Genomic DNA, 576,716 nt, shown 5'->3' with positions numbered 1-576,716 from the left:
ATTCAGTAAACACCTGTTATAACCAACTCCTGCAGTCCGTGTCTCAATTACACACGGACGTTACATATAAAATTATGAGTTGTCTAGATAGAGTGGATAGGAAGGACCTATTTCCCTTAACAGAGAGGTCAATAACCAGGGGGCATAGATTTAAAGTAATTGGTAGAAGGATTAAAGGGGAATTGAGGAGAATCTTTTTGACCCAGAGGGTGGTGGGGGTCTGGTGCTCACTGCCTGAAAGGGTGGTAGAGGCAGAGACCCTCATCGCATTTAAAAAGTACTTGGATATGCACTTGAAGTGCCGTAACCTACAAGGCTACAGACCAAAAGCTGGAAAGTGGGATTAGGCTGGATAGCTCTTTTTCAGCCAGCACAGACACGATGGGCCGAATTGCTTCCTTCTGGGTTGTAAATTTCTATGATTCTATGAATTATGATTTGTGCACAGCATGGTCCCACAAACAGAAATGCGATAATGACCAGATAATCTGTTTTAGGGATGTCGGTTGAGGGATTAATATTGGCTAGGATACTTGTAGAACTTCCGTGCTCTTCTTTGAATAGTGCATGGGATCTTTTATGTCCTCGTAGTCTTTGGATAACAGAAGCACAATTGTTCTGTCAAACCATCTGATTTAGGCTTCAAATCAGGTTTATTAAAATTGAACAGTAGCGACTACACGATAACATCAACAAGTTCCATCCCACCATCAAACTCACCATGGACTACTCCTCAGAATCAGTCTCATTCCTGGACACACGAATCTCCATCAAAGACGGACACCTCAGCACTTCACTCTACCACAAGCCCACGGACAACCTCACGATGCTTCACTTCTCCAGCTTCCACCCTAACCACGTTAAAGAAGCCATCCCCTATGGACAAGCCCTGCGAATACACAGGATCTGCTCAGACGAGGAGGAACGCGATGGACACCTACAGACACTGAAAGACGCCCTTGTAAGAACGGGATATGACGCTCGACTCGTCGATCGACAGTTCCGACGGGCCACAGCGAAAAATCGCATAGACCTCCTCAGAAGACAAACACGGGACACAACCAACAGAGTACCCTTCGTCGTCCAGTACTCCCCCGGAGCGGAGAAACTACGCCATGTTCTTCGCAGCCTTCAACATGTCATTGATGACGATGAACACCTCGCTAAGGCCATCCCCACGCCTCCACCACTCGCTTTCAAACAGCCACCTAACCTCAAACAGACCATCATTCGCAGCAAATTACCCAGCTTCCAGGAGAACAGCGACCACGACACCATACAACCCTGCCACAGCAACCTCTGCAAGACATGCCAGATCATCAACACAGATACCATCATCACACGTGAGGACACCACCCACCAGGTACATGGTACATACTCATGTGACTCGGCCAACGTTGTCTACCTCATACGCTGCAGGAAAGGATGCCCCAGAGCATGGTACATCGGCGAGACCATGCAGACACTGCGACAACGGATGAACGGACACCGCGCAACAATCACCAGGCAGGAGTGTTCCCTCCCAGTCGGGGAACACTTCAGCAGTCAAGGACATTCAGCCTCCGATCTTCGGGTAAGCATTCTCCAAGGTGGCCTTCGAGACACACGACAACGCAAAATCGTCGAGCAGAAACTGATAGCCAAGTTCCGCACCCATGAGGACGGCCTTAACCGAGATCTTGGGTTCATGTCACGCTACATGTAACCCCACCTGATGCAGGGTCATCCAGACTCGAGTCGACATTGGCTTGTTCTCTCTACACAGATGCGGCTGGACCTGCTGTGATTTCCAGCCAAAAAAAAAAAAAAAAAATGTTTTTTGTCTGTTTTTTTGTTTTTCATACAGACCCCAGCATCTGCAATATTTGACCCCTTGTGACCCCACCTCATTGTTCTTTGATGTAATGTTTCCCTGACTGACCTGTTTGGACACCATTCACACCTTTGACTGCTGTGATTATCTCTCTGCCGAGGTGTGATAAATGGCAGTTGGAAAGGTTACCTGTAAACATCTGACATGATTCTCTGACTATATAAGCTGTGTCTTTATGCATTTCTCCACTTCACCTGAAGAAGGAGCAGCGCTCCGAAAGCTTGTGATTTCAAATAAAGCTGTTGGACTATAACCTGGTGTTGTGTGATTTCTTACAGTAGGAAGACTGTAATAGCAGCTTGCATTAAGTCACAACGTAAAGCTCATCAGAGCAATAAAAGGCACAATGCTTTCCCAGTAACATTGATCCTGGACCAGCATCAGTAACACAAAATATATAGGTGAGACTATGTGCCCCCCATAGGGACTTCACGTGTTCACTTCCAGTTCAATAGAAGAACTGCTCAACTGTCTGAATGTATTTCACTGCGTATTGATGGAGCTGTCAATCAAAGTCCTCAATAAATCATAGGGGCATTAAAAAAAAATTATTTCATTTTCTTTGACCACTTTTCTTTATTAGTTATAAAAATATAGGAGATGGGGAAAAAAGCCATTTGACCGGATGCGGCAGCTGGAAGCTCGAGGTCATGTGATGCAACCTCCAGGAATACATCCGACCAGAGTTGGCAACTCTATCCACAAGCCATGGTAATTTCCTGGCTGGAGTGAGTCTAAACAGGTCACTGGTATCGTTTTACAATGCTTGTCTGTTCTATGTCTAATCTTTTAGAGCCCTTTGTTTGTACAGTTGGGGCTATCCGAGTCTCACATCAGGTGACTGAGACATCTGAAACTGCCTTTAACCAGACATATCACCTTGGCCTCCCTTCTAACAAGGAGAAACCCACTCTGCAGTAATCAATCCGAAGTGGTAGTCTCACAAGTCTTAAGTCAAAAAAAATATAATGCTGGTAATAAATTAAAAATCTTACCTCAGTGCACATTTTCTGTCAACTTCTTTCTTTATAAATTCCTATGTCCTCAATTATAATGAAAACTGTCAGTGTTAAACTTGCGGCAGCTCCACTGGCGGGAGGTTGTAATTACAGCATGACATGTTTACATAGGCTGTTTCCATTAAAAGTGTGGACATAGGAATTTATAATAAGAATAAGAAGACGGAGTGTGTGCACAGAATTAAGATTATTAATATATCTAGATACGAACATTTCTATGACTATTAAAGTGCTCCAATTTCTGATTTTTCCAACTTTCATTCCTAACCCCTTTTCATGGTGTTGTTAACAAGCATTGTCAAGCATCGATACACTAAAAAGGACTGATTAGTACCTGAAAGGAATGAGTTTAGAGTATAGATGCTGCAAACTGACAAATTCATAGTCTACAACATAACATAAGAACATAAGAACAGAAGAAATAGGAGCAGGAGTAGGCCAATCGGCCCCTCGAGCCTGCTCCATCATTCAATAAGATCATGGCTGATCTGTTCCTAACCTCAAATCTTCTATCACTCTCCATCCCACCCGAACCCATGTGATCTCCTGGGAGAGGCGAAAAACCAGCTAGAAAACCCAATGGCCAATTTGGGAGAAAAAATCTGGGAAATTCCTCTCCGACCCATCTAGGCGATCGAAATTCGTCCAGGAGATCATTCTGTCCCTATATTTTCTACAGTACTTACCTTCTGTAAAGGCGATCTCCACCCCAGCCAGGAACAGGAATAAAACCATCTCCTGAAATCTAACACAGAATTAGAACACAAGAAGTAGGAGCAGAACCAGGCTACATGGCCCCTGGGCCCGCTCCACTACCCACAGGGCCATGACCATTCCGAACCTAGACTCATGTCCAATTTCCTGCCCGCTCCCCGTAACCCTTAATTCCCTTTACTTCTAGGAAACTATCTATTTCTGTTTTAAATTTATTTAATGATGTAGCTTCCACAGCTTTCTAGGGCAGCAAATTCCACAAACCTACCACCCTCTGAGTGAAGAAGTTTCTCCTCATCTCAGTTTTGAAAGAGCAGTCCCTTATTCTAAGATTATACCCCCTAGTTCTAGTTTCACCCATCATTGGGAACATCCTCACCGCATCCACCCGATCAAGCCCCTTCACAATCTTGTATGTTTCAATAAGATCGCCTCTCATTCTTCTGAACTCCAATGAGTAGAGTCCCAATCTACTCAACCTCTCCTCATATGACCACCCCCTCATCCCCGGGATTAACCGAGTGAACCTTCTTTGTACTGACTCGAGAGCAAGTATATCTTTTCTTAAGTATGGACACCAAAACTGTATGCAGTATTCCAGGTGCGGTCTCACCAATACCTTGTATAACTGCAGCAATACCTCCCTGTTTTTATATTCTATCCCCCTAGCAATAAAAGCCAACATTCCATTGGCCTTCTTGATCACTTGCTGCACCTGCATACTAACTTTTTGAGTTTCGTGCACCAGGACCCCCAGATCCCTTTGTACTACAGTACTTTCCAGTTTCTTGCCATTAAGATAATAACTTGCTCTATGATTTTTCCTGCCAAAGTGCATAACCTCACACTTTCCAGTATTGTATTCCATCTGCCAAATCTCTGCCCACTTACTTAGCCTGTCTATGTCCCTTTGCAGGTTTTTTATGTCCTCCTCACTCACTACTTTCCCTCCCATCTTTGTATCATCTGCAAACTTTGATATGTTACACTCGGTCCCCTCCTCCAAATCGTTAATATAGATTGTAAAGAGTTGGGGACCCAGCACTGACCCCTGCGGAACACCACTAGTTACTGATTGCCAGTCTGAGAACGAACCATTTATCCCAACTCTCTGCTTTCTGTTCGAGAGCCAATCCTCCACCCACGCCAGAATATTACCCCCAATCCCGTGATTTTTTATCTTCAGCAATAATCTTTTGTGTGGCACCTTGTCAAATGCCTTTTGGAAGTCCAAATACACTACGTCCACTGGTTCCCCTTTATCCACCCTGTATGTTACTTCCTCAAAGAACTCAAGCAAATTTATCAAACATGACTTCCCTTTCATGAAACCATGCTGAGTTTGTCCTATTAAATTATGTTTATCCAAATGTCCCGTTACTGTCTCCTTAATAATGGACTCTAACATTTTACCAACCACAGATGTTAGGCTAACAGGTCTATAGTTTCCAGCCTTCTGCCTACTACCCTTTTTAAATAAGGGTGTTACATTTGCAGTTTTCCAATCTGCCGGGACCTTTGCTGAGTCCAGGGAGTTTTGGAAAATTATTACCAATGCATCCACAATCCCTACCGTCACTTCCCTCAAGACCCTAGGATGTAAGCCATCAGGTCCAGGGGATTTATCCACCTTGAGTCCCATTATTTTACCAAGTACCACTTCCTTAGTAATTTTAATTGTATTTAGCTCCTCCCCCCCTCGAGCCCCCTGTTTGTCCAGTGTTGGGATATTCTTAGTGTCCTCCACCGTAAACATCTGCAACATGTCACTTCCTTACCTGTTTTAGTTTACTTAAAAATGCGCAACATGATGACACAAACCATGTGATCGGGTACCATTTGTCATTTGCTCATCTCATCATCATGAAAATATAACCTGGCTTTTTTTCTATCTCTTCTTCCTTAAACAAAACAAAAAGGTTTGCAAACAAGTTTCTGTGAAGGGAATGTCCCTTTAATTACTTCATATATTTATGATCAGCATATCATTCCTGGTGATATGAATTAGGTGAAATGGTTACTGTTATATCAGAAGTGAGAATCTCTTTGGAATCCCAAAGTGCTACAATTTGACAAAACGTTAAAAAAAATCCGTACACAGTGAGCAGCAAAGTTCCCAGTTAAAGTCTCAGGTCATTGGGGTAGATCTTGACTTTGTGCGATAGTGTAGCGAGTCGGTAGCCCATTATTTCTCCCGGGAATAAAATTAGGGAGAGATGTAAAATGGGCTGCTGATTGACTATCATCCAGTTTACACTATCGCACAAAGTCAAGATCTACCCCATCACCTCTTAAATTTGGTCCTGCAAAGGCATGAGGGTAACTAATGTGAATCAACAATTTGGTGGTGACTGTAAAGTGTGGAGTACAGACTTGGACTTGTTATGGAGATTCCAATGTATAAGGTTAACTTGTTACTTGTAGTATTCCTTCCCTTTTTCTTTTTAAGGGCTACATGGATGTTGGATTCATGCCTTCGATGTAAACTAAGGATGGTGGTAACGACACTTAACTGGGTAGCAGCCAAATGAACACTTATAAATAAATAACAGGGCCGAGTTTGGCTCAATGGTAGCTCTATCGCTTATGAGTCAGAAGAATGTGCATTTCAGCCCCACTGCAAAACTTGAGCACATAATCTAGGCTGACACGTTCAGTACTGTACTGAGGGAATGCTGTACTGTTGGAGGTGTCAACTATCAAATAAGACGTTAAACTGAGGCCCTGTCTGTCGTCTCAGGAGGGCATGCTTGAAGAAGAGCTGGAAGTTCTGGCCAAAATTGCTCTCAACCAAAAAAGAGATACACTGGTAATTAATTCCCATTCATTAATTTCCTGTCTGTTGGACTTTGTTGGATGCAAATTGGCGGTTGTGTTTGCCTACTGCAGTTTTTATAGTGTCTTTCATGTCCTCAGGATGTCCCAATGTGCTTCACTAGCCAATTAATTATTTTTAATGTGTCCCGGGTTCGAATCCGGCCTCGGGCGACTGTCTGTGTGGAGTTTGCACATTCTCCCCGTGTTTGCGTGGGTTTCCTCCGGGTGCTCCGGTTTCCTCCCACAGTCCAAAGATGTGCGGGTTAGGTTGATTGGCTATGATAAATTGACCCTTAGTGTTAGGGGGATTGAATACGTGGGGTTACGGGGATAGGGTGGGATATGTGTTGGTGTAGGGGTTACGGGGATCGGTTGGAATATGTGTTGGTGCAGGCTCGATGGGCCGAAATGGCCTCTATCTGCACTGTGGGGTTTCTGTGATTTCTGTGATCACTGTTAAGTAGACAAATACAATTTGTACACGGCAAGGTTCCACAAACAGCCATAAGGCCGATCACCAGGTAATCTGTTATGGTGGTGTTGGCTGAGTGATGAATGTTGAACAGGACATGGGAGAACTACCCTTCCTCGAGAAAGTGCCATGGGATCTTTCATGTCCCAGCTGAACAGACAAACGTGACCTCAGTTTAACGTCTCATCCAAAAGGTGTCACCTCCTTCGCAGCAGCGGTCTCTCAATACTGCGGTGAAGTGTCAGCCTGGATTATGTTCTCAGCCTCGACATCAGTGACTGCACTTCAAAACTAATACAGCAGTTGCAAAGCACTCTGGGATGTCCTGAGGACGTTAACAGGCACTATATAAATGCAAAAGCAAAAAGCTGCAGATGCTGGAAATCTGAAATAAAAACAGAAAATGCTGAAAACATTTAGCAGGTCAGGCAGCATCCATGGAGAGAGAAACAGAGTTAACGTTTCAGGTTGATGACCTTTTGTCAGAACTGGAAGGTGTTTGAGATAAGATTAGAGCATTTAAGCAAGTGCAGAGCCAGGGAAAAGGGGGCAGGAATAGAACAAAAAAAGTAAGATGGAGGGTAGGAATTATTAAATGACAAAAGTGATGATGCAAGGAAAAATGAGGCGATAATGGGGCAAGTATAGAAACAAAAGATGGGTCCAAAGGAGGTGTAAATGGTTACAGCAGAATAGCAGAGGGGAGCAAAGCATGGAAAATCTGGCAAAGAGGAAAGGATTCCATGGCGTGGGTGTGTGGGGGAAGGAAGGGCAGGTATGCCTCTGCTATTTGCTCTATGAATGCAAATTATTTCTCTTTCATTTAGTCAGTCAAGAAATTTAGTCTATTGTGGCAGTGATTTGCACAGAAGGGCTATTCTACAACAAAACTAGGAAGTCACTCGGCATCTCCTATATCTCCCATAAATTAGTCACTAAAGGCTACATTTTGTATTTGTGTGACCATGGCCCAGAGTGGGGTTTAGATATCAGGTATAACAACAAAAAACACTGGAAAAACTCAGCAGGCCAGGCAGCATCCGTGGAGAGAGAAACGGAGTTAACGTTTCAGGTCTGGGACCCTTCATCAGAACTGGAAAAAGCTGGAGATGTAACAGATATTAGGCAGGTGCAGAGACAGGAGGGGATGAAGGAACATACTGTGTGTCATAAATCGCAACTTCTACAAAAAGTAACTCAGGAAGTACTACTGAACGGCCAGCTGAGGGCACCGCCCAAGGAGTATAAATACTCGGGCGTGGGCCCAACTTGGCCAGAGACAATCTGGAAACCGGAAGCTAGTGACTACTAACTAGACCTCCATGTTTTGTTACACGTCGATTAAAGCCTTGCTTTATGTATAACCAAGTGCGTAGTGAGTCTTTATTACGTCACTGTGCTTTTGTAAGAGGCAGGAAAGATAAAATGTTGCAAATGGGAATGGCAAAATCATACAGCATGAAAAATGGGGGTAGGGGTTATAGTTTGAAATTGTTGAACTCAATGTTGAGGCCAGAAGGCTTTAAAGTGCCTAATCGAAAGATGCGGTGCTGTTCCTTGAGCTTACGTTGAGCTACATTGGAACAATGTAATAGGCCAAGGACAGAGAGATCAGAGTGGGAGTGAAGCGGTGAATTAAAGTGACAGGCAACCGGAAGCTCAGGGTCCCCCTTACGGACTGAACGGAGTTGTTCCACAAAGCGGTTGCCCAATCTCTGCGTTTGGTCTCCCCAGTGTAGAGGAGACCGCATTGTGAGCAGCGAATACAGCATACTAAATTGCAAGAAGTACAAGTAAATCACTGTTTCACCTGGAAGGGGTGTTTGGGGCCCTGGACAGTGGGAAGGGAGGAGGTAAAAGGGCATGTGTTGCATCTCTTGCGCTTACACGGGAAGGTGCCAGGCGAAGGGGAAAATCTTGCAATTTAGTATACTGTATTCGCTGCTCACGATGCAGTCTCCTCTACATTGGGGAGACCAAATGCAGATTGGGCGACCACTTTGTGGAACACCTCCGTTCAGTCCATAAGGGTGACCCTGAGCTTCCGGTCGCCTGTCACTTTAATTCACCGCTTCACTCCCACTCTGATCTCTCTGTCCTCGGCCTATTACATTGTTCCAATGTAGCTCAACCTAAGCTCGAGGAACAGCACCTCATCTTTCGATTAGACACTTTAAAGCCTTCTGACATGAATCTTGTCATTCATGTGGAAATGACTTATGAAGTCATACTGGGCAGCCTGCTGGTGGCGCTGTCCAGGGAGTGTATAAATACTCGAGCATGGACCCAGCTTGCTCAGGACATTCTTTAACAGGAACTAGTGAAGGACACAACTAGATCTCCATGTTGAAAAACAGTTGATTAAAGCCTTGTTTAATACTCAGACCAAGTACCTAGTAGTTTTCTTATGTCACCTTCTGGCCTCAACATTGAGTTCAACAATTTCAAACTATAACCCCTACCCCCATTTTTCATGGTGTGGAGATGCCGGAGTTGGACTGGGGTGGACAAATGTAAGAAGTCACACAACACCAGGTTATAGTCCAACAGCTTTATTTGAAATCATAAGCTTTCGGAGCGCTGCTCCTTCTTCAGGTGAAGTGGAGAAATGCATAAAGACACAGCTTATATAGTCAGAGAATCATGTCAGATGTTTACAGGTTTCATGCTGTATGATTTTGCCATTCCCATTTGCAACATTTTATCTTTCCTGCCTCTTACAAAAGCACAGTATATTCCTTCACCCCCTCCTGTCTCTGCACCTGCTTAATATCTGTTACAGCTCCAGCTTTTTCCAGTTCTGTTGAAGGGTCCCAGACCTGAAACATTAACTCTGTTTCTCTCTCCACGGATGCTGCCTGGCCTGCTGAGTTTTTCCAGCGTTTTCTGTTGTTATTTCAGATTTCCAGCATCCGCAGTATTTTGCTATTGTTTTAGATATCAGGTAATCATCTGAACTCCTTCTGCACCCGAATTCCCTCCCTCGCGCGAACTCATGAAATTTTCCCCTTCATGTTCCCTCAGGAAGGGGATCAACAGATGGTGCGGAAAGTACACCCCTCCTGCTGTAAGCACATATCGAAAAGTCACTTGTGGCGGTCAGAGACTTGGAAATCTACCCTCTTATACCATATTAGTATAAACCCTCAGTCTCCTGGCCAGTGGTGCTCGTACTGTTACTACCAAGAATTGAGTGTCTCCTTAACAGTGGTGTAAGGGATATTCCTGAAAACTTTTGTACCCGTTGATTGTAATAATATATTAAAATACATAGAAGTTACAACACACAAACAGGCCCTTCGGCCCAACTAGTCCATGTCAGTATTTACCCTCCACGCTAGCAAATAGTCCTAATCACATTTTCCCATCCTGTTCCCATTTGTCTTCAACCCCATTTTCCTTCATCCACCTATCCAATCCAATCTTGAACATTGACATAGTTTCTGCCTCAACCATTAACCCTGGAAGTGAATTCCACAGCCACACAACTCTCTGTGTGAAGAAGATTCTCCTGCCCTCTGTTCAAAATCTCTTTCTTTTAATCTTGTATCTACAACCCCTTGTTCTTGACCACTCAACGAGAGGAAACAGTCTTCTTCTTGTCTACCCTGTCCCATCCTTTCTACTTTTGGAGGAAAAGCAGACCTCCTCACACCTGTCCTCTAAGCCTTGGCCGAAACTTGTACCAACCTCTGATTGCTGGTAAAATTGCTAATGGATTGAAAGGGAGTTGACAGGAGTTTCAGGTCTTTTGATCATCAATAAAAAAGGAAAGATACTACACCGGGCCATCTGAGGTTTTATTGTTAACATTTAAAAGCCAGCTGCAGTTATGTCTGCAGCTAGTGTGCATTGCCAACAGAGCAGGGCCACATTTTGTCCCAAGCACCACTGCAATGCCAGAAAATGACTGCATCACCCTGAGGTAAGATCGCACTGTAACCGTGACATGCGGGAGCATTTGGCAGTGAGGAATCTCAGTGGGAGTCTCTGCTGTTCGCCCTTATCGCCAGTACTGCTTGACTTTCAGGTACCACTTCTACAGTTCCATTGTAGCACTACAACTCATTCTAATCTGTAACTGGAGTCAGCCATTCAACAATATCAACAACAACTTTCATTTATATAGCGTGTTTAACATAGTAAAACATCTCAAGGTGCTTCACAGGAGCGTTATCAAACACAATTTGACACCAAGCCACATAAGGAGAAATTAGGACAGATGGCCAAAAGCTTGGCCAAAGAGGTAGGTTTTAAGGAGTGTCTTAAAGGAAAAGAGGCAGAGAGGTTTAGGGAGAGAATTCCAAAGCTTAGGGCCTCGGCAGCTGAAGGCACGGCCACCAATGGTGGAGTGGTGGTGCAGGCAAACTAATAGGTGTGTTTTGGTGTTTCCATTATCAAAGTTATATTACTAGTCTGGTTGCAATAAGAATGAACTTTCATTGCTTTCTTGACATTAATCAGTGGTGTTCCATCTTTCCCAACAGATTCTCAATCCTGTGCACTTCCCTTTCTTACTTGTTGGCAGAACTTTCTGCAGTCTTGGGCCCACCCTCTGGAGCTACCTCCATAAACATCTTCACTTGCCTGCCTTTCAAAACCAACCTTTTCGATTGTACCTTTAGCCTAATTTCCCAAATCCTCTACAGTCCCTCTGTCTCCCAAATTCTCTACCATTTGGTGTGCCACGCTCTCAAATTATCTAATGCTCAGTCTGTCTTTTTCCTAAATCCTGTATCACTCAGTGTGTCTCTCCATCGCTCTCTTGCAAATCCTCTACCAAAGGTCTGTCTGTCTCTCTCTCCCAAATCCTCTACCGCTCGGTCTGTCTCTCTCCAACGTAAAGTGCCTTGGGATGTTTAATTACGTGAGTGGTGCTGTTCAAATGGAAGTTATTGTTGTTCCATATAAAAACTATACAAAAATCAGACCACATAAACACTGCGAGTTTATCTTCAATCTCAATCATCTGTTATTTGGGCTTTCATTAGTTTGCTGATAGGATAAATCAATGTTGTGTGCGTACACAGTGAAAAACAGCAGCAGAGCAGAGAAAGGCGCTACATAAACAGTTCATCCACAGGCATCTTGTCAGCGATTTTCACCATTACCAGCTGAGCATTGAGCAACATCTGGGCGGAGCACAGAAATGGAAATCTGATGGAGAGGATACACTCATTTCACAGAACCCGCTGAAATTTCCTTCCATTATTTTTCACGAACAGAAAACCCAGCAGGTTCTATGAAGGATCGCGTAGTCCTGCCCGCCAGACATTCCTTTTTGCAACCTGAGCGGGTGATGTTGGATGCCCAAGCAAGTCAAGGGGAAAATCTATGCCCTTTGTGTTTCATGAGTACACAGCAGTGTGCATTCCCACATCCAAGAAACTTAAAAAACTTATTAGAACTGAACTTAGCAATCTCTAAAAAAAAAATAGGCCATGCTTCTCCCCAAGTTAGATCTGCCATGTTCTTTCTTAGAAACAGACCGTCAATGAGCTCTTTGCAAATTCCAGAATTGCATCCAAGGAAAATAAACCATTCAGGAAAGGCCTTCATAACTCTCTGAGGCATTTGAATTTTGCTTCATGCCGTTAAGTCTTACAAGGACAGTCTTTTCACTGAACTGGCTGGTACTCAGCAGAAACTCGAAGAAGCTCTGTGGGGTGGTACTCAGCAACTCTCTTACACAGCACTGTTAGCATAATGATTGGTAAATGTCGCGACTCTGAGGGAATTTTATGTTACTTAGTTTTCCCACCAGACACAGACTTATCAGCATAAAATGTATCCAACTGTGATATGCCAGTGTTATCCAATAGAAATCATTGATTAGCTACAGGTGTGGCTACGCTGACACCGTTTTAGCCACATGCATGAATTTCAGTAGAAAATGCTGTATACACACTCACACATACAGGTAAATGTACTTCATGTTTGTATATTCACTTAACAAATAGTAACATTCTGTAACCAAGGAGGTAAAGCACTCACAACGATCAAAAAAACACTCGCACACTCTACTTTTCGTCTTACCATTTTACCAACAAATGCACAAAAAGGTCAAATTGCACATGCATATATCGTACGAATATGAGTATTGAGATCACATGCCCAACAATACTCATTTTTTTATTTACTAATCAGACTTGCAATTAGTCACATCTGGATTCCCAATTGGCCACATGTGGCTAGTGGCTAATGTATTGGACAAAGCTGTAATACTCTATGATCCTGTGAAGAGTTAAATACATGTTTATGTACCACTGTACACAGACTCCTCTTCAGAAAACATATCCATTTTTTCTGTCTTTCTCTCTCTCTTACAAACATAGGACCAAAACAGCAGCTTTTCCTCAGCAATGTGAAGCAGCTGTATGAGACTACATGATGACTACTCAGGGAGGGTAAGATTGAGAGCTGCAACTGGATTGGTCAGTTTAGTTCTGCTGTGAGGCCCAACGGCCAAAGACCCTGAGCATAGTTAAGCAGCATTTTGCTCTTTAATTTACAACCAAAATGAGAGAGCTTCAGTGACATATTCCAATGTTATAAACCATGATTAATGACAAGCAATAGCTAATGCATGTCTCAGTAACTTGGACACAGCACAGCTGTTAATTCTATTAGCTTATACGCTGCCCAATCCACAGCCTCCAATTTACAATGAGATTTCAGATTAGGATGTAGGCACTGAATGAAATAGATCTATTTGAACATCCTTCCCAATCAACTCTCAGGATTTTTCTAGGCGACCATATGCTTTGAGGCTTGTGTCTCAGGAATCAGGGTAACTTAAAGTCCACCCACCCAAATAATTGATTTAATGTACTTGAGATGCTCAAGTTAAAGCATATGCTTTAATTTATGCAAAGAGTGTGGTGCAAGTTGTAGTACATTTTCATTTTAGTATCTAATGAAACCGAACAGAAATGGATCTCTATTATTCAAATTGGCTACGATATTTACTGAAGCCCGGTTTCATAGCGGGGGGCGGGGTGGGACGATTTATGGTCGGGAACGCCAGAAATTTTAATTCCATAGTGTGCATACTTTTTTTTTAACAGAAGTCCTGCCTGGAAGCCAGCCTGATTGACAGGCTTGGCCGCCTGTTGGGCAGGAACGCTCCAGAAAAGGCCGCAGTCCAGGAGCTGGTAAGTTTAGTGCATGTTGTGGGTAGAGATCACGGGGGTGGGCGGAGTATGGTTGTGAAGGTCAGGGGTGATCGCGGGGGGCTGGAAGATCGGGGGGATCAGGGAGAGATCTGTGGGGGGTCGAGATTGGGGACAGAGATGGGGGGTCGTAGAGAGATCAGAATGGGGGTTGGGGAGAGATTGGCTCGCGGTCAGAGATCGGGGCCAGAGATCGGGGACTCGGGGAGAGATCGGGGGATTGGAGATTGGGGATGGGGAGTTGGGGGAAGAGTCAGAGATCGGAGTGGGGTCAGAGATGGGGGGGTCAGTGATCGGGGGGAGGGGTGTTTGGGGATGATCATGGAGGTGAGAGGTTGCTTACAGGTAAGCTTGTTAGGCCTGGAGGAAACGCTCCTGCTCCTTCTGCCCCACGAGCAGTGCTGTAAAGGCACTTATCTGATGAATCCAGTCCTTCTTGTATCCAGGAAGCCCACCAACTGTGGTTAAAAATAGAAATCCTGTTAAATTGGAGGCACACAGCCTGCTTAAAAGGTTTCAAGATTTCCACCCGAACCAAACCCACCTGTTTTTGGGGGTTAAAATTACCCCGACTCTCTATACTAGTAAACTGATTCCCAAACAGTGCCAGGTCTGGTAGCATTGCCCTTAAACATTTCTGTATCACCTTCTAACTCAGTGCGACTGAATTCCTCAGACTGTACTGCTCAGGATGTCCTGTTTGTATTCTCTTCACCCCAGTGTTGATCAGTGTGTCACTCTAACCTTGCCTTGGCCGAATTATCACATGTACATAGAGAGGCACCGATTATTTGCACATGTATACAAGGAGAAAAGGAAATAATGTGTGCTTGTCCAGTGGAAGACTGATAGACAGTTACACCACCAGCCTCTTATGTTGTTTCTTATGACGGCAACATATACAGCAGTGTAATTATAGATAAATATGTAAACTTCCTGTATTAAGGGCTCAGTCAATGAAAACAAGTAAATCTGATCCTTTCGGACTGTGATTTGGCCCACATCATCCCCTCACATCCAACCCATCTTCTTCAGCTGCAAGCGTGGGAGTCAAGCCCACAACATCTCTCTAAATGCTTGTAACAACAATGAAACATTTCTTTTCTGTAAATTATTGTCCTTCTTTTTGGGTCACAGAACACACAGGGTTGAATCTGGTTACTGCTAGCTAATATTTGCAGAGAATGTACATTATGCTGAAGATGTTAATATTCATCTATAGTTTGACCCTGTGGAACAGATGTAGTTTAACATGCTAATGCCTGTTGAGTGCAGGGCCATTTGAGTTAGTGGGGTAGATCTTGACTTAGTGTGCTAGTGTAAAACAGGTGCTAGCCAATCGGCAGCCCATTTTACAATTCTCCTGATATTTATTTTCATTGACGAACATCCCATTTCTGGCCTTATGTTGGAGGGAGGGTCATTGATGAAGCAACTGAAGATGGTTGGGCCTAGGACACTGCCCTGAGGAACTCCTGCAGTGATGTCCTGGGGCTGAGATGATTGACCTCCAACAACCACAATCATCTTCCTTTGTGCTAGGTATGACTCCAGCCAGTGGAGAGTTTTCCCCCTGATTCCCATTGACTTCAGTTTTACTCTGGCTCCTTGATGCCACACTCAATCAAATGCTGCCTTGATGTCAAGAGCAGTCACACTCACCTCACCTCTGGAATTCAGTTCCTTTGTCCATGTTTGGACCAAGGCTGTAATAAGGTCTGGAGCCATGTGGTCCTGGCGGGACCCAAACTGAGCATCGGTGAGCAGGTTATCGGTGAGTAAGTGCTGCTTGCTAGCACTGTCGACAACACCTGCCATCACTTTGCTGATGATTGAGAGTAGACTGATAGGGCGGTAATTGGCGGGATGGGACATGTCCTGCTTTTTGTGGACAGGATATACCTGGGCAGTTTTCCACATTGTCGGGTAGATGCCAGTGTTGTAGCTGTACTGGAACAGCTTGGCTAGAGGTGCGGCTAGTTCTGGAGCACAAGTCTTCAGCACGACAGCTGGGATGTTGTTGGGGCCTTTGCTGTATCCAGTGCACTCAGTCGTTTCTCACCACCTGCCGCAGACCCACTCTGGCAGCTATGTCCTTCAGGATTCGGCCAGCTCGGTCAGTAGTGGTGCTACCAAGCCATTTTTGGTGATGGACATCGAAGTCCCCCACCCAAAGTACATTCTGTGCCATTGCTACCCTCAGTGCTTCTTTCAAGTGGTGTTCAACATGGAGGAGTACTGATTCATCAGCTGAGAGGGGGTGGCAGGTGGTTTCCTTGCCCATGTTTGACCTGAAGCCATGAGACTTCATGGGATCTGGAGTCAATGTTGAGGATTCCCAGGGCCACTCCCTCCCAACTTTATACCACTGTGCCACCACTTCTGCTGGGTCTGTCCTGCCAGTGAGTCAGGACATACCCAGGGATGATGATGGGACATTGGCTGAAAGATATGATTCAGTGAGTATGACTATGTCAGGCTGTTGCTGGATTAGTCTGTGGGACAGCTCTCCCAATTTTGGCACAAGTCCCCAGATGTTAGTGAGGAGGACTTTGCAGGGTTGACTGGGCCTTTGTCGTGTCCGAAGCCAGTGCCTAGGTCGATGCCAGGTGGTTTTATTCTTATTAATCTTTTTCGTAGGGGTTATGTAGGGGGCATGTAGGGGGCATGCTATGTCATTTCAGAGGAGCAGTTAAGAGTCAACCATGTTACTGTGGGTCTGGAGTCACATAGAGGCCAGATGATTTCCTTCCCTAAAGGACATTAGTGAACCAGATGGGTTTTTACGATAGTTTCATGGTCTCCATTACTGTTACTAGCTTTTTATTCCAAATGTATTTATTTAACTGAATTTAAATTCCCCCAGCTGCCATGGTGGGATTTGAACTCATGTCTCTAGATCATTAATCCAGGCCTCTGAATTACTAGTCCAGTAACATAGCCACGACGCTACCGTTCCCTTGCAGAAGAGTTCCCAACTTCTACCGCCCTTTGCGTAATCTCTGATTCTTGCTATGTTTATCTAGCTATTGAGCTGTTAAACAACAACAACAACTTGTACTTATATAGCGCCTTTAACGTAGTAAAATGTCCCAAGGTGCTTCACAGGAGTGTTAAAAGACAAAAAATTTGACACGGAGCCACATAAGGAGAAATTAGGGCAGGTGATCAAAAACTTGGTCAAAGAGGTAGGTTTTAAGGAGCGTCTTAAAGGAGGAAAGAGAGGTAGCGAGGCGGAGAGGTTCAGGCAGGGAATTCCAGAGCTTAGAGCCTAGGCAACAGAAGGCAAGGCGATTATAATCAGGGATGCTCAAGAGGGCAGAATTAGAGGAGCACAGATATCTCGGGGGCTTGTGGGGCTGGAGGAGGTTACAGAGATAGGGATGGGCGAGGCCATGGAGGGATATGAAAACAAGGATGAGAATTTTGAAATCAAGGCGTTGCTTAACCAGAAGCCAATGTACGTCAGCGAGCACAGGGGTGATGGGCAAATGGGACTTGATGCAAATTAGGACACGGGCAGCCGAGTTTTAGATGACCTCAAGTTTACGTCGGGTCGAATGTGGAAGGCCAGCCAGGGGTGCATTGGAATAGTCAAGTCTAGAGGTAACAAAGGCCTGGATGAGGGTTTCGGCAGCGGATGAGCTGAGGCAAGGGCAGAGACGGGTGATGTTATGGAGGTGGAAATAGGCATTCTTAGTTAGGCTGTGGATATGTGGTCGGAAGCTCATTTCATGGCTAAAATGTCACCAAGGTTGTGAACAGTCTGGTTCAGCCTCAGACAGATGTTAGGGAAAGGGATGCAGTCAATGGCTAGGGAACGGAGTTTGTGGCAGGGACCGAAAACAATGGCTTCGGTCTTCCCAATATTTAATTGGAGAAAATTTCTGCTCATACAGAACTGGATGTCGGACAAGCAGTCTGACAATTTAGAGACCATGGAGGGGTTGAGAGATTTGGTAGTGAGGTAGAGCTGGGTGTCGTCAGCGTACATGTGGAAACTGACGCTATGTTTTCGGATGATGTCGCCAAGGGGCAACATGTAGATGAGAAATAGGAGGGGGCCAAGGATAAATCCTTAGAAGACACCAGAAGTAACGATGCGGGAGCGGGACGAGAAGCCGTTGCAGGTGATTCTCTGGCTATGATTAGATAGATAAGAATGGAACCAGGCGAGTGCAGTCCCACCCAGCTGGACGACGGTGGCGAGGCATTGGAGAAGGATGGAGTGGTCAACCATGTCAAAGGCTGCAGACAAGTCAAGAAGGACGAGGAGGGATAGTTTACCTTTGTCACAGTTAAAGGTGTTAAGTCTGTGTGTTATATTGCGAATTACTACACAGACCACAAGAGTAAACTTTAACAGGTCTTTACTAGTTGAAGGTCAGGGCGGAACTGCCCAATAAATCATTACACAGCACTTATATACCGGTGTGGTCACCACCGGTATTACAGTATACAGCAGCCAAGATAAAGTAGTGCAACCCTTAAAATAGTTCTCTTAAAGGTGGAACGGTTACATACACTACAATCCTCCCTTTTTAGGTTAACAGTATATATTCCCATTCAACATAACATCATAACATATATACACAACTTCATGTAAAAACAGTTCACAGATTCAGTCTCTCTGGAGGCTTCCTGACTCGGTCCGGATAACGCCTCGGTGGTGTAGTAGTTTTCGATGGTGTAGTAGGTTCTTTTGGCAAGGTCGATTCGGCTTGAATGTCAGTGTCGGGTTCATCTGGTTCCAGTATCACCGGATCGGGGGTAGATGCTATGGGTATCTCTGCTTCATCATTAGGCGTATAGAGTTGTGGAGTAGGTTGTCCCTTTTCGGATGACTCTATGATCTGGTCAACATGGCGTCTTATTATGCTTTCACCAATGTCCACGGTATACATCAGCGGTCCAAGTCGTGTGCAAATAGTTCCAGGCTGCCATTTCTCGGTACGGTAGTCCCGGGCCAGAACTTGTTGACCTATCTGGAAGGTTCTAGTTGGCCTTTCATTCATGCCTTGAAATTGCCGGTTCTCTACGTCCCTTCTGATGTTTGGCTTGAGCAAATCCAGCCGGCATCTTAGTCTTCTATTGAAAAACATCATGGCGGGAGTTTGGTTTGTAACCGCATGTGTTGCATTCCTGTACGCCAACAAGAAGTTATCTACCTTATGTTGTAAATTTATGTCTTCATTACCCATGGCCTTTATGGCCTTCTTGAAGGTCTGGACAAACCTTTCAGCTAATCCATTGGTGGCGGGATGGTATGGGGCGGACGTGTAGCGCTTAACCCCATTGCTTTTTAAGAACTTCCTGAATTCTTCGGATACAAATTGCGGTCCATTATCAGAACAGATCTGTTCCGGCAGGCCATTCCTGGCAAATATGGTCCTTAATACTGTGATGGTTTTTTCCGTGGTGGTGGAGGACATCTTTATTACCTCCGGCCACTTGGAGTGTGCATCCACCGCGATTAAGAACATTGAGTCCATAAATGGACCAGCAAAGTCGATATGTACCCTTTGCCATGGAGATGAGGGCCACTCCCATGGATGTAGAGGGGCTTGTGGTGGGGCGTTTTGGACCTTCTGGCATCCTGGACAGCTCTCGGTCATTTCTTCGATGTCTCCATCGATACCTGGCCACCACACAAACGCTCTGGCTAGGTTCTTCATTTTTACTCCACCCAGATGCCCCTCGTGAAGCTCCTTTAGCACTTTATGCTGGAGTTTGGGTGGAATCACCACTCTGGATCCACACATCAAAGTTCCTCGGCACACTGACAGCTGCTCTCTTCTTTGCGAGAATGCTGGCAACAGCGGTTCGCCATGTGCTGGCCATCCCTTCACCGTTAAATCGTAGACTCGTGAGAGAGTTGGGTCATTTCTCGTTTCCTTTTCGATGGTAGAATTTGTTACTGGTAGACATTCCACTATGGTTGCGTGGAACATCTCCACTGGGTCCACTGTAGGCGCCTCTTCTACTGCTGGCAACGGTAGGCGCGATAACCCATCAGCATTCCCATGCTGTTTTGATCCTTTGTATTCTATGTCATATTGGTGTGCCCCTAGGAAAAGGGACCACCTCTGTAGCCTTTGCGCTGTCATAATGGAAACGCCTTTTTTCGGGTTGAATATGGATACCAACGGCTGGTGGTCTGTCAGCAGTGTAAACTTCTGGCCCTGCAGGTAATGATTAAACTTCTTTACTCCCCACACCAGGCTGAGAGCCTCCCTATCTATCTGAGCATAGTTGCGCTCAGCGGAGGTCAATGATCTGGATGCAAATGCGACTGGCCTTTCCGAGCCATTTGGCAACTTGTGTGAGAGTACTGCTCCAATACCATAAGGGGAAGCATCACAAGCTAAACGAATAGGTAGTGTTGGGTTGAAGTGAGCCAACACTTCCTCTGAGGTGATCAATGCCTTGCTCTTGCGAAAGGCCTTCTTACAGTCCTCGCTCCACTTCCATGGTACTTCTTTCTGCAAAAGAGCATTCAGCGGGTGCAGAACCGTGGATAGATTTGGCAGAAACTTATGGTAATAGTTAATCAACCCTAGGAACGACCTCAACTGGGATACATTTTCCGGAGCGGGAGCCTTCACAACAGCTTCGATCTTGTCAGGTGACTTGTGCAGCCCCTCCTGGTCAATGACATGACCACAGTACGAGATCCGTTTCTGAAAGAACTCACATTTTTGGCGATTAACCCGAAGGCCATATTCCTTCAACCTGGTGAGCACCAGTTTCAAATTTGCAAGGTGTTCCTCATCGTCATCTCCTGTAATCAGGATATCGTCCAAGTAACATTGAGTGCTTGGAATTCCCTGTAATACCTGCTCCATGGCCCTCTGCCAAATTGCTGGGGCTGAAGCCACTCCAAAAACCAGTCTATTATATCGATACAAGCCTCTGTGCGTGTTGATTGTGAGATACTGGCGCGACTCTTCCTCAACTTCTATCTGTAAGTACGCTTGCGCCAGGTCTATCTTGGTGAAGTATTTCCCGCCAGACAATGAAGCAAAGATATCCTCAATCCGCGGAAGCGGATATTGCACCGTGTGAAGCACCGGATTAACTGTGATCTTGAAGTCTCCACAGATGCGGACCTTCCCCGGTTCCCCTGGCTTGTTACTCGATGAACGCTTCATGACGGGAACAATGGGCGTGGCCCACTCACTCCAGTCCACCTTAGACAGTACTCCTGAACGTTCTAGTCCTTCCAGCTCAGCTTCCACAGCAGGTCGTATCACATAAGGTACCGGTCTGGCTTTGAAAAATTTTGGGTTTGCATGTTCTGCAATCTTGATTTTTGCCTTAATTCCTCTTAGTGTTCCCAGTCCCTGTTGGAACACTTCTTTAACCTCATCCAATATTCTGTACAATCGTTCAGGTTTGACATTTTTGTTTCCGGAATCTACCGTCATTGCTTTTAGGGAGTGCCAGTCCATATTTATTTTCCTGATCCACTCCCCTCCCAGAAGTGGTGGACCTCCCTCAGGTAGTACATATAAGTCCATTCCTTGGTGTTCTTTGCCCTTGTGTATCACCTTGACTTTTATCTTTCCGATGGGGTATACTTTTTGCCCCGTGTATGTCTGCAATACTATCTCCGTATCCCGTAGGGGAATATGTTTGAATAACCTTTTGTAATCTTGCTTATTCATGACCGTCAACGCCGATCCGGTGTCCAATTCCATCTTCACTTGGACTCCTGCTATCTGCAGTGTGACCCAGATAGTTTGTCGGTCAGCTTCCTTACTCACGTTGTGAATTCTCAGACTACCCAGTTCCTTGCTGTTGGGGTCTGAATCCGAATTCTGTTCATTCGAACTCTTCTCAGCCACCTTATGTACCTTTCTGCACTTTTCCTGTGGTGACTTTTTGTTGCTGGTCTTCTTTCCTGACCGGCATACTTTAGCTATGTGACCAAGCTTGCCACATTTTCTACATTCCTGGGCCTAGAAATTCAGTGCCCTTAGCGCCGATTTTGCGGCGCTAGAGGGCCTAGCGCTGCAATTGGCGCCGGTTCCTAAATTGCCTGGGGCCCTTCCGCGGCGGTAGACCGGTAGCGCTGCGCCGGCACCGATGACATCATCGGTGTGCGCAGCGTCCCGGTTGCCGTGGTAACCCGGCCCCAAGCCGAAATTCAGTTGCGCCCGCCTCGCCCGTGGCAGGCGCAACTAAGACTCTGGCAACAGAGTCTTCCCCCAGTGTGCGCCGGCGCATAAAGGTGGAGCGGCGGCCGGCCGCGTTCCCGGCGGCCGCCTGCCCGCACCTCCCTTCCCGGACTCCTGCATTCCCCCCCCGCGGCCCTGATCAGTGTCTGATGCGAGCCCGGCACTTCCCCGAGGTGCCGGGCTCAGATGTCGGGGCAATCCGCCGGACAGTTGTCGGCTGCAGGCAGCTCCTCCTTAACAGGAGGAGGAGGCCTGCAGTTCCCCCGCCTGCCGCACCGCATCGGGTGCCGCAGCGGGGGATTAGCGCCGGGAAACCCAAGTTCACGCCCGTTTTGAGGCGCTAAAGGAGGGTTTTAGCGCCCGCCGCCGTCTGGGCCCAGCGCACCCGAATTTTCGTCGGGCGCTGCCGCATTACCGCTGGCGCAAACTTTCTGGCGCTACAGCCCTGGCAAGACCAGAACCCAATTTCTAGGCCCTGGTTTTTAAACCAGCATTGATTCTGTGTGTTGTCTGCCCACAATGATAGCATTTCGTTGTACCCGAAGCCATTTGATCTACGTTGAGTACCGCTGCCTTCAGCTGTATTTCTGCAGTGCCTCTCGCTGCAGCTTCGTGCGATGCTGCAATAGAGACAGCCTTATCCAGTGTAAGATCATTCTCTTCAAGCAGCCGCTTTTGTGTTCCTTCTTTCGACAATCCACACACGAATTTGTCTCTCAGTGCCTCTGTCAGGCTTTCCCCAAACTGGCAGTATTTCGCTAGCTTACGCAGTTCAATTAAATACTCCGTGTTGCTTTCCTCTTTCAGTTGCGTTCTCGCATAAAATTTAAATCGTTCCGCTAACATCAGCGGTGTGGGGTTCAAATGATTTTTCAGAACAGCAACAATTTTAGCGAAGGTCTGATCCGCCGGTTTAGCTGGTGATAGAAGATGCTTCAATAGCCCGTAGGTCTTCGCACCCATTGAGTTTAGTAAGGTTAGTGCTTTATCTTCATCTGATATTTTATTTGCCTTACAATATATTTCTATGCGTTCTACATACGTGGCCCAATCGTCAACATCGGGATCGAAATCGTTGATGTTACCACGCTTAGGCATCTTCGCAACCTTCTTGAGAAACAAAAGAATTATTTTTTTTTTTTTTTCTTTTACAAAATGGCAGTTTCCCGCGCTTGTCTTCTTCCCCCGCCTCCGAAGATGGCGGCTTCCCACGTTTGCCTTTCTCCCCCGCTGGCTGTAATGGTGATTGCCGTATTGCTGCACTCGCCCTCCCCAGCGGTTTTCAAATCGCGCCTCCCAGCCCCTCTTGCAGTCCGGTCCTTTCCCCCCTGGCTGCGGCTGAGTTCTCCGCGGTTTTTTTTTTTTTTCTCCCGCGCCTTACGCTGACCCGATCGCTGCGCCTCGCGGCCTCGGTAGCTGCCTGGCCTTTTTCACCGGTCGCGGTCGAGCTCTCTCTCGACGCTGTTGCGTCACCCAGCCCACTTGTAGCCCGGTCTCTCACACCGGCTGCCTTTGCAATCACCGCGGCTTCCGTGCCTTACGCTGCCCCAGTCTCAGCGCCTCTGGCCCCGATTTCTGTCCGGCTCTTTTCCCCGGCCGTGGTCGAGTTCTCCGCCCTTATATCCTCCGTTTTTTTAATTTTCTCCCCTACTCACAGTCAACGTGGCCGACTTGCTGCTCGTCGCTGATCGGCTTACCCACCACCGTGATAGAAGGGATGATCACTGCCTGTTGCTGATGGAAGGCTTCGTGTCAGAATTCTTCCTTCGCTCTGCAGACTCGAGTCTTCTCTCAGCAGAATGATGAGGGCGGATACCTATTCTCGACGCCCGTTAAACTGCCTTGGATGTATCTCTGCCGCAGGGTAAGATCGTACTCGTCGCCACTGTTAAGTCTGTGTGTTATATTGCGAATTACTACACAGACCACAAGAGTAAACTTTAACAGGTCTTTACTAGTTGAAGGTCAGGGCGGAACTGCCCAATAAATCATTACACAGCACTTATATACCGGTGTGGTCACCACCGGTATTACAGTATACAGCAGCCGAGATAAAGTAGTGCAACCCTTAAAATAGTTCTCTTAAAGGTGGAACGGTTACATACACTTCAAAAGGTATGCCCCAATTCATAGGGGACGCAAGGTTCGCTTGCAGGAGTAGTCAGTGATACTAAACCGAAGGAAATATCTATTGTGAAGGCCAATGTTTTCCTGGCTGACTCACTAAGATGTACATTTAAGAGCTGCATGACCACAGTTTTCCCTCCCTCCCACATATATCTTGTTCCTGATGTATTCAGACAGGATCGCAGCAGAGCGAAGAATGTGGGAAGCTTCAGGCTGTGAGGCCGAATGCTGACTCACAGCCCAGATTGGAGTTTCCTCGCACCCCTCCATGCTCTAACCCTGCTGCGACCGTTGACGCACCTCCCCTGCCCATCGCATGTGAATGGCAGCTGGGGTGTGGAAGGCCCTGGGAAGCAGTGGTAAAAGCCGTGATTTCCCCTAGCGGATAAAAATGACCTCTATCAGCCTCTAAGTTGGGCTCAGCACTTATTTGCTGAAGGTCTTAGTCTTGGCTGAGGCCTTGAATGGAAACCTTGCTGCCATCTACGAGGTCTCCTTAAGATTGCTTGCCACCTCTTCTGGTGCTACAGCGGCCAGGATTTTCTCCCTTCGCACTGGCAGGCTCCCTCTTGATGGCAGCATTCCTGAGGGAGCGTGATGTGCACATTGAATGAACCCCAACCCGGGAAAATGGGTCAGATTTGGGGCACATTCACAGAGCATGTAAGTCTAGAATGTCATTCTATTCACAATCAGATTAAGGGTGTATTCACATTGGCCCTGAAATTAGGATCGGGAGCTTGCCGCGCGTGCAAGCCCCCGATGTGCACTCACCCGGCGCGCCAACGTCTGAAGCCCGGGCCTGCTTGCATTTCCTGTCACTGGCCCGGTTCAGATGTCGGCGCGATGTGCTTACCTGATCCAGCGGCGTAGTTAGTGCGATGTGCCGGCTGGGATCAGGTGAGCACTGTGCAGCCAATCAGGGGAGGGGAAACTTCATTCATGAGTTTGAGAGTAAGAACTGTCAAACTCATGAAAAGTATGGGCTGCCAAAACACTACTTAAACTTTAAATAAAATTTTAAAAAACATCCCACTATTATATTAACTATAAATAAGTTTTAAAAATATTTTAAACAATTAATCAAATTTTTGAAAAAAATTAATTTTTTAAAAATAGGGTCTAAAACTAAACTTACCTTACTGTAAATTCTTTAAAAATAATAAACCTGTGGAAAAAAAATTCTAAATTGTACTAAAAGACCACTTACCTGTAAAACTAAATACTTACGTCTGGTTTTTCCACGCGTAAAAACCGGAGGCCTTTACACTCGGGCAACTCCGGAAAAATAAAGGAATTTCAGCACGCACGCGCTGCATCACAAGTCGCAAGCGTTCTGCCTCGTAACCCTTTGGGTCAGAGGACAGGAAATGCCGGTTTTCAGCGCATGCGCTGTGCATGCTGAAAACCGGCAATTCCTCCAGGCACACGCGTGAGTACCCCGTCCGTACTCACGCGTTGTGACAGGAATTACTGGGCCATTATAACAATTATAATATGAACAAATTAGTATCGAGAGGGAGGAGGTACTAGCGGTTTTAGCGGGCTTAAAAGTGGATAAATCCCCAGGTCCAGACGAGACGTATCCCAGGCTGCTGTGTGAGGCAAGGGAGGAGATTGCAGGGGCTCTGACACAAATTTTCAGAACCTCTCTGGCTACAGGGGAGGTGCCAGAGGACTGGAGAACAGCTAACGTAGTACTATTATTCAAGAAGGGTAGTAGGGATAAACCAGGGAATTACAGGCCAGTGAGCCTAACATAGGTAGGGAAATTATTGGAAAAAATTCTGAGGGACAGAATTAGTCTCCACTTGGAGAGGCAAGGATTAATCAAGTACGATAGCAAAATACTGCAGATGTTGGAAATCCGAAATAACAACAGAAAATGCTGGAAAAACTCAGCAAGTCAGGCAACATCCGTGGATGTTGCCTGACTTGCTGAGTTTTTCCAGCATTTTCTGTTGTTATTAAGGATTAATCAAGGATAGTCAGCATGGCTTTGTTAGGGGGAGATCATGTCTAACCAATTTGATTTAATTTTTCGAGGGGGTGGATGAGGGTAGTGCAGTTGATGTAGTCTACATGGACTTCAGTAAGGCTTTTGACAAAGTCCCGCATGGGAGACTGGTCAAGAAGGATCCAGGGCAATTTGGCACATTGGATCCAAAATTGGCTTAGTGGCAGGAGGCAGAGGGTGATGGTCAAAGGTTGTTTTTGTGACTGGAAGCTTGTGTCCAGTAGTGTACCGCAGGGATCAGTGCTGGGTCCTTTGCTGTTTGTAGTGTACATTAATGATTTAGATATGAATGTAGAAGGTATGATCAGTAAGTTCGCAGATGACACGAAAATTGGTGGAGTGGTAAATAGCGAGGAGGGAAGCCTCAGGCTACAGGACGATATAGACAGGTTGGACAGATGGGCAGAACAGTGGCAAATGGGATTTAACCCTGAAAAGTGTGAGGTGATGCATTTTGGGAGGACTAACAAGGCAAGGGAATACACAATGAATGGTAGGACCCTAGGAAGGACAGAGGATCAGAGGGACCTTGGTGTGCATGTACATAGATCCCTGAAGGCAGCAGGACAGGTAGATAAGGTGGTTAAAAAGGCATATGGGATACTTGCCTTCATTAGCTGAGGCATAGAATATAAGAGCAGGGAGGTTGTGATGGAGCTGCACAAAACGTTAGTTAGGCCACAGCTGGAATACTGAGTGCAGTTCTGGTGACCACACTATAGGAAGGATGTGATTGCATTGGAGAGGGTGCAGAGGTGATTCACCAGGATGTTACCTGGGCTGGAGCGCTTCAGCTATGAAGAGAGACTGGACAGGCTGGGGTTGTTTTCCTTAGAGCAGAGAAGGCTGAGGGGGGACCTGATTGAGGTGTACAAAATTATGAGGGGCATAGATAGGGTAGATAGAAAGGAACTTTTCCCCTTAGTAGAGGGGTCAATAACCAGGGGGCATAGTTTCAAGGTAAGGGGCAGGAGGTTTAGAGGGGATTTGAGGAAAAACTTTTTCACCCAGAGGGTGTTTGGAATCTGGAACTCACTGCCTGAAAGGGTGGTAGAGGCAGGAACCTTCACAACATTCAAGAAGCATTTAGATGAGCGCTTGAAACACCATAGCTTACAAGGCTACGGACCAAGTGCTGGAAAATGGGATTAGAATAGATAGGGCTTGATGGCCGGTGCGGGCACGATGGGCCGAAAGGCCTCTTTCTGTGCTGTATAACTCTATGACTCTATGGGCAGGATTTTAATTCAGGTGCGGGATGGTGTCGTGTTATCCGAATTTTGTGTTTCCCACACAAATCTAAATGGATGTGGGAGATTGATGCAATTTTAACTTAAGTGGCCAATTGATTTCCAACGTGTGGGAAGCCTTTGCAAATTGTTTTTTCATGACTGATAGTCCCCTCCGATGATGTCATCATTGCTGCTGCATTTAAGGTCCACAGCAAACCTTGCTTCTTCTGCAGGCTTCCAAGCTTTCTCCATTTGGTGTCAGAGGGACCTGCAGGAAAGATGACAAGCGGGAAGCCCAGATCAGCTCCTCGTTTCGACGAGGTGGCCCTGCAGGCATTGGTGGATGGGGCTAGGGCCAACAGGGAGGTGCTGTTCCCTTCCTCATGGAGGAAGAGACCTCCCAAGCAGACTAAGGCAGTGTGGATGCAGGTGGCTGAGGAGGTCAACTCCTTGGGAGTCACACGGCAAAACTGGATTCAGTGCCGGAAAAGATTTCATGACCTTCAGCGCACTGGAAAAGTGAGTATGAATTTCCCATCACCCTCAATCTGACCCCCATTGCCTTTCCTCACCAGCACTCAGCTTCAGCAATCTCTTCCTCCATGTCCCACTTGACACTGACATCCATGCACCCTTACCCATCCCCTCTCTCTCTGTATGTTCACATTCACATAACTATTTGACTATGCAGCCCTCACACTCCCTATCACTCTGATGCTATGAAAACAGCTGACAACACACAGGGAGGGTCCTTGGTCTTGCCACCTTACTCCATCTTTGTCTCCTTCTAAGTATGTATGCTATGCAATCTCTACACTCACTCCTTCATTCTCACTCAACCTCCACTTGTCTCCCTCATTGCAGGAAAAGAGATTTCACAACAAAAGAGAGCGAGCGAGGACAGGAGGAGGGACAGCCTCTATAGTCTACCTGACCCTGAGAGGAGGCGGCACTCGAAATAGTGGGACAGGAGGATGATGCGCATGTGGGGGACGGATAGACGGGTGCAACACAGCAAGCTGGTGACAGAAAAGTTTCCCATCTCTCTCTTTGACATTGCATGAGTCGCTGATAATGATTGTGAAGCTCTAACAGATGGACTTATGAGTATCTGCAAAATGCAATGTGCATGTAGCCTTGGCATCACATCTCTGACTCTTTCCTTTACTCCCCCACAGGAGCATCACAAGCATCCGTTCCCCCTAGCCAGGAAGAAGAGGCTGAGCAGCCAGACTCCTCAGAGGAAGCTGCAACCTCTGAGGGCACAGCGTCACCAGAAATCTGCGCACCCAGCACCAGCGCAGACACTCACACCTCGGTGGGACCTTCAGGACATAGAGTAGTGTTGTCACCTGGTGTATCACAGCTCACAAGTGAGCATCAGCAGATTGTGGAGACAGGGACAGCAGTGCAGAGTCCTAGTCGGAGGGCGCAGGACTCTGCCAGCTCGGCTCAGCAGCATGTCGACCCTCTGTCTCTGGGTCCATCCATGAGATCAGCGGTGATGGAACTCCAGGAACAGATGCAGGAGTCTCTGGCAGGTTTTGTCTCTATGGTCGCTGCGAGTGTGGAGCAAATGGAGGAGTCCATAGTGACCATGACCAGAGCCTTTGTGGAGTCATTGGCGCAAGAACGCATCACCACGGAAAGGATGGCAACTGTAGGGTTTCACAATAATTTTGAAATTTCCTACAGTTCCGAAGATTGATTTTTGATTTAAAAAATACCTGGGTAGAATATACCTTTAAAAATCCAGGGATCCAAATGGCCGTCAGACCTCGTGGCAGAAGACAAAAGGACAGTCTCTCTTCAAAGCACGGGCTGACAAAGAGGACTGAAAAGGCAGCCTGTGTGTGTCTGTGAAAAAGGATAATCAAAGATGGCTGTCCGACCTCGTGGCAGGAGACACCACACAGACTGTGTGCATATGAAAAGGGAAAATCAAAGATGGCTGACAAAGGATTTAGAAAAAAAAAACAGCCCTTGAAGCAATGGAGTAGTTAAACTGTCAATCAAAGGCAGTTCAGGGAGTTTCCCTCCCTGCAGGACAATCGATGTTTGTTTGCACTAAACTGCTACAATGTTGAACCACTTGAGAATGCCAATCAATTGTGGTTGGGCGTGACCACAGGACAATCAGTTTGTTTACACTAACATCCAAGGGCTGTTTCCTCAGCAATTAAGGAAATAGGCATGGTTTTTCAAACTGAGACAGTTTCATTCAACCCATCACAAGAATGGGGATGCATTCAAAAACCCACCACAATGAATGGGTGATTCATCCAAAACCCATCACAGTCAATGGGGACAGTTTGGATCCCTTTTGTTTAGCCCAGATGCATCCGGATTTGGGCGGGAAGATTTTGGCCCCAAATGGGGTATAAGATAACTTCTCAAGAAGCCATCTCGCTCTCTCTCTGCAGCCTCGCCTCCGTGCCCTCTACAACTTCGGAGCCCGCCCAAGGGAGTGGAATATCAGCAGTTACTTTTAAACACTGGGGTATCTCTATCTTCAGGGTGGTGAAGAATCTAAGACCGCAAGGGCACGGAGCAGGCATTCATTGGTGAGAATACATTTTCTGGCCCATTACAAGGCAACTTAGAATAAGTATAAGGGTGGGAATTAAGGGGAATCCTGTTAAACTGTAATTTTAGTCAATTTTCCCTCGTTGTGTCCGTTTTCTCCTCCCCTATTTAAGTAACAGTGTTGCATTAAGCAGAAAGGTGCTGTAGTGAACACTAAGTAGCTGTATTAAAAGTGCTGTATCTAAGTAACAGTGTTGCACTAAGCAGAAAAGTGCTGTAGTGAACACTAAGTAGCTGTATTAAAAGTGCTGTATCTAAGTAACAGTGTTGTACTAAGAAGTAAAGTGCTGCATTTAAGTAACAGTGTTCTATTAAGCAAACGAGTGCTGTAGTAGACACTAAAGTGTACTGTGAGAAGTAAAGTGCTGTATTTCAGCATAGGTGTGCTGTATTGTTTATTTTCAAATTGTTTCTTTTTGTTTCAATAAATACTGGTCTGTTTTGCACCCAACCACGAGTCACGTTTTCTGTCTACATTGCTACCAAATAAGTCCGGCGGTCAGAACCAGGAATAGGGGAGCGCTTCAAAACCGCACGGGGGTCCCTGGAGCAGCTCAGAGGCTTCTGACTGGCCAGAGACAATAACCCCAACCCCACGTATTAATTCCCACACAACCTCCGTGGAAAGGATGGCTACCGTAGAGGAGAGGATGGCTACTGTGGAGGAGAGGATGGCTACGGCCATGGAGGAGCTTAGTTGCTAGGGTATGGAAAACATGGTGAGTGTTCAGAATAGAATGACATCTCTTGAGGAGCGATGGGCATCTATTGAACAGAGAAACCAGACCTTCATGGAGATCCTTCTGAGTAGGACTGCCATTGCAGATACAGGTCCCCATGGCCCCCCTGATGTGCAGCAAGGTGCTCTCCAGCCACTTGCAGGCGCTGAGGGGGACCTGGCCCATGAGAGGCAGGTTGGTGGCAGACCTCAAGGATGTGGGGGCTCCTCTCCAAGCGCTCACACTTCCATGCCACTGTAGAGCCCTTGGTTAGAGCCCCACACCCAAGTGAGATAGAGGTCTCAACCCCTGCACAGCCGCAGCAGCAACAGACTGTTGTCGAGCCCTCACAGGCTCGCCACCCCAGAGGACGCCCGCCAAAGGTGTCGAGACAGGAGCAGCAGCAAAGTGAGCAAGGGGCCTCCACATCTGCTGAAGGCACAGGGGAACCACTACGTAGGAGCACGCGTAAGAGGAAAATAAAGCACTAATAGTCACAAGGGTAGTCACTTGGGTGAAATGTTGTGTTTATTTTAAAAATGCCATCAGTTGATCATTGTAAATAAAATTTCTGATGGCAACTTCTGCAGTTGTGGCGTGTGTCATTTCGCGAATGGGTCTGGAGGTCCTCTAATGCCAAGAGGGAAAGGCAAAAAAGGCCTCCCATGCTGCTGGTAGGTGCCTCAGTTGAGGAAGCGCTGAGTGAGGGTGGCGAGAGGGGTCTCGCAGGAGGTCACACTGGAGATGGGTGTCAGGCTCCAAACTTCCACAGCTGTGGTTATGCCTTCTAAAAGTTCCCCCAGACCTGAGACAACAAAGTCCTGCCACCTGCAAATGATGACGGATCAAATATCCTCTTTAATGTTGGACCTGCAGCTGATAGTCAGCAAGCCAATAGTGTTCACGCCAGGTTTCACAGGCGTCATCCCCACCAGGCGCGTTTTGCGTGGGAAACGGGTTAAACAGGCAAGGGCCTGTTAAAATGGGATTATAAAGGCCAATCAGTGCTGTTTAAGGGTCCTAAAGACCAGTCCCGCCTGTTGCAGGCGGAACTGATTCGGGTCAATCAGACACACCTGTTAAAATGGCGTGGAGGCGGGAACCAGGTTGGGGGGGTCGCTGTAGTGTCCGGGTATCAATAATACTCGGACTGCAGGAGAACAATAAAACAGGTATTTACTGAACAGAGGGGAACTCAAGACTGAAATACAGAAGCCTGCTACGGCTTTATATACAGGGGTGGTCACTGCCGGTACTGCAGTATAGAATCAGTTCTTCTCTTAAAGGTACATACACAACAATTCCTCCCCTTTTAGATAAACAGTACATAACATTCATTTAACAACTAAATAATAACTAATTACAATTACAATTTTCTCTGTACTATATACATCAACTGAAATAATCATTTATAAGTTCAGTCTTTGAGGAGGCTTCCTGATCCTGACTGGATAGCGCCTTTCTCGAGTATCCTGTTCTTGCGGCGGAGTTGAGTCTGGCTCATTGTCATTGGTTGGTTCGTCAGCTTCCAATACCACTGCTTCTGAGGTAGACGCAATCTGTACTTCGGGTTGATTACCAGGTGCACCTGCTCGTGGTATGGGTTTGGCTTGTTCCTGTAACTCTAGAATCTGGTCAGCATGGCGTCTCATGATGCTCTCTCCAACGTCCACTGTGTACATTAGTGGTCCCTGCTGTGTGCATATCGTTCCTGGCTGCCATTTTTCTGTTCGGTAGTCGCGGGCCAAGACTGGTTGCCCTATCTTGAAGCTCCTGGTTGGCTTCTCATGTATGTGCTGGAATTGCTTATCCTCAACATCTCGTCTTATGTTTGGTTTGAGCAAATCCAGGCGACATCTTAGCCTTTGGTTGAAGAACATTATGGCTGGAGCTTGGTTGGTGACTGCATGTGTCGTATTCCGGTAAGCAAACAAGAAATTATCCACCTTGTGTTGTAGTGGTATGTCATCATTATGCATTGCCTTTATTGCCTTATTAAAGGTCTGAACAAACCTCTCAGCCAATCCATTGGTGGCTGGATGATATGGGGCAGATGTATAATGCTTCACCCCATTATTCCTCAGAAACCTCCACAAACTGTGGCCCATTGTCGGAGCAAATCTGTTCTGGCAAGCCATTCCTGGCGAAGATGGTCCGTAGGACTGCAATAGTTTTCTCCGTGCTGGTGGAGGACATTTTGATGACCTCTGGCCATTTCGAATGGGCGTCCACAACGATTAGGAACATTGAGTCCATAAATGGACCAGCAAATTCAATGTGTACCCGTTGCCATGGAGATGAGGGCCACTCCCATGGATGTAGCGGGGCCTGTGGTGGAGCGTTTTGGACCTTCTGGCATCCTGTGCATCTCTTGGTCATATCCTCGACTTCTTTATCGATTCCCGGCCACCACACAAACGCCCTGGCTAGGCTCTTCATTTTTACCCCTCCCAGATGACCCTCATGAAGCTCATTGAGCACTCTATCTCTCAACTTGGGTGGAATTACCACTCGGGATCCACACATCAAGGTCCCCTGGCACACTGACAGCTGTTCTCTCCTTGGCGAGAATGCTGGCAACAGTGAGTCGCCATGTGCTGGCCATCCCTTCACCGTCAAATCATAGACCCGAGAGAGTGTCGGGTCATTTCAGGTTTCCTTCTCTATACTTGAGTTTGTAACAGGTAGACATTCGACTATGGTCGCATGGAATATCTCTACAGGGTCCACTGCAGGTGCTTCCTCTACCGTAGGCAACGGTAGGCGCGACAGCCCATCAGCGTTTACATGTTGTTTCGTACCCTTGTACTCTATGTCATACTGATGTGCCCCTAGAAAAAGTGACCATCTATGCAGCCGTTGCGCCGTCATCACCGGAACGCCCTTCTTTGGGTTAAAAATGGAGACCAGGGGCTGATGATCAGTCAGTAGGGTGAATTTCTGCCCGTGCAGATAGTGATTGAACTTCTTCACCCCCCACACCAGGCTGAGGGCCTCCCTGTCAATCTGGGCAGAGTTACGCTCGGCTGAGGTTAACGAGCGTGACGCAAAGGCTATTGGCCTCTCTGAACCGTCAAGGAATTTGTGTGACAGCACTGCTCCAATGCCATAGGGAGACGCATCACATGCTAACCGAATCGGTAGTGTTGGGTTGTAGTGGGCCAATATTTCTTTTGAAGTGATTAGGCATTTACATTTCTGAAAGGCACGCTTACGCTCATCACTCCATTTCCATGTTACTCCAGTTTTGCAGCAGAGCATTCAGTGGGTGCAGAATTGTAGATAAATTCGGCAAGAACTTATGGTAGTAGTTCACCAACCCGAGGAACGACCTCAGTTGCGATACATTTTCCAGTGCTGGAGCCTTGACTACAGCCTCAATCTTGTCCGGCGACTTATGCAACCCTTCCTCATCAATCATGTGGCCACAATACGAGATTTGTCTCCTGAAGAGCTCGCATTTGGGGCGGTTGGCTCGTAGCCCATATTCCTGTAATCTCATGAGCACCTGCTCCAGGTTGGCAAGGTGTTCACTGTCATTTTCGCCCATAACCAGGATGTCATCCAAATAACACTGGGTCCCCGGGATCCCTTGCAGGACTTGTTCCATCGCCCTCTGCCAAATAGCCAGGGCTGATGCTACCCCGAATACCAGTCGATTGTACTGGTAAAGGCCTTTGTGAGTGTTTATCGTGAGGTATTTCCTAGATGCTTCTTCCACCTCCATTTGTAGATACGCTTGGGCCAGATCAATCTTTGTAAAGCGTTTCCCTCCAGATAGTGAGGCGAAAATATCTTCTATCCGTGGAAGTGGATATTGTACTGTGTGCAGGACTGGGTTCACAGTTACCTTGAAGTCCCCACAGATGCGAACCTTCTTCGGTTCCCCAGGCATGCTGCTCAATGATTTCTTCATTACAGGAATGATGGGTGTGGCCCACTTGCTCCAGTCCACCTTGGACAACACACCCGAATGCTCCAGACTCTCCAGCTCTGCTTCAACGGCTGGGCGGATCGCATACGGTACCGGTCTGGCCTTAAAAGATTTTGGGTTTGCGTTATCTTCGATTTTGTATCGTTGCCATTACTCCTTTTAGAGTCCCAAGTCCTTGTTGGAACACCTCTTTCACGTCAGTTAGAATCTTTGACAGTCATCCAGGTGCGACGTCATCATCCTTTTTATCAGTCACAGTTAGCGCCTGAATGGAATGCCAATCCAATTGTATTTTTCGGATCCATTCACGTCCCAATAATGGTGGTCCTCCATCTGGTAGTATATATAGATACAGTTTCTGTGTTTCCTTGCCGTTGTATTCAACTGGCACCCTTATTTTTCCTCTGGGGTAGACTTTTTGCCCCGTGTATGTCTTCAATACAATGGACGCGTCCTTCAAGGGTATGTGTGGGAATAGCCGCTCATAGTCTCGTCGATTCATGACAGTTAGGGCTGATCCTGTGTCCAATTCCATCTTTACTGGGGACCCTGCTATCATGAGGGTGACCCAAATGTTTCGGTGATCCTCCTTTGCGATCACGTTGTGTAACTTTAGACAACTTAGTCTCCTGCTCCCAGAGTCCTTATCACTCTCCTGATCTTCCGAACTACTGTCTGTCAATTTCTTTACTTTCTTGTACTTTTCCTTAGTAGTTCTTGTAGTGTTGGTTTTCTTTCCCGACCTGCAGACTCTTGCTATGCGTCCCATTTTCCCACATTGCCTGCATACTTTGTCCTTAAACCAGCAGTCCTTCTGATCATGGGTTGTTCTGCCGCAGCGATAGCACTTTTCTGCTCCATACGCCATTTCGTTAGCGCTGTATTCTTGTGGTTTCTGTTGTATTTCCGCAGCTCCCCGTGCTGCTGCTTCGTAGGATACTGCCACGCTGAAAGCCTGTTCTAGCGTCAGGTCCTTTTCCGAAAGTATTCGTTTCTGGGTTCCTTCACTCTGGAGCCCGCAGACAAACTTATCCCATAAGGTGTCTGCCAGTCCTGCTCCGAACTGGCAGTGCTTCGATAACTTGCGTAGTTCCGTAAGATAGTCAGCATTGCTCTCATCTTTGTGCTGGTTTCTTTTATGGAACTTGAATCTTTCTGCTATCAGCAACGGTGTAGGGTTTAGGTGTTCCTGTAAGGTATTGACAATCTCTTCAAAACTTTTCTCCATTGGTTTAGCTGGGGTAATTAAATTCCGCAATAGGCCGTACGTTCTCGCGCCCATCAAATTTAATAATACCGACGCCTTCTTTCCATCGGCCACCTCATTTGCCTCGTAGTACACTTCAATTCTTTCCACATACGTGGTCCAGTCTTCTACCTTGTTGTTGAAAGCAGTGATACTGCCACTCTTCGGCATCTTGAGTGATGTAAAATGGCACCTCCCGCGCTTTTTCTTCTTCCCCAATGGAATAAAATGGCGCCTCCCGCACTTTTCCTTCTTCCCCAATGGAATAAAATGGCGCCTCCCGCGCTTTTCCTTCTTCCCCTTGCTGCCACGCTGCTCCTAGCATTCTACAGGGTAATGGCGGCGACCCGCGGCTTCGGCACGTATCACTTTTCCTTCCCCTCGTTCTATCCTCTCCACGCTGCCCAGTTCTTGAGCACCGACCGTGCCCTGTGCGCTCCACCCTCTCTCTCTCTCTTCCTCCCAACGACGCTGCATGGCCCCTTTGCAGAGCCGCTCGATCGAGCCCGAGCCCGTCGCAGTCCGGAAGGGTCAGCGCACTACCTGCTACCAGCACGACTTGCTGGAACACCTCGACTGGGGAGCCAGGCCCAGCTCTCCACAGCCTTCCCTGCAACTCTCCGATGGATCCCTGGGCGGTTGCCCGCGGTCGACGCCCGCCGTTCTGACTTCGACCTCCAAGAAGCTTCTCTTCAGGGAAAAGATCCCCGTGAGGTGATGCAGTACTGCAGGTGAGTTCGAACCTGCCCGTCGCCAGTGTAGTGTCCAGGTATCAATAATACTCGGACTGCAGGAGAACAATAAAACAGGTATTTACTGAACAGAGGGGAACTCAAGACTGAAATACAGAAGCCTGCTATGGCTTTATAGACAGGGGTGGTCACTGCCGGTACTGCAGTATAGAATCAGTTCTTCTCTTAAAGGTACATACACAACAGTCGCGACCCCTAGGTTTTGCGATTTTAACCCCCCGCACGCCTAAAAGCCCGCCTCACGGCCTAATGAAAATCGAGGCCTCTGGATGGGGCTGTCTTACTCCGCTCTCCTTTGCAGTCAATTCAGGCCGAGAAGAACAGCACAAGATCTTGGTTTGGCCCCTTCTAGAATACCATGTCCTTTTTTGATTCCTTCACATGGTGGAGGATATCGAGGCTCTGGAATAGGTCCAGAGGAGGCGCACTCGATTGATCACTGTTTAGCGGCCCTTCGTTATCAGGACGGGCTTAGGAAACTGGGGCTTTTTAACTCTGGAAAAGATTATTTGAGCGAGAAAGGCAGAGAAGAACTCAGTGTCTTCAGCACAAGTTATGAAAGCATAGAGTTTGGTTAAATGCCAGTGACTAGTTCTTTTCCGAGGAGAGTCATTAAACTCTGGAATAGGTTCCCAGTACATACGGCAAGTCTGGATTCACTAAAGGCTTCAAAAGGGAGCTGAACAAGTTCCTGGCACTAAACTTGTGGACTGTGGCTGCTCTGTAAAAAACATTAGACTTTTTGCATCTTTATTTATCTGATTTTTAAAATTTAACTTCTATAACCAATATTATGAATGCTAACACTGTTTCATTCTAATGTGTTGCAGCTCTCAGACATGTGGCAGTTTGCATTTTACCCGTAACAATTTATATGATTTACCAGACATTAGGAAAATACTTAAATTAGGATCCATCATATGGCTGATGTCTGTTTGGACTTAAATGTTTGCAGAATGCTGCATATGATTTATTTATATAATATAATAATGGTCTCAGTAAGTTAATAATGTCTTGTGATCAACTATGTAAGAACTGGAATTAATATTGTTTAGAATGCTATATTTTTGAATAACTGAAAACTGAGAGGGGATTATTTTGGTGTAAAGGTGAAAACAGGTGCTAAATGGGTGCTATGCTAATAGACACGCCTATTTGAAAGTCTGGTTTTGGCATGCAATTTTAGGCCTAATTGCTGATTACCATAATTTGAACTTGCCTGGAGACGCTAAAGCCGACACCTGCAGGTTTAGCACTCTAGTGCTGATTAGACGCAATTTTCACGGAGCAGTGTATGTGGGCTGGACAGGTTCTCGGATGTGGCACTGGTGGTTCTGGTGGAGGAGGTCCAGAGGAGGAGGGATTCACCTCTCCCTCCTGTTCCTGTATCCTGCAGCAGTTGGTGCTGCTCTGCCTGGCCTCCTGTCCTCCTCCCATCCCTCCTGCAGACCAAGGGGAACACCTAGCAAGATGCCGATGACCAAGCGTTCCCTTTCTCCTGGTGACTCCTATAAGGTGTCCAATAAGGTACAGTAGCACAGCACTCACTGTTATTGGGTGAAGTCCTCAGAGAATTTCCAGAATAAATATAGAGTGTTGCAGAAGTCCTGACAAAGTGTCCCAGAAAATCTCCTGATGTGTTTCAAAAGTCCTCTTCAAACCTCCAGTAGCAAGTGAACAATAAAAGGTGAGTATGCCTTTAACTAGCATTCAAAATCCTCAGTAACGACTAGTTTACTCCCAATCAGCTGGTCGCTGTTTGGAGGGGCCATTAGGTCAAGTGCTAGCCACCAAAATGCCGTGCAGCCTCCTTAATGAGCGCTAGCAGGCAATTTAAGTGGCAATCAGCCCTTTAATGATACTCTCAGCGGCCGTTCCTAGCGCAAGCTTCAACTCCTTTAACAAGATGGTTGTTACGTCCGTGCATAATAAGACACAGACTGCGGAGAACGGTACAACAGGTGTTTACTCAACGTGGCTCACACTGCAACTGATCTGTACAGATTACTACTCAGTGTTATATACAGGTGTGGTCACTGCCGGTACTGCAGTATACATGAGCTGTAAAAAATAGTTCCCTTCTTAAAGGTATATACATTACAATTCCTCCCCTTTTAGATTAACAGTACCATAACACTCATTTAACAATTAAATATCAAACTAATTACAATTAACACTTTTAACATGCAACATTAGCTGAAAATAGTCTATTTATATATTCAGTCTTTGGGGAGGCTTCCTGATCCTTTCTGGATAGCGCCTTTCCCGAGTGTCTTGCTCTTGGTGCAGAGGCGATTCTGGCCCCCTGTTGTCGGTTGATTCATCAACTTCCGATGCTACTGTTTCTGGGGTAGATGCGACCTGTACGTCGGGTTCATCACCAGGTACGTATGGGCGAGGCATGGGGTTGACTTGTTCCTGTGACTCTAGGATCTGGTCAGCATGGCGTCTCATGATGCTCTCCCCAACGTCCACTGTGTACATTAGTGGGCCCTGCCGTGTGACATATCGTTCCTGGCTGCCATTTTTCTGTTCGGTAGTTGCGGGCCAAGACTGGTTGCCCTACATTGAAGCTCCTTGTTGGCTTCTCATGGATGTACTGGAATTGCTTACTCTCAACATCTCTTCGTACGTTTGGTCTGAGCAAATCCAGGTGAGATCTTAACCTTCGGTTAAAGAACATCATGGCTGGGGCCTGGTTGGTGACTGCATGTGTCGCATTCCGGTAGGCGAACAGGAAATTGTCCACCTTGTGCTGCAGCGGAATGTTGTCATTGTACATAGCCTTTATTGCCTTCTTAAAGGTTTGTACGAACCTCTCAGCCAATCCATTTGTGGCTGGATGATACGGGGCGGATGTGTAATGCCTTACCCCATTCTTTTTCAAGAACCTCCGGAACTCTTCGGACACAAACTGCGGTCCGTTGTCGGAGCAAATCTGTTCTGGCAAGCCATTCCTGGCAAAAATGGTCCATAGGACTGCAATAGTTTTCTCCGTGCTGGTGGAGGACATTTTGATGACCTCAGGCCATTTCGAGTGCACATCCACGGCTATTAAAAACATTGAGTCCATGAATGGACCAGCAAAATCAATATGCACCCGTTGCCATGGAGATGAGGGCCACTCCCATGGGTGTAGAGAGGGATGTGGTGGTGCATTTTGGACTTTCTGGCATCCTGAGCAGCTCTTGGTCAGGTCCTCGATTTGTTTATCGATTCCCGACCACCACACATAAGCCCTGGCTAGGCTTTTCATTTTTACCCCTCCCAGATGACCCTCATGAAGCTCATTGAGCACTCTATCCCTTAACTTGGGTGGAATTACCACTCGGGATCCACACATCAAGGTCCCCCGGCACACTGACAGCTGTTCTCTCCTTGTCGAGAATGCTGGCAACAGTGAGTCGCCATGTGCTGCCCATCCCTTCACCGTCAAATCATATACCCGAGACAGCGTCGGGTCATTTCGGGTTTCCTTTTCGATACAAGCGTTAGTTACCGGTAGGTATTCAACTATAGTCGAATGGAATATTTCGACAGGATCCACTGCTGGTGCTTCCTCCGCAGTAGGCAGTGGCAGGCGTGATAGCCCATCAGCATTTCCATGCTGTTTCGTGCCCTTATATTCAATCTCATAGTGGTGCACCCCTAGAAAAAGTGACCATCTTTGTAGTCGTTGCGCAGTCATCACCGGAACGCCCTTCTTCGGATTAAAAATGGAGACAAGCAGCTGGTGATCAGTCAGCAAGGTGAATTTCTGCCCGTACAGATAGTGATTGAATTTTTTCACTCCCCACACTAGGCTGAGGGCCTCCCTGTCAATCTGGGCGTAGTTACGCTCGGCTGAGGTTAGTGATTGTGACGCAAAGGTTTTTGGCCTCTCTGAGCCGTCCGAGAATTTGTGCGACAGCACCGCTCCAATGCCATAGGGTGACGCATCACATGCCAACCGAATTGGTAATGCCGGGTTGTAATGGGCCAATACCTCTTTCGATGTGATTAGTGTTTTGCTCTTCTGGAAAGCTCATCTACATTCGTCACTCCACTTCCATGGCACCCCAGTTTGCAGTAGGGTGTTCAGTGGGTGTAGTATTGTAGACAAATTTGGCAAGAACTTATGGTAGTAGTTTACAAGCCCGAGGAACGACCTCAGTTGTGACACTTTTTCCGGTGCTGGAGCCTTGACTACTGCCTCAATCTTCTCTGGGGACTTATGTAACCCCTCTTTATCGATAACGTGGCCACAATACGAGACCTGTTTTCTAAAAAACTCGCATTTGGGGCGGTTAGCTCGGAGCCCATATTCCTGCAATCTAGTGAGCACCTGCTCCAGGTTGGCAAGGTGATCACTGTCATTTTCGCCCGTGACCAGGATGTCGTCCAAATAACACTGGGTCCCTGGGATCCCTTGCAGGACTTGTTCCATTGCCCTCTGCCAAATAGCCGGAGCTGATGCTACCCCGAATACCAGCCGGTTGTATTGGTAGAGACCTTTATGGGTGTTGATTGTGAGGTATTTTTTTGATGCTTCTTCTACCTCCATTTGCAGATACGCCTGGGCCAGATCAATCTTAGTGAAGCGTTTCCCTCCAGATAGCGAGGCGAAAATATCTTCAATCCGCGGAAGTGGATATTGTACGGTGTGAAGGATCGGGTTCACTGTTACCTTAAAGTCCCCACAGATGCGAACCTTCCCTGGTTCCCCAGGCGTGCTGCTCAACGACTTTTTCATCACAGGGACGATGGGTGTAGCCCACTCGCTCCAGTCTACCTTGGACAGTACACCTGAACATTCCACACTCTCCAGCTCTGCTTCGACGGCTGGGCGGATCGCATAAGGTCTGGCCTTAAAAAATTTTGGGCTTGCGTTTTCTTCAATTTTAATTGTCGCTGTCATGCCTTTTAGTGTTCCGAGTCCTTGCTGGAACACTTCTTTCGCGTCAGTTAGGGTCTTTGACAGTCGCCCAGGTGTGACGTCGTCATCCTTTTTGTCAGCCACAGTCAGTGCCTGTATGGAATGCCAATCCAGTTGTATTTTCCGGATCCATTCACATCCCAGTAATGGTGGTCCTCCATCTTGCAATACATACAGGTCTAGTTTTGGTGTTTCCTTACCGTTATATATAACGGTCACCCTTATTTTTCCTTTGGGGTAGACTTTTTGCCCCGTGTACGTCTTCAAAATAATTTTTGTGTCTCTCAAGTGTATGTGTGAGAATAGCCGCTCGTAGTCCCGTCGGTTTATGACTGTTAGGGCTGATCCTGTGTCCAATTCTATCTTTACCTGGACTCCTGCTAACTTGAGAGTGACCCAAATGGTTCAGTGATCCTCCGTTGTGATCACATTATGTAGTTTCAGACAACTCAGTTCCCTGCTTTCGGAGTCGTTATCACTCATTTGTTCGTCTGAACTATTCTCCGTCATCTTATCTACCTTCCTGTACTTTCCTTTGGTAGTTTTCTTATTGCTGGTTTTCTTTCCCAACCTGCAGACTCATGCTATGTGTCCTACTTTTCCACACTGTCTGCATACTTTGTCTTTGAACCAGCAATCATTCTGGTCGTGTGTTGTTCTGCCGCAGCGATAGCACTTCTCTGTTCCATATGACATTTCGTTTGTGCCATATTCTTGCGGTCTCTGTTGTATCTCTGCAGCGCCCCGTGCTGCTGCTTCATATGATACCGCAATGCCGAAAGCCTTTTCCAGCGTAAGGTCCTTTTCAGATAAAAGCCGTTTCTGGGTTCCTTCACTTTGAAGCCCACACACAAACTTGTCCCTTAAGGTATCTGCCAGTCCCGCTCCAAATTGACAGTGTTTCGATAGTTTGTGCAGTTCTGTTAAATAATCAGCATTGCTTTCATCCTTATGCTGGTTCCGTTTGTGAAACTTGAATCTTTCTGCTATCAGCAGCGGTGTGGGGTTTAAATGTTCCTTTAGTATCGTTACTATGTCTTCAAAACTCTTTTCCATTGACTTCGTTGGGGTTACTAGATTTCGTAATAAACCATACATCTTTGCACCCATTAAATTTAACAATACCGACGCTTTCTTGTCATCTGACACCTCATTTGCCTTGCAGTACACCTCTATTCGTTCAACATATGTAGTCCAATCTTCGACTTCATTGTCAAATGCGGTGATACTGCCACTCTTCGGCACTTTGGGTGTGGTTTAAAATGGCTTGTCCCAATGGCTTAAAATGGCGTCTCCCGCGCTTTCCTTCCTCCCCCGCTGCTGCCAACGCCGCTCCCGGCGGTTCTCGTGGCAATGGCGGCGCCCTGTAGGTTTCGCGCGCTTCTCCTGCGCTGCTGCCAACACCGCTGTCGGCGGTCCTCGTGGCAATGGCGGCGCCTCGTGGGTTTCTGCGCGTCTCTCTCTCCCTCTCTCCGACGCTGCTCGGCCCCTGAACACCGGCTGCGCCCTGTGCGCTCTGCCCTCTCTCTCTGTCCTCCGTCGACGCTGCTCGGCCCTTTGCTGTGCCGCTCGGTCGGGCTCTAGCCCGCCGCTGTCCGGGAAAGGTCTGCGCACTACCTGTTGCCAGCCCGTTTCGCTGGACCACCTCGACTGGAAAGCCAAGCCTGGCCCTCGACAGCCTCCCCCACAATTCTCGAGTCTCTGCTGGATGACTGGGCGGTTGCCCGTGGTCGATGCCCGAGTCTCTGGCCTTGCCCTCCAATCCACTGATCTCCAGGAACGAATCCCCAGGAGGTGATGCAGAGTTGCAGGTAGGTTCGAACCTGCCTCTTCCCCAATGTTACGTCCGTGTATAATAAGACACAGACTGTGGAGAACGGTACAACAGGTGTTTACTCAACGTGGCTCACACTGCAACTGATCTGTACAGATTACTACTCAGTGTTATATACAGGTGTGGTCACTGCCGGTACTGCAGTATACATGAGCTGTAAAAAATAGTTCCCTCCTTAAAGGTATATACATTACAATGGTGTCTTGCGCTAAACGCGGGCTAAACTAGCGTTTCAACTTAAGACCCCAACTTGGCTACCTCGGAGGCTCTTTAGCACCTAAAGGGCGAAAAATTGAGTCATGCCCCCTTTGGGGCGCTAACTTCGTTGGGGCACTACTTTTAGCACCCCAGAAAAATTAGCTCCCCTGCGACCGAAATTGAGTGGTAGCGTCCCAAGAAGGAAACAGGGCGCTACTGGAAGTGCCCTGCCTCCCTCTTGGGGTGCTGCGAGGGAATATCGTGGCGCTACATACCACAGTGCCGACAAAAGAGCCCGGCACGCAAGAGAAGTGCCGGGCTCATGGAGCGCAGCCGGCACTCCGCAGGGGGGCAGGTAAGGAGGCCGGGGATGGGAGCGGAGGCAGGTGCTGGCAGGCGGCCAGCTACAAAAATGGCCGCCCGGCACCTCGCCTTTAAATAGCGCCGCCCCAGCTGCAGGTAGGCCCCCTTGACCCCGTCGGACATAGCATCCGGCAGTAAGTTAGGGGGCGCAACTGAAGATCGCGGCCAGGGCGCGAGCGGGGCGCTGTGCACGGCGACGATGTCATCGCTGGCGGCACAGCGCCGCAGGGCGCTAACGGTTAGCGCCGCCTATAACCTCCCGCTGAATTTCACGGGAGGCTTTGGCAGCGCCGTGCCTGGGCACTAGTTGCTTTGTGCCCCATGGAGGTGCAAAGCAACCGAATTTTCCCCCCAAAGTATTCAGAGAATATCACCTCCAGGGTGTCCATCAAAAAAGACTCCACAATCCTGTGAAGTTACACTATTATAAGTCAGTTGGTGGGGAATTTGTGAATAAAACAGTCATGCTGTAAAGTTTTATAAACACAACTTTTGTAACCTTATCCTGCAGAAGTAACCATGCTTCATTATTAAGGAGACGTAAATTAACAACTAACCTCCGCCTCTGTCTGGACCACAAAACTGGTAAAAAACTAAATTTAAAAAAAGATTCCAAAGAAAGATGGTTTCTAGATAAAACTAAAGCTGCCTTTATTTAGGACAGTTTCTCAGTCTTTCATGTCGCAGGCTCAAATGAATGATGTTTGGATGATTCTTGTGTCAGGTATGTTTTTGGTCACAGGTCTGCAATGTAATACTCAATCATGTTAATGTGAGAGTTCAGGGATAGGCCGAAAGATGATTAAGGACAGGATGTTGACAGGCAAAGTTGTGTAAACAAGAGAAGCAGTGCTTGGTTGTGAGGCGGCTACAGCTTGCTTTTTGTGTGGGTCGTTGTTTATTTAGCTTCAAAGCTGCAGAACAAAGAAAAGATTTTGACTCCTGATAGTTGACTTTATTTCAACTGCTGAAAACACTGAGATAAAAAGATCCTTCGGGACTCTGCCAGCTCTGTCGGTGGTGTTAACCGCTGAACCATTTTTTGGTGGTGGACACTGAAGTACATTCTGTGCCCTTGCTTCTCTCGGAACTTCTTCTAAGTGATGTTGAATATGGAGGTGGATAAATCAGCTGGCAACGACCCAGACAAGATTTAAGAAATTTTAGCCCAGTCGATCCTACAAAGTCCTCCTCTGGGGGACATCTGGGGGACTGGTGCTCAATTTGGGAAAGCTGTCCCACTGACTAGTTGAGGAACAGCCTGACGTAGTTGTACTCACAGAATCATACCTATCAGCGAACATCTTGGACTCCTTCATCAACATCCATGGATCTGACCTCCCACCACCAAGATAGACCCAGCAGAGGTGGGGACACAATGGTTTACAGTCAGCTGGGAGTGGTCCTTAGAGTCCTCAATATTGACTTCGGAGCCCATGAGGTCTCATTGCTTCAGGCCAAAGAAGGTCAAGGAAACTTCCTGCTGAAACCTCCCACCCCCTACCCCCTCCCACCTACCACTGTAAACTGAAGCATCAGTACCTCTCATAGGAAGGAACATAGCAACAGGAGTAGGCCATTCAGCCCCTTGAGCCTGTTCTGCCATTTAATTAGATCATGACTGATCTGTATCTTAACCCCATCTACCCGCCTTAGTTCCATAATCCTCAATACCTTTGACTATCACAAATCTATCATGTTGAACATTGCTTGGAAGTACGGACACAAAATTTACTTCATTGCTCACCACTAAAATGTGGCTCAGTGGTACCAACAGGGACAGAGCTGGCAGAGTCCTGAAGAACATAGCTGGCAGACGGGACCTGCATGAAGTGCTGAGGGAACCAACATGAGGAAGTAACTAACTTGACCTGGTCCTTGCCAACCCAACTGTTGCAGGCATGTCTATCTACAATGGTACTGATTGGAGTGACTGATGCGCCTCAATAACTTCAAGGCTCAAAGTTAACTGGATAAAACAAGGCTTTTATTAGCAAAGAAAGATGCCTTTGTCTTCACCTAGCTTCACCTAGCATTCTGCTGTTCTGCTGCAAGACAAGCCTGGGCTTGTCTTAAGTAGGGCCAGGTATGGGCGGAGCTGACACACCCAATGGGGAGAAAGGGGGCGGTGCACTATATACAATACAAGGTAAAACACCGGAGCAGGCAATACAATATATGTAGTTAAATACAGAGTCTGATGAATGACATATTTCATCACAGTGACCACCGCAGAGGCCGTGTGAAGACACCCTCCATCGTGTAGTATGGCACTACCACTGTGCTAAGTGGGACAGACTAAGGACTGATCTAGCAATCCAGAATTGGGTGTCCATTAGGCACTGCGAGCCATCAGCAGAATTATATACCATCACAATCTGTAACTTTACGGCTTTGCACATTCCTCACTCTTCCATCTCCATCTCCATCAAGCCAGGAGACCAACCCTGGTTCAATGTGCAGTGTAGAAGGCCATATCTTGAGCAACAATGGGCATACCTTAAAATTAGCAGGTTAAGGACAGAGCTAAATGGGCCCACAACCAACGAATCTGAGCAAAGCTCTGGAGCCCTACAAGATCCAGTCACTAGGGAGAATACAGCACAGATTCACTAGGATACTGTCTGGTGTAAGGAGATTCAAACATGAAGAAGAACTTGAAAAACTGTGGCTGTTTTGTTAGAACAGAGGAGATTATGGAGTGATATGATAGAGGTATTTAAAATAATGAAGGGATGGAATGGAGTAGATAGACAATGATTGAGAGATCTACAAGAAGAGGACATAGATGTAAGGTTAAATGTGAGAGATTTAGGACAGAGAGCAGGAAAACCTTTTTACAGTGAGTTGTGAGGCTATGAAATACATTACTGGAGTTAGTGATTGAAGCAGGGACTACGTCAACATTTAAGAATGAGATAGATACAGGAAACTTTCGATTTACCGGCACCTAAATAACTGGAAATCTCGGTTAACCGGCAAAATTCAGGAGTAGGTTCAGGTAAGTTTTACTTCATATTGTACTTGCCTTCCTCGATCTGTTGCTGTGCAAGGGTGTGGCTGCAGCTGTTGCTAAGCTACAGAGACGCTTGGAACTTGTGGCCATTGTTCTGCACTTGTTGCTAAGCAACAGGGTTTGTTGCTTTATACGGAGCTGTCAGCTCTCCGTATCTTTTACTATAGCTTTCGGTTATCCGGAATTTTTGATGAACCGGCACCACGTCGGTCCCGTCGGTGCCGGATAAAAAAAAGTTTCCTGTAGATGGTTGAAGGAAGGGGATAAAGGGATATAGGAAAAGGCGGGTGCATGAGATTAGGACTACTGTTCACGAGGAGGAGAAACACCAACACAATTTTGTTGAACCAAACGGCCTGGTCTCATGTTGTAATTCTAGGTGGCAGAATGGATGCCAGTGACCTCTGCTTTTGACCCCACCAGAGTATCCGGGGTTTGGGCAGGGTCACATAATTACCATTTGTTGGGTATCTTTAGCAGCCACCAGAAGAGGGGCATAGGAAAAGTAGCACTGGCAAGCCATTAATACCACAGTAAATGCCAATGGCCAAGCATATTTTTTTTAAGATCAGCACAAGTGGCCAAAAAGATTTGTGCCACCACAATTTGGTCTGAACCCCCAGTTAGGCATTTCTTATGAACCCGAGCCAACTGGATTCATCCTGGTGTCCAGGTCACTTGGCGGGAGGGAAGCTGGAGCAGATGAGGCATGGGAATTGTCTCCCCTTGACCCTGCCCTCTCTGACGTAAGGGTCCATTTTGGGATGGACAGAAGTTCTAGCCAATATAGGCCCTGACTCAAATTGGGATGAGGCAGGATATTGAGCGGAGACCTGATGTCCCCGTCCATGTCCCAGCAGAACTCCCGCCTCCATTGGCCCTCTAGTGCCCAACTTGTGCCAGAGGAGTGCCATTGGGGCCGAGGAATTTCTGCCCCATGGTATTAAACTTCCTGTAATGGAAAATCTGCCAAGGTGCCTTAAAGCTGGTAAATGTTCTTTATGTGAGAGGGAAGTGTCTACAGACCGTGTGAAAGAGTAATTTCTTAAATAAAATTAGCTGTTACAGTCCAGTAGGGTAATGTTTGATTGGCCTAAGCTGGCACAAGGGGAAAATAAACACTTTACTTCGGTGTAAATAACAAATGGAATCTTCTGATCGGGGGCGATTTTCAACTGCTCCGCCTATTTCTCACCTGAAAAAGGGGTGGCTGGCAATTGGCAATTTGGGTAAGAGCACCTCAGCCACCCTCTGGATACCCTAGGCCCACTTGATGCAATTTTCAGCAAGGTCTGTAAATTGGCGAGCAGCCTGCCCATCTATTTCTGGCTTAAATATTCAAATCGGGCCCCCACGCCAGTTGCAGGACTAGAGTCAATGGCCTAGAAATTGAGTGGGCTTAGCGCCCATTTTGCGGCGCTAGAGGGCATTGCGCTGGACTTACAGACGGTTTTGAAATTGACTAGGGCCCAACATCGGCGTTACACCGGTAGCGCTGCGCCGGCACCGATGACGTCATCGGTGTGCGCAGCGTCCCGGTTGCCGTGGTGACGAGCCCCAGCGCCGAAATTCAGTTGCGGCCGCCTCGCCCGTGGCAGCCGCAACTAAGACTCTGGCAACAGAGTCTTGCACGACTTTGCGCCGGCGCATAAAGGTGGAGCGGCGGCCGGCCGCTTTCCCGCCGGCCGCCTGCCCGCCCCTCCCTCCCCGGACTCCCCCACCCCCCCCCCCGCGGAACAGATGCTTCTCGGCTGCGAGCCCGGCACTTCCCCGAGGTGCCGGGCTCATTTTTGTGGCGATTTAACCGGCCAGCGGGCGGGTGCAGGCAGCTCCTCCTTAACTGAAGGAGGAGGCCTGCACTTCCCGAGCCTGCCGCACCGCATCGGGCGCCGCAGCGCCGGAATAGCGCCGCAATGCGGCGCGTAGCGCCAGTTTTCAGGCGCAAACAGCCTTCAGTAGCGCCGGCAGCCGTTTGGGCGCGGCGCTACTGAATTTTTGGCGCGCACAGTGCGACTTAGCACCGGCGCTAAATTTCCGGCGTTAAGCCCCGGCGCAGCGCAAACTCAATTTCTAGGCCATAGAGTCACTATGGCACAGAAAGGAGGCCACTCGGCCCATTGGGTCCGTGTAGAGCAATCCAGTCAGACCCATTCCCCCGCTCTATCCCCGTAGCCCTGCAAGTTTATTTCCCTCAAGTGCCTATCCAATTTCCTTTTTAAATCATTGATCGTCTCCGCTTCCACCACCCTCGTCAGAAGCGAGTTCCAGGTCATGACTACTTGCTGTGTAAAAAGTTCTTCCTCACATCCCCCCTGTATCTCTTGCCCAAAACCTTAAATCTGTGTCCCCTAGTCCTTGTACCATCAGCTAGTGGGAACAGCCTTTCTCTGTCTACCTTATCCAAACCCGTCATAATCTTGTACAACTCTATCAAATCTCCCTTCAACCTCCTTTGCTCCAAGGTGAACAGCCCCAGCTTCTCCAACCTAACCTTGTAGCTAAAACCTCTCATCCCTGGAACCATTCTGGTAAATCTCCTCTGCACCCTCTCAAGGACTTTCACATCCTTCCTAAAGTGTGGTGGCCAGAACTGGATGCAATACTCTAGTTGTGGCCTAACCAGAGCTTTATAACGTTAAGCATAACTTCCCTGCTTTTGTACTCAATACCTCTATTTATGAAGCCCAAGACCCCATAAACTTTGCTAACGATTCTCTCAATATGTCCTGCCACCTTCAAAGATCTATGCACATGTACCCCCAGGTCCCTCTGTCCCTGCACACTCTTTAGAACTGTGCCATTAAGTTTATATTGCCTCTCACTATCCCTTCTGCCAAAATGCATCACCTCACACTTCTCTGTATTAAATTCCATCTGTCACTAGTCTGCCCATTCTGCTAGCCTATCTATGTCCTGTTGTAGTCGATCGGTATCTTCCTCACTGTTTGCCACATCTCCAAGTTTGGTGTCATTGGCAAATTTTGAAATTTTACTCTGTATTCCAATATCCAAATCATTTATATATATCAAAAAAAGCAGTGGTCCCAGCACTGACCCTTGGGGAACACCACTGTCTACCATCCTCCAGTCTGAAAAACAACCATTTACCACAACTCATTGTTTTCTGTCCTTAAGCCAATTTCTTATCCAAGCTGCCACTGACCCACCTATTCCATGAGCCTCAATTTTGTTAACCAGCCTTTTATGTGGTACTTTGTCAAATGCTTTCTTAAAATCCATATAGACAACATCCACTGCATTCCCTTCATCAACCTTCTCTGTTACTTCATCAAAAAATTCAATTAGATTAGTCAAACATGATCTGTCTTTTACAAATCTGTGTTGGCTCTCCTTTAATGAACTTAAACCTCTCCAAGTGCCTGTTAATTTTTTCCCTGATTATTGTTTCTAAAACTTTACCCTCCACTGATGTTAAACTGTAGTTACTAGGACTGTCCTTACACCTTTTCTTGAACAAGGGTGTCACATTTGCCACTTTCCAATCCTCTGGCACCTCCCCTGTATCTAGGGAAGATTGGAAGATTAGCTATCTCCATCCCCACTTCTCTTAGCAACCTGTGATACAAGCTATCTGGACCAGGCGACTTATCCACTCTAAGCATATCCAGCCTTTCCAGTAAATTCTGCCTATCAATTTTCACCCCATCCATTACCTCTACGATCTCCGCTTCTACTGATATTTTGTCAGTATCCTCTTCCTTAGTAAACACCGATACAAAGTACTCATTAAGTATTCTAGGCTTGCCCTGCACCTCTAAACATATATCACCTTCTTTGTCCTGACATTTGCAATTTTTAGGTACAAATGGGCGGAGTATGTGTCACACTAGCTCTGCCTATTTGTACCCAGCGGTGAGTGGCCTAACCAGCAGTTCTTAAAGGGACTGCTGGCTGCTGCTCCAGAAAAGGCCCTCGTGACTTCACAAAATAACTGCAGCTTGTTGCCGACCACTGATTGACACCCTCCAGGACTGGCTTCCCCTGTCCCCCTTTGGCCAAGCCCAACTTGCCTGCCAGTTCAGCATGGAAACCGACTGATTTCCTGCCCTCCCACAACCAGCTAGCTGCAGCAGAGTTCATTTGGCATCTGCATTGCGTTGGCTACATTGAAGTGACGCCCGAACTTGAAAATGGTTCAGGTCTTCTGATGCCAGCTTCGGGAGAGCGACCTGGCCATTCCACCAACTTTGTGTCCAATTTAGGCAGAAGTTGAAATTTACCCCACCCCCACCACCCTATTCATCTAGCTTGTGCTGATTATGGCTTTTAGGGTTTGAAATTGGACTTTGAGCCCATATTACAGATGTAAACCCAGCACAGCTAGGCCCAATTTCAGGGAGCAATGTCCTGCATGCCTGAGAAACATTCGACTCAAAATTTGTCAGGCTTCCTCGCTGGCTGTCTAAAACAGGCGATAGGCCCCTTAAATAGCCCCCTCATTTACAGAACGCTTGTTTTCGGCCCCCTTGCAGAAGTTGGTTATCGCAGAGTGGAGCGGAAGCCAGGCTTGCTTCGCTCCAGATTCTTCACCACCCGCTGCAGCTGAAGGAGCAGCCACCAACAAAAGGTACGTTTTAAAAAATATATATATATCTATATTTTTGAAGACATTCCTGTGGAGCCAAGAGGAGCAGGAGTTCGTCGCCCAACTCCACAGTATCCCAAACACCCCTGGAAAATACCATCAGATTGCTGCTGATGAGGCAAGTAGTCCGATTCGCCTAACTTATTGAAATATAAGGCCCGAGGCCTCAGGCCTCCTGTTTTGGGGATTGCGCAGCACTGAAAATGGGCCCAGGCGAATTTCTACCCCCTAGTCTCATAAGCAGTTAAATGAATCTAAACGATGACTGTGTAACACTGTCCAAAAATATAATGAATGTAATATGAGCCAACCAGTATAAACTGGCACCAGTTCAACACCTTGCCTGTGAGCGAGAATTAAAGTTCAAGTTCTTTTCATGTTGTAAAGAAAAGGAAAAAACTCATCCTCACTTTAAAGCCTTTACATGAGCATAATCAGTAATCAAGTATTGAATGAACACTCTTAGATAAGTGAGCAGACACAGGACATCAAACCTTTCCAACCAAATCTGCAGCAACTGCAGGCAAGTAGTAGGTTAGAAAGGTAATATTAAAGAATAGAGGCATTTAATCCTGAAAGATTATACAAAAACGTAAATAGCTTTGCAACCCAGATTCATTCTTAACTATCAAACTTCCGTTTCTCCAGGCTGATTACAAGAAATCTGTTGGCACAATATAACTGATTTATAATCTGATGGCACAGTTATTTCAATCATCCACAACAAAAAGCACAATTTTGATACAATTATACTTTTACCATTTAAAATTAGAATGCTTTAAACATCCTTCCTCTCCCTATTGCTATATTTTCCTAAATGTTAGCTACAAACATATTGAATGAGAAAAAGCCACTCAACATAGTTAAGCCATTTAAAGACAGAACTCACTCAGGTAAGCTTTGGCTTTCTAATCTCTGAGTCAGAAGGTTGTGGGTTCAAGTCCCACTGCAAGGATTTGAGCCCATAATCTAGGCTGACACTCCAGTGCAGTGCTGAGGGAGTGCTGCACTGTCAGAAATGCCATCTTTCGGATGAGACATTAAACCAAGCCTCCATCTGCTCTCTCTCTGGTGGATATAAAAAATTCCATGGCACTATTTTGAAGAAGAGCAGGTGAGTTCCCCCTGGTGTCCTGGCCAATATTTATCACTCAACAAACACCTAAAAACAGATGATCTGGTCATTATCTCGTTCCTGTTTGTGGAACATTGCTGTGCACAAATTGGCTGCTGTGTTTCCTACATTACAACAGTGATTGCACTTCAAAAGTATTTCATTGGCTGTAAAATGCTTTGGGACATCCTGAGGTTGTAATAGCCGCTATATAAATGCATGTCTTTCTTTTTTATATATACCATGAATTATCCATTAATTTTTAAATGCTTTGACTCTGTATAGGAAATTTTTTTCCAGTGAAGAAAGGAGAGAGAGAAGTGGGTGGAGGGATATGTCTGTGTGATGCTACACTGGGATGACAGGGCGACAGTGCAAGTGTTCAGTCAGTAAATTGGTGCTGGCAAGATGATGCCAACCTCGCCATTTCCCATGGCAAGAACTGAGTGCCTCCCCACAAGCTCCAAAGCCTTTTTCTCAAAGGGTGTGAAGTACTTAAGGTTGGAGATGTCCCTTTTGGGGGCTTGTCTGTGGTGGGCATTGTGCACAATTTGTCCTGCAAGAAAATAGAGTGAATGAGGTTAAGGCTTACAGTTGAAGAGCGTATGCCTAATGGCATGGGAGAAGTGAAATAAGAGATTTTAGGCTATGAAGCTGTTCAGGTGGGGGAGGGGAGTTGTGCATGTAAGTAATTAGTTTGAGGGGAGCTGGGTATCCATATTGCAAGATTTTGAGCTAGAGCCCCTCATAACCTAATACACTCCATACAGCGTTAGTTGTGGAAGTGTTACTAGGGCTATAGAGAGGGCTTTAAACTAATTAGTGGGGGGGAGGTTTCTAGAGAGCAAATAATAAAAATGACTACGGAGAATGTCATAGACTTAGGTAGCAGTGGGGGAATTAAAAAACAGAGCGTGTCAGGAAGGGACAGAAGGTATGGAGTAAAAGGTAAAGTAGTAAAAGGGGAAAAAGCAGGAACTCAGTGTCACAAAACATATTTGAAAGTTCTTTATCTGAATGCACGTAGCATTCGTAACAAAATGGACGAGTCAACGGCACAAATAACTACATATGGGTATGATCTTGTGGCCATTACAGAAACATGACTGCAAGGTGACCATGACTGGGAATTAAATATACCAGGTTATTTAACAATCAGGGAGGACAGGCAGGAAGGAAGGGGAGGTGGGGTGGCTATGTTAATAAAGGAAGGAATCACTGCAATACAGAGAAATGATATTGGGTCAAAGGATCAGGATAGTGAAACAGTTTGGGTGGAGATACAGAATAATAAGGGGAAAAAAACACTAGTGGGCGTAGTCTATAGGCCTCCGAACAGTTGCAACTCTGTTGGACGGAGTATTAATCAGGAAATAGTTGAGGCTTGTAATAAGGGAACAGCTATAATTATGGGGGATTTTAACTATCATATTAACTGGACAAATCAAACTGGGCAGGGCAGCCTTGAGGATGAGTTCATTGAGTGTATTAGGGATGGGTTTCTTGAGCAGTATGTAACTGACCCGACCAGGGGGCAAGCAACCTTAGATTTGGTCCTGTGTAATTGTAGTGTCCGAGTATAAATAATACACGGACTGCAGGAGAACAATAATAACAGGTATTTACTTGAACAGAGGGTAACTTAAGACTGACGTACAGAAGCCTGCTATGGCTTTATATACAGAGGTGGTCACTGCCGGTACTGCAGTATAGAATCAGTTCTTCTCTTAAAGGTGCATACACAACAATTCCTCCCCTTTTAGATAAACAGTACATAACATTCATTTAACAACTAAATAATAACTAATTACAATTACAATTTTCTCTGTACTATATACATCAGCTGAAATAATCATTTATAAGTTCAGTCTTTGAGGAGGCTTCCTGATCCTGACTGGATAGCGCCTTTCTCGAGTATCCTGTTCTTGCGGCGGAGTTGATTCTGGTTCATTGTCATTGGTTGGTTCTTCAGCTTCCAATACCACTGCTTCTGAGGTAGACGCAATCTGTACTTCGGGTTGATTACTAGGTGCACCTGCTCGTGGTATGGGTTTGGCTTGTTCCTGTGACTCTAGAATCTGGTCAGCATGGCATCTCACGATGCTCTCTCCAACGTCCACTGTGTACATTAGTGGTCCCTGCTGTGTGCATATCGTTCCTGGCTGCCATTTTTCTGTTCGGTAGTCGTGGGCCAAGACTGGTTGCCCTATCTTGAAGCTCCTGGTTGGCTTCTCATTGATGTGCTGGAATTGCTTATCCTCAACATCTCGTCTTATGTTTGGTTTGAGCAAATCCAGGCAACATCTTAGCCTTCGGTTGAAGAACATTATGGCTGGAGCTTGGTTGGTGACTGCATGTGTCGCATTCCGGTAAGCAAACAAGAAATTATCCACCTTGTGTTGTAGTGGTATGTCGTCATTATTCATTGCCTTTATTGCCTTTTTAAAGGTCTGAACAAACCTCTCAGCCAATCCATTTGTGGCTGGATGATATGGGGCAGATGTATAATGTTTCACCCCATTATTCCTCAGAAACCTCCGGAAATCCTCGGACACAAACTGTGGCCCATTGTCGGAGCAAATCTGTTCTGGCAAGCCATTCCTGGCAAAGATGGTCCGTAGGACTGCAATAGTTTTCTCTGTGGTGGTGGAGGACATTTTGATGACCTCTGGCCATTTCGAATGGGCGTCCACAGCGATTAGGAACATTGAGTCCATAAATGGACCAGCAAAATCAATGTGTACCCATTGCCATGGAGATGAGGGCCACTCCCATGGATGTAGTGGGGCCTGTGGTGGAGTGTTTTGGACCTTCTGGCATCCTGTGCATCTCTTGGTCATATCCTCGATTTCTTTATCGATTCCCAGCCACCACACAAACGCCCTGGCTAGGCTCTTCATTTTTACCCCTCCCAGATGACCCTCATGAAGCTCATTGAGCAGTCTATCTCTCAACTTGGGTGGAATTACCACTCGGGATCCACACATCAAGGTCCCCCGGCACACTGACAGCTGTTCTCTCCTTGGCGAGAATGCTGGCAACAGTGAGTCGCCATGTCCTGGCCATTCCTTCACCGTCAAATCATAGACCCGAGAGAGTGTCGGGTCATTTCGGGTTTCCTTCCCTATACTTGAGTTTGTAACAGGTAGACATTCGACTATGGTCGCATGGAATATCTCAACAGGGTCCACTGCAGGTGCTTCCTCTACCGTAGGCAACGGTAGGCGCGACAGCTCATCAGCATTTCCATGCTGTTTCGTACCCTTGTACCCTATGTCGTACTGATGTGCCCCTAGAAAAAGTGACGATCTTTGCAGCCGTTGCGCCGTCATCACCGGAACGCCCTTCTTTGGGTTAAAAATAGAGACCAGGGGATGATGATCAGTCAGTAGGGTGAATTTCTGCCCGTGCAGATAGTGATTGAACTTCTTCACCCCCCACACCAGGCTGAGGGCCTCCCTGTCAATCTGGGCATAGTTACGCTCGGCTGAGGTTAATGAGCGCAACGCAAAGGCTATTGGCCTCTCTGAACCATCAAGGAATTTGTGTGACAGCACCGCTCCGATGCCATAGGGAGACGCATCACATGCTAACTGAATCGGTAGTGTTGGATTGTAGTGGGCCAATACTTCTTTTGAAGTGATTAGGCATTTACATTTCTGAAAGGCACGCTTACACTCATCACTCCATTTCCATGTTACTCCAGTTTGCAGTAGGGCGTTCAGTGGGTGCAGAATTGTAGATAAATTCGGCAAGAACTTATGGTAGTAGTTCACCAACCCGAGGAACAACCTCAGTGGCGACACATTTTCCAGTGCTGGAGCCTTGACTACAGCCTCAATCTTGTCCGGCGACTTATGCAACCCTTCCTCATCAATCATGTGGCCACAATACGAGATTTGTCTCCTGAAGAACTCGCATTTGGGGCGGTTGGCTCGTAGCCCATTTTCCTGTAATCTCGTGAGCACCTGCTCCAGGTTGGCAAGGTGTTCACTGTCATTTTCGCCCGTAACCAGGATGTCGTCCAAATAACACTGGGTCCCCGGGATCCCTTGCGGGACTTGTTCCATTGCCCTCTGCCAAATAGCCGGGGCTGATGCTACCCCGAATACCAGTCGATTGTACTGGTAAAGGCCTTTGTGAGTGTTTATCGTGAGGTATTTCCTAGATGCTTCTTCCACCTCCGTTTGTAGATACGCTTGGGCCAGATCAATCTTTGTAAAGCGTTTCCCTCCAGAAAGTGAGGCGAAAATATCTTCTATCCGTGGAAGTGGATATTGTACTGTGTGCAGGACTGGGTTCACAGTTACCTTGAAGTCCCCGCAGATGCGAACCTTCTTCGGTTCCCCAGGCGTGCTGCTCAATGATTTCTTCATTACAGGAACGATGGGTGTGGCCCACTCGCTCCAGTCCACCTTGGACAGCACACCCGAATGCTCCAAACTCTCCAGCTCTGCTTCAACGGCTGGGTGGATCACGTAAGGTACCAGTCTGGCCTTAAAAAATTTTGGGTTTGCGTTATCTTCGATTTTTATCGTTGCCGTTGCTCCTTTTAGAGTCCCAAGTCCTTGTTGGAACACCTCTTTCACGTCAGTTAGAATCTTTGACAGTCGTCCAGGTGTGACGTCATCATCCTTTTTATCAGTCACAGTTAGCGCCTGAATGGAATGCCAATCCAATTGTATTTTTCAGATCCATTCATGTCCCAATAATGGTGGTCCTCCATCTGGTAGTATATATAAATACAGTTTCTGTGTTTCCTTGCCGTTGTATTCAACTGGCACCCTTATTTTTCCTCTGGGGTAGACTTTTTGCCCCGTGTATATCTTCAATACAATGGACGTGTCCTTCAAGGGTATGTGTGGGAATAGCCGCTCATAGTCTCGTCGATTCATGACAGTTAGGGCTGATCCTGTGTCCAATTCCATCTTTACTGGGGACCCTGCTATCATGAGGGTGACCCAAATGGTTCGGTGATCCTCCTTTGCGATCACGTTGTGTAACTTTAGACAACTTGGTCTCCTGCTCCCGGAGTCCTTATCACTCTCCTGATCTTCCGAACTACTGTCTGTCAATTTCTTTACTTTCTTGTACTTTTCCTTAGTAGTTCTTGTAGTGTTGGTTTTCTTTCCCGACCTGCAGACTCTTGCTATGTGTCCCATTTTCCCACATTGCCTGCATACTTTGTCCTTAAATCAGCAGTCCTTCTGATCATGGGTTGTTCTGCCGCAGCGATAGCACTTTTTTCCTCCATACGCCATTTCGTTAGCGCTGTATTCTTGTGGTTTCTGTTGTATTTCCGCAGCTCCCCGTGCTGCTGCTTCGTAGGATGCTGCCATGCTGAAAGCCTGTTCTAGCGTTAGGTCCTTTTCCAAAAGTAGTCGTTTCTGGGTTCCTTCACTCTGGAGCCCGCAGACAAACTTATCCCGTAAGGTGTCTGCCAGTCCTGCTCCGAACAGGCAGTGCTTCGATAACTTGCGTAGTTCCGTATGATAGTCAGCATTGCTCTCATCTTTGTGCTGGTTTCTTTTATGGAACTTGAATCTTTCTGCTATCAGCAGCGGTGTAGGGTTTAGGTGTTCCTGTAAGATATTAACAATCTCGTCAAAACTTTACTCCATTGGTTTAGCTGGGGTAATTAAATTCTGCAATAGGTCGTATGTTCTCGCGCCCATCAAATTTAAGAATACCGACGCCTTCTTTCCATCGGTCACCTCATTTGCCTCGCAGTACACTTCAATTCTTTCCACATACTTGGTCCAGTCTTCTACCTCGTTGTTGAAAGCAGTGATACTGCCAGTTTTTGGCATCTTGGGTGATTTAAAATGGCGCCTCCCGCGCTTTTCCTTCTTCACCAATGGATTAAAATGGTGCCTCCCGCGCTTTTCCTTCTTCCCCAATGGAATAAAATGGCGCCTCCCGCGCTTTTCCTTCTTCCCCTTGCTGCCACGCTGCTCCTAGCATTCTGCAGGGTAATGGCGGCGACCCGCGGCTTCGGCGCGTCTCACTTTTCCTTCCCCTTGTTTTATTTTCGCTACGCTGCCCGGTTCTTGAGCACCGACTGCGCCCTGTGTGCTCCACCCTCTCTTGCTCTCTGTTCCTCCCAACGATGCTGCACGGCCCCTTTGCAGAGCCGCTCGATCAAGCTCGAGCCCACCGCAGTCCGGAAGGGTCAGCGCACTACCTGCTACCAGCACGATTTGCTGGAACACCTTGACTGGGGAGCCAAGCCCAGCTCTCCACAGCCTCTCCTGCAACTCTCCGAACTCCGATGGATCCTTGGGCGGTTGCCCGCGGTCGGCGCCTGTTCTTCTGACTTCGACCTCCAAAAGCTTCTTCTCAGGGAAAGATCCCCATGAGGTGATGCAGTACTGCAGGTGAGTTCGAACCTGCTCGTTGCCAATGTAGTGTCCGAGTATAAATAATACACGGACTGCAGGAGAACAATAATAACAGGTATTTACTTGAACAGAGGGTAACTTAAGACTGACGTACAGAAGCCTGCTATGGCTTTATATACAGGGGTGGTCACTGCCAGTACTGCAGTATAGAATCAGTTCTTCTCTTAAAGGTACATACACAACAGTAATGAGACAGGATTAATTAAAAATGTCCTAGTAAAGGATCCCCTTGGAATGAGTGATCATAACATGGTTGAATTCCATATTCAATTAGAGGGTGAGAAGGTTGGATCTCAAACAAGCATGCTGAGCTTGAAGGTATGAGAGTGGAATTGATTAGAGTGGACTGGGAAAATAGATTAAAGGGTAAGACGGTACATGATCAGTGGTGTACATTTAAGGAGTTATTTTACAACTTCCAAAAAATATATATTCCACTGAGGAAAAAAGGGTGTAAAAGAAAAGACAGCCATCCGTGGCTAAGTAAAGTAATTAAGGATATTATCCGACTAAAAACAAGGGCGTATAAGGTAGCCAAATCTAGTGGGAGGATAGAAGATTGGGAAGTCTTTAAAAGACAGCAAAAAATTACTAAAAGATTGATTAAGAAAGGGAAGATAGATTATGAAAGTAAATTAGCAAAAAATATAAAAACAGACAGCAAAAGTTTCTATAGTTATATAAAAAGAAAAAGGGTGGCTAAAGTAAATGTTGGTCCCTTAGAGGATGAGACCGGGAAATTAATGGTGGGAAACATGGAGATGGCAAAAAGGCTGAACAATTATTTTGTATCAGTCTTTACGGTTGAGGACACTAAGAAAATCCCAACACTGGACAAACAGGGGGCTCTAGGGGGGGAGGAGCTAAATACGATTAAAATCACTAAGGAAGTGGTACTTGGTAAAATAATGGGACTCAAGGCGGATAAATCCCCTGGACCTGATGGCTTACATCCTAGGGTCTTGAGGGAAGTGACGGTAGGGATTGTGGATGCATTGGTAATAATTTTCCAAAACTCCCTGGACTCAGCAAAGGTCCCGGCAGATTGGAAAACTGCTAATGTAACACCCTTATTTAAAAAGGGTAGTAGGCAGAAAGCTGGAAACTATAGACCTGTTAGCCTAACATCTGTGGTTGGTAAAATTTTAGAGTCCATTATTGAGGAGACAGTAACGGGACATTTGGATAAACATAATTTAATAGGACAAAGTCAGCATGGTTTTATGAAGGGGAAGTCATGTTTGACAAATTTGCTGGAGTTCTTTGAGGAAGTAACATACAGGGTGGATAAAGGGGGACCAGTGGACGTAGTGTATTTAGACTTCCAAAAGGCATTTGACAAGGTGCCACACAAAAGATTATTGCTCAAGATAAAAAATCATGGGATTGGGGGTAATATTCTGGTATGGGTGGAGGATTGGCTATCTAACAGAAAGCAGAGAGTTGGGATAAATGATTCGTTCTCAGACTGGCAATCAGTAACTAGTGGTGTTCCGCAGGGGTCAGTGCTGGGTCCCCAACTCTTTACAATCTATATTAATGATTTGGAGGAGGGGACCGAGTGTAACATATCAAAGTTTGCAGATGATACAAAGATAGGAAGGAAAGTAGTGAGTGAGGAGGACATAAAAAACCTGCAAAGGGACATAGACAGGCTAAGTAAGTGGGCAGAGATTTGGCAGATGGAATACAATACTGGAAAGTGTGAGGTTATGCACTTTGGCAGGAAAAATCATAGAGCAAGTTATTATCTTAATGGCAAGAAACTGGAAAGTACTGTAGTACAAAGGGATCTGGGGGTCCTGGTGCACAAAACTCAAAAAGTTAGTATGCAGGTGCAGCAATGATCAAGAAGGCCAATGGAATGTTGGCTTTTATTGCTAGGGGGATAGAATATAAAAACAGGGAGGTATTGTTGCAGTTGTACAAGGTATTGGTGAGACCGCACCTGGAATACTGCATACAGTTTTGGTGTCCATACTTAAGAAAAGACATACTTGCTCTCGAGTCAGTACAAAGAAGGTTCACTCGGTTAATCCCAGGGATGAGGGGGTGGACATATGAGGAGAGGTTGAGTAGATTGGGACTCTACTCATTGGAGTTCAGAAGAATGAGAGGTGATCTTATTGAAACATATAAGATTGTGAAGGGGCTTGATCGGGTGGATGTGGTGAGGATGTTCCCAATGATGGGTGAAACTAGAACTAGGGGGTATAATCTTAGAATAAGGGGCTGCTCTTTCAAAACTGAGATGAGGAGAAACTTCTTCACTCAGAGGGTAGTAGGTCTGTGGAATTTGCTGCCCCAGAAAGCTGTGGAAGCTACATCATTAAATAAATTTAAAACAGAAATAGACAGTTTCTTAGAAGTAAAGGGAATTAGGGGTTACGGGGAGCGGGCAGGAAATTGGACATGAGTCTATGTTCTGAATGGTCATGGCCCTGTGGGTAATGGAGCGGGCCCAGGGGCCATGTAGCCTGGTTCTGCTCCTACTTCTTGTGTTCTAATTATGTGTTAGATTTCAGGAGATGGTTCTATTCCTGTTCCTGGCTGGGGTGGATATCACCTTTTACAGAAGGTAAGTACTGTAGAAAATATAGGGACAGTGATCTCCTGGACGAGTTCGATCGCCTAGATGGGTCAGAGAGGAATTTCCCAGATTTTTTTCTCCCAAATTGGCCATTGGGTTTTCTATCTGGTTTTTTGCCTCTCCCAGGAGATCACATGGGTTCGGGAGGGATGTAGAGTGATAGTAGATTTGAGGTTAGGATCAGATCAGCCATGATCTTATTGAATGGTGGAGCAGGCTCGAGGGGCCGATTGGCCTACTCCTGCTCCTATTTCTTATGTTCTTATGTTCTTATGTTTAAGAGGGTGGTGAGTGTGCTGGGCAATAACAACAATAACAATATCTTGCATTTATATCATGCCTTTAATGTGATAAAATGCCCCAAGGTGCTTCACAGGAGCATTATCAAACAAAATTTGACACCGAGCCAGGTGACAAAAAGCTTGGTCAAAGAGGTCAGCGACCACATGGGTATTGGGCGAATAGGACAATATTACACACTTACACTGGGAATTTCCACGGATGTTTACGTGTCTATCCGGGATTTCAGCTGATCTTTAGTCAATCGAGATAACCTCCAAAGAAATTTCAGGCATTGGATTATTAATTCCCCTTTCTGGAGTACTTTCTCCTGCTTCCCCGTGAGAACAGATTTAACTGCCTTATCCTCCCTTCATCACTCATTGATTTAAAATCCTCTTGTCAGATCTGTTGCTCTTTGAATCCTTTCCAGTCCATTTATCTCCTATTGTAAGTACAGTGTAGAGTGGAGTTGAGGAGAATTTTTTTATGCAGCGAATTATTATGATCTGGAATATACTGTCTGAAAGTAAGCTGGAAGCAGATTCAATCATAACTTTCAAAAGGAAATTGTATATATATTTGAAAAGAAAATATTTGCTGGGCTAATGAGGAAAGAGCAGGGGAGTGGGACTAATTGGAGAGCACTTTCAAAGAGCCGGCACAGGCACAATGGGCTGAATGTCCTCCTTCTGTGCTGTATGATTCTATGATTTTTAGAAGAGACAGGCAGAATGGAAAAGGAGGAGGGATAGCCCTGATAATAAAGGAGGAAATAAAAACAGTAGAGAGAAAGGATCTTGGCTCAGAAATGCAAAATGTAGAATCAGTTTGGGTGGAGCTAAGAAATAACAAGGGGCAGAAAATATTAGTGGGAGTAGTCTATAGGCCCCCTAACAGTGGTTGTAGTGTTGGGAAGAGTATAAATCAGGAAATTAGAGATGCATGTAACAAGGGTAATACAGTAATCATGGGAGACTTTAACTTTCATATAGTTTGGGCAAACCAAATTTGCAGAAATGGTGCAGAGGAAGAATTCATGGAATGCATTCAAGATAGTTTTCTAGATCACTATGTCAAGGATCCTATGAGGGAATTGGCTATTTTAGCTCTAGTATTGTGCAATGAGACAGGGTTAATTAATAGCCTTGTAGTAAAGCCTCTGGGGAGCAGTGATCATAATATGATAGAATTTTACGTTGAGTTTGAGAGTGATTTAGTTAAGTACGAAACTAGGGTCCTAAACCTGAACAAAGCAAACTACATAGGTAGGAAAGACAAGTTGGCTAAGTTGGGTTGGGAAACTAGATTAAAAGATATGGCAGTAGAAAAGCAATGGCAAACATTTAAAGAAATAATTCATAATTTGCAATTAATATATATTCCCTTAAAGAATCAAAACACCACAGGAAAAATGGTCCAACCATGGCTAACAAGAGAAATTAAAGATAGTATTAGATTAAAGGAAGAGGCTTATAAATTTGCCAAAAAGAGTAGTGAGCCTGAGGATTGGGAGGATTTTAGAATTCAGCAAAGGAGGACCAAGAAATTGATAAAGAAAGGGAAAATAGAATATGAGAGTAAACTAGCAAGAGACATAAAAACAGACTGTAAAAACTTCTATAGGCACATAAAAAGGAAAAGATTAGCAAAAGTAAACATGGTCCCTTGCAGGGTGAGGCAGGAGAAATTATAACGGGGAATAAGGAAATGGCAGAGAAATTAAACAAATACTTTGGACATCATTTTGCCGGCGCTCAGGGTATGGGTTTGGAGGCGGGTTCGTTGTCAAAATCAAAATGATTGACAGCAGGTTGGGAAACCGCTGCGAACCTGTCTCAATGTAAGTTTCCAGAGTGTCAGGTCTGCGATTTCAGAACAGACCCAACACCAAGCGAGGGGGGAGGCATTTAAGACACTTAACTGCTTGTTTATTACTATTTTGCAGCCTTTTTTTACTTTAACACATTTGTAACGGTGTACACATTGTTTGGAGATCACATTAGGTAAGTAAGTCGGTTTCTCTATGTCTCCCCATTGCTGTGAAAGTGGTATGAAAGCTTCATTTCACAGCTGGTCACTTTCCAATGTCAGAAGCTTGAGCCTTCTTGACTTGGAAGAAACTTTTGAGCTGTATGCAGTTTGGAAGTGTTTGGAGTAAACTCACTATCCACTGTCACCTCCTTGGAGCAAGCTCTCTCACCATTGACAGATCGCTTCTGTCATCTCAACTTCAGCTGCCATCTATTGCAGCAACATCGGTGCACTTGATAAAATCTTACCTTGGTCCTCATCACCGGGCACACCAACAGCACCAACATCCACACCAACCTTCTCTGCAATCAACTGATGCTGCACTGGACACAGGGCATCATCACCCATGTACATTGCTGCCCAGGATGCCAGCGATGGCCTCACCATGTCCAGATTTGCTTCACTTAACACTGTACACCCTGGCTGCCACATGATGCACCAGGTTGGCACCACCCCACACCAGCACCATAAAGCATCCCTACAATGTCCAAGCCATTCCTTTCACACTCATCACCATTGAGCGTGGTGGGAGGGGAGACGTTGGGTTGGATTTTAACTCAGGTGTGGGATGGTGTCGTGTTATCCGCATTTTGTGTTATCCACCCGAATCTAAATGGATGTGGGAGATTGATGCAATTTTAACTTAATTGTCCAATTGATTTCCAATGTGTGGGAAACCTTGGCAAATGAGTTTTTCCTGACTGAAAGTCCCCTCCGATGACATCATCATTGCTGCTGCATTTAGGGTATGCAACAAGCCTTGCTTCTTCTGCAGACTGCCAACCTCTTGCCCTTTCATGCTAGAGGGACCTGGAGGCAGAATGACCAGCGAGAGACTCTGCTCCCAGGTTTGATGATGTGGCCCTGCAAGCTTTAGTTGAGGGAGCAGGAGCTCATAAAGAGGTGCTCTTCCCTTCTTCAGGGAGGAAGAAGCCTCCCCAGCAGACCAAGGCTGTGTGGATCCAGGTGGCAGAGGAGGTCAACTCATTATCAGTACCCCGCAGAACCTGGATTCAGTGCAGGAAGAGATTTCATGACCTTCAGCGCATTGGAAAAGTGAGTGTGATTTTCCCATCACCCTCAATCTGATCCCCATTGCCTTTCCTCACCAGCACTCAGCTTCAGCAATCTCTTCCTCCACATCCCACTTGACACTGACATCCATGCACCCTTACCCATTCCCTTTCTCTCTATGGTCACATTCACATAACTATTCGACTATGCAGCCCTCACACTCCCTATCACTGTGATGCTATGAAAACAACTGACAACACACAGGGAGGGCCCTTGGTCTTGCCACCTCACTCCATCTTTGTCTCCTTCTAAGTATCTATGCTATGGAATCTCTACACTCACTCCTTCATTCTCACTCAACCTCCACTTGTCTCCCTCATTGCAGGAAAAGAGAGCTCACAATAAGCGAGAAAGAGCGAGGACAGGAGGAGGGCCACCCTCACTAGCCCACCTCACCCCCTGGGAGGAGGCGGTCCTGGAGATCGTAGGAGTGGAGGAAGATGCGCAAGTGGGGGACAGACAGACGGGTGCATCACAGCAAGCTGGTGACAGAATAGTTTTCCATCTCTCTCATTGACATTGCATGAGTCGCTGATAATGATTCTGAAGCTCTAACAGATTGACTTATGATCATCTGCAATATGCAATTTGCATGTAACCTTGGCATCACATCTCTGACTCTTTCCTTTACTCCCCCACACGACCATCGCAAGCAGCCGTCCCCACTAGCCAGGAGGAAGAGCCTGAGCATCCAGACTCCTCAGAGGAAGTTGCAACCTCTGAGGGTGCAGTGTCAGCAGAATTCAGCGCACCCAGCACCAGTGCAGACAATCACACCTCAGTGGGACCATCGCGAGATAGAGTAGTGTTGTCACCTGGTGTATCACAGCTCACAAGTGAGCATCAGCAGATTGTGGAGACAGGGACAGCAGTGGAGAGTCCTAGTTGGAGGGTGCAGGACTCTGCCAGCTCGGCTCAGCTGCATGTCGACCCTTTGCCTCTGGGTCCATCCATAAAATCAGCGGTGCTGGAACTCCAGGAACAGATGCAGGAGTCTCTGGCAGGTTTTGTCTCCAGGGTCACTGCGAGTGTGGAGCAAATGGAGGAGTCCATAGCGAACATGAGCAGAGCCTTTGTGGAGTCACTGGCGCATCAACGCATCACCATGGAAAGGATGGCAACCTCCATGGAGGTGATAAGTCACCAGAGTGCAGAAAACATGGTGAGTGTTCATAATTGAATGACATCTCTGGAGGAGCGATGGTCATCTATTGAACAGAGAAACCAGGCCTTCATGAAAGTCCTTCTGAGTAGGACTGCCAGTGCAGATACGGGTCCCCATGGCCCCCCCTGATGTGCAGCAAGGTGCTCTCCAGCCACTTGCAAGCGCTGGCCCCTTCTGGCCTGTGCAGCTTCAGGTGAGTGAGCAGCAGCCTGGCGCTCCTGTTGCTGCTGCTGTTGTTGGTGCTGCTGTTGTTCCTGGTTTTGCTGCTGCCGCAGCTGGTACTCGAGCTCATGTAATGCCCAGAAGGGAAGGAAATAAATGGCACCCATGCTTCTGGTATATGCCTCAGTTGAGGAAGTGCTCAGTGAAGGTGGCAAGAGGGGTTTCCCAGGAGGTCACAATGGAGATGGGTGTCAGGCTCCAAACTTCCACAGGTGTGGTTAAGCCTTCTAAAAGTTGCCCCAGACCTGAGACCACGAAGTCCTGCCACCTGCAAATGATGGCTGATCAAATCTCCTCTTTAATGGTTGACCTGCAGTTGATAGTCGGCAATCCAATAGTGCTCCCGTCAGGTTTCACCGTCGTGTTTCCCACCAGGCGTGTTTAACATGGGAAAAGGGTTAAATTCGCATGGGCCTTTCAAAATAGGATTATAGAGGCTATTTAGTGCTTGTTAAGGGCCTTAACGACCTATCCCGCCTTTTGGAGGCGGGACGGAGTCGGGACCATTAGGCACGACTAAATTAAAGTTGCTTGGAGTCGGGAACCAGGCGGGCCCGCCCACCAGTTTTCGTGATTTTAATCCCCCACACGCCTCCAATCACGCCTCCACGGCCCATTGAAAATCGAGCCCGTTATGTCTCACCATTCACTGCAACTTACTAAGCCACTTCCAAAGGTGCACACAAATCTGTCCAAGAACGCAAAGTGTTCAAAATAAAGATTTCAATGTTTGAGCGAACATTACCAGAAACTTCACATGACCATTAGATAAACCACCCAAGTGCCTACCCTTGTGTGTTCTTAGTTGGTATGCTTGCAGTAGGATGAGTGTGAGTGTGAGGGGTGGTTAGTGAGATGGGGAAGTGACAATGTAGATAGAGAGAGAGGGATGGGTGGAGGTGCAAGTTAAGTTGGTGTGAGTAAATAAAAATGTGCAGGAGTATGTTCGAGAGCACATGTGCAGGTAATGCATTTGGGGAGGGCTAACAAGGAAAGGGAATACACACTAAATGGTAGGACACTGAGTAGTGTAGAGGAACAAAGGGACCTTGGAGTGCATGTCCACAGATCCCTGAAGGTAGCAGGCCAAGTAGATAAGGTGGTTAAGAAGGCATACGGAATGCTTGCCTTTATTAGCCGTAGCATAGAATACAAGAGCTGGGGGGTTATGCTTCAACTGTATAAAACACTAGTTAGGCCTCAGCTAGAGTACTGCGTGCAGTTCTGGTCACCACAGTACAGGAAATATGTGATTGCACTAGAGAGGGTACAGAGAAGATTTACAAGGGTGTTGCCGGGAGTAGAGAATCTTAGCTATGAGGAAAGACTGGATAGGCTGGGTCTGTTTTCCTTGGAACAGAGAAGGTTGAGGGGAGACCTTATTGAGGTGTACAAATTTGTGAGAGGCTTAGACAAAGTGGATAGAAAGGACCTATTTCCCTCAGCAGAGGGGTCAAAAACCAGGGGGCACAGATTTAAAGTAATTGGTGAAAGGTTTAGAGGGGATTTGAGGGGACATTTCTTCACTCAGAGGGTTGTGGGGGTCTGGAACTCACTGCCTAAAAGGGTGGTAGAGGCAGGAACCCTAAATATTTAAAAAGTACTTGGATTTGCACTTGGGATGCTCTAACCTGCAGGGCTACAGACCAAGAGCTGGGAAGTGGGATTAGGCTGGATAGCTCTTTGTTGGCCGGTGCGGACACGGTGGGCCAAAATGGCTGTATTGATTTCTTTGTGGGTTCAATGACGAGACATTTATGAAAGAGAATGTCTTTTAATCTAAAGTTTGTTGAACTCTGGTTAACAGCCTTACAGGAGACACCATGCTAGAAATCCATCTAAAACAAAACTAAAACTAAACTGCTTGTCTCTGTCACATGCCCTCTGCTGGTCAGGCATAAGTAATCAATCAGGCAACTATGCTGGTGAGGCATCATAATCAAACAGGCAAATACCATCACTATTTGCTGATATCATTACATCTCCCTTTCTTAAAACAAAAGTATTTTACTTTTAACTAACAACATGTTTTCTTTGTATTAATCTGCATTTTAACTGTAACACTTAATGAACTTACATTATCATGATCAATGTTTTTTAACCTTGCTTTGTGTGTTCACATGAAATATGTAAATACACTAGAACTTGAAGAAAGAATAAGATAACATTACTTCCTTCTATAACAATAGTCCTTAAATTTGCTCAATGAGTCTCTCAGGAGGCTTCACGCGTCTTGAGGATTTTCTGATTGATTGTCCTTGAATCTGAGTTGTTGCCTCAGATGATGTGTTCTCAGCTGTGTGATCAGGTTGTTCAACAGTATCAGTCTTTTGACCTGCTGTGGCTGGTCCCATGAGAAGATCTCGACGATTTCTTCGCAGAACAGCACCCTCATCTGTCTGAATGGTGTGTGATCTTGGTTGTACTTCACTCAGGACAGTTCCCTTCTGAGTCCATATGTTTGTTTTGTCTTTGAACCTTACTTGGTCACCAGTGTGGAGTTCAGGTAGGTTTTGTGTTCCTCTGTCATAGTAGTACTTTTGCTTTTCTTTCTGTTGTTCTTTGAACGTCCTCACTTTCTCCCCCTCTTTTGTTTTCAGGAGGTTCTCCGGAATGGGTAGGTTTGACCTTAGCCGACGTCCCATAAGGAGTTGGGCAGGTGACTTACCACACTCGAGCGGCATTGTGCGGTATACAAGCATGCTCTGGTAGAAGTCAGTTCCACTGTCTTTTGCCTTGTACATCAGTCTTTTCACTGTCTGGACCGATTTTTCCACTAGTCCATTGGACTGTGGAAAGTGAGGGCTTGACGTTGTGTGGACAAAGTCCCACTCTTTGGCAAAGTGTCGGAAACTTGCATTGTAAAACTGGGGTCCGTTGTCTGTGAAGACCTCGCTTGCCACGCCATGTCTGGAGAATATGGCTTTCATACATGTTATCACAGCATCTGCAGTGGTGGTGTACAGTCTACAAACCTCTGGATACAGGGAGTAATAGTCTGTGACTACAAGATAGTCCTTCCCTTGACATACAAATAGGTCAGCGCCTACCTTCTGGTAAGGTCTGTCTGGCACTGGGTGTGTCTTTAGTGGTTCTACCGGATTGCTTGCTCGATATTTCAGGCATATTGTGCAGTTTGACACCTCATTTGTCACATCTTGGTTGATTCGTGGCCAGTACATCACCTTTCGTGCTCTTTTCTTACACTTTTCGATTCCCAGATGTCCTCCATAGATCCTTTTTAGCATCTCTTTTCTCAGACTCTTTGGGATAACTATTTTACTTCCTTTGTAGATGATGTCTTCGACCACTGATAGTTCCGCCCTGCAGTTCCAGTACTCTGCCATGTCAGGTGAGCAGTCTTGCTTCATGTTGGGCCATCCATCCAAGATGCTTTTCCTCAATCGTCTCATTGTTTCATCTTTGTTTGTCTCAGTCTTTATGAGCTCCATTTTTGCATCTGCTATGGGCAGTGCACTTGTGATCATGTCCACGTACGCGTTCACTTTTTCATCCATTTTGGTGTTTGCGGGCTCACTTGGGTCAACAGCTCTGGACAACGTGTCTGCTGTATACATCAGCTTACCCGGTGTGTACGCAACATTCAGTGTATAGCGTTGCAGCCTGATCATCATTCTTTGTATTCTAAGCAGACAGCTATTTAGTGGCTTTTGGAACAATGCAATCAAGGGCTTATGGTCAGTCTCTACACTGATTGCTTGTCCTGCCACAAACTGGTGAAATCTTTCACAGGCGTATGTGATGCTGAGCAGCTCCTTTTCTATTTGAGCATATCGCGTCTCCGCGTCTGTCATTGAGCGCGATGCATATGCAATAGGTTGCCAGTAGTCATATTTTTGCAGAAGAACGGCACCGAGCCCACTCTGTGATGCATCTGATGATATCTTGATGGGTCTCGCTGGGTCATAAAACCTCAGAACTGGTTCCTCTGTGAGCAGTTTCTTTAGATCGCTCCATGACTTCTCATGCTCATGATTCCATTCCCATTCTATGTTCTTTTCAGTTAGTCTTCTCAGCGGCGCCATCTTTTCTGAGAGGTTGGATATGAATTTACCCATGTAGTTGATCATTCCATTAAACCTCTGCACGTCCTTTTTGCATTGTGGCTTTGACATATTCTCAATGGCGGACACCTTTCTGGGATCTGGTCTGATGCCCTCACTGCTAAGGATATCTCCCACGAATGTCAGTTCTGTCACCCCGAGCTGGCATTTCTCTCTATTCAGCTTCAGGTTTGTTTTCCTTGTTGCTTCCAACACTTTTTTCAGTCTCTCGTCATGCTCAGTTCTCGTGGTTCCCCATACTATGATGTCATCCATTGATGTATCAACTCCCTCCAGGTGCTCATATATCATATGGATAGTTTTGTGATACACTTCAGGAGCTGAGGCAATGCCAAATGGTAACCTTAGGAATCTGTATCTGCCAAATGGACTGTTGAACGTGCACAGTCTTGAACTTGCTTCGTCCAATTTCATCTGCCAAAATCCTGATGATGCATCTAACTTGCTGAAATACTTTGCATTTGCAAACTGTGACATGATTTCCTCACGTGTAGGAAGCTTGAAGTGCTCTCTCTTTATTGCTCTGTTTAGATCTCTTGGATCCAGGCAAATTCTGAGCTTTCCATTCTTTTTGTCCACAACGACGAGTGAACTCACCCACTCAGTTGGCTCATCTATCTTCTGAATCACGTTCAGGCTTTCCATCCTGTCCAACTCTGCCTTCAGTTGCTTTTGAAGAGCAAACGAAACTTTTCTGCATGGATGTATAACCGTTGGCATACTTTTATCTACTCTGATCGTGTGTTTTCCTGGCAGGCAGCCTAGACCCTTAAATAGGTCGTTGTACTCTTTCATGAGTTCATCATAGACTGTCTCTCCTTCGCTTTCCACAACGAGGACTCTCTTTACCAGGTTCAGTCTCTCACAGGCTTTTAAACCTAGTATGGCTTGCACATCCTTTGGCACCACGATTAATGCTAGCGTGTGCTCTCTGTCCTTGTGTGTCACTTTGACAATGCATCTTCCTTTCACTGGTATATCAGTACCTGAGTATCCTGTCACTTTCACTTTTATTCCATGTATCTTTGGTCTGGGTCTAATTTTCTTAAAATCAGTCTCTGATATCACATTAACTTCTGCTCCAGTATCCAATTTAAATGGAATGTGTATGTCATTCACTTTTAGTGTCAACTTCCAGTCTCTTTTTTCTTCTTTGTTTTCAGACACAACATCCACATTGAACTTCTCTATCTCGCTTTCATCTACTGCATGGGCCTTGCTTTGTTGCGCTTGGTTCTTACAGCAACGGGCATAATGGTTGTTTTTGTTGCAACTATTGCATGTTTTACCATATGCTGGACACTTTTTTGGTGGATGCTGTGTACCGCATCGACCACATGACTTTCGATTGCCCCTTTCATTTTTGTTCGCTGGCCACGCCTCTTTTTTCACATTGGCGCTCTTTTTGTTAAACGGTTTGTGTCCGTTCTTACTCACTGCATCCACGTTGCAGCTACTGTCACTGAACAGCTCCTTTGCCTGCAACTTCACAGTCTCTGTAGCCCTACACAGTGCTATGGCTTTTCCCAGGTTTAGATCTTGCTCTCTTAGCAGTCTTTCCCTTAGACCATTATCTGGAATACCACACACCAGTCTGTCTTTTATCAGCGAGTCTGTCAGTCCCCCAAATTCACATGTTTTGCTTCGGTTTCTCAGTTCAGTCACATACTGATCAATAGTCTCTCCCGTTTTCTGTACACATGTGAAAAATCTATGCCTCTCAAACGTCACATTACGTTTAGGTATGCAGTAGGCCTCAAACTGTTCCATTATTTTATCTAGCTTCATATTGTCTCCATCAGCAGCGAATGTGAAGTTATTATACACCTCCAGCGCTTCATCTCCCACGACATGTAAGAACACTAACGATTTCTTTTTATCACTTTTCTCGTCAGCTCCGATTGCTGATAAATACAACTCCAAATGTTGTTTGAACCTCCTCCAATTTTCAGCCACATTACCTGTCAACTGAAGCTTCGCGGATGGGAGTAAACCTTCCATTTTTTCACTTCGTTAGCTATTCTGCAAAGGTAAGTAACGATGTTCTCTTTCGGCTTGCTAATATGTGGACAGCTGATTTAACTTCAGATTTTTCCTCTTCGTCTCTTTCAATCACTTCTGACACCATGTATTGATTTCTTTGTGGGTTCAATGACGAGACATTTATGAAAGAGAATGTCTTTTAATCTAAAGTTTGTTGAACTCTGGTTAACAGCCTTACAGGAGACACCATGCTAGAAATCCATCTAAAACGAAACTAAAACTAAACTGCTTGTCTCTGTCACATGCCCTCTGCTGGTCAGGCATAAGTAATCAATCAGGCAACTATGCTGGTAAGGCATCATAATCAAACAGGCAAATACCACCACTATTTGCTGATATCATTACAATGGCCACCTTCTGTGCTGTAAATTTCTATGATTCTGTTCTGTGGTAGGGAAGGCAGAGTGATGGGGATGTGATGAGTGGCACAGCAGGATGAGGTTGAGTGTGGCTTTGCAGTAACATTTCGTGATCTACTGAGATCATTGAAAGGATTGCGCCACTGCAGCCAGGTCCTCCTGACGACATCCCTGCTTGTGCCCTCCTGTGCAATGTGCAACCAGGCTGTGTTGGCACATAAGCATATGGAGGGAGTCATGCAAGAGCCTAGGTGCAGCCGTGCACCTTTGTGCAGTGCTTGTCAGTGTTTGCAGCACCTCAATGCTGTAGAACACTGACAGCACAACTGTCAAAATCAATGTGGACATGATCCCTTTAAGGAAACCAGCTGCTGACACGTCATCAAATGACGTCATCAGACCCGCTTCCTTTTAATTGGCCGACAACCCCGCAGGGCGTGCTTAACAAGCCCTATTAACAGAAAATCCTTTTTGCAGAGCGGCTGCAGCCGGGAACAGGAACAGAACCCGCCAACTACCTCTCCCGCCGCGATCCCACCTCTGCTGGCAAAATCACAGCCTTTGTGTCTGTCTTCACAGAAGAAGATGTAAAAACCTCCCAGAAATAGTGGAGAATCAAGGATCTAGTGAGAATGAGGAACTGAAAGAAATTAGTATTAATAAAAAAATAGTACTGGAGAAATTAATGGGACTGAAAGTCAATAAATCCCCTGGACTTGATAGCCTACATCCTAGGGTTTTAAAAGAGATGGCTGCAGAGACAGTGGATGCATTGGTTGTCATCTTCCAAAGTTCCATAGATTCTAGAATGGTTCCCGCTGATTGAAAGGTAGCAAATGTAACCCCACTATTTAAGAAAGGAGGAAGAGAGAAAACAGGGAACTACAGACCAGTTAGCCTGACATCAGTAGTAGGGAAAATGCTTGAATCTATTATTAAGGACGTGGTAACAGGGCACTTAGAAAATAATAATAGGAATTGGGCAGATTTATGAAAGGGAAATGATGTTTGACAAATCTGTTGGTATTTTTTGAGGTTGTAACTAACAGAATAGGTAAGGGGGAACCAGTGGATGTGGTGTATTTGGATTTTCAGAAGACATTCGATAAGGTGCTACACAAGAGGTTATTAAACAAAATTAGGGATCATGGGATTGAGGGTAATATACTAGCATGGATTGAGGATTGGTTAACGGACAGAAAACAGAGAGTAGGAATAAACAGGTCATTTTCGGGTTGGTAGGCTGTAACTAGTGGGATACTGCAAGGTTCAGTGCTTGGGCCTCAGCTATTCACAATCTACATCAATGATTTGGATGAGGGAACCAAATGTAATATATCAAAGTTTGCTGATGATACAAAGCTAGTTGGGTAAGTTGTGAGGAGGATGCAAAACGGCTTCAAGGGGATATTGACAGGCTAAGTGAGTGGGCAAGAACATGGCAAATGGAATATAATGTGGAGAAATGTGAAGTTATCCACTTTGGTAGGAAAAATAGAAAAGCAGAGTATTTTTTAAATGGTGAGAGATTGGGAAATGTTGGTGTTCAGAGGGACCTGGATGTCCTTGTGCATGAATCACTGAAAGTTAACATGCAGGTACAGCAAGCAATTAGGAAAGCAAATAGCCTTTATTACAAGAGAATTTGAGTATAGGAGTAAAGACGCCTTACTGTAATTATATAGGGCCCCGGTGAGACCACACCTGGAGTATTGTGTACAGTTTTGGTCTCCTTACCTAAGGAAGGATATACTTGCCATATAGAGAGTGCAACAATGGTTCACCAGACTGATTCCTGGGATTAGGGGATTGCCCTATGAGGAGAGATTGAGTAGACGAGGCCTATATTCTCTCGAGTTTAGAAGAATGAGAGGCGATCTCATTGAAACATACAAAATTCTTACAGGGCTTGACAGGGTAGATGCAGGGAGGATGTTTCCCCTGGCTGGGGAGTCTAGAACCAGGGGTCACAGTCTCAGAATAAGGGGTTGGCCATTTAGGGCTGAGATGAGGAGAAATGTCTTCACTCAGAGGGTGGTGAATCTTTGGAATTCTCTACCCCAGGAGGCTCAGTCATTGAGTATATTCAAGACAGAGATCGATAGATTTTTGGATGTTAAGGGAATCAAGGGATATGGGGATAGTGCAGGAAAGTGGAGATGAGATAGAAGATCATCCATGATCATTTTGAATGGCGGAGCAGGCTCGAGGGGCCGAATGGCCTACTCCTGCTCCTATTTCTTATGTTCTTATGATTCAATGCACAGCACATGCATGCTGTGTTTCCATTAAATGTTTCCTTGGACCTTTACGCCGTGGATCTGCTCATATACTCAAGCTATATACAGTATTTGATCGACACTTTGTCCCTAGACCCTGCTTCCTCCTCCTCCAAGAAATGGATACACGCACCTCCACCCCGATTCTCCAATTTGGTCTCACAATGAGCAAGGCTCCACACTGGGAGCTTTTTAATCGAAAAATTACCCCTTTGTAGCACACACAGAAACAAAATGGCCATCTAAAAATGTTAAGTTGTTTAAAAAAAGTTGTTTTTCTCCATTTCAGTTGCAATTTTAACCAGTACGATTCCTTATAATCACATTCACCATATACAATTTATAAAACTGCCATACCAGTGTGTTCCTCAGGTCTCCTCCATTTACACAGGAATTCTATTTGCTGTGTTTATTTATAAGCAGTAACTGGAGTGCCAGTAAACAAAGGCAAACAGTGGAATTTGTTCAAGTAAACTTACTGACCTTGTTTTGATTGGTTTAGACTTTTGCCCAGCAAGTGACATTAAGTTAAACATAAAAGTATATTGGATGATACTCTAAATGTGACTGTTTAATTCAAGCATTAAATAGCTGATTTAAAAAGGTTCTTGGTAAATCTGTCCTGTTCCTATTTGCCGACATTACAACAGTGGCTACACTTCAAAAGTACTTTATTGGCTGTGAAGCGCTTTAGAACAACAACAACTTGCATTTATATAACACCTTTAATGCAATATAACGCCCCAGGCACTTCACAGGAGCGTAATCAGGCAAAAAATTGACACCAAGCCAAAGAAGTAAAAGCTTGGTCAAAATGGTACATTTTAAGGAGTGTCCTAAAGGAGGAGAGAGAGGCGGAGAGGTTTAGGGAGGTAATTCAAGCGTTGAGGGCTTAGTCAGCTAAAGGCACAGCCACCAATGTTGGGGAAAAGGAAGTGGTGGATGGACAAGAGGCCAGAGTTGGAGGAGCACAGAGATCTCGGAGGGTGTAGGGCTGAAGGATGTTACAGCACGGTGGCATAGTGGTTAGCACTGTTGCCTCACAGCGCCAGGGACCCGGGTTCGAATCCGGCCTCGGGTGACTTTCTGTGTGGAGTTTGCACATTCTCCCCGTGTTTGCGTGGGTTTCCTCCGGGTGCTCCGGTTTCCTCCCACAGTCCAAAGATGTGCGGGTTAGGTTGATTGGCTATGATAAATTGACCCTTAGTGTTAGGGGGATTAAATACGTGGGGTTACGGGGATCGGGTGGGATATGTGTCGGTGCAGGCTCGATGGGCCGAAATGGCCTCTATCTGCATTGTGGGGTTTCTGTGATTTCTGTGAGATAGGGTGGGGTGATGTCATGGAGGGATTTGAACACATGGATGAGAATTTTATGACCGGAGGTTGAGACTGACACTATATAAATACAAGTTCTGCCTTTCATTATTTACACAACTGTGCCTTGTTGTGTAACTGGGTACAGGGCACATAGATGGGAGAATCAGAGGGGCGGAGCCAGTTTGTGCAGTCGGGAGTGCTGCCCCCACACCTAATTCTCCAAACTGTGCTCCAAACGCAGGACTCCACTTGGGTGTTGGAAAATTGGCATCAATCGTTTAATTCAAACCTAATGAGTTCTCATTGAAGTAACAGGTAATGACAGAGTATTGGGGCTAATTCCATGATCGGGCGATCCCAGTGAAGAACGGCACCAGCAGGGAGTGAAGGTTGGTCCATAATCTTCTGTCCTTAAATTAAGGACCTGCGCCCTCTACAAGCGTGGGCCCTCACTCGGCCTGCCCGATCACAGATTCGGACCTACTGACTCTTACAGTACCAGTTTCCTTTAGAAAGAAAGCCCTGCATTTATATAGCGCCTTTCACAACCACAGGACGTCCCAAAGTACTTTACAGCCAATTAAGTAATTTTGAAGTGTAGTCACTCTTGTAACGTAGGAAACACGGGAGCCAATTTGCACACAGCAAGGTGCTACAAACAGCAATGTGATCATGGCCATATAATCTGTTTTAATGATGTTCTTTGAGGGATAAATATTTGCCAGGACACCGGGAGGCTTTCCATTGTGTTCTCGGAATAGTGCCATGGGATCCTTCACGTCCACCTGAGAGGGCAGCCTTGGTTTATCCAAAAGACGGCACTTCAGACACTGTGTCACTCCCTCAGTACATTTGACATAACATGATGGTTATTTCCACTTCTTTACATTAAAGTTAATGTTCTGTTAACTACATCCTTTACAGCTTCCAGAGTTTTTGGAAGTCTGATGAAACCGTTGCCTGGTCTCTTAAGAGCTCAGCTGATTATTTTGGCATTGACTCCTGCCTAGTGCTTGGTGCTGACGGTTTTGGTGCTCCCTGTTAATAGCTGCTTTGTTCTCGTTGCTGGCTGTTTTAAAAAAATGATTCTTCAGAATGTGGGAGTCACTGGCAAGGCCGGTATTTGTTGCTCACCCCTAGTTGCCCTTGAGAAGATGATGGTGGGACTTCTTCTTGAACCGCTGTAGTCTATGTGGTGATGGTGCTTCCACAATGCTGTTAGGTAGGGAGTTCCAGGATTTTGACTTCATGACAATGAAGTAACAGCGAAATATGTCCAAGTTGGAATGGTGTGTGACTTGGATGTGATGGTGTTCCCATGCACCTGTAGTCCTTGTTCTTCTAGGTGATGCAGATCGCGGGTTTGGGAGGTCCTGCTGAAGCAGCCTTGGTAAGTTGCTGCAGTGTATCTTGTAGACAGTATAGACTGGAGCCATGGTATGCTGGTGGTGGAGGGAGTGAATGTTTAAGCTAATGGATGGGGTGCTGATCAAATGAGCTGCTTTGTTCTGGATGGTGTTGAGCTTGAGTGTTGTTGTAGCTGCACTCATCCAGGCAAGTGGAGAGTATTCCATCACACTCCTGACTTGGTAGGTGGTGGACGGACTTTGGGGAGTTAGGAGGTGAGACACTCGCCACAGAATACCCAGCCTCTGACCTGCTCTAGTAGCCATGGCATTTATATGGCTTGTCCAGTTAAGTTTCTGGTCAATGATGACCCCCAGAATGTTGATGGTGGGGGAGTGAGCAATGGTAATGCTGTTGAACCTCAAGGGGAGATCTTGTTGGAGATGGTCATTGCCTGGCAATTGTGTGATGCAAATGTTACTTGCCACTTACCAGCCCAAGCCTGGATGTTGTCCAGCTCTTGCTGCATGTGGGCATGGACTGCTTTGTTATCTGTGGAATTGCAAATGGAGCTGACCACTAAACAATCATCAGCAAGCAGCCCTACTTCTAGCCTTATGATGAAGGGAAGGTCATTGATAAAGCAGCTGAAGATGGTTGGACCTGATGGACTTCTGCAGCGATATCCTGGGGCTGAGATGATTGGCCTCCAACAATCACAATCATCTTTTCTTGTGCCAGGTATGGCTCCAGTTTTGGTTCCAGTTTTATTTCTACTGTTTTGTGGAAGGCAGGATTGGAAAAAGACCAAAGTATCTATAAGCGCCCTCTTTAAAGGATGACCCCAATAAAGACTACCACTAGGCAGTAGGTCAGGTACAATTTAACATGCCTGATTAAGAATTATTCTCCATATTCCGTCTTTCACATTCTCAGGGCATCACAAACCACTTCACAGCCAATGAAGTACTTTTGAAGTGCAGTCACTTTTGTTATGCAGGGAAAACACAGCAGGGAATGTGCGCACGGCAAGGCCCTACAAACAGCAATGAGATGACTAACCAGTTAATATGGCGGTGTTGGCCAGAGGATGGATGTTGGCCAGGAAACCAGCAGAACTCCCCTTCAGATGGGGCCTTGGTTTAACATCTCATCTCAAAGACAGCAAGAAAAAAAACACTGTAAAAAATGAGACACCAAAACCAGAAGCAAGTGATCCAAACGGTACTCCTAAAATCTGAATTAATAAGGCAGTCAGGGTCATGTGCTCGCCACCAATTGCAGACACTTTCTAGTGAGCTAGTGGATACCAAGTAGTCCTATTCCTTTGTCATCCAAGTGTGTACCAAAGCTCTAAGCATTGGGCAAGCAGTTGGAGGTGCCCTGCCCAGTGCTCTTATGCATCCCAGCCTCATAAATGGCTGAGTTAGAAAAGCCCAGGCCCACAAGGAAGGCCTCCAATTTGCTCATCTAGTGGCTGTATTGCTTTGTATGTGGGTTCAATGACGACACATTCATGAAAGAGCTTGTCTTTTTATCTAAAGTATGTTCAACTCAGTTAACAGCATTACAGGAGACACCATGTTAGAGATCCATCTAAAACTAAACTAAAACTAAACTGCTTGTCTCTCACATGCCCTCTGCTGGTCAGGCATAAATAATCAATCAGGCAAATATGCCGGTAAGACATAAATAATCAAACAGGCAAATACCATCACTATTTGCTGATATCATTACATCTCCCTTTCTTAAAACAAAAGTATTTTACTTTTATCTAACAACATGTTTTCTTTGTATTACTCTGCATTTTAACTGTAACAATTAATGAACTTACATTATCATTATCATTATCAAGATTTTTTAACCTTGTTTTGTGTGTTCACATGAAATATGTAAATACACTAGAACTTGAAGAAAGAATAAGATAACATTAGCTCCTTCTATAACAAGAGTCCTTAAACTTGCTCAATGAGTCTCTCAGGAGGCTTCACATGTCTTGAGGATTTTCTGATTGATTGTCCTTGAATCTGAGTTGTTGCCTCAGATGATGGTTTCTCAGCTGTGTGATCAGGTTGTTCAACAGTATCAGTCTTTTGACCTGCTCTGCCTGGTCTCATGAGAAGATCCCGATGATTTCTTCGCAGAACAGCACCCTCATCTGTCTGAATGGTGTATGATCTTGGTTGAACTTCACTCAGGACAGTTCCCCTCTGAGTCCATATGTTTGTTTTTTCTTTGAACCTTACTTGGTCACCAGTGTGGAGTTCAGGTAGGTTTTGTGTTCCTCTGTCATAGTCGTACTTTTGCTTTTCTTTCTGTTGTTCTTTGAACTTCCCCACTTTCTCCCCCTCTTTTGTTTTCAGGAGGTTCTCCGGGATGGGTAGGTTTGACCTTAGCAGACGTCCCATCAGGAGTTGGGCTGGTGACATACCACACTCGAGCGGCGTTGTGCGGTATACAAGCATGCTCTGGTAGAAGTCAGTTCCACTGTCTTTTGCCTTGTACATCAGTCTTTTCACTGTCTGGACCGATTTTTCCACTAGTCCATTGGACTGTGGAAAGTGAGGACTTGACGTTGTGTGGACAAAGTCCCACTCTTTGGCAAAGTGTCGGAAACTTGCATTGTAAAACTGGGGTCCGTTGTCTGTGAAGACCTCGCTTGCCACGCCATGTCTGGAGAATATGGCTTTCATACATGTTATCACAGCATCTGCAGTGGTGGTGTACAGTCTACCAACCTCTGGATACAGGGAGTAATAGTCTGTGACTACAAGATAGTCCTTCCCTTGACATACGAATAGGTCAGCGCCTACCTTCTGGTAAGGTCTGTCTGGCGCTGGGTGTGGCTTTAGTGGTTCTACCGGATTGCTTGCTCGATATTTCAGGCATATTGTGCAGTTTGACACCTCATTTGTCACATCTTGGTTGATTCGTGGCCAGTACATCACCTCTCGTGCTCTTTTCTTACACTTTTCGATTCCCAGATGTCCTCCATGGATCCTTTTTAGCATCTCTTTTCTCAGACTCTTTGGGATAACTATTTTACTTCCTTTGTAGATGATGTCTTCGACCACTGATAGTTCCACCCTGCAGTTCCAGTACTCTGCCATGTCAGGTGAGCAGTCTTGCTTCATGTTGGGCCATCCATCCAAGATGCTTTTCCTCAGTCGTCTCATTGTTTCATCTTTGTTTGTCTCAGTCTTTATGAGCTCCATTTTTGCATCTGCTATGGGCAGTGCACTTGTGATCATGTCCACGTAGGCGTTCACTTTTTCATCCATTTTGGTGTTTGCGGGCTCACTTGGGTCAACAGCTCTGGACAACGTGTCTGCTGTATACATCAGCTTACCCGGTATGTACGCAACATTCAGTGTATGGCGTTGCAGCCTGATCATCATTCTTTGTATTCTAAGTGGACAGCTATTTAGTGGCTTTTGGAACAATGCAATCAAGGGCTTATGGTCAGTCTCTACACTGATTGCTTGTCCTGCCTTACGTGGGGTTACGGGGATAGGGTGGGATATGTGTCGGTGCAGGCTCGATGGGCCGAAATGGCCTCTATCTGCATTGTGGGGTTTCTGTGAAAGTTCTGTGAAACTGGTGAAATCTTTCACAGGCGTATGTGATGCTGAGCAGCTCCTTTTCTATTTGAGCATATCGCGTCTCCGCATCTGTCATTGAGCGCGATGCATATGCAATAGGTTGCCAGTAGTCATATTTTTGCAGAAGAACGGCACCGAGCCCACTCTGTGATGCATCTCATAGAGTCATAGAGTCATAGAGTAATACAGCACGGATAGAGGCCCTTCGGCCCATCGTGTCCGCGCCGGCCATCAAGCCCTGTCTAATCTAATCCCATATTCCAGCATTTGGCCCGTAGCCTTGTATGCTATGGCATTTCAAGTGCACATCCAAATGCTTCTTAAATGTTGTGAGGGTTTCTGCCTCCACAACCCTTTCAGGCAGTGAGTTCCAGACTCCAACCACCCTCTGGGTGAAAAAGTTCTTTCTCAAATCCCCTCTAAACCTCCCGCCCTTTACCTTGAATCTATGCCCCCTAGTTATTGACCCCTCTACTAAGGGAAAAAGCTCCTCAGCATCCATCCTATCTATGCCCCTCATAATTTTGTACACCTCAATCATGTCCCCCCTCAGCCTCCTCTGCTCCAAGGAAAACAAACCCAATCTGCCCAGTCTCTCTTCATAGCTGAAGCGCTCCAGCCCTGGTAACATCCTGGTGAACCTCCTCTGCACCCTCTCTAACGCGATCACATCCTTCCTGTAGTGTGGCGACCAGAACTGCACACAGTATTCCAGCTGTGGCCTAACCAGTGTTTTATACAGCTCCATCATAACCTCCTTGCTCTTATATTCAATGCCTCGGCTAATGAAGGCAAGTATCCCATATGCCTTTTTTACCACCTTATCCACCTGTTCCGCCGCCTTCAGGGATCTGTGTACTTGCACACCCAGATCCCTCTGACCCTCCGTCTTGCCTAGGGTCTTTCCATTCATTGTGTATTCCTTTGCCTTGTTAGTCCCCCCAAAGTGCATCACCTCGCACTTTTCCGGGTTAAATTCCATTTGCCACTGTTCCGCCCATCTGACCAACCCATCTATATCGTCCTGCAGACTGAGGCTACCCTCCTCGCTATTTACCACCCTACCAATTTTTGTATCATCCGCGAACTTACTGATCATACCCTTTACATTCATATCCAAGTCATTAATGTAGACCACAAACAGCAAGGGACCCAGCACCGATCCCTGTGGTACCCCACTGGCCACAGGCTTCCAGTCACAAAAACAACCTTCGACCATCACCCTCTGCCTTCTGCCACTAAGCCAGTTTTGTATCCAATGTGCCAAGGCACCCTGGATTCCATGGGCTCTTACCTTCTTGACCAGTCTCCTGTGCGGGACTTTATCGAAGGCCTTACTGAAATCCATGTATACCACATCCACTGCGTTACCCTCATCCACACACCTAGTCACCCCCTCAAAAAATTCAATCAAATTAGTCAGACATGATCTTCCCTTGACAAAGCCATGTTGACTATCCCTGATTAATCCTTGCCTCTCCAAGTGGAGACAAATTTTGTCCCTCAGGATTTTTTCCAATAATTTTCCTACCACTGATGTTAGGCTCACTGGCCTGTAGTTCCCCGGTTTTTCCCTACTACCCTTCTTGAATAATGGTACTACATTAGCGGTTCTCCAGTCCTCTGGCACATCCCCTGTGGCCAGAGAGGTCCTGAATATATGTGTTAGAGCCCCCGCAATCTCCTCCTTTGCCTCACACAGCAGCCTGGGATACATTTCATCCGGGCCTGGGGATTTATCCATTTTTAGGCCAGCTAAAACCGCCAATACCTCCTCCCTCTCGATGTTAATATGTTCGAGCATATCACAGTCCCCCCGCCCTATTTCTATGTCTACATCGTCCTTCTCCATAGTGAAAACAGATGCAAAAAATTCATTTAGAACCCCTCCTACATCTTCCGGCTCCACACACAGATTGCCACTTTTGTCCCTAATGGGCCCTATTTTTTCCCTAGTTATCCTCTTACCCTTAATATACTTATAAAACATCTTCGGATTTTCCTTTATTTTGCTTGCCAGTGTTATTTCATGGCCCCTCCTTGATCTCCTAATTTCTTTTTTAAGTATCCCCCTGCACTTTTTGTACTCCTCTAGGGCTTCCTCCGTCTTTAGCCTTTTGTATCTACCAAAAGCCCTCCTTTTTTTCCTAATCCATTCTCGTATATCCCCTGACATCCAAGGTTCCCTGTGGTTTTTGGAACCACCCTTGACCTTTACGGGAACATGTTGCCATTGTATGATCTCAATCTCCCTTCTGAAAGCCTCCCATTGCTCCGATGCGGATTTTCCTACAAGTAGCTGATCCCAGTCCATTTTGGCCAGATCCTGCCTTATCCTATTAAAATCGGCCTTCCCCCAATTTAGAACCTTTATTTCCGGCCCATCCCTGTCCTTTTCCATGACCACCTTAAATCTTACCATATTATGGTCACTATCACCAAAGTGCTCACCTACTAGCACTTTTTCCACTTGGCCGGCCACATTCCCTAGAATTAGGTCCAGTACCGCCCCCTCTCTTGTAGGACTTTCTACATGCTGGCTCAAAAAGCTCTCCTGGATGCACTTTAAGAATTCTACACCCTCTGAGCCTTTCACACTCTGACTATCCCAGTTAATATTGGGGAAGTTGAAATCCCCCATTATTATTACCCTATTATTTGCACATTTCTCTGAGATTTGCCTACATATCTGTTCCTCTATCTCCCCCTGATGATATCTGATGATATCTTGATGGGTCTCGCTGGGTCATAAAACCTCAGAACTGGTTCCTCTGTGAGCAGTTTCTTTCGATCGCTCCATGACTTCTCATGCTCATGATTCCATTCCCATTCTATGTTCTTTTCAGTTAGTCTTCTCAGCGGCGCCATCTTTTCTGAGAGGTTGGATATGAATTTACCCATGTAGTTGATCATTCCATTAAACCTCTGCACATCCTTTTTGCATTGTGGCTTTGACATATTCTCAATGGCGGACACCTTTCTGGGATCTGGTCTGATGCCTTCACTGCTAAGGATATCTCCCACGAATGTCAGTTCTGTCACCCCGAGCTGGCATTTCTCTCTATTCAGCTTCAGGTTTGTTTTCCTTGTTGCTTCCAGCACTTTTTTCAGTCTCTCGTCATGCTCAGTTCTCGTGGTTCCCCATACTATGATGTCATCCATTGATGTATCAACTCCCTCCAGGTGCTCATATATCATATGGATAGTTTTGTGATACACTTCAGGAGCTGAGGCAATGCCAAATGGTAACCTTAGGAATCTGTATCTGCCAAATGGACTGTTGAACGTGCAGTCTTGAACTTGCCTCATCCAGTTTCATCTGCCAAAATCCTGATGATGCATCTAACTTGCTGAAATACTTTGCATTTGCAAACTGTGACATGATTTCCTCACGTGTAGGAAGCTTGAAGTGCTCTCTCTTTATTGCTCTGTTTAGATCTCTTGGATCCAGGCAAATTCTGAGCTTTCCATTCTTTTTGTCCACAACGACGAGGGAACTCACCCACTCAGTTGGCTCATCTATCTTCTGAATCACGTTCAGGCTTTCCATCCTGTCCAACTCTGCCTTCAGTTGCTTTTGAAGAGCAAACGGAACTTTTCTGCATGGATGTATGACCGTTGGCATACTTTTATCTACTCTGATCGTGTGTTCTCCTGGAAGGCAGCCTAGACCCTGAAATAGGTCATTGTACTCTTTCATGAGTTCATCATAGACTGTCTCTCCTTCGCTTTCCACAACGAGGACTCTCTTTACCAGGTTCAGTCTCTCACAGGCTTTTAAACCTAGTATGGCTTGCACATCCTTTGGCACCACGATTAATGCTATCGTGTGCTCTCTGTCCTTGTGTGTCACTTTGACAATGCATCTTCCTTTCACTGGTATATCAGTACCTGAGTATCCTGTCACTTTCACTTTTATTCCATGTATCTTTGGTCTGGGTCTAATTTTCTTAAAATCAGTCTCTGATATCACATTAACTTCTGCTCCAGTATCCAATTTAAATGGAATGTGTATGTCATTCACTTTTAGTGTCAACATCCAGTCTCTTTTTTCTTTTTTGTTTTCAGACACAACATCTACATAGAACTCCTCTATCCCGCTTTCATCTACTGCATGGAGCTTGCTTTGTTGCGCTTGGTTCTTACAGCAACGGGCATAATGGTTGTTTTTGTTGCAACTATTGCATGTTTTACCATATGCTGGACACTTTCTTGGTGGGTGCTGTGTACCGCATCGACTACATGACTTTCGATTGCCCCTTTCATTTTTGTTCGCTGGCCACGCCTCTTTTTTCACATTGGCTCTCTTTTTGTTAAACGGTTTGTGTCCGTTCTTTCTCACTGCATCCACGTTGCAGCTACTGTCACTGAACAGCTCCTTTGCCTGCGACTTCACAGTCTCTGTAGCCCTACACAGTGCTATGGCTTTTCCCAGGTCTAGATTTTGCTCTCTTAGCAGTCTTTCCCTTAGACCATTATCTGGAATACCACACACCAGTCTGTCTTTTATCAGCGAGTCTGTCAGTCCCCCAAATTCACACGTTTTGCTTCTGTTTCTCAGTTCAGTCACATACTGATCAATAGTCTCTCCCGTTTTCTGTACACATGTGAAAAATCTGTGCCTCTCAAATGTCACGTTACGTTTAGGTATGCAGTAGGCCTCAAACTGTTCCATTATTTTATCCAACTTCATTTTGTCTCCATCAGCAGTGAATGTGAAGTTATTATACACTTCCAGCGTTTCATCACCCACGACATGTAAGAACACTGACGCTTTCATTTTATCACTTTTCTCGTCAGCTCCGATTGCCGCTAAATACAACTCCAAACGTTGTTTGAATCTCCTCCAATTTTCAGCCACATTACCTGTCAACTGAAGCTTCGCCAGTGGGTGCAAACCTTCCATTTTTCACTTCGTTAGCTATTCTCCAATGGTAAGTAACGATGTTCTCTTTTGACTTGCTAATATGTGGAGAGCTGATTTCGCTGGATAGCTTGCTTGCCACTATCTCGTCGAGTTGCTAACTTCAGATTTTTCCTCTTCATCTCTTTCAATCACTTCTGACACCATGTATTGATTTGTATGTGGGTTCAATGATGACACATTCATGAAAGAGCTTGTCTTTTTATCTAAAGTATGTTCAACTCAGTTAACAGCATTACAGGAGACACCATGTTAGAGATCCATCTAAAACAAAACTAAAACTAAACTGCTTGTCTCTCACATGCCCTCTGCTGGTCAGGCATAAATAATCAATCAGGCAAATATGCTGGTAAGGCATAAGTAATCAAACAGGCAAATACCATCACTATTTGCTGATATCATTACAGTGGCCATAAATAAACATGGACTGGTTGCTATTCTTTTGGTGCATGGTACTTTCTGGGGCTCTGAGCAAGGGTACACACTCAAAACATTAACCTTTGTTGCTTTTACAGAAGCTGGGCACTCCCCGCTGTGTATTCTCAGCATTTTCTGTTTAATTTCAGATTTCTGACATTTTTCGTTCTTTTTTATCCATACAGGTTTAGTTTTGGTGCTGGCTGCAGGTTATTTACTGTGTCTGTGTTTGATTGTTTGGTGCTAGTTGCGAATAGTGTTTGCAGGTTAGTTTTGGTGTTAACTGATTAGTTGGCGGTGGTTGCTAGTTATTTAGTATATGTGTGTTTTCAGTTGTTTTGTTGCAAGCTTTGTGTTCTGTTAGTTAGTTTTGGTGCTGGTTGCTAGTTATTTAGTGTGAGTGTCTGTCTGAATGTGTATGCTTGTTTTGGTGCTAGCTGTGTATAGTGTTTACTGCTTGGTTTGGGGGTCAACTGGTTAGTTTTGATGCCGGTACAGAGTGGTTATGTTACTGGACTAGTAATCCAGAGGCCTGGGCTAATTATCTAGAGACATGAGTTCAAATCCCACCACTGCAGCTGGGGAATTTAAATTCAATTAATTAAATCAATCTGAAATAAAAAGCTAGTACCCATAATGGTGACCATGAAACTACCAGATTGTCATAAAGACCCATCTGGCTCACTATGTCTGCTGTCCTTACCCAGTCTGGCCTATATGTAAGTCCAGACCCACAGCAATGTGGTTCTCTCTTAACTGCTCTCTGAAATGGCCAAGCAAACCACTCAGTTATATCAAACTGCTATGAAAAACTATAATAATAAGAATAAAACCAGACAGAGCACCCGACATCGACCTAGGCACCGAATTCGGACATGACAAAGATCCAGTTGACCCTGCAAAGTCCTCCTCACTAACATCTGACAATTTGTGCCAAAATTGGGAGAGCTGTCCCACAGACTAGTCAAGCAGCAGCCTGACATAGTCATACTCACAGAATCATACCTTTCAGCCAATGTCCCAAACTCCTCCATTATCATCCCTGGGTATGTCCTGTCCCACCAGCAGGATAGACCCACCAGAGGTGGTGGCACAGTGGTATACAGTCGGGAGGGAGTGGTCCTGGGAGTCCTCAACATTGACTCCGGACCCCAGGAAGTGTCATGGCATCAGGTTAAACATGGGCAAGGAAACCTTCTGATGATTACTGCCTACCATCCTCCCTCAGCTGATGAATCAGTAGTCCACCATGTTGAACACCACTTGGAAGAAGCACTGAGGGCAGCAAGGGCACAGTATGTATTCTGGATGGGGGACTTAATAGCTAGGTAGCACCACTACTGACTGAGCTGGCCGAGTCCTGAAGGACATAGTTGCCATGGGCCTGCGGCAGGTGGTGAGAGAGCCAACACTGAGGACATCCTCCATTGTGTTGTGTGGCACTACCACCGTGCTAAATGGGATAGATTCAGGTCAGCTCAAAACTGGGCATCCATGAGGCACTGTGGGCCATCAGCAGCAGAAAAATTGTATTCCACAACAATCTGTAACCTCATGGCTCGGCATATCCCTCAATCTACTATTACCATCGAGACAGGGGACCAACCCTGGTTCAATGAGGAGTGTAGAGGAGCAAAACAGGAGTAGCACCAGGCGTACCTAAAAATGAGGTGCCAATCTGGTGAAGCTACAACACAGGACTACATGCATGCTAAACAGCAGAAGCATCATGCTATAGACAGAGATAAGCGATCTCACAACCACCGGATCAGGTCAAAGCTCTGCAGTCCTGCCACATCCAGCCGTGAATGGTGATAGACAATTAAACAACTAACGCGAGGAGGAGGCTCCATGGACATCTCCATCCTCAATGATGGCAGAGCCCAGCATGTCAGTGCAAAAGACAAGGATGAAGCATTTGCAACCAGCTTCAGCCAGAAGTGCCAAGGGATGATTCATATTGGCCTCCACCTGAGGTCTTTAGACAATTTAATTCACTCCACGTGATATCAAGAAACAGCTGAGCGCACTGGATACAGCAAAAGCTATGGGCCCCGACAACATCCTGGTCATAGTGCTGAATGAAGACTTGTGCTCCAGAACTAGCTGCGCCTCTAGCCAAGCTGTTCCAGTACAGCTACAACACTGGCATCTACCCAACAAAGTGGAAAATTGCCCAGGTATGTTCTGTCCACAAAAAGCAGGACAAACTCAATCTGACCAATTACCGCCCATCAACCTACTCTCAATCATCAGCAAAGTGATGGAAGTGTTCGTCAACAGCGCTAACAAGCAACATTTACCAATAACGTGCTCACCGATGCTCAGTTTTGGTTCCACTAGGACCACTCGGCTCCAGACCTCATTACAGCCTTGGTCCAAACATGGACAAAACAGCTAAATTCCAGAGGTGAGGTCAGAGTGGCTGCCCTTGACATCAAGACAGCATTTGACTGAGTGTGGCATTAAGGGGCCCTAGTAAAATTGAAGTCAGTTGGAATCAGGGGGAAAACTCTCCATTGGCTGGAGTCATAGCTCGCACAAAGGAAGTTGTTGGAGGCTAATAACCACAGCTCCAGAAAATCGCTGCAGGAGTTCCTCAGGGCAGTGTCCTAGGCCCAACCATCTTCAGCTGCTTCATCAATGACCTTCCCTCCATCATAAGGTCAGATGTAGGGATGTTCGTTGATGATTGCACAGTGTTCAGTTCCATTCACAACTCCTCAGATAATGAAGCAATCAATGCTCGCATGCAACAAGACCTGGACAATATCCAGGCTTGGGCTGAGAAGTGGCAAGTAACATTCGTGCCACACAAGTGCCATGCAATGGTACCTTCTCCAACAAGAGAGTCGAACCATCTCTGCTTGAATTTTAATGCCCATTACCATTGTTGAATCCCCCACCATCAATATTCTAGGGGTTACCATTGACCAGAAACGTAACTGGACCAGCCACATAAATACTGTGGGTGAGTGACTTACCTCCTGACTCCCCAAAGCCTTTCCACCATCTACATAGAAACATAGAAGATAGGAGCAGGAGTAGGCCATTCGGCCCCTCGAGCCTGCTCCACCATTTAATAACATCATGGCTGATCATCCAAATTCAGTACCCTGTCCCTGCTTTCTCCCCATATTCCTTGATCCCTTTAGCCTCAAGAAATATATCCAACTCCTTGAATATATTTAATGAATTGGCCTCAACTGCCCTGTGTGGCAGAGAATTCCACAGGTTCACCACTCTCTGGGTGAAGAAATTCCTCCTCATCTCAGTCCTAAATGGCTTACCCCTTATCCTTAGACTGTGACCCCTGGTTCTGGACTCCCCCGCCATCGGGAACATCCTTCGTGCATCTAGTCTGTCTAGTCCTGTTAGAATTTTATAAGTTTCAATGAGATCCCCGCTCATTCTTCTAAACTCTAGCGAATATAAGCCTAATCAACCCAATCTCTCCTCATACATCATTCCTGCCATCCCAGGTATCAGTCTGGTGAATCTTTGCTGCACTCTCTCCATGGCAAGAACATCCTTCCTCAGATAAGGCGACAAAACTGCACACAATACTCAAGGTGTGGTCTCACCATGGCCCTGTACAACTGCAGCAAGACATCCTTGCTCCTGTACTCAAACCCTCTCGCTATGAAGGCCAACATACCATTTGCCTTCTTAACCGCCTGCTGCACCTGCATGCTTACCTTCAGCGACTGGTGCACAAGGACATCCAGCTCTCGTTGCACTTCCCCTTTTCCCAATCTATTGCCATTCAGATAATAATCTGCCTTCTTGTTTTTGACACCAAAGTGGATAACCTCGCATTTATCCACGTTATATTGCATCTGCCGTGCTTCTGCCCAATCACCCAACCTGTCCAAATCGTACTGGAGTTTCTCTGCATCCTCCTCACAGGACACACGCCCACCCAGCTTTGTGTTGTCTGCAAACTTGGAGATATTACATTTAGTTCCCTTGTCTAGATCATTTATATATATTGTGAATAGCTGGGGTCCTAGCACCGATCCCTGCGGTACCCCACTAGTCACTGCCTGCCACTCGGAAAAAGACCAGTTTATTCCAACTCTTTGCTTTCTGTCTGCCAACCAGTTCGCTATCCAAGACAGTACCTTACCCCCAATCCCATGTGCTTTAACTTTACACGTTAATCTCTTATGCGGGGCCTTATTGAAAGCACAAGTGTGATGGGATACTCTCCACTTGCCTGAATGAGTGCAGCTCCAACAACACTCAAAGAACTCAACATCATTCAGGACAAAGCAGCCCGCTTGATTGGCACCCCATCCACCACCTTAAATATTCACTCCCTCCACCACCGGCGCACCGTGGCTGCAGTGTATACCATCTACAAGATACACTGCAGCAACTCGCCAAGGCTTCTTCGGCAGCACCTCCCAAACCCGCGACCTCTTCCACCTAGAAGGACAAGGGCAGCAAGCGCATGGGAACACCACCACCTCCAAGTCACAAATCATCATGACGTGGAAATATATCGCCATTCCTTCATCATCACTGGGTCAAAATCCTGGAACACCCTCCCTAACAGCACTGTGGGAATGCCTTCGCCACACGGACTGCAGCGGTTCAAGAAGGCGGCTCACCACCACCTTCTCAAGGGCAATTAGGGATGGGCAATAAATGCTGGTCTTGCCAGCGACGCCCACATCCAGTGAATGAATAAAAAAACTGTTGCTAGTTAATTAGTATGTGTTTTTGGTTAGTTTTGGTGCTAGCTGTACTTGGTGTTTGCAGCTTGGGTTTGGTGTCAGCTGGTTGGTTTCTATGCCGGTTTCGAGTCGTGCAGTGTTAATGCTGGGGCCGTCTTTATCCCTTCAGCTAATGAAAGCCGCCTGCTCGGGAGCCGGATCTGTGTGGACTGGTTACTCGCCTCTGACTGAGTGAGAAGGGTCAGGTCGGGAGGAGGGGTTTTCCATATATTATGTAATAAACGGGAGGTAGGGAAAGAGGGAGGTCCAGCAGGAGGGGGGTCCAGCCTGGGGCTGGCAGACTGCTGTCTGTATCTCTCCTTAGAGAGAAGGGCTCAGATTACAGCGTGTGTGTGTTAGAAAGTTGAGTCTTTCAGTCGCAGCCTTTGTCACTCGCTCTGCTCGCTGGCGGCTGAGGCGGACTCCAAACTCCCATCGATGTGGCCATAACTGGCTCACTCCCTTAACATCAGATATGGATTACAGGTAGGAGCTGTATCCACTTTCTCTAGCCTTCTGTTTTTTTATTTACTGCCTGTCTTTTGCTGACTTGCTCTCTGGTTCCTCCTCCCCTCTCTCTCTCCGTGTGTGTGTGGCAGGTTCTGCAAGACCACCCTGGCCCAGATGCTCCTTTTACTCTGGTGCTGCAGAATGACCAACACCGCCCAGGTTCTGGAAGGTAAGGACCAGCAGGAGGGAGAGGGGTGGGGGATGAGGGTAAAACTTCAACAGCAGTGTGTATCTAGTCTCAAATCACAGAAGTTATGAAGGAGACTTTATCCTCTACTTAGGAAGCATTAGCATGCAGTCTGCACTGTGACTAAGATCAGTTGATGTACTCTTGAATTTACGTTGCAATTTGGAGAATAGAAATGTTTTAATTGTAAAAGTGAGCCAGTATTTACAATGAGGTTTCTCTTGTATCTCAACAGTCCTTTAAGTTTTACTTTACCAACTTTCCAATCACAGACTTCCCTAGTTTGGTAAAAGGAGACTTTGTACTTTGGGGAACGGGGGTTGGGTGAGGACATGAATGAGGGCATGGAAAGGAATTCCCCATTCAAAGGCTTTTATGATTTATGTGGTACAGACTGAGCCTCAAACTGTCTGTTAGCAGCTCATGTTTGTAAATGGTTTACATTAACTATTTAGCTCGAGTCTTTGGCAAATCTCTGGCAGTGATGGCGAGAAAGTCATCCCAGGCTCCCAACACTCACCACACAGTCACTGAGAAGCGCAGTGGAGAGAGACAGGCACTATACAGTTGTGGCGGAGGTCCTTGTGTTAAGCCAGAGCTGGCAATGTGGGGTTTTACTGAAATAGATTTACAAATAAATGAATTCTTGCACATCTTCCTGATTTTTATTTTGAAGGGAAAGGGTTAATGCGTTTCCTAGTCTCAAATCACAGAAGTATGAAGGAGAATTTACATTTCTATTTAGAATATAGTCTGTATTGTGAATGAGCTCAGTGTATGCATTCTGATTTCATGTTTTAACCTGGATATGTGAAATGTTCTAATGGTAAAATGTGGCTGTATTTTAGTTATTGTGTAATTAAAGATTGCTACCCACACCAGCGGGCAAATCACCAATGTTTATTCATCAGGGTTAGCAACTCATTACTGCTACAGGCGAGAAAGACTTTTCCACCAGTGAAATAATTCATGGTAACGTCGCCTACATTTTGCCTCCAGGGAGTGAAGGATGATTTCAGATTTCAGCTACATTTAGAGACTGTACCCATCCTGTTGGCTTCTGCCAGGAATGTCACAGCTCAGGCCCCTGATTACATCTTTTGCTCCCGGGCGACTGAACCTGATTTTGCACTCCCTCAGTGTTCTGTCTGACCTTGAACTGAGCTATCAGACTCAATATCTGCTCCAATGCCAAGATTACTTACTTTCATCTCCAGATCTTTGTCTATTTACACACCCACCTTGCTCCATCTCCGCTGAAACTTTCCATGCCCTGTCTACATCACCTCAAAGCTTAAGTTATCCAACGCTCTTTTCAGTTATCATACAATCATAGAATGTTTACAGCACAGAAGGAGGCCATTCGGCCCGTCGAGCCCGTGCTGGCTCTCTGCAAGAGCACTTCAGCTAGTTCCACTCCCCTGCACTTTCCCCGTAGCCCTGCAATTATTTTTTCTTCGGGTACTTATCCAATTACCTTTTGAGAGCCATGATTGAGTCTGCCTCCACCACCCTTTTAGGCAGTGCATTCCAGATCCTAACCACTCGCTACGTAAAAAAGTTTTTCCTCATGCCGCCTTTGGTTCTTTTGCTAATCACCTTAAATCTGTGTCCTCTTGTTCTCGACCCTTCTGCAATGGGACCAATTTCTCGCTAACTACTCTATCTAGACCCCTCAGATCCCCCCCAGTTCCACAAACTCCAAACTCATCCACAGCTCTGGGCCCGTATCCTGTCCTACACATCCATCACCCCTGTCCTCCCTGACCTACTCGGTTTCAAAGACCTTGTTCTTGTCTTCAAATTGATGCATGGCTTCATTACACCGTGGCCCTGAAATTGCGGTTGGAGGCTTCCCGCAGGCGGATACCTCCGACCAGCAAAAAATCTAAGAACTTACCTGATGGTCCCGGAGGTTTGGACACCTGTGCTCCTGGGCCTCTATGTGTAGGCCTGCGTAGAGACCCACGTATCTCGGGCGAAGGCGGATAGCAAGCGCCCCATGGATCATGTGGGCCGGCCCAACCAATGAAAGAAAGGGAACCTCCATAAGTATGAATGGGAATACCCCAAAAATACACGTACACTTCAAATACATTTTAAAAAAGCACATATTTAAAATGAATCAAAATGGCATTTAATTAAATATTTAAAACAAAAATTTAATTTTTTGAAAAATAAATATACTTATTTTAATGGGGCTAAAATAAACTTACCTTATTTCACAGGTTTTTAAATGTATAAATTATTGAATTTTTTTATCTTTCTATTCTTTAAAAGTCTTAAGCTGGTAAAAGCAGGTGCTACTCCCATCGTGTCAATCGCAGATAAGGCCATCTCTGACCACTTCCTCGTAACGCTCTCCACCCACATCCCCCTTCCACATCCCACCCAACCCTACTTCCTTCTGTGTCCGCCCCTGGAAAAAACTCTCTCCCATCTCTCTTACAACTGCACTTATGAAATCCTAACTGTCCAGCCTTTGGCCCTCCATTCACCATGACATTTCTGCAGCTATCGATCTGCTCAACCACACCTTCACCACCACCTTTGATGCCCTAGTCCCTATTAAAACAATTACTCTCTCTCTCACCCTGGCCGCTCCCCCTGGTATGGCCCTCATCTCCGCTCCCTTAAATGCAAGGGACGCAGACTTGAAATTATATAGCGGACAACTGGTTTAGCCATTCACCGCCAGATCTGGCTGGACCACATAAAGCACAATCGGGTCCTGCTCTCGTCTGCCAAAATTGCTCACTATTCCAGAATCATTCTGGAATGCAAAGATAAACCCCGCCTCCTATTCTCTACTGCTAGCCGTCTTCTTAAACCCCTCTCCCCGTCTCCTCCACCCTCACCTCCGACAACAAGTGTGAGGAGCTCATAGAAACATAGAAACATAGAAACTAGGAGCAGGAGTAGGCCATTCGGCCCTTCGAGCCTGCTCCGCCATTCAACGAGATCATGGCTGATCATCCAAACCCTAGCACCCGGTCCCTACACCGACAGCCATCCCACCCAAGCCCTATCCCCGTAACCCCGTAACCCCACATATTTAATCCCCCCTAACACTAAGGGCCAATTTTTTTATCATGGCCAATCAACCTAACCCGCACATCTTTGGACTGTGGGAGGAAACCGGAGCACCCGGAGGAAACCCACGCAAACACGGGGAGAATGTGCAAACTCCACACAGACAGTCACCCGAGGCTGGATTTGAACCCGGGTCCCTGGCGCTGTGAGGCAACAGTGCTACCCACTATGCCACCGTGCTCTAAGATTGAGATCATCTGTTCAGCTGCCCCTGCCACTTCCCTTCCTTCCCCTAGCCCACCGGACAAAACTTCCTCTAAGGTCTCCCCCTGCCCTGGCCCTGAACTCACATCTTTCTCCAGTTTCTCTCCAATCTCCCCTCATGACCTCTCCATGCTCATCTTGTCCATGAGACCCACTTCCTGCTCCCTCGACCCTATTCCCACCAAACTGCTGACCTCCCAACTTCCTTTTCTGGCTCCCATGTTAACTGGCATTGTTAATGGTTCTCGCTCCTCAGGTACTGTCCCCCTCTCCCTCAAATCTGCCATCATCACCCCTCTCCTCAAAACACCAATGCTTGATCCCTCCGTCCTTGCAAACTACCGCCCCATCTCCAACCTCCCTTTCCTCTCCAAAGTCCTTGAATGTGTTGTCACCTCCCAAATCCGTGCTCATCTTTCCAGCAATTCCATGCTTGAATCCCTCCAATCAGGTTTCCACCCTTGCCACAGTACCGAAACGGCTCTCATCAAAGACACAAATGACATCCTTTGTGACTGTGACAAAGGTAAGCTATCCCTCCTCATCCTTCTTGACTTGTCTGCAGCCTATGACATGGTTGACCACTCCATCCTTCTCCAAAGCCTCTCCACCACCGTCCAGCTGGGTGGGACTGCACTCGCCTGGTTCCATTCTTATCTATCTAATCATAGCCAGAGAATCACCTGCAATGCCTTCACTCCTGCATCGTTACCTCTGGTATCCCCCCCCCCCCAAGGATCTATTCTTGGCCCCCACCTATTTCTCATCTACATGTTGCCCCTTGGTGACATCATCCGAAAACACAGCATCAGTTTCCACATGTACGTTGACAACCCTCAGCTCTACCTCATGACCACTTCTCTCGACCCCTCCACGCTCTCTAAATTGTCTGACTGCTTGTCCGACATCCAGTTTCGATGAGTAGAACGTTTCTCCAATTTAATATTGGGAAGACCGAAGTCATTGTGGCCACAAACTCCATTCCCTAGCCACTGACTCCATCCCTCTCCCTAACATCTGTCTGAGGCTGAACCACACTGTTCACAACCTTGGTGTCATATTTGACCCTGAAATGAGTTTTCGACCACATATCCGCCGCATAACTAAGACCGCCTATTTCCACCTCCATAACATTGCCCATCTCCACCCTTGCCTTAGCTCATCCGCTGCTGAAACCCTCATCCATGCCTTTGTTACCTCTAAACTTGACTTTTCCAATGCACTCCTGGCTGGCCTCCCACATTCTGCCCTATGTAAACTTGAGCTCATCCAAAACTCGGCTGCCCGTGTCTTAACTCGCATCAAATCCCGTTCACCTATCATCCCTGTGCTCGCTGACCTACATTGGCTCTCAGTTAAGCAACGCCTCGGTTTCAAAATTCTCATCCTTGTTTTTGAATCCCTCCATGGCCTCCCTATCTCTGTCATCTCCTCCAGCCCCACAACACCAACCCCCCCCCCGCCACCCCCGAGATATCTGCGCTCCTCTAATTCTGTCCTCTTGAGCATCCCTGATTATAATCGCTCAACCATTGGTGGCCGTGCCTTCTGTTGCCGAGGCACAAAGCTCTGGAATTCCCTGCCTAAACCTTTCTGCCTCACTAGCTCTCTTTCTTAGAGTCATAGAGTCATAGAGTTTTACAGCACAGAAAGAGGCCCTTCGGCCCATCGTGTCTGCGCCGCCCATCCCTCCCTATCCAGTCTAATCCCATTTTCCAGCATTTGGTCCATAGCCTTGTATGCAATGGCATTTCAAGTGCTCATCCAAATGCTTCTTGAATGTTGTGAGGGTTCCTGCCTCTACCACCCTTTCAGGCAGTGAGTTCCAGCTTCCAACCACCCTCTGGGTGAAAAAGTTCCTCCTCAAATCCCCCCTAAATCTCCTGCCCCTTACCCTGAATCTGTGCCCCCTTGTTATTGACCCCCCTACTAAGGGGAAAAGTTCCTCTTTATCTACCCTATCTATGCCCCTCATCATTTTGTACACCTCAATCAGGTCCCCCCTCAGCCTTCTTTGCTCCAAGGAAAACAACCCCAGCCTGTCCAGTCTCTCTTCATAGCTGAGGCGCTCCATCCCAGGTAACATCCTGGTGAATCTTCTCTGCACCCTCTCCAAAGCAATCACATCCTTCCTATAGTGAGGCGACCAGAACTGCACACAGTACTCCAGCTGTGGCCTCACCAGCGTTTTGTACAGCTCCATCATAACCTCCCTGCTCTTATATTCTATGCCTCTGCTAATGAAGGCAAGTATCCCATAAGCCTTTTTAACCACCTTATCTACCTGTTCCGCTGCCTTCAGGGATCTATGTACATGTACACCAAGGTCCCTCTGACCCTCTGTACTTCCTAGGGTCCTACCACTCATTGTGTATTCCCTTGCCTTATTTGTCCGTCCAAAATGCATCACCTCGCACTTTTCCGGGTTAAATTCCATTTGCCACTTTTCCGCCCATCCGACCAACCCGTTAATATTGTCCTGTAGCCTGAGGCTTTCCTCCTCGCAATTTACCACCCCACCAATTTTCGTGTCATCCGCGAACTTACTGATCATACCCTTTACATTCTCATCCAAATCATTAATGTAGATCACAAACAGCAAGGGACCCAGCACCGATCCCTGAGGTACCCCACTGGACACAGGCTTCCAGTCACAAAAGCAACCTTCGACCATCACCCTCTGCCTCCTGCCACTCAGCCAGTTTAGGATCCAACGCGCCAAGGCCCCCTGGATCCCATGGGCTCTTACCTTCTTGACCAGTCTCCTATGCGGGACCTTGTCAAAAGCTTTACTGAAGTCCATGTAAACCACATCCACAGCATTTCCCTCATCCACACACCTAGTCACCCCCTCGAAAAATTCAATCAGATTGGTCAGACATGATTTACCCTTGACAAAGCCATGCTGACTATCCCCGATTAATCCTTGCCTCTCCAAGTGGAGACTAATTTTGTCCCTCAGAATTTTTTCCAATAATTTCCCTACCACAGATGTTAGGCTCACTGGCCTGTAATTCCCTGGTTTATCCCTGCTACCCTTCTTGAATAATGGTACTACATTAGCTGTTCTCCATAACACTCCATAAAACCTACCTCTTTGACCAAGCTTTTGGTCACCTGCCCTAATTTCTCCTTATGTGGCTCAGTGTCAAATATATTTGTCTTTTAATACTCCTGCAAAGCACCTTGGGATGTTTTACTACGTTAAAGGTGTTATATAAACACTTGTTGTTATGCTTTTAGCAGGCATAAGAATTTCACGGGCATTCGCTGGGCAGAAGTTGGGCAAATAACGCAACTCTCCGCTCGCAGAGGCCCATTTCCCGGGGATGTCAAGAAAATTCATGACAGATCACTAGTTCCAGGTTTTAGCATATGCGCTTCGCATGCCTAAACCCGGAACTTGCGCTGCCCCTACGGGCACGTACACACCTCGTATGCACCCATAGGGGCTGCAAATTATGGCCCAGTAGCTCTTCACTCTCCTCCAATCCTACACCGCCACATCTACCCTTGCTCCTCCAAACTTGTTTATTGCATCCCCCTCCAACACCACCATCAGTTTCACAATGTTCCTGCAGTCTACAGTTCTCTTTCTCTGCATTGTTATCTCTCCTCTCACCTTCAGAACGGACCTTTCTTTAACTGCACCTTCAGTCACCTCCCCTAACCTCTCTCCAACTCCTTGTTCAGTGCCCAATGCTCCCCTCATTACCGCCCCCCCCCCCCCCCCGCCCCGCGAAACTCATATTTTTTAACATGAAAGAAGCAGTTGACTGTGCGAGCTCATAGGTGTCTTATCGTTAATAATACCACAGAGGAGACATGTTGGTAATTGTTTGTGACTGAAGCAAAACAGCAACAAGAAATTTCAGAGAATTTCACCGCATTTTGCACACAAGCCTCAGTGAAGCATTAGCTTATATTTTCCTTTCAAAAGTAGGTTAGACCTAATTTAAAAAATATGAAAGGGTCCACTATTCAAATAAAATGGAAGGTGGCGGGTTTATGGATGTTGAAGTCAATTTGTTTTCTACTTGTGAAGATTCCCGTTCATTGTGTTTGGAAGACTGTTCACTCCAGTTTGTTGAACTTTGTGAGTTGACATTTGGTGGAGAGAATAGCTTAAAGAGTCACTGAACCCTATTTAAAAAATGGTAATTGTAAATAGTTTACTCGCAAACATTATCCTTCCTCTATCTAATCTACTGAACTTGCATGGTTAGATGAAAGATTCACAGTGGACATTTTATCCACAAAGGTAGGTTAGCTGGACAAAACCACAGCAGAATTACAGCATGCAATTTTTTTTGTCATCTAATTTTCAATGGAAAATTGATATAACACACTGGCCTAGAAATTCAGTTGGTTGCGCCAGCCGTTAGCGCCTTAAGAGAAGTGAATTTCGGGCGCTATGCGTGTAGCGTCCGGGCGCAGCGCGATCTGCGCCTCGCCCCAAATTAAGTAGACATTTAGCGCCGGTGCAAAGTCTTAGCGCGCGCTCACCTGCGCGCGCAGAAAATGACGTCATATCCTCGTGCAACGCCCTGTGCGCGCCCCGATCCAGAACTTCAGTGGGACCGCCCCATTGTGCGGCCGGCGGCCCGAACGCTTGTTTAGTGGAACGCAACAGAGCCGACGCGGGCCCCGGGGAGCGTAAATTAAAGGGCACTTATCCTGCACTATAAAGGGCAGCCATTTTGCAGCAAACACTCTTGTGCAACGGATTTCTGGAGAGAGACCAAGGAAGACAGCTTTCTGGTTTGGGCCAACACTAGCTCAGGTATTTTTGGCTTCAGGCCAGAGCGTTGCAAGTGGCCTCTTGGATATTTGACTGTTTGGCAGCATATTATGGGGGCTGCATGGGGTGCCAACGCTGAGTTTCAGCGTCATGTCCGTAGGGCTCGCAGACGCGGTGTGAGAGGGGCAGCCCTGGCTAGACGCAGAGGGGGCAACAGGCGTCGGCAACATAGGCCTTACCCAGTCAGGGCATACCGCCAGCAGTGCTCCTACCTCAACATGAGTGGCGCGCGATGTGTAAAAAGGCTGAGATTCCGAAAGGAGGTGGTTGGAGAGATCTGCCATCTGCTTCGCAGAGATCTGCGTCCAAAGCTCAGGAGCAGGACGTCTCTGTTGGTGGAGGCGAAGGTGACGGTGGCCTTGAACTTCTATGCCACCGGCTCCTTCCAATCCGCTGCTGGGGACATTGCTAACATATCCCAGTTCGCCGTGCATTGCTGCATCCGCCAGGTGACCGATGCCCTTTTCAGAAGGAGACGCCAATTCATCTCCTTCCCCATGGCCCTGGAGAGGCAGCATCAGCGTGTACTGGGATTTGCAAGATTCGCGGCCTTCCCCTTGGTGCAGGGCGCCATTGACTGTACGCATGTGGCTTTGCGGGCACCTGTGGAGCATACCGAGGATTACCGCAACCGGAAGGGCTACCATTCCCTCAATGTGCAGCTGGTGTGTGACCACAAGCAGCGCATCCTAGCTGTCAATGCCCGCTTTCCAGGCAGCAGCCACGATGCCTTTATCCTGCGGCAGACAACTGTGCGTGACATGTTCGAGGCACAGCCTCCCCCAAGAGGATGGCTTCTCGGGGACAAAGGCTATCCTTTGTGTACCTGGCTCATGACCCCGCTCCGCGCGCCCAGGACCCCTGCTGAAGAGGCATACAACGAGAGTCATCAAGCGAGCAGGAACATAATCGAGCAAACAATTGGCGTCCTCAAGCAGCGGTTCCGCTGCCTGGATCGTTCCGGCGGATCTCGGCAGTATTCCCCGGACCGAGTGTCCCAATTCGTCGTTGTTTGCTGCATGCTGCACAACCTGGCTCTCCGCAGGACTCAGGCACTGCCACCTCACGTTGGACCACCACCTCAGGAGGAGCATGAGGAGGAGGAGCAGGAGGAGGAGGAGTACCATCCCAGGAGGGAGCGAGAAGGTCCAAGGGCCGTCCGTCGGCGGCTTATTGAACGTCACTTCTAAGCCCCCTGTCAGGGAATGCCTTGTGGCCATGAAGGAACATGAACGCAGCCGCTCCGCAAGCCCTCAGCCGGCGAAGGCAACAAACACTTACAGCAACAAACATGGACACTCTCTGAATAAAGAGAAATCTTTATTTTAGACCAATGAAACCCCTTCCCACATGAAACCCAGAAACATTCAACGGCCCCAAAAAACAGTACATCAAATGACTCACTCCCACAACCTGGGGAGGAATAACTGAACATTTGGACAAAAATGGCCTTCATCCTCGGCCTTAACCCAAAAAACATCCCCAGAAACAAAACAACCATCCCCAAAAGAAACATAGGCATCGCCATATAAAATAACACTTGGCCACACCGTCTACTTATTGGGCCGCGAGGGCGAGACCTTGTCGAGCCTTTTGGGGCCCCTGCCCGGCCTGCTGCTCCTCTGCAAGCTCTGCCCAGTGGCTGCTGCGAGGCTGGGGGAAGGCTTCTGAGGGTCAGATGTCCTTCCGGCAGATGCCCTTGGGGGGCGGCCTAGACGGGGTTTGGCCCTCGAGGGGCCGGCTGGTGATTGGCGCAGCTGTGCCTGGCCAACATCATTCGCAGCCGCTTGCCGTTGAGGCGCCACTGGGGGAGTGGCAGTGACAGCTGGAGGAATGTGTGCAATCTGGCGGATGGTAGGCGCTGGCTGGTGATGTGGCACTCTGGCACTCGCCCGGGCCCGCACTGCAGCATGCGCACCAATCTGCCGAAGGGCAGCCCGCTGTGCTGCTGCAGCGCGGCGGGTGTCCAGGCAATGCCTGGCTGACGCAGCGCGTGTGGCAGCAGTGAGTGCCCCTGTTGCCCTGGTCTGCGACCACAACAGAGCAGCCACTGTCTGGACGGCATCACTGATCAGCCGGCCACTCGGGGCATGTGAGGCCCCGAACCCGCGCACACTACTAGCCAGGGACTCGATCGCCTCAGGCATCCGTGCCACTACCCCCATCAGCTCGGTGTGCCAGCGATCCGAATCCTGGGCCATTTGATCGAGGTGGCGCGCCTCCTCTGAGTTGAACATGGCCGGACTGGAGCCCGGACTCGCCCGCTGGGGAGCAGGGGGCAGAGCTGCCCGACCCTTGCCACATTGCCGGCGGCGACTGGGCCCAGCAACTGCACTCCCCTCCGATCCTTCCCCCTTCGGCCCATCGTGTCTGCGCCGCCCATCCATCCCTGGGTTGCTGGACGCCACTGGTCCCAGCAGCTCCACTCCCCTCCGACACTTCTTCCAGGCTCTCCTCCAGGGAAGACGTGTCCACTACTTCGGCATCTGCAGCCGGACCTGAGTGCTGCCCTGATGGTCCGCCTTCCTGTTCCTCCTCCTCCTCCTCGGAGGGGCTGTCACTGGCAGCTTCAGGGAGCTCCTCGTCACCAGCTGAAAGCAGGAAGGCACAAGAGTAGCTTTAGAGTGAGGAGAGGGCATCAGCGAGGGAGGCATGACTGGTGGCATTCAGCGCATTGGCCGGACAGTGGCAAAGGAGGTAGATCGGATGCGCAAGTGTGACGAGAGAGGTCCAAAAGGTGATGTCCATACCATTGCGGCCCAGAAGAGGGTCGGCATCTCCACAGGCGACGGGCCCAATCACCTGGGCTCCCATGAGGCGACTCACGCGCTCCTCCAGGGGAGTGAGCTCCTGGATCTGGGGGCGGCCTCCCCCGGTCTCCTCCTGGTGCCTTCGGTTGTTGGCAAGTTTTGCCTGCAAGAGAAAGGACGGCCTGTAAGTACGGTGTGTAGCCCTGATGTGGTGTGCGCTGCCTCCCATGGTGGAATAGCTTGGCCAGTGTGTAGCCCTGATGTGGTGTGCGCTGCCTCCCATGGTGGAATAGCTTGGCCAGTGTGTAGCCCTGATGTGGTGTGCGCTGCCTCCCATGGTGGAATAGCTTGGCCAGTGTGTAGCCCTGATGTGGTGTGCACTGCCTCCCATGGTGTAAAGTGCAGAATGTGCAATTGATGTTCATGACTGTCCCATAGCTGCTGGCTGAGGGCTGGCCATTAGGGCTTTCAGGTCCCTTTGCCCATCATGTCAGGTGTACATGCAAGGATGAGGAGGAGACTGGAAAGGGTACTCACCCTGACAATCCTGGTCAGGTCATTAAACTTCTTCCGGCATTGGACATTGTCCCTGGGGGCATCGCCGGTGGCCGACACCCAGCGGGCGACCTCCCTCCAGGCTTTCCTATAGACGCTGGTGGGAGGCTTCCTGCCAGTGCCCGGGAACAAGATGTGCTGTCTCTTCTCCAAGGCCCTCACCATCACCTTCAAGTCATGGGCTGAGAAGCGCAGGGCACGCTCATGGGCCTTCTGTACCGTTGACATGGCTCCTTCTGATCACCAGCAGTGTTCAGGCCTAGCTGGAAGGCTGCAGTGTGCAGGCCGTTGCAGCAGACCAAGTCGACCCTTCCCCCTTTAAGAGCTGGCCGGCGCCACGGTGTCTGCTGTCAATCAAGAAATGACCGCACCTGCGCTGCGCCCGGCCTCGGCGCTATCCCTCAGCACCGCCGGCTTAGCGCCTAAAGATAGGCGTGCATCGCCAGTTTTAGCGCTCAAGCAACCTCTTAGGGCGAAGCTACTGAATATCGGCGAAGTGCCCTCGACTTTGCGCCGGGCGCAAACTTTAGTGCCCGCCCGACTTTACCGCCCCAAAACTGGCTATACTGAATTTCTAGGCCACTATTTTTTAAATATTCTGAAGTTAATCAAGGAGGAATTACCCTATTTGTATAACCTGAGGCTGATGGACTCCAAGCCTTGTAGATTTAAGTTTGAACCCCAACCTTGACTAAGGTTGCATTTATGCGACATCCGTAGCGTGAATCACTTCACGTCAGCGCTGCAGTTACAATGCAAATGCAACCTGAATCCAGAGTCGGGGTCCACATATGGCAAATAAATCTAATCTGAATTTGAATCTGACATCCTTGTGTCCCTATCTACACCGGTGGCTTCGTGATTGATGGTGTATATAAACGAATGTGTCAGCCATGGCTTAATGGTGGCACTCTTGCCTCTGAGTCAAAAGGTTGTGGGTTCAAGTCCCACTCCATCGAGCTCATAATCTAGACTGACACTTCAGTGCATTACTGAGGGAGTGCTGCTGAGTCGGAGGTGCTGTCTTTCGGATGAGATGTTAAACAGGTGGATGTAAAAGATCCTATGGCACTTTTTCAAAGAAGAGCAGGTGAGTTCTCTCCGGTGTCCTGGGCAATATTTCTCCCTCAACCTACACCTAAAAAACAGATTATCTCATCATCATCACATTTCTGTTTGTGGAACCTTGCTGTGCACAATTGGCTGCCATGTTTCCTACATTGCAACAGTGACTGTATTTCAAAAGTACTTCATTGGCTGTAAAGAACTTTGGGACGTCTCGAGGGTGTGAAAGGCGCTATAGAAATTCTTTATTTCTTTAAAGTCTTCCGAAGAGTGGAAGCAGAGATGCGCCAAAATAGAGAAAGATTGCAATGACAAATTCATAGTATTCTATTTCTATTTGTTAGGTTTATTTTTGGAGGACAGTTTACTAGATGCGTATTTTCTCCTTTTGTTTAATCTAGGTCTTATTGCCCTTTTCTCAGTAATTCGATTGGCTTGCCTTTTTTCTTAGATTCACTGGTTCATGTTGAAGGCATTTGTCTCTGACTGTTCTAACAATACAAGGGCTCCATGTGGAAACTATTACCTAGATTACCTGGTTAGTAGGAAATGCACCCCATTATTTAAGAAAAAATGAACAAGCAGTGGGGATTTGGCACTTGGGCTGAATATTTCAGCTGGAACAGTTGTTGCTGAGACTCAACCCTACCAGTCAAAGAGAAAACCCTTCCCTGCAGCAAGAACCCAATTTATATTTTTATTACAGTTATGTTGGTTTTGATTGAGTTCCTCACTGCCGTCAAACAAATGGTAGACTCCAAATAGAACTGGTATATACGATGCTTTACACCGTCAGTTGTGATATACTGTGGGTTACTCACTGTTCCTTCCTGCTCTGAATTATATTGTTCTTTCTTAGTGCAGTGTGCAGTCCTTATCTGTGTCCCGTTTTCCACTTGCAGTTTTGCATCAGGTCCCACATGTACGCTGGCGACACCCAGTTTTACCTCACCCCCACCTCTCTTGACCCCTCCACTGCCTCGGTGTTGCCAGCCTGCTTATCTGACATCCAGTCCCGGATGAGCCAAATTTCTGTCTTCGGATCCCCCGCCACAAACTCCGTTCCCTCTTCACCAATTCCATCCCCCCATCCATGCTTTTGTTACTTCCAGACTCGACTATTCCAACGCTCTCCTCGCTGGCCTTCCACCTCCTACTCTCCATAAGCTTGAGCTCATCCAAAACTCTGCTGCCCGAATCCTGACCTGCACCCCACTGACCCTCATTGGCTCTTGGTCCACCAATGCCTCGAAATTAAAATTCTCATATTCAAATCCCTCCACGGCCTCATCTCTGTAACCTCCTCCAGTCCTACAACCCTCCGATAACTCTGCGTTCCCCCAACTCTGGCCTCTTGCACATCCCCCACTTCCTTCGCCCCACCATTGGCGGCCGTGCCTTCAACCATCTAGGCCCTAAGCTCTGGAATTTCCTCCCTAAACCTTTCCACCTCTCCTCCTTTATGACCCTCCTTAAAACATATACCTTTGACCAAGCTTTTGGTCACCTGTCCTAATGTCTCCATCTTTGGCTCTGTGTCAATTTTTGCCTGATTACGCACCTGTGACGCGCCTTAGGACATTTTCCAACATTGAAGGCGTTATATAAATGCAAGTTGTTGTTTGAAATCCACAGAATTTTGTAACATATATTTGACATATAAGCTATAATAACATTTTCAAGGCCACCCACTTCCCCCACTACCCATCCTGAAAGGCTGACTTATGCCTGGAAAATAGTTCTACAGGACATCACTGGCCACATTGCCGTTCTTCGAGTGTGTGCCAGCAGTCTGTTTGATCATAGCCAAACTTGGTGCTATCCTCGCCTGCAAAAGCCCCTCAAATTTCCCTTTTTCTTTTAAAAATGGAGTCATGCCCCCTTCTCCGGGGTAATGTGCCAAGGCTCTGCTGCCAATGGGGAGCTTCCTGTTGGCTGATGTGGGTCAGAGAATCGGCACTACTGTGTTGCAGCCCTATCTCTGACCCCCTATCTCTGACCCCTTTATCTCTGACCCCTTTATCTCTGACCCCCCTATCTCTGACCCCCTACCTCTGACCCCCTACCTCTGACCCCCTACCTCTGACCCCCTACCTCTGACCCCCTACCTCTGACCCCCTACCTCTGACCCCCTACCTCTGACCCCCTACCTCTGACCCCCTACCTCTGACCCACGCTCACATCTAAGGACGGCTCCTTGCTGACATGGAACATCGCAAAATGACCCATCTCGTGTCCATCACATGATAGGTGCAGAATGAACGTGACTCATGGGGTTGTCACAGATTAAAGAGGGTCACGGAGGTCACTCTGGCTGTCCTACTTCTCTTCCGTGGTCTTGTCCATCCTGGGTGGCCCTGGGGAGGGCGCATGTGATGTCCACTGGTACGCTTGGGGCCTTCCGTAACCGGTGGGCACCGCAGTGTCTGGTAGACACCAATAATAATATTACCATTTAGATTTATAACTTTCCTTTTTGTTTAAATTAGATTTTCTGTTTGAATTATTATATTAGTTGAGCCTCCTCATGAGCGGACACATGTAGATTTGTTGATGACACATAGGCACATAGTGTCACCCTTACTGGTCAATGAAATTAGGCATAACAATTGGGACTGTTTGTTCATGTTTCCAGTTGATGTTGATCCATTAGCGATCCCCGTTTACTTCAAATTGAGAAAATGTGTGTCCCAAATTCTGGTACCAAGTCACCGTGCATGAAAGCGCAAAATCGTAGAGCAGAGCTGCATTTACATATGGTAAACAGACACTTTTAGTTTGCCCTCATTGAAAGCAATCCTGCCAAAATGGCAGTTTAAAGTGGTAGAGAAAATGACTGGCAATCCCTCGCTACAAAGATTAGAGTAAAATGCCAGATGTAACCAGATAGTCGGCCTTTCAACACTGGTGCAAGGGAACGTTCATTCAATGTTGCCGGATGAACTCATTCTTCAGTAAGATTTACTTTACTTTAGGTACTTTGTATTCAGTACTATGAGCTATCTATCTATGAGCTATCAATCCCATCAATTGACCTTTGTCTCTGGAGCATTTGAAATGGCATTGTTCCTTACTGTTTACAGCGACTATGGCAGTGTAGTGTTAATCTTACTAGACTTGTAATCCAGAGGCCTGGACTAATAACCCTGAGCACGTGAGTGCAAGTCCCACCATGAAATTCAGTTCAAAGAAAATCTGGAAGTAAAAATCTGGTATCAGTAAAAGTGAGCATGAAACTGTTGGATTGTCGTAAAAACCCAACTGGTTCACTAATGTCCTTTAGGGAGGGAAACCTGCTGTCCTACCTGATCCAGCCTACATGTGATTCCAGTCCCACACCAAGTAGCCTAGCAAGCAACTCAGTTGTATCAAAACCGCTCCAGCATTGTGGAAGCACATTCTCCACACGGACTGCAGTGGTTCAAGAAGAAGGCCCATCACTACCTTCTAAGGGCTACTAGGGATGGGCAATAAATGCCGGCCTTGCCAGCAACGCCCACATACCAAGAATGAATATATATATATAAAAATTCACTTTTAACCATTAGTTTAGGATTATTACTTGACAGCAGTTTCAGAACTATATATTGCTTGTAAAGTACAAAGCTTGCGATCCAGAGTAGTAAGGCCATGGCGACTTTCCATTTCTCCCTGTTCATGAAGGGGTCGGGTTTTTGGCTCATGTTGATGACCAGACTCTTGGCACTGTCTCTGTTCTTGGAAAATAGTCACAGAAAATGGTGCCAGAATAAAACGTGATACTTTTGGCTTCGTAGGGTTCAAAGCCTCTTCCTGTGCTGCTGAAGGTTGACTCCAGATTTGACTCAGTAACAGTCTTCAGCTATATTCTATTAATTTGCAGAGACTTGGGGCCCCACATCTAAATGACAAAGGAGGAAGCTATGTACTTACACAAGCTATTTCAGCACAATGCAAACAGAGCAAACTAGCACTGGAATAAACCTGAGAAACTTCTGGCTCATTCTGTTAAATTGCTATCTTTGGAAATCCTGCCAGTTTATCTGTAATTTTGGGGGAGGGGGTGGGAAATAATATAATTCTTTAGTTCACCAAAAAGAACAGTTAGAAGACGAAACCGATAGTTCTATTCAAAGGCAGGGGTCCCAATTTAACAGGAAAAAACATCCTCTGAACTGTGGGGTGAATTTACCCGAGTCCGCATGGGCAGTGCCGTACCTCGCCTGACACCAGTGCATCCCGGGAAATTGTGGGCAATGCCCAGTGGGTGAGGACTCAAAGTTTAGGCTGGCAATTTAAACCGCTGCGCTGGCACAGGCATGATGGGCCAAATGGCCACCTTCTGTGCTGTCTGATTCTATGGGGTCGATATTAACCATCCCACCCCCTCATGACAGATGGGAGAGGGTTGGAGGGAGTGGTTAAAAAATTAAAAGTCGCGACCCCAATCCCCCCCACTAATCAGGCGCCTGATTTAAATTTAACAGTTGCAGTTGGGTTTGCCAGGGCTTGGAAATCTCGCAGCTAAATGGGGATGGGAGCAGATGGCTGCAGAAGGTAAGTGCCTTTTAGAGCATTCCTTGTGGATCAGGAGGAGCAAGAGTGCTCCCCCCAGCCCCTCAAGCAAACCTTCTGCCGATCGCTGCCTCACCTCACTGCTGCGATCGGCGAATCACCTTCGCCATCCCCCAACCCCCGATCTTTGTCTCCCTTCCTCCCAATTGCTCCCCATCCCCCCGACATGCCCCGCCCCAGCCCCCCACCCTTTGATCTTGAGCCACCTGCCCTGTATTCGATGGACCACCTCCCCACACCATCAAGCCCCGATCTTTCCTTCGCTCTCACCCTCCCGATTACTGGGCTCTGATTCCCCCCTCTGAGCTCTGATCCCCTCCCAATTCCCCTCCGAGCTCTGATCTTCTCCCGATTCCCCTCCGAGCTCTGATCCTCTCCCGATTGCCCGGGCTCCGATTCCCCCTCCGAGCTCTGATCTTCCCCCGATTGCCCAGGCTGCGATTCCCCCTCCGAGCTCTGATCTTCCTCGATTGCCCGTGCTCCGATTCCCCCTCCGAGCCCTGATCTTCCCAGATTGCCGGGGCTCCGATTCCCCCTCCGAGCTCTGATCTTCCCCGATTGCCCGGGCTCCGATTCCCCCTCCGAGCTCTGATCTTCCTCGATTGCCCGGGCTCCGATTCCCCCCTCCAAGCTCTGATCTTCCCCGATTGCCCAGGCTCCGATTCCCCCTCCGAGCTCTGATCTTCCCCGATTGCCCAGGCTCCGATTCCCCTCCGAGCTCTGATCTTCCCCGATTGCCCAGGCTCCAATTCCCCTCCGAGCTCTGATCTTCCCCGATTGCCCAGGCTCCGATTCCCCCTCCGAGCTCTGATCTTCCTCGATTGCCCAGGCTCCGATTCCCCCTCCGAGCTCTGATCTTCCTCGATTGCCCGGGCTCCGATTCCCCCTCCGAGCTCTGATCTTCCTCGATTGCCCAGGCTCCGATCCCCCCTCCGAGCTCTGATCTTCTCCCGATTGCCCGGGCTCCGATTCCCCCTCCGAGCTCTGATCGTCCCCGATTGCCCAGGCTCCGATTCCCCCTCCGAGCTCTGATCTTCCCCGATTGCCCAGGCTCCGATTCCCCCTCCGAGCTCTGATCTTCCCCGATTGCCCAGGCTCCGATTCCCCTCCGAGCTCTGATCTTCCCCGATTGCCCAGGCTCCAATTCCCCTCCGAGCTCTGATCTTCCCCGATTGCCCAGGCTCCGATTCCCCCTCCGAGCTCTGATCTTCCTCGATTGCCCAGGCTCCGATTCCCCCTCCGAGCTCTGATCTTCCTCGATTGCCCGGGCTCCGATTCCCCCTCCGAGCTCTGATCTTCCTCGATTGCCCAGGCTCCGATCCCCCCTCCGAGCTCTGATCTTCTCCCGATTGCCCGGGCTCCGATTCCCCCTCCGAGCTCTGATCGTCCCCGATTGCCCAGGCTCCGATTCCCCCTCCGAGCTCTGATCTTCCCCGATTGCCCGGGCTCCGATTCCCCCTCCGAGCTCTGATCTTCCTCGATTGCCCAGGCTCCGATTCCCCCTCCGAGCTCTGATCTTCCTCGATTGCCCGGGCTCTGATTCCCCCTCCGAGCTCTGATCTTCCCCGATTGCCTGGGCTCCGATTCCCCCTCCGAGCTCTGATCTTCCTCGATTGCCCGGGCTCCGATTCCCCCTCCGAGCTCTGATCCTCTCCGGATTGCCCGGGCTCCGATTCCCCCTCCGAGCTCTGATCTTCCTCGATTGCCCAGGCTCCGATTCCCCCTCCGAGCTCTGATCTTCCTCGATTGCCCGGGCTCTGATTCCCCCTCCGAGCTCTGATCTTCCCCGATTGCCTGGGCTCCGATTCCCCCTCCGAGCTCTGATCTTCCTCGATTGCCCGGGCTCCGATTCCCCCTCCGAGCTCTGATCTTCCTCGATTGCCCGGGCTCCGATTCCCCCTCCGAGCTCTGATCTTCCTCGATTGCCCAGGCTCCGATTCCCCCTCCGAGCTCTGATCTTCCCCGATTGCCCGGGCTCCGATTCCCCCTCCGAGCTCTGATCTTCCTCGATTGCCCGGGCTCCGATTCCCCCCTCCAAGCTCTGATCTTCCCCGATTGCCCAGGCTCCGATTCCCCCTCCGAGCTCTGATCTTCCCCGATTGCCCAGGCTCCGATTCCCCTCCGAGCTCTGATCTTCCCCGATTGCCCAGGCTCCAATTCCCCTCCGAGCTCTGATCTTCCTCGATTGCCCAGGCTCCGATTCCCCCTCCGAGCTCTGATCTTCCTCGATTGCCCGGGCTCCGATTCCCCCTCCGAGCTCTGATCTTCCTCGATTGCCCGGGCTCCGATTCCCCCTCCGAGCTCTGATCTTCCTCGATTGCCCAGGCTCCGATCCCCCCTCCGAGCTCTGATCTTCTCCCGATTGCCCGGGCTCCGATTCCCCCTCCGAGCTCTGATCGTCCCCGATTGCCCAGGCTCCGATTCCCCCTCCGAGCTCTGATCTTCCCCGATTGCCCAGGCTCCGATTCCCCCTCCGAGCTCTGATCTTCCCCGATTGCCCAGGCTCCGATTCCCCTCCGAGCTCTGATCTTCCCCGATTGCCCAGGCTCCAATTCCCCCTCCGAGCTCTGATCTTCCTCGATTGCCCAGGCTCCGATTCCCCCTCCGAGCTCTGATCTTCCTCGATTGCCCAGGCTCCGATCCCCCCTCCGAGCTCTGATCTTCTCCCGATTGCCCGGGCTCCGATTCCCCCTCCGAGCTCTGATCGTCCCCGATTGCCCAGGCTCCGATTCCCCCTCCGAGCTCTGATCTTCCCCGATTGCCCGGGATCCGATTCCCCCTCCGAGCTCTGATCTTCCCCGATTGCCCGGGATCCGATTCCCCCTCCGAGCTCTGATCTTCCTCGATTGCCCAGGCTCCGATTCCCCTCCGAGCTCTGATCTTCCCCGATTGCCCGGGCTCCGATTCCCCCTCCGAGCTCTGATCTTCCTCGATTGCCCAGGCTCCGATTCCCCCTCCGAGCTCTGATCTTCCTCGATTGCCCGGGCTCTGATTCCCCCTCCGAGCTCTGATCTTCCCCGATTGCCTGGGCTCCGATTCCCCCTCCGAGCTCTGATCTTCCTCGATTGCCCGGGCTCCGATTCCCCCTCCGAGCTCTGATCCTCTCCGGATTGCCCGGGCTCCGATTCCCCCTCCGAGCTCTGATCTTCCTCGATTGCCCAGGCTCCGATTCCCCCTCCGAGCTCTGATCTTCCTCGATTGCCCGGGCTCTGATTCCCCCTCCGAGCTCTGATCTTCCCCGATTGCCTGGGCTCCGATTCCCCCTCCGAGCTCTGATCTTCCTCGATTGCCCGGGCTCCGATTCCCCCTCCGAGCTCTGATCTTCCTCGATTGCCCGGGCTCCGATTCCCCCTCCGAGCTCTGATCTTCCCCGATTGCCCAGGCTCCGATTCCCCCTCCGAGCTCTGACCTTGCTCGATTGCCCGGGCTCCGATTCCCCCTCCGAGCTCTGATCTTCCTCGATTGCCCGGGCTCCGAATCCCCCTCCGAGCTCTGATCTTCCCCGATTGCCCAGGCTCCGATTCCCCCTCCGAGCTCTGATCTTCCTCGATTGCCCGGGCTCCGATTCCCCCTCCGAGCTCTGATCTTCCTCGATTGCCCGGGCTCCGATTCCCCCTCCGAGCTCTGATCTTCCCCGATTGCCCGGGCTCTGATTCCCCCTCCGAGCTTTGATCTTCCTCGATTGCCCGGGCTCCGATTCCCCCTCCGAGCTCTGATCTTCCCCGATTGCCCGGGCTCTGATTCCCCCTCCGAGCTTTGATCTTCCTCGATTGCCCGGGCTCCCAAGCAACCCCAGCTGTGGCCTTCTACTGCTTGCTTTCCCACCCGGCAACCAGCCAGCCTGTCAACCTGGCCGGCTGTTGGGCGGGAAATGCAGTAAAAACATGATAATAAGGTCCTGCCATTAAATTCGATGGGATCTCAGCGTCTCCGGGATTTCCAGGTTTCTTCTCCACACTCCCCCGTGACCTCCCCGCCTCACTGTAAATATCAGGGCTATGATTATACTTAAATGTAAGTTGTTTCAGACAATGGCGTTTAGCGTTGTCCTATTGTCAGTTTGATTGTCGATGAAAAAGGTTCACGGTCTGCAAAAAAAAAGTGGGAGGCGGAGCGGCAATCAATCTTGATGTTGCTCTCTCTCCACACTTTGCTGTTGTGCGTGAGCAATCAAAGTTGAATCTTTACAGACAGGTGGAATGTGTAATGTATGTACCTTTAAGGGGAGAACTACTTTTTACAGCTCCTGTATACTGTAGTACCGGCAGTGACCACACCTGTATATAAACCCTGAGTAGTGATCTGTACCGTTAGTTCTAGAGTAACCCTCATTCAGTAAACACCTGTTGAATCGTTCCCTGCAGTCTTGTTGTCTAATTATTGAAGGACACAACATCAAGATACACGGATCTAACATTGGCGACGAGCAGATTCAAACCTACCTGCAACTCTGCATCACCTCCCAGGGATTCGCTCCTGGAGAACAGTGGACGAAGGCCGAGTCCAGAAGCACGGGCGTCGACCACGGGAAACCCCCCAGTCATCCAGCGGAGATTTGAGCATCGCAGGGGAGGCTGTCGAGAGCCAGGCTTGGCTTTCCAGTCACGGTGCTCCAGCGAAACGGGCTGGCAACAGGTACTGGGCAGACACTTCCCGGACAGTGGCGGCGAGAGCCGACCGATGGCACAGAAAAAGGCCGAGCAGCATCGACGGGAGAGAGAGAGAGGGTAGAGCGCACAGGGCGCAGCCGGTGTTCAGGACTGAGCGGCGTCAACGGGGGAGAGAGGCGAGAGAGAGCAGAGTGCAGCCGGTGTTCAAAGGCCGAGCAGCGTCGACGGGGGAGAGAGGCGCGCAGGAAAACGCACAGAGCGCAGCCGGTGTTCAAGGGCCGAGCAGCGTCAGCGGGGAAGAAAGGAAAGCGCGGGAGACGCCATTTTAAGCCGCAGCGGGGAAGAAAGGAAAGCGCAGGAGATGCCATTTTAAGCCAGTCTAACCACACCCAAAAATGCCGAAGAGTGGCAGTATCACAGCGTTCGACAATGAAGTCGAAGATTGGACGACATATGCCGAACGCATCGAAGTATACTGCAAGGCGAATGAAGTGCCAGATGACAAGAAAGCGCTGGTATTGTTGAATTCAATGGGTGCAAAACGTATGGCTTACTATGAAACCTAGTAACGCCAGAGAAGCCAGTAGAAAAGGATTTTGAAAACAGTGTCAATCCTACAGCACCACTTTTACCCCACACCGCTGCTGATAGCAGAAAGATTTAAGTTTCACAAAAGGAACCAGCATAAAGATGAAAGTAATGCTGAGTATTTAACGGAACTGCGCAAGCTATCGAAACACTGCCAGTTTGGAACGGGACTAGCAGATACTTTAAGGGACAAGTTTGTGTGTGGGCTTCAAAGTGAAGGAACCCAGAAACAGCTTCTATCAGAAAAGGATCTTACGCTGGACAAGGCTTTCAGCATTGCAGTATCACACAAAGCAGCAGCACGGGGCGCGGCAGAGATACAATGGAGACCGCAAGAATATGGCACAAATGAAATGTCATACGGAACAGTGAAGTGCTATCGCTGCGGCAGAACAACACATGACCATAAGGATTGCTGGTTCAAGGACAAAGTGTGCAGACAGTGTGGAAAAGTAGGACACATAGCAAGAGTCTGCAAGTCGGGAAAGAAAACCAGCAGCAAGAAATCTCCACAGGAGAAGTACAAGAAGGTACATAAGGTGACGGAGAGTAGTTCAGACGAACAGAAAAGTGATACAGACTCCGGAAGCAAGGAGCTGGGTTGTCTGAAACTACATAATGTGATCAAAACGGAGGATCACCAAACTATTTGGGTCACGCTCAAGATAGCAGGAGTCCAAGTGAAAATGGAATTCGACACAGGATCAGCCCTAACAGTCATAAACCGAAGGGACTACAAGCGGCTATTCTCACATATACCCTTGAGAGATACAAAGATTGTCTTGAAGACGTACACGGGGCAAAAAGTCTACCCCAAAGGAAAAATAAGGGTGAACGTTATACATAACGGCAAGGAAACACCAAAAATGGACCTATATGTATTGCCAGACCACCACTACTAGGACGTGAATGGATCCGGAAGATAGCTAGATTGGCATTCCATACAAGCACTGACTGTAGATGCCAAAAAGGATGACGACATCACACCTGGACGACTGTCAAAAATGCTAACTGACGCACAAGAAGTGTTCCAGCAGGGACTCGGAACACTGAAAGGCATAACAGCGATGATCAAAATAGAGGAAAATGCAAGCCCAAAGTTTTTTAAGGCCAGACCGGTACCTTATGCGATCCGCCCAGCCGTCGAAGCAGAGCTGGAAGGTTTGGAACGTTCAGGAGTACTGTCCAAAGTGGACTGGAGCCAGTGGGCTACACCCATCGTTCCTGTAATGAAGAGGTTGTTGAGTAATACGCCTGGGGAACCAAAGAAGGTTCGCATCTGTGGGGACTTTAAGGTGACAGTGAACCCAGTCCTTCACACTGTACAATATCCGCTTCCGCGGATTGAAGATATTTTCGCCTCGCTATCGGGAGGGAAACGCTTCACTAAGATTGATCTGGCCCAGGCGTACCTGCAAATGTAGGTAGAAGAAGCCTCGAAACAGTACCTCACGATCAACACTCATAAAGGTCTCCACCAATACAATCGGCTGGTGTTCGGGGTAGCATCAGCTCCGGCTATTTGGCAAAGGGCAATGGAACAAGTCCTGCAAGCGATTCCAGGGACCCAGTGTTATTTGGACGACATCCTGGTCACGGGGGAAAATGACAGTGATCACCTCGCCAACCTGGAGCAGGTGCTCACTAGATTGAAGGAATTTGGGCTCCGAGCTAATCGCCACAAATGCGAGTTTTTCCAGAAGCAGATCTTGTATTGTGGCCACGTTATTGATAGAGGGGTTACATAAGTCCCCTGAAAAGATTGAGGCAGTAGTCAAGGCTCCAGCACCGGAAAATGTGTCACAACTGAGGTCATTCCTCGGGCTGGTGAACTACTACCATAAGTTCTTGCCAAATTTGTCTACCGTACTACACCCACTGAACACCCTACTGCAAACGGGGGTACCATGGAAGTGGAGTGATGAATGTAAACGAGCTTTCCAGAAGAGCAAAGCATTGATCACATCAAAAGAGGTGTTGGCTCATTTCAACCCAGCACTACCAATTCGGTTGGCGTGTGATGCATCACCCTATGGCATTGGAGCGGTGCTGTCGCAAAAATTCCCAGATGGCTCGGAGAGGCCAGTAGCCTTTGCGTCTCGGTCACTAACCTCAGCCGAGCGTAACTACGCCCAGATTGACAGGGAGGCCCTCAGCCTAGTGTGGGGAGTGAAAAAGTTCAATCACTATCTGCACGGGCAGAAGTTCACCTTGCTGACTGACCACCAACCACTTGTCTCCATCTTTAATCCAAAGAAGGGTGTTCCGGTGATGACTGCGCAACGGCTACAAAGATGGTCCCTTTTTCTAGGGGCGCACCAATATGAAATCGAGTATAAGGGCACGAAACAGCATGGAAACGCTGATGGGCTATCACGCCTGCCACTGCCTACTGCGGAGGAAGCACCAGCAGTGGATCCTGTCGAAATATTTCATTCGACTATAATTGAATGCTTGCCAGTAACTAACGCTGGTACAGAGAAGGAGACCCGAAATGACCCGACACTGTATCGGGTATATGATTTGACGGTGAAGGGATGGCCAGCACATGGCGACTCACTGTTGCCAGCATTCTCACCCAGAAGAGAACAGCTGTCAGTATGCCAGGGGACCTTGATGTGTGGATCCCGAGTGGTAATTCCACCCAAGTTAAGGGAGAGAGTGCTCAATGAGCTTCACGAAGGTCATCTGGGAGGGGTGAAAATGAAAAGCCTTGCTAGGGCTTATGTGTGGTGGCCGGGGATTGATCAGCAAATTGAGGACCTGACCAAGAGCTGCTCAGGATGCCAGAAGGTCCAAAATGCACCACCACAGGCCCCTCTACACCCATGGGAGTGGCCCTTATCTCCATGGCAACGGGTGCATATTGATTTTGCTGGTCCATTCATGGACTCAATGTTTTTAATAGCCGTGGATGTGCACTCGAAATGGCCTGAGGTGATCAAAATGTCCTCCACCACCACGGAGAAAACTATTGCAGTCCTACGGACCATTTTTGCCAGGAACGGCTTGCCAGAGCAGATTTGCTCTGATAACGGACCACAGTTTGTGTCCGAAGAGTTTCGAAGATTTATGAAAAGGAATGGGGTAAGGCATTACACATCCGCCCCGTATCATCCAGCCACAAATGGATTGGCTGAGAGGTTCGTACAAACCTTTAAAAAAACAGTAAAGGCCATGTGCGATGACGACATTCCACTGCAGCATAAGGTGGACAATTTCCTGTTAGCCTACAGAAATGCGACACATGCGGTCACCAACCAGGGCCCGGCCATGATGTTCTTTAACTGAAGGTTGAGATCTCGTCTGGATTTGCTCAGACCAAATGTACGAAGAGATGTTGAGATTAAACAATTCCAGCACATCAATGAGAAGCCGACAAGGAGCTTCAATGTAGGGCAACCAGTCTTGGCCCGCGACTACCGAACAGAAAAATGGCAACCAGGAACGATATGCACACGGCAGGGGCCACTAATGTACACAGTGGATGTTGGGGAGAACATTGTGAGACGCCATGCTGACCAGATCCTAGAGTCACAGGAACGAGTCAACCCCATGTCTCGCCCATACGTACCTGGTGATGAACCCGACGTACAGGTAGCATCTACCCCAGAAACAGTAGCATCGGAAGCGGATGAACCAACCGACGACAGGGGGCCAGAATTGCCTCCGCACCAAGAGCAAGACACTCGGGAAAGGCGCTATCCAGAAAGGATCAGGAAGCCTCCCCAAAGACTGAATTTATAAATAGACTATTTTCAGCTAATATTGCATGTTAAAAGTGTTAATTGTAATTAGTTTGATATTTAATTGTTAAATGAGTGTTATGGTACTGTTAATCTAAAAGGGGAGGAATTGTAATGTATGTACCTTTAAGGGGAGAACTACTTTTTACAGCTCCTGTATACTGTAGTACCGGCAGTGACCACACCTGTATATAAACCCTGAGTAGTGATCTGTACAGTTAGTTCTAGAGTAACCCTCATTCAGTAAACACCTGTTGAATCGTTCCCTGCAGTCTTGTTGTCTAATTATTGAAGGACACAACATCAAGATACACGGATCTAACAGAATGGTATTGATGTGAAAAGTTCTAGGTACCCGTGAGTAGGTATTTCAAAGTTTTGGCTGATGCCGGGCGCGTGGGGTCGGAATGGAGAGCTGCAGCTTCTCGGGTGAATCAGTGATGTACAAGGTCTTTCCTAATGCTGTCACTCTGTTCAGGGTGATTTTGTAGCTCAGGGTTATTTTAGTTTAACTGAACAATATAAAAATGTCAGCGAATGGGTGAGGGGCGAGAACACCACAGAGTGTTAAAGCACCAAAGCAAAGGCCACCAAGTGATGGGTGATTGGCTCGTGGCTGTAATACTTCACGTCAGTGTGTTTCCAGGGGGAGGATCAGAGGCGCGGGAAGCAACTGGGACAGAGGCAGGGTGGGGGAGGAGCAACGTGGGGGAGGATGGGGGAAGAGGAGGGACAGAGTGGGGGAGGTGGGGAGACTCCTGGTGGGGAGACCCCTGGTGGGGGGAGGAGCGGAGACCCCTGGTGGGGGAAGAAGAAGACTGGGGCTGAGAAGGACGCTTGGTTGTGAATATTCTTGTGAAAGAATTGCACTTCTATATCGACACAGACTTGTACTTCATGAAAAAGGAATAAATTGCTCCTTGATTTAATTATGTAGTGAAATCATGAAGTTTGTGGGAGTGGGGCCTAAAGTTGTGGATGCTGTCAAATGTTCCAGGGACAGGGCCAAAGGTACAGAAGCCAAGGGTGGGGATGGGGAATGAGTATCTCCCCCACTTCGATCACTGGGTACAGGTCGTCAATTTGGAAGAAGGGAATAAAATAATTTGAAAAGCCAGTGTTTCCATTCTGAAAGTAAACCAAAAAGCAGAATCTGTGGCCTGCTGGAAAGTACACGGACACAAGGACACACACACAGAGAAACACACACGCTCCTCAATAGCAGTTCGGTGGGTTGTGAACACACCTGCTACAGCAGAATGATAATATCACTATAAATCAGTAATAGCTTTTTAACATCTACTAATTAAATTGCACAGGTCGCTGGATTATTTCTCTATTTGGATTTCATATACCCTTGTGTCGTGTAAAAGATGACCCCCGCATCAAAATCCAACTCCCTCAACAACTTGCATTTGTACAGAAAAAACATCCCAAGCTGCTTCATGCAATCACTAAGATTACAAAGCTTAACCCTCCAACAATTTCACCTTCACGCTGGCCGAAAGCTTTTTGATTCTGTTCTGAAAAGTTTTCTTTTTGTGCACTGTAGCCTGTGGGTTTGGATTGTTGACCTAATGTTGGCACATGAGCTGCTGATGTTTGCTGCGGCCCCTTGGAACAGCTCTTGGATCTAACATTGATGACCTCAGGCTTGTGGCCTGTACTGATAAGGTGGAGCGATCAGCTTTAATTTACAGCACTGAGCGTTTAAAACAGCGAACTTACAATTAAAAGTCGTGTTAAAAATAAATTACAGTGAAGATCCACTTTTATCACTAAATGACATTTGTTGAAAATATTGCTGATTGTTTCAAGAAGCATTTCTCTTTATTAAAGGAATGGAACAGACTGTAGTTGAGTTTGAAAGTGCTTATTTCTGTGGAGTTCACATAGTTTGGGTCTGCAAATTGCTTAATCACGTTGCAGGAATTTGTTTATTGCAGATAACATCTTAAATCAGATTTAAGTCTTTCTAATAATCAAAAAAGGAAATCTCCCCAGTCCCCTTCCCCATCTGTAGCAACTCCCCCTGCTGCCCCCCCCACACACACACACTCACACACTCACACATTCACACACACACACTCTCACACACACTCACACACACTCACACACACTCACACTCACACTCACTCACACTCACACTCACACACGCACTCACACACACACACTCACACACTCTCACACTCTCACACTCATACACACACACGTATACTCACACACACTCACACTTACACACATGTACACACACACACTTATACACACTCTCACACACGCACACACACACACACACTCACTGACATGAATCTTGTCATTCATGTGGAAATGACTTATGAAGTAATACTGGGCAGCCTGCTGGTGGCGCTGTCCAGGGAGAGTATAAATACTCGGGCATGGGCCCAGCTTGCTCAGGACATTCTTTAACAGGAACTAGTGAAGGACACAACTAGATCTCCATGTTGAAAAACAGTTGATTAAAGCCTTGTTTAATACTCAGACCAAGTGCCTAGTAGTTTTCTTACGTCACTCACAAACTCACACATACACACACACACACACACACACACACACACACTCAAACACACACACACACACATTCACAAACACACACACACGTACACTCACACGCACTCACACTTACACACACACACACACTCTCATAAACTCACACATACACTCACACAGACACACACACTCAAACACACACACTCTCAAACACTCACATGTACACTCACACACACTCACACTTACACACACACTCACACTCACACACATTCACACACTTTCACACACACACTCACATGCACTCACTCACACACACACTCTCGCACACTCACACGTGCACACACACTCTCGCACACTCACACGTGCACACACACACATGCACACACACACACGCACACTCACACACACGCATACTCACACACGCACACTCACACACACATCATGTCGCATTCCACAGCTGATGGCCACAGACAGTCTCTATGGGAGTTTGATTCTACGTGAATCTCAGACTGCATCACATTGTGCGTTTAGCTGGTTATTGTTGATTTGGACCAGCTGTGAATTGGAATTGGGGACTGTTCATTGCTGGGGAAGGGGAAGGGACTGCTTGTATTCAGACTAATGGGGGAGAAATTCGGTATTGCCCCGTTTGGGGTGCAATTATTAGCCGGGCGCTAATTATCGCCTACGACTGCAAACTTGGCTTCTATTGCCCCTGGAGGTGATTGGAGCTCTAAATCAGGCGTTACACACCTCTCTTAAGGCGCTACCTCAGAGCACTGGCGAAGCTCAGGTGATGTCAGTCAGCAATGAAACACAGACACAATGGCGGTCGCCTTTAAATAGCGCTCCCCCAGTCCCTTCCCGACTGCAAAACGCTCCCCTCAACCTGTCGTTGCTCGCGACAGGCGGTAAGGCAGGGGTGCCACTCAATATCCAGTCCAGTGCACTACCGGGGCGTTGCACGCTCGACTGACGTCACGATCTGCCAGCGCAGGAGATCGCGGCAGTAGTGTTTATCGCCGCCGCAAAATTTCTGGTCAATTTCGCGAGCGGCACAAACATCGCCGCGCCCAGGTGCTAGTTGTTTTGCGCCCCATTAGCGCCCTCTTAGGGCGCTAACGGGAGGCACAAAGCATCCAAATTTTTCCCCCTAAATTTCTTACAATTCTGCAAAAAACAAGAATATAGAAAAAAACACACTGTGGAGATTCAGTGACATTTCAGCATTGTTGTGACTATTTAATTTTGTGTTTCTGAAGTGGCCAGCTGATAAGAGGCTGAGGTTTCATTCTTCAACTTCACCATTGTGAAGTATGGTTGTAACTTTAACGTAACGTTCACTGCAGGTCAGTAACTGTGTTACGTGACTGAAGGGAAGATTACAGAGGTTCTCAGTAACTGCATTTGAACCAACAGTGAAAATCTCAGTAGCGCAGTATAATCCTCGCGATCAGTCATCTCACCGATTGCTTAATGTTTTTCTCAATTTGGCAAAAATGAATTGTCAAATGGGCTAAGTGAACCCCTGGAGGTTAATTTAATGAATGGAGCTGGTCAGCCGCCCGTTCTGGCGGACAAAAGATCACCAGCGATTTTGAGGCCACGTTCTCATTTAAATCTGACAGGCGAGCTGCCAGTCAGGTGTTCCGGGGCAGTCGCCAGATTGAGGCCTTGGGAACGGGCTCGGGCAATCGAGTGATTGAGGCCTTGGGAACGGGCTGGGGCAGTCGCCAGATTGAGGCCTTGGGAACGGGCTCGGGCAATCGCCAGATTGAGGCCTTGGGAACGGGCTGGGGCAGTCGCCAGATTGAGGCCTTGGAAACGGGCTGGGGCAGTCGCCAGATTGAGGCCTTGGGAACGGGCTCGGGCAATCGAGTGATTGAGGCCTTGGGAACGGCTCGGGCAATCGAGTGATTGAGGCCTTGGGAACGGGCTCGGGCAGTCGCCAGATTGAGGCCTTGGGAACGGGCTCGGGCAGTCGCCAGATTGAGGCCTTGGGAACGGGCTCGGGCAGTCGCCAGATTGAGGCCTTGGGAACGGGCTGGGGCAGTCGCCAGATTGAGGCCTTGGGAACGGGCTCGGGCAATCGCCAGATTGAGGCCTTGGGAACGGGCTCGGGCAATCGAGTGATTGAGGCTTTGGGAACGGGCTCGGGGAATCGAGTGATTGAGGCCTTGGGAACGGGCTCGGGCAGTCGCCAGATTGAGGCCTTGGGAACGGGCTCGGGCAATCGTCAGATTGAGGCCTTGGGAACGGGCTCGGGCAGTCGTCAGATTGAGGCCTTGGGAACGGGCTGGGGCAGTCGCCAGATTGAGGCCTTGGGAACGGGCTGGGGCAGTCGCCAGATTGAGGCCTTGGGAACGGGCTGGGGCAGTCGCCAGATTCAGGCCTTGGGAACGGGCTGGGGCAGTCGCCAGATTGAGGCCTTGGGAACGGGCTGGGGCAGTCGCCAGATTGAGGCCTTGGGAACGGGCTGGGGCAGTCGCCAGATTGAGGCCTTGGGAACGGGCTGGGGCAGTCGCCAGATTGAGGCCTTGGGAACGGGCTCGGGCAATCGCCAGATTGAGGCTTTGGGAACGGGCTCGGGCAGTCGTCAGATTGAGGCCTTGGGAACGGGCTCGGGCAATCGAGTGATTGAGGCCTTGGGAACGGGCTCGGGCAGTCGCCAGATTGAGGCCTTGGGAACGGGCTGGGGCAGTCGCCAGATTGAGGCCTTGGGAACGGGCTCGGGCAATCGAGTGATTGAGGCCTTGGGAACGGGCTCGGGCAGTCGCCAGATTGAGGCCTTGGGAACGGGCTCGGGCAATCGAGTGATTGAGGCCTTGGGAACGGGCTCGGGCAGTCGCCAGATTGAGGCCTTGGGAACGGGCTCGGGCAGTCGCCAGATTGAGGCCTTGGGAACGGGCTCGGGCAATCGCCAGATTGAGGCCTTGGGAACGGGCTCGGGCAGTCGTCAGATTGAGGCCTTGGGAACAGGCTCGGGCAATCGAGTGATTGAGGCCTTGGGAACGGGCTCGGGGAATCAAGTGATTGAGGCCTTGGGAACGGGCTCGGGCAGTCGCCAGATTGAGGCCTTGGGAACGGGCTCGGGCAATCGTCAGATTGAGGCCTTGGGAACGGGCTCGGGCAGTCGTCAGATTGAGGCCTTGGGAACGGGCTGGGGCAATCGCCAGATTGAGGCCTTGGGAACGGGCTGGGGCAGTCGCCAGATTGAGGCCTTGGGAACGGGCTGGGGCAGTCGCCAGATTGAGGCCTTGGGAACGGGCTGGGGCAGTCGCCAGATTGAGGCCTTGGGAACGGGCTGGGGCAGTCGCCAGATTGAGGCCTTGGGAACGGGCTCGGGCAGTCGCCAGATTGAGGCCTTGGGAACGGGCTGGGGCAATCGCCGGCAAGGTACTTTGCAGAAGGGAGTGTTCACAATCGCAGAGAGCGAGGGTCACAAAGTGGCAGAGGCCCAGATTATTTTTGAGGTCACTCCTGCTTCTCGCGGGCTCACAAAAATAAATCGACACTTTGGCAGGTCTCTTCAGTTCCATCGTCTATGGAACTGGTCATGGTGTGCATGACGCAGGCTCCGACCAGTTCAGACCTAAAGTGGCAATCAGGGTCCTATTTACATCACAGGAGCCTGATTTCTATATTGCAAGGGGCTTATCGCCTAAACAGGTGGGCACTTAGAACACCTGGTGGTAGACCCCTTTCAAAATGGAGCCGGCTGCATCGCCGGTTTTAATTACCTAAGTTTGAGGCCGTTACTGTTCTGTTAACACCAGCAGTGAACATCGACCCCCTAGCAGTTGCACCTTGCTGAGATAACACGTAGTTTACACTTGTTACGTCCGTGTAATAATCAGACACAGACTGCGGAGAACGGTACAACGGTGTTTACTCAACGTGGCTCAGACGGCAACTGATCTGTAAAGATTACTACTCAACGTTATATACAGGTGTGGTCACTGCCGGTACTACAGTATACATGAGCTGTACAAATAGGTCCCCCCTTAAAGGTACATACATTACAATTCCTCCCCTTTCAGATTAACAGTACCATAACACTCATTTAACAATTAAATATCAAACTAATTACAATTAACACTTTTAACATGCAACATTAGCTGAAAATAGTCTATTTATAAATTCAGTCTTTGGGGAGGCTTCCTGATCCTTTCTGGATAGCGCCTTTCCCGAGTGTCTTGCTCTTGGTGCGGAGGTGAATCTGACCCCCTGTCGTCGGTTGGTTCATCAGCTTCCGATGCTACTGTTTCTGGGGTAGATGCTACCTGTACGTCGGGTTCATCACCAGGTACGTATGGGCGAGGCATGGGGTTGACTTGTTCCTGTGACTCTAGGATCTGGTCAGCATGGCGTCTCACGATGCTCTCCCCAACGTCCACTGTGTACATTAGTGGGCCCTACCGTGTGCATATCGTTCCTGGCTGCCATTTTTATGTTCGGTAGTCGCGGGCCAAGACTGGTTGCCCTACATTGAAGCTCCTTGTTGGCTTCTCATGGATGTACTGGAATTGCTTACTCTCAACATCTCTTCGTACGTTTGGTCTGAGCAAATCCAGGCGAGATCTTAACCTTCGGTTAAAGAACATCATGGCTGGGGCCTGGTTGGTGACTGCATGTGTCGCATTCCGGTAGGCGAACAGGAAATTGTCCACCTTGTGCTGCAGCGGAATGTTGTCATTGTACATAGCCTTTATTGCCTTCTTAAAGGTTTGTACGAACCTCTCAGCCAATCCATTTGTGGCTGGATGATACGGGGCGGATGTGTAATGCCTTACCCCATTCTTTTTCAAGAACCTCCGGAACTCTTCGGACACAAACTGTGGTCCGTTGTTGGAGCAAATCTGTTCTGGCAAGCCATTCCTGGCAAAAATGGTCCGTAGGACTGCAATAGTTTTCTCCGTGGTGGTGGAGGACATTTTGATGACCTCAGGCCATTTCGAGTGCGCATCCACGGCTATTAAAACCATTGAGTCCATGAATGGACCAGCAAAATCAATATGCACCCGTTGCCATGGAGATGAGGGCCACTCCCATGGGTGTTGAGGGGCCTGTGGTGGTGCATGACGTGCCTCAATAACTTCAAGACTCGAAGTTAGCAGAATAAAACAAGGCTTTTATTAGCAAAGAAAAGATGCCGGTGGCTGCACCTAGCTTCACCTGGCGTGCTGCTGTTCTACTGCAGGGCAAGCCTGGACTTGTCTTAAGTAGGGCCAGGTATGGGCGGAGCCGACACACAAAGGGGGCGGTGCCCTATACACAATACAAGGTACAAACACCGGAGCAGGCAATACAATATATACAGTTAACTACAGAGTCTGATGAATGACATATTTCATCACATTCACCCCTTCTACAGATTTAGTCTGTCCGGGGGTGTGATAGTCCTCTGTGACCGACGTAACGGTTGCGGTGCCGAGGGTGCCGGCTGGGTGTCCCGGGTGGTCTCCTGGGTCTCTGCCGGGGGCGCCACCGGGGTTGTTGACGGAGTAGGTGGTGGGGGAGTAGGTGGTGGGTGTACCGTTGGCTAGTGTTCTTCCGGGGGTGATGAAAAATTAGTGGGTGGAGTGGGTGGGTAATAGTTGTTGTTGTTGTTGTAGTCGTTGTCGTTGTTGCTGTTGTTACCGGCTGGGGCGAGGTCTTTTATGGACACAGTGTCCTCCCGTCTGTACCTCCTGCTTTTGGTCGCTATTGGCCGGCAGTTAGGGGTAAGGTTCGCGAATAGTGAAGGCGGCTTTACTTTCAGGGTAGCCAGACCGCACACTGTGAGGGGCGGCTGGGTCCCACCGAAATTGAGCGTGATGCTTTGGTGGTGGCACTGAAAATCCAGGCCCAAGATCACGCTCACACATAAATCTTTCATAATTAACAGTTTAAAATTATTATATACAGTGTTTTTAACGGACAATCGTACCGCGCAGTAACCCGCAATAGTCGATATCTGGGTTTTGTCGGCCATAGAGATCCTGCCCTGAGTAGGGACTATAGTTAGAGAGAGTCGTTGTACCAGATCAGGGTGAATGAAGCTCTCTGTGCTCCCGCTGTCAATTAAACATTTAACCTTGCACCCGTTTACCTCAATGTCCACCATCGATTTGGATAGTGGGTGCGGTCTGCACTGGTCCACTGTGATCGACGCCACTGTAGGGCCCTGATCGGGACAAGATGGTGGGCCACACGAGGCCGGGTAAGATGGCGTCCACGCTGTCTGCTCGCGAGATGGCTGACCCCACGAGGTCGGACAAGATGGCGTCCAAGATGGCCGCTCCCATGGTGCGCACGCGGCGGTGGCGGTTTTGCCTGCGGGGTTCCCTCTGCACACCTTCCCAAAGTGCCCCTTCTTACCGCACTTAAAGCAGGTGGTGCCTTTCGCCGGGCACAGGTTCCTGGTGTGCTTCGGCTGCCCGCAGAAGTAGCATTTGGGGCCCCAATGCGTCGCGGCGGTCGTAGGGCTTCTGGGGGGGGGGGGGGGAGAGCAGGGCCCCGACGGTGTTGGGCTACCGGGCTGGGAAACAGAGGTGGCGTGGGCCACGCGGCCTGCCGAGTAGGAGTCAGAGTTCTTCTGAGCCACATCCAACGATCGCGCTGTGTCCGCAGCCTGTGTCAGATCTAGGCCCGTTTTCTCTAGCAGTCTCTGCCGGATATAATTAGAGCTAAGGCCTGCGATAAAGGCATCCCGAATCAGCTCGTCTGTGTATACTGTGGCTTTCACGTCTTTGCATTTGCAGTCTTTGCCAAGCACTTTTAGGGTGACTAGAAAGTCCTCTAGTGACTCTCCGGGTCGCTGTGTGCAGGTAGCAAGCAGGTGCCTGGTGTACACTTCGTTGGTAGGCCGCTGATAGTGGGCCTTTAGGATGTTGCAGGCATCCAGGTAGCTGGCGGCGTCTTGTATGAGTGGAAAAACCCGGTGGCTTACCCGATTCTGTAGGATCCCGAGTTTCACATCTCCGGTGGCTGTAAAGGCTGTGACGGCTTCGGAGTTGGCCATAAAGAATTCCAAGCACTGGAACCAGTGTCCAAACCGTGCCGATGCATCCGAAGCATGCGGGTCCAAATCCAAGCGTTCCGGTTTCAAAAGTTGATCCATCGTTAAAAGTTTGCTAATAATATTGACGTGCCTCAATAACTTCAAGACTCGAAGTTAGCAGAATAAAACAAGGCTTTTATTAGCAAAGAAAAGATGCCGGTGGCTGCACCTAGCTTCACCTGGCGTGCTGCTGTTCTACTGCAGGACAAGCCTGGACTTGTCTTAAGTAGGGCCAGGTATGGGCGGAGCTGACACACAAAGGGGGCGGTGCCCTATACACAATACAACGTACAAACACCGGAGCAGGCAATACAATATATAGAGTTAACTACAGAGTCTGATGAATGACATATTTCATCACAGTGCATTTTGGACTTCCTGGCATCCTGAGCAGCTCTTGGTCAGGTCCTCGATTTGTTTATCGATTCCCGGCCACCACACATAAGCCCTGGCTAGGCTTTTCATTTTCACCCCTCCCAGATGACCCTCATGAAGCTCATTGAGCACTCTATCCCTTAACTTGGGTGGAATTACCACTCGGGATCCACACATCAAGGTCCCCCGGCACACTGACAGCTGTTCTCTCCTTGTCGAGAATGCTGGCAACAGTGAGTCGCCATGTGCTGGCCATCCCTTCACCGTCAAATCATATACACGAGACAGTGTCGGGTCATTTCGGGTTTCCTTTTCGATACAAGCGTTAGTTACCGGTAGGTATTCAACTATAGTCGAATGGAATATTTCGACAGGATCCACTGCTGGTGCTTCCTCCGCAGTAGGCAGTGGCAGGCGTGATAGCCCATCAGCATTTCCATGCTGTTTCGTGCCGTTATATTCAATCTCATAGTGGTGCGCCCCTAGAAAAAGTGACCATCTTTGTAGTCGTTGCGCAGTCATCACCGGAACGCCCTTCTTCGGATTAAAAATGGAGACAAGAGGCTGGTGATCAGTCAGCAAGGTGAATTTCAGCCCGTGCAGATAGTGATTGAACTTTTTCACTCCCCACACTAGGCTGAGGGCCTCCCTGTCAATCTGGGCGTAGTTACGCTCGGCTGAGGTTAGTGATCATGACGCAAAGGCTATTGGCCTCTCTGAGCCGTCCGAGAATTTGTGCGACAGCACCGCTCCAATGCCGTAGGGTGACGCATCACATGCCAACCGAATTGGTAATGCTGGGTTGTAATGGGCCAATACCTCTTTCGATGTGATTAGTGTTTTGCTCTTCTGGAAAGCTCATCTACATTCGTCACTCCACTTCCATGGCACCCCAGTTTGCAGTGGGGTGTTCAGTGGGTGTAGTATTGTAGACAAATTTGGCAAGAACTTATGGTAGTAGTTTACCAGCCCGAGGAACGACCTCAGTTGTGACACATTTTCCGGTGCTGGAGCCTTGACTACTGCCTCAATCTTCTCTGGGGACTTACGTAACCCCTCTTTATCGATAACGTGGCCACAATACGAGATCTGTTTTCTAAAAAACTCGCATTTGGGGCGGTTAGCTCAGAGCCCATATTCTTGCAATCTAGTGAGCACCTGCTCCAGGTTGGCAAGGTGATCACTGTCTTTTTCGCCCGTGACCAGGATGTCGTCCAAATAACACTGGGTCCCTGGGATCCCTTGCAGGACTTGTTCCATTGCCCTCTGCCAAATAGCCGGAGCTGATGCTACCCCGAATACCAGCCGGTTGTATTGGTAGAGACCTTTATGGGTGTTGATTGTGAGGTATTTTTTTGATGCTTCTTCTACCTCCATTTGCAGATACGCCTGGGCCAGATCAATCTTAGTGAAGCGTTTCCCTCCAGATAGCGAGGCGAAAATATCTTCAATCCGCGGAAGTGGATATTGTATGGTGTGAAGGACCGGGTTTACTGTTACCTTAAAGTCCCCACAGATGCGAACCTTCCTTGGTTCCCCAGGAGTGCTGCTCAATGACTTTTTCATCACAGGGACGATGGGTGTAGCCCACTCGCTCCAGTCTACCTTGGACAGTACATCTGAACGTTCCAGACTCTCCAGCTCTGCTTCGACGGCTGGGCGGATCGCATAAGGTACAGGTGTGGCCTTAAAAAATTTTGGACTTGCGTTTTCTTCAATTTTAATCATCGCTGTCATGCCTTTGGTGTTCCGAGTCCTTGCTGGAACACTTCTTTCGCGTCAGTTAGGATCTTTGACAGTCGCCCAGGTGTGACGTCGTCATCCTTTTTGTCAGCCACAGTCAGTGCCTGTATGGAATGCCAGTCCAGTTGTATTTTCCGGATCCATTCACGTCCCAGTAATGGTGGTCCTCCATCTTGCAATACATACAGGTCTAGTTTTGGTGTTTCCTTACCGTTATATATAACGGTCACCCTTATTTTTCCTTTGGGGTAGACTTTTTGCCCCGTGTACGTCTTCAAAATAATTTTTGTGTCTCTCAAGGGTATGTGTGAGAATAGCCGCTCGTAGTCCCGTCGGTTTATGACTGTTAGGGCTGATCCTGCGTCCAATTCCATCTTTACCTGGAATCCTGCTATCTTGAGAGTGACCCAAATGGTTCAGTGATCCTCTGTTGTGATCACATTATGTAGTTTCAGACAACTCAGTTCCCTGCTTTCGGAGTCGTTATCACTCTTTTGTTCGTCTGAACTATTCTCCGTCATCTTATGTACCTTCTTGCACTTTCCTTTGGTCGGTTTCTTATTGCTGGTTTTCTTTCCCGACCTGCAGACTCGTGCTATGTGTCCTACTTTTCCACACTGTCTGCACACTTTGTCTTTGAACCAGAAATCATTCTGGTCGTGTGTTGTTCTGCCGCAGCGATAGCACTTCTCTGTTCCATATGACATTTCATTTGTGCCATATTCTTGCGGTCTCTGTTGTATCTCTGCAGTGCCCCGTGCTGCTGCTTCACATGATACCGCAATGCTGAAAGCCTTTTCCAGCGTAAGGTCCTTTTCAGATGAAAGCCGTTTCTGGGTTCCTTCACTTTGAAGCCCACACACAAACTTGTCCCTTAAGGTATCTGCCAGTCCCGCTCCAAGCTGGCAGTGTTTCGATAGTTTGCACAGTTCTGTTAAATAATCAGCATTGCTTTCATCCTTATGCTGGTTCCATTTGTGAAACTTGAATCTTTCTGCTATCAGCAGCGGTGTGGGGTTTAAATGTTCCTTTAATATCGTTACTATGTCTTCAAAACTCTTTTCCATTGGCTTCGTTGGGGTTACTAGATTTCGTAATAAACCATACGTCTTTGCACCGATTAAATTTAACAATACCGACGCTTTCTTGTCATCTGACACCTCATTTGCCTCGCAGTATACCTCTATTCGTTCAACATATGTAGTCCAATCTTCGACTTCATTGTCAAATGCGGTGATACTGCCACTCTTTGGCATTTTGGGTGTGGTCTAAAATGGCGTCTCCCAATGGCTTAAAATGGCGTCTCCCGCATTTTCCTTCCTCCCCCGCTGCTGCCGATGCCGCTCCTGGTGGTTCTCGTGGCAATGGCTGCACCCTGTAGGTTTCGCGCGCTTCTCTCTCTCCCTCTCTCCGACGCTGCTCGGCCGCTGAACACCGGCTGCGCCCTGTGCGCTCTGCCCTCTCTCTCCCCCGTCGACGCTGCTCGGCCCTTTGCTGTGCCGCTCGGTCGGCTCTAGCCCGCCGCTGTCCAGGAAGGGTCTGCGCACTACCTGTTGCCAGCCCGTTTCGCTGGACCACCTCGACTGGAAAGCCAAGCCTAGCTCTCGACAGCCTCCCCCGCAATTCTCGAGTCTCTGCTGGATGACTGGGCAGTTGCCCGTGGTCGACGCCCGAGTCTCTGGCCTTGACCTCCAATCCACTGATCTCCAGGAACGAATCCCCGGGAGGTGATGCAGAGTTGCAGGTAGGTTCGAACCTGCCTCGTCGCCAATGTTACGTCCGTGTAATAATCAGATACAGACTGCGGAGAACGGTACAACGGTGTTTACTCAACGTGGCTCAGACTGCAACTGATCTGTACAGATTACTACTCAATGTTATATACAGGTGTGGTCACTGCCGGTACTTACAGTATACATGAGCTGTGCAAAGTAGTTCCCCCCCTTAAAGGTACATACATTACAACACTCATATTGCTCTTTTTAGGAACCTGTAAAATATATTAAGATCTATTCAGCCTCCTGAAAATGCTTTGGGGGAGAAATTCAGTATCGCCCCATTTGGGGCGCGATTATCGGCCAGGCGCAAAACCTAGCGCCTGGTGCTAATTATCACCTCCGACTGCAAACTTGGCTTTTATCACCCCTGGAGGTGATTGGAGCGCTAAATCAGGCGCTGCACACCTGTCTTGAGGCGCAAAGGCCGAGGAGCGAGGCGCTACCTCAGAGCGTTGGCAAAGCTCATGTGATGTCAGTCAGCAATGGAACACAGACACACTGGCGCCGGCCAGTTCTTAGAGGGAAGGGTTGATTTTGCTCTCCATCCACACCCTGCTCATTGCAGCCTTGAATCTCGGCCTGGAGAGACCTGTACAACAAATCTGTTGGAAAGAACAATGGAGAGGCCCAGGAAAGAGCTCAGAGTGCAGCCCCCATAGTCTCTTCTAAATTGATGCAAGGAAGATCAAATCAGAAAGAACCTGCAAAGTGCTGCTCAGTACCCAAAACTCCTCAATACAACTTTGAATATCTCCTGCAGTCTCTCTCACTCATTCAAAATGCGTGGTGAAAACATTTCGCCAAAAAAAAAGGCAGGAACCGGTTGCCTTTAAATAGCACTCCCCCAGTCCCTTCCCGACTGCAAATCGCTCCCCTCAGTCGTTGCTGCCGGCAGGCAGTAAGACAGGGGGCGCCACTCAATATCCGGTCCGGGGCGTTGCACGCTCGACTGACGTCATGATCTGCGGGCGCAGGAGATCGTGGCGGTAGTGTTTAGCGCCGCCGCAAAATGTCTAGTCAATTTCGTGAGCGGCGCAAACATCGCTGCGCACGGGCACCAGTTGCTTTGCACCCCATTAGCGCCCTCTTAAGACGCTAACTGGAGGCGATAACCAACCGAATTTTTCCCCCTTTGAGTTTTAAGTAAATTGGGTAGGTTTTATTTTAATTTTAAGACATCTTTTAGACCTAACAAAGTACTTTAATTACTGTTTTTTTATAAATGACTTTAGTCTCTTTTAAGCTTAATATTTGACTGCACTGTTCCTTGGTACGTATTGGGAGTGCTTCGATCAAAGTTGTGCATTCCAAGCTGTTTCCCATTCACTGAAATGTTTATTCCACAAGAAGTTCGGAATGTGTAGAATTGGGGAAGTTCACTGCCCGTTCCCAGTCAGTAGGGAATATCAGGCCATCATTGACTATAAGAGTGAATCGAACGGCATGTTAAAATTTCCAATGATTATTAAAACCTGAAGGAATGAGATTTCACACTTGTAATAGTTCATTTTCAGTGCCAGAGAGGTTAATTGGCAGTCATTAATAATTAGCACATCGTTAAAAGAATCTCTGACAGCTAATCCAGCTTTAAGTAAATATGCGCAAACTTTAAATAGCTCCAAAACAGGCTCCTTGCATCATTTCAGATTGGCTCTGACTTTCTGTGACGTATTTAGTTCGTATCGACCCCACAAATACAGCAACTTCACACCGGTCAATGTATTTCACTGGTCAATGCATTTCACTGGTCAATGCATTTCAACGGTCAATGCATTTCAACGGTCAATGCATTTCAACGGTCAATGTATTTCACCGGTCAATGCATTTCACCAGTCAATGTATTTCACCGGTCAATGCATTTAACCGGTCAATGTATTTCACCGGTCAATGTATTTCACCGGTCAATGCATTTCGCCAGACAGCAAGATGCCATTTTTGCAAAGCTAATGGCGGAGCGGCACATCTCGGACAGCAATATATGGATTTCTGCGTTTAACCATGCATCTGCCCCTCGCCTGAAGTTGCTGTAGCATTTGCACATAAATAGCAGTGGGTGGCATTAGCCTCAACGTTATTTTGATAGCAAATTATGGCCCATCATATCCCATGATACCTCTCATGCCACTCCATCAAATCTCTCCCCAGGCACTGATCTAACTCTGTCTCTTGGAGTTGCTGATGCCGTCAGCTCACCCTCCCTTTTCCAGGTTGAGGGCTATACTCTTGTGTAGAACCTGTTTACGAACTTGATTCCTGTCTACCACAGTCTTACCTCCTCCTTTAGCTAAGACCTGCCTGTAGGTGTTCTGTACCTCAGACCTGCCCGAGACCGCCCCATACACCAGACCTGCCTGTGACTGTGGTCAATGTCACTCTAGATTTGACTGATTAGAGATGTTCTTCTGTGGCTTGTGCCCATTTTGGGCCCATTTGTTTCTCTCCCCAAGATGGAGTTTGCTTCCAGTGTTAAACCTTCATCCAGTGGCCTGAACACAGTGGGAAAGGGCTAGTCTGAACATTCATCAGGGGTAAAGCTTAACTGCAGTGGTGGGTCACAAAGTGAGCGGTAGTAGATCGGTCACCTGTTATACACCCTGCCCGATCGCCGGGACGGCTGCCATCAAGGTAACTTCTGTGGCGGTTGGGAGGGGTGGGGGCGGGGGTGGGGGGGGTTTGGGTGGTGGGAGAATGGGTGTTGTGATCGTGTAGGGTGGGGGTCCCAGGATGGCAGCAGCCCGGATTATTTTTGGGGAGCACTCCACCCTTACCTTTGGCCGGCCTCGACTGCGCCCTGTATAACAGGCAGCTGATTCGCTGCCGCCCATCTTTGCATCCCTGTCAAGTTGAACTCTCCCCCCTTCGAATGCGGGATTTCCACTTACGGCTCTCTGGATGGGGAATTCAACACTCCACTGCCAAGGGCAGCACATTTGAAAAGCAAACCTGCACCAAGAAAAATAATGTAATAAAATGTGGTTAGGTCTGTTAAAGTGGCTAAAAAGTCCTGATGACTTTTTTATGCGGTTAAACTTTTCAGACTCTGCGATGAGACCACAATCTTTTGGCAAACTAGTGAGGTGCAGAATACCCCTGCGAGTGAACACTTATAGAATCCAGCGTCCAGGTCACCTCAGTCACCGTGTAGTGCTGTTTTAGTAAAAATACCTGTTGAGTGCTTTTCGTTCTGGGTATGTGGGCATCGCTGGCAAAGCCAGCATTTATTACCCATCCCCAGTCACCCTGAGAAGATGGTGGTGGGCCTTCTTCTTGAACTGCTCTGGTCCATGTGGTGATTCTTGTTATTCTTTGTCGTGGTTTTGATACAACAGAGTGGTTTGCTAGATCACTTCAGAGGGCAGTCCCAGGTTGGTGTGGGACTGGAGTCACATATAGACCAGACGGAGTAAGGATGGCAGGTTTCCTTCCCTAAAGGACATTAGTGAATCAGTTGTGTTGATACAACAATGCAACAGCTTCATGGTCAATTTTACTGATACCAGCTTTTGATGAAAAGTGAATTAAAATTCTCAAACTGCTCATGCTGGGATTATGAACTCACATTCTCTGGATTAATAGTTGAGTAACATAACCACTACACTACCGTACCCACCTAAGTGATGAAGAATGTTCCTATGGGCAGACACAGTTGGATTCAAGGATATGACTGAGATATCACTCAGTTATTGGTAGAGCACAGAGGTATATATTTTTGCTATGTCAGCACGATTTCCGTCACTGGGGGTGATTTTCAACAGGCGGCCAGCAGTTGAAGATCGGAGGGGACCTCAGCTGTGCCTTGGATGGCCAAGGCTGGCTTGATGCAGTTTTCAGGCAGGCCTGTAAATTGGTAAACAGCAGGCCTGCCTCTGATGGGCAGGAGGTTTTTAAATATGCAAATCGGGATCCTACGCCATTGTCATACAAATAGGTGGCGTGTTCGCCTGCCCATGCACTGCCAATTTGTACCGAGCGGTGACCGGCCTAACCTAAGGTCCTTAAAAGGACCTCCGGAGAGGGCACCCAAACCTTTTTCACCCTTTTATTTTTGTGGGGCCAGAAGGAACAGGAGTGCTGCAGTGCAATCAGCTGGGTCTTACACTGAGCCGGCATGGCTGGTCGTGCTCCGGCAGGGGGTGGGGGACAATCCCTGGGGTGAGGTGCGGGGGACAAGCACGGGCAGGCAGCATATCATAGAAATTTATGATTTCCTCCACTCCATTTTAACTTCCCCCCTTGCCTGGTTTCCACCAGGCGGGGGGGGGAGTTAAAATCGAGATCTACGTTTCTCTTTAACCACATTGTTTTGAGATTCTTCAGCCAACTGAGCCCTGCTCTCTGGAACTCTCTCCCTGCACCATGCTGCCCCTTTTTCACTAGATGAGTCCAAACTCCATCAATTTCTGAAGTTTTGAGAGCAGCACTGTCCCATTGTTTGTAGGCACTTCATGTATGAAAGGAGAGAGAGTTTAGCTTTCTTCCTATCACCTGTTAGGTGTAAATGGGCACCAGGATTGGGTATATGTAACTGCAGTTTGATAGGCTTCCAGATGGCAGAATATCAGGAGTTCTACGCTAAGACTTCCATTTTAACCCTTCCCTGGTCTACTTGCACCATGCTGTGGCTGAGGGAATGAGTGGGTAACTTGATCCCAGGCCTTATCTATATATATATAAAGCGGCTCTTCTGTCTGTCCCGATGTCTGTCTGTCCGTTCTCTATACGTTTGAAAGTTACAGAGCGTACCGACGCGCGCGTCGCCTCCAAAGAAAGCTTGCGATTCTGGACCGGTCATAGGCGTATTTACATTTCGGCCGGACAAAAATCCCGCCCGCGGTATCCCAAAAACGTTCAGCGTTCCACTCATTAGCATCGCATTAGCGACCGTGTGACGTTGAGGTCCACCAATCGGACGGCGGGTTCCTGGCGCGTGCCGTCCTACAGTTGAGTGTCGAGTGACTCGACGATTGACCAATCCTACGCTTCGGTGACCTGACCGGTCGACCAATCGGTGCGTGTGTGGGCGGGCCTTATCCTTCTGAACCGAGGTGAGTGGCCGCCATCTTGATTTTTCATGATTTTTTCCCCCGCACTTTCTGTGTGTTAGGGAACTGAGGTAAATATTTTAATGATGTGTTAGGGAATTAAATAACAATTTATTTGTGTTTTAAATTGTCTTTAGCAACAGGAGGAACTGAAGTGATCCCCTGCCCTTCTCCTGGAGGCTCGCCTACTTTGACGGCCGTTTCGAGCGGCCTAGCAGCCCGGTAAGCCTGGGCCTTGAGTTGCGGGCCGTGCGGCAACTGCCGCGCACAAAACCTCCCTGCGGCGTCTACAGCACCGCCCCAGAGCCCGACCCAAAGCCATCAGGTCACTCTGTTCCCCGCTCGGCTCGGGCGGGGGCGCGGGGCTCTCGGAGGGCGGGGCCATGTCAGTGCGTGGGGCGGCACGGAGCTCCGTGGAGACATCGCCGGCGCTGGGCTCGGGTGCTTTGTGGCCTGCGGACGAACAACGGCTGCGGACCTCCAGCTGACCGGGGCGCTGGACTCGGCTGCGCCATGTCTTTGCCTCACGGCCAACGGCATCAGGGTGACGGCCGAGGGAACGCGTTCATCCAGGTGCCGAGGCCCGGGCCCCGGGGCGGAAAGAGGGATTGGAGCGGGGGATGAGGGCTCGGGCAGCGGAGAGGGAGAGGGAGGAGGAGGAGGAGGGGGTAGGGAGGTGGTGAGAGGGAGGAGAGAGAGGAGGGGAGGGAGAGAGGGTGGGGGAGAGAGAGAGGGTGGGGGAGGACAGAGAGAGAGAGAGAGAGAGAGGGTGGGGGAGAAGAGAGAGAGAGAGAGAGGGTGGGGGAGAAGAGAGAGAGAGAGAGAGAGAGAGAGAGAGAGAGAGAGAGAGAGGGTGGGGAGAAGAGAGAGAGAGAGAGAGAGAGAGGGTGGGGGAGAAGAGAGAGAGAGAGAGAGGGTGGGGGAGAAGAGAGAGAGAGAGGGTGGGGGAGAAGAGAGAGAGAGCGTGGGGGAGAAGAGAGAGAGAGAGGGTGGGGGAGAAGAGAGAGAGAGGGTGGGGGAGAAGAGAGAGAGAGAGGGTGGGGGAGAAGAGAGAGAGAGAGAGAGGGGGTGGGGGAGAAGAGAGAGAGAGGGGGTGGGGAGAAGAGAGAGAGAGAGTAAAGCAGGGAGAGACGGGCAGGGAGAGAGAGGGTGAGGGAGGGAGAGTGTGAGGAGAGGGGGAGGGAGAGTAAAGCAGGGAGAGACGGGGGAGGGAGAGAGAGGGTGAGGGAGGGAAAGAGTGAAGGGGTGGGACGGAGGGAAAGAGTGAGGGGGTGGGAGAGCTTACCTTCTTCCTTCCTTCGCAGGGGTCCATCGGGCCACCTTCCTCCCCCCCCCGTCGCGCTCTCTCTCTTCCCCCCGTCGCGCTCTCTCTCTTCCCCCCCGTCGCGCTCTCTCTTTCCCCCCCCGCCAGTCGCTCTCGCTCTTTCTCTTTCCCCCCCCCCCGCCAGTCGCTCTCTCTTTCCCCCCCCCGCCAGTCGCTCTCGCTCTTTCTCTCTTCCCCCCCACACTCGCTCGCTCTCTTCCCCCCCCCACTCGCTCGCTCTCTTCCCCCCCACTCGCTCGCTCTCTTCCCCCCCACTCGCTCGCTCTCTTCCCCCCCCCACTCGCTCGCTCTCTTCCCCCCCAGTCGCTCGCTCTCTTCCCCCCACTCGCTCGCTCTCTTCCCCCCCCCTCGCTCGCTCTCTTCCCCCCCCTCGCTCTCTCTCTTCCCCCCCCGCCTCTCTCTCTTCCCCCCCCAGTCGCTCTCTCTCTTCCCCCCAAGTCGCTCTCTCTCTTCCCCCCCAGTCGCTCTCTCTCTTCCCCCCCCCCCCGTCGCTCTCTCTCTTCCCCCCCAGTCGCTCGCTCTTCCCCCCCAGTCGCTCTCTCTCTTCCCCCCCAGTCGCTCTCTCTCTTCCCCCCCAGTCGCTCTCTCTCTTCCCCCCCAGTCGCTCTCTCTCTTCCCCCCCAGTCGCTCTCTCTCTTCCCCCCCCCCAGTCGCTCTCTCTCTTCCCCCCCAGTCGCTCTCTCTCTTCCCCCCAGTCGCTCTCTCTCTTCCCCCCGTCGCTCTCTCTCTTCCCCCCCAGTCGCTCTCTCTCTTCCCCCCCCAGTCGCTCTCTCTCTCTCACTCCCAATCTCTCTCTCTCTCTCACACTCCCAATCTCTCTCTCTCTCACACTCCCAATCTCTCTCTCTCGCTCACACGCCCAATCTCTCTCTCTCTCTCCCAGTTTCTCTCTCTCCCAGTTTCTCTCTCACACTCCCAATCTCTCTCTCTCTCACACTCCCAATCTCTCTCTCTCTCACTCTCTCTCACTCCCAGTCTCTCTCTCTCACTCCCAGCCTCTCTCTCTCTCTCTCTCTCACGCCCAATCTCTCTCTCTCTCTCCCAGTTTCTCTCTCTCCCAGTTTCTCTCTCACACTCCCAATCTCTCTCTCTCTCACACTCCCAATCTCTCTCTCTCACACTACCAATCTCTCTCTCTCTCACTCTCTCTCTCACTCCCAGTCTCTCTCTCTCACTCCCAGCCTCTCTCTCTCTCTCTCTCTCTCACACTCCCAATCTCTCTCTCTCTCTCACTCCCAATCTCTCTCTCTCTCACTCCCAATCTCTTTCTCTCTCACACTCCCAGTCTCTCTCTCTCACTCCCAGTCTCTCTCTCTCACTCCCAGTCTCTCTCTCACACTCCCAATTTCTCTCTCTCACACACTCCCAATCTCTCTCTCTCTCACACTCCCAATCTCTCTCTCTCTCTCCCTCTCTCTCTCTCTCTCTCTCCCTCCCTCTCATATTCCCTCTCTCTCCTTCCCCCTCTGTCTCTCTCTCCTTCCCTCTCTTTCTCTCTCCTTCCCTCTCGCTCCTTCCCTCTCTCTCCTTCCATCTCCCTCTCTTTCCTTCCCCCTCTCTCTCTCTCTCTCCTTCCCCCTCTCTCTCTCTCTCTCTCCTTCCCTCTCTCCTTCCCGCTCTCTCTCTCCTTCCCTCTCTCTCTCTCTCTCTCTCTCTCTCCTTCCATCTCCCTCTTTCCTTCCATCTCTCTCTCTCTCTCTCCTTCCCCCTCTCTCTCTCTCTCTCTCCTTCCCTCTCTCTCCTTCCCGCTCTCTCTCTCCTTCCCTCTCTCTCTCTCTCTCTCTCTCTCTCTCTCTCTGCTTCCCTCTCTCTCATTCCCTCTCTCTCTCTCTCTCTCTCCCTCCTTCCCTCTCTCTCACTCCCAGCCTCTCTCTCACTCCCAGTCTCTCTCTCTCTCTCTCTCTCACACTCCCAATCTCTCTCTCTCTCTCACTCCCAATCTCTCTCTCACTCCCAATCTCTTTCTCTCTCACACTCCCAGTCTCTCTCTCTCACTCCCAGTCTCTCTCTCTCTCTCTCCCTCTCTCTCTCTCTCTCCCTCTCTCTCTCATATTCCCTCTCTCTCCTTCCCCCTCTGTCTCTCTCTCCTTCCCTCTCTTTCTCTCTCCTTCCCTCTCGCTCCTTCCCTCTCTCTCTCTCCTTCCATCTCCCTCTCTTTCCTTCCATCTCTCTCTCTCTCTCTCCTTCCCCCTCTCTCTCTCTCTCTCTCCTTCCCTCTCTCCTTCCCGCTCTCTCTCTCCTTCCCTCTCTCTCTCTCTCTCTCTCTCTCTGCTTCCCTCTCTCTCATTCCCTCTCTCTCTCTCTCTCTCCTTCCCTCTCTCTCTTCCCCCTAGTCGCTCCCTCTCTCTCTTCCAACAACAACATGCCCTCAAAAAGCCTTGGCACCGCCGGGCTCCCCCAGCTAGTATATATATATGTAGATATAAGAGCTAATTCCCCTGATTGGGGTTTCCCAGTGAGGCACAGTGCTCACAGGGAAATCAAAGGCCTGATTTTCTACCCATTTAAATTAATGGATGGATACTCGAAAGCTGTGGGCTGGCTGGGTGTTTCCTGCATACGCTGCTCCTCCCTGGGAACTCTGTAAACACAGCCTGAATCCAGCATCACTGCAACAAAGTGGAGTAAGACTCCCTGGAGGAAATATTGCTGTTTTCAAACCCAAAATGTAAACGCAGCCTGAATCCAGTGCGAGGACCCAAACTGACACTGGAACAAAGTGCTGTGAGGCTCCCTGGAGGAGAGCATCTCATTCCGCTTCCATCCGGAGCCAATTTGGACCTCAATGCCCAATTTACACTCCACGAGTATAGTCAAAACCCGCTTTTCACTGTAGTGTAAATACATCGTAAGACAAAGAAAGAAAGAACTTGAATTTATATAGCACCTTTCCCAGCCCGAGGATGTCCCAAAGCGCTTTACAGCCAATGAAGTACTTTTGAAATAAAAACAGAAAATGCTGGAAATACTCAGCAGGTCAGGCAGCATCTGTAGAGAGAGAAACAGAGTTAACGTTTCAGGTCGATGACCCTTCATCAGAACTGGAAAAAGTTGGAGATGTACCAGGTTTTTAAGCAAGTGTATGAGCAGGGAGAGAGGAAAGAACAAAAGGGAAGGTTTGTAATAGGATGGATGGCAGGAGAGATTAAGAGACAAAAGGGGTGATGGTGCAAGGCAAAAGGAGATGGTAATGGGACAAGTTAAGAAACAAAAGATGTGAGTTTTGGTAGATACCTGATCAAACACGAGACGGGAAACAGAAAGCAATGAAGATGAACAAAGTAAAAGAGACAGACAGAAATCCCGTTGGAGAGAAGAGCAGAACTTCTTCAAGGTGGGCATTCCTAGAAGAGAGGTGGCAGTGAACCAAACACTAATACAATAGCAAAATACTGCGGATGTTGGAAATCTTCTACTTTTGTATAAGTACTTTTGAAATGTTGTCACTTCTTGTAATGTTGGGAAACACAGAAGTTAATTTGCACATAGCAAGGTCTCCCAAACAACAATGACATAATATAGAAACATAGAAGATAGGAGCAGGAGTAGGCCATTCGGCCCTTCGAGCCTGCTCCGCCATTCAATGAGATCATGGCTGATATGAACAGGTAATCTGTTTGAGTGAGGTTGGTTGAGGGATAAATATTGCTCAGGACACTTCTTCAAAATTATGTCATGGGATCTTTTATATCCGTCTGAGAGTGCAGACGGGGCTTCGGTTTAATGTCTTAACCGAAAGATGGCACCTCCAACAGTGCAGCACTCCCCGACTGCATTGAAGTGTCAGCCTAGATTATGTGCTGAAGTCTCTGGAGTGGGACTTGAACCCATGATCTTCTGAGGAGCGAGTGCAACCACTGAGCCACAGATGACATCTGAGCATACTGCTGTATTTAGCCCAACTGAGTCAGTAAGATACTCGAGATGAAAGAAAAAGAAAGACTTGCATTTATATAACGCCTTTCACGACCACTGGATGTCTCAAAGCGCTTTACAGCCAATGAAGTACTATTTGAAGTGGCGTCACGGTTGTAATGTGGGAAACACGGCAGCCAATTTGCGCACAGCAAGCTCCCACAAACAGTAATGTGATAATGACCAGATAATTTTTTTTGTTATGTTGGTTGAGGGATAAATATTGACCAGGACACCAGGGATAACTCCCCCGCTCTTCTTCGAAATAATGTGATGAGCTCTTTTATGTCAACCTGAGAGAGCAGACGGGGCCACGGTTTAACATCTCATCCGAAAGACGGCACCTCTGACAGTGCAGCACTCCCTCAGCACTGCACTGGAGTGTCAGCCTAGATTTATGAAGGTTTAACTGGTGTGACAGGTATATTGCCACAGTTCATCCATGATGCTAATGCCTGATGGAACGTTGAACCCCTTCCATTAGCAGCAATGTAAGGTTGCTGTGGGTTGTTGACGTGATGGAGTTTTTATTGATTCCTGCTGGGACTGGTAGTGTAACTGTAAATACCAACCGTAGCCTTGTACCATTGAGACTGCCCCCTTGAGTTCAATGCGTACTTGCTACTATGGTCTGATTCATAAAAATCCAAAGTGGTTAAAATTCCATTGTTCACTCTGAGATTACAGCCAGTTTGTAACGGCTACCAGCTGCATTTGTTTCCCCAACAGGAGGGGAGTATCCTTTTAAACCTCACATGCCCCATGACTTCCTCAGCACTTGGTGGCAATTCCAATATCAGGATGAAAATGTGGTGGAAAGTGATTAATCACAATTGTTAGTTTCCTTGTGCTGCGCTGAGTAGATGGATTTATTTGATTGGCTTTGTTATGAGTAGAATTGTGTATCATGTGTAGAAGGAAAGAACTTGAAACAGTAGCTTGTCACGGCCTTAGGACATCCCACAGTGCTTCACATCCACGAGTTAATTTTTCAAGTGCAGTAAAATGTTGTTATGTAAACAAATATGCTGGCCAATTTGAGCATCGTAAGATCCCGCAAACAGCACATGACCATAGAAACATAGAAACATAGAAGATAGGAGCAGGAGTAGGCCATTCGGCCCCTCAAGCCTGCTCCGCCATTCAATGCGATCATGGCTGATCATCCAAATTCAGTACCCTGTCCCTGCTTTCTCCCCATATCCCTTGATCCCTTTAGCCTTAAGAAATATATCCAACTCCTTCTTGAATATATTTAATGAATTGGCTTCTACTGCCTTCTGTGGTAGAGAATTCCACAGGTTCACCACTCTCTGGATGAAGAAATTCCTCCTCATTTCTGTCCTAAATGGCTTACCCCTTATTCTTAGACTGTGACCCCTGGTTCTGGACCCCCCGACCATCGAGAACATCCTTCCTGCATCTAGTCTGTCCATTCCTGTCAGAATTTTATAAGTTTCAATGAGATCCCCTCTCATTCTTCTAAACTCCAGCGAGTATAAGCCCAATCGACCCAATCTCTCCTCATACGTCATTCCTGCCATCCCAGGTATCAGCCTGGTGAATCTTTGCTGAACTCCTTCCATGGCAAGAACATCCTTCCTCAGATAAGGCGACCAAAACTGCACACAATACTCAAGATGTGGTCTCACCAAGGCCCTGTACAACTGCAGCAAGACATCCTTGTTCCTGTACTCAAACCTTCTCGCTACGAAGGCCAACATACCATTTGCCTTCTTAACCGCCTGCTGCACCTGCATGCTTACCTTCAGCCACTGGTGCACAAGGACACCCAGGTCTCGTTGCACTTCCCCTTCTCCCAATCTATTGCCATTCAGATAATAATCTGCCTTCCTGTTTTTGACACCAAAGTGGATAACCTCGCATTTATCCACGTTATATTGCATCTGCCATGCTTCTGCCCAATCACTCAACCTGTCTAAATCATCCTGGAGTTTCTCGTTTTCCTCCTCACAACACACACGCCCACCCAGCTTTGTGTCGTCTGCAAACTTGGAGATATTACATCTAGTTCCCTTGTCTAGATCATTAATATATATTGTGAATAGCTGGGGTCCAAGGACCGATCCCTGCGGTACCCCACTAGTCACTGCCTGCCACTCGGAAAAAGACCCGTTTATTCCAACTCTTTGCTTTCTGTCTGCCAGCCAGTTCTCTATCCAAGTCAATACCTTGCCCCCAATCCCATGTGCCTTAACTTTACACGCTAATCTCTTATGCGGGACCTTATCGAAAGCCTTCTGAAAGTCCAAATACACCACATCCACTGGTTCTCCCGTATCTATTTTACCAGTTACATCCTCAAAAAATTCCAGTACATTAGTCAAGCACGATTTACCTTTTGTAAATCCATGTTGACTTTGTCCGATCCCGTCACTGTTTTCCAAGTGGTCTGCTATTACATCTTTTATAATGGACTCTAGCATTTTCCCCACTACCGATGTCAGGCTTACCGGTCTGTAATTCCCCATTTTCTCTCTACCACCTTTTTTGAATAGTGGGGTAACATTAGCTACCCTCCAATCCATGGGTACTGTTCCAGATTCCATCAAATGTTGGAAGATGATCAGCAATGCATCTACTATTTCTAAGGCCACTTCCTTAAGTACCCTAGGATGTAGATTATCAGGCCCTGGGGATTTATCGGCCTTCAATCCCGTCAATTTCCCTAACACCATTTCCCTACAAATACTGATTTCTTTCAGTTCCTCCCTTTCATCAGACCCTATGTTCCCCGAAATCTCTGGGAGGTTATTTGTGTCCTCCTTTGTGAAGACAGAACCAAAGTATGTATTTAATTGGTCTGCCATTTCTTTATTCCCCATTATAAATTCCCCTGATTCTGACTGCAAGGGACCTACGCTTGACTTCACCAACCTTTTTCTCTTCACATATCTATAAAAGCTTTTACAGCCAGTTTCTATGTTCCCTGCAAGCTTACTCTCATATTCTATTTTCCCCTTCTTAATTAATCCCTTTGTCCTCCTTTGTTGAATCCTAAACTGCTCCCAATCCTCAGGTTTACTGCTTTTTCTGGCCAATTTATATGTCCTCTCCTTGGATCTTATGCTATCCCTAATTTCCCTTGTTAGCCACGGTTGAGTCACCTTTTTTGTTTTATTTTTATGCCAAACTGGGATGAACAAATTCTGTAGTTCATCCATGCGGTCTTTGAATGTTTGCCATTGCCTATCCGCCGTCAACCCTTTGAGTGACATTCCCCAATCGATCCTACCCAACTCATGCCTCATACCATCGTAGTTTCCTTTATTTAAATTCAGGACCCTAGTCTCTGAGTCAACTACTTCACTCTCCAGCTTAATGAAGAATTCTATTATATTATGTTCGCTCCGACCCAAGGGGCCTCGTACAACAAGGTTGCTAATTAATCCTTTCTCATTACATAATACCCAGTCTAAGATGGCCTGATCTCTGGTTGGTTCCTCGACATATTGGTCCAGGAAACCATCCCGTAAACACTCCAGGAATTCCTCCTCCACAGTATTGTTACTAATTTGGTTAGCCCAATCTATATGTAGATTAAAGTCACCCATGATGACTGCTGTGCCCTTATTGCACACTTCTCTAATTTCCCTTTTAATGCCATCCCCAACCTCCGCCTTACTGTTTGGACGTCTATATACCACTCCCACTAACGTTTTCTGCCCCTTGGTATTTCTCAGTTCTACCCATACAGATTCCACATCATCAGAGCTAATATCCTTCCTTACAATTGTGTTAATCCACTCTTTAACCAGCAATGCTACCCCACCTCCCTTTCCTTTTTGCCTATCTTTCCTGAATATTGAATACCCCTGGATGTTGAGTTCCCAGCCTTGACCACCCTGGAGCCATGTTTCCGTAATCCCAATCAAATCATATTCATTTACCTCTATTTGCGCAGCTAATTCACCCACCTTATTACGAATGCTCCTCGCATTAAGACACAAAGTCTTCAGGCTTGTTTTTTTAATGCTCTTAGACTTATTAGAATTATTATTTACTGAGGCCATGTTTGATTTGAACCGTTGATTTCTCTGACTGCCACTTTTGTTTTTCTCCTTCCTATCTTTTGCTTTTATCCTCGTTTCCCTTTCCTTTGTCTCCCTGCTCAGGTTCCCAACCCCCTGCCATTTTAGTTTAAACCCTCCCCCAGAGCACTAGCAAACACTCCCCCTAGAACATCGGTCCCGGCCCTGCCCAGGTGCAAACCATCCGGTTTGTACTGGTCCCACCTCCCCCAGAACCGGTTCCAATGCCACAGGAATTTGAATCCCTCCCCCTTGCACCATTCCTCTAGCCACGTATTCATCTGAAATATCCTTCTATTTCTACTCTGACTAGCACATGGCACTGGTAGCAATCCTGAGATTACTACCTTTGAGGTCCTATTTTTTAATTTACCTCCTAATTCCCTATGTTCAGCTTTTAGGACCTCATCCTGTTTTTTACCTATATGCACCACGACAACTGGCTGTTCACCCTCCCCTTCCAAAATGTTCTGCAGCCGCTCTGAGACATCCTTGACCCTTGCACCAGGGAGGCAACACACCATCCTGGAGTCTCGTTTGCGACGCAGAAATGCCTATCTATTGCTATAGCTCTTTTTCCTCCCGTCCTGTGCAGCAGAACCACCCCTGGTGCCAGGAAGTTGGCTGCTGCTGTTAATGTTTTTTGGTAATATTGGCCAGGACACTGAGGAGAACTTCCCTGCTCTTCTTGAAATAGTGCCATGGGTTCTTTTACATCCACCTGAGAGAGCAGATGGGGCCTCAGTTTTTTAACGTCTCATCTGAAAATCGGCACCTGCAACAGTGCAGCATTCTCTGAGTACTGCACTCAAGTGCCAGTCTAGATTATGTGCTCAAGTCTCCATCGGAGTGGGAGTCGACCCCATGACCTTCTCACAGAGACTGCCTACTGAGCCAAACTGGCACTTTACAGCATCATCAATGCAATGAATGAGTACAGCTGACAAATGGAAAAAGAATCTCAGTGGAGAGTCATCAGGAAGAGGATTCCAGTCGGGATAACGAAGAAAATTGAGAGTATGCTCATTTGAGGGATTTGTTTGATTATATTAACGAATTAATTATATTATATTGCAAAATACTTGCACAGTTAAGAAGGCAATTTATTTAAGGCAGTAGGATACAGTCCTTCCTTTTCTTTAACAGAGACTCGATCCCTGATTTCATCTTGGGGGTCAGGGGAATCGGGGGTGCGGAGCTTAAAGAGGATGGAGTACATTCGGCCCCCCAGGAATGTGAGGCCCAGGAGATTTTAACTCTTGCTGTGCTCCTCTTAAGGAGCCAATGAAATAATTTCTGAGGTATTCACTTGTAATGAAGGAAATTCGGCAGCCAATTTGCGCACAGCAAGATCCCACAAACGACAATGTGATCATGACCAGATAATTTGTTTTCGGTGTTGGTTGAGGGAGGGAGTAATATTGGCCAGGACACCAGGGACAACTTCCCTGCTCTTCATTGAATAGGGTCATGGGATCTTTTACGTCCACTTGAAAGGGCGGACGGCACCTTCAAAAGTGCAGCACTCCCTCAGTGGTGTACTACCTTGATTATGCGTCCAAGTCTCTGAAGGGTGAGGGGGGACTTGAACCCACAACCTTCTGAGTTGGGGGAAAGAGTGCCACCACTGAGCCACGGCTGACACCTATGGTTAAAGTGTGATGTAAAGCATAAATACATCTTTATGTCCCTAGTCTGAGAAGGTGATTAGTGCACAATAATCTCCCAGAGAATGGAATCTGAGGGGCAATCCCACGCTCCCAGTGAGGCAAACATGCTCAGAGGGAGCACAGGATGGAGATAGGATTACAACAGTCCTGACTCTCTGACCTGCATCCAGGATCTTCCTTGAGAGGTAGCTGTTTGAAAGTGGGACTCTAATTAAGTAACAGTTATAGTTTCCCACCGGTCTGTTCCCGATTAATAATTGGTCAGGAGGATTGTGGTAATTGGGAGCACAGTTTCCAGTCCTCAGACGATCCCACTGCATGAAGAGACATTTGGAATGCACACGACAGCCGAGGAGTGCTCATTTCCGTGGCAACTCCCGTGAGTTCCCTTGCCGATGAAAATTAAACGTATTGTTCTTTCTGCTTTTTTGAGCACACAGTTAGGAAATACTTCCTCCTCAAACGTAGTAAATCAAACCATCTCTGGCACTGGAATGTAGCGGAACAGCACCAACATGTGGAACACTGCGGGGGGTATTGGGTGAGAGGGCCCGCTTTTATTGCACTTGAATAAAATGATTAATGCCTCACACTGCCATAGTGAAAGAAGTTGTTGAAGGATTCAGTGTGCTGGTGTAAAGGTTTTAGGGGTTGCTTTACAAAAATCACACTCCCAGACATGGAGCCCTCTCTGCTGGGCACACGTATCCAGGGATTGTGGTGCACACTCCATTATGGAGGGAACATCGAGGAAATTACGCTCCTGAATTTCTGATGTGTGCTCCCGGCCGGTGAGGCTCTCCACCAGGAGTGTGATTTTATGATGTTACCTTTCTTGCGTAAAAATTACCTCGAGCACTTCCCTGGGGTCTTTTGTTCCTACTGCTGCTCAGTGCCTACTACTGCACGATAGCAAGAGGCAGGGAATTCAGATTTCTTCTGTTCCCTTTGGAGTTCTTTGTCACAACCATTCCGTGCTAGCGATGTTTCCTAAAGAGGAATGCCCATTCAGCCTGTTTCTGCTCATGGTGGTTGAGGGAGGAATGTTGACCAGGATGTTGGGAAACTCCATACTTTTCTTCACCTGGTGCCGTGGGATCTTTGACTCGACCTAAAGAAAGACTTGCATTTATATAGCACCTTTCACAACCACAGGACGTCCCAAAGTGCTTTACAGCCAATTAAGTACTTTTTGAAGTGTAGTCACTGCTGTAACATAGAAAACGTGGCAGCCAATTTGCACAAAGCAAGCTCCCACAAACAGCAATGTGATAATGACCAAATAATCTGTTTTAATGATGTTGGTTGAGGGATTGAAATAAAGAATAGATTTGCCTTCCAAAGCTAGGCTTTATTAACTTTAAAATCAGCAGCATATCTTTCCACATCCAGTGCCAACTAAGCTAGAAAAGGACTGAATTTAAGGTAGCCACAACACATCATGTGATCATCAACTACCAATGAGATTACAACACATATCCCAAGGCAGTTAACAAACAACGAATCACAATACTTTTACTAATCAAGGAATAATCACCACATTCACCCCTCCTTTTAAAATATACTCCAACCTAATAACTTTTACAATTAATTATTTACAACTAAACTATGCACGAGAATAAAACTATTTACATAACACAATACTAAATGAACAACAACAAATAATAACATTACGCATAAGTATTAAGTATCTCTCAACTAAAACAATATACTATAATATTTCAACAATTTTTAAAACATTACTATCAATTTAAAAGTCCATTTTCAATCGGTCGACCGGATATCTTGTTCGTGTCGACCTTCTTAACCTTGGTGAAATTCCTTGCCCTCCCACGCCAGAAGACACAGAAGTATCTTCAACAGGAAGGCTATCCATATCCCGATTCTCAACGGTTTCTGGATTAGAAATCCCATCAGAAGATGAACTAGGACGGTCATAAACATCTATCAAAGGCTGACTAATAGAAGTATGATTATCTGCAATCGGATTGGAAATATTCGTAGTATCTGTAACAGCATCCACATTATCCGAATCATGACTATTATTAATATTCTCAGAAGAGGGCTGGCCCCCACAAGGAGCCAAGTCTTTAATTGAAACAGTACTTTCTTTCCCATCTTGGAATCGAATATGAGCATATTGGGAATTTGCCTCCAACAGCTCCACCTCCTCCACCAAGGGGTCATATTTTGACAATCTAACATGACGTCGAAGCAACACAGGTCCCTGCATAGTAAGCCATGAAGGTACCGAATATCCCGTAGTAGATCTCCGCGGATAGTTAAAGAGCCTTTCATGGGGGGTCACATTAGTAGCCGTTGAAAGCAATGATCTAATGGAATGCAGGGCATCAGGCAGCACCATTTCCCACTGTGTATTCTTAAGGTTCCGGGATGTCAACGCCAACATAACTGCCTTCCAGATCGCCCCATTGTATCGTTCACACTGTCCATTACCCTGGGGATTATACGGGGTAGTTCTACTAGTAGAAATTCCCCGACTCTGAAGGTATTCCTTCAACTGGGAAGACATAAAAGAACTTCCCTGATCCGAATGGATATACGCAGGCATCCCAAAGATGACAAAAAGTTGAGTCAAACATTTAATAACTGTAGCAGCTGATACATCTGCACAAGGAAAAGCAAAAGGGAACCTTGAAAACTCGTCCACAACAGTAAATATATATCGGTTTTGAGTAGTTGAAGGAAGAGGTCCCTTAAAATCAACACTCAAACGTTCAAAAGGAGAAGTAGCCTTTATAAGATGAGCTCGTTGAGGCTTAAAGAAATTCGGTTTACACCGAGCACAGATAGAACATGATGAAGTCATCCGCTTGACGTCTTCAACTGAAAAAGGCAAGTTCTTACTGCATACAAAGTGTATCATCCTCGTAACCCCAGGGTGACATAAAGCATTGTGAAGATTAATAAGTGTATCTCCGTGAATCACAGAACAATAAGCCCTCGACAGCGCATCAGCAGCAACATTATCCTTCCCCGGACGATAAACTATGTCAAAATGGTAACATGCCAACTCAATCCTCCATCTCATTATTTTATCATTTTTAATCTTTCCAAAATGTTTAACATCAAACATAAAGGACACAGATTTTTGATCAGTTACCAACGTGAAATGTCGCCCCGATAAATAATGTCTCCATTTACGCAATGCTTCTACTATTGCGTATGCCTCTTTTTCTATTGAGGAATGCCTTTTTTCACTATTATTCAAAGTACATGAGAAAAAGGCCACAGGTCTTCCATTTTGGTTCAAAGTAGCCCCAATTGCAAAATCCGAAGCATCCGTCTCAATCACAAAGGGAACCTGCTCATCAATGGAATGCACAACTGCTCCTAAAATATCCTTTTTAAAATTCTCAAAACATGTCCTGGCCTCCCATGATAGAGGATATGTCGTAACCCGAATAAGAGGCCGGATCTTCTGTGAAAAATTTGCAATCCAATTAGAATAATAAGAAAACAGTCCAACAACTCGTTGCAAAGCCTTAGAATTAGTAGGACAAGGTAAATCGATCAATGGTCGCAGACGTTCTGGATCTGGTTTAATCTTATTTCCCGAAATAATATACCCCAATAGATTTACCTCAGTAGTCGAAAAGATACATTTCTCTTTGTTAAAAGTTAAACCAACTTTTTCCGCAGCTTGAAGGAATCTTTTTAAATTAGAATCATGCTCCACCCTTGATTTGCCACACACTGTGATGTCATCTAAGTATGAAAAGGTGTCAGAGAGGGAGTTATCACTTATAAAAGCATCCATTGCCTGTTGAAAACAAGCAACACCATTAGTAACACCAAATGGTATTCGGCAAAACTGATAGCTTTCCACCAGCCTCAAAGGCCGTATATGGTTGATCCTTCTTAACAATAGGAATCTGATGATAAGCACTCTTTAAATCAATAGTGCTAAAAACTTTATACTGAGATACTTTATTGATAAGCTCATCAATCTTAGGCAAAGGGTACGCATCTAATTGAGTATACCTATTAATAGTTTGGGAATAGTCTATCACCATTCGTTTCTTGTGTCTCTCATTAGTCATGACAACTACCTGTGCTCGCCAAGGCGAACAACTAGGTTCAATGATTCCTTCCAATAAGAGACGTTGAACTTCAGAATTAATAAATTCTCTATCCTGACTACTATATCTTCTTGACTTGGTAGCAATTGGCTTACAATCCGACATCAAATTGGAAAAAAGTGATAATGGAGGAATAGATAAAGAGGTTAATCCACAAATAGATAAAGGTGGCTTAGTCCCTCCAAATGAAAGACTAAGAGACTCGTGTAACTGAAGCACATCATGTCCAATCAAAATATCCGCACAGAGATTAGGCAAAACAGATAGGCATATATCAGTATACGTATTACCTAGAAGAACCATTTTCACAAAGCAACAACCAGCTATTTGTGAAGTAAGGGTCGTCTGAGCCATACACACCTGATACGTAACAGGCGAAATTTTCAAATGCTTCTCCTTCGCAAACTGAAGACTTATAAAACTCTCAGTACTGCCCGTATCTATAAGGGCCTTCACTTCCAACCCATTAACTTGAGCCGTAACTATAGCTTTGTTTAGGCCATGAGCAAATGCAGCAGCAATTGATGCAATAAACGCCCTATCTAAAGGCTGAATAGTCACAGAAGAGGTAGTGGAGGAAGACCCTCCCACACCAGGAGAAGGGAAGGTAATTGAACCTGATGATTTGCACACACGTGCATAATGACCTCTCTTGCCACATTTACTATACACAGCCTCCCGAGCAGGACACTTCAGACGAGGGTGCCGGATATTCCCACAAAAATAACACTTCTGAATCCTAGAGGCAACAGCCGCCGAAGTAGAAACTGTTTCAAAATCTAGTAAACCACTCCCATTAAGTCCACATAATTCCTTTTCATCCAAAACTGCCGAAACCATAGTCGCAGGCCGATTATAAAGAGCATAAGAATCCGAACTTCTCTGAGCCACATCCAATGTAGAAGCTTGCTCAAAAGCACTTTTAAGATCCAGAGTCTTATTTTCTAACAACCACTGACGAATTGATCTAGACAGTAATCCATTAATAAAAGCATCCCGTACCGATTCGTCCTTATGTTCTTCAGCCGTCACAGCCTTATAATTACAGTCAACACTAAGGCACCGAAGTGCTTGTAAATAAGTATCCAAAGATTCTCCCACCTGCTGCCTACGGGCAGATAGAAGATGACGTGCAAATACCTCATTCTTTGGTTTAACAAAAATCTTTTCCAATGTAGAAATAGCCTCTTCATAAGTTTTACAGTGCAAAATATATTTATATACATCCGGGTCAATGTAGTTGATCAGCATATTCAGCTTATTTAGAGCCTCTTGATACAACACGCCCAAAAAGTTTTTAAATGTACAATACCAATGTTTCCATTTATCATCCACTCCAGCAGAATTGGGGTCAGCCTTGAATCGTTCTGGGTGAAGATATCGCTCCATTCTAACAAAAAGTTAATAAATTGAAATAAAGAATAGATTTGCCTTCCAAAGCTAGGCTTTATTAACTTTAAAATCAGCAGCATATCTTTCCACATCCAGTGCCAACTAAGCTAGAAAAGGACTGAATTTAAGGTAGCCACAACACATCATGTGATCATCAACTACCAATGAGATTACAACACATATCCCAAGGCAGTTAACAAACAATGAATCACAATACTTTTACTAATCAAGGAATAATCACCACAGGGATAAATATTGTCCAGGACACCAGGGAGAACTCCCCTGCTCTTCTTCAAAATAGTGCCATGGATCTTTTACGTTCACCTGAGAGGGCAGACGTGGCCTCGGTTTAACGTCTCATCCGAAAGACGGCACCTTCGACAGCACAGTACTCCCTCAGCACTGCACTGGAGTGTCGGCTTAGATTTTGTGTTCAAGTCGGGGCCTCCACGCACAAGCTTCTGACTCAGACGAGAGTGCTACCACTGAGCCAAGGCTAACGGTAGAGGTTGTGAACTCCACCCTCACCATGGTAAGATTTGAAATTTAAGTCAATAAATGTGGGATCTTGGACTGTTGTAAAAATTCCAATGGGTTCACTAATGTCCTTCAGGGAGGGAGCCTACAACATCCAGGCCTACATGTGACTCTAGTCCCACACTACATTGTTGACTCTTAAAGCCCTCAGAGGGCAACTAGGGATGGGCAATAAATACTGCCTCGTAAACATCCCAAGAATAAATAAATGGACGATTTAAACATAATGTAATCTTAACCAAACTTCACAACTTAGCTCAACTGATGTTATGAGATGTTGCAGACTTTGTTAAGTATGTTCTATATATTAACAGCATACTGATCATTCCAGATTACACAAATAACTGTTTCATTTGGTTGCAATATGTTAAGTGGTTAGAAGATCGTCACTGGGTTGTTAAGTATATGAGTTGGTTTTACTCAGCGGTATTAAATTGACTAGGAGTTTTATGAGGGGAATTTACAGCAGAATATTCTGGCATGCCAAAGGAATAAAAAAGTAAATTAAAAAAATATACGGCTACTGACACTGGTCTAATTAGTCAAATTTTAGGCAGTTTTGTTTTGAGAGTGAAGAGGGTTTGAAGGAAACCCAGTTTTAAACACAGATCTCTGTTCTTGTTTCCTCATTTATAGATTATTAAAAATCTTATGTAGGGCACAAAATTTCTGTCCCCTCTTTTCTGTCAACATTTATCAGTGTAACTTGCTGTGTCAGTATTTCCCCTTCGGTTTTGCTGTGTCAACTGTCACACTGTAGTTGCAGGCTCTAGCCACTAAGTGACTCTGCAGAGTACATTTCTGAAGTCTTTCTCCCAACTTTGCCACCTTCGTGTACAGAAGGAAAACTTGTATTCATCAGCTGACTTTGGGCAACACCACGAGCAATTTACTAGTGCCCTTTAAAAGTGGACGACCTTATTTAGCAGGCTCTTTCATTGGTGATCGCAGACAACGATTATTAAGATCGCCGTGGAGATAACCTGACATGTTGCAGCCTAATTGCAGAGGAAGGTATTTTGATGTCAGGGTTTTTATTCTTGTGTCTTCAGCAACTGTTCGGGAACACTGTCCTTTCAAATTCATTGAGCAAAGAGCAATTGCAGTGACATTCCAAAATTTATTGAGCATGACTGCATGTGCTGAATTGGCCAAGAAGGGAACTAGTGTCTGCTGAGAGACTGATGTGTGATTCTGCTAAGTTCTATTGTGTGTGCTTGCTATGAGTTTATTGTACTTCCCTCCCCCCCCCCCCCCCACCCCGTTCAAACTGAAGGCTGGTATGTAAGTGGCTCTCAGTAATCACAAATCCAAAAGTCAGCTGCGTTAAAGAAAGAAAGACTTGCATTCATATAGTGTTTTTCACGACCTCGGGACATGCCAAAGTGCTTTACAGTCAATTAAGTACTTTGAAGTGTAATCACTGTAGTAATGTAGGAAACACGGCAACCAATGTGTGCACAGCAAGATCCCACAAATAGCAATGAGGTAATCTTCTGTTTTAAGTGTTGGTTGAGGGATCAATGTTGGCAAGGACAGATAATTGTTGGAACCGGTCAGGTGGCTGAATTAACAATTGGGCCTTTTCATACTGTCGGCGAAGTCATTGGGAAGTGACGGTGGAGTTTACATTCCGGTCCAGTCACGCTGCTGGCCTGCCTCTGAATCGCTGGTGAGCTCGGTGGTGAGGGAACGCCTGCGCATGGTGTTGCTGTGACAGGTTTCCCACTGCGCCTTCACAACGCAGTCGCATCATAACATCATCGACAGGTTGTGTTGCGATGTGCTGGTTGGGTTGCCAACTCTGGCTGGACGTATTCCTGGAGATTTAACCACATAACCTCCCACCTCCGACCGCCCCACTCAGCCAAACAGCCTTTTTTCAGGCTGAAAAGCGTTCAAAGACAATTACAAAAAAAACCCGCACCATTTTTTTTAATGCCACAATGATTTTTTTTCCACTGGGTTGCTCATGGATTGGAGGGTAGCTAATGTTACCCCACTATTCAAAAAAGGTGGTAGAGAAAAAGCGAGGAATTATAGACCGGTAAGCCTGACATCGGTAGTGGGGAAAATGCTAGAGCCTATTATAAAAGATGCAATAGCAGAGCACTTGGAAAGCAGTGACAGGATCGGACAAAGTCAACATGGATTTACAAAAGGTAAATCATGCTTGACTAATCTACTGGAATTTTTTGAGGATGTAACTGGTAAAATAGATAAGGGAGAACCAGTGGATGTGGTGTATTTGGACTTTCAGAAAGCTTTCGATAAGGTCCCACATAAGAGATTAGCGTGCAAAATTAAGGCACATGGGATTGGGGGCAAGGTATTGACTTGGATAGAGAACTGGTTGGTGGACAGAAAGCAAAGAGTTGGAATAAACGGGTCGTTTTCCGAGTGGCAGGCAGTGACTAGTGGGGTACCGCAAGGATCGGTCCTAGGACCCCAGCTGTTCACAATATATATTAATGATCTGGACGAGGGAATTGGATGTAATATCTCCAAATTTGCAGACGACACAAAGCTGGGTGGGAGGGTAAGCTGTGAGGAGGATGTCGTGAAACTCCAGTACGATTTGGACAGGTTGGGTGATTGGGCAGAAACATGGCAAATGCACTATAATGTGGATAAATGTGAGGTTATCCACTTTGGTGGCAAAAACAGGAAGGCAGATTATTATTTGAATGGCAATAGATTGGGAGAAGGGGAAGTGCAAAGAGATCTGGGTGTTCTTGTGCACCAGTCGCTGAAGGTAAGCATGCAGGTGCAGCAGGCGGTTAAGAAGGCAAATGGTATGTTGGCCTTCGTAGCAAGAGGGTTCGAGTACAGGAACAAGGATGTCTTGCTACAGTTGTACAGGGCCTTGGTGAGACCGCACCTTGAGTATTGTGTGCAGTTTTGGTCGCCTTACCTGAGGAAGGATGTTCTTGCCATGGAAGGAGTGCAGCGAAGATTCACCAGGCTGATACCTGGGATGGCAGGAATGACGTATGAGGAGAGATTGTGTCGATTGGGCTTATACTCACTGGAGTTTAGAAGATTGAGAGGGGATCTCATCGAAACCTATAAAATTCTGTCAGGCCTGGACAGACTAGATGCAGGAAGGATGTTTCTGATGGCCAGGGAGTCCAGAACCAGGGGTCATAGCCTAAGGATAAGGGGTAAGCCATTTAGGACTGAAATGAGGAGGAATTTCTTCACCCAGAGAGTGGTGAACCTGTGGAATTCTCTGCCACAGAGGGCGGTGGAGGCCAGTTCATTAAATATATTCAAGAAAGAGTTGGATATATTTCTTGAGGCTAAAGGGATCAAGGGATATGGGGAGAAGGCAGGGACAGGGTACTGAATTTGGATGATCAGCCATGATCTCATTGAATGGCGGGGCAGGCTCGAGGGGCCGAATGGCCTACTCCTGCTCCTATCTTCTATGTTTAGGACAATCCTGGAAGATTGGCAACCCCTATGAGCACATGATCCAAGCTGGCACTCCAGTGCAGTACCCAGGGAATTGGATAAATGCTTGAAAAGGAGAAATTAGCAGGCGTATGGGGAAAGAGCAGGGAAGTAAGACTTATTGGATAGTTCTGTCAAGGAACTGGCACAAGCATGATGGGTCAAAAGGCCTACTTCTGTGCTGTAAGATTCTGTGCACACTACAGATAATTAGTTAAACCAGTTTTAAGGGGGGGGAAACAAATTAATTGACTGTAGTCATTTCACAGCAGTTGACTATTAAAAGTACTGTTCAAAAAAATGTAATGGCTTCACACAATAGAGCACGTATTGATGACACGTGTTTGTAATTTAGTTTAAATTAAATCAGGATTCAGAGCCGCAATTCTCTTGAGCGGTAAGTTGATCAAATTGGAATTCGTATGGAAGGATGAAAATAATTTTTTTTTGGAGGGATGTGTGTGTTCTTGTCACTGATTTGAGGCATTCTGTATGTTTTCCTTTGTCTGTGACCCAGCCATCCTGATATCCTGTGTTATGTGTTTGTACAGGTTTAAGTTTGATAGATGTGTCGCTGGTGTTTGCTTCCTGATCCATCAGAATCCCAGTTTGGATATTCTGAGGCAGTGAATCGCCAGGCCAACAGCCCTTTTAGAGCTAATCTCGCAAACCAAGCAGGGAGCCCCATCTTCTAAAATCAGGGGCTGTGTGCCCCACGATTTCACGGGATGTGCCCCCTTGTAAGGTCACGCCTACTGTGATCGCAGAATTGTCCCGCACATATTTCAGCTCCTCCTGGCTGCGCGGTTGCTTCTTATTCTCATTTTTGCCTTTCTTACTCCCTTTCTCTTCTGAACTGTACACAGAGTACACTTAAACATCACAGTAATTCACTGATTGTACACAGAGTACCCTTAAACATCACAGTAATTCACTGACTGTACACAGAATACCCTTAAACATCACAGTAATTCACTGTACACAGAATACCCTTAAACATCACAGTAATTCACTGATTGTACACAGAGTACACTTAAACATCACAGTAATTCACTGACTGTACACAGAAAGAGTACACCTAAACATCACAGTAATTCACTAACTGTACACAGGCAGAGTACACCTTGCTTGGAGTTCTAATGAAAGGTCATCGACCTGAAACGTTAACTCTGTTTCTCTCTCCACAGATGCTGCCTGGCCTGCTGAGCATTTCTAGCATTTTCTGTTTCTATTTCAGATTTCCAGCATCCGCAGTATTTTGCTTTTGCTTGGAGTTCTGATGGATGACTCCGTTTTCTTTCATTTTTGGAGGGAGCAGTTGGCACATTATAATTAAATAAACACACTTATCCACATGGATACTGCACAGTCATCACATGTACCTTTATTCAGGTAGGCACAGTTACATTGTGGACACATTTATATAAAGTGCAGAATATCTGAATAATATCACAGAATTCCATTCTACATACACCCCTCCCTCATGCCTTCCAAACTCTCCCTTCTGAACAGATCAACATTAGCTTGCTCAGCCAGCGGGTCTGTTCTCTCCCACTGTGTGGGAATTTTGCCTTTAAACAAGAGCTTGAGTCAAGTCGATTTCACCATTGAAAACTGCTTCCTGCACTGCACTCTCTCTTCTCATGGCATGTATAATATTTTGTTCTTGCTGTATCTTTGATACGTATCATTTCTAGCTGCAATTTTCCATTGGGTGCTGCTGAGTTGTCCGATACATTAGCCACTAGCCACATATGCCTAATTGCATGTCCGATTAGTAAATAAAAAATGAGTAATAGACACCATCGTTGGGCATGTGATCTCAATACTCATAGTCACATGGCGTAAGAATGTGAACTTTAACCTTTTTCTGCATTTGTTGGTAAAATGGTAAGACAAAAAACAGTGTGTGCGAGTATTTTTTGATCGTTGTGAGCACGTTACTTCCTTGGGTACTGAATGGTGGTAGATGTTTGTTAAGTAAATATACACACGCAAAGTACATTTACCTGTATTGTGTGAGTATATAAGGCGTCCTCTACTAAAATGAGTGCATGTGGTTAAAACGCTGTCGGCGTAGCTAAACGTGTGACTAGTCAGTGATTTACATAATTAGGTACATAAAATTACATAGAATTTACAGCACAGAAAAGGGCCATTTATCCCAACCAATATATGCCAGTGTTTATGCTCCACAAGAGCCTCCTCCCACCCTACTTCACCTCACCCTATCAGCATATCCTTCTATTCCTTTCTCCCTCATGTGCTTATCAAGCATCCCCATAAATGGATCTGTGCTATTCACCTCAACTACTCCCTGTGGTAGCAAGTTCCATATTCTAACCACTCTCTAGATAAAGAAGTTTTTCCTGAACTCTTCATTGTATTTATTAGTGACAATCTTATATTTATGTCCCCTAGGTTTGGATTAAGATTTCTATCAGATGACACTGCTTTACAGCTACGTTTATTCTTTACCTTTCTGCTCTTTTAAGCTGTGCGATTTATTTTTCACTTCCCTCTCCGTGGTTCACCCAGAGTTCATCATCTGTGTCATGTACTTCAACGCTTGCCTCCTCCTTCGGGTCTCTGGAGGGTTTCCCTTCCACAGCAGCAACATCTTGGCAACTTTGCACAGGTCCTTGCAGCTCTCCGGGATTTTTGGGGCCTACTCAGCAGGATGATTTTGTTTTCTCCGCTGGCATTGAGCCACCCTCTATTCCTATTGTGTTCTCCACAGCTGGTGGAATAAAGCTTTCCAACATTTATGCAGATACAGAGGCTTGTGAGCTGTGTGAGGAGCATAAATCAGAGCCGCGGGTGATTGGCGGCTGTTTCTCCAGTACAGCTAATAAATTAGGGAATTGCGCTTTACAAAAATATACTTGGCTAGTGGGACATTAATTTCAACAGCAAAAGAATGATTCTTTTTGGCACATTTCTGTTTTGGAAAAAAATAGGAATGCTGGTCCATCTTGTTGCTGGGTAGAATTGGGATTTCAATGTAAGTTAGATGTGTCTGTGCTGAGGAAGCTCCTTCCATCTTTATGTTTCCTGTGCAATGTTTGTATTGCCTCTTGAGGTATTTAACAAGTACAGCTGTATTTGTTTTTTTTCAGCTTTAATGGCCTTTCTTAAGCAGCCAATATTCAGCAGACATTCCTGAGACCACACATATCACCAATGGTGCCAAGTAAAATGAGGGCATGGGCTCGCATGACCCTGGGCACTGCCTTCTTGTACAAAATGCCATTTCTTTATTTTAAATGTTCTTCCAGCAGTGTTGGTATGTTTCACATGTATACCTCCGTCTGCTAAAGTCTGCTAAACAAATGCACTGTGTATATATATATATATATATGTGTGTATATTGTATATGTATGTGTATTTGTATATATATATATATATATATATATATATATGTATATGTGTATTTGTGTATATATAGGGCAGTGATTCATGGAGCACCTGGTTTTCAAGCCATTAAAATCAATGACTGGAAAATCTAGCACCCCACGATTCAGTGAGCTGATCTCCACGCCCGATTCTCCCAATCTGCTTTTTGGGCAAATAGGACTCCACCCCTAGAGAGGACTCTTGCTCGCTCTTTGGACCTTTAGTGTTGCTCTAACTGTTATTAACTGCGCTTGAATTGTTTCCTTTTATAATAAACTTTTTTTTAAACTCTAAACTCCTACCACAACTCCACTTCTGGTCTAATTTCTTTCAGTATTCTTGGATACATTTCATCTGATCTGAATGCTTTATAAATATTCAAGGTGCTCAGTTTTTCTAAACTAAACTCTATTTTCTTTGTAAGCTTGGAGAGCTCTTGTACTCCAATTACTTGAAACAGAATACAGCCTAATAGTTTTCTATATTGCAAACTGTTGTGAAATACATAACTTGTTGTCATACTACCCACTGCCTCACCTTTCATACATTAATACTTTATCTACTATGAGAAAGTCCAATAATATATACATTTTAAAAATCAGACCTAAAAATTGAAATGCGTAGCACCTGTTTTTCAGGTGCTACACAGTCTACTATGGCCCCAAAATGTCGGGCAAGAAATACAAGCACACTTATGGTAACGGTAGCATAGCAGTCATGTTACTGGACTGGTAATCCAGAGGCCTGGACTAATGATCCAGAGACATGAGGGGCGATTTTCTGACGTCGGAGGAGGCGGGTTTGGAGGCGGGAAAGGTGGGAAAATCAGATTCAAAGAAGTCGGGTTCGGAACCCGCCTCCAACCCGCCTCCGCGGGATTTTGCCAGTGCCGCTTTTGGAGGTCGGGAAACACTCCCGCCTCCGGCTGGCCATTGCGTTATTAAAGATCCTTAAATGCTCATTAAGGGCCTCTCTAAGCCTATTTTGAGAGGCCCTCGTGAATTTTCCAGCTTTTTGTTGTGATCCACGCACCTCCTGAACCAGGCCAGGTAAACCTGGTGGGTTGACTCGTGGGTGGCCTCCTCACTGCTGCAGGTCTAACAAGGCATCATTTATTGCAGCAAGGATTACTTTCAGGTGACAGACCTTGGCCTAGAAATTCACTATGGCCCCGCCAGCTGGCTAGCGCCCAAAAGTTAGCGCTGGGCGGGAAGCCTATAGCGATCGCCAGATATTCATTGTTAGCGCCCCAATTCGGAAGCGGGCGCTATACCAGGGTGTGCCCGCCTCCGCTTGGTGCGCTGACACTGAATATCACCGCTCTTGGCACCGCTGCGCCAGGCGCTGCGCAGCGGCAGGCTGCGGTACTGCAGGCCTCCTCCTCTTAAGGGGGAGCTGCCTGCAACGGGGAGATCGCCGCTGGATAGTGCCGGCAAATGAGCCCGGCACCACGGAGAAGTGCCGGGCTCGCAGAAAGCAGCCGGCAATGCCGCGGGGGGGGGAGGGGTGGAGGAGGCCGGGGAAGGAGGTGCGGGCAGGCTGCCGCCGCAAAAGCGGCCGGCCGCACCTTCCGCTTTAAAGCGCCCCACTAAGGCAGCAGGACGGCCCCGTTTTCTGGTTGCTGTTTGCGGCTGCTTCAGAGGAGGCGGCCGCAACTAAATATGGGGATCGGCGCGGTTTCGGGGCGGAACCGGGGCACTGCGCACACCGATGACGTCATCGGTGCCGGCGCAGCGCTAACGGCTACCGCCGCCAATACTGCTGCGCTGAATATCTGCGCAAACTCATTTTTGCCGCAAACTCACCCTTTAGGCGTTAACTGGGCGCAAAGCTGGCAGCGCCTTAATGAATTTCTAGGCCCTTGTCTTTAAAAGGTCTCTGAGCACTTTTAGAAGGCCTTCCGAAGTCTGAGGTGCTGCAGCTTGACTCCATCAACTGTGGGACCTTCTTGGAAACCCTCTCCCCGCTTGCAATGAGCGCTTCCCCAAAGGAGGCATCTACAAGCAGCATGGGAACCATTCGTTTTCTTTCTGCATGGACCTCAGATGAGGATGAGGAGTTGGAGGAGGAGGATCTGGAGGAGGAGGAGGAGGTCAGAGCACTGGTGTATCGACCAGCGGCAGCGGCAGCACGCGAGCACATGGCTGCCCGGGATGCAAGGGATGAACTTATCATGGCCAGATTTGCATAGGTTGCCCAAGTTGGCACATGTCCATGGCTCCATCCTAGGACATCATTGACAATGGACATGACTCTCTGGCTTCTTTTCACTCAGGCCACCAACCTGACAACACAAGTGTGGCGGTGCCCGCAATGTGGAGCTGCCTAAAGTGAAAGAACAGATGGCACAACGCCAACATTTTGGCTTCAAATCATTTTAACGCTTTCCAACAGGGATGGCATTTCATCAATACACAGAAACAGTCTCCCACTCTGCACACAGATCTGGAGGTTATATCCCTTGCCAGCTGTACCCACACAGCCTTGGTTTCTTTGGCAGGCCTCTTCCTCCGAGATGAGTGGAAGAGCACCTCCATGCTAGCTGTCACCCCCTCCAACAACATTTGCAGCGCCTCATCCAAGAGCCTCGGAGGCCCTTGCCTTGGAATTGGACATAGTGGTTTCTCAAAAGATGTTGGAGGTGGTGCAGGAGATGCAGAAATGCTGTGGAATGAGCCAAGAGAGCAAGAAGCCATAAAATCATAGAAACATAGAAACATAGAAGATAGGAGCAGGAGTAGGCCATTCGGCCCCTCGAGCCTGCTCCACCATTCAATGAGGTCATAGCTGATCATCCAAATTCAGTACCCTGTTCCTGCCTTCTCTCCATATCCCTTGATCCCTTTAGCCTTAAGAAATATATCCAACTCCTTCTTGAATATATTTAATGAATTGGCCTCTACTGCCTTCTGTGGTAGAGAATTCCACAGGTTCACCACTCTCTGGGTGAAGAAATTCCTCCTCATCTCTGTCCTAAATGGCTTACCCCTTATCCTTAGACTGTGACCCCTGGTTCTGGAATCTCCGACCATCGGGAACATCCTTCCAGCATCTAGTCTGTCTAGTCCTGTTAGAATTTTATAAGTTTCGATGAGATCCCCTCTCATTCTTCTAAACTCCAGCGAGTACAAGCCCAATCGACCCAATTTCTCCTCATACGTCAATCCTGCCATCCCAGGTAACAGTCTGGTAAATCTTCGCTGCACTCCTTCCATGGCAAGAACATCCTTCCTCAGATAAGGCGACCAAAACTGCACACAATACTCCAGGTGTGGTCTCACCAAGGCCCTGTACAACTGCAGCAAGACATCCTTGTTCCTGTACTCAAACCCTCTCGCTACGAAGGCCAACATACCATTTGCCTTCTTAACCGCCTGCTGCACCTGCATGCTTACCTTCAGCGACTGGTGCACAAGGACGCCCAGGTCTCGTTGCACTTCCCCTTCTCCCAATCTATTGCCATTCAGATAATAATCTGCCTTCCTGTTTTTGACATCAAAGTGCATATCCACATTATACTGCATCTGCCATGCTTCTGCCCAATCACCCAACCTGTCCAAATCATATTGGAGTTTGTCGGCATCCTCCTCACAGCACACACGCCCACCCAGCTTTGTGTCGTCTGCAAACTTGAGATATTACATCTAGTTCCCTTGTCTAGATCATTAATATATATTGTGAATAGTTGGGGTCCTAGGACCGATCCCTGCGGTACCCCACTAGTCACTGCCGGCCACTCGGAAAAAGACCCGTTTATTCCAACTCTTTGCTTTCTGTCTGCCAACCAGTTCTCTATCCAAATCAATACATTGCCCCCAATCCCATGTGCCTTAATTTTACAAGCTAATCTCTTCTGCGGGACCTTATCGAAAGCCTTTTGAAAATCCAAATACACCACATCCACTGGTTCTCCCTTATCTATTTTACCAGTTACAGCCTCAAAAAATTCCAGTAGATTAGTCAAGCATGATTTACCTTTTGTAAATCCATGTTGACTTTGTCCGATCCTGTCACTTTTTTCCAAGTGCTCTGCTATTACATCCTTTATAATGGACTCTAGCATTTTCCCCACTACCGATGTCAGGCTTACCGGTCTGTAATTCCCCGTTTTCTCTCTACCACCCTTTTTGACCAGTGGGGTAACATTAGCTACCCGCCAATCCATGGGTACTGTTCCAGAGTCTATCGAATTTTGGAAGATGATCAGCAATGCATCTACTATTTCTAGGGCCACTTCCTTAAGTACCCTAGGATGTAGATTATCAGGCCCTGGGGATTTATCGGCCCTCAATCCCATCAATTTCCCTAACACCATTTCCCTACAAATACTGATTTCTATCAGTTCCTCCCTTTCATTGGACCTTATGTTCATCGACATCTTTGGGAGGTTATTTGTGACCTCCTTTGTGAAGACAGAACCAAAGTATGTATTTAGTTGGTCTGCCATTTCTTTGTTCCCCATTATAAATTCCCCTGATTCTGACTGCAAGGGACCTACGCTTAACTTCACCAATCTTTTTCTCTTCACATATCTATAAAAGCTTTTACAGTCAGTTTTTATGTTCCCTGAAAGCTTACTCTCATACTCTATTTTCCCCCTCTTAATTAATCCCTTTGTCCTCCTTTGTTGACTGGAAAAGTGCTGTCAACAGAGGCGAGTTTCAGTCCCAAAACACTAATTGAGCAAGGGCATCCCACAGCTCTGAAATCAAGTGGCCAATCAAGGGAAAATCGCAAATTTTTGAAACCTATCAGTGGAGGCGGGTTTCAAACCCCCCCAAACTGAAACACGCCTCCATCTCGCCTCCAGTGGGAAAATCGCCCCCATGAGTTCAAATCCCACTACGGCAGCGATGCAATTTCAATTCGGTTAATTAAATAAATCTGGAATAAAAAAGCCAGTAATGGTAACCATGAAACTACCGGAATGTTGTAAAAACCCATCTGGTTCACTAATGACCTTTAGGGAAGGAAATTTGCTGCCCTTACCTGTGACTCCAGACCTAGAGCAATGTGGTTGACTCTTAACTGCTCTCTGAAATGGCCTAGCAAGCCATTCAGATGTATCAAATTGCTAGGAAAACCTTCATGGACTTAAACATTAAAAAAAAAATCATTTATGGGATGTGGATGACACTGGCAAGGCCAGCATTTATTGCCCAGCCCTAATTTCCCTCGAGAAGGTGGTAGTGTGCTGCTTTCTTGAAATGCTGCAGTCCGTGTGGTGAAGGTACTCCTACAGTGCTGTTAGGGAGGGAGTTCCAGGATTTTGACCCAGCGACGATGAAGGATCGGCGATATACTTCTAAGTCAGGGTGGTGTGTGACTTGGAGGTGAACTTGGAGGTGATGGTGTTCCCATGCGCCTGCTGCCCTTGTCCTTCTAGGTGGAAGAGGTTGCGGGTTTGGGAGGTGCTGCCGAAGAAGCCTTGGCGAGTTGCTGCAGTGCATCTTGTGGATGGTACACGCTGCAGCCACGGTACACCGGTGGTGGAGGGAGTGAATGTTTAAGGTGGTGGATGGAGTGCCAATCAAGGGGGCTGCTTTGTCCTGGATGGTGTGCAACGGCCACCCCATGTTAAAATGCACAGGCATCTTCCACCCTTTAAAATGAAGTTCGGGACCTGGAACGTCAGGACCCTCATGGACAACCCCAACAGCGACAGACCGGAACGCCGTACTGCTATTGTTGCCTGGGAGCGCAGACGTTTCAACATTGACATCGCTGCCCTAAGTGAGACCCGGCGGGCAGGGGAAGGCCAGCTCAAGGAGCAAGGTGGTGGCTACACCTTCTTCTGGAAAGGCAAACCTGAAGAAGAATGACGCCTCCATGGGGTAGGCTTCGCCATAAAAAATGAACTAGTTGGGCGCCTCAGACACGCTCCTTAGTGGTGTAAACGAGCGCCTCATGATTCTTCGGCTCACCCTAGCCCAGAATCAGTGCACTACGGTCATCAGTGCATACGCCCCAACACCGGAAGCCATGGACAAGACCAAAGAGGAATTCTACTCCAGCCTCGAACAATCCCTGTCCCGAGTTCCAACGGGCAACAAGCTGATCCTCCTTGGCGACTTTAACGCCAGAGTTGGAAAGGGGAGGTGTGATTGGCAGAGAGGGGGTAGGAAAAGCCAACTCCAAATGTAAGAGCCATAAACGCTTAAGAAAATACTTTAAAATATTGGTTAAATAGCATAATAGTTAATTTACCTGATTGACTTATTGTATTAAGAAACCCCCTATTTTCTTGCTCCAGTAGTATAGTCCGAGACACCCCCTTCATTCTTGCCACAATGGTACAGTCCCTAAGCCACACATGGTATGCAGCCATTTTACAGTTTAAACTCCACGTGGCTGAAGGAGGCAGAAGTTGTGAGGTTTGGAGCAATACAGTTTTTGACCGTGTTCGTTTATACGTGTTTGCTTTGTAATTCTGTTCGTAAAGTGTTATAGTAAACAGTTTAAAAGACAAAGCTACGTTTGGGAACGTTTTATTTCGACACGCGTCTACTCGTTGTTAAAAGCCCCACAGCTCAGTGGCTGCCTGTTTGGAAACTAAGAAGCGCCACTACATCAGTCAAAAACTTGCTCCCTAAGAAGGAAAGGATGGAATCGTCGGCGAACGTATACATGAATGGTCACGGAGCCAGACGACAATATAAGAAAGCGAAGGTACAGTGACTGTTACTTGCTTTGTTCATTCTATTGAGAAGCTAAATAAGAGCTGCGGGTAAAATGGCCGAGGCCTTACGGAGCCAGGAGCTTCCCCCAGCCAGAAGGATTGCTGGCCAAAAGAGGGAAATAAAGCTCCCCCAAAGGCAATGGAAGAGAAGTTACATAGAAGCATAGGTGCAAGGAAGGCTAAATTAGCTCAGATAACTGGAAAAATGAAGATAATTGATCGTCTCATGGAAGATAATGCTAATATTAAGAAAGCTGAAGACATAATGTATTACGATTTCTCCAAGCTGCATGAAGAATTTAATGTACTCAATGAAGATGTATTAGCACTTCTGTCTGAAGAAGAGGGAAACGCTGATCAGCACAACTGGTTTGATCTTAAATCAACCAGCATTAAGGACTATATCAAGGCCACAGAACAGTGGATGTTAAAGATTCGTCAAGATGCTGATACAGCAGAGAAAGATAAAGTTGACGATGAAGTCGGACCAGACGATAGCATTTCAGAGACTTCCGCCAGACCGAGCAAAAATCAAAAAGAAGGTAGCTCTGTTTCTGGACGCAGGTCAGTCGCTTCTACCACAAGCTCGTCGCGACGCATGAGAGAGGAGGTTGAACGGGCGGCGTTGATGGCGCGCGCAGCATCTTTAGCGGAGAAGCAAGCTCTTGAACGGGAAGAGGCCCAACTGCAGGTCCAAGAGGCCCAACTGCAGGCCCAACAGGCCCAACTGCAGGCCCAAGTGCAGGCCCAACAGGCCCAACTGCAGGCCCAACAGGCCCAGGTGCAGGCAAAGAAAGAACAGCTGGAGATAAAAACAGCTATCGCGGTCTCAGACGCCAGGTTGAGTGCGTATGAAGATTATGAAGGCTCACGGGACGGCGGGAGCGAATACTGCCAGTCAATGTTGTCACATAGAGTTGGATCCAGGGCACCTTCAAGAGTTACAAGAGAGTCCGAAGGCAATCCCCTGGCATTACAGCGTGGAAGAGTGGCCTCTCCACTAACAGGAGCACGTGATGCTACCCCAGACGTCAGACGGTCTAGACTAGACCCTGCTGATGACCACCAGAGGCCTGAAGACACAGGGAGAAGCCTATACCGAGTGATGCAACGTCAGAACGAAATTACAGAGATGCTTGTAAAACAACAGAATCTGTTTCGACTCCCTCAAAGAGACATACCAGTGTTCCAAGGCGACCCACTCAAGTATAAGCCCTTCATCAGATCCTTTGAACAAGCCATTGACTCCAAAACAGAGAGCAGCAGTGATAAGTTGTACTACCTGGGACAGTACACCAGTGGTAAACCACAAGACCTGGTCAGAAGCTGTGAACACATGAGACCGGACCGGGGATACATAGAAGCCAGGAAGTTGCTGCAGGAGCACTATGGTAACGAGCTGAAGATAGCCACTGCATATATTGAAAAGGCTACCAAGTGGCCACAGATCAGATCGGAGGACGGAGAGGCATTGAACGCATATGTTCTTTTCCTCATAGGATGTCGCAACACCATGGAGGATGTTGAATTCATGGAAGAGATGGACAATCCTACGACTATGAGAATCATCATCTCTAAGCTTCCTTACAGGATGAGAGAACAATGGAGAAGAACAGCCTTTGAGATAATGGAGAGACGGAAAAGTAGAGCCAGGTTTGCAGACTTAGTGAATTTCATAGACAAACAGGCTAAAATTGCTAGGGACCCATTGTTTGGAAACATCCAGGACGCCAGCCCGACCACCGATGGAAGAGTGAAAGCCAAGCCTGTTGAATCAAAGACTCTCAGGAAAGGTGGTTCATGGGGAAGCAGCTTTGCAACTATCGTCACTCAGGCCGAGGAAGAAAGGCCCCAGAACTCATCTCCCAAAAAGAGCAGCACAGTGACGCCTGCTAATGCCATTCAGAAGCCATGCTTATTCTGCCAGAAGAATCATACATTGGATTTCTGCAGCGACATCAAAGCACAGCCACATAAGGACAGAATCGAATTCCTGAAGTACAACGGCCTATGTTTTGGATGTCTCTCTCAGGGGCACCTGAGTAGAAACTGTAAGCAAAGAACAACATGCAGAGAGTGCACTCGGAAACATCCCAGTCTGCTGCATATCCATAAAGAAGAACAAGTCTCTAAGAAGAGTGAAGAAAACAATACCGACGAGAAGGTTGTTTCAAGTGCTCTGGTGTCGCTAGAACCAGAGACTTGTGGACTCACTGGGGCCGGTGACAGTGATTGTATTCTTGCCATCGTACCAGTAAAGATCAAGTCTAAGAGGAGCGAGAAGCTTGTGGAGACTTACGCCTTCATGGATCCAGGTAGTTCAGCAACGTTCTGCACAGAATCACTCATGCGACAGCTGAACGTTAGAGGCAGAAGAACAGAAATCCTATTACGCACCATGGGTCATGAGAAGTCAATGCAAAGTTATGTCCTGTCAGACTTAGAAGTGTGTGGACTTGAAGAGAAGGACTTCATAGACCTGCCTAATGTTTTCACACAGAGGGAGATTCCTGTTAGAATAGGGAACTTAGCCCTGCAGAAGGATGTGGATAGATGGCCTTACCTAGAAAAGGTGCGTCTCCCATACATTGAAGCAGAAATTGGCCTATTAATTGGAACCAATGCCTACAAAACTATGGAGCCATGGCAGGTGATAAACAGCAAGGATGACGGACCCTACGCCGTCAGGACAGCCCTTGGATGGGTAGTCAATGGACCGGTAAGGAGAGATGATGGCAACAAGTCGAACAAGGAGGAACGACAAAATGTCACAGTTAATCGCATCTCTATCGCAAGCATTGAAGAGCTGTTGATACAGCAGTTCAACGCAGACTTTTCAGAACGCAGCTGTGAGGAAAAGACAGAGATGTCACAAGAAGATCATCAGTTCATGGATTTGATGACAAGGTCTACACAGTTCACTGATGGCCACTATCACATTGGTTTGCCACTGAGAAGACAGACCGCGAAGATGCCGAACAATCGCTGCATAGCAGAGCAACGCGCCATCAGTCTAAAGAGAAAGCTGAACAAGAACCCCGACTTTCACGAAGACTACAAAGGCTTCATGAGAAACATCATAGCGAAAGGCTATGCTGTAAAAGTGCCCGAGGAACAGTTGAACAGAGACGATGGAAGGGTCTGGTACATTCCTCATCACGGTGTGTATCACCCAAAGAAGAAAAAGATCCGTGTAGTGTTTGACTGCGTCGCCTCATTCAGAGGAACTTCACTGAATGACCAGCTGCTTCAAGGTCCTGATCTTACTAATACCCTCATTGGCGTCTTGACTAGGTTTAGACAAGAGCTCGTTGCCATGATGGCAGACATAGAATCAATGTTCTACCAAGTCAGAATCCCTGATGGAGATGCTGACCTTCTGCGTTTCCTTTGGTGGCCAGATGGCGACGTTAGTCAAGCGATGGTGGAATGTAGAATGGCTGTACACTTGTTCGGAGCCACATCATCTCCCAGCTGTGCAAGCTACGCTCTCAGAAAAACTGCAGAAGATGGCAAAGGCAAAGCACCATCAGAGGCTGTGGAGACAATCTTCAGAAACTTTTATGTCGATGACTGTCTGAAGTCCGTGTCAACAGAAGACGATGCCATCGCACTGTCAAGAGACCTTAGGACTCTGTGTTCGAATGGAGGATTTCATCTGACCAAGTGGATAAGCAACAGCAGAGCAGTTCTAGCTTCTATCCCAGAAAAGGAAAGAGCCACTGAAGTCAAAGATCTGGACCTGAGCCACGATGTCCTTCCTATTGAGAGAGCTCTTGGTGTACAATGGTGCATTGAGTCAGACACGTTCAACTTCAGAATAATGGTGAACGAAAGACCATCCACAAGACGAGGGATTCTCTCCGTGGTCAGTTCCATCTACGACCCTCTTGGATTCCTGGCACCACTCATTCTGCCGGTGAAGCTGATCCTACGAGAGCTGTGTAGAGACAAGAGAGGATGGGATGAAGATATCCCAGAAGGTCAAGCTCAGAGATGGCACAGATGGTTGACAGATTTGCAACAACTTTCTAGCTTCAACGTCAGTAGATGCATCAAGCCTGTGAGTTTTGGAGCTACAAAGACGGCTCAACTACATCATTTCTCGGACGCCAGTGAGGACAGCTATGGCACGGCTACTTACCTCTTGCTGACAAATCAACAGGGCCAGAAACATTGTGCCTTCCTCATGGGGAAATCCAGGGTGGCTCCGCTGAAGCAGGTCACCATCCCGAGACTGGAATTGACGGCAGCGGTTGTTGCAGTTAAAGTTGACCAGGTGATGCGGAAAGAGTTACAGCTCCCATTAGAAGAATCTGTCTTCTGGACGGATAGCACGACGGTGCTGAAGTATATAGAGAATGAGAAGATACGCTTCAAGACCTTCGTAGCAAACAGAATCTCATCCATTAGAGAAGCTACGCAACCATCTCAATGGAGGTATGTAAACACCTCATTAAACCCAGCAGATCAAGCCTCACGGGGATTGAAGGCTGAAAACTTCATGAGGAGTGAAACTTGGATACAAGGCCCAAGTTATCTGCTGGAAACAGAGAGATCATGGCCAGAAAGACCAGATATGCCAAGTCAGATTGCTGAAGACGACGTCGAAGTCAAGAGATCAGTCACAGTAAATCTCATAACTACGAAAGAGAACTTTGACACAGTGAACAAGCTTGTTAACCATTTCTCAGGATGGCACCAGTTGAAAGCAGTTGCATGGTTTCTAAGGTTGAAAGAGTTGCTGCTACACCTGAGCGGTAAGAGAAAAGAGTACCGAGCCACTATTAGTCAGTCTGAAAGTAACCCCGATAAGCAGAGAATGCTTCTACAGCAGTATATGCATCAGCACAAGACCACATTGGGTAAGAATTCATTGACCGTGGAGGATTTGGCCAAGGCTGAGATGAAGATAGTTTGCTTCAGTCAAAGACAAAGATACCCAGAAGAAATCGAAGCTTTACAGCGAAATACTCCAATCAAGAAAGGTAGTCATATCTACAAGCTGGACCCTACACTGCAAGATGGAGTACTGAGGGTGGAAGGGAGACTAAACAAATCTGCTATGCCAGAGGAGGCCAAGCATCCTGCTATCCTTTCTAAGGACCTCCGGGTTGCTACTCTCATTCTTCAGCATATACACCAGAGTATTGGACACAGTGGGAGGAATCACGTGCTTGCGAAGCTAAGACAAAGATACTGGATTCCAGGAGCTAATTCTGTAATAAGAAAAATACTTTCTGAATGCATTGTTTGCAGACGGTTACACGCTAGAGCTGGGGAGCAGAAAATGGCAGACCTGCCTGAAGACCGTTTGTTACCAGACAAGCCCCCATTTACAAACGTAGGGGTGGACTATTTCGGGCCTTTCGAGGTAAAGCGAGGACGGAGCCTTGTCAAGAGATATGGTGTGGAGGCAAGTTCAGTATATGTCAGACCTTTTCTGGACCAGATGGACAAGAGAATACTTACCTCTGCTACAGGAGCGTCAAAAATGGTCCAAAATAAAGAGGAACTTCATTGTCGGAGACATTGTCTTAATCGTGGATGATTCAGCCCCAAGAAATTCTTGGTTGATGGGAAAAATAATTAAGACCATGCCAGACTCCAGAGGTGTCGTTCGTCGCGTTTGTTTGCAAACCAAGACCAGTACCCTGGAAAGACCGATCACAAAGCTCTGCCTGCTACAAGAAGCAGCGTGAAAAGTTCCTGAACGAAAAAAGTGGACACTTATATTGTAAATATGTTGAACTCATTAGTTTATGACTCTTAATGTTTGAGTAATTGATACGCTTCATGTGCCTAGTCAATTAGGGGCCGGAATGTAAGAGCCATAAAAGCTTAAGAAAATACTTTAAAATATTGGTTAAATAGCATAATACAGTTAATTTACCTGATTGACTTATTGTATTAAGAAACCCCCTATTTTCTTGCTCCAGTAGTATAGTCCGAGACACCCCCTTCATTCTTGCCACAATGGTACAGTCCCTAAGCCACACATGGTATGCAGCCATTTTACAGTTTAAACTCCACGTGGCTGAAGGAGGCAGAAGTTGTGAGGTTTGGAGCAATACAGTTTTTGACTGTGTTCGTTTATACGTGTTTGCTTTGTAATTCTGTTCGTAAAGTGTTATAGTAAACAGTTTAAAAGACAAAGCTACGTTTGGGAACGTTTTATTTCGACACGCGTCTACTCGTTGTTAAAAGCCCCACAGCTCAGTGGCTGCCTGTTTGGAAACTAAGAAGCGCCACTACACCAACAGTACCCTCCTCCTGTCAATGCTCAGAACATGGCTTTGTCATAACCAACACCTTGTTCCGTCAGAGAGACAAGTACAAGGCTTCATGGCAGCACCCTCACTCCAAGCACTGGCATCTGCTGGACTACATCATCGTCCGAGCGAGGGACCGTAAGGACGTCCGCATCACACGCGCCATGACAGGAGCTGACGACTGCTGGACAGACCACCGCCTAATCCGCTGTCATCTCCATCAATGAAGCCCCAAAACAGCGGCGGCAACAGAAACAATGCCGCAGGAAAATCAACGCTGGAGCACTCAAAGACCCCGATAAGAAAGACCTATTCAGCCTGCGCCTCACAAACAACCTGACGACTCTCAGTGATGCAGAGACACAGAGTGTCCACAGCGCCTGGTCTGCACTCAAGGCCTCCATAATCAGCACCTGTGAAGAGACGCTCAGTCACTCGACCAGGAAACACCAAGATTGGTTCGACGAGAATGACCAGGAGATCCACGAGCTAATAAGCCGCAAGCGCAAGGCATTTCTGATCTGGAAACAGCAACACAACTCGAGAGCAAGAAAGCAGCTCTACAGACGCCTGAAGGCCGAGGTCCAACAAAAAACTCGCGACTTAAAGAACAGATGGTGGGTGGAGAAAGTGCAGGAGATCCAGCAGCTAGTCGACAACCACGACGTGCGTGGATTCTTTAGCGCAGTCAGGACCATCTACGGCCCAAGCACCCAAGGTCCTACCCCACTGTGGGCCAAGAACGGAGAGGTACTCATCAAGGACAGACAGGCAGTCAATGCCTGCTGGAAGGAGCACTTCGAAGATCTCCTTAACCGAGACTCTGTCTTCAACGCAAGTGTCCTCAACTCCATCCCGTAGCATGCTACCCGCCACCACCTCAGCACAACCCCAGCCTGGCATGAGGTTGGAAAGGCCATCCGACAATTGAAGAACAACAAGGCCTCAGGAGCAGATGGAATCCCTGCCGAGGCACTAAAGCATGGCGGAGAAGCACTACTGGTGCAAATTCATGAACTCATTTCTCTTATCTGGAAGGAGGAGAGCATGCCAGGGGGTCTCAGAGATGCCGTAATTGTGACCATCTTCAAGAAAGGTGACAAGTCCGATTGCGGTAATTACAGAGGAGTTTCCCTGCTGTCTGCCACAGGGAAAGTTATCACAAGAATCCTCCTCAATCTCCTTCTCCCAGCGGCCGAAGAACTCCTCCCAGAGTCTCAACGCAGATTCCGCCCACTAAGGGCCACAATGGACATGATCTTCACTGTGTGTCAATTAAAAGAGAAATGCAGGGAACAGCATGTACATGGCCTTCTTTGATCTCACAAATTCGGCTGCCCTCAAAAGTTTGTCACCATCCTCCGCCTGCTTCACGACGACATGCAAGCCGTGATCCTGACTAACTGTTACACCACAGACCCAATTCACATACGGACTAGGATCAAGTAAGGCTGTGTCATTGCACCAACGCTCTTCTCGATCTTCCTTGCTGCAATGCTCCATCTCACCCTCAATAAGCTCCCCGCTGGAGTGGAGCTAATTTACAGAACAAACGGGAAACTGTTTAACCTCCGTCGCCTCCAGTCCAGATCCAAGGTCGTCCCCTCCTCTGTCGTCGAATTACATTATGCAGACGACGCTTGCGTCTGCGCTCACTCGGAGGTTGAACTCCAAACCATCATCAACACCTTCACCGAAGCGTACGAGAGCATGGGTCTTACACGAAACATCTGTAAGACAAAGGTCCTCTACCAACCTGCTGTTGCCACACAGTACTGCCCCCCTGATTATCAAAATCCACAACAAGGCCTTGGACAACGTGGACCACTTTCCATATCTCGGGAGCCTACTGTCAACAAGGGCGGACGTCACTGACTAAGTCCAACACCACCTTCAGTGTGCCAGTGCAGCCTGCGGTCGCCTGAGGAAGAAAGTGTTTGAAGACCAGGACCTCAAACCCAGCACTAAGCTCATGGTCTACAGAGCAGCAGTGATACCCGCCCTGCTGTATGCCTCAGAGACATGGACCATGTACAGCAGGCACCTCAAAGCACTGGAGAGGTACCACCAACGCTGCCTCCGCAAGATCCTGCAAATCCATTGGCAGGATAGGCGCACCAATGTCAGTGTTCTCACTCAGGCCAACATCCCCAGCATCGAAGCTTTGACCACGCCCGATCAGCTCCGATGGACGGGTCACATCGTCCGCATGCCCGATACGAGACTCCCAAAACAAGTGCTCTACTCGGAGCTCCAACACGGCAAGAGAGCCCCAGGTGGGCAGAGGAAACGCTTCAAGGACACCCTCAAAGCCTCCTTGAAAAAGTGCAACATCCCCACTGACACCTGGGAATCCCTGGCCCAAGACCGCACAAAGTGGAGGAGAAGCATCCAGGAAGGCGGCGAACACCTCGAGTTTCTTCACTGGGAGCAAGCGGAAGCCAAGCGCAAGGAGCGCATGTCAACCCAAGCACCCCACCCACCCCTTCAACCACCGTCTGCCCCACCTGTGACAGAGACTGTAGGTCCCGCATTGGACTCATCGGTCACCTGAGAACTCATTTTTAATGTGGAAGCAAGTCATCCTCGGTTCCGAGGGACTGCCTAAGAAAAGACTCATCCAGGCAAGTGGAGAGTATTCCATCACACTCCTTACTTGTGCCTTGTAACTGGTGGAAAGGCTTTGGGGAGTCAGGAGGTGAGACACTCACTATAGAATACCTAGTCTCTCACCTGCTCTTGTTGCTGCTGTATTTATGTGGCTGGTCCAGTCAAGTTAAGTTTCTGGTCAATGATGACCCCCAGGATGTTGATGGTTCAAGAAGGCAGCTCACTACAGCCTTCTCAAGGGCAATTAGGGATCGGCAATAAATGCTAGCCCTGCCAGCGACACCCACATCCCATGAATGAATTTTTAAAAATTCCCATTTAATGTGTGCCAGCCGCCATATTGGGTAAGGACAAACAAGAGGCGTCCTTTACTGACGCCATTCACAAAGACAATGCAGCATTCTGTCAGTTCATCACTTATCTCTTTCTTTCTCCAGTGGAGGTTATATTTGTTCACACAATTCTATGATGGTTTGAGACTTCTTTGTATAAAACCTTTATGAAATTCTTGACCGTTCGTGACCTTATTGCTGCATGTATGTAGGAGACCATTTTCAACTGACAGCGTTCTGTTTCTTGCACCTCAAAAACGGGTGGCTGGCATTTGAAAATTAGCAGGGGTGGGCACTTTGGCCTCCCCATTGATGCAATTTTCAGGTGTGCCATGTAAATGCACGAGCAGCTGGAATATGCAGTTCAGGGTCCGAAGCCAGTTGTAGGACCCTGTTTGCAATTTTCAGGTACAACAATGACTTATATATTTATATAACAACTTGCATTTAACACAGCAAAACGTCCCAAGGTGCTTCACAGGAGCATAATCGATATCGAACCAGAGAAGGAGACATTAGGACAGCTGAGCTTGGGCACAGAGGTAGGTTTTAAGCAGATTCTTAAAGGAGAGTGATAGAGAGGTTTATGGACGGAATTCCAGAGCTTAGGGCCCAGTCAGCTGAAGGCATGGCTGCCAATAATGGGCCGAAGGAAGTGAGACCAGAATTGCAGGAATGTAGAGTTCTCGTGGGTTGTATGAGGTTACAGATTTTAAGAGGGGCAAGGCCATAGAAGAATTTGAATATGAGGATGAGAATTTTAAAATCAAGGCATTGGTGACTGGGAGCCAGTGTCGAGCACAGGGGTGATGGGTGAACAGCACTTGGTGCGAGTTAGGTTACGGGCATCAGAATTTGGGATGAGCTCAAGTTTATGGATGGTGAAAGATGGGAGGTCAGCCAGGAGAGCATTAGAATAGTTGAGACTGGATATAACAAAAGCATGGATGGGGGTTTCAGCATCAGATAGGCTGAAGCAGCGGCAGAGACAGGCAATATTATGGAGGTGAAAGTAGACGGTCTTTGTGATGGAGACGATATGGGGTTGGAAACTCAACTCGGGCTCGAATAAGACACTGAGGTTGTGAACAGTCTGGTTCAGCCTGAGAAGGTGGCTAGGGAGGGGAATGGAATGGAGTTTGTGGCGGGGGCCAAAGACAATGGCAGGAATTTTGCCGGCGCTCAGGGGGCGGGTTTGGAGGCGGGACATCCGGCAAAATCACAAATATTGACAGCGGGTCAGAAACCCACTGTTCCCACCTCCAATCAATCTTCCCAGGTGTCGCATCCCCGATTTGTGCATGGACCCGACATCCAGCGGCAGGAAGAGGATTATAGGTACTTAACTGCTTGTTAACAGGCAGTTAAGAGGCTTTTTGCAATTTTGACAGGTCTACTGCGGGCTTCACGACATCCGGACACCACGCCAGGGTAAGTGTGGTGTGCTGTGGGTCTACTGTAATGTTTCATCATTGATGACAGCCTCAGACGTGGTGAGAAAGATCCAATGGTACACTGGTGAGTTTCAGAGGTAAGAAAATGTTGGGAAAACCACACCTGCAGCTGCCATCTGTTCTAGCCTAAGGAGGGAGTCACTGGAGAGCCTGGGTTCAAGAGCTTACCTTTGTACAGTGATTGTCAGTGTTTGCAGCACCTCAATGCTGTCAAACACTGAAAAATCACCTGTCCAAAAAAATTGAGCGTGGCCCCTTTAAGAAAACTGGCTGATGACGCATCATCAACTGTCGTCATCTGACACCGACTGTCTCCTAATTGGCCGGCAAGCCCACAGGACGGGCTTAACAAGGCCAATTGACGTAAAATAGCATCTGTGCTTCGGACGTCATTGGGGGCGGATCGGAACCCGGAAGGAAGCTGTCCTGCCCCAGGCCACACCAAAAGGTAAAATCCAGCCCAATGACTTCAGCCTTCCCAGTGAATGGGTGGAGTGTGTGTCATGCAAGTTCCACCCATTTGTAGCATGCGATGCGCGGCCTAACCAACGGCCCTTAAAGTGACTTCTCAGGAACATAAGAAATAAAAGCAGGAGTTAGCCATACGGCCCCTCGAGCCTTCAATAAGATCATGGCTGATCATCGACCTCAACTCCACTTTCCCGCCCGATCCCCATATCCCTTGATTCCCCATGAGTCCAAAAATCTATCTATCTCAGCCTTGAATATACTCAATGACTCAGCATGCTGAGACAGAGAATTCCAAAGATTCACAACCCTCAATGAAGAAATTCCTCCACATCTCAGTCTTAAATGGCCTACCCCTTATCCTGAGACTATGCCCCCTAGTTCTAGACTCTCCAGCCAGGGGAAACAACCTCTCAGCATCTACCCTGTCAATCCCCTTCAGAATCTTGTATGTTTCAATGAGATCACCTCTCATTCTTCTAAACTCCAGAGACTATAGGCCCATTCTACACAATCTCTCATCATAGGCCAGCCCTCTCATCCCAGGAATCAATCTAGTGAACCTTTGTTGCACCGCCTCCAAGGCAAGTATATCCTTCCTTAGATAAGGAGACCAAAACTGTGCACAGTACTCCAGGTGTGGTCTCACCAAGGCCCTATACAATTGTAGCAAGACCTCCTTGCTCCTATACTCCAACCCCCTTGCAATAAAGGCCAACGTGCCATTTGCCTTCCTTATTGCTTGCTGTACCTGCATGCTAGCTTTCTGTGTTTCTTGCATGAGGACACCCAAATCTCTCTGAACACCAACATTTGAAAGTTTCTCAACATTTAAAAAATATTCTGTTTTTCTATTCTTCCTACCAAAGTGAATAACCTCACATTTCCCTACATTATACTCCATCTGCCACCTTACTGCCCACTCACTTAGTCTATCTATATCCCTTTGCAGACTCTTTAAGGGCGATTTTGCCGGCGCTCAGGGGTCGGGTTTGGAGGTAGGACTGCTGGCAAAATCAAATCAATCCCGAAACCGCTTCCAACCCGCCTCCAATCAATCTTCCTGGGAGTCAGGTACCCGATTTGTGCAGGGACCCGACTCCTCGCGATGGGAAGAGTATTATAGTCACTTAACTACTTGTTAACAGTTAGTTAACAGGCAGTTAAGAGGCTTTTTCCAATTTTGACACTTCTACTGCGGGCTTCCCGACATCAGGGAAACCCCACCAGGGTAAGTGTGGCGTGCTGTGGGTCTACTGTAATGTTTGTGTATAGATGACAGCTGCAGAAGTGGTGTGAAGGATCCAATGAGACACTGGTGATTTGCAGAGGTAAGAAAATGTTGGGAAAGTCATTTTTAATGTGTTTAGAATTTTCTGTAGGTGACAAGCTTTGAAGTGTTTGTGTAGTCCCACCTCATTGGGAGAACCTCTCTCACCAGTGACAGATCACTACTGTAACCTCACCTGCAGCTGCCATCTGTTTTAGCCTAAGGACAGAGTCACTGGAGAGCCTGGGAGCAAGGGCTCACCTTTTTACAGTGATTATCAGTGTTTGCAGCACCTCAATGCTGTCAAACACTGAAAAAATCATCTGTCAAAAAGAAATGGTGGTGGCCCCTTTAAGAAAACCGGCAGATGATGCGTCATCAACTGATGCCATCTGACACCAGCTTTCTCTTAGTCGGCTGGCAAGCCCGCAGGATGGGCTTAACAAGACCAATTGACGCAAAATAGCGTCCGTGTGTCGGACATCACTGGGGGTGGGACTAGAACCCGAAAGGTAGCAGTCCTGCCCCCAACGCGCCTCTTAAGGTAAGATCCCGGCCTTTGTGTTCTCCTCAAAGCTTACTGTCCCACCTAGCTTTGTATCATCAGCAAACTTGGATACATTACACTCAGTCCCTTCATCTAGGTCATTAATATAGATTGTTAAAAGGCCAACAACATTTTTTTTGGAGAAATTTGTTAGGCTAGTAGTAGCACTCCAGCTCCTCCTGGCTCCATTAAAGTATAGCTGGCGCTGTCACCCTCTGCTCGACCTCCTCTAGGATAGTCTCCTCCCCTTCCCTACACCTGCCAGACGGCTCAACGTGGGAGCCGTTCAAAAGCATACCGAACCCAAAAATGGGCTAGCTTCCCGAGGCTAGTGGAATGTTGACCTTTATTTCAAGGGGGCCAGAATACATCGGAGTTGAAGTTATGCTACAGTTATATAAGGATCTCATTAGACCCTATCTGGAGCACTGCGTTCCGTTCTGGGCACCGCACCTCAGGAAGGATATATTGGCCTTGGAGGGGGTGCAGCGCAGATTGACCAGAATGATACCTGGGCTAAAATGGATAAAATATGGGGACAAGTTGCATAGACTAGGCTTGTATTCCCTTGCATATAGAAGATTAAGGGTTGATCTAATTGAGGTGGTTAAAATGGTTCAAGGGTTTGATAGGGTGGATAGAGAGAAACTATTTCCTCTGGTGGGGGTATCCAGAACAACAGGCATAGCCATTCAGGGGTGATGTCATGAAGCACTTCTTCACACAAAGGATAGTGGAAATCTGCAGCTGTTGAGGCTAGGTCAATTGAGAATTTAAACACTGAGATTGATTAATTTTTCCTTGGCAAGGGTATTAATCTTATTTAAGATCTTAGCTGCATTTTGTCTTTTGATGAAAATATTATCATTTTGAAGGGGCACTTTCTTCACGAAAAGGTGCTGGCAAACCCATTTTCGTTTGTTGATGAAGACATGTTGACATAAGTCATACCGAAAGTGCCATGTGATTTGGTGATGATGGCATTTTGCCCTGGAATCATTTATCAACTAGAAACTACAATGGTGTGAGGGGTGGGGATTTCAGAATCTCTCTGGATGGATGGGCCGAATGGCCTTCCTCGTCTGTAATTACCTTGCAATCCTATGATGACAGTAACACCTGGCTGTTGTCTGACCCCAAACAAACAAATGAAGTTGCTGAGAACCTTTAAATTAAATTTTCAATCCGGATAGACAGAAAAAATGGGGCATCTTACCCACCATTTTCTCCTATGCATTGGCAGCTTCCGAGCTTCTCTGCAGCCAGCAGGTGCTCTGGTGTTTGTCATCTCAAAGTGTCGCCCCAGCTATTTGAGTATCAGCCGCTGTTTATTTAGTCGACTTCTCTCAAACATCATTTTCCAAAAGGCACCAAGGCTAATTTCTCAGTACGAGTTACAAGTTGCAAAAAAGAAAGACCCAGAACAATTCTTCTGTGTAGTTTTTGTTTCAAAAGACCTATAAATTTCAGACTATATGAAACTGAACCCTGCCTCATATGATCAGCTGCTTCTATCTTTCCTCCAGTTTTCTCTCAGTAGCTGCTTGCTACCTTGTATGGCCCCCTGGGTAGCCGACAAAGCTTACCTACGTATCTGTCTGATCTTTCATTTTATAAGCAGGGTTTGAATCATGAAAAGAGGGAGGCAAACATAACTGCATGCTAAAACTCAAAGTCTTAACACTAACTCCATTGAACCATGAGAAGGGAAATTCTTGGGTAAAATTTTAATCCCAAAAACTGAAAGGGCTAATCAGTTGATGCAAAGCAAACAAGTCCCACTGCATGAATTTGGTGCTTTATTTGGAACTTGTTCATTTACAAAGTGAGAAATGGACTGTGTAAATAGCGGGGATGGGCGTTAATAGCTTTCAGCTGAGCTTTCTTTTCCATTTGAGCTGTAGCAATCCAATTGAGAAACTAGGCTGAGAGATCATTGCATCAGCACAAAGGGTTGCTTTCTGTCTTTTCGAAAGCTGCTAATGGGATTGTAATCTGATTGTAATACGTGGGTTTTGAGCATTGTAGAAAGGAATTAAAACTCCCTCATTTCCATCCAAAAATATCAGACTTGTTGACATTATGAAGATATAAAAAGGTAGGAGGCGAAAGGTCATATTTTTTAGAAATGGCAGCCACTAAAAACCTCTTGTTCCCTCAAACAATGATGCTTTACAGACTCCAAGAGCCATTAGATGAGTGGAGCCAGTATGCAGACGACTGCCAGAAGGAAATTGGCCAAAAGAGCCAATATTTAAACCTCGTGTGATAGGAAAATGTAGACATGCATTTTTGTGTTGGGTTCGTCAGAGTGAGGGCAGATATCTGGTGATTTATGGAAAATTTGACATGTTAAAGAGTACACTCTGCATATTAAAGCACTGTTTGAAACATAGCTAAGAATGTTTCTATCTTGCACTAAACAACGTCATTGTAAGTCTGCAATTGGGAGTTGCAGTCAAAGTGGCAATTCACAGTTGCCAGAAAACAAGTTAACTTCAGTTCTCCAAATACATTTTTTTCTGATGTGAAAATTTCCGTTCTGGGTCATACTGTACAAATTCAGCAGCAGAACTGAAACTGCCTTTTAATAGAACAGCAGCATGATCTGTTTCATTAACAGCCCGTTATTACAGGAAACTCTTTGGTATCCGGCACCGACGGGACCGGGATGGTGCTGGTTGATTAAAAATTCCAGATGACAGAGAGGGTTATCTACCGAGGCTATTTTTAACAAAGAAAAATTTAAAAAATCAAGAAATGTGCAGTATACAGTAATTGGGTACTCACCTACAGAATGTTTTGTTAAATGGATGGTGGAAGATGCTTGATTAAGTACAGTACTGCCAGTTGAGGGTAATCCATAACTCTTTAATTACTTAACAGTAAAACAAAACTTATACAGTAAACGACTGTATACAGTATTGTAGTTGACTGTACACTTATTTCAAGTCCTTTTGCTTGGACCAACTTTTGGGAATTCCATAATGCAAGATGGGGGAGATCATTCACGATAAAGATGGAGAGACACACAGAAAAATGGCGGATCAGAAGAGACTACCGGCAACGCGGGAGTGTCAGACTCCTGATATTGAGGTGTTCAGACTTCCGACAGCGCCAAGAAGCCGAGTAGTGGCAGTTTGGAGAACTACCCCCACTGACTAACTCGGCCACCGTGGGAGACTCGGACTCGGACTCGGACTTGGCAACATTTCCAGTTATTGAGGGGTTGTTTTCGGAGTATGAATTTTAGAGTCATAGAGTAATACAGCACGGATAGAGGCCCTTCGGCCCATCGTGTCCGCGCCGGCCATCAAGCCCTGTCTAATCTAATCCCATATTCCAGCATTTGGCCCGTAGCCTTGTATGCTATGGCATTTCAAGTGCACATCCAAATGCTTCTTAAATGTTGTGAGGGTTTCTGCCTCCACAACCCTTTCAGGCAGTGAGTTCCAGACTCCAACCACCCTCTGGGTGAAAAAGTTCTTTCTCAAATCCCCTCTAAACCTCCCGCCCTTTACCTTGAATCTATGCCCCCTAGTTATTGATCCCTCTACTAAGGGAAAAAGCTCCTCAGCATCCATCCTATCTATGCCCCTCATAATTTTGTACACCTCAATCATGTCCCCCCTCAGCCTCCTCTGCTCCAAGGAAAACAAACCCAATCTGCCCAGTCTCTCTTCATAGCTGAAGCGCTCCAGCCCTGGTAACATCCTGGTGAACCTCCTCTGCACCCTCTCTAACGCGATCACATCCTTCCTGTAGTGTGGCGACCAGAACTGCACACAGTATTCCAGCTGTGGCCTAACCAGTGTTTTATACAGCTCCATCATAACCTCCTTGCTCTTATATTCAATGCCTCGGCTAATGAAGGCAAGTATCCCATATGCCTTTTTTACCACCTTATCCACCTGTTCCGCCGCCTTCAGGGATCTGTGTACTTGCACACCCAGATCCCTCTGACCCTCCGTCTTGCCTAGGGTCTTTCCATTCATTGTGCATTCCTTTGCCTTGTTAGCCCCCCCAAAGTGCATCACCTCGCACTTTTCCGGGTTAAATTCCATTTGCCACTGTTCCGCCCATCTGACCAACCCATCTATATCGTCCTGCAGACTGAGGCTACCCTCCTCGCTATTTACCACCCTACCAATTTTTGTATCATCCGCGAACTTACTGATCATACCCTTTACATTCATATCCAAGTCATTAATGTAGACCACAAACAGCAAGGGACCCAGCGCCGATCCCTGTGGTACCCCACTGGCCACAGGCTTCCAGTCACAAAAACAACCTTCGACCATCACCCTCTGCCTTCTGCCACTAAGCCAGTTTTGTATCCAATGTGCCAAGGCACCCTGGATTCCATGGGCTCTTACCTTCTTGACCAGTCTCCTGTGCGGGACTTTATCGAAGGCCTTACTGAAATCCATGTATACCACATCCACTGCGTTACCCTCATCCACACACCTAGTCACCCCCTCAAAAAATTCAATCAAATTAGTCAGACATGATCTTCCCTTGACAAAGCCATGTTGACTATCCCTGATTAATCCTTGCCTCTCCAAGTGGAGACAAATTTTGTCCCTCAGGATTTTTTCCAATAATTTCCCTACCACTGATGTTAGGCTCATGGCCTGTAGTTCCCCGGTTTTTCCCTACTACCCTTCTTGAATAATGGTACTACATTAGCGGTTCTCCAGTCCTCTGGCACATCCCCTGTGGCCAGAGAGGTCCTGAATATATGTGTTAGAGCCCCCGCAATCTCCTCCTTTGCCTCACACAGCAGCCTGGGATACATTTCATCTGGGCCTGGGGATTTATCCATTTTTAGGCCAGCTAAAACCGCCAATACCTCCTCCCTCTCGATGTTAATATGTTCGAGCATATCACAGTCCCCCCGCCCTATTTCTATGTCTACATCGTCCTTCTCCATAGTGAAAACAGATGCAAAAAATTCATTTAGAACCCCTCCTACATCTTGCGGCTCCACACACAGATTGCCACTTTTGTCCCTAATGGGCCCTATTTTTTCCCTAGTTATCCTCTTACCCTTAATATACTTATCAAACATCTTCGGATTTTCCTTTATTTTGCTCGCCAGTGTTATTTCATGGCCCCTCCTTGATCTCCTAATTTCTTTTTTAAGTATCCCCCTGCACTTTTTGTACTCCTCTAGGGCTTCCTCCGTCTTTAGCCTTTTGTATCTACCAAAAGCCCTCCTTTTTTTCCTAATCCATTCTCGTATATCCCCTGACATCCAAGGTTCCCTGTGGTTTTTGGAACCACCCTTGACCTTTACGGGAACATGTTGCCATTGTATGATCTCAATCTCCCTTCTGAAAGCCTCCCATTGCTCCGATGCGGATTTTCCTACAAGTAGCTGATCCCAGTCCATTTTGGCCAGATCCTGCCTTATCCTATTAAAATCGGCCTTCCCCCAATTTAGAACCTTTATTTCCGGCCCATCCCTGTCCTTTTCCATGACCACCTTAAATCTTACCATATTATGGTCACTATCACCAAAGTGCTCACCTACTAGCACTTTTTCCACTTGGCCGGCCACATTCCCTAGAATTAGGTCCAGTACCGCCCCATCTCTTGTAGGACTTTCTACATGCTGGCTCATAAAGCTCTCCTGGATGCACTTTAAGAATTCTACACCCTCTGAGCCTAATAGAGAACTATCCGGAATTCTCTATTAACTAATAGAGAGTTAATAGAGAATTCCGGATATTTAGGTGCCGTTTAAATGAGAGTTACCTGTACATGGCTTACCTATTCGTAAATGATAACTTACAATTAACACAACGTTTCCTCTCTGTGCCAAAAAGTGCAACGAAGTAGCTCATTAGTTCCCTTGGCTCCATTCATGCTTTTGCAGCACCATTATCACTAATACTCAGCATAGAACACAAAGCATTTATAGTCTGTTGGCAACTCTGGTTTCATTACACTCTGTGACTGGGGGTCGCTACACCGTGTGACTGGGGATCACTACACTGTGTGACTGGGGATCACTACACTGTGTGACTGGGGATCACTACACCGTGTGACTGGGGTTCACTACACCCTGTGACTGGGGATCACTACACCGTGTGACTGGTGATCACTACACTGTGTGACTGGGGATCACTACACCGTGTGACTGGGGATCACTACACCGTGTGACTGGGGTTCACTACACCGTGTGACTGGGGACCACTACACCCTGTGACTGGGGTTCACTACACTGTGTGACTGGGGTTCACTACACTGTGTGACTGGGGTTCACTACACCGTGTGACCAGGGTTCACTACACCGTGTGACCGGGGTTCACTAAACCGTGTGACTGGGGTTCACTACACCGTGTGACTGGGGTTCACTACACCGTGTGACTGGGGTTCACTACACCGTGTGACCGGGGTTCACTACACCGTGTGACCGGGATTCACTACACCGTGTGACCGGGGTTCACTACACCGTGTGACTGGGGTTCACTACACCGTGTGACTGGGGTTCACGACACTGTGTGACCGGGGTTCACTACACTGTGTGACTGGGGTTCACTACACCGTGTGACCGGGGTTCACTACACTGTGTGACCGGGGTTCACAACACTGTGTGACTGGGGTTCACTACACCGTGTGACTGGGGTTCACTACACCGTGTGACTGGGGTTCACTACACCGTGTGACTGGGGTTCACTTCACCGTGTGACTGGGGTTCACTACACTGGGTGACTGGGCTTCACTACACTATGTGACTGGGGTTCACTACACCGGGTGACTGGGGTTCACTAGACTGTGACTGGGTTTCACTAAACTGTGAGACTGGGGTTCACTACACCCTGTGACTAGGGTTTACTACACTTTGTGACTGGGGTTCACTACACTGTGTGACTGGGGTTCACTACACCATGTGACTGGGGTTTACTACACTGTGACTGGGGTTTACTACACTGTGACTGGGGTTCACTACACTGTGTGACTGGGGTTCACTACACTGTGTGACTGGAGTTCACTACACTGTGTGACTGGGGTTCACTACACCGTGTGACTGTGGTTCACTACACTGTGTGACTGGGGTTCACTACACTGTGACTGGGGTTCACTACACTGTGTGACTGGGGTTCACCACACCATGTGACTGGGGTTCACTAGACTGTGACTGGGTTTCACTACACTGTGAGACTGGGGTTCACTACACCCTGTGACTGGGGCTCACTGCACCGTGACTGGGGTTTACTACACTGTGTGACTGGGTTTCACTACATCGTGTGACTGGCATTCACTACACCATGTGACTGGGGTTCACTAGACTGTGACTGGGTTTCACCACACTGTGTGACTGGGGTTCACTAAATGTGTGACTGGGGTTCACTACACTGTGTGACTGGGGTTCACTCCACTGTGTGACTGGGGTTCACTACACTGTGACTGGGGTTCACTACACTGTGACTGGGGTTCACTACACCGTGTGACTGGGGCCACTGCACTGTGTGACTGGGGTTCACTACACTGTGTGACTGGGGTTCACTACACCGTGTGACTGGGGTTCACTACACTGTGACTGGGGTTCACTACACTGTGTGACTGGGGTTCACTACACCGGGTGACTGGGGTTCACTACACGGTGTGACTGGGGTTCACTAGACTGTGACTGGGTTTCACTACACTGTGAGACTGGTGTTCACAACACCCTGTGACTGGGGTTTACTACACTTTGTGACTGTAGTTCACTACACTGTGTGACTGGTGTTCACAACCCCCTGTGACTGGGGTTCACTACACCGTGTGACTGGGGTTTCACTACAGTGTGTGACTGGGGTTCACTACACCCTGTGACTGAGGTTCACTACACTGTGTGACTGGGGTTCACTACACCATGTGCCTTGGGTTCACTACACTGTGTGACTGGGGTTCACTACACCGTGTGACTGGGGTTCACTACACCCTGTGACTGCGGTTCACTACACCGTGTGACTCCGGTTCACTACACTGTGTGACGCGTTCACTACACTGTGTGACTCGTTCACTACACCATGTGACGGGGGTTCACTACACTGTGTGATTGGGGTTCACTACACCGTGTGACTGGGGTTCACTACACCGTGTGACTGGGGTTCACCAGACCGTGTGACTGGGGCTCACTACATTTTGTGACTGGGGTTCACTAGACCGTGTGACTGGGGTTCACTAGACCGTGTGACTGGGGTTCACTAGACCGTGTGACTGGGGTTCACTACACTGTGTGACTGGGGTTCACTACACTGTGTGACTGGGGTTCACTACACTGTGACTGGGGTTCACTACACCGTGTGATTGGGGATCACTACACTTTGTGACTGGGGTTCACTACACTGTGTGACTCTGGTTCACTGCACCGTGACTGGGGTTCACTACACTGTGTGACTGGGGTTCACTACACCGTGTGACTGGGGTTCACTACACCATGTGACTGGAGTTCACTAGAGTTTGACTGGGTTTCACTACACTGTGAAACTGGGGTTCACTACACCATGTGACTGGGATTTACTGCACTTTGTGACTGTAGTTCACTACACTGTGTGACTGGTGTTCACTATACCCTGTGACTGGGGGTCACTACACCCTGTCACTGGGGTTCACCACACTGTGTGACTGGGGTTCACTAAATGTGTGACTGGGGTTCACTACACTGTGTGACTGGGGTTCACTACACTGTGTGACTGGGGTTCACTACACTGTGTGACTGGGGTTCACTACACCGTGTGACTGGGGTCACTGCACTGTGTGACTGGGGTTCACTACACTGTGTGACTGGGGTTCAACTACACCGTGTGACTGGGGTTCACTACACTGTGACTGGGGTTCACGACACTGTGTGACTGGGGTTCACTACACCGGGTGACTGGGGTACACTACACCGTGTGACTGGGGTTCACTAGACTGTGACTGGGTTTCACTGCACTGTGAGACTGGAGTTCACTACACCCTGTGACTGGGGTTTACTCCACTTTGTGACTGTAGCTCACTACACTGTGTGACTGGTGTTCACAACCCCCTGTGACTGGGGTTCACTACAACGTGTGACTGGGGTTTCACTACACTGTGTGACTGGGGTTCACTACACCCTGTGACTGGGGTTCACTACACCGAGTGACTTGGGTTCACGACACCGTGTGACTGGGGTTCACGACACCATGTGACTGGGGTTCACTACACCATGTGACTTGGGTTCACTACACCGTGTGACTGGGGTTCACTACACTGTGTGACTGGGGTTCAGTACACCGTGTGACTGGGGTTCACTACACTGTGTGACTGGGGTTCACTGCTCCGTGTGACTGGTGTTCACTGCACCCTGTGACTGGTGTTCACTGCACCCTGTGACTGGGGTTCACTTCACCCTGCGACTGGGGTTCACTGCACCGTGTGACTGGGGTTCACTACACCGTGTGACTGGGGTTCACTACACCGTGTGACTGGGGTTCACTTCACCGTGTGACTGGGGTTCACTTCACCGTGTGACTGGGGTTCACTACACTGGGTGACTGGGCTTCACTACACTATGTGACTGGGGTTCACTACACCGGGTGACTGGGGTTCACTAGACTGTGACTGGGTTTCACTAAACTGTGAGACTGGGGTTCACTACACCCTGTGACTAGGGTTTACTACACTTTGTGACTGGGGTTCACTACACTGTGTGACTGGGGTTCACTAAATGTGTGACTGGGGTTCACTACACTGTGTGACTGGGGTTCACTACACCATGTGACTGGGGTTTACTACACTGTGACTGGGGTTCACTACACTGTGTGACTGGGGTTCACTGCACTGCGTGACTGGGGTTCACTAGACCGTGTGTCTGGGGTTCACTAGACCGTGTGAGTGGGGTTCACTACACTGTGTGACTGGGGTTCACTACACTGTGTGACTGGTGTTCAATACACCGTGTGACTGGGCTTCACTACATTGTGTGACTGGGATTCACTACACCGTGTGACTGTGGTTCACGACACTGTGTGACTGGGGTTCACTACACTGTGACTGGGGTTCACTACACCTTGTGACTGGGGATCACTGCACTTTGTGACTGGGGTTCACTACACTGTGTGACTGGGGTTCACTGCACCGTGACTGGGGTTCACTACACTTTGTGACTGGGGTTCACTACACCGTGTGACTGGGGTTCACCACACCATGTGACTGGGGTTCACTAGACTGTGACTGGGTTTCACTACACTGTGAGACTGGGGTTCACTACACCCTGTGACTGGGGCTCACTGCACCGTGACTGGGGCTCACTACACCGTGTGACTGGCATTCACTACAGCATGTGACTGGGGTTCACTAGACTGTGACTGGGTTTCACCACACTGTGTGACTGGGGTTCACTAAATGTGTGACTGGGGTTCACTACACTGTGTGACTGGGGTTCACTACACTGTGTGACTGGGGTTCACTACACTGTGACTGGGGTTCACTACACCGTGTGACTGGGGCCACTACACTGTGTGACTGGGGTTCACTACACTGTGTGACTGGGGTTCACTACACCGTGTGACTGGGGTTCACTAGACTGTGACTGGGTTTCACTACACTGTGTGACTGGGGTTCACTACACCCTGTGACTGGGGTTCACTACACCGTGTGACTGGGTTTCACTACACTGTGTGACTGGGGTTCACTACACTGTGTGACTGGGGTTCACGACACCGTGTGAATGGGGTTCACTACTCCATGTGACTGGGGTTCACTACACCGTGTGACTGGGGTTCACTACACCCTGTGACTGGGGTTCACTACACCCTGTGACTGGGGTTCACTACACCGTGTGACTGGGGTTCACTACACCGTGTGAATGGGGTTCACTACTCCATGTGACTGGGGTTCACTACACCGTGTGACTGGGGTTCACTACACCCTGTGACTGGGGTTCACTACACCCTGTGACTGGGGTTCACTACACCGTGTGACTGGGGTTCACTACACCGTGTGACTGGGGTTCACTACACCGTGTGACTGAGGTTCACTACACCATGTGACTTGGGTTCACTGCACCGTGTGACTGAGGTTCACTACACCATGTGACTTGGGTTCACTACACCGTGTGACTGGGGTTCACTACACTGTGTGTCCGGGGTTCACTACACTGTGTGACCCGGGTTCACGACACTGTGTGACTGGGGTTCACGACACCGTGTGACTGGGGTTCACTACACTCTGTGACTGGGGTTCACTGCACTGTGTGACTGGGGTTCACTACACCCTGTGACTGGGGTTCAATACACTGTGTGACTGGAGTTCACTACACCGTGTGACTGGGGTTCACTTCACTGTGTGACTGGAGTTCACTACACTGTGTGACTTGGGTTCACTACACCGTGTGACTGGGGTTCACTAGACCGTGTCACTGGGGTTCACTACACCCTGCGACTGGGGTTCACTTCACTGTGTGACTGGAGTTCACTACACTGTGTGATTGGGGTTCACTACACTGTGTGACTGGGGCTCACTACACCGTGTCACTGGGGTTCACTACACTGTGTGACTGGGGTTCACTACATTGTGTGACTGGGATTCACTACACCCTGTGACGGGGGTTCACTACACTGTGTGACTGGGCTTCACTAGACTGTGACTGGGTTTCACTACACTGTGTGACTGGGGTTCACTACACCCTGTGACTGGGGTTCACTACACCGTGTGACTGGGGTTCAATACACCATGTGACTGGGCTTCACTACATTGTGTGACTGGGGTTCACTACACCGTGTGACTGGAGTTCACTACACTGTGTGACTGGGGTTCACTGCACCCTGTGACTGGGGTTTACTACACTGTGACTGGGGTTCATTACACCGTGTGACTGGGGTTCACTACAATGTGTGACTGGGGTTCACTACACTGTGACTGGGGTTCACTACACCGTGTGACTAGGGATCACTGCACTTTGTAACTGTGGTTCACTACACTGTGTGAGTGGGGTTCACTACACTGTGTGTCTGGGGTTCACTAGACCATGTGACTGGGGTTCACTAGACCGTGTGACTGGGGTTCACTGCACCGTGTGACTGGAGTTCACTACACTGTGTGACTGGGGTTCACTACACCGTGTGACTGGGGTTCTCTACACTGTGTGACTGGGGTTCACTACACTGTGACTGGGGTTCACTACACCGTGTGACTGGGGATCACTACACTTTGTGACTGGGGTTCACTACACTGTGTGACTGGGGTTCACTACACTGTGTGTCTGGGGTTCACTAGACCATGTGACTGGGGTTCACTAGACCGTGTGACTGGGGTTCACTACACCGTGTGACTGGGGTTCACTACACTGTGTAACTGGGGTTCACTACACTGTGACTGGGGTTCACTACACCGTGTGACTGGGGATCACTACACTTTGTGACTGGGGTTCACTACACTGTGTGACTGGGGTTCACTGCACCGTGACTGGGGTTCACTACACTGTGTGACTGGGGTTCACTACATGATGTGACTGGGGTTCACTGGACTTTGACTGGGTTTCACTACACTGTGAGACTGGGGTTCACTAAATGTGTGACTGGGGTGCACTACACTGTGTGACTGGGGTTCACTACACTGTGACTGGGGTTCACTACACCGTGTCACTGGGGTCACTACACTGTGTGACTGGGGTTCACTACACCGTGTGACTGGGGTTCACCACACTGTGACTGGGGGTCACTACACTGTGTGACTGGGGTTCATTACACCGGGTGACTGGGGTTCACTACACCGTGTGACTGGGGTTCACTACACCCTGTGACTGGGGTTTACTACACTTTGTGACTGTAGTTCACTACACTGTGTGACTGGTGTTCACAACTCCCTGTGACTGGGGTTCACTACACCGTGTGACTGGGGTTTCACTACAGTGTGTGACTGGGGTTCACTACACCCTGTGACTGGGGTTCACTACACCCTGTGACTGGGGTGCCTACACTGTGTGACTGGGGTTCACTACACCGTGTGACTGGGGTACACTACACCGTCTGACTGGGGTTCACTAGACCGTGTGACTGGGGTTCACTAGACCTTGTGACTGGGGTTCACTAGACCGTGTGACTGGGGTTCACTAAATGTTTGACTGGGGTTTGCTGCACTGTGTGACTGGGGATCACTACACTGTGTGACTGGGATTCACTACACTGTGTGACTGGGGTTCACTACACCCTGTGACTGGGCTTCACTACATTGTGTGACTGGGGTTCACTACACCGTGTGACGGGGGTTCACTACACTGTGTGACTGGGCTTCACTAGACTGTGACTGGGTTTCACTACACTGTGTGACTGGGGTTCACTACACCCTGTGACTGGGGTTCACTACACCGTGTGACTGGGGTTCACTACACCGTGTGACTGGGGTTCACTAGACTGTGACTGGGTTTCACTACACTGTGTGACTGGGGTTCACTACACTGTGTGACTGGGGTTCATGACACCGTGTGACTGGGGTTTACTACACCGTGTGAATGGGGTTCACTACTCCATGTGACTGGGGTTCACTACACCGTGTGACTGGGGTTCACTACACCCTGTGACTGGGGTTCACTACACCGTGTGACTGGGGTTCACTACACCGTGTGACTGGCGTTCACTACACTGTGACTGGGGTTCACTACACTGTGACTGGGGTTCACTACACCGTGTGACTGGGGTTCACGACACTATGTGACTGGTGTTCACTACACTGTGTGACTGGGGTTCACTACACTGTGTGACCGGGGTTCACTGCGCCGTGTGTCTGAGGTTCAGTACACCCTGTGACTGAAGTTCACTACACCGTGTGACTGCGGTTCACTACACTGTGAGAGCGGGGGTCACTACACTGTGTTACTGGGGTTCACTACACCGTGTAACTGGGGTTCACTGCACCGTGTGACTGGGGTTCACTACACTGTGTGACTGGGGTTCACTACACTGTGTGACTGGGGTTCACTAGACTGTGGCTGGGTTTCACTACACTGTGTGACTGGGGTTCACTACACCCTGTGACTGGGGTTCACTACACCGTGCGACTGGGGTTCACTACATTGTGTGACTGGGGTTCACTACACCGTGTGACTGGAGTTCACTACACTGTGTGACTGGGGTTCACTATACCCTGCGAAAGGGGTTCACTACACTGTGTGACTGGGGTTCGCTACACCGTGTGACTGGGGTTAACTACACTGTCTGAGTGGGGTTCACTACACTGTGTGACGGGTGTTCACTACACCGTGTGACGGGGGTTCACTACACCGTGTGACTGGGGTTCACTACACCCCGTGACTGGGGTTCACTACACTGTGTGACTGGGGTTCACTACACTGTGTGACTGGGGTTCAATACACCATGTGACTGGGCTTCACTACATTGTGTGACTGGGGTTCACTACACCGTGTGACTGGAGTTCACTGCACTGTGTGACTGGGGTTCACTACACTGTGTGACTGGGGTTCACTAAATGTGTGACTGGGGTTCACTACACTGTGTGACTGGGTTTCCCTACACCGTGTGACTGGTGTTTACTACACTGTGACTGGGGCTCGCTACACTGTGTGACTGGGGTTCATTACACCGTGTGACTGGGGTTCACTACACTGTGTGACTGGGGTTCACTACACTGTGACTGGGGTTCACTACACCGTGTGACTAGGGATCACTACACTTTGTGACGGGTTCACTACACTGTGTGAAAGGGGTTCACTAGACCGTGTGACTGGGGTTCACTAGACCGTGTGACTGGGGTTCACTACACCGTGTGACTGGAGTTCACTACACTGTGTGACTGGGGTTCACTACACCGTGTGACTGGGGTTCACTACACTGTGTGCCCGGGGTTCACCACGCCGTGTGTCTGAGGTTCACTACACCCTGTGACTGGAGTTCACTACACCGTGTGACTGGGGTTCACTAGACTGTGGCTGGGTTTCACTACACTGTGTGACTGGGGTTCACTACACCCTGTGACTGGGGTTCACTACACCGTGCGACTGGGGTTCACTACATTGTGTGACTGGGGTTCACTACACCGTGTGACTGGAGTTCACTACACTGTGTGACTGGGGTTCACCATACCCTGCGAAAGGGGTTCACTACACTGTGTGACTGGGGTTCACTACACCGTGTGACTGGGGTTAACTACACTGTCTGACTGGGGTTCACTACACTGTGTGACGGGTGTTCACTACACCGTGTGACGGGGGTTCACTACACCGTGTGACTGGGGTTCACTACACCCCGTGACTGGGGTTCACTACACTGTGTGACTGGGGTTCACTACACCGTGTGACGGGGGTTCACTACACTGTGTGACTGGGGTTCACTACACCGTGTGACTGGGGTTCACCAGACCGTGTGACTGGGGCTCACTAGACCGTGTGATTGGGGTTCACTAGACCGTGTGACTGGGGTTCACTACACAGTGTGACTGGGGTTCACTACACCATGTGACTGGGATTTACTGCACTTTGTGACTGTAGTTCACTACACTGTGTGACTGGTGTTCACTATACCCTGTGACTGGGGGTCACTACACCCTGTCACTGGGGTTCACCACACCGTGTGACTGGGGTTCACTACACTGTGACTGGGGTTCACGACACTGTGTGACTGGGGTTCACTACACCGGGTGACTGGGGTACACTACACCGTGTGACTGGGGTTCACTAGACTGTGACTGGGTTTCACTGCACTGTGAGACTGGAGTTCACTACACCCTGTGACTGGGGTTTACTCCACTTTGTGACTGTAGCTCACTACACTGTGTGACTGGTGTTCACAACCCCCTGTGACTGGGGTTCACTACAACGTGTGACTGGGGTTTCACTACACTGTGTGACTGGGGTTCACTACACCCTGTGACTGGGGTTCACTACACCGAGTGACTTGGGTTCACGACACCGTGTGACTGGGGTTCACGACACCATGTGACTGGGGTTCACTACACCATGTGACTTGGGTTCACTACACCGTGTGACTGGGGTTCACTACACTGTGTGACTGGGGTTCAGTACACCGTGTGACTGGGGTTCACTACACTGTGTGACTGGGGTTCACTGCTCCGTGTGACTGGTGTTCACTGCACCCTGTGACTGGTGTTCACTGCACCCTGTGACTGGGGTTCACTTCACCCTGCGACTGGGGTTCACTGCACCGTGTGACTGGGGTTCACTACACCGTGTGACTGGGGTTCACTACACCGTGTGACTGGGGTTCACTTCACCGTGTGACTGGGGTTCACTTCACCGTGTGACTGGGGTTCACTACACTGGGTGACTGGGCTTCACTACACTATGTGACTGGGGTTCACTACACCGGGTGACTGGGGTTCACTAGACTGTGACTGGGTTTCACTAAACTGTGAGACTGGGGTTCACTACACCCTGTGACTAGGGTTTACTACACTTTGTGACTGGGGTTCACTACACTGTGTGACTGGGGTTCACTAAATGTGTGACTGGGGTTCACTACACTGTGTGACTGGGGTTCACTACACCATGTGACTGGGGTTTACTACACTGTGACTGGGGTTCACTACACTGTGTGACTGGGGTTCACTGCACTGCGTGACTGGGGTTCACTAGACCGTGTGTCTGGGGTTCACTAGACCGTGTGAGTGGGGTTCACTACACTGTGTGACTGGGGTTCACTACACTGTGTGACTGGTGTTCAATACACCGTGTGACTGGGCTTCACTACATTGTGTGACTGGGATTCACTACACCGTGTGACTGTGGTTCACGACACTGTGTGACTGGGGTTCACTACACTGTGACTGGGGTTCACTACACCTTGTGACTGGGGATCACTGCACTTTGTGACTGGGGTTCACTACACTGTGTGACTGGGGTTCACTGCACCGTGACTGGGGTTCACTACACTTTGTGACTGGGGTTCACTACACCGTGTGACTGGGGTTCACCACACCATGTGACTGGGGTTCACTAGACTGTGACTGGGTTTCACTACACTGTGAGACTGGGGTTCACTACACCCTGTGACTGGGGCTCACTGCACCGTGACTGGGGCTCACTACACCGTGTGACTGGCATTCACTACAGCATGTGACTGGGGTTCACTAGACTGTGACTGGGTTTCACCACACTGTGTGACTGGGGTTCACTAAATGTGTGACTGGGGTTCACTACACTGTGTGACTGGGGTTCACTACACTGTGTGACTGGGGTTCACTACACTGTGACTGGGGTTCACTACACCGTGTGACTGGGGCCACTACACTGTGTGACTGGGGTTCACTACACTGTGTGACTGGGGTTCACTACACCGTGTGACTGGGGTTCACTAGACTGTGACTGGGTTTCACTACACTGTGTGACTGGGGTTCACTACACCCTGTGACTGGGGTTCACTACACCGTGTGACTGGGTTTCACTACACTGTGTGACTGGGGTTCACTACACTGTGTGACTGGGGTTCACGACACCGTGTGAATGGGGTTCACTACTCCATGTGACTGGGGTTCACTACACCGTGTGACTGGGGTTCACTACACCCTGTGACTGGGGTTCACTACACCCTGTGACTGGGGTTCACTACACCGTGTGACTGGGGTTCACTACACCGTGTGAATGGGGTTCACTACTCCATGTGACTGGGGTTCACTACACCGTGTGACTGGGGTTCACTACACCCTGTGACTGGGGTTCACTACACCCTGTGACTGGGGTTCACTACACCGTGTGACTGGGGTTCACTACACCGTGTGACTGGGGTTCACTACACCGTGTGACTGAGGTTCACTACACCATGTGACTTGGGTTCACTGCACCGTGTGACTGAGGTTCACTACACCATGTGACTTGGGTTCACTACACCGTGTGACTGGGGTTCACTACACTGTGTGTCCGGGGTTCACTACACTGTGTGACCCGGGTTCACGACACTGTGTGACTGGGGTTCACGACACCGTGTGACTGGGGTTCACTACACTCTGTGACTGGGGTTCACTGCACTGTGTGACTGGGGTTCACTACACCCTGTGACTGGGGTTCAATACACTGTGTGACTGGAGTTCACTACACCGTGTGACTGGGGTTCACTTCACTGTGTGACTGGAGTTCACTACACTGTGTGACTTGGGTTCACTACACCGTGTGACTGGGGTTCACTAGACCGTGTCACTGGGGTTCACTACACCCTGCGACTGGGGTTCACTTCACTGTGTGACTGGAGTTCACTACACTGTGTGATTGGGGTTCACTACACTGTGTGACTGGGGCTCACTACACCGTGTCACTGGGGTTCACTACACTGTGTGACTGGGGTTCACTACATTGTGTGACTGGGATTCACTACACCCTGCGACGGGGGTTCACTACACTGTGTGACTGGGCTTCACTAGACTGTGACTGGGTTTCACTACACTGTGTGACTGGGGTTCACTACACCCTGTGACTGGGGTTCACTACACCGTGTGACTGGGGTTCAATACACCATGTGACTGGGCTTCACTACATTGTGTGACTGGGGTTCACTACACCGTGTGACTGGAGTTCACTACACTGTGTGACTGGGGTTCACTGCACCCTGTGACTGGGGTTCACTACACCGTGTCACTGGGGTTCACTACACTGTGTGACTGGGGTTCACTAAATGTGTGACTGGGGTTCACTACACTGTGTGACTGGGGTTCACTACACTGTGACTGGGGTTCACTACACTGTGTGACTGGGGTTCACTACCCCGGGTGACTAGGGTTCACTAGACTGTGACTGGGTTTCACTACACTGTGAGACTGGGGTTCACTACACCCTGTGACTGGGGTTTACTACACTTTGTGACTGTAGTTCACTTCACTGTGTGACTGGGGTTCACTAAATGTGTGACTGGGGTTCACTAAATGTGTGACTGGGGTTCACTACACTGTGTGACTGGGGTTCACTACACCGTGTGACTGGGGTTTACTACACTGTGACTGGGGTTCATTACACCGTGTGACTGGGGTTCACTACAATGTGTGACTGGGGTTCACTACACTGTGACTGGGGTTCACTACACCGTGTGACTAGGGATCACTGCACTTTGTAACTGTGGTTCACTACACTGTGTGAGTGGGGTTCACTACACTGTGTGTCTGGGGTTCACTAGACCATGTGACTGGGGTTCACTAGACCGTGTGACTGGGGTTCACTGCACCGTGTGACTGGAGTTCACTACACTGTGTGACTGGGGTTCACTACACCGTGTGACTGGGGTTCTCTACACTGTGTGACTGGGGTTCACTACACTGTGACTGGGGTTCACTACACCGTGTGACTGGGGATCACTACACTTTGTGACTGGGGTTCACTACACTGTGTGACTGGGGTTCACTACACTGTGTGTCTGGGGTTCACTAGACCATGTGACTGGGGTTCACTAGACCGTGTGACTGGGGTTCACTACACCGTGTGACTGGGGTTCACTACACTGTGTAACTGGGGTTCACTACACTGTGACTGGGGTTCACTACACCGTGTGACTGGGGATCACTACACTTTGTGACTGGGGTTCACTACACTGTGTGACTGGGGTTCACTGCACCGTGACTGGGGTTCACTACACTGTGTGACTGGGGTTCACTACATGATGTGACTGGGGTTCACTGGACTTTGACTGGGTTTCACTACACTGTGAGACTGGGGTTCACTAAATGTGTGACTGGGGTGCACTACACTGTGTGACTGGGGTTCACTACACTGTGACTGGGGTTCACTACACCGTGTCACTGGGGTCACTACACTGTGTGACTGGGGTTCACTACACCGTGTGACTGGGGTTCACCACACTGTGACTGGGGGTCACTACACTGTGTGACTGGGGTTCATTACACCGGGTGACTGGGGTTCACTACACCGTGTGACTGGGGTTCACTACACCCTGTGACTGGGGTTTACTACACTTTGTGACTGTAGTTCACTACACTGTGTGACTGGTGTTCACAACTCCCTGTGACTGGGGTTCACTACACCGTGTGACTGGGGTTTCACTACAGTGTGTGACTGGGGTTCACTACACCCTGTGACTGGGGTTCACTACACCCTGTGACTGGGGTGCCTACACTGTGTGACTGGGGTTCACTACACCGTGTGACTGGGGTACACTACACCGTCTGACTGGGGTTCACTAGACCGTGTGACTGGGGTTCACTAGACCTTGTGACTGGGGTTCACTAGACCGTGTGACTGGGGTTCACTAAATGTTTGACTGGGGTTTGCTGCACTGTGTGACTGGGGATCACTACACTGTGTGACTGGGATTCACTACACTGTGTGACTGGGGTTCACTACACCCTGTGACTGGGCTTCACTACATTGTGTGACTGGGGTTCACTACACCGTGTGACGGGGGTTCACTACACTGTGTGACTGGGCTTCACTAGACTGTGACTGGGTTTCACTACACTGTGTGACTGGGGTTCACTACACCCTGTGACTGGGGTTCACTACACCGTGTGACTGGGGTTCACTACACCGTGTGACTGGGGTTCACTAGACTGTGACTGGGTTTCACTACACTGTGTGACTGGGGTTCACTACACTGTGTGACTGGGGTTCATGACACCGTGTGACTGGGGTTTACTACACCGTGTGAATGGGGTTCACTACTCCATGTGACTGGGGTTCACTACACCGTGTGACTGGGGTTCACTACACCCTGTGACTGGGGTTCACTACACCGTGTGACTGGGGTTCACTACACCGTGTGACTGGCGTTCACTACACTGTGACTGGGGTTCACTACACTGTGACTGGGGTTCACTACACCGTGTGACTGGGGTTCACTACACTATGTGACTGGTGTTCACTACACTGTGTGACTGGGGTTCACTACACTGTGTGACCGGGGTTCACTGCGCCGTGTGTCTGAGGTTCAGTACACCCTGTGACTGAAGTTCACTACACCGTGTGACTGCGGTTCACTACACTGTGAGAGCGGGGGTCACTACACTGTGTTACTGGGGTTCACTACACCGTGTAACTGGGGTTCACTGCACCGTGTGACTGGGGTTCACTACACTGTGTGACTGGGGTTCACTACACTGTGTGACTGGGGTTCACTAGACTGTGGCTGGGTTTCACTACACTGTGTGACTGGGGTTCACTACACCCTGTGACTGGGGTTCACTACACCGTGCGACTGGGGTTCACTACATTGTGTGACTGGGGTTCACTACACCGTGTGACTGGAGTTCACTACACTGTGTGACTGGGGTTCACTATACCCTGCGAAAGGGGTTCACTACACTGTGTGACTGGGGTTCGCTACACCGTGTGACTGGGGTTAACTACACTGTCTGAGTGGGGTTCACTACACTGTGTGACGGGTGTTCACTACACCGTGTGACGGGGGTTCACTACACCGTGTGACTGGGGTTCACTACACCCCGTGACTGGGGTTCACTACACTGTGTGACTGGGGTTCACTACACTGTGTGACTGGGGTTCAATACACCATGTGACTGGGCTTCACTACATTGTGTGACTGGGGTTCACTACACCGTGTGACTGGAGTTCACTGCACTGTGTGACTGGGGTTCACTACACTGTGTGACTGGGGTTCACTAAATGTGTGACTGGGGTTCACTACACTGTGTGACTGGGTTTCCCTACACCGTGTGACTGGTGTTTACTACACTGTGACTGGGGCTCGCTACACTGTGTGACTGGGGTTCATTACACCGTGTGACTGGGGTTCACTACACTGTGTGACTGGGGTTCACTACACTGTGACTGGGGTTCACTACACCGTGTGACTAGGGATCACTACACTTTGTGACGGGTTCACTACACTGTGTGAAAGGGGTTCACTAGACCGTGTGACTGGGGTTCACTACACCGTGTGACTGGAGTTCACTACACTGTGTGACTGGGGTTCACTACACCGTGTGACTGGGGTTCACTACACTGTGTGCCCGGGGTTCACCACGCCGTGTGTCTGAGGTTCACTACACCCTGTGACTGGAGTTCACTACACCGTGTGACTGGGGTTCACTAGACTGTGGCTGGGTTTCACTACACTGTGTGACTGGGGTTCACTACACCCTGTGACTGGGGTTCACTACACCGTGCGACTGGGGTTCACTACATTGTGTGACTGGGGTTCACTACACCGTGTGACTGGAGTTCACTACACTGTGTGACTGGGGTTCACCATACCCTGCGAAAGGGGTTCACTACACTGTGTGACTGGGGTTCACTACACCGTGTGACTGGGGTTAACTACACTGTCTGACTGGGGTTCACTACACTGTGTGACGGGTGTTCACTACACCGTGTGACGGGGGTTCACTACACCGTGTGACTGGGGTTCACTACACCCCGTGACTGGGGTTCACTACACTGTGTGACTGGGGTTCACTACACCGTGTGACGGGGGTTCACTACACTGTGTGACTGGGGTTCACTACACCGTGTGACTGGGGTTCACCAGACCGTGTGACTGGGGCTCACTAGACCGTGTGATTGGGGTTCACTAGACCGTGTGACTGGGGTTCACTACACAGTGTGACTGGGGTTCACTACACTGTGTGACTGGGGTTCAATACACCATGTGACTGGGCTTCACTACATTGTGTGACTGGGGTTCACTACACCGTGTGACTGGAGTTCACTACACTGTGTGACTGGGGTTCACTACACTGTGTGACTGGGGTTCACTAAATGTGTGACTAGGGTTCACTACACTGTGTGCCCGGGGTTCACCACGCCGTGTGTCTGAGGTTCACTACACCCTGTGACTGGGGTTCACTACACCGTGTGACTGGGGTTCACTACACCGTGTGACTGGGGTTCACTAGACTGTGACTGGGTTTCACTACACTGTGTGACTGGGGTTCACTGCACTGTGTGACTGGGGTTCACGACACCGTGTGACTCGGGTTCACTACACCGTGTGAATGGGGTTCACTACGCCGTGTGACTGGGGTTCACTGCACCGTGTGACTGGGGTTCAATACACTGTGTGACTGCAGTTCACTACACCGTGTGACTGGGGTTCACTTCACTGTGTGACTGGAGTTCACTACACTGTGTGACTTGGGTTCACTACACCGTGTGACTGGGGTTCACTAGACCGTGTCACTGGGGTTCACTAAATGTTTGACTGGGGTTCACTAAATGTTTGACTGGGGTTTGCTGCACTGTGTGACTGGGGATCACTACACTGTGTGACTGGGGTTCACTACACAGTGTGACTGGGGTTCACTAGACCGTGTGACATGATTCACTACACTGTGTGACTGGGATTCACTACACTGTGTGACTGGGGTTCACTACACCCTGTGACTGGTGTCCACTGCACTGTGTGACTGGGGTTCACTACTCCGTGTGACGGGGGTTCACTACACTGTGAGACTGGGGTTCACTACACCGTGTGACTGGGGTTCACCAGACCGTGTGACTGGGATTCACTACACTGTGTGACTGGGATTCACTGCACTGTGTAACTGGGGTTCACTGCACCGTGTGACTGGGGTTCACTACACTGTGTGACTGGGGTTCACTACACTGTGTGACTGGGGTTCACTAGACTGTGGCTGGGTTTCACTACACTGTGTGACTGGGGTTCACTACACCCTGTGACTGGGGTTCACTACACCGTGCGACTGGGGTTCACTACATTGTGTGACTGGGGTTCACTACACCGTGTGACTGGAGTTCACTACACTGTGTGACTGGGGTTCACTATACCCTGCGAAAGGGGTTCACTACACTGTGTGACTGGGGTTCGCTACACCGTGTGACTGGGGTTAACTACACTGTCTGAGTGGGGTTCACTACACTGTGTGACGGGTGTTCACTACACCGTGTGACGGGGGTTCACTACACCGTGTGACTGGGGTTCACTACACCCCGTGACTGGGGTTCACAACACTGTGTGACTGGGCTTCACTACACTGTGTGACTGGGGTTCAATACACCATGTGACTGGGCTTCACTACATTGTGTGACTGGGGTTCACTACACCGTGCGACTGGGGTTCACTTTACTGTGTGACTGGAGTTCACTACACTGTGTGACCGGGGTTCACTACACTGTGTGACTGGGGCTCACTACACCGTGTCACTGGGGTTCACTACACTGTGTGACTGGGGTTCACTAATTGTGTGACTGGGGTTCACTGCACTGTGACTGGGGTTCACGACACCGTGTGACTGGGGTTCACTAAACCGTGTGACTGGGGTTCACTACACCGTGTGACTGGGGATCTCTACATTTTGTGACTGGGGTTCACTACATTGTGTGACTGGGGTTCACTGCACCGTATGACTGGGGTTCAGTACACTGTGACTGGGGTTCACTACACCGTGTGACTGGGGTTCACGAAACCGTGTGACTGGGGTTCACTACACCGTGTGACTGGGGTTCACTAGACTGTGACTGGGTTTCACTACACTGTGGGACTGGGGTTCACTGCACCCTGTGACTGGGGTTTACTACATTTTGTGACTGTAGTTCACTACACTGTGTGACTGGTGTTCACTGCAGCCTGTGACTGGGGCTCACTACACCATGTCACTGGGGTTCACTACACTGTGTGACTGGGGTTCACTAAATGTGTGACTGGGGTTCACTACACTGTGACTGGGGTTCACTACACTGTGTGACTGGGGTTCACTACACCGGGTGACTGGGGTTCACTAGACTGTGACTGGGTTTCACTACACTGTGAGACTGGGGTTCACTACACCCTGTGACTGGGGTTTACTACATTTTGTGACTGTAGTTCACGACAATGTGTGACTGGGGTTCACTGAATGTGTGACTGGGGTTCACTACACTGTGTGACTGGGGTTCACGACACTGTGTGACTGGGGTTCACTAGACCGTGTGACTGGGGTTCACTACACTGTGACTGGGATTCACTGCACTGTGTGACTGGGGTTATTCACTACACCCTGTGACTGGTGTTCACTGCACTGTGTGACTGGGGTTCATTACATTTTGTGACTGGGGTTCGCTTCACTGTGTGACTGGGGTTCACTATACCCTGCGAAAGGGGTTCATTACATTGTGTGAGTGGGGTTCACTTCACTGTGTGACTGGAGTTCACTATACCCTGCGAATGGGGTTCACGTCATCGTGTGACTGGGGTTCACTACACCGTGTGACTGGGGTTCACTACACCGTGTGACCGGGGTTCACTACACCGTGTGACCTGGGTTCACTACACCGTGTGACTGGGGTTCACTACACCGTGTGACTGGGGTTCACTGGACCGTGTGACTGGGGTTCACTGCACTGTGACTGGGATTCACTGCACTGTGTGACTGGGGTTATTCACTACACCCTGTGACTGGTGTTCACTGCACTTTGTGACTGGGGTTCATTACATTTTGTGACCGGGGTTCACTACACCGTGTGACTGGGGTTCACTACACCGTGTGACTGGGGTTCACTACACCGTGTGACTGGGGTTCACTACACCCTGTGACTGGGGTTCACTACACCGTGTGACTGGGGTTCACTACACCGTATGACTGGGGTTCACTACACCGTGTGACTGAGGTTCACTACACCCTGTGACTGGGGTTCATGACACTGTGTCACCGGGGTTCACTACACTGTGTGACCGGGGTTCACTACACTGTGTGACCGGGGTTCACTACACTGACTGGGGTTCACTACACCGTGTGACTGGGGTTCACTACACTCTGTGAGTGGGGTTCACTACACTCTGTGACTGGGGTTCACTACACCCTGTGAATGGGGTTCACTACACTGTGTGACTGGGGTTCACTGCACTGTGTGACTTGGGTTCACTACACCGTGTCACTGGGGGTCACTACACTGTTTGACTGGGGTTCACTAAATGTGTGACTGGGGTTTACTACACTGTGACTGGGGTTCACTACACTGTGTGACTGGGGTTCACTACACCGTGTGACTGGGGTTCACTAGACCGTGTCACTGGGGTTCACTACACCCTGCGACTGGGGTTCACTTCACTGTGTGACTGGGGCTCACTGCACCGTGTGACTGGGATTCACTACATTATGTGACTGGGATTCACTACACTATGTGACTGGGATTCACTGCACTGTGTGACTGGGGTTCACTACACCCTGTGACTGGTGTTCATTGCACTGTGTGACTGGGGTTCATTACATTTTGTGACTGGGGTTCACTTCACTGTGTGACTGGGGTTCACTATACCCTGCGAAAGGGGTTCACTACACTGTGTGACTGGGGTTCACTACACCGTGTGACTGGGGTTCACTACACCGAGTGACTGGGGTTAACTACACTGTGTGACTGGGGTTCACTACACTGTGTGACAGGGATTCACTACACCGTGTGACTGGGGTTCACTACACTGTGTGACTGGTGTTCACTACACCGTGTGACGGGGGTTCACTACACTGTGTGACTGGGGTTCACTACACCGTGTGACTGTGGTTCACCAGACCGTGTGTCTGGGGCTCACTAGACCGTGTGACTGGGGTTCACTAGACCGTGTGACTGGGGTTCAGTACACTGTGTGACTGGGGTTCACTACACCCTGTGAATGGGGTTCACTAAACTGTGTGACTGGGGTTCACTACACTGTGTGACTATGGTTCACTTCACTGTGTGACTGGAGTTCACTACACTGTGTGACTTGGGTTCACTACACCGTGTCACTGGGGTTCACTGCACTGTGTGACTGGGGTTCACTACACTGTGTGACTGGGGTTCACTAAACGTGTGACTGGGGTTCACTACACTGTGTGACTGGGGTTCACTACACTGTGACTGGGGTTCACTACACTGTGTGACTGGGGTTCACTACACCGGGTGACTGGGGTTCACTAGACTGTGACTGGGTTACACTACACTGTGAGACTGGGGTTCACTACACCGTGAGACTGGGGTTCACTACACCCTGTGACTGGAGTTCACTACACTGTGTGAGTGAGGTTCATTACACCCTATGACTGGGGTTCAATACACCCTGTGACTGGAGTTCACTACACTGTGTGAGTGAGGTTCATTACACCCTATGACTGGGGTTCAATACACTGTGTGACTGGGGTACACTACACTGTGTGACTGGGGTTCACTTCACTGTGTGACTGGAGTTCACTACACTGTGACATGGGTTCACCACACCGTGTGACTGGGGTTTACTACACTGTGACTGGGGTTCACTACACTCTGTGACTGGGGTTCACTGCACCGTGTGACTGGGTTTCACTGGACCTTGTGACTGGGATTCACTACACTGTGTGACTGGGGTTCACTAACCCTGTGACTGGTGTTCACTGCACTGTGTGACTGGGGTTCATTACATTATGTGACTGGGGTTCACTTCACTGTGCGACTGGGGTTCACTATACCCTGCAAAAGGGGTTCACTACACCTTGTGACTGGGGTTCACTACACCGTGTGACTGGGGTTAACTGCGCTGTGTGACTGGGGTTCACTGCACTGTGTGACTGGGGTTCACTACACCGTGTGACTGCGGTTCACTACACTGTGTGACTGGGGTTCATGACACCGTGTGACTGGGATTCACTAGACCGCGTGACTGGGGTTCAATAGACCGTGTGACTGGGGTTCACTACACTGTGTGACTGGGGTTCACTACACTGTGTGGCTGGGGTTCAATACACCGTGTGACTGGGCTTCACTACATTGTGTGACTGGGGTTCACTACACCGTGTGACTGGAGTTCACTACACTGTGTGACTGGGGTTCACTACACCGGGTGACTGGGGTTCACTAGACTGTGACTGGGTTTCACTACACTGTGAGACGGGTTCACTACACCCTGTGACTGGGGTTTACTACACTTTGTGACTGTAGTTCACTACACTGTGACTGGGGTTCACTAAATGTGTGACTGGGGTTCACTACACTGTGTGACTGGGGTTCACTACACTGTGTGACTTGGGTTCACTACACCGTGTGACTGGGGTTTACTACACTGTGACTGGGGTTCACTACACTGTGTGACTGGGGTTCACTACACTGTGTGACTGAGGATCACTAGACCGTGTGACTGGGGTTCACTTCACTGTGACTGGAGGTCACTATACCCTGCGAATGGGGTTCACTACATCGTGTGACTGGGGTTCACTACACCGTGTGACTGGGGTTCACTACACCGTGTGACTGGGGTTCACTACACCGTGTGACCGGGGTTCACTACACCGTGTGACTGGGATTCACTACACCCTGTGACTGGGGTTCACTACACCGTGTGACTGGGGTTCACTACACCCTGTGACTGGAGTTCACTACACTGTGTGAGTGAGGTTCACTACACCCTATGACTGGGGTTCAATACACTGTGTGACTGGGGTTCACTAACCCTGTGACTGGTGTTCACTGCACTGTGTGACTGGGGTTCATTACATTTTGTGACTGGGGTTCACTTCACTGTGCGACTGGGGTTCACTATACCCTGCGAAAGGGGTTCACTACACCGTGTGACTGGGGTTCACTACACCGTGTGACTGGGGTTCACTGGACCGTGTCACTCGGGTTCACTACACCCTGCGACTGGGGTTCACTTCACTGTGTGACCGGGGTTCAACACACTGTGTGACTGGGGCTCACGACACCGTGTCACTGGGGTTCACTACACTGTGTGACTGGGGTTCACTAAATGTGTGACTGGGGTTTACTACAATATGTGACTGGGGTTCACTACACTGTGTGACTGGGGTTCACTAGACCGTGTGACTGGGATTCACTACACTGTGTGACTGGGATTCACTACACTGTGTGACTGGGGTTCACTACACCCTGTGACTGGTGTTCACTGCACTGTGTGACTGGGGTTCATTACATTTTGTGACTGGGGTTCACTTCACTGTGTGACTGGGGTTCACTATACCCTGCGAAAGGGGTTCACTACACTGTGTGACTGGGGTTCACTACACCGTGTGACTGGGGTTGACTACACCGTGTGACTGCGGTTCACTACACTGTGTGACGGGGGTTCACTACACCGTGTGACTGGGGTTCACTACACCGTGTGACTGGGGTTCACTACACTGTGTGACTGGGGTTCACTACACCGTGTGACGGGAGTTCACTACACCGTGTGACTGTGGTTCACTACACCGTGTGACTGGGGTTCACTACACCGTGTGACTGGGGTTCACTACACCGTGTGACGGGGGTTCACTACACTGTGTGACTGGGGTTCACTACACCGTGTGACTGTGGTTTACCAGACCGTGTGACTGGGGCTCACTAGACTGTGTGACTGGGGTTCACTAGACCGTGTGACTGGGGTTCAGTACACTGTGTGACTGGGGTTCACTACACCCTGTGAATGGGGTTCACTAAACTGTGTGACTGGGGTTCACTACACTGTGTGATTGGGGTTCACTTCACTGTGTGACTGGAGTTCACTACACTGTGTGACTTGGGTTCACTACACCGTGTCACTGGGGTTCACTACACTGTGTGACTGGGGTTCACTACACTGTGTGACTGGGGTTCACTAAATGTGTGACTGGGGTTCACTACACTGTCTGACTGGGGTTCACTACACTGTGACTGGGGTTCACTACACTATGTGACTGGGGTTCACTACACCGGGTGACTGGGGTTCACTAGACTGTGATTGGGTTTCACTACACTGTGAGACTGGGGTTCACTACACCCTGTTGTAAAGTCTGTGGGTTGTGCAGTTAATAAATACACAGACTTCAGAAGTAACAAACAAACAGGTCTTTACTATTCGAAGGTCCGGGCGAATCTGCCCCAGCAATCATGCCACAACACTTATATACTGGTGTGGTCACTATCGGTATTACAGTATACAGAAGCCAAACAAATAGTGCCACCCGAAAGTAGTCCTCTTAAAGGTGAACGGTTACATTCAATAGTTCCCTTAAAGGTAGACCGGTACATACACTACAATCCTCCCTTTTTAGCTTATTACTTACTAAGTCCATAGTGAACATACATTCTAACATATATACAGGTTTATGTAAGACAGTTCATAGATTCAGTCTTTCCGGGGGTTTCCGGATTCTGTCAGGATAACGCCGCAGTGGTGTCGTCATTTCAGGCGGGCTAGGAGGTGCTTCTGGCAAGGTCGATTCGGCTTGAAAAGCCGTGTCAGGTTCAGCTGACTCCAGTATCACTAGATCGGAAGTAGGTGTTCTGGGTATCTCAGTTTCAACATTACCCGGATAAGGTGGTGAAGTCGGTGGCCCATTTGTGGTGGACCCTATGATTTGGTCAACATGGCGCCTTATTATATTGTCTCCAATGTCCACGGTGTACATCAATGGCCCCAGCCTTTTCCCAATAGTTCCAGGCTGCCATTTCTCAGTACGGTAGTCCCGGGCCAAAACTCGTTGACCGATCTGGAAAGATCTAGTGACCCTGTTGTTCATGCCCTGGAATTGCCGGTTCTCTACGTCTCTTCTGACGTTTGGTTTTAGTAAATCCAGCCGGCATCTTAGGCGTCTATTACAGAACATCATTGCGGGAGTTTGATTTGTGACCGCATGTGTCGCATTTCGGTATGCCAACAAAAAGCTATCCACCTTATGTTGCAGACCTATATTTTCATTACTCATGGCCTTTACGGCCTTCTTGAAGGTCTGGACAAACCTTTCAGCCAATCCATTGGAGGCGGGATGGTATGGGGCTGACGTGTAATGTTTAACCCCATTGCTCTTTAAGAATTTCTTGAATTCTTCGGACACAAATTGTGGTCCATTATCAGAACAGATCTGTTCTGGCAGGCCATTCCGAGCAAACATAGTCCTTAACACTGCGATGGTTTTTTCCGTCGTGGTGGTGGTCATCTTAATTACTTCCGGCCACTTGGAGTGGGCATCCACCGCTATTAGAAACATCGAGTCCATAAATGGACCAGCAAAGTCGATGTGTACTCTTTGCCAAGGCGATGAGGGCCACTCCCATGGATGCAGAGGAGCCTGGGGTGGCGCGTTCTGAACCCTTTGACATCCTAGGCAGTTCTTCGTGATCTCCTCTATGTCTCCATCAATGCCTGGCCACCACACAAACGCTCTTGCTAGATTTTTCATCTTTACTCCCCCCAGATGTCCTTCGTGCAGCTCCTTTAGCACCTTCTTTTGGAGTTTGGGTGGAATCACCACTCTAGATCCACACATCAGGGTTCCTCGACACACAGACAGTTGTTCTTTCCTCTGTGCAAATGCTTGCAGTGTTGAGTCGCTCTGTGCTGGCCATCCCTCCACCGTTACATCATAGACTCGTGAAAGAGTCGGGTCATTCCTTGTCTCATTCTCAATCATTGAGTTTGTTATCGGTAGACACTCCACTATGGATGAGTGGAACAACTCTACTGGGTCCACTATACTCGCTTCTTCTACCATCGGCAATGGCAAGCGTGACAACCCATCAGCATTTCCATGCTGTTTAGACCTTTTGTACTCAATTTCGTATTGGTGTGCCCCAAGTAACACGGACCACCTTTGTAACCTTTGTGCTGTCATGGTGGAAACGGCCTTATTTGGGTTGAATATGGACATCAACGGCTGGTGGTCTGTCAGCAATGTGAACTTTTTACATTGTAGGTAATGGTTGAATTTCTTCACGCCCCACACAAGACTGAGGGCCTCCCTATCTATTTGGGCGTAATTTCGCTCCGCGGGTGTCAATGATCGGGACTCGAAAGCCACTGGCCTTTCCGAGCCATTTGGTAGCCTGTGCGAGAGTACTGCCCCAATTCCGTACGGGGAAGCATCGCAAGCTAGACGAAGGGGTAATGCTGGGTTGAAATGAGCCAACACTTCTTCAGAGGTAATCAACTCCTTGCTCCTGTGAAAAGCCTTTTTGCATTCTTCACTCCACTTCCATGGTGTTTCTTTCCGCAACAGGTCATTCAGCGGATGCAGTACCGTGGATAAATTCGGCAGAAACTTGTGATAGTAATTAATCAACCCCAAGAATGATCTTAACTGAGATACGTTTCCTGGAGCGGGGGCCTTCACAACCGCTTCTATCTTTTCGGGTGACTTATGCAGTCCCTCTCGGTCAATGACATGACCGCAGTATGAGATCCGTTTTTGGAAGAACTCACACTTCTTGCGATTAACCCGAAGGCCATACTCCTTCAACCTGGTGAGTACCAGTTTCAAATTCGTGAGGTGTTCTTCCTCATCTTTCCCCGTGATTAAAATGTCATCTAAGTAGCACTGCGTGCTTGGAATTCCTTGTAACACCTGTTCCATGGCCCTCTGCCAAATTGCTGGCGCCGAAGCTACCCCAAAGACCAGTCTATTGTAGCGATACAAGCCTCTGTGAGTGTTGATGGTGAGGTACTGGCGTGACTCTTCCTCGACCTCCATCTGTAGATATGCTTGAGCCAGATCTATTTTCGTGAAATGTTTCCCTCCAGCCAACGAAGCAAAGATATCTTCAATCCGCGGAAGCGGGTATTGTACCGTGTGAAGCACCGGATTCACAGTAATCTTGAAATCTCCGCAGATACGGACCTTCCCCGGTCCCCCTGGCTTATTACTCGGTGAGGACTTCATGACGGGAACAATGGGCGTGGCCCACTCACTCCAGTCCACTTTCGACAGAACCCCTGATCGTTCAAGTTCTTCCAGTTCTGCCTCCACAGCTGGTCGTATTGCGTAAGGTACTGATCTGGCCTTAAAAAACTTTGGGCTTGCATTTTCTGCAATCTTAACCTTTGCTTTAATACCTCGCAGTGTTCCCAGTCCCTGCTGGAATACCTCCTTAGCTTCGTCCAATATTCTGGACAACCGTTCAGGTTTGACATCCTCTTTTTCGGAATCCACCGTCATGGTGTTTAGTGACTGCCAGTCCAATTTTATTTTTCGGATCCACTCCCGTCCCAGAAGTGGTGGTCCTCCCTCAGGCAATACATACAGGTCCAACCGGTGATGATCTTTATCCTTGTATCTCACCTTGACTTCTATCATTCCGATGGGGAATACTTTGTGCCCCGTGTATGTCTGTAGTACTAGTTCCGTATCCCGTAGTGGAATATGCTTGAAAAATTTCTTATAGTCATGCTTATTCATGACCGTCAACGCCGATCCGGTGTCCACTTCCATTTTTACTTGGACCTTTGCAATCTGTAGCGTTATCCAGATAGTTTGTCGGTCAGCTTCATTGCTCACGTTGTGAATTCTCAGACTGTCCAGTCCTTTGCATTTGGAGTGTGAGACCGACTTCTGTTCCCTCAGACTCTTCTTAGTCACCTCTTGTACCTTCCCGTACCATTTTTGTGGTGACTTCTTATTGTTGTACGTTGCTCCTGACCGGCATACCTTAGCTATGTGCTCGATCTTGCCACATTTCCTGCATTCTTGGTTTTTACCCCAGCATTGATTCTGGTCGTGTGTTGTCTTCCCACAACGGTAGCATTTTGTTGTGCTCGAAGTAATTTGGTCCACCCCTAGTGCCGCCGCCTTTAGCTGCATTTCCGCTGTTCCTTTCGCTGCGGCTTCATGCGATGCAGCTATGAGGACAGCCCTGTCCAGTGTGAGGTCATTTTCTTCCAGTAGTCGCTTCTGCGTTCCTTCTTTGGACAATCCGCATACGAACTTGTCCCGCAGTGCCTCTGTCAGATTCCCTCCAAACTGGCAGTATTTCGCTATCCTACGCAGTTCGACCAAATATTCCGCATTGCTTTCGTCTTTCCTCTGCGTTCTTGCGTAGAATTTGAATCGTTCAGCCAGCATCAACGGTGTGGGGTTCAAGTGATCCTTCAGCACTGCTACAATATCATCGAAAGTCTGATCTGCCGGTTTTGCTGGTGAGAGAAGATTCTTCAACACCACGAATGTTTTCGCACCCATCATGTTAAGTAAGGTTAAAGCTTTTTCCTCCTTAGCTATTTTGTTAGCCTTACAATGTATCTCAATACGTTCTACGTACGTGGCCCAGTCTTCTATCTCCGAATTGAACTCGTTGATGTCCGCCCGCTTAGGCATCTTTCTTTCCTTGGGTACAACACAAGTATTTCTTCAAGTATTCTTATTTATTTGTTTATTTCTAAGATGGCGGTTTTCCCGCGAAAATGGCGGTTTCCCGCTCTTTCCTTCTCGCCCCGCCCACTTCAATCGTCTTCCCCGCCTAATGGCGGCTTCCCGCGTTTCTTCCCTGGTGGAAGGGGTACGCTTTCCCCACAGCGGACAGGTTCAGCCGCTGGGCTGGCTTCCGCACAGCTCCCCTTACTCGGCTCTGTCTTTTCCTCCCGCCCGCACGGCTCTACCGGCGCTGGGTACACCCCGTTAACGGAGGACAGTTCAGCCGCTGGACTGGCTCTCGCGCAGTCTCTCACCCCGTTTTCGGCTGTGTCTCTCTCTCACTCCCGCACGTTCGGATTTGCCGGCTCTGAGTACCCCGTTGGTGGAGAACAGCTCAGCCGCTGGACTGGCTCCTCGCAGTCTCTCTCTCCGCACCCGGCTCTCACCCACACGGTTCCCGTTCGCCTCCCCAGCCCTCTCGCAGACCGGTGTTTCCCTCCCTGGCTGCAGCTGCGTTTCTCTTCCCGCGCCTACTCGCAGGCTCAGCGCTTCGTGGCTGCGGTCGCTGCCCGGATTGTTCCCGCCGATCGCGGTCCGGCTGTCACCCGACGCCGTTGGACCCGACTTTTGGCCAGCACAGCTCCCCCTCGACCGAGGTCGAGTGCTCTGCCCTTATCCTCCGGATACTTCTACACCTTCCCCTACTCACAGTCTCTTCGGCCGCCTTGTTTCTTGCTGGTCGGCTCACTCCGCACCGTGGCAGAAGGGTAGTCAGTGCCTGTTGCTGATACGCTTTTGTAGTAAGTCTTCCTGCTTTCTGATCTTGCAGCCTCGTGTTTTCTTTTGGTAGCACGACGAGGGCGGTTGTCTCTCTTCGACGCTCTTCGTTGCTTTTGGTAGTCTTGCCGCAGGGTACGATCGGATTCGTCGCCACTGTAAAGTCTGTGGGTTGTGCAGTTAATAAATACACAGACTTCAGAAGTAACAAACAAACAGGTCTTTACTATTCGAAGGTCCGGGCGAATCTGCCCCAGCAATCATGCCACAACACTTATATACTGGTGTGGTCACTATCGGTATTACAGTATACAGAAGCCAAACAAATAGTGCCACCCGAAAGTAGTCCTCTTAAAGGTGAACGGTTACATTCAATAGTTCCCTTAAAGGTAGACGGGTACATACACTACACCTGTGACTGGGGTTTACTACACTTTGTGACTGTAGTTCACTACACTGTGTGACTGGGGTTCACTAAATGTGTGACTGGGGTTCACTACACTGTGTGACTGGGGTTCACTACACTGTGTGACTTGGGTTTACTACACCGTGTGACTGGGGTTCACTACACCCTGTGACTGGGGTTCACTACACCGTGTGACTGAGGTTCACTACACCCTGTGACTGGGGTTCACTACACTCTGTGACTGGGGTTCACTACACCCTGTGACTGGAGTTCACTACACCGTGTGACTGAGGTTCACTACACCCTATGACTGGGGTTCAATACACTTTGTGACTGGGGTTCACTACACTGTGTGACTGGGGTTCACTACACCCTGTGAATGGGGTTCACTACACTGTGTGACTCGGGTACACTACACTGTGTGACTGGGGTTCACTTCACTGTGTGACTGGAGTTCACTACACTGTGACTTGGGTTCACTACACCGTGTGACTGGGGTTTACTACACTGTGACTGGGGTTCCCTACACTGTGTGACTAGGGTTCACTACACCGTGTGACTGGGGTTCACTGGACCGTGTGACTGGGATTCACTACACTGTGTGACTGGGGTTCACTAACACTGTGACTGGTGTTCACTGCACTGTGTGACTGGGATTCACTACACTGTGTGACTGGGGTTCACTAACACTGTGACTGGTGTTCACTGCACTGTGTGACTGGGGTTCATTACATTTTGTGACTGGGGTTCACTTCACTGTGCGACTGGGGTTCACTATACCCTGCGAAAGGGGTTCACTACACCTTGTGACTGGGGTTCACTACACCGTGTGACTGGGGTTAACTGCGCTGTGTGACTGGGGTTCACTACACTGTGTGACGGGGGTTCACTACACTGTGTGACGGGGGTTCACTACACCGTGTGACTGGGGTTCACTACAATGTGTGACTGCGGTTCACTACACTGTGTGACTGGGGTTCACGACACCGTGTGACGGGGGTTCACTACACTGTGTGATTGGGGTTCACTACACCGTGTGACTGGGGTTCAGCAGACCGTGTGACTGGGGCTCACTACACTGTGTGACTGGGGTTCACTAGACCGCGTGACTGGGGTTCAATAGACCGTGTGACTGGGGTTCACTACACTGTGTGACTGGGGTTCACTACACTGTGTGACTGGGGTTCAATACACCGTGTGACTGGGGCTCACTACACTGTGTGACTGGGGTTCACTAGACCGCGTGACTGGGGTTCAATAGACCGTGTGACTGGGGTTCACTACACTGTGTGACTGGGGTTCACTACACCGTGTGACTGGAGTTCACTACACTGTGTGACTGGGGTTCACTACACCGGGTGACTGGGGTTCACTAGACTGTGACTGGGTTTCACTACACTGTGAGACTGGGGTTCACTACACCCTGTGACTGGGGTTTACTACACTTTGTGACTGTAGTTCACTACACTGTGTGACTGGGGTTTACTAAATGTGTGACTGGGGTTCACTACACTGTGTCACTGGGGTTCACTACACTGTGTGACTTGGGTTCACTACACCGTGTGACTGGGGTTTACTACACTGTGACTGGGGTTCACTACACTGTGTGACTGGGGTTCACTACACTGTGTGACTGGGGATCACTAGACCGTGCGACTGGGGTTCACTTCACTGTGTGACTGGAGGTCACTATACCCTGCGAATGGGGTTTACTACATCGTGTGACTGGGGTTCACTACACCGTGTGACTGGGGTTCACTACACCGTGTGACTGGGGCTCACTACACCGTGTGACCGGGGTTCACTACACCGTGTGACTGGGGTTCACTACACCGTGTGACTGGGGTTCACTGCACCCTGTGACTGGGGTTCACTACACCGTGTGACTGAGGTTCACTACACCCTGTGACTGGGGTTCACTACACTCTGTGACTGGGGTTCACTACACCCTGTGACTGGAGTTCACTACACTGTGTGAGTGAGGTTCACTACACCCTATGACTGGGGTTCAATACACTGTGTGACTGGGGTTCACTACACTGTGTGACTGGGGTTCACTACACCCTGTGAATGGGGTTCACTACACCCTGTGAATGGGGTTCACTACACTGTGTGACTGGGGTTCACTTCACTGTGTGACTGGAGTTCACTACACTGTGACTTGGGTTCACTACACCGTGTGACTGGGGTTTACTACACTGTGACTGGGGTTCACTACACTGTGTGACTGGGGTTCACTACACCGTGTGATTGGGGTTCACCGGACCGTGTGACTGGGATTCACTACACTGTGTGACTGGGGTTCACTAACCCTGTGACTGGTGTTCACTGCACTGTGTGACTGGGGTTCATTACATTTTGTGACTGGGGTTCACTATACCCTGCGAAAGGGGTTCACTACACCGTGTGACTGGGGTTCACTACACCGTGAGACTGGGGTTCACTACACCCTGTGACTGGGGTTCACTACACTGTGTGACTTGGGTTCACTACACCGTGTGACTGGGGTTCACTGGACCGTGTCACTCGGGTTCACTACACCCTGCGACTGGGGTTCACTTCACTGTGTGACCGGGGTTCAACACACTGTGTGACTGGGGCTCACGACACCGTTTCACTGGGGTTCACTACACTGTGTGACTGGGGTTCACTAAATGTGTGACTGGGGTTTACTACAATATGTGACTGGGGTTCACTACACTGTGTGACTGGGGTTCACTAGACCGTGTGACTGGGATTCATTACACTGTGTGACTGGGATTCACTACACTGTGTGACTGGGGTTCACTACACCCTGTGACTGGTGTTCACTGCACTGTGTGACTGGGGTTCATTACATTTTGTGACTGGGGTTCACTTCACTGTGTGACTGGGGTTCACTATGCCCTGCGAAAGGGGTTCACTACACTGTGTGACTGGGGTTCACTACACCGTGTGACTGGGGTTGACTACACCGTGTGACTGGGGTTCACTACACTGTGTGACGGGGGTTCACTACACCATGTGACTGGGGTTCACTACACCGTGTGACTGGGGTTCACTACACCGTGTGACTGGGGTTCACTACACTGTGTGACTGGGGTTCACTACACCGTGTGACGGGGGTTCACTACACTGTGTGACTGGGGTTCACTACACCGTGTGACTGGGGTTCACTACACCGTGTGACTGGGGTTCACCAGACCGTGTGACTGGGGCTCACTCGACTGTGTGACTGGGGTTTACTAGACCGTGTGACTGGGGTTCACTACACCGTGTGACTGGGGTTCACTACACTGTGTGACTGGGGTTCACTGCACTGTGACTGGGGTTCACTATACCGTGTGACTGGGGATCACTACATTTTGTGACTGGGTTTCAGTACATTGTGTGACTGGGGTTCACTACACCGTGTGACTGGGGTTCACTACACTGTGACTGGGGTTCACTACACTGTGTGACTGGGGTTCACTACACCGTGTGACTGGGGTTCACTACACCGTGTGACTGGGGTTCACTAGACTGTGACTGGGTTTCACTGCACTGTGAGACTGGGGTTCACTACACTGTGACTGGGGTTCACTACACTGTGTGACTGGGGTTCACTACACCGGGTGACTGGGGTTCACTAGACTGTGACTGGGTCTCACTACACTGTGAGACTGGGGTTCACTACACCCTGTGACTGGGGTTCACTACACTGTGTGACTGGGGTTCACTACACCCTGTGACTGGGGTTCACTACACCCTGTGAATGGGGTTCACTACACTGTGTGACTGGGGTTCACTACACTGTGTGACTGGGGTTCACTTCACTGTGTGACTGGAGTTCACTAAACTGTGTGACTTGGGTTCACTACACTGACTGGGGTTCACTACACTGTGACTGGGGTTCACTACACCGTGTGACTGGGGTTCACTGGACCGTGTGACTGGGATTCACTACACTGTGTGACTGGGGTTCACTAACCCTGTGACTGGTGTTCACTGCACTGTGTGACTGGGGTTCATTACATTTTGCGACTGGGGTTCACTTCACTGTGCGACTGGGGTTCACTATACCCTGCGAAAGGGGTTCACTACACCGTGTGACTGGGGTTCACTACACCGTGTGACTGGGGTTCACTACACCGTGTGACTGGGGTTAACTACACCGTGTGACTGGGGTTCACTACACTGTGTGACGGGGGTTCACTACACCCTGTGACTGGCGTTCACTACACCGTGTGACTGCGGTTCACTGCACTGTGTGACTGGGGTTCACTACACCGTGTGACGAGGGTTCACTACACTGTGTGATTGGGGTTCACTACACCGTGTGACTGGTGTTCACCAGACCGTGTGACTGGGGCTCACTACACTGTGTGACTGGGGTTCACTAGACCGTGTGACTGGGGTTCACTAGACCGTGTGACTGGGGTTCACTACACTGTGTGACTGGGGTTCACTACACTGTGTGACTCGGGTTCACTACACTGTGTGACTGGGGTTCACTACACCGTGTGACTGGGCTTCACTACATTGTGTGACTGGGGTTCACTACACTGTGTGACTGGGGTTCACTGCACCGTGACTGGGGTTCACTACACCGTGTGACTGGGGTTCACTACACCGTGTGACTGGGGTTCACTACACCGTGTGACTGGGGTTCACTACACCGTGTGACTGGGGATCACTACACTTTGTGACTGGGGTTCACTACACTGTGTGACTGGGGTTCACTACACTGTGTGACTGCAGTTCACTACACCCTGTGACTGGGGTTCACTACACTGTGTGACTGGGGTTCACTACACTGTGTGACTGGGGTTCACTTCACTGTGTGACTGGAGTTCACTACACTGTGTGACTTGGGTTCACTACACCGTGTGACTGGGGTTCACTGGACCGTGTCACTGGGGTTCACTACACCCTGTGACTGGGGTTCACTTCACTGTGTGACTGGAGTTCACTACACTGTGTGACTGGGGTTCACTGCACCGGGTGACTGATGTTCACTAGACTGTGACTGGGTTTCACTACACTGTGAGACTGGGGTTCACTACACCCTGTGAATGGGGTTTACTACACTTTGTGACTGTAGTTCACTACACTGTGTGACTGGGGTTCACTAAATGTGTGACTGGGGTTCACTACACTGTGTGACTGGGGTTCACTACACTGTGTGACTTGGGTTCACTATACCCTGCGAATGGGGTTTACTACATCGTGTGACTGGGGTTCACTACACCGTGTGACTGGGGTTCACTACACCGTGTGACTGGGGTTCACTACACCGTGTGACCGGGGTTCACTACACCGTGTGACTGAGGTTCACTAAACCGTGTGACTGGGTTTCACTACACCGTGTGACTGGGGTTCACTACACCGTGTGACTGGGGTTCACTACACCGTGTGACTGGGGTTCACTACACCCTGTGACTGGGGTTCACTACACCGTGTGACTGAGGTTCACTACACCCTGTGACTGGGGTTCACTACACTCTGTGACTGGGGTTCACTACACCCTGTGACTGGAGTTCACTACACTGTGTGAGTGAGGTTCACTACACCCTATGACTGGGGTTCAATACACTGTGTGACTGGGGTTCACTACACTGTGTGACTGGGGTTCACTACACCCTGTGAATGGGGTTCACTACACTGTGTGACTGGGGTTCACTACACTGTGTGACTGGGGTTTACTTCACTGTGACTGGGGTTCACTACACTGTGTGACGGGGGTTCACTACACCCTGTGACTGGGGTTCACTACACCGTGTGACTGCGGTTCACTACACTGTGTGACTGGGGTTCACTACACCGTGTGACGAGGGTTCACTACACTGTGTGATTGGGGTTCACCAGACCGTGTGGCTGGGGCTCACTACACTGTGTGACTCTGGTTCACTAGACCGTGTGACTGGGGTTCACTAGACCGTGTGACTGGGGTTCACTACACTGTGTGACTGGGATTCACTACACTCTGTAACTGGGGTTCACTACACCCTGTGACTGGTGTTTACTGCACTGTGTGACTGGGGTTCATTACATTTTGTGACTGGGGTTCACTTCACTGTGTGACTGGGGTTCACTATACCCTGCGAAGGGGGTTCACTACACTGTGTGACTGGGGTTCACTTCAATCTGTGACTGGAGTTCACTACACTGTGTGAGTGAGGTTCACTACACCCTATGACTGGGGTTCAATACACTGTGTGACTGGGGTTCACTACACTGTGTGACTGGGGTTCACTACACCCTGTGAATGGGGTTCACTACACTGTGTGACTGGGGTTCACTACACTGTGTGACTGGGGATCACTAGACCGTGTGACTGGGGTTCACTTCACTGTGTGACTGGAGGTCACTATACCCTGCGAATGGGGTTTACGACATCGTGTGACTGGGGTTCACTGCACCGTGTGACTGGGGTTCACTACACCGTGTGACTGGGGCTCACTACACCGTGTGACCGGGGTTCACTACACCGTGTGACTGAGGTTCACTAAACCGTGTGACTGGGGTTCACTACACCGTGTGACTGGGGTTCACTACACCGTGTGACTGGGGTTCACTACACCGTGTGACTGGGGTTCACTAGACTGTGACTGGGTTTCACTACACTGTGAGACTGGGGTTCACTACACTGTGACTGGGGTTCACTACACTGTGTGACTGGGGTTCACTACACCGGGTGACTGGGGTTCACTAGACTGTGACTGGGTCTCACTACACTGTGAGACTGGGGTTCACTACACCCTGTGACTGGGGTTCACTACACTGTGTGACTGGGGTTCACTACACCCTGTGACTGGGGTTCACTACACCCTGTGAATGGGGTTCACTACACTGTGTGACTGGGGTTCACTACACCGTGTGACTGAGGTTCACTACACCCTGTGACTGGGGTTCACTACACTCTGTGACTGGGGTTCACTACACCCTGTGACTGGAGTTCACTACACTGTGAGTGAGGTTCACTACACCCTATGACTGGGGTTCAATACACTGTGTGACTGGGGTTCACTACACTGTGTGACTGGGGTTCACTACACCCTGTGAATGGGGTTCACTACACTGTGTGACTGGGGTTCACTTCACTGTGTGACTGGAGTTCACTACACTGTGACTTGGGTTCACTACACCGTGTGACTGGGGTTTACTACACTGTGACTGGGGTTCACTACACTGTGTGACTGGGGTTCACTACACCGTGTGACTGGGGTTCACCGGACCGTGTGACTGGGATTCACTACACTGTGTGACTGGGGTTCACTAACCCTGTGACTGGTGTTCACTGCACTGTGTGACTGGGGTTCATTACATTTTGTGACTGGGGTTCACTATACCCTGCGAAAGGGGTTCACTACACCGTGTGACTGGGGTTCACTACACCGTGAGACTGGGGTTCACTACACCCTGTGACTGGGGTTCACTACACTGTGTGACTTGGGTTCACTACACCGTGTGACTGGGGTTCACTGGACCGTGTCACTCGGGTTCACTACACCCTGCGACTGGGGTTCACTTCACTGTGTGACCGGGGTTCAACACACTGTGTGACTGGGGCTCACGACACCGTTTCCCTGGGGTTCACTACACTGTGTGACTGGGGTTCACTAAATGTGTGACTGGGGTTTACTACAATATGTGACTGGGGTTCACTACACTGTGTGACTGGGGTTCACTAGACCGTGTGACTGGGATTCATTACACTTTGTGACTGGGATTCACTACACTGTGTGACTGGGGTTCACTACACCCTGTGACTGGTGTTCACTGCACTGTGTGACTGGGGTTCATTACATTTTGTGACTGGGGTTCACTTCACTGTGTGACTGGGGTTCACTATACCCTGCGAAAGGGGTTCACTACACTGTGTGACTGGGGTTCACTACACCGTGTGACTGGGGTTGACTACACCGTGTGACTGGGGTTCACTACACTGTGTGACGGGGGTTCACTACACCATGTGACTGGGGTTCACTACACCGTGTGACTGGGGTTCACTACACTGTGTGACTGGGGTTCACTACACCGTGTGACGGGGGTTCACTACACTGTGTGACTGGGGTTCACTACACCGTGTGACTGGGGTTCACTACACCGTGTGACTGGGGTTCACCAGACCGTGTGACTGGGGCTCACTCGACTGTGTGACTGGGGTTTACTAGACCGTGTGACTGGGGTTCACTACACCGTGTGACTGGGGTTCACTACACTGTGTGACTGGGGTTCACTGCACTGTGACTGGGGCTCACTATACCGTGTGACTGGGGATCACTACATTTTGTGACTGGGTTTCAGTACATTGTGTGACTGGGGTTCACTACACCGTGTGACTGGGGTTCACTACACTGTGACTGGGGTTCACTACACTGTGTGACTGGGGTTCACTACACCGTGTGACTGGGGTTCACTACACCGTGTGACTGGGGTTCACTAGACTGTGACTGGGTTTCACTACACTGTGAGACTGGGGTTCACTACACTGTGACTGGGGTTCACTACACTGTGTGACTGGGGTTCACTACACCGGGTGACTGGGGTTCACTAGACTGTGACTGGGTCTCACTACACTGTGAGACTGGGGTTCACTACACCCTGTGACTGGGGTTCACTACACTGTGTGACTGGGGTTCACTACACCCTGTGACTGGGGTTCACTACACCCTGTGAATGGGGTTCACTACACTGTGTGACTGGGGTTCACTACACTGTGTGACTGGGGTTCACTTCACTGTGTGACTGGAGTTCACTAAACTGTGTGACTTGGGTTCACTACACTGACTGGGGTTCACTACACTGTGACTAGGGTTCACTACACCGTGTGACTGGGGTTCACTGGACCGTGTGACTGGGATTCACTACACTGTGTGACTGGGGTTCACTAACCCTGTGAGTGGTGTTCACTGCACTGTGTGACTGGGGTTCATTACATTTTGCGACTGGGGTTCACTTCACTGTGCGACTGGGGTTCACTATACCCTGCGAAAGGGGTTCACTACACCGTGTGACTGGGGTTCACTACACCGTGTGACTGGGGTTCACTACACCGTGTGACTGGGGTTAACTACACCGTGTGACTGGGGTTCACTACACTGTGTGACGGGGGTTCACTACACCCTGTGACTGGCGTTCACTACACCGTGTGACTGCGGTTCACTGCACTGTGTGACTGGGGTTCACTACACCGTGTGACGAGGGTTCACTACACTGTGTGATTGGGGTTCACTACACCGTGTGACTGGTGTTCACCAGACCGTGTGACTGGGGCTCACTACACTGTGTGACTCGGGTTCACTACACTGTGTGACTGGGGTTCACTACACCGTGTGACTGGGCTTCACTACATTGTGTGACTGGGGTTCACTACACTGTGTGACTGGGGTTCACTGCACCGTGACTGGGGTTCACTACACTGTGTGACTGGGGTTCACTACACCGTGTGACTGGGGTTCACTACACCGTGTGACTGGGGATCACTACACTTTGTGACTGGGGTTCACTACACTGTGTGACTGGGGTTCACTACACTGTGTGACTGCAGTTCACTACACCCTGTGACTGGGGTTCACTACACTGTGTGACTGGGGTTCACTACACTGTGTGACTGGGGTTCACTTCACTGTGTGACTGGAGTTCACTACACTGTGTGACTTGGGTTCACTACACCGTGTGACTGGGGTTCACTGGACCGTGTCACTGGGGTTCACTACACCCTGCGACTGGGGTTCACTTCACTGTGTGACTGGAGTTCACTACACTGTGTGACTGGGGTTCACTGCACCGGGTGACTGATGTTCACTAGACTGTGACTGGGTTTCACTACACTGTGAGACTGGGGTTCACTACACCCTGTGACTGGGGTTTACTACACTTTGTGACTGTAGTTCACTACACTGTGTGACTGGGGTTCACTAAATGTGTGACTGGGGTTCACTACACTGTGTGACTGGGGTTCACTACACTGTGTGACTTGGGTTCAGTACACCGTGTGACTGGGGTTTACTACACTGTGACTGGGGTTCACTACACTGTGTGACTGGGGTTCACTACACTGTGTGACTGGGGATCACTAGACCGTGTGACTGGGGTTCACTTCACTGTGTGACTGGAGGTCACTATACCCTGCGAATGGGGTTTACTACATCGTGTGACTGGGGTTCACTACACCGTGTGACTGGGGTTCACTACACCATGTGACCGGGGTTCTCTACACCGTGTGACTGAGGTTCACTAAACCGTGTGACTGGGTTTCACTACACCGTGTGACTGGGGTTCACTACACCGTGTGACTGGGGTTCACTACACCGTGTGACTGGGGTTCACTACACCCTGTGACTGGGGTTCACTACACCGTGTGACTGAGGTTCACTACACCCTGTGACTGGGGTTCACTACACTCTGTGACTGGGGTTCACTACACCCTGTGACTGGAGTTCACTACACTGTGTGAGTGAGGTTCACTACACCCTATGACTGGGGTTCAATACAGTGTGTGACTGGGGTTCACTACACTGTGTGACTGGGGTTCACGACACCTGTGAATGGGGTTCACTACACTGTGTGACTGGGGTTCACTACACTGTGTGACTGGGGTTCACTTCACTGTGTGACTGGAGTTCACTACACTGTGACTTGGGTTCACTACAACGTGTGACTGGGGTTTACTTCACTGTGACTGGGGTTCACTACACTGTGTGACGGGGGTTCACTACACCCTGTGACTGGGGTTCACTGCACCGTGTGACGAGGGTTCACTACACTGTGTGGTTGGGGTTCACCAGACCGTGTGGCTGGGGCTCACTACACTGTGACTGTGGTTCACTAGACCGTGTGACTGGGGTTCACTAGACCGTGTGACTGGGGTTCACTACACTGTGTGACTGGGGTTCACTACACTCTGTAACTGGGGTTCACTACACCCTGTGACTGGTGTTTACTGCACTGTGTGACTGGGGTTCATTACATTTTGTGACTGGGGTTCACTTCACTGTGTGACTGGGGTTCACTATACCCTGCGAAGGGGGTTCACTACACTGTGTGACTGGGGTTCACTTCACTCTGTGACTGGGGTTCACTACACCCTGTGACTGGAGTTCACTACACTGTGTGAGTGAGGTTCACTACACCCTATGACTGGGGTTCAATACACTGTGTGACTGGGGTTCACTACACTGTGTGACTGGGGTTCACTTCACTGTGTGACTGGAGTTCACTACACTGTGACTTGGGTTCACTACACCGTGTGACTGGGGTTTACTTCACTGTGACTGGGGTTCACTACACTGTGTGACTGGGGTTCACTTCACTGTGTGACTGGAGTTCACTACACTGTGACTTGGGTTCACTACACCGTGTGACTGGGGTTTACTTCACTGTGACTGGGGTTCACTACACCGTGTGCCTGCGGTTCACTACACCGTGTGACGAGGGTTCACTACACTGTGTGATTGGGGTTCACCAGACCGTGTGGCTGAGGCTCACTACACTGTGTGACTGTGGTTCACTAGACCGTGTGACTGGGGTTCACTAGACCGTGTGACCGGGGTTCACCAGACCGTGTGGCTGGGGCTCACTACACTGTGTGACTGGAGTTCACTATACCCTGCGAAAGGGGTTCACTACATCGTGTGGCCGGGGTTCACTACACCGTGTGACTAGGGTTCACTATACCGTGTGACCGGGGTTCACCAGACCGTGTGACTGGGGTTCTCCACTCCGTGTGACTGGGGTTCACTACACTGTGTGACTGGGGTTCACTACACTGTGTGACTGGGGTTCACTACACTGTGTGACTGGGGTTCACTACACTGTGTGACTCGTGTTCAATACACCGTGTGACTGGGGTTCACTAGACCGTGTGACTGGGGCTCACTACACCGTGTGACTGGGATTCACTAGACCGTGTGACTAGGGTTCACTAGACCGTGTGACTGGGGTTCACTACAATGTGTGACTGGGGTTCACTGCACTGTGTGACTGGGGTTCACTACACCCTGTGACTGGGGTTCACTACACCATGTGACTGGGCTTCACTACACTGTGTGACTGGGGTTCACTACACCGTGTGAATGGGGTTCACTACACTGTGTGACCGCGGTTCACTACACTGTGTGACTGGGGTTCACTACACCCTGTGACTGGGGTTCACTACACTGTGTGACTGGGGTTCACTACACCGTGTGACTGGGGTTCACTAGACTGTGACTGGGTTTCATTACACTGTGTGACTGGGGTTCACAACCCCCTGCGACTGGGGTTCAGGACACAGTGTGACTGGGGTTCACTACACCGTGTGACATGGTTCACGAGACTGTGACTGGGTTTAACTACATTGTGTGACTGGGGTTCACTACACTGTGTGACTGGGGTTCACTACACTGTGTGACTGGGGTTCACTGCACCGTGTGACTGGGGTTCACTACACTGTGTGACTGGGGTTCACTGCACCGTGACTGGGGTACACTACACTGTGTGACTGGGGATCACTACACCGTGTGACTGGGGTTCACTGCACCGCGACTGGGGTTCACTACACTGTGTGACTGGGGATCACTACACTTTGTGACTGGGGTTCACTACACTGTGTGACTGGGGTTCACTGCACCGCGACTGGGGTTCACTACACTGTGTGACTGGGGTTCACTACACCGTGTGACTGGGGTTCACTACACCATGTGACTGGGGTTCACTAGACTTTGACTGGGTTTCACTACACTGTGAGACTGGGGTTCACTACACCCTGTGACTGGGATTTACTACACTTTGTGACTGTAGTTCACTACACTGTGTGACTGGTGTTCACTACACCCTGTGACTGGGGCTCACTACACCATGTCACTGGGGTTCACTACACTGTGATTGGGGTTCACTACACCGTGTGACTGGGGTCACTACACTGTGTGACTGGGGTCACTACACTGTGTGACTGGGGTTCAATACACCGTGTGACTGGGGTTCACTACACCGTGTGACTGGGGTTCACTACACCGTGTGACTGGGGTTCACTACACCGTGTGACTGGGGTTCGCTACTCCATGTGACTGGGGTTCACTACACCGTGTGACTGGGGTTCACTACACTGTGTGACTGTGGTTCACTAGACCGTGTGACTGGGGTTCACTAGACCGTGTGACTGGGGTTCACTGCACTGTGTGACTGGGGTTCACTACACTGTGTGACTGGGGTTCAATACACCGTGTGACTGGGCTTCACTACATTGTGTGACTGGGGTTCACTACACTGTGTGACTGGGGTTCACTGCACCGTGACTGGGGTACACTACACTGTGTGACTGGGGTTCACTACACCGTGTGACTGGGGTTCACTACACCGTGTGACTGGGGATCACTACACTTTGTGACTGGGGTTCACTACACTGTGTGACTGGGGTTCACTGCACCGCGACTGGGGTTCACTACACTGTGTGACTGGGGTTCACTACACCGTGTGACTGGGGTTCACTACACCATGTGACTGGGGTTCACTAGACTTTGACTGGGTTTCACTACACTGTGAGACTGGGGTTCACTACACCCTGTGACTGGGATTTACTACACTTTGTGACTGTAGTTCACTACACTGTGTGACTGGTGTTCACTACACCCTGTGACTGGGGCTCACTACACCATGTCACTGGGGTTCACTACACTGTGATTGGGGTTCACTACACCGTGTGACTGGGGTCACTACACTGTGTGACTGGGGTTCACTACACTGTGTGACTGGGGTTCACTTCACTGTGTGACTGGAGTTCACTACACTGTGTGACTTGGGTTCACTACACCGTGTGACTGGGGTTTACTACACTGACTGGGGTTCACTACACTGTGTGACTGGGGTTCACTACACTGTGTGACTGGGGTTCACTACACCGTGTGACTGGGGTTCACTGGACCGTGTGACTGGGATTCACTACACTGTGTGACTGGGGTTCACTAACCCTGTGACTGGTGTTCACTGCACTGTGTGACTGGGGTTCATTACATTTTGTGACTGGGGTTCACTTCACTGTGCGACTGGGGTTCACTATACCCTGCGAAAGGGGTTCACTACACCGTGTGACTGGGGTTCACTACGCCGTGTGACTGGGGTTCACTACACCGTGTGACTGGGGTTCACTAGACCGTGTGACTGGGGTTCACTACACTGTGTGACTGGGGTTCACTACGCTGTGTGACTGGGGTTCAATACACCGTGTGACTGGGCTTCACTACATTGTGTGACTGGGGTTCACTACACTGTGTGACTGGGGTTCACTGCACCGTGACTGGGGTTCACTACACTGTGTGACTGGGGTTCACTACACCGTGTGACTGTGGTTCACTACACCGTGTGACTGGGGATCACTACACTTTGTGACTGGGGTTCACTACACTGTGTGAGTGGGGTTCACTGCACCGTGACTGGGGTTCACTACACCGTGTGACTGTGGTTCACTACACCATGTGACTGGGGTTCACTAGACTTTGACTGGGTTTCACTACACTGTGAGACTCGGGTTCACTGCACCCTGTGACTGGGATTTACTACACTTTGTGACTGTAGTTCACTACACTGTTTGACTGGGGCTCACTACACCGTGTCACTGGGGTTCACTACACTGTGACTGGGGTTCACTACACCGTGTGACTGGGGTTACTACACTGTGTGACTGGGGTTCACTACACTGTGTGACTGGGGTTCACTACACCGTGTGACTGGGGTTCACTACACTGTGACTGGGGTTCACTACACTGTGTGACTGTAGTTCACTACTCTGTGTGACTGGTGTTAACTACACCCTGTGACTGCGGCTCACTACACCGTGTCACTGGGGTTCACTGCACTGTGTGACTGGGGTTCACTAAATGTGTGACTGGGGTTCACTTCACTGTGTGACTGGGGTTCACTGCTCCGTGTGACTGGGGTTTACTACACTGTGACTGGGGTTCACTACACTGTGTGACAGGGGTTCACTGCACTGTGTGACTGGGGTTCACTTCACTGTGTGACTGGGGTTCACTGCTCCGTGTGACTGGGGTTTACTACACTGTGAATGGAGTTCACTACACTGTGTGACAGGGGTTCACTGCACTGTGTGACTGGGGTTCACTAGACCGTGTGACTGGGGTTTACTACACTGTGACTGGGGTTCACTACACTATGTGACTGGGATTCACTACACTCTGTAACTGGGGTTCACTACACCCTGTGACTGGTGTTCACTGCACTGTGTGACTGGGGTTCATTACATTTTGTGACTGGGGTTCACTTGACTGTGTGACTGGGGTTCACTATACCCTGCGAAAGGGGTTCACTACACTGTGTGACTGGGGTTCACTTCACTGTGTGACTGGAGTTCACTATACCCTGCGAATGGGGTTCACTACATCGTGTGACCGGGGTTCACTACACCGTGTGACTGGGGTTCACTATACCGTGTGACCGGGGTTTACCAGACCGTGTGACTTGGGTTCACTACAACGTGTGACTGGCGTTCACTACACTGTGACTGGTGTTCACTAGACTGTGTGACTGGGGTTCACTACACTGTGTGACTGGGGTTCACTACACCGTGTCACTGGGTTTCACTACACCGTGTGACTGGGGTTCACTATCTTGCACCTCCACCCGTCCCCCTCTATCTACATTATCACTTCCCCATCTCACTAGCCACCCCTCACACTCACCGTCATCCTACTGCAAGCATACCAACTAACAACACACAACCGTAGGCACTTGGATGTTTTAGCCAATGTTCATGTGAAGTTTCTGGTAATATGCTGTCAAACATTGAAACCTTTATTTTCAACACTTTGCATTCTTGGACAGATTTGTGTATACCTTTGGAAGTGGCTTAGTGAGTTTTTATAAATTTGTTTATGGGATGTCGGAGTCGCTGGTAAAGACAGCATTCATTGCCCATACGGCCCCTCGAGCTTGCTCCGCCATTCAATAAGATCATGGCTGATCATCGACCTCAACTCCACTTTCCCGCCCGATCTCCATATCCCTTGATTCCCCTGGAGTCCAAAAATCTCTCTCTCTCAGCCTTGAATATACTCAAAGACTCAGCATTCACAGCCCTCTGGGGCAGAGAATTCCAGAGATTCACAACCCTCTGAGTGAAGAAATTCCTCCTCATCTCGGTCTTAAATGGCCGACCCCTTATCCTGAGACTATGCCCCCTAGTTCTAGACTCTCCAGCCAGTGGAAACAACCTCTCAGCATCTACCCTGTCAATCCCCTTCAGAATCTTGTATGTTTCAATGAGATCACCTCTCATTCTTCTAAACTCCAGAGAGTATAGGCCCATTCTACACAATCTCTCATCATAGGCCAGCCCTCTCATCCCAGGAATCAATCTAGTGAACCTTTGTTGCACCGCCTCCAAGGCAAGTATATCCTTAAATAAGGAGACCAAAACTGTGCACAGTACTCCAGGTGTGGTCTCACCAAGGCCCTGTATAATTGTAGCAAGACTTCCTTACTCTTATACTCCAGCCCCCTTGCAATAAAGGTCAACATGCCATTTGCATTCCTTATTGCTTGCTGTCCCTGCATGCTAGCTTTCTGTGTTTCTTGCACAAGAACACCCAACTCTCTCTGAACACCAACATTTGAAAGTTTCTCACCATTTAAAAAATATTCTGTTTTTCTATTCTTCCTGCCAAAGTGAATAACCTCACATTTCCCCACATTACACTCCAGCTGCCAAATTTTTGCCCACTCACTTCACCTATCTACAGGAAACTTTCTGGTATCCGGCACTGACGGGACCGAGCTGGTGCTGTTAGATCAAAACTGCCGTATAAACCAGCGGCAATGTTAAAACATACAGAGCTTTTCAGCTCCGTGAGAATCAACAAACCCTGTTGCTTAGCAACAGCTTCAATACAGTCGACTGCAGCTGCAAGCGTCTCTAGCTGAAGCTGTTGCTTAGCTACAGACCTTGCAGAGCCTGACTGGGAAAAAAAAAAGCAACGAGAAGTAAAAAAACTTATAGAAAAGAGCTCCTGAATTTTGCTGGTACATAGAGCTTTCCGGACTTTTAACCTCCGGTTAAACAAAAGTTTCCTGTATATCCCTTTGCAGACTCTTTGGCCTAGAAATTCAGTTGTTTGCGCCAACCACTCGCGCCTTAGGAGGAGGAGAAGTGGGGTGCTAAGCGGCTAGCGCCCGGGCGCAGCGCGATCTGCGCCTCTCGTGAACTTGTTAAGATTTAGCGGCGGCGCAAAACCTTTGCGTGCGCTCAGCTGCGCGCGCAGATCCTGACGTCATTTCATGGTGCAACACCCTTTGTGCGCCCCGAACCAGAAATTCAGTGGCGCCAGCCTATTGTGCGCCTGGCGCCCCTAGCGACTGGTAGAGGGGAACGGTTCCCAGTCGCTGCGGGGCGCTAATTAAAGGGGACTCCTCCTGCAGTATAAATGGCAGCCATTTTGCACCACTCCTTCTTTGTGAGAGATGGATATTTGGAGAGAGACAAAGGGAGAGAGCTTTCTGGTTTGGCTCAACACTCACACAGGTACTTGTGGCTTCAGGCCACAGCTTTGCACTTGTCTTTAACTTCAGTGTCATAGCATTGATTGGAAACATATAATGGGGGCTGCAATGGGTGGAAACATTGGGCTTCTCCATTGCTTTAAAAGTGCTCAGAGACGCCATCAGAGAGTGCCAGTCATAGCCAGACGGAGAAGGGGCAACAGGCGTTGGCAAAGGAGGCCTTACCCACCCAGGGTATACCGCCAGCAGTTCTCATATCTGAACATGTCTGAGGAGCAGTTTGTTTGGAGGCTGCGATTCAGAAGGGCGGTGGTCACTGAGATCTGCCACCTGCTTCGCGGAGATCTGCAGCCACAGCTGAGGAGCAGGACGTCTCTGTCAGTGGCAGTGAAGGTGACGGTAGCTCTCAACTTCTATGCCACTGGCTCCTTCCAATCCACTACTGGGGACATTTCCAACATCTCCCAGTTTGCGGTACATTTCAGAAGGAGACGTCAGTTCATCTCCTTCCCCATGACCGTTGACAAGCAGCAAGAGCGTGCAATGGGCTTTGCAGCATTAGCGGGCTTCCCCATGGTGCAGGGCGCCATTGACTGCACGCATGTGGCTTTGCGGGCACCTCTAGAGAATGCCGAAGATTACCGCAACCGGAAGGGCTACCATTCGCTCAACGTGCAGTTGGTGTGTGACCACAGGCAGCTCATCCTAGCTGTCAATGCCCGCTTTCCAGGCAGCAGCCACGATGCCTTCATCCTGCGCCAGACTTCTGTGGCAGACATGTTCGAGGCCCAGCCTCACCCACGAGGATGGCTTCTCGGGGACAAAGACTATCCTTTGTGCACCTGGCTGATGACCCCGCTCCGTGCGCCCAGCACCCCTGCTGAAGAGGGATACAATGACAGCCATCAAGCAACCAGGAACATCATTGAGCAAACAATCGGCGTGCTGAAGCAACGGTTCCGCTGTCTGGATGGTTCCGGGGGAGCCCTACAGTACTCGCCTGAGCGAGTCTCCCATTTCATTGTCGTGTGCTGCATGCTGCACAACCTGGCTATCCGCAGGACTCAGCCACTGCCAGCAGACATTGGAGGACCACCAGAGGAGGAGGAGGAGGAGGACCAGCACAGGAGGGAGGCAGAAAGTGCAAGGGCCGCCCGTCAGCGGCTTATTGCAAGTCGGTTCTAGGCCCCCTCTCAGGGAATGGCTTGTGCCAATGGCAGAAGATGAATGTAGCCGCTCCACAAGCCCTCAGCCGAGCAGGGCAACCAGGACTTCCAAAAGAAAGCATGGACAGTGCGATTTAAGAATTTTTTTTACTGTGATACCTCTGTGCCCTTCCCACATGACAAACTAATGGAGAGAAACCCCCCCCAAAAACACAAATACACCAGTCTCGGCCTTTACAAGTAAAACAAATATACCAGTCTCGGCCTTTACAAGTAAAACAAATATACCAGTCTCGGCCTTTAAATATGAAACAAATACACCAGTCTCGGCCTTTATATATGAAACAAATACACCAGTCTCGGCCTTTATATATGAAACAAATACACCAGTCTCGGCCTTTAAATATGAAACAAATACACCAGTCTCGGCCTTTATATATGAAACAAATACACCAGTCTCGGCCTTTAAATATGAAACAAATACACCAGTCTCGGCCTTTAAATATGAAACAAATACAGCAGTCTCGGCCTTTAAATATGAAACAAATACACCAGTCTCGGCCTTTAAATATGAAACAAATGCAGCAGTCTCGGCCTTTATATATGAAACAAATACACCAGTCTCGGCCTTTATATATGAAACAAATACACCAGTCTCGGCCTTTAAATATGAAACAAATACACCAGTCTCGGCCTTTATATATGAAACAAATACACCAGTCTCTGCCTTTATATATGAAACAAATACACCAGTCTCGGCCTTTAAATATGAAACAAATACACCAGTCTCGGCCTTTAAATATGAAACAAATACACCAGTCTCGGCCTTTATATATGAAACAAATACACCAGTCTCGGCTTTTATATATGAAACAAATATACCAGTCTCGGCCTTTAAATATGAAACAGATACAGCAGTCTTGGCCTTTATATATGAAACAAATATACCAGTCTCGGCCTTTAAATATGAAACAAATACAGCAGTCTCGGCCTTTATATATGAAACAAATACACCAGTCTCGGCTTTTAGAAGTAAAACAAAACATTTGGCCACACCTTCTACTTTTTCCCCTGCGAGGGTGATCCATATCGCTTCCGTGACTGGCCCCTACCCGCCCTGCAGCTCCTCCTCAATGGGATCCCAGTGGCTGCAGCAAGGCTGGGGGAAGGCTGCTGAGGGTCAGATGATGAGACGGCAGATGCCCTTGGGGGTCGGCCTGGACCAGCTCTGGGACTGGAGGGGCCGGCTGCTGACTGCTCCAACTCTGCTTGGGCGGCAGCAGCCTGTCCAACAGCTGGTGGCAGCTGCAATGGAGGAGTGACAGTGTTGGCTGCAGGAATGCTGCCAACCTGACAGATCACAGGCACTCCCTGGTCGGCTGATACATTGGCACGCGCACGGGCCAGCACTGCAGCATGCACAGCAATCTGTTGAGGCACAGACTGCTGGGCTGCTGCGGCACAGCGAGTGCCCCGGCGATGCCTGGCCGATCCAGTGAGTGTGGCAGCAGTTAGTGCCCGTGTGGCCCTGGTCTGTGTCTGCATGACAGCAGCCAGTGAATGCACGGCACGACTGAGCACGTGGCTAGAAGCCGCCTGTGAAGCAGCGAAGTCCTGCTGACTCCTAGCCTGTGCTGCCGCGATGTCCTGCAGACTCCTGGCCTGTGCTGCACTGAATTGTTGCAGACTCCTGGCCTGTGCTGCCCCGAATTCCTGCACACTCCTTGCCAGTGACTCTATGGAGTCAGGCATCCTTGCCACTGCAGCCATGAGCTCAGTGTGCCTGCGCTCAGCCTGGGCGCCCATTTCCGCTAGGAGCCGCACCTCCTCTGCGCTCACCGTAGGAGGCCGCACTCCGGGGAGAAGGCCGCCGAGCTTCCCCACCCCTCCCGCGTTGCTGCAGCCCGCTGGTCCCCGGAGCTTCACTATCCTCCGACCCTTCCCCCCTGCTCCCCTCCAGGGAAGACGTGTCACCATCATGGCCATGGGCTGCCTCGGCTGAGGGTGTCCCTGATGGCTGGCTTCCTCTTCCTCCTCCTCTATGTCTCACTCGGACACAGTGCCAGCTTGAGGGGCCGCCTCCTCACCTGGCGAGCCACCATCTGAAAGCAGGGAGGCACAAGAGTTGCTTTAGAGTGAGGACAGGGCGGCAGCGAGGGAGGCATGAGTACTGCTGTGCACTGCATTGGTTCGATAGTGGCAAAGGATGCTGGTGTGAGGCGCAAGTGGAAAGGGAGAGGTCAAAAAGGTGATGACTTTACCATTGGTGCCCAGAACAGGGTCAGCATCTCCAGTGGCGACGGGGCCACTCAGCCGGCCTGCCATGATCCGCTCCACTCGCTGCTCGAGGTCGCTCAGCTGTTTCAGGTCAGGACGGCCTCCCCCAGTCTGTCGCTGCTGTCTTCTGTTATGCGCCAGCTTGGCCTGCAAGAGAAAGGACCGCCTCTAAGTACAGTGTCAAGCCCTGATCTTGCCCGCACTGCCTCCCAAGATCGAATAGCCCTGACAGTGTCTAAAGTCCTGATTGCGCAAGTGCTTTTCATGACAGTCCCATAGCTGCTGGATGAGGGCTGGCCATTAGGGCTTTCAGACCTGTTTGGCCATAAAGTGAGGTGCACATGCAGGGATGAGGAGGATACTGGAAAGGGTACTCACCCTGACAACCCGAGTGAGGTCGTTGAATTTTTTCCGGCACTGGGTTGGTGTCCTGCCAACCACGCTGTTGGACGTGACCCTGTTTGCCACATCCCTCCATGCTTTCCGATATTCGGCGGGCAGCGGCCTCCTGCCACCCTCAGGGAAGAGGATATGGCGCCTGCGGTCCACTGCGCCAACCAGCAGCCTCAGGTCACCCTCGCCAAAGCGCTGCGCTCTCTCCCTGGCCTTCTCCATTCTCCTGGGCGTGGAGCTGTTCCAGAAGCAGTGTTCAGGCCTTGCCTTAGGGCTGCAATGTGCAGGGCGTGGCAGCCAAGCAATTCCACCCTCCCCCTTTAAGTGCTGACCGGCGCCTGACTGTCTGCCCTCAATGAGCACCTCGCCGCACCTGCACTGCGCCCGCCTTCGGTGTTTGCGCCCCGGATCGCCGGCTTAGCGCCAATGATAGTCGTGCATCGCCTGCTTTAGCGCAGCAGCAACCTCTTGGGGCGATGCAACTGAATATCGGCGAAGGTGGCGCTAAGTTGCGCCGGGCGCAAAAGTTAGCGAACGCCATGCTGTAGCGCCCCAAACGTGGCTATACTGAATTTCTAGGCCTTTGTGTCCTCCTCACAACTTGCTTTCCCAGCTAGCATTGTATCGTCAGCAAATTTGGCTACAGTACACTCTGTCCCTTCATCTAAGTCATTAATATAGATTGTAAATAGTTGAGGCCCCAGCACTGATCCCTGTGGCACCCCACTAGTTACAGTTTGCCAACCTGAAAATGACCCATTTATCCCAACTCTCTGTTTTCTGATAGTTAGCCAATTCTCTATCCATGCTAATATATTACCCCCAACCCCATGAACCCTAATCTTGTGTAATAACCTTTTATGTGGCACCTTATCGAATGCCTTTTGGAAATCCAAATATACTACATCCACTGGTTCCCCTTTATCTACCCAGCTAGTTACACCTCAAAAATTCTAATAAATTTGTCAAACACGATTTCCCTTTCATAAAACCATGTTGACTCTGCCTAATCATGGTATGATTTTCTAAATGCCCTGATACCACTTCCTTAACAATGGATTCCAGCATTTTCCCGACGACTGATGTCAGGCTAACTGGCCTGTAGTTCCCTGTTTTCTCTCTCCCTCCTTTCTTGAATAGCGGTGTTACATCTGCGGCCTTCCAATCCGCTGGGACCGTTCTAGAATCTAGGGAATTTTGGAAGATCAAAACCAATGCATCCACTATCTCTTCAGCCACCTCTTTTAGAACCCTAGGATGTAGGCCGTCAGGTCCAGGGGATTTGTCAGCTTTTAGTCCCATTAGTTTCTCTAGTACTTTTCCCTACTTATATTAATTAATGTTAAGTTCCTCATCCGCATTAGACCCTTGGTTCCCACCATTTTTGGTATGCTTTTTGTGTCTTCTACTGTGAAGACAGATACAAAATATTTGTTTAACGTTTCTGCCATTTCCTTATTCCCCATAATAATTTCTCCTGTCTCAGCCTCTAAGGGACCAATGAAAGACCCAGCCTGAAGCTATATTTGAATCCACAAACAACTGCTGTTGATGTCATGGATGAGTTCAGTCTTATTTTAAGGCACTTGAGGTACTTCAGCAGCAGAGGGCAGTAGATGAGAAGGAACAGTCGATGTTTCTGCTTAAAGCCGTGTCCCTTCTGTTAACACAGGCAACTCAATGGCAGGTTTTAGCAGTCTGAACAATTTGAATGTAGAGCGCATTTGATGATTACAGAGTTGAGCACCAAATCCAGGCTGACACGCTTGATGTAAAAGATCTCATGGCTCTATTCAAAAAAAAGTTGAGTTCTCCCCGGTATCCAGGACAATATTTATCCTTCAACCAACATCACTAGAACAGATTACCTGGTCATTGCTGTTTGTGGGGCCTTGCTAAATGCAAAACAACTGATGTGTTTCCCTACATTACAACAGTGACTGCACTTCAAAAGTACTTAATTGGCTGTAAACCATTTGGGACGCCCTGAAGTCGTGAAAAGTGCTATATAAATGCAAGTCTTTCTTTCTTATCTACCGGGAAAGGCGGGGGAATGGGGCTAATTGGACAGCTCTTTCAAAGAGGCACGATGGGCCAAATAGCCTCCTTCTGTGATGTAAGATTCAACCTGTTAGATCCGTGGTTCAGTGGATAAATAATTACACGGATGCTATACATAAACAAGTAACAGGTCTTTACTGGAGGAGGGTAATCTCTAGACTGGGGTACAGAGGCATGCGCACAGCTTATATACCGGTGTGGTCACTGCCGCTCCTACAGTATACAGGAGCTGTAAAAAGTAGTTCTGACTTAAAGCACATACACTACAATTCCTCCCTTTTTAGATTAATAATACCCCCTTAATATTCAAATAACAATTACATTTTTACATGTACATTCAATAACAAAAGTCCATTTATAGATTCAGTCTTTGGGGCGGCTTCCTGACCCTTTTGGGATAGCGCCTTTCCGGAGGTTCTTGCTCTTGGTGCAGAGGCGATTCTGACCCCCTTTCATCGGGTAGTTCATAAGAACATAAGAACATAAGAAATAGGAGCAGGAGTAGGCCAATCGGCCCCTCGAGCCTGCTCCGCCATTCAATAAGATCATGGCTGATCTGATCCTAACCGCCAATCCACTATCACAGAACCATCTCCTGAATCTAACAGAATTAGACACACGAAATAGGAGCAGGATCAGGCTACACGGCCCCTGGGCCCGCTCTGCTACCCACAGGGCCATGACCGATCCGAACCTAGACTCATGTCCAAATTCCTGCCCGCTCCCCATAACCCTTTATTCCCTTTACTTCTAGGAAACTGTCTCTTTCTGTTTTAAATTTATGTAATGATGTAGCTTCTACAGCTTTTTGGGGCAGCATATTCCATGGACCTACCACCCTCTGAGTGAAGTAGTTCCTCCTCATCTCAGTTTTGAAAGAGCAGCCCCTTATTCTAAGACTATGCCCCCTAGTTCTAGTTTCACCCATCATCGGGGACATCTTCCCCGCATCCACCCGATCCAACCCCTTCACAATCTTATATGTTTCAATAAGATCACCTCTCATTCTTCTGAACTCCAATGAGTAGAGTCCCAATCTACTCAACCTCTCCTCATATGTCCATCCCCTCATCCCCGGGATTAACCGAGTGAACCTTCTTTGTACTGACTCGAGAGCAAGTATGTCCTTTCTTAAGTATGGACACCAAAACTGTGATAAAAATAATAACTTCCGGGAAGTTATGTCATCACTTCCTGTGAACTGTGAACTATGAACTATGAACTGTGTACATACCTCACTTCCTGTCATGTGTCACTTCCTGTTGGACTGGTATAAATACTGGTCTGTTCAGTATTGTAAGAGGCTTCTACCAGAGGCATGGTAAAGACCTCTCTTGTATATAGTGTGTTTATAAGTTACTTAAAGCTTACTTTAAAGTTACTTGATGGTAAGTCTCCTTTTTCTTACATCAATTTAAGTAACTTAGTATTTACACTGACAAATACTGGACCTTCAGACAAACTCGGAAGTTAAGGATCCAGGGAACCACCCATCATGGAGAAAATCCTTAGACCTATTCGTCTGGACTTGGACCCGAATACACCAGCAGCTGGCAGGGTATGGAAGCATTGGTATCGTACTTTTGAGAATTTTCTGGATGAATGTAAAGTGGATGCTCCTGCTAAATTGAAGATACTTGTCAATTATGTGACCCCAAAAGTGTTCGAATATGTTGATGAATGGGATAATTACGAAGAGGTGATTCGGGCACTTAAGAAACTGTATGCGAAGACCCCAAATGAGGTCTATGCTAGACATCTACTGGCCACAGCCCGACAAGGGCCAGGGGAATCAATTGACAAATTCCTGCAAGAACTTCGCAGGCTCAGCGTAGATTGTAACTTTCAGGCAGCCTCAGCTGAGCTGTACCGCCAAGAAATGATTCGTGATGCTTTCATCTGCGGGATTGCCTCTCCATTTATACGCCAGCATCTACTAGAAAGTAAAACACTTGAGCTACAAAAAGCTTTTGACCTAGCTTGTTCACTGGATTTGGCAAAGAGAAATGCAGACCTCTATCAGCTGCCCAGATCTCGATCTGCTGCTGTAGCTGCAACCAGACAATTCAAGCAGTCTCAGGTGAACCCTATCATGGGGGAATCTAATTCTGATAATTCTGATGAAGAAGAGGAGGACGACCCCACTTTAGCAGCCTCTTGGCAATCTAGGAAGGAATGCTTCTTTTGTGGAGATGCTTTTCACCCTAGGAAAACCTGCCCTGCTCGCAATGCAATCTGCAGTTATTGCGGGAAAAAAGGACACTTTGCTAAAGTTTGCCTATCAAGGGCCTCTACGAGGGCCAATCCAGCTAAGGCCTACCGAACTGCCCCAATTAGGGCCTATCAAGATGCTCCAGCTAGGACCTATCAAGCTTCCTCTCGAGCTCTCTCCCGAAGAAGCACACCGAGAGTTTTAGCCACTCTCTGTGCAACGACACCAATTACAGCTGCTTGCCCACAGAACCTGTCTCAGGCAGCCACAAAAATTTCAATTAAAGGGCATACCTTAGATGCCTTAATTGACTCAGGAAGTACTGATAGTTTCATTAAGGAACAGATTGTTGCGAAATTGAAACTACATGTCTTCCCATCGGACCAGGCAATTGCGATGGCCCAGTCATCACTTAATACCAGAATCTCCGGCTTTTGTGTTGTTGATATGACACTTCATGGTCGTATGTATCCCTCCACCCGACTTTCGGTGCTCAAAGACTTATGTAGTGATCTCCTCTTAGGGCTGGACTTCCAAAAACAGCATAAGAAACTCACCATTGAGTTTGGTGGATCCAAACCCGGACTTACTATTTCTAATATACCATCTAAATTACCATTTTGTGCATTATCAGCAGCTTCACTTGATGAACCCTCATTATTTGCCAGTATTCCGCCTCAATGCCAACCGATAATAACAAAATCGCGGCGCTTTAATCAGGAAGACCAATCTTTTATTGCGGCTGAAATCTCTCGACTTCTAGCAGAGGATATCATTGAACCATATTCGTCGCCCTGGCGGGCTCAAGTCGTCATTGTCAAGAACCCTCTAAAGCCTCACAAACAGCGACTATGCATCGATTATTCGCAAACCATCAATCAATATACCGACTTGGACGCCTACCCATTGCCACGCATTGATGATATGGTTAATAAACTGGCCGAATACAAAGTGTTCTCAACTTACGATTTAAAAAGTGCCTATCATCAGTTACCCTTGAAGGTTTCAGATAAGCAGTACACAGCCTTTGAGGCTAATGGACGGCTGTACCAATTTCGTCGCCTCCCATTCGGGGTTACTAATGGAGTGGCTGTCTTTCAACGGGCAATGGATGGCCTGGTTAAGCAGGAAAACGTAAGGGACACTTTTCCCTATCTTGATAACATTACCATTGCAGGTCACGATCGACAGGAACACGACTCCAACCTCCAAAAATTTCGGGATGCCCTCCATCGCCGTAATTTGACCCTGAATGAATCCAAATCTGTTGAGTCGCAACCGACCATCAACATCCTTGGCTACTGCGTAGGCAATGGTATCATTAAGCCAGACCCAGAAAGACTTCGCCCGCTCCAAGAGCTCCCGTCACCTAAGAATCCGGCTTCTTTACGTCGGGCTCTCGGTCTGTTTGCATACTACGCTAAATGGATTCCTCATTTTTCGGACAAAATCCAACCCTTGCTGCATGCTAGATCATTTCCACTGGGAACAGCGGCTGTTGCAGCCTTTAACCTTCTCAAAAAACAGTTGGAGAAAGCGGCTCTTCACTCCATTGATGAGAATCTCCCTTTCGTGGTTGAATGTGATGCCTCGGAGGTGGCGATCTCGGCTACTCTGAATCAGGAAGGTCGTCCTGTAGCATTTATGTCCAGGACCTTACAAGGTGCCGAGCTACATTATCCTCCGGTTGAGAAAGAAGCCACAGCCATCATAGAGGCAGTACGGAAGTGGAACCATTTTCTAGCTCGCCAGCACTTTACATTGATCACGGACCAACGATCAGTCGCCTTCATGCTCGATAATCGAAAACGAACCAAAATTAAGAATAATAAAATACAACTTTGGAGGATGGAACTGGCCTCTTTTGGTTATACCATTCTCTATCGGCCTGGCAAGGAGAATGTGGCCCCGGACACCCTCACACGGGCATTCTGCTCCACTATGTCATCCTCCACCCTCATGGATGTCCACAATGGTTTGTGCCATCCTGGCGTTACGCGCATGCTACATTTCGTACGATCACGGAATCTCCCTTTTTCCACTGGAGATGTAAAGAAAATATGCTCAGAATGCCGGCTTTGTGCGGAATTAAAACCTCAGTTCTTCCGCCCCTCAGATGGTATACTCATACATGCAACCCAACCGATGCAACGACTTAGCATCGATTTTAAGGGCCCAGTGCCCTCTTCAACTCGGAACACATATTTGCTCGCCATGATCGACGAATATTCACGTTTTCCGTTTGCCTTCCCCTGCTCCAATATGCTGGCGTCCACCGTAATCTGCTGCCTTGAGCAGGTATTTTCTCTCTGTGGCATGCCGGCTTATATTCACTCAGATCGGGGTCCATCCTTTATGTCGAGGGAACTCAAGGACTACCTCTCAGAACGGGGAATTGCTACAAGCAAAACAACACCATACCATCCCATCGGAAATGGGCAGGTAGAGAGGTATAATGGTATCATCTGGAATTCCGTACGTCTCGCTTTAAGATCTCGGGGCCTACCAGACCAGCAATGGGAAACAGTGCTTCCGGATGCATTGCACTCTATACGGTCCCTGCTTTCTACAGCCACAAATACTACACCTCATGAGCGGTTCTTTGGATTCCAGCGTCGCTCATCTCATGGGACATCACTCCCGTCATGGCTAACTACTCCTGGACCTGTATTACTCCGAAGATACGTTCGGACATCTAAAAATGACCCTCTTGTAGACGAGGTCGAACTAACCGATGCCAACCCCACCTATGCAAACATACGATATTCCGACGGCCGAGAATCTACCGTATCATTACGGGATCTGGCTCCCTGCCCACCAGGACCTAGTGGGACATCGGGTGATGGCATTTCACCAGGAAACTCTTGGGACCTATCGGGTACCCCTCTCCAGGATCCTGATCAGACACCAACTAGCTTGGTGCCGGTAGAACCCCGTGCTCAAGGTTGCGACCCTCCCAGTACCACGCATGAAAGTACTGGTCTGCCACAGACCAGCTCTGCACCTCCCTCTGAACAGAGGCAGTCTGACTTTGAACCTATTGGGGCTCGTACTCGAAGCCATGATCTCCCCGACCCTTCACAGGGCAATCCAGGCCACACGGACTCTGGCCAATGGCCAACCGCATGTAAGCGGACCAGCGACCCTCAACGACGGGAATCCAAACGGGTGCGACTCTTCCTTGTTCGGCGGCTGCGGACCAAAAGGTAGACCACAGCCTCCTAAACCTGCAGGAGGGAAGAATGTGATAAAAATAATAACTTCCGGGAAGTTATGTCATCACTTCCTGTGAACTGTGAACTATGAACTATGAACTGTGTACATACCTCACTTCCTGTCATGTGTCACTTCCTGTTGGACTGGTATAAATACTGGTCTGTTCAGTATTGTAAGAGGCTTCTACCAGAGGCATGGTAAAGACCTCTCTTGTATATAGTGTGTTTATAAGTTACTTAAAGCTTACTTTAAAGTTACTTGATGGTAAGTCTCCTTTTTCTTACATCAAAAACTGTACGCAGTATTCCAGGTGCGGTCTCACCAATACCTTGTACAACTGAAGCAATACCTCCCTATTTTTATATTCTATCCCCCTAGCAATGAAAGCCAACATTCCATTGGCCTTCTTAATCACTTGCTGCACCTGCATACTAACCTTTTGAGTTTCGTGCACCAGGACCCCCAGATCCCTTTGTACTTCAGTACTTTCCAGTTTCTTGCCATTAAGATAATAACTTGCTCTACGATTTTTCCTGCCAAAGTGCATCACCTCACACTTTCCAGTATTGTATTCCATCTGCCAAATCTCTGCCCACTTACTTAGCCTGTCTATGTCCCCTTGCAGGTTTTTTATGTCCTCCTCACTCACTACTTTCCCTCCCATCTTAGTATCATCTGCAAACTTTGATATGTTACACTCGGTCCCCTCCTCCAAATCGTTTAGATTGTAAAGAGTTGGGGACCCAGCACTGACCCCTGCGGAACACCACTAGTTACTGATTGCCAGTCTGAGAATGAACCATTTATCCCAACTCTCTGCCTTCTGTTAGATAGCCAATCCTCTATCCATGCCAGAATATTACCCCCAATCCCATGATTTTTTATCTTAAGCAATAATCTTTTGTGTGGCACCTTGTCAAATGCCTTTTGGAAGTCTAAATACACTACGTCCACTGGTTCCCCTTTATCCACCCTATATGTTACTTCCTCAAAGAACTCCAGCAAATTTGTCAAACATGACTTCCCCTTCATAAAACCATGCTGACTTTGTCCTATTAAATTATGATTATCCAAATGTCATGTTACTGTCTCCTTAATAATGGACTCCAAAATTTTACCTACCACAGATGTTAGGCTAACCGGTCTATAGTTTCCAGCCTTCTGTCTACTGCCCTTTTTAAATAAGGGTGTTACATTAGCAGTTTTCCAGTCTGCCGGGACGTTTGCCGAGTCCAGGGAGTTTTGGAAAATTATTACCAATGCATCCACAATCCCTACCGCCACTTCCCTCAAGACCCTAGGATGTAAGCCATCAGGTCCAGGTGATTTATCCGCCTTGAGTCCCATTATTTTACCGAGTACCACTTCCTTGGTGATTTTGATCGTGTTTAGCTCCTCCCCCACTTTAGCCCCCTGTTTGTCCAGTGTTGGGATATTCTTAGTGTCTTCTACTGTAAAGACTGATATAAAATATTCATTCAGTGTTTTTGCCACCTCCATATTTCCCACCATTAATTTCCCGGTCTCATCCTCTAAGGGACCAACATTTACTTTAGCCACCCTTTTTCTTTTCCAGTTCCACTGCTACTGGGCCTGAAGTAGATACTACCGGTACGTCGGGTTCATCCCCAGGTACTCGAGACATGGGGTTGACGCATTCCTGTGATGCTAAGATCTGATCGACGTGGCGCCTCACAATGTTCTCCCCGACATCCACTGTGTACATTAATGGCCCCTGCCTTGTACATATCGTTCCGGGTTGCCACTTCTCTGTTCGATAGTCCCGGGCCAAGACTGGTTGCCCTACATTGAAGCTGCTTGTCGGCTTCTCATTGATGTGCTGGAATTGTTTGTCCTCAACATTTCTTCGCACATTTGGTCTGAGCAAGTCCAGACGAGATCTCAACCTTCGGTTAAAGAACATCATGGCCGGGGTCTGGTTGGTAACTGCATGTGTCGCGTTTCGGTAGGCTAATAATAAATTGTCCATCTTATGCTGTAGTGGAATTTCCTCATCGCACATGGCCTTTATCGCCTTCTTAAAGGTTTGTACGAACCTCTCAGCCAATCCATTGGTGGCTGGATGATACGGGGCGGATGTGTAATGCCTTACCCCATTCATTTTCATGAATTTTTGGAACTCGTCAGACACAAACTGTGGTCCATTATCAGAGCAGATCTGCTCTGGCAACCCGTTTCTGGCAAATATGGTCCGTAGGACTGCAATCGTTTTCTCTGTAGTGGTTGAAGACATCTTTATCACCTCAGGCCACTTTGAATGAGCATCCACTGCTATTAAGAACATTGAGTCCATGAATGGACCAGCGAAATCAATGTGCACCCATTGCCATGGAGAGGAGGGCCACTCCCATGGGTGTAGAGGGGCATGTGGTGGTGCATTTTGGACCTTCTGGCATCCTAAGCAGCTCTTAGTTAGGTCTTCGATTTGTTGATCGATTCCCGGCCACCACACATAAGCCCTAGCTAGGCTTTTCATTTTCACTCCCCCCAGATGACCTTCATGTAGCTCCTTTAGCACTCTCTCCCTTAACTTGGGTGGAATCACCACTCTGGATCCACACATCACTGTCCCCTGGCATACTGACAGCTGTTCTCTTCTGGATGAGAATGCTGGCAACAGTGAGTCGCCATGTGCTGGCCATCCCCTCACCGTCAATTCATATACCCGTGACAGCGTCGGATCATTGCGGGTCTCCTTCTCTATATCCGCGTTTGTTACTGGCAACCGTTCAATTATCGACGAATAAAATATCTCGATAGGGTCCACTGCTGGTGCTTCCTCCACAGTAGGCAGTGGCAGGCGCGATAGCCCATCAGCGTTCCCATGCTGTCTCGTGCCTTTATATTCTATTTCATATTGATTTGCCCCTAGAAACAGGGACCATCTTTGTAACCGCTGTGCAGTCATTACTGGCACGCCCTTCTTAGGATTAAAGATGGAGACAAGTGGTTGGTGGTCAGTCAGCAAGGTGAACTTCTGTCCATGCAGACAGTGGTTGAATTTTGTTACTCCCCATACTAGGCTGAGGGCCTCCCTGTCAATCTGGGCGTAGTTGCGCTCGGCTGAGGTTAGTGACCGAGACGCAAAGGCTACTGGCCTCTCCAACCCATCTGGGAATTTGTGCGACAGCACCGCTCCAATGCTGTAGGGTGATGCATCACATGCCAAACGAATTGGTAGTGCTGGGTTGAAATGGGCCAACACCTCTTTTGATGTGATCAATTCTTTACACTTCTGGAAAGCTTGTCTACGTTCGTCATCCCACTTCCATGGTACCCCTGTTTGCAGTAGGGTGTTCAGCGGGTGTAATACCGTAGACAAATTTGATAAGAACTTGTGGTAATAGTTTACCAGCCCGAGGAATGACCTCAGTTGTGACACATTTTCCGGTGCTGGAGCCTTGAATACTGCCTCTATCTTGTCAGGGGACTTATGTAACCCCTCTTCATCGATGACGTGGCCGCAATACGAGATCTGTTTCTGGAAAAACTCGCACTTGTGGCGATTAGCTCGTAGCCCATATTCCTTTAATCTGGCGAGCATCTTCTCCAAGTTAGCGAGGTGATCACCGTCATTTTCGCCCATGACCAAGATGTCGTCCAAATAACACTGGGTCCCTGGAATCCCTTGCAGGACCTGATCCATCGCCCTTTGCCAGATAGCCGGAGCCGAGGCTACTCCAAACACCAGCCGGTTGTATTGATAGAGACCTTTATGGGTGTTGATCGTAAGGTAATGTTTCAAAGCTTCTTCTACCTCCATTTGCAAGTACGCCTGGGCTAGATCAATTTTTGTGAAGCGTTTATCACCAGATAGCGAGGCGAAAATATCCTCAATTCGTGGAATCGGATATTGCACGGTGTGAAGGACTGGGTTCACTGTCACCTTAAAATCCCCACAGATGCGGACCTTCTTTGGTTCCCCAGGCGTATTACTCAACGACTTCTTCATTACAGGAACGATGGGTGTAGCCCACTCGCTCCAGTCCACTTTGGACAGTACTCCTGAACGTTCCAACCCTTCCAGCTCTGCTTCAACCGCTGGTCTGATCGCATAAGGCACTGGTCTGGCCTTCAGAAACTTTGGGCTTGCATTATCCTCTATTTTAATTGTTGCTGTTATTCCTTTTAGTGTTCCTAGTCCCTCCTGGAACACTTCTTTTGCGTCAGTTAGCATTTTTGACAGTCGTCCAGGTGTGACGTCGTCATCCTTTTTGGCCTCCACCTTCAGTGCCTGTATGGAATGCCAATCTAAATGTATTTTCCGGATCCATTCACGTCCTAGCAGTGGTGGTCCTCCATTTGGCAATACATATGTATCCATTTTAGGTATTTCCTGACCTTTATATGTCACTTTTACCTTTATTTTTCCTTTGGGGTAGACTTTTTGCCCCGTATACGTCTTCAAGACAATCTCTGTAGCTTTCAAGGGTATGTGTGAAAATAGCCGCTTGTAGTCTCTTTGATTTATGACTGTTAGAGCTGACCCTGTGTCCAATTCCATTTCCACTTGGACTCCGTCTATCTTGAGTGTAACCCAGATAGTCTGGTGATCCTCCATTTCGGTTACATTATGTAGTTTCAGACAACCCAGCTCCTTGCTTCCAGAGTCTGTGTCACTTTTCTGTTCATCTGAACCACTGTCCATCACCTGGTGTACCTTTTTGTACTTCTCCTGTGGAGATTTCTTACTGTTGGTTTTCTTCCCAGACCTGCAGACTCTTGCTATGTGTCCTGCTTTCCCACACTGTCTGCACACTTGGTCCTTGAACCAACAATCTTTCTGGTCATGTGTTGTTCTGCCGCAGCGATAGCACTTCCCTGTTCCATAGGTCATTTCGTTGGTGCCATATTCTTGCGGTCTCCGTTGTATCTCTGCAGCGCCCCTTGCGGCTGCTTCGTGTGATACTGCCATACTGAAAGTTTTGTCCAGCGTAAGGTCCTTTTCTGATAGAAGCCGTTTCTGGGTCCTTCACTTTGTAGCCCACACACAAACTTGTCCCTTAACGTGTCTGCTAGTCCCGCTCCAAACTGGCAGTATTTCGATAGCTTGCGCAGTTCCGTTAGGTACTCAGCATTGCTTTCGTCTTTGTGTTGGTTCCTTTTATGGAACTTAAATCGTTCTGCTATCAGCAGCGGTGTGGGGTTTAAGTGGTCCTGTAGGATTTCTACTATGCTTTCAAAATTCTTGTTTACCGGCTTCTCTGGGGTTATTAGATTTCGCAGTAACCCATAAGTTTTTGCACCCATGGAATTTAACAGAACCAGTGCTTTATTAGCATCTGGCACTTCATTCGCCCTGCAGTACACCTCAATACGTTCCACATATGTCGCCCAATCTTCGACTTCATTGTCGAACGTAGAGATACTGCCACTCTTCGGCATCCTTGGTTGTGCATTAACTACCACCAATGGCGCCTCCCGCGCTTCCCCTTCTTCTCTGCTGGCAGAAAATGGCGTCTCCCGCGCTTTCCTTCCTTCCCGCGCTCGCCCGTCTTCTCCGCTGCGGCTTCGCAAAATGGCATCTCCCGCGCTCTTCCTTCTTCTCCGCGGCTCAATGGCACCTCCCGCGCTCTCCCTGCTTCTCCACGGCTCAATGGCGTCTCCCGCGCTCTCCCTGCTTCTCCGCGGCTCAATGGCGTCTCCCCTTGCTTCGCCCCGCAGACCCTGATCAGCCTGTGATCCCTGGCTGTGCTCTGCGCGTTCTTCTCTTGATATTTGTCGACACCGCTCAGTCTAGAACCCGGCTGTTTCTTACCCTCTCTCTCTCCGGTTTGCAGTATTTTTCCTCGACGCCGCTCGGTGATCAACCCCCGGCTGCGCCCTGCTCTCTTCACCCTCTTTCTTACCCCGTCGACGCTGCCCGGCTCTCTCTCTCTGCCGTCGGTCGGCTCCAGCCGCTGCTGCTTGGGAAGGGTCTGCTCTGGACCTGTCGTCGGTCTCTTACTGCTCGTTGTGGCTGGGGAACCAAGCCCGGCTCTCCACAGCCTCCCCAGCGAAGTTGGATCTCTGCCTGACTGCTGGGCGGTTGCTCGCGGTCGACGCCCGTGTTCCTGGACTCGACTATTTTTTTTTTATGTTGCAGGTAGATTCGCATCAACACTCGTCGCCACTGTTAGATCCGTGGTTCAGTGGATAAATAATTACACGGATGCTGTACATAAACAAGTAACAGGTCTTTACTGGAGGAGGGTAATCTCTAGACTGGGGTACAGAGGCATGCGCACAGCTTATCTACCGGTGTGGTCACTGCCGGTACTACACAACCCCCTCTCAGTCAGCTTCATGCAGCACCTAGGAGCAGCAGGATTCCACAAATGAGATTTTATACCAATGTCTGCTTAGTGCAGTAGTCATCTGACTTGTATAACAACAACAACTTGTATTTATATAGTGCGTTTAACGTAGTAAAATGTCCCAAGGCGCTTCACAGGAGTATTATAAGACAAAAAATTTGACACCAAGCCATATAAGAAGAAATTAGGAATTAGGGCAGGTGAGTAAAAGTTTGGTAAAAGAGGTAGGTTTTAAGGAGAGTCATAAAGGAGGAAAGAGGTAGAGAAACGGAGAGGTTTAGGCAGGGAATTCCAGGGCTTAGGGCCTAGGCAACAGAAGGCATGGCCACCAACAGTTGAGCAATTATAATCAGGGATGCTCAAAAGGGCAGAATTAGAGGAGTGCAGATATCTCGGGGAGTTGTGGGGCTGAAGGAGATTACAGAGAAAGGGAGGGGCGAGGCCATGGAGGGATTTGAAAACAAGGATGATAATTTTGAAATCAAGGTGTTGCTTAACCGGGAGCCAATGTAGGTCAGTGAGCACAGGGCAAGAATCTCTGCAACTATCAGAACACCTGTCCCTAAAAAAAGGAAATTTGTCTAACTTCAGCTAAGGAGCTGCTTAAAGCAGTTCTGGCGTAGGAGACAACAGGATAGACATTGTTTTGTGTTGCTCCCATTTTTCGGATGTAAAATGTGTGCAAAGCACTGTAATTCTTGTAGGCCCTTTTTTTAGGCGTCACAGGCAGGCACCTAAAGGGGGCATTAGTGAGGGGCCTAATGCCTGTTTTACGATCCCCTCACAAAATTGGGATGTTCCTGGCTGTGTTCAGGATAACCAGGCCTACATGTGGCCTAACCAGTGGTCTTTAAAGGGGTTGCTGGAGGCTGCCACCAAAAAGGTAAGTTTCTTAAAAAATGCTTGAATCACAGGGGCTCAAAATTGATGTCTGCTTAACCGGTGATATGCCTGGGGATGTGCAGCAGGCGTCTGTAGCTCGGCAGTCTAATTTAAACTAGGCTCGAGGCCCAATTTCAATTGAGCCTTGGGCCTACATGTTCCAACACAAGGATCATTCCGTGTGCCCAATTTGTACCGGCAGGCCGATACCTTGGGACATTTTACCACGTTATCCGATTCTGTGCTCAAGTCTCTGGAGTGGGGCTTGTAACAAGCCCATATTGGGGAATCGTGGGGTTGGCACCTGCGATTTCCTAAAATGCACTCCAGCAGGCGCATTCTCATTCCAGGAGCAAACGCTCCATAATATTTGTCCTCTGACCTGCATTGTATCCAACGCACACTTTTCCCTCTCTGTAAAATTGTTTTAAGCGTAATTGTGATATTTCTTTCCAAAAAAAAGGAGGCATTGCGTCCTTGTGATTAAATTAGCTATCAAGTTCTCAGAGCTATTCGTGACTGGTTGTTTTTGTGACTGGAAGCCTGTGGCCAGTGGGGTACCACAGGGATCGGTGCTGGGTCCCTTGCTGTTTGTGGTCTACATTAATGACTTGGATATGAATGTAAAGGGTATGATCAGTAAGTTCGCGGATGATACAAAAATTGGTAGGGTGGTAAATAGCGAGGAGGGTAGCCTCAGTCTGCAGGACGATATAGATGGGTTGGTCAAATGGGCGGAACAGTGGCAAATGGAATTTAACCCGGAAAAGTGCGAGGTGATGCACTTTGGGGGGACTAACAAGGCAAAGGAATACACAATGAATGGAAGGACCCTAGGCAGGACGGAGGGTCAGAGGGATCTGGGTGTGCAGGTGCACAGGTCCCTGAAGGCGGCGGAACAGGTGGATAAGGTGGTAAAAAAGGCATATGGGATACTTGCCTTCATTAGCCGAGGCATTGAATATAAGAGCAAGGAGGTTATGATGGAGCTGTATAAAACACTGGTTAGGCCACAGCTGGAATACTGTGTGCAGTTTTGGTCGCCACACTACAGGAAGGATGTGATCGCGTTAGAGAGGGTGCAGAGGAGGTTCACCAGGATGTTACCAGGGCTGGAGCGCTTCAGCTATGAAGAGAGACTGGGCAGATTGGGTTTGTTTTCCTTGGAGCAGAGGAGGCTGAGGGGGGACATGATTGAGGTGTACAAAATTATGAGGGGCATAGATAGGATGGATGCTGAGGAGCTTTTTCCCTTAGTAGAGGGGTCAATAACTAGGGGGCATAGATTCAAGGTAAAGGGCGGGAGGTTTAGAGGGGATTTGAGAAAGAACTTTTTCACCCAGAGGGTGGTTGGAGTCTGGAACTCACTGCCTGAAAGGGTTGTGGAGGCAGAAACCCTCACAACATTTAAGAAGCATTTGGATGTGCACTTGAAATGCCATAGCATACAAGGCTACGGGCCAAATGCTGGAATATGGGATTAGATTAGACAGGGCTTGATGGCCGGCGCGGACACGATGGGCCGAAGGGCCTCTATCCGTGCTGTATTACTCTATGACTCTATGACTCTATGTGCTATATATAAGAAAATGTTGGGAGTGAAGAAGTATTCAGTACTTTGGGTGGGGTGTAATTCTGGTGTGGTGAAGGCAGACAGCAAGCACTAGACCACATAATGAGTCTGGCCTAACCTACCTCAAGGGAGTTAAGATCTCAAAGCTGCAATGACTCAACAGCTCCGTCATTCCCAGACTGTCTGAAGTTGAAGGTGGAGCAACCAAGAGTTCATGTGAGGCTGAAGTAGTCCTGTGTTCACAGATAAAGCTGTAGCAGTTTAGATTCATCCCAGATTTAATCCAAACTGTTAATAATGATCCAAACAGGACTAACTGAGCCACATGTCTGGGTCAGAAAGGTGTCTCTGCAGGCACTTCATCTTCACGCTGCTACAGGTGGCATTTTAGTATTTTAGCCTAGTAATTCCGGTTGATCTATATGGTTATGCTGGTGGAAATTGCGTGTCGGGGGGAAGTTCCTGAAAGTGCGCACTTCCTGCCAACAATGAAGCTCTGCAGTTCAAATACAGAGCTACCAATTTATTCACCTACCTTGTATCGTGCGTCTCTTTTTTTCTCACACCACTTCCCCGTAGTGCTGGTGCATTGTCTCAGCCATCTAATCCCCACCCTGTGACAACAACAACTACTTCCATTTATAAAGCGCCTTTAACATGGTAAAATGTCCCAAGGCGTGTCGCAGGAGCGATTATCAGACAAAATTTGATACCGAGATATTAGGACAGGTGACCAAAAGCTTAGTCAAAGAGGTAGGTTTTAAAGAGTGTCTTAAAGAAGGAGAGCGAGTTAGAGAGGAAGACAGGTTTAGGGAGGGAATTTCAGAGCTTAGGGCCTAGGCAGCTGAAGACACGGTGACCAATGGAGAGGCAAAGGAAATCAGGCATGCACAAGAGGTCAGAATTGGAGGAACGCAGATTTCTTGGAGTGTTGTAGGGCTGGAGGAGGTTACAGAGATAGGGAGGGGTGAGGCCATGGAGGGTTTTGAACACAAGGATGAAAATTTTTAAATCTTTGTTGGATAGGCTGCCAATGTAGGACAGGAGTGATGGCTGAATGGGACTTGGTGCGAGTTAGGATATGGGCAGCAGAGTTTTGGATGAGCTCAAGTTTACAGAAGATGGAAGATGAGAGGCAAGTCAGGAGAGCGTTGGAATAGTAGTGTTTGGAGGTAAAAAAAAAAGCATGGTTGAGGGTTTCAGCAGCAGATGGACTGAGGCAGGGGTGGAGTCAGGCGGTGTTACAGAGGTGGATGTAGGCGGTCTTGATGATGGAGAGGATATGTGGTTGGAAATTCATCTTGGGATCACATACGACACCAAAGTTGCAAAGTCTGGTTCAGCCTCAGACAGTTCCCAGGGAGAGGGATGGATTCTGTGGCTAGGGAACAGAGTTTGTGGTGGGGGCCGAAGACAGTGACGTCAGTCTTCCCAATATTTTATTGGAAGAAATTTCTGTTCATCCAGTGTTGAATGTCGGACAAGCAGCAGGACAAATCAGATGCAGTGGAGGGGTTGAGAGAGGTGGTGGTGAGGTAGAGCTAGGTGTCATCAGCGTACATGTGGAATCTGAAGTGTTTTCAAATGAAATAACAACAGAAAATACTGGAAACACTCAGCAGGTCAGGCAGCATCCATGGAGAGAGAAAAACAGAGTTAACGTTTCAGGTCAATGACCCTTTGTCATAATTGGAAACAGTTAGAGAGGTAACAGATTTTTAAGCAAGTGTAGGGGCAGGGACAGGGAGGAGGGGAGTGTTGAGTCTGTATGTCCCAGTTAGGTTTAGGATCAATCACTGGACACAGACAACAAGAATAACTTTTAACAGGTCTTTACTATTCGAAGGTCAGGGCTGAACTGCCCAGCAAATCCTTGCACAACACTTATATACCGGTGTGGTCACCACCGGTATTACAGTATTACAGTATACAGCAGCCAAGAGAAAGTAGTACATCTCTTAAGGTAGTTCTCTTAAGGTGGAACAGGTTACATACACCACAATCCTCCCTTTTTAGCTTAACAGTTATATCCCCATTTAACATAACATAATAACATATATATATATACAACTTCATGCAAAACAGTTCAAAGATTCAGTCTCTGAGGAGGCCTCCTGATTCGAGTTGGATAACGCCTTTCAGGGGTCTCTGATTCTCGTTGCTGGGGTGACTCGTCTAGTTGGTCTCTTATGGATTGGACATCATCATCAGGTACATTCACTTCTGAGGTAGATGCTTCAGGTTCACTAACTTCTTTCACGGTTGTCTCTGCCGTAACCATGGGTTCAACCCTTGTTCTCGATTCTACCAGTTGGTCAGCATGACGCCGTATTACATTTTCACCAATATCTACCGTGTACATCAGGGGTCCTTGTCTGGCCCGAATTGTTCCAGATTGCCATTTCTCGTTTTTATAGTCCCGGGCTAACACTGGTTGTCCTATTTCGAAACTCCGAGTGGTCTTGTTATTTATATGCTGGAACTGTTTGTTTTCAACTTCCCTCCGCACATTTGGTTTTAACAAGTCCAACCTGGACCGCAACCTCCTGTTGTAGAACATCATGGCAATCCTAAGATGTTTTATAAGTATATTAAGGGCAAGAGGATAACCAGGGAAAGGGTAGGGCCCATTAGGGACCAAAGTGGCAATCTGTGTGTAGAGCCAGATGATGTAGGCGGGGTTTTAAATGAATTTTTTGCATCTGTGTTCACTATGGAGAGAGACGATGCAGACATAGAAATCGGGCAAGGGGACTGTGACATACTTGAACATATTAGCATCGAGAGGGAGGAGGTGCTAGCGGTTTTAGCAGGCCAAAAAGTGGATAAATCCCCAGGCCCGGACGAGATGTATCCCAGGCTGCTGTGGGAGGCAAAGGAGGAGATTGCAGGGGCTCTGACACAAATTTTCAGAACCTCTCTGGCCACAGGGGATGTACCAGAGGACTGGAGAACAGCTAACGTAGTACCATTATTCAAGAAGGGTAGCAGGGATAAACCAGGGAATTACAGGCCAGTGAGCCTAACATCTGTGGTAGGGAAATTATTGGAAAAAATTCTGAGGGACAAAATTAGTCTCCACTTGGAGAGGCAAGGATTAATCGGGAATAGTCAGCATGGCTTTGTCAAGGGTAAATCATGTCTGACAAATCTGATTGAATTTTTCGAGGGGGTGACTAGGGGGGTGGATGAGGGAAATGCTGTGGATGTGGTTTACATGGACTTCAGTAAAGCTTTTGACAAAGTCCCGCATAGGAGACTGGTCAAGAAGGTAAGAGCCCATGGGATCCAGGGTGCCTTGGCGCGTTGGATCCTAAACTGGCTGAGTAGCAGGAGGCAGAGGGTGATGGTCGAAGGATGCTTTTGTGACTGGAAGCCTGTGTCCAGTGGGGTACCTCAGGGATCGGTGCTGGGTCCCTTGTTGTTTGTGATCTACATAAATGATTTGGATGAGAATGTAAAAGGTATGATCAGTAAGTTCGCAGATGACACGAAAATTGGTGGGGTGGTAAATTGCGAGGAGGAAAGCCTCAGGCTACAGGACGATATAAACGGGTTGGTCAGATGGGCGGAAAAGTGGCAAATGGAATTTAACCCTGAAAAGTGCGAGGTGATGCATTTTGGACGGACAAATAAGGCAAGGGAATACACAATGAGTGGTAGGACCCTAGGAAGTACAGAGGGTCAGAGGGACCTTGGTGTACATGTACATAGATCTCTGAAGGCAGCGGAACAGGTAGATAAGGTGGTTAAAAAGGCATATGGGATACTTGCCTTCATTAGCCGAGGCATAGAATATAAGAGCAGGGAGGTTATGATGGAGCTGTACAAAACGCTGGTGAGGCCACAGCTGGAGTACTGTGTGCAGTTCTGGTCGCCTCACTATAGGAAGGATGTGATTGCTTTGGAGAGGGTGCAGAGAAGATTCACCAGGATGTTACCTGGGATGGAGCGCCTCAGCTATGAAGAAAGACTAAACAGGCTGGGGTTGTTTTCCTTGGAGCAAAGAAGGCTGAGGGGGGACCTGATTGAGGTGTACAAAATGATGAGGGGCATAGATAGGGTAGATAAAGAGGAACTTTTCCCCTTAGTAGGGGGGTCAATAACAAGGGGGCATAGATTCAGGGTAAGGGGCAGGAGATTTAGAGGGGATTTGAGGAGGAACTTTTTCACCCAGAGGGTGGTTGGAATCTGGAACTCACTGCCTGAAAGGGTGGTAGAGGCAGGAACCCTCACAACATTCAAGAAGCATTTGGATGAGCACTTGAAATGCCATTGCATACAAGGCTATGGACCAAATGCTGGAAAATGGGATTAGACAGGACAGGGGTGGATGGGCGGCGCGGACACGATGGGCCGAAGGGCCTCTTTCTGTGCTGTAAAACTCTATGACTCTATGACTCTATGACTTTGGTTTGTCACTGCATGAGTGGCGTTTCGATATGCCAGTAGGAATTTGTCCACCTTGTGTTGTAGTGGAATCTGATCTTCGCTCATGGCCTTTATTGCTTTTTTAAACGTTTGTACAAATCTCTCGGCCAACCCGTTTGTAGCCAGATGATATGGGGCAGAGGTATAATGTTTCACCCCATTCTTCTTCATGAATCCCTGGAATTCTTCTGACACGAACTGCGGTCCGTTGTCTGAACATATTTGTTCTGGCAATCCATTTCTCTCAAATATCGTTCTTAACACCGCGATCGTCTTTTCCGAGGTAGTGGTAGTCATCTTAATCACTTCTGGCCATTTAGAATGTGCGTCCACCGCAATTAAAAACATGGAGTCCATGAAAGGACCAGCAAAGTCAATATGTACACGTTGCCATGGGGTTGAAGGCCATTCCCATGGATGCAGCGGTGCAATCGGAGGTGCATTTTGCACTTTTTGGCACCCTGAGCAGCTTTTCGTCAGCTCCTATATCTGTTGGTCAATACCCGGCCACCACACATAAGCCCTAGCAAGGCTTTTCATCTTGACTCCCCCCAGATGACCTTCATGCAGTTCCTTTAGAACTCTCTCTCTTAACTTAGGAGGAATAATCACCCTTGTTCCATACATCAATGTTCCTTGACAGACGGACAGCTGTTCTCGTCTTGCTGAGAATGCCGGTAACAGTGGATCACCATGTGCTGGCCATCCTTTCACTGTCACTTCGAAGACTCTGGACAGTGTCGGGTCGTTCCTGGTTTCTCTTTCAATACTTGCATTGGTGACTGGTAAACATTTGATGATGGTCGAGTGAAATAACTCAACAGGGTCAACCGTCGGTGCCTCCTCCTCTGTAGGTAGTGGCAGGCGCGACAGCCCATCAGCATTACCATGCTGCTTTGTACCTTTGAATTCTATCTGATATTGATGTGCCCCTAGGAAAAGGGACCATCTCTGGAGTCTCTGTGTTGTCATCACCGAAACACCCTTCTTAGGGTTAAAAATGGATACCAACGGCTGGTGGTCTGTCAGAAGCGTAAACTTTTGGCCCTGCAGGTAATGATTAAACTTCTTTACTCCCCACACAAGGCTGAGAGCCTCCCTATCTATCTGAGCATAATTGCGCTCAGCGGAGGTCAATGATCTGGATGCGAACGCAACTGGCCTCTCCTGGCCATTTGGCAACTTGTGTGAGAGTACTGCCCCAATACCATATGGAGAAGCATCACAAGCCAAACGAATAGGCAGCGTTGGGTTGAAGTGAGCCAACACTTCCTCTGAGGTGATCAATGCCTTGCTTTCGCGAAAGGCCCTCTTACAGTCCTCGCTCCACTTCCATGGTACTCCCTTCTGCAAAAGAGCGTTCAGCGGGTGCAGCACCGTGGATAAATTTGGCAGAAACTTATGGTAATAGTTAATTAACCCTAGAAACGACCTCAATTGGGATACATTATCCGGAGCGAGAGCCTTCACAACAGCTTCGATCTTGTCAGGAGACTTATGAAGCCCCTCCTGGTCAATGACATGACCACAGTACGAGATCCGCTTCTGAAAGAATTCACATTTCTGGCGATTAACTCGAAGACCATATTCTTTCAATCTGGTGAGCACCAGTTCCAAGTTTGCAAGGTGTTCCTCGTCATCATCTCCTGTAATCAGAATATCGTCCAGGTAACATTGTGTACCTGGAATTCCCTGTAATACCTGCTCCATGGCCCTCTGCCAAATTGCTGGAGCCGATGCCACTCCAAAAACCAGTCTATTATACCGGTACAAGCCTCTATGCGTGTTGATCGTGAGATACTGGCGTGACTCTTCCTCAACTTCCATCTGTAAGTACGCCTGCGCCAGGTCTATCTTGGTGAAGTGTTTCCTGCCAGACAATGAAGCGAAGATATCCTCAATCCGTGGAAGCGGATACTGCACCGTGTGAAGCACCGGATTAACAGTGATCTTGAAATCACCACAGATGTGAACCTTCCCCGGTTCCCCCGGCTTGTTGCTCGATGAACGCTTCATGACTGGGACAATGGGTGTGGCCCACTCACTCCAGTCTACCTTAGACAGTACTCCTGAACGTTCTAGCCCTTCCAGCTCAGCTTCCACAGCAGGTCGTATTGCATAAGGTACCGGTCTGGCTTTGAAAAATTTCGGGTTTGCATGTTCTTCAATCTTGATGTTTGCCGTAATTCCTCTCAGTGTTCCCAGTCCTTGTTGGAACACCTCTTTAGCATCGTCCAATATTCTGGACAATCGTTTAGGTTTGACATCTTTTGTACCAGAATCTACCGTTAGTGCTTTTAAGGAATGCCAGTCCATATTTATTTTCCTAATCCACTCCCATCCCAGTAGTGGTGGACCTCCCTCAGGTAGCACATATAAGTCCATTCCTCAGCTTTCTTTGCCCTTGTGGACCACCTTTACCTCTATCTTCCCGATGGGGTTTACTCTTTGCCCCGTGTATGTTTTCAATACAATCTCCGTATCCCGTAGGGGAATATGTGGGAATAACCTTTTGTAATCTTTCTTATTCATGACCGTCAATGCCGATCCAGTGTCCAATTCCATCTTCACTTGGACTCCTGCTATCTGAAGTGTGACCCAAATTGTTTGGAGGTCTGCTTCCTTACCAACATTGTGTACTCTTAGACTACCCAGTTCATTACTGCTGGCATCTGAATCTGACTTCTATTCGTTCGAACTGTTCTCTGTCACCTTGTGTACCTTTTTGTACTTTTCCTGCGGTGACTTTTTGTTGCTGGTCTTCTTTCCTGACTGGCATACTTTAGCTATGTGACCAAGCCTGCCACATTTTCTGCATTCCTGATTTTTGAACCAGCACTGGTTCTGATCGTGTGTTGTCTTTCCACAACGATAACATTTTACTGTACTCAAGACCATTTGATTGGTACAGAGTTCCGGTGACCCTAGCTGCATTTCCGCAGTGCCTCTTGCTGCGGCTTCTTGCGATGCTGCAATAGCGACAGCTTTATCAAGCGTAAGATCATTCTCTTCAAGCAGTCGCTTTTGTGTTCCTTCTTTTAACAATCCACACACAAATTTATCTCTCAGCGCATCTGCTAGCCCTGTCCCAAACTGACAGTACTTCGATAGCTTACGTAGCTCAATTAAAAATTCAGCGTTGCTTTCGTCTTTCAACTGCGTTCTTCTGTAAAATTTAAATCGTTCCGCTATCATCAGCGGCGTGGGGTTTAAATGATTTTTCAGGACAGTAACAATATTCGCGAAGGTCTGATCCGCCGGTTTTATTGGTGATAGAAGGTGCTTCAATAGCCCGTATGTCTTCGCCCCCATTGAGCTTAATAAGGTTAATGCTTTCTCATCATCTGGTACCTTATTTGCTTTACAATAAACTTCCATGCGTTCTACATACGTGGTCCAATCTTCGACATCACTATCAAAGGTATTAATGCTCCCATGTTTAGGCATCCTTGCAAGTTTAAACATTTTTTTTTTTTTTTAAATGGCGGCTTCCCGCGCTTGTCTTCTTCCCCCACCTACTAAAATGGCGGCTTCCCGCGCTTGGCGGTCTTTCCTGCGCTCGTCTTCTTCCCCCGCCGACTACAATGGCGGATTCCCGCGTTTGCCTTCTTCCCGCGCTGGCTGCAATGGCGATTGCCTTGCTGCTGCCGCTCTCGCCTCCCCAGCGGTTCTCACTCCCCGACGCTGCTTTGCCTTGCAGCCCCGCTTGCAGGCCGGTCCTTTACACCAGCTGCGTTTGAATTCTCCGCGGCTCTCGTGCCTTAAGCTTCTCAACTCCCCGACGCTGTTTTGCCTCGCAGCCCCGCTCGCAGCCCGGTCCTGTACACCGGCTGCGTTTGAGTTCTCCGCGGCTCTCGAGCCTTAAGCTGCCCCAGTAGCTGCGCCTCTCGGCCTCGATTGCAGCCCGGCCCTTTCTACCGGCCGTGGTCGAGCTCTCCGCCCTTATTCCTCCGTTTTCCCTCCCCTACTCCACAGCCAACGCGGCCGACTTTCTGCTCGTGTCGCTGATCGGCTTACCCACCACCGTGGTAGAAGGGATGAACACTGCCTGTCGCTGATGGAGGGCTTCGTGGTCAGAATTCTTTTTCTTTTTAACCCGGGTTCTCGATGCCTCCCGTGCGATGGTGCTCAGCAGGATGATGAGGGCGGATGCCTCTTCTCGACGCCCGTTTTGAGGACGAAGCTGCCTTGGATGTAAATTTGCCGCAGGGTAAGATCGGACTCGTCGCCACTGTTGAGTCTGTATGTCCCAGTTAGGTTTAGGATCAATCACTGGACACAGACAACAAGAATAACTTTTAACAGGTCTTTACTATTCGAAGGTCAGGGCTGAACTGCCCAGCAAATCCTTGCACAACACTTATATACTGGTGTGGTCACCACCGGTATTACAGTATTACAGTATACAGCAGCCAAGAGAAAGTAGTACATCTCTTAAGGTAGTTCTCTTAAGGTGGAACAGGTTACATACACCACAGGGAGGAAATACAAAATGTTTCCAGCATTTTCTGTTGTTATTTCAGATTTCCAGCATCTGCAGTATTTTGCTTTTGTATTAGTGTTTTCAGATGATGTCGCCGAGGGGCAGCATGTAGATGAGAAATAGAAAGGGGCCAAGGATAGATCCTTAGGGATCCAGTGGTAACTTAGAAGAGGTGATCTCCTCTAAGTGATTCCCCAGTAAAAGGAGGGCTTATGTTGACTGACTGCCGGGCTTCAGTGGGAAGTGCCTGGAATTCTTTTTTATTCGTTCATGGGATGTGGGCGTCGCTGGCAAGGCCAGCATTTATTGCCCATCCCTAATTGCCCTTGAGAAGGTGGTGGTGAGGCGCCTTCTTGAACTGCTGCAGTCTGTGAGGTGAGTAAATGTTCCCTTTAATTTTTTTTGGTGCATGGCCCATTCACAATACCCCGCATACACTGTTTTTCCTATTTAAAAGCCGGTGAGCCGACTGTGCAAGAGCTGCAGAGAGCTACGTGGCCATGTAGCCGTGCAACTTAAAGGGAACATTGCTCCCACAGTGCTGTTAGGGAGGGAGTTCCAGGATTTTAACCCAGTGACGATGAAGGAACGGCGATATATTTCTAAGTCAGGATGGTGTGCAACTTGGAGGGGAACTTGGAGGTGGTGGTGTTCCCATGCACCTGCTGCCCTTGTCCTACTAGGTGGAAGAAGTTGCGGGTTTGGGAGGTGCTGCTGAAGAAGCCTCGGCGAGTTGCTGCAGTGCATCTTGTAGATGGTACACACTGCAGCCACGGTACGCTGGTGGTGGAGGGAGTGAATGTTTAAGGTGGTGGATGGGGCGCCAATCAAGTGGGCTGCTTTGTTCTGGATGGTGTCGAGCTTCTTGAGTGTTGTTGGAGCTGCACTCATCCAGGAAAGTGGAGAGTATTCCATCACACTCTTGACTTGCGCCTTGTAGATGGTGGAAAGGCTTTGGGGAGTCAGGGGGTGAGTTACTCGCCACAGAATACCCAGCCTCTGACCAGCTCTTGTAGCCACAGTATTTATGTGGCTGGTCCAGTTAAGTTTCTGGTCAATGGAGACCCCCAGGATGTTGATGGTGGGGGATTTGATGATGGTAATGACTTTGAATGTTAAGGAGCGGTGGTTAGACTCTCTCTTGTTGGAGATGGTCAATGCCTGGCACTTGTGTGGCGCGGATGTTACTTACCACTTATCAGCCGAAGCCTGAATGTTTTCCAGCAGGCATAGGCTGCTTCATTATCTGAGGAGTTGCGAATGGAAGTGAACACTGCAATTATCTGCGAACATCGCCACTTCTGACCATACGATTGAGGGAAGGCAATTGTTGAAGTAGCTGAAGATGGTTGGGCCTAGGATACAGGCGACTCTATAACCTTCGTACGATAGCAAAATACTGCAGATGTTGGAAATCCGAAATAACAACAGAAAACCTTCAGTTGATTCAGCCATAGCTGCTGCTTTCTGCTGAACCTAGTGCCACTTGTGCAGGTGGGCTGGTTCTCCCTGATTGACAGCAACCTTATCTACCACTGCTCCAGCCATACCCTTGAGGCTCAATGTCACCATTGACCTGTGAGGGAGTAGACCTGAGGGTAGCAATGAGGTCTGTGAACTCTTGCCTCCTGACACACTCTATCAGTACCCTGCCCCCACCCCAGCATGTTGAAGCCTCTTATAGATTGGAGCTCCAGCCCTATAGTAGCAGTCTGATCATTCAAGAGAGATGCTCCCACTTAGTTTGGGACTAAGGGCTCTGCCACAAATGCTCCTGGAGTTGCTCTGCATAGTAGACTGCGTTCTAGAGAATTCTTTGTGAATCACTGCACATAGCGTTACATAGAATCTACAGCACAGAAACAGGCCATTCAGCCCAATTGGTCTATGCAGGTGTTCATATTCCACATGAGCCTCCTCCCACTCTAATTTCCTCTTCCCACACTGCTTCCCCCCACTCCCGCCCCGTATCTTCCTATTCCCTTCTCCCTCATCTATGCAAAGTGCCGCTAGTGGACTCCTCCTGCACCCCTAGCCAGACTTTGCAGGGTATTTGCATGGACTCAAGTAGATAATGCTGCTTAACTGCAATCTCTGTCATACAGGTGTCAGCCTTGGCTTAGTGGCTGCACTCCCACCTCTAAGTCAGATGGTTATGAGTTCACCCCCATTCCAGAAACATGAGCACATATCTGAGCTGACACTCCAGTGTAGTCCTGAGGGAGTGCTGCACTGTCACTGTCCTTTGGATGAGATGTTCTATCACTTCTCCATCTACCCTCTCAAGTGGATGTAAATGATCCCAAGGCACTGCAGGTTCCTGCTTCTTCTCCTCCATCACCACCACTTACGGAGTGAGAGTCAGCGGGAATCGCGGAGCAGAGTGGGGCTATAAAAGGCTCCAGAGGCCAGGTAAGGCCTCAGTATGGAGCGAGAGTCGGCGGGAATCGTGGAGCAGAACGGGGCTATAAAAGGCTCCAGAGACCAGGTAAGGCCTCAGTGCAGAGCGAGAGTCGTCGGGAATCGCGGAGCAGAGCGGGGCTATAAAAGGCTCCAGAGACCAGGTAAGGCCTCAGTGCGGAGCGAGAGTCGGTGGGAATCGCGGAGCAGAGCGGGCCTATAAAAGGCTCCAGAGACCAGGTAAGGCCTCAGTGCGGAGCGAGAGTCAGCGGGAATCGCGGAGCAGAGCGGGGCTATAAAAGGCTCCAGAGACCAGGTAAGGCCTCAGTGCAGAGCGAGAGTCGTCGGGAATCGCGGAGCAGAGCGGGGCTATAAAAGGCTCCAGAGACCAGGTAAGGCCTCAGTGCGGAGCGAGAGTCGGCGGGAATCGCGGAGCAGAGCGGGGCTATAAAAGGCTCCAGAGGCCAGGTAAGGCCTCAGTATGGAGCGAGAGTCGGCGGGAATCGTGGAGCAGAACGGGGCTATAAAAGGCTCCAGAGACCAGGTAAGGCCTCAGTGCAGAGCGAGAGTCGTCGGGAATCGCGGAGCAGAGCGGGGCTATAAAAGGCTCCAGAGACCAGGTAAGGCCTCAGTGCGGAGCGAGAGTCGGTGGGAATCGCGGAGCAGAGCGGGCCTATAAAAGGCTCCAGAGACCAGGTAAGGCCTCAGTGCGGAGCGAGAGTCAGCGGGAATCGCGGAGCAGAGCGGGGCTATAAAAGGCTCCAGAGACCAGGTAAGGCCTCAGTGCAGAGCGAGAGTCGTCGGGAATCGCGGAGCAGAGCGGGGCTACAAAAGGCTCCAGAGACCAGGTAAGGCCTCAGTGCGGAGCGAGAGTCGTCGGGAATCGCGGAGCAGAGCGGGGCTACAAAAGGCTCCAGAGACCAGGTAAGGCCTCAGTGCGGAGCGAGAGTCGGCGGGAATCGCGGAGCAGAGCGGGGCTACAAAAGGCTCCAGAGACCAGGTAAGGCCTCAGTGCGGAGCGAGAGTCGTCGGGAATCGCGGAGCAGAGCGGGGCTACAAAAGGCTCCAGAGACCAGGTAAGGCCTCAGTGCGGAGCGAGAGTCGTCGGGAATCGCGGAGCAGAGCGGGGCTACAAAAGGCTCCAGAGACCAGGTAAGGCCTCAGTGCGGAGCGAGAGTCGGCGGGAATCGCGGAGCAGAGCGGGGCTACAAAAGGCTCCAGAGACCAGGTAAGGCCTCAGTGCGGAGCGAGAGCCGGCGGGAATCGCGGAGCAGAGCGGGGCTACAAAAGGCTCCAGAGACCAGGTAAGGCCTCAGTGCGGAGCGAGAGCCGGCGGGAATCGCGGAGCAGAGCGGGGCTACAAAAGGCTCCAGAGACCAGGTAAGGCGTACCAGTCTCCGAACTCGGAACTCAGAGGGAAGGAGAGAGGTAAAAAATAATCGAAGTGTGACGTCACCAGAAAGCAGTTAAGTGATTGGTTGGTGAGTATTTCTCTCTTTTTAAACTTAAACTCTGTGGTTTATAGTTTCTAAGATGTGATATTCATCATCTAGAATTGGGGCAGAGGGTATTTAAAAATAATATTAATAAATGTAATTAATTACATAGAATGGGAGAGCAGGTGATGTGTTGCTGCTGCAATATGTGGGAGCTGGTGGACACCATTGATGCTCACGGTGATCACATTTGCAGTAAGTGTTGGCTGCTCGAGGAATTCCGGCTCCGTATTGAAGAGCTGGAGTCCGAGCTTCAAACACTGAGACACATCAGGGAGGGGGAGAGTTACCTGGACACTGTGTTTCAGGAGGTAGTCACACCAATTAGATTAATTAATTCAGATGTAGTCCATGGCCAGAGACAGGATGGTGTGACTAGAAGTGAGGCAGGTACGGGGATCCAGGAGGTAGTGTTGGAGGAGCCGCAGCCCTTGCTCTTGTCCAACAGGTTTGAGGCTCCTACTCCCTGTGAGGATGGGAACGGGGACTGCGGGGAGGATGAGCAACCTGGCCACAGCACCGTGGAGCAGGGGGCCATTCAAGTGGGGGGAGTTAAAAGAAATGTTGTAGTGGTAGGGGATAGTATCGTTAGGGGGATAGATAGGGTTCTTTGCAGCCGAGAGCGAGAGTCCCGAAGGCTGTGTTGCCTGCCCGGTGCCAGGGTTAAGGACATCTCCTCTGGGCTGGAGAGAAACTTGGAGTGGGAGGGGGAGGATCCAGTTGTCGTGGTCCATGTTGGTACCAACGACATAGATAGGACAAGGAAAGAGGTTCTGCTGAGGGAGTTTGAGCAGCTAGGGGCCAAATTAAAAAGCAGAACCACAAGGGTAATAATCTCTGGATTACTACCTGAGCCACGTGCAAATTTGGCTAGGGTAAATAAAATTAGAGAGATAAATGCGTGGCTCAAAGACTGGTGTGGGAGAAATGGGTTTTGCTTCTTGCGACACTGGCATCAGTACTGGGACAGGAGAGAGCTGTTCCGTTGGGACGGACTTCACTTGGCCAGTGCTGGGACTAGAATCCTGGCGAATCGAATAACTAGGGCTGTAGAGAGGGCTTTAAACTAATTAGTGGGGGGGGGGAGGTTTTAAGAGAGCGAAAAATAAAAATGACAGCGGAGAAGGCAATAGAGCAAGGTAGCAGTGGGGGAATTAAAAACCAGAGCGTGTCAGGAAGGGACAGAATGTATAATGATAAAGGTAAAGTAGTAAAAGGGGTAAAAGCAGGAATAAATTGTCAGAAAACATATTTGAAAGTTCTTTATCTGAATGCACGCAGCATTCGTAACAAAATAGACGAGTTGACGGTACAAATAACTACACATGGGTATGATCTGGTGGCCATTACGGAAACATGGCTGCAGGATGATCATGACTGGGAACTAAACATACAAGGGTATTTGACAATTAGGAAGGACAGACAGGAAGGAAAGGGAGGTGGGGTTGCTATGTTAATCAAGGATGGAATCACTGCAATAGTCAGAAATGATATTGGGTCAAAGGATCAGGATAGTAAAACAGTTTGGGTGGAGATAAGGAATAATAAGGGGAAAAAGTCACTAGTGGGCATAGTCTATCAGCCTCCCAACAGTTGCAACTCTGTTGGTCAGAGTATAAATCAGGAAATAGTTGGGGCTTGTAATAAGGGAACAGCTATAATCATGGGGGATTTTAACTTTCATATTGACTGGAATAATCAAATTGGGCATGGCAGCCTTGAGGAAGAGTTCATAGAGTGTATTAGGGACAGGTTCCTTGAGCAGTATGTAACTGAACCAACCAGGGGCAGGCAATCTTAGATCTGGTCCTGTGTAATGAGACAGGATTAATAAAAAATGTCCTAGTAAAGGATCCCCTTGGAATGAGTGACCATAATATGGTTGAATTCCAAATTCAGTTTGAGGGTGAGAGAGTTGGATCTCAAACCAGCGTACTGAGGTTAAATAAAGGAGACTATGAAGGTATGAGAGTAGAATTGACTAAAGTGGACTGGGAAAACAGATTAAAGTGTAAGACGGTACAAGAGCAGTGGTCTACATTCAAGGAGATATTTCACATCTTTCAAGATAAATATATTCCACTGAGGAAAAAGGGGAGTAAAAGAAAAGACAGCCATCCGTGGCTTAGTAAAGTAATAAAGGATAGTATCTGACTGAAAACAAGGGCATATAAAGTAGCCAAATCTAGTGGGAGGATAGAAGATTGGGAAGCATTTAAAAGCCAGCAAACAATAACTAAAAGATTAATTAAGAAAGGGAAGATAGATTATGAAAGTAAACTAGCAAAAAATATAAAAACAGATAGCAAGAGTTTCTACAGCTATATAAAAAGAAAAAGGGTGGCTAAAGTGAATGTTGGTCCCTTAGAGGATGAGACCGGGAAACTAGTGGGGGGAACATGGAGATGGCAAAGACGCTGAACAAATATTTTGTATCAGTCTTTACAGTAAAGGACACTAAAAATATCCCAACACTGGACAAACAGGGGGCAATGGGGGGGGGGGGGGAGGAGCTAAACACGATTAAAATCACTAAGGAGATGGTACTCGGTAAAATAATGGGACTTAAGGCGGATAAATCCCCCGGACCTGATGGCCTACATCCTAGGGTCTTGAGAGAAGTGGCGGTAGGGATTGTGGATGCATTGGTGATTATTTTCCAGAACTCCCTGGACTCAGGAAAGGTCCCGGCAGATTGGAAAACTGCTAATGTAACACCCTTATTTAAGAAGGGAAGTAGACAAAAAGCTGGAAACTATAGACCAGTTAGCCTAGCATCTGTGGTTGGCAAAATGTTGGAGTCCATTATTAAGGAAACAGTAACAGAGCATTTGGATAAACATAATTTAATAGGACAGAGTCAGCATGGTTTTATGAAGGGGAAGTCACGTTTGACAAATTTGCTCGAATTCTTTGAGGACGTAACATACAGGGTGGATAAAGGGGAACCAGTGGATGTAGTGTATTTGGACTTCCAAAAGGCATTTGACAAGGTTCCACACAAAAGATTACTGATCAAGATAAAAAATCACGGGATTGGGGGTAATATACTGGCATGGGTGGAAGATTGGCTATCTAACAGAAAAAAAAGAGTTGGGATAAATGGTTCGTTCTTGGGCTGGCAATCAGTAACTAGTGGTGTTCCGCAGGGGTCAGTGCTGGGACCCCAACTCTTTACAATCTATATTAACGATTTGGAGGAAGGGACCGAGTGCAACATATCCAAGTTTGCCGACGATACAAAGATGGGAGGGAAAGCAGTGAGTGAGGAGGATATAAAAAACCTGCAAAAGGACATAGACAGGCTAAGTGAGTGGGCAGAGATTTGGCAGATGGAATATAATATTGGAAAGTGTGAGGTTATGCACTTTGGCAGAAAAAATCAAAGAGCAAGTTATTATCTAAATGGAGAGAAACTGCAAAGTGCTACAGTACAAAGGGATCTGGGGGTCCTGGTGCATGAAACACAAAAAGTTAGCATGCAGGTGCAGCAGGTGATCAGGAAGGCCAATGGAATCTTGGCTTTTATTGCAAGGGGGATGGAGTATAAAAACAGGGAAGTCTTGCTGCAGTTATACAGGGTATTGGTGAGGCCACACCTGGAATACTGCGTGCAGTTTTGGTTTCCATATTTAAGAAAAGATATACTTGCTCTCGAGGCGGTTCAGAGAAGGTTCACTCGGTTGATTCCGGAGATGAGGGGGTTGACGTATGAGGAAAGGTTGAGTAGGTTGGGGCTCTACTCATTGGAGTTCAGAAGAATGAGAGGTGATCTTATCGAAACATGTAAGATTGTGAGGGGGCTTGATCGGGTGGATGCGGTGAGGATGTTTCCACTGATGGGCGAGACTAGAACTAGGGGGCATAATCTTAGAATAAGGGGCTGCCCTTTCAAAACTGAGATGAGGAGAAACTTCTTCACTCAGAGGGTAGTAAATCTATGGAATTTGCTACCCCAGAGAGCTGTGGAAGCTGCAACATTAAATAAATTTAAAATGGAGATAGACAGTTTCCTAGCAGATAAGGGAATTAGGGGTTACGGGGAGAGGGCAGGGAAGTGGACATGAGTCTAGATTCGGATCAGCCATGATCCTATTGAATGGCGGAGCAGGCCCGAGGGGCCGTATGGCCTACTCCTGCTCCTACTTCTTATGTTCTTATGTTACCCCTCCTCACCTGTACACTGTTACTCACCCGGTGCTACCTCCTCAAGCTCACTCTCTACATCCTCTGGGATGTGTGTAGCTGAGTGTTTATTCGGATATAAGGGGTATGGGGAGAGAGCGGGAATATGGTATTGAGATAGCGGGTCAGCCATGATCATATGGATGGCGGAGCAGGCTCCAAGGGCCGAATGGCCTACTCCTGCTTCTATTTTTCTATGTTTCTATAACACAACCTAGTTCACTGCGTGACAGCGCCGCCTCTCTCCCTCACTAGTAACTGGCCGCACTTGGCACCTTTGTACAACTGAATTACAGGAATCAGAAAAGAAAAACAAAATACACCCTGCATCTCGTTTATGCTTAACTTAAAAAGTTTGCTGTACTGACAATAGAACAGAATATTTAGGGGGAAAAATTCGGTTGCTTTGCACCACCCGTTAGCGAGGGCACTAACAGGGCGCAAAGCAACTAGTGCCCGGGTGCGGTGCCGCCAACGCCTTCCGCGAAATTCAGCAGTAACTGTTAGCGCCCCGCGGCGTTGCGCCACCGGCGATGACGTCATCGCCATGCGCAGCGCCCTGCTCATGCCCTGGCCGCGATCTTCAGTAGCGCCCCCTGACTTACCGCTGGACGCGATGTCCGACGGGGTCAGGGGGCCTACCGGCAGCCGGGGCGGCGCTAATTAAAGGCGAGGTGCTGGGCAGCCATTTTTGTTGCTGCCCACCTGCCAGCACTTGCCCTCATTGCCGTCCCCGGCCTCCTGACCAGTTCCGTGAGCCCGGCACTTCTCTTGAGTGCCGGGCTGTTTTGCCGGCACTCTGATCCCTGGTGACCCAGCTGGGCCCTGGGTCGTGCTGCGTAAGGCCCCTCCCCCTTTAAGAAGGGGAGGAAGGCCTGCACGCGCTGTGGCACGTAACGCCGCAATATTCCCTCGCAGCGCTCCAAGAGGGAGGTGGGGTGCTTCCAGTAGTGCCCCGCTTCCCTCTTGGAGCGCTACCGATGAAGTTCGGCCGCGGAGGCGCTAATTTTTTTGGGGCTCTAAAAGTAGCGCCCCGGCGAAGTTAGCGGCCCAAAGGGGACGCGACACAATTTTTCCCCCTAAATGAACAGAAACTATTAAAGAAAAACTTCAGATGCTGAAAATCTGAAACAAGAAATGCTGTAAAGACTCAGCAGGTCAGGCAGCCAGGGACTGCATTAGGCCCTGTGTAACCTGCGCATTTGCCCGGGCCCCGATCCAGTCCAGGGGGGTGGGGGTGAGGGGTTTGGGCTGTGTGACCTGTGCAATTACACACGAACAGGAGTGGGGGGTAGGGCTGTGCGACCCGCACAATTAAACAGCAACGGGGGCGGGGGAACGTGTAATTACACAGTAACGGGGGGGGCGTGTAATTACACAGTAACGGTGGGGGGGGCATGTAATTACACAGTAACGGTGGGGGGGGCATGTAATTACACAGTAAGGGGGACGTGTAATTACATAGTAACCGGGAGGCCTGTAATTACACAGTAACGAGGGTGAATGAACCGTGAGACCCATGTAGTTACACTGTCATGGGCCCCGGGCGAATCCAGTCCCCCCAAACTGAACCTTTACACGGGGTAAGCACCGCTCCTGCAGGCAGCATGCAGGAAACGTGGCAGCCAAATTCTGCACAGCAAGGTCCCACAAACAGCAATGTGATGAATGGCAAGATAATCTGTTTTTAGTGATGTTAGTTCAGTGATAAATATTGGCCATAATACCAGAGAGAATTCCCCTGCTCCTTTTTGAATAGCGCCATGGTACCTGAGAGGGTAGACATGTGTGTCTCTTGAACAAGGGCCTAGATATGAGGAAAGCTGTATGCGTTGAATGGTCTTTAAAAAATCATGAGTCATGCTGCTGATGTATCGGTGTCAGAGGAGCATTAGCAGTGACTCATCCCATCGGACTTCTCCTTATCACAGACGTTGCCAAAAAGGAGAGCTTGATCCAGGCAGAAAGTTTTCAATCTGAAAGATGTTGCACTCACACCAACCGTGACTAGGAGTGGACGACCAAATCCTCGAGCAATGCCCGTTCTTGATGCTTGTGAACTGACTTCTCAGCATGCAGAGGACAGCAGGAGGAGTGAAAGGAGTGGTGTAATCTTTAGAGCTCAGCTGACGAGGTTGGCCGAGAGCGCCTGCCTTTCTTGACGACCTCTTGACCTCCTAGCCAACTTTCAAAGAGCTCACAGGAAGCTGCATCGCAATCTGTTGCTAGGCACTAAAAACATCCATTGTGACCACTGGCGAGCGGGGAAGCTTTCCAACAGTTTACCGACATTTTAAATTTGGAGTCTAGCACGTAGAGGGAAATAAAAAATAGAAGCTGTGGAAACACTCAGCTAAAACTTAGGTCCAAAAAACAGACCAGAGACAGATGTTACTATAGAGAACAAAAGCAAGATACTGCGGATGCTTGAAATCTGAAATAAAAAACAGAAAATGCTGGAAACACTCGGCAGGTCAGACAGTATCTGCGGAGAGTAAAACAGAGTTAATGTTTCAGGTTGATGAGTCTGATCTGCTGAGTGTTTCCAGCATTTTCAGTTATGTAATTATACAGAATTGGGGAGAAAATCAAACCTGCTGGGAATGGCCTGAAAAATGCTCTGAGGTAAGGATCTACAGGACCTTTGCTCCTGAGTAATTGTAAACAAATAAGATCTTTTAGCATCATTTCTTATCATTTATTGCAGGAGTTGCTAACCAGCACCTCTTCCGTGGTTGAAGCATGAATCCTTAAATGTACTTTAAGAACTGTCTACAGCTCCCATTTTCTCTCTGGCAAGCAGTGCTGGCAATGTAAAGATGGGTGGGCTGTCAGTTCAAGGAAAGGAGCAGGTTGGTACTTGAGGTGGAGACCCTCCATCAGAACCACCTGCTGATGAGGTGGTCTGCACTGTTGGTGTCATCCTGTTTTTCCCTTCTACCAAGCTCCTAGTCTGCTGGAGCCTGCTCCGCTTTGCCAGTTTTTCATGTTTCCCTTTCCATCTGCCAATCTGCACCGTCGCCCCACCCACCCTCCACCTTCCCCCCTCCCAAGCCGTTGACACATTCCTTGTGATTTGTCTCATGTCTTTTATTTCTTTGATTTCTTGAAGGTTCTTGCTGTGGCTCAGTGGTAGCACCCTTATCTCTGTGTCACAAGGTTCAAGCCCCATTCCAAAGACTTAAGCACAAAATCTAGGCTCACACTCCAGTTTCTGACATGCTGCCCCGTCTGCCATCTCAGGTGGATGTAAAAGATCCCATGGCACTATTTGAAGAAGAGCAGGGGAGTTCTCTTGGTGGAGGCTATTCCATTGAGTACATTCCATTGAGTTTAGAAGGTTGAGGGCTGATCTAATTGAAGTACTTAAAATGAGAAAGGGGTATGATCAGATAGATAGAGAGAAACTATTTCCTCAGGTGAGTGAATCCAGAACAAAAGGGGATAATCTTCAAATTAAAGCTAGGAATGAAACCTGGAAGCACTTTTTCACAAAAAAGTTAGTGGCAATGTGGAACTCTCTCCCCCCCAAAAGGCTGTGGATGCTGGGTCAATGGGAATTTTCAAGTAAGGTAACCCACTGATGTATAATTTCACAAAGACAAGTTGTATTGATTGAATTAAGTAAATACAATCACAACTGTTGCCCCGTATGTACACTTGCTGTGAAATAAAGCAGCTTAGCAATTCACCTTGCCTCATCTGATCAAACATTTCTCTGTCCACTTTCGATAACACTAAAGAAGCCCACACGAGGGCATTGTGCAAAAGACACAATATCCAGTTTGCGTGCCAATGGGGACAGATTGTTACATCCTCTCTGTGGGTTAATTCAATACTGGGTGATGCGAGTCAAGTCTGGCACGTAAGTGGCATAGAATCTGCTTATGGGATTGACGCCACTGTTGTAGATGTAGCAGAGTGGGCCTTCTCCCAACCCTTTCCACCCCGCCCACACCCAAGGTAATTGGTGTGGACCGCGGTTGATTTCCCAGGGTCAGTTTCATTCACGTATTGTAGGAGGAGGAGCTTCTGACGGTATTGCTACCTGAACTTGGGAAACCACCACTGCCAGGGGGGTGGGGGGAGAGGGGGGCAGTTGACTATTGCTCTATGATTGTATAGCCTGCAGCAGCTTAAAGGGCCAGGCATCATTCAAGATGCAGTGGTTCATCTATCTATTTCAGTGTCCATTTAAGTTTTTTAATGCACTCCACATCACCTAAGGCATTATGATGCCACGCCATCATCTTTCTTTCATTTAAATCCGCCCATCCATGTCCGGCACCCAGAGGAGATGGCACTGGTAAATATGTGGGCTAAGAAAGTGGGCATTGATCCAGCAGTATGGGTCTCTTCCCCATGCTCTGTTACCGACCTGTCCTGAGTGGCAATGTAGAAAAATCCCCAGAAAGGAAAACATACAGGGTTCTGATGAAGGGTCATCGACCTGAAATGTCAACCCTCACTTCCTCTCTGCACAGATACTGGCTGACCTGCTGAGTCCTCCCGGCATTTTCCGTTTCTCTTCCAGGAACACCGAATCCTGAAGAAATTCTGCTCTTCTCTTGATGGTTTATCACTGTCTTTGTTATCCTGCTTATCTTAATTGCCCTGTTTTCCCTCCTTGCAGTTAGAACATAAGAACATAAGAAGTAGGAGCAGGAGTAGGCCATACGGCCCCTCAGGCCTGCTCCGCCATTCAATAGGATCATAGCTGATCTGAACCTAGACTCACGTCCACCTCCCTGCCCGCTCCTCGTAACCCCTAATTCCCTTATCAGAAACTGTCTATCTCCGTTTGAAATTTATTTAATGTTGCAGCTTCCACAGCTCTCTGAGGTAGCAAATTCCATAGATTTACAGGTAGACTATCCTTTATCCGAAAACCTCGGGACCAGCCGTGTTTCGGTTTTCGGAGAATTTCGGATTTCGGAAGGTGGGTCGTGCGCACGACCCCCCACCGACACCCCCGCCGACCCTCCCGCGGACCCCCGCCGGCCCCGACCCCCGCCGACCCCCCCCGCGGACCCCCGCCGGCCCCGACCCCCGCCGACCCCCCCGCGGACCCCCGCCGGCGCCGACCCCCCCGCGGACCCCCGCCGACTTACGGTCGGGGCCGGGGGGGTCGGCGGGGGGTCGTGCGCACGACTTACGCTGACGCTCAGCGTAAGTCGGCGGGGATCGGGGTCCGCGGGGGGGTCGTCGGGGGGCGGGGGTCGGGCCGGCGGGGGTCGCGGCCAGCGGGGGTCCGCGGGGGGGTCGGCGGGGGTCGGGGCCGGCGGGGGTCCGCGGGGGGGTCCGCGGGGGGTCGTGCGCACGACTTACGCTGGACTTACGCTGAACGAAAAAACCTTCGGTTTTTAGAGGGTTTCGGTTTTCGGAAGTTCGGATAAAGGGTAGTCCACCTGTACTACCCTCTGAGTGAAGAAATTTCTCCTCATCTCAGTTTTGAAAGGGCAGCCCCTTATCCTAAGATTATGCCCCCTAGTTTTAGTCTCACCCATCAGTGGAAACATCCTCACCGCATCTACCCGATCAAGCCCCCTCACAATCTTATATGTTTCGATAAGATCGCCTCTCATTCTTCTGAATTCCAATGAGTAGAGGCCCAACCTACTCAACCTTTCCTCATAAGTCAACCCCCTCATCTCCGGAATCAACCGAGTGAACCTTCTCTGAACTGCCTCGAGAGCAAGTATATCTTTTCTTAAATATGGAAACCAAAACTGTACGCAGTATTCCAGGTGTGGCCTCACCAGTACCCTGTATAACTGAAGCAAGACTTCCCTGCTTTTATACTCCATCCCCCTTGCAATAAAAGCCAAGATTCCATTGGCCTTCCTGATCACCTGCTGTACCTGCATACTAACCTTCTGTGTTTCATGCACCAGGACCCCCAGATCCCTTTGTACTGTAGCACTTTGCAGTTTCTCTCCATTTAGATAATAACTTGCTCTTTGATTTTTTCTGCCAAAGTGCATAACCTCACACTTTCCAACATTATATTCCATCTGCCAAATTTCTGCCCACTCACTTAGCCTGTCTATGTCCTTTTGCAGGTTTTTTATGTCCTCCTCACTCACTGCTTTCCCTCCCATCTTTGTATCGTCGGCAAACTTGGATATGTTGCACTTGGTCCCTTCCTCCAAATCGTTAATATAGATTGTAAAGAGTTGGGGTCCCAGCACTGACCCCTGCGGAACACCACTAGTTACTGATTGCCAACCTGTGGTGATTATTCTTTATGTTTAGTAAGAAGTATTGTGATTGGTTGTTTGTTTCCTGCCTTGGGATATATGCTGTAATCTCATTGGTAGTTGATGTCATGTGATTTGTGGTGGCCATCTTAAATTCAATTCTTTCCAGCCTTTAGTTGGGACTGGGTGTTGAAGATGTGCTACAGGATTTTTAAGTTAATAAAGCCTAGATTAGAAAGGCAAATCTATTCTTTATTTCAATTTATTAACTTTATGTCAGAATGGAGCGATATCTTCAACCAGAATGACTCAATGCTGACCCTAATTCTGCAGGAGTGGATGCTAAATGGAAACACTGGTATTGTACATTTAAAAACTTTTTGGGCGTGTTGGATCAAGAGTCTCTAAATAAGCTGAATATGCTGATCAACTACATTGCTCCGGATGTGTATAAGTATATTTTGGACTGTAAAACTTACGAAGTGGCTATTTCTACATTGGAAAATATTTTTGTTAAACCAAAGAATGAGGTATTTGCACGTCACCTTCTATCTGCCCGTAGGCAGCAGGTGGGAGAATCTTTGGATACTTATTTACAAGCACTTCGGTGCCTTAGTGTTAACTGTAATTATAAGGCCGTGACGGCTGAAGAATATAAGGAAGAATCGGTACGGGATGCTTTTATTAATGGATTACTGTCTAGATCAATTCGTCAGCGGTTGTTAGAAAATAAGACTTTGGATCTTAAGAGTGCTTTTGAGCAAGCTTCTACATTGGATGTGGCTCAGGGAAGTTCGGATTCTTATGCTCTTTTTAATCGGCCTGTGACTGTGGTTTCGGCAGTTCCGGATGAAAAGGAATTATGTGGACTTAATAGGAGTGGTTTACTAGATTCTGAAACAGTTTCTACTTCAGCGGCTGTTGCCTCTAGGATTCAGAAGTGTTATTTTTGTGGGAACGTCCGGCACCCTCGTCTGAAGTGTCCTGCTCGGGAGGCTGTGTGTAGTAAATGCGGCAAGAGAGGTCATTACGCACGTGTGTGTAAATCATCAGGTTCAATTACCTCCTCTGTGACTATTCAGCCTTTAGATAGGGCGTTTATTGCATCAATTTCTGCTGCATTTGCTCATGGCCTAAACAAAGCTATAGTTACGGCCCAAGTTAATGGGTTGGAAGTGAAGGCCCTTATAGATACGGGCAGTACCGAGAGTTTTATAAGTCTTCAGTTTGCAAAGGAGAAGCATTTGAAAATTTCGCCTGTTTCCTATCAGGTGTGTATGGCTCAGACGACTCTCACTTCACAAGTAGCTGGTTGTTGCCTTGTGAAATTGATTCTTCTAGGTAATACGTATACTGATATACGCCTATCTGTTTTGCCTAATCTCTGTGCGGATATTTTGATTGGTCATGATGTGCTTCAGTTACACGAGTCTCTTAGTCTTTCATTTGGAGGGACTAAGCCACCTTTATCTATTTGTGGATTAACCTCTTTATCCATTTCTCCATTATCACTTTTTTCCAATTTGATGCCGGATTGTAAGCCAATTGCTACCAAGTCAAGAAGGTATAGCAGTCAGGATAGAGAATTTATTAATTCTGAAGTTCAACGTCTCTTATTGGAAGGAATCATTGAACCTAGTTGTTCGCCTTGGCGGGCACAGGTAGTTGTCACGACTAACGAGAGACATAAGAAACGAATGGTGATAGACTATTCCCAAACTATTAATAGGTATACTCAATTAGATGCGTACCCTTTGCCTAAGATTGATGAGCTTATCAATAAAGTATCTCAGTATAAGGTTTTTAGCACTATTGACCTAAAGAGTGCTTATCATCAGATTCCTATTGTTAAGAAGGATCAACCATATACGGCCTTTGAGGCTGGTGGAAAGCTGTATCAGTTTTGCCGAATACCATTTGGTGTTACTAATGGTGTTGCTTGTTTTCAACGGGCAATGGATGCTTTTATAAGTGATAACTCTCTCTCTGACACCTTTTCATACTTAGATGACATCACGGTGTGTGGCAAATCAAGGGTGGAGCATGATTCTAATTTAGAAAGATTCCTTCAAGCTGCGGAAAAAGTTGGTTTAACTTTCAATAAAGAGAAGTGTACCTTTTCGACCACTGAGGTAAATCTACTGGGGTACATTATCTCGGGGAACAAGATTAAACCAGACCCAGAACGTCTGCGACCATTGATTGATTTACCTTGTCCTACTAATTCAAAGGCTTTGCAACGAGTTGTTGGACTGTTTCCTTACTATTCTAATTGGATTGCAAATTTTTCACAGAAGATCCGGCCTCTTATTCGGGTTACGACATATCCTCTATCATGGGAGGCCAGGACATGTTTTGATAATTTTAAAAAGGATATCCTTGGAGCAGTTGTGCATTCTATTGATGAGCAGGTTCCTTTTGTGATTGAGACGGACGCTTCTGATTTTGCAATTGGGGCTACTCTTAACCAAAATGGAAGACCTGTGGCCTTTTTCTCACGTACCTTGAACAATAGTGAAAAAAGGCATTCTTCAATAGAGAAAGAGGCGTATGCAATAGTAGAAGCACTGCGTAAATGGAGACATTATTTATCGGGGCGACATTTTACGTTGGTAACTGATCAAAAGTCTGTGTCCTTTATGTTTGATGTCAAACATTTTGGAAAGATTAAGAATGATAAAATAATGAGGTGGAGGATTGAGTTGGCATGTTACCATTTTGATATAGTTTATCGTCCGGGGAAGGATAATGTTGCTGCTGATGCGCTGTCGAGGGCTTATTGTTCTGTGATTCACGGAGATACGCTTATTAATCTTCACAATGCCTTATGCCATCCTGGGGTTACAAGGATGATACACTTCGTACGCAGTAAGAATTTGCCCTTTTCAGTTGAAGACGTCAAGCGGATGACTTCATCATGTTCTATCTGTGCTCGGTGTAAACCGAATTTCTTTAAGCCTCAACGAGCTCATCTCATAAAGGCTACTTCTCCTTTTGAACGTTTGAGCGTCGATTTTAAGGGGCCTCTTCCTTCAACTACTCAAAACCGATATATATTTACTGTTGTGGATGAGTTTTCAAGGTTCCCTTTTGCTTTTCCTTGCGCAGATGTATCAGCTGCTACAGTTATCAAATGTCTGACTCAACTTTTTGTCATCTTTGGGATGCCTGCGTATATCCATTCGGATCAGGGAAGTTCTTTTATGTCTTCCCAGTTGAAGGAATACCTTCAGAGTCGGGGAATTTCTACTAGCAGAACTACCCCGTATAATCCCCAGGGTAATGGACAGTGCGAACGATACAATGGGGTGATCTGGAAGGCAGTTATGTTGGCTTTGACATCCCGGAACCTTAAGAATACACAGTGGGAAATGGTACTGCCTGATGCCCTGCATTCCATTAGATCATTGCTTTCAACGGCTACTAATGTGACCCCCCATGAAAGGCTCTTTAACTATCCGCGGAGATCTACTACGGGATATTCGGTACCTTCATGGCTTACTATGCAGGGACCTGTGCTGCTTCGACGCCATGTTAGATTGTCAAAATATGATCCTTTAGTGGAGGAGGTGGAGCTGTTGGAGGCAAATTCCCAATATGCTCATATTCGATTCCAAGATGGGAAAGAAAGTACCGTTTCAATTAAAGACTTGGCTCCTTGTGGTGGCCAGCCCTCTTCTGAGGATATTAACAATAGTCATGATTCAGATAATGTGGATGCTGTTACAGATACTACGAATATTTCCAATCCGATTGCAGATAATTATACTTCTATTAGTCAGCCCTCGATGGATGTTCATGACCGTCCCAGTTTACCTCCTGATGGGATTTCTAATCCGGAAACCATTGAAAATCGGGATATGGATAGCCTCCCTGCAGAAGATACTTCTGTGTCTCCTGGTGTGGGAGGGCAAGGAATTTCACCAAGGTTAAGAAGGTCGACACGAACAAGATATCTGGTTGACCGATTGAAAATGGACTTTTAAATTGATAGTAATGTTTTAAAATTGTTGAAATATTATATTATATTGTTTTAGTTGAGAGATACTTAATACTTATGTGCAATGTTACTATTTGTTGTTGCTCACTTAGTATTGTGTCATGTTGAATAGTTTTATTTTGTCTGTGCATAGTTTTAGTTGTAAATAATTAATTATAAATTGTAAAGGTTATTTAGGTTGGAGTATATTTTAAAAGGAGGGGTGAATGTGGTGATTATTCTTTGTTTAGTAAGAAGTATTGTGATTGGTTGTTTGTTTCCTGCCTTGGGATATATGCTGTAATCTCATTGGTAGTTGATGTCATGTGATTTGTGGTGGCCATCTTAAATTCAGTTCTTTCCAGCCTTTAGTTGGGACTGGGTGTTGAAGATGTGCTACAGGATTTTTAAGTTAATAAAGCCTAGATTAGAAAGGCAAATCTATTCTTTATTTCACAACCCGAGAATGAACCATTTATCCCAACTCTCTGTTTTCTGTTCGATAGCCAATCTTCCACCCATGCCAGTATATTACCCCCAATCCCGTGATTGTTTATCTTGTGCAATAATCTTTTGTGTGGCACCTTATCAAATGCCTTTTGGAAGTCCAAATACACCATATCCACTGGTTCCCCTTTATCTACCCTGTTTGATACGTCCTCAAAGAATTCGAGCAAATTTGTCAAACATGACTTCCCCTTCATAAAACCATGCTGACTCTGTCCGATTAAGTTGATCAGATATTGGATAAAACTGATTTTCGCGCCCGCGTCTCTTTTCTCAGCAACTGTTTCCAGCTCAAACCCAATCCACGTAGATTCCAGCTGAAATTCCGCCCTTCCTGGGTGCTGATGAAAATGTCATTGACCTGAAACTTTAGCCCCACCTTCCCCTCCCACAGATGCTGCCTGACCTGCTGAGTGTTTCCAGCACTTTCTGTTTTTATTTGAGAGGCTAACTTGCATTTTGCACCAACAAACTAATAACTTTAAGCGAGATTAGTACCATTCCCTGCAAACGAACAGTCAATTATTCCACTGTATGACAGGCAGCTGATCCCGGCCTCTGTCATTTATGAGCTTGTAAAATCCACAGCCCCATGACCGCACAGTAGGATATAATCTTACTAAATGCATGGGGGACAAGGAGGGGGAACGAGTCTATGTTCCAAATACTCCTGAGCGATCCTGTAGTTACTGGGGTTACTGTAGTTCATTGTGTGGCTCAACAACATTATATTCATTGTGATTTGTGAAAAACAACGCCTCTTATTTGGCTTTTTCCTTTTTAATTCTCCGGTCGGTACTTCCCGTGGGCAACACAGAGACCACAGTCTTACAAAGATTTGTTTCTTTTTAATCATTTTCTGTACTTTTCAAAGGAAGATTTGTTTGGAATCACAATCCTAAACGGCGAAAGAAGGAGGCCAACCAACCACGCACATTCCACTGGGAACACTGAGGCGAGTTCCAGAAACTCTTAGGGCAAAAAAGAGGGTTAAACCTTTTTTCCTTTTACATTCCTACTTGGACATGTTTACTTTACACGATGATGTAAAGAGAAAGCTCAGGGCTGTCGTGGGGAGTGTAAATGTGTTGGAAACATTCTAAAGGCCTAAAGACTGCTTAAACAAGGACAAAGGCTTAATTGTAACAAAACTAGGTTTTCAAAGTAGCAAAATCTGCACATTCAGTCGCTTTTGATTAATAGTAATACACTCTGAGAGGCCCCGTCTGCCCTCTCAGGTGGATGTAAAAGATCCCACATTACTATTCAGAGATGAGGAGCTTTCCCCGGTGGCCTGGTCAATAGTCATCCCTCAACCAACATCACTGATACAGATTATCTGGACATTTATCTCATTGCTGTTTGTGGGAGCTTGCTGTGCGCAAATTGGTTACTGCATTTCCTTACATTATAACAGTGACTACACTTCAAAAGTACTTCATTGGCTGTAGAGCACTTTGGGACGTCCTGAGGTCATGACAGGTGCTATATAAATGCAAGTTCATTATTTCTCTCTATGACACAGCTAAAACATTGTTACATTTCTGGAAAATTGCAAAGCTCTATCTTGGCACAGATGTCTCCATATTAATTAAGATACGACAGGGACAGATGAGGGATCCCTCCATGAAGTTCATTTGCATCTTATTCCTAAATGACTAGTCATTTCAATGCGATTGGTACTTGCAGGTTAGAGAGAAAGAAACTGCTGATTCTATTTGGCTTGTACTTATGAATGAGGCAGCCAACAGGCTGTGCAGCTTCTTAGCAGATGGAATTATTTGGTCGGGCACCCATGGAGCCAAGCCAAATGCAACAGCAAGTTGGCACTGTGGTGAACTGCTTGGAATTACTATGCAATTCTGCTCGAACGCTCCTGTTAGACCCAAGGCAGCTGTAGACCGATAAGAACAGGGCAGAACGGCAGGAAAGTAAATTATGATGCAAAGGATATCTGGGAGCATCGTACCATTGTAAGGGGCTGTTTTTTATTTTTAGTATTTTACAAAACGAAGCGATGCCTGTGGGGATTGTCGCTGTCTCCATCTGTTTGCTGCTGTGCAATGGGGCACATGGACAGTGGAGCTGGTGGCAAAGGCTGTGGGGCGCTGGCCAAACTACAGCAGCTCCCAGCAGGACGACTCCTGCGAGCACGCTGCCACCCAGCAGCAGCCTGCCAGGAACCATGGTGGGGCTGGGAGCCCAATCCTCACCGATGGCCAAATGGGCAGACGCCACTCAGCCAGCGCAAGAAGGCTCCCAATCTCCGGGTTCTCACGACGCAATTCACCTGGAGCACTCGGCTCAAGTGTCCGCAGCTGTGAGGGACAACTCTGCAGGGGGCCTGACCAAATCCAAGAACACTGGCTGGCTCCAGCAAAGGAATCTGACAGGTAACGCGCCGCGGACCCTTTGACCTGTCGGCGGGGGATGGCCAGGCTTTTGGGCCATTTTTAACGGGATTGTGTTCGATCTGCGCAGGGCACATTTGGTGATGTGCAGAGTTAACAAAGCCCTGACAAAGGCTCAGTAGCGACATTTCACGTGCCGAGTGTTTGAAATTCTGCCAGTTTTATTTGCGGTTTAAAAGTATCGGTGCTAATCATGAAGTATTCCGTTTTCAATTGACGGGGATTAAACGGGGCACTGCCGGAAACACACAGCAGGTCAGTTTGCATCTGTAAAGAGTGCAGGCACTTTAACATACTGGGCGAAGACTTTAGTCGCAACTAGTCTGCTGTGTATATCTAGCATTTTCAATTTTATGAATTTCAGATTTCCAGTATTTATGGTTTTCTCCTCATTAAGTATTTGGCTCGCCTGGCAGGGTTTGGTGTTCACAGGGGTTGTGGGCCCCTGATTTCCTAGCCCACGTTCCCTGCTATTGTTGCTCCCTTGCTGGGAGTGCCAGATAATGTGATCAGCCTTCAAGGGCAATGTTTACCTGGGATCTGAGTTCATGAAGTGATGTTAAACATAACCAGATTTAAAGAAGGAAGAAAGAACTTGCATTTATATAGCATCTTTCACAACCTCTGGGCGTCCCAAAGTTCTTTACAGCCAATGAAGTACTTTTGCAGTGTAGTCACTGTTGTAATGTAGGAAACGTGGCAGCCAATGTGTGCAGCAAGGTCCCAAAAACTGCAAACCATAAATCACCAGATAATCTGTTTTAGTGATGTTGGTTGAGGGATAAATATTGGCCCGGACACCAGGAAGAAATCCCCTGCTCTTCTTCAAATAATTGGCATGAGATCTTTTACATCCACCTGAGAGGGCAGACAGGCCTCAGTTTAACTTCTCATCTGAAAGAGGGCACCTCCGACAGGGCAGCACTCCCTCAGTACTGCACAGAAGTGTCAGCCTGGATTTTGTGCTCTAGCGTGCGACTTGAACCCACAACCTCCTGACTCAGAGGCGAGTGTGCTGCTAATGAGCCACAGTTGATTTGATGCTGATTGGAGGTGAATGCTTGTAAAAAAAAACTTCTAAATCCACCTGATATGCTTTTGGTTGGTAAGTCAATCCCACATTAGCACACACTAATAGATTAAAGAAACAATTTGATGAAATCTGATGTAATTTCCATTCAAATATGGGAAGAGACCACTCTCCTAAAATGACTCATGTGGATGAGAATTTCTTCCAAATGTGAGCCTTTAGTGGGATCGTTCGCTGCCACATTTGAAGAATAAGTTCCAAACAGGACAGGGTGGGTTTTCCCCCAGAGCGGAATGCACTGGCTGGCCAACCAGTAATCTCACCGGGAGGTCAGGGGTTTAGAGGGTTAAATTATGAGGACAATTTGCATAAACTTTGAATAAAAACAGAAAATGCTGGAAATACTCAGCGGGTCAGGCAGCATCTGTGGAGAGAGAAACAGAGTTAACGTTTCAGGTCGATGACCCTTCGTCAGAACTGGAAAAAGTTAGAGATATAACAGATTTTTAAGCCAGTGCAGGGGCAGGGAATGGGAGGAGGGGAGGAAAGAAGAAAAGGGAAGGTCTGTGATAGGATGGAAGGCAGGAGAGATTAAGAGACAAAAGGGATGATGGTGCAAGGCGAAAGGAGATGGTAAAGGGACAAGTAAAGAAACAAAAGATGGCTCTAGATGAAGTGTAAATGGGAATGGCATAATCATCAACAGCTGCAATGTGAAAAAAAAGATAGGGGCAGAGGTTGTAGTCTGAAATTGTTGAACTCGATGTTGAGTCCAGAAGGCTGTAAAGTGCCTAATTGAAAGATGAGGTGCTCTTCCTCGAGCTTCCGTTGAGCTTCGTTGGAACAGTGTAAGAGGCCGAGGACGGATAGGTCAGAGTGGGAAAATTAAAGTGACAGGCGACTGGAAGCTCGGGATCACGTTTACGGACTGAACAGAGGTGTTCCGCAAAGCGGTCACCCAATCTGCGCTTGGTCTCCCCAGTGTGAGCAGCGAATACAGTGTACTAAATTGCAAGAAGTACAAGTAAATCGCTGTTTCACTGTGACTGGAAACCTAGTGCCCTGGGGAGTGCCATTGGCTTTGGGCCCCCGCGATATCAGGTGGCTCAGCTGGCCCCCAGGCTTCGTGGAGGAAGTTCAGTTCCTGGGGAAGGCCGAGACCGGCGGAGTGGGGGTAGAGGGAGCAGCTAGAGCGACAGAGGCTCAGGCTGCATTTGTGGAGCCTGAGGGGGTGAGCTTGTTCTTCCCAGCCCCACAAAAGTGAAGAGAAACTTATGCTTGGGAATCATCTTCGATTGGAACGCTGGCTGACACTGGTCGGACTGTGCGCAGTGCACATCCCACCCAGCTCAGTCCAAAATTGCCAACTGCCATTTTAAATGTGCCTATTGTCTGACTCAGTTGGACACACCGATTGCCCAGCGGTAGGCCCTGGGGGTATATTGCTATGGCCACAGTGACGGCGGCAGTGGGCCATCACCCATCATTTTCGGGGTGCTATTGCCCCGTTTCTGCTGGGTGCACGGCTGAAAATTCAGCCCCATGATATTAAAAGGAGATATTCAATAATCCAACATGGTGTATTCCGCAGCAGGAGACTTAATCAGTTAAACGCTCAACAAATGTTTATGCTTCAGTCAGGTCTCCTTCATAAAGTGCTGGGACATTCATTATAAGCTGATTAATACACGACCAGGTAGACCATTGGGGCCAATTTTCCTTTGAGGCGCCATGTTGCCAGATCGTGCGTGGGACAGGTCTTCTCTAGGGCAGGCCTCCGATCTGTCAGGAGGATTCTTGACAGATTGGAAATGCAGCTTTTCAGTGCATGCACTTCACATGCCTGAAACCGGCATTTCCGATGACCCTATGGGTGTGTACACAACGCGTACACACCCGTAGGCATCGGAAAATATGGGCCACTGTCTCTAGGAGCTGACCGCATACTGCCGAGTACTATCCGACCTCCAAGCCAAGGTTTTATATCACCCCTTCTGATTGGCTTGTATGCCGTAACATTGGATAAGTCTTAGGATTCCCACGCACCTGATTTGAATCCCAGGACCGTACATGAAACTCAAATCGACCTGTGATGTGTTTTTCAGCTGATGAGTAGAATTGGAGAGGGGAGAATCCATGGGCATGGAGTACATGTCCACTGGGGAAGAAAAACACCACACCCCACAGGAATCACAGTTCCTGTTGCTGAACCGCAACCAAGTGTTGGCCAGAGATGGTATTGGGCTGCAGCTGAGGAGCATCCTTTGAACTTGTAGGGGTCGATTTTAACTCGGGTGCGGGCAATTGTCGGGTTCCCCGAATTTCGTGATTCCCACACGAATCTAAATGGATGTGTGAGATTGATGCAATTTTAACTCAATTGGCCAATTGATTTCCAACGTGTGGAAAGCCTTTGCAAATGGGTTTTTCATGACTGCAAGTCCCCTCCGATGACGTCATCATTGCTGCTGCACTTAAGGTCTTCTGCAGGCTTCCAAGCTTTCTCCATTTGATGGCACAAGAACCTGCAGGAACAATGGCCAGCGGGAGGCCAAGAGCAGCTCCTAAGTGTGATGAGGCAGCACTACAGGCATTGGTGGATGGGGCTAGGGCCCACAGGGAGGTCCTGTTCCCTTCATCAGGGAGGAAGAGGCCTCCCAGTCAGACCAAGGCTGTGTGGATACAGGTAGCTGGGGAGGTCAACTCCTTGGGGGTCACACGGGGCACCTGGATGCAGTGCAGGAAAAGATTTCATGACCTTCAACGCACTGGAAAAGTAAGTATGAAGTTCCCATCACCCTCAATCTGATCCCCATTGCCTTTCCTCACCAGCACTCAGCTTTAGCAATCTCTTCCTCCACATCCCACTTGACACTCACATCCATGCACCCTTACCCATTCCCTCTCTCTCTATGCTCACATTCACAGAACTATTCGGCCACGCAGCCCTCACACTCCCTCACACTCTGATGCTTTGAACGCAACTGACAACGCACAGGGAGGGCCCTTGGTCTTGCAACCTCACTCCATCTTTGTCTCCTTCTAAGTATCTATGCTATGCAATCTCTACACTCACTTCTTCATTCTCACTCAACCTCCACTTGTCTCCCTCATTACAGGAAAAGAGAGCTCACAATAAAAGGGAAAGAGCGAGGACAGGAGGAGGTCCACCATCATTAGCCCAGCTCACCCCCTGGGAGGAAGCCGTCCTGGAAATTGTCGGGGTTGAAAAAGATGCGCAAGTTGGGGATGGACAGACGGGTGCATCACAGCAAGCTGGTGACAGTAGTTTTCCATCTCTCTCATTGACATTGACATTGAGTCACTGATAATGATTCTGAAGCTATAACAGATAGACTTATCATCATCTGCAATATGCAATGTGCATGTAACCTTGACCTCACATCTCTAACTCTTTCCTTTACTCCCGCACAGGACCATCGAGAGCCCCCATCCCCACTGTCCAGGAGGAAGAGCCCGAGCTTCCACACTCCTCAGAGGAATCTACAACCTCTGAGGGCGCAGCGTCAGCAGAAATAAGCGCACCCAGCACCAGCGCAGACACTCACACCTTGGTGGGACCTTCGGGACATAGAGTAGTGTTGTCACCTGGTGTATCACAGCTCACAAGTGAGCATCAGCAGATTGTGGAGACAGGGACAGCAGTGGAGAGTCCTCGTCGGAGGGCGCAGGACTCTGCCAGCTTGGCTCAGTTGTATGTCGACCCTCTGCCTCTGGGTCCATCCATAAGATCAGAGGTGATGGAACTCCATGCACAGATGCAAGAGTCTCTGGCAGGTTTTGTCTCTAGGGTCGCTGCGAGTGTGGAGCGAATGGAGGAGTCCATAGCGAACATGAGCAGAGCCTTTGTGGAGTCATTGGCGCATGAACGCATCAACACGGAAAGGATGGCTACCTACATGGAAATGATTGCTGCCTCCGTGGTAAGGCTGGCTATGGTAGAGGAGAGGAGGGCTCCGGCCATGGAGGAGGTTAGTCGCCAGGGTATGGAAAACATGGTGAGTGTTCAGAATAGAATGACATCTCTTGAGGAGCGATGGGCATCTATTGAACATAGAAACCAGACCTTCATGGAAGTCCTTCTGAGTAGGACTGCCATTGCAGATACAGGTCCCCATGGCCCCCCTGATGTGCAGCAAGGTAGTCTCCAGCCACTTGCAGGCGCGGAGGGGGAGCTGACCCATGAGAGGGAGGTTGGTGGCAGACCTCAAGGAAGTGGGGGTTCCTCTCCAAGCGCTCACACTTCCATGCCACTGCAGAGCCCTCGGTCAGAGCCCCACCGGAGTCCACACCCAAGTGAGATAGACGTCTCAACCCCTGCACAGCCGTAGGAGCAGCAGACTATTGATGAGCCCTCACAGGCTCGCCACCCCAGAGGACGCCCGCCAAAGGTGTCGAGACAGGAACAGCAGGAAAGTGAGCAAGGGGCCTCCACATCTGCTGAAGCCACAGGGGAACCACTACGTAGGAGCACGCGTAAGAGGAAAATAAAGCACAAGTAGTCACAAGGGTAGTCACTTGGGTGAAATTTTATGTATTGTTAAAAAAAGCCATCAGATGAATTCTGTCAATAAAAAGTCTGATGGCTACTGCTGTATTTGTGGCGTGTGTCATTTCACGAATGGGACTTTCACATTGAGGGCTTAGGATTACTTGCAATTGTCAGTATGCTGGACAAATAGCTAGGAATCCGCAGGGCCTTGGCCATTGTCGATGCTCAGGTAAGAAGCTGCGAGGCAAAAGTGCTTGATTGGCTAGGCTAAGCAAATCTGGCCAGGATGAGTGTGTTCCTTGCATCCGGGCAGCAATGTTCTGGCGTAATGCTGCCGCTGGTTGTTGGTCCTCTGCAGGATGGTTGTTTTCATCCTCCTCCTCCTCCTCCTCCTCATCATCATCTGAGGAGGGTATGTAAGGAGCCACTTGGTCCTCAGGAATCTGCAAGCCACGACGCTGTGCCATGTTGTGAAGTGCACAGCAAACCACGACGATTCTGGAGACCCTGGCTGCTGAGTACTGTAGGCCTCCACCTGATCTATCCAGGCATCTGAAGCGCATCTTCAGCAAACCGATGGTTTGCTCGATAATGGATCTGGTGGAAATGTGGCTGGAGTTGTAGCGCTCCTCAGCTTCGTTGGCTGGCCTCCTCAACGGCGTCATTAGCCAAGTCCTCAGGGGATAGCCCTTGTCTCCAAGTAGCCATCCGTGAAGTTGGTCTGGCGGTCTGAATAGCGGAGGCACACTAGACTGGTGCAGAATGAAGGAGTCATGGCAACTGCCAGGGTACATGGCACAAACATGCAAAATCTCCTTCTTGTGGTCACACACCAGCTGAACGTTAAGGGAGTGGAAGCCCTTGCGGTTGACAAAAATACCTGGATTGCGATGGGGTGCCCTAAGGGCCACATGTGTGCAGTCAAAGGTGCCCTGCACCCTTGGAAAGTCTGCCAGATGAGCTAATCCAACCGCTCACACCGTCACACTTACGCGATCCTTGGTGAAATGGATGTGATTGTGCGCGAGGGCAAAGAGGGCATTGGTTACCTGCGTGATGCAAGTGTGTGCAGCCACCTGGGAGATGTCGCTGATGTCTGCTGATGATCCTGAGGCAAAAAAGTTGAGTGCGGTGGTGACTTTAATGGCCACTGGTAAGGAGTGTCCACCTGGTCCTCTGGGCAGCAGGTCTTGCTGTATCATTGCGCAGATGTCAGTCACTACCTGTTGCGAAAGTTGGAGCCGCCTTTGGCACTGCTGCTCAGTCATGTTGAGGTAGCTGACCCTGTGTCTGTAGACCCTGTTTGGGGGATATCTCCTGCGCCGACGGGTTTCCATGCACTGGCCCCTTCTGGCCTGTGCTGCCTCAGGTGGGAGAGCAGCAGCCTGTCGCTCCTGCTGTTGCTGGTGCTGCTGTTGTTCCTGGTTCTGCTGCTGCCGCGCCTGGTGCTCGAGCACCTCTAACGCCAAGAAGGGAAGGAGAAAAATGGCTCCCATGCTTCTGGCATATGCCTCCGCTGAGGAAGCGCTGAGTGAGGGTGGCGAGAGGGGTTTCCCAGGAGTTCACACTGGAGATGTGTGTGAGGCTCCAACCTTCCACAGGTGTGGTTAAGCCTGGTAAAAGTTGCCCCAGGCCTGAAACAACAAAGTCCTGCCACCTGCAAATGATGACTGATCAAATCTCCTCTTTAATGGTTGACCTGCAGCTGATAGTCAGCAAGCCAATAGTGCTCACGCCAGGTTTCACAGGCGTGATCCCCACCAGGCATGTTTTACGTGGGAAAAGGGTTAAAAATGCAAGGGCCTGTTAAAATGGCATTATAAAGGCCAATTATTGCTGATTAAGGGCCTTAAAGGCCAGTCCCGCCTGTTGGAGGCAGGACTGATTCGGGACCATCAGACACACCTGGGTTAAAATGGCTCGGGGTCCCGCCCGCCAGTTTTAGCGATTTTAACCCCCCCCTCATGCTTCAAAGCCCACCTCACGGCTCAGTTAAAATCGACCCCGTAATGTCCGTTCTGGTCTAGAGCTGAACAAGGGCGGTGGTTCTGGGCGGTGGAGGCCAGTTCATTAAATATATTCAAGAAGGAGTTGGATATATTTCTTAAGGCTAAAGGGATCAAGGGATATGGGGAGAAGGCAGGGACAGGGTACTGAATTTGGATGATCAGCCATGATTTCATTGAATGGCAGAGTAGGCTCGAGGGGCCGAATGGCCTACTCCTGCTCCTATCTTCTATGTTTCTATACTATGTTTCTAAGATCAACAGAGGCAAGCAGACTTAAACCTAGGAACATAGGAATTGCTGGATCAAAAAAGACCAAGATCCATCTAGTTTGCCTTTTAGCATCCTGGTAGTCACATGATACAATGATAATGGAGTTGTTGACTAATCACAGCAATCAATCTCTATCAATTAGTCAACAGATCCAGAGATGACACAAGGAAAACCCAAGTGGTGGAGAACCATAGGTCCAAAGTTGCCTGTTTCTCCCAAGCAAGCTACACTTACCACATGTGTCTCAAATTACTCATACTGTATTCCAAAATGTTATTTTCTGAAGGAAATCTATCTATCTTGCATTTGAATGAATCAATACTACCTGCTTCCACCATCTCCCTAGGGAGTCTATTCCATAGATTGACCACTCGCTCACTGAAATATTGGCCACAAATTTAATGGAGGAGGCAGGATGGGGGCGGGAGAGCTGGTTTCCGGTCCCACTCCCAGCTGCAGCCACTCTGTAAACGGGATTTTCCCTTGATTGGCCCTGTTAAGCATGCCCTGCGGGCTTCCCGGCCAATTAACAAGAAGCGGGTCTGATGACGTCATTTGATGACGCGTCATCAGCCGGTTTCCTTAAGGGGACCACACCCACATGGAGTTTGACAGTTGTTCTGTCAGTGTTTGACAGCATTGAGGTGCTGCAAACACTGACAATGACTGCACAAAGGTGAACACTTGCACTCAGGCTCTCCAATAACTCCCTCCATATGCTTATGGAGGGAGTCACAGCACGCAGGGAGGTTCGCTTCCCTTCCAAGGGCGGAAGAGACCTCCCCAGGACACCAATGTAGCCTGGTTGCACATTGCACAGGAGGGCAAAAGCAGGGATGTCGTCAGGGGTCCCTGGCTACAGTGGCGCCAACCTTTCGATGATCTCAGTGGATCACGAAACGTTACTGCAAAGCCACACTCAAACTCACCCTGTTGTGCCACTCAACACATCCCCATCACTCTGCCTTCCATACCCTTCTCCTGCACATTCTTACTCACACCAACTACCTTGCACTTCCACCCAACCCTCTCTATCTACTTTATCACTTCCCCATCTCACTAGCCACCCCTCACATTCACCCTCATCCTACTGCAAGCATACAAACTAACAACACATAAGGGTAGGCACTTGAGAGGTTTAGCCAATGTCCATGTGAAGTTCCTGGTAATATGTTGTCATACAGTGAAATCTATTTTTCCAAAAATGCCCCTATTGGACAAATCTGTGCGCACCTTGAGAAGTGTCTTACTGAGTTCCAGTGATTGTTCAGACATAACTTCCCCATCCCGCTATAGTGATGAGTGTGCATGAAATGGCATGGGCATTAAAGGGATGCTTCACTGTTGCTGGTGTGGGATGGTCTCAACATGATGTGTCATGTGGCAGCCAGGGTTTACAGCTTCAAGTGAAGTAAATCTGGCCATGGTAATACCATTGCTGGCCTCCCAGGCAGCAATGTTGTCAGGGGCTGATTCCCTGTGTCCAGTGCAGCATCAGGTGATGGCGGAGAAGGTTGGTGATGTTGTTGGTGATGTTGGTGTTGGGGCTGATCGTGGAAGGATTCGGAGTACCAAGGTCTGATTGTTTCAATGGCTCCGATGTTGCTGCAATAGATGGCAGCTGCAGGTGAGATGACAGAAGCGATCTGTCAATGGTGAGAGAGGTTGTTCCAATGAGGTGGCACTGGACATACAGTTGGATCTAAAAACTTGTAAGCTAAAGAAATCTGTATATGTATTTCTGTGCTCTGAAACTGACCATCTGCAACAGTGCATCCTTTACACCACTTCTGCAGCTGTCAGCTTTTCACAAACATCAGAGCTGACTCAAAACACGGCATGTTGAGCTGGCATGTTCCCCGACAGCGGGTAACCCATGGGGAGAATGCAAAATTTGAAGTAAGCCTCAAAATAATCTTAAATTGGCTCTCAACAAGCCATTTAACAAGCTGAATTGTATCCTCCGCCGCTTGGTGTCGGGTTAGATCTCCGCTGACAGACCCGACACCTGGGAGACTTGCGTGGAGGCGGGTTGACTGCGGGTTTCCTACCCGCTGCCAATCTTTGCTATTTTGACAGCGGACCGGCCTCCAAACCCGCCCTCTGAGCTCTATTAAATTCGCGGCAGTTGTTTCTGCAGATTAGATTTAAATTGACTCCCCTAAAGGGAAATAAAACTGGTGATGAAACTGTAGAAAGTGAGATGGGGCCATTGCTTCACAAATAAACAATACCAGCCATAACATTTACAAATCTTTGTTTTCTGTTTTTCTCATTACAATTGAACTACACGGTAACCAACTCCAAGGAGGCAAGAAATCTGCTGCGAGCATTTCTGATTATTCCAATTCCAACAATCATATTCAAACACTACATCTGCTAGCATGTAGAAGTTAAGGGGGAAAAATTGGGTCGCGCCCCCTTTGGGGCGCTAACTTCACTGGGGCGCTACTTTTAGTAGAAATTGGATGGTAGCGCCCCAAGCAGGAGGCGGGGCACTACTGGAAGTACTCCCCTCCCTCTTGGGCCGCTCCAGCCCAATATCACGCCACGGTACTGCAGGCCTTCCCCTCCTGATTAAAGGGGAGGGGCCTTGTGCAGCACCAACCGGGTTCCAGCTGGGCCACCAGCGAGCGGGGTGCTGGCAAAAGAGCCCGGCACTCGAGGCTGCCCAATCACGGCCGGCACCCCACAGGAGGGGGCCAGAGGGGGAAGTTGCTGATAGGCAGCCAGCAAAAAAAATTGCCGCCTGGCACCTCCCCTTTAAATATCGCCGCCCCGGCCACCCGTACGCCCCCCTGACCCTGTCGGACATAGCGGTCGTCAGGGGGCGCGACCCAGGTTTGCAACTGGGGTGCGAGTGGGGCGCGGTGTACGGTGATTACGTCATCGCCGGTGGTGCAGCGCCACAGGCCGCTACTGGCTACTGCCGCCGCTAACCTCCCGTTGAATTTCGTGAGAGGCGTTAGCGGCACCGTGCCCAGGCGGCAGTTGCTTTGCGCCCAGTTAGCGCTCCCCTGGGGCGCAAACGGGAGATGCCAAGCAGCCGAATTTTGCCACCTAAGAATTTCTGTGAACATTTGCAAATCAGCTCAGAATATGACACTATCATCATTTTCAAATCAAATCATGGGAACCATGGTGTCAACTGCATAACTTTCTAATGATAGTCACTCACCATCCGGACTTGGAGGGAGTAGAATCCCTCCCTGTCCATATATGGCCCATGATTATCAGCAGGTTTCTAATAACTATGGGCTGAATTTTCATGGGGAGACGGGTTGGGAGTAGGGGGGCTCCGAAGCAGTCGGGAAACCCAGGAGAATGGATTTCCCACAGGCCCTGCTGACATTAACGGCAGGGCCTGATTTGCATGGGAAGCGTTTGTTTCCCACCCGCAGCCAGCCAGATTGAGAGACAGGCTGGCTTCGGACGGGTAGGCCTGCAGCACTAGGCCGCAGAGAGGAGGGAGGGATCGCATGGGGCCCGGGGGGGGGGGCCGGCCGGAGGAGCATGGGGTGGAGGGGGGAGGTGGTTGGGTGGGGGGGTGGGGCGGTGTTGCAAGAGAATCGGGGAGCGGCCGGAGGAGCGGGGGGTACGTTCGCAACAGGATCGGAGGCCAGAGAGCGGGGGTGGGGGGTTGCGGGGGTGGGGGGGTTGCAAGAGGATCGGGGACCGTGGAGCGGCCGGTGGGTGCGGGGTGGGGCGGTCGCAAGAGGATCGCCGGGGATGGGGGGGAGAAGGTGGCGATTGCAGGCAGAGGGGAGGAGGGAGGAAGGTGTCAGCAAAGATCGGCGTCTGAAGGAGTGGTGGGGGGGTGAGGAGGAGCGGGGGAGGAAGGAGAACGGAGGCGGGGGGGGGCAGACAACATTGGAAGGCTGGAGGAGCATGGAGGGGGTGGGAAGGAGGACTCCCGGCATGGGGGGGCAACATTAATGGGGGCTGTACTGGCGTGCCACCTCACCCTCCAGGATCTACGGCGGAGGGAGTGTAGGCAGCGAGAATGACGGGAACATTTGCGCAGAGGGATGAAGAGGGACATCAGGACTCTCAACAAGAGGCCTTACCCTCCGAGGGTATTCCGACAGCATTTCTCCTACCTTCAATTAAGTGAGGATCAGTGTATTAGATGGCTCTGCATCACTCTGCCACCTCCTCCAAACAGACCTCCAGCCTCACAGCAGGATGATTTACACCCCAGATCCCTTTTGCTCACCACATGCCCATCATACCATCTCTGTGTCATGCCATATCACAGCATCCTCCTGGGTGCAAAGGTGAAATGAGGGAGACCACAAAATATTGCAAACTCCCTTAATAAATTTACGCATAAACATATCACGCATATCACATTCATTCTAATAACTAATGACCCTTGTGCCTGCCATACTTGAATAGCTGTCATTGTGTCCAAGGCGTGAGATGTGGGTGTGAGTGTTGGTAGGTAGAGATTGTTGGTGTGTGAACGCTGGGGGTGTGGAGCTTTGGGCATTGTGTGAAGCTTGTGGTACAGATGGTGGTATGTAGCATTTGGTGAAGCATTCAATCACCCTGACCACCTGACTGAGGTGGATCTGCCATGAGCACACCTGCTTCAGTCCTCCGGCTCCTTCTCCTTGTTGTGCTTCTCCTTGCTGAGGCAGCTGCACAGCCAGAAATGCTGAGAATGAGGCGCTGCAGTATCAATGAACCTCCCCTTTTAAGTACTGGGAGAAGCCCGTGGCAATGATGACTTGAGATTAGACTGCACCCGATATTGATCCACCCTTTGAGTGTAACGCCACTGAGCTAAGCCTTTAAGACTTGATTTATCACCCCAATCATTTCTTTGAACAGTGAGAATGAATTTTGTGTGCAGTCTAAAGCATTCACTAATTCTCAAATTTTCTAAAGATACCGCCCATTCCTGGGCTATAATGAATTTCTAGCCAATAAACGTTCCACACGCCCCCAACCCACCCGTTTTTTTTAGGTTAAAATGCCCCCCTCTCTGTTTATAGCCGCCAAACGCCCTGCACTTTGTGCAAATGAGCTGCCTGGTAAAACATCCCTTGTTCCCTGCCACCCATGCTCCTGTGTAGTGGTCTGCCAGAGCAGATCCCTCCCCCACCCACCCCAGTCTCCCTCCCCCGTGTAGAACCCAATGGGATAAAAGATGGGCAGATTTTTCACTGGCCGCCCGATCCAATCCGATCCACTCCACCAGGTCACTGCCCAGGCGGTGAAGCTGAAAGTTACCCCCTCCCCATAGAGTATCACACTTTATGAGTGACATCAACATCGGAAGTGAACCCGCCAGATCTAAGACGATGTAAATTTCTTTGCTTCATGCCTTTCAGTTTTAAAAATGAAAGCATTGAATTTCCAGGTGATCGACGCCTGGAATTTCTCTTGATCGGGCCACCGTAGCCTCAGCAGAAGATGGGCAGAAACACCGTGTATCCGGCGGGAGTTTCTGCCGAAGTTACGGAGGCCCGATCTGGAAATCCCCGGTGCACATATTTAAAGAAAACATATCCATGGAAAGTGAAAGGCAGTCCGTTCACATTCATTAACAGTGACAGGAAAAACATTTACCTTTTTTTTCTTGTTTTGCAGAGAGAGGATCCAATGATCATATTGACCTGACTGGGCTGATTGGAGTTCCTCTACCACCATCTGTCGCATTCATCACAGGATATGAAGGCTTTCCAGCATACAGCTTTGGGCCAGATGCAAACATTGGTCGACTGACGAAGACCATGATACCTCAGTCTTTCTACAGAGACTTTGCAATCCTTGTGACTATCAAGCCAGCTAGTGATGATGGTGGGGTGCTGTTTGCAATTACTAATTCCTACCAGAATATTATTTACTTGGGAGTGAAGCTAACTGCGGTTTGGAACGACAACCAACAGATCGTCCTTTTTTACACGGAATCGGGTTCTCAGACCTCCCATGAGGTTGCCTCGTTTGAGGTGTCATCCATGACTGGCAAATGGACTCGGTTTGCTTTGTCCATTCAGGACGAGGTTGTCACCTTGTACTTGGATTGCGATGAATATCAGCAGAGTCACTTCACACGGTCACCTCGGGCGTTATTTTTTGAGCCAAGTTCAGGAATTTTCATTGGGAATGCTGGAGGGGCAGGGTTGAGCAAGTTTATAGTAAGTGTTGTAGAGGTTTTTTTGCGTTAAAAGCTTGAAATGTAAACGTTTGATGCTTTAAATACAGACATTTGTGTTATATTGGCAAAGAAGGTGTTGCTATGCTAGTTAAAAATGCTGCGGCCCAAATGTTTAATGTCTTGTTTTACCAGTCTCAGTAATTATTATTCAGATCTTAATATTTATGAAAAGGACTTAGTGGCCCGGATATTTACTGGGGTGGGTTTTGGAGCGGCATGGGTGGAAGTACGGGTTTCCCCAAATGCCATGGAGTACGTGATTTTTGTTGAACAGATTCCCCGCCCAGAAGCCAGCCTGATTGACATGCTTGGCTGAGTGTCGAGTGGGGAACACGCCAGAAAAGGCCGCAGCCCAGGATCAGGTCGGTTTAGTGGTTGTTGGAGGTAGAGATCGCCGGGAGTGGTGGGTACAGCGTGGTTGAGAGGGTGGGGGGTGATCGCAAGGGGTCGAAGATCGGGGGGAGGTCGAACACAGATCGCAGGGGGGGGAAATGGTCAGGGAGAGATTGGAGGGGGTTCGATGATCGCGGGGCAGATCGGGGATTAGTGATGAGGGTAGTCGGTGATGGGAGTGTCGAGAGGAGATCCTCACAAGGGGGGTTGCTAGTGCTGTTGGGAAGGATTTAAACTAGTTTGTTAGGGGGCTGGGAACCTAAGTGTGGGCCCAGAATGGAGAGAAACAAAGCTGGAAGTGAAAGTTAGAAAAGTAGTCAGCAAAACCAGTAGGGAGCAGAAACAAAGGCCAACAGTAAAGAGGGTCAAAGTACAGAAAAGTATTAAACAGGCAAAGTTGAAGGCACTTTATCTAAATGCACGTAGCATTCGCAACAAGGTGGATGAATTAATGGCACAAATAGAAGTAAACGGGTATGATGTAATTGCCATTACAGAGACATGGTTGCAGGGTAACCAAAGCTGGGAACTGAATGTTCCAGGGTACTCAACATTTAGGAAGGACAGACAAAAAGGAAAAGGAGGTGGCATAGCGCTGTTAATAAGAGATGAGATCGTTACGGTAGAGATAAAAGATCTTGGCTCGGCAGATCGTGATGTAGAACTGGAATCAGTTTGGGTGGAGCTAAGAAACAGCAAAGGGCGGAAAACATTGGTGGGAGTTGTGTATAGGCCACCAAACAGTAGTGGTAATGTAGGGCACAGTATCAATCAAGAAATTAGAAGTGCATGTAACAAGGGCAATACGGTAATCATGGGGGACTTTAATCTACATATTGACTGGGCAAATGAAATTACCACTAATGGTGTGGAGGACGAATTCTTGGAATGCATGCGAGATGGTTTCCTGGATCAGTACGTGGAGGAACCAACCAGGGAACAGGCTATTCTGGATCTGGTACTGCATAATGAGAAAGGACTAATCAATAATCTTGTGGTAAAGGGGCCTTTAGGGACAAGTGACCATAATATGATTGAATTTTACATTAAGTTTGAGAGTGATGTAGTCCAATCTGAAACTAAGGTCTTCAATCTAAACAGAGGAAACTACAAGGGTATGAGGGACAAGTTGGCCATAGTAGATTGGGAGACTGCACTAAAAGGTATGAAGGTGGACATACAATGGCTAACATTCAAGGAAATAATGCATAATTTGCAACAAACATATATTCCTCTAGGGCATAAAAACCCAAAAGGAAAAGTGATCCAACCATGGCTAACAAAAGAAATTAAAGCTAGTATTAAGTCAAAGGAGGAAGCTTATAAAGTTGCCAGAAAAAGCGGTCAGCCTGAGGATTGGGGTCTTTTTAGAAATCAGCAAAGGGGGACCAAGAAATTGATAAAGAAAGGGAAAATGGAATATGAGCACAAACTAACGAAAAATATAAAAACGGATTGTAAAAGCTTCTATGGGTATGTGAAAAGGAAAAGACCGGCAAAGGTAAATGTAGGTCCTTTACAGTCAGAGATGGGAGAAATGGGAATGAGGAAATGGCAGAGAAATTAAAGAAATACTTGTTTCTGTCTTCACGGAGGGAGATACAAAAAACCTCCCAGAAATACGAGGAAACCAAGGGTGTGGCGAGAATGAGGAACTTAAAGAAATTATTATTAGTAAAAAAACAGTACAGGTACTAGCAAAATTAATGGGACTAAAAGTCGATAAATCCCAAGGACCAGATGACCTATATCCTAGGGTTTTGAAAGAGGTGGCCATTGGAATAGTGGACGCATTGGTTGTCATCTTCCAAAATTCTATAGATTCTGGAACGGTTCCTGCAGATTGGAGGATAGCAAATGTAACCCGCTATTTAAGAAAGGAGGGAGAGAGAAAACGGGGAACTACAGACCTGTTAGCCTCACATCAGTAGTTGGGAAAATGCTGGAATCTATTATAAAGGATGCAATAACTGGGCACTTAGAAACTAATAGTAAGATTGGGCAGAGTCAACATGGATTTATGAAAGGGAAATCCTGTTTGACAAACCTATTGGAGTTCTTTGAGGATGTAACTAGTGGAGTAGACAAAGGGGAACCGGTAAATGTGATGTATCTGGATTTTCAGAAGGCCTTTGATAAGGTCCCACACAAGAGGTTGGTGAGCAAAATTAGGGCACATGGAATTGGGGGTAATATACAAGCATGGATTGAGAATTGGTTAACAGACAGAAAACAAAGAGTAGGGATAAACGGGTCTTTTTCAGGATGGCAGGCTGTGACTAGTGGGGTACCGCAAAGATCGGTGCTTGGGCCCCAACTATTCACAATCTATATCAATGATTTGGATGAGGGGACTAAATGTAACATTTCCAAATTTGCTGATGATACAAAGCTAGGTCAGTGGCAGTTGTGAAGAGGATGTGAAGAGGCTTCATGGGGATCTCAACAGGCTCAGTGAGTGGGCGAGAACATGGCAGATGGAATATAATGTGGATAAATGTGAAGTTATCCACTCTTTGGTAGAAAAAACAGAAAAGCAGAGTATTTCCTAAATGGTGAAAGGTTGGGGAATGCAGATGCTCAAAGGGACCTGGGTGTCCTTGTACATGAGTCACTGAAAGTGAATGTGCAGGTGCAGCAAGCCATTAGGAAGGCAAATGGTATACTGGCCTCCATTACAAGAGGATTTGAGTACAGGAGTAAAGAAGTCTTACTCCAATTATATAGGGCCATGGTGAGACCACACCTGGAGTACTGTGTACAATTTTGGACTCCTTACCTAAGGAAGGATATACTTGCCATAGAGGGAGTGCAACAAAGGTTCACGAGATTGATTCCTGGGATGGCGAGACTGTTGTATGAGAAGAGATTGAGTAAACTAGGCCTGTATTCACTTGAATTCAGAAGAATGAGAGGGGATCTCATTGAAGCATACAAAATTATTACAGGGCTTGATAGCGTGGATGCTGGGAGAATGTTTCCCTTGGCTGGGGAGTCTAGAACCAGGGGCCACAGCCTTAGGATAAAGGGTAGGCCATTCAGGACTGAGATGAGAAGGAATTTCTTCACACAGAGGGTGGTGAATCTTTGGAATTCTCTACCCCAGAGGGCTGTGGAGGCTCAGTCATTGGGTATATTCAAAACAGAAGTCGATAGATTTCTGACTAGTAAAGGCATCAAGGGATATGGCAATAGGGCCGGTGAATGAAGTTGAGGCAGAAGATCAGCCATGATCTCATTGAATGGTGGAGCAGGCTCGAAGGGCCGAATGGCCTACTCCTGCTCCTATTTCTTATCTTCTTAGATTGGAGGGGGAGTTCGGTGATTGCGGGAGAGATCAGGGATCGGTGATGGGGGTCGGTGTCGGGGAGATCGGAATAGGGTTGGAGATCGAGGGCAGAGATGCGGTCGGGGTCGGTGAGAGTCAGAGATTGAGGGTTTTGGGAGAGATCGGGGCGGGTGTTCGGTGATGGCAGGAGAGATTGGGGATTGGTGATGGGTAGGTCGGTGATGGGGGGAGGCTGTCGAGGGGAGATCGTGGGGATGGGGAGGTTTTTACAGGGAAGCTTGTTGAGCCAGGCCTGCTCCTCCTGGCCCACAAGCAGTGCTGTAAAGGCACTTACTTGATGGGCCTGGCCCTTCTCTCCTCCTTTTACCTGCCAGGTTTCCCAGGCCCAAGAAACCTGGCCAACATGGGTTAAAAATAGAAATCCTGTTAAAATGAAGGCACGCAGCCTCCTTAAAAGGTTTCAATGACCGACCTGCCTTCTGAGAGCGGATTGGTTAACCGCCCCCGCCACCCCCCACCGCCCCCCCCCCCCCCCAGTCCCGCCACTGTTGAAACCATAAGTGGGCGGGTTCAAGGCGGATTGAGTTCCTGGTTCAGATTTTTAACATTTTAACTTCACACATGACCCAAACCCACCTGTTTTTGGGGGTTGAAATTACCCCCATGTGAATATGAAGACTTACCAAAGGTCAATGTTAAATACAAAGACATGTACATTGTGCTTTTTATAATGGGAGCCCCATATACCCTGGAAATGATAAAAGTTACACAGAAAGAGGCCATTCTGCTCACCATGCTGGTGCGGGATCTTCAGCTGGAACAGCCCAGCCAAATCACATTTCCCCGTTCTGTTCATTGTTCCTTTTCAAATAATTATCCCATTCCCTTTCAAATGCTGTTTTAGTCTAATAACCCTGTGTGGAGAACCATTACTTTGAACATGCTCCTCTGGTCTTCCAGTGCTAACTCTCAGTCTGTGCCCCTTGTTACTGATTTGCCAACCAGCGGAAACAATCTTTAACTACTTAACCTCGCAAAACCTTTCAGTGAAAATCATTTTTAATTGCTAGAAGTGGACTTTTTACCTACATTAAAAAAAAGAAATATGCAAATATTTTCAAATGAATAGCTTTATACACTGTTGTCCAGTGAAAGTAAGCTTGTTTATTGGAATCCTTTAACTCTTCAAGAGTTGAGGAAATTAGTACTGGCAATTTCAGTAATTTAACATACTTTGCTAGATTTAATCAGTCTTCTATTTGGTTTACCCATTTCAGATAAGCTCTGCTTAAAACTTGCCCTGTTAAAAGTTCTATAAAATAAAGCAATCAGTTTTCTGTTTATAATGATACTTTCAAGCCGTGACTTTAACAGCTGTAAAAACTGCAGGAATGTTTTTGTTCCTGTCACTGACTGCTGTGACTGGGGGTCAGGTGCACCTTCCCATTAATGTCACAATCTATCAGTGTCATCATAAAGTGATTGAAGATCCAAATACAGTTGCTACAGGTCAGGGTTTTCAGCCATTTCTCTTTCAGTCTTGTGCCAGTGGCTCCCTGAAGTGAGCCTCCTTTTTCGAGAACCAGAAATGAGTGCCTGACCCAGAGCCAACAATTACCTCATTTGCTGCTACACTAAATATTTCCACCAGGACCCTACAGATCAAATACAATAACCCAATTATTTTCTAAGGAATACTTTATTACCAAGGAATCGGTTAAATACTACCACAATGCAGGTTAACTCACTGTTTGCAGTTCAGCAACAGCTTTATATCTTCCATCTTACACTCTCCATAAGTTTGAGCTGATCCAAAACTCTGCTGCCCGTATCCTAACTCGCACTAAGTCCCGCTAACCCATCACCCCAGTGCTCACTGACTTACATTGGCTCCTGGTCACTGAATGCCTTCAATTTAAAATGATCATCCTCATGTTCAAATCCCTCCATGGCCTCACTGCTTCCTATCTCTATATCCCCCACCAGCCCTCTGAGAATTCTACATTCCTCCAACTCTGGCCTCTTGTCCATCCTTCACTTCCTCACAGTTGGGGGCAAGACTTGAGTGTGGTCTCTGTTTACTGTGATCTTTATGCATCCCCCAATCCCTTCGCCCCACTATTGGTGGTTGTGCCTTCAGCCAGCTAGGCCCTATGTTGTGGAATTCTCACCCTAAACCTTTCCACCTCTCTCTTCCCCTTTAAGACCCTCCTTACGACCTCCCTCTTTGACCAAGCTTTTGGTCGCATGTCCTAATGTCTCCTTCTTTGGCTTGGAGTCAGCTTTTGTCTGAATATGCTCCTGTGAAGTGCCTTGGGTTATACTACATTAAAAGCGCTATATAAAGGCAAGTTGTTGTACCTCAAAACATAAGTGCTTCAGGATGAAAGTCTCTGCTTTCCTTCGGTAAATAAAATGTGCCCTCAGACTATGTCCCTTGGGTTAAGATGTTACACACAGAATGCATGATCCCCACATGGGCGTGGAGTTTGATGCATCCAATCGTATCACAGTCAGAACTGAAAGTTGTTTGTGTCCGTGTCACTTTTTGTTCCTTTGAATATGATGCGGTCACCCAGTTGTGATCAAAGGACCAGTAATACAGATTCTCATGATATTAAGACACATACATTATGAAGATGATCCCATGGAATGTTAATGTGAGGGTAAAATAACTTTGTCTACTTTGATGTGTATTACTAGACATTATTGTTCGCGTTTATCAATTTTAAAGCTGCCTGCCCAGTGGGAATAGCAGTTGGGCACTAAATGCTGTGTTCCTGATGCCATTTTAGCCCCGCCGATTTAGGCGATGGAGAAGGTGCCCCAACCAATGTTCTCTTTAAGCCACGCAGCCGCACGGTCGTGCAGCTGTCTGGAGATCCTGTACAGGCCGCTTCTCAGCTTTACAATAGGAAAAACCGCGCATCCACAGAAATTTGAATGGGCCGCACAGCCTGTTAAAGGGGCCGCACACCCAAAAAATAATTAAAGGGAACATTGGCACCGCCACAGGAGGCCTTGCTAATATTCAAATCTCAGGATCCAATGATGTCACTTGGACCCCCTCGCGATTTTAACTCAGGTTTGTGGCTCCACAGGCTTCATTTCATCCCTCCAGATTGGGATTTCCTTCACTTATACTAGGCATTGCCCCTCCCACAGCTTTGACAAAGGATATCAAATATTTAAAATCTATCCAGAACCTTAATTATGCCGGAAACAATATTTGCCCCACATGCAGACACTGACCTTTAAGTGAACTTGACCTGCTAGCCAGGTTTCACACCTGCTGTTAGCAGAAAATCAAAGCTATGCTGGCAGCTTATGTCAATTTTTCAAATGAGCAGAACCTGCAAAATTGGGCAGTCACTTCAGTGCCCTGTGCGTCATCATGGCCCTGGCAGGCAGCCGTTCCTGGCACATGGTTTGCTGGGATCGCAAAATTGGGACTGTACTGAAAGAGTTCTTTCTGATCTTTCTCCTGAATGGCCTAGCCCTAATTTTAAGATTATGTCCCACCAGAGAAAATAGTTCTTCCTTATCTACCCTATCAAAGCATTTTAACATTTTAAACACCTATATCAGTTCACCCCTTAACCTTCTAAACTCAAGGGAATTCAAGCTAAGTTTATGCAACCTGTTCTCATAATTTAACCATTTTGCTCCGCTATCATTCTGTTGAATCTCCGCTGCACCCCCTCCAAGGCCAATATATCCTTCCTGAGGTGCGGTGCCCAGAACTGAATGCAGTGCTCCAGGTGGGCTCTGACTAAGGCTCTGTACAGCTGGAGCATAACTTCCACCCCCTTGTACTCCAGCCCCCTGAGACAAAGGCCAACATTCCATTAGCCTTTTAAATTAATTTCTGTATCTGTCCACCTGCTTTTAGTGATTTCTGTATATGGACCCCTAAATCTCTCTGCTCCGCCACAGTTTCTAGCTTCCTACCATTTGGAAAATACTCTGATCTATCTTTCTTAGGTCCAAAGTGTATGACCTCACACCTCCCCACATTGAAGTCCTTCTGCCATAGTTTTGTCCACACACCTAATCTATTCCCTTTGCAACTTTCTGCTCCCATTTACACTACTTAATGTTATCAGCAAACTTGTATGTCCAGCTCTCTACTTCATCTAAGTCATTGATAAATATAGTGAAAAGCTGAGGCCTCAGTACAGATCCCTGGGTGACATCACTAGTCACATCCTGCCAATTGGAGTCCATGCCGATTATCCCTACCCTCTGTCTCCTACCTCCTAACCAATTCCCTACCCATGGCAATAGGTTGCATCCAATTCCATCCACTTTCATTTTTGCTAACAGTCACAGGGTCATGTCCCTTGGTTCTCGTGCCTTGTCTCAGATGTGTGACACCGAACTTACCGCTCCTTCTAAGTGATTCTATTGCGGACAAAGAAAGTATTGTGGCCCGCTGGGATTCAACATTTAGGATATAGAGTATGTATGTCCAGGGGGTTCTCCCGCTTGTCCATCGTAACTTTGCCACAGCTCTTCCATTGAAGTTCCAATGGACCAGCGGGAGAACCCCCTTCAGAAATGTACCCCCTGCTGCCATAGTGTCAAACAAGACCGGACTGGTTTAGACAGCGGGATTTGTTTTCGGGTATCCTGCAAGAGGGAAAGAGGAAACAGTGGTCAGAAGATCTTCTCAATGAGAGAAAAACAACAGTAACAAGTTAGAGTTGCGTTAGAGGTCCAGGAAATTAAGATAAACTGCTGGACCAATTGAGGGTATGAGGAGGTTGATTAGCAAGTTTTGAGGATAGCAAAAGCCTTGTCATTACCGTAAGCTTTATCAGTAGGAGAGGAAAAGAGGAGCCAGTGCTAATGGTGAATATTGACACTGAAATGGTTCTTGTCAATTATCAATGTTAGAGAATTGTGGCGTCAGCTGATCAGTTCAGTGAAATGAGAGAGAAAGGCCTAGAAATTGGGTTAGGGCTTAGCCAGGGCTTTAGCGCCGGAAGTTAGTGCCGGCGCTAAGTCCCCCTGCGCGCGCCAAAAATTCAGCAGGGCCGCGCCCAAACGGCTGCCGGCGCTACTGAAGGGTCTTTGCGGCGGTAAATCGGCGCTAACTGCCGTTTCGCGCCGCAATTCCGGCGCTGCGGCACCCGATGCGGTGCGGCAGGCTCGGGAAGTGCAGGCCTCCTCCTTCCGTTAAGGAGGAGCTGCCTGCAGCCGGCCGCAGCCCGCGCAAATCTGTCTAAAAATGAGCCCGGCACCTCGGACAAGTGCCGGGCTTGCATCTGTTCCGGGGGGTGGGGGGGAGAAGTCCGGGGAGGGAGCTGCGGGCAGGCGGCCGGCGGGAAAGCGGCCGGCCGCCGCGGGGCCTTTAATGCGCCGGCGCAAACTCATGCAAGACTCTGTTGCCAGAGTCTTAGTTGCGGCTGCCACGGGCGAGGCGGCCGCAACTGAATTTCGGCGCTAGGGCCCGTCGGCATGGCAACCGGGACGCTGCGCACACCGATGACGTCATCGGTGCCGGCGCAGCGCTACCGGTGCAACGCCGATTTAGGGCCCCAGGGAATTTTTAAACTGGCCATAACTCTGGCGCTAGTCCCTCTAGCGCCTCAAAAGCGGCGCTAAGGCAACTGAATTTCTAGGCCAAAGAGTTTTAGCCGCAGCATATCACGGTAAAGTGATCCTTTGGGCTTAAAAGAAAGAAACATCACAGCGAACAGACTCCTTTAGGCTTACGCCATTTCTCCAGGGTTTCGGATGAACCACTACCGAGAGAGCCCCAGCGGAGATTCTAGCCTGCCATCTCTCAGGTCAGGTGTTAAAATGAGGCCCCCCTCTTCCTGTTCGGAAGGATGTAAAAGATTCCATGGCACTATTTGAAGAAGAGCCTGGAGTTCTGCCCATGTCCTGGCCAGCATTCCTCCAACCAACAGCATCATTTGTTATTTGTGGGATCTTGCAGATTAGTTGCTGCATTTGTCTACAAAAACAAGAGCGACTGCACCTCTAATAGTAATCCAATGACTTTGGGATGCCTGAGAACATGATTAGGCGCTTTATAAATGGAAGTTCTTCTAAAACAATTATTTGTAAAAATTATTTTACAGGAAAGAAAAGTTTAAAAACATTAAGGGGGAGAAATTCCCCTGGTTTGCGCCTCCCATTAGTGCCTGCAGGGGGCGGTAACGGGGCGCTAAGGGGTTACCGACCAGGCGCCGGCGGATTCACCTGGTGGATTTACGCTGGTGCCAACACTTACCGCCTCACTCTCTTGCTCCCCGAAGATCATGAAGTCATCCGGTGCGCAGCGCCCCATTGCTGCCCCGGAAGTGATATTCGCTCCCGTCCCCTGCAGCATCGCCGGGTGTCAACAACAGCAGCTGCAGGAGGCGTTGTCACCTCGGCTGGCCGCTTGGGGATTGCTATTTAAAGCCAGTGGTGGTCAGGTAGGGCAAAATTTATTTATGTCCCCATTCTGGTGCCTCCTGCTATCTTTTGCCCCCGCAGTTGCTCAGCCCTGCACTCTCTTAGAGTGCTTGGGGCTGCTATGCGCATTGCGCAGGTGCTGTCGCCCAACAGACACAGCCTGAAGATTCATTCAATGCAGCATTGGCTCTTCCCTTTAAGGGAGGGAAGGAGCCTGTAAAGACGGCAGCACTGCTCCGAACATTGCTCAGTGCTCTGCCAATACCGCCCCCTCACTCCCTTTAGTGCTCTAACGGTAGTGGTAGCACTTGATTTCGCGCTCCACTTTGCTCTTGGAGCGCTAAAGTGGAAGTTCTCAGCAGCAGCAAATCTTTTTCGCCCGGCAATACTTTTGCGCTCCCTGAAAAGTTATCGCCCCAAACGGGGCGCTACGCAATTCCAAGTCCCAAGTTCTTTCACAAAAAGTACTAATTCAGTCTGTTTTTACACTACAGTACGACCACTATGTTGTGCCCGTTCTTATATTATTGGCTTGTGTGTTTGTTTGGAGAACTTGTCCAAACCTCTGACTTGGCCCGCGGTCAGCTCAACGTTGGATCTGGTTTGTCCACCTGCGCTGTGCAGGCAAGTGGCCATTCTTGTCATGGCTGCTGCTTCTGTTGAGTAAACATTAGCGGAGTTCCTGTGGAGACTTGTATAAACAGGGCTAGGCTCAGACCTCCTCAAGCTCACAGCTTCATAGATCCCTTTTTTTGGTGTCTTTAAAACAGGATGTACCAGCTGTACCAGGACTGATGTTTCACTTATTTAGCTGGGTGGTTACTGGGAGCATAGAAAGATCTGTAGCAACCAAGCTCAATGTGTTTTCACTGAGGAAATAGAACCCAATAAAATGGTTAAAATAACACGAAAGTCTTTCATGGAACTTGTAAGATTAGTGTTTGAGGATAGGAAGATTGGCGAACTGCGGTCCAATTTTACTCTTCTTATGAGTTTCAATATTATTGATCGAATCATAGAATCTTATAGCACAGAAGGAGGCCACTTGGCCTATCGTGCCCATCTCTTTGAAAGAGCTATCCAATTATTCCCATTCCCCTGCTCTTTCATCATCGCCCTGCTATTTTTTCCTTTTCAAGCATTCATCCAATTCCCTTTTGAAAGTTATTATTGATCTGCTTCCAGTATCCTTTCAGGCAGTGTACTCCAGATCATAACAACTCACTGCACAAAATAATTCTCCTCATCTCCACTCTGGCTCTTAAATCTGTGTCCTCTGGTTACTGACCTTCCTGCAATGGAAATTTTCTCCTCAATTGCACTATCAAAACTTCTCATAATTTTGAACACCTCTATTAAATTCTCTACTCTAAGAAGAAGAATCCAAGCTTATCTAGTCTCTCCACATAACTGAAGTCTTTCATCCTTCATCGAGGGCTAAATACTCCAGAATCTTTAGAGGAGTACAGAAAGTGCAGGGGTGCAATTAAAAATTATATTAGGAAAGCAAAGAGAGAGCATGAAAAATTCTTGGCAAGTAAAACCAAGGAAAACCCAAAGATATTTTATAAATATATTAAGAGTAAGAGGATAACTAAAGAAAGGGTAGGGCCTATTAGTGATCATGAGGGTAATCTGTGTATGGAGGCGGGAAACGTCGGTAGGATTCTTAACGAATACTTTGCGTCTGTTTTCACAAAGGAGAGGGGCGAAGCAGACATTGCTATCGGGGGGGAGGAGTGTGAAATATTAGATGAAATAAACATAGTGAGAGAGGAAGTATTAAGGGGTTTAGCAGCTTTAAAAGTGGATAAATCCCCAGGCCCGGATGAAATGTATCCCAGGTTGTTAAGCGAAGCAAAAGAGGAAATAGCAGAGGCCCTGACCATCATTTTTCAATCCTCTCTGGCTTCAGTTGTGGTGCCGGAGGACTGGAGGACTGCTAATGTGGTACACTTGCTTAAAAAGGGAGAAAAGGATAGACCGAGTAATTACAGGCCAGTCAGCCTAACCTCGGTGGTGGGAAAATTATTGGAAAGAACTCTGAAGGACAGGATAAATCTTCATTTAAAAAGACACGGATTAATCAAGGATAGTCAGCACAGATTTGTTAAGGGAAGGTCGTGTCTGACAAACTTGATTGAATTTTTTGAGGAGGTAACAAGGAGGGTAGATGAGGGTAGTGCATTTGATGTAGTGTATATGGACTTTAGCAAGGCTTTTGATAAGGTTCCACATGACAAACTTGTCACGAAGTTAAAAGCCCATGGGATCCAGGGCAAAGTGTCAAGTTGGATTCAAAACTGGCTCAGATACAAGAAGCAGAGGGTAATGGTTGATGGGTGTTTTTGTGACTGGAAGGCTGTTTCCAGTGGGGTTCCGCAGGGCTCAGTACTAGGTCCCTTGCTTTTTGTGGTATATATCAATGATCTTGACTTGAATATAGGGGGTATGATTAAGAAGTTTGCAGATGATACTAAAATCGGCTGTGTGGTTGATACTGAAGAAGGAAGCTGTAGACTGCAGGAAGATATTAATAAATTGGTCAGGTGGGCAGAACAGTGACAAATGGAATTCAATCCGGAGAAGTGTGAGGTAATGCATTTGGGGAGGGCTAACAAGGAAAGGGAATACACATTAAATGGTAGGACACTGAGTAGTGTAGAGGAACAAAGGGACCTTGGAGTGCATGTCCACAGATCCCTGAAGGTAGCAGACCAAGTAGATAAGGTGGTTAAGAAGGCATATGGAATGCTTGCTTTTATTAGCCGTGGCATAGAATACAAGAGCAGGGGGGTTATGCTTCAACTGTATAAAACACTAGTTAGGCCTCAGCTAGAGTACTGCGTGCAGTTCTGGTCACCACATTACAGGAAAGATGTGATTGCACTAGAGAGGGTACAGAGGAGATTTACAAGGATGTTGCCGGGAGTAGAGACTCTTAGCTATGAGGAAAGACTGGATAGGCTGGGTCTGTTTTCCTTGGAACAGAGGAGGCTGAGAGGGACCTTATTGAGGTGTATAAAATTATGAGGGGCATAGATAAAGTGGATAGAAAGGATCTATTTCCCTTAGCAGAGGGGTCAAAAACCAGGGGGCACAGATTTAAAGCAATTGGGGGAAGGTTTAGAGGGGATTTGAGGGGAAGTTTCTTCACCCAGAGGGTTGTGGGGCTCTGGAACTCACTGCCTGAAAGGGTGGTAGAGGCAGGAACCCTAACCACATTTAAAAAGTACTTGGATGTGCACTTGGGATGTTCTAACCTGCAGGGCAACGGACCAAGAGCTGGGAAGTGGGATTAGGCTGGATAGGTCTTTGTTGGCCGGCGCGGACACGATGGGCCGAAATGGCCTCCTTCCATGCTGTAACTTTCTATGATTCTATGATCCCTGGTACCATTCTAGTACTTCTCCGCTGCACTCTCTCCAAGGCCTTGACAGCCTTCCTGAAGTGTGGTGCCCAGAATTGGACACAATAGTCCAACTGAGGCCTAGCCAGTGATTTATAAAGGTTTAGCATAACTTAATTGCTCTTCTACTATTTATAAAGCCCAGGATCCCATAAGTGTTTTTAACAGCTTTATCAACTTGTCCTGCCACCTTCAAAGATTTGTATACATACATCCCAAGTCTCTGTTCCTGCACCCCCAATAAACAAAATATTTGCCATTTTTTAGGTACATTCACAACAATTTTGAATTTGTAATGACATGATGGACCAGTCAGCCTATCATTGACGAGCTAGATACGCACCAACATATCACACTCCCTAAACCAGCCTCTTTTGTTTGGCCTGTAGTGTCAGCTGTGGCTCAGTTGGTAGCACACTCTCCTTTGAGTCAGAAGGTTGTGGGTTCAATTCCCACTCCAGTGTCTTGAGCACATAAAGCTAGGCTGACACTCCAGGGGCGTGCTGCACTGCTGGAGGTGCTGTCTTTTGGATGAGTCATTAAACCGAGGCCCTGTCTGCTTTCAGGTGGACGTAAAAGACCCCATGGCACTTTTCGAAGAAGAGCAGGGGAGTTATCCCTGGTGTCCTGGCCAATATTTATCCCTCAACCAGCATAATAAAAACAGATTATCTGATCATTATCACATTGCTGTTTGTGGGACCTTGCTGTGCGCTAATTGGCTGCCACATTTCCTACATTACAACAGTGACTTCACTTCAAAAGTACTTTGGCTGTAAAGCGCTTTGAGACATCCGGTGGTCGTGAAAGGCGTTATATAAATGCAAGTCTTTCTTTCTATAGCATAGATAATGCTCACAGAGCTAAACTGAACTCCAGTGGCAAATATGCACTTATGGCCAGAACTTTGGGAGTACGGTTTAATATTCACTTAACACATTGTGTGCCTCCTTTTTTAGGGTGTCAGCGTTGTCTCACTCTCATCTCTGAGTCAGAAGGTTGTGTGTTGAAGCCCAACTCCAGAGACTTGAGCACATAATCTAGGCTGATACTCCAGTGCAGTAATGAAGGAGTACTGCACTGTCGGAAGTACCGGTTTTCAGATGAGATGCTAAACCAAGAACCCATCTGCACTCTCAGGTGGACATAAAAGATCCCATGCCATTATTGAAGAAGAGCAGGAGAGTTCTCCCCAGAGTCCTGGCCAACACTTAACCCTCGACCAACACCTAAAACAGATGAATTAGTCATTTATCTCATTGTGAGACCTTGCTATACGCAATTCTGGCAACTGCGTTTCCTACATTACAACAATGACTACACTTCAAAGTACTTAATTGACTGTAAAGCGCTGAGGTGATGAAAGGCGCTATAGAAATGCTAGCTCTTTCTTTTACATGTTGTTTATGTATCAGCACTTTTAACGGGGAGCAGGGCGCCTTAGTGGTAGCCTGAGTCAGAGGACCCCGCTCCAGACAGTTCGGCCGACTGGATACTGGAGCTCTAGCTCTGAATACTGGCTTGACATCCAGTCCATTGCTCATGTCTGTTGGGTATGGGTGCCCCCCCCCCCCCAACCCTTCACTGTACGGGTTGTGGGAGCTTCTAATACCCTCCTGCAATATAGGACTAGCCATCCTACCGGCTGGTATAAAGATGGTTACGACTGTGGAAGGACATTCACATTAGCCGGTGAATCTATTCTCCAAGGGAGGAGTGTGAAGATGTGAAATCAACAAGCGCATGGGACATTCTTGTGAGCACCATTTGGGTCAACAGTTCAAAGTTTTTGAAATCTTTAATCTGTCTTGTGTTTTTCAGGGGTCCATCCAAGAACTGACGATTAAATCAGACCCACGGGCTAGTGAAGAACAATGTTATGAGGTCGAGCCAGATGTAAGTTAACTTTCTATTTCAGTGTGCCCCTCTCAAGACTGACTTAACATGTTCTTTTTACCACTGGATTTTTATTTGTCGATATTGATTGCTTTGCCACAGGGATCTTCTGGAGATGCCAGTGGTGATGGTAGCGGTCAATATATTCCTCAGGAGCACGGGGGCATTAAACCCCAAATTCAGCACATTACTCCACGTCCTGTGAGTGACAATATAAGATTATTGTTCTGTTTTGGAGTTTCTTCCTCTTTCTTTACTGCTGCCTTTGACTTCTGTGGTCCAAACTATTCTCATAGCTAGCTTGCTCACATATCTAGGCAATTAGGATACAGTAGTATAGTGGTTATGTTACTGGATTAGTAATGCAGAGGCCTAATCATCTAACAGACTAATCACCCAGAGAACGTGAGTTTAAATCCCACCATGACAGATTGAAAATTCAAAAAATCTGGTTTCAGTAAATGTGACCATGAAGCTTTACGAATTGTCGTAAAAACCCAAATGGTTCACTAACATCCTTTAGAGAAGGAAATTTGCCATTCTTACCTGGTCTGGCAGGTCCTACACCATTTGGTTGATTCTTAAGTGATCTCTGAAGTGGCCTAGCAAACCACTCAGTTGTATCAAAACCACTAATCAATGGTTCAAGAAGAAGGCCCACCACCACTGTCTTAGAGCAACTAGGGATGGGCAATAAATGCCAAGCTTGTCAGCGAGGCTCAGGGAATGAATAGAGAACCCACTTCAAATTATTTCAATGACATTGTGCTCAATATGGCAGTTCTTTTTTTCTTAATATTTACGTAAGCTAACTAGCCTGACTACCTCTCTTTGAAGGTGAAAGATAGATTCCCCACTTTGAACAAGACAAGTAGATAAGATAATATTGAGACCAAGTAAATTTAAATAACTTTTTTTTTTAAAGCTACCAATGAAATGCATGTATAAACAAATTCCACAAGATGTTTGTATTTGAATTGAATGACTTGACCTATTTGTTGATATCAGGCACAGGCACAGACAAACTGACTAAAATCTGTAACAATTGTATCAAGTTAAGCGGAGTCATGATTTCTGTGATGGAAACTGGTTTATAACGCATTACGTACTGTGACAGAATTGAGGAAGCCAATACCATGCTAAATCTTAGACAAAAATGTTGAGAATACACTCAATGAGCATGTTACAATCAGATAATGAAACAATTTTATCACGTTTTTGCTTCTGAATTTGTGAAATACTACATTATATCTGGAGATATTGAGTATTTCATTAATATTTTTATGTTTAGCATCATTATATCGGGACATGAATCAGCAGCTCTTATACCAACCATGTACCCTGTAATGGGAATGCTGAGGGTGAAAAATGGCCTTTTGCCCCATCGCGACTGTGCCAGCCTACCATCCAACTATACTGTATTTTGAATACCCCAGTGTAATTGTGTATTATTCTGCCTGGTAAATTATTCTAGAACAGTTATTATTCTTTGAGTAAAATTTTTCCTAATATCTTTACATTTGCTTTTTATTATGTTCAGTGCCAAGTATTATCTAGGGGTTATTTAGAATTTGGTTCAGATTTCTGTAACCTAAATTTCGGGGGCCCTGGATGGTACGGTTAGTTAAAATAATGGGATAGAAATTGGTATGCATTTCACCTGTTGTTCGGGCGTGAAATGACCACAAAGTATTCCAATTAACAGTGGGACGGCCTTCGCCCAACCTGCACAGGCATTGGTAAATTCATGGGACTCTATTTGTAGGCATCCCAGGCAGAGGCATAAATAGATATTAGGCCCCCCTATGTATGTAAATCAGGGGCCTGACACCTGTTGAAGGATCCCATGAAGAATTTTGTTGGTGATGACCAAGGCAGGTGTCGGACCTACCCTGCTCAGGATTCTGCAACGGCTACCCATGAGAGGTAGGTGAAATTCTTTTTAAACAGTTCCTGTGAAGCCGGAGGAGCAGAGTGCTCCCCCCACACCCCACCGACTCCATAGGAGTCCTGTTTAGCCCCCCTCAGTAGCCTGTTCCAACCCCGCCGCCCTCCCCCTGCCCCCCCGCCCCACCCCCCGACCCCAGACTTATCTAAGGGCCGCTGCAGGTCAGGCTGGTGGCCCAACATTGATGTTTTCGTTTGGGTGAGCTGCCTGTGCAAGCATCACCAACACCAACAGCTCGTGCTGAGCATGTTCTTGTTCTCGAGCCCGGGTACATGCTGGTCGCGCACTGTCGTGTCTAGGATCAAAAAGAGGCCAGACCAAATTTCTGGGAATTCTGTTTTCAATTCTGGGAACTTGACTCAAATCCAGGGTAGATTGATAGGATGGAATATAACAGAATGTGGCTAGTTTGGCAACCCAACTCCTACTGGGTGCTACTCTATAGCACAAACTGCCCATAAATTAACATTAATTTGTGCCAGGTTAGAAGTCTGAGATTTGCACCAATGTTAACTTGCAGTGCTAATCTGGACTCGGCTTGACTGGAGGGTGAAGCAGATTCTCAGAGGCAAGGGAATCAAACTCCATGGGTTTTTGTTGTAAGTGGAAACCTTGGCTCAGTTGGTAGCACTCTCACCTCTGAGTTAGAAGGTTTGCAAGTTCGAGCCCCACTCCAGAGACTTGAGCACACAATCTAGGCTGACACTCCAGTGCAGTACTGAGCGAGTGCTGTACTGTTGGGGGTGCCGTCTTTTGGATGAGAAGTTAAACTGAGTCCCCATCTGCCCTTTTGGGTTAAAATATCCCAAGGCATTATTCGAAGAAGACCAGGTGAGTTCTCCCCGATGAACTGACCAATATTTATCCCTCAACCAACGTCACTAACAATACGGTCATCTTCTCATTATCACATTGCTGTTTGTGGGAGCTTGCTGTGCACAAATTGGCTGCTGCGTTCCTACATTACAACAGTGACTACACTTTAAAAGTTCTTCATCAGTTGTGAAGCACTTTGGGACATCCAGAGGTTGTGACAAGTGCTATAGCAATGAAATAAAATCCAGTATGGTTTCAAACATAGGCCTAGAAATTCAGGGGGTTAGCGCCAGCCATTAAGGCCCGTTTGATGAAAAAATGGTGGCCGACTCACTTCGGCCTGCTTCCGACGGGTCCAGCAGTGGCCGCCATTTTGTGGAAGTCGGCAGCACTGTTGTTGCCAGCGATCGCTGTAGAAATGGAAATGAGGCAGATCATGATGTCAATGAGTGTGCAATGCTGATTTGACACACTATCTGCCATTTTCGACGTCGCCACTCCACTTACTGCCCTCTCTTAATCACGACCAGCTGACCAAGCATTCAGCAGCAGGAAGGAGCCTCCAGCAGCGCTACTTAAAGGTATCATCAACAACAACTTGCAGCTGACATAGTTTCTCAGTTTTACTAGCTCTAAGTTTCTGCAACCTTTGCAGCTTTCTAAACTTGTTTGAAGTTGCTGAGGTCACAGGGAGTGTTGCTGCTAGTGGAGAACACCCTGATTCTTATTTAACTGCTTCTGCTCACACCACTTGCTCACAGTTATAGGGGCTCTACTTGCAGTCCCTCTTGCGCTCGGGTATCTTCAGGAGAGGGAGATGAGGCAGTGAAGAAGAGGAAGAAATCACGGAGGTACTAGCCATATTCCAATCCGCCTTAGGTACGAGGGTGGTGCCAGAGGACTCGAGAATTGCAAATGTTACGCCATTGTTTAAAAAAGGGTGTAAAGATAAACCCAGCAACTACAGGCCAGTCAGTTTGACCTCGGTAGTAGGGAAGCTTTTAGAAACAGTAATCAGTGACAAAATTAACAGTCACTTGGACAAGTGTGGATTAATTAAGGAAAGCCAGCACGGATTTGTTAAAGGCAAATCATGTTTAACTAACTTGATTGAGTTCTTTGATGAGGTAACAGAGAGGGTTGATGAGGGTAATGCAGTTGACGTAGTGTACATGGATTTCCAAAAGACGCTCGACAAAGTGCCACATAACAGGCTTGCCAGCAAAGTTGAAGCCCATGGAATAAAAGGGTCAGTGGCAGCATGGATACGGAACTGGCTAACTGACAGGAAAGAGAGAGTAGTGGTGAACGGTTGTTTTTTGGACTGGAGGAAGGTATACAGTGGTGTTTCCCAGGGGTCGGTTCTTGGACCACTGCTTTTCTTGATAAATATTAATGACTTGGATGTAGGTGTACAGGGCACAATTTCAAAATTTGCAGATGACACAAAACTTGGAAGTATAGTGAACAGTGAGGAGGAGAGTGATAGACTTCAGGAAGACATAGTTAGGCTAGTGAAATGGGCGGACACATGGCAGATGAAATTTAACGCAGAAATGTGTGAAGTGATACATTTTGGTAGAAAGAATGAGGAGAGGACATATAAACTAAACGGTACAATCCTGAAGGGGGTGCACGAACAGAGAGACCTGGGGGTATGTGTGCACAAATCGTTGAAGGTGGCAGGGCAGGTTGAGAAAGCAGTTAAAAAGGCTTACGGGATCCTGGGCTTCATGAATAGAGGTATAGGGCTCGATTTTGACATTGGGGCAGGCTGGGGCGTGTCAGCCGCTTTTCGTGTTTGCCACCCGACTCCAATTTGATGTGGGGAAAATATGCGATTTTCCCCTAATTGAGCAATTGATTTCCAGCGTGTGGGAACCCCTGTCCACTTAGTCTTTCCATCCTGAAAGTTGCCTCCGATGACATCATCAATGCTGCTGGAATTAAGGCCTGCAAGCAGCCTTGCTTCTTCTGCAGACTGCAAACTTTATGCCCTTTGCTGTGATAGATTCCTCCAGCCAATATGTCCAGCAGTAGGCCAAAGTCTGCACCAAGGTTCGATGACGCCGCCCTGCAAGCTCTGGTTGAGGGAGCAAGAGGAAATAAGGAGGTGCTCTTCCCTTCCTCAGGGAAGAAGAAGCCTCCCCAGCAGACAAAAGCTGTGTGGATGCAAGTGGCCCAGGAGGTCAACTCTTTGTCTATGTGCCGCAGAACCTGGCTGCAGTGCAGGAAGAGGTTTCATGACTTTCTGCGCACTGGAAAAATTAGTATGACTTTCCCATCACCCTCAATCTGATCCCCATTGCCTCTCCTCACCATCACTCAGCTTTGACAACCTCTTCCTCCACATCCCACTTGACACTGACATCCCTGCACCCTTACCCATTCCTTCTCTCTCTATGGTCACATTCACCTAACTATTCGACTATGCAGCCCTCACACTCCCTATCACTCTGATGCTATGAAAACAACTTACAACACACAGGGAGGGCCCTTGGTCTTGCCACCTCACTCCATCTTTGTCTCCTTCTAACCATCAATGATATGGATTCTCTACACTCACTCCTTCATTCTCACTCAAACTCCACTTGTCTCCTTCTGCAGGAAAAGAGAGCTCACAATAAGAGGGTAAGAGCGAGAACAAGAGGAGGGCCACCCTCAGTAGTCCAGCTCACCCCCTGGGAGGAGGCGGCCCTGGAGACCGTGGGTGTGGAGGAGGATGCGCAAGTGGGGGACGGACAGACGGGTGCATCAGAGCAAGCTGGTGACAGAATAGTTTATCATCTCTCTCATTGACATTGCATGAGTCACTGATAATGATTCTGATGCTCTAACAGATTGACTTTTGATCATCTGCAATATTCAATGTGCATGTAACCTTAGCCTCACATCTCTGACTCTTTCCTTGACTTCCCCACAGGACCATCGAAAGCCCCCGTCCCCACTATCCAGGAGGAACAGCCTGAGCCTCCTGACTCCTCAGAGGAAGCTGCAACTTCTGAGGGCGCAGCGTCAGCAGAATTCAGCGCACCCAGCACCAGCGCAGACACTTACACCTTGGTGGTACCTTCGCGAGATAGTGCAGTGTTGTCACCTGGTGTATCACAGCTCACAAGTGAGCATCAGCAGATGGTGGAGACAGGGACAGCAGTGGAGAGTCCTAGTCGGAGGGTGCAGGACTCTGCCAGCTTGGCAGCTGCATGTCGACCCTCTGCCTCCGGGTCCATCCAGAAGAAGAGCGGTGCTGGAACTCCAGGAAGAGATGCAGGAGTCTCTGGCAGGTTTTGTCTCCAGGGTCGCTGCGAGTATGGAGCAAATGGAAGAGTTCATCGCTAACATGAGCAGAGCCTTTGTGGAGGCGTTGGCACATGAACGCATCACCATGGAAAGGATGGCAACCTCCGTGGAAAGGATGGCTACCTCCATGGTAAGGCTGGCTATGGTAGAGGAGAGGATGGCTACGTCCATGGAGGAGCTTAGTCGCCAGGGTATGGAAAACATGGTATTTGTTCAGAATAGACTGACATCTCTTGAGGAGCGATGGTCAGCTCTTGAGCAAACAAACCAGACCTTCAGGCAAGTCCTCTGGAGTAGGACTTCCAGTACAGAAACGGGTCCTCATGGCCCCCCTGAATTGCAGCAAGGTGCTGCCAAGCCACTTGCTAGCTCTGAAGTGGGGCATACAACAAGGAAGTGGGGGCTCCTCTCCAAGCGCTCACACGACCATGCCACTGCAGAGCCCTCGGTCAGAGCCCCACCAGAGTCCCCACCCAACTGAGATCGGCGTCTCAACCCCTGCACAGCCGCAGGAGCAGCAGACTGTTGCCGAGCCCTCACAGGTTCGCAACCCCAGAGGACGCCCGCCAAAGGTGTCGAGACAGGAGCAGCAAGAAAGTGAGCCAGGGTCCTCCACATCTGCTGAAGCCACAGGGGAAGCACTATGTAAGAGCACGTGTATTAGGAAGATAATGCACAAGTAGTCACAAGGGTAGTCACTTTGGTGAAATGTTCTGTTTAATGTTGAAAAGCCATCAGTTGGTTATTGTCATAAAAATTTCTGATGTCAACTGTTGCAGTTGTGGTGTGTGTCATATCGATAATGGAACTTCCACATTGAGAGCTTAGGATGACTTGCAGTTGTCAGTATGGTGGTCAGAGTGGTAGGAACCGCAGGTTCTTGGCCATTGTCGATGCTCTGGTAAGAAGCTACGAGGCAAAAGTGCTTGATTGGCTAGGCTAAGCAAATCTGGCCAAGATGAGTGCGTGCCTTGTATCCCGGCCAGCAATGTGCTCGCATGCTGCTGGCGCTGGTTGATGTGCCTCTGCAAGCTGGTCGTTGTCGCTCTCCTCCTCCTCCTCCTCCTCCTCCTCATCTGAGGAGGCTATGTGATGAGCCATTTGTTCCTCAGGCATCTGCAAGCCACGATGCTGTGCCATGTTGTGAAGTGCACAGCAAACCACGACGATTCTGGAGACCCTGACTGCTGAGTACTGCAGGGCTCCACCTGATCAATCCAGGCATCTGAAGCGCATCTTCAGCAAGCCGATGGTTTGCTCGATTATGGATCTGGTGGAAATGTGGCTCGAGTCGTAGCACTCCTCAGCTTTGTTGGATGGCCTCCTCAATGGCGTCATTAGCCACGTCTTCAGGGGATAGCCCTTGTCTCCAAGTAGCCATCCGTTAAGTTGGTCTGGCGGACTGAAGAGTGGAGGCACTCTAGACTGGCGCAGGATGAAGGAGTCACGGCAGCTGCCAGGGTACTTGGCACAAACATACAAAATTTCCTCCTTGTGGTCACACACCAGCTGTACGTTGAGGGAGTGGAAGCCCTTGCGGTTGACAAAAACACCTGGATTGTGATGGGGTGCCTTAAGGGCCACAAGTGTGCAGTCAACAACGCCCTGCACCCTTGGAAAGCCTGCCAGATTCTCAAAGCCAAACGCACACACAGTTACACTGGCTTGATCGTTGGAGAAATGGATGTGATTGTGCGCGATGGCAAAGAGGGCATCGGTTACCTGCGTGATACAAGTGTGTGCGGCCGCCTGGGAGACGACACTGATGTCTGCTTGATGCGCCATCAATTACTCAAAAGACTGAGGTTAAGCGAGTAACAACCAGGCTTTTATTAACTAAAGAATGAAGGTCTTGTCTCGAGTGGTCGACCCGTCCAGAATACTAAGGGACTGGGAGGTAGTCACTTATATACCTGGAATAGTGGGAGGAGTCAGCCAAGGCATGTCCAGACCTGTACCTAGTGGAATACACATACACTTACAGACAGGTATAACAGTGGTTTACCACATTCACCCCTTGTTTAAAAATGAGTCCGGCGGGGTGAAGTGTATTTAAAAGTTCGTGTATTGGAGTCTCTCCGGAGGTCTTACCTGCCGCTGTGATCGACGTGGCGACGGCAGGGGTGGTGGAGCTTCCGGCGTCGCGTCCCGTGTAGGCTGGTGCACTGGCGTGTAGTCCTCGTGACGGGCTCAGGCGTGCCGGCTGCTGGGGTTGGATATCGGGTCGTGGGGGGGGGTGGTAATGGGTAGTGGGTTACAGCGGTCCCCGAGGGTGCGAGGTCTCGTATGGAGACTGTGACCTCCTGCCCGTCCGGGTACGCAATGTAAGCGTAGCGGGGGTTGGCGTGGAGGAGGTCGACCCTCTCGACCAGGGGGTCCATTTTATTGGTCCTCACGTGTCTTCTCAGTAGTACCGGCCCTGGGGACATCAGCCATGGCGGTAACGATGTCCCCGATGTGGACTTCCTTGGGAAGACAAACATTTTCTCGTGAGGGGTGGCATTGGTGGCAGTGCAGAGCAGTGACCGAATCGAGTGGAGCGCATCGGGGAGCACCTCCTGCCAGCGGGAGGTCGGAAGGCCCCTAGACTTTAAGGCTAGTAGGGCGGCCTTCCAAACTGTTGCATTCTCTCTTTCCACCTGTCCGTTCCCCCGGGGGTTGTAACTGGTGGTCCTGCTTGTGGCTATACCCCTAGCGAGCAGGTACTGGCGGAGTTCGTCGCTCATAAACGATGAGCCCCGGTCGCTATGGATATAGCTGGGGAAACCGAACAGGGTGAAGAGGCTGTTCAGACATTTAATGACCGTGGCACTGGTCATGTCCGGGCAGGGGATAGCGAACGGGAAACGGGAGTACTCATCAATGATGTTGAGGAAGTACACATTGCGGTCGGAGGAGGGGAGAGGCCCTTTAAAATCGACGCTCAGGCGTTCGAAAGGGCGAGTGGCTTTTATCAGGTGGGCTCTGTCTGGTCTATAAAAGTGCGGTTTGCACTCAGCGCAGACTTGGCAGTTCTTGGTCATGGTCCTGACCTCCTCGATGGAGTAAGGCAGGTTGCGGGCCTTGATGAAGTGGAAGAACCTGGTGACCCCCGGGTGGCAGAGGTCATTGTGGAGGGCCCTCAGCCTATCGATCTGCGTGCTGGCGCAGGTGCCACGCGATAGGGCATCTGGGGGTTCATTGAGCTTCCCAGGTCGGTACAAGATCTCGTAATTGTAGGTGGAAAGTTCGATTCTCCACCTCAAGATCTTGTCATTTTTGATTTTGCCCCTCTGCTTGTTGTTGAACATAAAAGCAACTGAACGCTGGTCAGTGAGCAGGGTAAATCGTTTTCCGGCCAGGTAGTGCCTCCAATGGCGCACAGCCTCCACAATGGCCTGGGCCTCCTTCTCAACCGCGGAGTGTCTGGTCTCCGGGCCCTGGAGGGTTCGTGAGAAGAAGGCCACAGGTCTCCCCACCTGATTAAGGGTGGCGGCCAGGGCAAAGTCGGACGCGTCGCTTTCCACCTGGAAGGGGATGGATTCGTCCACTGCGTGCATGGTGGCTTTGGCAATGTCCTCCTTGATACGGTGGAAGGCCAAGCGGGCCTCTGTCATCAGGGGAAAAGAGGTGGACTTGATCAGCGGACGGGCTTTGTCTGCATAGTAGGGGACCCACTGGGCGTAGTAGGAAAAAAAACCCTAGGCACCTCTTCAGAGCTTTTAGGCAGTGGGGCAGTGGGAGTTCCATAAGGGGACGCATCCGGTCCGGGTCGGGACCGATGACCCCGTGTTCCACAACACAGCCAAGGATGGTGAGGCGGTCTGTGCGGAATATGCACTTCTCCTTGTTATATGTCAGGTTCAGGAGTTGTTGCTTGCGACTCCCCAGTAGGTGCCTGGCGTATACTTCGTTCACAGGGCGCGTGTACTTGGCCTTGAGGAGCTGGAGGGCGGCTGTGTACGAGGTCGCGTCCCGGATGACTGAGTACACTTGGTGGTTCACCTTGGAGATCAGGACAGACAGTTTGTTCGCATCCGTTACGACCGCAGTGGAGGCAGTCAGGAATGTCTCGAAGCACATAAGCCAGTGAGCAAACTTGGTGGAAGCGTCCGCTTCCCGACTGTCCAGGTCCAGGCATGCTGGTGTGAGGATCTTCTCCATTATAAAAAATTTAGTTAATAAAATTGATGCGCCATCAATTACTCAAAAGACTGAGGTTGAGCGAGTAACAACCAGGCTTTTATTAACTAAAGAATGAAGGTCTTGTCTCGAGTGGTCGACCCGTCCAGAATACTAAGGGACTGGGAGGTAGTCACTTATATACCTGGAATAGTGGGAGGAGTCAGCCAAGGCATGTCCAGACCTGTACCTAGTGGAGTACACACACAGGCACAGACAGGTATGACAGTGGTTTACCACACTGCTGCTGATCCCTGGAATCAGCCTGAGGCAAAACAGTTGAGTGCGGTGGTGACTTTGACGGCCACTGGTAAGGGTTGTCCACCTGCTCCTCTGGGCTCCAGGTCTTGCTGCAGCATTGTGCAGATGTCACCCACTACCTCTCGCGAAAGTCTGAGCCTCCTTTGGCACTGCTGCTCAGTCATGTTGAGGTAACTGATCCTCTGTCTGTAGACCCTGTTTGGGGGGTATCTCCTGTGCCGACGGGCTTCCATGCGCTGGCGCTTTCTGGCCGGTGCAGCTTCAGGTGGGTGAGCAGCAGCTTGGAGCTCCTGCTGTTACTCCTGCAGTTGGTGCTGCTGTTGTTCAGGGTTCTGCTGCTGCCGCGGCTGGTCTTCATCCGAATCTGATGTCCAGGAGGAAAGGAAATAAATGGGTCCCATTCTTCTGGTATATACATCAGTTGAGGAAGCGCTCATTCAAGGTGGGGAGAGGGGTTTCCCAGGAGGTCACACTGGAGATGGGTGTCAGGCTCCAAACTTCCACAACAATGAGTAGAAACATAGAAACATAGAAGATAGGAGCAGGAGTAGGCCATTCGGCCCCTCGAGCCTGCTCCGCCATTCAATGAGATCATGGCTGATCATCCAAATTCAGTACCCTGTCCCTGCCTTCTCCCCATATCCCTTCATACCTTTAGCCTTAAGAAATATATCTAACTCCTTCTTGAATATATTTAATGAATTGGCCTCCACTGCCTTCTGTGGTAGAGAATTCCACAGATCCACCACTCTCTGGGTGAAGTAATTCCTCCTCATCTCTGTCCTAAATGGCTTACCCCTTATCCTTAGACTGTGACCCCTGGTTCTGGACTCCCCGGCCATTGGGAATATCCTTCCTGCATCTAGTCTGTCTAATCCTGTTAGAATTTTATAAGTTTCAATGAGATCCCCTCTCATTCTTCTAAACTCCAGCGAGTATAAGCCCAATCGACCCAATCTCTCCTCATACATCATTCCTGCCATCCCAGGTATTAGTCTGATGAATCTTCGCTGCACTCCCTCCATGGCAAGAACATCCTTCCTCAGATAAGGTGACCAAAACTGCACACAATACTCAAGATGTGGCCTCACCAAGGCCCTGTACAACTGCAGCAAGACATCTTTGCTCCTGTACTCGAACCCTCTCGCTACGAAGGCCAACATACCATCTGCCTTCTTAACCGCCTGCTGCACCTGCATGCTTACCTTCAGCAACTGGTGCACAAGGATACCCAGGTCTCGTTGCACTTCCACTTCTCCCAATCTATTGCCATTCAGATAATAATCTGCCTTCCTGTTTTTGCCACCTCGCATTTATCCACATTATACTGCATCTGCCATGCTTCTGCCCAATCACCCAACCTGTCCAAATCATACTGGAGTTTCTCGGCATCCTCCTCACAGCACACACGCCCACCTAGCTTTGTGTCGTCTGCAAACTTGGAGATATTACATCTAGTTCCCTCGTCTAGATCAGTTATATATATTGTGAATAGCTGGGGTCCTAGGACCGATCCCTGCGGTACCCCACTAGTGACTGCCTGCCACTTGGAAAAAGACCTGTTTATTCCAACTCTTTGCTTCCTGTCTGCCAACCAGTTCTCTATCCAAGTCAGTACCTTGCCCCCAATCCCATGTGCCTTAACTTTACACGCTAATCTCTTATGCGGGACCTTATCGAAAGCCTTCTGAAAGTCCAAATACACCACATCCACTGGTTCACCCGTATCTATTCTACCAGTTACATCCTCAAAAAATTCCAGTAGATTCCATGTAAATCCATGTTGACTTTGTCCGATCCTGTCACTGTTTTCCAAGTGCTCTGCTATTACATCTAGGCCTGTTAAAAGTTCCCCCAGACCTGAGACAACAAAGTTCTGCCACCTGCAAATGATGATTGGTGAAAACTGCTTTTTAATGGTGGAGCTGCAGCTGTTAGTAAGCAATCCACTTGTGCTGCCGCCAGGTTTCACTGGAGTGTTTCAGAGGAGGTGTGCAGCACGTGGGAAAACTGTTAAAATCAGAAAGGCCTCTCAAAATGGGATTATAGAGGCACTTAACTGGTTGTTAAGGGCCTTAAGGGCCCGATGGAGACAGGGTCAGAAAACTCGCCGGTGGGAAAATTGCTCGGAGGCGGGATGGAGGCGGGATCGGGCCTGCCCGCCAGTTTTTGCGATTTTAACACCTCACACGCCTCCAATCCCGCCCCCTCGGGCCTGGCAAAATCGAGCCCATAGAGTACAAAAGTATGGAAATTATGATGCACCTGTGTAAAACACTGGTTTGGCCTCAACTGGAGTACTGTGCTCAATTCTGGGCACTACACTTTAAGAAGGATGTGAAGGCCTTAGAAAGAGTGCAGAAAAGATTTACAAGAATTATTCCAGGAATGAGGACTTCAGTTACGTTGATAGACTGGAGAAGCTGGGGTTGTTTCTCCTTGGAGCAGAGAAGATTGAGAGGAGATTTGATAGAGGTGTTCAAAATCATGAGGGTTCTAGACAGAGTGGATAGAGGGAAACTGTTCCATTGGCAGAAGGGTTGAGAACCAGAGGACACAGATTTAAGGTGATTTGCAAAAGAATCAAAGGCGACATAAGAAACAACTTATTTACACAGCGAGTGGTTAGGATCTGGAATGCACTGCCTGAAATGGTGGTTGGAGGCAGATTCAATCATGACTTTCAAAAGGGAGTTGGATAAGTATCTGAATGAAAGAAATTTGCAGGGCTACGGGGAAAGGGCAGGGGAGTGGGACCAGCTGAAGTGCTCTTGCAAAGAGCCAGCACGAGCTCAACGGGCTGAATGGCCTTCTTCCATGCTAAAACATTCTATGATTCTATAAGATACTCACAGAGGGAGGAGGAGGAGGAGGGCCAGGAGGGCTCTCAGCAGGAGGCCTTACCCACCTAGGATCTTCCAAGAGCATTTCTCTTACTTCCACTTAAGCGAGGAGCAGTGTATTCGGAGACTCCGCTTCACCAAGGAGGTGATCACAGAACTCTGCCATCTCCTGCAACCAGACCTGCAGCATCAGAGCAGGGTGACCACAGCTCTCCCAGTGGTCCTTAAGGTCACCGTGGCCCGCAATTTCTTCGCCAGCAGATCCTTGCAGTCTGCAACGGGAGACATAGCTAACATCTCCCAGTTCACCATCCATCGCTGCATCCGGGAGGTCACAGAGTCTCTGTACTCCAGGAGAAGGGACTTCATTGTCATCTTGCTGAACAGAGAGAAGCAGGACAAGTGCGCATGTGGCTTTGCCAGGGTAGCGGGCTTCCCCATGGTGCAGGGTGCCATCGACTGCACACACGTGGCTTTGCAGGCACCATATACCAATCCTGAGATGTTACGTAACTGCAAAGGCTGCCACTCACTTAACGTGCAGTTGTTGTGCGACCACACCCAGCGCATCCTGATGGTGAATGCCCGCTATCCTAGCAGCAGTCTTGATGCCTTCATCCTGCGCCAGTCTGATGTGTCAGCAAACTTCCAGCCACCACATCAAACCCAAGGGTGGCTGTTTGGAGACAGGGGCTATCCACTCTGCACCCTGCTGATGACTCCCTCCGCAACCCCACCACTTGTGCCCAGCACTCATATAATGACAGCCATGCTGCCACCAGGAACGTCATCGAGCAGACCATTGGGGTGCTGAAGTAATGGTTCTGCTGCCTTGACAAATCAGGAGGAGCCCACCAGTACTCGCCAGAGCAGATGTCCCATTTCGTGGTGGTCTGCTGCATGCTCCCTAACTTGGCCATCATGAAGGCACAGTCCTTGCCACCAGGGATTGCGGGACCACCTTAGGAAGAGGAGGAGAGAGGGAGGAGGTAGGCAGCCAATCGTCCATCCGGACGGGCTGTCCTTGAACAGCTCATCAGACTCCGATTCCAGTGAATGAAACCCCAGATCCCCGTTGCTCACCACATCCCAATCATACCATCCTTCTGTCACGGAACATCACAGCGTCCTCCTGGGCATAAAGCTGAAATGAGAGTCACCACAAAACACACATTCCAAACAAAAATCATAAATTTATCCATATACAATGAAAATCACGCGTGCCGGTGACTCACCGTGTGCAGATCCCGCCTCTATACTATCCTCTAAAGTCCGGGCAGTGCCATTTTCTGAGCTTGTGTCTGCGACTGTCAAATGTAGTGCTGGTGTCTCTTCTTAGGAACATAGGAACAGGAGTAGGCCATTTAGCCCCTTGAGCCTGTTCCGCCATTGAATGAGATCATGGCTGATCTGCGATCTAACTCCATATACCCACCTTTGGCCCATATCCCTTAATACCTTTGGTTAACAAAAATCTATCAACATCAGATTTAAAATTAACAATTAACCTAGCATCAATTGCCATTTGCGGAAGAGAGTTCCAAACTTTTACCACCCTTTTTGTGTGGAAGTGTTTCCTAATTTCACTTTTCTCATCCATGCACATACCATCAGCGGCTTGCAAGTGAGAAGTGATTGTGGTATGAGGGGGAAGTGGGATGTGAGAAGAAGGATTAGGTATGAGCATACTGTCATCATCAGCAATGGTTTCAACTTCGCCGCTGGCTACGGACTCTGTCACTGCCCCTCCAATGGTTTCAACCACGGCTTCCTCCAGACCCGTCAGGTTCTCTATGGCGGCTTGGCCTTCTCCTGTCTGTTGTTGCTTCCTCCTGTTGTGAGCCACCTTTGCCTACAAGAGAAAGGGAAGTGTGTCAGTGAGGGTAGTGCAATGTGTTTGGGTGATGTGCCTGTCATAGTTAAATATGTCAGTGTGTGCAAGCTGTGAGTGTTGCAGCAGTGGTAAGTGTGTGAGGGTGAAGTGAAGCTCTGATTGTGAGGTGTGAGTGGTGATAGGTAGAGATTGTTGGTAGCTGAGTGATGGGGGTATGGTGCATTGAGCAGTGTGTGAGGCTTGTGGTGCAGATGGTGGGACACGGCACTTACTGAAGACTTCACTCACCTTGACCAGCCATGTGAGATCATTAAACTTTATTCGGCATGAATCCAGGTCCTTGGGATCACACTGGTGGCCGTGACAGATTCAGCCTTCTGCAAATGACCTTGGGTGGCCTCTTGCCTCCCTACCGGTAGAGGACAGCCCGCCTTCGTTGCACCCGCAGGACCAAAGCCTCCAGTGCAGCATCTGAAAATCTTCTAACTCATTCTCTAGTTGTTGCACCATGGCTTGTTCCAGAGTGAGAATGAGGTGTTTCTACAACAAACCCTTTAAGTAGTGCAGAGAGTTTAGGCCAAACTTTATTGGCCATTAAACTGCACCCAATATTGCCCCCCCCCCCCCCCCGCCCCGTTGAGCGGTAAGCCAAGCGTTTAGCACTGAAATCAGCGCTCCAATCATGTCAATGAGCAGGCAGCACGAATTGTGTGTGCTGCACGCATCACTTAGAAGAGGTGCAGGCAAATAGCACTGGCCCGTGACACAGCCTGTTTTCGGGCCTTATCCATTTTCTAGGCCTTAGTTTATAAAGAGCTCATTGTTGAATCCATGATTCTTAAAGTATGATGTTTTCCAATAACTACACAGAGGCTGTAACTTAACAATTAACAGGTGTTTACTGGAGGAGGGTAGTCTAAAGACTGACAGTACAGAGGCATGCTCAAGGCTTATATACAGGTGTGGTCACTGCCGGTACTACAGTATACAGGAGCTGTAAAAGTAGTTCTCTCTTAATAAAGCTACATACACTACAATTCCTCCCCTTTTAGATTAGCAGTACCCATAATGTTCAAATAACAGTTAACACTTTAACATGCACATTAAACTGAAATAGTCCATTTATAGATTCAGTCTTTGGGGCGGCTTCCTGATCCTTTCTGGATAGCGCCTTTCCTGAGGTTCTTGTTCTTGGTGCGGAGGCGATTCTGGCCCCTTTTCGTCGGTTATTTCATCAGTTTCCACTGCTACTGTTTCTGAGGCAGATGCTACCGGTATGTCAGGTTCATCCCCAGGGACGCGAGACATGGGGTTGACTCGTTCCTGTGATGCTAAGATCTGGTCAACGTGGCGTCTCACAATGTTCTCCCCGACATCCACTGTGTACATTAATGGCCCCTGCCGTGTGCATATTGTTCCGGGTTGCCATTTCTCTGTTTGGTAGTCACGGGCCAAGACTGGTTGTCCTACATTGAAGCTCCTTGTCGGCTTCTCATTGATGTGCTGGAATTGTTTATCCTCAACATTTCTTCGCACATTTGGTCTGAGCAAATCCAGACGAGATCTCAACCTTCGGTTAAAGAACATCATGGCCGGGGTCTGGTTGGTAACTGCATGTGTCGCATTTCTGTAGGCTAACAGGAAATTGTCCACCTAATGCTGTAGTGGAATTTCATCATCGCACATGGCCTTTATCACCTTTTTGAAGGTTTGTACAAACCTCTCAGCCAATCCATTTGTGGCTGGATGATATGGGGTGGATGTGTAATGCCTTACCCCATTCCTTCTCATAAATTTCCGAAACTCTTCGGACACAAACTGTGGTCCATTATCAGAGCCGTTCCTGGCAAATATGGTCCGTAGGACTGCAATCGTTTTCTCTGTAGTGGTTGAGGACATTTTTATCACCTCAGGCCATTTCGAGTGAGCATCCACTGCTATTAAGAACATTGAGTCCATGAATGGACCAGCAAAATCAATATGCACCCGTTGCCATGGAGAGGAGGGCCACTCCCATGGGTGTAGAGGGGCATGTGGTGGTGCATTTTGGATCTTCTGGCATCCTGAGCAGCTCTTGGTTAGGTCCTCGATTTGTTGATCGATCCCCGGCCACCACACATAAGCCCTAGCAAGGCTTTTCATTTTCACCCCTCCCAGATGACCTTCGTGAAGCTCATTGAGCACTCTCTCCCTTAACTTGGGTGGAATTACCACTCGGGATCCACCCATCACTGTCCCCTGGCATACTGACAGCTGTTCTCTTCTGGATGAGAATGCTGGCAACAGTGAGTCGCCATGTGTTGGCCGTCCCCTCACCGTCAAATCATATACCCGAGACAGTGTCGGATCATTGCAGGTCTCCTTCTCTATATCCGCGTTAGTTACTGGCAATCGTTCAATTATTGACGAATAAAATATCTCGATAGGGTCCACTGCTGGTGCTTCCTCCACAGTAGGCAGTGGCAGGCGTGATAGCCCATCAGCGTTTCCATGCTGTTTCGTGCCTTTATATTCTATTTCATATTGGTTTGCCCCTAGAAAAGGGACCATCTTTGTAACCGTTGTGCAGTCATCACCGGAACGCCCTTCTTTGGATTGAAGATGGAGACAAGTGGTTGGCGGTCAGTCAGCAAGGTGAACTTCTGCCCATGCAGATAGTTGTTGAATTTTTTTACTCCCCATACTAGGCTGAGGGCCTCCCTGTCAATCTGGGCATAGTTGCGCTCGGCTGAGGTTAGTGACCGAGACGCAAAGGCTACTGGCCTCTCCAACCCGTCTGGGAATTTGTGCGACAGCACCGCTCCAATACCATAGGGTGATGCATCACATGCCAACCGAATTGGTAGTGCTGGGTTGAAATGGGCCAACACCTCTTTTGATGTGATCAATTCTTTGCACTTCTGGAAAGCTCGTTTACATTCGTCATTCCACTTCCATGGTACCCCTGTTTGCAGTAGGGTGTTCAGTGGGTGTAATACTGTGGACAAATTTGGTAAGAACTTATGGTAGTAGTTTACCAGCCCGAGGAACGACCTCAGTTGTGACACATTTTCCGGTGCTGGAGCCTTGACTACAGCATCAATCTTTTCAGGGGACTTATGTAACCCCTCTTCATCAATAACATGGCCACAATACGAGATCTGCTTCTGGAAAAACTCACACTTGTGGCGATTAGCTCGTAGCCCATATTCCTTTAATCTAGTGAGCACCTTCTCCAGGTTGGCGAGGTGATCACTGTCATTTTCGCCCGTGACCAGGATGTCGTCCAAATAACACTGAGTCCCTGTAATCCCTTGCAGGACTTGATCCATTGCCCTTTGCCAAATAGCCGGAGCCAATGCTACCCCGAACACCAGCCGGTTGTACTGGTAGAGACCTTTATGAGTGTTGATCGTGAGGTATTGTTTCGAGGCTTCTTCTACCTCCATTTGCAAGTACGCCTGGGCCAGATCAATTTTGGTGAAGCGTTTACCTCCAGATAGCGAGGCGAAAATATCCTCAATCCGTGGAAGCAGATATTGTACCGTGTGAAGGACTGGGTTCACTGTCACCTTAAAATCCCCACAGATGCGGACCTTCTTTGGTTCCCCAAGCGTATTACTCAACGACCTCTTCATTACAGGAACGATGGGTGTAGCCCACTCGCTCCAGTCTACTTTGGACAGTACTCCTGAACGTTCCAACCCTTCCAGCTCTGCTTCGACAGCTGGTCAGATCGTATAAGGCACCGGTCTGGCCTTAAAAAACTTTGGGCTTGCATTTTCCTCTATTTTAATCGTTGCTGTTATGCCTTTTAGTGTTCCGAGTCCCTCCTGGAACACATCTTGTGCGTCAGTTAGCATTTTTGACAGTCGACCAGGTGTGACGTCGTCATCCTTTTTGGCCTCAACCTTCAGTGCCTGTATGGAATGCCAATCTAATTGTATCTTCCGGATCCATTCACGTCCTAGTAGTGGTGGTACTCCATCTGGCAATACATATAGGTCCATTTTAGGTATTTCCTGGCCTTTGTATATCACTTTCACCCTTATTTTTCCTTTGGGGTAGACTTTTTGCCCCGTGTATGTCTTCAAGACAATCTCTGTAGCTTTCAAGGGTATATGTGAAAATAGCCGCTTGTAGTCCCTTTGGTTTATGACTGTTAGGGCTGATCCTGTGTCCAATTCCATTTTCACTTGGACTCCGTCTATCTTGAGTGTGACCCAGATAGTCTGGTGATCCTCCATTTTGGTTACCTTATGTAGTTTCAGACAACCCAGCTCCTTGCTTCCGGAGTCTGTATCACTTTTCTGTTCGTCTGAACTACTGTCCATCACCTTATGTACCTTTTTGTACTTCTCCTGTGGAGATTTCTTGCTGTTGGTTTTCTTCCCTGACCTGCAGACTCTTGCTATGTGTCCTGCTTTTCCACACTGTCTGCACACTTGATCCTTGAACCAACAATCCTTCTGGTCGTGTGTTGTTCTGCCGCAGCGATAACACTTCCCTGCTCCATATGACATTTCATTGGTGCCATATTCTTGCGGTCTCCGTTGTATCTCTGCAGCGCCCCGTGCGGCTGCTTCGTGTGATACTGCCATGCTGAAAGCCTTGTCCAGCGTAAGATCCTTTTCTGATAGAAGCCATTTCTGGGTTCCTTCACTTTGTAGCCCACACACAAACTTGTCCCTTAACGTGTCTGCTAGTCCCGCTCCAAACTGGCAGTGTTTCGATAGCTTGCGCAGTTCCGTTAAGTACTCAGCATTACTTTCGTCTTTATGCTGGTTCCTTTTGTGGAACTTAAATCTTTCTGCTATCAGCAGCGGTGTGGGGTTTAAGTGGTCCTGTAGGATTTCTACTATGCCTTCGAAATTCTTATCCATGGGCTTCTCTGGGGTTATTAGGTTTCACAGTAAGCCATAAGTTTTTGCACCCATGGAATTTAACAAAACCAGTGCTTTCCTAGCATCTGGCACTTCATTCGCCCTGCAGTACACCTCAATGCGTTCCACATATGTCGCCCAATCTTCGACTTCATTGTCGAACGTAGTGATACTGCCGCTCTTCGGCATCCCTGGGTGTGATTTAACTGTCTAAAATGGCGTCTCCCGCACTCTCCCTTCTTCTCCGCTGGCACAAAATGGCGTCTCCCGCACTTTCCTTTCTTCCCGCGCTCGCCCTTCTTCTCCGCTGCGGCTTCTAAAAATGGCGTCTCCCGTGCTCTCCCTTCTTCTCCGCGGCTCAATGGCGTCTCCCGCGCTCTCCCTTCTTCTCCCCGCGGACGCTGTTCAGCCCTTGAGCCCTGGCTGTGCTCTGCGCGTTCTCCTGTGCGCCTTTCCCGTTGCCGCCGCTCGGTCCTGAACCCGGCTGCTGCTTTACCCTCTCTCTCTGTTTTGTTTTTCCTTGACGCCGCTCGGTTTTCAACCCCCGGCTGCGCCCTGTGCGCTTCACCCTCTCTCTTACCCCGTCGACGCTGCTCGGCTTTTTCTCTGCCGTCGGTCGGCTCCAGCCGCCGCTGTCCGGGAAGGGTCTGCGCTGTACCTGTTGCCAGTCTGTTGCTGGATCGTCGTGGCTGGGGAACCAAACCCGGCTCTCAACAGCCTCCCCTGCGATGTTCACTCTCTGCCGGATGACTGGGCGGTTGCTCGTGGTCAACGCCCGTGCTTCTGGCCTCGACTTTCTTCCACCGCCCTCCCGGAGCGAATCCTTGAAAGGAAATGCAGAGTTGCAGGTAGATTCGAATCGACCTCGTCGCCACTGTTGAATCCGTGATTCTTAAAGTATGATGTTTTCCAATAACTACACGGAGGCTGTAACTTAACAATTAACAGGTGTTTACTGGAGGAGGGTAGTCTAAAGACTGACAGTACAGAGGCATGCTCAAGGCTTATATACAGGTGTGGTCACTGCCGGTACTACAGTATACAGGAGCTGTAAAAGTAGTTCTCTCTTAAAGGTACATACACTACACTCATGGGGTCTGCTAGAACCTTTGGACGCTTTGCAAACCTAACCAAACTTAATTTAACTATTTAGCGAGTGAGGGTTCTCCTATACCCACTCTCTGACCATTTAAATATTCTAACTCTGGGGCGAGAGCTCAGTGTGTTCAGGCCTGCGCACTGCTCTCTCTTGGGCAGGAATTTTTGAGTCCCAGACGAGCAGGAATCAGGCAGTGTAGTTAGGGTACTGCCTGGCTGGAACCCTAACTGCAGCTACAGTGTGAAGGCACCCTTAATGCATATCATTGTAATCCACCCAATAGCACTAACCCATTTCAGGGTTTGAAGGTCTTCAGGAGCCTCTTGGAAAAGATACAATGTGTCTGATGCAATAGGATGGTGATCTCAGAGCTTCCTGGTGTTTTAAGTAACAGGTACATTGGCCTGAAGCTTACTGTGCCTATCCCTATATTTATGAGAAACTAAAAGGCAAAAAGATCAAACACCTCTTCAAATTTAATTTAAAACATAACATGAACAACAGTGACGGTTTCCTTGGTGACCTAGCAGGATCATGAGCACCTGCACAAGCCAGTTACACAGTGGGGCAAAATGCTCAAAACTAATTTACACTGGAGATTACTAGATACTCCCTGTTAGAACTTGTTGATGAATAGCACAGAAGAAAAGCAAATTCCTGTGCAACAAACCACAACTAATGCTGTTTTACAGCTTTTGGCCTTAAATGCACTATCATAGAATCATAGAATGGTTACAGCATGGAAGAAGACTATTCGGCCCGTCGAGCCCGTGCCGGCTCACTGCAAGAGCACTTCAGCTGGTCCCACTCCCCACCCTTTCCCCGTAGCCCTGCAAATAGTTTTCCTTCAGGTACTTATCCAACTCCCTTTTGAAAGCTGTGATTGAATCTGCCTCCAGCACCCTTTCAGGCAGTGCATTCCAGATCCTAACCACTCGCTGAGTAAAAAAGTTTTCCTCATGTCGCCTTTGGTCCTTCTGCCAATCACCTTAAATCTGTGTCCTCTGGTTCTCGACCCATCCGCCAATGGGAACAGTTTCCCTCTATCTACTCTGTCTAGACTATGGTGTGGAGATGCTGGTGTTGGACTGGGGTGGACAAATGTAAGAAGTCACACAACACCAGGTTATAGTTCAACAGTTTTATTTGAAATCACAAGCTTTCGGAGCGCTGCTCCTTCGTCAGGTGAGAAACTAAAAGGCAAAAAGATCAGTTTGTGATTTCAAATAAAACTGTTGGTGTTGTGTGACTTCTTACATCTGTCTAGACTAGACCCCTCATGATTTTGAACACTCTTTCAAATCTCCTCTCAATCTTCTCTGCCCCAAGGGGAACAACCCCAGCTTCTCCAGTTTATCCATGTAACTGAAGTCCCTCATCCCTGGAATCATTCTCGTAAATCTTTTCTGTACCCTCTCTAAGACCTTCAGATCCTTCCTAAAGTGCGGAGCCCAGGATTGGACACAATACTCCAGTTGAGGCCGAACCAGCGTTTTATACAGGTTCGTCATAATTTCCACGCTTCTGTACTCTATACCTCTATTCATGAAGCCCAGGATCCCATAAGCTTTTTTAACTGCTTTCTCAACCTGCCCTGCCTCCTTCAATGATTTGTGCACACATACCCCCAGGTCTCTCTGTTCATGCACCCCCTTTAGGATTGTACCCGTTAGTTTATATTCCTCTCCTCATTCTTTCTACCAAAATGTATCACTTCGTACTTTTCTGTGTTAAATTTCATCTGCCACGTGTCCGCCCATTTCACCAGCCTGTCTATGTCTTCCTGAAGTCTATCACTCTCCTCCTCACTGTTCACTATACTTCCATGTTTTGTCTCATCTGCAAATTTTGAAATTGTGCCCTGTACACCCACATCCAAGTCATTAATATATATCAAGAAAAGCAGTGGTGCTAGAACCGACCCCTGGGGAACACCACTGTATACCTTCCTCCAGTCCAAAAAACAACCGTTCACCACTACTCTCTGTTTCCTGTCACTTAGCCAATTTCGTATCCATGCTGCCACTGTCTCTTTTATTCCATGGGCTTCAACTTTGCTGGCAAGCTTATTATGTGGCATTTTGTTGAACGCCTTTTGGAAATCCATGTACACTACGTCAACCGCATTGCCCTCATCAACCCTCTCTGTTAGCTCATCAAAAAACTCGATCAAGTTGGTTAAACACGATTTGCCTTTAACAAATCCATTCTGGCTTTCCTTAATTAATCCACACTTGTCCAAGTGATTGTTAATTTTGTCCCTGATTATTGTTTCTAAAAGCTTCCCCACTACCAAGGTTAAACTGACTGGCCTGTAGTTGCTGGGTTTATCTTTACACCTTTTTCACCCATTAAGGCCAGAATTCCCATATTTGCCTGTTTTGACTTCACTCCCATTGCTGCTAGAGCTCTGAGATGATTCTTCTTTCGTGTGAGAAAATTCCACCTTCGACTATTTTTCACCATTTTTTTCCCTCCTCTCCTGAAAGCATCAGCTGTTATTGAGGTAGAGTTTGAGGGTGCCAGATAATCTTCAGTATTTTTCCATGCTTCACTTCGTCCTTAACCAATATTCACAAGCATTCACGTCATAGTAGGAGTCACCGCATAGCGATCATGAGCTAGAATACTGGCTGATTTCTCTCCTCACATGTCTAGAAAACACTTTTCCAATGCATTATCACCCAAAGTGAAAGTTTTATTTCACATATATTACCTTTATAATGAGCAATGCACTCAGACAAGCATGTGCTAAACATTGTTGTATTAGCTAGACCTTTAAGGAGTCAGACTTAGAATGTGCTGCTCTTCCTCAACCATCTGCTCTTAGCTCATCCCTTCCACTGAACCCCTTCCTTGTCCCAGCCAGCCGAATCTGCCATGGACATGAACTACCATGCACTAAAGCTGATGGAACATACATGCTTCTCATAAGACACTGAGTGGAGTGCTTTTAACCGTATTACAGATGATAACCATATTACAGGTGTTAAGCAGAAGGGGTAGTAAGTACCTCTGACTGGGGACATGTCTCATCCCTCAGATAGTCCCCAATCTTTGGTGCTCTCTGCTGACACAGCTCTCACCTGTGGCTCCAAGTAGTGGCTTGTGCCACACCCTGTGAAACTGCATCGGCTCCCAGGCTAAACTAGGTGAGGGTAACCTGCGGATTTGTTTCCCGGGTGAACGAGAGACACCCGGGACACCCGCTGACACCTCAGCGCACGAGGACTGATGTGGTGACTTAAGTGCGCTGATTGCCAGAGAATTGAACAAATATAACATAGACATTGCAGCACTAAGTGAAACTTAACTTGCCAAAGTTGGCCAACTTAAGGAAATTGGTGCTGACTTTACCTTGTTCTGGAGTGGCCAGCCCATAGAGGAATGCCTTTGCCAACAAAGCAAAAGTTTTGGCTTTGCTATCAAGTTCAGTATCGCAGACAAACTTGAGAATTTTCCCAAAGGTATCAATGATCGCCTGATGACACTAAGATTGCCATTTGCTGGGAAATGTCTTGCCACCATCATCAGTGCCTATGGACCAACCATGACCAACCCAGACAAAATCCAAAACAAATTTTATGAAGACCTAAATCATGCAAACTCATCATCCTGGCTAACTTCAACGTATCGGGTCAGTCCATCAAACCAGGCGGGGCATCATTGGCAAACATGGCATTGGGAATTACAACAGCAATGACCTTCTGCTCCTCAGGAAATATGCTGAACACAGCCTTATCACCAACACCATCTTCAGGCTACCAAATAAGAACAAGACATCTTGGATGCATACTTGTTCCAAACACAGGCATATGATTGATTACATCTTAGTCAGGAAAAAGGATATTAATGATGTCAAGATCACCAAAGCAATGAGAGGCGTTGAATGTTGATAGACCATAACCTCCTTCGCGCAAACTCAACATTCACTCCTTGGAGTCCCCAGGGCAAAATAACCACCTCAGAAGTTAAATGTCAGCAAACTCAAGTCTGTTTGCTCAAGACAAGAACTACTTATCACAGCTGCTCAAAACCATTTGATCATTGTAAGTACAACTTTTGGTGACATTAAAGCTGACTGGAACTGCTTCAAAGATGCAGTCCGCATTGCAAGCCAAACTGTCTGTAAACATCAGGACTGGTTTGATGAAAATGTAATAATATAAAAAAGTTACTTGATGAGAAACACTGGCTGCACTCATCGTGGAGAAAGGGGACGTCATCAACCAAGAAGAAGCAAGTTTATGGCAACATTCGTAAACAAGTCCAGACCATACTAAGGATTATGTGTGACACCTGGTGGAGCAAAAAACCAGATACATTGTTCATTGTTGTCCTATGCTGACCAGAAGGACATGAAGAACTTTTATAATGTGCTTAAGACAGTATATTGCTCACAATCTACTGCCTGCACTCCTGTTATAAGCATTGATGAAACAACTCTTCTCACAGACAAGTATCAGATCGTTAAAAGATGGCTGATCATTTCCAAATTTTTCTAAATAAGAAGCCAGCTATCAATGATGAGACCATCGATCAGCTTCCTCAGTGTGCCATCAATGACAACCTTGCAAAAGAAACTATTATATCTGTAGTAACCTGGGAGGTTATGAGTAACCTGATCCACCAGGTGGTGCTGTGGCAATTGCTCTCCTGAGTTAAGTCTGATCTGTACTGGTTGTACTCTTTGTTTTTGCTGCCTCATGGCAGAGCTTTTATGTGCAAGTGTTGATTAAACCATGTTAAGGAGTTAACCTGTGTCTGTCTCCATCTATGGCCACTTCAAGATACCACATATGGCGACGAGAATAAAGGACGGAAGAGTTTTGGAGTATTCGGAAGAGGTGCTCGGGTTGGTTAGCAAACTAGTCGGAAAAGCACGAGGCTAGGCCGCGGGAGTCGAAACGGAGTTTGATTTTTTAGCTGAAGTGACCGGACTCCAAGGATGGCAGGAACGGTAGGCTCCGTGGCACCTTTTCACAGCAAGTCGCAGTCTTGGGAGGAGTATTGTGAAATACTGGGCCATTTCTTTATGGCAAACGAGGTGGACAGTGCTGAAAAGAAAAGGGCCATTTTACTGAGTTGTGTGGGAGCGCAAACCTATACACGGATGAGGAATCTGCTGAGCCCGGAGCGGCCAGGAGAAAAATCTTTTGACGAGTTGGTGAGTCTACTAAAGAATCATTTCAATCCGAAACCGAGTGAAATAGTACAGAGATGGAAATTCAATTCGAGGATTAGGAGGCCGGAAGAAAGCGTTATTGAGTATGTGGAGGAGCTTCGGAAGCTCGCACAGGACTGTAATTTTGGAAATGCGCTCACAGTTATATTAAGGGACAGACTAGTATGCGGAGTTAACGGCGACAGTATACAGCAAAGGTTGCTATCAGAAGAAGGATTAACGTTTGAGACGGCACTTAAAAAAGCACAAGCCATGGAGATGGCTAACAAGGACATTAAGGACTTAAACAGTATGAGCAAGGAGAAATGGAGTAAACCAGTGGGAGGAGCTGTTTTCAAGACGGAAGCTGGCGCGAAAAGTGCACCAGTCGGGGTTGGGGATTGCTACCGATGTGGCGGGACGAGCCATTATGCAAAGGACTGCAGGTTTGCAAAGACAAAGTGCCACAATTGTGGAAAAATAGGGCACTTAAAGAAAGTCTGTAAAAGGGCAGTGAGTGAGAGAAGCAGTGCTAAAGGGGCAAAGCATGCTAAAGGGGGGAGGGAGAAGTACACAAAGCGGGCAAATTACATACAAGAGGAAGAGTCTAGTGAGTCGGTTTTCACTATATACAGTATAGACACTTCAAAGCCCAACGTACCCCCTCTCACTCAGTATTTGATAGTGAACGGAGGTCAAGTAAAGTTTGAGATTGACACCGGATGTAGTGTAACCATAATGTCGCAGACTGAGTACGCCAAGCTATGGGGGGAAGCAAAAGTACCAGAGCTAGGTACATGCCCCATTAGTCTCAAAACCTACACAGGACAGAAGGTGGACATTTTGGGGGCGGCCGAAGTACAAGTGGAACACAAAGGAGTCACCAAAGAGTAAGCGGTAGTGGTAGCAGGGTCAGGGCCAAACCTGTTAGGGCGAGGGTGGATCAGTGAGTTGAGTGTGTACTGGCAGGCAATGAATAAAATGGAGGACAGTACAGAGGCACTGCAAGAAGTGCTGATGAAGCATGAGTTAGTGTTCAAGGACGAACTGGGCACCTTAAGGGGAGCCACAGCCAAGATTCATGTAGCCAGTGATGCCACGCCTCGTTTCTTTAAACCAAGGTCGGTACCTTTTGCAATGAAAACCAAGGTTGAGGCGGAACTAGATCGCCTGCTAAAGGACAAAGTAATAGAACCAGTGAAATTTTCAGACTGGGCGGCACCAATAGTCCCGGTGTTGAAGCCCGACGGTAACGTAAGGGTGTGTGGTGACTATAAGTTAACAGTGAACAGTGTATCATCACTGGAACAGTACCCCATTCTGAGAATGGAGGACATGTTAACATCGCTCGCTGGGGGAGAAAGATTCAGCAAACTGGACATGAGTCATGCGTATCAGCAGATATTGCTAGATGAAGAATCAAAAAAGTTTGTCACGGTGAACACGCACAAGAGGCTGTTCACGTATGCCAGGTTACCATTTGGTGTCAGTTCTAGCCCAGCAATATTCCAACGGACTATGGAGGGCATTCTGCAGGGCATTCCAAAGGTGGCCGTGTACTTAGATGATATTCTGCTAACAGGAAGTGACGATCAGGATCACTTAAAAACACTGGACAAAGTGCTACAGCGGCTGGAAGAGGCGGGGCTACGCCTGAAACGGAGTAAGTGTAGTTTCATGGAGAAGGAAGTTACATTCCTGGGACATCGGGTGGATGCCACAGGCCTCCATCCATTACCAGGGAAAGTGCAGGATGCACCGGCACCCACCTCAGTGACTAAACTGAAAGCCTCTCTAGGGCTCCTGAATTATTATAACCGGTTTCTTCCAAAGTTATCGATGCTGCTGGCACCCCTGCACAAACTGCTGAGAAAGGAGGAGCCATGACGTTGGGGGCCAGAGCAAGCGAAAGCGTTTCAGCAGTCAAAGGAGCTACTTCAGTCCAGCAGGGTGTTGGTGCATTACGACGAGAAGAAGGAGCTGATAATGTCCTGCGACGCATCACCCTATGGAGTGGGGGCAGTGTTGGCCCACCGCATGCCAGATGGAGCAGAAAGGCCCATCGGGTTTGTTTCACGCACGCTCACAGCTGCGGAAAAGAACTATTCACAGCTTGATAAAGAGGGGTTGGCCATTATATTTGGAGTAAAGAAATTCCATAAGTACATATATGGGAGGAAGTTTGTAATCAGTACTGACCACAAGCCTCTTATTAGCTTACTGAATGAGATGAAAGCAGTGCCTCAAATGGCATCACAGAGAATAATGAGATGGGCAGTAATACTAAGAGCCTATGAATATGTGATCACGTACAGAGCCGGCAAGGAAAACGGGAATGCGGATGCTCTCAGCTGCCTGCCCCTCTCAAAATCTCCTTGCAGTACTTCCCCTGAGGAGCACGTCCTGATGCTGGATCAGGAGATCAGTCCCCTGATGACTTCAGCGCAAATCCAGGGCTGGACAGCCAAGGACCCCGTTCTGTCAAGGGTCCATGAGTATGTGTTGAAAGGCTGGCCAGATCACCATGACGGACCGGAGTTCACGCCGTACAGACAGAGACAGCACGAGCTCAGTGTCCAAGATGGATGTGTGCTATGGGGAGCACGCATCATAGTCCCAGAGCGGGGACGCTCTACTTTGATGGAACAGTTGCATCAATCGCACCCAGGAATGACTAGAATGAAAGGACTGGCTAGGAGCTACCTGTGGTGGCCTAACTTGGATGCTGAAATTGAGTCAAAGGTAAAGTCATGCACTATATGTCAGGAACAGAGGAAAGCACCTGCCGGGGCACCACTCCATCCCTGGGAGTGGCCCAGCAAACCCTGGAGGAGAATTCACATAGACTATGCGGGACCTTTTATGGGCAAAATGTTTTTGGTGCTGGTAGACGCTCACTCAAAGTGGATCGACGTTTATCCAGTGAGCTCTGCAACGACTGATGCCACACTGGATTGTCTCAGGAACAGCTTCAGCTCGCATGGTATTCCAGAAATGATTGTATCCGACAATGCACAGTATTTTGTTAGTGAAGGGAGCAAAGAATTCATGGTAAGGAATGGAATCACACATGTCACCTCGGCTCCATATCACCCAGCCTCAAATGGGTTAGCCGAGCGAGCCTTGCAGACTTTTAAGGAGCTCATGAGGAAGAGCTCAGGTGACACCCTGGAGACCAAGCTCAATAGAGCCTTGTTTAGTTATCGTATAACACCCCAAGCTACCACGGGGCTTTCTCCGGCTGAGTTGATGATGGGGAGAAAGTTGCGGTGCACGTTAGACCTGATACACCCAGATCTCAAAAGCAAGGTTGAGACAAAACAAACAAACCAAAAAGCGTACCATGACAAACATACTAAAGCTCGCCATTTCGCCATAGGGGACTCTGTGTACACCCGGAACTTCGGTTATGGACCTAAATGGATACCAGGACTAATCCAGGACATTACAGGACCTGTGTCGTACTCCGTGTTACTAGGGGATGGTCAAGGGGTTTGTCGGCATGTGGATCAGCTTTTCAGCCGGCAGCAGGGGGAACTGCTTCAGATGGAACAAAGGGCAGTAGAGGAGGCTGTTCCAGGACCCAGCACGGCTTATAAGGTGCCAGTGGACACTGGTACTGCCAGGCCACAGCGGGACAGAGTAAAACCAACATCAGAGACTACTCCAATCTCAAGTGCGAATGAATCTGAGAATCCACCACAAGTGGAATTAAGACGTTCACAAAGGATTCGCAAGCAACCAGAAAGACTTATACAAACCTGTTAAATTAGTCAGGGGTTAACCATGGTTAGAGCATACTGGTTAATTAAAACGTAGTACCTAGTAAGGGTTATTGTTTAAGAATTGCATACGGCAATCTTAAGGGGGGAGGAGTGTAGTAACCTGGGAGGTTATGAGTAACCTGATCCACCAGGTGGTGCTGTGGCAATTGCTCTCCTGAGTTACGTCTGATCTGTACTGGTTGTACTCTTTGTTTTTGCTGCCTCATGGCAGAAGCTTTTATGTGCAAGTGTTGATTAAACCATGTTAAGGAGTTAACCTGTGTCTGTCTCCATCTATGGCCACTTCAAGATACCACAATATCAGAGACTGAAAAGGCTGTCAGTTTGCTCTCAAATAGGAAGGCACCAGGTTCTAATGCTATCCCAGCTGCGATATGCAAATCTATGTAGTACTCTGAAAAAATTCCCCAGGAGTTCAAAGATGCTTTAATTGTCCACCTCTACAAGGGAAAAGGAAATTGTTTTATCTGTGTTAATCACTGGGGAATCTCTTTACTTTTCATTGCTGGAAGATCCTTGCAAGAGTGATGCTCAATCGTTTGCTGAAAAAATCTACCAAACCGTCAATGTGGGTTCAGAAAGGGAAGAGGCACAACTGATAATGATCTTCACAGACAGGCAGCTCCAAGAAAAATGTAGCGAGCAAAATGTAGACCTCTACTGTGTCGTCGTTGACCTGGCAAAATCATTCGACACCACCAGTAGAGTAAGTCACTGGAAATCCTCTCCAAGTTTGGGTGTTGGCCTTAAAAAGACAGTGTACTCCCCAGGCAAGGATTACATTCCACCACGCATCACTATCGATGATCATCACATGCTTCAGCCTGTGGTCAGATTCACCTGACTGGATGACACCCTGTCTAGAGAAGTCCCTATCAATACAGAAGCATCCTGCAGAATCGCTAAAACCTGCATAGTGTTTGGAAAACTCCGTGAGTGCCTCGAGGACAAGAGAGACATCAGTCTGCAGACCAAGCTCAAAGTATAAAAAGGCAAAATACTGCGGATACTGGAAATCTAAAACATAAACAGATAATTCTGGAAACACTCAGCGGGTCAGGCAGCATCGGTGGAGAGAGAAACAAAGTTAACGTTTCAGGTCGATGGCCTTTCATCAAAACTGAAAATATTACAGATCTAATAGGTTTTAAGCAAGTACAGAGGCAGGGAAAGCGGAGGGGTGGGGGGTGGGGAGAACAAAAGGGAAGTTTGTAATAAGGTGGAAGGCAGGACTGATTAGACATCTATAAGTGGGAACAACTTGCTCAAGATAAGAAAGCTTGGAAAAACCATCCGTGAAAGCGCCTCCTACTATGAGCCCCGTCGCATTGCTGATGTTGAATGTAAACTCCAGCTGAGGAAGTCTCACTTGAAAAATTAAGATTCCCAACCTGGTGTATCCCGGATCCACTATTCAATCTGTCGTCACTTATTCCGAGCAAAAATAGGTCTCATCAGTCATCAAAGAACTCACTGCAAAAAAAGAGATGATATTCCGGCTGTCTTCTTCGATATTGAAGGACGGACGATGACAGATGATAAAACAAAGATTTTGTGTGGTGAAATTAAAACTGAAAATGCTGGAAACACTCAACAGGTCAGGCAGCATCTGTGGAGAGAGGAGCAGAGTTAACGTTTCAGGTCGATGACCTTTCATCAGAACTGGAAGATGTTAGAGATAATAAACAGTTTTTCAGCAAGTACACGGTCAAGGAAAAGGGGCAGGAAAAGAACAAAAGGGACAGATCTATGATCGAGTGGGGGGCAGGAGTGATTAGATAACAAATGGGATGATGGTGCAAGGCAAAAGGAGTTGAAAGGCAAAAGGAGGTGATAATGGGACAAATATAGAAACACCTCCTTTTGCCTTGCACCATCATCTCTTTTGCCATTTAATCACTCCTGCCCTCTATCCTATCACAGATGTCCCTATCCCTTTTGTTCTTTTCCTGCCTCTTTCCCTGCATCTGAACTTGCTGTTCATTTCTAACATCTTCCAGTTCTGATGAAAGGTCATCGACGTGAAACATTAACTCTGTTTCTCTCGCTACAGCTGCTGCCTGACTGAGTGTTTCCAGCATTTTCAGTTTTGATTTCAGATTTCCAGCATCTGCAATATTTTGTTTTAATTTCTTGTGGTGAGTCAAGTAAACTAATGCTATGAGTTGGCTGTCTTTAAACTTGAAAATGCAAAGATACAGGCAGACACATTCCTCTAATGCCATATTGTGGGATTAGGCCCCTAATAAATGGAGGAACCATTGTTCAGAAAGGTATTTCCAGCATATAACCCTTTGCAGATTCCCTTCATGGGGGACTCACCATCCCAACCAATTGCATTCGTTAACTGAAACTTAAGTGACTGGTCTTTATAGAGAATAACGCCTGCATTTGCAGTTACAAAACAAAGCTGGCTGTGTATAAAGCATGGGGCGCAGCTACAGTGAGACTCTTTGTGATTAGCTAATCACCCCATCATCACGCTATATGACTTGGCTCGCCCAATGGTCATATGCCTGGAAGACTTCTAATTGGTAGCCAACTTAGAAAATGGTTAAAGCTGCGCTGCCCCAGTTTTTCTTCCATTTAGATCTCTTTTGCTAACAAAAGATTTGCAGTGTTGGAGGAAGCTTAAAAGTAGTCGATGTATGTTTTCAAAAATATATATGGAGAGAGAAAAGGAAGTGATTCCAACAGGAAGTCTTTTATATTTAATTAGGCAGAAAAGCTGGCGAGTATGTAGTAATGCAGCAGGAAAAAAATGTTGATTTTTAGCTGTGAAAGAGAGTAATTGAGATTGATGACCTGCTGTGACAAAGTACAAGGAGACCCACGAATGCCAAGATCAGTCTATGTTTTGCATTCTGCTCAGGAACATGTACGATTCTGACTTTTAATTATTGGCATTTTAAGCGAGCAATTGTCAGTATCTGTCCTCAAGATACCTTCAGTTCCTTTTCCCACAGAAGCTCAATTCAGTTTAAACAATGCAGCTTCTCAGTTTAAGACGTGGAGGTTGAAAACAAGCGAATGATGTCAAATTTTCATCATTGGGCAGTTCAGCATTCTTTTTAGAGAGCGGCGATCTTTGGTTGATATGAGAATTTTTCTACAAATTCCCCAAAAGAGTTGCAGAATTAAATATTTTTCTACAAATTTTTAGCCACTAAGCAAGTTGCAAAGCGGATTAAAGATTTTAAACGCAGCTCTTTTTTTTGAAGGGGGTGATCCCACACTCCGGAAAAGCTGTGCCTGTGAGACGCAGGCAGGGCTACAATATAGTCACAATATATCCGAGTGCTGCTTCTCAGCAGGGAGTGCGGGATTGTGAATGCACTGACGGGTTATCACTGGGAAAGGGTATCAAGGAATATGGAGCCAAGGCGGGTAAATGGAGTCGAGGTATAGATCAGCCATGGTCTAACTGAATGGCAGAATAGCCTCGAGGGACTGAATGGCCGACTCCTGTTCCTATGAGAACTGGGTGTGAAGCATAGAGGATAAAAAGCCAACCAACCCTATTAATAGGGGACACTTCGTATAATAATCATTCTCACATGTTGAAATGCTCTGTTCTCAGTCGGCTGCTGCCCAGTGCTATACCCCATTTTTTTTTAAATGGGACTTGTGGTCGCTAAAGAGCATTTTAAATGCAGAAACCACACACAGAAACTATTGGTCCCAGACTTTCAATAAAGCTCTATTGACGATTACCTGGCGTAAACCGAGCCGGGTTTATGGGGCAGTTAAAATAAGGGCAGTGACTTAACTCTGTGATACCCCTGGCTTCCCGCTGGTTCCTGATATTAACCTGCTCTTTTGTGCAGGAGAGTAGGACAGCCTCAGGACGGCCACGGGGTCCTGCTTTAAATATGCAGATCAGGTCCGATGATGTCATCAGGACTCAATCTGCAATTTTAGTCCGAAACGTGAGCAGGGGAGGAGCGATGGCTTCCCCATTGGGGCAAACCTGTCGGGAGGGGCATCATGGCCCAGAAGAGGCCCAGGCAGGTAAGTTTAAAAATATATATATGTTAGGTTTCCTTGAGGGCAAGGAGGAGCAGGAGTGCCCCTCCGGTCCACAAGGAAACCATAGGCCTCCCTTTCCCCGGGCTTTCCCCTCCCTCCCCCGATCATGATCGCCTGCCCCACTTACCTTACTGCCGGGACCGTTTCCATGGGTCCCCGGTGTCGGCCTCCTGCTGCCCAAATTTATCCCCGCCGGCCAGGTAGTAGATCTGACTGGGCTCAGGCAGAAATCCACCGAAACTTATGGAAATGAAGCCCAGCTGTTAAAATCAAGCAGGCCTCGACGTCTCCGTTGTTTCTGGGTGCACCGCCCCCTTCGGTGTTTGTCTACACTGTTCCCGCCCACCATTAAAATAGGAGCTTTAGCTGCAGCTGAAGTGCTAGCACCAGCGCTGACACAATGGACCGAAGGGCCTCCTTCAGTGCTGCACTCTCCAGGATGCGGTGAGCAATTATTTGGGCTGGAGGGCCACATTCACCCACTTCAGGTTTTGACGGAGGCGGGACAGGGGGCGGGCAACCAACCAGCTCCTAGGGGGTGAAACGTCAATTTAAATATTGTAATTAGGCTGGAAGCCTCTTTTTTTAACCACTACTTTGAATTTAACTGCATGGGGACACAATTAGTGAAACCCGGCAGTTAAACTGAGGCGGGGACTCCTGCATCCAGGAGGTAAGTGGCTTTACACCTACCTCCTGGATCCAGGATCCTGACCATACCCACCCCTCGTGATCAGAGACCCACCCCCAGGCCTCCAATCATCTCCCATCTCCCCTGGCCTCTGATCCCCACCATGAGGCCGGCCTCGATCCTCTCTTCTTCCCCCCCCCGCCGATACTCCGGCCGACCTCCAACCACCATCGACCCCCCGCAATCCCCAACGCCCCCCCATCTGATCCCCGATCACCTGCCAATCCTGCCAACCCCCCCGGCGCCCCCCCCCCAAACCCCGATACTGTCTTTGCTCCTGATCCCCGATACTGCCATGCTGATCTCCGACCCCCCCCCCCCCCCCGCCATGATTCCCGACCCCCCCCATGATCCCTGACCATGCCTACCCCTCACATCTGAGGCCTACCCGTCCGCAGCCAGCCAGCCTCTCAATCTGCCTGGCTGCAGGCGGGAATCCGAGGCCTCGCATTCACATCAGGCCCGGCTGTTAAAGTCATCTGGGCCTGCAGGAAACCCAGCGTCCTGGGTTTCCCACCCACCTCGGAGACCCCCCGTCCCCAACCCGCCTCCCTTGAGAAAAGTCCGGCCCAAGTCTTTCTTTCTTTGGCATCACAGTCCTGCTGCTCACTTCCTCAGCCACCTCAGTCCAGGCCCTCTTGATTGTGGCAGCAGGTTTTTCTTCCCACTTCTGGTGAACAACACTTCTCTCCTGGCCCTCACTGCACCCAGCATTAGCTCCAGGGAAGCATCAAAGAACCTGGGGGCTACCTTCTCTCTCTTTGCTGAGATCGCTTCAAGTGGCAATTTATCTTTATATACTTTCCTCAGTCCTTTCCCTCAGCCTCCCTTGCAGAGGTGGACTGAGCTTTTAAATACTGGCCAGAAAATTGCATCTTGTGGTGGACAACACACTCGCAAACACTTCATTCCATTGAGGAACTTGGAAGCTTTATTTATATGATACCTGGCCATTAAAATCAGCCAGCGTGCCGCTGTGTCAGCTGTGGCTCAGTTGGTAGCACACTTGTCTCTGGGTCAGAAGGTTGTGGGTTCAAGTCCCACCTCAAGGACTTGAGCACGTAAAGCTAGGCTGACACTCCAGTGCAGTGCTGAGGGAGTGCTGCACTGTTGGAGGTGCTGTCTTTTGGATGAGATGTTAAACCAAGGCCCCATCTGCTCTCTCAGGTGGACGCAAAAGATCCCATGACACTATTTCGAAGAAGAGCAGGGGAATTATCCCTGGTGTCCTGGCCAATATTTATCCCTCAACCAACATAACAAAAACAAACAGATTATCTGGTCATTATCACATTGCTGTTTGTGGGAGCTTGCTGTGCGCAAATTGGCTGCCGCGTTTCCCACATTACAACAGTGACTCCACTTCAAAAGTACTTTGGCTGTAAAGCGCTTTGAGACGCCGGGTGGTTGTGAAAGGCGCTATATAAATGCAAGTCTTTCTTTGCTAATGCCCTCGCACGCCACGGTCCCGTCTCTGGGTTAATATCGGGCCCTTGGACTCAGTGGGGTAGATTTTCAACTTGCAGCCCAGTTGTAAAACTGGCATTGTGGGTCGGCCACCCATTACAGAAACCGCCCAATTTTAATTTCCACCATAATCAGGAAACCCCTCTCAATATGGCAGAGGTACACTTAGCCAAGTGGTGGTTAGTTACGGTATCCTTGAGAGATCAACTCACAGCCAACATAAGAAAAATTTCTGGATTGCTGGTAGGGTTGGTCAGAGAAATGAGCTTGATGTACCTTTGTGAACTGGATCTGTAAAATGCACTGGAGACACCATGGACACCTGTTGGACACAGCCAAGGGATGGCTCCATGGAGTAACAGAAGTGGTTCGAAGTCTGCTGACAGTGGGTCTGCCATTCAGGTTAATATTGTATCCAATACATACAATCTACAGCCCAGAAACTGGTGATTCACCCCAACTGGTCTATGCCAGTGTTTATACCCGACACGAGCCTCCTCCCACTCTAATTACCTCTTCCCACCCTGCCCCTGTATCCCTCTCTTCCCTTCTCCTTCCTGATTGCATCAAACCTCCCCTTGGGCCACAAAATCATATCTGATGCGTGCTGTGAACCAGGCTATAATTAGTGTTCCACTGTGCATATTACACTCAAGTATGTAAACCTCTAATTAATGCTAATGAGCTGGATTTGTAAACCATCTTTAACTAAAGCCTGGATTTTTTACTTCCACACTCGCCATCCTGTGATTTGTTTGCCATTTAAAATGAATGGACATCAAATTACAGGCTAGCACCCAAAGAAATGCAAAACCCCCTTAAGAAAGCACTGTACCCAGCATCTTCTGTCTGAGGTATTGAATTGCCTGTTTCAATTCTGTTCCCAGTAATCCCAATTTACAATACTGTGCAACATCCCCCATTACCCACAATCCAATATTGTGCCCTCCTGATCATCTGCAAGATGTTGCTTTATTGGCCAGCCTTCTAGCATTAACCCCTTGCTGTCTGGTGTGAAGCAATATCACAGCTGACAATAGATTAATTTATGATGTGTCAGCCACGGTTTGGTGGTAGCACTCTCACTGCTCCAGAGACTTGAGCACATAATTTAGACTGCCACTTCAGTGCAGTACTGAGTGAATGCTTTACTGTCGGAGGTGCCAATTTTTGGATCAGAGATTGGCCCAGAACTTGCTGGAAAAATAATGGCGAGTTAAGGGCGCCCACTATTATTAGTGTGTAAAAAACCCAGCAATTTGTGGCAAAGAAAAGATATACTGTGAGTTCCAATTCTCCACAAATTGCTGGCGGTTAGCCTTGCCAAAACGGAAAAACTTGCCATCCCGCCAACACATTGGCCCCAAAAATTATCGGTTAAAACCTCCATTAAAACCAGAAATGGGCGTGTTTGAGGCGGGTTGGGGTTGGGTTTCAGATTTTTGAAATTTTAACACCCCACCTCCCCAGCCCTCTACCGCCCATCATGGAGGGTTCAAACTCCCCCCACTGAGTGTCATGAAATTGCTGGATTTACGCGTTAATACAAATTAATCTCGCCGTAGCCATTTAGCATGTTGTAAGGGCCCTGTTAATGACATGATTTATGGTCCTGACATGACATTCAACCTTGGAGACCCAGAAACTGGAGTCTCACTCCTGCAGGTAGTAACATGTTCCTAGAGGTTTTTTTAAAATAAAAAATACTTTTTATTTTTCCTTACTTTTCCTTCTGGCTCTTTTTCTCGCTCTCCCTTAATTCACACTCTTTCTTTCCCTCTCTTTATTTCTCTTTCTGTATCTAATTTGACTCTAATTCACCCCATTTCCTTCTCCATCATTCGCTCTGTTTCTTTCTCTATCCTTAAATTTAATTGGTTAAGGAGATAGACCATTGGACCCGATGTTCACGAGATTCCAGATGTACTGTTGACATCACCGTGCTGTTATCAATTCGCATTTCCAGCAATTTGCGGCGCAAAAATAACACGAATTTAAGGATTAGGTAAAAAAATCCAATTTATGGTGCTCACCATGAGATGCGTCGCTCCAGCAATTCCTGGGCCATTAAATCAAGGTCCCATCTGCCTTCTCACATGAACATAAAAGAGACCATAATGCTATTTGAGGAAGAGCACAGGAGCTCTTCTGGTGTCCTGGACAATTTTTAATCTTACAATAAACACCATTAGAAACCATTAGAAAAATGAACTGACCATTTATCACAGAGATCCTAATGCGTGGTCAATCTTAAATGGAAATCCTGATGCCTTGTCAATCTCAAATGGAAATTCGGATATTTGGTCAATCTGGAATGGAAACCTTGACATCTGGTCAATCTGGAATGAAATGCCCAATGCCTGGTCAAGCTGGAATGGAGACCTTGATGTCTGGTCAATCTAGAATGAGCACCCAATGCCTGGTCGCATTAGAGCACAGATCTTAGGCTGCTCTGTAAATGTTGTGTTGTCTTTATAAAATACACTTCTGATGTTTGTTGGTGGAAAATAAATATTAGAATAAAGCTTCTTGTTTTCTGAACCCCTACAAGGTTACTTTAAACCAAACTCAACATTTAGAACCAGTGGGCTCTGCTTCACATGATGGAAATAGTGTTACGATGGAAGTTAAAAGTACAGTGTAAAGCGAACTTTGTGCATTCACAGTTATTTAAAAACCAGCAATATTAGAGAATGATTCCATTCTTTCACCTCCCCCTCCGTTCTATGATGTGTTAAATTTAAACTCTTTGGGGGAGAAATTGGGTGAGTAGCGCCACCTGTTAGCGCCTAAAGAGGCAGGCAGTGGCTGTAGCGCCACTGGCTGCGCCTCCCGCGATATTCAGGAGGGGCGCTAATGGTGGCGTTAGCCTGTTATGCTGCGCCGCCACCGATGACGTCATCGGTGTGCGCAGCGCCCCATTCGTGCCCCGTTCGCGATATTTGGTAGCGAACGCCGCAGTTGCGCCGTTCGCTGCCCGCGCTCGGTTCACGGGGCCTTACTGTGCCGGCAGTGGCGCAAGTTAAGGTGGAGGTGCGGGGCGGCCGCCTGCCAGCACCTCCGTCCCCGGCTTCCTAACCACCCCCCCACCCCCCGCGGCATTGCCGGCTGTTTCCCAAGAGCCCGGCACTTCTCCTTGGTGCCGGGCTCATTTGCCGGCACTCGCGAGCGGGGATCGCGCTGTTGCAGGCACCTCCCCCTTAACAGTGGGAGGAAGGCCTGCAGTACCGCAGCGTGCCGTGCCGCAGCGTGTGGCGCTGCGGCATGTTGCGCTGCGATAATCAGTTTCAGCGCCCTAAGAGGGACGCGGAGCACCTCGAGCCTCGCCCCGTGTCCCTCGAGGGGCACTGAAACTGAATTTCTGGCGATCGGTATCACTCCGATCGCTGCGCTAAATCCTGCGCTCAGGCGACTTTTGCGCCACTTTGGCGCCCCAACCCAATTTCTAGGCCTTTGTCCTTGACATCCAATCCCTCCATAGCCTTGCCCCACCCTATCTCCTCAATCTCCTTCAGCCTCATATCCCCCACGTGGTGAGTCTGCTCTTTAGTGTGTCCTCCCCTCACCCTACCATTGGTGGAGCAGCCTTCAGCAGACTCAGCCCCACTCTCTGGAATTTCCTGCCATCACCTCTCAGCCTCACCACTTCTCTCTCCTTTAAAAGCCTTCTCCAAAACTTTCTTTTCATTTGTGCCTTTGGTCACCCCACCTAATATCTCCTCCCTGCCTCGGCATTCAATTCCATTTGTGAGGCACTTATATAAATGTACGTTGTTGTCCATTGACTCTGGTGTAGTGTGAGGTGCTATGAAGTGTCTAGCTAGAGTTAAATGGTGCATTAAAGATATCCACTGCAGTCCTAGTTTATGATTTTTGAAATTTATTTTTGTTCTTTTTAGGTAATTGATGCAAATGTATTCAGTGGGCCAGTCAAAGAGCCCCCTACTGAAGCTTCTGTCATAGAGGAGATCGAGGGTTCCTCAGGACAACTGGAAGCTGGAATCCAGGAGATGACTACATCGGGCACTTCCGGAGAGAGGCCACCTTATGAAGAGCAAACAGACTTAGTAAAAGGAGCAAGAGGTACCATATATTATTCATTTTATTGTCCTGATTTTAAAAGTGATATTTCTTATTTTAACTTATTTTTACAATAGTTCTAAGATTCCCTATCGCTTGGCTGGAATGCTCCTCTGGGACCCTAGCCCGAATTGGATGAGAGAACAGTGGGAAATGAAAGAGGTTTCAGGGATTGAGGCTTGCTGCAGACTCACCACCTGCGTCTCCCTCTCCACATCTGTATTTCCCTTCACTCAACCCCACCAGGACTGCCAAAGGTTTCTCCTTCCCCACCCACTGCATGTAAATGGTGGCAGTGTGGGGGGAGTGGGAGTCTGGGACCCCTGACGGATTTCTCTCCCGCAGCCGCTTCCCTGTAGCCTCCTTGTAGTGGCTTTCCTCTCCCTCCATTCTGCCTCTAACCCTTACCTGCTGATGGCCCTGCCCTTGGCCAAGGCCTTCAGTGGAGCACAGATTTTGATTTTCGGGGCAATTTCCGCCTTAAAGCCCATTGCCCTGTTTAGGAACATAGGAACAGCAGTAGGTCATTCAGCCCCTCGAGCCTGTTCTACCATTCAATTAGGTAATGGCTGGTCTGTATCTTAACTCCATTTACCTGCCTTGGTTCCATAACCCTTAATAACCCTGCCTCACAAAAAATCTATCAATCTCAGTTTAATAAATTTTGTTGGCAGATAAAGCTCAAAACAAGGTCTACTGTCTCCATCTGCCACTTTTGAAGGCATGGCAGATCCCGCAGAGCCGTGGGGTAGAACCAGTAGTTAAAGTAGTCTCTGCTCATTATCCCTGGCACTCTATGATATTTTACCTAGACATCATCATGCTTAAGGACATAGGGAGCTAAGGCTCACTTAGGGGAATAGTCTGAAACACAAGAGCCAAAAATACCTAGTGGGTAATTTATATCTTCATCACTTGGGTGGTGCACTGGCTTGGCTGATTGTCCACCCGTTATAGAACCTGCCTGATTTTCATTCCCATTATGGGAAGTTTCTATAATGGGCAGAAGTACAGATATAAGAAAATGGGGAGATGCAGTTTTCCTTTAAACATTTCCAGAAGCGGCTTGTCGAGTGAGGCGCTGCCACAACTAGAATTTTGTCCCTCAATTAACATCACTGAAACAAATGATCTGGTCATTTATCACATTGCTGTTTGTGGGTGCTTGCTGTGTACAAATTGGCTGCCGCATTTCCTGCATTACAACAGTGACTACACTTCAAAAGTACTTGCTTGACTGTGAAGCGCTTTGGAACATCCTGAGGTCGTTAAAGGCGCTATATAAATGAAAATTCTTTCTTTACTCAATAACTAAAAAGCAATGTTTCATTGTGAATAACACCACAAAAGGTGAGTTAGTTTTATTTAGAAACTCCGCTATTAATATTTCAATTGGAGGACGATACCCGACCTAAAACCCTAAAACTCTGGGTTCCGCCAGGACCACTCATCTCCAGACCTCATTACAGCCTTGGTCCAAACATGGACAAAAGTGCTGAATTTCAGAGGTGCGGTGAGAGTGACTGCCCTTGACATCAAAGCAGCATTTGACAGTGTGGCATCAAGGAGCCCTAATAAACTGAAGTCAATGGGAATCAGGGGAAAAAACTCTCCACTGGCTGGAGTCATACCTAGCACAAAGGAAGATGGTTGTGGTTGTTGGAGGCCAATCATCTCAGCCCCAGGACATCGCTGCAGGAGTTTCTCAGGGCAGTGTCCTAGGCCCAACCATCTGCTTCATCAGCTGCTTCATCAATGACCTTCCTTCCAAGGCTTCTTTGACAGCACCTCCCAAACCCGCGGCCTCTACCACCTAGAAAGGCAAGGCGCATGAGAACACCATCACCTCCAAGTTCCCCACCAAGTCATACACCATCCTTGGAAATATATCGCCGTTCCTTCATCATCGCTGGATCAAAATCCTGGAACTTCCACCTTAAGAGCATTATGGGACTACTTACACCACACGGACTGCAGCGGTTCAAGAAGACAGCTCACCACCACCTTCTCAAGGACAATTAGGATTGAGCAATAAATACTGGCCTTGCCAGGGATGCCCATACCTCGTGAAGGAATAAAAAATAGCAAGGAAGTACGCTAAGGTAAACTTTACAAGACTACACTATTGCTGCAGAGCCTCAAATGGCGCGACTGCAGGTTGGAGGATCAGGTGTTGAGTAATGAAGAACTTGCATTGTATATCATCTTTCACAACCTCAGGATGTCCCAAAGCACTTTGCAGCCAATGAAGTGTAGTTGTAATGTAGGAAACATGGACAGCAAGTTCCCACGAACAGCAACCAGTTAATCTGTTTTAATGTTGTTGGTTGAGGGATAAATATTGGCCAGGGCATTGGGAGAATTCCCGTGGCCTTCTTCGAATGGTGTCATGGGATCTTTTACACCCACCTGAGAGGGCAGATGGTTTAATATCTCATCCAAAAGATGGCACCTCCGACAGTGCTACTCAGGTCTCTGGAGTGGGACTTGAGCCCACGACCTTCTAGGGAATGAGGTAGGTCAAGTGGAGCAAGTGTCACTAGGTGAACATTTAGGGAACAGTGATCATAGTATCATAAGGTTTAGATTAGACATGGAAAAGGACAGGGAGCAATCCAGAGTAAAAATACTTAATTGGAGGAAGGCCAATTTTAGTGGGATGAGAACAGATCTGGCCCGGGTAAATTGGAATCAAAGATTGGCAGGCAAAACTGTAATCGAACAATGGGCTGCCTTTAAAGAGGAAATAGTTTGGGTACAGTCGAAGTACATTCCCATGAGGGGGAAAGGTAGGGCAACTAAAGTCAGAGCTCCCTGGATGATGAAAGAGATAGAGAGTAAGATGAAGCAGAAAAAGAGCGTGTATGACAGATGTCAGGTCGAGAATACATCTGAGAATCAGGCTAAATATAGAAAGTTCAGAGGAGAAGTGAAAAAGAAAATAAGAGGGGCAAAGAGAGGGTATGAGAATAGAATGGTAGCTAACATAAAAGGTAATCCAAAAGTCTTCTATAGGCATATAAATAGTAAATGGGCAGTAAGAGGAGGGGTGGGGCCGATTAGGGACCAAAAAGGAGACCAACGCATGGAGGCAGAGGGTGAGGCTGAGGTACTAAATCAGTACTTTGCATCTGTCTTCACCAAGGTATTAGAAAGGCTGGCTGTACTTAAATAGATAAGTCACCAGGACCAGATGGGATGCACCCTAGGGCGCTGAGGGAAGTGAAGGAAGAAATCGCGGAGGTACTGGCCATAATCTTCCAATCCTCCTTAGATACGGGGGTGGTGCCAGAGGACTGGAGAATTGCAAATGTTACACCCTTGTTCAAAAATGGGTGTAAAGGTAAACCCAACAACTACAGGCCAGTCAGTTTAACCTCGGTAATGGGGAAGCTTTTAGAAATAATAATCAGGGACAAAATTAACAGTCACTTGGACAAGTGTGGATTAATTAAGGAAAGCCAGCATGGATTTGTTAAAGGCAAATCGTGTTTAACCAACTTGATCGAGTTTTTTGATGAGGTAACAGAGAGGGTTGATGAGGGCAATGGGGTTGACGTGGTGTACATGAATTTCCAAAAGGCGTTCGACAAAATGCCACATAATAGGCTTGCCAGCAAAGTTGAAGCCCATAGAATAAAAGGGACAGTGGCAGCATGGATACGAAATTGGCTAAGTGACAGGAAATAGAGAGTAGTGGTGAATGGTTGTTTTTCAGACTGGAGGAAGGTATACAGTGGTGTTCCCCAGGGGTCAGTTCTAGCACCACTGCTTTTCTTGATATATATTAATGACTTGGATGTGGGTGTACAGGGCACAATTTCAAAATTTTCAGATGACACAAAACTTGGAAGTATAGTCAACAGTGAGGAGGATAGTGATAGACTGCAAGAGGACATAGACAGGCTGGTGGAATGGGCGGACACATGGCAGATGAAATTTAACACAGAAAAGTGCGAAGTGATACATTTTAGTAGGAAGAATGAAGAGAAGAAATATAAACTAACGGGTACAATCCTAAAGGAGGTGCATGAACAGAGAGACCTGGGGGTATGTGTGCACAAATCGTTGAAGGTGGCAGGGCAGGTTGAGAAAGCAGTTAAAAAAGCTTATGGGATCCTGGGCTTCATGAATAGAGGTATAGGGCTGGATTTTACCATCCCTGAGGAGGCGGGTTTGGAGGCGGGACTGCTGGGAAAGTCAAAAAGAATGGGAGCGGGTCTGACCCGCTCCCAACCTGCCTCCAACCAATCTTTCCGGGAGTCAGGTCCCCGAATTGCGCAGGGACCTGACTCCTAGTGGTGTGAAGAGGATTATAGCCACTTAATTGCCTGTTAACAGGCAGTTAAGAGGCTTTTCCCAATTTTTTGACTGCTGCTGCGGGCTTCCCGATGTTGGGGAACTCTCCAGGGCAAGTGAGGCGTGCTGTTGCATCTGTTGTTATGTTGGTGTTTGCAGAAGTGGTGTGAAGGATGCAATGGGACAATAGTAAGTATCAGAGGTAAGGAAATGTTGTGAAAGTAATTTTTAATGTGGTTAGATGTTTCTGCAGGTGACAAGCTGTGAAGTGTTTGTGTAGCCTCATCTCATCGGGAGAAACATAGAAACATAGAAACATAGAGATAGGAACAGGAGTAGGCCATTCGGCCCTTCGAGCCTGCTCCGCCATTCAATGAGATCATGGCTGATCTTCGTCTGAGATCATAGCTGATCTTACCAGTTCAGTACCCCGTCCCCGCCTTTTCTCCGTAACCCTTAATCCCCTTAGCCTTCAGAAATATATCCAATTCTCTCTTGAAAATATTTATTGAATTAGCCTTCACAGCCCTCTGTGGCAGGGAATTCCACAGGCTCACCACTCTTTGAGTGAAGAAATTCTTCCTCATCTCTGTTTTAAATGATTTGCCCGCTATTTTTAGACTGTGGCCCCTGGTTCTGTGCTCCCCGGCCATTGGAAACATTCTCTCTGAATTCAGCCTGTCCAGGCCTGCCATAATTTTATATGTTTCGATGAGATCCCCTCTCAATCTTCTAAACTCCAGTGAGTACAAGCCCAAACTATTTAATCTCTCTTCGTAGGTCATTCCCGCCATTCCAGGTATCAGCCTGGTGAATCGCCGTTGCACTCTTTCCATGGCAAGAACATCCTTCCGCAGATGGGGCGACCAAAACTGTACACAATACTCCAGATGCGGTCTCACCAGCACCTTGTACAGCTGTAGTAAGGTATCCCTATTCCTATACTCGAACCCCCTTGATATGAAGGCCAACATACCATTTGCCTTCTTAATCGCCTGTTGCACCTGTATGCTCTCCTTCAGTGACTGGTGCACAAGAACACCCAGGTCCCTCTGCACTTCCCCATCTCCCAATCTATTGCCATTTAGATAATAATCTACCCTCCTGTTTTTACCCCCAAAGTGGATAACCTCGCATTTATCCACATTATAGTGCATCTGCCACGTATCCGCCCATTCCCCCAACCTGTCCAAATCGCACTGTAGCCTCCTGACATCCTCATCAGAGCCCACCCCTCCTCCTAGTTTAGTGTCGTCAGCGAATTTGGAAATATTGCATCCAATTCCCTGATCCAGATCATTTATATATATTGTGAACAGCTGGGGTCCCAGGACAGATCCTTGCGGCACCCCGCTGGTCACTGCCTGCCACTCCGAAAACGAGCCGTTTATTCCAACTCTCTGTTTTCTATCCGCCAGCCAGTTCTCTATCCACGTTAATACTTTGCCCCCAATTCCATGAGCCTTAATTTTGCATGATAATCTTTTGTGTGGAACCTTATCGAAGGCTTTCTGGAAGTCAAGGTACACCACATCCACTGGCTCTCCCCCATCTATTTTACCAGTTACTTCCTCAAAAAATTCCAGCAGATTAGTCAAACACGATTTACCCTTTGTAAATCCATGTTGACTCTGTCCGATCCTTTCCCCATTTGTCAAGTGCTCCGCTATTTTATCCTTAATAATGGACTCTAGCATTTTGCCCACAACCGATGTAAGGCTTACTGGTCTATAATTCCCTGCTTTCTCTCTACCCCCCTTTTTAAATATTGGGGTAACATTAGCTACCCTCCAATCCACGGGTACTGTTCCCGAGTCAATGGAGTTCCGGAAGATGATCCTTAGAGCATCTGCTATCTCCAGGGCCACCTCCTTAAGTACCCTAGGATGTAGTTTATCAGGCCCCGGGGATTTGTCGGCCTTCAGTCCCCTCAACTTACCCAACACCATATCCCTAGAGATACTAATTTCTGTCAGCTCCTCCCTCTCATTAGTCCCTATGTTTGCCGATATTCCTGGGAGGTTATTTGTGTCCTCCTTTGTGAATACAGAACCAAAGTATGAGTTTAGTTGGTCTGCCATTTCCTTATTCTCCATTATATATTCTCCCGAATCGGACTGCAAGGGACCGACTTGGGATTTTACCAGTCTTTTCCTCCTGATATACCGATAAAAGCTTTTGCAGTCTGTCTTTATGTTTGCTGCAAGTTTACTTTCGTATTCTATTTTCCCCTTCCTGATTAATCCCTTTGTCCTCTTTTGCTGTATCCTGTACTGCCCCCAATCTTCCGGTCTGGTGCTTTTTTTTGCCAGTTGATATGCCCTTTTTTTTGATTTTATGCTGTCCCTAATTTCCCTCGTTATCCACGGTTGAGTCACCTTTTTAGGTTTATTTTTATGCCAAACCGGTATAAACATGTTCTGGAATTCTTCCATTCTATCTTTGAATGCTTGCCATTGTCTATCCACTGTCAATCCCCCCAGAAACACCACCCAATCAATCTTACCCAATTCCCGTCTCATACCCTCGTAATTCCCTTTATTTAAGTTCTGGACCTTAGTCTCTGATTCAATTTCCTCACTCTCCATCTCGACTGAGAGCTCGATCATATTATGATCGCTCTGACCCAAGGGGCCTCGTACAAGAAGATTGCTGATAAGTCCCTTCTCATTGCACAATACCCAGTCTAAAATGGCCTGATCTCGAGTCGGCTCCTCGACATATTGGTCCAGATAACCGTCCCGAAAACATTCCAGGAATTCCTCCTCCTCAGAATTTTTACTAATTTGGGTAGTCCAATCAATATGTAAATTAAAGTCACCCATGATGACAGCTGTGCTCTTATCGCACGCTTCTCTAATTTCCCTTTTTATGCCTTCCCTCACCTCCATATTACTATTTGGAGGCCTATATATCACACCCACTAACGTTTTCCTCCCCTTGCTTTTTCTCATTTCTACCCATACAGATTCCGTTTCATCCGAGTTAATATCCTTCCTTTCCATTGCATTAATCCCCTCCTTTACCAGCAATGCTACCCCACCTCCCCTACCTTTTTGCCGATCCTTCCTAAATATTGTATATCCCTGGATGTTAAGTTCCCAGCCTTGCCCACCCTGCAGCCACGTTTCTGTAATCCCAATCAAATCATACTTGTTTACCTCTATTTCCACAACTAATTCATCCACCTTGTTCCTAATGCTTCTAGCATTAAGATACAAAGCCTTCAGGCTTGCTTTTTTCACACTCTCATTATGAATTAGTTTGGCCCTTTGTGTTTCTCTCCTTTGCTTATTGCTTCTCACCTTTCTACCATCTATTTCTGACTTCATATGACTTCCCTCTTTTCCACTACCTAGGTTCCCATCCCCCTGCCAAATTAGTTTAAATCCTCCCGAACCGCCCTAGAAAATATTACCCCGAGGACATCGGCTCCCTCACAGTTCAGGTGTAGACCGTCCCCTTGGTACAGGTCACTCCTCCCCAAGAACTGGTTCCAATGCCTCAAGAATTTAAATCCCTCTCCCTTGCACCACTGCTCAAGCCACGTATTTAGCTTATCTATCTTACTCTCTCTAAACTTATTTGCTCGTGGCACTGGTAGCAATCCAGAGATTACTACCTTTGAGGTCCTACTTTTCAATTTAGCTCCAAACTCCCTAAATTCAGCTTGTAGGACCTCCTCCCTCTTTTTACCTACATCGTTGGTACCTACATGTACCACGACAACTGGCTGATCCCCCTCCCCCTTCAGAATGCTCTGCACCCGCTCCGAGACATCCTTGACCCTTGCACCAGGGAGGCAACATACCATCTTGGAGTCTCGGTCTCGGCCACAGAAACTCCTATCTATCCCCCTTACAATTGAATCCCCTATCACTATAGCCCTATCCCTCTTTTTCCCGCCCTTCTGTGCAGCAGAGCCAGTCATGGTGCCCTGAACCTGGCTGCTGGTGCCTTCCCCTGATAAGTCATCTCCCCCAACAGTACCCAAAACGGTAAACCTGTTTTGGAGGGAGATGACCGCAGGTGACTCCTGCACTACCTTCCTGCCTTTACCCTGCCTTTTGGTCACCCATTTACTGTCTGAGCTAGCCTTTACCTGCGGTGTGACCAACTCACTGAATGTGCTATCCACAACATCCTCAGCATCGCGTATGCTCCAGAGTGAGTCCATTCGCAGCTCCAGCGCCGCCATGCGGTCCGCTAGGAGCTGCAGCTGGACACACTTCCTGCACACATAGTTGTCAGGGACAGTGTCCCTGATTTCCCACATGGCACAGGAGGAGCATGACACGGGTCTGAGCTGCCCTTCCATGACTTAACCCTTACAATACCTTTTTATTTACTACGATTTAGCTTAATTATTGAATTCTACTTAGAATAAGTTTGTGAAAGTACTCACCAACCAGTCACCTACCTGTTTTCTGGTGTTGTATTTTCACTGCCGCCTCCTGTCCTGGAACCTTTTCCACCTAGGTTAGGCTCCTGAAATAAAATAAATTGAACCTACCTTTTCAACTTCCCCTAACCCCTAAAAGGTTAGAGGAGGTGGAAGGGTGGGAGACACTACACTGTAGTGTTTCGGGTTTAGCAACAGCTCCACCTATATAAGAGTTACTGGCCTCCTGCTCTCCCGACTGCACCAGCTGCTCCCTGGTGACGTCACACACTGATTACTATTTACCTCTCTCCTCTGCTGTTGATTTGGTACGCCTCGCAACTGCCGCCGGTTTTTAAGCCGGGCTCCTCCTCGCTGCTCCCTGCTGCTCCGAGTGGTCGGGCCTCGCAACTGCCGCCGGTTTTTAAGCCGGGCTCCTGCAATCTCAGCTGCAGCTGCCATCTGTTTTATCCTAAGGAGAGAGTAATTGGAGAGTCTGGGTGAAAGGGCTCACCTGTGTACAGTGATTGTCAGTGTTTGACAGCACCTCAATGCTGTCAAACACTGATAATTCATCTGTCAAACAAGTGTGGTACATGTGCCTTTAAGAAAACCGGTAGGTGAAGCATCATCAACTGACATCATCTGACACCAGCTTTCCCTTAATTGGCCGGCAAGCCCGCAGAGCGGGCTTAATAAGGCCAATCAGACCAAAATAGCATCTGTTCGTCAACTGGGGGCAGGACTAGAACCCGGAAGGCAGCAATCCCGCCCCCAACTCGTCTCGGTAAGTAAAATTCAGCCCATGGAGTCCAAACGCGTGGAAATGATGATGAACCTGTATAAAACATTGGTTTGCCCCCAACTGGAGTATTGTGTCCAATTTTGGGCACTGCACTTTAGAAAGGATCTGAAGGTCTTAGAGAGGGTGCAGAAAAGATTTACGAGAATGATTCCAGGGATGAGGGACTTCAGTTACGTGGATAGACTGGAGAAGCTGAGGTTGTTCCCCTTCGAGCAGAGAAGGTTGAGAGGAGATTTGATAGAGGTGTTCAAAATCATGAGGGGTCTGAACAGAGTAGATAGAGAGAAACTGTTCCCATTGGCAGAAGGGTCAAGAACCAGAGGACAAAGATTTAAGGTGATTGGCAGAAGATCCAAAGGCAACGCAAGAAAAAACTTTTTTACTCAGCGAGTGGTTAAGATCTGGAATGCACTGCCAGAAAGGGTGGTGGAGGCAGATTCAATCACGGCTTTGAAAAGGGATTTGGATAGGTACCTGGAGGAAGAAAATTCGCAGGGCTACGGGAAAAGGGTGGGGAGTAGTATTGACTGAGGTGCTCTTGCAGAGAGCCGGCACAGAGTCAACGGGCCGAATGGCCTTCTTCCATGCTGTAACCATTCTATGATTCTATGAATCAAGGCAAGGATGTGGCCACTGAGCCAAAGCTGACACCTTGAGTACCACGGGCCAGATATTTTTGGACATCCCAATTTTCAGTAATTTAAAATGAATCGCCTGTGAATTTGCAAATCGGGAGCAATGATGTCTGCCCCCAACTCTCCCGTCCACCCTACTATCAAACTGAAAACAGCATATTACAAAACTTTATATATAAAGTTAACCACAGTATGTACCATCAACAAAGTGCACTGCAGCAACTCGCCAAGGCTTCTTCGACAGCACCTTCCAAACCCGCGACCTCTTCCACCTAGAAGGACAAGGGCAGCAGGCACATGGGAACACCATCATCTCCAAGTTCCCCTCCAAGTCGCACAGCACCCTGACTTGGAAGTATATCACCGTTCCTTCATCATTGCTGGGTCAAAATCCTGGAACTCCCTCCCTAACAGCACTGTGGGAGTACCTTCACCACTCGGACTGCAGCGGTTCAACAAGGCGTCTCACCATCTCCTTCTCAACGGCAATTAGGAATGGGCAATAAATGCTGGACTTGTGAGCGACGCCCACATCCCATGAACGATTAAAAAAAGCATTAGTGTGAGGTGCTCTCTCTAGTGGTGAATTGAAGTATTACAATCTAAAAAATATTTAAAAGTTCAATTCCTAAACCTCCTGCACAGGTGATGACGAAGTGCTGCAAAGACAGATTCCAGGTGGAAGCCATTCCAAAGGTTTTATTTTTCGTAGGGGTTCAGGTTTGGAGCAAGTTTTACAGCTGGCGGTTTGGATTTGCTGAAGTTCGCATTGCTGAGGTAAACTGCAAGCTGTGAACATTGAAATGAGTTTAAACAGCTGGACAAGCCAGGCGCACATTGGTTTTTGTGCCCTGTAATGAAAGCAGAAATTGATGTCTGTATTCCACATTTGTGAATTAAATTATGCTGTGTATTTCTGCTCTCTCATTATGGGAAGAGTTTGGCAATTTTCTGCTTTCATCGTCTGGTAATTCTCACCGGCTATTTCTCGCGGGTTTTTAAATCCGCTTATAGGTTTTCTGTCATTTACCTGATGGTTACATTAAGTAAGTCATGTTACTTCCTGTCAGTTAAAATGGGCTTTTTCCAATTTTGTGCTGAGTCCTTCTGCATAAACATTGTGACTGGCTTAATTAAGTTAAAAACTCATGTTCCTAATGCTTTGACGCACTGCTGATGGAAGGGGGGGGGGTGCCTGGTAGCTTCCTGTCCCAAACACACTGTGCAATTTAACTGTTGAACCCCAGAAAAGTGTTGACAGGAATTTCGTCACACTCCAGCGTATTTATAGCAACTGAGCAGGAACGGGAGCAGTTCCAAGAAAATTCACAGCCATAGTGTTGCTAAACTTCCAAAAGGTATTTGACACAAGTCCCTCTTGAAAGGTTATTAGTTAAACTCAAAGCTGCATAGACTTGGGTTAGACCCTGAGAAAGGATAAGGAACTGCCTGAAGGGTAGCCAGCCACGAGTAATCATTAGCATAGTTATGTGTGGATGGAGCAGAGTTTTGAGTGCAATGCCCCTGCGCTTCATGTTGGGACCACCACTATTTCTTGTTCAGAGACTCAAAGTGGTCAAATCTGCAAATGATACCAAGTTGTGAGGGGCAATGGAATTGGAGGAAACAGCTCAGAGTGAGTTGGACAAAGTAAGTTCGGTGAGCAGATAAATGGCTGATGACATTTAATGCAGACAAGTGCATAGAAACATAGGATTTGCTAGATGAAAAAAAAACAAGGTCCATGTAGTTCACCTTTTACCATCCTGGTAGTCGCATGATAGAATGATAATAGAGTTGTTGACTAATCAGAGCAATCAATCTCTATCAATTAGTCTACAACAGATCCAGATATGACACGAGGAAAATCAAAGTGGTGGAGAGCTTTGGGAACCACAGGTCCAAAGTCACCTGTTTCTCCCAAGTATGCTAGACTTACCAAATTACTCATGTACTGTATCCCAAAATATCCCAAATGTACAAAATACTGCACATCAGAAGGAAAAATAAGCAAGATGTTAATTTCATGAATGGTGTTGAAATAGCTAAGGAGGAAGCTGAAAGAGACCTGGGAGTCTAAGTAGACTCAACACGCAACATGTCCAACCAATGGAGAGCAGCAATCAACAAAGACAATCGGATGTTGAAATACATAGACAAACCAATAGAATACAAGTCAGAAGAAGTGATAATCAAAGTGTACAGTGCCTTGGTCAGACCACACCTTGAGTGGTGATCTCCTTTTCTCCTTCTCTGCCTTCTATAAGGATCCTACGTGAAATGAGTTTGGGCAGTCTAACTCCACATCCTGTTGGGTGTTGGCCCACAGCACAGAAGCTGCCTTGATTTGGCATTACATTGGCAACCTCACTCAAGAGAGGCCACAGGGATCCCAGGCCGGGGAAATCGAAAGACAAACACGAGTGCAGTAGGGAGTGCTCGTCAGAGGTTGGCATCAAGCCCATCATTGGAGCCGAGGAAAGGAAGCTTTGAAACTCAAACATGCCATCTGGATAATTTCTTCCCACAGCCTCTTCAAATTCGATCCTGAATGATTCTGTTTTGTTTTCAACTAAAGCATTAGTGGGACTAGCTGCACTAGGGAATTAGTTTCCTCATTAGTTTGGAATAAAATTAAATTTACAAATAAACCCACTGTGGCATCAGAAGGAATGTTTTAGCCTTTGCACAACCTTAACCACGTTTTGATGTTAATGTACTGAATTGGACTTGTGTCTAGGGTCTCCTGGCCAAAGAGGTGCAAAGGATGACCAGGGCCTACCAGGACCTAAAGGAGAAACTGGATCTGGAAGCGAAGTTCTTTACAGTGAGAAAGGAGCAAAGGTAAATCATTAAACTGGGAATTGGTAGAACAATATTGCTTACGGCTTGTAACTCATGGGCAGAAGGGGCTTCATAGCCATGATTTTTATGAAAGCTGATTGCTTTTAACATCTATTTTGGGAACTGAGAATTTTTTTAATGAGTTGGAGCTACTGTGCCTTGCTTCTAAACCCCAGGTTATCAGCACGTAGGGCAGCACGGTGGCATAGTGGTTAGCACTGTTGCCTCACAGCGCCAGAGACCCGGGTTCGAATCCGGCCTGGGGCGACTGTCTGTGTGGAGTTTGCACATTCTCCCCGTGTTTGCGTGGGTTTTCTCCGGGTGCTCCGGTTTCCTCCCACAGTCCAAAGATGTGCGGGTTAGGTTGATTGGCTATGATAAATTGACCCTTAGTGTTAGGGGGATTAAATACGTGGGGTTACAGGGATAGGGTGGGATATGTGTTGGTGTAGGGGTTACGGGGATCGGGTGGGATATGTGTCGGGCAGGCTCGATGGGCCGAAATGGCCTCTATCTGCACTGTGGGGTTTCTGTGATTCTGAGTGAGGTCCGAATTCCACTAGATGCTCAGCATACTTTTAAAAAGGGGTATCAGCTGGTGTGGGTAATCACATTTATAATAATGGGACAATACTGTTAGTGTGTGTTTACCAAAAACTTGTCATGACTCATTGGGTGTGGGTGGGAGACCTTGAGAAATAAATCTAATCCAAAAGAAAAAGTGCATTATTCTGAATCTACTTACAAAGTTGGGAGACAGTGCCTTGTTTGGTTGGCAATTGGAAAGTAGCCATGATGAAAGTTTGGCTCCCTCTGGTGATCGACAGGTTAACTGAAGGTGGCTCCCTCTGGTGATAGGCAGGTTAACTGAAGTCCTCAGTGCTATGAACATACGAAACTGACGGACAGGAAATGACCAGTTGGTCCATCCAGCCTGTCCCATACAGTTGTAATACCTTGTGCATCACAATATATACCCTCCCCACCCACCCCAGAGCTATGTAGTCTATTGGAAAAAAAACAGACTTAAACCCAGGCCAATTAGGGGGCAAAAATCTGGAAAATGCCTCTTTAGGTGATCAAAACTAGTCCATGAGACCACATTAACCCTGATTTATATTACATGATACTGACCTCACACTTGCTACAGAAGTAATTTAATTAGGGCTTAGCTGGCCAGTAACGAGAATGAATAAAGGCAGCTCCGTCCCTTTATCGATTTATATTAAAATCTTCCCGATCAGTGACTCTGCTGTGTAGCTGAGGTTTGTAGTCGTATGGTACCAGGTAAGCTCAGTTCACACCATGGGGTAAAATTTCAATGGCACCCCCTTTGGGACGCTAATTTCGCCAGGTCACTGCTTTTAGCTCCCGGAAAAAATTAGTGCCCCTGTGCCGTGAATTCAGTGGTAGCACCCCAAGCAGGAGGCGGGGGCGCTACTGGAAGCGCTCCCCCTCCTTCCTGGAGCGCTACAAGTGAATAGCGCAGTGCTACGTGCAACAGCACCACGCGCGTCAGCACGTAGGACCATGGTATTGCAGGACACCCTCCCCTGATTAAAGGGGAGGGGGCTAGCGCTGCATGCACCAGGACCCTGCTGGACCACCAGGGAGCAGGATGCCGGGAAAGCAGCCCGGCACTCAAGAAGAGTGCTGGGCAGGGTGATCGCGGCCGGCACCCCGAATAAAAAAGGGGAAGGGGACAGGTGCTGGCAGTTGGCCAAAAAAAAATGGCTGCCTGACACCTGCCCTTTAACTTATGCCGCCACGGCTGCAAAAACGACACCCTGTCAGACATATCGTCCAGCGATAGGTCAGCAGGCGCAACTGAAGTTTGCGGCCGGGGCGCGAATGGGGCGCTGCGCATGGCGATGACGTCATTGCTGGAGGCACAGCACGCGGGGCGCTACCGGCTACTGCCGCCGCTAACCTCCCGCTGAATTTCGCGCTAATAGGAGGCGCAAAGCAACCCAATCTTTCTCCCCATAACTCTTATTTACCTCCCAATTGAATTTGGCAGTAGTTTAGATCATTACTACATCATCCTTTCGATAAATGCTGCTTCCCAGAAGACTTTAGAGCTGGCATGCTCAGTGAGCTGCAGTCCTTGGTCCAGCACACAAGGAGACCATTTGGCCCATTACATCTGTACTGGCCGCGCTAGACGTGCTCCTATCTAGCTATCCAGCAAGTTAAACACTCATTCAAAATAATTCTTCCTGAAGCCGTTTGCTGTTTTGAAGCTTTTACTTGAACAAATTTGTGAAACTGTAAACAAAGACAAAGTATGTTTTGTACATAAACTGAGTACTACACATTCGATATTACACAAGATACAAACATATTTACAACAGTAGAATAGACTAATTGTATAACTAACTAACATTTGAACTAACTTCTGTAACTATTAAATATTAACCTTTTATAAACATAGTATTATCAAAATATTACTCTGACAACATTGCTATTATGCTAAGAACTAAAGATACTCACAGATATTGCGTTTGGCCTAACATATGAAGTCAGATTACATTAGATTGTAAGTGGAACCTCTCATAGCAAATTCTCCATTACTCAAGTCAGGTTCTTCCTGGCAAAACTGCTTCCTGGGGTCAACAGGAAGAAAGGTAAGAATGTCAAATGACCTCTCACAGGAAGAAAGGAACAAATGACCTTTCCAGCTTACAAACTGTTAACACAATAACCGCCACCAGAGGGTGCTATTGCATGTAAAAATGTCCATCGGTCCAGAACAACATCTGTGTTAGCTCTTCAATTGGAACTGTCTACTCTAATACCATTACCTTGCCCTTTCCCTGTAGTTTTTTTTATATTTTTCTTTTTAAAATACTTAGCAAATTCACTTTGAAATAATGTTCAAGTCTTTGCCTTAACAGTCCCTCATGGTAAAACATGGTCTAATAACCCTCTGTGTGAAAATATGTCTTCCCACTTCCCCCTTCATTCTTCTAGTGAGAATCCTCAGTCTCTGTCCCCTTGTTACCGATTCACCTACCAGTGAATCATAGAATCAGAAAATGGTTACAGCACAGAAGGGGGCCATTCAGCCCGACGAGCCTGTGCCGGCTCTCTCGCTACGTAAAAAAGTTTCCTCTCATGTCGTCTTCCGTTATTCTGCCAATTGCCTCAAAGCTGTGTCCTCTGGTTCTTGACCCTTCCGCCTATGGGAACAGTTTCTCTCTATCTACTCTGTCTAGACCCCTCATGATTTTGAACAGCTCAATCAAATCTCCTGTCAACTTTCTCTGCTCTAAGGAGAACAACCCCAGCTTCTCCAGTCTATCCACGTAACTGAAGTCTCTCATCCCTGGAACCATTCTTGTAAATCTTTTCTACACCCTCTCTAAGGCATTCACATCCTTCCTAAAGTGCGGTGCCCAGAATTGGACACAATACTCCAGTTGAGGCCAAACCAGTGTTTTATAAAGGCCCTTCATAACTTCCTTGCTTTTGTACTCAATGGGCTCGATTTTGTCAATGGGGAGCTTTTGGAGGCGGGACTCCCACTTTTTGGGTTGTAGTCCCGCCTCCATCGACTTGTGGCTAACCCACGCTATTTTCCCTTGATTGACCTTGTTAAGCCCGCCCAGCTGGGTACACCAGCGATTGACATTTCATCTGTCAAGAGCTTTTGACAGATGAAAAATCAGCGTTTGACAGCTCTGTGAAGCGGTCAAACGCTGACAATCTGTCTTCTAACTTGAGTCCTTCTACTCAGACTCAGTTAGAGAGCTCTCCAGACCAGAAAGCAGAGGCTGCAGCTTTTGACAGTTCAGCGGCCATTCTGCTTTCTGTGCCAGTGAGCTGAGGGACTCCCGAGAACTGAAGGAAGGAAGCCTGCAGGAGAAAGTAAAGGTAAGTAAAACTTATTAAAACACTTTACACTTACCTCACACACTTACCTCTGCACACATGCACCCATCACTCACCTGCACAACGGACATCTCGACCCCTCCAATCCCTGCAGACCGACAGTCCGCCTCGCTAACTTGGCGTGGTTCGGAGCCGTCGGATAGCCCGCACTTCAGGGCTAAAAATAGGAATTAAGCAAAAAGCTGCCTGTTAACTACCTGTTAACAGGCAGTTAATTGGCACTAATCCCCTTCCCGTCTCGGGGAGGTGGCTCCCAGCACAGGTCGGGTACCCGCCTCCTGGGACATTGGCACGGAGGCGGGTTGGGGGCGGAATGGGTTCCTGCCCCCGATTCTGCAATTTTCCCACCACTCCCGCCTCCAAACCCGCCTCCTCGGGGCTTGGAAAATCGAGCCCAATGCCTCTATTTATGAAGCACCTATGCTTTTTTAACCGCTTTCTCAACCTGCCCTGCCACCTTCAACGATTTGTGCACATATACCCCCAGGACTCTCTGTTCATGCACCCCCTTTAGAATTGTATCCTTTAGTTTATATTGCCTCTCCTCGTTCTTCCTACCAAAATGTATCACTTCGCACTTTTCTGTGTTAAATTTCATCTGCCACGTGTCCGCCCATTCCACCAGCCTATGTCCTCTTGAAGTCTATCACTATCCTCCTCACTGTTCACTATACTTCCAAGTTTTGTGTCATCTGAAAATTTTGAAATTGTGTCCTGTACAACCAAGTCCAAGTCACTAATATAGACCAAGAAAAGCAGTGATCCTAGTACCGACCCCTGGGAAACACCACTATACCTTTCTCCAGTCCGAAAAACAACCGTTCACCACTACTCTCTGTTTCCTGTCACTTAGCCAATTTCGTATCCATGCTGCCACTGTCCCTTTTATTCCAAGGGCTCAATTTTGCTGGCAAGCCTGTTATGTGACGCTTTATCAAATGCCGTTTGGAAATCCATGTACACCACAACAACCTCTCATTCTTCTAAAGTCCAATGAGTATAGGCTCAACCTTTCAACTCAGGAATTAACCTAGTGAACCTTCTCTGCACTGCCTCCAATGCAAGTATATCCTTCCTTAAATAAGGAGACCAAAACTACGCAGTACTCCAGATGTGGTCTCACCAATGCCCTGTACAGTTGTAGCAAGACTTTCCTACTTTTATACTCCATCCCCCTTGCAATAAAGGCCAATATTCCATTTGTCTTCCTAATTACTTACTGTACCTGCATGCTAACTTTTTGTGTTTCATGTACGAGGACACCTAGATCCCTCTGTAGTGCAGCATCCTGTAGTCTCTCTCCATTTAAATAATATTTTGCTTTTTTATTCTTCCTACCAAAGTGGATAACCTCACATTTTCCCACATTATACTCCATCTGCCAAATTTTTGCCCACTCACTTAACCTATCGATATCCCTTTGCAGACTCTTTGTGTACTTGCTTTCCCACCTATTTTTGAATCGTCAGCAAATTTGGCAACAAATTCCCTTTTGTTAGCTGCCAATCTATTCTCAGACTCTCTCTGTGCCCCTCTTAGTTCCTTTTTCACTTCCCCTCTGAACATAAGAAATAGGAGCAGGAGTAGGTCACTCAGCCCCTTGAGCTTGCTCCGCCATTTAATAAGATCATGGCTGATCTTCTACCTCAACTCCACTTTCCTGCACTATCCCCATATCCCTTGATTCCCTTAATATTCAAAGATCTATTGATCTCTGTCTTGAATATACTCAACCACTGAGCCTCCACAGCCCTCTAGAGTAGAGAATCCCAAAGATTTACCACCCTCTGAGTGAAATAATTTTTCCTCATCTCACCCCTTATTCTGAGACTGTGACCCCTGCTTCTAGACTTCCCAGCCAGGGGAAATATCCTCCCTGCATCTACCCTGTCAAGCCCTGTAAGAATTTTGTATGTTTCAATGAGATCACCTCTCATTCTTCTAAACTCTAGAGAATATAGGCCTAGTCTACTCAATCTCTCCTCATAGGACAATCCCCCCATCCCAGGAACCAGTCTGGTGAACCTTCGTTGCATTCCCTCTATGGCAAGTATATCCTTCCTTAGGTAAGGAGAACAAAACTGTACACAATACCCCAGGTGTGGTCTCAATATAATTGCAGTAAGATGTCTTTACTCTTATACTCAAATCCTTTTGTAATAAAGGCCAATATACCATTTGCTTTCCTAATTGCTTGCTGTACCTGCATGTTAACTTTCAATGATTCATGTACAAGGACACCCAGGTCCCTCTGAACACCAACATTTCCCAATCTCTCACCATTTAAAAAAGACTCTGCTTTTCTATTTTTCCTACCAAAGTGGATAACTTCACATTTCTCCACTTTATATTCCATTTGCCATGTTCTTGCCCACTCACTTAGCTTGTCTATATCCCCTTGAAACCTCTTTGCATCCTCCTCACAACTTACATTCCCACCTAGCTTTGTATCATCACCATATTACATTTGGTCCCCTCATCCAAATCATTGATATAGATTGTGAATAGCTGAGGCCCAAGCATTGATCCTTGTGGTATCCCACTAGTTACAGCCTGCCAACCCGAAAATGACCCGTTTATTCCTACTCTCTGTTTTCTGTTCGTTAACCAATCCTCAATCAATGGTGGTGTATTACCCCCAATCCCATGAGCCCTAATTTTGTTTAATAACCTCTTGTGTGGCACCTTATCAAATGCCTTCTGAAAATCCAAATACACCACATCCATTGGTTCCCCCTTATCTATTCTGCTAGTTACAACCTCAAAAACTCTAACAGATTTGTCAAACATGATTTTCCTTTCATAAATCTGTGTTGACTCTGCCCAATCCTATTATTATTTTCTAAGTGCCCTGTTACCACGTCCTTAATAATAGATTCTAGCATTTTCCCTACTACTGATGTCAGGCTAACTGGTCTGTAGTTCCCTGTTTTCTCTCTCCCTCCTTTCTTAAATAGTGGGGTTATATTTGCTACCTTCCAATCCACAGGAACCGTTCTAGAATCTATGGAATTTTGGAAGATGACAACCAATTCATCCACTATCTCTACAGCCACCTCTTTTAAAACCCTCAGATGTAGGCCATCAGGTCCAGGGGATTTATTGGCTTTCAGTCCCATTAATTTCTCCAGTACTATTCTTTTACTAATACTAATTCCGTGAAGACAGACACAAAGGGCTGGATTTTCCAAGCCCCGACAAGATGGGCATGGAGGCGGGACAGCAGGTAAACTCGGAGAAAGTGGGAGCGGATGGCAAAGCCGCCCCCCATCCCGCCTCTGTGCCCTTTTGCCAGGAGGTGGGAAGATGTGCAGCTTCGGGTCCCGTCTCCTGGAGGCGGGAAAGGCATTTAATCCTTTTAACTGCCTGTTAACAGGTAGTTAACAGACAGAAAAAAGGATTAGTGCCATTTTACCTTCACAGGTGAAGGCTTCCCGAACTCGGAGAACCCCGCTGAGTTGGAGGAGATGTGGAGGAGGTCTGCAGCGGTCAGAGGCACATGGAAGTAAGGTGTAGAGGTGAGTAGTGGGTGCAAGTGTGGAGTGGTAAGTATGCAAGATGAGTGGTAAGTTTAAAAAAGTGTTCATTTACCTTGTTTTCTTCATACAGCTTTTAGTCGCGGTGGATCGGGAGAGCTGACATCCTGCTTGTCAATTTCACCGACTGGCTGTTGGAACCTCCGTTCCAATAGCCATGTGAAATTTACAAATTTGAAAGGTTTGATGAGTCCTCAACACAAGGACTTATCAAACTAAAGAGAATGTCAGTGTTTGACAGCTTCACAGAGCTGTCAAACGCTGGCATTTCTTCTTTCAAGAAGTCTTGACAGATAGCACATCTGACGTTGACGTGATCTGTCAGTGACTTCCTCCCTAATTGGCCTGCTGAGCCCGCTGGGCGGGCATAACAAGCTCAATCAGGGGAAAATCCCTCTGGTTGGTCAGGCGAGGATGGAGGTGGGACATTGACACGACAAGCAGCAGTCCCGCCTCCAACTCGCCTCCATTCACAAAATCTAGCCCGAAGCATTTGTTTAATTTCTCTGCCATTTCCTTATTCCCCATTATAATTTCTCTTGTCTCAGCCTGTAAGGGACCCACATTTACTTTCGCTAATCTTTTCCTTTTTACATACCTATAGAAGCTTTAACAGTCTGTTTTGATGTCTCTCACTAGTTTACTCTCATATTCTATTTTCCCTTTCTTTATCAATTTCTTGGTCCTCCTTTGCTGAATTCTGAAATCCTCCCAATCCTCAGGCTCACTACTCTTTTTGGCAACATTATAAGCCTTTTCCTTTAATCTAATACTATCTTCAATTTCTCTTATTAGCCATGGTTGGACCATTTTTCCCGTGGTGTTTTTATTCCTTAAGGGAATGTATATTTGTTGCGAATTATGAATTATTTCTTTAAATGTTTGCCATTGCTTTTCTACTGTCATATCTTTTAATCTAGTTTCCCAACCTACCTTAGTCAACTCGCCTCTGATACCTAAGTAGTTTGCTTTGTTCAGGTTTAGGACCCTAGTTTCAGACTTAACTAAATCGAAGGGTCATCGACCTGAAACGTTAACTCTGTTTCTCTCTCCACAGATTCTGCCTGACCTGCTGAGTATTTCCAGCATTTTCTGTTTTTATTATAGCCAATTCCCTCGTAGGTTCCTTGACATACTGATCTAGAAAACTATCTTGAATGCATTCCATGAACTCTTCCTCAGCACTATTTCTGCAAATTTCATTTGCCCAGTCTATATGAAAGTTAAAGTCCCCATGATTACTGTAATACCCTTGTTACATTCATCTCTAATTTCCTGATTTATACTCTGCCTGACACTACAACCACTGTTAGGGGGCCTATAGACTACTCCCACTTGTGTTTTCTGCCCCTTGTTGTTTCTTAGCTCCACCCAAACTGATTCTACATTGGCCCAGAAACTCGGGTCGGAGGCTTCCCGCGGGTGCAAGCCTCCGAGCTGCACTTACCTTGCGCCGGCCGTTGAGCTGTGAGCCCCCGTGGAATTGCGATCCTGGGCCTCCTCCAACTGCCGGCGCACAGTGCTTGCGTATCCCAGGGGCGCAGTTAGTTCGATGCGTCCCCTGGGATCACGTGGGCCATGGAGAGCCAATGGTAGTAGGGAATGCTTCATTCATAAGTTTGACAGGAAGGGCTGTCAAATCTATAAATACTATAAGCCCTAAAACATCACTAAAACCTCAAATAATTTTTTTTTTTAATCACATTTTTAAAATACTCTATAAATTACATGAAATAACTATTTTAAACAATAATTTACATTTTTGAAAAAATTAATTACATTTTCTAACGGGGCTAAAAATAAACTTACCTTTCATTAAAGTATTTAAAAATAATAAACCTGTGAAAAAAATGTTTTAATTTTAATTAATTCACCACTTACCTTGTTAAAAGCAGGCCTTGCGACTGCTTTTTACATGTCTAACTTCTGGAGACTTACCTTCCCGGAGAAACCTGGGAAAAAAACGTAAGTTCGATGCGCACGCGCTGCCTCTCCTGCGCTGCCTCTCCCATGCATGCATTCCACCTCTTAACCCCTTCTTTCAGGGGAACAGAAGTGCCTTTTTCCCGCGCATGTGCAGTGCATGCACGAAACCGGCACTTCCATTGGGCTTACGGGTGAGTACCCCGTGTGTACTCACCCGTGGAGACCCGAATTCCTGGGCCATTATGTTTTTCCAAGCCAAGATCCTTTCTCTCTACTGTCTTTATTTCCTCCTTTATTATCAGGGCTACCCCTCCTCCTTTTCCATTCTGCCTGTCTCTTCTAAAAGTCAAATATCCTGGAATATTTAGTTCCCAACCTTGGTCACTCTGCAAACACATCTCTGTAATGGCTATTAAATCAATCCCATTTATTTCTATCTGCGCTATTAATTCATCTATTTTGTTGTGAATGCTTCGTGCATTCAGATATAGTACCTTTAGCTTTAACTTTTTTTCGATTTTCACTGATGTCACTAATGCCCTACTACCTTTATTAATCTTACTGTCTCTTCCTGACCCACTCTGCTTACCTTTACCCAGATTACTACTCTGCTCTACAGCCTTGACATTTCTCTTACTGCTTCTGAATTTACCCATTTCCAGAATCCTCCCATCCCCCTTCATTAGTTTAAAGCCCTATCTACCGCCCTAGTTATTCGATTCGCCAGGACACTGGTCCCAGACCGGTTTAAGTGGAGCCCGTCCCCACGGAACAGCTCCCTCTTTCCCCAGTACTGGATCCTCACCCTCCCACTCCAAGTTTTTCACCAGTCATGAGGAGACATCCTTTACCCAGGCACCGGGCCGGCAACACAACGTTCGGAACTCCCGGTCGCAGCTGCAGAGAACAGTATCTATCCTTCTGACTATACAGTCCCCTACTACTACCACATTCATTTTCACTCCCCCACCCCCGTCCGAGGGTCTCCCTGTACGAGGGTTGATGTAAGAAAAAGGAGTCTTACCATCAAGTAACTTTAAAGTAAGCTTTAAGTAACTTATAAACACACTATATACACAAGAGAGGTCTTTACCATGCCTCTGGTAGAAGCCTCTTACAATACTGAACAGTCCAGTATTTATACCAGTCCAACAGGAAGTGACATATGACAGGAAGTGAGGTATGTACACAGTTCATAGTTCATAGTTCACAGTTCACAGGAAGTGATGACATAACTTCCCGGAAGTTATTATTATTATCACAAGGGTCTTCCTGTACAAGGGTCTCCTGTACGAGGGCCTCCCTGTACGAAGGTCTCCCTGTACGAGGGTCTCCCTGCCTATTTTCATGCCAGGTTTTTACAGTTGGGACCCTTCCACTGACGATTGTTACAGGTAATGTAGGTCATATTTAAACCTATTACTCTTTACTCTAGAATATAGACACGGGTGATCTTGTTCATCCCCATACATACACATGATGATGGTTTCCCCCAGACAGAGACACACATACCTCATTAAAGTGCATTATTGAATAAAAACCTAAACGTGTGATAGTTTGAAATGCAGATGTTATGTTGTGTATACACTAGTTGATCTGATGGGATTTTACAGCTGACAAGAATTGTTTTCTTCTTGTTTAGGGTGAAAAGGGTGATCCAGGAAGTAAGGTACGTAGATGTAAAATACCATATTTTAAAATGAAGTAAATATGAAACTGTCAAACTTATGGTGCATACTGCCAGCAATCGAGGCTCCACCCTGGGAGTGCGATTTGTAAAATCAGCCCAATAATATCTATGGCACTCTTGTTATATGGTGCATCATGAAACAGAGTGAGGGTCTGAAGCATAAACAGTTTAAAGAGACAACTGATATAAAAACAGAAAATGCTGGAAATACTCAGCAGGTCAGGCAGCACATGTGGAGCGAGAAACAGAGTTAATGTTTCAGGTCGATGACCGTTCGTCAGAACTGGAAGATGTTAAGAGATGAACAGCTTTTAAGCCAGGGAATAGCGGGGCGGTGGGGGGTAGGAAAAGAACAAAGGCCTGTGATAGGGAGGAGGGTAGGAGTGATTAAATGACAAAAGTGATGATGGTGCAAGGCAAAAGATGGTGGTAATTGGATAAATATAGAAACAAAAAATGGAGCTGGAGGAGGTGTAAATGGTTGCAGCAGAATAGCAGAGGGGTGGGGGTGGGGGTGGGGGAGAAGCATGGAAAGTCTGGCAAAGAGGAGGAGGCTCCCATCGCCCCGAATGTGGCGGAAGAAAGGCAGGTGGACCCCAGGATGTGCAGACCACCCCAGCGGCCATGTACCAATAGGGGATCCCCACCCCAAGACCCAGCCCAGACCTCCTCCACTCCCAGTGGCTCTGGTGCCGGCATCCGCCATTACCAGCACCTGCTGTCTGAGAGAAAATGGGAGGTTAAAAAAGTTGTTAAACTCAATGTTAAGGCCGGAACAACAACAACAAGAACTTTTATTTATATAGCGCCTTTAACATAGTGATACATCCCAAGGCGCTGCACAGGAGTATTGTAAGACAAAAAATTTGACACCGAGCCATATAAGGAGAAATTAGGGCAGGTGACCGAAAGCTTGGTCAAAGAGGTAGGTTTTAAGGAGCGTCTTAAAGGAGGAAAGAGAGGCAGAGAGGCGGAGAGGTTTAATCAGGGAATTACAGAGCTTAGGGCCTCGGCAACAGAAGGCACGGCCACCAAAGGTTGAGCGATTATAATCAGGGATGCTCAAGAGGGCAGAATGAGAGGAGCGCAGATATCTCGGGGCATTGTGGTGCTGGAGGAGATTACAGAGATAGGGAGGGGCGAGAACAAGGAGGGATTTGAAAACAAGGATGAGAATTTTGAAATCGAGGCGTTGCTTAACTGGGAGTCAATGTAGGTCAGCGAGCACAGGGGTGATGGGTGAACAGGATTTGGTGCGAGTTAGGACACAGGCAGCTGAGTTTTGGATGACCTCAAGTTTACGTAGTGTGGAATGTGGGAGGCCAGCCAGGAGTGCGTTGGAGTCTAGAGGTAACAAAGGCATGGATGAGGGTTTCAGCAGCAGATGAGCTGAGGCAAGGGCGGAGACGGGCGATGTTACAGGGGTGGAAATAGGCGATCTTAGTTCTGCCACGGATATGTGGTCAGAAGCTCATTTCAAGGTCAAATATGACACAAACATTGTGAACAGTGTGGTTCAGCCTCAGACAGATGTTAGGGAGAGGGATGGAGTCAGGGCTAGCGAACGGAGCTTGTGGCGGGGACCAAAAACAATGGCTTCGGTCTTCCCGATATTTAATTGGAGAAAATTTTGGCTCATCCAGAACACTGGATGTTGGATGAGTTCAGGGCTCAGTGTGCGGTGAGTTCCAGTCTGGGAGTGTGGGGTGAGTTCAGGGCTCAGTTTGGGGTGAGTTCGGGGCTCAGTGTGCGGTGAGTTTAGGGTTCGGAGTGTGCGGCGAGTTCAGGGCTGGGAGTGTGGGGTGAGTTCAGGGCTCGGAGTGTGGGGTGAGTTCAGGGCTCGGAGTGTGGGGTGAGTTCAGGGCTCGGAGTGTGGGGTGAGTTCAGGGCTGGAGTGTGGGGTGTGTTCAGGGCTCGGAGTGTGGGGTGAGTTCGGGGCTCGGAGTGTGGGGTGAATTCAGAGCTGGGAGTGTGAGATGAGTTCAGGGCTGGGAATGTGTGGTGAGTTAGGGGCTGGGTGTGTGGGGTGAGTTCAGGGCTGGGAGTGTGGGGTGAGTTCGGGGCTCAGAGTGTGGGGTGAGTTCAGGGCTCGGAGTGTGGGGTGAGTTCAGGGCTGGGAATGTGGGGTGAGTTCAGCGCTCGGAGTGTGGGGTGAGTTCGGGGCTGGGAGTGTGGGGTGAGTTTGGGGCTGGGAGTGTGGGGTGAGTTCGGGGCTGGGAGTGTGGGGTAAGTTCGGGGCTGGGAGTGTGGGGTGAGTTCGGGGCTGGGTGTTTGGGGTGAGTTCAGGGCTCGGAGAGTGGGGTGAGTTCGGGGCTCGGAGTGTGGGGTGAGTTCGGGGCTCGGAGTGTGGGGTGAGTTCAGGGCTGGGAGTGTGGGGTGAGTTCGGGGTCAGTGTGAGGTGAGTTCAGGTCTGGGAGTGTGGGGTGAGTTCAGGGTTCGGAGTGTGGGGTGAGTTCAGGGCTCGGAGTGTGGGGTGAGTTCGGGACTCGGAGTGTGCGGTGAGTTCAAGGCTGGGAGTGTGGGGTGAGATCGGGGCTCAGTGTGAGGTGAGGTTGGGGTTGGGAGTTTGTGGGGTGAGCTCAGGGATCGGTGTGTGGTGTGAGTTCGGGGCTCGGAGTGTGCGGTGAGTTCAAGGCTGGGAGTGTGGGGTGAGTTCAGGGCTCGGAGTGTGGGGTGAGTTCAGGGCTGGAGTGTGGGGTGTGTTCAGGGCTCGGAGTGTGGGGTGAGTTCGGGGCTCGGAGTGTGGGGTGAATTCAGAGCTGGGAGTGTGAGATGAGTTCAGGGCTGGGAATGTGTGGTGAGTTAGGGGCTGGGTGTGTGGGGTGAGTTCAGGGCTGGGAGTGTGGGGTGAGTTCAGGGCTGGGAGTGTGGGGTGAGTTCGGGGCTCAGAGTGTGGGGTGAGTTCAGGGCTCGGAGTGTGGGGTGAGTTCAGGGCTGGGAATGTGGGGTGAGTTCAGCGCTCGGAGTGTGGGGTGAGTTCGGGGCTGGGAGTGTGGGGTGAGTTTGGGGCTGGGAGTGTGGGGTGAGTTCGGGGCTGGGAGTGTGGGGTAAGTTCGGGGCTGGGAGTGTGGGGTGAGTTCGGGGCTGGGTGTTTGGGGTGAGTTCAGGGCTCGGAGTGTGGGGTGAGTTCGGGGCTCGGAGTGTGGGGTGAGTTCGGGGCTCGGAGTGTGGGGTAAGTTCGGGGCTCGGAGTGTGGGGTGAGTTTGGGGTCAGTTTGGGGTGAGTTCAGGTCTGGGAGTGTGGGGTGAGTTCAGGGTTCGGAGTGTGGGGTGAGTTCAGGGCTCGGAGTGTGGGGTGAGTTCGGGACTCGGAGTGTGCGGTGAGTTCAAGGCTGGGAGTGTGGGGTGAGATCGGGGCTCAGTGTGAGGTGAGGTTGGGGTTGGGAGTATGTGGGGTGAGCTCAGGGATCGGTGTGTGGTGTGAGTTCGGGGCTCGGAGTGTGCGGTGAGTTCAAGGCTGGGAGTGTGGGGTGAGTTCAGGGCTCGGAGTGTGGGATGAGTTCAGGGCTGGGAGTGTGGGGTGAGTTCGGGGCTGGGAGTGTGAGGTGAGTTCGGGGCTGAGTGTTGGTTGAGTTCAGGGCTCAGTGTGGGGTGAGTTTGGGGTCAGTGTGGGGTGAGTTCAGGGCTCGGAGTGTGGGGTGAGTTCAGGGCTTGGAGTGTGGGGTGAGTTCGGGGCTCAGTGTGGGGTGAGTTCGGGGCTCAGAGTGTGGGGTGCGTTCGGGGCTGGGTGTGTGGGGTGAGTTCGGGGCTGGGAGTGTGGGGTAAGTTCGGGGCTGGGAGTGGGGTGAGTTCGGGGCTGGGAGTGTGGGGTGAGTTCAGGGCTCGGAGTGTGGGGTGAGTTCGGGGCTCGAAGTGTGGGGTGAGTTCGGGGCTGGGAGTGTGGGGTGCGTTCAGGTCTGGGAGTGTGGAGTAAGTTCAGGGCTCGGAGTGTGGGGTGAGTTCGGTGCTCAGTGTGGGGTGATTTCAGGGCTCAGAGTGTGGGGTGAGTTCATGGCTCGGCGTGTGGGGTGAGTTCAGGTCTCGGAGTGTGGGCTGAGTTCAGGGCTCGGAGTGTGGGGTGAGTTCGGGGCTCGGAGTGTGCGGTGAGTTCAAGGCTGGGAGTGTGGGGTATGATCGGGGCTCAGTGTGAGGTGAGGTTGGGGTTGGGAGTTTGTGGGATGAGTTCAGGGCTGGGAGTGTGAGGTGAGTTCAGGGCTGGGAGTGTGTGGTGAGTTCGTGGCTGGGAGTGTGGGGTGAGTTCAGGGCTGGAATCACAGAATCACAGAATCACAGAAACCTCACAGTACAGATAGAGGCCATTTCAGCCCATCGAGCCTGCACCGACACATATCCCACCCTATCCCCGTAACCCCACGTACTTAATCCCCCGAACACTAAGGGTCAATTTTTATCATAGCCAATCAACCTAACCCCGCACATCTTTGGAAGTGTGGGGTGAGTTCGGGGCTCAGAGTGTGGGGTGAGTTCAGGGCTCGGAGTGTGGTGTGAGTTCAGGGCTGGGAGTGTGGGGTGAGTTCGGGGCTGGGAGTGTGGGGTGAGTTCGGGGCTGGGAGTGTGGGGTGAGTTTGGGGCTGGGAGTGTGGGGTGAGTTCGGGGCTGGGAGTGTGGGGTAAGTTCGGGGCTGGGAGTGTGGGGTGAGTTCGGGGCTGGGTGTTTGGGGTGAGTTCAGGGCTCGGAGTGTGGGGTGAGTTCGGGGCTCGGAGTGTGGGGTGAGTTCGGGGCTCGGAGTGTGGGGTAATTTCGGGGCTGGGAGTGTGGGGTGAGTACGGGGTCAGTGTGGGGTGAGTTCTGGGCTCAGTGTGGGGTGAGTTCAGGTCTGGGAGTGTGGGGTGAGTTCAGGGCTCGGAGTGTGGGCTGAGTTCGGGGTCAGTGTGGGGTGAGTTCAGGTCTGGGAGTGTGGGGTGAGTTCAGAGTTCGGAGTGTGGGGTGCGTTCAGTGCTCGGAGTGTGGGGTGAGTTCCGGGCTCGGAGTGTGCGGTGAGTTCAAGGCTGGGAGTGTGGGGTGAGATCGGGGCTCAGTGTGAGGTGAGGTTGGGGTTGGGAGTTTGTGGGGTGAGCTCAGGGATCGGAGTGTGGTGTGAGTTCGGGGCTGGGAGTGTCGTGTGAGTTCGGGGCTGGGAGTGTGGGGAGAGTTCGGGGCTGGGAGTGTGGGGTGAGTTCGGGGTCAGTGTGGGGTGAGTTCGGGGTCAGTGTGGGGTGAGTTCAGGGCTCGGAGTGTGGGGTGAGTTCAGTGCTCGGAGTGTGGGGTGAGTTCGGGGCTGGGAGTGTGGGGTGAGTTCAGGGCTGGGAGTGAGGTGAGCTTGGGGCTGAGTGTTGGTTGAGTTCAGGGCTCAGTGTGGGGTCAGTTCGGGGTCAGTGTGGGTTGAGTTCAGGGCTCGGAGTGTGGGCTGAGTTCAGGGCTCGGAGTGTGGGGTGAGTTCGGTGCTCGGAGTGTGCGGTGAGTTCAAGGCTGGGAGTGTGGGGTGAGATCAGGGCTGGGAGTGTGGGGTGAGTTCAGGGCTCGGAGTGTGAGGTGAGTTCAGGGCTCAGTGTGGGGTGAGTTCGGGGTCAGTGTGGAGTGAGTTCAGGGCTGGGAGTGTGGGGTGTGTTCAGGGCTCGGAGTGTGGGGTGAGTTCGGGGCACAGATTGTGGGGTGAGTTCGGGGCTGGGAGTGTGGGGTGAGTTCAGGGCTCGGAGTGTGGGGTGAGTTCGGGGCTCAGTGTGGGGTGAGTTCACGGCTCTGAGTGTGGGGTGAGTTCAGCGCTCGGAGTGTGGGGTGAGTTCGGGGCTCAGAGTGTGGGGTGAATTCAGAGCTGGGAGTGTGAGGTGAGTTCAGGGCTGGGAGTGTGTGTTGAGTTAGGGGCTGGGTGTGTGGGGTGAGTTCAGGGCTGGGAGTGTGGGGTGAGTTCAGGGCTCGGAGTGTGGGGTGAGTTCAGGGCTGGGAATGTGGGGTGAGTTCAGCGCTCGGAGTGTGGGGTGAGTTCGGGGCTGGGAGTGTGGCGTGAGTTTGGAGCTGGGAATGTGGGGTGAGTTCGGGGCTGGGAGTGTGGTGTGAGTTCGGGGTCAGTGTGGGGTGAGTTCAGGGCTGGGAGTGTGGGGTGAGTTCGGGGTCAGTGTGGGGTGAGTTCAGGTCTGGGAGTGTGGGGTGAGTTCAGGGTTCGGAGTGTGGGGTGAGTTCAGGGCTCGGAGTGTGGGGTGAGTTCGGGACTTGGAGTGTGCGGTGAGTTCAAGGCTGGGAGTGTGGGGTGAGATCGCGGCTCAGTGTGAGGTGAGGTTGGGGTTGAGAGTTTGTGGGGTGAGCTCAGGGATTGGAGTGTGGTGTGAGTTCGGGGCTGGGAGTGTGGGGAGAGTTAGGGGCTGGGAGTGTGGGGTGAGTTTGGGGCTCAGTGTGGGGTGAGTTCAGGGCTGGGAGTGTGGGGTGAGTTCGGGGCTGGGAGTGTGAGGTGAGTTCGGGGCTGAGTGTTGGTTGAGTTCAGGGCTCAGTGTGGGGTGAGTTCGGTGTCAGTGTGGGGTGAGTTCAGGGCTCGGAGTGTGGGGTGAGTTCAGGGCTCGGAGTCTGGGGTGAGTTCGGGACTGAGAGTGTGAGGTGAGTTTGGGGCTGAGAGTTGGTTGAGTTCAGGGCTCAGTGTGGGGTCAGTTCGGGGTCAGTGTGGGATGAGTTCAGGGCTCGGAGTGTGAGGTGAGTTCGGGGCTGGGAGTGTGGGGTAAGTTTACGGCTCGGAGTGTGTGTTGAGTTCGGGGCTCAGTGTGGGGTGAGTTTGGGGTCAGTGTGGGGTGAGCTCAGGGCTCGCAGTGTGGGGTGAGTTCGGGGCTCGGAGTGTGGGGTGAGTTCGGGGCTCGGAGTGTGGGGTAAGTTCGGGGCTGGGAGTGTGGGGTGAGTTCGGAGTCAGTGTGGGGTGAGTTCGGGGCTCAGTGTGGGGTGAGTTCAGGTCTGGGAGTGTGGGGTGAGTTCAGGGCTCGGAGTGTGGGGTGAGTTCAGGGCTCGGAGTGTGGGCTGAGTTCGGGGTCAGTGTTGGGTGAGTTCAGGTCTGGGAGTGTGAATGAGTTCAGGGTTCGGAGTGTGGGGTGCGTTCAGTGCTCGGAGTGTGGGGTGAGTTCGGGGCTCAGTGTGAGGTGAGGTTGGGGTTGGGAGTTTGTGGGGTGAGCTCAGGGATCGGAGTGTGGTGTGAGTTCGGGGCTGGGAGTGTGTGGTGAGTTCGGGGCACGGAGTGTGGGGTGAGTTCGGGGCTGGGAGTGTGGGGTGAGTTCAGGGCTCGGAGTGTGGGGTGAGTTCGGGGCTCAGTGTGGGGTGAGTTCACGGCTCTGAGTGTGGGGTGAGTTCAGCGCTCGGAGTGTGGGGTAAGTTCGGGGCTCGGAGTGTGGGGTGAGTTCAGAGCTGGGAGTGTGAGGTGAGTTCAGGGCTGGGAGTGTGTGGTGAGTTCGGGGCTGGGAGTGTGGGGTGAGTTCCGGTCTGGGAGTGTGGGGTGAGTTCGGGGCTCAGAGTGTGGGGTGAGTTCAGGGCTCGGAGTGTGGGGTGAGTTCAGGGCTGGGAGTGTGGGGTGAGTTCAGCGCTCGGAGTGTGGGGTGAGTTCGGGGCTGGGAGTGTGGGGTAAGTTCGGGGCTGGGAGTGTGGGGTGAGTTCGGGGCTGGGTGTTTGGGGTGAGTTCAGGGCTCGGAGTGTGGGGTAGGTTCGGGGCTGGGAGTGTGGGGTGAGTTCGGGGTCAGTGTGGGGTGAGTTCGGGGCTCAGTGTGGGGTGAGTTCAGGTCTGCGAGTGTGGGGTGAGTTCAGGGCTCGGAGTGTGGGGTTAGTTCAGGGCTCGGAGTGTGGGCTGAGTTCGGGGTCAGTGTGGGGTGAGTTCAGGTCTGGGAGTGTGAATGAGTTCAGAATTCGGAGTGTGGGGTGCGTTCAGTGCTCGGAGTGTGGGCTGAGTTCGGGGCTCGGAGTGTGGTGTGAGTTCGGGGCTGGGAGTGTGGGGAGAGTTCGGGGCTGGTAGTGTGGGGTGAGTTTGGGGTCAGTGTGGGGTGAGTTCAGGGCTCGGAGTGTGGGGTGAGTTCGGGGCTCGGAGTGTGGGGTGAGTTCGGGGCTCGGAGTGTGGGGTAAGTTCGGGGCTGGGAGTGTGGGGTGAGTTCGGGGTCAGTGTGGGGTGAGTTCGGGGCTCAGTGTGGGGTGAGTTCAGGTCTGGGAGTGTGGGGTGAGTTCAGGGCTCGGAGTGTGGGGTGAGTTCAGGGCTGGGAGTGTGGGCTGAGTTCGGGGTCAGTGTGGGGTGAGTTCAGGTCTGGGAGTGTGAATGAGTTCAGGGTTCGGAGTGTGGGGTGCGTTCAGTGCTCGGAGTGTGGGGTGAGTTCGGGGCTCGGAGTGTGCGGTGAGTTCAAGGCTGGGAGTGTGGGGTGAGATTGGGGCTCAGTGTGAGGTGAGGTTGGGCTTCGGAGTTTGTGGGGTGAGTACAGGGCTCGGAGTGTGGGGTGAGTTCGGGGCTGGGAGTGTGGGGTGAGTTCAGGCCTGGGAGTGTGAGGTGAGTTCAGGGCTGAGTGTTGGTTGAGTTCAGGGCTCAGTGTGGGGTCAGTTCGGGGTCAGTGTGGGATGAGTTCAGGGCTCGGAGTGTGTGGTGAGTTCGGGGCTGGGAGTGTGGGGTAAGTTTACGGCTCGGAGTGTGTGTTGAGTTCAGGGCTCAGTGTGGGGTGAGTTTGGGGTCAATGTGAGGTGAGTTCAGGGCTCGGAGTGTGGGGTGAGTTCAGGGCTCGGAGTGTGGGGTGAGTTCGGGGCTCAGTGTGGGGTGAGTTCGGGGCTCGGAGTGTGGGGTGCGTTCAGAACTGGGAGTGTGGGGTGAGTTCGGGGCTGGGTGTGTGGGGTGAGTTCAGGGCTGGGAGTGTGGGGTAAGTTCGGGGCTGGGAGTGTGGGGTGAGTTCGGGGCTGGGAGTGTGGGGTAAGTTCAGGGCTCTGAGTGTGGGGTGAGTTCGGGGCTTGAAGTGTGGGGTGAGTTCGGGGCTGGGACTGTGGGGTGAGTTCAGGTCTGGGAGTGTGGGGTAAGTTCAGGGCTCGGAGTGTGGGGTGAGTTCGGTGCTCAGTGTGGGGTGATTTCAGGGCTCAGAGTGTGGGGTGAGTTCAGGGCTCGGAGTGTGGGGTGAGTTCAGGGCTCGGAGTGTGGGCTGTGTTCAGGGCTCGGAGTGTGGGGTGAGTTCGGGGCTCGGAGTGTGCGGTGAGTTCAAGGCTGGGAGTGTGGGGTATGATCGGGGCTCAGTGTGAGGTGAGGTTGGGGTTGGGAGTTTGTGGGGTGAGCTCAGGGCTCGGAGTGTGGGGTGAGTTCGGGGCTCGGAGTGTGCGGTGAGTTCAAGGCTGGGAGTGTGGTGTGAGTTCGGGGCTGGGAGTGTGGTGTGAGTTCAGGGCTCGGAGTGTGGGGTGAGTTCAGGGCTCAGTGTGGGGTGAGTTCGGGGTCAGTGTGGAGTGAGTTCAGGGCTGGGAGTGTGGGGTGAATTCAGGGCTCGGAGTGTGGGGTGAGTTCGGTGTCAGTGTGGAGTGAGTTCAGGGCTGGGAGTGTGGGGTAAGTTCGGGGCTCGGAGTGTGGGGTGAGTTCAGAGCTGGGAGTGTGAGGTGAGTTCAGGGCTGGGAGTGTGTGGTGAGTTCGGGGCTGGGCGTGTGGGGTGAGTTCAGAGCTGGGAGTGTGAGGTGAGTTCAGGGCTGGGAGTGTGTGGTGAGTTCATGGCTGGGAGTGTGGGGTGAGTTCGGGGCTGTGAGTGTGGGGTGTGCTCAGGGCTCAGTGTGGGGTGAGTTCGGGGTCAGTGTGGGGTGAGTTCAGGGCTCGGAGTGTGGGGTGAGTTCAGTGCTCGGAGTGTGGGGTGAGTTCGGGGCTGGGAGTGTGGGGTGAGTTCAGGGCTGGGAGTGTGAGGTGAGTTTGGGGCTGAGTGTTGGTTGAGTTCAGGGCTCAGTGTGGAGTCAGTTCGGGGTCAGTGTGGGGTGAGTTCAGGGCTCGGAGTGTGGGGTGAGTTCGGGGCTCAGTGTGGGGTGAGTTCGGGGCTCGGAGTGTGGGGTGAGTTCAGGGCTCGGAGTGTGGGCTGAGTTCCGGGCTCGGAGTGTGGGGTGAGTTCGGTGCTCGGAGTGTGCGGTGAGTTCAAGGCTGGGAGTGTGGGGTGAGATCAGGGCTGGCAGTGTGGGGTGAGTTCAGGGCTCGGAGTGTGAGGTGAGTTCAGGGCTCAGTGTGGGGTGAGTTCGGGGTCAGTGTGGAGTGAGTTCAGGGCTCGGAGTGTGGGGTGAGTTCAGGGCTGGAGTGTGGGATGTGTTCAGGGCTCGGAGTGTGGGGTGAGTTCGGTGCACAGAGTGTGGGGTGAGTTCGGGGCTGGGAGTGTGGTGTGAGTTCAGGGCTCGGAGTGTGGGGTGAGTTCGGGGCTCTGAGTGTGGGGTGAGTTCACGGCTCTGAGTGTGGGGTGAGTTCAGCGCTCGGAGTGTGGGATAAGATCGGGGCTCGGAGTGTGGGGTGAATTCAGAGCTGGGAGTGTGAGGTGAGTTCAGGGCTGGGAGTGTGTGGTGAGTTAGGGGCTGGGTGTGTGGCTTGAGTTCAGGGCTGGGAGTGTGGGGTGAGTTCAGGGCTCGGAGTGTGGGGTGAGTTCAGGGCTGGGAATGTGGGGTGAGTTCAGGGTCAGTGTGGGGTGAGTTCGGGGCTGGGAGTGTCAGGTGAGTTTGGGGCTGGGAGTGTGGGGTGAGTTCGGGGCTGGGAGTGTGGGGTAAGTTCGGGGCTGGGAGTGTGGGGTGAGTTCGGGGCTCGGAGTGTGGGGTAAGTTCGGGGCTGGGAGTGTGGGGTGAGTTCGGGGTCAGTGTGGGGTGAGTTCAGGGCTGGGAGTGTGGGGTGAGTTCGGGGTCAGTGTGAGGTGAGTTCAGGTCTGGGAGTGTGGGGTGAGTTCAGGGTTCGGAGTGTGGGGTGAGTTCAGGGCTCGGAGTGTGGGGTGAGTTCAAGGCTGGGAGTGTGGGGTGAGATCGGGGCTCAGTGTGAGGTGAGTTTGGGGTTGGGAGTTTGTGGGGTGAGCTCAGGGATCGGTGTGTGGTGTGAGTTCGGGGCTCGGAGTGTGCGGTGAGTTCGGGGCTGGGAATGTGAGGTGAGTTCGGGGCTGAGTGTTGGTTGAGTTCAGGGCTCAGTGTGGGGTGAGTTTGGGGTCAGTGTGGGGTGAGCTCAGGGCTCGGAGTGTGGGGTGAGTTCAGGGCTCGGAGTGTGGGGTGAGTTCCGGGCTGGGAGTGTGGGGTGAGTTCAGGCCTGGGAGTGTGAGGTGAGTTCGGGGCTGAGTGCTGGTTGAGTTCAGGGCTCAGTGTGGGGTGAGTTTGCGGTCAGTGTGGGGTGAGTTCAGGGCTCGGAGTGTGGGGTGAGCTCAGGGCTCGGAGTGTGGGCTGAGTTCGGGGTCAGTGTGGGGTGAGTTCAGGTCTGGGAGTGTGGGGTGAGTTCAGGTTTCGGAGTGTGGGGTGAGTTCAGGGCTCGGAGTGTGGGGTGAGTTCGGGACTCTGAGTGTGCGGTGAGTTCAAGGCTGGGAGTGTGGGGTGAGATCGGGGCTCAGTGTGAGGTGAGGTTGGGGTTGGGAGTTTGTGGGGTGAGCTCAGGGATCGGTGTGTGGTGTGAGTTCGGGGCTCGGAGTGTGCGGTGAGTTCAAGGCTGGGAGTGTGGTGTGAGTTCGGGGCTGGGAGTGTGTGGAGAGTTCGGGGCTGGGAGTGTGGGGTGAGTTCGGGGCTCAGTGTGGGGTGAGTTCAAGGCTGGGAGTGTGGTGTGAGTTCGGGGCTGGGAGTGTGTGGAGAGTTCGGGGCTGGGAGTGTGGGGTGAGTTCGGGGCTCAGTGTGGGGTGAGTTCAGGGCTGGGAGTGTGGGGTGAGTTCAGGGCTCGGAGTGTGGGATGAGTTCAGGGCTGGGAGTGTGGGGTGAGTTCGGAGCTGGGAGTGTGAGGTGAGTTCGGGGCTGAGTGTTGGTTGAGTTCAGGGCTCAGTGTGGGGTGAGTTCGGGGCTCAGTGTGGGGTGCGTTCGGGGCTGGGTGTGTGGGGTGAGTTCGGGGCTGGGAGTGTGGGGTAAGTTCGGGGCTGGGAGTGGGGTGAGTTCGGGGCTGGGAGTTTGGGGTGAGTTCAGGGCTCGGACTGTGGGGTGAGTTCGGGGCTCGAAGTGTGGGGTGAGTTCGGGGCTGGGAGTGTAGGGTGCGTTCAGGTCTGGGAGTGTGGGGTGAGTTCAGGGCTCGGAGTGTGGGGTGAGTTCAGGGCTCGGAGTGTGGGCTGAGTTCAGGGCTCGGAGTATGGGGTGAGTTCGGGGCTCGGAGTGTGCGGTGAGTTCAAGGCTGGGAGTGTGGGGCATGATCGGGGCTCAGTGTGAGGTGTGGTTGGGGTTGGGAGTTTCTGGGATGAGTTCGGGGCTGGGAGTGTGGGGTGAGTTCAGGCCTGGGAGTGTGAGGTGAGTTCAGGGCTGAGTGTTGGTTGAGTTCAGGGCTCAGTGTGGGGTCAGTTCGGGGTCAGTGTGGGATGAGTTCAGGGCTCGGAGTGTGAGGTGAGTTCGGGGCTGGGAGTGTGGGGTAAGTTTACGGCTCGGAGTGTGTGTTGAGTTCAGGGCTCAGTGTGGGGTGAGTTTGGGGTCAATGTGAGGTGAGTTCAGGGCTCGGAGTGTGGGGTGAGTTCAGGGCTCGGAGTGTGGGGTGAGTTCGGGGCTCAGTGTGGGGTGAGTTCGGGGCTCGGAGTGTGGGGTGCGTTCAGAACTGGGAGTGTGGGGTGAGTTCGGGGCTGGGTGTGTGGGGTGAGTTCAGGGCTGGGAGTGTGGGGTAAGTTCGGGGCTGGGAGTGTGGGGTGAGTTCGGGGCTGGGAGTGTGGGGTAAGTTCAGGGCTCTGAGTGTGGGGTGAGTTCGGGGCTTGAAGTGTGGGGTGAGTTCGGGGCTGGGACTGTGGGGTGAGTTCAGGTCTGGGAGTGTGGGGTAAGTTCAGGGCTCGGAGTGTGGGGTGAGTTCGGTGCTCAGTGTGGGGTGATTTCAGGGCTCAGAGTGTGGGGTGAGTTCAGGGCTCGGAGTGTGGGGTGAGTTCAGGGCTCGGAGTGTGGGCTGTGTTCAGGGCTCGGAGTGTGGGGTGAGTTCGGGGCTCGGAGTGTGCGGTGAGTTCAAGGCTGGGAGTGTGGGGTATGATCGGGGCTCAGTGTGAGGTGAGGTTGGGGTTGGGAGTTTGTGGGGTGAGCTCAGGGCTCGGAGTGTGGGGTGAGTTCGGGGCTCGGAGTGTGCGGTGAGTTCAAGGCTGGGAGTGTGGTGTGAGTTCGGGGCTGGGAGTGTGGTGTGAGTTCAGGGCTCGGAGTGTGGGGTGAGTTCAGGGCTCAGTGTGGGGTGAGTTCGGGGTCAGTGTGGAGTGAGTTCAGGGCTGGGAGTGTGGGGTGAATTCAGGGCTCGGAGTGTGGGGTGAGTTCGGTGTCAGTGTGGAGTGAGTTCAGGGCTGGGAGTGTGGGGTAAGTTCGGGGCTCGGAGTGTGGGGTGAGTTCAGAGCTGGGAGTGTGAGGTGAGTTCAGGGCTGGGAGTGTGTGGTGAGTTCGGGGCTGGGCGTGTGGGGTGAGTTCAGAGCTCGGAGTGTGAGGTGAGTTCAGGGCTCGGAGTGTGGGGTGAGTTCAGGGCTGGGAGTGTGTGGTGAGTTCGGGGCTGGGCGTGTGGGGTGAGTTCAGAGCTCGGAGTGTGGGGTGAGTTCAGAGCTGGGAGTGTGAGGTGAGTTCAGGGCTGGGAGTGTGTGGTGAGTTCGGGGCTGGGAGTGTGGGGTGAGTTCAGGGCTGGGAGTGTGAGGTGAGTTTGGGGCTGAGTGTTGGTTGAGTTCAGGGCTCAGTGTGGAGTCAGTTCGGGGTCAGTGTGGGGTGAGTTCAGGGCTCGGAGTGTGGGGTGAGTTCGGGGCTCAGTGTGGGGTGAGTTCGGGGCTCGGAGTGTGGGGTGAGTTCAGGGCTCGGAGTGTGGGCTGAGTTCCGGGCTCGGAGTGTGGGGTGAGTTCGGTGCTCGGAGTGTGCGGTGAGTTCAAGGCTGGGAGTGTGGGGTGAGATCAGGGCTGGCAGTGTGGGGTGAGTTCAGGGCTCGGAGTGTGAGGTGAGTTCAGGGCTCAGTGTGGGGTGAGTTCGGGGTCAGTGTGGAGTGAGTTCAGGGCTCGGAGTGTGGGGTGAGTTCAGGGCTGGAGTGTGGGATGTGTTCAGGGCTCGGAGTGTGGGGTGAGTTCGGTGCACAGAGTGTGGGGTGAGTTCGGGGCTGGGAGTGTGGTGTGAGTTCAGGGCTCGGAGTGTGGGGTGAGTTCGGGGCTCTGAGTGTGGGGTGAGTTCACGGCTCTGAGTGTGGGGTGAGTTCAGCGCTCGGAGTGTGGGATAAGATCGGGGCTCGGAGTGTGGGGTGAATTCAGAGCTGGGAGTGTGAGGTGAGTTCAGGGCTGGGAGTGTGTGGTGAGTTAGGGGCTGGGTGTGTGGCTTGATTTCAGGGCTGGGAGTGTGGGGTGAGTTCAGGGCTCGGAGTGTGGGGTGAGTTCAGGGCTGGGAATGTGGGGTGAGTTCAGGGTCAGTGTGGGGTGAGTTCGGGGCTGGGAGTGTCAGGTGAGTTTGGGGCTGGGAGTGTGGGGTGAGTTCGGGGCTGGGAGTGTGGGGTAAGTTCGGGGCTGGGAGTGTGGGGTGAGTTCGGGGCTCGGAGTGTGGGGTAAGTTCGGGGCTGGGAGTGTGGGGTGAGTTCGGGGTCAGTGTGGGGTGAGTTCAGGGCTGGGAGTGTGGGGTGAGTTCGGGGTCAGTGTGAGGTGAGTTCAGGTCTGGGAGTGTGGGGTGAGTTCAGGGTTCGGAGTGTGGGGTGAGTTCAGGGCTCGGAGTGTGGGGTGAGTTCAAGGCTGGGAGTGTGGGGTGAGATCGGGGCTCAGTGTGAGGTGAGTTTGGGGTTGGGAGTTTGTGGGGTGAGCTCAGGGATCGGTGTGTGGTGTGAGTTCGGGGCTCGGAGTGTGCGGTGAGTTCGGGGCTGGGAATGTGAGGTGAGTTCGGGGCTGAGTGTTGGTTGAGTTCAGGGCTCAGTGTGGGGTGAGTTTGGGGTCAGTGTGGGGTGAGCTCAGGGCTCGGAGTGTGGGGTGAGTTCAGGGCTCGGAGTGTGGGGTGAGTTCCGGGCTGGGAGTGTGGGGTGAGTTCAGGCCTGGGAGTGTGAGGTGAGTTCGGGGCTGAGTGCTGGTTGAGTTCAGGGCTCAGTGTGGGGTGAGTTTGCGGTCAGTGTGGGGTGAGTTCAGGGCTCGGAGTGTGGGGTAAGCTCAGGGCTCGGAGTGTGGGCTGAGTTCGGGGTCAGTGTGGGGTGAGTTCAGGTCTGGGAGTGTGGGGTGAGTTCAGGTTTCGGAGTGTGGGGTGAGTTCAGGGCTCGGAGTGTGGGGTGAGTTCGGGACTCTGAGTGTGCGGTGAGTTCAAGGCTGGGAGTGTGGTGTGAGTTCGGGGCTGGGAGTGTGTGGAGAGTTCGGGGCTGGGAGTGTGGGGTGAGTTCGGGGCTCAGTGTGGGGTGAGTTCAAGGCTGGGAGTGTGGTGTGAGTTCGGGGCTGGGAGTGTGTGGAGAGTTCGGGGCTGGGAGTGTGGGGTGAGTTCGGGGCTCAGTGTGGGGTGAGTTCAGGGCTGGGAGTGTGGGGTGAGTTCAGGGCTCGGAGTGTGGGATGAGTTCAGGGCTGGGAGTGTGGGGTGAGTTCGGAGCTGGGAGTGTGAGGTGAGTTCGGGGCTGAGTGTTGGTTGAGTTCAGGGCTCAGTGTGGGGTGAGTTCGGGGCTCAGTGTGGGGTGCGTTCGGGGCTGGGTGTGTGGGGTGAGTTCGGGGCTGGGAGTGTGGGGTAAGTTCGGGGCTGGGAGTGGGGTGAGTTCGGGGCTGGGAGTTTGGGGTGAGTTCAGGGCTCGGACTGTGGGGTGAGTTCGGGGCTCGAAGTGTGGGGTGAGTTCGGGGCTGGGAGTGTAGGGTGCGTTCAGGTCTGGGAGTGTGGGGTGAGTTCAGGGCTCGGAGTGTGGGGTGAGTTCAGGGCTCGGAGTGTGGGCTGAGTTCAGGGCTCGGAGTATGGGGTGAGTTCGGGGCTCGGAGTGTGCGGTGAGTTCAAGGCTGGGAGTGTGGGGCATGATCGGGGCTCAGTGTGAGGTGTGGTTGGGGTTGGGAGTTTCTGGGATGAGTTCGGGGCTCGGAGTGTGGGGTGAGTTCGGGGCTCGGAGTGTGGGGTGAATTCAGGGCTCGGAGTGTGGGGTGAGTTCGGGGTCAGTGTGGAGTGAGTTCAGGGCTGGGAGTGTGGGGTAAGTTTGGGTCTCGAGTGTGGGGTGAGTTCAGAGCTGGGAGTGTGAGGTGAGTTCAGGGCTGGGAGTGTGAGGTGAGTTCAAGGCTGGGAGTGTGTGGTGAGTTCGTGGCTGGGAGTGTGGGGTGAGTTCAGGGCTGGAAGTGTGGGGTGAGTTCGGGGCTCAGAGTGTGGGGTGAGTTCAGTGCTTGGAGTGTGGTGTGAGTTCAGGGCTGGGAGTGTGGGGTGAGTTCAGCGCTCGGAGTGTGGGGTGAGTTCGGGGCTGGGAGTGTGGGGTGAGTTTGGGGCTGGGAGTGTGGGGTGAGTTCGGGGCTGGGACTGTGGGGTGAGTTCGAGGCTGCGTTTTTGGGGTGAGTTCAGGGCTCGGAGTGTGGGGTGATTTCGGGGTTCGGAGTGTGGGGTGAGTTCGGGGCTCGGTGTGTGGGGTAAGTTCGTGGCTGGGAGTGTGGGGTGAGTTCGGGGTCAGTGTGGGGTGAGTTCGGGGCTCAGTGTGGGGTGAGTTCAGGTCTGGGAGTGTGGGCTGAGTTCAGTGCTCGGAGTATGGGGTGAGTTCAGGGCTCGGAGTTGTGGTGTGAGTTCGGGGCTCGGAATGTGCGGTGAGTTCAAGGCTGGGAGTGTGGTGTGAGTTAGGGGCTGGGAGTGTGGGGTGAGTTCAGGGCGCGGAGTGTGGGGTGAGTTCAGGCTCAGTGTGGGGTGAGTTCGGGGTCAGTGTGGGGTGAGTTCAGGGCTGGGAGTGTGGGGTGAGTTCAGGGCTCGGAGTGTGGGGTGAGTTCAGGGCTCGGAGTGTGGCGTGAGTTCGGGGCTCAGTGTGGGGTGAGTTCAGCACTCGGAGTGTGGGGTGAGTTCAGGTCTCAGTGTGGAGTGAGTTCAGGGCTCGGAGTGTTAGGTGAGTTCGGGGATCAGTGTGGGGTGAGTTCAGGGCTGGGAGTGTGGGGTGAGTTCAGGGCTGGGATTGTGGGGTGAGTTCAGGGCTGGGAGTGTGGGGTGAGTTCAGTGCTGGGAGTGTGGGGTGAGTTCAGGGCTGGGAGTGTGGGGTGAGTTCAGGGCTGGGAATGTGGGGTGAGTTCAGGGCTGGGAGTGTGGGGTGAGTTCAGGGCTGGGAGTGTGGGGTGAGTTCAGGGCTGGGAGTGTGGGGTGAGCTCGGGGCTGGGAGTGTGGGGTGAGTTCAGGGCTCGGAGTGTGGGGTGAGTTCGGGGCTCGGAGTGTGGGGTGAGCTCGGGGCTGTACGTTTGTGGGGTGAGTTCAGGGCTCGGATTGTGGTGTTAGTTCGGGGCTCGGAGTGTGTGGTGAGTTCAGGGCTGGGAGTGTGGGGTGAGTTCGGTGCTCAGTGTGGGGTGAGTTTGGGGCTGGGAGTGTGGGGTGAGTTCAGGGCTGGGAGTGTGGGGTGAGTTCGGGGCTCAGTGTGAGGTGAGGTCAGGGCTGGGAGTGTGGGCTGAGTTCACGGCTCGGTGTGGGGTGAGTTCAGGGCTGGGAGTGGGGTGAGTTCAGGACTCGGAGTGTGCGGTGAGTTCAGGGCTCGGAGTGTGGGCTGAGTTCAAGGCTCAGTGTGGGGTGAGTTCAGGGCTCGGAGTGTGGGGTGAGTTCAGGGCTCGGAGTGTGGGGTGAGTTCGGGGCTGGGAGTGTCGGGTGAATTCAGGACTCGGAGTGTGGGGTGAGTTCGGGGCTGGGAGTGTAGGGTGAATTCGGGGCTGGGAGTGTGGTGTGAGTTTAGGGCTCGGAGTGTGGGGTTAGTTCAGGGCTGGGAGTGTGGGGTGAGTTCAGGGCTCAGAGTGTGGGGTGAGTTCAGAGCTGGGAGTGTGGGGTGAATTCGGGGCTCGGAGTGTGGGGTGAGTTCGGGGCTGGGAGTGTGGGGTGAGTTCAGGGCTCGGAATGTGGGGTGAGCTCGGGGCTGGGAGTGTGGGGTGAATTCGGGGCTCGGAGTGTGGGATGAGGTCAGGGCTCGGAGTGTGGGGTGAGTTCGGGGCTGGGAGTGTGGGGTGAGTTCAGTGCTCGGAGTGTGAGGTGAGTTCAGGGCTGGGAGTGTGGGGTGAGTTCAGGGCTCGGAGTGTGGGGTGAGTTCAGGGCTCGGAGTGTGAGGTGAGTTCAGAGCTCGCAGTGTGGGGTGAGTTCAGTGCTCGGAGTGTGGGTTGAGTTCAAGGCTCGGAGCGTGGGGTGAGTTCAGGGCTAGGAGTGTGGGGTGAGTTCAGGGCTCAGAGTGTGGGGTGAGTTCTGGGCTCGGAGTGTGGGTTGAGTTCTGGGCTGGGAGTGTGGGGTGAGTTCAGGGCTGGGAGTGTGGGGTGAGTTCTGGGCTGGGCGTGTGGGGTGAGTTCTGGGCTGGGAGTGTGGGGTGAGTTCCGGGCTCAGAGTGTGGGGTGAGTTCTGGGCTGGGAGTGTGGGGTGAGTTCAGGGCAGGGAGTGTGGGGTTAGTTCAGAGCTGGGAGTGTGGGGTTAGTTCAGGGAGAGGAGTGTGGTGAGTTCAGAGCTGGGAGTGTGGGGTTAGTTCAGGGAGAGGAGTGTGGTGAGTTCAGAGCTGGGAGTGTGGGGTTAGTTCAGGGAGAGGAGTGTGGTGAGTTCAGGGCTGGGAGTGTGGGGTGAGTTCAGGGCTGGGAGTGTGGGGTGAGTTCGGGGCTGGGAGTGTGGGGTGAGTTCGGGGCTGGGAGTGTGGGGTGCGTTCGGGGCTGGGAGTGTGGGGTGAGTTCAGGGCTGGGAGTGTGGTGTGAGTTCAGGGCTCGGAGTGTGGGGTGAGTTCAGGGCTCGGAGTGTGTGGTGAGTTCAGAGCTCGCAGTGTGGGGTGAGTTCAGTGCTCGGAGTGTGGGTTGAGTTCAGGGCTCGGAGTGTGGGGTGAGTTCAGGGCTAGGAGTGTGGGGTGAGTTCAGGGCTAGGAGTGTGGGGTGAGTTCAGGGCTGGGAGTGTGGGGTGAGTTCTGGGCTGGGAGTGTGGGGTGAGTTCAGGGCTGGGAGTGTGGGGTGAGTTCCGGGCTCAGAGTGTGGGGTGAGTTCTGGGCTGGGAGTGTGGGGTGAGTTCAGAGCTGGGAGTGTGGGGTTAGTTCAGGGAGAGGAGTGTGGTGAGTTCAGGGCTCGGAGTGTGGGGTGAGTTCAGGGCTGGGAGTGTGGGGTGAGTTCAGGGCTGGGAGTGTGGGGTGTGTTCCGGGCTGGGAGTGTGGGGTGAGTTTGGTACTCAGTGTTGGGTGAGTTCAGGGCTGGGAGTGTGGGTTGAGTTCAGAGCTGGGAGTGTGGGATTAGTTCAGGGAGAGGAGTGTGGTGAGTTCAGGGCTTGGAGTGTGGGCTGAGTTCAGGGCTGGGAGTGTGGGGTGAGTTTGGTGCTCAGTGTGGGGTGAGTTCAGGGCTGGGAGTGTGGGGTGAGTTCAGAGCTGGGAGTGTGGGATTAGTTCAGGGAGAGGAGTGTGGGGTGAGTTCAGGGCTTGGAGTGTGGGCTGAGTTCAGGGCTGGGAGTGTGGGGTGAGTTCAGGGCTGGGAGTGTGGGGTGAGTTCAGGGCTGGGAGTGTGGGGTGAGTTCAGGGCTGGGAGTGTGGGGTGAGTTCAGGGCTGGGAGTGTGGGGTGTGTTCAGGGCTGGGAGTGTGGGGTGAGTTTGGTGCTCAGTGTGGGGTGAGTTCAGGGCTGGGAGTGTGGGGTTAGTTCAGGGCTGGGAGTGTGGGTTGAGTTCAGAGCTGGGAGTGTGGGGTTAGTTCAGGGAGAGGAGTGTGGTGAGTTCAGGGCTCGGAGTGTGGGGTGAGTTCAGGGCTGGGAGTGTGGGGTGAGTTCAGGGCTGGGAGTGTGGGTTGAGTTCAGAGCTGGGAGTGTGGGGTGAGTTCAGGGCTGGGAGTGTGGGATGAGTTCAGGGAGAGGAAAGACACAGCACTGGTCTCTTCAGTAAAAGTGCCCTCGAGTGGAGCAGCCATGAGTTGACGGAGGTGGAGCGTCCAGTGCACATGGGCAGCAGCCCCCCACCAGCCAGCGATGAGTGGTGGATTTGGCGGGTTTTAGAAAAGTGGTTCAGGGAGCCAGAGCGGGAAAGAGCCGCAGAGAGACGTTGGGTCGGCTCCGAGACACAAAAGGGAAGCAGATCTGCACCAGACATTTGCAGCAGTCCCAGCTGCTTTATTGTTTTTCTATGCCGGGGTTCAGGGTCACAGCCCACTCCCAGGCCGCAGTAACCCTGATTCAGCCGAATGTGCAGCTCGAGCTTCAGCGGGCCGGATGCAGCCCATCACTCAGTTAGAGCCTCACTGGAACTATCTGGCGCCGAACACCTCGAGTCTCTTCGCCAGGAGCAAGCGGAAGCCAAGCGCCGGCAATGCAAGGAGCGCATGTCAACCCAAGCACCCCACCCACCCGCCCCTTCAACCACCGTCTGCCCCACCTGTGACAGAGACTGTAGGTCCCACATAGGACTCATCAGTCACCTGTGAACTCATTTTTAATGTGGAAGTAAGTCATCTTCGGTTCCAGAGGGACTGCCTAAGAGAAGAAGAAGAAGAAGCAGTATCTGGACAGAGCTGCCTTTAGTGGCAGCAAACGCTGTATTCCAGCAATTCAATATCTTGCAGTGTAGTAGAAGAATGGTACAGTAAGCGAGAATTCAGTAACAAAATCTTCCGATTAGGCACTTTCCAGCCTTCCGGACGCAATATCGAGTTCAACAACTTCAGATCATAACCTCAGCCCCTATCATATTTTTATATTTTTTATCCACACTTTTGGTTTGTGACTTTTCCTTTCCTCTCTCTCTCTCCGACATGGCAGCTGTCTCTCACTCTGCCAGCGCATGTCACACTTCATCTCGAGCCATTTCGTTACCTGTCCTATTACTATCTCGTCTCACCTTGAATATCTCTTAATGTCTCTTCTTTCATCCCCTCCCCCATTTCCCAGCCCCCAAACTGCCTTTTGTTTCATTTCCTGCCTTTTCTCTCAGTTCTGTAGAAGGGTTTCGACCCGAAACGTTGACTCTATTTCTCTCTCCATGGATGTTGCCTGGCCTGCTGAGTTTTTCCAGCATTTTCTGTTGTTATTTCGGATTTCCAGCATTCGCAGTAGTTTGCTATCGAGATCACTGACTTGTTCTGTTCGCACTCCATCAATCCTCCCCAGCCCACCACAGAAACTGAGCAAGCTCCATTGGTAGAAATAATGCCATTTGATGAATGAAAAGTAGTGTTGGTGAGGGTGTAAGAGTGGATTTCCCAATCTACGTTCATGGGGCGAGGACTCGGAAAATTTGCCCGGCAGCGTTAACGATAATCTGCAGTCAGGTACGGTGAAATCCTCTGCTTTAGTCGCACCCAGTATGAATTTAATGAGGGGGTTGATTCTCGTATTAGTTTTCCTTCACCCTCCACTGTCGGTGCTGCTGCAGAACAATGGAAGTGGGCCCAAGCAGGCTTCAGCTCGGACAGCCCTGCTCCAGTAACCTCTAAAGAATAAAACTGTACGGCCTGACATGAATGGTGTGTGCTTGCCTCCAGCCATGCCAGTGACTCCTGGTGGAAGTGTACGGACATCAGCTGAGGGCAGCACTGGGCTCAGCTGTGATGTTCCCCTGTGGTTGAACAAACTGTCAACGCTCATCGTTGAGGCTGTGCAGCTGCTGATTGGCAGTCGTGCAACTGTATCCCAGTAACGACTTCAGACGCTGGGTAGAGGGGAAAGATTTGATGGAGAAAATTGGTGAGAGGAAATAAAAAATCACAAGTAACAGACTGAGTTTTATTGAAGGAGGATAACTGGCTACAGAAAAATGGACAGCCTTGAGGCCTTAGAAAGGACAAACTTACATTTATATAGCGCTTTTCATAACCTCAAGACGTCCCAAAGTACTTTACAACCAATTAAGTACTTTTTGAAGTGTAGTCACTGTTGTAATGTAGGACATGCAGTAGCCAGTTTGTGCACAGCAAAGTCCCACAAACAGCAATGTGAATTGCCCAACATGAGATAATGAACAGCAGTATATTAACTGACAATGGTTGAGCGATAAATGTTGGCCAAGACACTGAGGAGAACTCCCCTGTTCTTCAAATAATGCCATAAGATCTTTTATGTCCACCTGAGAGGGCAAATGGGGCCTCGGTATAGCATCTCATCCAAAAGACGGCACCTCAAACAGTGCAGTACTGGACTGAAATGTCAGCCTAGATTATGTGCTCAAGTCTCTGGTGTGGGGCTTGAACTCACAACCTTTTGACTCCGAGTCGAGAGTACTACTACTGTTGGCCGACACCAACTGCCAACATCGGCTATCAGATATAAACAGTAACATTTAATATCCTCTTGCTGAGGGCTGACTGTATAATCCCAGCCTTTTGTTAAGTGCTTTACCTGTGATCCTGTCTCCATACTGAGAACTGATTAGGAGCTAGCTAAGCAGTGAATTTTAGGTTGCCCTGTGAGAATAACAGCTAACCTCAAAGCGGGCAGATGAGGACTCCCGGGTAACCTGCACATTAGGAAGCTATAAAGTTGATAAGCATCGTGTGAGCTTTGAGCAGAGAATCAGCACCATGCTGCACAGCAAATGTGAAAAACAGGGACGTGATTGAGAACAGATGCTTTTGGGGGAACTAAAGCTTTCTGCCCAAAATCTCTGTGCTAAATTTTAGTCTGGAAGCAACGGCTTTTATTGCTTGGGTTTGACCAAGGGCGGAAGTGAATTATCAGTTTCATGCACTGAGTGAGCAACAAGAGAGATTTCCCGCAAGCTCCCCATGAATGGGCGAAGGTCCAATTCCAAGATCTCTATCCTTTCCAGATGGCTAGAAAAGGATGACGCTCACAGGCAAATGGTTGTATATTTGTACCAACTTAGCCCCCATACCTTGATTTAAGCTGCTGCTGTTGGTGTTTTCCTTATTACTGGTACTGTCATACACCATGGTCCTTGGGTCCTTGGGTTTATTGGTGTGATCGTGCAGCCATATGTCCAGGTGCCTGCCTGTTTCAGGTGGAAGCATATTTGTAATTCTTTAATTAGGGGGCCTAGAGGGGTGTAGAAAGTGCTTGGGGTGAAATTAAAAAGGAAATTAGGAAAGCAAAGAGAGGGCATGAAAAAATATTGGCAAGTAAAATCAAGGAAAACCCAAAGATGTTTTATAAATACATAAAGAGCCAGAGGATAACTAAGGAAAGAGTAGGGCCTATTAGAGACCAAAAAGGTAACCTGTGTGTGGAGGCGGAAGACATGGGTATTGTAGTGTATGTGCCTTTAAGTCAGAACTACTTTTTACAGCTCCTGTATACTGTAGTACCGGCAGTGACCACACCGGTATATAAGCTTTGCGCATGCCTCTGTACCCCAGTCTAGAGATTACCCTCCTCCAGTAAAGACCTGTTATTTGTTAATGTACAGCATCCGTGTGATTATTGATCCACTGAACCACGGATCCAACAGTGGCGACGAGTGTCAATTCGAATCTACCTGCAACGTAAAAGAAAAAAGAAAAAAAAATAGGCGAGGCCAGGAACACGGGCGTCGACCACGAGCAACCGCCCAGCAGTCAGGCAGAAATCCAACTTCGCTGGGGAGGCTGTGGAGAGCCGGGCTTGGTTCCCCAGCCACAACGAGCAGTAAGAGACCGACGACAGGTCCGGAGCAGACCCTTCCCGAGCAGCGGCGGCTGGAGCCGACTGACGGCAGAGAGAGAGCTGAGCAGCGTGGACGGGGTAAGACAGAGGGTGAAGAGCGCAGGGCGCAGCCGAGGGTTGAACACCGAGCGGCGTCGAGGAAAAATACTGCAAACCGGAGAGAGAGAGGGTAAGAAACAGTCGGGTTCTAGACTGAGCGGCGTCGACAAATATCAAGAGAAGAACACGCAGAGCACAGCCAGGGATCACGGGCTGATCAGGGTCCGCAGGGCGAAGCAAGGGGAGACGCCATTGAGCTGCGGAGAAGCAGGGAGAACGCAGGAGACGCCATTGAGCCGCGGAGAAGCAGGGAGAGCGCGGGAGACGCCATTGAGCCGCGGAGAAGAAGGAAGAGCGCGGGAGACGCCATTTTGAGAAGCCGCAGCGGAGAAGAAGGGCAAGCGCGGGAAGGAAGGAAAGCGCGGGAGACGCCATTGGTGATAGTTAACGCACAACCAAGGATGCCGAAGAGTGGCAGTATCTCTACGTTCGACAATGAAGTCGAAGATTGGGCGACATATGTGGAACGTATTGAGGTGTACTGCAGGGCGAATGAAGTGCCAGATGTTAATAAAGCACTGGTTCTGTTAAATTCCATGGGTGCAAAAACTTATGGGTTACTGCGAAATCTAATAACCCCAGAGAAGCCGGTAAACAAGAATTTTGAAAGCATAGTAGAAATTCTAGAGGACCACTTAAACCCCATACCGCTGCTGATAGCAGAACGATTTAAGTTCCATAAAAGGAACCAACACAAAGACAAAAGCAATGCTGAGTACCTAACGGAACTGCGCAAGCTATCGAAATACTGCCAGTTTGGAGCGGGACTAGCAGACACGTTAAGGGACAAGTTTGTGTGTGGGCTACAAAGTGAAGGAACCCAGAAACGGCTTCTATCAGAAAAGGACCTTACGCTGGACAAAGCTTTCAGTATGGCAGTATCACACGAAGCAGCCGCAAGGGGCGCTGCAGAGATACAACGGAGACCGCAAGAATATGGCACCAACGAAATTACCTATGGAACAGGGAAGTGCTATCGCTGCGGCAGAACAACACATGACCAGAAAGATTGTTGGTTCAAGGACCAAGTGTGCAGACAGTGTGGGAAAGCAGGACACATAGCAAGAGTCTGCAGGTCTGGGAAGAAAACCAACAGTAAGAAATCTCCACAGGAGAAGTACAAAAAGGTACACCAGGTGATGGACAGTGGTTCAGACGAACAGAAAAGTGACACAGACTCCGGAAGCAAGGAGCTGGGTTGTCTGAAACTACATAATGTAACCGAAATGGAGGATCACCAGACTATCTGGGTTACACTCAAGATAGACGGAGTCCAAGTGGAAATGGAATTGGACACAGGGTCAGCTCTAACAGTCATAAATCAAAGAGACTACAAGCGGCTATTTTCACACATACCCTTGAAAGCTACAGAGATTGTCTTGAAGATGTATATGGGGCAAAAAGTCTACCCCAAAGGAAAAATAAGGGTGAAAGTGACATATAAAGGCCAGGAAATACCTAAAATGGATATATATGTATTGCCAAATGGAGGACCACCGCTGCTAGGACGTGAATGGATCCGGAAGATACAATTAGATTGGCATTCCATACAGGCACTGAAGGTTGAGGCCAAAAAGGATGACGACGTCACACCTGGACGACTGTCAAAAATGCTAACTGACGCAAAAGAAGTGTTCCAGGAGGGACTAGGAATACTAAAAGGAATAACAGCAACAATTAAAATAGAGGAAAAGCAAGCCCAAAGTTTCTGAAGGCCAGACCAGTGCCTTATGCGATCAGACCAGCTGTTGAAGCAGAGCTGGAAGGGTTGGAACGTTCAGGAGTACTGTCCAAAGTGGACTGGAGCGAGTGGGCTACACCCATCGTTCCTGTAATGAAGAGGTCGTTGAGTAATACGCCTGGGGAACCAAAGAAGGTCTGCATCTGTGGGGATTTTAAGGTGACAGTGAACCCAGTCCTTCACACGGTGCAATATCCACTTCCACGAATTGAGGATATTTTCGCCTCGCTATCTGGTGGTAAATGCTTCACCAAAATTGATCTAGCCCAGGCGTACTTGCAAATGGAGGTAGAAGAAGCTTCGAAACATTACCTTACGATCAACACTCATAAAGGTCTCTATCAATACAACCGGCTGGTGTTTGGAGTAGCCTCGGCTCCGGCTATCTGGCAAAGGGCGATGGATCAGGTCCTGCAAGGGATTCCAGGGACACAGTGTTATTTGGACGACATCTTGGTCACGGGCGGAAATGACGGTGATCACCTCGCTAACTTGGAGAAGGTGCTCACCAGATTAAAGGAGTATGGGCTATGAGCTAATCGCCACAAGTGCGAGTTTTTCCAGAAACAGATCTCGTATTGCGGCCACGTCATCGATGAAGAGGGGTTACATAAGTCCCCTGACAAGATTGAGGCAGTAGTCAAGGCTCCAGCACCGGAAAATGTGTCACAACTGAGGTCGTTCCTTGGGCTGGTAAACTATTACCACAAGTTCTTACCAAATTTGTCTACGGTATTACACCCGCTGAACACCCTACTGCAAACAGGAGTACCATGGAAGTGGGATGACGAACGTAGACGAGCTTTCCAGAAGTGTAAAGAATTGATCACATCAAAAGAGGTGTTGGCCCATTTCAACCCAGCACTACCAATTCGTTTGGCATGTGATGCATCACCCTACGGCATTGGAGCGGTGCTGTCGCACAAATTCCCAGACAGGGTGGAGAGGCCAATAGCCTTTGCGTCTCGGTCACTAACCTCAGCCGAGCGCAACTACGCCCAGATTGACAGGGAGGCCCTCAGCCTAGTATGGGGAGTAAAAAAATTCAACCACTATCTGCATGGGCAGAAGTTCACCTTGCTGACTGACCACCAACCACTTGTCTCCATCTTTAATCCTAAGAAGGGCGTGCCGGTAATGACTGCACAGCGGTTACAAAGATGGTCCCTGTTTCTAGGGGCGAATCAATATGAAATAGAATATAAAGGCACGAAACAGCATGGGAACGCTGATGGGCTATCGCGCCTGCCACTGCCTACTGTGGAGGAAGCACCAGCAGTGGATCCTATCGAGATATTTTATTCGTCGATAATTGAACGATTGCCAGTAACAAACGCAGATATAGAGAAGGAGACCTGCAATGATCCGACGCTGTCACGGGTATATGAATTGACAGTGAGGGGATGGCCAACACATGGCGACTCACTGTTGCCAGCATTCTCATCCAGAAGAGAACAGCTGTCAGTATGCCAGGGGACAGTGATGTGTGGATCCAGAGTGGTGATTCCACCCAAGTTAAGGGAGAGAGTGCTAAATGAGCTACATGAAGGCCATCTGGGGGGAGTGAAAATGAAAAGCCTTGCTAGGGCTTATGTGTGGTGGCCGGGAATCGATCAACAAATCGAAGACTTAACTAATCGCTGCTTAGGATGCCAGAAGGTCCAAAATGCACCACCACATGCCCCTCTACACCCATGGGAGTGGCCCTCCTCTCCATGGCAACGGGTGCACATTGATTTCGCTGGTCCATTCATGGACTCAATGTTCTTAATAGCAGTGGATGCCCATTCAAAGTGGCCTGAGGTGATAAAGATGTCTTCAACCACTACAGAGAAAACGATTGCAGTCCTACGGACCGTATTTGCCAGAAACGGTTTGCCAGAGCAGATCTGCTCTGATAATGGACCACAGTTTGTGTCCGACGAGTTCCAAAAATTCATGAAAAGGAATGGGGTAAGGCATTACACATCCGCCCCGTATCATCCAGCCACCAATGGGTTGGCTGAGAGGTTCGTACAAACCTTTAAGAAGGCGATAAAGGCCATGTGCGATGAGGAAATTCCACTACAGCATAAGATGGACAATTTCTTATTCGCCTACCGAAACGTGACACATGCAGTTACCAACCAGACCCCGGCCATGATGTTCTTTAACCGAAGGTTGAGATCTCGTCTGGACTTGCTCAGACCAAATGTGTGAAGAAATGTTGAGGACAAACAATTCTAGCACATCAATGAGAAGCCGACAAGGAGCTTCAATGTAGGGCAACCAGTCTTGGCCCGTGACTATCGAACAGAGAAGTGGCAACCCGGAACGATATGTACAAGGCAGGGGCCATTAATGTACACAGTGGATGTCGGGGAGAACATTGTGAGACGCCACGTCGATCAGATCTTAGCGTCACAGGAACGCGTCAACCCCATGTCTCGAGTACCTGGGGATGAACCCGACATACCGGTAGCATCTACTTCAGACCCAGTAGCAGTGGAACCCGATGAACTACCCAATGAAAAGGGGTCAGAATCGCCTCTGCACCAAGAACAAGAACCTCTGGAAAGGCGCTATCCCGAAAGGGTCAGGAAGCCGCCCCAAAGACTGAATCTATAAATGGACTTTTGTTATTTAATGTACATGTAAAAATGTAATTGTTATCTGAATATTAAGGGGGTATTATTAATCTAAAAGGAGGAATTGTAGTGTATGTGCCTTTAAGTCAGAACTACTTTTTACAGCTCCTGTATACTGTAGTACCGGCAGTGACCACACCAGTATATAAGCTTTGCGCATGCCTCTGTACCCCAGTCTAGAGATTACCCTCCTTCAGTAAAGACCTGTTATTTGTTAATGTACAGCATCCATGTGATTATTGATCCACTGAACCACGGATCCAACAGGTATGGTTCTTAATGAATACTTTGCGTTTGTCTTCACAAAAGAGGCGGGGGGCCGATGTAGACACTGTAATCGAGGAGGAGTGTGAAATAACAGATGAGATAAACATAGTGAGAGAGAAAATTTTAAAGGGTTTAGCATCTTTGAAAGTAGATAAATCGTGAGGCCCAGTTGAAATGTATCCCAGGTTGTTAAGAGAAGCAAGGGAGGAAATAGCGGAGGCTTTGACCATCATTTTTCAATCCTCTCTGGCTACAGGTGTGGTGCCAGAGGACTGGAGGACTGCTAACGTTGTACCATTGTTTAAGAAGGGAGACCGGGATAGACCGAGTAATTACAGGCCAGTCAGCCTAACCTCACTGGTGGGAAAATTATTGGAAAAATTCTGAGGGACAATATCAATTGTCATTTAGAAAGGCACTGATTAATCAAGGAACGTCAGCATGGATTTGTTAAGGGAAGGTCATGTCTGACTAACTTGATTGAATTTTTTGAGGAGGTAACAAAGATGGTCGTTGAGGGTAGCGCATTTGATGTAGTCTACATGGATTTTAGCAATGCTTTTGACAAGGTCCCACATGGCAGACTGGTCACGAAAGTAAAAGCCCATGGGATCCAAGGCAAAGTGGCAAGTTGGATCCAAAATTGGCTCAGTGGCAGGAAGCAAAGGTTAATGGTTGATGGGTGTTTTTATGACTGGAAAGCTGTTTCCAGTTGGGTATTGCAGAGCTCAGTCCTAGGTCACTTGCTTTTTGTGGTACATATCAATGATTTGGACTTCAATGTAGGGGGAATGATTAAGAAGTTTGTAGATAATACAAAAATTGGTCGTGTGGAAGAAAGCTATAGACTGCAGGAAGATATCAATGGACTGGTCAGGTGGGCAGAAAAGTGGCAAATGGAATTCAATCTGGAGATGTATGTGGTAATGCATTTGGGGAGGGCTAACAAGGCAAGGGAATACACAATAAATGGTAGGATTCTGAGAAGCGTAGAGGAACAGAGGGACCTTGGAGTGCATGTCCACAGATCCCTGAAGGTAGCAGGACAGGTTGATAAGGTGGTTAAGAAAGCATACAGAATGCTTTCCTTTAATAGCCGAGGCATAGAATATAAGAGCAGGGAGTCCTTTAATAGCCGAGGCATAGAATATAAGAGCAGGGAGGTTATGCTAGAACTGTGTACAGTTGTGATCACCACATTACAGGAAAGATATGATTGCGCTCGAGAGAGTACAGAGGAGATTTAAGAGGATGTTGCCAGGACTGTGATTTTTTGCTATGCGGAAAGATTGGATAGGCTGAGGTTGTTTTCTTTGGAACAGAGATTTAATTGAAGTGTTTTAAATTATATGGGGCCTAGATAGAATAGATAGGAAGGACCTGTTTCCCTTAGCAGAAAGGTCAATAACCAGGGGGCATAGATTTAAAGCAATTGGTAGAAGTCTTAGAGAGGAGTTGAGGAGAAATGTTTTCACTCAGAGGGTGGTGGGGATCTGGAACTCATTACCTGAAAGGGTGGTAGAGGCATTTAAAAAGTACTTGGATATGCACTTGAAGTGCCGTAACCTACAAGGCTACGGACCAAGAACTGGAAAGTGTGATTAGGCTGGATAGCTCTTTTTCAGCCGGCACAGACACGATGGGCTGAATGGCCTCCTACTGTGCCATAAACCTCTATGATTCTATATAAATGGTGCAGCATTTTCTGTGTAGGTGTCATACAAGGGTAGAAGGAGACATTTCCACTATTAGGTAATTAATACAAGGATATAGCTACAGAGTCTACATGGTGTTACTTTAGGATTAAATGTCCTGAAAAATCTGTGAACATACCATCTACATGCTGCCCCTTGGCAATATAATCTGCAGCTTCCACATGTGCACTGATGACAAACACCTCTACCTTCCCACCACCTCTCTCAACCCCTCCACTGCCTCTGCGCTGTCAGACTTTCAAGTTTTAGTCCCGCCTCCATCGAGATGCGGCCAAGCCACGGGATTTTCACTTGATTGACGTGGTTGAGCCTGCCCAGCGGGCTCAGCAGGCCAATTAAGGGCCACCCGGCAACAGGTGACGTCACAGACTGAAATTTCATCTGTCAAGATGTGCTGACAGATGAAATATCAGTGTTTCACAGCTGTTTGAAGCTGTCAAACACTGACAGTCTTCTAACCTGAGTCCTTCTACGCAGACTCAGTTAGAAATTTTGCCAGCACTGAAAGCTGCAGGCTGTCACTTTTGACAGATCGCAGCCGTTCTGCTTTCTGTGCCGGCTGAATGATGGACTCCCGAAGCCAAGAGGAAGGAAGGCTTTAAAGGTAAGTACAGGTAATTTAAACTTCTTTACACACTTTACACACGCCAAACACACTTACCTTTGCACTCATGCACCCATCACGCACCTGAACACCGACATCTCGACCCCTCCAAGTCCTTCAACCCGACAGCCCGACTCCTCTAACCTGGCGTGGTTTGGAGCCGTCGGAAATCCCACACGACACCCTTCAAAATAGGGATTAGGCTAAAAATTGCCTGTTAACTACCTGTTAACAGGCAGTTAATTGGCACTAATCCCTTCCCGCCTCGGGTCGGCGGGTCCCAGCGCGGGGTGGGTACCCGCCTCCTTTGAAACTTACATGGAGGCGGGTTTTGGGCGGGATGGTGTCGGGACCCTCGAATTCGGGATTTTAGCCCCCCGCACGCCTAAAAGCCCGCCTCACGGCACACTGAAAATCAACCCCCATATCTTTGAAACCAATTCCATTTCCCTCACCGGTTGCTATCTTAGGCTGAACCATACTGTTCACAATCCCAGCATACTGTTCAATCATGAGCTGAGCTTCTGACCTCATAACTCCATCACAAAGACCGCCTCCGTCTATCGCTGTAACATCGCTGGCCTCTGCCCCTGCCTGAAACCCTCATTGTGTTAACCCCAGACTCGGCTATTGCAATGCTCTCCTATCCAGCCTCCTATTTTCCACCTCATTCAGCTCATCCAAAACTCTGCTGCCCATATTCTAATTCGCACCAAGTCCCATTCACCCATCACCCCTGTGCTCGCTGACCTATATTGGCTCCCGATCCACTGACCCCTCAAGTTTAAAATTCTCATCCTTGTGTTTAAATCCCTTCATGGCCTCACCCCTCCCTATCTCTGCAATCTCCTCCAGCCCTAAAACCCGTCGCAAACTCTCCATTCCTCTGATTCTGACCTTTTTTGCATTCCTCCCTCCCTTCGTCCCACCATTGGTGGCCATGCTTTCAGTCGGTTAGGGCCTAGAAATTGGAACCTTTAGCGCAACCGTTAAGGTCGGTTTTGAAGAAAAAATGTCAGCCGCCTCTTGAAAATATCTATCTCCTTCCTTGGCTCGGAGTCCATTTTTTTCCTTAGACCTCTGGGAAGCCACTTGGAACATTTTTTTCTACCTTAAAGATTGTTGTTGAGCTCATGGCTTTAAAAGAATACTTTTTTGGTGTTAACCCCTTTCACGCTGTATCTAGCAATAAAAAATTCTAAGTCAAAAATTCAACACAACAACAACTTTTATTTATATAGTGCTTTTAATGTAGGCGCTTCACAGGGGCATTAAAAGACAAAAATTTGACACCAAGCCACAAACCTTTGTCACAGAGGTAGGTTTTAAGGAGCGTCTTAAAGGAGGAAACAGAGGTAGCAAGGAAGAGAGGGTTAGGCAGGGAATTCCAGAGCTTAGGGCCAAGGTAACAGAAGGCACGGCCACCAATGGTTGAGTGATTATAATCAGGGATGCTCAAGAGGGCAGAATTAGAAGGTGCAGATATCTCAGGGGGTTGTGGGGCTGAAGGAGATTACAGAGATAAGGAGGGGCGAGACCATGGAGGGATTTGAAAACAAGGCTGAGAAGTTTGAAATCGAGACGTTGTTTAACCGGGAGCCAATGTAGGTCAGCGAGCACAGGGGTGATGGGTGACCGGGACTTGGTGCGAGTTACATGGACAAAAAGTAAACTTTGTGTCACAAAGCGTAATAATGAGATAAATATTGTTAGATTGTTTCTGTTGGTCAACAAGCTGGTAATGAGAGGGCACAAATTTAAGATAATCACACAAAGAATTAAAGGGGATTTCAAAAAACCTTTCTCACAGAGGTTGGTTAGAATGTGGAATTCTCTGCCACAAACTTTTGTTGAGTCCAAAATTTCTTTTAAAAGGGAATTAGAAGCTGAAAAAAAAGACAAAGAGTAGAGGGTATAAGGAGCAATCAGGAGCATAGGATTAGACAGGGTGGAGAAAAACATTGGTGCACACTCCCTGAGATGAATGGCCAGTTCCTGTGCTGTCACATTCTATAGCTCTATGATTCAAAGATACTAAACAGTACAACACAATACAATATGGTAAATCTACTGGTCTATCAAACTTTTAAGTTATAGTTGCTGCTGTTTCTGGTCAGTCTTAAGTTACTTACAATATCATTCCATTTAAAGACTCTTTCTGTGGCTTTTGTTGATTTATCTGCAGGGTGAAAATGGACTGGGATTGCCTGGACTCAAGGGCGACAAAGGTGAACCAGGAATGCCTGGACCACCCAGCCTGCCCACACTGAGAGAACTTAATCCTGTAGAAGCTGGCCCACCAGGGCCAATATGCCCACCAGGTCCACCAGGAAAAGATGGTAAACCAGTGAGTAAATTAACGGTGGATTTTAGTGCAGCTGTGCTGCTTACTCCTTTGTTTAACTAACCTTGGACTAAAAAAAAATATGTCCGGGGTCCGAGTGTACTCCAATGCCTGTCAAGCCAATGTTGCAGCCACATTTCAAATGCTACTTTGAAGCAGCCATGGGGCTTGTGGCTGCCTACGGGGATGTTGGCCAACTGATAGGGGCTGCACTCTTGTGTGGTCAACTCAAACATGAACGAGCCGGAATAAAACTCCCCAGCAATCTGCTACCCAAGCATTTATGGAGCAGCATGTTCACTGTAATCTCTGCTGAAATCTGAACTTTGATCAAAACCTGTAAGGCAGATAACCACTGTGTCACTGGCCTAACAGAAACATTTTGTGTACTTTTAATAGGATTGATAATCTATTTTAGCACCCTTTTCTAACTGTACTTTCTCATTACAGGGTGGCCCTGGAAAAGATGGCTTGCCTGTAAGTGTTTAATTTAAGTCGGTTCACATGATAGAGCCACATATTGGGGAATTTGGTTGTCTTCAAAGCGATAATAAAGGTCGTGGATAAGGAAAATTCAGTAGATATTATGATTTTCAACTGCTGCTCACCTGTGTCTCACTTGTAAAATGGGCGACCAGAGGACAAACATCGGCTGGGTACATTGGACACCCCTTTGATGCCCAAAGTCCACCTGATTCAATTTTCAGACAGGCCTTTTAATGGCCACCCAGCACTCCCGCCCAAAACAGATGGGAAGGTGTTTAAATATGCAAATTGAGGTCCTATGCCGTTTGAAGGACTCCGATTGCCATTTTCGTGTGTAAATGGATGAAGTTCCCCTCCAAAGTCACACACCATCCTGACTTGGAAATATATCGCCGTTCCTTAATCGTTGGTGGGTCAGAATCCTGGCACTCCCTCCCAAACAGCACTGTGGGAGTATCTTCACCTCATGGACTGCAGTGGTTCAAGAAGACGGCTCACCACCACCTACTTAAGAGCAATTAGGGATGGGCAATAAATGCTGGACTTGCCAGTGACGCCCATATCCCATGAACGAATAAAAAAAGAAGCGTGCGCCATGCACAATAGGCCTAATTGTAAAAGGACCGCTGGCAGCCGCTCCAAAAACAACACAGGAAGTTTTTTGAGATGGGGAATTTTTGTGAGACCCAGAAGAGCAGAAATGCTCCTCTAGGCCCCACAAAACTACAGAGCCTCACCATCGCCCTCCAACTCAGGATCGACTCTCCCTCCCAACAAACGCGACTTGTCACGTGGCTCCATGCAGCAGCCCACCAATTTTAGACCTGAAAACGGCTCGGGCCTCCTGACGGTGGCTTTTGGGCGGGTGCCGCGGACTTACCACTGACCTCCCTCCTGTTTGGGCTGAAGTTAAAACTTGGTTAGGCCACACTTGGAATACTGCGTACAGTTCTTGTCGCCATATTATAGAAAGGATATAGAGGCACTGGAGAAGGTGCAAAAAAGAATTACAAGGACAATACCAGAACTGCGAGGTTATACCTATCAGGAAAGGATGAACAGGCTGGGTCTCTTTTGAAAAAAGAAGGCTAAGAAGTGACCTAATAGAGGTATTTAAAATTATGAAAGGTTTTGATAGAGCAGATAGAGAGAGAATGTTTCCACTTGTGGGGAAAGAGCATAACTAGAGGCCATCAATATAAGATAATCACCAAGAAATCCAATAGGGAATTCAGAAGAAACTTCTTTACACAGAGAGCGGTGAGAATGTGGAACTCGCTACCACAGGGAGTGGTTGAAGTGAATAGTATAGATGCATTTAAGGGGAGGCTAGATAAGCATATGAGGGAGAAGTGAATAGAGGGTTATGGTGATAGTTAGATGAGGAAGGATGGGAGGAGGCTCGAGTGGAGCATAAACGGCGGCATGAACTGGTTGGACTGAATGGCCTGTTTCTGTGCTGTATATTCTATGTAATCCTATGATAGAGGGATAGAACATAAATGCCAGGGGTGATGGTGAGCTTGTCCCACCTGAAGAACGGTGCTTAATTCTAATCAACATATTACAGTGGGAATATCCTTTTGGAGAAGGTACAGAGGAAGGAAACTTAACTAATACCGGGGATTAGGCACCAGAGCTACAAGGAGTGACAAAGGAAGCTGAAAATGTTTACCCTGTTTTTGGGCACCCTGGTTCAGGAAGGATGTTAAGGTCATAGAAAGGGTACAGAAGGGATTCATTAAAATGATACCAGGGATGGTAGACTTTAGTTATAAGGAGAGATGAGAGAAACCGACGGTCTCTTCATTCGAACAAAGAAGGTTGAGAGGAGATTTGATAGAAGGGTTCCAAATTATGATGCTTGGAGCATGATGACTAGACACTTCCTACCCCGCCCCACTCCACAGCCATGCAATATCCTGGGAGTGGCAAAACCCAGAGAAACCCAGGGTTGATAAGGGAATAAAAAAAGTTTGGAAAATTCCTCTCCTCACGCAATCAAAACCAGCAGTCCAGGATGTCACATGGACTGTGGTATCTTGAGCTGGCCATAGATGGAGACAGACACAGGTTAACTCCGTAACATGGTTTAAAACGAAGAGTACAACAGTACAGATCAGACTTAACTCAGGAGAGCAATTGCCACAGCACCACCTGGTGGATCAGGTTACTCATAACCTCCCAGGTTACTACACTCCTCCCCCCTTAAGATTGCCATATGCAATTCTTAAACAATAACCCTTACTAGGTACTATGTTTTAATTAACCAGTATGCTCTAACCATGGTTAACCCCTGACTAATTTAACAGGTTTGTATAAGTCTTTCTGGTTGCTTGCGAATCCTTTGTGAACGTCTTAATTCCACTTGTGGTGGATTCTCAGATTCATTCGCACTTGAGATTGGAGTAGTCTCTGATGTTGGTTTTACTCTGTCCCGCTGTGGCCTGGCAGTACCAGTGTCCACTGGCACCTTATAAGCCGTGCTGGGTCCTGGAACAGCCTCCTCTACTGCCCTTTGTTCCATCTGAGGCAGTTCCCCCTGCTGCCGGCTGAAAAGCTGATCCACATGCCGACAAACCCCTCGACCATCCCCTAGTAACACGGAGTACGACACAGGTCCTGTAATGTCCTGGATTAGTCCTGGTATCCATTTAGGTCCATAACTGAAGTTCCGGGTGTATACAGAGTCCCCTATGGCAAAATGGCGAGCTCTAGTATGTTTGTCATGGTACGCTTTTTGGTTTGTTTGTTTTGTCTCAACCTTGCTTTTGAGATCTGGGTGTATCAGGTCTAACATGCACCGCAACTTTCTCCCCATCATCAACTCAGCCGGAGAAAGCCCCGTGGTAGCTTGGGGTGTTATACGATAACTAAACAAGGCTCTATTGAGCTTGGTCTCCAGGGTGTCACCTGAGCTCTTCCTCATGAGCTCCTTAAAAGTCTGCACGGCTCGCTTGGCTAACCCATTTGAGGCTGGGTGATATGGAGCCGAGGTGACATGTGTGATTCCACTCCTTACCATGAATTCTTTGCTCCCTTCACTAACAAAACACTGTGCATTGTCGGATACAATCATTTCTGGAATACCATGCGAGCTGAAGCTGTTCCTGAGACAATTCAGTGTGGCGTCAGTCGTTGCAGAGCTCACTGGATAAACGTCGATCCACTTTGAGTGAGCGTCAACCAGCGCCAAAAACATTTTGCCCATAAAAGGTCCCGCATAGTCTATGTGAATTCTCCTCCAGGGTTTGCTGGGCCACTCCCAGGGATGGAGTGGTGCCCCGGCAGGCGCTTTCCTCTGTTCCTGACATATAGTGCATGACTTTACCTTTGACTCAATTTCAGCATCCAAGTTAGGCCACCACAGGTAGCTCCTAGCCAGTCCTTTCATTCTAGTCATTCCTGGGTGCGATTGATGCAACTGTTCCATCAAAGTAGAGCGTCCCTGCTCTGGGACTATGATGCGTGCTCCCCATAGCACACATCCATCTTGGACACTGAGCTCGTGCTGTCTCTGTCTGTACGGCGCGAACTCCGGTCCCTCACGGTGATCTGGCCAGCCTTTCAACACATACTCACGGACCCTTGACAGAACGGGGTCCTTGGCTGTCCAGCCCTGGATTTGCACTGAAGTCATCAGGGGACTGATCTCCTGATCCAGCATCAGGACGTGCTCCTCAAGGGAGGTACTGCGAGGAGATTTTGAGAGGGGCAGGCGGCTGAGAGCATCCGCGTTCCCGTTTTCTTTGCCGGCTCTGTACGTGATCACATATTCATAGGCTCTTAGTATTACTGCCCATCTCATTATTCTCTGTGATGCCATTTGAGGCACTGCTTTCATCTCATTCAGTAAGCTAATAAGAGGCTTGTGGTCAGTACTGATTACAAACTTCCTCCCATATATGTACTTATGGAATTTCTTTACTCCAAATATAATGGCCAACCCCTCTTTATCAAGCTGTGAATAGTTCTTTTCCGCAGCTGTGAGCGTGCGTGAAACAAACCCGATGGGCCTTTCTGCTCCATCTGGCATGCGGTGGGCCAACACTGCCCCCACTCCATAGGGTGATGCGTCGCAGGACATTATCAGCTCCTTCTTCTCGTCGTAATGCACCAACACCCTGCTGGACTGAAGTAGCTCCTTTGACTGCTGAAACGCTTTCGCTTGCTCTGGCCCCCAACGCCATGGCTCCTCCTTTCTCAGCAGTTTGTGCAGGGGTGCCAGCAGCATCGATAACTTTGGAAGAAACCGGTTATAATAATTCAGGAGCCCTAGAGAGGCTCTCAGTTCAGTCACTGAGGTGGGTGCAGGTGCATCCTGCACTGCCCGCACTTTCCCTGGTAATGGATGGAGGCCTGTGGCATCCACCCGATGTCCCAGGAATGTAACTTCCTTCTCCATGAAACTACACTTACTCTGTTTCAGGCGTAGCCCCGCCTCTTCCAGCCGCTGTAGCACTTTGTCCAGTGTTTTTAAGTGATCCTGATCATCACTTCCTGTTAGCAGAATATCATCTAAGTACACGGCCACCTTTGGAATGCCCTGCAGAATGCCCTCCATAGTCCGTTGGAATATTGCTGGGCTAGAACTGACACCAAATGGTAACCTGGCATACGTGAACAGCCCCTTGTGCGTGTTCACTGTGACAAACTTTTTTGATTCTTCATCTCGCAATATCTGCTGATATGCATGACTCATGTCCAGTTTGCTGAATCTTTCTCCCCCAGCGAGCGATGTTAACATGTCCTCCATTCTTGGAATGGGGTACTGTTCCAGTGATGATACTCTGTTCACTGTTAACTTATAGTCACCACACACCCTTACGTTACCGTCGGGCTTCAATACCGGGACTATTGGTGCCGCCCAGTCTGAAAATTTCACTGGTTCTATTACTTTGTCCCTTAGCAGGCGATCTAGTTCCGCCTCAACCTTGGTTTTCATTGCAAAAGGTACCGACCTTGGTTTAAAGAAACGAGGCGTGGCATCACTGGCTACATGAATCTTGGCTGTGGCTCCCCTTAAGGTGCCCAGTTCATCCTTGAACACTAACTCATGCTTCATCAGCACTTCTTGCAGTGCCTCTGTACTGTCCTCCATTTTATTCATTGCCTGCCAGTACACACTCAACTCACTGATCCACCCTCGCCCTAACAGGTTTGGCCCTGACCCTGCTACCACTACCACCGTAAGCTCTTTGGTGACTCCTTTGTGTTCCACTTGTACTTCGGCTGCCCCCAAAATGTCCACCTTCTGTCCTGTGTAGGTTTTGAGACTAATGGGGCATGTACCTAGCTCTGGTACTTTTGCTTCCCCCCATAGCTTGGCGTACTCAGTCTGCGACATTATGGTTACACTACATCCGGTGTCAATCTCAAACTTTACTTGACCTCCGTTCACTATCAAATACTGAGTGAGAGGGGGTACGTTGGTCCTTGAAGTGTCTATACTGTATACAGTGAAAACCTCCTCACTAGACTCACTAGACTCTTCCTCCTCTTGTATGTAATTTGCCCGCTTTGTGTACTTCTCCCTCCCCCCTTTTGCATGCTTTGCCCCTTTAGCACTGCTTCTCTCACTCACTGCCCTTTTGCAGACTTTCTTTAAGTGCCCTATTTTTCCACAATTGTGGCACTTTGCCTTTGCAAACCTGCAGTCCTTTGCATAATGGCTCGTCCCGCCACATCGGTAGCAATCCCCAACCCCGACTGGTGGACTTTTCGCGCCAGCTTCCATCTTGAAAACAGCTCCTCCCCCTGGTTTACTCCATTTCTCCTTGCTCATACTGTTTAAGTCCTTAATGTCCTTGTTAGCCATCTCCATGGCTTGTGCTTTTTTAAGTGCCGTCTCAAACGTTAATCCTTCTTCTGACAGCAACCTTTGCTGTATACTGTCGTCGTTAACTCCGCATACTAGTCTGTCCCTTAACATGACTGTGAGCGCATTTCCAAAATTACAGTCCTGTGCGAGCTTCCGAAGCTCCTCCACATACTCGGTAACGCTTTCTTCCGGCCTCCTAATCCTCGAATTGAATTTCCATCTCTGTACTATTTCACTAGGTTTCGGATTGAAATGATTCTTTAGTAGACTCACCAACTCGTCAAAAGATTTTTCTCCTGGCCGCTCCAGGCTCAGCAGATTCCTCATCCGTGTATAGGTTTGCGCTCCCACACAACTCAGTAAAATGGCCCTTTTCTTTTCAGCACTGTCCACCTCGTTTGCCATAAAGAAATGGCTCAGTATTTCAATATACTCCTCCCAAGACTGCGACTTGCTGTCAAAAGGTGCCACGGAGCCTACCGTTCCTGCCATCCTTGGAGTCCGGTCACTTCAGCCAAAAAATCAAACTCCGTTTCGACTCCCGCGGCCTAGCCTCGTGCTTTTCCGACTAGTTTGCTAACCAACCCGAGCACCTCTTCCGAATACTCCAAAACTCTTCCGTCCTTTATTCTCGTCGCCATATGTGGTATCTTGAGCTGGCCATAGATGGAGACAGACACAGGTTAACTCCGTAACATGGTTTAATCAACCCTTGCACATAAAAGCTTCTGCCATGAGGCAGCAAAAACAAAGAGTACAACCAGTACAGACCAGACTTAACTCAGGAGAGCAATTGCCACAGCACCACCTGGTGGATCAGGTTACTCATAACCTCCCAGGTTACTACATGGACCATATGTACATTAGCTATTAAACCACTTACCTTTTATAGCATCACTAAAAGAACAAAGGGAGAAGTTAGGAGAATTTCTATTTTTATATTTCCATTGAAGTTAACAGAAAGCAAAATTGGGCGGGGTCTCTAACAGGCAGCCAATTTGCTACTACCGTTTTCCCGCCTGATGGTGAAAGTTAAAATCTACCCTAGAAAGCCTTGCCAGAAACAGCGGCAAAAGCAGAATCCATAATAAATTTTAAAAAGGAAGTGAATTTATATTTGAAAAAGAACATTTTTAAAAGCGCAGGGGAGTGGGACTAAATGAATTGCTCTTTCAGGAAGCTGCCACAGTCGGGATAAGTTGAATGGCCTCCAATTGTCCTGATTCTATGATTTTACACAGAAGCTGATCAAAATAGAAATTAAATTGCCTTGGAAACCACAACTTGCCTCCCACTTGCCCACTCAGCTTAAATGTCTGCCCTATCTACTCATAAAGCAAGGTCAGGTGCGATTGTTGGCAGCTCTTTCACTTGTATTACTGAATCATACATCGTGATATTTACAGGCTGTGGATCTGCCCTACTTGACAGAATTCCTGGACTCATTGAGAGACAGTGAGTTCAGCTATGTGTACAATTCCTACCGTGCAATTATCTCTGGTTTTGAGATGCTAATTCTTGCCCCACAATTTGGAGGAACATATATTATGGAATCAAAGCCAAACAGATTTGTAAACTATGCTATCTATGAAAAGCCTTGATTGTGGAAAATGAAAGTGTCTTAAAAATGAGAGAATGGGTTTGAAGAGTGTGTTAACACAAGGCCCTTTCACCTCTGGGAGCTGGCTGCAATTGCAGCAGCGGCTGATGGGTTGGAATTCTCCTCTCTTTGATGACTGCGATTATGCAATGAGTTTGGCAAGCATTATCGCCAGCCCCGCCACTGCACATAATTCATCATTAATTGGCGCTAAGTTGGTAGTCTCATTCAGAGACTCAAAGGAGATAGCTGGAGCAAATAGTATCCTTGTGAGATGGAGTTTGTGGAAGGTATAAATGTTGGCCAGTGACCTGACCTGGAAATGTCTTATGCTGACACTGGGTGATAAAAGTAGAAAATTGTTCCATTTCCAGCACCAACATCCATAGGAACATATATTTAAAAAAATACATGGCTGGAAAACACTCTCCAGTCTGTCTGGCCTGTCTAAAAAATTAATCCCCCTCAATCGCCCACATCCCTCAAACATCTATCCAACTCTCCCTTCATTTTCCCACTCTGTCTACCCCCTAGGGCAGTCCCATTCCTCACATTCACCACCCTCTGTGTAAAGTCGGTAAACCTAAACAGTCTGTGCACTTTCCCTTGTATAAATTTGAGCCTGTATCCATTAGTTTAAGAGTTTGTGACAATCTCAAACATATTATCACCCTCTATGCAAAATGAAGCCAAACTCCCTTGTTCTCCCTTGACCACACAACCAATGTGCAACATCTATCATATGAGGAACCAATGGCTTAAGCCCAAAGACAGCAAAAATCACCACATTTCCTGATTAACTCATAGTAAGAATGAGGAATATAGCAGATACAGCGACGGTTTCTTTGTGGATTTCTGTTAAACTGTGACACATAAAAGACTGAAAATGCTGGAAAAACTCAGCAGGTCAGGCAGCATCTGTGGAGAGAAAAACAGAGTTAACGTTGCAGGTCGATGACCCTTCGTCAGAACTGGTATTTCCAGCATTTCCTGTTTTATTGCAGATTTCCAGCATCCGCAGTATTTTGCTTTTGTGCACATAAAAGACTGATGTTTGCAATTCTCCCAGTATCGTGGAGTGATGTGTATATACTTCATTATAATCAGCATTTTGGATTTTGATCAAGTCAGTGATTGATAGGAGTCCTTTTTGAAGTTCCTCTTCAATGATTTTGTTTACTAATATAAAGTAAATAAATATTTATGTGTTTTTTAAATACATGTTCTTTTTACATTTAAATTCAGGGTAAACAAGGATCTCAGGGATTTAAAGGAACGGCAGGCGATCTAGGCCTCAAAGGAGAGAAGGTATGTCCAGGAGTTATTTTTGTTGTGAAACCTCAATGAAGGACCAAGGTATACAGGGAAGGACATGACCAAAGATGAGGAGGATAAAAGAGAAGAAAGGATAACCCTGGAGGTAGTGATGTCAGTCGGGTTTTGTAAAACTGCATGTTGTAGGAGGAAGGAACGGCTGATGGAGATAAGACATTCCACAGTTTTGCTGTCCTAGGATAAGAGCGGGAGATGTTATAAAAAATAATTCTCGGGATGAGGATGCCAGCATTTAGTTTCCCTGAGAAGCTGGTGATGGGCCTTCTTCTTGAACTGCTGGTAGCAGTTTGATACAACTGAGTGGCTTGCTAGGCCACTTCAGGGCAGTTACAAGTCAATGACATTGGTGTGAAACTGGAGTCACATAGGCCAGACCAGGTAAGGACGGCAGGTTTCCTTCCCTAAAGGATAGTAGTGAACCAGTGGGTTTTTACAACAGCTTCATGGCCGTTGCTGGTACCAGCAAAGTGAAAGTGAATTCAAATTTTCAAGCTGATATAGTGGGATTTGGATTCCGTTCTCTAGATCAGGGGTTCTCCTCTCCACCACCGGCCACAGCAGGAGAGATGCTGTTGGTGGTGGTTAGTGATGTCCCGGTGGCGCTGCGTCCCCTCACAATAACTGACACAACAGCCAGGGAGGGCGCGGGCGGCCAATAGTGAGTGAGTGAGGGAGGCGTAGAGCAGGCTGGCCCCCACCGTGTGGCTCGGCTTCAGCGGCATGTTGCGGATAGAAGCCCAGGCTAAAGCGGCGTCGCTGTCGCGGGGGAGGAGGCAGACAGCGAGTGGAGCCTTTGCAAATGGCGCGGGGACAATGACAGCTCCTTCTCTCCCTCCTGCACCAACCCCCACCCCCCGCCACGCTATTGCGGACCCCTGACCTCCGGTTGAAAGGTCTTGTTCTAGATTATTTGTCTAGTAACATAACCACCACTACTGTGAGAATGTCAAGTGGAGGAAGAGTGTGTAAGATGGTGTATTTTAATCGTAGAAGGAACAAAAGAGAAAAAAAATCAGAGTAACAATGACTATGAAGTGCCTTGATCAAATTAAACCACCCAGTGTGTCAAATCCAAGGCAAACCTCTTCCTTGGCTTTCTGCCTCGAACTAGGGGTCACAGTCTCAGAATAAGGGGTCGGCCATTTAGGACTGAGATGAGGAGAAATGTCTTCACTCAGAGGGTGGTGAATCTTTGGAATTCTCTACCCCAGAGGGCTGTGGAGGCTCAGTCGTTGAGTATATTCAAGACAGAGATCGATAGATTTTTGAATATTAAGGGAATCAAGGGATATGGGGATAGTTCAGGAAAGTGGAGATGAGGTAGAAGATCAGCCATGATATTATTGAATGGTGGAGCAGGCTCGAAGGGCCAAATGGCCTACTCCTGCTCCTATTTCTTATGTTTTTATGCTGCTGAACACATATCAAATAGTAAAAATCCTGCATTAACCCTTAAACTACCAACAGCTGTGGGGGAATTGGCGTGCCTGTTCTAGACAATTGTTAACATTCTCAGTTCACAAGCTAGGACATGACAGTGATAAAGCTATTGTAATGACAGGAGTAGGCTGCTACTCTAATATTAACCTGTTACAATTAGAATAAACACTAAGAACAATTTAAAGCATTAATTTCAACATTTTTCTTGCGCTCTCCCTTTATCTCCCTTTCTATCTCTTTGTCCCCGTCATTTTATTATTAATTTAACTTTATAGTTTTTCTAACCAATATATAACTTATTGAATATTTTGGCTATTTTTCTGAATTTAGGTTAAATTCAATGAGGCCTCACTCCTGACACAGAGCTTCACTAAAAGGAAGCACAGATTGGAGGTTCAGGCCTTAATGTTGCAGCCCTATAACTGCTTAGTGACCCTGTGGGTTGGGCCCTTTTGCCTCTGCGGGTCTGACAGAGCCCATTGGTTACTTTGGCTCTGATTGTCTAGGAAACTGATCCCAAAGGACAGTTCTGCTCAACCAATTAAGTCCCAGGAACCTAACTATTGACATGGCGTTAGAGGATAGGGGTTATTATTTATAATTTACTCCTCAAATCAATAAGCTTCTTATACATTGAACACCAGGTATCACATAGTTATTAAGTATTCAAATGCATTACAGTTCAGAGCTCAGTACCATAGGCCTTTATGAATCCAACTACATATTATAAACACCCTTTTTTAATACATTTCTCTTACTCCTTCCACGTGACAATCCATGTTTCTGCATTACATAATTGTATGACAATTAAAATACAATTCCATATAAGGAGAATTTAATTGATTTATCAATAACTTTAGTTTTAACAAATTCTTTTTCCATAGTTCCATAGTACTTTGTTATCATATCGATAGTTTCACTCTTGTTACGTATAATTGCTATTCCACTAAGTTAAACTTTTAATTTTAAGTCTGTCTTTGATTCAGCATCATTCCATACCAATTTCCAGCTTCTACAGAAACACCAGTTAAAAAGAATGGTGTACACTCAGATGTTTTCCTTTTGCAGAACCACCTGTTTTTCCTGCACTTAAATAAAATGTTCTCTGAAATATATGAATCAGTGTTCACTGGCATGTCTTTTAATTTGTTTACTGAAGTTGAGGTGAATAGCGAAGATGTATTTAAGGGGAAGCTAGCTAAACACATGCGGGAGAAAGGACTAGAAGGTTATGCTGATAGTGTTTGATGAAGAGGGGTAGGACGAGGCTCGTGTGGAGCATAAACACCGGGATAGACCTGTTGGGCTGAATGGCCTGTTTCTACACTGTCCATTCTATGTAACTCCATGTAAGTGAATAAACTGACCATTGCTTTAAGGTCAGCCCTGGTTCAATAACCCAATGGTACTTTAAATTGTCTTAAACTTCCCTGCTTAACAGGCAAAGGCTAAAGGTTAATGTTACTAACAATGTAAAGAGAAATCAATAGTAGTGTAACATTAGCAGACTTCAGGACAGTCTGATTAATCCTTTCCTTACAATGCTCCGCACAGATGATGTGATTTTTCACCGACTGTTGGCCAGGGTACCTCACCTCCCTTTCCCAGCAACCTGGCCGTCCTCAGACCCTATCTCCATCAACAGTCATATGAAATACTTAGAGCAAAGATGTATTATATAAAATCTCTGCTTCAGTTAAAAGGTTCCTCAAATAAATAATATGCAGAGCAAATGGACTTAAATTTACAACGAATGCTATTTCACCAAAGAGGCAAAAACGTACTTTAATCCTAATTAAACACAGTTACAGTCTAAGCAGCTAGTTTCCTAACCATGCAGTGGTTCAGAGAAATGTTTCACGTGCATGCGAAGTTAAATGCAGTAAGGATTCCAGGTGGAAAGATATTGTGCTACTAGTGAGCTGTTAGGTAACTATCCCTCCTGTAGACTTTGATTCCTCAGCTACTACTATATTTTATGTTGCGGTAGATTATTATCTTTCTCTCCCCTCAGGGCGACCCTGGGTTTTCCAGTTCACCAGGTCCTCCTGGTCCACCTGGTCCACCTGGTCCACAACACAGGCTTGTAAGTAAAGATCAGTACACATTTAATGAATGGTTTGGGCCTTGGTTTTGTGACCAAACCCTTTCTTTTACTGGATAGTTGTTTTTTGTGAATCTACTAATAAATATTAGTGGTGCACATAGAAACTACAATAAAAGACTCCTCTGTTCAAAAGAAAATCAGCTTATTGGTATTTTTCAGTGTTGGTTGGGCTCAGTTGGTAACCCTCATGCTTCTGGGCTAGAAGGTCGTGAGTTCAAGCCCCAGTTACAGACTTGAGCGCATAATCTAGGTTGGCAGTCCTGAGGGAGTGAGTACTGCACTGTCGGAAATGCCATCTTTCAGGTGAGATGTTAAACCAAGGCTTCAAATGGATGTTAAAGACTCCAGGGCATTATCTGAAGAAGAGCAGGGAGTTCTCCTGCTGTCCCGGCCAACATTCCTCCCTCAGCCAACAACATTTGTTTACTGTTTGTTGTATCTTGCACGTTAAACAGTAATCCATTTATTGTTAAAGGCTTTTGGATGTCCTGAGGACTTAATAAGATTGTATATGAATGCATGTTCACACTTTGTTTAATTGCATTGATCTCGACGAGAGCCCAAATGAGTTTATTTGAGTATAGATTCATCTTATACTTGTTTAAAGATAGACATAGAAAGGTAAATTTTCCAGCTGTGTGTTCCCTGCACAGAGGCTCACCTTCCAGGAGCATGTGACACAGAAATTGCATGCATGTAGCCATAAATTTCCAGCCATTATGAATGAAAAGTCATGGACTATCCCTGCATGATTTCCCAATACATGTTCCCAGTGGACAAGGCTCTACTCCAGGAGCACACAGTCGGTTAGCAGACTCCATAATACAGATCTATAACATATGACCAGGAATTTCCTCGGAGCTGCTCCCACTCTGCCACTGGAAGTCCAGTGAAAAGCCCATTGCGCATGTAAACAAAATTTCTGGCGAAGTTACGGCGGTAGAGCAGGAGCAGGTCCAAGGAAAGTCCCAGCCTATGTCTGTAACACAAAGTTACGCCTTGGCTCATTGTCTGGCATAACTTTTATAACTTTCGCTGATTTCCACATATGTCAAAGGTCAGAAGTCTGCCGCTTCAAAGCTTTAAACCTTTTTTAGCTTGAACAGGTCAATAAATTCATGGGCTGGGTTAAGATGAAAAGGGCTCTATTCGATCACATGGGGGGGGTGGGGGGGGATCAGGAAGCGAAGCCATTGCTGGAGATGCTCTGGCTACAATTGGATAGGAATGAGTAGAACCAAGCAAGGGCAGTCCTACTGAGCTGGACAACGGAGGAAAGACATTAGAGGAAGGTGGTGTAGTCAACATGTCAAAGATCACAGAGTGGGCAAGGAGGGATAATGCGAATAAAGTTACAGAGGAGTTCATCTGTGACTTTCTTTAGGGTCATTTCAGTGCTGTGGCAAGGGCGGAAACCTGATTGGAGAGCTTCAAACAGCAATTTGCGGGAAAGATGGAAATTGATTTGGGAGGCAACAGCACACTCAAGAACTTTAGAAAGGAAAGTGAGATTGGAGGCAGGAAGGTAGTTCATGGACTGTGAGGTTGAGAGTATTTTTTTGAGGAGGTGGGTGATGCCAACAGTTTTGAAAGGAAGGGGGACAGTACCCGAGGAGAGAGAACTATTTGCAATGTCAGCTAGCACTGATGCAGGAAGGGAAGTTGGGTGGTCATCAGTTTAGTGGGAATGGGGTCAAGGGTGTAGGAGATGGAATTCATACATCATAAATGAGATTGGAGAGTTCCATGAGGAAAGTATGGAGAGTAATTAGATAAAGTGTTGGGTTCAGGTCTAGGGCAGGGGCAGCCTTGGGGAGGTTTGACTTGGTGGGCATAGGGAAGACAGGGAAGTGGCAGAGGCAGCTGAACGGATGGTCTCAATCTTAGTGACAAAGGAGTCTATGAACTCCTTGCACCTTATGCTGGAGGTGAGGGTGGAAGGGGCAGGGAAGAGGGTTTCAGGAGACAGGGGGTTATCTTTGTTCTCTGGGATTATCCTGGAATCATGAGTAGTTTTGGCATAGGAGAGCAAGGCCCGATAGTGTCTGATGTAGTCCAGCTAGATCTGGCAATGGATGGCTAAACCACTTGAGGGCGGGAAGATAAGGGCTATACCAGATGGAATGACCAGGGTGGGAGAGGATAAAGGCTTTACTGGGAACAAGGACATCAAAAGTGGAGGTAAGGGAGTGGTTGAGCAGACTGACAGCTGCAGAAGCATCAGAGCAAATGGAGGCCCAAAGATGAGGCAGTTGTAAATGACTTGGGAAAGAGTTTATTCCAGGGGTGAATGCAGAAGGAAGTGGGTTTGGGAGGATGTGGGTGGTGTGGGATAAGAGAAGTGGTCGGAAATGGCCTTGTCTGTGATCGAGACGATGGGAATAAAGAGCTCACGGGAGATGGGAATGTCAAGGGGGTGACCATGAAAATGGGTAGGAGAGTTTATATGGAGGGAGAGGTTAAGGGAAGACAGGAAGACAGTGAAATCTGAAGAGAGAGGGCAAGATCTGAGTTGAGATGCAGACTGAAAACACTGAAGAGAAAACGCTCTTTGCAGAGGATGAAAGAGGAAAGCAGTGAGGGTATTTTGGTCAGAAACCTGGGGTAGGGCTTGGCGGGTGCGGTAGAAAAAGAGGCTTTTAAAGGAGAGGCGAGGGGGGTGGAACAAGGTGAGGTGCTCAACGGAGGAGTAGGGGGAGATACCAAGGTAAGATTTGGTGATAAGGGGCACATCACCACCATGGCGGTTTGGGCGGGAGCAGCTGTTGGAAAGTATAGCCAGGCCGGGAGGTGGGGGGGGGAGGGCGCTTCAGTAAGGGGCAGGGTGTCACTACCTGTGAGCCAACTTCAGTGCGTGGAATTTTCAGCCTGTATTAGCAGGGGTCACAGATGATGCTCTGAGATGCTTCCTGATGAAAAATGTATAAATATCAACAAGTTGAACAGGATAGAACAATGAAGCAAATCAGGTCAAAGGGCAGTTAACTGTAGATTGTGATGTTTAGTGTTTAGTGTAAGGCCCATGCTCTCGTATGCTTCAGTGAAGGTGTTTACGATGGTTTGGAGTTCAACCTCCGAGTGAGCGCAGACGCAAGCATCGTCTGCATACTGTAATTCGATGACAGAGGATGGGATGACCTTGGATCTGGACTGGAGGCGACGGAGGTTGAACAGTTTCCCGTTTGTTCTGTAAATTAGCTCCACTCCAGTGGGGAGCTTGCTGAGGGTGAGATGGAGCATTGCAGCAAGGAAGATTGAGAAGAGCGTTGGTGCGATGGCACAGCCTTGCTTGATCCCGGTTCGTACGTGAATTGGGTCTGTGGTGGAACCGTTGGTCATCCGTAAGACAAAAGTCCTCTACCAACCTGCCCCCGCCACACAATGCTGCCCCCTGATTATCAAAATCCACGACAAGGCCTTGGACAACGTGGACCACTTTCCATACCTCGGGAGCCTACTGTCAACAAGGGCAGACGTCGACGACGAAGTCCAACACCGCCTTCAGTGTGTCAGTGCAGCCTTCGGTCGCCTGAGGAAGAGAGTGTTTGAAGATCAGGACCTCAAACCCGACACTAAGCTCATGGTCTACAGGGCAGCAGTGATACCTGCCCTGCTGTATGCCTCAGAGACATGGACCATGTACAGCAGGCACCTCAAAGCACTGGAGAGGTACCACCAACGCTGCCTCCCCAAGATCCTGCAAATCCATTGGCAGGATAGGCGCACCAACGTCAGTGTTCTTGCTCAGGCCAACATCCCCAGCATCAAAGCTCTGACCACGCTCAATCAGCTCCGATGGACGGGTCACATTGTCCGCATGCCCGATACGAGACTCCCAAAACAAGCGCTCTACTCGGAGCTCCGGCACGGCAAGTGAGCCCCAGGTGGGCAGAGGAAATGCTTCAAGGACACCCTCAAAGCCTCCTTGAAAAAGTGTAACATCCGCAACAACACCTGGGAATCCCTGGCCCAAGACCGCACAAAGTGGAGGAGAAGCATCCGGGAAGGAGCCGAACACCTTGAGTCTCTTCGCCGGGAGCAAGCGGAAGCCAAGCACAGGCAGCGCAAGGAGCGCACGTCAACCCAAGCACCCCACCCACCTGCCCCTTCAACCACCGTCTGCCCCACCTGTGACAGAGACTGTAGGTCCCGCATTGGACTCATCAGTCACCTGCGAACTCATTTTTAATGTGAGAGCAAGTCATCCTCGGTTCCGAGGGACTGCCTAAGAAGAAAAAGTAGATTGTGAAAATATTGGTCATATCCGGATGCCAGTTCACTAGCTGTTTATATTATTTTTCTTTTTTCTCACTCTGCAGAATATCCTCGATGCTGAAGGTTCTGGTTTCGATGATAGTGACAATGACATGGAGATAATTCGAGTGAGTGACTCGCTCTGACAGTACACAGGGTATATTTGCCAAGTTCCGCAGCCTCAGTAGTGGTGAGCGCAGGTTGAGAATCAGGGCCAGAAGAATGGGACTCAAAATGCCTTCGGCCCCATTTGAACAATCAGGCCCCAAACCCCCACTGCATTCCCACCTGTAATCTTCCATCTGCAAATTATTTATGCCCATTGTCTGCTAGTTCCTGTCTTTATATTCCTGCCTTAAAGTATTAAAGGGTAAATTTTTTTGCTTCTTAAAATTATTGGATGAAAGTTGCACACATTTTCCCAATATGCATTCCCAGCATCAGGAGCATAGAAGCAGAAAAATTAACCTTTAGTGCACTATTAGTCTGCTGAATTATATAGTCTTTTAGAAACAAATTATATTATTTCATAAAACACTCAAATGCTCATTGTCTACGCAGTTTCCAAGTTCTTATTTTTTTTAATCCCCGAAACCTCAAACATGGCACAGAGGAGAGATCATTTTTAATTGAATATATAGAACCAAAATAAAGAGGTGATAGGCTAAAAAAAATCTATTGCCAATAACCAATCTCTTTGATTTCTTTTCTAACTGTCAACAAAGAATTCATAACAACAGGTATTGCCACTCGCAGGTGTTCTTTTGTGAGGAGTTCATAACAAAAAAGCAGAAGTGTTAATACATTGAATAAATGTCATCACTTGCTTTGAGAATTCAATCTCCAATTTCTTTCAAAGTCTTTTGAACAAAGCAAAGAAACTCAAATCCGCACAGAATGAAGGGACACACAGTTCGACCATTTAACTCTTGTTAATGCACGCATTGCATGCTGAGAAATTCGACAAACTGCACATGCTCAGAGTGCACTGAGATGATTGAAGGCTCCTACACTGTTTAGGTAAAAATCTTCCTTTCAAAGCCTATAGGAGGCAAAATTTGGTTGCTTTGCGCCTCCCGTTAGCGCCCCAAAGGGGGCGCAACCCAATTGTTGCCCCATGCCTTTGAGACAGACCAAGGATTTGAAGTAAAAACTTTAACAAAGACACAAAACATAAAAGACAATTCAGTGGGTAAATTTGATCATAATGTTGGAAAATATATAATTTTTAAAAAGTTTTTTTAAAAGCCATAAACTAATTTCTTATAATATTGCATTCCTTGATCTGTTTTCCCTTTCTGTAGCTTTATTATAGTATCGATCTCTTTCATGAAATGTGCAGTCACTTCTCTTTGAGTTTTGAGCGTTGCCATAAAAGGCATGGTTCCATGATCCGGTGCTTGCAGAGAGAGCCGGTTGGGATATCGTGGGAGCACTGGACCACAGAAGCATTCCTGAAGTTACCAGCAGGGAGATATTACTTTACTTTGATTTCATTCATTCTTTGGATGTGGCCGTCACTGCGAGGCCAACATTTATTGCTCATCCCCAGCTGACCTGAGAAAATGGTGGCGGGCCTTCTTCTTGAACTGCTGGTTGTGGTTTCATACAACTGAGTGGCTTGCTAGGCCACTTCAGTGGGCAGTTACAAGACATCCATGTTGCAGTGGGACTGGAGTCACTTATAGGCCAGACCAAGTAAGAACAGCAGGTTTCCTGACAGGTTAATGAACCAGTTAGGATTTTAATTTAACAGCTTCATGATACTAGCTTTTTATTTCCAGATTTTTTAAAAACTTAATTCAAATTCTCAGACTGCCATGGTGGGATTATGAACTCACATTCCCTGGATTATTAGTCCAGGCCTCTGGATTACTAGTCCAGTACATAACCATTGCACAACCATACTACAAGTTTAATAGTGTGCCTCTCTGTTTCCTAGGGTCTACCTGGGCCACCAGGCCCTCCAGGTTTGCCAGGCCCACCAGGTATCCCAGCTCAATCAGAAGTGATGAATCCAAACATTGTCGGCTCCCCAGGACCTCATGGTCCCCCTGGTCGCCCTGGACAAGATGGTGGACCGGGTGAGCCAGTAAGTAAATACCACTTTACATCTTTCTTAACTGTTGATTGGCTTTCCTATTACTGCTTTTATTTATGATTAGAACCTGATATCAGTCCCCTGTCATATTGACGTGCTCTGACTTTAACATTTTACAGGTGTTTGATGAGGAATTTAGCGGTTCTGGTGAGGTATTCAGCTGGCTCGTTCAGATCCATTACACTCCTAAATGCACTGATCCTATAGAAGCAAGCTGAAGAGGCAGTTTTTTTTTTATTTAAAAAAAAAATTCAGCCTGTTAGGTCCACCATGTTTCTGGCTCTTAACACTGACCTGCATTGTTGTGGTATTTTGCTATATTGTGCATGCGTTCTGTATTAATCTGGCAAATTGCTCAGTGTGCTATGTAAGAAAGTGCAGTCACAGGCTTGTGGGAAATAACAATTCTTTGTACTTATAAATATTAGTCCACACTGTATGGGTTTTAACAGGTAATGTGATTAAACATGTCTATATATATTCACATACACACCTTGAGCAATGATGAATGTTAACCTCACAGTATTGTCCAGCTGGGTCAGTGTTCCTGAAAGAGGAAAATGTTTCTGCTGGGACCCTTCATCAGAGTCTGTGACTATTTTTAAGAGAGAGTTTGAGGCCGTGTTATTTGAATAGAAAGTACTTCTCTTTCTCCTCCACCCCCCCCCAACCTCAGCCAGTAGTTTCCTCCCGTTTAACTTGCCTCCATTTTGTTCAGTCACAATTACCAACATCAGGTGTGTCTCGGCAGTTTCTCTCACTCCAGATCCACTTTTCCTTCTCCTTGCAAATTTGTTGTTGTTCACTCTTAATGCTCAAAAATGTGATCCCTCCTATTGCACTTACACTGCTATTTCCTAAAGTTATTTTAAGTTTCTGTTTAATCTCCAAGTGTTCCATCACCTTGGACTTCAGGCCTAATTCATGAGCCCAGTAAGGTTTTGATCTTTGACCTAGGCTGTTCTTGCCTATGATAAACACCTCAGGAATGCTTTAGGGCATTCACCAACTTCTTTCAGATCACACCTTTTCATGTTACACAGCCTTCTTTTGTTTTGCAGTCCAATGTTGAATCATTGCATCTCCATTCCTGCAGGCCCTTTGATGGAGCAGTGAAGATGTCGTTTCTTTCAATCATTAAAGGCGCACGCCCAGATTTTCCTCTTTTGCCGTAGTTTAGACACGAATGGCGATGGTCCAGTTTTAGATAGACTCAAATGGAAATATTAGCATCACTAAAGATGCAGATTTGGATGGCTGTAGTGAGCATCCTTGTGGTTGGAGCAGAAAACTACATGCAAATAAAAGTTAAAGGGATGGGGACAATTAAAGGAAGTGTCATAATCGGGTACCAAAAATTCTGAAAGCTTTTGGAGAGTCTTAAAAACCCATTAGCAGGGGACTAAGAAGATTCAGGCACAATAAGAAACCAAAGTGCAGGAATGAGTCTGTAGGAGAGTGATGGAGCAGCCTGACTCTCTATTTGCTGGAGAGGAGGTGGTGCTTTTTTGAGTTGATTTTGAGGTTGGCTCAATATCTGACTCTGCTGACCTGGACCCAGTGAAGGCAGTTCCCTACAGTCACTACCAGGTAGCTATGCCAGGATCTGCAGAAATGCCAGGTGCAGAAAATCAGGCTATGCTGGCTCTTGCTACTCTGGAATGACCTCTTTAATGCCACTAAAAGCATGTGATCATGTGCTTCTGATGAAGCATCTAACATTCCGATTAGTTAGTCATTCATATATCCTAGTGATGAAATTGGTAGCTTCCTTTGGGAAAAAAGAGTCTCCGTTGACCAAAGTGTAGTCTGGCCACTTCTGTCCATAATTGTAGATGTGCAGGTACTGGTAAGTGGCACAGAACACCATTTGAACACCTTGGGCAGGATTTTCATTGGGCCGTGGAGGCGGGATTGAAGGTGTGTGAGGGGTTAAAATCCCGAAATCGGGGGGGGGGCACGAACCCATCCCGCCCCCAACCCGCCTCCATGCCAGTTTCAAAGGAGGCGGGTACCCAACCCGCACTGGGACCCGCCTCCCCGAGGCGGGAAGGGGATTAATGCCAATTAACTGCCTGTTAACAGGTAGTTAACAGGCAGTTTTTAGCCTAATCCCTATTTTCATTCTTGAAGTGTGGGATTCCCGACAGCTCCAAACCACACCAAGTTAGCGAGGCGGGCCGTTGGTCTGAAGGGCTTGGAGGGGTCGAGATGTCCGGTGTTCAGGTGAGTGATGGGTGCATGAGCGCAGAGGTAAGTGTGTTTGGTGTGTTTAAAGTGTTTAAAGAAGTTTTACTTACCTTTACAGCCTTCCTTCCTTCAGGTCTCGGGAGTCCCTCATCTCGTCTGTTCTGGAGAGATTTCTAAATCATCCTGAGAGGAAGGAATTAACCTGGAGTACAGATTGTCAGTGTTTGACAGCTTCAAACAGCTATCAAACACTGATATTTCATCTGTCAAAAGGTCTTGACAGATGAAATATCAATCTGTGATGTCACCTGTTGCCTGGTGGCCCTTAATTGGCCTGCTGAGCCCACTGGGCGGGCTCAACAAGGTCAATCAAGTCAAAATCTCGTGGGTTGGCTACAACTCGATGGAGGCGGGACTACAACCCGGAAAGTTGTAGTCCCACCTCCTACCCACCTCCTCTATGAAAATCCAGCCCCTTGACTTGCTTGGTATCCCTCCATGGGTCCCCTTCTTCCAAACATGTGAGATAGGGGAATTCCCATCGGTAAGTCCAGTGATATCAGTAATGGTTCTAAGGGGCAAAAACATAGTATTATACAACAAGCAAAACAACAATGATTAAGAAATGGCGACTGGAAACCACGTTAAAGTGAAGAGTGGGTAGAATTCCAGCAGGATGGGGATTTCTCTCTTCCCACTGCAACAGGGGCTGGGAATGGAAAAATGTCAGAGTTCCAGCTAATTTGAAAGTTTACATAACTTCATTACCCCACAGACTAATATCAAATGTAAATAAATATAATCTGCATACACATCCCACATAAAGTACCTCAGTTCTAATCCCGGCACATCTTGACTGCTCTGTGAATGACCACCTTTATAACTGCACTTCTGATGAAATTTGCATGCGATCACTTGCACCCCTAGTCCATTGGTGGCCTAGTATTTTGTTTTAGGAGTATCCGATGCTTGTGCATTTTTTCCCCCTTTCAATGTGAAAACCAGTTAAAAGTATTTTATGCATTCCAGATTTAGCTTTAATTATCTTTTGTTGTGGCTTTAAGGCAGCCGTGCTGCTTCTACCATGAGAAGATACACGCTGGCACTGCATACAATGTGAAGCACCTTGTGTACAATTATTAACAGGAGGAAAAATCGACTTGAACTATAGGTGGATTATGCAAGAGTTTGGCATAATCTGCCTTTGGTTTGCATGATGACATAAAACAGCTTGATCAGTGAAACATGGTCCATGCTGAAATCTGCCTTTTTTTAAAAAAAGCAACAGTTAACAGCAAATACTAACGCTCTAGGTTATTGCTGCCACATGTCCCACTTGTTCAAAAGGGTACTGCTGACAATCAATATCTTTTAAGAATCATTGCTGTACAATTCATCATCATTCTGTTCCATTGCATGAGGTGTGAAGCCTACATGGTTATCAGATTTTACACCCAAAAAGCAACTTAAGTTTTTACTTTTTAAAAGAGCTTTTCAAGGCCTACCTATACATGGACATCTTGAGATGCAGAAGCTAGTTGGGTAACTAGGACAAGTGATATCATAACTATGGTATTCTGGAGCTTGCTTGATTGCCTTTGAGGGTCGGAAAGGCATTTCCCAGAGTTTTTTTCCGCTAAATTGGCCTATGGAGTTCTCTCGCTAGGCTTTTTTTGTCTCTTCAGGAGATTGGGTTACTGAGGGTAGTTTACAAACATATGAAAAATGATGGACAGTCAAAGACTTACTGGCCTATCCTGCCTGTCCCACACACATGCTACAGATACTCCCCACCCACCCAGAGCCATGTAATCTCCTGGGAGAGGCAAAAAGCCAATTGCAGGGGGGGATTCCGGAAAATTCCCCTCCGACCCCCTTAGTCGATTGAAACTATTCCAAGAGACCACCATGGCCCTCATTAACGTTACAAGTTACCTACCTTTTGTATGAGGTGATCTCCACCCCAGCCAGAAACAGGTCCAACTCTCGCTTGATTGAATTCAGCAAATCAGTGTTCACCGCACGAGCCAACAACTTGTTCCACAGGTCCATCATTCTCAGGGGGAAAAAAACTCCTAACATGTAACCTAGTTCTGTCCTTACTTTGATGGTGCATGTAGGTTCCATCTTGTCAGGATGGGACATGCTTGATAAGGCAGTTGGTCTTTTCCTGTCCTTTTTTCATACATTCGTAACCTAAAATTTGTTTATCATCCAACCAGATTTGTCAACCATTTATTCAAACCCTTGTCGGCCAGCTGGATTGATCTGTGGCTCCCATGAATCCCCAAATGCATTGCAAAGGTCCATTGATGCTTGATACAAGTGACTTTGTGATCCAGCCAGAGCCAAAAACATTGCTTGCACAAACCATGTAGTCCAGTGCATTTGGCATAAACCCAGTGATGGACCTTTGCTATTGCCATTGTTTAATCAAATCCTATAGAGTTGAAAGTGGTGCGCAAATTGGCTGCCGCGTTTCCTACATTGCAACAGTGATTACACTTCAAAAAGTACTTAATTGGCTGTAAAGCGCTTTGAGATGTCCAGTGGTCATGAAAGGTGCTATATAAATGCAAGTCTTTTTTTCTGAAAGACAAAATAATGCAAGTTGTTTTAAAAGTTTATTGGTGTTGACGCATAGCTGTAAATGCTCCTCTGTGAATTAGAGCTTGAAAGGAAGCAGCAACATCTGCATGGATGTTATTGCCAGTATCTGTTTCCACATCAGTGAATATCTGGTGCATGTGGCAGCGCTCATCTCAAAGGCTTTTGGTTTCATGTAACAGCGTGTGTTTATAGTAAGTTCTCCTGCACTCCATTAATTGGTTGCTCGTCATTTATAGGGTCCAAGGGGACCACCAGGAGTGGATGGGACTCTTGCTGAACCAGCGACAAAAGGACAAAAGGTAAGTCTTGCAAATATTGTGATGTGATTCATTGTGCAGGTCTAAGGTGTACCATGGTAGTCCAATTCACTGGCCTCTGCAATGAACTCCCATTAGAAAATACCCATTAAATAATTCTGCTGTTTCAATTACTTTACCACGTTTATGTGTTTACACTCTCAACTTCATCCCTAATCACTCTTGCAAGTGTGATACTGAAAAGATGTTTTATTATTGCGTTAAATCCTTTGCTACGTTCTTCTCCTTGCATCCCACATACTTTTCTTTTAGCCTGTTTTAAACTTTTCCTAAATGCGCCTCAAAGTTCCATCTCCTTTTCTCTATAGATTTGTTTTTCTTCCTTATTTTTAGTTTAACTTCTCTGTTTATCTATTTAGGAGACTGGTTAGCTCACTCTCATTTCTCTGTGGTATAACCATGTCTTCGATATTCAATATTTAAACATTTTCCTGTTTTCGTTGAACAAGCGAGCACATCAGCAACTCATATGACTTCAATTCTATTCACTTTCTTTGTGATGTGTTTTTTTTATTAATGAAGACCAACAGGTGTCTAATTGCCAGCACCAGGATTAGCAGCCGTTTTAAAAAATGGAAAAAAACACGGCTCCCTTGATTGTCAGTTTGTCTTTTTGTCTGCACTCGCACAGCAGTTCATGACTGTCCAATTGTGAGAAAGCAAATGGAGTGTGAGTGAAGGAGGTTGGCTCCAGTAGTGTTTGTTTTCTGCGATCTGCCAAGCTGCAGAAGAACAGCGTCAGTTTCCACATGTATGCTGACGACGCCCAGCTCTACCTCACCACCACTTCTCTCAATCCCTCCACGGTCTCTAAATTGTCAGACTGCTTGCCGACATCCAATTTTGGATGAGCAGAAATTTTCTCCAATTAAATATTGGGAAGACCGAAGCGATTGTTTTCAGTCCCCGCCACAAACTCCGTTCCCTAGCAACTGATTCCATCCCTCTCCCTAACATCTGTCTGAGGCAGAACCACACTGTTCGCCACCTTGGTGTCATAATTGGCCCTGAAATGAGCTTCCAACCAACTAAGACTGCCTATTTCTGCCTCTGTAACATCGCCCGTCTCCACCTTTGCCTCAGCTCATCTGCTGCTGAAACTCTCATGCATGCCTTTGTTACTTCTAGACTTGACTATTCCAATGCACTCCTGGCTGGCCTCCCACATTCTACACTACGTAAACTTGAGGTCATCCAAAACTCTGCTGCCCGTGTCCTAACTCGCACAAAGTCCCGTTCTCCCATCACCCCTGTGCTCGCTGACCTACATTGGCTCCCGGTTAAGCAACGCCTCGATTTCAAAATTCTCATCCTTGTTTTCAAATCCCTCAATGGCCTTTCCCCTCCCTATCTCTGTAATCTCCTCCAGCCCCTCAACCCCCCGAGGTATCTGTGCTCATCTAATTCTGCCCTCTTGAGCATCCCTGATTATAATTGCTCAATCATTGGTGGCCGTGCCTTCTGTTGTCTCGGCCCTAAGCTCTGGAATTCCCTCCTTAAACCGCTCCACCTCTCTACCTCTCTTTCCTCCTTTAAGATGCCCCTTAAAACCTACCTCTTTGACCAAGCTTTTGGTCACCTGCCCTAATTTTCTCCTTATGTGGCTCGGTGTCAAATTTTTTGTCTTATAATACTCCTATGAAGCACCTTGGGACATTTTACTACGTTAAAGGTGCTATATAAATACAAGTTGTTGTTGTCTGCACTCACACAGCAGTTCATGTCTGTCCAATTGTGAGAAAGCAAATGGAGTGTTAGTAAAGGAGGTTGGCCCCAGTAGTGTTTGTTTTCTGCGATCTGCCAAGCTGCAGAAGAACAAAAGCTTAATCTATGCAGAACATATAATTCTGCCAGCTTTTGTCAAATATTTTAGCTGGGTTAGCCTTAATGATTGTATGTGGTTTATAATGAGCCTTGTTATCAAAGCAGTACCAGTAATTTGTATGTAAGGTATTAACACATACCTAGGCGTGGCGCCGCCACATCTCCCGCGAAATTCAGCGTGAGGTTAGCGGCGACGGTAACCGTTAGCACCCCGCGGCGTTGCGCCTCCGGCGATGACGTCATCACCATGCGCAGCGCCCCAGCTGCAATCTTTGGTAACGCCCCCTGACTTACCGCCGGACACTATGTCTGACATGGTATGGGGGGCCTACCTACGGCCGGAGCGGCACAAATTAAAGGGGCGGTGCCGGGCGGCCATTTTTGTTGCTGGCCTGCCCCCGTTGCTGTCCCCGGCGTTCTGTGCAGCCCCCCCCGTGGAATGCCGGCTGTGCTCTGTGAGCCCGGCACTTCTCTTGCGTGCTGGGATCTTTTGATGGCACTCTGATCCCTGGTGGTCCAGCTGGGTTGCGCTGCGCAAGGCCCCTCCCTTTTAATAAGGGGAGGAAGGCCTGCAGTAGCACCATGATATTCACTCGCAGCGTCCCAAGAGGGAGGCGGGGCGCTTCCAGTGGCGCCCCACCTCCCTCTTGGGGCGCTACCAGTGAATTTCAGGCGCTAATTTTCTCAGGCCGCTAATAGTAGCGCCCCAGCGACGTTAGCGCCCCAAAGGGGGCGTGACCCAATTTTTCCCCCATACTGTTCCAGGAAATTCTGCACAGAAAGAATGATTGCTTGCTTTGGGTCAGTTGGCCAAGGCTTTAAGTAGGCCTGCAGTTGATTAATATGATGAAAGATTATTAGGGGGTAAATGCAGCCAACAATGTGCAAACATGTTGTACTCCCACACAAAATGCGGAGTCTCGCAGGGAGTTGTGGATCAGAGTCAAGGAAGCTGATGGTAAAATTGATTGTCGTCAGTTTGGACTGAAGGATGGGTGCCTGTGACTTCACGATCTGTGCTGCTGGTAGACTAGTTCCTCATCGCCATCATGTACTTGGAAAATTTAGGCCATTATTTAGAAGGTAGCTTGTGCTGCCTCGTAAGATTGCGTGACCTACTGTTGATGTTTTTTTGCCTTTTCTGTGTTTTTGGATTCAATGACAACTTTCTGTTTTACGCAAGAAAAATCAATATAATGTATTTGTTTGCAGGGTGATCAAGGTCCAGTTGGTCTGCCTGGTCTACAGGGAGTAAAGGTAAATTTTAAACATTTAAAAGCCACATTGATTACCCACCCCTAGTTGCCCAATTCTTGATGCAACTGGGTTGCTTGCTATGCCAGTTGACAGGACATTAAGGGTCAACCACATAGTGTGGACTTGAGTCACAAGTAAGCCAGGCCAGCTAGGGGTGAAAAACAACTTGGATTTTTACAGCAATCCAAAGTCTTCCACGATCACCTTTTTTTGGTGCCAGCCACAAATGACCAGATTTATTGAATTTGGTGTCACAATTTGGCATGGTGGGATTCAAACCCATGATCCCTGGGTTGCAGGTCCAGTAACAAGTCTACTATACTACTGTAGCCATTGACAAAAATATTAAATGGTTCTGCATGAAACTTTACTGAAATCCACCTAAAGCACTGAAACCAATCATGTGGAAAGTGATCTCCTTACTGGCCCAAATGTGTGAATCCATTTTGGAATTTGGTACAGTCACACAGTTGTATACTCTACGCAAAACCTCATAAATTTGTACTGGGTGGTATAGTGGTCACTTCATTCACTACCCTAAGGTACTAACCTTGTCTAAACCTAAAACAGTTAATCTTATTGCTGTTTGTGGGACCTTGCTATGCATAAATTGGCTGACATGTTTCCTTATATTAGAATGGTGATTACACTTCAAAAGCGCTTCATTGGCTGTCAAGCGCTTTGGGATGTACTGAGGCCATGAAAGGTGCTATATAAATAAAAGTTATTTCTTTAATTATCTTAGTTTTAATGGCTGACACTATTTTTCTGTTCTTCTGTAAACCAGTTGGCCACGTTTCATATCTCATGGTGTGCAGTGCTCACCAGGCTGATAAAATGTAAAATGGCACAAAAAAGTGTGACTACTTTAGTCTTCGAGACAAATATGGGTAAAGAGGATTTGGTGTCATCACTGGTCTTCTTTCAAAGATTCTTTGAGCAGAAAAAATGCAGTATCCAGGGAGACCTGTAGAAGTAAACTCCTTCACGTTGAAATTCTCATTGTATTGACTCATGAGCAACAGAGTTTGGTTCTCCAGAAACTGGGAGAGAAAACACAGACCTTCATTCCATGAGCTGCTGAATTCCCCCTCCCTCCCTCCCTGTACAGTGAAGAGATATATGAATTATATATTGAAGAAGTGAATTGGCAGATGAGGCCAGTTCATATGTGTAAAAAGCAGGACTGTCCATAAAGTTTGTAATATTGTTCCTTTTCAGGGAGAAGTTGGAGATAATGGCTTACCAGGATCTCCAGGACCTCCAGGTCAGCCTGGAGGCTCAGGACGACAGGGTCCGCCTGGACTTCCAGGCCCACCTGGGCCAGCCGGCGGTGGTGGTGTTAATTTTGGATTTGAGGTAATTCTCTAAATGCTAATGATGAGTTTCTGAGGTCGATGGGCTGGTGAATATCTCATTAAAAAAACTTTTGGATTAGAACTGAATGCAGATATCCAAAAGGCATTTAACAAAGTTCCACATGAGAGGCTGTTAGTTAAACTCAAAACTTTAACGATTCAGGGTTAACTCTGGCAAAGGATAAGAAAATGGCTGATGGTTAGAAAGGAAAGTGTACTTATTGGAAAAGTTATGTTGGGTGGATGATGGAATTACTGAGAGGGGCACTCCCGGGGTTGGTGTTGCCACCACTGCTGTTTCTCAGAAATGACCTGGATTGAGAAATTCGATGCAAAGTGGTCAGATTTGCAGCTGACACCAGATTAGGAAGGGCAGTGGATTCAGAGGGGTAGCTCAGAAATTACGGAATGAGTTGGACTGAATATGTATGTGGGCAGAAAAATGGCAGAGGAAATTTAATATAGACAAATGTTAAGTACATGCATATAGGAAGAGACAATAATCACAGCATGTACTTGTAGTGTCCGTGTGTTGATAGAGACACTGAAGACAGGAGTTGGTTCATAGGTGTTTACTAAGCAAAGTCTGGGGGGGGTTCTAACGGATATAACACAATATACAGGCTTATATAGCCCGAGTGGCCATTACCGGCATTACAGCACACCTGGGGCTCTTAAAAGCACATACACTACAGTACTCTACAAGTAGTGCTGAAATGGCCAAGGATGAAGCCGAAAGTAGACTCAACACTTTGTCCAACCAAAGCAGAACAGAAATCAACAAAGCCAATAGGATGTTGAAGTCCATAGTCAAACCAGTAGAGTACATGTCAGAGGAAGTGATGGCCAAACTGTACAGTGCTCTGGCCAAACTGCACCTTGAGTACTGTGTCCCGTTATGGTCGCCAACACATGGGAGACATTCAAGGGATGTTCCGGAGGCCGACCAGGAGAACCCTTGAAGAAAGTCCCATCACTTGTGTTATTCTCCCACCCCTCTTGTGTAATCAAATAAGTTTTATTCTAAATAATTACAGCTCCCCTTTACTAACTGTCTGGGTTAGGTAGCAAGTCAATACTCCAATTAGGAGTGACAGCACTCGTAGCTTTTGTAGAATTTACATTGAACGCCCTCAAATAACACCCTGCTATACTGTGTAGACATAACCTGATCAACACCACATTTACTCACTTATATCTTCCATCATCTATAGCAGTTGACTCCAATGCACTAAAGCCATGAGAATTTCCATTCAGCCATTTAGCTTTTCCTCAGATGATAGTGCAGCCCACACTTTAAACCAAGTTTGTTGCATTTTCTTTCCCAGGGTCGGGGGTGAGGGTGACATGTCATCACCTCCTGCACTCACTTTTGTAATCCACCTCCCCCGCCACCCCCACCCCCCCAGCACTCATTTTTGTCATTTCCCACCCCGCCACCACCCAAACCATGCAAGAGAAGGTTTTTATTTGAGACTGATGTTCCTGTTTACTGACAAAGGCGACACACTTTGGCAAGGTGGGAGCTCCACCCGCCCCTTGGCTGCACTCTGAATTGTGGAATTAGGGCAGGCATCGGGGGCCTTTTTAAAAATTTGCTTATGAGAACTGGGCATCGCTGGCAAGGCCAGCATTTATTGCCCATCCCTAGTTGCCCTTGAGAAGGCGATGGTGAGCCGCCTTCTTGAACTGCTGCAGTCCATGTGGTGAAGGTACTCCCACAGTGCTGTTAGGTAGTAAGTTCCAGGATGTTGACCCAGCGACGATGAAGGATCGGTGATATACTTCTAAGTCAGGATGGTGTGTGACTTGGAGGGGAACTTGGAGGTGGTGGTGTTCCCATGCGCCTGCTGCCCTTGTCCTTCTAGGTGGAAGAGGTCGCAGGTTTAGGAGGTGCTGCCGAAGAAGCCTTGGCGCGTTGCTGCAGTGCATCTTGTAGATGGTACACACTGCAGCCACGGTACACCAGTGGTGTAGGGAGTGAATGCTTAAGGTGGTGGATGGGGTGCCAATCAAACGGGCTGCTTTGTCCTGAATGGTGTTGAGCTTCTTGAGTGTTGAGTATTTCATTGCACTCCTTACTTGTGCCTTGTAGATGGTGGAAAGGCTTTAGGGAGTCAGGAGGTGAGACACTCGCCGCAGAATACCTAGCCTCTGACCTGCTCTTGTTGCCACAGTATTTATGTGGCTGGTCCAGTTAAGTTTCTGGTCAATGGTGACCTCCAGGATGTTGATGGTGGGGAATTCGGCGATGGTAATGCCGTTGAATGTCAAGGGCAGGTGGTTAGACTCTCGCTTGTTGGAGATAGTCATTGCCTGGCACTTCTGTGGCGCGAATGTTACCTGCCACTTATCAGCCCAAGCTTGAACATCGTCCAGGTCTTGTTGCATGTGAGCATGGACTGCTTCATTATCTGAGGAGTTGTGAATGGCGATGAACACTGTGCAGTCATCAGCGAACATCGCCATTTCTAACCTTATGTTGGAGGGAAGGTCATTGATGAAACAGCTGAAGATGGTTGGGCCTAGAACACTGCCCTGAGGAACTCACCATCTTCCTTTGTGCTAGGTATGATTCCAGCCAGTGGAGCGTTTTCCCCCTGATTCCCTTTGACTTCAGTTTTACGAGGGCTCCTTGATGCCACACTCAGTTAAATGCTGCCTTGATGTCAAGGGCAGTCACTCTCACCTCACCTCTGGAATTCAGCTCCTTTGTCCATGTTTGGACCAAGGCTGTAATGAGGTCGGAAGCCGAGTGGTCTTGGCGGAACCCAAACTGGGCATCAGTGAGCAGGTTATTGGTGAGTAAGTGCTGCTTGATAGCACTGTCGATGACACCTTCCATCACTTTGCTGATGATTGAGAGTAGACTGATTGAGTAGATGATTGAGAGTAATTGGCCAGGTTGGATTTGTCCTGCTTTTTGTGGACAGGACATACCTGGGCAGTTTTCCACATTGTTGGATAGATGCCAGTGTTGTAGCTGTACTGGAACAGCTTGGCTAGAGGTGCGGCTAGTTCTGGAGCACAAGTCTTCAGCATGATATCCGGGGTGTTGTCAGGGCCCATAGCTTTTGCTGTATCCAGTGCGCTAAGCCATTTCTTGGTATCACGTGGAGTGAATCGAATTGGCTGAAGATGCCCAGTTTTGAGCTGCTAGATCTGTCCTGAATCTATCCCATTTAGCACGGTGGTAGTGCCACACAACACAATGGAGGTGTCCTCAGTGTGAAGACGGGACTTTGTCTCCACGGTGCGGTGGTCACTGCTACCAATGCTGTCATGGACAGATGCATCTGCGACAGGTAGATTGGTGAGGACGAGGTCAAGTATGTTTTTCCCTCGTGTTGGTTCTCTCACCATGCACACACATCACTATAGCGGGGTGGGGGGAAGTTATGACTGAACAACCACTGGAATTCAGTAAGACACTTCTCAATGTGCGCTCAGATCTGTCCAATAAGGGGCACTTTTGGAAAAAGATATTACCCTGTATGACAACACATTACCAGAAACGTCACATGGACATTGGATAAACATCTGAAGTGCCTTGTGTGTTGTTAGTTGATATGCTTGCAGTAGGATGAGGGTGAGTGTGAGGGGTGGCTAGTGAGATGGGGAAGTGATAAAGTAGATAGAGAGGGTTGGGTGGAAGTTCAAGGTAAGTTGGTGTCCTGGGGAGGCCTCTTCCACCCTTGGAAGGGAAGCGAACTTCCCTGCATGCTGACTCCCTCCATAAGTATATGGAGGGAGTCATTGGAGAGCCTGGGTGCAAGTGTTCACCTTTGTGCAGTGATTGTCAGTGTTTGCAGCACCTCAAAGCTGTCAAACACTGACAGATCAACTGTCAAAATAAAATTGTGCATGATCCTGTTAAGGAAACCGGCAGATGACATGTCATCAAATGACATCATCAGACCTGCTTCCAGTTAATTGGCCGGTAAGCCCACAGGGCGTGCTTAACAAGGCCAATCAAGGGAAAATCGTGGCTGCAGCTGAGGGTGGGACCAGAACCCAGAAACCAGCTGACCCGCCCCCATCTCGCCTCCAGAATTAAATTCGCGGCCTCAGTGATTAGGGAGAGAAAATTAGACAGGGTATCCCATTCCTTAATTTTCTGATTGCTATGCAGTGACTCCATGGGTGTGCGTAAGAATTCATTGCTAGATATTAAAAGGCACCTTGACAGCTATGCTATCAAAACGCCAGAAGACATTGCGATGTCACATAGCCTGACAGGAGTAGACCTTTTGGACATTCAGAGGCTTTTTGCTCAGGTGCTCATGTGTTGCATTTGCAAGATTTGACACTGAGAAAATACAGAGAAGGAAATGCAGAGTTAGATTGAATTATTCAGAAAGGTAGCACAGCTGTCACACCTGCAGCCTCAATCAGTAGAATGTTACCTTTAGCTCAGTGGTAGCACTCTTACCTCTGAGTCAGAAGGTTAAGGGTTCAAGGTTTACTCCGGAGACTTGAGCACATCATTCATAGAAACATAGAAGATAAGAGCAGGAGTAGGCCATTCGGCCCCTCGAGCCTGCTCCGCCATTCAATGAGATCATGGCTGATCGTCCAAATTCAGTACCCTGTCCCTGCCTTCTCCCTTGATCCCTTTAGTCTTAAGAAATATATCCAACTCCTTCTTGAATATATTTAATGAACTGGCCTCCACCGCCCTCTGTGGCAGAGAATTCCACAGGTTCACCACTCTCTGGGTGAAGAAATTCCTCCTCATTTCAGTCCTAAATGGCTTACCGCTTATCCTTAGACTATGACCCCTGGTTCTGGACTCCCCGGCCATCGGAAACATCCTTCTTGCATCTAGCCTGTCCAGGCCTGACAGAATGTTATAGGTTTCGATGAGATCCCCTCAATCTTCTAAACTCCAGTGAGTATAAGCCCAATCGACACAATCTCTCCTCATACGTCATTCCTGCCATCCCAGGTATCAGCCTGGTGAATCTTCGCTGCACTCCTTCCATGGCAAGAACGTCCTTCCTCAGATAAGGCGACCAAAACTGCACACAATACTCAAGGTGCGGTCTCACCAAGGCCCTGTACAACTGCAGCAAGACATCCTTGTTCCTGTACTCGAACCCTCTTGCCATGTTTCTGCCCAATCACCCAACCTGTCCAAATCGTACTGGAGTTTCACGACATCCTCCTCATACCATACCCTCCCACCCAGCTTTATGTTGTCTGCAAATTTGGAGATATTACATCCAATTCCCTCGTCCAGATCATTAATATATATTGTGAACAGCTGGGGTCCTAGGACTGATCCTTGCGGTACCCCACTAGCCACTGCCTGCCACTCGGAAAATGACCCGTTTATTCCAACTCTTTGCTTTCTATCCGCCAACCAGTTCTCTATCCAAGTCAATACCTTGCCCCCAATCCCATGTGCCTTAATTTTGCACGCTAATCTATTATGCGGGACTTTATCGAAAGCCTTCTGAAAGTCCAAATACACCACATCCACTGATTCTCCCTTATCTATTTTACCAGTTACATCCTCAAAAAATTCCAGTAGATTAGTCAAGCACGATTTACCTTTTGTAAATCCATGTTGACTTTGTCCGATCCTGTCACTGCTTTCCAAGTGCTCTGCTATTACATCTTTTATAATGGACTCTAGCATTTTCCCCATGTCAGGCTTACCGGTCTATAATTCCCCGCTTTTTCTCTACCACCGTTTTTGAATAGTGGGGTAACATTAGCTACCCTCCAATCCATGGGTACTGTTCCAGAGTCTATCGAGTTCTGGAAGATGACCAGCAATGCATCTACTATCTCCAGGGCCACTTCCTTAAGTACCCTAGGATGTAGATTATCAGGCCCTGGGGATTTATCGGCCTTCAATCCCGTCAACTTCCCCAACACCATTTCCCTACAAATACTGATTTCTTTCAGTTCCTCCCTCTCATTAGTCCCTATGTTCCCCGACATCTCTGGAAGGTTATTTGTGTCCTCCTTTGTGAAGACAGAACCAAAATATGTATTTAGTTGGTCTGCCATTTCTTTGTTCCCCATTATAAATTCCCCTGATTCTGACTGTAAGGGACCTACGCTTGACTTCACCAATCTTTTTCTCTTCATATATCTATAAAAGCTTTTACAGTCAGTTTTTATGTTCCCTGCAAGCTTACTTTCATAATCTATTTTCCCCCTCTTAATTAATTCCTTTGTCCTCCTTTGCTGAATCCTAAACTGCTCCCAATCCTCAGGTTTGCTGCTTTTTTTGGCCAATTTATATGTCCTTTCTTTGGATCTTATGTTATCCCTAATTTCCCTTGTTAGCCACGGTTGAGTCACCTTTTTTGATTTATTTTTATGCCAAACTGGGATAAACAAATTCTGTAGTTCATCCATGCGATCTTTGAATGTTTGCCATTGCCTATCCACCGTCAACCCTTTGAGTGACATTACCCAATCAATCCTACCCAACTCGCGTCTCATACCATCATAGTTCCCTTTATTTAAATTGAGGACCCTAGTCTCTGAGTCAACTACTTCCCTCTCCATCTTAATGAAGAATTCTATCATATTATGATCGCTCCGACCCAAGGGGCCTCGCACAACAAGATTGCTAATTAATCCTTTCTCATTGCATAATACCCAGTCTAAGATGGCCTGATCCCTAGTTGGTTCCTTGACATATTGGTCCAGGAAACCATCCCGTATACACTCCAGGAATTCCTCCTCCACAGTATTGTTACTAATTTGGTTAGCCCAATCTATATATAGATTAAAGTCACCCATGATGACTGCTGTGCCCTTATTGCACGCTTCTCTAATTTCCCTTTTAATGCCATCCCCAACCTCTGCATTACTGTTTGGGGGCCTATACACCACTCCCAGTAACGTTTTCTGCCCTTTGGTATTTCTCAGTTCTACCCATACAGATTACACATCATCAGAGCTAATATCTTTCCTTACAATTGTGTTAATCCCCTCTTTAACCAGCAATGCTACCCCACCTCCTTTTCCTTTTTGCCTATCTTTCCTGAATATTGAATACCCCTGGATGTTGAGTTCCCAGCCTTGGTCCCCCTGGAGCCATGTTTCCGTAATCCCAATCATATCTGCCACTGGAAGTACTGTAATAGTGCTGGTGCTGTATTTCAGATGAGATGTTAAATGAAGGCTCCAACTGCTCTTAGGTACTGACCAACAATCTTTGTGGGGCCCACTTCTACCCATCGGAAGGCTGGTACACCCTCATCTCACTCAGCGTACCAACCACTAGTCCTATGTCAGGTCCCAACTGAGCCAGGGAAACAGAAGCTTTCATCATAGGGAGTCCCTTTCCCTGGGGTTATTGGTCTTATAATGGGCCTAGTTTATACTGGTGAGTAGATAAAACAATAATATTCACACAAAGGGCAATGGAAATCTGGAACTCTCTCCCCCAATAAGCTACGATGCTGAGTCAATTGAAATTTTCAAGATTGAGATCAATCGATATTTGTTAGGATGGGGATATGGAGAAAAGGCAGGTAAATGGAGCTGAGGTACAGATCAGCCACGATCTAATTGAATGGTGGAATACGTTCGAGGGGCTGAATGGCCTCCTCCTGTTCCTATGTTTCCAAGATGATGGGATCCATTAAAAATAAACTCCACAAAGCCCCTGCCCTACTCTGTCTGTACAAAGTCGGAATAGATTTGGTTCTTCATCTCTCAGATACACAGAACAAATTTCATTGGGTATTTTAAAGTTACACTGTTTGCATTGTAATTTGATTATTTCTTTTTAACAGGCTGTATTTTAATTTGTTTTTTTCTCTCTATTTCAACAGGATATGGAAAGCTCTGGTGCATTTGGACTACCGGGCATTCCTGGAAAACCTGGACCTTCAGGACTACAGGGGTTACCAGTAAGAATTTTAAATATGTAGATGACTTATAATCTAGAAACCCCCTCCCATTATTCCTATGTTTTCTGGGCTTCACATCTCTTGAAAATTGATGGTTTACTAGTTTAATACCATGACCAAGACTACAAACTCAAATGCAGGTGAATTTGAAGGCTTACTTTCCTGGTGACCTACACTTATTTCAATGAAAAGATAAATGGGCCTTGAATTTCCTTGAGCTTTCTGTCACTGTGCTGCCATAACGTCCTCTGAAGTGCGGAGTAAACCTTGTAGTTGTCTGCAGTGGCCATTGATAGAGAACTATTATTTATAAGTGAATAATTCGATCGGGCCAATTACTCTAATTCAGTTCAGACCCAGAAGCAGAGGCAGTTAATGCCTAGAAATTTGGTTGCATAGCACCCGTTTATTTGGGCACTACGGGTGGCGAATTGTGTCCAAAATGGCATCCAAGCAGCACATGCACACTTCTGGTGCGGTCTGCGCTGGACGCCATCTTGGGAAAGGCCAAACAAGAAGCGAACTTTACCCACACCTGAAACAGGCGATAGGCCCCTTATTTGCATATGTTAATGTTCTAATGCCTGCTTCTGCTCCCTCTTGCAAGATTGGTTTGCACCTAAGGGAGCCAGCAACAGTGCTGATTGCCCCCGGGAAAACCAACGCTAAACAGCACGGAATTAAAAAAATAACTACTTACCATTGTAGTGTATATGCCTTTAAGAGCCCCATGTGTACTGTAATGCCGGTAATGGCCACTCGGGCTATATAAGCCTGTATATTGTGTTGTATCCGTTAGTTCCCCTCCAGACTTCGTTTAGTAAACACCTATCAAACCAACTCCTGTCTTCAGTGTCTCTATCAACACACAGACACAACAGTGGCGACGAAGTGGAAACGGACTTACCTGCAATTCGGCAGCACCTCAAGGACATCGATTCCTCTGGCGTCCAGAAGAATCAAGAAAGTGAAAGAAGCTGTGGTTTCACCAGCTGGTCAAGCTGGTGGCAGGTACTGCGCTAATCCTTCCTGGGCATCAGGCTGGGGCTCCAGCAGCTGGCTCTACAGCTGGGCCAAGCAGCGAAAGCGGAGGCAAGCAGTAACAGACGGGGAGGGAACACTCGGGAGACGGCCGGCGCCGCAAGCAGGTCGGCGTTCAGACCTAGAGAGAAAGTCCGGCGGGAACGAGTCTCCAACTGTAAATAAATAAATAAAAAAAGAACGGAAACCGCGGGAAACAGCGTTGTCATCGGCAGCAGCAGCGGGAAAGCGCGGGAAGCGCCATATCTTTTCTGCAGAAAAGAAAGAAAAGCGCGGGAAGCGCCATATCTTTTCTAAGATGCCTAAGTCTGGCAATATTGATGCTTTTGATAACGAGATAGAGGATTGGACCACATATGTGGAAAGAGTGGCGGTATATTGCACTGCAAATGGAATAGAAGATGAAAAAAAAGCTTCAGTACTGCTAAATCTAATGGGCGCAAAGACATACGGACTGTTACGAAATTTAATCACTCCAGCCAAACCAAAGGACAAGAATTTTAAAGAAATTGTTGATACCTTACAGGAGCACTTAAACCCAACACCGCTGCTGATAGCGGAACGATTCAAATTCTTCAAGAGAAATCAACACAAGAATGAAAGTAACGCTGATTACCTCACCGAATTAAGAAAGCTATCAAAACACTGCCAATTCGGGGCAGGACTAGCAGATTATCTTCGAGACAAATTTGTCTGTGGTCTCTTAAGTGAAGGAACACAAAAAAGGCTGCTTTCTGAAAAGATTTTAACACTGGACAAGGCTTTCAGTATGGCTGTATCATACGAAGCAGCCGCAAGAGGAGCTGCAGAGATACAACAAAAGACACAGGACTTCGGCACCCATGAAATGACACAGGGTTTCGAGAGATGTTATCGCTGCGGCAGATCCACCCATGACCAGAGGGACTGCTGGTTCAAGGACAAAGCATGCAGGCAATGCGGGAAGATTGGACACATTGCACGGGTATGCCGATCTGGACAAAATAAATCCACAGACAGGAAAAAAAAGTACAGAAAGGTACAAATGATGACGGACAGTAGCTCCGAAGAGCAGAAGAGCGATAGCGACTCCGAAAACAAGAGACTAAGCTGTCTCAAATTACATAATGTACTTGCCAAAGATGATTACCAGACCATTTGGGTTACCCTCACGATAGCAGGGTCCCCAGTTAAAATGGAGCTAGATACAGGATCAGCTCTGACCGTCATAAATCGACGGGATTACGAGCGGTTATTTCCGCATATACCTTTAAAAGACACATCCATTATCTTGAAAACATATACGGGGCAGAAAGTATACCCCAAAGGAAAAATAAGGGTGCCTGTTGTATACAACGGCAAGGAAATACAAAAGTTGTATTTATACATTCTACAAGATGGTGGCCCACCGCTGTTGGGACGTGAATGGATCAGGAAAATACGTTTAGACTGGCACTCCATTCAGGCACTGACGGTGACCAGTAAGAAAAAAAACGATGATGACATCATACCTGAACGATTAAAAGACATCTTGGCCAACGTCAAAGAAGTGTTTCAAGAAAAACTAGGAACCTTGAAAGGCATCACCGCCTCAATAAAAGTGGAAGATGCAGCAATTCCCAAGTTTTTTAAAGCAAGACCGGTGCCATACGCAATTCGTCCAGCAGTCGAGGCAGAGCTGGAGAATTTGGAAAATGCAGGCGTATTATCCAAAATAGATTGGAGCGAGTGGGCAACACCCATCGTTCCAGGCATGAAGAAAGCATTGAATAATGATAAATCTGAAGAACAGAGAAAAATTCGCATCTGTGGAGACTTCAAGGTGACGGTAAACCTGGTCCTTCACACGGTACAGTATCCTCTTCCGAGGATAGAAGATATCTTCGCCTCACTATCCGGAGGGAAACGTTTCACCAAAATAGACTTGGCACAGGCATATCTACAGATGGAGGTTGAAGAGGCCTCTAAAAAATATCTCACGATAAATACACACAAAGGTCTGTACCAGTACAATCGACTGGTTTTCGGAGTAGCATCCGCTCCAGCTATCTGGCAAAGAGCTATGGAGCAAGTCCTCCAAGGGATTCCGGGGACTCAATGCTACCTAGACGACATCCTTGTAACAGGAGAAAACGACAACGAGCACCTTGCCAATTTGGAGCAGGTGCTCACTAGGCTGAGAGAACGGGGCCTACGAGCAAATCGCCCCAAGTGTGAATTTTTCCAAAATCAAATATCATATTGTGGCCACATAATTAATAAGGAAGGGTTGCATAAGTCACCTGAAAAAATTGAAGCGGTCATAAAAGCCCCAGCACCTGAAAATGTTTCACAATTAAGGTCATTCCTGGGATTAATAAATTACTATCATAAATTTTTACCGAACTTATCAACTCTTCTACACCCTCTTAATGAACTGCTACAAACAGGAGTAATTTGGAAATGGAGCAAAGACTGTAAACGTGCCTTCCATAAATGCAAAGACTTAATCACGTCCAAAGAAGTTTTGGCTCATTACAACCCATCACTGCCAATCAGACTGGTGTGCGATGCATCCCCTTACGGCATAGGAGCAGTATTATCGCATAAATTCCCTGATGGCTCGGAACGACCGATAGCTTTTGCGTCACACTCATTGAACTCAGCTGAGCGTAACTATGCCCAAATCGACAGGGAAGTACTCAGCCTGGTATGGGGAGTGAAGAAATTCAACCATTACCTACACGGACAAAAATTTACCTTGTTGACTGACCATCAACCCCTCATCTCCATATTCAACCCTAAAAAGGGTGTTCCCATTATGACAGCGCAAAGGCTACAGAGGTGGTCCCCTTTTCTAGGGGCACACCAATACAACATAGAATACAAAGGATCAAAACAGCATGGAAATGCTGACGGGTTATCGCGCCTACCGTTGCCAATGATAGAAGAGGCACCTACAGTAGACCCAGTGGAGATGTTCCACTCAACCATAGTGGAATGTCTACCAGTAACAAATTCTGCCATTGAAAAGGGAATGAGAAATGACCCGACTCTCTCACGAGTCTACGACTTAACGGTAAAGGGATGGCCAGCACATGGCGAACCACTGTTGCCAGCATTCTCGCAAAGAAGAGAACAGCTGTCAGTATGCCGAGGAACCTTGATGTGTGGATCCAGAGTGGTGATTCCACCCAAACTCCAGGATAAAGTGCTAAAGGAGCTTCACGAGGGGCATTTGGGTGGAGTGAAAATGAAGAACCTAGCCAGAGCGTTTGTATGGTGGCCAGGTATCGATGGAGACATAGAAGAAATGACCAAGAGCTGCCTAGGATGCCAGAAGGTCCAAAACGCTCCACCCCAAGCCCCTCTACATCCATTGGAGTGGCCCTCATCTCCCTGGCAAAGGGTACACATCGACTTTGCTGGTCCATTTATGGACTCAATGTTCTTAATCGCGGTTGATGCACACTCCAAGTGGCCGGAGGTAATAAAGATGTCCTCCACCACCATGGAAAAAACCATCACAGTATTAAGAACCATATTTGCCAGGAATGGGCTGCCGGAACAGATCTGTTCTGATAATGGACCGCAATTTGCGTCCGAAGAATTCAGGAAGTTCTTAAAAAACAATGGGGTTAAGCACTACACGTCCGCCCCATACCATCCCGCCACCAATGGATTGGCTGAAAGGTTTGTCCAGACCTTCAAGAAGGCCATAAAGGCCATGGGTAATGAAGACATAAAACTTCAGCACAAGGTGGATAACTTCTTGTTCGCATACAGGAATGCAACACATATGGTTACAAACCAAACTCCCGCCATGATGTTCTTCAATAGAAGCCTAAGATGCCGGCTGGATTTGATCAAGCCCAACATCAGAAGGGACGTGGAGAACCGGCAATTTCAAGGCATGAATGAAAGGCCAACTAGAACCTTCCAGATAGGTCAATAAGTTTTGGCCCGGGACTACCGTACCGAGAAATGGCAGCCTGGAACTATCTGCACACGACTAGGACCGCTGATGTATACCGTGGACATCGGAGAAAGCATAATAAGATGCCATGCTGACCAAATCATAGAGTCATCTGAAAAGGGACAACCTACACCACAACTCTATACGCCTAACGATGAAGTAGAGATACCCATATCTACCTCCGATCCGGTGATACTGGAACCCAATGAACCCGACACTGGCATTCAAGCTGAATCAGCCTTGCCAAAAGAACCTACTACACCACCAGAAACTACTACACCACCGAGGCGTTATCCGGACCGAGTCAGGAAGCTTCCAGAGAGACTGACTTATAATTAATTAACTGCAGCAATGTGTATATTATTTTTCTTATAACATGTAATTAATAATTACTTAAAATATTATGTACTGGTTAGCTAAAAGGGGAGGAATTGTAGTGTATGTGCCTTTAAGAGCCCCATGTGTACTGTAATGCCGGTAATGGCCACTCGGGCTATATAAGCCTGTATATTGTGTTGTATCTGTTAGTTCCCCTCCAGACTTCGTTCAGTAAACACCTATCAAACCAACTCCTGTCTTCAGTGTCTCTATCAACACACAGACACAACAACCATAATCGCCGCCAGTCCCAGTCCCGGTCCCGAGATCTCGACTTCAACATCCAGTCCACCCACTGCCGATCTCCCCCTGGCCCCGGCATTGATCTCCTAGCCACCCCCACCCCCACAACAGCACTCCCAACCTCCCAACAGTACTCCAGACTGCCGCGATCCTCTTCCCTGACCCCCAACAGCCCTCCGATCAGACTCCGAGGCCCAGCCATTCCTCCTCCAGACCTCTACAATCTTCCTATCCGGCCCCCGGATCAGACTCCGAGGCCCAGCCGTTCATCCTCCAGACCCCCACAATCTTCTTCCCTGACACTCGACAGCCCTCCGCTTGCACTCCGAGGCCCAGCCACTCCTCCTCCAGACCCCCGCAATCTCTGTCCCCGACAGCCCTCCGCTCGCACTCCGAGGCTCAGCCACTCCTCCTCCAGACCCCTGCAATCTCTGTCCCCGACCCCCAACAGCCCTCCGCTCGCACTCCGAGGCCCAGCCGTTCCTCCTCCAGACCCCCGCAATCTCTGTCCCCGACACTCGACAGCCCTCCGATCAGACTCCGAGGCCCAGCCACTCCTCCTCCAGACCACCGCAATCTCTGTCCCCGACCCCCGACAGCCCTCCGATCAGACTCCGAGGCCCAGCCACTCCTCCTCCAGACCCCCGCAACCTCTGTCCCCGACCCCCGACAGCCCTCCGATCAGACTCCGAGGCCCAGCCACTCCTCCTCCAGACCCCCGCAACCTCTGTCCCCGACCCCCGACAGCCCTCCGCTCGCACTCCGAGGCCCAGCCACTCCTCCTCCAGACCCCGCAATCTCTGTCCCCGACCCCCGACAGCCCTCCGATCGCACTCCGAGGCCCAGCCACTCCTCCTCCAGACCCCGCAATCTCTGTCCCCGACCCCCGACAGCCCTCCGATCGCACTCCGAGGTCCAGCCGTTCCTCCTCCAGACCCTCGCAATCTCTGTCCCCGACCCCCGACAGCCCTCCGATCGCACTCCGAGGCCCAGCCACTCCTCCTCCAGACCACCGCAATCTCTGTCCCCGACCCCCGACAGCCCTCCGCTCGCACTCCGAGGCTCAGCCACTCCTCCTCCAGACCCCCGCAATCTCTGTCCCCGACCCCCGACAGCCCTCCGATCGCACTCCGAGGTCCAGCCACTCCTCCTCCAGACCCCGCAATCTCTGTCCCCGACCCCCGACAGCCCTCCGATCGCACTCCGAGGTCCAGCCACTCCTCCTCCAGACCCCCGCAATCTCTGTCCCCGACCCCCGACAGCCCTCCGATCGCACTCCGAGGCCCAGCCGTTCCTCCTCCAGACCCTCGCAATCTCTGTCCCCGACCCCCGACAGCCCTCCGATCAGACTCCGAGGCCCAGCCACTCCTCCTCCAGACCCCGCAATCTCTGTCCCCGACCCCCGACAGCCCTCCGATCGCACTCCGAGGCCCAGCCACTCCTCCTCCAGACCCCCGCAATCTCTGTCCCCGACCCCCGACAGCCCTCCGATCGCACTCCGAGGCCCAGCCACTCCTCCTCCAGACCCCGCAATCTCTGTCCCCGACCCCCGACAGCCCTCCGATCGCACTCCGAAGCCCAGCCACTCCTCCTCCAGACCCCGCAATCTCTGTCCCCGACCCCCGACAGCCCTCCGATCGCACTCCGAGGCCCAGCCACTCCTCCTCCAGACCACCGCAATCTCTGTCCCCGACGCCCGACAGCCCTCCGATCAGACTCCGAGGCCCAGCCACTCCTCCTCCAGACCCCGCAATCTCTGTCCCCGACCCCCAACAGCCCTCCGATCGCACTCCGAGGCCCAGCCACTCCTCCTCCAGACCCCGCAATCTCTGTCCCCGACCCCCGACAGCCCTCCGATCAGACTCCGAGGCCCAGCCACTCCTCCTCCAGACCCCCGCAATCTCTGTCCCCGACCCCCGACAGCCCTCCGATCGCACTCCGAGGCCCAGCCACTCCTCCTCCAGACCCCCGCAATCTCTGTCCCCGACCCCCGACAGCCCTCCGATCAGACTCCGAGGCCCAGCCACTCCTCCTCCAGACCCCCGCAATCTCTGTCCCCGACCCCCGACAGCCCTCCGATCGCACTCCGAGGTCCAGCCACTCCTCCTCCAGACCCCGCAATCTCTGTCCCCGACCCCCGACAGCCCTCCGATCGCACTCCGAGGCCCAGCCACTCCTCCTCCAGACCCCGCAATCTCTGTCCCCGACCCCCGACAGCCCTCCGATCGCACTCCGAGGTCCAGCCACTCCTCCTCCAGACCCCGCAATCTCTGTCCCCGACCCCCGACAGCCCTCCGATCGCACTCCGAAGCCCAGCCACTCCTCCTCCAGACCACCGCAATCTCTGTCCCCGACCCCCGACAGCCCTCCGATCGCACTCCGAAGCCCAGCCACTCCTCCTCCAGACCCCGCAATCTCTGTCCCCGACCCCCGACAGCCCTCCGATCGCACTCCGAGGCTCAGCCACTCCTCCTCCAGACCCCGCAATCTCTGTCCCCGACCCCCGACAGCCCTCCGATCGCACTCCGAAGCCCAGCCACTCCTCCTCCAGACCCCGCAATCTCTGTCCCCGACCCCCGACAGCCCTCCGATCAGACTCCGAGGCCCAGCCACTCCTCCTCCAGACCCCCGCAATCTCTGTCCCCGACCCCCGACAGCCCTCCGATCAGACTCCGAGGCCCAGCCACTCCTCCTCCAGACCACCGCAATCTCTGTCCCCGACCCCCGACAGCCCTCCGATCAGACTCCGAGGCCCAGCCACTCCTCCTCCAGACCCCCGCAATCTAACCCAATCACTTACTGAAAATGGGTGCACGAACCTCCTACCACTGTGCCATCTACATGATGCGCAGGCAACGGCAGGTTGGCAGCGCTGTCATTGCTTGCGCTCGCCGAAAGTATTGTAATTAGTCGGAGCGTGATGTCAATCGGCCTGCAACAATGAGTTGACGCCCGCTCATCCGTTTTGGATATCGCCGCTCCTCTTGCCGCCCTCTCCAAAGCTCGCCTGTGTGTGCAGCCACTAAAAGCGCTTCAGCCATGAGGACGCTTCAAGTGACAATTGTAAGGCAGCCATGAATTTATTATCTCCATGTAGCAGTGTTATATTCATCGCAAGTCTTGGTCTTGAGAGCTAACTCTTGAGATTTGTAGGTAAAGTTAAATTTTTTTCCGATTCTTTGAAACTGTCCTGCCTGAAATTGTAATACTGAATGTGTAACAAATGGGAAGATGCAGAATATTGCAAGTAATTACTTCTGAGTGACTATAAGAGTAGGCTTGAGGTTTGGATTAGGAATCACCTCTGGATGTTCAGTTTCGATCTCTGAAATCTGAAGTGTGAATTGAAATTGTTGAAGTTATCTCTTCTCACCATGGAATAGTAAAAAGCCCTCCCTTGTCAGATCCTAAGCCAGTGACTAAAGTGACCTCTGCACATCAATGAAATTATGACTACAGTAAAATGGTTTCAGAAACTACAAACTGCTGGATTTGATCGTTCCTGTGCTATATCTTTTTCTTCCTGCTTCATGAAAATTTAAACAAGCATTTAAAATAAAGAGCTTGGCTTAGTCTCTATTCCTTTAGAATGTGATGTGTGGGTAAAGTGATAGGGGAGAGTCCTTGAAAGCATTAAATGGGCCACCTTGGCTCAATGTAAAAAAAAAATGAACTATCATCCCTTTCAACAACACTGAATGCTGCATGCCTTCTTCAGCGCAATGAGAGGTACAGACTTCTGATAATTAATTTTCCCTGTTATACACCCACAACTCCGCCCCCCCCCCCTTCTCCTCTGATCCATAAAACCCAAAGTCTGATCAAACCACAGACTTCCCCGGCATAGTTGACATACTCCCCACAAATGCATAAACAAATTGCCAAACCCTTTTTCCATCTGTAGAAATTTTGCGAGCCGGAGCCTCAGCTGATTTCCATAGATAGGCTCCGGAGCTTTGCTTGTGTCACTTTGATGCACTTTAAACAAGAGGGAGCTTTCTCCACAAAAGCTGAATGCAATGCTGTAACATTGATTGGTGAGCAAGTGGCAGGTAAATTGTTGTAACAAATACGGCAACTGTTCCGTACATGGGCTATAGGTTCACTCATTTCTTCCTCGTTCTCCTTAACTGCAAGCGGGACACAGATGCGACCTTTGGCCTCCTGCTGAGCTTAGCGCCGGAAAGAGCGCGTTACATCACAAATTCTCCGCATCGCTGATATTAATTAGCAGGCAACATCAAAATACCAGTGCTGCCTGCGCTCTGCCGTTAGCCTTGGCCAGCACTTGTTACCAGTAGGTTTTTGGCGTACTGCAATTTCTAGGCCTATGACACTGCAGTCACTAGGTAGGAGTAGAAGGTTCCCTTTCCTAGTTGGGTTTTTATAACAATCTAGCAGCTTTCATGATAATTATTCTGGTGCCACCCCACAAATATTACATTCAATTGCACAACTTGCTATGGTGAGATTTGAACACCTGACCTCTGGGTTGCTAGTTTAGTACCATAACCACTAGGCCACCATACCCGTGCAGCACAGGAAGGCACCCGATCAAAACAGAACTTCTGATCCTTTCTCTGGGGAAGGGGCTGGCCTTACCAAGTCAACTGCCCAGAGAAGAGCAATTGAACCTCGAAGCACTCTGCGTGGGGGTTACAAGCACAGACCCACTCTACACAGTTCTATGCAAGGCCCTTGAGCAAGTCATTGGATGGTATAGTGCTTTCCAACAAACACTGACACTGTTGTTGTGTCTCAGAAAGCTGATTTGCAGGTTATGGAGCTTGCATGTGGCATCAGTCTTCAAATATTTGTTCAACAGTATTTGACCAGCTCTATCTTTATTTGTAGGGTGAAAAGGGCGAACCGGGTTCTCCAGGTGAAAAAGTAAGTTCAACTCAATTGAGAGATTTTTTTTAACCTCATTTTCCCCCCATTGCAGCCTTCCGAGCAGATAGAGATGGTCGGATCCCACTCCATGGGCATTCTGCAGCGGGGGGTTGAAGAGAAAGTTGACTTCATTTGTCCAAACTTAATTCTTGGCTTTTAACAATTACTGATGTACTCGGCCAAGAACACTGATTTATCAGCACGAGGGGCCGTAATGGTCTTTTCTTGTCCTATACATTCCTATCTGATGTGGCTAGAATAAGAATAGCAAAGAATACTGAGATTAAGGCCGTGAAATTTGGCCCCTTAGCGCTGGTTGATAACCCAGTTTCAGTGAAAAAATGGCGGCCGTCTCGCTTCCGCACACTTCTGGCACAGAACGCCGCGAGCGGCATTTTGGTCAGGTCGGCAGTGCTGAAGTTGCCTGCGCTCGCTGCAAATATGGTAATTAGTCAGATCATGACGTCAATCAGCGTGCATCACTGAATTGATGCACGATCTGCTATTTTTGATGTCACCACTCCTTTCAACGCCCTCTCCAAAGCACACACAGCAGAATGTGCATTCAGCTGTACAACGGACCCCCCTACCAGAGCTTCTTAAAGGGACACACACAACTTTGAGGTTTTTGTTTTTGTACTGGTTTCTTTACATTTTATTTGAGTAGTGGCTTTGTTTAAGACATTTAAAAAGTTGTTAAAGTGTGAAGGGAGTGCTGCTGGACATTTGCAAGGCTTTGGCTCTTAAAGGAAGGCCTCTGAGAACACCACTTGCTCCTAGTCCTGGGGGCTCTAGTTGCAGTCCCTCTTGGGCTACAGCATGACATAGAGACAGAGTAGAGGCAGCAAAGGGGACAAGCTGCTCGCAGAGGGAGGAGGAGGAGGAGGAAGCAGAAGGAAGGAGGCAACTCGGACAGCCCCTTTTTGGCCGGGTTGTGGTGAGGGGAGGGCAGGAAAGCAAGAGCTGCATGCTTACACCATGTGCAGCTTATGAATCAGAAGATATTATGGGATGGGGGGAAGTGGGATATGAGAAGGAGGATAACGTATGAGGATACCGGCATCTTGTATTCTTTCAGCCCCGCCGCTGGCCAAGGGCTCAGCCATGCCCCTGCCAAGAATGGCCAGCAACATCTCCTCCAAGGGGGTGAGGTGAAGCTGGGAATGGGAGGTGTGCCTCGTGTTTGGTACAGTTTGTTGGTAGATGAGCAGTGCGTGAGGCTAGTGGTGCAGTTGGTATGGGCGGCTTTTGAAGATGCATTCACTAAACTTGGCCACTCGTCTGAGGCCATGAAACTTCTTTGGGCACTGGAATCGGGTCCTGGGGGTAACACTGCTGGCCGTGACCGGCTCGGCGATCTGGTCCCACATCCTTCTTTCTTGGGGGCCTCCTGGCCCCCTGTGGTTAGAGGACCTCTCTTCCACTGTTCACCCCCTACACAAAGGCCTCAAGTGCTGTGTCCAAGACCCTGGGTGCCCTTTACCTGGCCTGTTGAGCCATTTGGGTTAGTGCAGAAGCACTTAAAAATTTTCATCAGCAGAAGGCAGCTCACCTTTAAGAGGTGCAGACTGCCTTTAAGAGGCGCAGGCTAGCTTTAAGTAAAGCTAGCCTCGCGTGAACATCAAGAAGTTGGGGCCTCTGCTGAGCGTACAGCCTGTCAGCAGCGCATTCAGCGCTGGGCTGTGCACTACAATCATTATAATTAGCAGGTAGCACAAATTTGACATGCTGCCTGAGCGTCTTTCAACAGGCGCCCATTTTTATGCGCTATCGACTGTTTCACAACATGGAAATCTAGTTATCCTTCACTAGTTCCTGTTTACAAAATGTCCCTGAGCAAGCTGGGCCCGTGCCCAAGTATTTATACTCTCCTTGGACAGCGCCACCAGTAGGCCACCCAGATATTTCATAAGTCCTTTCTACATAAATGGCACGATTTATGTCACTCTCCATCATTCTTAGCTGTTTATTCAGCCTCTGCACTGCTGCCCAAATCGCTTCCAGCTAGCCACCTTGCCCCTGCTTTCAGAAACCATCTCAAAACCTTCCTCTTCGAGTGTGCCTTCGGCCTCCTTTCTTTTTCCCCCTGCCCACCCCCCCCCTTTGACCCTCCTGTTCAACCGTCACTGATTTTTACTTCTAAAGTGCTTTGAGATCTGTTCCTGCACCTGAGAAGAGCTGTAGAAAGGAAGACTGGAAATTCTCTTCCACCTAAAATCAGGTGGGATCACGGTGGAGAATGTTGGAAAATTCAGATGGTGAGGCGTGCCTTCCCCACCTGCACTGGAATCGCCTCTGGCCATGCAAATGTAGTTGGGGTTGGGGGGGGAGGCAGGGCATGTGTTTCCGACAGTTTTTCCTCCTTTTTGCCGCAGTTACCATCTCTTCCTGTGAAGCTGGCAATTGGTCCTGGTATTTGGAGGCAAAGGTCTTGAGTTCCCCCAATGGCCTCCTCACCCACCAATCAGCCTAGACATCTGCTGAAGGCCTCAGTCTTGGCTAAGGCCTTCAGTGGGAGCCTTTCATCTGAGCTTCGAGGTGCTTCTGTCCCTCTAAGGTCCGTCGTTGCCCTTTCTGATCCTGCAGTGGTGTTCCCCTACTGGAGCTTCCTTGCTTGCACTCTCTCCTGACTGTGGGAATCCCGCCATGAGTCTGCCAAGCATGTGAAATGAGCCTCAACCCAGGAAAATGGTGTCGGAGTTGGACCTGACACAGAGAGCTGGGGTGGAATTCCCGCTCTGCCGGAATTCGGCCTCGAAGAGTAGAATTGCCCCCATGAGTTGTTGTTAGGAAAAGCAAACCAATCTGTCGGTAATAATGAACAATAATAAAGATCTCGCAGAGCAATGTGCTGAATTCCCTCTGTAGAGCTTCAAATCCTGAAATTCCATGGGATTTCTCCCTACCTCTCGTTGAAGTCACTGCCAAAAACCAAGAGAACACGCACAGAATTTTTCCGCCAAACTATCAGTAACTCTTGGTATCACCAAACAACTACACAAGAATCCTAGCAGCTGTCATTGCCATGTGTGTATGCTCATTCAGTTGGCATTATCCATTAGATCACCTTGTACAAAATACAGGTACTATATAACGTTAATCAGGGCCAGAGTGATCTTCTGGACTAGTTTTTATTGCCTAAAGGGGTCGGAGAGGAATTTTCCAGTTCTTTCCCCCCTAATTGGTCTAGGTTTTTATCTGTTTTTCCACCTCTCCCGGGAGATCACATGGCTTTCGGGTGTGGTGGGAAGGGTATATATTGTGATGCACAAGGAATCACAGTTGTGTGGGACAGGCTAGATGGACCAGTGAGTCTTTTCCTGTCCATCTTTGTTCATGTGTTCGTATAAAGCTACCGGGGCACAGGCCTCTGCCATAGCCTCTCTTGAGCTGGCTGCTAGGCAGATGTGTAAGCGTAGGACAGATTGATGTCCCCTTTGATCTCCTTCTCTCCTCCTGGGAAGTGCCTTGTCTCCATTAGGGATCCTATCTCAGAGAGCCTGGGATAACAAAACCTACCCTTCAAAGTTTATGATGAGTGTCTCATCTGCTGACTCCCCAAAGCCTCTCCACTAACTACAAGGCTAAAGTCAAGAATGCGATGGAATACTCTCCACTTGACTGGATGGGTGCAGCTGCAACAACACTCAAGAAGCTCGACATCATCCGTGACAAAGCAATCTGCTTGATCAGCACCCATCCACCCTCTTAAACTTACACCCTCTCCATCACTGGTGTACCATGCCTGCAGTGTATACCGTCTACAGGGTTCACTGAAGCAAGTTGCCCAGGCTTCTTCAGCAGCACCAGCCAAACCTGTGACCTTCATCACTTAGAAGGACAAGGGCAGCAGGTGCATGGCAACATCATCACCTCCAAGTTCCCCTTCAAGTCACACACCATCCCGATTTGGACATATGTTGGCGTTCCTTCATCGTTGCTGGGTCAAAATCCTGGAACTCGCTACTGAACAACACGGTAAGAATACCTTCACCACATGGACTGCAGCAGTTTAAGAAGAAGACCAACCACCACCTTCTTAAGCTCAACTAGGAACAGACAATAAATGCCAACCTTGCCAGCGATGCCCACATCCTCAGAATTTTTTTTTTTAAAGAATTAAAAATTTGCATTCAATTTTCCATTCAGAGTACGGAACAAGCAGGGCTCCCAGTGAGAAGTGACATTCAAATAAGCATTAAATCATGGGCTGGGGTCCCGCGATCTCTTGACCGACGCTCCCTATGAGCGCTCGATCGGGGAATTGTCTCCTGCGCTTGATCAGCATTGAGCAAAGGATAGCAGGATGGATTGTCACACAGACCTCCTGACAGGCTCATACCCAGTCAATGTGCAAAGAAAATTCCAGCACAGCCTGCTCTCTGATTTAATGGCCTAGCCAATCAAATAATTTACACTCCTTGTATAAAAATGAACTTAAAATAATAAACAGGAGATAGAGCTCATTGTTCTCTGACAACTGCATCTCATTTGTTTTTAAGGGAGCTTCGGGTATCCCAGGTCCACCCGGGCAAATCGGACAAGCTGGATTACCAGGACCTGTGGTTAGTGTTTTTTTATTGATTTATTTATTGTATTTCTGCTGCTTTGGTTCTGATACAGCCCCAACTGCTTACAACCCACTATAAGGAGTGGACGGTACAACTGCTGCGCAATGTATAGAAAAAGTAAATTTGTGGATTGTCTCCATCTCTGGGTGATTGTGAGTCTTCGTATTGCTCCAGAATCCCCTGCAGACTCAATTTACCACTAGAACATATCTGAGCAATTCAGTAAGCATTGCATATCTTTGTTACAGAGCTGATAAATTCAAAGGGATTAAAAGAAAGAAAGACTTGCATTTATATAGCGCCTTTCACAACCTCAGGACATCCCAAAGAGCTTAACAGCCAATGGCGTACTTTTGTAGTGTAGTCACTCTTGTAATGTAGGAAATGTGGCAGCCAAATTGTGCACAGCAAGGTCCCACAAACAGCAATGTGATAACGACCAGATAATCTGTTTTAGAGATGTTGGTTGAGGGTTAAGTATTGGTCAGGACACTGGGGAAAATTCCCCAGCCCTTCTTCAAAATAGTGCCATGGGATATTTTGCGTCTACCTGAGAGGGCAGACGTCTCAGTTTAACTTGGAGTGCTGAAGCATACCCTCAGTACCACACTGGGTGTCAGCCTAGGTTATGTGCTCAAGTCTCCAGGGTGGTGCTTGAAACCACAATCTTCTGACTCAGATGTGAGAGTGCTACCACTGAGCCACGGCTTAAAAAGGGGCTGGTGGCAACTTGTGAACATAAAGATGACACAGCTTCCACCTCCACATATAGCCCGAAATAGCGCTTAATGTGTTGTAAGCGGTGCCTTTGTAATTGAATTCAATGGTAATGGCAAATAGTTAGCACTATTTGTCCGATGTGGGTGGCTGCCCACAATAAGCATGGACATTGTAAGTCATGGGGACTGAACTCCGCTGGCCCCAGATGCAACGGGTCCTGCTATCCTGGAGCAAGAGGCCAATGCCCGCCGCGGCAGTTTCAGTTACTCTCCTTCCCCTAAAGCGGGCTGGCCCCAATGTAGGTGGAGAATCATGCCAGGAGCCTGCTGAACTTATTCAAATGAGCCTGACCTAAGGGAATGGGCTGGAGTCAGGGGGCATGGGATGGGAATTTTGCACTGAGTTGGGGCCAAGAAGAAAATCTTGATCAGTGTATTGATGCAAGAGAAGTTGGAGTAATTCCATGATGTTGTTTAGTGGGCATCTATATAAACCGATGTCCGTCTTTGTGTAGCTTAAATCATTTGTTTAACTGCTTCAGCAATGCCCTTTGATATCTCATTGGTTGGGTAACATTTGCTCCGCTGCATTTTTATTTGCAGGAGTCTTTTGACACAATCTAAATGCCATGAAGATGTAGTCTGACTAACCTATAGGTCAAACACCGTTAGAAGGTTAGACAATACTCGAAATGTGGGTCCCACCAATTTTCTTAAAGAAGTGATGGAATAACATAAAACTAATTTGACACATTGGCTAAAAAACAAAACAAAACCCTCAGAATAAATGTTTGCATAGAACAGCATTGTTTTCAACCTAACAAAAACAGGTAATTCTTTAAGGAAGTCTTGAATTAGTTATCCTGTTTGTGTGTGTGTGTCTCTCACAGGCCCTGAGAAAAACAGTTTGATCGAGTGTTCGGCTTAGCAATAGAACTTGGTTTTATTAAAGGAAATGTTCTCAGTCGAGTGCGTTTACTGGAAATTTGGGTGGAAAATCATGGATGGCACACGCCCAAATTTTCAATATGTGCTCTCAGTGACCAAGGCTTCCCAGCTGAAATGTGAAGTCAGAAAATAACGCCTATTACGATCCATTCATAATTTAATGCCAGCCTTAATATAGTATCAGCCTTGGCTCAGTCTCGCCTCTAAGTCATGGGTTCAAGTTCCACTCCAGAGACTTGAGCCCTCAATCTAGACTGACACTGCAGTGCAGTACTGAGTGAGCGTTGCACTGTCTGAAGCGCCGTCTTTCAGATGCGACATTAAACCGATGCCCTGGCTGCCCCCTCAGGTGGACATAAAAAATCCCATGGCAATATTCGAAGAAGAGATGGGGAGTTCTTCCCGGTGTCCTGGCCAATATTTATCCCTCAACCAACGGCACTAAAACAGATTATTTGGTCATTTAATTAACAAGCCGATAAAAAATGCAAACGAGGCACTGGGTTTCATTTCTAGAGGAATAGAATTGAAAAGCAGAGAAGTTATGTTAAACTTATATAGAACCTTGGTTAGATCACACTTAAGAGTACTGTGCACAGTTCTGGTCTCCATATTACAAAAAGGATATACAGGCACTGAAAAAAGTACACAAAGATTTACAAGGATGATACTGGAACTGAGAGGTTATAACTAACAGGAAAGACTGAACAGGCTGGAGCTCTTTTCTCTAGAAAAGAGATGTTTGAAATGTGACCTAATAGAGGTCTTTTAAAGTTATAATGGGGTTTAATAGGCTAGACATAGAGAAGATGTTTCCACTGGTTGGGGAGTCCTAAACAAGGAATCATAAATATAAGATAGTCACTAATAAATCTAAGAATGAAGTCAGGGGAAACTTCTTTACCCAGGGATTGGTTAGAATGTGCAACTTGCAACATGAAGTAGCTGAGGTGAATAGCATAGATTCATTTAAGGGAAAGCTAGATAAGTACATGAGGGAGAAAGGAATAGAAAGATATGCTGATAGGGTGAGGTGAAGTAGGGTGGGAGGTTTCCTCTAACTATGGGTACCCTCAGGTGGGTGCAACTACATCTGCTATAGCCTGTCATCCCGCAATTGTTCCTCTTATTAATTGAAAACAACATAAGTAAAAGGAGGATTTCCATTCGGATGCCCACTGTCCCAATACTATTAATAAAAAAAATGGCCATCCCAAAATATTTGGCACAAAGCTGTTGTGTATGTAATATGTGTGCTACTTTAAACCTATGGACAGGACTGCACTACTTGTAGGGCGTAGTGATACGCAGTACCACTCCTGGCCATAGGGGTATAAATAGTACTGTGGGTACTGATCTCCCCTCAGTTCCCGCCTGTGGGCATGAAGTAAAGACCTACGTGTAGTCCCTACCTCCAACCAGTAAAGACCTGTTTGAGTTATACGTTTAAGTCTTTGTGTTAATTGTTCAATACAATACACATACTTAACACTGGCGACGAGTCAGGCTCTTACCCTGCGGCAGTTATTCCAGGCGGCTTCGTCCAAAGACAGGACGTTGAAGAGAGGTTTCAATCCTCAACACCCCACTCAAAACTGAAGGGCAGCAGAAATCCTGACAGCTTCCAGCGACTGGAAGCGACAGGCATTAGGACCCTGAAGCCTCCATCAGCTTGTGAACCGGAGTAAAGACAGGACTGGGGAAGAGAGAGAGGTAGGGCGATAGCGATCGGCAGATAAGGGCCGGGCCGCTTTGAAGTGAGGGGCGCAGCCGGGCCAGCGATCGGGACCAAAGATAAGAGCCGCACTCGGACTGAAAGGCGCGGTGGCTGCAGAAGCTCAAGGTGCGAGAGTCGCGGTGCACAGCGCGGGCTATCGATCGCGGCGAAGATAAGGGCCGCACTCGAGGGCTGAAGGGAGACGGCGTCGGGGGACGGGTGAAGACCGCCAAGCGCGGGAAAACCGCCATTTTGTGGGCGGAGGACGACGGCAAGAGCGGGAAGCCGCCATCTTTGATAACAAGTAAAGAAAATAAAATCTGAGAAATTGCAAATCTACAATGCCTAAACACGGGAATATTAGCACCTTTGATAGTGACCTCGAAGATTGGGCCATATATGTTGAAAGAGTAAAAAATTATTGTAAGGCCAATAAAATTCGTGACCAAGATAAAGCTCTAACATTATTAAATTTAATGGGTGCGAAGACGTACGGGCAATTGAAACACCTGTTATCACCAGATGAACCGGCGGATAAGACGTTCGATGAGATTGTTACTGTCCTGAAAGATCATCTAAACCCCACGCCGCTGATGCTAGCGGAACGATTTAAATTTTACGACAGAAGGCAGCTACAGCATGAAAGCAATGCTGAATATTTGCTGGAATTGCGTAAATTAGCGAAATATTGCCAGTTTGGAACGGGATTGACAGATGCACTACGAGACAAATTTGTGTGTGGTTTATTTAAACAGGATACACAAAAGCGACTGCTCGAGGAGAATGAGCTGACGCTTGAGAAGGCGGTCACTATGGCAGCAGCACACGAAGCCGCAGCGAGAGGCACGGCAGTAATGCAGCTACGGTCACCGGAGCTCAGTGCACACAAATTTGGTGTGAGTTCTGGCAAATGTTATCGTTGTGGAAAGACAACGCATGATCAGAACCAGTGTTGGTTTAAAAACCAAGAATGTAGAACTTGTGGTAGGCTTGGACATATAGCTAGAGTATGCAGGTCAGGGAAGAAGACCAGCAACAAGAAGTCACCGCAAGGAAAATACGCAAAAGTACACAAGGTGGCCGAACAGGAGTCCGATTCAGACGCTAGCAGTAATGAACTGGCTGGCTTAAGCAGTATTGAACTGGCTAGCTTAAGAGTACTCAACGCTGGTAAGGGTGCAGACCTCCAGACAATTTGGGTCACTCTTCAGATAGAAGGAGTCCAAGTAAAACTGGAATTGGACACTGGATCGGCATTGACGGTCATAAATAAGAAAGATTACGGAAAGTTATTCCAACATATTCCCCTACAGGATACGGGGATTATATTGAAAACATACACGGGGCAAAGAGTGTACCCCATCGGGAAAATAGAGGTTGCAGTGGCCCACAAGGGCGAAGACAGTCAAATAATGGACTTATATGTGATATCTGAAGGAGGTCCTCCACTACTAGGACGGGAGTGGATTAGGAAAATGAATATCGACTGGCATTTCCTACAAACAATAACGAGTGAGAACTCGGTGAACATAATCAACCCAGACTCTGGAACTGATGATGGTAAGACCAACCCGTGTGCAAAAGACAAAGTTTCAGCACAGAATTCCACTGAGATAGAGAATTCTGAGTCTGTCCAGTCCACTGACATGCACATTTCTGAGGGACACCGGGCTCGAACTCAACTCCATTTCAAACTGCAACAGCAATTAGAACAAATGATTCGCCGTTTTGAGCAAGAGATGAATGCGACGAAAGAGTTCTTTGATATAGAGTGGGAACATCTGGAAAGACAACAGAAGCAGCTGATGGAGAAAATGGAGCAGGAGCACACAAAACGTCTGATGTCAGAGGAGTTAACGGTCAGCCAACTCCTGCATATGCTGAAGGACAGGACTCTGAAATGGGAAAAACTTGAACACGAACTTCAATATTCAAAGGAAAGGGGTTCGGAGCTATCAAAGGTTATTGGAAGAGCTGAGGTGGCAACACAGACTGAGATGACTGCAACAGAGCAGCCCTTGGATGCCAAAAGTACGCTGACTCACGTCAACGTAGAACAACAGACCGCTGAAACAGCTGCTCCGGTAGAGGGATTGAATAGTCCGATCAATCAATCTCCAAAAGAAGTTGAAGTAGTAAAATCTCAAATGAGGTCATTAGTAAACGACTTGCTGAAAGCCCAGAAAAAGCTGGATGAAGAGGTACGCATGAAGAAGTCTCTTCAGGAAAGATGTCTGGACTTGGAACAAAAGCTGGCTAACGCCCAGCTGGGTATGGAGGAAATAGAAGACCCTCTCGCTGGCCTAGATCAGGATGACACCGAATATTACCATGACCTATTGAGTGACACTGAATATTATAGTGACCTGGTCTGCCCAGCTTGTGATGAAAACTCCCAAAGTGCAGAAATCAGGATGAATCACTTAAAGTCTAAGGAACATAGGGAGATGATGGCGCTACAGCTGGCAGCTGACAGGGGAGCCCAGAGAGTCTCTAAGAAGCAGAAAAGGAAAAGACGAAGCAGAAGATGATAACCATCTGAACCATTATCACCCCTACCAGATCACACACGTGGTCCCTCCGAACGGAGCCAAATCAGTTCGGAAGTTCAAGCTGTTAAATCCATGGAAGGACTATTGAATGAGTCACTCCAGTAACGTGAACCGACTACACCACAGAGACTGAATCTGTGAACTATTTTCCGCAGAGATTGAATCTGTGAACTGTTTTCCGCAGAGACTGAATCTGTGATCTGTTTTGACATGAAGTTATCTATGTATCTGTTATTCTGTTATGTAAACCTGAAGTTATATATGTATATATGTTATTACGTTATGTTAAATGGGGAGATGACTGTAAAGCTAAGAAGGGAGGAATGTTGTGTATGTAATATGTGTGCTACTTTAAACCTATGGACAGGACTGCACTACTTGTAGGGCGTAGTGATACGCAGTACCACTCCTGGCCATAGGGGTATAAATAGTACTGTGGGTACTGATCTCCCCTCAGTTCCCGCCTGTGGGCATGAAGTAAAGACCTACGTGTAGTCCCTACCTCCAACCAGTAAAGACCTGTTTGAGTTATACGTTTAAGTCTTTGTGTTAATTGTTCAATACAATACACATACTTAACAAAAGCCTCCTGACCAAATAAGTTGAAACAGGAAAAGAAACAGAAAGAAAGGGAAATGTCTATAGATGCTATTTATGTGGACATCCAGAAGGCATTTGAAAAAGTCCCTCATAAGAGACTGTTAGCTAAAGTTGAAGCCCATGGAATTGAGAGCAAATTATTGACCTGGTTAGGAAATTGGCTGAGCGGCAGGAGTCAGAGAGTAGAGATAATGGGCAGGTAGTCTAATTGGCAGGATGTGGCTAATGGTGTCCCTGCAGAGATCTGTGTTGGGGCCTCAACCGTATTTATTAACGACTTAGATGATGGCACAGAAATTCATATATCCAAATTTGATGATGACACAAAGATAGGTGGCATTGTAGGCAGTGTAGATGAAAGCATAAAATTACAAAGGGATGTTGATAGATTAAGTGAATGGGCAAAACTGTGGCAAATGGATTTCAATGTAAGCAAAAGTGAGGTCAACCGCTTTGGACCTAAAAATGATAGAACAGGGTACTTTCTCAATGGTGAAAAGCTAAAAATAGTGGAAGTCCAAAGAGACTTGGGGGGTCCAGGTACACAGATCATTAAAATGTCATGAACAGGTACAGAAAATAATCAAAAAAGCGAATGGAATGCTGGTCTTTATATCGAGAGGACGAGAATACAAGGGGGTAGAAGTTATGCTGCAGCTATAAAAACCCTGGTTAGATCACACCTGGAGTACTGTGAGCAGTTCTGGGCACCACAGCTTAGGAAGGATATATTGGCCTTGGAGGGAGTGCAGCGTAGGTTTACCAGAATGATACCTGGACTTCAAGGGTTAAGTTACGAGGATAGATTACACAATTTAGGGTTGTATTCTCTAGAATTTAGAAAATTAAGGGGTGATCTGATCGAAGTTTTCAAGATATTAAGGGGAACAGATAGGGTAGATAGAGAGAAGCTATTTCCACTGGTTGGGGATTCTAGGACTAGGGGGCATAGTCTAAAAATTAAGGCCAGACCTTTCAGGAGTGAAATTAGGAAACACTTCTACACACAAAGAAAGGGTGGTAGAAGTTTGGAACTCTCCTCTGCAAATGGCAATTGATGCTAGATCAATTGTTAATTTTAAATCGGAGATTGATAGATTTTTGTTAACCAAAGGTATTAATGGACATGGGCCAAAGGCGGGTATATGGAGTTAGGTCACAGATCAGCCATGATCTTATTGAATGGCGAAACAGGCTCGAGGGGCTGAACGGCCTACTCCTGTGCCTATGTTCCTATGGAAGCAAGGTTTAGAAAAAGCCTCAAAATGCTGCTGCAAATATTACCAAAGTGTATTGAGGGTTTGATAGAGTAGATAGGAGAAACTGTTTCCACTGGCAGGATGGTCAGTAACAGATCTAAGATGATTGGCAAAAGAATCAGAGGGGAGATGAGGAGAAATGTTTTTACACAGCAAATTGTTATGATGTGGAATACACTACTTGAAAGGGTGGTGAAGGCAGATTCAATAATAATTTTTAAAAGAGAATTGGATAAATACTTGAAAAGGAAAAGCTTGCAGGGCTATGGGAAAAATGCAAGGAGTGGGACTAATTGGATAGCTCTTTCAACAAATGGCCTCCTACTGTGCTGTATGATTCTATGTTTTAGGGATCTGTAAGCAGGGTACCCTAGTGGTCCCTAGTGGGAAAAGTGCAAGGAGTGGGACTAATTGGATAGCTCTTTCAACAAATGCATTTTATAAGCGTTGGTAGAATATTGAGTGCTACACTGGTATAGACACCAGGAAATTATGTGGACATCTAAATAACGTCACTGGAGGCTAATTATAATATAATCAACTGCAAACTGATGTGGGTACAAAGCTCAACTGGAAAATTAGATGAGATGCTAAATGGCCAGGAAAATCTGGCACAACATATCTCTGCCAATTTTCACAAGCAGTCACGCCCGTTTATCTGGTGTAACCAATCAGAAAGTCCACCCTATGGTGTCTAGCATGTTAATTTAAAGTTGCATGAATTGGGGAACCAATGGAAAGAATTGGTGCATAACAGTGCAATCGACTTACAAAGCAAATCATTTGGAAATAACTTTTTCTGTGATATAGATGATTAAAGCAAACAGATTATTGTTCATTGACCAATACAGTTCAACAATCTGACTTGATTTTCTACTTGCATTGCAAAATGTTTTTGATGGCACAGAGATATTGCTGATTGTTGCCATACTTGGAACTACGCCATTTAAACTATTAAAACCTAACCTTCCAAGGACACATGCTGCCAGTACCATATCCCACGTGGCCTGTAGAAATCCAGCTCCACTGGGTATGCTAGAGACCTGTGTTGTCCTATAGAAATTGCTAACCAGCCACAAGTTTGGCTATGGTGACTCCATTTTAGCCACATGGACTCATTTTAGTAGAAAACACTCTACATAGGGCAAATCAATTTCACATGTATACATTTACTTAATAAACATTTACCACCATTCAGTAACCAAGAAAGCAAAGCACTCACAATGAACAAAAATCACTTGCACACTCTGCTTTTTGCCTCACCATTTTACCAACAAATGCACAAAAAGTTAAAGTTCACATGTATATGCTGTGTGAATGAGTATTGAGATCACATGCCCAATGACTGTGTCTATTACTCATTTTTTATTTACTAATCAGAAATGCAGTTGTCCACATCTGGATTCCCAGTTATTCACATCTGTATTCCCGCTAGCCCATTTGGATGTGGCTAGTGGCTAACGTATGGAACTTCACAGCTGTAACGAGCTCCAGGAATGGCACTATTGTAATGGCAAAAGCCAATTGGCCATCAATGGAACTGAAGGCCAGAAATGGGGATGTTCGCTGATGACTGCACAGTGTTCAGCGCAATTCACAACTCCTCAGATAATGTAGCAGTCTATGCTCGCATGCAACAAGACCTGGACGGCGTTCAGGCTTGGGCTGATAAGTGGCAGGTAACATTCGCGCCACAGAAGTGCCAGGCAATGACTATCTCCAACAAGCGAGAGTCTAACCACCGCCCCTTGACATTCAACGACATTACCATTGCCGAATCCCCCACCATCAACATCCTGGGGGGTCACCATTGACCAGAAACTTAACTGGACCAGCCACATAAATACTGTGGCAACAAGAGCAGGTCAGAGGCTAGGTATTCTGTGGCGAGTGTCTCACCTCCTGACTCCCCAAAGTCTTTCTACCATCTACAAGGCACAAGTAAAGAGTGTGATGGAATATTCTCCACTTGCCTGGATGAGTGCAGCTCCAACAACACTCAAGAAGCTTGACACCACCCAGGACAAAGCAGTCCACTTGATTGACACCCCATCCACCACCTTAAACATTCACTCCCTCCACCACCGGCGTACCGCGGCTGCAGTATGTACCATCTACAAGATGCACTGCAGCAACTCACCAAGGCTTCTTCGGCAGCACCTCCCAAACCCGCGACTTCTTCCACCTAGAAGGACAAGGGCAGCAGGCACATGGGAACACCACTCCAAGTTCCCCTCCAAGTCACACACCATCCTGACTTGGAAGTATATCACCGTTCCTTCATAGTCGCTGGGTCAAAATCCTAGAACTCCCTCCCTAACAGCACTGTGGGAGTATCTTCACTACACGGACTGCAGCAGTTCAAGAAGGCAGCTCACCACCACCTTCTCAAGGGCAATTAGGGATGGGCAATAAATGCTGGCCTTGCCAGCGACGCCCACATCCCATAAACAAATTTTAAAAAAGTAGATTATTTCACTTTGAGAGTAGCCATTACTGTCACTCTTTCTGATCTCTGTGAATCCAGGAGATTTGGGGCAAGAAATACCAAGTAAGAGACTATGGCCTAGAAATTCAGTGGGCTGCGCCACCCGTTAGCGCCCAAAGAGGGCACTTAGTGGGTTTTACGCCACTGGCCACGCCTCCCGCTAAATTTAGCGGGACGCTAATGGCGGCGCTAGCCGTTAGCGCTGCGCCGCTACCAATGACATCATCGGTGTGCGCAACGCCCCGCTACCGCCCCGATCGCGAAATTTAGTAGCACCCCCTGCTTTAACGCTGGTTGCAATTTGCGACCGGTTCAGGGGGGCCTACCTGCGGCGGTAGAGGCGCGGAGGTGCGGGGCGGCCATTTTTTTTGCTGGCCACCTGCCAGCACCTCTTCGCACCGCCGTCCCCGGCCTCCTGAGCCTCCCCCCCCTCCCCGTGTTGTGCCGGCTGTGTCCCAGGAGCCCGGCACTTCTCCTCGGTGCCGGGCTCTTTTGCCGGCACTCACGATCGGCGATCGCGCTGCAGCAGGCCCCTCCCCTTTAAGAAGGGGAGGAAGGCCTGCAGTACCGCAGCGTGCCATGCCGCAGCATGTGGCGCTGCGGCACGTTGCGCTGCAATTTTCAGTTGTAGCGCCCCAAGAGGGGCACCTCGAGTAGCGCTGCGCTTCCGTCTGGGGCACTGAAACTGAATTTCCAGTGGGCGTTCACGACTCCTTCCGGGGCGCCAGTGAATTTCTAGGCCTATATGCTAGCCTTCCTTTACTGTGGCCACTAGTAGCCCAAGATTAAAACTGTCGTTATATGATTCTTCTGCCTCAGCAATACCTTCTGCCCGAATTCTAGACTCCAGCCATGCAGGGGGCGTCACTAGGAATTAACACATCCATTTTTTTTTACCGGTTTCATATTGTTCCTATGCTGTTTGGTGATTGATCCTGGTCATGTGGCACCAGGTAGTCCACCCGCTAACCTGGCTGAATTAAGATGTTCGACAAAATAGCCCAGTCAGAGGAAATGCCGACATCCCTGATGGGCCTGAAAACATGGACTCCTACACATTAAAAATCAACGGGACACGTTCCTGGCAGTAACGTTGGGATCATGCCCACCAGCACTGACCCTGCCAGAGTTTGTGGGATAAGTAGGAAGCCATCTACTTGGCATGGGGCAGGTGAGTGCAAATACCAGTGCGGCTGCATCTCCTGCCCCATGTAGCTGAGAACTCATTGGGGAAGTGGTTGCCCATGCCCTCCTCAGATCAAAGCCATGTCGCCCTAAACCCCCAGATATATTTTTTTAAATACTATTCGTACTGCTTGTCCTGAACCCCTTTTCACCCTATCCAACTTGTGGGGTCCACTTACACCCGTCTGGATTCTCGGGCCTGCAGTCTCTCCTACTGGTGTGCTGCGAGCAGTATACAACTAGAATCCCTCCCCACTTTCAGCTTTGAGTTTGGAGCTGTGATAATCTGTCATAATCCGTGATCTCCCTTCCACAGGGACCGAAAGGTGAGAAAGGTGAACAAGGACTTAAGGTAAGACTTTGTTATTTATGTCAAAGTTATGGGCCAATTATTAAGAAGGAGAAGGAAGGACTTGCATATATATAAAACGCCATTCATGATCTCAGGATGTCCCCCCCGCCCTCCCCCACCTCTAACAAAGTTCCTTCCTCAATAAGCACGGGATGGCACAGTGCATTGACACACAACAGTGTATCTTAGATGCACATTCTAACAAAATGGGGTAGAAATTGGAATGCATGCGCAAGTTTTTCAGGCATAAAATGGGTTCAAAGCACACTAATTTAGCAGTGGGACGGCCTACATCCAATCTGCACAGGCGTTGTTGCTACTTCTAAGTTTGTGGTTCCTTTTTTAGCCATTAGGCCCTTTAAATATGACAATTAGGGGCCTAATTCCTGTTGAAATTATTCATCGATGAGTGGGGCAGAAATTGGGTCTGCCCAGCTTAGGAAATCTTATCAGGCCTGGCAGCCACCAACCAAAGGTAAGAAGTAACATTTTTTTTAAACGTTCCTGTGGAGCAGGGGGAGCCTGGATTATGTGTTCAAGCTTCAGGAGTGGGACCTGAGCCCAGGACCTTCTGGCTCAGGGGCGAGAGAAATACCAAAGCTGATCGTTTTGTGTGACAAAACCCAGTGGCTGCCCAATGAGTTGGCAGGGAACCGCGTATGGCCAAGTGGTGGGTCAGGGGAACACTCTCAACTACCTGACTGAGTGCTGGCGAAGTGGAGGTGGCACTGCGTGAGCCGGCTGGCCCTGTTAGCCACTTTATGGCACTCTCCCCATAGGGCAGTACGGCAGAGAATGTGAGGGAGCAACTGAGCACTACTGCCACTGGCAATGCCAGACCTTTGGTACATGTTAGCTATAGGTGTCCTTGCAGCAGAGGGCATGCCTTTGCACCTGATTGTTAGCTGACCCAGAACCTGTGCTGCCAGTTCTATAAATACACTTCAACAATCTGACTGGATTTTCTACTTACATTGCAAAATGTGTTTGATGGCACAGAGATGTTGCTGGCTGCTGTCATACTTGAAACAAGGCATTTGAACTATTAAAATCTAACTTTCCAAGGACACATGCTGCCACTTCAATATCCCACGTGGCCTGTTCATTAACCGATCTCTGTAGCTTAATCCTGATAGCCATTGTTCCCCAACTAATATAAGCCAGGACCTTTCAAGTTGGGTGACGAGCACATGATATGCCTTCCCCATTCATTATCTAGAGCTTCCACCTGGGCCTTGAGTCCACAGGAGTCATGATCAGCCCTCACCCCTCCACCACCGCCCTGTAGCCAGGTCCAAACCCCACCCCACCCCATCCCCCTTCCTGGGACTTACCTGAGCAGGCGGCCCAAAATTGAAGTCTTCACCCGGAAGAGCTGCCTGTGGAGGAGTGACCAATGCCGGCACCTTGCACCGTGTATCTTGTTGAGGCCCGAGGACCAATTTCCATTGATCTTCGGGACTCTCGGTTGGGGCGCGCATTGGTCTCGAGTCTGGGCCTGAAAACAAGGCGCAGACCAAAATCTACCCATTCCTACTTTGTCCTGCCATTAGGAAGAAGCATTAAGGCACAGACATGATTCCATACAGGGGCATCAGGATTATTGGAGGGCGAGAGTCTCTGTGCTGCCTTTACTAGCAGCTAGTAGAGCTGCTCCTTTAAACTGGGGAATACTGCACTGTAAGGAGACAACCCAATGAGGGAAGAGATGTAAATTGCAGTGTAGGTGAGGGAAGTATCTGTTGGGTTTTAACCAAATGTAACAAGGAAATTTCATCAACTTTATTCCACATGAACACTAAAAATAACCCACACATTTGCATGAGGTGCTAAGACCTTTGAAAATGAATTGCTGATCAACGGTTATATAATGCATTATTTCACAACACAGGGCTTCTTTATTTAATGGCACAGGGTGAACGTGGTCAAGATGCTGTTGGTAAACAAGGACCTCCAGGCCCTCCAGGACCTACCGTGTCACTACACGAGGTGAGTGGTGCAACATTCTGGGCATCCTGAAGATGGTTTGCTACTTTTGAATGACTCTGTTTCCCATTCATCCCTTCCATTGTGATTCAATATTCTAGTTACTGATGAATGATACCGAAGGACGTCTAAACGTGACTAAACTACTTTCCGGGCTGCCTGTGAGTATTTATTCCTTAAGCTAAATATGTATTTTGGCTTTTTACTTCTATTTGAGTTTTCAGTGTAAACTTTAGCTTTGGCTAGAATTATTCTAACTATGCACTAAGAATTGCTTATATCGAGAGATTAATAATAGTCACTAACTACTGAATTTAGCATAATCTAACACTGCAATACCATGCCCATTTTAGAAATGGTGAGTATTGCCATACAGTTAATAATATAAAGTAAAAACAAAATCAAATCACAAAATCTATAATAAATATAAACATATATCCAACAACGAAGTCCATAATGGATCTAATACCATTAGTAAGAATGTCTTCAAAAGTCAACAAAGTTTTGGTTTACTCACACAAAACGTTGGTATACTTCCCACTGCTTGCCCAGTCAGTTATACTCTACCCGTTTGAACGCTGGCATCCCAGTCCCCAGTAAGAAGTCAACCCCTCTAGTTCCCAATAAAGCATTTGGTAGGCTGGTCAATCACCAGCACTACCATGATGGACTGCGGGCTTCCCTGGCTCAGACATCAAATTGCTGAGTATGTCAAACACCAATCTTCCACCATCAGCTGATCCAGCTTGGAGCCACTTTGACTCCACTTATCTTGCTCTCTCCCCTACCTTCACAGAGTACATTTATCACCAGTTGGTCATTAACTTAAAACTTGTTAATGACTTTGTTAAAATAGTACACAGAGGAAATTCTACCTTAAGTAAATGAAGCAAGCAATTTAAACTTGGTCACATTGACCTATATTAAGAAAAAAGAATGATATAATTGTCTCACAATTGCACCTTTGGTAAAGCAGAAGGAGGGGAATTGACTAGTGTTATAGTGAATGTAACATAATAACCCCATGAGTTAAATTACTGTATTAAACCTTATTGAACTTAATATGTGACTTCTCTGTACTTTGCTCCTGGTTGCGTTGACTATGCCCCCTGGACACTGCTCCTAACCACAAATGTGCCTCTCAAAAACAGAAAGTTTGATCTGATTTTATATGAAATAGATACAAGAGCTGCTTTTATCCAGCTTTGAAAATGAATGTGGAGCTAACTATACTTATCCGTTAGTGCTGATTCTGTCTCCTTAGACAGATATATTGGAAGAGTGTAAATTGTAGAATGTTATGCATGTTGAATGTTGGACACAAAATCACGGCCCCAAAATTCCTTGGGCAGGGGGTGGAATTGCGATTTCACAGTGGACTGCCAGTGGCGGGGTGAAGGAACAAAAGTCACAGCACTTCTGATGGGTGAGGGCATAATATGCTTGCCCACAATTTGTAAGTGAGGAAGATATATCATACAACTCGTTTCCCTGAATTACACGACACTGGATGCCAGACTTCGTTTAGCATTGTCAAAACTGGCAGTCATTCAAACCTTATTCGCAGAGAATAATAATTTGGTCAGAGCACAGGAAACGTGAAGGTTGAGGGAGAGCCTTCATGGTACGGTGCTGCACCACCAACTCACCGTAGGAAGAGTCTCTTAGGTCTCCCCTGAACTTTTTTAATAGATTGTCACAAAGCCTACTTTATGCTGGTGTGTGAATCAAAGGATAATGTTGCTGTAATGGTTTGTTTACATAATGTGGAAGGATGCTGAATGTATAAAGCTTCAGGTCACTCTCTGGCTTTCACTCATGATCCTGAACCACAAAAGAGAATTCCTGGAGTAGAATTATGACTTTCAACCCTTGCTCTCTCACCCCTCACAGCATCTGTTACCTTCAATAAAATTATCTGAAATCGCACACAGTGTATATGACGCACTGGTGCTGTGAGGAGGGTCATTTGATCCAGTTGGATGCTGCGCCATGGTAACATTCAGAGCTGATTGAACAACATGGAACAGCTGCATCACGAGATTCCCAGGAGGTTTTAACAAAGCAGGTTACAATGGCCCTGAGCAGACTCACCAATGTTTATTGTAGAGTTATAGTCCCAATGCGTACATATCAATTTCTCACTCTCTTAATTTAACTTCCGTATGTGTATAATGTTTTTATCTGTATAGTCCCTTGGTTAAGTGTTGACCAATCAGGCCTTACAAAAAAACATTTTCTCCACGATACGGTTACTATGACAGTTCCTGCCAACTTTTCTTTCTGTCACTACAACCAACAAAACATAAGAGAAAAAAAGGTTTTCTTCACCTTCTGGCTGTCTTCCTGCTTCAAGCCTGTTCTCTCCATGTCTTAGAGCAACCTGTCCATGTCCCCTTTGCCTCAGGCTCACTGTTGAGTCCCATCTACCTCCTGCCAGCTCACGCCTTGCTTTGGGACCACTCCTAAGCCTGACCTGCCACTCTCCTGCCCACAAGCCCGGTCTCCATTTTATTCCGTTATTGAAATCAATGGACGGACAATCATGGGCAACAACAACGGATGACTGATGTATCATTCATGGGAGAATTGTCAGAGCATTACATAAGTCTTTTACGTGGAGCTGTGAGGCAACAGCTCAGCTGTTCTAGAGTGGACGAGGCGGTTCAAGGACAGAAGTGCCAGTAGTGAGAACTTTATAAACTTTTCAATAATCAGTCTCGATATTATTTATTAAAGCTGTGGATAGATTTCTTTCAAAAAATAATGTTTTGGGATACAGTATATGAGTAATTTGAGACATCACATGCTTGGAAGGAACAGGTGACTTTGAACCTATGGTTCCCAAAGCTCTCCACCACTGGGGGTTTTCCTCGCATCATGTCTGGGTCCGTTGTAGACTAATTGATAGAGATTGATTGCTATGATTAGTCAACAACTCCATTATCATTGTATCATGAACCAGGATGGTAAAATGTGAATCTTTGGAATTCTCTACCCCAGAGGGCTGTGGATGCTCAGTCGTTGAGCATATCCAAGACTGAGATCGATAGATTCTTGGGCACTAAGGGAATCAAGGGATATGGGGATAGGGTAGGAAAGTGAAGTTGATGTAGAAGTTCAACCATGATCTTATTGAATGGCGGAGCAGACTCGAGGGATCATATGGCCTACTCCTGCTCCTATTTCTTATGTTCTTATGGACCTTGGTGATTTTTGTCTAGCAATTCTAATGTGACGTTAATCTCAATTTCTTTAATTCTATCTTTATGGCTGAAACATTTAGATATCATTTTAAGCACCAAAGTCCCATCCTTGCAGGAAGTTCCTTAATTTTTAGCCTCAATTGCTAAGTGATGTGATGATGGAGTCTCCCGTCAAACCGATTGGTGATGTAATGTGCAGCTGCTAACTTGTTTTTCTGCTGGGCCAATGAATTCAGATATTGACTGCTGCACCTTATAGCAGCTAAATGGTCAATAGTCCTACACAATGCTTTAGAAAGACAAAGAACGTATGATTTACAAGGATCTCAATTTTCAGGAAATACAAGAGAGTAAAGTTATGTTATAAATATATTGGGCTAAAAATTTGATAGCCCCCGAAAACGGTTTGGGGATCGTGATGCGAGATTAACTCGCGCCCATTCAAAGTAATGCAGGCAGCATACAAATGTGGTGCTGCCTGCTAATTTAAATGATAGTGGCGTGCAGCCCAGCGCTAAACGCACTGCTGACTGGCTGCGTGCTCAGCAGGGGGCCCAAGTTCATGCAAGGCTAGCACCAATTAAAGCCAGCCTGCACCTCTTAAAGGTGAGGTGCAGTTTGATGAGACCAGGTGCTGAAAGTCATTCCAGAAGGCAGTTTCAACTGGGAAACATTCAGCAATGGCACAACAGGCCAGAGAGAGGGCTACAACGTTCCAGATGCAGCTCTGGAGGCCTTAGTACAAGAGATGGAGAGGAAGAGAGAGGTCCTGTTTCCATAGGGGGACAGGAGGCCCTCCAGACAGACACTGCAAAGGCAGTGAGAGCAGATAGCCATGGAGGGCAATGCCAACACTGTTGCACTGAGGACCTGGAGGCAGTGCCGGACCTCATACGACTGGTCAGGATGAGTGAATGCATCTTCAAATGCCATATCCTAGAAATTGCACCACACACTGCTCAATTCACCACACCCCCATTGGCCACCCACCAACAATCTCTATCAATCACAACTCATACCTCACATTCATATGCTCCATTTCACCCTCATACACTTACCACCACTGCAAGTCTCACACATACATCTCACAACTTGCACACACTGCTAGCTATTCAACCATGACAGCCATACCAGCCTAACATATTGCACCACACTCACTGGCACACTTCCCTCTCTCTTGCAAGACAAAGTGGCACGCAACTGTAGTCAGTGGCAGCTAACCGGAGGGGGACAGGGGTGCCTCCATATCCTGACCCTGCTCAAGGAGACGATGCTCAGCATAATTAGAGTGATGCGATTGAGGCCGTGGCCAGCGGCGGCGCTAAAACCATTGAACATGGCGGTATCCTCATACCTAATCCTCCTTCTCGCATCCCACTTCCCACTCATCCCACAATCTCTTGTGATTTACAAGCCACAGATGGTGTAAGCATGCACTTCATGCTTCCCTGCTCCCCCATCTCCCCTCACCACAACCCTACCCTTGTGCCTTTCTCATTTCAGAGACCCAAGAAATCCAATCTGGCTAGGCAGTGGCGGAAGAGGAAGAGGAGTGATGATAAAGAAGAAACACCGTCACTCGATCTGACACTCGCAGCCACCATCTCAGATACTGGCACTGTGCAGACTTTAGAGGGTAGCTTAGAGGCGGGATCTGCACATGGTGAGACATTGGGCATGAGTGGGCTACAGCCAGGGCAGGAGGAAAGGGTAGTGCAGGTACCAGCTCCCCAGAGGGCAAGGACGCACGTGAGTTCTGCTGCAGAGGACTCAGGTGAGGACTTCGATGGGGTGGCCTACAGAACAAATCCATTGGGTATTCACAATGAAATGCTTGGTGCATTGGCAGGTCTGCCAGAAAGCCTGAGTGCAATGTCAGGGAGTATGGAGGAGTCCAGCTCCAATCTTGCACAGGGCTTTGTAGCCCATCTTTTCCAGCATGGACGGGGTGGGCAGATCTATTAGCATACTTGTGGACCCAATCATCATGTAGCGTCTGATGGCCAATATCTCAGCTTCCATTGCAGCACAAGCACAAGCCACCCAACATCTGAGTGCTGCAATGGAGGCTCAGACTGAAGTCATGCAAGCTCAGCTTGCTGTCACGCAAGCTCAGACAGCTGCATTCATGGCTGCGGTTAGTAGTGTTGAAAGGGGCTTGCAGAGTGTCACAGCAGTCCAACAATCCAGCAGTCCAGCAGATTACTAGGATTGCTAAGGCTTTGTTTGAGAGCGTCCTGCAAGGTCATCTGCAGTCTCCTCCCACTGAAAGTCAGCTTCCTTCCACCAGATATGCTGTAGCCACTGGGGTAGCACTTCATAGGAGCACTAGGACAGGCAAAGGCACACTGAAGACAGGCACTAAGGGAATGCATAAGGGTGATTAGTTGACTGTTGAATGAAATATTGAAATGGTTTGATTCATAAAATTGGTTTGGCATCTTTGTTTTGTGGTGGCTTTTATTGTAGCATTGTGGCCACTGTAATAGTCAGTAACAGACAGAAGGTAAGGTGTGGGGTTATTGGTGATTGAGGAATTGGGGTTACATTCACTGGTACCACAGTTGGGTGAGTCGATCCCGGACAGCCCGCACAGAAAGAGGCTGTCTGGTTGCATCCTCCCTTCTTCCTCCTCCTCTTCCACTTCCTCCTCCACCACCTGATCCTCCTCAGCTGGTCACCGTATGCGTGGTGGCAAGGGTTGTGCCCCCCATGATGGCAAAGTTGTGGAGCATGAAGCAGACCACGATGAATCTTGAGACACACTCTGGCGAGCACTGCATGGCTCCTCCAGAGTGGTCTAGGCAGCGGAAGTGTTGTTTAAGGATGCCAATGATCTGCTCTATCAGATATAGTGAACAGTGAGGAGGAGAGTGATAGATTTCAGGAAGACATAGACAGGCTGGTGAAATGGACGGACACGTGGCAGACGAAATTTAACGCAGAAAAGTGTGAAGTGATACATTTTGGTAGAAAGAATGAGGAGAGGAAATATAGGGCTCGAATTTCATCGGGCCGTTGAGGCAGGATTGGAGGCGTGTGGGGGGTTAAAATTGCAAAGACTGGCGGGTGGGCCCAACCCCGCCTCCAAGCAATTTTTATTAAATCATGTCTACTGGGCCCGTCTCCGTCCCGCCTCCAAGAGGTGGGATAGGCCGTTAAGGTCCTTAACAAGCACTAAATTGCCTCTATAATGCCATTTTGATAGGCCTTTGTGATTTTAACCTTTTTCCCACGTGAAGCACGCCTGTTCTGCAACACAACGGTGAAACCTGGCGGTAGCACAATTGGATTGCTGACTATCAGCTGCAGCTCAACCATTAAATAGGAGATTTGATCAGCCATCATTTGCAGGTGGCAGGACTTTGTTGTCTCAGGTCTGTTGGAACTTTTAGAAGGCATAACCACAGCTGTGGAAGTTTGGAGCCTGACACCCATCTCCAGTGTGACCTCCTGGGAAACCCCTCGCGCCACCTTCACTAACCACTTCCTCAACTGAGGCATATACCAGAAGCATGGGAGGCATTTATTTCCTTCCCTTCTGGACATCAGATGAGGACGAAGACCAGACGCGGCACCAGCAGAACCAGGAACAGCAGCAGCACCAACAGCAGCAGCAACAACAGGAGCACCAAGCTGCTGCTCACCCACCTGAAGCTGCACAGGCCAGAAGGGGCCAGCGCATGGAAGCCCGTCGGCGCAGGAGATACCCCCCAAACAGGGTCTACAGACACAGGGTCAGCTACCTCAACATGTCTGAGCAGCAGTGCCAAAGGCGGCTCTGACTTTCACGAGAGGTAGTGGGTGACATCTGCACAATGCTGCAACAAGACCTGGAGCCCAGAGGACCAGGTGGACAACCCTTACCAGTAAATGTCAAAGTCACCACAGCACTCAACTTTTTTGCCTCGGGCTCATTCCTAGGATTAGCAGCAGACATCAGCGGCATCTCCCAGGCGGCCGCACACACTTGCATCACGCAGGTAACCGATGCCCTCTTTGCCATCGCGCACAATCACATCCATTTCACCAAGGATCAAGCAAGTGTCACGGCACGTGCAGTTGGATTAGCTAATCTGGCAGGCTTTCCAAGGGTGCAGGGCATCGTTGACTGCACACATGTGGCCCTTAAGGCACCCCATCGCAATCCAGGTATTTTTGTCAACCGCAAGGGCTTCCACTCCCTTAATGTTCAGCTGGTGTGTGACCACAAGAAGGAAATTTTGAATGTTTGTGCCAAGTACCCTGGCAGTTGCCATGACTCCTTCATACTGCGCCAGTCTAGTGTGCCTCCGCTATTCAGTCCGCCAGACCAACTTAACGGATGGCTACTTGAAGACAAGGGCTATCCCCTGAAGACGTGGCTAATGACGCCGTTGAGGAGCCCATCCAACAAAGCTGAGGAGAGCTACAACTCCAGCCAGATGTCCACCAGAGCCATAATCGAGCAAACCATCGGTTTGCTGAAGATGCGCTTCAGATGCCTGGATAGATCAGGTGGAGCCCTGCAGTATTCAGCAGCCAGGGTCTCCAGAATCGTCGTGGTTTGCTGTGCACTTCACAACATGGCACAGTGTCGTGCCTTGCAGATTCCTGAGGACCAAGTGGCTCATCACATATCCTCCTCAGATGAGGAGGAGGAGGAGGAGGAGAGTGAAAACTAACATCTTGCAAAGGCCCATCAACCAGCGGCAGCAGTACGCGAGAACATTGCTGCCCGGGATGCAAGGAACGCACTCATCTTGGCCAGATTTGCTTAGCCTAGCCAATCAAGCACTTTTGCCTCGCAGCTTCTTACCTGAGCATCGACAATGGCCAAGAACCAGCGGATTCCTAGCAATTTGACCAGCATACTGACAATTGCAAGTAATCCTAAGCCCTCAATGTGGAAGTCCCATTCGTGAAATAACACACACCACAACTACAGCACTAGCCATCAGATTTTTTATTTACAGTAATCATCTGATGGCTTTTTAACATAAAACATCAAATTTCACCCAAGTGACTACCCTTGTAATTATTTGTGCAGTATCTTTCTCTTACGCGTGCTCCTACATGGTGCTTCCCCTGTGGCTTCAGCAGATGTGGAGGCCCCTTGCTCACTTTCTTGCTGCTCCTGTCTTGACACCTTCAGCGGGCGTCCTCTGGAGTTGTGAACCTGTGAAGGCTCGCCAACAGTCTGCTGCTCCTGCGGCTGTGCAGGGGTTGAGACGCCGATCTCAGTTGGGTGTGGACTCTGGTGGGGCTCTGACCGAGGGCTCTGCAGTGGCATGGAAGTGTGAGCGCTTGGAGAGGAGCCCCCACTTCCTTGATGTCTGCCACCAACCTCCCTCTCATGGGCCAGGTCCCCCTCAGCGCTTGCAAATGGCTTGAGAGCACCTTGCTGCACATCAGGGGGGCTTGGGGACCCATATCTGCATTGGCAGTCCTACTCAGAAGGACTTCCATGAAGGTCTGGTTTCTCTGTTCAATAGATGACCATCGCTCCTCCAGAGATGTCATTCTATTCAGAACACTCACCATGTTTTCTGCACTCTGGCGACTTATCACCTCCATGGAGGTTGCCATCCTTTCCATGGTGATGCGTTCATGCGCCAATTACTCCACAAAGGCTCTGCTCATGTTCGCAATGGACTCCTCCATTCGCTCCACACTCGCAGTGACCCTGGAGACAAAACCTGCCAGAGACACAGCGCCAGGGACCCGGGTTCGAATCCGGCCTCGGGCGACTGTCTGTGTGGAGTTTGCACATTCTCCCCGTGTTTGCGTGGGTTTCCTCCGGGTGCTCCGGTTTCCTCCCACAGTCCAAAGATGTGCGGGTTAGGTTGATTGGCTATGATAAATTGACCCTTAGTGTTAGGGGGATTAAATACGTGGGGTTACGGGGATAGGGTGGGATATGTGTTGGTGTAGGGGTTACGGGGATCGGGCGGGATATGTGTCGGTGCAGGCTCGATGGGCCGAAATGGCCTCTATCTGCACTGTGGGGTTTCTGTGATTTCTGTGATTCTGATCTGTTCCTGGAGTTCCAGCACCGCTGATCTTATGGATGGACCCAGAGGCAGAGGGTCAACATGCAGCCTGAGCCAAGCTGGCAGAGTCCTGCACCCTCCGACTCGCACTCTCCACTGCTGTCCCTGTCTCCACAATCTGCTGATGCTCACTTGTGAGCTGTGATACACCAGGTGACAACACTACTCTATCTCGCGATGTTCCCTCCGAGGTGTGAGTGTCTGCGCTGGTGCTGGGTGCGGTGAATTCTGCTGACGCTGCGCCCTCAGAGGTTGCAGCTCCCTCTGAGGAGTCTTGAGGCTCATGCTCTTCCTCCTGGATAGTGGGGATGGGTGCTTGCGATGGTCCTGTGGGGGAGTAAAGGAAAGAGTCAGCGATGTGAGGCCAAGGTTACATGCACATTGCATATTGCAGATGATCATAAGTCTATCTGTTAAAGCTTCAGAATCATTATCAGCGACTCATGCAATGTCATTGAGAGAGATGGAAAACTATTCTGTCACCAGCTTGCTCTGATGCACACGTCTGTCCGTCCCCCACTTGGGAATCTTCCTCCACTCCCACGATCTCCAGGATTGCCTCCTCCCAGGTGGTGAGCTGGGCTACTGAGGGTGGCCCTCCTCCTGTCCTCACTCTTTCCCTCTTATTGTGAGCTCTCTTTTCCTGCAATGAGGGAGACAAGTGGCGTTTGAGTGAGAATGAAGGAGTGAGTGTAGAGAATCCATAGCATAGATGCTTAGAAGGAGACAAAGATGGAGTGAGGTGACAAGACCAAGGGCCCTCCCTGTGTGTTGTCAGTTGTAATTGCATCACGGTGATAGGGAGTGTGAGGGCTGCATAGTCGAATAGTTAGGTGAATGTGACCATAGAGAGAGAGGGAATTTGTAAGGGTGCATGGATGTCAGTGTTAAGATCCACACAGCCTTGGTTTGCTAGGGAGGCTTCTTCCTCCCTGAAGAAGGGAAGAGCACCTCTTTATTTGCTCTTGCTCCCTCTACTAAAGCCTGCAGGGCAACGCCATCAAAGCGGGGTGCAGACCTAGGTCTCTGGCTGGCCATTCTTCCTGCAGGTGCCTCTAACATGCAAGGGCAAAAGCTTGGCAGTCTGCAGAAGAAGCAAGGCGTTTTGCAGACCTTAAATACAGCAGCAATGATGATGTCATCGGAGTGGACTTTCAGACTGGAAAAACTCATTGGCCATGGGTTCCCACACGTTGGAACTCAATTGGCCAATAAAGTTAAAATGACATCATTTTCCCACATCGATTTAGAATCGGGTGGCTAACATGAAATGCGGATTACACAACCCCAGCCCACCCCAGTATCTAAATCCAGCCCATAAAGTAAATGGTGCAATCCTAAAGGGGATGCACGAACAGACAGACCTGGGAGTATGTGTGCACAAATCATTGAAGGTGGCAGGGCAGGTTGATAAAGCAGTTACAAAGGCTTACGGGATCCTGGGCTTCATGAATAGAGGTATAGGGTAGGATTTTCATTGGGCCGTGGAGGCAGGATTATAGCGTGTGGGGGGTTAAAATCACGAAATCGGGGGGCACGAACCCATCCTGACCCAACCCGCCTCCATGCCAGTTTCAAAGGAGGCGGATACCCGACCTGTACTGGGAGCCGCCTCCCCGAGGCGGGAAAGGGATTAGTGCCAATTAACTGCCTGTTAACAGGTAGGTAACAGGCAGGTTTTAGCCTAATCCCTATTTTTATTCCTGAAGTGTGGGATTCCCGACGGCTCCAAACCACGCCAAGTTAGCGAGGCGGACCGTCGGGCTGAAGGGCTTGGAGGGTTCGAGATGTCCGGTGTTCAGGTGAGTGATGGGTACATGAGTGCAGAGGTAAGTGTGTTTGGTGTGTTTAAAGAAGTTTAATTACCTTTACTTACCTTTACAGCCTTCCTTCCTTCGGGTCTCGGGAGTCCCTCATCTCACCGGCACAGAAAGCAGAATGGCCATGAAATGTCAAAAGTTGCAGCATTCAGCTTTCTGCTTTCTGTTCTGGAGAGATCGCTAAATCAGCCTGAGAGGAAGGAATTAACTTAGTGTACAGATTGTCAGTGTTTGACAGCTTCAAAGAGCTGTCAAATGCTGATATTTCATCTGTCAAAAGCTCTTGACAGATGAAATGTTAATCTGTGACATCACCTGTTGCTGGGTGGCCCTTAATTGGGCGGGCTCAACAAGGTCAATCAAGTGAAAATCGAGTGGGTTGGCCACAACTCGATGGAGGTGGGACTACAACCCCAAAAGTTGTAGTCCCGCCTCCTACACGCCTTCAGTATCAAAATCCAGCCCATAGAGTACAAAAGTGTGGCAATTATGATGAACCTGTATAAAACATTGGTTCGGCCCCAACTGGAATAATGTTTCCAATTCTGGCAACCGCACTTTAGGAAGGCTGTGAAGGCCTTAGAGAAGGTGCAGAAAAGATTTACGAGAATGATTCCAGGAATGAGGGACTTCAGTTACGTTGGTAGACTGGAGAAGCTGGGGTTGTTCTCCATGGAGCAGAGAAGATTGAGAGGCGATTTGATAGAAGTTATTCAAAATCCTGAGGGGTCTGGACAGAGTAGATAGAGACAAACTGTTCCCATTGGCGGAAGGGTCGTGAACCAGAGGACACAGGTTTAAGGTGATTGCCAAAAGAACCAAAGGCGAAGTAAGGAAAAACTTTTTTACGCAGCGAGTGGTTAAGATCTGGGATGCACTGCCTGAAAGGGTGGTGGAGGCAGACTCAATCTTTCAAAAGGAATTGGATAAGAATCTGAAGGTAAAATATTTGCAGGGCTATGGGGGAAGGTCCGGGGAGTGGAACTAGCTGAGAACCGTCACAGGCTCGACGGCCGAATGGTCTTCTTCCATGCTGTAACCATTCTATGATTCTATGCTTCCGTGTGGCAGAATGCCTTTCATTGTATGCATGGTGCCCATTTGTGCATGGTTTGTGCAGTGGAGTTATGAGCCAGGTGGTCAGCCTTTGTCACCCAGTAGCCACCCTCTGGTTTGTCGTGGTGGCTCAAATGTTGATGGTACTGCCGCAGAATGAAGACATCATGACTGCTGCCAGGATACCGAGCATTGACCTGCATGATGCACTGAGTATGGTCGCACACCAGCTGGACACCGAGGGAGTGGAATCCCTTCCAATTGCGGTACATGTCCAAATTCACATGCGGCACCCGCAAAGCAGCGTACATGCAGTCAATAGCACCCTGAACCATGGGGAAGCCTGCTATCCTGACGAAGCTACGTGCTCGCTCTGCCTGCTTCTCTCTGGCAAGAGAGAATGAAATGTATTCAGCTCTCTTTGCATACAGAGCCTCACACCTCCCTTATACAGGAGGGGACGGCGAACTGGGAGATGTTACAGATGTCACCTGCTCCAGCCTAGAAGGTGCCCGACGTGAAGAAGTTCAAGGCCACGGTCACATTTACAGTCACTGGCAATGCCGTCCTCGCCCTGGACTGAGGCTGCAGGTCTGCCTGCAGCAGGTGGCAGATTCCAGTGAGTACCTCCTTAGTAAAACGGAGACATCACACACACGGTTTGTTGCTGAGGTTGAGGTAATAGAATTGCTCCCTGAAGACCCTGGGTGGATGTGGCCTCCTGCTGAGAACCCTTCTCCCCCTCCTCCTCCTCCTCCTGCCTTTTCTAGCAGCTTGTCCTGCTCTGTGTCTCCTCTGCTCACTCTCCCTGTCGTGCTGCAGGCTAAGGGGGATACAAACTACTGCTGCCATGTCTGGGAGCAACTGCTCTCAGCAGACCCCTTGCAAGTCAGTACCAAGTCCTTAAGCACATGCCACACCACACCTTGTAGACTTTAGGCAACTTTAAAGTAGTCTAGAAAGCATCAAACAGTTCTACAAATTCAGTAACAACTAGTAGAAATCAATCAGCAACTAATCTGTAAGTAAGTAATGATCCCTTTAAGTAGTGCTGGTGGCGGGTCCTTCCTATTGCTGAATGCATGTTTAGCTGTGGGAGGTTAAGAGAGGCATTAGTTCCATTGTTGAGGTCGAACTGCATACTTCCAGCGCACGCTCCCAGCACCTACACTAACGCCCACACCAGAAGTGTCCACGTGCTGCTCGGATGCCATTTTCGACCCAAAATGGCACCCGTAGTGCCTAAACAACAGGGTCTACACAATCGAATTTTTAGCCCAAAGTATTTAGTGCAAATTATAATATGTAAATAATCACCTGCACTAGATAGGAAAACACAGTAAGAAGCACTAATGGGCTCAAAGGTGCTGATTGTTGAACAAGTCCCAGTTTTTATGACACAAAAACGAATCTTGTATGTTACAAATAGTCTGCACACCCCCACGTACCCTAACCCTTGCATGGAAAACACACACCCACTTACCCTTACCTTTGTGTGCATCATTTCAGACACAGGACAGTATACAAAGTAGAGGATTGGATTTTCCCAGACTGCTTCGTACCCTAGTATATTGGCGGCAAACAGCCCAGTACCAATAGTAATCTCCTACTTCAAATGTTGCAGATCAGCAACTTCACTCACCTCCCCCAGATTACCGGATAATAGTGGTGAACTATTGCTTCCCACATAGGAACAGGAGTAGGCCATTCAGCCCCTCGAGCCTGTTCTGCCATTCAATGAGATCATGGCTGATCTGCGACCTAACTCCATATACAGGAAACTTCGCGATATCCGGCACCGACGGGACCGAGCTGCTGCCGATCTATCAAAACTTCCGGATAGACCAGCGCTAATGTTGAAGGATACGGAGGTTTTCATCTCCGTATCTGACAACAAACACTGTTGCTTAGCAACAGCTTGTAAATACTCGGCCCGTACCTTGGAAGCGTCTCTGAAGCTGTTGCTAAGCTACAGAGACGCTTTCCAGAGCCTGACTGTTAAAAAAATGCTAGGAGAAGAAAAAAACCTAACCAAAACGGCTGCTGATTTCTGCCGTTAGATCGAGGTTTCCGGACATACAACCTCCGGATAAACCAAAGTTTCCTGTACCTGCCTTTGGCCCGTATCCCTTAATACATATTGTTAACAAAAAGCTATCAATCTCCAATTTAAAATTAACAGTTGATCTAGCATCAATTGCCGTTAGCAGAAGAGAGTTCCAAACTTCTACCACCCTTTGTGTGTAGAAGTGTTTCCTAATTTCACTCCTGAAAAGTCTGGCTCTATTTTTTAGACTATGCTCCCTAGTCCTAGAATCCCCAACTATCTACCCTATCTGTTCCCCTTAATATCTTGAAAACTTCGATCAGATCACCCCTTAACCGTCTAAATTCTAGGGAATACAACCCTAATTTGTGTAATCTCTCCTTGTAACTTAACCCTTGAAGTCCGGGTACCATTCTGGTAAACCTACGCTGCACTCCCTCCAAGGCCAATATATCCTTCCTAAGGTGTGGTACCCAGAACTGCTCACAGTACTCCAGGTGTGGTCTAACCAGGGTTTTGTGTAGCTGCAGCATAACTTCTACCCCCTTGTATTCTAGTCCTCTCGATATAAAGACCAGCATTCCATTAGCCTTTTTAATTATTTTCTGTACCTGTTCATGACATTTTAATGATCTATGTATCTGAACCCCCAAGTCTCTTTGGACAGCCACTGTTTCTAGCTTTTCACCATTTAGAAAGTACCCTTTCTATCCTTTTTTAGATCCAAAGTGGATGACCTCACATTTGCCTATATTGAAATCCATTTGCCACAGTTTTTCCCATTCATTTAATCTGTGACCCTTTGTAATTTTATGCTTTCATCTACACTGCCTACAATGCTGCCTATCTTTGTGTCATCGACAAATTTGGGTATATGACTTTCTATGCCATCACCTAAGTCGTTAATAAATATTGTGTATAGCTGAGGTCCCAAAACAGATCCCTGCGGGACACGAGTCACACACATCCTGCCAATTGGAGTACCTACCTATTATCCCTAACCAGGTCAATAATTTGTCCTCAATTCCGTGGGCTTCTGCCTTAGTTAACAGTCTTTTATGTGGGACTTTATCAAATGCCTTCTGGAAGTCCATATAAATAACATCCCTAGACATTCCCCTGTCCACTACTTTAGTCACCTCCTCAAAAAATTCAATCAGATTTGTCAGGCATGACCTACCTTTCACAAATCCATTCTGGCTCTCTCTGATCAACTGAAAATTTTGGAGGTGTTCAATCACCCTATCCTTAATTATAGACTCTAACAATTTCCCCACAACAGATGTTAGGCTAACTGGTCTGTAGTTCCCTGGTTTCCTTCTCTCACCGTTCTTAAATAACGGAGTGACATGCATAATGTTCCAATCTAAAGGAACGGTTCCTGAATCAAGAGAATTTTGGAAGATTATAGTTAGGGCATCTGCAATGTGCTCACCTGCTTCCTTTAAAACCTTGGGATGGAAACCATCTGGTCCTGGGGATTTGTCACTCTTTAGTGTCACTATTTTCTTCATTACTGTTATTTTACTTACATTAATTTTATTGAGTCCCTGTCCCTGATTCAATATTAGTTTCCTTTTGGATTTCCGTCATGCTATCCTCTTCCTCTACTGTAAATACTAACGGAAAGTAATTATTCGACATGTCCACCATTTCCTTATTAACATTGACAATATTACTGCTTTCAGTTTTTAAGGGGCCAACATTGCTCCTGACTACCCTCTTTTTTCTAATATAATTGTAAAAATTCATTTTACGATTTTGATATCCCTTACAAGTTTCTTTTCATATTCCCTTTTTGTAGCTCTTGTTATCTGTTTTGTGACCCTTTGCTGTTCTTTGTACCTTTCCCATTCGCCAGGATCTGTGTTATTTTTTGCATTTTTGTATGTCCTTTCTTTTTGTTTTATGCTGTCCCTTACCGCTTCAGTTGTCCATGGTTGGTTTTTTTGTATGTCCTTTCTTTTTGTTTTATGTTGTCCCTTTTACCTCCTCAGTTGTCCATGGTTGGTTTTTTTGTATGTCCTTTCTTTTTGTTTTATGCTGTCCCTCACCTCCTCAGTTGTCCATGGTTGGTTTTTTTGTATGTCCTTTTTGTTTTATGCTGTCCCTCACCTCCTCAGTTGTCCATGGTTGGTTTTTTTGTATGTCCTTTCTTTTTGTTTTATGCTGTCCCTTTTACCTCCTCAGTTGTCCATGGTTGGTTTTTTTGTATGTCCTTTTTGTTTTATGCTGTCCCTCACCTCCTCAGTTGTCCATGGTTGGTTTTTTTGTATGTCCTTTTTGTTTTATGCTGTCCCTTTTACCTCCTCAGTTGTCCATGGTTGGTTTTTTTGTATGTCCTTTTTGTTTTATGCTGTCCCTCACCTCCTCAGTTGTCCATGGTTGGTTTTTTTGTATGTCCTTTTTGTTTTATGCTGTCCCTTTTACCTCCTCAGTTGTCCATGGTTGGTTTTTTTGTATGTCCTTTTTGTTTTATGCTGTCCCTCACCTCCTCAGTTGTCCATGGTTGGTTTTTTTGTATGTCCTTTCTTTTTGTTTTATGCTGTCCCTTTTACCTCCTCAGTTGTCCATGGTTGGTTTTTTTGGCAAGTAGAGCTCTTGCCCCTCATGGGGTATAATCTGGGTCTGTATCACCTTCAATTCTTTTTTGAGCATCTCCCACTGATCTTCGGTCGTTTTACCCATTAACAGATTTGCCCAGTTTACTGTGGACAGTCTCTGCCTCATCCCATTGAAGTTGGCCGCACCTAAATCTAGAATCTTAGCTGTTTTGCGTTTCTCCTTTTCAAATGCTACGTTGAACTCGATCATGTCATGATCGCTATTAGATAAATGTTCACGCACAGTTAGGCTGTTAACTAAATCTGGCTCATTACTCATTACTAAATCTAATATGGCATGACCCCCCACATGAGGGTCATCAGCAAATTATGTTGCAAAGTGCCAGTAAAGTCAACAGAAAATGGGATGGCAATACAACCGGGAAATGTTAGAAGCTGGAGGCACATAGAGGCCTTACAAAGGTACTAACCGTGGCATGTAAAAACCAAAAACATGCATGGCATGCGGAGTGCATGGGTATCGCACGTTAATGCTGTTATTTGAACACACAGGCCCAGCCCTTTTAATTCTTGAAATGAAATGTTTGAAGTTGTTGCTGGTTCTTCAGCTGTTATGCATTTTTTTTAAATTTCTTCTTGTCTTTGCATCAGGGATCAGAAGGTATGCCTGGTCAAGCTGGATTTCCTGTAAGATTGCCTTTAATTTTATTTGCATCTTAATTGTCTTTAGTACTGAGGAAATGGCCGAGTTGATTCATTGCTTCTTTATTTTGGTTTTGTCATGGCAACAGACTATAGTTTGGATTGTCAGATAACACTGAAATGAAGAAAAAAACTTGCATGCATATAGCACCTTTCATGACCTTGAGACATCCCAAATCGCATTACCGCCAATGAAGTACTTTTTGAAGTGTAGTCACTGTTGTAATGTAGGAAACCCGGCAGCCAATTTGCACTCAGTAAGGCCTCACAGACAGCAATGAAGTAAATGACCAGATCATCTGTTTTAGATGTTGGTTGATGGATAAATATTGGCCAGGACAATGGGGAGAACTCCCTTGCTCTTCTTCGAATAGTGCTGTGGGGTCTTTTATGACCACCTGAGAAGGTAGATGAGGCCTCAGTTTAACATCTTATCAAAAGATGGCACCTCTGACAGTGCAGCAGTCCCTCAATACTGCACTGGATTATCAACCTAGATTATGTGCTCAAGGCTCCTTCTGACTCAGAGGCAAGAGTGACACAAAAGGTCCTAGAATTTCCAGTTCTTGCTGTGACAACACTGACTGGACACTAGATCCAAATTCACAGACCACCGTTCACAGATATCACCAAGTGCTGACTATCCAGCCTGGTGGCAGCACTTCACTTTAATATCTTTCGCTAAAGGACTGTCTTGTAGTAAGCCTGGTTTGTTTTGCAGTCCTACAGACAGACAATAACGAACGATTCACTATGATATTGGCAAAGTATGACGTCAACAACTGCAACCTGCATTTATATACCATCTGCAATGTAGAAAAACATCCCATGGTGCTTCTGAGCCAAAAGAAAGAGATATTAGGAAGTGGTGGACGGGTGAGCTTTAAACAACGTCATAATAGAGACGTTCTACAGACCTCAAGCTCCTTTGCGTTCCCCTTTCCTTCCAGCCCACGCATTGTAACACTCTCCCCTAAATCCTAACCCCTTGCTACCTCGCTCCTCCTTCAAAAGCCTCTGCAAAATCTACCTCTTTGACTCTGCCTTCAGTCACCCCCTGCTAACTCTTCTTCTACAGAATATTGGGAAGATTGAAGCCATCGATTTGGCTCCCTACCACTGATTCTGCTCCCCTACTGACCGCTCGCTCAAGTTGTAGCAGACTGTGGAAAACTTTGACATTATGTTCAACCCAGTAGTGTGCTTCAAACCCCACATCCTACCCCTTCCAACTCCAACATCATCTACCTAAGCCTCATTGCCACCAAAACCCCTATCCACACGTTTTAAACCTGATTCCTCCATTGTCCTCTTTACCGGCCGCTTATCCTCCATAAACTCCGACTAGTTCAAAATCCACACTAAAGTCCATCACTCCCATTATCTCAGACCTATATTGGCTCACTGTCTCCCAACGCATTGAATCAAAATCTTCACCTTCATCTTCAAATCCTGTCCATAAACTCACTACACCCTGTCTCTACAACCTCCTCCAGCCTTGCCTTTCCCCTCCCTGTTAAATACCTCCACCTCTCCCTTCCTTTAAATACCATCTTTTTAATCAAGCTTCTGGTCACAAGTTCTCCTAACTCTCACATCATGGCTTGTTGTCTATTCCTTTATCCCTTTCATTGATTTTTCTCTTTCCCTGCTCTGCGAAGAGCTTTGAGATGTTTTCTGCAAGAAAGGTTCTCCAAGTTGCTCTTGTATGACTGCTCAGTGCCCTAGAGCTGTACATAAAAGTTGTTGAATAGATGCAACCTATCGTTAGATTTTCAAATACAGCAAGAATAATTAAAGAAAGAACTTGTATTTATATAGTGCCTTTCACAGCCTCAGTACAGCCAATGATATGCTTTTGAAGTGTAGCCACTTTTGTAATGTAGGAAACACAGCAACCAATTTGCACACAGCAGAGAGTGAGTAGATAATCTGTTTGTGATATTGGTTGAGGGACACTGGGGAGAACTCCTATGTTCTTCTTCAAATAGCGCCATGGGATCTTTTATGTCCACCTGAGAGGACAGGCGGGGACCAGTTCAAAGTCTTACCCAAAAGATGGCACCTCTGACAAGGCAGCTCTCCCTCAGTACTGCACTACATTCTGTGCTCAAGTCTCTGAAGGACTTGAATCCACAAGCTTCTGACTCAGAGGCGAAAGGAGTACCACTGAGCCAAGGCTGACACTAAATTAGATTCACCATTGAAATAAGCATTTTCCCATTTAAAAAATGCTCATTGATTAACAATGTACTTAGAAGTACCTTTCACAGATTGTACTCTCATTGTGTGTGAAGTTTTGTAACAACATGGTTTTATCCTACTTCTTCAGGGCCCTCGAGGACCTAAAGGTGACCTCGGTATACCTGGTTTTCCAGGAATAAAGGTATGTTAAATCAAACACTATTTGTTTTTGAAAAATCATCGTAATAAATGTCGAGGGTTTCGGGATATATCAAGGGCCACCTGCTTGAATGTATTTAGTGATTTGATAATAGCGGTCTTTCTGAGCCTTTGTATTTATTACATGCATAGTTCTGACGAAGGGTCTTCGACCTGAAACGTTAACTCTGTTTCTCTCTCCACGGATGTTGCCTGGCCTGCTGAGTTTTCCAGCGTTTTCTGTTGGGTTTTTTTGAACATGGTTTGTTTCTGCGTCTGTGAACATCCCAAATCGGCCAGTAGGAGTGCAGTCGGAGCTCAGGGTAGTTTGTGCTCACGTGTCCCTTCCCTTCCTGTAGGTAAAGTGCCTGATTTTCACCTTTTACCATGCTTGACTGTGACAGGGAACATGGCGTAGGGTGAGAAGGGGAATTAGTGACAGAAACTCGTGCTGCCACATTGCGTAGGAATACCAGCACTCTGTTATATCTTACCATTTAATCTCATTCATATCTGAGATTGACCTTTTGGACAGTTAATTCTACAGAAGTAAAAAGAGAGGTCTAGAAATTTAATTGTGCAGTGCCTGTCTCTCGCCCTAGAAATGGGCGCTAAAGGGTCCAAAATGGTGTGTGGTGTATACACGCTCAGTCCGCATCAGAAGCACACCACATGCCATATGGTTAGGACATCCGAATGGCCTCCTTCTGTGTCATTATGACTCTGACATCCTGTAGTTGTCCACGATACCCGCCTGAAACTTGTTCAGCACAATAGGACCAAAGATGTCCCATTTTTAAGTCAGCTAACTTTTGTACTGCAGTCAATCACTGTGTAAAGCTAGCCTCTTTAAAATTTAAATTCCCATCCCTCCAACCTCCAAGACCTTAGCAATGGTTGTACATATATCTTTGCTAGGGCCCAAATGACAGGAACTATTTTGTATGATTTATTTCCCTCATTAACGTGTCATAATAGAGCCCGTCCATATGTTCAGGGAGGGATGGAGGAGAGAGGGAGGTTGTATTTTGCAACCACCTCCACTACAATCATAACTTTTGATGGGCATGAAATGGGTGTGGTCACACCCCAAGTTCCACCTCACCTCTGCCTTCCCAGATTAAGGTGGTTGCACCAAGTAATTCGAGGGCTTGACGTTCATATTTGGTTTGTTTAAATTGTCAATACTAAAGGTTAAATTGTTTCGTTAGAAAATTCGAGCCTAGAAATTCCAGTTTGTGGTATCAGTGAGTGAACATTTAACTCCTCCGTTCAACATTCTTCTGTCCAATTAACCTAACTATTGTAACTAGCAGACAGAGAAATACCATATGAAAATGCTAAGCATTTGCTCACTAGTATTAGTAACTGTAATTTGTAGGCTTTAATACATTACCATTGTGTGTGAGTCATTCTAAGCAGGTTAACAGCACTGTGGGAGTACCTTCACCCCATGGACTGCAGCAGTTCAAGAAGAAGGCCCACCACCATCTTTTCAAGGCAAACTAGAGATGGGCAATAAATGCTGGTTTTTCCAGCAACGCCCACGTCCCAAGAATGAATAAGTATAAAAAAGTCAGTTCATTCAATCTTCAATTTTTTTTAATCTATTAAAGTGCCACTAAATTAATTTGAGTTCCAGTGAAACCCAAAACTATCAAGTTGTCATGTGATGATAATTTATCAGAGTCTCCACCCGTGGCACAGCGTCTTGCTTAACGGGAGCATGATTGGAGCATCAGAAATGCAGGTCAGGATCTGCATCGCACCATTATCTGGTTGTTAACACCGAACAATCTCCACATTCCTCTCTCCAATCCGCAATCCCGCTGAACAAAATTCTGCAGTAGGAGTATCCATATGTCTTATGTTCATTAATAAATAGACATTCTTATTATGAACACAGCTAGCTTTTGCTAGACACTTTTATTGAGCACATGTGGACTAGGTACAGTATCTGTAGAGGCTTCCATCTTGACTGCTGCCTTGTGGGTAGCCTAGTGCCTCATGGGTAATGTAGTCTTAATATACATACAGCTGGGTAGTGTAGTCTTATACATACAGCTATATGCAGCTCTACACAGCTCTACGGCTCCACCTAGTGTCCACTATAGAATGACATGTTATTGATCATTACATCCCCCTTTCTTTGAGGTTTAACAAAATCAATATCAATCAACTTTCAAGAAAACAATAAAGATAATATCAGTAACACTTTTGTTAGTGCTCTATAAACATAAACATTTTCAAAACAGTCAATACATTTTCAAAGCTTTACATTGTACTCAAAGATTAAGTCTATCAGGCTTTTTTACTTCACGTGTGGATCTTCTCAACACGGGTAAGTCTGATGTGTCTTCATGAGATTGTTCTGGCGGTGAATGACAAGATGCAGTTGTGGCATTGTCATCAATCTGGTCTTGAATAGATCGAGGTCTCCTTGCGATCTTTGCTTGGAGAGGGTTTCAGTGTTTCCTTCACTCTTCATGCCATAACTCTCAATGTAGTCAATGCACTCTCAAAAAACTGCTGGCAGCTGGATCCCAGTCCTCTCAGCAGCCTCGGCTAATGGAACACCAAAGATTGGCCTGAGGGAAGAAGGAGTATCCACCGGAACTGCTTCCTGCTCTGGTGCAGGCTTCTTCTTTTTCTTTTTCTCTTTCCACTGCTTAACAACATCTGCTGCGGTTATATCTTTGGACTTTTTCTCCTTGTGTTTTTCCTCTTTGTGCTTTTCTTCCTTTGGCTTCTCTTTGACCTTAAAGTCTTTTTCTTTCTTCTTGGAGAAACTAGGCTTTTTGAAGACATGGATACCCTTTGGCCTTTTCATCCTTGATGGGCTCTCTGCTTCATCACCTGAGTCATCTGGTCTGCTTATGGCACAGTTTATACGGTAGACTCTCTTGACCAGTTCTAAGTCTTCACAAGCTTTGTCACCTAGTAGAGAATCAAGCCCTTCAGCCACAACAGAAAACATGAGATGATGCACTTTGTCTTTGACTGTCACTTTAAGTCTGCATACACCTAAGCTATCTATTTTCTGTCCATTATAGCTCTTCAGTAGTACTGACTTTTTCTGTATTTTGGACTTTTCTTCCATATTTTTTATGTCACTCATACTGATTAAGTTTGCTTTTGCCCCAGTGTCCAGTTTCAATGTAACTAATGCTCCATTTATCTGCAGTGGGATCATCCATTTGTCCACTTTTACTGCATTGACTTTATGTTCAGCATTGTCCATTTCTGAGGGCTGCACATTTTCTGTATCTTTTTTGATAGCATCACATGACACCATTCCTACAAAAAATGTCTCACTTAAATCAGTGTCCTCAATCACATTAACTTGTTGCCCTTTCGTTGTTTTTACTTTTGAAAAGCATTGTTTGGCAAACTGATTCTTTCCATTACACTTTGTGCACATTTTTCCAAATGCTGGGCATTGTTATAACTGGTGTTTGTAACCACAGCGTTTACAATTAAAAATTTCATCCTCCGATTGCTTTTCATTTCTGTTCTGCCCACGTTTCTTCCCCTTATAGGACACAGCACTGACAGCAACATTATCACTCATTACAATCGCATCATTATTGATTTCACTGAAAGTCTTCGCGTGCTTTCGAGCTAGCTCGCTGGCTTGGCATATTTTCACCGCATTTTCCAAATTTAGTTCGGTTTCTCTCAACAGACGTTCCCTGACTTTTTTATCATGAATACCAAACACAACCTGGTCACGAATCATGGATGCTTTGAGCTCAGAGAAATTACATGTCTGTGCTTTCAGTTTCAGATCAGTTATAAAGCTATCAAAAGTCTCATTTTGTTGCTGTGTCCGAGAACGGAAGATGTATCTTTCATACGTCTCATTCTTTTTGGGAGAGCAATGTGCATCAAATTTTTTTAGCACATCTTCTAATTTTTCTCTGTTCGCCTCTGGATTAAATATAAAATTTATTAAATACCTCTATCGCCTGTGGGCCTGCAACCGTAAGCAGCAACGCTATTTTTCTTGCATCTGGCTTCATACTGAATCCGATGGCTACAATGTAGGGTTCGAATTGTTGTTTAAAAGTCTGCCAATTGTAGTCGATTTTTCCTGTGAGTTTCAAACGCTCTGGTGGCTTCAAATTCTCCATGTCGCTTTTCACAATTTTCAGCAGATCTTCACCATCCTGGTACCATCTTATGTTCATTAATAAATAGACATTCTTATTATGAACACAGCTAGCTTTTGCTAGACACTTTTATTGAGCACATGTGGACTAGGTACAGTATCTGTAGAGGCTTCCATCTTGACTGCTGCCTTGTGGGTAGCCTAGTGCCTCATGGGTAATGTAGTCTTAATATACATACAGCTGGGTAGTGTAGTCTTATACATACAGCTATATACAGCTCTACATAGCTCTACGGCTCCACCTAGTGTCCACTATAGAATGACATGTTATTGATCATTACAATATGGTGCCTTAATCATTAGACATTCATTCTGAATTACTGACTGTCAAGGCTTGTGCATTGCAGTGCACTCACTGTGGACTCTACTTAGAGCCAAGAAAGTTAGTACGCCATATATAACCAACAGGTAAACCACACCATGTGATATTCCTCAATAAAATCCCAAGTGAACTGCATCAGCATGTTGGTATAAACAAAAATGATCCATTTAAAATATTTTGAAAAGTTGAATAATTAAAGAAAAAAATCATAAGATTTTGGATCAGATCATGGATCTGAATATACACCATGGATCTGAATCTATACTGTGGATTGGAATGTATACTGTGGAACTGAATGTACACAGTGCATCTGAATACAGTATAAACCATGGATTTAAATCTATATGGAGGATCTGATCTGAACATTTATGGTATAGATCTGAATATACTGTGGTTATGAATATACTGTGGTTATGAATATATACAGTGGACATGAATATACCATGAATCGGAATGTATACCATGGGTCTGAATCTACCCTGGATCTGAATATATAATTTGGACCTGCCTGAATATATACAGTGAACCTGGTTATATTATGAATCTAAGGGGGAGAAATTCGGTATCGCCCCATTTGGGGCACAATTATCGGCCGGGTGCAAAGTTTAGCGACCGGCGCAAATTATTGCCACCTACTGCGAAATTGGTCTGTTTCGCCCCTGGAGCTGATTGTAGTGCTAAATCAGGCGCCGCATGACTCTCTTAAGGCGCTAAGCCGGAGGAGCGAGGCGCTAACTCAGAGGGCGGGCACAGCGCAGGTGCTGTCAGTTAGCGATTGCACACAGACACACTGGCGCCGGTCAGCTCTTAAAGGGGAGGGTTGATCTTGATTTGCAGCCGCACCCTGCGCATCGGAGACCTGAATCTCGGCCTAGACAGACCTGTTGCCAAATCCTGTAGCCAAGGACCATGGAGAGGGCCAGGGAGCGAGCGCAGCGTTTCAGCGAGGGGGCCTTGGAGGCTCTGGTTGGCGCAGTGGAGCGCAGGCGATCTCTCCTGTACCCGGAGAGTGGCAGGAGGCCTCTGCCCAGCGAGTACCGAAAAGCTTGGAGGGAGGTGGCTCACAGAGTGACCTCCAGCAACATGGTGCCTAGGACCCCTGTGCAATGCAGGAAGAAGTTCAAGGACCTCACTCAGGTCGTCGGGGTGGGTGCCTTTTTCAGAAACCTCTTCATCCCTCCATCTCGACCTCGCTTTATGTCCAAAGGGTCTTGAAAGCCCCAATGCCTAGCACTCCTCCAACACCTATGGCCCTTTCAGGAAACTCACACGCAGCAACGCGAGGGGGGAAGGGAAGCTCGGGGGCCTTCTCCCCGGAGGGAGAGTATGGCCTCGAGTCCTGCTACAGTGAGCGCAGAAGAGGTGCGGCTCCTCGCTGAAATGAGCACCCAGGCGGAGCAAAGGCTGCAGTGGCAAGGATGCCCGAATCCATTGAGTCACTGGCAAGGCGCGTCCAGGACTTCGGTGCAGCACAGGCATCTGCCACGCAAATGCTAAGTGCTGCAATGCAGTCAGTGGCTGGTCTCATGCAGACGCAGATTGAGGCCACGCGAGCACTAACTGATGTCACCCTCGTTGGATCGGGCAGGTTTCCCCGCAGATTGCTCCGCATGCTGAAGTGCTGCCCCGTGAGAGTGCCAGTGTGTCGGTCGAGCGGGGAGTTGCTGTCCTCTCTCAGGATGACAGCATTCCTGCTGCCAGCACTGTCACTTCTCCACTGCAGTTGCCACCACCTGTAGGACAGACTGCTGCCGCCCATGCAGAGTTGGAGCAGTTAACAGCCGGGCCCTCCAGGCCCAGAGCTGGCCCAGGCCGTACCTCAAGGGCATCTGCAGTCTCAGTTTCTGACACTCAGCAGACTTCCCCCAGCCTTGCTGCAGCCACTGGGGTCCCAGTGCGGCGGAGCTGCAGGGTGGGAAGGGGGCAATTTCGCAAGGGAAGCAGATCACCCTCGAAGGGCAAAAAGTAGAAGCTGTGGCAAAATGTTGTTCATTGTTTTATTGAAGGCCGAGGATCGTGGTCATATTTTTGTTACTGTTTTGGACATTGTCTCCAGGTTGTGAGAGCCAGTTATGTGATTGATTGTTTCTTTGTGTGCTTCATAGAAACATAGAAACATAGAAGATAGGAGCAGGAGTAGGCCATTCGGCCCTTCGAGCCTGCTCCGCCATTCAATGAGATCATGGCTGATCATCCAAATTCAGTACCCTGTCCCTGCCTTCTCCCCATATCCCTTGATCCCTTTAGCCTTAAGAAATATATCCAACTCTTTTTTGAATATATTTAATGAACTGGCCTCCACCGCCCTCTGTGGCAGAGAATTCCACAGGTTCACCACTCTCTGGGTGAAGAAATTCCTCCTCATTTCAGTCCTAAATGGCTTACCCCTTATCCTTAGACTATCACCCCTGGTTCTGGACTCCCCGGCCATCATAAACATCCTTCTTGCATCTAGTCTGTCCAGGCCTGACAGAATTTTATAGGTTTCAATGAGATCCCCACTCAATCTTCTAAACTCCAGTGAGTATAATCCCAATCGACACAATCTCTCCTCATACATCATTCCTGCCATCCCAGGTATCAGCCTGGTGAATCTTCGCTGCACTCCTTCCATGGCAAGAACGTCCTTCCTCAGGTAAGGCGACCAAAACTGCACACAATACTCAAGGTGCGGTCTCACCAAGGCCCTGTACAACTGTAGCAAGACATCCTTGTTCCTGTACTCGAACCCTCTTGCTACGAAGGCCAACATACCATTTGCCTTCTTAACCGCCTGCTGCACCTGCATGCTTACCTTCAGCGACTGGTGCACAAGAACACCCAGGTCTCTTTGCACTTCCCCTTCTCCCAATCTATTGCCATTCAAATAATAATCTGCCTTCCTGTTTTTGCCACCAAAGTGGATAACCTCACATTTATCCACATTATAGTGCATTTGCCATGTTTCTGCCCAATCACCCAATCTGTCCAAATCGTACTGGAGCTTCACGACATCCTCCTCACAGCTTACCCTCCCACCCAGCTTTGTGTCGTCTGCAAATTTGGAGATATTACATCCAATTCCCTCGTCCAGATCATTAATATATATTGTGAACAGCTGGGGTCCTAGGACCGATCCTTGCGGTACCCCACTAGTCACTGCCTGCCATTCGGAAAACGACCCGTTTATTCCAACTCTTTGCTTTCTGTCCGCCAACCAGTTCTCTATCCAAGTCAATACCTTGCCCCCAATCCCATGTGCCTTAATTTTGCACGCTAATCTCTTATGTGGGACCTTATCGAAAGCCTTCTGAAAGTCCAAATACACCACATCCACTGGTTCTCCCTTATCTATTTTACCAGTTACATCCTCAAAAAATTCCAGTAGATTAGTCAAGTATGATTTACCTTTTGTAAATCCATGTTGACTTTGTCCGATCCTGTCACTGCTTACCAAGTGCTCTGCTATTACATCTTTTATAATAGATTCTAGCATTTTCCCCACTACCGATGTCAGGCTTACCGGTCTATAATTGCCCGCTTTTTCTCTACCACCTTTTTTGAATAGTGGGGTAACATTAGCTACCTTCCAATCTATGGGTACTGTTCCAGAGTCTATCGAGTTCTGGAAGATGACCAGCAATGCATCTACTATTTCTAGGGCCACTTCCTTAAGTACCCTGGGATGTAGATTATCAGGCCCTGGGGATTTATCGGCCTTCAGTCCCATCAATTTTCCTAACGGGGAGGTTTTCTATTACTTTGTCATGCAGGAAGGATACACAGTGTTGTAAATAAAGAAGTGTCTTTATTCAAAATGTGCATGTTTGCTCTTTGCACTCATTGTTGCCTTGACCGGCTTAGGGGTTGCGGCATGGTTCCATTCAGGTTCTTTGAATGGCAGAAGCCATTCCCTCAGAGGGGGCCTAGAAGCGACTTGCTATAAGCCTTTGACAGACGGCCCTTGCACTTTGTGCCTCCCTCCCATCTTGATGCTGCTGCTCCTCCTCCTCCTCCTCTGCTGGTGCTCCAAGGCCCGGTGGCACTGGCTGGGTCCTGAGAATTGCCAGGTTATGCAGCATGCAGCACACAACAACGAAGTGGGAGACTCACTCAGGCGAGTACTGCAGGGCTCCTCCAGAGTGGTCCAGACAGTGGAACCATTGCTTGAGCACGCCGATTGTGTGCTCAACGATGTTCCTGGTAGCTTGATGGCTCTCGTTGTATCGTTCTTCTGCAGGGGTACTGGGCGAACGGAGTGGGGTCATCAGCCAGGTGCACAGAGGATAGCCCTTGTCCCCAAGAAGCCAGCCTCCTGGGTGAAGCAGGGCCTCGAAAAGGTCTGCCACAGAAGCCTGGCGCAGGATGAAGGCATCGTGGCTGCTACCTGGAAAGTGGGCATTGACAGCGAGTATCAGCTGTCTGTGGTCACAGACCAACTGGACATTCAAGGAATGGAAGCCCTTTCGGTTGCAGAAATCCTCGGCATTCTCTTGCGGCGCCCGCAAAGCCACATGGGTGCAGTCAATGGCGCCCTGCACCATGGGGAAGCCCGCTATTCTTGCAAAGCCCGCTGCGCGCTCTTGCTGCTTGTCCGGGGTCATGGGGAAAGAGATGTACTCTCGTCTCCTTTTAAAGAGGGCATTTGTGACTTGACGGATGCAGCAATGCACCGCGAACTCGGAGATATTGGCAATGTCCCCAGTAGCAGATTGAAAGGAGCCGGTCCTCAGACATATTGATGTATGAGAACTGTTGTCGAAAAACCCTGGGACGGTAAGGTCTCCTGTACCGGTTGGCCCTCCTCCATCTGGCCATCATTGCCACTCTCTCTCTGCATCTCTGTGCCCTCTCAATGTGATGGAGAAGCACGACGTTCCCATCCATTGCAGCCCCCATAATATGAGGGCAATCAAAGTTATGCCGGTGAAAAAGCAAAGCAACTACAAAGTTATGGTCAGAAGCCAAAACTACCTCAGACAGCGTTGACTCAATGCAGAAGTCTCTCTTTCTCCCTTTGTCTCTCTGCAAATCTCTCTCTCTCTCTCTCAGAAGGAGTGGTCCAAAAATGGTTACCACACAGAAGACAGGAAGAGCCCCCTTTAAATAGCGCCCCCCCAGCCCCACAGCGACTGGGAAGCGTTCCAGTCAACCTGTCGTTGGTAGCGACAGGCGGAAAGGAGGGGGGCGCCATTGAATTTCCAGTCCAGGGCGCCCCAAGGACGTTGCACTCTGGAATGACGTCAAAATCTGCATGCGCAGGAGAGCAGGCGGTATGGTTTAGCGCCGCCGCTAAATGTCCGCTCAATTTCGCGAGAGGTACGGGTATCGCCGCGCCCAGGCGCTAGTTGGTTAGCGCCCCACTTATCGCCCTCTTAAGGCACTAACGGGTGGCGCTAACAACTGAATTTCTCCCCCTAAATGTATACAATGGATCTGGTTATATGCCGTGGATCTGAATATGTAACAGAGACCTGAATATACACTGTGAATCTGAATATATCATAGATCCAAATATATACAGTGAGCCTAACTCTATTCTGTGCATCTGAATATATACAGTGAATCAAAATATATACCATATATATATGAATATATACCATATATATGACTATATACCTTGGATCTGACTGCATACTGTTGATCCAAATATATCCAGTGGATATGCCATGGGTCTGAATATATACTGTGGATCCAACTACATACGTAGATTTGAATTGATACCATTGATCTTAATATGCTCCGCGGATCTGAATATACACACTGGCTTTGAATATATACTATTGGATTAAATTGTTTTGAATTGTTAGGATGTAGCAAGTTTCAACAAAATATTTTAATAGGATTTTCTCAAAAATTCACCTTGTGGCAAAATCTTTATGTGCATCATCATAAATGTAGAGTTGCAGTTTTTGCACCCAGAGTGAGAGGCTGCTAGCTGAGAGGAAACATTGGACCTGAAATTGCAGTCGAAGGCTTCCCGCAGGCGAATGCCTTCAAACTGCAAGAAAAGTACGCACCTACCTGGTGCCTCCGTATCTTCAGACTCTTGCGGTCCTGGCCCTGTGTACGACTGCGTAAAGGCCCACGTATTCCAGGGCACATGCGGTTCGCCAGCACCCCTGGGATCACGTGGGCCAGCCCAACCAATCACAAAGGGGATTCCCATTATGCTTATGGGGATTCCGTACGTAAACGGAATCCCCATAAGCTTAATAGGAATCCCCTAAAAAACACACTTTCACCCCACTTAAATAAAAATAAATCATCACGTTGAAAATTAATTAAAATACAATTTAATTAAACATTTAAAACAAAAATTTAACTTTTTGAAAAATAAATGTAAACATTTTTAAAGGGGCCAAAAATAACCTAAACTAATTTTAAAGGCTTTTGAATGTCTTAATGATTTTTTTTTAAATTTCTAATATTTAGATAAACCCATACGCTGGTAAAAGAAGGCCTGCTTTTACCAGGCGTAAGAGTTTCGTGGGCATTCGCTGGGAAAATAGCTCAACCCTGCGCCAGCGAATGTCCATTTCCTTTGGATGGGTACGAGCTGTCAAGCATGCGGAAACCCAGAACCTGCAGGGCAAGTAAGCGTATGCGGTCATAGGCCCCAGAAAATCCAGGCCAATGTCTCACCTCTGCATGAGCATGCAAACAGCAGCTCCAATCTGGAGGCAAGCTATTCTCAAGTAAAGCTTTTAAGTAACTATCTAAATAATATAATAAATTAAAGGTGCGTCAGTGTATTTATTTGCACAAATACAAGGCCACAAATCCATTTCTTTAAGATTAGCTGTTTCACTGTAAGATGCTCTTTTATTTCCTTCCCCTCTGTTTTGTGGGTTCCTTTTGTGTTGACCTCCTTCACTTTATCTCCTGTTCTTACTGCCCCCTTTAAGTCTCCTCCTTCCTGTCAGCAGTGTGGATGGGAAGCTGGGCTCCACATATTCGACACAGTCACCACCGTTGCATTAGTTGATAAACTGGGCACAATATTTTCTTTTGTTCTGTCTATAGGGTGAAAAGGGCGAGTCTGGAGCTATTATTGCCGCAGATGGATCTTTGATGGCCATAGGGTCAAAAGTTCAAAAGGTAGGTAGAGGGGAGCAGGTGGAAGAGGTATTTAATTGTACAATTAGTAAACCTAGATCCAAGATTTCTTGTTATTTAAACCTTGGCTATTGAACAAGTAACTATAACTTATTTTTCTTACAGGGTCGACCAGGCTTGCAGGGGCCCTCTGGACCTCTGGTAGGAATTGTTTTATGCTTTAAGCCTTGTTTTTCTGCATGCATCAATATATTTCACTGCAGTTTGGAACTACTTCACCTTACTGGGGCTTCAGATCAGTTATGAGAGTTGGGGAGGGTGCAGAGAAGATTTACCAGAATGGTACTGAGAAATTTCAGTTATGTGATGAGGCTAAAGAAGCTGGTATTGTTCTCCTCAGAGTATAGAAGGTTAAGGGGAGATTTAATAGAAGTGTTCAAAATTATGAGGGGTTTTGATAGGGTAATTAAGGAAAAATATTTCCACTGGCAGGAGGGTCAGTAACAAGAGGACACAGATTTAAGATAATTGACAAAACAACCTGAGGGGGGATGAGGAGAAATGTTTTTACACGGCGAGTTGTTGTGATCTGGAATGCACTGCCTAAAAGGGTGGTGGAAGGAGATTCAATGGTAACCTTCAAAAGGGAAGTGGATCTATATTTAAAAAGGAAAATTTTGCAGGGCTATGGGGAAAGAGCAAGGGACTGGGACTAATTGGATCGCTCTTTCAGATCCAGCACAGGCACGATGGGCCGAATGCCCTCCTGTGCTGTATATATGATCCTGTGACATTTCTTTCTTTGCTTTCCATTACCTCATAATCTTACTGCTATCACCAAAATGTGTTTCCTGTTGTATTTTGGACTGGCATTGTATTTGTTTTCGGGGCAAAAGCACGATATTTCACAGCTGGTTTGGCTTGTTACAATGAATAACAACTGATACCAAATGCCTGATTAAAAGGAAAACTCCCCATTCCAGATGTTTAACAGAGAAGATTGGGCAATTCAATAAATGCTTCACAGGCCTCAATTAGATTAATCCTGCCAACTTCCAGTAGCAAGCCAAGTCGGAGCTGCCAGAAGTGAATTCTACCCACAGTGTCACCACATGCTCAGCTACCAGCCACACATTGCTAAACAAAATTAATTGAAGATTCTGATAACCAGTGTCTTCAAATCTTAGAACTCAGAAGTAAGTGGAAATAGATCATTTTAAAAAAGCACCTTTTCAATAATTGGACTGTCCACTCAAAATCCACATTGTCCTGTGTAAAAGTGGACTGCTGGCAACCCCATGTATAGCAAGTAAGGGTATGGTAGTGCTAGTGGTTATGTTACTGAACTATTAATCCAGAAAATGTGACGTTGAGAATTTGAATTCCAATTTAAAAATCTGGAAATAAGTAATCTGGTATTTATAAAAGTGACCATGAAGCTGTAAGATAATGAACCCGACTGGTTCACTGATGATCCTTACACAGTCTGGCCTATATGTGACTCCAGTCCCAAAGCAACGTGGTTGACTCTTAACCGACTACTGGAGTGGCCTAGCAAACTGCTACAAAGAATGGGAGCAGCTTCACCACACGGACTGCAGCGGTTCACGAAGAAGGCCTACCACCAACTTCTCAGTGTACTAGGGATGGGCAATAAATGCCAGCCTTGCCAGTGCTGCCCACATCCCAAGAATACATTTTCATAAGGTTCAGAATGAAACCTCCTCTGCTTATAGCAAATACAGATTAAATGGCATCCAAGTGAATGGCTAAAAATGGATTGATTGAAGAGTTTAGATTGAAATGAGCTGAAATTAAGGTGATGCTGTAGCTTGTAATAGCTAGTCTGAGACAAAAGTAGATATCTGTCCAGTTTACTAAGCAGCAGTAGTGTGCTTGGATCAGTGGATTTAAGCCCCATTCCTGAATATAATTTACTGCACTGATGCTTTGCAGTGCCGAAGATACCAGGCCATAATTTGCGACCCCTATGGGAGCGAATAAGGTGCGCACGTGCTCGAAAGGGCTGCGCAAGTTCAGGGTTTAGGTATGCGAAGCGCATGCGCGAAAACCCGGAACTTGCGATCTGTCAAGAATTCTCCTGACAGATGATCCGCATCCCAGGAAATGGGTCTCCTCGGGCGGAGAGTTGCGTTATTTGCCCAACTTCTGCCCAGCGAACGCCCTTGAAATTCTTATGCCAATGTAAGAGTTTTTTAAAAATAGAAAAATAAACTTTTATCACCATTTATACATTAAAAACCTGTCCAATAAGGTAAGTTTATTTTAGTCCCGTTAAAAAATATTTAAAAAGTTTCAAAAAGTTAAAGTTTTGTTTAAAATATTTAATTCAATTGCATTTTAATTAATTTTAAAAATGTAATTTTTAAAATTTATTTCATGTGTTCGTGTATTTTTTAAGTGACCCCCGTTCATACTTATGGGAGTTCCGTACAGGAAACTCTCTTTTAACCGGCAAAATTCAGGAGTAGGTTCAGGTAAGTTTTACTTCATATTAGTGGCAGTTCTTGGGGTTCGTGCACTTGTTGCTAAGCAACAGGGACGCTTGGTCTGTGGCCGGAGTTCCTGCACATGTTGCTAAACAAAGGGAAGCCTGGATTTGTTGCTGTGTACGGAGCTCTCGTACCTTTTAACTATATCTCTCTGTAATCCGGACTTTTTGATAAACCGGCACCACACCGGTCCCGTTGGTGCCGGATAAAAAGAGTTTCCTGTACATAAGGAATCCCCATAAGTATGAATGGGGATTCCCCTTCTTTCATTGGTTGGGCTGGCCCATGTGATCCCAGGGGCACTTGCGAACCACATGCGCCCCGGGATATGTGGGCCTCTGCCCGTGCAGACCCGGAGAGGCCCAGGAGCGTGAATGTACGAACCTCCCGGACCAGCAGGTAAATTCGTAGATTTTTTGCAGGTCGGAGGCATCCACCCGCAGGAAGCCTCTGACTGCAAATTTTGAGCCACCATCTTCTGGATGAGACATTAAACAAAGGCCTGAATCTTTAGTCTGCCTATTCGGGTAGATGTATAAGATCCCATGGGACTTTTTGAAAGAAGAATAGGGAATTCTCCTGGGTATCTCCCAAACAGGGGGCTAGAGGAAGGGACGGCAAAAGATTTGGACCTCCGCATGGATGTTTCAGAGCAGTACTGGTGTACATATCTTTTTATAATAAAACTGTTCTATTGCCGCTGAAACAGTAGGAATTTTTTTTTATATCATAATAACTACAAGTTTATTTTTAGGGACCAATGGGACATCCGGGACCAAAAGGAGAATTTGGCCTTCCTGGTAGACATGTAAGTTTATATATACTGCAAAAACAGGAGACCAGAATTGAATAATTAAAAAATATAAATAAATCATTGTTTGATGTGTTCTTTGTAGGGTCGTCCAGGAATAAATGGCAGAAAGGGCCAGAAAGGTGAACCTGTAACAACACTTGTGGTATGTGCGCTCGGGTGAAATCTAATATTGCACCACTTATTTTCGATTGGATTTCTGCTGCTTTTCCATTTGCTTCTTGAGCATTCTGCATGCAGCACCCAAGTGTATGCTGGGTACTTAATTTGTGCAATACCAGACAGCCTAGTGCACTGTTGATGTGCCTTCAATAACCACAAAACTAGAAGTTATAGACTTTAACAAGTTGGCTTTTAATCACTAAGATCAGAGCTAACATCTCAACACACTGACTGGCTCACAGGAATGAGTCATACAGATCCTGGGATCTTTAAGTAAGAGAAGTCAGGGGCGGAGCCAAGAGCCAAGACCTGGAACCTTCCAGGTTAGTCAGGGAAGAGGAAGTGAAACTATACACCGTGTGGGGGAGGGTAATATACATGAGTGCAAAACGAATACAGGCAAGACAAACAGATTTCATTACATTCACCCCTTCTTTAGATTTAGTCCATCGGGGTGATGTTTCTTAAAAGTTGGTATAAGTGAGTCTGTCAGGAGGTTTTGCGCTTCTCAGTGATCGGCGCAAAACCGGCTGGGGTGCCTCAAGGGGAGTGGATTCTGGTTTCTCCGCTGTCCGGGCCTCCGCAGTGTCTTCCAGGTTATCTGCAGTGTCCTCCAGGTTAAAGTTGGGTATTGATACCTCTGGGCGTCCTGTCTCTTTTTGGTGTAGGTCTTCCTCGGGTAGTCTCTCATCGTTCTCTCCGCTCCCCGAGGGAGCGAGGTCTTTTATGGAAACAGTGTCCTCTCGCCCGTCAGAGTATTCGATATAGGCGTACTGAGGGTTTGCATGGAGGAGCTGTACCTTTTCCACAAGGGGGTACGTTTTATGGCCTCTCACGTGCTTCCACAATAGTACTGTCCCCGGAGACGTCAGCCACGCGGGTAGAGATATGCCCGAGGTGGATTTCCGGGGGAAAACGAACATCTTTTCGTGAGGGGTAGCGTTAGTGGCTGTACATAACAGAGACCTTATGGAGTGGAGCACGTCTGGGAGGACTTCCTGCCAGCGGGAGGTCGGAAGGCCTTTTGACTTTAAGGCTAACGTGACAGCCTTCCAAACAGTAGCATTCTCCCTTTCCACTTGCCCATTACCCCGGGGGTTGTAGCTAGTGGTTCTGCTAGTGGCTATCCCCTTTGAGAGCAAGAACTGGCGCAGTTCGTCACTCATAAATGACGTCTCCCTATCGCTGTGTATGTAGTTCGGCATGCCAAACATGCAGAATAGATTACAGAGACACTTGATGACCGTGGCACTGGTCATGTCTGGGCAGGGAATGACGAAGGGGAAGCGGGAATATTCATCGATGATATTGAGGAAGTATACGTTACGGTCGGCAGAGGGAAGGGGTCCCTTGAAGTCCAGACTTAAGCGCTCGAATGGCCGTGTGGCTTTGATAAGGTGTGCACGGTCAGGCCTGTAGAAACGAGGCTTGCATTCCGCACAGGTGCGGCAGGCTCTGGTCATTGCCCTGACCTCCTCGATGGAGTGGGGCAGATTGCGGGACTTTATAAAATGGTATAGTCGGGTGACCCCTGGGTGACAGAGGTCGTTGTGGAGACCCTGTAATTTGTCCGTATGAATGCTGGCACACATTCCCCGCGATAGGGCGTCTGGGGGTTCATTAAGGGCTCCCGGCCTGTACATAATATCATAGTCAAACGTGGATAGTTCGATCCTCCACCTGAGTATTTTGTCATTCTTGATTTTCCCCCTTTGTTTGTTATTAAACATGAAAGCCACCGACCACTGGTCGGTGAGCAGGGTGAAACGTTTGCCGGCTAGGTAGTGTCTCCAGTGCCGCACTGCCTCCACTATAGCCTGTGCCTCCTTCTCGACAGAAGAGTGCCTGATTTCAGGTCCCTGAAGGGTTCGGGAGAAGAAGGCCACAGGTCCCCCAGCCTGATTGAGGGTCGCAGCTAAGGCAAAGTCTGACGCATCGCTTTCGACTTGAAAGGGAATGCTTTCGTCCACTGCACACACTGCAGCCCTTTCAATGTCCTGTTTAATACTGGTGAAAGCCCCCCGAGCTTCAGCTGATAGTGGGAAGGACGTCGATTTAATGAGGGGTCGGGCCGTATCAGAGTAATTGGGCACCCATTGGGCATAATATGAAAAAAATCCCAGGCACCTTTTTAAAGCTTTGGGATTGTATGGCAGGGGCAGTTCCTTTAGGGGGCGTAATCGGTCAGGGTCCGGTCCAATTACCCCATCTTCCACCACACAGCCGAGGATACAGAGACGGGTTGTGTTGAAGACACATTTGTCTTCGTTGTAGGTTAGATTCAGCTTTAGGGCAGTTTTTAAAAATCTCGCAAGATTTAGATCGTGGTCTTGCTGGTTGTGCCCGCAGATAGTGACATTGTCCAGATAGGGGTAGGTAGCTTGTAGTTTATTCTCGTCAACCATGCGGCCCATCTCACGTTGGAAGACCGAGACCCCATTTGTTACCCCGAAGGGCACTCTGAGAAAATGGTAGAGGCGTCCGTTCGCCTCAAAGGCGGTGTATGGGCGGTCCTCCATTCTAATGGGGAGCTGGTGATACGCGGATTTGAGGTCGATAGTCGAGAAGACTCGGTATTGCGCAATCTGGTTGACCATTTCTGATATGCGGGGTAAAGGGTAGACGTCCAGCTGGGTATAAATATTAACAGTCTGGCTGTAGTCAATTACCATCCGTTTCTTTTCGCTATTTTTAACTATGACTACTTGGGCACGCCACGGACTGGTACTGCATTCAATAATGCCTTCCCGCAGGAGTCTGTCCACTTCCGCCTTGATAAAGTGTCTGTCTTCCAGACTGTACCGTCTACTTTTGGTCGCTATGGGCCTACAGTTCGGAGCAAGATTAGCGAATAAAGAGGGCGGGCTGATTTTTAAGGTTGATAGGCCACAGACTGTGAGTGGCGGCTGGGACCCGCCATATGCTAGCGTGACACTTTCGTGGTGGCACTGGAAGTCCAGGCCCAAGATTACATTAACACAGAGTTCTGGCATCACGAGGAGTTTAAAATCCTTGTAGTCCGTGCCTTTTACAGTCAGTGTTACCACACAGTAGCCCAAAATGTCCGAAGTGTGGGGCTTAGCAGCCATAGCAATTCTGCTCCGTGTAGGGGTTACCGTTAATGAGTGCCGCCGTACCAGGCTAGGGTGGATAAAACTCTCGGTACTCCCACAGTCAATTAAACATTTCGTTAAATTCCCGTTTACCTGTATGTCCATCATAGATTTTGTCAACGGGTGTGGCCTGGATTGATCCACCGTGATCGAAGCCACTGTTGGGCCCTGGGCAGCCGTTGAGTCGGGAAAAGATGGCGGATCCCAAGATGGCGGCCCGCACGGCACGCACGAGGCGGTGACGGAGTTGGAAATCGGATTCCCCCTGCAGACTTTGCTAAAATGCCCCTTTTTCTTACATTTGAAGCATGTAGCGTCCTTCGCTGGGCATCGTTGTCTGGGGTGCTTGGCCTGGCCACAGAAGTAGCATTTTGGGCCTCGAGACATTGCCGCTGTAGTAGGACTCCTGGGTGAACTTCTGTGTGGGGACTCCGGCGGTGTAGAGCTGGTCTGAGACCTGGATGGGGAAGATGGCTGATTCCAAGATGGCGGCCCGCTCGGCGCGCACGAGGCGGTGAGGGCCGCATGGCCGGAAGAATAAGAGTCAGAGTTTTTCTGGGCCACGTCCAGCGATCGCGCAGTGGCCACTGCCTTTTTTAAGTCCAGGACCTCCTTCTCCAGCAGTCTCTGCCGGATATAATTCAATTTGAGGCCCGTGATGAAGGAATCGCGGACCAATTCGTCAGCGTACACGTTGGCCGTCACGGCCTTGCAGTTACAGTCCCGGACCAAGTCCTTTAGGCCCTGTAAGAAATCGTCCATTGATTCCTCAGGTCGCTGCCTGCGTGTAGCCAGCAGATGTCTGGCGTACACTTCGTTTACTGGCCTCTGGTATTGGGCCTTCAGGATAGTGATGGCCTCCGTGTAAGAGGTGGCGTCCCGGATGAACGAATAAATCCGATGATTAACGCGAGTAGTCAGTAGACTCAGTTTATCTACCTCACTAGCGGATGAGGCCCTCGCGAAGAGTTTGAAGCATTTGAGCCAGTGTCCAAATTGATTTGATGCTTCAGCAGAATGTGGATCCAAGTCCAGACGCTCTGGTTTTAGGAGTTGATCCATCCTAGTATTCTTTAGTGATTAAAATTGATGTGCCTTCAATAACCACAAAACTAGAAGTTATAGACTTTAACAAGTTGGCTTTTAATCACTAAGATCAGAGCTAACATCTCAATACACTGACTGGCTCACAGGAATGAGTCATACAGATCCTGGGATCTTTAAGTAAGAGAAGTCAGGGGCGGAGCCAAGAGCCAAGACCTGGAACCTTCCAGGTTAGTCAGGGAAGAGGAAGTGAAACTATACACCGTGTGGGGGAGGGTAATATACATGAGTGCAAAACGAATACAGGCAAGAACGAATACAGGCAAGACAAACAGATTTCATTACAACTGTTCTGAGGGACCTGAAAATCAACAACTTGTCCCCTTTTCTTCACTTTAAGATGCTCCTTAAAACCTACCTCTTTGACCAAGCTTTTGGTCATCTGCCCTTATTTCTCCTTATGTGGCTTGGTGTCAAATTTTGTTTTCTAACACTCCTGTGAAGCACATTGGAATGGTTTACTACGTTAAAGGCACTATATAAATACTTGTTGTTGTTTACTTACTATCCTCATTTACCCAGTATAATACAGGAGGTGCTTTTCAATCGTAACTGCTGCCGGGAGATAATGCTTTTTCTTACCCTTAGTCCTTTATTGACAGACATCCTTCGTTTCGATATCTGCTCTGATCTTGCATGCAACTCCAACATTTCCTCTAAAGCTGTCTCCAAGGTGCGCTGAAGCAACTCACCAAAGCTTCTACGGCAGCATGTCCCAAATCCACAACCCAGAAGGACAAGGGCAGCAGGCCCATGGGATCACCGTCACCTCCAAGTCACACACCATCCTGACTTGGACATATATTACACGTTCCTTTAGCATTGCTGTGTCAAAATCCTGGCACTCCCTCCCTAACAGCTTTGTGAGAGCACCTTTCACCACAGACTCTAGCGGTTCAAGAAAAAGGCTCACCACCACCTTCTCGAGGGCAACGAGGGACATGGAATAAATGCCAACCTTGGCAGCGATGCCCACATCCCGAGAATGAATAATAAAAAAAGAAGCTTGCGCCCTCCTTCGTCCCAAATACTTCTTTTTCCCTCAATAACTTCTACCTGCTATAAAGCCCAGGTTGATCCAAGACTTGAATCCTGCTTCCATATCCAAGGGGGCAGTTTTAATGCCTCTCTCCATCACAACCTTTCTTGTCTTTCTCGTTTAGCCAACACTACTAGAGATACTGGCCCTTTAAACCATCCTGTCTTATTCCTCTCAAGTTAGAAAGCTGTTGACCTAGAAATTGGTTTGCCCCCGAAAATGGGCACGGGGATCGCAGTGCGCTAGCAACCCAGGCCCTTTCGGAGGACTGCAGGCAGCACATGAATTTCATGCTGCCTTCTCATTTGCATGATGGTGCCTTTCAGCCCAGCACTGAATGCGCTGCTGAGTGGCTGAATGCTCAGCAGGTGACCCAAGTTTGAGGGGAGATGCATTCTGCCTCCAGATCATTATTCAACTGGCTGAGAAAGACACTGCAATCAATTCATGATGACACAGCAGGAGAGAGAGTCTGTACCAAGATCCTCCGAAGCAACACTGCAGGAAGTCAACTCGAAGAGAGAGGTCCTCTTTCCACAGGAGGTCTGGAGGCCCTCCAGACAACAAACAAAAGTACAATGGCAGCAGATAGCCAATGTGGTGAATGCCAGCAGTGTTACCCCGAGGACATGGACGCAGTGCAGGAAGTTTAATGACCTCACACGAGTGGTCAAGGTCAGTGAATTAATTTTCAAATGCCATATCCCACTATCTGCACCACTAGCCTCACACACTGCTCACACACACACCCCCATCACTCACCTACCAACAATCTCTACCAGCCTCTACAGGCACATCACCCAAGCACATTACACCACACTCACTGACACACTTCCCTTTCTCTTGCAGGAAAAGGTGGCGCACAACTGGCACCAGCAGAACTTATTCTAGGCCCAGAGCTGCTCGAAGGCGTCATATAAGGCCATCGGCAGTCTCCTCCACTGAAAGGGCAGCACGGTGGCATAGTGGTTAGCACTGTTGCCTCACAGCGCCAGGGACCCGGGTTCAAATCCGGCCTCGGGTGACTGTCTGTGTGGAGTTTGCACATTCTCCCCGTGTTTGCTTGGGTTTTCTCCGGGTGCTCCGGTTTCCTCCCACAGTCCAAAGATGTGCGGGTTAGGTTGATTGGCCATGATGAAAAATTGGCCCTTAGTGTTAGGGGGGATTAAATACGTGGGGTTACAGGGTTACGGGGATAGGGCTTGGGTGGGATGGCTGTCGCTGTAGGGACCGGGTGCTAGGGTTTGGATGATCAGCCATGATCTCGTTGAATGGCGGAGCAGGCTCGAAAGGGCCGAATGGCCTACTCCTGCTCCTATCTTCTATGTTTCTATGAAAGTCAGCAGCCACTGGGGTAGCACTTCATAGGAGCACCAGGTTAGGCAAAGGCACACTGAAGACAGGCACTAAGGGAATGCACAAAGGTGATTAGTTGACTTTGTTATGCAGTATTAGATGGATTTGTGGCGTTGCCACATTGGGGAAACACTGTGTGTATGTCGATAAACCTGTATAATCCCCTTTTAACTGCTGTATTCCCCTCCCCCGCAAGACAGTTGCAAGCTGAGAGGAATAAGGCACGTTCAGACTTGCCTGCTGCTGAGAGAAGGAAAACCAATCAGGTTCCAGCAGGTGACCAATCCGTGAGTCATCACAGGTTCGCGGGCTTCACAAATTCAGTACTGTATTGTGAGAGTTGGAGTAAAGACCTATTTCTTGTAGCTCGCTGTGTTGCCTATTTCTTTACGCGGGAGACCGTAGTTCCCCCACATTGGTGACCCCGAATGTCGGCGGCCGAAGCCCCCGACTCACGCAGCCCTACAGAGGCCAGCAACGACCCGATGGCAACCAGCAGCAGCCTGATGTCGGCCGGCGCCGCGTCCTTGAAGCTCCCCACCTTCTGGGAACACCAAGCACCAGCTTGGTTCGCGCACTCGGAGGCCCAATTCACCCTTCGCAGGGTTCAAGATGATGAAGAAAGGTACCTCCACGTAGTCTCAGCACTAGCAAGCTCTACCGCCGCGGAAGTTCTCGACCTGCTGGGGAACCCACCACAGACCGGCAAGTACTCAACCATTAAGGGCCGCTTGCTGCAGGCTTACGGCCTGTCCAGGGAGGAGAGGGCCCGCAGGCTTCTCTCACTACCAGGCCTCGGCGATTCTACCCCAACCCAGTTGATGAGCTGGATGCTTGCGCTCCTGGGCTCTGAACCACAGTGCTTCTTGTTTCGGGCCCTTTTCCTCAGCCTGCTTCCTCAGCAGGTACAGACTGCCCTCGCGGGGTCCCCGATCACGGACTGCGTACAACAGGCAGCCGCCGCGGACAAAGTCTTCGCCGTCGCCCAACTCGGCTGTGCAGCCGCGAGGCTCCCCGACACCACCGAGCGCGCGCCGCCACGCCAGGCCGCAGAACTATGCTACTACCACGCGCATTTCGGCCATAAGGCCCAACGCTGCAGAGCACCCTGCTCTTTCGATCAAACCAAGATGGCCACCCGGCCCAACGCACCAGCCCCACGCCGCCACCTAGGCCCGCTCGACCGCACCCCCGCCGCCACGATGGCCATCGGCACCGCAGGTAAACTGCTGTACATAACCAACTCTCTTTCAGGGCACAGATTCCTTTGCGACACCGGAGCCCAATGCAGCATAATTCCTGCCTCCCAGCTCGACATCCAGGCAGGCCGCAGCGGCCCACCCCTCGTGGCGGCAAATGGCGCAGCCATCGCTACTTTCGGAAAGCGACGGGCCGAGGTTTGTTTCAACGGCCAGCGATTTACGTGGGATTTCGTGACGGCCTTGGTGGCACATCCCTTGCTGGGCGCCGATTTTCTTTGCGCCCACGGACTCCTGGTCGACGTCCGCGACAGGCGCCTGATCGACGCAGCAACTTTTGCTTCACTGGCCTGCCAGCAGAGCAACAGCCCGGCCCTCGTCGGGTCCTGCTCCGCCCCGGCGCATGATGACTACGCCCGCCTACTCGCAGATTTCCCGAGGCTCACACAACCGACCTTCTCAGCCACGGCAGCCAAGCATGGGGTCGAGCACCACATCGCCACTATGGGACCACCAGTGTTCGCTCGAGCCAGACGCCTGGACCCAGCCAAGATGGCGGTGGCCAAGGAAGAATTCGCCACGATGGAAAAACTGAGCATCATCCGCCGCTCGAACAGCTCTTGGTCGTCCCCCCTCCACATTGTGCCCAAGCCGGGTGGTGGCTGGCGCCCCTGCGGCGACTACAGACGGCTCAACGACGCCACCACCCCCGATAGATACCCCATTCCGCACATCCAAGACTTCTCGGCACACCTGGCAGGAAAGTCCGTCTTTTCCAAGGTCGACCTGATTCGCGGCTACCATCAGGTCCCCGTCCACCACGCAGACGTCCAGAAGACGGCGGTCATCACCCCCTTCGGACTGTTCGAGTTCCTGCGCATGCCCTTCGGGCTTAAGAACGCCGCACAGTCCTTCCAACGGCTCATGGACTCTGTCCTATGGGACCTGAGCTTCCTGTTCGTCTATCTGGACGATATCCTCGTGGCCAGCACCAGCAAGGCCGAGCACATCGCGCATTTGCGCTCCCTTTTCCAGCGCCTCAGCCAACACGGGCTAATCGTCAACCCGGCCAAATGCCAGTTCGGAGCAGCCCAAATTGACTTTCTCAGCCATGGGTAGCCATTCCCCTACCTTCCAAGGTGCAGGCGGTGGCGGACTTTCCCCAGCCCACCTCGGTCAAGGTGCTGCAGGAATTTTGGGGGATGGTCAATTTCTATCACCGGTTCGTGCCCAAGGTCACCGCACTCATGCGCCCCCTCTACGAAGCCACCAGGGGCAAAACGGGTAAAGAGCAACTCACCTGGTCCAGCGAGATGGCGACAGCCTTCCACCAGACCAAAAGCGCCTTGGCCAACGCCACACTACTGGCCCACCCCATCCCGGGCGCCAAGACCGCCCTCACCACGGACGCCTCGGATTACGCCGTCGGCGCTGTCCAGCAACAGTGGGTCGAAGGCGCGTGGCAGCCACTGGCATTTTTCAGCCGACAGCTGCGCAAGAACGAGCAGGCCTACAGCACGTTCGACAGAGAGCTCCTGGCCCTGTTCCTGGCAATCCAGCACTTCCGTTTCCTCCTGGAAGGCCGGCCGTTCACCGCATTCGTGGACCACAAGCCGCTCACTTTCGCCATGGCCAAAGTAACCGAACCCTGGTCCGCGCGCCAACAGCGCCAACTCAACTTCATCTCGGAGTTCACCACGGACATCCACCACGTCGCCGGCAAGGACAATTTGGTGGCCGACTGCCTCTCAAGACCCTCGCTCCATGCAGTGCACCTGGGCGTCGACTACGCCAGCATGGCGAGAGACCAGGCCGCCGACGCGGAGATCCAGGCCCTTAGGACTTCAACTACCAGCCTCACCCTGGCCGACATCCACTTCCACGCAGCCGGCACAACCCTCCTGTGCGACGTCTCAGTCCCCTCGCCTAGGCCGGTCGTCCCATCCGCCTGGCGCAAGCGAGTTTTCGACATCATCCACGGCCTCTCACATCCAGGGATGCGTGCGTCTCAGAAACTTATGTCCGCCAAGTTCATCTGGCCTGGACTCCACAAGGATGTGAGAGACTGGACCAACACATGCGTGGCGTGTCAGCGCGCTAAAGTCCAGCAGCACACCAAGGCGCCATTGGAGTGTTTCCCGGTGCCCGAGAGGCGTTTTGACCACGTCCACGTCGATCTGGTAGGCCCCTTGCCGCCGTCGCACGGTTTTACACACCTGCTCACGATCGTCGACCGCACCACCAGATGGCCTGAGGTGGTTCCCCTCGCCTCCACCACCATGACCGATGTCGCGCGAGCATTCGTCTCGACATGGGTGGCCCAGTTCGGCGTGCCGACCGACATACCCTCGGACAGAGGCCCCCAGTTCACCTCCCACTTGTGGAATGCCATCACCGCCGGCCTCGGCACCAGGTTCACAGAAATCACAGAAACCCCACAGTGCAGATAGAGGCCATTTCGGCCCATCGAGCCTGCACCGACACATATCCCACCCGATCCCCGTAAACCCCTACACCAACACATATCCCACCCTATCCCCGTAACCCCACGTATTTAATCCCCCTAACACTAAGGGTCAATTTATCATAGCCAATCAACCTAACCCGCACATCTTTGGACTGTGGGAGGAAACTGGAGCACCCGGAGGAAACCCACGCAAACACGGGGAGAATGTGCAAACTCCACACAGACAGTCACCCGAGGCCGGATTCGAACCCGGGTCCCTGGCGCTGTGAGGCAACAGTGCTAACCACTATGCCTACCACCCGCAGGCCAACGGGCTCTGCGAGCGCTTTCATCGTTCTTTGAAAGCCTCCCTCCGCGCCAGCCTGGCCGACACCAGCTGGATCGACAAACTACCCTGGGTTCTCCTGGAAGAAGACCTCCGTGCCTCCGCGGCCGAGATGGTCTACGGCCAACCGCTCAGAGTACCAGGCGACTTCCTCCCCCTGACAACGGAGCCGTGGTCGGCCGCCAGACAGCTTTCCCTGCACCAGGACGCGGCCCAGCAATTCTGTCCAGTGCCCACTTCGCAACACGGCCCGCAGCCGTCCTACGTGCCTCGAGACTTACCACATGCGGAGTTCGTCTTCGTGCGCCGGGACGCGCACAGAGGCCCGCTGCAGGCACCATACACCGGCCCCTTCCCAGTATTGGAGACGGGGGACAAAGCTTTTCTTATCGACGTCGGCAGGAAGCCGGACCTTATTTCAGTAGACCGCCTCAAACCGGCGCACCTGGACCTCAGCTTCCCGTTTCGGCCGGCTCTTCCCCCATGGCGGGGCAGACCTCCCGCGTTGGCGGCGGCCCCACAAGAGGACCAAGACACGCCAGAACCTTACTTCCCGGCCACCGCCCCACCTTCGCCGGCAGCCCGTCCAGCCAGCCCACCGGCAGACCAGCCGCCAGATCAGCCGACGAACCAACCGGCCGACCTCCCAGACAGCCCTCCTCACACGCCAGATGGCTACTACAGCCGCTACGGCCGCTTGGTCAAACCTCCGCAGAGACTGACTTTTACAGTTAACGAGGATTCTGGGGGGGCGTATGTGGCATTGCCACATTGGGGAAACACTGTGTGTATGTAGATAAACCTGTATAATCCCCTTTTAACTGCTGTATTCCCCTCCCGCCGCAAGACAGTTGCAAGCTGAGAGGAATAAGGCACGTTCAGACTTGCCTGCTGCTGAGAGAAGGAAAACCAATCAGGTTCCAGCAGGTGACCAATCCGTGAGTCATCACAGGTTCGTGGGCTTCACGAATTCAGTACTGTATTGTGAGAGTTGGAGTAAAGACCTATTTCTTGTAGCTCGCTGTGTTGCCTATTTATTTACGCGGGAGACCGTAGTTCCCCCACAGATTGATGAATAAAGTTGGATTGGAATGTTTCTTTTGTGGTGGCTTTTCTTTCAGCATTGTAGGCAAGTGGATGCTGTGATTGTCAGTAACAGAGGGAAGGTTAGATGTGGGACTATTGTTGAATGGGGAATTGGGGATGTGGTCACTGGTACCGCAGTCGGATGTGTCAATCACGGATAGCCCAGGCAGAAAGGGGCTGTCTGGGTTGCCTCCTCCTCTTCCTCTTCCTCCTCCACCACCTCCTCCTCTTCCTCCTCCTCCTCAGCTGGTCACCATATGCCTGGTGGCAAGGGCTGTGCCCGCATGATGGTGAAGTTGTGGAGCATGCAGCAAACCACGACAAATCTTAAGACTTGTTCTGATCAGTACTGCAGGGCTCCTCCAGAGAGGTCCGGGCAGCGGAAGAGTTGTTTAAAGACACCAATGGTCTGCTCTATCCATGTGGCCGCTCTCATTGTACGCATGCTGCCCACATGTGGTTGGGTTGCGGGGCCGAGTCATGAGCCAGGTGGTCAGTGGATGGCCCTGTTGTACAGCAGCCACCCTCTGGTTTGTCGTGGTGGCTCAAAGACTGAGGGGACAGCGGACTGGCGCAGAATGTAAGCATCATGATTGCTGCCAGGATACCTGGCACTCACCATCATGATGTGCTGAGCAAGGTTACACACCAGCTGGGGAATTGCGGTTGTGTTCACCTGGGCAGAAAGGGGCTGTCTGGATTGCTTCCTCCCTTACGCTTCCTCTTCTGCTGCTTCCTCTTCCTCCTCCTTTTCTGCTTCCTCCTCCTCCTTTTCTTCTTCCTCCTTGTCCTCCTCAGCTGTTCGCCATATGCCTGGTGGCAAGGGCTGTGCCCTTATGATGGCGATGTTGTGGAGCATGCAGTCCATTACTAATCTTGAGTCGTGTTTTGGTGAGTACTGCAGGGCTACTCCAGAGCGGTCCAGGCAGCAGAAGAGTTGTTTAATGATGCCAGTGGTCTGCTCTATCTGTGGCAGCATGGCTCTCGTTGTACGCATGCTGCCTTTGTGTGGTTGGGTTGCAGAGCAGAGTCATGAGCAGGTGGTCAGTGGATAGCCCTTGTTGCCCAGTAGCCACCCTCTGGTTTGCCATGGTGGTTCAAAGACTGAGGGAACAGTGTGTTGTTGCAGAATGAAAGCATCATGACTGCTGCCAGAATACCGGGCATTCAACACTATGATGTGCTGAGCATGGTCACACACCAACTGCAAATTCAGCGAGTGGTAACTTTTGCGGTTGCGGTACATCTCAGCATTTAGATACAGTGCCCACAAAGCGACATACCTGCAGTCGATGGCACTCTGCAGCATGGGGAAGCCCACTATCCTGGCAAAGCCACGGGCATGCTCCACCTGCTTCTCTCTGGTCAGAGAGAAGACAATGAAGTCCCCTCCCCTAGCATAAAGAGCAGCAGTGGGCGGCGAACTGGGAGATGTTACAGATGTCACCTGCTCCAGCTTGGAAGGATTCCGGCACAAAGAAATTCAGGGCCACAGTCACCTTCACAGCCACTGGCAGCGCTGTCCTTGCCCTGATGTGAGGCTGCAGGTCTGGTTGCAAGAGGTGGCAAAGTTCTGTGAGCACCTTCTTCGCAGACACCTCACACACTGCTCCTGGCTCCTTCTCCCTCTCCTCCACCTCCTCCCTCTGCGAGCTGCTTTTCCTCTTCTTCGTGCCTCTGCTCCATCTCCCTGTCATGCTGCAGGCCAAGGGGGATGATAACTAGACCACCCATGACTGGGAGCAAGGGGTCTAACCAGAACCCTTGAAGTCAGAAGCAAGGCCTTCTCCACTTGCAGCACCACTCCCTGTCACCTGGCCAACTTTAAACAACTCTAGAAAGCTCCAAACACTCCCACAAACTTAAACAGAGCCAGTAGAAATTAATCAGCAACTGACCTGAGAGTGGTTGATGATCTCTTTAATTATCGTTGGTAGGGGGTCCTTGCAGCTGCTGAACACATGTTCAGCTGTGCACAGTTAACACAGGACATTACTTCCAGCGTTGAGGATGAAAATGGCAGTGATGGGGCCAAATTAGTGTTGCTCGCTGATTGATGTCACGGTCTGCCTACTCTACATACTTCTGGCTCTTCCTCCCAGTGCCGACGCTACCTCCCTCACCAAGATGTGCAAGGCCTGCACCAGAATTGTGCTCGTGCAGTTCGGACATAATTTTCGACCCAAAACGGCACCCGTAGCACCAAAACAACAGGTGCTACACAATCAAATTTTTAGCCCTTTCTATGGCCTAGAAATTGCTTACCTTTGCGCCAGCCGTTAATGCTGGTTTTCTGGGAAAAAATAGTAGCTGCCTCAGTTCCGGCTGCTTCTGGCGCCAGACACGGCGGCCGCCATTTTGGTAAGGGTCATCGCGCTGGTCAGGATATCCAGGATGGAATTATCCGCCTACGGTACCAGTAACCACAACCCCAATTCCCCTTTCAGTACTTCTCCCACACCTTATCTTCGCTCTGTTTCTGACCATTAGAGTGTCCTCTTGGCCAGAATGCTGAAATAAAAGCCGCCACAAAGCAAACTTACCAATCCAAATTTATACATCTATCCATCCAATATTACATCAAAAAATCAACTAATCACCCCTGTGCATTCCCTTAGTGACTGTCTTGTGTGTGCCTTTGCCTATCCTAGTGATGTCACGCAGTGCTACCCCAGTGGCTGCAGCATCGCTGGTGGAAGGCTGCTGACTTTCAGTGGGGGCACAGCAGTTGGCCTTGCAGGACGACCTCGAGGAGCTGGTGGCTGGGAGTGTCAAAGCGAGTGACGGTGTTTCTTCTTCTTCTTCACTCTCCTCTCCCTCTTCTTGGTCAACCACGGGCTGGATGGGCTGCATTTCTTGGGTGTGTGAAATGAGGAAGGCACAAGGGTGGAGTTGTGGTGAGGGGAGGGCGGGAAAGCAAGATCTGCATGCTTACACCATGCGCACCTTGTAAATCAGAAGATAAAGTGGGATGTGAGAAGGAGGATAACGTATGAGGATACCAGCATCTTGTATCCTTTCAGCCCCACTGCTGGCCAAGGGCTCAGCCATGCCCCTACCAACAATGCCCAGCACCGTCTCCTTCAAGGGGGTGAGGTGAAGCTAGGAATGGGAGGTGTGCCTTGTGTTTGGTACAGATTGTTGGTAGGTGAGTGATGGGGCAGGGGGTTGTGCAATGAGCAGTGTGTGAGATTAGTGATGCATTTGGTAGGAGATGGCTTTTGAAGATGCATTCACTGATCTTGACCACTGTTCTGAGGTCATGAAGCTTCTTTGAACACAGGAACCTGGTCTTGGGGGTGACACTGCTGGTAGTGATGGTCTCAGTGATCTGGCCCCACATGGTTCTTTCTGGAGGGCCTCCTGGCCCATGTGGGTAGAGGACCTCTCTTGCAGTGTTGACCCCCCTGCACAAAGCTGGAGTGCTGTGTGAGAGACCCTGGGACAGGCTAGCGTTAAAAGAATGCTGCCTCGCTTCAGGAATGCTTCAGCCCCGCTACATTGGGCCTCCTGCTGAGACTACCACCCGAAACAGGGTGTTGCACTGCAGGTTTTACGCTGCGCTAATGTAAATCAGCTGGCAGCACCAAAATATGGGTGCTGCCTGTGCTCTTATTGTGGGCGGCTGTTAACTTCAGCCCGCGGTGGCAGGTTTCCAGCCTACTCAAATTTCTAGGCCATAACATTTATATTTTAGTGTAATGCTTGGTTTTACTGAATATCAAGATAGTTCTTGTTGGTTTACAATATGTCCTGTATTGATACTGCGTTTTGGTTGGTTATGTGTCTTGGAGTAATGTGTGTTTGTTTACTATATGTCCTGTAGTAATACTGTTTGTTGGTTGGTTATGTGTCCTGTATAATACTGTTTGTTGGTTGGTTATATGTCCTGTATTAACACTGTGTGTTGGTTTACTATATGTCCTGTAGTAATACTGTTTGTTGGTTGGTTATATGTCCTGTATTAACACTGTGTGTTGGTTTACTATATGTCCTGTATTAATACTGTTTGTTGGTTGGTTATGTGTCCTGTAGTAATACTGTTTGTTGCTTTTATCAATAATTGGGTTTCATTCAATGCCCTCTATGATTTTTGTAGACTTGGCCTAGAAATGAGGGGGAAAACCGCACTGGTTAGAAAGCTCACAAAACAGAAAGGATAACTGAAAAATGAATGATCTATGTCCATTTTTAGGGCCCTGCTGGATTACCAGGACCTCCGGGACCTCCAGGACCTCCTGGTCGAATCCTCAATATAAAAGGAGTAAGTTATTTGTATGTATTATAGATTGCTCATCATTCTTTTAACTGCTCTTTGCCTTCGTAGACTTTTACTTTTTTTATCATCTATATGTGTTTCATTATGTACTTGTTTTTATTTACCAATTCATTTTCCTCCAACTTTGAATAGACAGTTTTTCCAGTTCCTCCCAGACCTCACTGCAAAATGCCTGTAAGTTTAATGAAGAACGACCTGATCACACACTGTAATTTAAAGCTGGTATTTAAGATCTCATTTGACAAATGGAAACCCAACAGGTTGATAACTCACCCATGATCTTGTGCTTTCTTCTCTGTTTAATATACCTGTCTTAAAGCCTCTTTCTTTCTGCCTGTGCTTGTCTTGAATGCTATGACTTACACCTTAACGCTTTGAAAGTAAGTATTTTTTTCTTATTAAAAATTACATCAAGCCTTAAATAAGTAATTGCAGTGGGCTGAGCTCAGATTTGATGTCTTGTACCTTAACACAATAATGAAGAGTTGAACACCATGGGGTAATTTTACTGTCTTGTGAGGCTGGTAGCATAGTCTTATAAAATGGGCCCTCAGGAGATAATGATCTGACTGGGGTGCTTTACGTTTCCCAGATCAGATTAATAGGCTCTGCATGTATTGCATTGGCATTTATATTACATATATATTATTAATCTGTCATCTGACGCTCTTGTTTTCTGACTTAACAACCAAAATGAGCTGTTGCATAATAACAGAGTTTGATGTAAATGTTTGGTTCACAAACCCCTGTAGGTCCAATGACTGGGTTGGCAGCATTGTGAGCTCACTGGTGATGCTTGCTCCATTTTGAAAGTGACTCGTGTCTCTTTCAGTCATTCATAAAATCTTACCACACAGAAGGAAGCCATTCAGCCCATTGTGCCTGTGCCGGATTTGAAAGAGCTATCCAATTACTCCCACTCCCCTGCTCTTTCCCCATAGCCCTACAAATTTTTCCTTTTCTCAGTAGGGTCTTTTGAGATCACCCATAATCCCAGTGATGTTGTAGCCAACAGACTTACTATCACAAATTATTCACAATGTACTCACTACAATCTTCCTGCTGATGCAGTTCAGCGTGAGAGACAGAACGGGAGCAATTTTCAGAGGCTCTGCTTTATCAGAAATGTGAAAAACCTTGTCAATGGACCTTGAACAAGAGCATGAAATGTAAAAAAAGATGTTTCTGGCATGATGCATGGCATTGGTAAGGTGGTTTATTGTTTTGTGTGATGTGATGACTAAGAGTGCACACCACTGCTGAATTATGACAGGAGCTGTATATTGTGCACTTTCTGGTACATAGAAATATGTCATAAAGCAGAGTCTAGATAAACACATACTTGATCTAGTAACTCCCTAGGGCCTCCTATTGCACAGAAGTTCTCAATTAAGAAAAGTGTTTCTCATTAAACTGTGTGTTTATCAAGATTCAACTGTCTGAGCCTAAATTTGCATACAAAAGCAATCTCTCCTTGTGTTTATGCTATTTTTAAACTATTATAAGTAAATCAGTTCTGAATTTCCAGGTTATTTTGTTAATACAGGGTTTAGATTCTTTAGTGCAAAATAAGGTGTAATTAGCCCTATTAGTGATGTTTTTGGAGACCCTGATTTTCCAAGTGTGTTTGCAAACTGGTCCTGTGGTGTGATAGTTTGCCTTCACTGGCATCTGTTCTCTTCCTCCCTTTTTCCATTAGGTAAATGGTCAGTTGGGACAGCAAGTGGACTATAGCTTCCTGGGTAAGGCATCTTTTCACCTTTGTGCTCAGCTTTGCAATTACTGTATTAAATTGACTTCTATCAAATGAAATGGATGTGGTTTCATTCACGTGAGATCAAGCACTTTCCTCATCCATACAGCATGGTTTCAGCCTGAAGGACCTTTTGGGTCTTGTTCATCTATCACCTATCATCGACAATACTCAACTCCATCCTGCTTCATCTTATAACGTCTCAGTTTTTCATTTGCCCCACCTACCTCTTTGTTCCACTTCCATTCATGCCTGGGGACATTCACTAAGATCAGGAAACCGAACATTATAAATATAGATACCATACAGGGACGAAGATTGTTATAACCATTGGCCCGGATGTGGGATAGAATGGTTGAGATGTAGAGTAGATGCCCGGGGAAGGTAGTTGTTTTAGGGTCAATTAACACCTTTGGTAGAAAGCTGGATCAATATATGTTGAGAATGGTGACAAAGATACAACAGCGCTGCTTATTTTTGTAGGGGAGATTAAAGAGGAGCTTAGCCCCATTGAAGTAGTAGCTCAATAGGTAGTTGGGCAGGCATCTATAATAGAATCATTATACATGGAATCTAAATCTAACAAACTCATTGCGCTATGGGTGGAATGGCTTGATGGACTCTGGATGGAGTGAGCGTAAGAAACTCTGGATGGAGTAAGCTTGATGAGCTCTGAATGGAGTGGTCTTGATGGGCTCTGGATGGAGTGGTCTTGATGGGCTCTGAATGGATTGGTCTTGATGGGCTCTGTACCTTGCAGGCTCACTTGGCTCTGAGTGGAGAAGGCTCGATGGATTTAGGATAGATTAGGCTCAGTGAGCTCTGAATGTAGAGGGGACTATGGGCTTGAGATGGGGTGGATTCAATGGGCTGAGTGCTTCTTTTTCACTCATGTAAACATGCAAACATATGAAAATGGTCAGGAAAATACCAGCTAGTGCATTAAGCCTGTCCTGTACAGTCATGGTACAACTTATACTCCCAATGACCCCTATCCCTCCCCTCCCCAAACCAGCCTCACAATCTCCTGGGAGAAGCCACAAGAAAAGGATAAACCCCTCCAGGCTTCCATTTGATGATCAGGTTGTTGAAAGGACTAACCTGGCCAAGCAGAGTGGTGAAGATCCTTAGCAGCTGAGAAAGGGTCCATTTTTGAAGTCTATAATGCAAATAGAAGAGGTTTGATCAGTAGTGCCAAGACCATAACTAGAGCACACAAGGCTGTCTTGCAACTCACTAAGAGTCCACAAGGCCACCAAGTCAGTTACTTTTTATCCTTGAGTGTCTAGATTTGTGACGGGCACTTGGAAAGTTAAACTTGCATTTATAAAGCAGCTTTAATACAGAAAAACATCCCTAGGCACTTCACACAGACAAATAAAGATAAAAATGGACAAAAAGCCGAGGAAGGAGATGTTAGGAGGGGTGACCAAAGGTTTGTTCAAAGAGGAGCAAAGGCGCATGATGTTACATGATGTAAGAAGGCAGCCTTTGTGATGGAGAAACTACGGGGTTGAACGCTCAGTCCGTGGTCAAGTAGGACATGGAGGTTGCAAATAGTCTGGTTCATCCTGAGACAGTGGCCAGAGTGGGGGGAGGGGGATGCAGAATTAAGTCAGTGGAAAGGGGATTGATTATGGCGGGTGACCAAGATGATAGCTTAGGTTTTTCCAGTCTCTAACTTGAGGAAATTGTGGCGCTTATAAGACTGGATGCTGGATAAGCAGACTGATAGAATAGAGAAAGTGGAATGTTCCAGAGAGGTGAAGAGGTAGAGCTGGGTGTCGTCAGCATATTTGGGGGATGCTGACTGCTTGTCGGCAGATGATGTCACCAGGGGCACCATGCAGATCAGGAAGAGAAGAGGGCCAAGAACAGATCCTTGGGGGACTCCAAAGGTAACGGTGCAGGGTCAGGAAGAGAAGCCATTGCTGGAGATGCTCTAGGATCGGATAGGTAAGAGGGCAATCACACTGCGCTAGACAATGACAGAGAGGTGTTGGAGTAGGATGTTGTGGTCGACCATGTCAAAGGCTGCAGAGAGCTCAAGCAGGACCAGGAGGGTTAATGCATCATAGTTACAGAGGATGTCATTTATGATTTTGGTTAGGGCCATTTTGGTGCTGTAACAGGGCAGAAAGCTGATTGCAGAATTGAAGCATGGAGTTGTGAGATTTGGGAAGTGAAAGAGGGGCTCAGAGAAAAAGAAAGGGAGGTAGAACTAATGGGCTCAGTTCCAGAGTGGCAGCCAAAAGGTCCATTTGGGCACAGAGGGAATTCAGGTTACATAAGTATGGAAGAGATTATGAGAGAGACATGTTCTGGTTATAAACAAGAGGACAGGGACGAGATTATATGAAAGAGTCCAAGTTATTGGTCTGAGGTCCTGTGGTGAGAAGAAGTTGACTTGTAGAAAGGCTGGAGTCAACTTGGAGCATCCGCAAACCAGTGTCCAGGTTTGAAGACAGTGTGGAAAGTGAATGGATTCAGCAGCCAGTCGAACGGCAAAATATCAGTGGGTTTGCTGCTGGAAGTTGTCCAGTGGAATCGGAGGGCCAAAGAGGAGTGGAAAGATGCGTAGTGACCTCGGATTTTAGCAGTGCACACCAGTGCATTAGGTATACCAACAGAGGAGTGAGGAGCAGTGGGAGTGAAACCCAAGGGCCAAGAGCATCTAAGTCCAGGGGAGGGTACAAGGTAAATCAACAGGATCAGTGTAGACGAAGGAACTGGTCTGAGGAACAAGAGCAAGTTTGGGAGCAGCAGGAGCTTGAGGTCTGAGCCAGTCCAGCGAAAGAAGGACGAGTGTTGAAGATCAGGGTCAGTGGCCATGGGAAGCAAGCGAACAGCAGCAAAGCAGAGATTAATTCAGCATGAATCTCGAGCAGGGTGGGAACCAGCAGGAATGGATTAGAATTAGAGCAGGCTAGAATGGAAAGTCCCAGCGGAGGAGCAGAAACCTTAGCCAGCAGAGGCAGGTCGGGTACTGGAATTGAGGTAGTCCAGCAGAGAATACAATCTCCATAGAAAATGGCGGTGAAGGTGGAGGCCACAGAAGCCAGCAGAGAAATGGACGTCAGCCCAGGAGAAAGTGGATTTCTGTCCAGGACCAAACATAGCTGAGAAGCCAAAGGTGCATTGAGGTAGAGTCCTGAAGCTCAACAGGTGGGCAGTGTAGGCTGGAACAAGTTCCCTTAACCTGAAGATATTGAGTGGAAGAGCTGAGTCACGGAAGCCAAGGCAGTGTAGTCTAGCAGAGCAGCTGATGGTGGAGGAATCCAAGAAATCAAATATGAGCCAAGTCATGATTGAAAAAAGCAGAGTAAAAACGTGGAGGCCTATGTCAGACAAATTTAAATCTCGTGGGGGTTGAAATTTCTTACGCTTGATCTTTATTTGGCCTGAGTGGTTAATGAACTTCATACCTCAGTGATTGATCCACCTTGTTTTGTTTGGCAGACGGACAAAGCAGTTACAAAATCACATACGCCAGTTGTTTTGCCTAAAACTAAATCTGAGTTTCACTTATCTTAGGAAATGTTATCTGTTACTGCAGGTTTCTGTCAAAGGAGGTGTCAGCTTGTTAAAAGCTGGAATATGTAACCAGAACAGTGGACTACAGGTTGCCAGAGGCTATGATCTTACAATGTATTGGTCGGACTACACCTGGAGCATTGTGTTCGGTTCTAGCCATTGTAGCACAAAAAATGAATAGTAGGTGCATTGAACAGGGTGCAGAGAAGAGCAACGAGAACAATTCCAAATGCAAAGAGAAGCTCTGAAGAAAGATTAGAGAGACAAAGGTCTCGATTTTACCAGCCCTTTGGAGGCGGGTCAGGTGGTAAAATGGCTAAAAATGGCGGCGGATTCCGATTCCGCCGTCAACCTGCCTCCGTGCAACTTTTCCAAAGGCGGGCTTGCAGACTCCCGTTCGGTCCCACCACGGCCCTTAAGGCAGTTAACTGGTTGTTAATCCTATTTTGCCTGCCCTTTTAAATTTTACCGTATTTTCAGCGTGTTCTACGCCGTTCCCAAACCACGCCAGCTAATGTGTCGGGTTCACAAGTGGCTGGCTTCTTGACAGCTGCAGCTCCAGCATAAAAACGGAGCTCTCAACAAGGATCAGTTGCAGGTGGCAGAACTTTGTTTTTTCAGGTCTTGGAAAACGTTTTGCAGGTCTACTGATCTTGGAAGTGGTGAGGCTGAGATCCATCTCCACTGTCACCTCCTGGGAAACCCCTCTCCCCACATTGACTGAGCGCTTCTTCAACGGAAATATCTACCAGCAGCATGGGAACCATTTATTTCCTTTCATCCTGGTCCTCAGGTTCGGAGCAGCAGAACCAGGCACAATAGCAGGAGCGCCAACCTCCTGCTCAGCCACCTGATGGTGCACAGGGCAGAAGGCGTCAGCGCAGGGCTGCAGGAGATACCCCCAACACAGGGTTTACAGGCCGAGGATGACCTTCCTCAACATGAGTGAGCAGAAGTGCCAAAGGAAGCTGAGACTTTCGCGAGAGGTAGTTGCTGACATCTGCGCAATGCTGCACCAACACCTGGAGCCATGAGGAGCGGGTGGACACCCCTTACCAGTGGCTGTCAAAGTCACCACCGCCCTCAACTTTTTTGCTTCAGGGTCCTTCCAGGGATCATCAGCAGACATCAGCGGCATCTCCCAGTCGACCATTCTCGTTGCTCTTCTCTGCACCCTGTTCAATGCACCTACTATTCATTTTTTGTGCTACAATGGCTAGAACCGAACACAATGCTCCAGGTGTAGTCCGACCAATACATTGTAGGATCATAGCATAACCTCTGGCAACCTGTAGTCCACTGTTCTGGTTACATATTCCAGCTTTTAACAAGCTGACACCTCCTTTGACAGAAACCTGCAGTAACAGATAACATTTCCTAAGATAAGTGAAACTCAGATTTAGTTTTAGGCAAAACAACTGGCGTATGTGATTTTGTAACTGCTTTGTCCGTCTGCCAAACAAAGCAAGATGGATCAACCACTAAGGTATGAAGTTCATTAACCACTCAGGCCAAATAAAGATCAAGCGTAAGAAATTTCAACCCCCACGAGATTTAAATTTGTCTGACATAGGCCTCCACGTTTTTACTCTGCTTTTTTCAATCATGACTTGGCTCATATTTGATTTCCTGGATTCCTCTACCATCAGCTGCTCTGCTAGACTACACTGCCTTGGTTTCCGTGACTCAGCTCTTCCACTCAATATCTTCAGGTTAAGGGAACTTGTTCCAGCCTACACTGCCCACCTGTTGAGCTTCAGGACTCTACCTCAATGCACCTTTGGCTTCTCAGCTATGTTTGGTCCTGGACAGAAATCCACTTTCTCCTGGGCTGACGTCCATTTCTCTGCTGGCTTCTGTGGCCTCCACCTTCACCGCCATTTTCTATGGAGATTGTATTCTCTGCTGGACTACCTCAATTCCAGTACCCGACCCGCCTCTGCTGGCTAAGGTTTCTGCTCCTCCGCTGGGACTTTCCATTCTAGCCTGCTCTAATTCTAATCCATTCCTGCTGGTTCCCACCCTGCTCGAGATTCATGCTGAATTAATCTCTGCTTTGCTGCTGTTCGCTTGCTTCCCATGGCCACTGACCCTGATCTTCAACACTCGTCCTTCTTTCGCTGGACTGGCACACACTTGCATCACGCAGGTAACCAATGCCCTCTTGGCCAAGACGCACAATTACATCCACTTCTCCACGGATGAGGCAAGTGTAACCGCACGTGTGGTTGGCTTTGCAAATGTGGCAGGTCTGCCAAGGGTGCAGGGCATCGTAGACTGCACACATGTGGCCCTTAGGGCACCCCATCACAACCCTGCTGTTTTTGTCAAGCGCAAGGGCTTCCACTCCCTCAACGTGCAGCTGGTGTGTAACCACAGGAAGGACATTTTGCATGTTTGCGCGAAGTACCCTGGCAGTTGTCATGACTCGTTCATCCTGCGCCAGTCTAGTGTGCCTCCGCTCTTCAATCCAACTTTCTGGATGGCTACTTGGAGACAAAGGTTATCCCCTGAAGACGTGGCTGCTGACACCATTGAGGAGGCCATCGAAGTGCTACAATGCCAGCCACATTTCCACCAGATCCATTATCGAGCAAACCATCGGCTTGCTGAAGATGCGATTCAGATGCCTTGATAGATCAGGTGGAGCCCTTTAGTATTCAGCAGCCAGGATCTCCAGAATTGTTGTGGTCTGCTGTGCACTGCACAACATCGCACAGCATCGTAGCTTGCAGCTGCCTGAGGAACAAGTGGCTCAGTGCACAACCTCCTCAGATGAGGAGGAGGAGGAGGAGGGTGTTGCGGAGGCGGATGCGCCAGTACCAGCAGCACGTGAGCACATTGCTGCCCATGATGCAAGGGATGCACTAATTTTTGCCAGGTTCGCTTAAGCAGACGAATCAAACAAATGTGGCTGGCACCTTCTTAACACACCTGTGGGTTCCTATCACTCTCACCACCATCATTACAAAGTCGCCCCTGAGCCCTCAATGTGGAACTTCCATTTCCGAGATCACATAGGCCAGAACTTCAACTGTTTGCCATCACTTCTGTTTAATCCACTCAAAAAAGGGTGACAATGTCAAATATTAAAGAAAACAGTAGACAACAGAACAGAACACCCAGGTGACTACCCTTGTGACTAATTGTGCTTTATCTTCCTCTTACGCGTGCTTCTATGTGGTGCCTCCCCTGTGGCTTCAGCAGATGTGGAGGTACCTTGCTCACTTTCATGCTGCTCCTGGTTCGACACCTTTGGCAGGCGTCCTCTGGGTTTGCGAGCCTGTGAGGGCTCGTCAACTGTCTGCTCCTCCTGCGTCTGTGCAGGGGCTGAGACGTCCATCTCAGTTGGGTGAGGACTCTGGTGGGGCTCTTACCAAGGGCTACTCAGTGGTATGGGAGTGTGAGCGCTTGGAGAGGAGCCCCCACTTCCTTGTTGTCTGCTACCAACATCCCTCTCATGGGTCAGACCCACTTCAGTGCTAGCAAGTGGCTTGACAGCACCTTGCTGCACATCAGGGGGGCCATGAGGACCCGTATCTGCACTGGCAGTCCTACTCAAAAGGACTTCCTGAAGCTCTGGTTTCTCTGCTCAATAGCTGCCCATCGCTCCTCCAGAGATGTAAGTCTATTCTGAACATTCACTATGTTTTCCTGACTCTGGTGACTTATTTCCTCCATGGTCGTAGCCAGCCTTTCCACGGAGGTTGCCATCCTTTCCGTGGTGGTGCGTTCATGCGCCATTGCCTCCACAAAGGCACTGCTCATATTAGAGTTGGACTCCTCTATCCTCTCCACACTCGCAGTAACCCTGGAGACAAAACCTGCCAGAGACTCCTGCACTTGTTCCTGGAGTTCCAGCACTGCTCTCTTTCTGGATAGACCCAGAGGCACAGGGTCCACATGCAGCTGAGCAGAGCTGGGAGCACCCTGCGGCCTCCGATGAGGACTCTCCACTGCTGTCCCTGTCTCCACCATCTGCTGATGCTCACTTGTGAGCTTTGATACCCCAGGTGACAACGCTACCCTATCTCCCGAAGGTCCCACCAAGGTGTGTGTTTCTGTGTTGGTGCTATGTGTGCTTAATTTTGCTGACGCTGCGCCCTCAGAGGTCGCAGGTTCCTCTGAGGAGTCTTCTGGCTCAGGCTCTTCCTCCTGGACAGTGGGGGAGGGGGGCTGTCGATGGTCCTGTGGGGGAGTAAAGGCATAAGTTAGACATGTGATATTAACGTAGCATGCACATAGACTTGTGCAGATGATTATAAGTCAATCTGTATGAGCATCAGAAGCCATATCAGTCACTCATGCAAAACTATTCTGTCACCAGCTTGCTCTGCTGCGCCCGTCTGTTCGTCCCCCACTTCCAGATCCTCCTCGGCTCCAACGATCTCTAGGGCCACCTCCTCAGCGCTGGTGAGATGGGCTATTGAGGGTTGCCCTCCTCCTGTCTTCGCCCTTTCCCTCTTATTGTGGGCTCTCTTTTCCTGCAATGAGGGACACAAGTGGAGTTTGAGTGAGAATGATGGAGTGAGTGTAGAGAATCCATAGCATAGATGCTTAGAGGGAGACAAAGATGGAGTGAGGTCCCAATACCAATGGCCCTCCCTGTGTGTTGTTAGTTGTTGTCATTGCATAACAGTGATAGGGAGTGTGAGGGCAGCATAGTCGAATAGTGAAGTGATTGTGTACATAGAGAGAGAGGAATGGTTAAGGGTGCAAGGGATGTAAGGGTAAAGTGGGCTGTGTAGGAGTAGGTTGACAATGCAGAGTGCTGATGCTGAGAGGAGATGGGGAGCAGAATGAGGGTAAAAGTGATGGTATACTCACTTTTCCTGTGCGGACAAAGTCATTGAACTTCTTTCGGCACTGCAGCCAGGTTCTGCTGCACAACGATCTGGAGCTGACCTCCTGAGCCAGTTGCAGCCACACCGCTTTGGTCTGCTGGGGAGATTTTTTCCTCCCAGAGGAAGGAAAGAGAACCTCCTTTTGAGCTCTGGCTCCCTCCACCAGAGCATGGAGGGAGTCATCATCGAAGCGAGGTGAGGCCTTGGGCCTTGAGCTAGACATTTCAGGAGTATCAAACAATTCTTCTTCTTCTTCCCTTCTTAGGCAGTCCCTCAGAACCAAGGATGACTTGCTTCCACATTAAAAATGAACTCGCAGGTGACTGATGAGTCCAATGCGGGACCTACAGTCTCTGTCACAGGTGGGGCAGACGGTGGTTGAAGGGACGGGTGGGTGGGGTGCTTGGGTTGACGTGCGCTGCCTGCGCTTGGCTTCCGCTTGTTCCCGGCGAAGAGACTCGAAGTGTTCGGCGCCTTCCCGGATGCTTCTCCTCCACTTTGTGCGGTCTTGGGCCAGGGATTCCCAGGTGTCGGTGGGGATGTTACACTTTTTCAAGGAGGCTTTGAGGGTGCCCTTGAAACATTTCCTCTGCCCACCTGGGGCTCTCTTGCCGTGCCGGAGCTCCGAGTAGAGTGCTTGTTTTGGGAACCTCGTATCGGGCATGCGGACAATGTGACCCGTCCATCGGAGCTGATTGAGCGTGGTCAGAGCTTCGATGCTGGGGATGTTGGCCTGAGCAAGAACACTGACGTTGGTGCGCCTATCCTGCCAATGGATTTGCAGGATCTTGCGGAGGCAGCGTTGGTGGTACCTCTCCAGTGCTTTGAGGTGCCTGCTGTACATGGTCCATGTCTCTGAGGCATACAGCAGGGCAGGTATCACTGCTGCCCTGTAGACCATGAGCTTAGTGCCGGGTTTGAGGTCCTGGTCTTCAAACACTCTCTTCCTCAGGCGACCGAAGGCTGCACTGGCACACTGAAGGCGGTGTTGGACTTCGTCGTCGACATCTGCCCTTGTTGACAGTAGGCTCCCGAGGTATCAAACAATTAGCAAAGTATTCACTCTGGAAGTACAGAGGTAGAAAATGAACCAAGGCTGCTTGGAGCCCTTAAAAGCAGCTGGATAAATGACATCAGCAGAGGCGAGTTTCAGACCCAAAAGACTAATTGGGCCAGGGGTGCGCACACGCAGGGAATCAATTGCCCAATTAGGACAAAATCGCAAATTTATCCCACCTGACAGCGGAGGCGGGAGCGGGACCCGCCGACCACCTGACCCGCACCCAACCCTCCTCCATTAGTAAAATTGCGGCCACACTGTCTAGTGTGCAGCAGAGACTGTTCTTGTAATCTTATAATGAGTTAAAAGTGTTCCTGTTCTACATAGAGAAACAAAACATTCACCAGTCTAGGCAATTCTTTACTCTTAATAGGAATAAATGTCTGGATTAAACCCATTACTAAAGGAGGGATCAACAAACTGAGTTGCAGAATGTACCTTTCATTCTTCCCTTTAGGAGGGACCATCTTGGGCTGGGATGCTGAAGGTTTCTCTTGACACTGTGAGAGAGCTGAGACAGACTGCTGTTTGTTTTTGACACTATCTGTACAGAAGCAGATTGCAGTAACTTAACATACGTTTACCAGCCATGAATGTCTTGATTCATTCATCCAAGATGACAAGTACTCTAGTGCAACTGTGTTTCGAACTGCCTTTATCATTCAGATTAGAGGGTTCTCTCCCACAATACTTGCACCATTTTGATACATCAGTGGTATGTGGAGGTTGAAAAAGTGAGGAGGGATGGTTAAATTCCCTGGTGTATATATGATCTACTCATACTTTGAATGCAGGGCCTGTACAAACCTGCCCATCTGTTCTCTTTCTCACATGTTGGGACATTGGGTCTTGTGACCATTATCATAAAGATAAAAATGAGAATCTGACTTGTGCGGTCATACATGGCACAAAGTTCTTAAAGTGACAATGTCTCTAGGGTTTTCCTATTTCCCATTGTATTTGATTGTGAAAGCTGTACAACATTTTAAGAATGAGGAAGGCTACACTTAGGGCATTTTAAATGTTTTCAGCAGCAGCAATTTGATTAAAGTATTACAAAAAATACTGCACAAAAATAAATTATGCAGCATAAACTTTATCATGAATAGTAAACCTAATTAAAGTGGTGCGAAGTGTTACGTTAAAATGTGGTGGGCAGTTTCAGTTTGAACAGAGTGTTTAGTCTACTGATTTGTAAAGGTGACCATATTTCTAAGAACTCATTATATATTCAAGGCCATCAATGTCAATGACATCAGTGCTGCAACATCCAAAACAACTGAATAGAGGAACTGAGATTATCAAAGGCTAAGCAGATTGTGTCTGTAAAACTTGTTGGAGCAACGAACCCAGTGACTCATCGTCTGCTGTAAGATAATAATAACCTTATGCCTCAGGAATGTCATTAAGCAACAGCGGAGTTTCCTCACCTCTTATCCAAGTAACCTCTTGCATAGGCCAGCTGCTTTCTGTGACATGTCTACAAGCAAGCATCAGAAAGAACACTCCTGCACGACTCAGTGAGATGACTAATCTCCTAACTGTAGTCATGATGGTTATTGTGTGGGCATGCACAATATACTATAATTCCATGGATTTAAAAGTCAAATGGGCCATCGTATACACTCCTAGCATCCTATCCCCAGTTTTCACAAAACTATCCCATTTCGACAAACTTTCTTTAGACGTGTGTTTCCCTTAAAAATGTATCCATGTGCCTTGCCCCTTTCAGATCAGTACTTATGATATGTGGTGGAAACAACGCATCTGAATAATATTGCACCTTCTGGTTTCGAAACCAGGGTGGAGGTAAACAGTCTTCGAGCAGTTTAGTAGTGATATTGTGTAAAGACTTTCTGAAACGTATAGTAAACAACTTTTCATTTCCCAAAGGGCCAAAGGGGGAGAAAGGTTCTATTGGATTACTTGGATTAAGTGGTGGTAAAGGTGAAAAGGGGGAGCAGGGTATCCCAGGCCTACCAGGTATTGTCCTTTTTTGTTACATTGAATTAGATTTTCCTTTTCTGTATAAAGGATTATAAACTATCCATGGATGGAAATTTGTGGGCTGCAGTCTTCCTCTATGTGCTGCACCATGCGATTGTTTAACAACTAAATGCAAATGAGGAAATTCTGCCCTTTGTGCTGAATAGAACTGAAGGAAATGTTGGAGAATTTGATCCTGCTGGTTTACCATGTTACCTATATCTGTGAACACATTTGATGACAATGATTGTTTCCTTGATTTACACTACCCTGACAATCAACACCTCCCATAGGTGGTGAGGGGATTTATATCACTTGTAATAATACAGGTTAACCTATCAGATGGTTCTGGGTCCGACTGTCTCCCTTTATAAATTGATATAGCACACACAAGCTCGCAGTAAAGAACAAGCTGTGATGTAACAATCACAGTAACAATCACAATAACACACAACCCTGTTTACGCAACTCATAACAAATGTGTTATAGGGAGGCTTTAATGTAATGGTAATGTTATAATTCTGGGGCAGGCTTCACACAAATAGAACTGTGTAATTCTATGTAATAAAGTTTTTATTGATTTTTTTTTTAATTTGGCTAATAAATTTCACTTCAGATTTCAATCTATATTTTTTAGGTTCTTATTCACCATACCTTGGCCTTAAAGTAAGTAGCTATTTGTTTTCCAATGAAATATTAACCACAATTCTGCTCTTATTTGCAATCCCTTCAGGAATGTTTGTATTGCATGAAATGTTCATTTTCTTTTGAACTGCTAGGGCCCTCCATTTATGTAAAAACAGCGGCCTCAAATTTACCCCTCCCCTGACAGGCAGGATAGGGTCGGGCAAGAGGCTAAAATCCCGGAATGATGATCCCACCGTGTTCCTAGCTGTCACGATATTAACAGCAGCGAGTATTGGTATCGACGAGTCTCTTTCAGTTCATTGTGGGCTGTGATCACTGTTTGTTTTGGGTTACGTTTTTGATACTCTTTGGTTCAAAAAAAAATGAGAAGCTGATTATGGGAGCTGCTCTAGATGCACTCTATTGGAGTGAAGAAGAGGAGGAGTAGCAGCAGCATGAGTAAGGGCCTGCTGAAGAAGGAGTTGCAGGTGGGCCACAGAGAAGGCAGCAACACGGGGCCCATGCACGCAGAAGGCCTGACCCATTTCACAGGGTGTACAGACAGAGGCTCAGCTTCCTTGACCTGTCTGAGGAGCAGTGCTTAAGGAGGCTTCGATTGTCAAGGCAGGTGGTCGCGGACCTCTGCAGCCTCCTGGAGGAAGATCTCCTGCCTGCTGGATCTTTACATAAATCAAGGCCTGTATATCTAGAGCCCTCCATTTATATAAAGCCTGTATATCGAGGGCCCTCCATATATGTAAAGCCTGTATCTAGAGTCCTCCATTTATGTAAAGCCTGTATATCTAGAGTCCTCCATTTATGTAAAGCCTGTATATTTAGAGCCCTCTATTTATGTAAAGCCTGTATATCTAGAGCCCTCCATTTATGTAAAGCATGTATACCTAGAGCCCTCTCACACAGAAATCATAGAAACCCCACAGTGCAGATAGAGGCCATTTCGGCCCATCGAGCCTGCACCGACACATATCCCACCCGATCCCCGTAACCCCACGTATTTAATCCCCCTAACACTAAGGGTCAATTTATCATAGCCAATCAACCTAACCCGCACATCTTTGAACTTATGTAAAGCCTGTATATCTAGGGCCCTCCATTTATGTAAAGCCTGTATATTTAGAGCCCTCTATTTATGTAAAGCCTGTATATCTACGGCCCTCCATTTATGTAAAGCCTGTGGCCTAGAAATTGAGTTTTGGCGCAGCCAGGGCTTTAGCGCCGGAAGTTAGTGCCGGAGCTAAGTCGCGCTGGTCGGGCCCAAAATTCACCAATTCTGCGCCCAAACGGCTGCCGGCGCTGCTGAGAGCTGTTTGCGCCTGAAAACTGGCGCTACGCGCTGAATATCGGCGCTATTCCGGCGCTGCGGCGCCCGCTGCGGTGCGGCAGGTTCGGGAAGTGCAGGCCTCCTCCTTCCCTTAAGGAGGAGCTGCCTGCACCCGGCCGCGGCCCACGAAAATCTTTTTAAAAATGAGCCCGGCACCTCGGACAAGTGCCGGGCTTGCTTCTGTTCCGGGGGGGGTGGGGGGGGAAGTCCGGGGAGGGAGCTGCGGCCAGGCGGCCGGCGGGAAAGCGGCCGGCCGCCGCGGTGCCTTTAATGCGCCGGCGCAAAGTCATGTAAGACTCTGTTGCCAGAGTCTTAGTTGCGGCTGCCACGGGCGAGGCGGCCGCAACTGAATTTCGGCGCTGGGGCCCGTCGGCATGGCAACCGGGACGCTGCGCACACCGATGACGTCATCAGTGCCGGCGCAGCGCTACCGGTCTACCGCGGCGGAAGGGCCCCAGGCAATTTCGGCGCCGGCGGCAATTGCAGCGCTAGGCCCTCTAGCGCCGCAAAATCGGCGCTAAGGGCACTGAATTTCTAGGCCTGTATATCTAGGGCCCGCCATTTATGTAAAGCCTGTATATCTAGAGCCCTCCATTTATGTAAAGCCTGTATATCTAGGGCCCTCCATTTATGTAAAGCCTGTATATTTAGAGCCCTCTATTTATGTAAAGCCTGTATATCTACGGCCCTCCATTTATGTAAAGCCTGTATATCTAGAACCCTCCATTTATGTAAAGCCTGTATATCTAGGACCCCCCATTTATGTAAATCCTGTATATCTAGGGCCCTCCATTTATGTAAAGCCTGTATATCTAGAACCCTCCATTTATGTAAAGCCTGTATATCTAGAACCCTCCATTTATGTAAAGCCTGTATATCTAGGACCCTCCATTTATGTAAAGCCTGTATATCTAGGACCCTCCATTCATGTAAAGCCTGTATATCTAGAACCCTCCATTTATGTAAAGCCTGTATATCTACGGCCCTCCATTTATGTAAAGCCTGTATATCTACGGCCCTCCATTTATGTAAAGCCTGTATATCTAGGGCCCTCCATTTATGTAAAGCCTGTATATCTAGGGCCCGCCATTTATGTAAAGCCTGTATATCTAGGGCCCGCCATTTATGTAAAGCCTGTATATCTAGGACCCTCCATTTATGTAAAGCCTGTATATCTAGAACCCTCCATTTATGTAAAGCCTGTATATCTAGGACCCTCCATTTATGTAAAGCCTGTATATCTAGAACCCTCCATTTATGTAAAGCCTGTATATCTAGGGCCCTCCATATATGTAAAGTCTGTATATCTAGGACCCTCCATTTATGCAAAGCCTGTATATTTAGAGCCCTCCATTTATGTAAAGCCTGTATATCTAGAACCCTCCATTTATGTAAAGCCTGTATATCTAGGACCCTCCATTTATGTAAATCCTGTATATCTAGGGCCCTCCATTTATGTAAAGCCTGTATATCTAGAACCCTCCATTTATGTAAAGCCTGTATATCTAGAACCCTCCATTTATGTAAAGCCTGTATATCTAGGACCCTCCATTTATGTAAAGCCTGTATATCTAGGACCCTCCATTCATGTAAAGCCTGTATATCTAGAACCCTCCATTTATGTAAAGCCTGTATATCTACGGCCCTCCATTTATGTAAAGCCTGTATATCTAGAACCCTCCATTTATGTAAAGCCTGTATATCTAGGACCCTCCATTTATGTAAAGCCTGTATATCTAGAACCCTCCATTTATGTAAAGCCTGTATATCTCGGGCCCGCCATTTATGTAAAGCCTGTATATCTAGAGCCCTCCATTTATGTAAAGCCTGTATATCTAGAGCCCTCCATTTATGTAAAGCCTGTATATCTAGGGCCCTCCATTTATGTAAAGCCTGTATATTTAGAGCCCTCTATTTATGTAAAGCCTGTATATCTACGGCCCTCCATTTATGTAAAGCCTGTATATCTAGAACCCTCCATTTATGTAAAGCCTGTATATCTAGGACCCTCCATTTATGTAAATCCTGTATATCTAGGGCCCTCCATTTATGTAAAGCCTGTATATCTAGAACCCTCCATTTATGTAAAGCCTGTATATCTAGAACCCTCCATTTATGTAAAGCCTGTATATCTAGGACCCTCCATTTATGTAAAGCCTGTATATCTAGGACCCTCCATTTATGTAAAGCCTGTATATCTAGGACCCTCCATTCATGTAAAGCCTGTATATCTAGAACCCTCCATTTATGTAAAGCCTGTATATCTACGGCCCTCCATTTATGTAAAGCCTGTATATCTACGGCCCTCCATTTATGTAAAGCCTGTACATCTAGGGCCCTCCATTTATGTAAAGCCTGTATATCTAGGGCCCGCCATTTATGTAAAGCCTGTATATCTAGGGCCCGCCATTTATGTAAAGCCTGTATATCTAGGACCCTCCATTTATGTAAAGCCTGTATATCTAGGACCCTCCATTTATGTAAAGCCTGTATATCTAGGACCCTCCATTTATGTAAAGCCTGTATATCTAGGACCCTCCATTTATGTAAAGCCTGTATATCTAGGACCCTCCATTTATGTAAAGCCTGTATATCTAGAACCCTCCATTTATGTAAAGCCTGTATATCTAGGGCCCTCCATATATGTAAAGTCTGTATATCTAGGACCCTCCATTTATGCAAAGCCTGTATATTTAGAGCCCTCCATTTATGTAAAGCCTGTATATCTAGAACCCTCCATTTATGTAAAGCCTGTATATCTAGGACCCTCCATTTATGTAAATCCTGTATATCTAGGGCCCTCCATTTATGTAAAGCCTGTATATCTAGGGCCCGCCATTTATGTAAAGCCTGTATATCTAGGACCCTCCATTTATGTAAAGCCTGTATATCTAGAACCCTCCATTTATGTAAAGCCTGTATATCTAGAACCCTCCATTTATGTAAAGCCTGTATATCTAGGACCCTCCATTCATGTAAAGCCTGTATATCTAGAACCCTCCATTTATGTAAAGCCTGTATATCTACGGCCCTCCATTTATGTAAAGCCTGTATATCTACGGCCCTCCATTTATGTAAAGCCTGTATATCTAGGGCCCTCCATTTATGTAAAGCCTGTATATCTAGGGCCCGCCATTTATGTAAAGCCTGTATATCTAGGGCCCGCCATTTATGTAAAGCCTGTATATCTAGGACCCTCCATTTATGTAAAGCCTGTATATCTAGAACCCTCCATTTATGTAAAGCCTGTATATCTAGGACCCTCCATTTATGTAAAGCCTGTATATCTAGGGCCCTCCATTTATGTAAAGCCTGTATATCTAGGGCCCGCCATTTATGTAAAGCCTGTATATCTAGGGCCCGCCATTTATGTAAAGTCTGTATATCTAGGACCCTCCATTTATGTAAAGCCTGTATATCTAGGACCCTCCATTTATGTAAAGCCTGTATATCTAGAACCCTCCATTTATGTAAAGCCTGTATATCTAGGACCCTCCATTTATGTAAAGCCTGTATATCTAGAACCCTCCATTTATGTAAATCCTGTATATCTAGAACCCTCCATTTATGTAAAGCCTGTGTATCTAGGACCCTCCATTTATGTAAAGCCTGTATATCTAGGACCCTCCATTTATGTAAAGCCTGTATATCTAGGACCCTCCATTCATGTAAAGCCTGTATATCTAGAACCCTCCATTTATGTAAAGCCTGTATATCTACGGCCCTCCATTTATGTAAAGCCTGTATATCTACGGCCCTCCATTTATGTAAAGCCTGTATATCTAGGGCCCTCCATTTATGTAAAGCCTGTATATCTAGGACCCTCCATTTATGTAAAGCCTGTATATCTAGGACCCTCCATTCATGTAAAGCCTGTATATCTAGGGCCCTCCATTTATGTAAAGCCTGTATATCTACGGCCCTCCATTTATGTAAAGCCTGTATATCTACGGCCCTCCATTTATGTAAAGCCTGTATATCTAGGGCCCTCCATTTATGTAAAGCCTGTATATCTAGGGCCCGCCATTTATGTAAAGCCTGTATATCTAGGGCCCGCCATTTATGTAAAGCCTGTATATCTAGGACCCTCCATTTATGTAAAGCCTGTATATCTAGAACCCTCCATTTATGTAAAGCCTGTATATCTAGGACCCTCCATTTATGTAAAGCCTGTATATCTAGAACCCTCCATTTATGTAAAGCCTGTATATCTGGGGCCCTCCATATATGTAAAGTCTGTATATCTAGGACCCTCCATTTATGCAAAGCCTGTATATTTAGAGCCCTCCATTTATGTAAAGCCTGTATATCTAGAACCCTCCATTTATGTAAAGCCTGTATATCTAGGACCCTCCATTTATGTAAATCCTGTATATCTAGGGCCCTCCATTTATGTAAAGCCTGTATATCTAGAACCCTCCATTTATGTAAAGCCTGTATATCTAGAACCCTCCATTTATGTAAAGCCTGTATATCTAGGACCCTCCATTTATGTAAAGCCTGTATATCTAGGACCCTCCATTCATGTAAAGCCTGTATATCTAGAACCCTCCATTTATGTAAAGCCTGTATATCTACGGCCCTCCATTTATGTAAAGCCTGTATATCTACGGCCCTCCACTTATGTAAAGCCTGTATATCTAGGGCCCTCCATTTATGTAAAGCCTGTATATCTAGGGCCCGCCATTTATGTAAAGCCTGTATATCTAGGGCCCGCCATTTATGTAAAGCCTGTATATCTAGGACCCTCCATTTATGTAAAGCCTGTATATCTAGGACCCTCCATTTATGTAAAGCCTGTATATCTAGAACCCTCCATTTATGTAAAGCCTGTATATCTAGGACCCTCCATTTATGTAAAGCCTGTATATCTAGAACCCTCCATTTATGTAAAGCCTGTATATCTAGGGCCCTCCATATATGTAAAGTCTGTATATCTAGGACCCTCCATTTATGCAAAGCCTGTATATTTAGAGCCCTCTATTTATGTAAAGCCTGTGGCCTAGAAATTCAGTGCCCTTAGCGCCGATTTTGCGGCGCTAGAGGGCCTAGCGCTGCAATTGGCGCTGGCGCCGAAATTGCCTGGGGCCCTTCCGCCGCGGTAGACCGGTAGCGCTGCGCCGGCACCGATGACGTCATCGGTGTGCGCAGCGTCCCGGTTGCCATGCCGACGGGCCCCAGCGCCGAAATTCAGTTGCGGCCGCCTCGCCCGTGGCAGCCGCAACTAAGACTCTGGCAACAGAGTCTTACATGACTTTGCGCCGGCGCATTAAAGGCACCGCGGCGGCCGGCCGCTTTCCCGCCGGCCGCCTGGCCGCAGCTCCCTCCCCGGACTTCCCCCCCCCCCCCCGGAACAGAAGCAAGCCCGGCACTTGTCCGAGGTGCCGGGCTCATTTTTAAAAAGATTTTCGTGGGCCGCGGCCGGGTGCAGGCAGCTCCTCCTTAAGGGAAGGAGGAGGCCTGCACTTCCCGAACCTGCCGCAACGCAGCGGGCGCCGCAGCGCCGGAATAGCGCCGATATTCAGCGTGTAGCGCCAGTTTTCAGGCGCAAACAGCTCTCAGCAGCGCCGGCAGCCGTTTGGGCGCAGAATTGGTGAATTTTGGGCCCGACCAGCGCGACTTAGCTCCGGCACTAACTTCCGGCGCTAAAGCCCTGGCTGCGCCAAAACTCAATTTCTAGGCCTGTATATCTACGGCCCTCCATTTATGTAAAGCCTGTATATCTAGGGCCCGCCATTTATATAAAGCCTGTATATCTAGAGCCCTCCATTTATGTAAAGCCTGTATATCTTGGACCCTCCATTTATGTAAAGCCTGTATATCTAGAGCCCTCCATTTATGTAAAGCCTGTATATCTAGGACCCTCCATTTATGTAAAGCCTGTATATCTAGGACCCTCCATTTATGTAAAGCCTGTATATCTAGGACCCTCCATTTATGTAAAGCCTGTATATCTAGGGCCCTCGATTTATGTAAAGCCTGTATATCTAGGGCCCTCCATTTATATAAAGTCTGTATATCTAAGAACTTAAGAAACAGGAGCAGGAGTAGGCCAATTGGCCCCCCGAGCCTGCTCCGCCATTCAATAAGATCATGGCTGATCCAATCTTGGCCGCAACACCACTTTCCCATGCTCTCCCCGTACCCCTTGACTCCCTTGTAGTTCAAATGTCTGTCAACCTCTGCCTTGAATATATTCAATGACTCTACCACCACTGCTCTCTGGGGTAGAGAATTCCAAAGATTCACAACTCTCTGAGAGAAGAATTTCCTCCTCATCTCCATCTTAAATGGGCGACCCCTTATTCTGAAACTATGCCCCCTAAGGGCCCTCCATTTATGTAAAGCCTGTATATGTGTTCATTGTGCTGATCCCACAGGGAGGAGTTTACCAATTTGTTAATTTCAAAGTGTTATTTTGAAATGTGTCTCTCGCCTTCTGTACTCTTTGCCCTGCCATCAACTAAACGATTTGACCTACATGGAAATGGTTTCATATCTTTTATGTCACTTGGCAGTTTGACTAAGGGCTATTTCTATTTTTGCAAACATAAACTAATAAACCACATTCATCTTGGGTCACCATCTTAAAATGTTTTTGTTTTTGACTATTAAAGGGTGAAAAAGGAGACTCAGGTGCAACAGGTCAAAAAGGAGAAAAGGGGGAATCAGGTGGCGGATTGTTCCTGCCAAGTTCACCCGGGCCCCCAGGCCCCATCGGACCTAGTGGGAGACCTGGACCAGTAGTAAGTAGTTCATTAAAAAAAAATCATCCTTAAGGTTGCTCAGTAAAATGTACACTGTGACAGAACCTAACTATTAAATATGCTAAATGCCCTATACCTGTGATATACAACATAATATAGAATCATGCATTGTTGCAGCATAGAAACAGGCCTTTGGCCTATCAAGTCTGTGATGACCTTTCTCCACATGTGCGCCTTTTATAAAGAATTATGAGCTCTGCACTGACAACAGTTCAAGCCACCGTCTGTGTAAAGAAAATCTTTCCAACCACCTCTTTAACTCTTTTATTTTCTTATGTTTGTGTCCTCTTGTAACCATCTTGCTGACTGAATAATCTCTCACTTTTTACCTTCTCGTAATCCTTCGGAATCTTGAAGACCTCAACCAGGTGACCATTTAACCATCTTAGCACCAAGGCCCAAATTCTCGAGTCTCCCTTCATAACTATAACACCTTCATTCCTGGGTAACATTCTAGTGAATCAATGCTGCACCTTTTCCATTGTTTTTCTCTTGTTCCTATAATGAGGTTCCCAGAACTGTACATAATAATCTAACTGTAGCCTAGTTACAGTCTCGTGCAAGTTCAATATTATCTATAAAAAAAACAAAATACCGCAGATGCATCAAATCTGAAAATAAAAACAGAAAAAGCTGGAAACACTCAGCGGGTCGAGCAACTTCTATGAAACAAGAGTCAGTCAACGCTTCAGGCCTTCTATCCTTCCTCCACTGTCCTAAGGAAAGATTTAAGGCTTGAACTGTTGGCTACCTCATGGTTTCTTATAGATGCCACTTGACCTGCTGAGTGCTTCCAGTTTTTATTTCCTTTTGTGTTGTTGGCATAAAAAAAAGCAGAGGTTGAGTTTGCCTTTTTTAGGGCCTTGTCTACTTGCGCTGGCACTTTTAATTATACATGTATCTGCACATCCCAATGCACCTATGCCCCATTTAAACTCCTACCATTTAACTCTTCCCCTATTCCTGCTTCCAAAATGTATTACTTCATATTTCTCTACATTGAACTGCATCTGCCACCTGTCTGCCCACTCTGCTATCTGTACCTCCCTGCAGAGTTAAACCATCTCCAGCACAGTTGGCCATGCCTCCACATATAGATATGCTAAATGCACTGTAGCTATGATATATAATGTAATATGTAAGCGCATAAAACCCTCCCACCAACTGAGAATACTTCCACTACTTCACACTATTCTCCAAGGGACGAGTGTGAAAATATAAAAACAATAACTGGAAAAGATTTTTTTTGTGAAACCTATTCTGCTTTCCTCCTCCCCACAGGGGCCCAAGGGTGAATCTGTTGTGGGACCAATGGGGCCACCAGGAATACCTGGTATTCCAGGACCTCCAGGTTATGGAATTGTGGGCCCACAAGGCCGTCCTGGACCACCCGGACCTCCAGGAATACCAGGAATCTTTGGATCAGGTGAGCACACGCGGAAGTGTCTGTTGTCATTGTTGGAAATGAAAAATTCAGTACCCTGGTAAATGACACAAGAGGTCTGCTAGTATCCAAAAAAGTCCTTGAAGTATGAGTGCTAGTTTAGGACCAAAGTTAACTCTGAGCAGTTTTAAAACATCACTTGAACTCCTCGCTAGAACACTTCACAGTGCCAGGTTTTGTTTGCCTACCTAGCAGACAGCCAGTTTTCACTTTCTATGATGGGTTCTACTTACTTTGCAGCTGTTGCACTTCCTGGACCTCCAGGACCAGCAGGACCACCAGGAAAAGGAGGTGGAAGCCTGGTAAGTTAAAGGAGAAACAGCAGATGATGGTAGACTAGATTGGTGCAAAAACTAATGGTGTGCCATTCCGGGTGCAGAAGAGAGTGAGCAGACCATGTCCGTAAGAGTTCCTGTTTCTTCTTTTTCCATTTGAATGAAAATCCCTGGACAGCACGGCCATGATTTCCCAATGTGTGCTCCCAGCGAGCAAGGTTCTGCACCAGGAGCACGCAATTGGTAATTCGGCTCGAATGAGTTTGGACTCAAACTCCAGGAATGTCACATGGTCATTTCTAAGCTGCTGTGTCCACTGCCTGATGCTTACTGCCATGACTCTGTTGGTCCCACTTTTCACGGGATTGTTTGGGTAAGAGTACAAACATCGTAGAATGATACAGCACAGAAGGAAGCCATATGGCCCATCGTGCCTGTGCTGGCTCCTTGGGTCCTACTCCTTCCACTCTTTCCTCGTAGCCCTGCAATTGTTCTCTTTACAGGTATTTATTCATAGAATCATAGAATGGTTACAGCACGGATGAAGGCCATTCAGCCCGTTGAGCCTGTGCCGACTCTCAGCTAGTCCCACTCCACTGCTCTTTCCACATAGCCTTGCAATTTTTCTTCCTTCAGATACTTATCCAACTCCCTTTTGAAAGATAAAATTGAGTCTGCCTCCACCACCCTTTCAGGCAGTGCATTTCAGATCTTAACCAATCGCTGTGTAAAAAAGTTTTTTCTTCGCCTTTGGTTCTTTTGCCAATCATCGTAAATCTGTGTCCTCTGGTTCTCAACCCTTCTGCTAATGGGAACAGTTTCTCTATTTACCCTGTCCAGACCCCTCATGATTTTGAACTATCAAATCTCCTCTCAATCTTCTCTGCTCCAAGGAGAACAACCCCAGCTTCTCCAGTCTATCAACGTAACTGAAGCCCCTCATTCCTGGAATCATTCTCATAAATCTTTTCTGCACCCACTCTAAGGCCTTCACATCCTTCCTAAAGTGTGGTGCCCAGGTTTGGACACAATACTCCAGTTGGGGCCGAACGAGTGTTTTATACAGGTTCACCATAATTTCCACACGTTTGTACTCTATACTTCTATTTATGAAGCCCACGATCCCGTAAGCCTTTTTAACTGCTTTCTCAATGTGCCCTGCCACCTTCAATGATTTATGTACATATACCCCCAGGTCTCTCTGTTCGTGCACCCACTTTAGGATTGTACCATTTAGTTTATATGTCCTCTCCTCATTCTTTCTACTAAAATGTATCACTTCACACTTTTCTGCATTAAATTTCATCTACCATGTGTCTGCGCATTTCACCAGCCTGTCTATGTCTTCCTGAAGTCTATCACTATTCACTATACTTCCAAGTTTTGTGTCATCTGCAAATTTTGAAATTGTCCCCTGTACACACACGCCCAAGTCATTAATATTTATCAAGAAAAGCAGTGGTCCTAGAACCGACCCCTGGGGAACACCACTGTATACCTTCCTCTAGTCCGAAAAACAACCGTTCACCACTACCCTCTGTTTCCTGTCACTTAGCCAATTTCATATCCATGCTGCCACTGTCCCTTTTATTCCATGGGCTTCAATTTTGCTGGCAAGCCTATTATGTGGCACTTTGTTGAACACCTTTTGGAAATCCATGTAGACTATGTCAACTGCATTACCCTCATCAACCCTCTCTGTTACCTCATCAAAAAACTCGATCAAGTTGGTTAAATACGATTTGCCTTTAACAAATTCCTGCTGGCTTTCCTTAATTAATCCACACCTATCCAACTGACTGTTGATTTTGTCCCTGATTACTGTTTCTAAAAGTTTCCCCACTACCGAGGTTAAACTGACTGGCCTGTAGTTGTTGGATTTATCTTTACACTCTTTTTTGAACAAGGGTGTAACATTTGCAATTCTCCAGTCCTCTGGCACCACCCCCGTATCTAAGGATGATTGGAATATTACGGCCAGTACCTCCGCGATTTCTGCCCTCAATTCCCTCAGCATCCTAAGATGCATCCCATCCGCTCCCGGTGATTTATCTACTTTAAGTACAGCCAGCCTTTCTAATACCTCTTCATCAATTTTTACCCTGTCAAGTGTTTCTACTACCTCCTCCTTCACTATGTCTATGGCAGCATCCTCTTCCTTGGTGAAGACAGATGCAAAGTACTCATTTAGTAACAGCCATACCCTCTGCCTCTGTGCATAGGTCTCCTTTTTAGTCCCTAATCGGCCCCACCCCTCCTCTTACTACCCTTTTACTATTTATATGCCTATAGAAGACTTTTGGGTTACCTTTTATGTGGCTGCCATTCTATTCTCATACCCTCTCTTTGCCCCTCTTCCTTTCTTTTTCACTTCTCCTCTGACCTTTCTATATACAGCCTGATTCTCAGATGTATTTGCAACCTGACATCAGTCATACACGCTCTTTTTCTGCTTCATCATATTCTCTATCTGTTTGGTCATCCAGGGAGCCCTGATTTTAACTTACAATTTCCTTTTGAAAGTTAATACTGAAACTGCTTCCACCACCTTTTCAGACAATGCACTCCAGATCATAACAACATGGTGCATAAAAAAATTCTTCTCATCTCCCCTCTGGTTCTTTTGCCAATTATCTTAAATTTGTGTCTTTTGGTTACCAACCCTTCAGCCACTGGAAACAGTTTCTCTTTATTTACTCTTCCCTTCATGATTTTGAACACCTCTATTAAATCTCCCCTTAACATTCTCTGCTCTAAGGAGAACAACCCCCAGCTTCTCTAATCTCTCCATGTAACTGAAGTCCGGCATCCCTGGTACCATTCTAGTAAATCTTCTCTGCAGCCTCTCTAAGGCATTGAAATCCTCACTAAAGCTCGGTTCACAAAATTAGCCACAATACTCCAGCTGGGACCTAACCAGTGATTTATAAAGGTTTAAAGAAATATTCCAAAATTCTCAACGAATATACATTCCATTGAGAAATAAAAACTCCACAGGAAAAGTGATCCATCCGTGGCTAACTAAAGAAGTTAAGGATAGTGTTAGATTTACAGAAGAGGCTTGTAATGTTGCAAAGAATTCTAGTAAGCCTGAGGGTTGGGGGAGCTTTAGAAACCAGCAAAGGATAACCAAAAAATTGATAATAAAGGGAGAAAATAGAATATAAGAGTAAACTAGCAAGAAATATAAAAACCGATTGCAAGAGCTCCTGCAAGTATGTAAAAAGGAAGAGAGTAGCAAAAGTAAGCATTGTTCCCTTAGAGGCTGCGACAGGAGAAATTATAATGGGGAATAAGGAAATGGCAGCGACTTTAAACAAATATTTTGTACCTGTCTTCACAGTAGAAGACACAAAAAGCATACCAAAAATAGTGGGGGAATTAATGAGAGTGAGGAACTTAAAGTAATTCAATCAGAAGAGAAAAATTATTTGAGAAACTAATGGGACTAAAAGCTGACAAATCCCCTGGACCTGATGGCCTACATCCTAGGGTTCTGAAAGAGGTGGCTGTTGAGATAGTGGATGCATTGGTTGTGATCTCCCCAAATTCCCTAGATTCTAGAGTGGTCCCAACAGATTGGAAGGTCGCAAATGTAACCCCGCTGTTCAAGAAAGGAGGGAGAGAGAAAACAGGGAATCATTTGTCAGGAAAATGCTGGAATCCATTATTAAGGAAGTGGTAACAGGGCATTTTGAAAACCATAATATGATTAGGCAGAGTCAACATGGTTTTATGAAAGGGAAATCGTGTTTAACAAATTTATTAACGTTTTTTGTGGATATAACTAGCAGGGTAGATAGAGGGGAACCAGTGGATGCAGTATATTTGGATTTCCAAAAGGGATTCAGTAAGGCACCGCATAAAGGGTTGTTATGCAAGATAAGGGCTCATGGGGTTGGGGGTAATAAGTTAAGATGGATAGAGGATTGGTTAACGGACTGAAAATAGAGAGTCGGGATAAATGGGTCATTTTCAGGTTGGCAGGCTGTAACTAGTGAGGTGCCACAAGGATCAATGCTTGGGCCTCAGCAATTTACAATTTATATTAATGACTTAGATGAAGGAACCAAGTGTAATGTATCTAAGTTTGCTGACGATACAAGGCTAGGTGGGAAAGTAAGCTGTGAGGAGGACACAATGAGCCTGCAAAGGGACATAGACAGGTTAAGTGAGTGGGCAATAAGGTGGCAGATGGAGTATAATGTGGGGAAATGTGAGGTTATTCACTTTGGTAGGATGAATAGAAAAACAGAATATTTTTTAAATGGTGAGAAACTATTAAATGTTGGTGTTCAGAGAGATTGAGGTGTCCTCGTACAGGAAATACAGAGGAAAAGCAAGCAATTAGGAAGGCAGATGGCAGGTTGGCCTTTATTGCAAGGGGGTTGGAGTATAAGAGTAAGGAAGTCTTGCTACAATTGTACAGGGCTTTGGTAAGACCACACCTGGAGTACTGTGCACAGTTTTGGTCTCCTTATCTGAGGAAAGATTCTTAGAGGTAGTGCAATGAATGTTCACTGGATTGATTCCTGGGGTGGGAGGGTTGTCCTATGAGAAGAGATTGAGTAGATTGGGCCTATACTAGGGGACATTGTCTCAGGATAAGGGGTCGGCCATTTAAGACTGAGATGAGGAGAAATTTCTTCACTCAAACGGTTGTGAATATTTGGAATTCTCTACCCCAAAGGGCTGTGAAGGCTGAATCGTTGAGTATATTCAACATAGAAACATAGAAACATAGAAGATAGGAGCAGGAGTAGGCCATTCGGCCCTTCGAGCCTGCTCCGCCATTCAATGAGATCATGGCTGATCATCCAAATTCAGTACCCTGCCCCTGCCTTCTCCCCATATCCCTTGATCCCTTTAGCCTCAAGAAATATATCCAACTCTTTCTTGAATATATTTAATGAACTGGCCTCCACCGCCCTCTGTGGCAGAGAATTCCACAGGTTCACCACTCTCTGGGTGAAGAAATTCCTCCTCATTTCAGTCCTAAATGGCTTACCCCTTATCCTTAGACTATGACCCCTGGTTCTGGACTCCCCGGCCATCAGAAACATCCTTTCTGCATCTAGTCTGTCCAGACCTGACAGAATTTTATAGGTTTTGATGAGATCCCCTCTCAATCTTCTAAACTCCAGTGAGTATAAGCCCAATCGACACAATCTCTCCTCGTACGTCATTCCTGCCATCCCAGGTATCAGCCTGGTGAATCTTCGCTGCACTCCCTCCATGGCAAGAACGTCCTTCCTCAGGTAAGGCGACCAAAACTGCACACAATACTCAAGGTGCGGTCTCACCAAGGCCCTGTACAACTGCAGCAAGACATCCTTGTTCTTGTACGCGAACTTCAAGGCTGAGATAGATAGATTTTTGGACTCTAGGGGAATCAAGGGATATGGAAATCTGGCGGGAAATTGGAGTTGAGGTCGATGATCAGCCTTGATCGTATTGAATGGCAGAGAAGGCTCGAGGGGCCATATTGCCTACTCCTGCTCCTATTTCTTATGTCCTTAAAATCTTATGTTTAGCGTAACTTCCTTGCTTCTGTACCTATGCCTCTGTTTGTAAAGCCATGGATCCCATATGGTTTGAAATAACCTTCTCACCTTGTCCTGCCATCTTCAAAGATTTGTGTGCATATGCCCCCAGGTCTCTGTTCTTGCACCCACTTGAAAATTGTACCATTTAGTTTATATTGTCTCTCCTTATTCTTCCTACCAAAATACAGCGCTTCACACTTCTCTGCATGAAATTGCATCTGCCATGCATCTGCCCATTTCATCAGTCTGTCTATGTCCTCCTGAAGTCTGTTACTATCCTCCTCACTGTTAACTACATTTGTGAGTTTTGTGTGATCTGCAAACTTTGAAATTATGCCCTCTATACCCAAGTATAGACCATTAATATATATCAAAAACATTTCATGTATCATAGTCGAGAACATTGGCCCACGCTTTTCATGGATAAGTGGACAACTCCCTGCCCTGTGACCTCTAGAAGGACAAAAGCAGCAATGTCACAGGAATACCATCACTTCCAAGTCGTACACTTAGACATATATTGCCATTCCTTCATCGTCGCTGGATCGGTATCCGAGAACTGCCACCATGTGGGAGCATCATTCCCACAAAGACTGCAGCGATTCAAGGAGAATGCCCACCACCACCCTTTCAGGAAAACGATGAATGGCCAATAAATGCCGGCCTTGCCAGCATCGGCCACATCCTGAGAACAAATAAAAGAATCAGAAACTAGAAACAAAATTCGATTTATCTGTATTGTGTGCCACATACTGTTGGCCTTTCTCTGGGTGTAGTAAAGTGTGCTAGAGGTTGCAGGGATGTTACTAGCTTCCATTTGGCACCATGAGGTGCCCACTACAACAACTTGCATTTCTATAGTGCCTTTAATGTAGTAAAACATCCCAAGGTGTTTCACAGGTGCGTAATCAGACATAAAATTCACACCGAACCAAAGAAGAATACATTCGGACAAAAGGAGCATCTTAAAGGATGAGAGTGAACAGAGAGATTTAATGAGGAAATTCCAGAGCTTGAGGCCTAGACAGCTGAAGCCATGGTGGAGCGAAGTCAGGGATCCATAAGAGGCCAGAATTGGAGGAATACAGAGTTCTCAGAGGATTGTGGGGCTGGAGGAGATTACATATATGGGAGCGGCGAGGCCACGGAGGGATTTGAAAACAATGAATAGAATTTTAATGAGGAATTTCTGAACCAGGAGCCAATGTAGGTCAGCGACCATAGGAGTGATGGGTGAACAGGACTTGGTGAGAGTTAGGATACAGCAGCAGAGTTTTGGATGAGCTCAAGTTTATAGTGGGTAGTAACTTTTATCCTTACCACAAGGTGATTCTGTTGGTTACTTCTGCTTGGAATTTTTTCTACAGCTTCCTCTGAGATTTTATATGTAATTCTATGTAGTATTGTTACCAAGAATTTTGAATGAAATGATCATTCATCCTGTAAATCTTATCTCATTTACTTCCGTCTTGTTAAATATTTCTGATTTAATAACATTATGACAATGTCTAATCTTGTTTATTTCATGATCTGAATAGGTAGCAATGTTCAACAACATGGACCTTATGCACAAAACAACCTATTCAATGTCTGAAGGTTCCTTGGGCTATGTTACAGATAGGGGTGACCTTTACATTCGAGTTTACAATGGCTGGAGAAAGCTCCAGGTAAGTTTCTAACTCTGAGCTCTAATTCTGCAGTTTATTGTTGAGTCAGAGTTTTAAATAGTTTTTTTGTGATTCTGTTGGCAGCTTGGTGATCTGATTCCTGCTCCCGCTGATGATCCGTTTCAATCAGTTAACTCTATCTCAGTAAGTAAGAACTTCTAACTTGCTCTTAAATTTAAAATGAAGCAAGGGAATGCTTCCAAACAGGTTTATGATTTTTTTTTGTGTTTCTTTTCATATATCAGGCACCAAACTCATTCCCAAAGATAAATGATCAGAAGCCAGCGGTAAGTTTGTTTATTTCTTAATGTTGCAGCGTGGGGTGGTAAAAATTAACCCCAGGAGTCAGTTCTAAGTCACAAAATTAATCAATATCAAATTCAAAGTGGCATAGCACAGAAAATGGATAAGAGATCAACATTTGCTCATTGTGAATGCTGTACTTATTCAACGTACAAGTCAATCTACAGGCACATCAATAATCGCTTACAACACTTAGATGTAATTTACAGGAAACTTTCGTTTAACCGGAGGTTGAAAGTCCGGAAAGCTCTATCTACCAGCAAAATTCAGGAGCCGTTTCCTATAAGCTTTTTTACTTCTCGTTGCTTTTTTTTTCCCAGTCAGGCTCTGCAAGGTCTGTAGCTAAGCAACAACTTCAGCTAGAGACGCTTGCAGCTACAGCCGACTGTTTTGAAGCTGTGCAACAGGGTTTGTTGATTCACATGGAGCTGAAAAGCTCTGTGGCCTAGAAATTCGGTGGGCTGCGCCACCAGTTAGCGCCTAAAGAGGGCACTCAGTGGCTTTAGCACCACTGGCCACGCCTCCCGCGATATTTAGCTGGGGCGCTAATGGCAGCGTTAACCTGTTGCGCTGTGCCGCCTCCGATGATGTCATCGGTGTGCACAGCGCCCCGCTACCACCCGATCTCGATATTTGGCAGTGACTGCCTCTGTAGCGCCGTTCGCAAATGGCGCCCGGTTCACGGGGCCTTCCTGTGGCAGCAGTGGCGCAAATTAAGGGGGAGGTGCGGGGCAGCCGTTTTTTTTCGACGGCCGCCTGCCAGCACCTCCGTCCCCGGCCTCCTGATCGTCCCCCGCGGCATTGCCGGCTGTTTTCCAAGAGCCTGGCACTTCTCCTCGGTGCCGGGCTCTTTTGCCGGCACTCGTGATCTCTGATCGCGCTGGTGCAGGCCCCTCCCCCTTAAGAATGGGAGGAAGGCCTGCAGTACCGCAGCGCGCCGTGCCGCAGCGTATGGCGCTGCGGCACGTTGCGCTGCGATATTCAGTTTCAGCGCCCTAAGAGGGACGCGGAGCGCCTCGAGCCTCGCCCCGTGTCCCTCTTGGGGTGCTCAAGCTGAATTTCCGGCGGTCGCTACTGCTCCAAACGCTGCGCTAAATACAGCACCCAGGCGAGCTTGGCACCCCGTTTGCAGCTCCACCCAATTTCTCCCCCTGTATGTTTTAACATTAGGGCTGGTTTATACGGCAGTTTTGATGGGACGGCACCAACTCGGTCCCGTCAGTGCCGGATACCAGAAAGTTTCCTGTATATGTTAGTGGGTTGTCTAATTTGGACAGGAAGAATCCATCTTACATCCTCCAACTGATCTGTCAGCACGGTGGCATAGTGGTTAGCACTGTTGCCTCACAGCGCCAGGGACCCGGGTTCGAATCCGGCCTCGGGCGACTGTCTGTGTGGAGTTTGCACATTCTCCCCGTGTTTGCGTGGGTTTACTCCGGGTGCTCCGGTTTCCTCCCACAGTCCAAAGATGTGCGGGTTAGGTTGATTGGCTATGATAAATTGACCCTTAGTGTTAGGGGGATTAAATACGTGGGGTTACGGGGATAGGGTGGGATATGTGTAGGGGTTACGGGGATCGGGTGGGATATGTGTCGGTGCAGGCTCGATGGGCCGAAATGGCCTCTATCTGCACTGTGGGGTTTCTGTGATTCTGTGAATCACGGCTTACAACTAGATGTGACCCTTTAGGGACAATTTGCTTAATTTTCATTCCCAGTCGATAGCTTTAGCTGAACATATCCAGAATTTGAGGGTCCGGATAGAAAATCATGACAACAGGCTGCGGTTTCCTGCTATGCTTGGTTGGCAGCCTGGGGCCTTCCCACCAGTAACATGTCTTTGGGGAAAAAGGCCCCCTTTGACTCAGCCACTTTACTGAGTGGAGTAAGGTGTTACCTGCCGGGTTTTAGTTACTCTTGTGAGCGAAGCTTGTGTGTCATAGGTTCGAATCCGCGGAGGGGTGGGGCCCTTCCGATATCCTGCCATAACTGGGTGTTCTGCCAGCACCCTGCTAAAGCTACGGAGAAACCACTGGGGAATTTCCACGCCCATGTGTTTTATAGAAAGCATTGGCTTGAAAACTTACCTCAGTGCGACTAAGATAAAGTGAAAAGTCTGGTGTTTATTTTGGGGGGATTGATCTTCACTTCTTTGGGTCAGGGATTTACTATTGTGTATTTTAACCCAAACCTTTCTTTCTGTTTCCTTTAAGTTACACTTGGTCGCTTTAAACGCACCCCTGACTGGTAACATGCGGGGTATCCGCGGGGCTGACTTGCAGTGCTTCCAGCAAGCTCGAGTGATGGGCTCGTTGGCAACTTACCGAGCTTTCCTATCCTCTCAACTACAAGATTTATACACAGTGGTGAGGAAGGCTGACAGATTAAGCATGCCAGTCGTCAACCTAAAGGTAAAAACACATATATTGGGTGCTGCCTTTGACTAAATATGAGTTAATGTATTCAAAAGTAAAATTATAGAAGTTAAGGGGAAAAATTGATGTACAAAAGTTCTGAAAATTTTGTCTACAATTTATTTCAGCTTGTAGATAAATAATTAGAGGTGGTAATAACTTAGCATTTTAAGGAACCTTCAAGTCCTTTTCTATGTTATTGCCTGAGGGAGTCAGAGAGGAATTTTCCAGTATATTTTTTCCCTTATTGGCCCTGAATTTTTCTGTTCTTTTGCCTCTCCCAAGAGATGATATGGCTGTGGGGGGAGGATGTGTCTAGTCATGATGTTCCAGTCACGTATAGGCCAGACCGTGTAAGGAGAGTAGGTTTCCTTCCCTAAAGGACATTAATGAATCAGTTGGGTTTTTACTACTTGGTCACTTTTATTTCAAGATTTTTTAAACTGAATTCAAATTTCCAAACTGTCATGGTGGGATTTGAACTCCTGTTCTCTGGATTATTAGTCCAGGCCTTTTGATTACTCACCACTACACCTATTCTGAATAAGAAATAACAAATTGAGGGAGCAACTAAGAGATGGGCTTGGGAATGAAGATAAATTGGGAAACTAATTGGCAGAGACAAAACAATAACCAAAAAATGGTATGTTTGACGATGTATTGAAGAGGCTGCAAATGAAGGGGGTGATTTTGAGAGGCCTACAATGGTGTAGTTTCTACTATTCAAATTATTAGTAAGGCTCAGTGCCAGTTGTAACATGCGCAAAAATGTTGAACAAGAGCTAGAATGAGAAAATTAGAAAAGCAAATTGCAATGGACACCAGAGGATGTTGTTTGAATATGTTTGCAACAAGCAGAGTACAAAGAACAAATAATGCCTTGAGGAATGAAGGGTTGGTGGCAATGTTTTAAATGTGGACGGCTTTCATCCAGTTTGTTCATATTTTCACTAAATACGGTGCTGATAATTTTTTTCCCCTAATTGCTCTGAGGGAGTTAAGAGTTAAACACAAAGGGCTGGATTTTCTCAATGGGAAGCTTTTGGAGGCGGGACTGCTGCTTGCCGCCTTTCAATCCCGCCTCCATCAGCTTCTGGCCAACCAACGGGATTTTCCCCTGATTGACCTTGTCCCAGCAGGCTAATTAGGGGGAAGTCAGTGACAGAGCACGTCAACGTCTGACGTCATCTGTCAAGAACTTTTGAAAGAAGAAATGTCACCGTTTGCCAGCTCTGTGAAGCTGTCAAACACTGACATTCTGTGTAGTTTGATGAGTCCTTGTGTTCAGGGCTCATCAAATCTTTCAACTTTGCAGAAATCACCTGGCTGTTGGTTCGGAGGATCCAAAAGCCAGTCTGTGATATCTACAATGGAGATGTCGGGACTCCGGCTCCACAGCGGCTGAAGGCTGTAGGCAGAAACAAAAGTAAGTGAACATTTTCTAACACTTTACACTCAACTTACATACTTACCACTCCACACTTGCACCCATCACTCACCTCTACATCGCACTTTCAGACCCCTCCGACCCCCACAGACCTCCTACTCATCTCCTACACCCTGGCGGGGTTCCCCGAGGTCGGGAAGCCTGCACTTCGGCACGAAAAATGGGCTTTAATCCCTTCCCGCCTCCAAGAAGACGGGACCCGGGGCAGCACAGCTTCCCGCCTCCCGGCAAGAGAGCACGGAGGTGGGTTGGGGGCGGGTTTGCCACCTGCCCCCAAATTCTGCAACTTTCTCGGCAGTCCCGCCTCCATACCCGCCTCCTCAGGGCTGAGGAAATACAGCCCGTAGTGTTAGACTGAAGTCATATGTAGGTCAGACCAGATAGGGGGTGGCAGGTTCCCTTCCCTGAAGAGCATTAGTGAACCAGATGGGTTTTTAAAACAATCCAACAGTTTTCATGATCATCTTCTGATGCCAGTCCAGAAATGAGCAGATTGATTGAATTCAGTTTCACATCTTGCCTGGGTGGGATTTGAACTCATGACCAGTGGGTTGCTAATCCAGTACCAGAACCACTTGGTACTGTACCCATGATGGTATATTCAAGAAGGCAACTAAACTGGTAGGGGGTCATTTTAACTTTGAGGGTTAGTGTAAAATGGGCGATAATAAATTAGCCACTCACTATGCACCACGGCGATTTCCCTTCCTTTGACTTCAGTGGAAAGGAAAATTGGGCGTGGTGTATAACAGGCAGTTAATTCGATATCACCCCTTTTACACCATCGCCCCAAAGTTAAAATTACCCCCTATAACTGAGTCTATGGCCATTAATAAACCATGAAACTTTTCACAGAATCCAAGCCTTGCTGTATAACTATAGAAATGAGAAGAAAGGACTGATCTTACGATGTTGGCTCTCTCCCATGAGATTGAAAATTGCAGGATTTCTCATAAAATCATCCCTCAGAAATGAGGATTTGATAGGGTAGATACAGAGAAACTATTTCCTCTGGTGGTGGAATCAAGAACAAGGGGACATAATCTTAAAATTAGAGCCAGTCCATTTAGGAGGGAAATCAGGAAGCACTTTTTCACACAAGGGTAGTAGAAATTTGGAACTCTCTCACCTCAATAGGCTGTGGATGCTGGACAATTGGAGCTTTCAAGACTAAGATGGATAGATTTTTGTTAGGTAAAGGATATGGAGCAAAGGCAGGTAAATGGAATTGCGATATAGATCAGCCAAGATCTAATTGAATGGAGCAGGCTCTAGAGACTGTATGGCGTCCTCCTGTTCCTATATTCCTAGAGGGTACTGTGGTTGATATCTTGCAAAGTGGATTGGGTGCCACAGTTGTTTTCATATCTTCCCTTAGAGAACAGTGAAATAGTGGAAGGATTCACAGGCCGATTAACAGTCTGTCCAGCAGTGACATAAATGCTGCTTTCATGGCCATAACCAACTTTATACCAGGCAATGGGGTGGCTGTTCCTATACGGTGGGAGGGTGTTATGGGCTCCCACAACCCATACAATGAGGGGATGCCACCCACAACCACCGAACGCAAGTATCCCGCTGGATGTCAACCCAGTATTCAGAGCCCAAGTCCCGGTTTCCACGCGTAAGGAATGTCTGAAGCAGGGTCCGAACCCTGCACCCAGAGGCGGAAATGGTATCATTAAGCCAAAGGCTTGCTCCGACACAGCCGAAGTATAGAGGACAATTGAAAAGCAGCCTCTGTCAGTCCAGTCTGTGAAATAGCTCTGAGGGATTAACCCAGGAATATTAGCTCTGTTAGTATTACATCGCTGTTGGGAATAAATCACTAAAGGCTATTAGAAAATGAGACAATTCAAGAGCATCTAGTTAGAGGAAAAGCAACGGGGGATGGGATGGAGAAGATGACGTTCGGCCAGACTTTCCACAAGAAATCTGATTGGTTCATCTGAATATCTACATTGTGTTTCTATATTTGTTACCTTTCAATTCCTGTGATCTCTCTCTCTACCTTACTTAGGCAGGAGCTCTTCTGAGTGTGATTAAAAAATAACTTTTATTCATCAAGTTGGTCACATGATAATCATTGAATGATCAAAGAGAAACTAGGGGGGGGATTTTCTCACTGGAGGCAGGTTGGAGGTGAGTTTCGGTTTGGGTGGGTTCCAAACTCGCCTCCACTGGGAGGTGGGAAAAATTGCGATTTTCCCCTGATTGGCCAGTTGATTTCAGAGGTGTGAGTTGCCCTTGGCCAATTAGTGTTTTGGGACTGAAACTCGCCTCTGCTGACATCACTTTTCCAGCCTCATTTAAGGGCTCCTTGCTGCCTTGGATCATTCCACTGGATTTCTGCCAATGCTGCACCACCTGCAACATTTTTTGAGAAACCACTATGTCCAATTCCAAGGCAAGGGCCGCCCTGAGGTTTTCGGATGAAGCGCTGCAAATGTTGGTCAAGGGGGTGAGAGCTAGCAGGGAGGTGCTCTTCCACTCATCTGGGACGTCACTCAGAATGCATTACAACTTGAATAAGCAATGCAAAATTCAAATGCAAAGCTTCAGTTGTCAACAAAAGTTGATTAAAAGCAGGTTATTGACGATTATTAGAATTCATTGAGGATACAATCAGACCGATGGGTTAAGGCACATCACAGTTTTTCAGGAGGTTGGTAGTTGACATGAAATTAATTAGATTATTAATTAGTGAAAAGTTAGATAATAAGAAAACAGGATAGTGTTCAACTGTCATAGCATTTATTCAACAGCAGTGTCCAGTGATGACAACACGCACACCCCCAGACCGTTGCCCTGTCATTCAAGTTTACAAGTAAATCCATAGGGTATAAGTCAGAAGAGGCTACATGGGCACCCAAAAGAGCCTTGGTGATACCACTGGGAGTCCTACATCCAGTTTAGATGCATTGAAAAGGTTCCATGAGAGGAGGGTGGAGAAGAATTTCAATGGAACTCAAATCTATGACAGGAGGACGAGAGAGACAGCAGGTAAATGTTACAATCCTCACTCATGGGTTGGAGTCATGCCCACCCACAGTAACATTTACTGTTTGTAAAATCTACCAATAAATCTGTTCTCACAGGAAGTATCAATGGAGATGTTCTTTGGGTTGAACTGGGGAAAGGATGATAAGCTAAAGACACTGCCAGTTTCAGAGTAACGTATGGATTCGTAACATTATACTTAAACGTTGTTGACTTATAGAATAGATTGCTATTTGCACACTGAATGTAGGGTTGTTTCGAAGGATTCAAGATGTGAAATGGACCCATTGATATCGTTGGAAATATGTGGATGTGAGCTTGGAAGCGAGTTAGGATAGGGTGTCCAGTTTCTGAGCAGGTCCACAGGATGGAACCAAGTGTTCTTTTTCTTCTTCCTTCTGTTCTAACAGTGATATTCTGTGAACATTCCCACCAGATTCCCATTGTGTAGCTATCGCTGGGCCAGAAAGCACAAATATTGGAGTCCAACGTGACATGGAACTATTTGAAAAATAATAACAGCTCCCCAGACCAGGAGCCAACTGACTGCATTGCACGCGAATCCCAATTCGGTCGTTAAAGATGGAGATATGGTTAGTAGATAGGTAGGCCCAAATCCTTCAAGAAAGAAAGACTTGCATTTATATAGTGCCTTTCATGGCCTTGGGACATCCCAAAGTGCTTTACAGTACTTTTGATCTGTAGTCTCTGTTGTAATGTAGGAAAACGCAGCAGCCAATTTGCAAACAGCTAGGTTCCATGAACAGCAATGAGATAAATGACCAGACCATCTGTTAGTAGTGTTGGTTGAGGGATAAATGTTGGCCAGGATGCTGAGGAGAAGTCCCTTGTTCTTCCTCAAAATAGTGCCATGGGATTATCTGTAAAATGGCACCAGTGACAACATGGTGCTCCCTCAGTACTGCACTGGAGTGTTAGCCTAGATTATGGAGTGGGACTTGAACACACAACCTTCTGACTCAGAGGTGAGAATGCTACCGCTGATCCACGGCTGAGAAGAAGAGGTGGCTAGGTGCAATTAATAGCTGTTCCCTATTGCATAATATCCTCATGTTCTTATCAATTTTTACAGAACAAAGACAAAGATATTACTTAGGCAGCTTAAAACGCAGTACTGTCAACTCAAATTACCAATTAGAAAAAGCTAAACTGACTTTCAGTCAGCATGCAGACAGAGATGAGGTGCTTATTGGCAGAGGTGAGGATTTGCATTCATTTTTGAGAAGCATTCAACTGCTCCCTGTGTATAAACAAGAGACTAGTGTTCAGATAAATGGATGGTTATTTCAGTAAACCAGATATATATTTCCCTTTCATGGTGAGTGAATTAGGGCATCAGAATACTTTGAGTTAAATGAAGACACTTCATATCTAAGTTTACTGTAAATAGACATCACAGTATTATATAAAATAAATAGGGTAAAACCTGCACATCCAACATGGAACTGCACTTGATGGGGAGATGGGTCGGAGGTAGTAACTAGGAGTGCACAATTTACCCTTCAGACTTTTCATGCTGCAATTAAATTTAAATACCTAGGAGCATGTTAGCACCAGTCACAGAAAGCATGCAAATACTTTCCAAGCGTTCCAGGGACAGGTTAACTGTGATGGTGTTTTGTGACACAGTTGTCTGTTCGGCCACATATTCCTGACTGCTCTGAGGTTATTGCTTGCTTCATGCATTGCTCAATAATCTTAATTGCAGATTCCGGTGTTAATTCCAGATACTCTAACTAATTCAGCCAATATCTAATGGAGCTGTAATGGACCCCAGACAGTAAAGGAAACCCCAGCTCGGCCTGTTACTGGGGACGGCTCTGATTGAAACCCCGGCTCGGCCTGTTACTGGGGACAGCTCTGATTGAAACCCCAGCCCGGCCTGTTACTGGGGACGGCTCTATTGAAACCCCGGCTCGGCCTGTTACTGGGTGTTGTGTCAGTACCTTTCTACCTAGACACAATTAGAACTCAGAAATCAGAGATTCAAAAATGAAATGCTTTATTCCAAAGAAAAGGAAAGTTCTGGAGAGTTCCGAACAAAGAGAGCTAAACTTAACCAAGAGAACACCCAACCATTTATCTGCTGTGACAGCGCCACCACAGGTGGGAGGAGAACACATAATACATAACATATTCCTCCCCTCTTAAATGAAAGGTCCACATTATTCCTCAACAGGTAAGTTACTTTCAATGCACTCAACTAACCAAGGGTACAGGTAGACTGCCTCAAACCCTGACTTTACCCTGGGGTTTATTCTGCCCCAGTCTTGTGGGTAAGTCACTAAGCCAACAGATCCAAGCGTCTTGGAGGCTGCCGCTCTCTGACAGGATACCGGCGATCATCGCTGGCTTCCACAACAGTAGGCATTGACACAGGCCTAGATAGAGAAGGTGCCGGTGTCAGTCGAAAGTCAGGAGTTTGCACAGGTGGAACAGTCTCTATGACTTCCTGTGTTGGAGAAGAGCACTGTGGCAAAGGATGCTGGTTTGCGGTATCATCCGGAAACAGTTCAGGCCAACCAGCCGTTGGAGCCTCTGTGGCTGTCTCTGCTCCTAGCAACAGTTGATCTGTGTGTCTTCTCCAGACGACGTCCTCAGCAGTCTCAACCGTGTAAGACACAGGGCCCGTCTGTGCGATCACCATAGCAGGAACCCATTTTGGTCCAGTGTTGTAGTTTCGAGCTAGGACGTGCTCTCCAGGGTGAAACCGTCTCTCCTTGGCTCTTTTCTCTCTCTTTTCAACTTGAGCTTGTTGTTGACAATGGACAACCTGTTCTGCCCTTGGAGGTTTGAGTAAGTCAAAACTTGTCCGCAACTGCCTCTTCATCATGAGCGAAGCGGGGGAAGTTTTGGTTGTGGCATGCGGCTCGTTCCTGTAGGACAACAGGAAGCTGTTCAGACATTGGTGGATTGAGCCCTGACCTTGCGATGCCTTCAAGGCGTGCTTCAAAGTTTGCACGAACCTTTCTGTCTGGCCGTTAGTAGAGGGATGATAGGGCGCAGACCTGATGTGTTGGACACCATTCACATGCAGGAAGGTTGCAAACTCCTGTGATACAAATTGTGGACCGTTGTCACTTATGAGTTGTTCCGGTGAGCCATAATGGCTGAACATCTCACCAAGTTTCTCAATTGTTTTCTCTGCCGTGGTAGACCTCATCACAGCCACTTGCTACGAGGGTCCACAACCACCATAAACATCTTCTCTTCGAAAGGACCGGCGAAGTCCACATGTACTCGCTGCCACACTTCTGCAGGCCAATCCCAGCGGCGTAGGGTTGCCAGCTGTGGAACATTCCGCACCCTTTGACATGGGGAACATGTTTTGGCTTTCTCCTCAATATTCCCATCGAGACCTGGCCACCAGAAGTAGCTTCTTGCCATTTCCTTCATCTGAACCATCCCACTGTGGCCTGTATGAAGTTGTTGCAGTATAGGTTCCCTCAGAGGTGGCGGAATGATGACACGGCGTCCCCAAAGAAGACAACCTGCCTGGACGGAGAGCTCATTTCTTTTTTGAAACGTAAGGTTTCAAACTAGGAGAATCTCCTATAGCTCTCCCTCGAATGACATCGTCCATTACCTCAGACAGGACTGGATTGTTGCAGGTGTACCTTCACACCTGAACTGCCGTGACAGGTGCTCCCTCCACTTGTCTAAAGTAGAAGATGTCTATCTGACGAGGCTCTGGGGGAGTAACAGGCAAGGGCAGCCTCGAGAGACCGTCTGCGTTGCCGTGCAAGTCTGATTTGCGATATTTGATGTCGTATGTGTGTCCTGACAACCGTAAAGCCCACCTTTGCACCTGCTTGCAGCAAGAGACGGAATTCCGGTGTGGGGCCCGAAGATTGAAGTCAATGGATGGTGGTCCGTCAGGAGTGTGAACCTTCTCCCAAACAGGTACTGATGAAATTTTCAAATTCCAAAAACGATTCCCAAGGCCTCGCGCTCAATCTGTGCATAGTTACTCTCGGCCTTGTTCAAGGTGCGTGATGCGAAGGCGATAGGTTTCTCTTCACCAGAAGGCATGATGTGGGATATGACTGCTCCCACACCATATGGTGACGCATCACATGCTAGCTGCATGGGTAGCTTTGGGTCGAAGTGTGTCAGGACATTCGACTTCAGCCATGCTTTCTTTGCTTGGGCGAAAGCTTCGTTGCACAGTTCAGTCCATTTCCATGTTTTGCCTTGACATAGCAACTGATGTAACGGCTTCAGCAATGTTGCTAAGTCTGGAATAAACTTCCCATAGTAGTTAAGTAGCCCCAGAAATGAACGTAACTGGCTCACATTCTGGGGTGCTGGGGCCTCCACGATCGCCTTGACCTTTGACGGTGCCTTATGCAGGCCATTAGCGTCAATCACATGCCCCAGGTACTCAACTGAAGACTGAAAGAATTCACATTTGTCTTTACGAACTCTGAGTCCGTACTCTTTCAGTCGTTGTAGTGTCGCATCCAAGTTCAGAAGATGATCCTCCTCATTTGTCCCAGTGACAAGGATGTCGTCCAGGTAGCACTGGACTCCTGGCAGTCCACTCAAAATCTGATCCATTGCCCTTTGGAATAGAGCAGGGGCCGACGTAATTCCAAACGGAAGGCAGCAGTACCTGTATAGCCCCTTGTGTGTCACAATTGTCAGCAGCTCCTTCGATTTGTCATCGACATGCATTTGTAGATAAGCCTGGCATAAGTCTATTTTGCTGAACTTTTGCCCTCTGGCCAGGCCCGTAAAAAGATCATCAATGAGGGGAAGAGGGTACTGTTCCGCAGACAGCACCGGGTTAATAGTCACTTTAAAATCCCTGCAGATTCGAACAGATCCATCCTTTTTCAGGACAGGAACAATGGGTGTGGCCCATTTGCTCACGCTCACAGGCTCCAGGACTCCATTCTCGACTAAGGCCTCCAAGTTAGCCTCAACTTTTGGCCTAATTGCATAGGGTACAAGTCGGACTTTGTGAAACTTCGGCTTGCTGTCAGGTTTAATGTCCAGTCTCACGCTGATCTTTTTCATGCTCCCAAGTTCCCCATTGAAGAGTTCTGCATGTTTGTTTAACACTGCAGTCAGACCTGACTCCCCTTTTGACATCATGCGGACTGCAGGCCAGTCCAGCGTGAATTTCTCTAGCCACGCACGTCCCAGTAGCAATGGGTAATTTCCCTTTACCACATATAGTGGCAGTTTCGCAGTCTGTCCGTTCAATTTAACTGTCACCTCAATGGCGCCTCTCATGGCCACAGGTTCGCCGGTATACATCTTTAGCACAATGTTTGTTGGCTGAAGGGTAAGATGCTTTAGCATTTTGTTGTAGACAGTGTCTGAAACAAGGGACACAGCCGCGCCTGTGTCCACCTCCATCCGCACTGATTGTCCCTCCACCAGTGGTGACACCCAGTAACCATTTGAACCACCTGCAACCATCAGTATGTGCACCTCTTCCTCCTCAGAGGTGTCGCTCCCCTCTGTTTTGCTTGTTACATCATACTGCACTGAATGAACACTCTTTTTCCTCTCTTGTCCAAATACAGACATTTTGCTTTCATGCTTTCCAGCTCTGTGTTCTTTTTTTACCTCTACAGGCGCGTACAATGTGACCCTTTTTGCCACAATTTCGGCATTCCAGCTCCGTACACCAGCAGTCATTAGCGTGATAGCCCGTTTTCCCACAACGGTAACATGTGCCGTTCCGCGCACCTTTAGGCTCAGACGACACCTTATGAACTCTCCCTGTTGAACTCAACTGATGAGCCTCCTTTTCAGACCACACACAAGTCTGTCTCTAATGGTGTCATTCAGCACCTCCTTGAACTCGCAGTGTTCTGACAACCTTTTTAAAGCAGCAATAACCATCGTCACTGATTCCCCCTCCTCTTGATTCCGTTTGTGAAATCTAAATCTCTCAGCAATAACCAGAGGTTTTGGTGAAAAATGTGCTCCAAGAATTTCCACTAGTTGCTTATATGTTTTAGTTCCTGGCTTATCTGGCTGCACAAGGCTGCGAAGTAAATTGAATGTCTTCGGCCCCATTACACTCAAAAAGGTAGGCACGACCTTTTCGTTTGCCACTGCATTCGCCAAGACAAAATAGTCAAAAAGTTCCGTATAAGCGCTCCACATTTTCATCAAAATCACCGATGTTTCCTAATATAGTAGCCATCTCACGTTTCAAATTTAAATTTCTGTTTACTCACTGCACCCGTAACATTAATGTGATGCTGCAATCTCTGTTCTGAGTGTTTTGTAGTCGAAAACAAGAAAGTTCCCACAATGCAGATTCATCTGATCCTCGTCGCCACTTTGTTGTGTCGGTACCTTTCTACCTAGACACAATTAGAACTCAGAACTCAGAGATTCAAACATGAAGTGCTTTATTCGGGAAAGAAAGGGAAGTTCTGGAGAGTTCCGAACAAAGAGAGCTAAACTTAACCAAGAGAACACCCAACCATTTATCTGCTGTGACAGCGCCACCACAGGTGGGAGGAGAACACATAATACATAACACTGGGGACGGCTCTGATTGAAACCCCGGCCTGTTACTGGGGACGGCTCTGATTGAAACCCCGGCTCGGCCTGTTACTGGGGACGGCTCTGATTGAAACCCCGGCCCGGCCTGTTACTGGGGACGGCTCTGATTGAAACCCCGGCTCGGCCTGTTACTGGGGACAGCTCTATTGAAACCCCGGCTCGGCCTGTTACTGGGAACGGCTCTATTGAAACCCCGGCTCGGCCTGTTACTGGGGACGGCTCTGATTGAAACCCCGGCCCGGCCTGTTAATGGGGACAGCTCTGATTGAAACCCCGGCTCGGCCTGTTACTGGGGACAGCTCTATTGAAACCCCGGCTCAGCCTGTTACTGGGGACGGCTCTGATTGAAACCCTGGCCCGGCCTGTTAATGGGGACGGCTCTGATTGAAACCCCGGCTCAGCCTGTTACTGGGGACGGCTCTGATTGAAACCCTGGCCCGGCCTGTTAATGGGGACGGCTCTGATTGAAACCCCGGCTCGGCCTGTTACTGGGGACGGCTCTATTGAAACCCTGGCTCGGCCTGTTACTGGGGACGACTCTGATTGAAACCTCGGCCTGTTACTGGGGACGGCTCTGATTGAAACCCCGGCCCGGCCTGTTAATGGGGACGGCTCTGTTGAAACCCTGGCTCGGCCTGTTACCGGGGACAGAGTTTCATTAAAAAAAAATCTGTACAAATTAATTTTGCTGTAAAACACAACACTTAAACATAAATAATTCTTAATTTCTTTCATCGTGGAAAGCATTTATCAAAATACATGACAACCCTGTTTACTTTAAACATTGCTCTCGTGCACAGTTTGGACACGGTAAGCAATGGTTCACTATTGATTTGTGATCGTTCGCATTCCTGGATATTGAACTGTCAGTCATTTACTTCATATGAGCATTGAAAATGCTTCTTCAAATGCTTCATATGCTAAAGGAGTTGTATAACATAAAGCTCTCAGATTTGATTCCTGATCTGTATTGAGCTAGCCAGTGTCAACCAGAGCAGCAGTTATCTACAGTTGGCCTCATTTCCCTTGAGTTAGGGAGGGGAAAATCGGTCAGAATCCCCACTGCTAGATGCTGTCCAGTGACTCCTCTCAGCAAATGGTGTGTGGATGTCGAACGAAGACAGGATTGGCCTCGCCTGTGATGCCCACCCCCCTTGCCCCCATGGTAAAATACCTTGTCAAGACTCATATATAACCTGGCAACAGTTGGAAAAACACCTCCAAAAGCTTACTCCATAGAGCCACATAGTGGCCAGATCCTGCAACCATACTGTGATAGTTATCATAGTAAAATTAAATGAGAAATGTTGACATCGCAAGTTATAATGGGAAATGTTGTCACAAATGTATGACCAAAAATAGTTACAACCGGAAGTACGGTAAGTGTGCATACAAGATTTTTAATAATAGCATTTCTATAGATGGATAGATATTGGAGTCTTAATGTGCACAAGTTAATGAATGTGGAGTACCAGGGACTAGAAGGCTATTGGTGCCTATAGACCTGCACCTCAGGTGAGTTATAGCTTCATGAGCAGAAGGAAAAAAACTGGGAGAATTAAGAGTCTGTCCAGTGAGTGTGGTGATCCCAATTACAGGGTTACTGTACCAGTACCATCTCTTCCAGACAGCAGGGGATTGGGGGCAGGCAGGCATGATATTGTAACTCATTTGTTAATTACCTAAAGTGTTTGATTAAAAGATAACACCACCTGCTTTGTCAAGTGGAAGTAGATGAATTTTAATTTCCACCTCTAGGAACATACCTATTTAAGAACATAGAAACCTAACTCGGGTTAATAAGTCCTGTTTTTTTCTGACAGGGGGACGTGCTTTTTGACAGTTGGGAGTCCATCTTTAAAAGCCACGCTACTTTCAACGCAGACATTCCTATTTATTCATTTGATGGTAGAAACATCATGAGGGATTCTTCCTGGTAAGTCTCTGTTTGTGACTCTCACAAGAAAAATTCCGCAGAATTCGCTCCGCACGCAAGAAGGACTTGCATTTATATAGTGCCTTTCATGACCTCAGGCCATATCAAAGCACATTCCAGCCATTAAAGTACTTTTCTTGAAGTGTAGTCGCCGTTTTAATGTAGGAAACGTGGCGACCAATTTATGCACAGCAAAGTCCCACAAACCGCAATGCGATAAATGGCCAGTTAATCCATTTTTAGTGATGTTGATTGAGGGATAAATATTGGCCAGGACACTACGGCGAACCCCCCCAGCTCTTCTTCAAAATAGCACCATGGGATCTTTTTTGTCCACCTGAGACGGAAGGCGGGGCCTCGGTTTAACTTCTCTTCCGAAATTGGCGTGTTCATGTTACGCGTCACTTCTTCCCGTGAACTAAAATTCTGCTTCAATTTTATTTTTATTTTCAAGGCCGCACAAAATAATATGGCACGGGTCCAGTGAAAGCGGAGGCCGAATCATGACAAACTACTGCGGGGCATGGCGGACAACAGACATGACCCTCACTGGCAACGCGTCGCCACTTACGAGCAGAAAGCTCTTGGATCAGCGCTCGTATAACTGTGCAAATAACTTTATCGTTCTTTGCATTGAGAACAGCTACTTCCATGACGACAGGAGGAGAAAATAACAGCCTCCGACTGCACGTGAAAGGTTTGGAATTATATCGAGTCTACAATCTCATCACAAAATCAGTAAAGGGTGGCACACTGTTACTTTCTATAAATATGTTAATGTGGGGACAATGTAAATATCGCTTCCTGACGAGATTGCCAATTTGCAGAAAGTTAGCAGAAATGGAAGCCAAAGATGACATACCTCAAAAATCTGCATGGGCTGTTTTTTTAAAAAGCAAACCTTATTTGTTCTAATGAACTGCTCACGCGCAGTTCCTCAATCACACTTGTGATACTTTGGTGCTAGTGAAAAGTAAATTGAAATGGGACTGCTGTTAAGATGACCGTATTTATATAAGTGCTATTGACTCAACTTGTGCATATTACAAAAAAAGTAAAGCCAAGTTGGTAAGATGGGGTAAACTATCCGATTGTGGCCTCCCACTGCCGAGCCTTGTCCGCCAGCTTTGTCTATTAGGTAATCATGATTTTCCACCCATTGGGAATACACTGCAATGACTTTCACTGGGAATGCTCGTCTTTGAATCCAGCCTCCGTAATAAAGGATCTTTTTTTTCCCCAAACACTGCGACAAAATGAAACTAGGTTTTTTTGTGAAATCTGTCGTCACTATGTTTAAACAACGCAGTGCGCAAACATTTTTTTAACACAATGTACAATGTAAATCTATGCATTCTTACTACTAAACTCTGCATAATGGTATCTCAATGCGCATGTAGGTGCATTTAACAGTGTTGTTTCTACATTAACTGGGACCTTACTAACATCTTTCTTGAATGTTTCTGAGAGCAGTATTATTTAACAGTAACAACACTGTATTTATTGCTTCTGCCCGTTAATACTGTACAGGTCCAATTTTGCCAAGGTGCAAGCAAGCAGCAGGGAGCCTCGCCCGCCGACACGGGTATTGAAGTTACCGGCGATTTTCCTACCCTTGTTTACTGGATATCACATGGCTGGCAGGCAGGGCTTTCCCGCTGGTAGCCCACCCTTGTAAAAGTTGGCCCTTCCATTTGTTTAATTGCTTTTTATACTATGCAGTTCTCCTGCAGTTCAGTAGATTTAAACATTTTCCCAATTTTGTAAAACAATAGTGATATGATAACAGTAACAGTTTCACAGCAAATTCTTGTTTAAATAGTTCGAACTTTAGAAATGGCAGCTTTTCAGCATAATCACTTCCACTGCAGATTTAATCAATTTACCCTGCAGATTTCGTCCATTTACCCTGCAGATTTCGTCCATTTACACTAGATTTTGTCGATTTACACTGCAGATTTTGTCCCTTTACACTGCAGATTTTGTCCATTTACACTGCAGATTTAGTCCATTTACACTGCAGATTTCATCCATTTACATTGCAGATTTCGTCCATTTACACTGCAGATTTCGCCCATTTACACTGCAGATTTAGTCCATTTACATTGCAGATTTGGCCCATTTACACTGCAGATTTAGTCCATTTACACTGCAGATTTCGTCCATTTACATTGCAGATTTAGTCCATTTACATTGCAGATTTAGTCCATTTACACTGCAGATTTAGTCCATTTACATTGCAGATTTAGTCCATTTACACTGCAGATTTTGTCCATTTGCACTGCAGATTTTGTCCATTTGCACTGCAGATTTCGTCCATTTGCACTGCAGATTTTGTCCATTTACACTGCAGATTTTGTCCATTTACACTGTAGATTTCGTCCATTTACACTGCAGATTTCGTCCATTTACACTGCAGATTTAGTCCCTTCACCCTGCAGATTTCATCCATTTACACAGTAGATTTCGTCCATTTACCCTGCATATTTAGTCCATTTACACTGCAGATTTTGTCCATTTACACTGCAGATTTCGTCCATTTGCACTGCAGATTTAGTCCGTTTGCACTGCAGATTTCATCCATTTACACTGCAGATTTCGTCCATTTGCACTGCAGATTTCATCCATTTACACTGCATATTTAGTCCATTTACACTGCAGATTTATTCCATTCGATGAAGTTCAGCGACCACACCAGTGAAATAATGTTTGCATGAATCAGCAACTTTTTAATATATGAACCAAATGTCTAAATCAGATTGTATTAAATGAAGGATGTTTCACACGCTGAATAAACTAAATACATTTTTTTTGTAGATTTCTTTCCTGTCTCATTTTTGAAATCAAGTTAATCTTTAATGGAACACTGGAGAATGGAGAAGGAGCTTCCTGTGTTAACACGTGTAATTGGTTTATACCAAGCTGGTATTTTCTAAACTAAACACTTCAGTATTAATGCCTTTAATGAATTGCCACATTTCTGTTTGAGTCCCATTGCAACAGCCCGTATTAGCACAGAATATCATAATGTAAGATCTTTGCAGAGATGATTCTATTTACTTTAGTTTTGTAACAGACAAACTAAACAAGCTACTGACCCTGGCACTTGGTCTCTCCAGCTCAGCTGCTGTTCATTGAATGGTGTCAGTGCCAGAATGAGAGTAGTTCAGAATTTTCCATGGTGGTAAATGGCTGCCTCACTGAGGGGGGAGGAGCAGACCTGAAAACCAAGTGCTTGTTGTCCACTCATGGACTATGAAGATGGCCCTAGGGCAGTGTTATCCAATACATTAATCACATGTGGCTAATTGCATGTCTGATTAGTAAATAAGAATGAAGTAATACTTCCATCTCAATATATCTCAAGGTCGTCGTCGTACGTGTCTTCACACTGCTCCCTTTGGGGAACTGTATGAAGTGGTGGAAGGATTTCTGGCCGCGTTAACACTCTTTCCGTGACCGTAACCATCTACATACCAGCCATTAGGGTGGTTAGTCCTATGGCGGGAGGGTTTTACGGGCTCCCACAACCCATACGAGGGGGGGAGCCACCCACACCCACGGACGCAAGTATCCCGCTGGATGTCAACCCAGAATTTAGAGCCGGAGCTCCGACTCTACTTGCCGGGACTGTCTGGAGCGGGGTTTGAAACCCGACACCTTCTGGCCCAGCGGCGGGGATGCTACCGCTACACCAAAGGCCCACTCCGATCTCAAGGTGATCTCAATAGAAATAGCAGAAGTCTGGAATTCTCTTCCCCCAAAAGGCTGTGGCTGCCGGGTCAATTGAAATTTTCAAGACTGAGATAGATTTTTCTTAGGTAAGGGCATCAGGGGAACTGGAGCTAAGACAGGTAAATGGAGTTATGGGGCAGTATGGCCACCACCTGTTCCTATATTCCTATTACAGCCTGGGTAGAAGAGAGGTGCTAGAACAGTGTTGTCCAATAT

At 47.9% G+C, this 576,716-nt stretch overlaps 1 protein-coding gene across 5 annotated transcripts; it reads left to right on the top strand.

Moving 5' to 3' along the window:
- The first annotated feature begins 91,955 nt into the window (after window positions 1-91,955).
- LOC147115087 (collagen alpha-1(XV) chain-like) lies at window positions 91,956-575,581 on the top strand. 5 transcript variants are annotated; one of them, XM_085993355.1, is made up of 43 exons: window positions 91,956-92,254; window positions 92,368-92,447; window positions 296,570-297,117; window positions 312,461-312,535; window positions 312,638-312,736; window positions 352,695-352,878; window positions 365,736-365,839; window positions 376,838-376,864; window positions 409,865-410,026; window positions 410,474-410,500; window positions 419,176-419,238; window positions 422,720-422,791; window positions 427,132-427,194; window positions 429,009-429,158; window positions 434,204-434,266; window positions 437,321-437,365; window positions 438,587-438,724; window positions 446,529-446,606; window positions 457,057-457,092; window positions 461,598-461,660; window positions 473,451-473,486; window positions 475,401-475,475; window positions 475,574-475,633; window positions 492,849-492,884; window positions 495,232-495,285; window positions 506,780-506,854; window positions 506,978-507,013; window positions 510,080-510,133; window positions 510,222-510,281; window positions 526,183-526,251; window positions 526,399-526,440; window positions 527,966-528,008; window positions 539,351-539,440; window positions 540,081-540,109; window positions 548,030-548,158; window positions 549,461-549,605; window positions 549,864-549,925; window positions 556,983-557,111; window positions 557,196-557,255; window positions 557,357-557,398; window positions 559,627-559,824; window positions 572,653-572,765; window positions 573,220-575,581. In XM_085993355.1, exons 1-43 carry the CDS (start codon window positions 92,244-92,246, stop codon window positions 573,437-573,439), a joined length of 3,945 nt encoding a protein of 1,314 aa, XP_085849481.1. In that variant the 5' UTR covers window positions 91,956-92,243; the 3' UTR covers window positions 573,440-575,581. The 5 variants fall into 5 exon arrangements, with proteins under 5 accessions (XP_085849481.1, XP_085849478.1, XP_085849477.1 ...); XM_085993352.1 differs by lacking the exons at window positions 91,956-92,254; window positions 92,368-92,447 and adding an exon at window positions 282,639-283,131 and having other exon boundaries at window positions 573,220-573,462; window positions 574,296-575,581; XM_085993351.1 differs by lacking the exons at window positions 91,956-92,254; window positions 92,368-92,447 and adding an exon at window positions 282,639-283,131.
- Window positions 575,582-576,716: the final 1,135 nt, after the last annotated feature.

Source organism: Somniosus microcephalus, chromosome 7 (assembly GCF_052327205.1).
Source record: "Somniosus microcephalus isolate GS21.2 chromosome 7, FLI_Smic_1.0, whole genome shotgun sequence".
Classification (NCBI taxonomy): domain Eukaryota; kingdom Metazoa; phylum Chordata; class Chondrichthyes; order Squaliformes; family Somniosidae; genus Somniosus; species Somniosus microcephalus.
Note: the sequence above shows the minus strand (reverse complement) of the source record. Positions and strands in the feature narration are given on the sequence as shown.

What these genes read in the sequence shown, in the direction of transcription:
- LOC147115087 (XM_085993352.1), top strand. Translation starts at nt 282,756, where the DNA reads ATGCCTGTGGGGATTGTCGCTGTCTCCATCTGTTTGCTGCTGTGCAAT. An exon ending in AAGGTGAACAAGGACTTAAG is followed by an intron (nt 473,487 to 475,400) that starts GTAAGACTTTGT and finishes TTAATGGCACAG; the next exon opens with GGTGAACGTGGTCAAGATGC. An exon ending in AGTGGACTATAGCTTCCTGG is followed by an intron (nt 528,009 to 539,350) that starts GTAAGGCATCTT and finishes CATTTCCCAAAG; the next exon opens with GGCCAAAGGGGGAGAAAGGT.